At 42.4% G+C, this 576,716-nt stretch overlaps 5 protein-coding genes and 1 long non-coding RNA gene across 9 annotated transcripts in view; 2 read left to right on the top strand and 4 right to left on the bottom strand.

Annotated features, from left to right (window-relative positions):
- Nucleotides 1-21,570: 21,570 nt before the first annotated feature.
- msx1 (msh homeobox 1) lies at nucleotides 21,571-23,197 on the top strand. Its single transcript, XM_033021292.1, has 2 exons — nucleotides 21,571-22,315; nucleotides 22,566-23,197. The coding sequence occupies exons 1-2, from the start codon at nucleotides 21,862-21,864 to the stop codon at nucleotides 22,985-22,987; spliced, it is 876 nt and encodes a 291-aa protein (XP_032877183.1). The 5' UTR covers nucleotides 21,571-21,861; the 3' UTR covers nucleotides 22,988-23,197.
- A 129,864-nt stretch (nucleotides 23,198-153,061) lies between these two features.
- LOC116973319 lies at nucleotides 153,062-184,734 on the bottom strand. The gene is made up of 6 exons (XM_033021280.1): nucleotides 184,527-184,734; nucleotides 177,724-177,870; nucleotides 174,142-174,223; nucleotides 159,730-159,809; nucleotides 157,169-157,286; nucleotides 153,062-153,724 (listed from the first exon to the last, which is right to left on the bottom strand). The coding sequence occupies exons 1-6, from the start codon at nucleotides 184,694-184,696 to the stop codon at nucleotides 153,629-153,631; spliced, it is 693 nt and encodes a 230-aa protein (XP_032877171.1). The 5' UTR covers nucleotides 184,697-184,734; the 3' UTR covers nucleotides 153,062-153,628.
- Nucleotides 184,735-187,487: 2,753 nt separating this feature from the next.
- Nucleotides 187,488-192,253, bottom strand: LOC116971736. Its single transcript, XR_004411621.1, has 3 exons — nucleotides 192,127-192,253; nucleotides 188,344-188,402; nucleotides 187,488-188,147 (listed from the first exon to the last, which is right to left on the bottom strand). It is a non-coding gene; the product is annotated as an uncharacterized LOC116971736 (long non-coding RNA).
- Nucleotides 192,254-201,367: 9,114 nt separating this feature from the next.
- On the bottom strand, nucleotides 201,368-204,179 carry cytl1 (cytokine like 1). Its single transcript, XM_033021267.1, has 4 exons — nucleotides 203,891-204,179; nucleotides 203,582-203,626; nucleotides 203,339-203,485; nucleotides 201,368-201,960 (listed from the first exon to the last, which is right to left on the bottom strand). Exons 1-4 carry the CDS (start codon nucleotides 204,032-204,034, stop codon nucleotides 201,886-201,888), a joined length of 411 nt encoding a protein of 136 aa, XP_032877158.1. The 5' UTR covers nucleotides 204,035-204,179; the 3' UTR covers nucleotides 201,368-201,885.
- A 44,611-nt stretch (nucleotides 204,180-248,790) lies between these two features.
- stk32b (serine/threonine kinase 32B) lies at nucleotides 248,791-527,181 on the top strand. The gene is made up of 13 exons (XM_033021253.1): nucleotides 248,791-249,142; nucleotides 249,775-249,864; nucleotides 333,173-333,228; nucleotides 392,304-392,455; nucleotides 431,360-431,533; nucleotides 456,887-456,924; nucleotides 466,652-466,741; nucleotides 494,132-494,235; nucleotides 506,658-506,774; nucleotides 508,881-509,006; nucleotides 522,251-522,382; nucleotides 522,957-523,021; nucleotides 526,742-527,181. The coding sequence occupies exons 2-13, from the start codon at nucleotides 249,795-249,797 to the stop codon at nucleotides 526,875-526,877; spliced, it is 1,260 nt and encodes a 419-aa protein (XP_032877144.1). The 5' UTR covers nucleotides 248,791-249,142; nucleotides 249,775-249,794; the 3' UTR covers nucleotides 526,878-527,181.
- Nucleotides 527,182-555,318: 28,137 nt separating this feature from the next.
- evc2 (EvC ciliary complex subunit 2) overlaps nucleotides 555,319-576,716 on the bottom strand; it is a 172,886-nt gene continuing 151,488 nt past the window's right edge. For all 4 annotated transcript variants that reach the window (XM_033021146.1, XM_033021155.1, XM_033021164.1 and 1 more), the window contains 3 exons: nucleotides 563,193-563,380; nucleotides 560,366-560,458; nucleotides 555,319-556,839 (listed from right to left, as the gene is read on the bottom strand). In XM_033021146.1, the coding sequence (XP_032877037.1) occupies nucleotides 556,572-556,839; nucleotides 560,366-560,458; nucleotides 563,193-563,380 (549 nt within the window). In that variant the 3' untranslated portion in view covers nucleotides 555,319-556,571. The remainder of the gene's footprint in view (nucleotides 556,840-560,365; nucleotides 560,459-563,192; nucleotides 563,381-576,716) is intronic.

Raw genomic sequence — 576,716 nt, 5'->3', positions numbered from 1 at the left:
TAGTCCTAGAATCTCCGACCACATTCACTTTATCCAAACCTTTCACTATTCAGTAGTGTACTATTCAGTAATCTAAAGCACAAGGAGAGGCTGGGTTGCAATGGAACAAGTGAAGGCTGGAATGAACAATAACCAATGCTGGGAAAAGCAAGTTTGCAGTACAGTTGGCCATAACACTGCTACATAGTAATGGGGGAGAACTGGTGGGCATAGTCTTTTTGCATATAACACCAGCATTTTGTGATAGTGGGCACAAGAATGTTACCATATAACAAGGCAATGGTTGCCTGTCCATTCCCTCCACAGATGCCGAGTGAGCTACTGAGTTCTTCCAGCACTTAATGTTTTGCTCCAGCTTCCCACATCTGCAATCCAATAGTAATGTTGGTCTGCATGTAACAATGATATATAGAAACAAGGAATTGCAGAAGCTGGTTTACCAAAGAAAGATAAAAAATGCTGGAGTAACTCAGTGGGTCAGACAGCATCTCCAGAGAAGAAGGAATAGGTGACATTTCAGGTTGAGACACTTCTTTAGATTGAATAAGGATCTCGGTCCGAAACATCACCTATTCCTTTTCTCCAGAGATGCTGTCTGACCCGCTGAGTTACTCCAACTTTTTGTGTCTATCCTTGGCTTAAACTAGCAACTGCAGTCCCTTCCTAAGCATCCCTGGTGAACACGGATAGATGATTTTTTGCACTGTGAGCCTTCTTCAGACTCACTAGTGTCATGTCTGTTGCTGTACAATATAGTCACACTAGTGGTGGGCAGAGCATCGCACTGGGGTTCATTACTGACTGGCACAGGTCCGTTACCATATAACACAAAGATGTAGTATTGGAGAGCACATGGATCTCTTGTTAGAATGAACTACAATTTCAAACAGTTCTTCTAACAAACCGATAAAGTAAAAACAACTATAACATTATTTTAACTAATATCCTCCCATGTCCTCCCAGTCAGATAATAGCCTTGCCTGACATGGGCATGTGGGACAGGTACATGTGGGATTCTTAGTTAAAGATGATGCTGAAAAAATGAGGATGAACAATAAGGAAACGTGTCTGTCCCTGACTGATAGCCAATGGAAAATGTTTAGGAGAGAGAACTGTGGAAACCATAGCTTCTTTTTAAATTAGCTTTTATGCATTATTTCTTTAAAGCTTGGAATATTACCTTTAGAGTTTATCTCTCAATGTCAAGCACTCACATCAAGGAATGCAGTGTTATCAAAAAAAACTTGACATTTCTGGAAAGGGATAAATAGAATGCAGAAACACAAGAAGATTGTAGCAGGAACAAATCAGAACACTGTTTATAACTGAAGAGAATGAATGGGTGACATTTCGGGACGAGGTCCTTCTTCGGTCTGAGTCTAGGAGACTTCCCAAGAAACTAGGATAAGTAATGATTCACAGTGGAATCCAGATGCAATGTACATGAATGGGTGCAGTGGAGATGCTAAACACTTAACTGATATGTTTCTAGTATGTGGGTGGCAAATGTAAGAACAGCTTTGGAGAATGTATTCATTTACTATTCAGTATACTAAGATAAGCATAACACTTGAAAACTGCAGCAGCTCATAGTAATATGAGTAACTCGTTCTGTTACCAACTTGATCGTCAGGTTTTTCCACAACTGGCTTATAACGAAAATAGACACAAAAAACTGGAGTAACTCAGAGGGTCAGGCAGCATCTCTGAAGAAATGGTGATGTTTTGGGTCGAGACCCTTCTTCAGACAGTTCAAGTTCAAGTTCAAATTTATTTGGTCACATACACCTTTAGGTGTAGTGAAATTCTTTTTGCCATGCAGCACATTAAAAAAAAGAATACAACATGACAGTAATAGATAGTTTCAACATCAAAACATCCCCCGCAATGGTTCCCATTGTGGGGAAAGGCACAAAGTCCAGTCCCATCCCCATGTCCACCCATAGTCGGGCCTCCTTAATCGAGACCGTGGCTTCCGGAGCCGACAGGGCCGCGCCGAATGGAGCTCAACTGGCGATCTCATCAAGAGATCCCAGGCTCCCGATGGAAAGTTCAGCGCCGCCAGAGTCAGGGGAAAGGGAAATGAGAGATAGATGGTGATGCAGAGAGATATAGAACACATGAATGAAAGATATGCAAAAAAGTAACGGTGATAAACAAAACAGACTATTTTTAGCTGTGGCCAAGGTGAGGTTCCTTTTCAAAAACCTAAAGTACTGTATGTTATTACTCCAGGGTGGAGTTGCTAGGTACACATGAGAAGATGGGTTACAGGGAATTAAAGGAGGTGGGATTGATGGGATTACTGTAAGAAGCATCATAGGTACGATTGGCCATATGGCCACCTCATTTGACCTTATGTCTGTAATATATTTTTTTATTAAAGGTAATCAATTACAATGCTTCAAACAACTTTATATCAAATTAATTCAATTTGCATTAAGTAAAACACTAGTAATACTTATCTACTGTTTTTTTAGAAATAATGATAGAGAAAGAATAGAGGAAGAATAAATCATTAAGAGAGTGATTAAATAATAATTTGATTATATATAGGAAAGAAAAGAGAAACGAAAAAAAAAAAAAAAAAAAAAAAAAAAAAAAAAAACATTTTTAGTAACCACAATATGTATTATTAATAACACTACTACAAGTGATAGTATCAATAAAGACATATATGTAATTCCAATATAAAAATGAATTATTCTCACCAAATCCCGCAGGGTGCACGTCGAGCTGTGTTGCCAAGAACAGCTACTTCTCTAAATACTGTATATATGGAGACCATATCTGTTCAAAAGAATTATACTTGTCCAATAGGACAAATCTAATTCTTTCCAGATGTAACGTCTCCATCATCTCTGTTGCCCACATTTTGGTTGTGGGGGATAATGTTCCCTTCCAAAATTTCAATATGATTTTTTTTCCAATTATTAAACAGTAATCAAAGAAATTTCTTTGATTTACTGTAAGTGATAGATGTAAATCCGGAATTCCAAATATTATTAGCTTTGGGTTAGGGTCCAATTTAACTTTGATGACTTCAGAAATAACTTTAAAGATTTCTGTCCAGTAATAATTCAATTTAGGACATGTAACGAAACTATGTATTAAATTTGCCTCTGCTTTCTTGCACTTATCACAAATAGCGGAGAGATTCGGAAAAATACTATTTAATTTAGTTTTCGAATAATGTAACCTATATAATACTTTAAATTGTATCAGTATATGTCTGGCGTTTAATGAACACCGGTGTATTCGTTGTAGACTTTCTTCCCAGTTTTCTTTTGTTATAGCCAATCCCATTTCATTTTCCCATGCTTGACGATATACTTCCGTTATTGGATTCTCCTTATCCAAAATGATGTTATATATATAGGCTATTAATTTTTCTGTATTTGGATATAAATTAAACAGATCATCTAACAATCCTTCTTCTTTATTTTTATAATCTTGTGTATTGGATTTAATATAATCTCTAATTTGTAAATACCTAAACAAATGTTGTGGAGACAATCCATAAATATCTTGTAACTCCTGGAATAAAAGAAATTTTCCTTTTCTATACAGATGTTCTATCCTTGTAATTCCTAAATCATCCCATTGTTTAAACCCCCCATCTAATATAGCAGGTTTAAACGATGGATTATTCATAATTGGTAATCTAAATGAGAGATTATCCAAGTGTAGAGTCTTAACTATTTGTTTCCAAATACGTCTATTATTATATATTATTAGGTTGTCTTTATAATATTTTTTTTGTACTTCCGTTGGTGCAAAAATTATCGAACCTACATTGAAAGGTAGACAATCCTCCTTTTCTATATTTAACCATGTCGGTTCATGATCCATATTTACCCACCAGAAATTCATATTCTTAATCTGAACAGCCCAAAAATAATATAAAAAGTTTGGAAGTGCTAATCCTCCATTTATCTTAGCTTTACATAGATGTTTTTTATTTATTCTGTGATTTTTATAATCCCAAATAAAGCTATTGACAATATTATCAATTTTTTTAAAAAAAGTTTTCGGAAGAAAAAAAGGAATAGCCTGAAACAAATATAACAACTGCGGTAGAAATACCATCTTTATGGCACTTATTCTACCAATCATGGATATAGGCAGTGTTTTCCAATATAAAATATTTTTTCTAAGTTTATCTAATAGTTGAGGATAGTTGGATTTTATTAATGCGTTATGAGTTTTAGTTACGTTAATCCCTAAATATTTAAGTTTGTCTGTAACTACTTTTAATGGGTATTGTTGTAATGTATTAAGATTTATTCCTGTTATTGGCATAATCTCGCTTTTATCCCAATTAATCCTATACCCAGAAAATGCACCAAACTTAGTTATAATGTTTAGCAGGTTGGGAATACTAATTTCCGGTTTTGTAATATAAATCAAAACATCATCTGCATATAAAGAAATTTTATTAATTGTTGTATCAGTATTATAGCCATATATTTCAGGTTCAGATCTAATTTTTTCCGCCAATGGTTCTATCACCAATGCGAACAATAAGGGTGATAACGGACATCCCTGTCTGCATCCCCTAGAGAGTTTGAATTTGGCTGATAAAATTTGGTTAGTCAAAATTCTTGCCATAGGATTCGAGTATAAAATTCTTACCCATTTACAAAATCTATCCCCCAATTGAAACTTTTCCATTATATTAAATAAATACATCCATTCCACCTGATCAAACGCTTTTTCTGCATCTAGTGATATAACCGCTAGTTCCGTATCTCGTATTCTTTTTGAATATATAATATTAAACAAACGTCTGAGATTATGGGATGAGTAACGTTTTGGGATAAAACCTGTTTGATCATAATGTATTAATTTAGAGATCACTAAACTTAATCTCCTAGATAAGACCTTAGTTAATATTTTTTGGTCTGTATTTAAAAGGGCAATCGCTCTATATGATCCAGGATCTTCCAAATCCTTATCTACTTTAGGGATGAGTGTAATTGTGGATTCATTTAAAGATTCTGGTAATTTTCCTTGGTCATATGCATATCTATACATTATTTGTAATCTTGGGGAAATCAGATCTTGAAATTTTTTATAAAATTCTGCACTCAGGCCATCTGGGCCCGCTGCTTTTCCGTTCTTAAGCGAACTAATTGATTCTATAATATCTTTTACTGTTATTTCAGCATTTAACAATTCTCTACCTTCCTGATCTAAGCTATTGATTTGACATTCTTGTAAAAATATTTCCATACTATCTGTTTGTCCTGTTAGTTTTGACGAATAAAGGTTTTTATAATATTGTAAAAATCTATCATTAATATCTTTTGGAGTAATTAATATATTTCCATACTCAGATCTAATTCCGTGTATCATCTTCTCATCTTCTAATTTTCTAAGCTGTCGTGCTAGTAATTTTTGTGGCTTATCTCCAAATTCAAAATACACTTGCTTAGTTTGTTGAAAAAGTTTAATCACTTGATTAGAATATATTTTATTTAATCTATATTTTACTGATGCAATTTTATTACTTAACTCTTTGGAAGGCTGTTTTATATTTTCATTATCTAGACGTTTTATCTCATTTTCTAAATTTTGTTCTATTTTTCGATTTTCTTTATTGAGATGTGCTTGTGCGGATATTATTGCGCCACGCATGAATGCCTTAAATGTGTCCCAAAATAGTGATGGAGAAGTTTCAGGATTATCATTAGTTTCAAAAAATAATTTAATCTGATCCATCACATATTTACAACAGTCATTGTCCTTTAATATCTGAGGGTTAAATCTCCAGGTAGTAGATTTATTAGATATATCTTTTAATTTTATCTTAAATGTTAATGGCGCATGATCCGAGATGATAATATTATGATATTTTGCATCATACGTAAAGGGAAGTAATTTAGAATCTATTAAAAAATAATCTATCCTCGAATAGGTTCCATGTACGGGCGAGAAAAAAGAATATTCTCGTCCGGATGGGTTATCTAACCTCCAGATGTCTTTAATATTAGATGTATTGATAAAAGCATTTATGAATTTACTTGATTTCGAGGCAGCTTTCCTTTTTGCGGATGATCTATCTAGATAATTATCTAAAGTACAATTTAAATCACCTCCAATTATTAAATTGTGTTGAGTGGATATAGGAATATTATTAAATATTTTCTTAAAAAATAATGGATTATCAAAATTAGGGGCATATATATTCATTAAAATTACCTTTTTTGAATATAATTCCCCTGTAATTATTACATATCTGCCTTCTTTATCCTCTATAATAGAACTTTGTATGAAAGGTATACCTTTGCGAATAATTATTGCAACTCCTCTAGATTTATGAATAAATGTAGAATGATACACCTTAGAAATCCATTTAGCTGTTAATCTATGTTGAGCATCTTTTTTAAGATGAGTCTCTTGAAGGAAAATGACATCTGTCTTCAATCTGTTCAACTGAGCTAATACCTTTCCCCTTTTAATTGGTTCATTAATGCCTTTTACATTCCAACTGCAGAAGGTTACTCCATCACCCCCAGTCTTCACCTTTATATCATGCATTTTACTATTAGGGCGGCTTTTTTTGGAGTAGCCTTCTTGACTCACCCAGCTCCCCGTTGCACCCGGACATCAATCCAATGAGAATTTCTTTCCACCTTAATCCACATCTATGTCTTCTTAAACTAAATACACAATATCCTTCACATCTACATTCAAATAATATATAATATAAGATCAATAAAAAACAAAAACAATAAGAAATATCAATAATAAAAAAAAAGTAAAGGGTGTTAATAGGGTGCTCAGAAAAAAAAGAAACTACACTTGTATAGTGTGTAGTATGTGAAGGTGAAAGCCACACTAACGTGGCCATTAATCTACAGACTTCCGTTTTTTTAATAAAAAAAAGATGTTGATTATACCAGCTCCTATCTCAAATGCTATATATATTGGGGTGGGGTACTAACTTTATATACTTAGTACTTAGTAATTATTTCTATTATTCATATTACTATTTGCTAATTACTAATATCAATTGTATTTAATACTATAATATGTAATACTATTATCATGGAATAATTAAATATTTTCTAATAATTAATACAGAACTACTATTAAATGCCCATTATTCCACTTCCTTCTAAGTGAGTATTTCATAACCACAGGTCGATGATAAAAGTTCAGTCCTCTCCTTCGACCTTATGTCTGAAGAAAATATAAAAATAAAAATATTTAAATGGTCAATTTTAATATTTTTCCTGCTGATTCTGGGTGTGTTTTTTTTCAAAGAAAATTAAGACAGAAACATAATGGAAAGAATTTGATCTTTCACCTCAGTGCATGTAGACAATTTGATCTTCCACCTTAATGCCTGCAAATAATGTTTTGTAAGAAACAGATAATAGATAGTGGGTTTCGGCCCGAAATGTTACCTATTTCCTTCGCTCCATAGATGCTGCTGCACCCGCTGAGTTTCTCCAGCATTTTTGTGTACCTTTAATAGACAGTGGAAGCAGGTTATGTTGGGAGAACGAGTGAGATACACTGATTATCATGATAAGCTTCTTCATTCTTTCACTTGCACTCATTCAACATGGATAGCTTGGAACTGATGCTTGTAAAATTAATTGATGGTCTCAGTGGACACTAACCTAGGGCCGTCTAATGAGACTGTTAAAGTGATTTTGCAGAAATATTTAATTCAATGGGTGGAAACCGTCATAGTGATTGGGGACGTCACGCCCCTTATTAAGACTGAACATTCATATGATGCGGCACGGTGGCGCAGTGGTAGAGTTGCTGCTGTACAGTGCCAGAGGCCCAGGTTCAATCCTGACTATGAGCGCTGTTTGTGTGGAGTTTGTATGTTCTCCCTGTGACCGCGTGGGTTTTCTCTGGGTGTTCTGGTTTCCTCCACCATTCCAAAGAAGTGTAGGTTTGTAGGCCAATTAGCTTCTGTAAATTACTCCTAGTGTGTAGGACGCAAAACTGGGATAATACACAACTAGTGCATGGGTGATTGGTGATTGGCACAAACTCAGTGGGCCGAAAGACCTGTTTCCATTCTGTATCTCTAAAGAACCTAAAAAATTAAAACCCCTTTTCAGATGCTTCCTGCCTTAGGTTCATCTCTGCTATCACCATCAGTGAATGCTGGGCCGAGACCACAGGTCACACCCACTTGACGTCTTTACTTTCTGCCTTTAGTTGACTCACCATGTTCATGGTCTGTTTCTGTCTCCTTAGCAAATAAATCCCTTCTGACTCATAACATTACAGTCCTTCTAAATGTTGCAGATAAACAACATTCTTCTCCCTGCCAATACGAAACTACTTGAACCCTGTCTGCACAGAAAATAGACAAAGGAATGTCCATCCTTAATTCTTGGTCATCTCCCATCTCATTGTCCTCATAATCTTAAATTAAAATAGCACTATACAAGGAAGCAAAGCCGAAGGCATTGGATGTAGTTTGCACAGTAAGTGAACACTTAACATAAAAACATAGAAAATAGGTGCAGGAGTGGGCCATTCGACCCTTGGAGCCTGCACCGCCATTCAATATGATCATGGCTGATCATCCAACTCAGTATCCTGTACCTGCCTTCTATCCATACCCCCTGAGCCCTTTAGCCACAAGGGCCACATCTAACTCCCTCTTTAATATAGCCTTAATATATCAACTACCTTCTGTGGCAGAGAATGCCAGAGATTCACCACTCTCTGTGTGAAATTTTTTTCCTCATCTCAGTCCTAAAGGATTTCCCCCTCATCCTTAAACTGTGACCCCTTGTTCTGGACTTCCCCAACATCGGGAATAATCTTCCTGCATCTAGCCTGTCCAACCCCTTAAAAATGTTGTAAGTTTCTATAAGATCCCCCCTAAACGTCTAAATTCTAGCGAGCACAAACCGAGTCTATCCAGTCTTTCTTCATATGAAAGTCCTGACATCCCAGGAATCAGTCTGGTGAACCTTCTCTGTACTCCCTCTATGGCAAGAATTTCTTTCCTCAGATTAGGAGACCAAAACTTGTCACTACAACCTGGAGAATCAGTCTCTTTGGGCTTTAGACATTAGAAATACAGCATGGAAACTGGCCCATCGGCCCATTGAGTCCAGGCCAACCACCAATCACCCCATACACTAGCATTATCCTACACATTAGGGACAATTTATAACTTTACCAAAGCCAATTAACCGACAAACCCGCACTTATTTGCAGTGTGGGAGGAAACCGGAGCACCTGGTGAAATTCGACGCAGTCATAGGAAGAATGTACAATACTCTGTAGAGGCAGTACCCATAGTCAGGATTGAACCCGGGTTTCTGTAAGGCAGCAACTCTACTGCTGCACCACTCTGCCACCCACTGTGTGCTTGAAGACTCCAGAGTCTGGATTAATCCTTTTGTACCTCTTTTCTAATTTGGGATTGTGGAACTATTTTTTTCTTCCTTGGCAGGTTGTGTTTTCTTAATGCAGCTGCGCTCTGTGCCAACTTTGTACAGAAGTCTGCTAAGGAGCAATCGGCTTTATTTAACATGCTACAGAAGGCTACTGTTGCATCAGAAAAATGGAATGCCTCTTTCAACAGGAATGCCAATAATTGCTTTCGGATTTTACACAAAGAAAGTTTTGGTCTCTGAATAGTCTGGAATCATTTGGCAGTAATTGCTCTAATGCCTAACCATCCTTACAAAGAAAATGGAAAATGACAGATATTTCACAAGTTCAATTAGAATAGTGTAAACAGCCAGAACTATTATCTGCATTGCTAACTCATTTTTCATCCAATAATATTCAGCATGAAGTGCCCAAAACACAGCTTGTCCATTACTGTGTCTAAATGAATATATGGTACTTTTCAAAAGGCAATGCTCTTCTACTTTTTAAAAATTACCATCATTGGCTTTTTCCTGAAAAAATACACCACTAAGCTCTTAGTTGATGCAATTACTGCCCTACCTCTAACCTACATTTCCTCTGAGTGACTTAAGTAATCCCTGCTGCATAGTTCCTTCACATCTTTCCCACATTTTTCTGTTCAAATCTCTTATCTGGTTTTCATCCTATTTATGGAATCCCTAAAACCTTTTTGCTAATATCCTCCATTACAATGAATGCATTGTTCTCCTCAACCCCTTCTTTGCAATTGGAGTGATCACCCACATCACCTTTACCTACAGTATTTCCTTCATATTTATCTTCTTCTACTGATCTACACTAACAATCCCATGACCCACCTGCGTGAGGCTGGCATTGCCTGTTCAACAGCCATATGCCATAACCTAACCAATATAACTTCAGTAAAGACTTTGATGCAATATTATAGTCACTTCCACAACATCCACCACAGGCATGGATAGCTTCCTTTAGTGGCCATTTCCTACCTCTGTAATATTTCCCTCTGTCCCATAACAGATTCTGAGGTGAAAGATCATGTAGATGATATGGAGTCATTGTTGTAAAGATCTTCAAATTAACAACAAGAAGACCACATTTACAATGCTTGATTCAAACAGAAAAATTCTAGTTCCATGCCTCCACCGCTTTGTTGTTCACTCCAACTAAACTACAATCTGCATGATATTAACAGGTTGCAATGAATCCTATAAACCCCAATATGGTGTCCCCCACTAAGGCTACAATATTTTAATTTCACCCTGCTGTCTGTCATCACCCCACCTAATACCTGGATCTTGGTGGGCCACATGGATTGTTTCCTAAACTAAACTACAAGTAATACATTATCTTCAGATATTTAGTTTCTCCAGTGTGTTGCTTGCTGACCTTCCAACCTCTATTAACTCATTCATATCTTGCATTCTGCCTCAACAACTTTATCCAGCTTCTTGAACCTTTGTCCATTCCCATCTACACACCCATGCCCCAGTGCTCCACCATTGGCGACAGAGCTCGTATAAAGATGCATACAACATGGTAACAGGCCCTTCAGATCAACTGGCCAACGGTGACCAAGATGACCCATCTAAGCTGGTCCCATTTACCCAGATTTAGCCTATATATTTAGGGATAATCAAATTATTAAGGGATTGGACATGCTAGATCCAGGAAACATGTTCCTGATGTTGTGGGAGTCCAGAACCAGGGGCCACAGTTTAAGAATAAGCAGCAGGACATGTAGAACTGAGATGGGGAAAAACGTTTTCACACAGAGAGTTGTGAATTTGTGGAATTCTCTGCCTCAGAGGACAGCCGAGGCTGATTCACTGGATGCATTCAAGAGAGAGTTGGATAGAGCTCTTTGGGCTAGCAGAATCAAGGGATATGGGGAGAACGCAGGAATGGGGTACTGATTGTGGATGATCAGCTATGATCACATTGAATGGCGATGCTGGCACGAAGGCCCGAATGGCTTACTCCTGGCTTATTGTCTATGCATCTATGTATCTATGTACCCCTCTAAACCTTTCCTATCCATGTTCCTGTCCAATTGCCCTTTAAATGTTGTTATTGTTCCTGCCTCAACTACCTCCTCTGGCAGCTCATTCCATACACCCACCATCCTCTGAGTGAAAACGTTGCCCCTCAGGTTCCTATTAAATCTTTCCCTCTCATCTTAAACCAATGTCCTCTGGTTCTTGATTCCCTTACCTACACTTGTTAAAGAGTACCCTGGGTAAAACTCTGCTATAATTTCTAAAACCCGGAATTCAGTAAATCTATTTAATCCTAAACACATTGGGATATAGAAGTTGTTTCTTGGGATAGACACAAAACATCTCTGGAGAGAAGGAATGGGTGACGTTTCCGGTCGAGACCCGTCTTCAGACTAGTCCTTGGGATGAAGTGACTGAGGTGGAGATATTGATCTGGTTGGGTTTATGTGCTCATTAATGTGGCAGCTGTTAAATAATTCCTATATTGTTTAACTTGAAAACCAGCGCATTGAAATTGAAAGGTTTGTTTATTTAATCTATTTCTGTATCTTTCCATTAGTTCGGAGATAAAGCATGGAAACATGTCATTTTTCCCCGAGTCCACGCCGACCATCGATCACCCGTTCACATTAGTTCTATGTTATCCATCTTTTTCATCCACTCCCTACACATCAGGGGCATTTTTACATCGGGCGATTAAACAATCAATACAATCTTTGGGATATGGGATTAAATCGAAGCACTCGGAAGAAAGTCACCGGGAGAACGTGCAAACTCCACTCAGCACCCGCGGTCAAGATCGAACCGGTGACTCTGGCGCTGTGAGGCAGCAGATCTACCAATTGATTCATCTCACTTCCTGAGATATTGTGTGTGAGCCCGGGCATTGCAGGTGGCCTGAGTGTTATTAAACTGTTGTAAAGATTGGTTTCCAATGTATTTCACATTCACGCTCCCTGAAACCAGTTTTTGCGGTTGTACAAATCCTGAAATGAAAACTCCATAATGTCCATGTCGACTGACTGACTCACTGTTATGCCTCGATTTATGTCGCGAAATCTCTTCACAATATATAATTTCAAACAATCAAATGGCATTCCTTCCATTCATAGCCAGTTGCCGCGCTGAAGAAGGTTCTACACAGAAAGCCTAAATGTGATCATTCCCTCCGTAGACATTTGACGCCACAGCTCAATATTTCCAACATTTAATTCTGCGATGCTTCACTCGTTCCCTGTGCAGTCTGTTCAAATGCTGCCTCAAAATGCAGATTATATGTGTAATAAGAAATTGTCCGTGAGAACTATCGGAGTCCTCCGATGCACCAAGTTTGACGCAAAAATAAATGTAGCGTGTGGGCGCTCATGGCACAAGATTACTGCTTCTTAGAGTTCAGAAACATTGCGGAGTGCAAACTACTTCACACTGAAATTAAGGTTGCCCTAAACATGAATGGTCTTTAAACACCTCCACCGTGGAAACGTCCCGTTGCTATGACTTTTGCCACTCTGGATGAATGGGTTCTCGGGAATGAAAAAATGGAATGACATTGGAAGTTAAGAGCAAAATGTGTCGGGGGACTTTTATTTCACTGACAGAACGTAAATAGAAAATGAACGGAATCTATCAAATACAGAGCCAGGACATGTAGTTAGTCACCGACGCCCTTCTGATATTGTTTTAAATGATCTTATTTGGTTTCATTGGTAGAGCGACATGTCAAGGCGCTGGGCATTCGAAGCTTCATGTGTCATCAGTATGAAGTGTTTAGGGAAGATAGACACCGAATGCTGGAGTAATTTAGCGGGACAGGCAGCATCCCTCGAGAGAAGGAATGGCCATTCTCTGGAGAGAAGGACGCTGCCTGTCCTGCTTTGTTACTCCAGCATTTTCTGTCCAACTTCGATTTAAACCAGCATCTGCAGTTCCTTCCTACACACTACAATTGAGTAATCCGTGGGATGAAGTGAAGTGCAGAATTGAGTCCAGACGCTTGTTACGCAGAGCGGAAAGCATCTGATGAGAAATTCATGACACAACATAAACAATAGTTATTCCCATTGAGACCTGATATGGTTGCTTTGCCTCAGCGACGATTTATGTTGGAATCTTTCTCAAATTTGCAGGTTTATTTAGGTGGAAGAAGATTGTATTTTACGTGTCTGCAGTTGGGAAGCAGACCTGTAATATTTCCTAGCTGACGGTCTCAGAGCCACATATTTTCCGAGTAAAGTGATTATGAGAAGTTTACGAACTGCCGCCCATTCCCAAAGCAAGTCAACGTGTATTTATGATGAGATCTGCTTTGAATCCAGATGGTTAAAAAAAAAGTCTTACTTTGTGTATATTAAATATCTTGTGTTTTATTTTCTTTAAAAAGTGTAAACTATAACGCAATCACACTTGGCAGTGGTTAGGACATTTCAAAATACGGTTTAATTGGAAGAACGGTAACATTTTCATTTAAAAATCCACCCGCAATACTTATCAGTAACGAAATCCCATCACGACTCGAAAGAATCAATTGGGCGCTGAGGGTGAGGGGTGGATTTTGAACGGTGCCGGGAGAAAGGGATAAGTCACCATGTCAACCTGCTAAAGAGCGAGTGATCCACGCTTGTAAGACATCGCTTCATTCTCAGTGGCTGTAATTGCGTGTTCTAACCACCTTCCCCGCACTAAAGCACGGAGGAAACCCCGATAATACTTACGCAACACCGAGAAGTGATAATTTATGGTAAATACCTGTCATGGGATTGAAATAATCAGCGGTCCTTTAGCGTCAAATACATGTGAGAATAATTAATAATAGTAACATTAAAGAACGTGCATAATTCAGTCATAATAATTTCTCGACCAAACTGTGTTTAATATAATTGGTTTTGTACATTTTTTAACGCGAATGTACATCAATATAGAGTAGAAATGATTAGCTGCAGTAAAATGTCCCCTCGCTTAGCGTGCACACCACACATCAAGTATTACCTAATCAGTTTTATTGTGTATATTTCATTGCATTTTCGTGTTTCCATCCAAGTTTCGATACATTGTAGTGTTAAGGTGATATTTCCAGAAACTCTTCGGCGTATTTTGTTCATAAAAATAACGAATTCGTATGAGTAGGAAGGATGTGCAGATGCTGGTTTACACCGAAGATAGACACAACATGTTGCAGTCACTCAGCGGGACAGGCAGCATCTCTGAAGAGAAGGAACGGGCGACATTTTGGGTCGAGATTCTTCTTCAGACATATTCTTAGACCCTATCATTCTTATATTAAGCAAACGCTCTGTTCTGATTAGTTTTATTAGTTGGTCAATTGTGAACTGCATGGTCGAAGATCGCTGTGAGGCCCGTTAAGGTGAACGTGTCTGGATGAAGTGCTTGCTCTCGAAAAAAGAGGGATGTGAAGAGCGATTAGCTATTGTACCCGTACAGAGTACTGGAGATATTGTATCTCGGGAGAGTAGACTGCACATGAACGGCGAAGGAATCTCATCCGGACAGCGCGGAAATGACTAGATGTCAATAAGACATAATATACTTCCAGGTTAGTCACCCCCCCCCCCCCCCCCCCCCTCCCCGGATAACCCAACCAGGATCTAACGTGTTATAAATCGGAGAGACAAGGGACTGCAGATACTGCAATCCTGAGCGACAACACAAAAAGCTAGAGTAATTACAGCGGCTCAGGCAGCATCTCTGGAGAACGTGGGTAGGCGACGTTTCTTTCGGGTCGGGACCCTTCTGGACTTAATGATCCCGACTCGAAACGTCACCCATGCACGTTCTTCAGAGATGAATGAAGCCTAACCGCTGAGTTACTCCAACACTTTGTGGAGGGGGTTTTTTGTTATCATTCGGGATGTTTTCCGACATTACAATTTTAGATTATGCTTCCCCCCCAAAAAAAATTGATATTCAAATGCAGGAAATGTGCTTTTATGCTTAGATTGCTTTCGTAGTAAAATATACAAATTGCTGGAATAACTCAGTAGGTCAGGCGGCATCTCTCGAGAACACGGATAGGTGACGTTTCGGGTCGAGGGCCTTCTTCAGACTGATGTTTATCAGGTGATGTTTGTTATGACATTTTCTCCTTCATGGAACATTTTATCCTGATGCTCACGAAACCCCACGAGTTTAATATCAGAACATCGTTTTATATTTTCTTGTTCCGAGACCTATTGAATCTTTAAATATTTCAAACGTGGAATTGAACATTACCCAGAAAGGTAACACAATATGAATGTGGTCGGGAATATGCTTCCCATGTCGGTAAAATCATGGCATTGAATTATGTTCGTTTTCTTTCTAGCCCACCCCGAGACGACAGTGTCGCTGGCCAGACCGAAATTTATTACCCATGCTTAGCTGCCTTGAGAACACGGTGGCAGGCAGCTTGGTGTTGTGGGGCAGATAGTTCAGAGAGAGGGCAATCCGGGATTGGATTCACACAGGAGTTACGGTGAACAATGTCAAGGAGTTTCCATTCCTGCGGGATATTAGCGGGCCAGGTGCGTTGCGAACGCTCTTCTTTGACTGAAACAGCTTCTCTGCCCTCTCAGCACCCCGGCCAATGCACCCCCAACTACATATTTTAAACCGAATGGATATTAATTCATTGACATGGTGGGATTCATCCTCCTTACTCTGGAGTGTTCTAGATTTTAACCATGTTTTCCATCAGGCATTGTAACATTAGCCTGGGTCACGATTTAAATGGCCGGTGATTCTGCGGTGTTAACATATCTCACTATATCCAATGAAACATATCAACATTGCATTGTAATAAAGGATATTTTACTATCGCATAAAACCTCCAAATGTCTGGCGACATCGGGGCTCCAACGCGATGCTGGGACGGATTAGATCTCTAAGAGATTTCGGCGCTTCTTGATGGCGGCAATATGCGTCAAACTTTCAAAAATAATGTGTCCTTTTTACAAACTGGGGTCCGTATCTCCAAACCATCCGATCCACTCCGACTGACGAACCTGTACCCTTTTTATTTCTATGTAAACTCTATGTAGTCTATTGTCGCGGTCTGAGGGACGCATACCCACATTTGGCAGAGTAATCGCGTACCATTCTTTGCTAATGGAGAAAAAAATGCCTACTATAAATTTTGTCCAAGCGAATAATGTTTTGTCTAATAGGCTGTAAAGTGGCTGTGAATCATTAGATTCAGCTACACACAGTAATCAGCACTAATAGCCGTAGCTTACGTTCGGAAAGATGGGGAAATAATAAGATATGCTTAGGAAGACTTGTATGGACAGTGTGTGCCCTGCATGTGCATTGCGTTTAAACACAATCTGATATTACACACAGATCAAACATTCCTTCAAACGTGAAAAGCGTTCACATAATTTGGGATTCTGGCTGTTTTACAGAATTTTTTTTGATGGCTTTGATTAAAAATAAAACATTCATTGTAAATTCAACACCACATCGGTTTGTCCAAGACATTTTATATTCTCTAAACCAACACTCTGGATAGTAAATAACGTCCAAAATGTGTGCCCATGTCAACAATAAGAACCTTTTATCCCCCTTCTTCACTTCGCTCAGATCAACAGATATAAAACAAATCTAGCAATCACATGTTTGAGTTGGGGAGGTGCTCACATTTACACACTGTAACAAAAGCGTCGAAAAAGTAATCCAAATATTATAAATGTGCTGGAAGGAACTGCAGATGCTGGTTTACACCGAAGATAGAATTATACAAGGTACACAAAAAAGCTGGAGAAACTCAGCGGGTGCAGCAGCATCTATGGAGCGAAGGAAATAGGCAACGTTTCGGCGCGAAACGTTGCCTATGTCCTTCGCTCCATAGATGCTGCTGCACCTGCTGAGTTTCTCCAGCTTTTTTGTCTACCTTCGATTTTCCAGCATCTGCAGTTCCTTCTTAAACATAGAATGATACAACCTTGCTATTATTTAATACACTACTTGGGTCTCTCAACCTTCAAAAGTTCTATCGTCCTGTTACCTTAACCTTATGGTGAATTTAAAAAAAGTTGGAAATCATGTAAATATTTCACTTTTTTTTTGTTGTGGTCAGGATATAAATATCTTAAAGTGATTCATATTTATTAGTAGCAATTTACGTAAAAAGTCAAATAATATGAATAATATGACAGTTTTATGTTAACCAGCGCTAACGAGGTTCAGACGACAAACATCTCCCAATAACAGTATCTTCACGAATTAAGCTGGCGTATCAGATTTCTTCATAAAATCAAATCAAAGAAGTTATCCAGAATGACATATATGTCGGCCTCAGGAATGTAAATGTCCGGTTAGCTCTTGGTGCGATGGAAGAGTGGTACTAACGAGAAACTGAAAATGTAACCGAAATCTCATTCCTTCCCGTCAGGATCTGAAGGAGGATGATTTTGCAAGAACTTTGACCAAAGCTGAAACAAAAGCTGTGTTTAATCGCAGTCCCTCGTCGTGTATCTGACAGCGTAAACATCAAAGTGTGTTTATTTGGAATTGTTTGGAGAGATATTTTCGAAGTGTGGTTCAGTATTTGCACCTTATTATTTGTGTAAATATTATACGTATAATGCAATTTCCGGCCATCTATCTTAGTGGGGGAAAGTATCACGCAGCTTATCAGTTCGCGCAGCCATTTCTTCAAATCCACGACTCAGTATCCAATTACCGTCAGACCATACTAAAAATGTTACTTGTCATTTTGTACGGTATTATTAAGGCATAAAGCATTATAACTCTTGTTCACGGCAGATCAATGCGTGTGCGCGTTTTGTTCAATCACTGGGCACGCCGACGCAATAAATATATTTTCAATCTGGAAGATAGTCTGAAAAAGGGTCGGTAATGTTAAGGTCCGAAAAGGAAGCAGGACCGAAATCATTAGACGGGTGGAAGGTTTGTAGCAAGAATATAATACGCTTGAAAGAATTCGGAGTTTCCTCCCCGCGTTCTAATTTTAAACGAGTCTTTAGTTCAATTTATATTGATGTCCAGTAATTTCATGTTGCGCTGAAGTTGAGATTCTCAGAAGCTGCGTATTGTGGTCCATTTGGAAGAGTTGAAAGAGTTCCAGAGGGGCCGAGGCTTTCATTCCCATACAATATTTACAATGATAATCTCATCTATTGAATGTCTAGGAATAAGGTGTGAGAGGTTGTATCAATCCCGCCCCACGCAGCCAGTTCTGAAAATACTGTTCCACGTTTAACCATGTAAACGCAACTGCAGCTTCATAAACAAGCAATTTTCTTTCCAAAACCATCTTGCCGTATATTGAGTTATAATTTGGATTCAGAAGATTCAGGCTTTGCGTTTTAGTTGGGGCTGTGTATGAAGTCAGGTAATGCCACATGCACGGGTAGCTGGGGGCGGGGAAGCTGGACAGGGTGAGCCTAAACTTAGTTGGAAAACATGTGTTTTTTTTAAACAGGTAATTTCTGAAGTGGCATCATTAACAGGAGCGCGGGGCTCGGTCTTCTGCCGGCACGTGGGTAAATGCACACAAATATGCGAATGGATTCATGAAATAAATCGCTGCCTCGAACACCACAGATAAAGTAAAATTGTTTGCCATCAGCTACCGTTCATTTACCTCCCCAATGAAATGACTCGACGAGTTTATACAAATCGGTATATGCGAGACTCGGCGACAACACGGTGGAGAAACTTTAAAAGCTTTTATGAATACGATAAGGCGAAATTGATTTTCGCTTCAATGAGCATTGCCCGTTATCTCGGCTGTAGATGTTGCGTTTGCTTTTACATCAGAAAAACACACTAATTACAATGTTTATGAATTCCCATTCTTTTATCCCTGTAAATGCAATAGGAGGGGAAAGTGTTTGCCCGGAGTCTCTTGATATAATAAGATCAAGTATATCATTTGTCTATAATACATCACAGACCCAAGAACATAAAAAGAATTTCCGCAAACCAGCTTTACTTTACTGTAATTATTATGTTACAAAAAGATCAGAGCAGTCTTATGTAAATTAAAGGCGCAGTCTGTTATTAGTCTTCATCTTCAATCATAGCTATGCCCGGTTGCGCGACCAACAAATTATACAAAGCATGACATCTCGCATCCTACAATCTACAAGTAATTCTTTAATATCCCATATCGTTAAATCAACACGAAATGAATCGTTTGTATAAAGTAAAGCTGAAATTATGTGTGCGTCTTAAACCAGAAAATCTGATCAGGATACTTTTGAATTGGTATTTTCACCAGCAGATCCTAGGCAAACCATGGCCATTTATGCTTGACATCTTGAAGCTTAAATAACCGTAAGGCATTGTTACTCGCTGGCAGCAAAGTGCCTGGTTACGCCTGATTGAGCTAATTGCTTTGAAATAGGATATATTATCTATAATTATATAGATCTTGGAGGAGCCTTTTTTCTTTCATCTTTTCTAAGTACATCATAATTTCGCGATCAAATTAATTTGCAGGACTTGAAATATTGCATTCCTTTCACGGAGGAGAACTCCACAGGGCTCAGCCAGTTTAAAGAGACGGTGTCCGTTTTGTTGACCTGTGAAGGTTCGGGTTTAAAACGTCCAAGCAGCCGGGTAAACACTCTTGTCATATTGTTCTCTCTATTTGGTCTAAATTCCCAATTACACTATTATGTCGCGTCGGCCTACAAATGTTGTGTTTTGTGAAACACATCCAAATAACCGGTCCTTGAAAGAAAAAGTCAGATAACGTCTGTTGAAGATATCGTGAACAAACTCTCGAGGATATCGTTAACAAATCATCCAATATGCCATCATGCTTGTTTAGCGAATTTCCAGCAAACAGCGGTGATCAAAGTATGGTTCATTTTATTCCTGCCGGGGGGGCGCCCATGCATTTCCAACTGATTGCTGGTCCCGAACGATGATGATCACAGTTCGTTATCCCCGTAGAAAAATAAAAATAAGAGTCGTCCTGACTGCGTCTCCTTGAGGAACATTTCTGTCTAAATTCATAAATTTGAATTTAATAAGGACACACGAACATTCCACCCAGCGAATTTCAGTTTCTTCTGTCTCGGCATCAAAGCCTATTTGTTGCGTCCTAATTAAGATAAAACAACAACACCAACAAAAGGCTTTAAGCTTGCCAGATTAATTACATCAAACACGTTGTTAGGGATTCCACTTGGCGCAATGTTGTTATCCATCGCCACTGTCCACCGCAGTTCCTCATAAACAAGATGTCCCAAATGCCACGAAACTGTGCCTTATAGTTGCATGTCAGCGATTTCCTTGCGAGAATTCTCAGGAGGAAGCGGCTATACATTTCTTTAGCTGTTCGTGGTAGGACTGGCACAGACGGGGAATGTTGCAATGATGCCAAGTGAATATATTTATAACTCAGTAAGGGGAAATCAGTTCAAACAATTGTGTAGGTTAATAGTTTTCAATTTAGTTTTTTATTGTAAAATGTTATATATATTAATTAACAACCTCAACGGTTGCTATATTTATATATATTTACATATATGACCAAGTAAATTACATTTTAGAACATAAACCTGCCATTAGTGACCCAGCTTTGCCGGAGGCCAAATGGGGATAAAGTACGTTTTTAATATTAACATGGAACCACTCTCCAAACTCCACAAAAAAAAAGTGGCGTGCGATCGCCGAAGAGCCATCACTTTCAAATTCAATGGCCTGATGTCTTCGGGCTAGGGCGGGCTGTTGCCTTGATGCCGAGCAACTTTTGAATACTCTCCCTGAAGTTGGTTCCTTTGATCGCGCCGACGCTGGCGCCTAAAAACAACATAACTTGTCTGCCTATTAAAAGCACTGACTAATCGTGACAGATTGCCGAGAATCACAATTAGCAAACGTGGGATGGTACTCTTGAGAAACAAAGGTACAATGTCTCCAGTAGAAGAAAAATGCAAGGACGAGTATCGATTTTCCCTGGGCTGAAATTCCGATGAATTTATTCACTTATTGCAATGCAACATGATTTTCACGCTCCCCCCCCAAAAAAAATCATCATCATCATATCCCTAACAAATACTCCTCCCCCCCCGTGCCCCGCCTTTCTTTCTTTCTTTATTTATTTCTTGCTTGTGTGTGTCTCTCTCTCTCTCTCTCTCTCTCTCTCTCTTTTCCTTCCCCCGCCCTGTGAAGGATAATGACCCTTCAATTGCACGCTGGGCACTTGTGTTTATATGAGATTAGAGCCCGGAGCTATCAATAAACTCTTCCCACCAAGTGGCCAATCAGATTAAGTACTAATTTATTTGGAAAGATTATTGATGGCGGGCAGGCCGGGGCATCCAATGGCAGTCTGTGCCCCACCCCTGAAGGTGCCGATTGGACAGCGCCCAGCAAACTCTCTCTTCTTAACGCCCCGTCGCCCAGTGGCACCAGGAACATTGACAATGTTTTGAGAAGCCCGGACTGCGGGCAGGCCCAGTACAATCAGGGGGCGCATCGCATCGCAACTTGTCTATTTTCTTGAATGCAACATCCGAAAAGGGATCGACTCTATATGGCCCCTTGTTCTGCCATGAGTGCTTTGCAAGTGACAACTGGCGGTGTGAAAATCGAAGAGCCCCGCTCTTTGAGTAAAGGGATACAGAGCACTGTGAAGCTGGCGGTGGAGGGAGAGATGGACAGACCCAAAGCTCCGCCTGCGCCTCTCCCTTTCAGTGTCGAGGCGCTTATGTCTGACAGGAAACCCAGCAGGGACAGCTCCAAATCGGACGGGCCGTTTGTCGGCCCCTCGCGGAACCTTAGCCCTCGGACCGCTGGTTTATCGGCTCAGGAGACGTTACCCACATCCCTGCCGGTGAACACCTCCTACACAGTGGAAGGACTGTTAAAACTGTCCGAAGACGCACTTGTCAAATCGGAGAGCAGCGACCGACAAGATCGGGCGGCTTGGATACAAGACTCGCACTTTTCTCCTCCCAGTAAGTGTAATCTTAACAAAACTTGGCTTAATATTATTGCTTCGACCCATGGCAAATGCCGATGCCAGGCCACCGAATCGGATTCGCTAAGTTTAAACTTGACACGTTGTTGTCTTGGTGGGATGTTGTGGACTGTGTTATACTGTGCTGTAGTCGTTAACGTTCAATCTTGGAGGGGGGGGGGGGGGGGGGGGGGGGAGAGGAGCGAGAGGATGCTTCTTCATTAACGGGTGTTCTGTGTTTATTTTAGGGAGAATGAGTCCGCCAGCCTGCACCCTGAGAAAGCACAAAACCAACCGCAAACCCAGGACCCCGTTCACCACCTCGCAGTTACTGGCCCTGGAGCGGAAATTCCGTCAGAAACAGTACCTGTCCATCGCCGAGAGAGCAGAGTTCTCCAGCTCCCTCAATTTAACTGAGACTCAAGTGAAAATCTGGTTTCAGAATCGCAGGGCGAAAGCCAAACGACTGCAAGAGGCCGAGCTGGAAAAACTGAAAATGGCAGCCAAGCCCATGCTACCACCGGCTTTTGGAATTAGTTTCCCCATCGGTACTCCAGTCCCTGCAACATCCCTGTACGGAGCTCACCACTTCCACAGACCCACTCTACCAGTGTCGCCGGTCGGACTATATGCCGCTCACGTCGGATACAGCATGTACCATTTAGCTTGAACGGAGTCGAGCGAAGAGAGAGAGAGAGAGACTTGAAATAACACACGCACGCATACACATCCTATTGACACCCCCTCCCCTTCTTCCCCATCCATCTGCAATGATTCCTCATTGGGAAGGAGTTTGTGTACTATGTAATATACTGTATATTTGAAGTTTATCGTTTATATTATGCATATATTTGTTAAATAAATGTAAGTGTTTCAAGTAGCTTCTTCAGGTGATATTGTTTTATTTGAAATCAAAAGTTAGGGCTGTTTCCATCTAAGATCTCGGACACCATCCATTCATTCTGACGTTTTATTTTCATTTAGGCCTTTAGGTTAAATAGCTTGTTTCACTACTTTTGGCCTAGAGGAACACCATCTCTCCTGGCGTGTATGTTCCTAAAACAGAAGTTCGGGCGATCTTGTTTTCACACTTTCTAAAACTGTTTTGAAACCAAAGTTGATTTAAATGCAGTAACATTTGTTTGGTCATGCCGGTTTCAAACCAATCGATTAGTAGTAGCCTTGTTCAAAACAACTGGCTGTTATTTTGCAGAATATTGAATAATGCCGTTCTGGAGTGCTTTTGCATCGTGTTCGAACTATCGTTATCAGAGTGCGAGGAAGTGAAATATCTGGTTGAAGAATATTTTAGCGGTGTTCTGTGGTTTTACAAAGAACTGGTGTGAAGAATTCACCTGAAGATTTTATGCGATGCATCGTTTTACAGAGAGATTGTTGGGAAGAATTTCCGTGAATCATTTTTGCGGTGTTATGAGGGACAACCTTTATTAAAAAATAAAGAAATCTGGACTTTGAGGAAACAAACAAAATCAAACCCGCTTTTAAAGATAGTTTTGGCTAAATTATAATTGTTCACTTTGAGGCGGTTTTGTGCAAAGTGTTCGCATGTTTGTTTTGTAATGACAAGCCGTCAACGTAGACAGCAAATGTAATTCTCAATTGAATTGGAGAGAGGAGCGTCTCTCCCCCACCCCAACCCCCCTTGAGCTTTCGTCCGTTGAAAGTAAAGCTTGATGTTTCCCAGTCAGTGTTCGTTCATGCAGAGACAAAGTTCCCTCCACCCTCCCCTAATGAGCAATCTTTATCTTCCGGTATTGTAGTATCTGAGAGTCCACCAGTTATTCACCCATCCCACCTCTTTCTACTTTAACCTATCCCTGAGGAAAAACAAGTGACCAGGAAAAACAAGTTACTTTTGTTACTGTTGACCCTTCCGACTGCGTCTCGTGGTTTAATCTTTAAGCGTTGGCTTTTTCCCACTCTCGTTGAAGGAAGTTATTGGCAAATAATTGCTGTAATGAAGGGAAAAACAAGTCCTCAGCAGGCGCACGGTGGCTCCAGTTTGACTGTGGCTGGGGGGCAAAGCGGAGTCTTCTATCATTCCTAAAATTGGAATGACTTTCCCCTGCACGAGAGGCTCAGTGGCGTTTCCTCAACGTTTCTGTGATCATTTCCGATCGCAATTAATGAGATTTAATGAAATCCTGCGACAGCGGAATTATTTCCGTCCTTATAATGTAACGCAGTTTTAATTATACAAGTTAATTTACCTCGAGTGCATTAGTACTAATGAAGTAGACTTCTTTAAAAAAATAAATTTTAAATGTCAACAGGTCTGTTAGTATAGTGCTTGTTTGGGATTATTGGGCATTGCAATGCAAAACAGCGACCCAGAACACTTCCCTCTTTACTTCAAGGGGCAAAAATCAAGAGCATGACCTCAAGTCGAGGTCCCAGTTATTGTTTAGGAACCTATTTTTCACGGATGGCTGAGACAGTGAACCCCGTGCCGATCGCCCCTGCCGATTTTTAATATAAAACATCAATAGTGTTGGAGGTGACAGACACACGTCGAGGCCCTGTGCGGCTCCGCGCCAATCCGGCAACCCTTTAGTCTTTCGCGGCGTTTCTTTTGATGTCAATATTCAATTTAAAGAGTTCACCGCGGCTCTCAATCATGGGCAGATGCCTGTGGAAGCGCGAAGGAAAACGTGACATTATAGCTCAGCCTTCACTTTTTACCCCCCGGGCTAGTCACTTCGCTCAATTACACCCCATATGCCAACAATTAATAAATAAGTAATGACAATAAGTTCGGAATCATACGGATGAGCGCTCCGGTTGAAAAGAAAATTCGCACAAAAGGCGAGAGATTTCCCGGTCTCCTTCGTGAGGGCATCGTTCTTTTATGTCTCTCCCCTTCCCGGGGTTAAACAGAAAACAAAAACATTTTTTGTTTCATTTTAAGTATCGCAACGGGTAGTTGGAAGTGAGATTCTGTGTTTGCCTTAAACAATAGTGCGATGGCGCCAACCAGCCTGGCCAACAGACATTTAATAATGATTTGTTTTTCTTTAAAGCGCACGTTGACCAGCTCGTCCAACAAATACTCATAATAGCTGAACCCTACTTCTTTGCGAAGTGTCACTTTGTTTCATTCGTGTTGATTAACAATATATCAATTTCATTTTAAAAACTTTTTTTTTCTCTAAAGACTGATCCGATTCTTTCAACACCTATTTAATTTGCGCAATTTAAATAGTTCAACCGACTTCATTTTCGTTCTATTTTATTTTTAAGGCCACTTCATGTATTTTTTGGCGTTATTATGGCGTTACGACCTCTCAGGCCAGACCAGCGATTAAAGGGTTAACGCGCGGTTGTCTGAGTGAGGCCAAGAGGCTTTTGTAGCCCGTGAATTCAAAGGGCAGACATACTTAATCAAACTACAAAGGCCAGGTGGAGGTAAGATCAATCTCTTATGTTTTGATCGATGGAGAAACAATTGTCTTTATTCCTTTCAACTCGGGGCACGTTCCCAGTCACAATAACCGACTCTTGTTTTCTTGAGTTATTTATATATAAATATATATTTGGAACTACAACTAATATATATATATTTACATCAAGACTTGCACCAACTCACTTTCCAGCTCACGCGCTACTAAAATTGTACATTGTCAAATGAGAGACGAGCGACCGAGCTAAAGGAAACTAGTTGAAATTAACTAGAAAGATAGACCACGTCAAATGGGAATCCTCGAGCAAGCAGTGTTGGCTCTGTTCGCCGCTCGCCTCACACAGCTCATCCCCAATAAATATTGTCTTGTCATTACATATTTAAAGACAAATATAACTTCATACCAAGTATAGGATAAATATCGACACGAGGTACTGAAGTAGGGTCCCGAACCGAAACTTCGTCATATTAATGCCCCCTAAAGATGCTGTCTGACCTGCTGAGTTACTCCAGCACTTTGTGTGTTTTGTTTTAAGGTGAATATCTCTGGTTTTATTTGCCTTATTAGTTGTAGTTCCATATTGTATCCTCCCGTAACGTGCGGAATTTAATGCGATTCGAGGGAACTTATTCTTGAATAGACTTAGAAATAATTTAAACTGAGACTCGAAGTGCAGATGCTAGAATCTTGAGTAAAACACAAAGTGCTGGAGTAACTCAAAGGGTCAGGGAGCATCTCCGGATGACATGGATTAACGACGTTTCGGGTCGGGTCCCTACTTCTGGCTCATTTTAATTATGCGGATAATTTATAATTCTCCGAAAATCTGAACTATTTTACATCATTTAAAAAATGTAAATATTTAATCAGCAATCGATTTGCCACTCCGTGGGTTAGCTGGGGTTTTGTTACAAACATTTAGTTTAGTGATGGAAGTGGGAAATAGTCAGCGAATCCTGTTTGTTTGAATATTCCTTCAAATGCGTTTGCAAGAATCCCAGTACCCAATCATCGCGCCAAAACAAATTCAATAACTTTTCCGCTCTCTCTTGATTTACTGTCATCTTCTTTACCAACATCTTCAGCTTCTGAATTTATGTGCATATTTTCCAACAAATATAAATGTCTTTGCTTGAATGTTATTTTGAATGTTTACAATATTGCCCCCAGAATCTCTTGAAACTAAATTTATAATGAGATCTATAAATCGACATCATCACTACTGAAGAGACAGAAGTCTCCAATCACCAAAGATGGAAACATTGACCTTGGAAATGACTAAAAGAACCAGTCAGAACTCAAGTATTTAAAATATCAATCATGTTTGTATACTGCAATTAACTTTTAACAAACGGGAGGGACATTTTAATAGTTATTCGCCGGGCTTGGGGTAGATTTTATTTTAAATCACGAAGGGTTTGCGATAACCGTTTTTAATAAAAATAAGATATTTAATTACATTGCGGCACTTCTAAAAAAAATATCGAAGTACAAATATATATATAAAACGCGATCGTAACATTAATGGTAAATTAAGCAGCACTTCTGAAATAGTTCTCTTGTTTTTTCTGTGGTATACGGTTATGCCAATCTAGTTTACGTGAAAATGAAATCGGGACTCGACTGGGCACATATGTTATCGGAGAATTTTAAGATTTTTGTTAATTCTTTCTTCTTCGTACGATGCAAAAGTGCACGATTTTTTTAGTTGCAATGAAAATTCTACCAAATTCAACTCAAGTTTCCAGCAGATTTATGTAACGTGTCATATTACCTTGTAAACTTGGTCCACGTCAAATAAGCCATAACGAAGTTTATTTTGTGTGTCATTTATTGTACCACAGTAAACGTGAGCAAAGCCCGTATAAAAGAGAGAAAGACAGAAGCTTCGGCGAGCACGATTGCTCAAAAGGGAAAAGCATATTTTATCATTGTTTCTCAATAACCCATTTCGGGCTGTATTAAAGAATATGTCGCATATGTTCGTATGATTGGAAGGACGTGGTGAGCCCGATGGTGTCATAAATAAATAAATAAATATATATATACCCTTTACACAGAGTATAAACCTTTGGAAACCATTTCAATCATAAAGAAAATGCTGAACATTTGCTTTCAATATCATCCATAAAAATATTCTAAAGTTGGAACCGTTAACCCTTTGGTATTGCTCAGGCGAAGTTTGGAGAGTTCTTGCACCCTCTGCAGTTTGTTGGGAGAATCTTCCAATTATCAACACAAACCTACTCGATTAAGTGCATCTTTCCTCGAACATTGGATTTTAAAGACTAACACTTTATCCCTAAATACTGCACACGCGTCCAATAAATTATCATCATTTGTCGCAGAAACGTTCAGAAAAGATATCTCACGTTCCTAACCGCCATAGCTGTCCGTACGTTTTAAAAAAAAAAAAAAATAGCCAAGAATGATGTGCTAGCCGTTAAAGAGCAAGACTGATAATGGGAAGAGACTTTTAATTACCTTTTCCTGAACAGTTGTATTACATAAAATCGATTTGAATTAATAATGAGTTCATCAAAGTTCACTACACAGTAAATATTATAGTTAATAGTAAATATGTATCTGCAGGTTTTCAAGAAAATATAGCTGCATGCATCCCATAATTAAGGTACACAGCCACACAAATTATATCCATAATGTATTATGTAAATACTTGTATTTATATACTTGAGTACAATATAAAACATTTAACTTTATACATATTGGAGGAATTGGTGTTCATGTGTAAGTAGCTAGATAATCACTGTCAGTCTTATTATTGCTGAACTGGCTCACAGAAATTAAGTTGCCTTGGCACATTATGTATTATTTATACATAAACACTGCATGCTGGTGTGGGGCAAAGAACAAAATAATCTCATGCAAATTAATCCAACGGTAAACCTTTATCTGAAATGTTTGTGTATTGGGATATATTATGTGTGATCTTTGCAGTTACATTTTATTTTTTTTTAATTTTGCTTTGCAGAAATAGTTTTCTACAACTGTCCATTGGTCTGTAACTTGTAGTTGACTTTCAAATCACTGATTAGACAAGAGGAGACTTTCTATGACTTGCAAAACATACATAGCCTTTACACAGAGTATTTGGAACAGTTACATACAAGATATTTATGAAACTACTGAGTGGCGGAAGCATCAGTATTTCATATTATCAAAAGATTATAGTCTTTTATACAGAGTTATACATATATATTAAGTTATAGTTATTTTGCTGTAAGCCACATGGGGCGGCACAGTAGTGCAGCAATAGAGTTGCTGCCTTACCGTGCCAGAAATGCATGTTCGATCCTGACAATGGGTGCTGTCTGTACGGAGTTTGTATGTTCTCCTTGTGACCGCATGGGTTTTCTCCAGGAGCAATGAGTTTCTCCCCACACTCCAAAGACATACAGAACGTGTTGGTTAATTAATATGTAGGTTAATTGGCTACTTTCAATTTGTAAATTGCTCCTAATGTGTAGGATAGTGCTAGTGTGAATGGGATGATTGCTGGTCGGCACAGACGTGGTGGGCTGAAGGGCCTGCTTCCACACTGTATCTCTAAAGTCTGAAGTCTAAGAAAACACAATGCTTTTCTGTTTAATGCAATAATTCAAAGTTACATTTTGATCAAAAACATTTGTGCTCTAGGATGTATTGAGTTGTCTTTGAAGTTGCATGGTTTCTTCTTAAGGGTCAGGCAAGGGTCCAGAACAAGGGGTCACAGTTTAAGGATAAGGCGGAAGTCTTTTAGGACCGAGATGTGAAAATCATTTTTTACACAGAGAGTGGTGAATCTGTGGAATTCTATGCCACAGAAGGTAGTTGAGGCCAGTTCATTGGCTCTATTTAAGAGGGAGTTAGATGTGGCCCTTGTGGCTAAATGGATCAGGAGGTATGGAGAGAAGGCAGGTACAGGATACTGAGTTGGATGATCAGCCATGATCATATTGAATGGCGGTGCAGGCTCGAAGGGCCGAATGGCCTACTCCTGCACCTATTTTCTATGTTTCTATGTTTCTAACAGATGAACCACTTGAGTATATTTGTTGCATCTCTACTGTGCTTGCTGATTGACTCCTGCATTGACAAAAATTCCATTTTTACATTGTTATTTTTGTTCTTAAATCTCTCTGTGGCCTCACCTCTCACCTCACCCTAATTATATAATATCCACAAGAAACCTGAAAGCTTAATTTCTGTAACCACCTAAGAAATAAATCACACCATTATTCGACACTGTTCACTCAGCTGGTGAAGGCCTAAGTTTTAGAATTCCTTCCTATATCTGCAACTCGGCCTATGTCCTATGTGTTATCATCTTTTTCAAAATCTGCCTCTGATGATTCATTTCATATTTTATTTTTACATGACATAAAAGAGGCTATTTAGCTAATTGAATTATGCTGAGTCCCAGCACTTCCCATCATTTCCATTCCCCTATTTATTTCTCTGTAATCTATTCTCTCCCACACATCCAGTGATATCCCTCCTATTCTTTTGCTATCCACCTGCACTAAGGGTAATTTGCAGTCAACATAACCCACCATCCAGCCTGTCGTTGCGATATGGAAGGAAACCAGAGCAAATCCAGAGGGAGAACGCAACACACAGACGATAATGGAAGTCAAAACCAAATCCCATCCGTTGAAGCTGTGAGATGCCTATGTGCCACCATATACAGTAACTCTTTTCATCATCATCATATTCATGATGCTTTGAGCTAAATTTAATTGATTATGCTTTCATGAAGTCCTGAAGGAAACATTGTTATTGTTAAAGATGTAATATAAATGCTGGGTATCACACAATGTTAAACAAACAGTAAGAGGCCATTTGGCCTATTGTGTTCATACTGGTCAAAAACTGAGCTATTAAATGATTGATATCCATGTCCCCTTGTTATTGACCTCTCTGCCAAGGGAAATAGATATTTGCTGATGACTTTAAGGATGCTAATAATTTTATACACCTCAATTAAATCTCTCTGCATTGTTCTAAAGAAAACAATGTCAAGCCAGTCAGTCTCTCTTTATACTCAAAATTTCCACCCTTGGCAGCATCCTCATCAATCTCCTCCACACTGCTCATTCTATGGCATTTTCCTTGTAGTCTAGTGACAACAACCCTAGTTAAGATTGCATTAGAGTTTTGTACAATTCTAATGCGATATTCCTGTTTTTATATTCCATTTCTCAGCTGATTGTCAATCACCTTATATGCCTTCTTTATTGCCTTTTCTATCTATTCTGTGACCTCGGGAATTTGTTGTCATGCATTCCCAGGTTCTTCTGTTCATTCTGCCACTTTTATCCATATAGATCTTCATTTTCCCTCTCTACATAAACCACATTCTCAACTTCAACTTGTGTCCAAATAATTTATATCAAGAGAAGCAAAAGACCTGAAATCCACAACACCCTACCGTACATGGCCCTCATGTCATTAACACTCCTGTAGGCATCTTCTTTCCTTTCCATCACTGGTCATTTTTTATCCTATTTGCTACTTACCCTTGGTTTCCACATACTTTGTCAAACCCCTCAACAAAAGCCATGTACATTGCACATAATGCACAACGCTGCGGACTCCGGTGGGAGGCGGCTGATCAGGGAGGCCGCTGAGGAGGATTTTCACCGTCGGGGTTCGGCGTCGGCGTTCCATCAGCCCGGCGAGAGGGCCTGAGCATCGGGCCGCCCGGGGTGGCGACTGCGGGTGCTCGGAAGGCCCCGACCACGCAGCCTGAACATATCAGGGTGTGGAGATAGTTGTAGAAACAAAAAACTTCAGATGCTGGTTTACACAAAAGGACACAAAATGCTGGACTAACTCAGCATGTCGGGCAGCATCTTTGGAGAACATGGATAAGTGAAGTTTTGGGTTGAAACATCACCCAAAACATCATCTATCCCTCCAGAGATGCTGCTTGGCCTGCTGAGTTCTTCCAGCAATTTGTGTCCCTTTTGTGGAGACTGTTGTATTAGATTCTGCTGCTGCTGACAGAGAATAGCTAATAGTTGTAGAATAGTTATCATTGGCGTGAAATTCCCATGAGCTTTTTCTTCAATAGTGTCTATAGACGTATTATAAAATAATTTCCTGGCCACCTTTCCATTTTCTACTCTTTGCAATTTTAGCACTACGTTGTACTGCTCCCATATGGGTTTTGTGCTGGCAGTACTCTGCTGGGTTCTGCTAAAGCAATGCTCCATTTTTAAGATTCCCATCCTTGTTTTCAACCCCCTCTATGGCCCTTTACCTTCATAATTCTTCAAAATCCTCCAGCCCTTCTGAGAATTTCTTCCACCATTTCTGGTTTATTGTCTGCCCTCAAATGCCACAACAAAAGCACAACATAAATGCAAGTTGTAATTATAATTTTTATTGATTTACATTTAAAGAAACTCCAATACTGACACAACAACCAATAAACTGCAATATTCTGGTATCAATTATTTGCTGGAAGTGAGTGACCTACTGAGTCGGCCTATTGCATTACAGTGGCAAAGTCCGAATCTATTCGAAGTGTTCTTCACAATGTTCTTGCTATTTTCTTATTTTTTTACCTTGTTCATACGTTAAAACATATATATTTACATCAGCTACAAAAATGGGCTGTTGCACTTTGCGAGATTGAATGTAAGAGGAAAGTACACAGTTAATGGCAACACGTTTAATCACATTGATGTACAATGGGGGCCAAGTCCATAACTCACTGAAAGGGGTAGCATAAGTCAATAAAGATGACATTGGAGAATAAAATGGAGAAACAAGGAACCGCAGATGCTGGTTTACAAAAAAGACACAAAATGCTGGTGAAACTCAATGGGTCAGGCAGCATCTCCGGTGAACATGGATAGGTGATGTTTCAGGTTGGAACCTTTCTTCAGGCCCGAAGCATCACCAAGTTTTCCAGAGATGCTGCCTGACCTGCTGAGATACTCAAGCACTTTGTATCCTTTTTTTAAAGGATATGGTATCCTTGTTTTATCAATTGTTGCATAGAGATGCACAGTCAGGAAGTCATGTGCAGCTTTAAAGGACTTTGGCTAGGCCACATTTGGAGAGCTCTGTGCAGTTCTGGTTACCTCATTACAGTCTGCACCAGACTTGCTGAGAAGCTGCTGGAATTGGAGCTCAACACTCCCGTGTGCCTGGGTCCTGGATTTTCTCACCACCAGATCCCAGGTAGTCAAGATGGGAGGAAATACATCGAAGTCCCTCATGCTGAGCACAGGATCCCCCAGGGTAGCGTCCTCAGCCCCCTACTGTACTCTCTGTACACACATGACTGTGTGGCTAGGTTCAGCTCCAACTATAATCAAGTTTGCTGATGACACTGTGGTGGTGGGCCTGATCTCAGACAACGATGAGAAGGCCTACCGGGAGGAGGTGGCTGATCTGGCACTCTGGTGTCAGGCCAACAGCCTCCTCTTGAACATCAAAAAAACTAAGGAGCTGATCGTGGACTTTAGGAGGGCACATCATCCGAGGACATACACACCATTGAAGATAAATGGGCATACTGTGGATAGGGTGAGCTGCTTTAAATATCTGGGAGTCCACATCTCAGAGGATCTGACATGAACATCACATGCTGCCGCACTCGTGAGTAAGGCAAGGCATCGCCTTTACCACCTCAGGCAATTGAGGAAATTCAGAGTGTCTTTGAGGATCCTCCAGTGCATCTACTCAGCGGCTGTGGAAAGCATCTTGTCCGGAAACATCACAATTTGGTTTGGGAACTGCTCTGCCCAGAACAAGAAGGCTCTGCAGAGATTAGTGCGTTCGGCCGAACGCACTATGGGAACTACACTTGCCCCCTGCAGGAACTATACATCAGAAGGTGCAACTCCAGAACCAACAAGATCATGGGAGACCCCTTCCACCCCAGCAATGGACTGTTCCAGCTGCTACGATCAGGCAAACACCTCCATTGCCATGCTGTGAGAACGGAGAGGATGAGAAGGAGTTTCTTCCCAGAGGCCATTAGGACTGTAAACTCCTATCTCACCAGGGACTAACTTACCGTACCAATTTACTGTTGTGTGATGTCTTTTTAAAATTGCTGTTTTTTCTTTTTTTTCCTCCCACAAATATGTAATATGTGAATATGTTCCATTCTGTTTTGTAGTTTTTTTGCACAATCCGCAAGCATTGCCACTTTTCATTTCACTGCACATCTCGTATGTGTATGTGATGAATAAACTTGATGACTTGACTTGACTTGAATCATGTGGAGACTTTGGAGAGGGTGTAGAGGAGGCTTATGAGAATACTGCCTGGATTAGAGGGTATTAGTCATAAGGAGAGGTTGGACAAACTTGTGTGCTCTGGATTGTCAGATGTTCTGTTATGAGCGAAGTATATAAAATTATGAGAAACCTTTCCCCCAAAGTCTACAAGACATATCTTTAAGGTGAAAGGGGCAAAATGTAATGGTGATATGTGGGCAAGTTTTTAACACAGAGTGATGGGTGCATGGAACATGCTGCCAGGGGTGGTGGAAGTGGCAAATGTGAAAGTGGCATTTGTGGCTTTCAGATGGACTCATGGATATGCAGGGATTCAATCATGTGCAGGTTGAAAGAGTTTGGTTTAATCTGACATCATGTTGGCATGGACGTTGTGGGCCGAATGGCCTGTTTGAGTGCTGTTATGTTCTATTTCAATGTGCGTGAAAACATGAGTAAATTAATAGACCAAATTTGAAAACAATGTTTATGATGTCGAATTATTATTATTTTCTAGCGGTACAGTTTGTAACATTTCCATCTGATTTTCATTGATCATCCTCTAACACTTGCCTGTTGACTGTTCTTCACGCATTAGAGCACACCCTCAGATGCCCATAATCACCATTTCATCTATTTATGCATGAACAATTTAAACTGGCTGTTGAATCTACAAATGTATTGCCCTCTGGGTGAAACCGTTCCTCTTGTCTTCTTATTTTTACAGTTATTATCTGAATTGTTAACTTAGATTTGTTCACATTCCCCCTTAGGTAGGAAACTTAAATTTTCTATCCAAAGGAAATCAACGCTAGTTCTCTCCGCGTTCCTCTTGAATCTTGATACCTTCATAACGACTAACTTCCGTACTTCAGTAAACTAGAAATGCACAATTTACCTCGGGTGACTTCTGTGCAATTTCTAGAACCGTAACCGTAAAGAATCTTTAACGTGTTCTCTTTTTTTAAAACAATATTTCAATGAAGTCGCCCAGTCTCAGCAATGGATGCTAGTATCCGTCATGAGTTCAGGGAGCTTATAAAGCCCTGTGAGAAATAGCGGTTCATTTTAATATCCCGATACCACAGCGAATATTACGCAGGCGAATAATTGCGCAGGCCAATAATAACATCAACATTTACTGTGAATCCTCAGTGGTTCGACCGCTTCTGTGGAGAGAAAAAGAGTTGGTATTTGAGTTCCATGACATTTGCTTTTGTATTGCCGACATGCGCTCTCTCATCTTCATAGCAGAACACTTCATTCATTACCTTTGTGGAAAAGGGAACTACAGATGCTGGTTTATACCGACGATGGATACAAATGGCTGGAGTAACTCAGCAGCATCGGGACCCTTCCTGAGAGCCTGAAGAAGGGTCTCGACCCAAAATCCTTTTTCTCCAGAGATGTTGCCTGACCTGCTGAGTTATCCCAACACGTTGTGTCTAACTTCATTATCTTTTACCCGTCGAAAACTACAGAATAGAAACTTTATTTTTGATTTATTTAATTTGAATCTATTCGAAATCTTGAACTTATCCTTAAAACGTATTTAAAAGTTAATATAGGGTGGGTCATTTTGTCTCTGCTAATCACGTACGCACGTTCGCGATTTAACAGCATTCATTTACAAGACACTCGATCTGTAACATTCCTGTTTTTCTCCCTCGGGGATCATGGATCCATAGATGGCCTTTAAATTTGGAACTGTGCCAACACACGACGTGTCCCGATCCGTTATTCCCGTGTATACTTTACAACACATATTTAACATCTATAGGTGTTTCTCCAACGATTGGAAGTCAAACGACCTTTTGCACAAATGGGGAAGATTCTTCATACGTTTTAACCGAACTTTTCGTCCACTAGGATTTACGAGTAATTCGGTCTCTGTATCAAATTTATTTCTGACGTAATTAAGGCAGTTCTGGGGCATCTATTACATTACAAAATGTAACATTTCGGCGTTGTCGTAAATGGATCGGCCTGAGCAACTGAGCCGGAGAACGATTAAATCTAACAAAATGACCGACAGTCCGTGATAAATCGTGAAAACATTTCCATAAGACTTCGCTGACAGTAAAGTATCCTATTCTGAAGGGACTGCAAAACTAAATGCAATTGTCTTTCTTACCTGAGGTAAATACACGTGGGATTGTTCCCTGAACTGAGATGCTTCCATTCTCGGTGATTCCCTGTCCCTGCCTCGCGTTTCCTCTCACTTCTGTGTTTGTCACTTGTATTTATTCATATTCAGATCTTTTTATTCTCATCCGCAGTAACTCGTAACCCTGTCCCTCATGCGAGCGTGTACATGTGTTTCTACCATCCCCCACCACCCTTCTACCTGTTATTACCCCACCCCCACCCCCCGTGAGGACGTAAGTAATCAAATAGTCGAAACTATCAAAAATTACTGTAAATACAATTGAAATAAAACAGAACCAGACGTAGCCTAGCATGGGGAACATTTCCTCCTTCTTGTCCCCAGCCTGTCTCAATCTCGCTGGGCAGCGCTCTGATATCTAAAACATATTTCCAGATATGTTTTACTGAGCCCAGAAGCGGCGATCCCACCCCCACTCCCCCCTCCTTTTCCGAGAATGTCCAAAGCACTGTATCTCAACGTTTGATGAACAAAGTGGAATATTGGTGCCGGTTTAATATTACAGTATGATCTGGTAGGATTCTCTCTCTGGGCTAATCCGATCACGGTACATCTGTTGTCAATTGCTCTATCGATAGATGTGAACTCCAAAAGTACACTGCCGCAGGATTGCCCGAAATTCGACCCCGTGGTGTATCAATGATCGGACATACGGTCCACGTAAATCACCCCCTTGCACATTCACGACACGTGTACCGACTCGAACAGAAAGCGCATTCGGTGTAAACTCTTCAACATTTTGCATCGGGTTACCCGATGATTACTTTGCTTGCTGCTGCTGCTGCTGTTGCTGCTGCTGCTGCTGCTGCTGCTGCTGCTGCTGTGTGTGTGTGTGTGTGTGTGTGTGTGTGTGTGTGTGTGTGACATGTAGTCTAGTTTGGTTTCCTTTAGAGATACAGCATGGAAACAGGCCCTTCTGCCCACCAAGTTCACGCCGACCATCTTTGGGATTGGTGTGAGGAATTCCAAATAGGTTTCAAGTTCAAGTGAGTTTATTGTCATGTGTCCCTGTATAGGACAATTAAATTATTGCTTTGCTTAAGCACACAGAAAATAGTAGGCATTTACTACAAAACAGATAAATGTGTCCATATACCATGATATAAATATATACACACATGAATAAATAAACTGGTAGTGCAAAAAACAGAAATATTATTGAAGCAGCCGACATCACCTTTTTTTTTAACGTGTAGGAGGGAACTGCAGATTCTGATTTATATCAGTTCTCGTCCACTTCCGACAAACTCGGGGCATTTTTTTTTGCAGAGGTCAATTAACCCACAAACTCGCACGTCTTTGAAATGTGGGAGAAAACCAGAGCACCCGAAGGAAACCCACGCGGTCACAGAGAGAACGTGCAAACTCCACACAGACAGCGACCGAGGTCAGGATCGAACCCACGTCTCAGGCGCTGTGAGACAGCTGTTCCACCAGCTGCTCCATTGTGCCTCCGTTTTGCAACTATAAGGAACTTTTTTGCACATTCTAAGATGCATCTCAGCCGCTACAGATTCCGACCAGTTGGAGGTTTGCTGTGACTGCAGATGAAACGATGCGACAGGACAAATAGTACGGATCTCCAAGATGGAAAGCACGTGTCTTTGTTTACTATTTAAAAGAAAATCTAGATTCCCTTTATCGATTAAACGCAGCGAATAAATCCCCGTCAGCCCTATGTACTCGCTGCAAATATTTGTTATAGTCTAGAGGCTCGCTGGTTGGATATGTTAGGTTGCACTATTTGTAACAATAAGACATGTTTTTGGGGTTGGTATAAGGAATTCCAAATATGTTTCAAAGGGATTATTGAAGTAGCCGATATCCACTCTTTTTTATGTGAACTGCAGGTGCTGGTTCACTCTGAAAATAGGCACAAGATGCTGGAGTAACTCAGCGGGTCAGGCAGCATCTCTAGAGATGGTCGATGACCTTCTTCAGACTGAGAGTCGGGGAAGAGGGACATTAGAAGTATGGAAAGGTACCTTCTGATCTGATCTGTACCTTCCCACAGCTCTAGTTTCTCATTCCCCTGACTCTCAGTCTGAAGAAAGCTCTCGACCCGAAACGTCACCTATTCCTTTTCTCCAAAGAGACTACACTCATATTTATGTGTAGGAAAGAACTGAAGATGCACGTTTAAATCGAAGGTAGACACAAAATGCTGGAGTATCTCAGCTGGACAGGCAGCATCTTCTTCAGACGCATCGACCCGAAATGTCACCCATTCCTTCTGTCCAGAGATGCTGCCTGTCCCGTTGAGTTACTCCAGCATTTCTGTGTCTACCGTCCACTCTTATTTGCATCGCTGAGTTCCAATTCCCCATTTGTGCAAGAACAAACCTTATTATAGAAACACTGGAACGCACAGAAACTATTGTGTAAGTAATCACACGCAACTTGAATTATAGTTTCTAGTTTCGGGATTTACTTTCTTGCAGAGAGCGACCGGGCTGGGTAGAATCAATGATAATTTCCGTCCCAGAACGTGGTCCTTGCAACCTCTACCCCACTCATTCAATGCAGTTCCATTCGCTTTGCTTTGTTTTGAAGACTGAAACCCCTCCTCTCCCAACGCCAGCCTTCGTTATTCATCTGCTGTCCCCTTCACCTCAACCATACAAAGTGTCTGGTCGCATGGTTAAACCAGTTCATAAAACCAGAACGACCTTCGCGACAACCCACACCTACAACGAAATATTTTCCTTCTCATTACAGCCTATCAATACAAACGTATTCAGTGATTGCATCAAGTACCAAGAAGTTGGAATGAAGTGTAAAATAGAGGTCGACTTATCTGTTTATGCGGCATAGACTTACTTGGAGTTTATTGAGCATTTGACAGTTATAGTCTAGTACCGCTCAATTGATTGTGATGTTTCTAAGTTCCCATAACTAACAGTTTATTAAACAAACGCGTGTGCCTATTGTCTATGTAAATTATACACAATGTGTTAAGGACGGCACCTTTTAAATACTACTTAGTGTTACAGGCACGGATCATTGTTCCCCAGTGATGCATTTGTAATGTCGTCCCTATGATCCCCGTCTCTGCAGCGGACATGGTGTTAGTGTACATCCGCATTTATACTTGTACACAGAACCCAGAGGTTAACAGCTTCTTCATTAGCCGACAGAGGTAAAGTTCTTAAATCATTGCATGGAAATGTAACAAATATTTTTTTCCCCTTTCGACTGATAAAGGGAAATGTAATGTTCCAGGAAACCGATCTGTTCCCCTTCCCTCACATATATATCATTTGCAGTCGCCGCTGCAGATATCTATCTCGGCGAGATCTTAGTTCACTGAATTATTTTGGAAGTTTTGAGTTACTTTGATGAAGTATTAGGAGCAGTTTTAATGCTTTCTATATGTGCATTCAGTTCGTGCCGCAGTATGCGTTCTCTCATCGACATTTGACTGAACACTTCATGTCAAATAATGACGACGCATTTACTCCTTTATCATTATTAACAGTAGGTCAAAAGAAAAATGACAGGAGAAGAGTGTGTCTGAGGCGTGCATGCATTCATGGCTGGGTGATTTACGGGTTGCTCTATTAGCACGAGTGTACCTATTACCAGTTGTATTAAGGGACTGCCCTTCCTAAGTCTGGATCTTATTAGCTGTCCATTTACAACAGCCCGAGAAAGCTTCTGCAGAACAAAAAAACCCCTAAACATAAAGATGAACCCGAAGGCTGTGCTTGTTGCAAAAACAATGACGTGTGCAGGGAATCTGTCCGATTTCTTCTCAAAGCATTCAAACATCTAACATTATGAAAATTATATTTCTATTATTTAATTTAAAACATATTTAATTAACAAATAGTTTGACTAATGATATGTTTTGCATTGAACTTCTAAACAGGAAACAGAACAGAGTTAAACGGAGTAATTTAAGATAACACACGTGAAGGGCTATTGATGCAAATGGTTCATCATTTAATGCTTTGTTAGCTCGTTAGGAGTTATTGCCCAGTGCTGGCAACTCCAGCTTTACACTACTACCATCAAACACCCTTTTAGTCGTCTGCACAATAGCACTGCATGGTGTGTGAAATATCTGAGAGGCATTAAAAATAACCATGAGTATTTTATTTTGCTGCTAAGGAAGCACAGACACGATTTTGGTTCATTTCAAATGCCTCATTATATGTGTGTACTATGGACTCACAACCAGGAAATTGGAAGGAACAATTACTTGGAGACAGAAGAAACTGCAGATGCAGATTTACAAAAAAAAAAGACACAAGGTGCTGGAATAACTCAGCTGATCAGGCACCATTTCTGGAGAACATGGATAGCTGATGTTTCAGATCTGGATCCCTCTTCAGACTGAATGTTGTGGGGGAGGGGGGGGGGGGGGCTTGTGTTGGAGGGAGAAAGCTGGGGGAGATGAGCGGCAGAACTAGGCCTGGCAAATGATAGGCGAGGGGGGTTTTAATTGGCAGATGGTTGCCGAAAGACCAGAGATCAAAAGATGAAGTGATGGATAAAGAGTTAAGAGGTGTGCATTGTGAAGCCAGATGAAGGAATATAGGTGGAAAGCGATGGGGGGAAGGGGAGAAATGCAAGCAAATCCAGGTGGGGCACAAAGAAGAGAGGGGGGGGGGTAGAAGAGGGGGTGTATTGTAGGTTAGTTAACTCTAATTGTAGAATTCAATGTTCACTCCATTATTTTGTCCGATACCCATACAAAATATGAAGTGCTCTTCGTATGAGGGTAGTTTGCTCATGACCTCACTCTGGTGATAGGAATGGGAAGGGGAGTTAAAATGGTTAACACACGGGATATCCAGCAGGCCTTGGGTGATCAGTGCTTGTTCAGCAAAATGATCATCAAGTCTACACTCGGTCTTGCCAATGTACAGGAGGCCACATCGGGAACACCAAATGCAGTAGATGATGTTTGAGAAGGTGCATGTGAACCTCTGCCTCACCCGGAAGGATTGCTGGGGTCCCTGGGTAGATGTGAGGGAGGAGGTGTTGTATATCCAGTGGTTGCCAGGCAAAGTACCTGGGGAGTGGTTGGTTTGCGTGGGAAGGGTTGAGTGAAGGAAGGATTTGCAGAGGGAGCAGTCTCTGCAGAAGGTGGACAGGGGTGGGGTGGGAAGATATGGCTGCTGGTGGGATCACATTGAAGGTGGTGGAAATATCAGAGAATGTATGTTGAAAGTGGCAGAAATGTCGGAGGTTAATATAACTATTGCAATCTTAAGCAAGCATGTTTCCGTTTAACAATGTTAGCACAACATTGTACACAGTTAAATACAATCAAGATATTCCTTCTTTAATTGCTTTACCAGAACATGCAAAATATTAGGCTATATTTTGCATTAACATGTTTATAGTTATTCCAAGGGAATGCACATTACTGGAAGTTGCGATAGTTGTGTTTGTCTTATTTGTCCTGTTAGAGATAAATTTGCAGTACTTGGAAAAGATAAGGTGGTGGGTGGTAAGCCATGTGATTGCTGCACATGTGGATTTTATTGAGGTTTTTAATGGGAAACCAGAAAAATAACTGTACCTAGTTCATGTTTGCAATATTTACAATGAAGAGAGTAATTGAGTGATATCAGATGATAATTCAGAAAAGACTGGCTATTCTTCTAAGGAAATAAACATAGGCTGGGTGGATCATTTATTTGGTTGTGATACAAGGAAAGAGATGCTGGAATCTTAAGTAAAACACAAAGTGCTGTAGTAATTCAGTGGGTCAGGTGGATTCTGTGGACAAAATGGATAAGCAACATTTCAACCCTGGACCTTTCTTCAGACTGAACCTGAGAACCTCAGTTCTAAGACCTTTCTTCAAAATGAACAATCTGAAGAAGGGTCTCAAGCTGAAACATTGTATATCCATTCCCTTTGTAGATGTTGCCTGACCTGCTGAGTTATAGAGTCATAGCATCATAGAGCATGGACACAAACCCTTTGGCCTAACTTGCCCACGTCAACCAACATGCCCCATCTACACTAGTCCCACCTGCCCGTGCTTGGCACATAACTAGCTAATCCTATTCTATCCAAGTACCTGTCCGAATGCCTCTTAAATGTTATGATAATACCTGCCTCAACTGGCAGCTCGTTCCATACACCTACCACCCTTTTTCTAAAAAACGTATCCCTTAGGTTCCTATTAAATCTTCCCCCCTCATCTTAAACCTATGTCTTCTGGCTCTCGAATCACCTACTCTGGCCAAGAGAGTCTGTGCGTCTACCCGATCTATTCCTCTCATGATCTTGTAAATCTCTATAAGATTACCCGCCATCTTCCCGCACTCCAAGGAATAAAGTCCTAGCCTGCTCATCCTCTCCCGAGAGTTCAGGAACTTGAGTCCTGGCAACATCTTTCTAATTCTTCTCTGCTCCCTTTCAAGCTTGACATCTTTCCTATAACATGGTGACCAAAAAGGACACAGTACTCCAAATGTGGCATCACCAATGTCTTATACAACTGCAACATGACCTCCCAACTTCTATACTCAGTACTCTGACTGATGCAGGCCAATGTGCCAATAGCCTTTTTGACTACCCTATCAACCTTGTGATGCCACTTTCAAGGAGTGATCCAGCACTTTGTGTTTTGCTGATTATTTGGCAGGTTTACTTTGTCATTTAAAACGATGTGCAAGATATGACAAGTTTAGATCAGTTACATTGTTAGAAGATGGTCCAGAACCCGAACAGATCCAAAATGAAAAGTGAAAAATAAAGGATGATTTACTCTTCTTTACACAGAGTAACTTTGATCTGAAATTCATTCTTGCAGGTGGTTGAATGAAATAAATCAGGGCTTTCTAAGAGGAGTTGAAAAGATTTGTGGTTAGAAGCATTTGGGGGTGGCACTGAGGATCTCAAGTTAAACCAGGAGTCCAGAATCAGGGCCCACAGTTTAAGAATAAGGGGTAAGCCATTTAGAACGGAGATGAGGAAACACTTTTTCACACAGAGTTGTGAGTCTGTGGAATTCTCTGCCTCTGAGGGCGGTGGAGGGCGGTTCTCTGGATACTTTCAAGAGAGAGCTAGATCGGGCTCTTAAAGATAGCGGAGTCAGGGGATATGGGGAGAAGGCAGAAACGGGGTACTGATTGTGGATGATCAGCCATGATCACACTGAATGGCGGTGCTGGCTCGAGGGGCCGAATGGCCTACTCCTGCACCTATTGTCTATTGTCTAAGTTCAGAAGTCAAGAGCACACCAAGCCCGGTATAAATGCTGAAAACAGTGTAAAACCTTACACTATTACTACATCAAGCACCTCTCATCTGCTGAATAATCCACAGTTTCCACATTGGCGTCACCAATGATTCTCTGGTCTTTGCTTGGGTTGAGTGAAGAACTTAACTAACATTCAGAAATGACTGAACCGAATCATACCTATTTTACTGAAATTTAAATTAATTTGAATCAGGATAGAAAAGCTTTTAAAATAAAGCTGCGGTGAGTACACGCAAAAGAACATATGTTTGGCATATGCTATCTGTCCTACCACTTGTCTGCAGAACAGACCAGAGGATCTAAATAGACTAGTCTTGAGTCTAAGTTCCAAATGAAAAAGACTCCACCTCTGTGTTTAATAAGTATATAATGAAACGGAAGGTGGCTGTTGATTTTTGTCAATATCTATTTTTCTTTTCATCAACATTTTCAGTATATTGTGCTGAGAGAGCTCAAATCAGAGATGCGCACAGCACCTGATTGCTGGTAATCTAGAGAAGGTGTACAACCATTTACAATGTGTTATATGATTGGTATCTGGCACTGTGCTGGCCTATCTGATACATCGCAACATCATTGCAGCTGATCCCTACCAGCTAAGGAACAGAACATATCCACTTTTCTATTCAATATTTTTGTTGAAAAGTTTAGAAAATGCATTGATACCAAATGTTGATTGGTTGCTGTCAATGGTAGCTACATTTTTAAGAAGGTTAATGAAGTTACTATTAGTGTTCACTGTATTCTTAAGTGTCTCACATGAAGTACAAACACAAAATTGGAATTGGAAGGAAGAAATTTGATATACAATACAATACAATACAATACCGTTTATTTGTCATTTGAACCTCACATGAAGTTCAAACGAAATTTGGTTTCTGCAGTCATTCAAGAAAAGAACCAAGACACACACCAACACAATTTACACAAACATCCATCACAGTGAATCTCCTCCTCACTGTGATGGAAGGCAATGTCTTGTCTCTCCCCTGCTCCCCATTCCTCTCCTGAAGTCAAAGTCAAAGCCTCCAGCAGGCGCTAGCAAGTCCGCAGCCATTTAAAGCCGCGTCGGGCGATGTAAGGCCCTGCAAATTTGCTAATTTTACTTTTAATGTATGGTTTTATATGTATATTATTTGTCCATTAATTAAGTCAGTTTTCTTCCTGGGTCGGATGTTGTAAATAAAGGCTACATAATCATTATAATTTGTTCTGATAATTGAATAATTATAAAGTCATGGGCACCCATAATGAGCAGGTGGTAAAATATGGTGTAGAATTATTGGACTGGAATTTATTTTTAATGTGTGTTAACATGCATATATTTAATAGTACAAAGTGTTTCTGATTCTTTGGGTTGGAATCTTAATCTTCCCTTACTCTCTTACTCATTGCTGCTTCACAAACAGTGTTTTTCTAAAATATTACTCACCATAACAATTAGAATAGACTTTGAGATCAATCTGTAATCTGGAGAAGATTAAAACCTGGACTTTCAGAAAGCCTTTGATAAGGTCCCACATAGGTGATTAGTGGGTAAAATTAGAGCACATGGTATTGGGGGTAGGGTACTGACATGGATAGAAAATTGGTTGACAGACAGGAAACAAAGAGTAAGGATTAACGCGTTCCTTTCAGAATGGCAGGCAGTGACTAGTGGGGTACCACAAGGCTTGGTGCTGGGACCGCAACTATTTACAATATACATTAATGATTTAAATGAAGGGATTAAAAGTAAAATTAGCAAATTTGCAGATGACACAAAGCTGGGTGGCAGTGTGAACTGTGAGGAGGATGCTATGAGGATGCAGGGTGACTTGGACAGGTTGGGTGAGTGGGCAAATGCATGGCAGATGCAATTTAATGTCGATAAATGTGAGGTTATCCATTTTGGTGGCAAGAACAGGAAGGCAGATTATTATCTGAATAGTGTCAAGTTAGGAAAAGGGAAGTACAACGAGATCTGGGTATCCTTGTTCATCAGTCACTGAAAGTAAGCATGCAGGTACAGCAGGCAGTGAAGAAAGCTAACTGGCCTTCATAACAAGAGGAGTTGAGTATAGGAGCAGAGAGGTCCTTCTGCAGTTGTACAGGGTCCAAGTGAGACCACACCTGGAGTATTGTGTGCAGTTTTGGTCTCCAAATTTGAGGAAGGACATTCTTGCTTTTGAGGGAGTTCACGAGGTTTTTCACCCAGAGAGTTGTGAATCTGTGGAATTCTCTGTCTCAGAAGGCTGTGGAGGCCAATTCTCTGGATGCTTTCTAAAGAGAGTTAGATAGAGCTCTTAAAGATAGCGGAGTCAAGGGATATGGGGAGAAGGCAGGAACGGGGTACAGATTGTGGATGATCAGCCATTATCACAGTGAATGGCGGTGTTGGCTTGAAGGGCCGAAAGGCCTATTCCTGCACCTATTGTCTATATTCTATATGTATGTTACAAATATTTGTGCAGAGATTAGTAAAAATTTGCCAGGCAGATTTATCCTTTCACATAGCAGTATTCATGCCGTTGATTTGAATATGAGAACTGAGAACTAATCCATCCCAGCTATCCACAGATCTTTAAATTCATTCTTGGGATGTGGAGGCTTCTAGGCCAGTGTCGAAACAGGAAGCCAATCCTAGGTGAATAGCATCTACATCTGGTTTGTAAGTCAATATCGACGGTTGTGTTTTGGTGTGATATGGTTTGTCTATATTTGTTGGTGTTTTTTAGAAAGGTTTAGGCTGAGTAATTATAACATAGATTAAATCTTCAACTTTATTTTTCTAGTGAGCTAAAGTAGCCGTGTTCTAAAGGTTAAACAACCAAGATTTCTAATTTTTTATTTTGCCCATTTGGCTTTGTCTAGTTATAGGTTCCCATTGCAAACTTTAAGAAATCCCAGTCAACTAAATGTTCTGCTCTGCATCTGAAAACATTATTAGGTTCTAATCTTCTCAGATTGGCCAGTCCGCCAATGTCGCCAGTGTCGGAGCTCCGACCAGCGCGGCCCGTGGACTTCGGGAGCTGCGGTCTCCGGGGAGGAAGTGGCCGCTCCAGGCACTCCAAGCCGCTGAGAGAGTTCACCTGACGCCAGAGCTTCATCATCCGGCGAGAGGGCCTGAAACATCGGGCTGCCGTAGCGACGACTGCGGAGGCCTTAATAGGCCCGACCATGGGTGGACAGGGGACGGGACTGGACTTTTGATGCCTTCCCCCACAGTGGGAACCATTGTGGGGGGGTGTTTTTTATGTTTACTGTTTAATTCTGTGATGTTGTGTCTTATCTTTATTTGTGTGCTGCAATGGCAAGTCAAATTTCATGACACCAATTGGTGTATGTGATAATAAATGTCCTTTGTACCTTTGTTCTTTGTACCTTTGTACCTTTGTGTCATCATCACTTTGTAGACCTGAAGATAAAAAATACATATAAAACACAGATAAAAAATAAGAAATACACATCAGAACCGGGTGAAAAGTTCCATAGCAAACCCATAATCCTAACCCATGCCAATGGGCATAGGAAGAGGGCAGAGAGGAAATGGATTGAAGCATTACAGACACGGGAGCCCAATAGCCTTATCCTAGAATAGACTCAAACATAGGGTGGACCCAGACTGACTCTTACAAATCTACAGAAGAGCAAGCGCAAGGACGAGTCTGGGACACATGACAATAAACTCTCTTGAATCTTGAATCTTGAATCTTGAATTGATTTGGACGAGGGTAATGAGACTGTGGGCCATTAGGTGCTCCATTATATCAGAACTTAATGGCAACTTATTAGGTACAGCTGTAATATTTTTTTTTTTTTTTTTTTTCTGTAAGACACATACTGATTGCTGTATGTTTATTACAAAATTAAAAAAATATATATTTTATTTATTAGAAGTGAGTACAATGCATTGGTACAAAAACGATGTTAACATATTACATTCTCTGTACAACTTCCCTTTTTTTTTAAAGAGAGAAGTGAGAAAGGAGAGAAGAAAAAGAGGTTGTGAAAAGTGAAGAATAGATTAGTGAGCGTGGGTGAAAAACCAATAAAGAGAAAGTGAAAGAGAAGGAATAAGTGAAGAAGGAAAGCAGGAGGGAGATTATTCCATTGCCACAGTGAGATGTTTTTTTAAAAAATATTCTAAATCATCTTTCACCCATACCTGAAACTGTTGGTTTTCATGATACTATGTCACCACATGAATCCAAGAAATCAATAAATGGGGACCAACTCCTTAAGAATAGGTCTTGTTTGTCTATTAGGAGGAGTCTCATCTCAAATGTGCATATTACTGATCCACATTTTAAATGTTGGTATATTAGCATTTTTCCAAAACTTAAGTATAAGTTTTTTTGCTGTTATTAACCCATAATTGAAAAATGAGTTTTGGTGTGTATTTAATTTGTTCCCATCTCCACTTACTCCAAATATAATCATTTCAGTGCTAGGTTCCATTTTTGTCTTAAATAGCTTTGAGAATATATCAAATATATCACACCAAAATTTATAAAGTTTTGAACAAGAGACAAATGAGTGCGTAATATTGGCATTTTGAGAAAGACATTTATCACAAATGGGAGAAATATTTGGATAAAATGTATTCAACCTAGTTTTGGAATAATCTAATCTATGTAATATTTTAAACAGCTGTAATATGAACAAAGCTTTTACATTTATAGGAATAATCAGAAATGATGTTTAATATATCACCACTTAATGCAATTATTTAGAAGGCCACATTATGAGAACTATGCTATACAAATTTAGCTATAAAACCACTGAAGCGTAGAAAAGGATATCAGAACATCCACCAATGAGGTGCTATAATTACAGTGTATTTCAAGCGTTGCTTTAAGTAGACACTGATTATTTGAGCAGTGCTTTGTTTTACACTAGTCAGCCTAATAAGGGTTAAATTTCACAAATGGAACAGCTGCATTTCTAAACCAACAGGAATAACAGAATGTGTTTGCTCATAACGTGTGTGAACATTAAAGCTTAAAAACAATCATTTGATTGATTGATTTATGGCCATTGATTGATTTATGGACATTATAAACTCTGTGGGCTGAAGTGCCTGCGAGTGCTGTATGACTCCATGACTCTATGGCACTGCCAGAGAGCTAGCTGTCTCACACTTTCTGCAGTAAGATATCTTTCCCCATTTAAGACCATTTCTCAAACTGTTGCTTTGGAACAGTTGAATATTATAACTGCCAATTTAAAAGTAATAATTTATGATGTTAAAGGAATTCTTAACATTGAGATTAGATAACATTTTTGGCTTGTATTTTCTCCATTTTAGAGAATGCAAACTGAAAACAAAAAGTGCCTAGTTGGAAAAATATTATTTTCTTTTTACTGATGGAATGCAGTGTTAGCAATAAATGACAACCAGGCAGAATTAATGCTTTCACATTTTGCTTTAATAATGCCAAATGTAGCTTGCAATATGTACTTATAGATGATTGAGCAACCTATTTGTAAATGCATTGATTAGTGCAAAGTGGTGATGTCCTGCTAGACATTAGTAAATTTTAATGAGGCAATATGACTATGTATGTCCATTACCAATGTCAATGCAATGGCATTTTACAGATACTAAAAGTTCATGCATCTCTTGACTTCATTTCTACGGATAACCCAAATGACTAAATTTTGCTAAATACTAATTAGATGTAAACTCCAGGCAACCAAGTAAACCAAAAAGCAAACCCAATATAAATCAAGCACTAATAGTGTTTATTATATTGTATTTTGTATATTAAGAGTTAATGAAGACAACAAAAAATAATTATGATTTATTTAGTCCAGTTGCCAAAATGAAAATCTGCAAGGAAATCCCTGCTGCACTATCAATTTATATTTCCACTGCAATTTATACCGCTCTATACTTTTTAAAGATTTGCACACAATAAAGAACATGTCATTTCTTGTTTTAGTACAACCTCTTTGGGCAAGTTCTTGGTCTGCTGATGAAATATTTTATTTAAATACTTGTCAAATTTAGTCAGATAGAATTTATGTGCAACACCTTGCAGAGTTATAAATGTAAACTGAAGTTGTTTTAGGCAAAATAATTCCTTTCCTCATGAAGCTGACACCAAACACGATGCAAGGCATGTGGACCAGTAAATCAGTGTAAGCATCAAGTAATTGTTGATCACACTGAACAACCAAAGGTTTTCAATGGTACACTCTGCACGTATGTATTAAAATGTTACAATGTGCGGTATGATTCAGCTGTTCATTTTGTCATACCACATAGTGATAGCAAATTACTTCATCATTTGTCGGACAATATTCAGAATCACAAAAACATCTGCTAGATCTGAGTTCTGAGGTACTGAGATTTTCTTCAGAGAATGACTTGGCTATTCCCAGTAGGTGAGATGACAGCATATTTTTGGGTAGGTTGTACTCTCCACAGCTGTAACATCTGCCTTTTACTTCTCAAGTGTATTCATTACAATGTATAACTGCATATAAAAGATGGATATATAATTACTTATGTGGTTCATAATGCTTGGGTTGTTTTATTTCTCAGACGAACAAAATTTAACCCTAGAATTTATTAGAATTTTCTTACAAAATATGATTTTATTATTTCCATGATAAAAATAAGTATAATATTTATGGGGATTAAGATGCAAATATATTTAAAGATTGACATGTGAGTAGAAATTATATATATATATATATATATTTCTTTCAGTGAGAAACATTATTTACAGGACAATGGGAGATTGGTACTAATATAATTTTTTAGAATTAGATTTAAGTAATTAGATTTCAGTTCAATAAAAAGTAAAATGAATATCAGTGCTTTGTGTCTGCTTTAAAATTATGCATATATCTCCTTATATGCAGATGATATACTAATATATATTACAAAATTAGAAACTAGTATTCCAAACCTATTAAATCTAATAACTCAATTTGGTCAGTTTTCGGGATATAGAATCAATTGGAATAAAAGCGAAATCATGCCAATAACAAAATTCAATTTACATACAATACAACAATCCCCTTTTAAAATAGTTAAAGATAAATTTAAATACTTAGGAATCTATGTAACTAAGACATATACCTCTTTATTTAAACTAAATTTCCCACCCTTACTGAATAAACTACATAAGAATATTCAATACTGGAAAACACTCCCCATTTCTATGCTTGGGAGAATTAATGCTATAAAAATGATTTTTTTACCGCAACTGCTGTACCTACTTCAATTAATTCCGATATATATCCCAAAAACTTTTTTCAAAAAAGTCGATTCCATTGTTACAAGTTTTGCCTGGGATTATAAGAATCATAGAATAAGTAAAAAACATTTATGTAAATCAAAGATAAATGGAGGTCTGGCTTTGCCAAATTTCTTATTTTATTTTTGGGCAGTCCATATTAAAAACATGAATTTCTGGCTGGAAGAAATGGATCAACAACCAGATTGGCTAATGATGGAAAAGGAAGACTGTCTACCTTTTGAAATTGGACCGATCATATTTGCCCCCCACAAAACTGCACAAAAAAACCTATAAAGAAAACCCCATAATACATAGTGGAATATGAATTTGGAAACAAATAAAAAAAGATTTAAAATTGAACAATATACCACTCTGCCTTCCCATTGTAAATAATCCTTTATTCAAATCATCCTTTATGGACAAAGGTTTCACACAATGGAAAAATTATGGAATCAAAAATATAGGACATCTTTATGGGAAAGGTACTTTTCTTTCATTTCAAGAGTTACAACAGAATTATGGACTGCACTCAAATAATTTCTTCAGATATCTACAAATTAGAGATTATGTTAAATCTAATACACAAGTCTACAGGAATAGGGAATCAGAAATTCTTGATGAATGTCTGAACAAGCATCCTAATACTGAAAAACTAATAGCTTATATTTATAACACCCTACTAAATAACGAGGTACCACCGACCGAACCATATAGATACAAATGGGAAAATGAAATAGGTCATCCTATCACGAAAGATATGTGGGACGAAAGTTTACAACAAATACATCAATGTTCATTAAATGCCAGACATACTTTAATACAATTCAAGGTCTTACATAGACTACACTTCTCTAAAATAAAACTAAATAGAATCTTCCCACAAATCTCTCCTATTTGTGATAAATGTCTACATTTAGAGGCTAATTTAACACATACGTTTGCAAACTGTATAAAACTTAAACATTTCTGGACTGATATTTTTGAAATAACTTCAGAAGTTATTAATACAAAACTGGACCCAGACACAAAATTAATAATTCTTGGAATATCAGAACAAAGCTTAACACTCACAACAAACCAAAGAAATCTCCTCAATTACAGTATAATAACCGGAAAAAAATTAATATTAAAATTTTGGAAAGGCCCTACAACCCCCACAATTAAAATGTGGATTACGGAAATGTCGGAGACCCTATACTTAGAAAGAATTAGACTTGTCTTAATGGACAAACAAGATCTTTTCCATAAAATTTGGGCTCCATTCATTAACTATCTGAAGGGATAGATTGGCACAGCACGAGGACCCAGCTGAAACTTGAACTCAGGAATAGATGAAAAACTATACTTTATAACCTACGAACCTATCTCCATTGATGTATTACAGGTAACTCATTCCACCTCCCTTGTTTTTCTGTTGTGTTTTTTTTTTGCTTTCTTTTTTCTTTGTAACTTTCTACCCTCTCTTTTTCCCTCTTTCTATAAAAAATAAAAACACTAGAAGCAGAAGTAATTGATAATGGAAAATTTTAATAATGTATGACTGATGTATATGAAAAGTATTTTTACTATAATATGTAACTACATTTTATAATATGTCTACTTCTAATAAATAAATAAATAAATAAAAAATAAAATAAAAAATTATGCAAATAATTTAATAATTGAAATATTATAGTGACAAAATAGAACTAAGTTGAAAATAAGTTGATTAGCAATCTTGCTTGCTATGATAAATCTGAACTATTGCCCATTAAGAATACTACCCCAACCGTAATTTTTTTTAAACAGTATTGTTTGTATTTTAACATTTAAAACACCTTTTTGATCCTGATTCCAGACACTATGAATTATTCCCAAGATTAGCGATAATGATCAATAATGGATAATATGTAAAATATTAACCTAATACTTTTGCTATCCATTTGCCTCATCAGATGCTGCTTGGCCCATTGAGTGGCTCCAACGATTTGACTTTTGATTAATATTCTTAGCATTAGAAAATAAAATGCTTAATAATAATTTCAGTAACATGTACATTTTTTGGAATGATTTATTAATTTTATTCAAGTGGAACCATTCAATGTCTACAGGTTGTTCTTGGTCAAATGTTTCTCCAAAGGGTTGAGAGCTAGCGATTCAATTGTATGTCACATGTTTCATACTGGTTTGGTCATTGGCCAAGGTCTAAGCATAGGTTGTATAGTATGACTAGGACAATGTAACAGGTGTACATTGAAACTTTGGATTGTGAGCTTACACACATGTTGTAGGAAGAAACTGCAGGTGCTGGTTTAAACCGAAGATAGACACGAAATGCTGGAGTAACTCAGCGGGACAGGCAGCATCTCAGGCCCCCTTCCAGATCCATTCTGGATCCATCCATGCTGCCTGTCATGCTGAGTTGCGCCAGCATTTTGTGTCTATCTTCTTTACACACATGATGTTTACTAGGATTGCAACAGTGATGTTAATCATTTTGAAACACTTATTGGAGATGGCAAAATTGATCTAGGCCCATGTGTTAGTGAAACAGTACATCACTACAAATAGGAAAGCAGGCCCCAATAGAAGGGAGCATACCTACTATCAGCTTATTTGGATTATAACAAATATTTGAGAAGTCAATTGAGATGCAACAATGGACCAAGCTTCTGATCATCGTTTGGTTAAGGCCTTTATATATTTGTGGAGCGGAGCCCAGAGAACTCAATTTCTCTCTCCAAGTGTTCATCCATGTCATTGTGATCTCTTATGCTGTATTGATGGTATGTAGATTTTAGAAATTATGTCCCTGTTCTCATGCATGTCTTGGCATTCTTTACAACATTTCTCTTTAAAATAACCAGCAGCCATTTAATCTGAGAAACCATTGGTCTACAATTCCCATCAAGCTGCAAGTTATTGTGTAGGTCATTCGCAGTTTGTAAGCAACTCACCAAGTTATATAGTTAAATGTATACAACCAAAACAAAAAGATTGGGTATTATGGTGCATAACTGCACACAGATCATCATCAGGCATTTTAACAATTTTATTTTTAGCAAAAATTATTTCTTACCATCACCTCTTACAATGAATATTTTACAATAGAAATTCTAATCTGCGCATTAATTATATTTTCATGAAATAGAAACCTCTTTCAAGTTAAAGTGGTAATTTGGTTGGCATAAGTAAAAACCCAAATTAATCTAATGATTTGTAATTGACTAAATAACTACAATAAAATTCCTTGCTATAATATGCTGCATTGTCACAGATATGTTTCCAAATACACAGGACTAGATGATAAAAGTCCAAAGTGCCAAATGTCAACTTGCTCCCGATGGTGATGGGAGCCTTCTGCACTCACCTATGCTCCTCCGATGTTGAGAAAGGCTAGGCAGACACGTCATTGGGGTTATCAAGTGGGCACCTACTTTCATCGACGTTTCACTGATTGAACCCGTGACTTCTGCAGTAGGCTCAGCGGTGCATTCTGGTGTCCCAGAACCACCCCCCTCTACATCTGTCTAGTCGGTTATTTGGGAGACCAAATGGGGTCTTTCCTCTTCAGCCAGAGCCACTGGCTACTTCACTCTGCCACCTGTGATGTTTCTTTGATGGTCTGGCGTAGGGCTTGTCCGCTGATCCCCAGGTCCTTCATCAGTCTTACGGTTGATGTTGCCACGAATCCTCGACATCCAACTTCTACCGGGTAGATCTTAGCTCTCCAGCCCCGCTGTTCTGCCTCCACTGCAAGCTCTGTATCTCGCAGTTTCTTTCTTTCAAAGGCTTCCTGCACAGCATCCTCCCAAGGGACTGTGAGCTCCACAAAATACACCATGCGCTGAGAGTTCGACCAGAGCACAAGATCAGGCCTCAAGTTGGTGATGGCTATCTCTGATGGAACTGTAAACTGTTGGTCCACATCCACCAGCATCTGCCAATCCCGGGCTGCCTCCAGCTGTCCAAACCTGGTCCTTGGTGGAATTTTCCATTGCCCTTGTTCCCCCCCTCCCCGAACAAAAGCAATTGTCTTAACTGGGTTGGTCGTGCTGGGCTTCAGGGCATTGTTGGTTGTTCTCCTGCGTTCCAGAGTCGCTGCCAGGCATTTGAGCACTTGATTATGTCTCCAGGTGTACCGTCCTAGGGAGAGGCTTACTTTACACCCAGTGAGGATGTGCCTAAGCGTGGCTGGTGTTGAACACAGGGAGCATTATGGATCTTCGCCCAGCCATTGGTTGAGATTTTTTGGGCTAGGAAGGACATCATAGGTTGCCCGAATGAGGAAACTTATCCTGCTTGCCTCCTTCTCCCACATGTCCTTCCAGCTGATCTTCCTCTTTTCCACACTTTCCCATCTCATCCACTGGCCCTGTTTAGCTTGCGACACAGCCTTGGCACACCTACTCAACTCCTCCTGTCGGCGGACTTCGGCCGCGACCAACTTCCGGCGCTCCAGTGATGATGCCTTATTCCAGCAAGGTCGCTTTCTGCCAAGCCCCAAGCCACTTCTTCCGTGTTGGATTTGCCCTACCATGTCGTCTTGGTGGAGAGCAGATTTTGCCTGCTGTGTCGCATTCTTAGCTGTCCACTTCTTTCCTGTTGCCAGGGTTGGAGCAGCTGCTCAGATGACAGTGTCCCTTGATTCTGCCAGGGTCATCTCTAGTCTGACTTTAGTGCACTTGAACTCCTCTGTGAGACTAGAGAGAGGCAGCTGGAGTACCCCCTGACCATACAGGCCTACGCTGCTCAGTGGTAATTTGGTTGACATAAGTAAAAACCCAAATGCTTTGTATGATTTGTATTTGACTAAATAACTACAATAAAATTCCTTGCTATAATATGCTGCATTGTCACAGAAAGAATTGAATGAGCCATTTTGGTCAACTATTATTTTCCATTCTGAATGACCTCCCTTGAAATTGGACCCTTTGAATTACAAGTCGTCTTTTAAGCTTACCTTTCAACCTTACAATGCATTAATAGTGGCTGCTGTGTTCTATTTGTTACAATACAATAGAAAGCATTGTTGAATTCCATCAACTTTATTCCGTGAATTGATTAATTTTACGTTTAGAGTTTAGAACAGTGTGTATTCCTTACAGAAATTGTTATATTCCAAGCACCTATCTACTCAACATAGTAAGTGGCTTGACACCTTTATCGTTGGTGTTTATAGAATGTTGCAGAAGTAAACATTATCAGATGGAATCTGGTGCCACACACTACTAGCTAGGTCACTGGCACACCACCTACATTGAAATACATGTTGCCACATGAAAAAGCAAAACATATGCTTTGATCTGCCTTAATCAAAATCTCAGAGTTGCAATAACAATACTTTGAAGTGGATGTTCAGTAGCTGTGCAAGAGGAGTGATATTCTGGTGTTCCAGAATGAAGTAAGTGCACGGCAGATTGATCTCAAATATTTGCAAATGTTGGGGTGACGTGGCTCAGTTCACCACCATAGCCCAGAAGAGGTTAGCAGTGACATTAAATCACTGGGGGGGGGGGTGGGGGGGAACAATGGAGGACCCGGCGTTGGGGGACCATCGGGAAGGCGGGGGGGGGGGGGGGGGGGAGATCAAAGAAGGAGCTGGCGTACTTTGTATCTATGTCAGAGCCGTATGGGTGAGTATTGCATCCCTTGGGTATGCAAGCAAATAATTTTACTGTGTCTTGTCACATGTGACAATAGAATATTCCATTTCATTACATAGTACCCTGCACAGCCTTTGGATGTTCCTGTGTATTTTAAGGAGAAGTCATTAATTTTGTAACATCACAACATATAATGTAGAAACCATGGCAGTGATTTCACAATCAGGAATGATTGTGAATTGACAGTCATGTGAATTTATCTTAACAGAAGGAGCAAAGATATGTTAACCATATATACTGTTTTATTAGTGATCATTGAAGGACATTTGTTGGAAAGGACTATTTAAGCCCTTTCATCCAGCTTTGAGATAGCAATGAGAGCTAGTGCATCGACTTGAGGGCAGACAGTTCAATGCAAAGGTGCTTTTATTGTCACCTGTTGTAAGTTATTGGGGCAATTCCTCCAAAATTATGGAAGAACTCGGATAAGGACATGGACATTTTTAAACCAGATTTGCTGGCTGCAACGGAAAAACCCCCAATCCACAAAGGAAGAACCGGTTTCGAACCTGTCTGTGGGCCTGGGCATTACACGACTATGCGAATGGTGTGGGCAGGAAAGGCTGAGATGGAGATAACAAGATTATCTTGGATACACAAAGGAAAGAACCGAGCCTCAGCAGACGGGAATAAACAGCCCAACAGCAAAACATATCACCATCGTGGATGACCCATCCATCGGGACAATGGGAGCCCATCTAGGCGATGGGATAATGATCAGGCTGAGGGATCATGACATCAGCAAACCCCTTAACATCGGAAGCCTATTGTTCATGCCAGATCGAAACTGGGAATCATCAAAAGACCCTTTTGTCCAGAGGACCACCTGGGGGGTTTCAAGGGAGAAACTCAGGTATAAAAAGCAGGAGTCAAGCCAGAACTCTCTCTCTTTCTGCTCTGCTGGACGGCTCATGACCCTGCATCAATCTAGCTGTAAGTACCCCAGTGACCTGGTGAAGTTCCCGAAATAGGATAGAGGTTGAGAGAAGAAGGGGAAAGTGGGGGGTGTACTTGCAAGTAAAATTGTGTAAAGTAAGTTTTACGACGTGCCCGATAGTTTTCCTTCCATAGTCTTAGTTTAAAGCATGAGTTTAGCCACATATTATGTAGTGTTGGTGAGATTCGATTTCTCATTGTTTAATAAAGCCTGTAAATTTTAGACTTGCTTTGAGTCCATCTTGGTTTCTGTTTTCTCTCATCAGCACACTCTGGTCAAGTCAACCTTTTATCATATCCCACCATAATTCCGAGGTCTAGAACCCAGGGGAATCCCTTTTGTTGTATTCTCTCTCTTGGGAACCGCTCGAGTGGAGTGGTGGCCGTTTGACCCTCCGACAAGGGAGAGAATAACTCGGGCAGTTGGGCCCGAAGTGGAGTAAAGGGAAACCAAACCCCTACACTGTGCAAAGTGCTAATGCACTGAAACTCTTTTTCTTACAAACAGTCCAGTAGAATATTGCCATACCCCCGATATCCGATTAGCAAGTGTACAGAAACAGTCTACTTAGCCCATATGCAAGAGGCACCATTTTTTTTCTGCCATTTTCAGTCCACACTCCAGTTCTTATGAGTGCTGCCTATTCCAGGCAAGTCCCAGGCTGTTGTGGACCTCCAGCCATCAACTTCCTTGGAGGTGATATCCCTCTCCTCGCCTGTCCACCTTTGTTCCCCCGGGGGTACCTCTCACAGCCAACCACGAGGGCGTGGTAGGCCAGACCCTAGTTCCCTCTCCTCTCCTTCCAGCCTTTCTCCTTGCCCGTCGTCGCTAGCTCTAACCTGCTGGTCTCTGGTGTGTGGGTGACGAGCAGGGGCTGGCACGGTGGGCTCCCCCATTCAAGCCGGCAGTCGGCCATGCCCAACCAGCTGGCTTCCCCCTGCAGGCCGCGAACCACCGGGTCCTCCATTTGGCCTCAGGGGGACCGGCTCAGCTGGCTTAACTGAAGCCGCGATCTTAAGCGAGATAGAGTGATGTATAGCGGATGTTTCCAGTGCAGGGAAAGTCTAGGACCTGATCATTCCCCGGATCAGATGCTTCCCATACGGCTGGGACCCTCCCCAAGCAGAACTCCATGGCCGCTCCCGGTCCCCATTCACCGAGGCACAATTAAAGTTGGAACAATTAAAGCGGCCACGCCTGTAAATACATCACACAGTGATTCAGCCACAGAGTAGCGTCCACTGGCCTGGAATATTGAACATGAGATTGGAACACAAGTTGCAAAACAGCAGCTGTGATATTCAAATAATTGAATACATATGGAATAATGAGATAACATCTGTAGTGGTGACTATGAAAATACCAAAGTGAAATTAAAAGCCCATCTGTTTTACAAATGTCCTAGAGAAGGCAACCTGCCATTCTTACCTGACATATTCATGGCTCCAAAACCACAACATTGTAGTTGACCTTTGAAATGGCTCCGCAAGCCAGGGTCAATTAGAGGTGAAACACAATGCCAGTCTTGTTGGCTATGTCTGCATGCCATGAATGAGAAACTGAAAAAAAAGAACTGCAAGACAGCATCACCGATGATTTTACAATAATGCATCGGCCTATGCTTTTGTTTTCAGATTGCTGAATTTGACTTAATTTATAATTCAATGGTATCTCCCAAAACATGGCTGATACATGGAAAATCATGTATTTCCTCAGAGTAGTAAGACAGCCAGCAACCAGGAGCCGACCCACGAGGCGAGTGTTAGGCAAAAGACAAAGTGCTGCAGGAACTCAATGGATCAGGCAACATCTCTGGAGGGAATGGACAGACATTGTTTTGGGTCAGGACAACCTCTTCACACTGAAGATCATCTGTCCATTCTTTCCACAAATGTTGCCTGACCTGCAAAGTTCCTCCAGCACTTTGTGTTTTTTACTCAAAATTTCAACATCTGCAGTTTCTTGTGTCTCCATCAAGAGAGCTTAATTGTCATATGAACCGACAATGGAACAATGAAATTCTTACTTGCTGCAGCTTTACAGGCATATTGACATAACAACACCACAAATAAAAATACAATAAATGATCTATTATACTAGGTAACCACTAGGTACTTAGTGCATGCTGAAATGTGCAGTGCAACCTATTAAAAGCACACAGCAGTTCACTGCTGAGATTGGATTGTGGTTAGAATTGTGCAGTGTGGCTCAAGAACCTAATGGTTGATGGGAAGAAGCTGTTCGTGAATGCTGAGGGAACGGTTCTTAGGCTCCTGTATCTTCTTCCCAATGGTAGCAGCTGATTAAGAGCATGGCCAAGCTGGTGAGCATGTTTGATGATATTAGCTGCCTTCTTGAGCAGCGTTTCTGTAGATCTCTTCAATGGGGGTGGAGGTCAATGCCTATCACTTTCTGTAGCTTCCTTCATTATTGGGCTTTCGAGTTACTGAACCGGGCCACGATGTAAACAATCAATATACTCTCTATTGTCACCTATTCCTTTTCCCCAGAGAAGCTGCCTGACCTGCTGAGTTGCTCCAGCATTTTGTGTTTATCTTCGCTGTAAACCAGCATCTGCAGTTCCTTTCTACACAGTACCCAAACAATCTTACTCAGAGCCTGAAATTATGTCGTTTTTAGTGGTGTTTACTGGATAGCATTAAGAAATGGTAAATAACTATTTTCCTTTCTTCCTTTGCTGAACGATTAGGACCCCAAACAACTACATTAGTACACAGCATCCTTTACAGAAGGCAGGACAATAGGAATTTAGTTTAAATCTTTTTATTTGAATTTTGAATTTAACAGCAATTTGCATACATACAGATAATGATAACAGACAGTGATAATCAGGACATAATTGTACAACAGTATGTAAACAACCCTCAAAACCCTTACCCTTACCCTTACCCACCCTCGCCACCCGGGAACAAACAACACTCACATACGTACACATCCACATAAATACGATTAAAAAAAAAAAAATTTAAATTAAAAAAAAAAAATAATAATTAAAAAAAAAAAAAAAAAAAATTTAAATAAATATTATTATTGTTATTCCTAACAATAGGAGTTTAGACATAAGACACTGCAGATGCTGGAATCCTGAGCAAAAAAATAACTGTGCTGGAGGCACTCAGCTGACCAGGCAGCATCTGTTAAGGGAAATGGACAGTTGACATTTTGGGTCAGGACCTTTCCTCAGACTAATGGAGGAAAAGAGAGAAAGCTGGTAAAGAGAGGTGAGGGTGAAGGGGTGGGGGCAAAAACGGGCAAGGAATAGATGAGATGGGGTGAGTGGCAGATAGGTGGACAGTATTAAAGGCTAGAGGTAAAATAGAGCGAGCCAGGTGGAGAACATATAGATTTGCAGAGTCATAGAGAATGGAAGCAGGACCTTTAGCCCAACTCATCCATGCCGACCATATTGTCCCATCTAAGCTAGTCCCACTTGATTAAAAAGCAGGGGAGCAACAGGAATCATGGAGGGGGAGCCATGAGAGAGGGCCTCACAGAACCCCCATATCCTCCCTCTGTCTGACTGGGAGTTTGTTTAAGTCCTTTAAATGTTTTTGAACTACCACACCAGGACTGTTGCTTCCCAACAATAGGCTTTCTCACATATTGATTGAAACTCAATATGTGAGATATTTGGGGGTTTTTTTCAGCATCTTTCATGTCTTCAAATGAATTAGGGCTTCATCAGGCCGAGAATCAGGTTGTGCAAGTTGCTATAGTGAGCTCTCATTCTTTAAGACTCTTTAATGAGGTGTAATATAAAAGTGATTTTTGCTTTAGACTGAAGAAGGTTCCAAACCTGAAACCTCACCTATCCATGTTCTCCAGAGATGCTGTCTGACCCTCTGAATTACTGCAGCATTTTGTATTTTTTATTGGAAACCAGGATCTGCAGTTCCTTGTTTCTGTTTCTTTATTTTTGCTTTAGCCTGTGCATCATTTCATCATTTCATATAACTTCCATTGACTTTATGCATTTTTACCGCAGCTGTCTGTTTATGGGCCTCTGATATGCACTGTGTCTCGAGAGCCATCTACAACAAATATTAAAGTATTTTTGAGGTTACATTTCACCACAAATTACAAAACAAATGGACAAGAATGGGATACAAGGCTAATATTCCCTACCACATCCTAGGGCACATGGTTATTTACCAAATCCTACTGACATCCTGGATAAAACTGGTTAATTTGTTTAAAACTTTTAATTATTTGATGCTGAGGTTCATCAATGAGACTATAAATGTAAGAGTGAGGTTTCCATCAGTCATCCAGAAGAGAACACAGATTTGGTAAGGTTTATACTTTAGGTTCTCTATTTTTTAGTTTTAGTTCAGCTTATTGTCACATGTGCTGTGGTACAGTAAAAAGCTTTATTGTTGCATGCCATCCAGCCAGTGGAAAGGCGCTACATGATAACAATCAAGCAGTCTACAATGCACAGATATAGGGCAAAGGGAATAACTTTCATTGCAAGATAAACTCCAGTAAAGTCTCATTAAATTTAGTCGGAGGGTCTCCAATGAGATAGATGGTGGGTCAGGACTATTCTACATAAATTAGCACAATAAGGACTGTCACAAATAATTTATAAAAACCTCCCTGAAAATGTAAATATACATTATTACTTATTTTCATAATAGTTGAAATTTTGGAAAGAGGTGTGGAAATAGTGTATTTCAGAAATAGTTGCATTTCAGAATGCATTATGTGCATGTTTTAAGAGAAACATAATTTAACGATATGATTCTGTCAGAAACATTAAGAACTGTACTTCATTCGAAGGTTTGCTGTTTGAAGATAACATAAGCACCAGTTCAAGCAATCCACACTTTATTGCAAACAATATAGAATATAATTGTAAAGTTAAATATTAACTGATACATTGAAGTCACCACATTTAATTACAGTTGCAAATTAGCTTTCTCTGCAAGCGTTTAATGTATTTAAAGTGTTCTTTCAAATAATTGACACAAAAGCAGGCGAGCACTTGCTAAACATCTATGCACTTTTTTTGTGATAAGGTAACTGTTGCCAAAAATAATTAATTTACTTGACCTGGAAATTTTTCTAGCCTTTGCAGAATTAATGACTCATAGAAAATTGCTACTTGTTAGGAATGTCTGGCAGTAAGTAACACATCAAGAACCGTATGCAAAAAGGCACTGTAGCACAACATTAGTAAAGTAATAAAACAGTTAATAGGAATATAAATTCACTGTTATCAAAGATGATCATTTTGTTACAGAAATTGAACAATGACTTTAGTGACTTTAGAGATAAAGGGTGGAAACAGGCCCTTCGGCCCACCAAGTCTGCGCCGACCAGTGATCACCCGTACACTCGCACCTTCCACACTCGGGACAATTTTTACAAGTCACCGAAGCCAATTATTTGGCAAACCTGTACGTCTTTGGTGTGTGGGAATAAACCAGAGCACTCGGAGAAAACCCACTCAGTCAAGGAATGTACAAACTCTGAAAAGACAGCACCCAGTCAGGATCGAAACCGGGTCTTTGGCACTGTAACTCAGCAACTCTACCACTGCGCCACTGTGCTGCCCCTCATAAATAATTATATTAATAACTAATAGTAACTCATTTAGAAAATAATTCAAATTTGTAAACAAAATTATGAATATCATTACAGTGGTTCATTGTCATATCTCTTCCCCACCTACTCTACTTTACGGGCAGTAGTCAACAAATGAAGAAAATGTTCAATACTGATATTTTGCTAATATTACTAGGGGGGCAGCGCTGGTGAGGAAGGGAAAGTAAATCAGTTATGGATTTTATTGCAACGGACGTTGGAATGTAGCAGGAACACAGGGTCTGTCCTTTGCATCATGGGCGCAATCAGTAGGGACCCGACACAAAACATTGTCTGTCCATTCCCTCCACAGATGCTGCTTAACCTGCTGTGTTTATCAACACTTTGTGTTTTGCTTGTTGCTCATCTCCTCTTTGACTCACAAAGTAAATGCTGAAATCCCTTTTGTAGATAAGGTTTGTGGGCCACAACTTAATGATTGAAATATGATGCCTATCCTTCAGCTTGATTTTCTTTAGTCAGAAGGTGGTGAATCTGTGGACTTCATTGCCACAGAGGGCTGTGGAGGTCAATGGATATTTTTACGGTGGAGATTGACAGATTCTTGATTATTAAGGGTGTCAGGGGTAATGGGGAGAAGGCAGGAGAATAGGTTTGAGAGGGATAATTAGGTCAGGCATGATTGAATGGTGGAGTAAACTTGATGGCCGAATGGCCTAATTCTGCTCTTATCACGTATGAACATGATCCACCCAGTTAAGACATGTGTTAATGGCTGGGCTTGCTGCATTCTGCTGGCCAGGAATGCTATTCTTTTTGGTCACTGACAGCTACCATCTCCAGAATTTCCTGTTGAAACTCAGTGTTTTTACCCATGTTAAACACTCCATTGGCATATAACCAATAATGGAGGAAATAAAATCCAAAGCAATGGTGCACTCAGCATAGTCTGAACATTATGTCGACAAATGCGCAAAAAAGGCTAAATCAAAAGCAGCAAGCAGATATGCAAACTGAGATCAGATGATCAATCAAGATGGCTGTACTCACATTTTATCAATGCATCTGGAGTACTATTCAGCATATTTGGATTCCCAAATCATCACTTGTGGCACATGGCAAGCATTTTGACCATATTCATTTGGTCAATCAATTGACAGGGCTTGCATGGTACTTGATAGGATCACAGTAATCTTCAACCAAAGTTCACATTCCATACCTCACAGCACAGACCACTAGATGGGGTCAGGAGTGAGAAACCTAATCTAATCTAGGTGTTTAATGATATCTGGTGGACCTGACTGCCAACAGAATGAGATCCATTCATTTGATACACAAAGTGAAACCTTTTTCAGTGCAACCCATTTAAATTCTTGTTTACTAGCAAGGGTATTTGAAGTACATGTATGGATACCATTCTGATGAAACGTATCAGATAAAACAGTGCTTTAGATATCTAATATTAGTTGTGAAACAGTTGAAACCCCAGACATACTAAAATTTACTTTATTGATGGTCATCATATGAAAAATAATGCAACCAACAAACCCTAAAATCCAATAGGTTCGTAATTAAATCAAATTCCATATTTCATTGAATGGAATTCCATTAGTTTGACAAATATTCACTTCCAACTAACATTCAAATTCCTGGAGTTTATTGGTCTAAACTTGTACAGGTCCAGAGTTGACTTACGCCTGAATAACTAGACCATTTTGCCTTTATCTCCAGCTATATCTGAGGAAACAACGCATCCCTCCCTGACAAGCTCAATACGTCTTTGAAGAGAAGATCAGTTAAACGCAGCCCCAAATGCACCTGTACCCATGGCCACTGTTGCAGAGTCAGAGCAACTTGTCTGAGAGTGAACCCAAGGAAAGCAACCAGTCCAGATGGAATTCCCAATCGTGTTCTAAGAACCTGCGTGGATCAGCTGGCAGGAGTATTCACCTCTTCCTCTTCCATCTAAGGTACCCATCTGCTTTAATCTATAATCAAACCCTGGTTTGACTCCCAAAATGCAACACCTCACATTTATCTGCATTAAACTTCACTAACCATTCCTCAGACCACATACCCAACGGGTCAAGATCCTGCTGCAATTTTTGATAAATTGAGTTTGCTCAATGTAAAGTAGCTATATGCCGGATCATGTAGGATAACAAACAAATGTTATGCAAGCTAGATATCAAAATAACTTATTGACTGCCTTTATTAGCATTAGCACAGATGTTTGATTGAGTTGCTATTGGTTGGAGATGGCTGCAATTTAAAAGACATTTAGAAAGACACAAGGATAGGAATAATTTCGAGAAATATGGGCCAAATGCAGGCAGGTGGATTAAGGTAGCTGGGTCATCATCCATCATCCCAGTGCCAAAATAAAGAATAAGATAGTATGCCTTACTGATCACCGAATGGCTTGAGATCTACCATTATGAAGTGCTTCAAAGGATTGGTTATGGCACATATCAACTCCAGCCTCTCAGACAACCGTGGTCCACTGCAATTCACTATCATCAAGATGAAATCACAACAGATGCAATCTCTGTGGTCCTGGACTCATCCCTGCGACATCTGGATTAAAAGGACACCAAAATCAGACTCCAACATATTGACTATAAATCTGCCTTCAATGCCATAATTCCAACGGACCTCATCTCCAAACCCCTGGACCTAGGTCTCAGCATCATTGACCTACAATATAGACTGCAATTTGTAAGGATAGAGTACAAAACATCAGAACAAAAAGACATACCTTTAGAAATGTGATGATGAGAAATGTCTTTAGTCAAAGGGTGATGAATCTGTGGAATTAATTGCCATAGACGGCTGTGGAGGCCGTTATTGGGTTTTTTTGTGTTTTTTTCCCGTTATTTCTTTTTTTGTTTTTGTTTTTGTTTTTTTTTGGTTTATTTTATTAGAAGTTAGTACAGTACAAAACAATACAGTGGGACCTAATTTTAGGTGCCAACTATGTCATAACGTAATACATTCTATGTACAACCTCTAGTTTTATGTTTTTGAAAAGGTAGTAAAAAAAACAAAAAATAGAGAGAAGAAAAAGAGGAAAAATAGATAGTAGAAAATAGAAAAACGTGAAGTGTGTATATAAGAAAAGAAAAAGTAGAAAGTAGAAATAGGAGAAAAAGACCCTTAAAAAAGAAATTTTCAAATCTTTATTCGGAGATGTAGATCTATCCATGACCTGACCTGAAATCAGTAATCTTTACGGTACCGCTGCATCACATGATTCCAAAAAGTCGATGAAAGGAGACCAACTCCTTAAGAATTGGTCATATTTATCTATTAGGCGGAGTCTCATTTCTTCAAGGCGTGCTATGTCCGTCATATTCCTAATCCACATTTTAATAGTTGGTATAGCTGTATTTTTCCAAAATGTAAGTATCAATTTCTTTCCAATTATTAACCCATAATTAAAGAATACTTTTTGGTCTTTGTTTAAATTGATATCTTCTACTATTATTCCAAATATAATCCATTCCGTATTAGGTTCTATTCTTGACTTGAAGAGCTTTGTAAATATATCAAATATATTGCTCCAGTGAATTTTTAAAGAGGATGTTGACAGGTTCTTGAATGGTAAGGGATTAATAAGAGGAGGCAAGAGAATGTGGATGAGAGGAAAAGATAGATCAGCCATGATTGAATGGTGGAGTAGACTCGATGGGCCGAATGGCCTAATTCTTCTCCTATGACTTATGAAAACATCCTCAGCATTAATTCTCAACATTGGTGCCCTGCAAGGCATTATTTCCAGTCCCTCATTATACTCCCTATACATTCACAACTGTGCTTCCAAATTCTTCTCTCATTTCACTACAGGTTTGTAGGTGACACCATCACATTGGGCAGAATTTTAAACAATAATGAGGCACTGTACAGGAAGGAGATTGAAATTATTTGAAACGGGTGGATGATTCACTAATAATTACTTCCTCGGTCCTAAATTATCAATGTCAGCGTATCTCTTGATAAACGTACACATTGGCTAAGTTGACACTCCAGAGTTACTGCTCTCCCACATGTGTCTTAGATTAGACATTAAAGCTTGACTGCCTTTTCAGATTTTCACAAACATTCCCTGTGTTTTCAAACAGAAGAGATATCTCTGATGTCCTGGCCTCCATATGGAGATTATTAACTCTATGTTTTGGGATCTTGCTGTGTATAAAATTTGCTATTAAATTAGAATCAATATTAATTTTAGTAGTCATTTAAATTTAGAAGTAAATTAAAAGTAATTTAAATCTAAAAGAATTTATCTGTCCATATAACATTTTGAAGTTGTAAAGAATACTAACCTACAAAATAAAATTATGAACATGTAATAAACATGCTATTCTTTAAATTTATATATAGGATAATATAAACTGTGCAACATTCACACTATGCCAATGGCATGAAATATAAAGATTATTTAATAATTAAGTTGTGTGATGTGTAGTTATTGTTCCTCGTGACAAAAAGTCTGTCCGGACACAGGCTAGTACTCTGGCTCAAAAATCAAATCAAACAGTATGCACTGCAATAATTTACAGGCAACATAAGGTAATTTTGCTAAAGCCAGCGTTTAACCTCAGACCTCATTTAGAAGTTAGAAATGGTAAATCCCTTGACTTAAATAATTGCCATGCAATTGCTGCAACATATTGTTTTACATTTAGTCAGCACATAGCAATGTGTGCTTATACTGTGACTAATCACATTGGAAGAGAATATAAATAATCTTATTAGTTTGAGTGGCTTCAGGAAATTGAAATGATTAATCTTTCTTCCACAAAGTTTCAGGTATGGTGTGGGTGATGCTAACTCATCTATCCTGAATAAAGCACATTACTCCGTTACATTATTTTAATGAAACAGTGTAATCTGACAGCTTTTCCACATGTTAATCATTCTCTATATAAAAATCTATTTTCTAACAATGGCTTTGATATGTCCGTTCATTGGTTTAATCAATTGTTAATGCCTGAGGGGTGGCATGGTGGCGCAGCTGCTGAAACCTGACCATGGGTGCTGTCTGTATGGAGTTAGTATGTTCTCTTCTTGATCACGTGGGTTTTCCCCAGGTGCTTGGGTTTCCTCCCACTCTTCAAAGACGTACAGATTTGTAGGTTAATTGGCTTCAATAAAGCTTGTTAATTGCTTCTAGCGGATCGCTGGTCAGCGTGGGACTCGGTGGCCCAATTTCCACGCTGTATCTCTAAAATAAACTAAACTAAGCTTAACTAAATAGCTTGAGACAATGCTCTCAATCAATTTCATATAATATCTTATTATCCTAACCTTTGTTTCCTTTTTAAGGAGTGAATGGTTCCAATTTTCATTTTTCTCTCAGTCTTTTGTAGTTAGAGAGCTCTTTTCTTGTGCTACGATCATGATCCAAATGTGCCTCAGCATAAAGTCAATGCCCATACATTTCTCTAGATAAGTTTCTACCTTAGCACTAAGCGATTAGATATGGCAAACCTTTCTAAGTATGCCCTAGAAAGTATTTCAAGCATGATGTAGATGGTCTTACCAGATCGCGGGGTGTGGGGAGCGAACACAACATCCTATTGGGAAATAAGGCAGAGCAACTAGCTGAAGTGTCAGCGAGGAGCACTTTTAAAATGATGAACTTTGTTCTGCTAGTTTTGAAATAGTTAAGTAAAAAGATAGGACTGGTCCACAAGTTTAATTCAGAAATTGCGGGAAAGCTAATTTTGATGGCCAGGAACTTGCAAAGGTTAATTGGGAGAGGCTGTTAGCAGGTGAGTGTGGGAGAGCTCAGGGGCAGCATATTCCCATTACAATGAAGGGCAGGGTTGGCAGCATTGAAGATCTCTAGCTGATGCAGGATATTGAGCTTTAGACAGGAAAATGTAGGAGAATTAAACCAGGAATAGGCAACTATGATCAAGCAAATCTCGAGGAGTGTAGGGGATATTAGAATATGCTAAAGGTGGACAACGGAGGAGCAAAATGGAGACATGGGATATCCTTGCTAGATGTAAAGAAGAATCTTAAAATATTCTATAAGCATATTAAGTACAAAAGAGTAACAAGGAGGAGAATAGAGCCCCTTAAGGATCAGTGTGATCAGTATGCATGACTATGTGTGGACTGAAGTCTTAAATGAATCCTTACATTAATATGAATGAATGAATAAGTTTATTGGCCAAGTATTCACATACAAGGAATTTGCCTTAGTGCTCCGCCCGCAAATGACAACACGACATAGAGTGACAGTTAGGAATGATACATGAAACATTAAACATTAATAATAAAGCATTATCGATTGCCATTTACCATGAAGGCTATGGAAGCTAGGAGTTCAGGGAAGAGAACAATGATGTTCTGAAACATGCTGACATTAAGATAGAGGAGATTTTGGAGGTCCTGAGGTGCATAAAGGTGGATAAATGTCTGGGCTCTGACCGAGTGGATCCTAGGATACCATGGAAAGACCAAGAAGAGACTTTTGTATCTCGTTGGGTGCAAGTCAGAAGACTGGAGAGTGGAAAATGTTGTTCATTTATTTAAAAGGAGCTGCAAGGACAAGCCAGGGAACTCTAGGCCAGTGCACTTAATGTTAGTGGTGACAAAGTCATTGGAGAGTGCTCTGAGAGATAGGATCTATCTGCATTTAGAAAGGCAAGGACTGATTAAGGATAGGCAGCAAGGCTTTGTGCATGGGAAATCATGTCTCATGTATTTGATTACGTTTTTGAAGAGGTGACCAGAAGGAGAGCAGGGCAGTAGATATTATCCACCTGAATTTTAGCAGAGCTTTTGACAGGTCCTGCAAGGTAGGAAGGTTAGATCACATGGGATCAGATAAGTTTGTAAGTTCATAAGTCATAGGAGCTGAATTAGGCCATTTGGTCCATTGATTCTGCTCCGCTATTTGATCTTTGGTGATCTATTTTTCCCTCTCAACCCTATTCCCCATAGCCTTTGACACCCTTACTAATCAAGAACCTATCAACCTCCACTTTTAAAATATCCAATGACTTTGTCTCCATCACCTTCTTTGGCAATGAATTCCACATATTCACCACCCTCTGGCTTAAAGAAATTCCTTCTCATCTCCATTCCAAAGGCACCTCCTTTTATTCTGATACAGTGCCGTCTGGTCCTGGACTCTCCCACCCCTGGAAATATGTTGTCCACATCCACTCTGTCTAGGCCTTTGATTATTCAGTCGGTTTCAATGAGACCCCTCCTCATCCTTGTAAACTCCAGCAAGTATATTACAGAGTCATCAAACGCTCCTCAAACATAAACCCAATCATCCCCGGACCATTCTTGTAAACATCCTCTGGACTCTCTACAACACCAGCACATCCTTACTCAGATATGGGGCCCAAAATTGTTCACAATATTCCAAATGAGGTCTAACCAATGCCTTATAAAGCCTCTGCACTACTTCCTTGCTTTAGTATCCTTCCTTACTATTGAAGTTAGGTAATTAGGTCAAAAGAACATAAGGTCATAAGGAATAGGGGGAGAAGAAAGGAGAAAGGAGGAGGAGGAGCCCGAAGGCTGAGGGATGGGAGGTGACAGCCCGAGGGCTGAGGAAGGGGAGGAGACAGCAAGGACTAACAAAATTGGGAGAATTCAATGTTCATGTCCCCAGGATGCAGACTCCCCAGGCGGAATATGAGGTGCTGATCCTCCAATTTCCGGTGTTGCTCGCTCTGGCCATGGAGGAGACCCAGGACAGTGAGGTCGGATATGGAGTGGGAGGGGGAGTTGAAGTGCTGAGCCACCGGAAGGTCAGGTTGGTTATTGCGGACCGAGCGGAGGTGTTCGGCGAAACGATCGCCCAGCCTCCGCTTGGTCTCACTGATGTAGATCTGCTAACATCTAGAGCAGCGGATGCAATAGATGAGGTTGGAGGAGATGCAGGTGAACCTCTGTCGCACATGGAATGACTGCTAGGACTTAATGTTGCATTAAATACCAAATGCCATAAGGAAAACTGAGCAAAACTGAGTTCCATGCTACATGAATACTGACTGAAAACTTCAGCTGAGAAAGTCATGCTTAAAAGTCCCATCTGGTATCCAGTATTTGAAGTTTCTAAAGGAATTTCCACAACAAAAAAATAGATTTTATATAAAAAGAAAATACGATATATATATATATATATATATATATACAGGTATAATAGAATAAAATAACCAAGTTATTTTCTTCAGTAGACGATGTTTGTAACCAAAACTGATTGTATTACACAAAATACAACCTGATAGTGGGTACCCACTACAATGCCCACCCAATACAACTTCGCTGCTTCTGTAGTAAATCCAATTTATATTTGTGTTTTGAATCAGGCAGAAAATTATTAACCTGTAAATCACTCTAATATTTTTTTTGTGTGTGTGTAAACCTAGTCTTGGGTCAAAAAACATTAAAATGAATATTGTTTATGCAGACATCAAAATATCTGAAAATTGGAATAGCTATCACTACATCATAGAAATGCCAGGGAAATGTCTATTAAAGTATTTTTCCTACAGCAGCTCCCTCTCTAGGCAAAGAATGTCATCAACACAAGCCACAAAACATATTTCTCTGACGCATGCACGTTAAAGAGAGACAGTGAGTGTGTTTCTCTCACTTACGTAACAGCAATTCATTCTCCACCAAAATAGCAGCTTTTTCATTCATGGAGATGAATGGAAATGTTCTATTGACTATAACACCTGGCTAACCGTGCATAGTTCCTTGAAGGTGGAATCTCATATAGATAGGGTGGTAAAGAAAGCTTTTGGTATGCTAGCCTTTATAAATCAGAGCATTGAGTATAGAAGCTGGGATGTAATGTTAAAATTGTACAAGGCATTGGTGAGACCAAATCTGGAGTATGGTGTACAATTTTGGTCGCCCAATTATAGGAAGGATGTCAACAAAATAGAGAGAGTACAGAGGAGATTTACTAGAATGTTGCCTGGGTTTCAACAACTAAGTTACAGAGATAGGTTGAATAAGTTAGGTCTTTATTCTCTGGAGCGCAGAAGGTTAAGGGGGGACTTGATAGAGGTCTTTAAAATGATGAGAGGGATAGACAGAGTTGATGTGATCAAGCTTTTCCCTCTGAGAATAGGGAAGATTCAAACAAGAGGACATGACTTCAGAATTGATGGGGCTTTTTCACGGGGCGAGTTGACGCAAGATGTCACCCGAGTGAAGTGGTCGTGGTCCAGCACGAGTCTCGCACGATATAACGGGGGTAGATAAAGATTTCCCACGGTACTCGGCATTTCTGTTATTTGTGCGAGTGACTTGTCCGTTTCCCGAGCTTTCGCGTTAAATCTTGAATGAACATCGTGAACTACACGTGACACAAATGATGTAACTTTTTTTTTCACACACTATATATATCCTCCCTTGGTTGAATTGGCTCATTTGGAGACATATTTTACTGTGTATGTGGGAGACACAGATGGACTGAGCACAGTACCTCGGTCTTACTGTGTGTGGGAGAGGGGGAGAAAGAGACGTACACTCACAGAGGCAGAGTCTCTCAGCCTGTGTAAGAGGGAGGGAGAGAGAGAGAGAGGCACACACAAGGTGGATGTGAAATCTCACCTGCCTGTTTCAGTGACAGACACCCGCCGCCAGTAAATGAAGACACCCCCATCTGTCTCCCCCTCCTCTCCCTCGACTCCCCCACCTTTCCCTCCCAACTCCAGTCCCGTCCCGACCCCCTGGGAAACTGAATAGAGCAACAATATAGATATAGAAACTGAAACAATATAGAAACTGAATAGCGCAACATGGCAAAAACATCTCTGACACGCTTTACCCCCTTTCTTTGAGATTTTCTGGGAGCCATCTCTGCAAGTGTTCCTGTTAAAAAGATTATCCAACAATGACAATTAGGTGGGACGTCCTCAAAGGACACATGTTCCCTTGTCGATATTTTTACTCACCTTCTGTCCCCTCTGTCCAGCTTCCGGGTTCACCGTTCGCAGGAGTTCCCACGGTACCCGCAAGAGTTATTACGGATATCGCACTGGCCACTACGTTCATATAATGTTGCAATACTCAACCACAAGTGTACAAGTCAATCTTGGAGAAATGCAAACTTTCTTGAATTTTCTCCCGAGTGACCAAGATACACGATGACCTGCCGTTAGCGCTACGGTGGTCCACGGTGGTCCACGAATGCCGTACTGTTATCGCACGAGGTTCCCACGATGTTAAACTCCGGTTAACTCTTGCGTCAAGTCGCCCCGTGAAAAGGCCGCTTAAGGGACAGAAGTTTAGGGGTAACATGAGGGGGAACTTCTTTACTCAGAGAGTGGTAGCAGTGTGGAATGAGCTTCCAGTGGAAGTGGTGGCGGCAGGTTCGTTGGTATCATTTAAAAATAAATTGGATAGGCATATGGATGAGAAGGGAATGGAGGGTTATGGTATGAGTGCAGGCAGGTGGGACTAAGGGAAAAAAGTTGTTCGGCACGGACTTGTAGGGCCGAGATGGCCTGTTTCCGTGCTGTAATTGTTATATGGTTATATGGTTATATGGTTAATTGTATGGTCTTCCAATAAAGAGTTTCAAATGAATTATGTAATCAAACCACCAATACATCAAGTGCATTAATCAATCAATCAGCCTTTATTGTCATCTTGCAACCAACAGTTGTACAGTGCAAAATGAAAAGAGGTTTCCCAAGGAATACCGGAGCATCGCACATGAAATTTAAAACATTTCACACATAATAACACTAAAAACAATCCAGTCCCTGATGGAACAGTATAAATAGTTAAAAGCAGGTAAAACAACAACGTTAAAATACAGTAAAACCAATCATAAAAATGTCCGGGGCAGCTGATTTGAGTGGCCAATGCCAGTTATTAAAGTGTCCGTGCCAAGCCGCAGAATCAGGTGACTGTGAGTACAGAGTGACTGTTTAGCAGCCTCACAGCCTGTGGCAGGAAGCTGTTTAGCAGTCTTGTAGTCCGGGCTTTGATGCTGCGATATCTCTTGCCTGATGGCAGGAGATCCAGGCGTATGTGGAGGGGGTGCAGTTTGTCCTTAGCAATTCTCTGAGCTTTTTTTAGACAGCGGCTCTGGAACAGTTCTTGTACCGAGGGTAGGGAGACGCCAATGATCCTCTCTGCTCCCTGCACTACCCTCTGCAGAGCCTTCCTGTCCGAGCAGTTGCAGGTGGAGTACCACGTATTTATGCAGTACTTGAGTACAGACTCCACCGTACCCCTGTAGAAAGTCCTGAGGATGTTGGTGGGGAGTGGGGAATTCTATCAGCGGAGAGCAATGTTTCCCGGCTATCGTAGCGTTCACACACCAGTCCTTGTTTATGTACAAGCACAGGCCTCCACCTCGGCTCTTACCAGAGCTAGCTGCCTCTCTGTCCGCACGGAACGATGTCATTCCCTCCAGCTGTATTGCCGAGTCCGGGATGTTACCGTTGAGCCATGATTCCGTGAAAACAAACACACAGCAGTCTCTTATATCCCTGTATGTTGTTTTGAGAAGACGCAGTTCGTCAAGTTTGTTGTCCAGGGAGTGGACATTAGAGAGGAGAAGCGAGGGCACTGCCGGTCGGTTGGGGTTAGCTGTTAGCCTAGCGCGAATGCCTGCTCTTTTCCCCCGTCTCCGCCTCGTGTAAGAGCCTGCTCTTTTACCCCGTTTCAGCCTCCTCTCACACCGCTTGCGTCTCCTCCTCCTCCTCCTCTCTCTCCTCTCCTGCCTCCTCTCTCCAGTCGTATTCATATCTGCGGCCGATATGTTTGGCTTCACAGCCGGTAGTAGTAGTCCATAGCGGCGTATTTGGTCTAAATCGCACCAAAACATGCCCGTACTACTACCGTGGTTTGCCCCGATGTTTAGGAGCATGTTCCTGCAGTACATATATCTTGGACAGACTGGACAAAACACACAACACTCACTTTTTAATGTTCCGACTATTTCCCGAGGGGCCGCTGCGACTGTGCGCGCCGCCATCTTGGATAGATGGAACTGCAGATGCTGGTTTACACCAAAGATAGGCACAAAATGGTGGAGTAACTCGGTGGGACAGAGAGCATCTCTGGATAGAAGAGTCTAAAGGTTCAGCATCTGAAGAAGGGGCTCAACCCAAAACATCACGCATTCGTTCTATCCAGAGATGCTGTCTGTCCCGCTGAGTCCAGCATTTTGTGTCTACCTTCACCAATACATCGCCCCGTCCCCAGTCTACCCATCTGCCTTCCTCTGGCCCCAACTCCCACCCCTGCCGGGTGTTCACCATCCCCCCCGACCTCCCCCTCTCCCCCACCCAACGGTCTGTCCTCAGCAGAGGTCTTACCTTTGTCCCCCTCCGTCCCCATCTCAATGAGTTCCGCGCCCACCATGACTTGGAGCGCTTCTACCGTCGTCTCCGCCTCACAGCGCACTTCCATGGGAATGATGACCCCCTTTTCCCGTCTCCAACGCACCCCCTCCTCGTGGAACCCCCCTCATAAAGTCCCGGCTCTGGAACTTTTATTCAGAACTGCCGCCGCGACGTCAACCGCCTCAACTTCTCCACTCCCCTGTCTCACTCTAATCTTTCCCCCTCTGAACGCACTGCCATTGAATCACTCCGCAAAAACCCAGATTGGGTCATCAAACCAGCCGACAAGGGAGGTGCCGTGGTAGTCTGGCGCGTCGATCTCTACAAAGCTGAGGCCACGCGCCAACTCTCGGACACCTCCTCCTACTTACCCTTGGACCATGACCCCACTGACGAGCACCAGGCCACCATTTCTAGCACCATCACCGACTTCATCAATTCCCACGCCCTGCCCGACCAAGCTTCCAACCTCATCATTCCCCAGCCCCGCACGGCCTGTTTTTACCTTCTCCCCAAAATCCACAAACCCGGCTCTCCCGGCAGACCCATTGTCTCTGCGTGTTCGTGCCCCACCGAACTCATCTCCACATACCTTGACTCCATCCTATCCCCCTTGGTCAAATCCCTCCCCACCTATGTTCTAGACACCTCAGACACTCTCCGCCGCCTCCACGCATTCCACTCTCTGGGCCCTCACCCCCTCATCTTCACCATGGATGTCCGGTCACTCTACACCTCCATCCCCCACCAGGATGGCCTCGGAGCCCACCGGTTCTTCCTCGACCAGAGGAGCAACCTATACCCAGCCACTGACACTCTCCTCCGCTTAGCGGAGTTGGTCCTCACCCTCAACAACTTTACATTTGACTCCTCCCATTTCCTCCAAACACAAGACGTAGCTATGGGCACACGCATGGGCTCCAGCTATGCCTGCCTCTTTGTCGGGTACGTTGAACAATCCTTGTTCGAGACGTACCAGGGCCCCATCCCCGACCTCTACCTCCGTTACATTGACGACTGCTTTGGGGCCACCTCCTGCACCTACACACAACTGACTGACTTCATCCACTTCACCACCAACTTCCATCCGGCACTCCAATACACCTGGACGATTTCCGACACTTCCCTACCATTCCTTGACCTCACCATCTCCATCGCAGAGGACAGACTCCTGACCGACATACATTACAAACCCACTGACTCACATGGCTATCTGGACTACACGTCTTCCCACCCTGCCCCCTGTAAAGACTCCATCCCCTACTCCCAATTCCTCCGCCTACGCCGCATCTGTTCCTAGGATGAGACATTCCATACCAGGGCATCGGAAATGTCCTCGTTCTTCAGGGAACGGGGATTCCCCTCCGCCACCATAGATGAGGCTCACACCAGGGTCTCATCCATACCCCGTAACACTGCTCTCTCTCCCCACTCCCCGCACTCGCAACAAGGGCAGAGTCCCTCTGGTCCTCACCTTTCACCCCACCAGCCGGCAAATACAACACATAATCCTCCGCCATTTCCGCCACCTCCAACGTGACCCCACCACTCGCCACATCTTCCCATCTCCCCCCATGTCTGCCTTCCGCAAAGACCGCTCCCTCCGCAACTCCCTCGTCAATTCTTCCCTTCCCTCCCGCACCACCCCCTCCCCAGGCACTTTCCGTTGCAACCGCAAGAAATGCAACACCTGTCCATTCACCTCCCCCCTCGACTCCATTCAAGGACCCAAGCAGTCGTTCCAGGTGCGACAAAGGTTCACCTGTATCTCCTCCAACCTCATCTACTGCATCCGCTGCTCTAGATGTCAGCTGATTTACATCGGGGAGACCAAGCGTAGGTTGGACGATCGTTTCGCCGAACACCTCCGCTCAATCCGCAATAACTTACCTGAACTCCCGGTCGCTCAGCACTTCAACTCCCCCTCCCATTCCCAATCCGACCTCTCTGTCCTGGGTCTCCTCCATTGCCAGAGTGAGCAACAGCGGAAATTGGAGGAACAGCACCTCATATTCCGTCTGGGGACCTTGCGTCCGTATGGCATTATCATTGAATTCTCCCAATTTTGCTAGCCCTTGCTGTCTCCTCCCCTTCCTCAACCCTCTAGCTGTCTCCTCCCATCCGCCCGCCCTCGGGCTCCTCCTCCTCCTCCCCTTTTCCTTCTTTCTCCCCCCCCATCCCCCATCAGTCTGAAGAAGGGTTTCGGCCCGAAACGTCGCCTATTTCCTTCGCTCCATAGATGCTGCTGCACCCGCTGAGTTTCCCCAGCAATTTTGTGTACCATGTAGATATACAGTGCAGTTTATAAACTTTGACCAATAAATAATACAGAATGTGATGCATTTTGTCAGCTGAATTTTTAAATGGTAGAATACTTTCCTCCCAAAATTTTCTTTGGCTCAATTATGAAAATTATTCATCCCGAAATCTGTTTCAATATGATTTCTAAATGGATGTGTTATAATATGTAGCTCCACTTATTATGGCAATAAATCAAATAAATCCTATTAATCATGACTCCTACGTAATCCCTCCGCTCCCTCACATACTCAACATTCCTGCAGCACTCGCACCTATTCAGCTATTAAATCATAATGATCATCACTCAAACATTGCAGCAGACTCACCAACACCGCTCCCCTTCTCTGGTTGGCATGGAATGCATGGTTACCTACAGGAACCAAAGACTGCAGAGGGACAATGTTGTGCTCATTTGTTGACTGGCATAGAGGACAGAGTGATGCACGTTATGGTCATCAAATGCCAGCGATGGTGCAGTGATCTTTGAAGTTATGCTCTTAGTCATGGAGACATGAAGCACAGAAACTCTCCATGCCAACCCAGATGCCCACCTAAACTGCTCCCATTTGCCCTTGTTTGCTTAATTAAAATGGCTATAATTAATTAAAATGGCTTCCCACGATCCACTTATCCCAAACCGCACAATCTTTTCTAATTTGCAACATGAAATTAGTACAAGGTTGCTTCTCTAACCTCCTCCCTCAAAATCGTCATACCTTTTTGCGTTTCTCCGTTCAGATAGACAAGAAAATCCCACGGAACAATCTTTAGATGGAGAGTCAGAGGAGGGTCAATAGAGAAGTCATCCAGTCTCTGGACCTGACATAATCATACACTGAGGATATTTGCCAGAACCTGAGTCACTGGGCATGAATAGCAAGTGTATCCCAGCTCCTTGAGCCCCTAAGGCAAGGTCGGACAGGATTCCGCTGGTGTTAGACCCAGATCAGGAATTTAATTGGGAAGCCGACAGATGAACTTTGATGAAAAGGCACAAAGAACACGCAACAAATAGCAACATTGGGAATTGGCAAATTTACCTGTAAGTTTAGTTTAGAGATACAGTGTGGAAACTGGCCCTTCGGCCCACGGAGTCCACACTGACCGCGATTCATATACACCAGTACCATCCTACACACTAGGGAGAATTTATAATTTTTAACATAGCCAATTAACCTACAAACCTATACTGTACATCTTTGGAATGTGGGTGGAAACCGGGGCACTCAGGGAAAACCCACGTGGTCACGGGAAGAACGTACAAACTCTGTACGGACAGCACCAGTAGTCAGGATCGAACCCGGGTCTCTGGCACTCTACCACCATGCCGCCCTAAGTGTGTGAAGTGGCCTGAAAGCTTTGGGTGGGTGATGGGATGGGAGGCAGGGTCCCGCTTGTATTTTGCACATTGGTTGACAAAGACCCTGTGACTGATCTTTTCGTCTTTTCAAATCATGGATGAAATATTGTGTCCAGAGGAAAGACAATAGTTACAGTATATTATGCAGCACAAACTAACTGTCCCTCTCATTATTGCCATTCCTCTGGTGACGTTGCAATTGCCTGTCATCTATCCAGCCCTGACTGCCACTCCTGATGGGGAGTTGTTGGTTGAAGTTGTGCCCAGGATACTATCGGAAGTCTCCTTTGACCATTTTGGCCACATTGACTGATTCTCCCAATCTACCTCATTGCAGCCCTTGCAATTTTTCTTTTTATATCTGCACTATCTATGTAGTCTTTGCACAACCTGTTGTACTTATCAATCGCTTGATTGTACCTATGTAACGTATGATTTGACTAGATAGCATGTGAAGTTTTCCACTGTGTCTAGGTACATGTGACAGCAATAAACTAATGGTCATAAGGTCATAAGTGATATGAGTAGAATTAGGCCATTCGGCCCATCGTCTACTCCACCATTCAATGGCTGATCTATCTCTCCTTCCTAACCCCATTCTCCTGCCTTCTCCCCATTTGATTTGATTCAATTTATTGTCATTGCACTTTTCAGTGCAACGAAATGGTTTAGCCTGCAGTCATAACATAGAATAAATAACAAACACTCAACACAGTTTAAGTCCCAAAGTCATTGTCTCTTCCCTCCTTGCTCTCCCTCTGCGCTGAGGCAATCCAAGCCTCCGATGTTGTGACCCCGCCGGGTGATGGTAAGTAAGTCCCGCGGCTGAATCCGTGCTCCGCAAGCGGGCCGGTTCAAACTCCGCGGCCCGGGGCGGTCGAAGCTGCCGAAGCTGCCGCCCTCCAGTCCAGCGGACGCAGCTGTAGTTGCGGGAGCTCTGGAAAACAGAACTCGAGCTCCCGATGATGTCGTCCACTGGCCCGCGGCCGAGCCTCCGAGGCTCCAAAGTCGGGTCGGAAGTTGGGTCACACCGCAACCACAGCCCCGAAGTCGGCCAGCCTCATTGGTAAGTCCTGGCTCTGCCTCCGCAGCCTCGAGGTCGGTCGCAGTTGGAGGCCGCCAGCTCCGCGATAGGCCTCAGCGCAGACGGACACGGAGACGGGGGATACGGCAGGAAAGGTCGCATCCCCCCCGAAGGAAGAGTCATAAAACATGTTACACCCCCCCCCCACACACATACACAACTAAATAAACCGAAATAAACTGTAAAAACGGGACAAGAGAAAACAAAAAACAGAAAAGACAAACGGACTGCAGGCGAGCCGCAGCTGCAAGGCAGAGCCGCCACTTCCGGAAACATGACCTCTGACACCTGTACTAATCAAGAATTTATCTATCTCTGCCTTAAAAATATCCACTGACGGCCTCTACAGCCTTCTGTGGCAACAAATTCCACTGATTCACCACCCTATGCCAATATCTGGAGGGATCCATGTGCGGTCAGTGGGATGAAAGGTCAGAAGGCAATTTGGGATGGCTGGTGAGAGTTTTTTTTAACCTGATTTTGTAAACAAGGACTGGGGAGACTTATAGGCTCCTTGCAGGATTACCAGAAGGCATCTTCCCATATGATAAAACTCTTCCTCGCTTACACCAAGAGGCCTCATCAGAGCCCAGAGGGGAATTCCAACCCTCAAAATCAAGCTGATTTGTAGCAGCAAACCACACTAATGAATGATAGCTCACATTTTATTGGGAAGTGTCTTCCTTGAGGCAGAACTGGCAAAGGATAAAGGAAACTTAATGAGCAATCATTTATATAATGCTTGTGGTGAAATATCTGTTTGCTAACAGCACAGCCTCTGTAAAAGACAACCGTAAAATCCGAGACCACTCATTCAGGTAATAGGAAGGGTGGTCAAATTATGGAACACACTCCCACAGAAAGTAGGAAATACAAGCTCAGCTAATACGTTTGTCTGAGATTAATAGAGCCAATAACAACTGCCAGGGGAACTCAGATGTTCAAGCACATTGGTGGGAATGGGGCGGGGGAGGGGAGGGGAGAAGAGGGGAAGGGATTGTTAACGTTTTGGATCAAAATCTTGCATTGGAGATTTGATGCAATATCTCAACCATTGAAGATGACAATTCCTCCTCCGTGACCCACCCCCCCCCCCACAACCCCCCCCCCCCCCCCCCCCCCCCCCCAGAGGTACTTGTAAAGGAGTGATAGCTGACACACTGTAACCTTTACTGGTAGTTTATTATAGCACATGGCACACACATCCCAGCACTGACTGCATCCAGCCTTCAGGCGTACCGGGACCTAGTGGGAGGAACAAAGGGAGGATACTACAGTTATACTAATATGACGGGGCGTGGTTAGTGGTGATGAGGTAGCTACATTATAGGTTGCATGCATAACCCATCTACATCCTTTCCCTTACAATTCAAACAAGTTACTACAGTAGCAGGTTTATTATACAGTACCTGCAAAGCTAAGCATATTCTCCGTAGCGAGCCGGAGGTTTTACAATCCGACCCGAGCGAGTGCGCACAGCACCTTCACCCTCCCCATCCGAAAGAATAGGAGGAGGGACAGGAACAGAAACAGGAGGTGGAGAGAAGATGGGTGGGGAACCCGGCTTGAAGGGGGAACGGAGAGGCACAGGAGAGCCAGGTGAGAATGAAGGGGTAGAACGAGCTGAAGTTGGAGAGAAAGAAGACTTTGCAGGGGACAACAGAGCCTGGGGAGCAAAACCCGGAGGAGCAGGGGGGGGCTATCCGAGGCAAGAGGACTGACTGTGGCATGCAGGGAGCAGATGGAACGTTAGTGGAGGAAGGCTCGACACGCGATGGAGGGGTATACGGAACCGCAGGAGGTGGTTTGGGCTCGTTAACCGCCAACAGGTGCTGGCGGCTGCGTCGGTATACAGTCCCTTCGAAATCCACGAGGTAGGACCGTGGCGCGCTGTCAAACCCGACGACGGTGGCAAGTCGGGAATAGCCGGTGGGCGTCTGCAAACGGACGACCTGTCCAGGCATCAGTGGAGAAAGAGGGCGGCAGGATTTATCATGCGATCGTCGCTGGATCTCGTGCTTCTGGGCAATACGTTTCTGGACATCAGCAGGCTGCAGGACCTTAGGCATCAGGGACTGCTGGGCAATAGGCATCGGAGGGCGGACAACTCGGGACATGAGTCGCTGGGCAGGGGATCCCATGGTACTGTCTCTGGAAATGTAACTCCGGGCTGCTAGTGAAATGATTAAAGTTCCACTTTGTGGCAAATGATCGAAACTCGGCGCTGGTGAACTGGCGACCGTTGTCTGTCTGTAGCCGGACAGGGGAACCAAACGTGGCAAAGTGGCGGCAAAGCTTGCTGATCACCATCTCGGAGGTGATGGCAGGGAGGAGGTCCACCTTGAACCAATTCGAGTAAGAGTCTACTAGCACAAGGTATTGCTTCCCACGCCAGTCGAAAATGTCGGCAGCCAGAGAAGACCAGGGCATGTCAGGTGCAGGCTGCTGCAAAAGTGGCTGTCTTTGCTGATGCGGGGCAAGCGAGTGACAGTCCGGACAGGAATCAACCCTGGCCTGGATGTATTTAGCCATGGCCGGCCAGTAGTACTGTTCCTGGGCATGTGAGATGGTGGCATCCGCCCCAGGATGACCCATGTGGGCGGCATCAAAATACAAGCCACGCAGCGATTCCGGGATGACAACTTTGTGTCCTTTGATAATAATACCGTCCCGGAGGACTAACTCATCGCGGACCAAAAAATAGGGGTGGACGCTGGCAGGCAACGAATTCCGCTTGGTGGGCCACCCGCGCTTGATGACAGCAGCAAGCTGCTGCAGGTCGGGGTCGTTTGCGGTATGTTCAACCAAGCACTGCAGCTGGTGAGAAGGGACGAAGTTGACATTCAGTACCTGTAAGTCCGACTGCTCGAAGGGGTGCTGGTCGCAGGAGGCACGGGGGGCCCGGGACAGTGCATCAGCCACATGCATCTCGGTGCCCCTCTTATATACGATTTTAAAGTCAAAACGCTGTAGCTGCAGCATCATCCGCTGTAGCCTGGCAGGAGCGCAGTGTATTGGTTTGTTAAGTATCGTTACCAGTGGCTGGTGATCCGTCTCAATGGTGAACCTGGTGCCAAATAAGAAGTCCTTAAACTTCGAACACGCGAAAACCACCGCCAGCAGCTCCTTCTCTATCTGGGCATAGCGCTGCTCTGTGTCCGTCATGGTCCTGGAGGCATAGGAGATGGGCAGCAGCGAGTCACCAGCGTGGGGTTGCAGGCAGGCAGCACCCAGACCAAATCGAGAGGCATCGCAAGTGACTACGATCGGACGCAGCAGATCAAAAAACTTAAGTGTAGGTGTGCTGACCAGCCTCGTCTTTAGCAGATCAAATGCCTGCTGGTGGTGCGGAAACCATGCCCAGGCAATGTCCTTCTTTGTGAGCTGTCTCAGGGGTGCGCTCAACTCGCTGAGGTCGGGGATAAACTTCCCCAGGTAATTCACCATACCCAGGAAGCGCTGCAGACTGACAGCGTCTGTCGGGGCGGGCAGCTCAGAGATTGCGCTGGTCTTTTGCGGGTCTGGCTTCAACCCTTGGGCCGTGAAAACGTGGCCGACATATGTGACCTCAGGCACCCGGAACTTGCACTTTGACCGATTGAGCTTCAAATTAATCTGCCGCGCACGGTCCAAAATCCGCCGGAGGTTGTGGTCATGTTCGGCCACATCCCTCCCATAGACCAGAATGTCATCCACAATGATCGCGCAGGGCAGACCTGCGAATAATTGTTCCATAGAACGCTGAAATACCTCGCTGGCAGAGTTGATGCCGAACAGCATCCGTAAAAACTTAAACCTGCCGAAGGGCGTGCTGAATGTGGTCAGGTCCGTGGAGCGTTTGTCCAGTGGTATCTGCCAAAACGAACTTTTTGCATCGAGGACGGAGAACACAGTAGCTTGTCCCACCTGGGCGGCAACATCTTCGACAGTCCTCATGGGGTAGTGGGGCCGTTTAATCGCCATATTTAAGTCCTTAGGGTTGATGCATATCCGTATCTCGTTTTTTCCTTTCTTCAACGTGGCGACCATGGTGGAGACCCATACGGTTGGATCGCTGACAGCCTCCAGCACTCCCATGTTGACCATGTCCTTAAGCATATTCTCCACCTTGCCCTTCATGGCAAAAGACACTCTGTGGGGTGGACGGATCACAGGCTCCACAGATGGGTCAGTCGCGATCTTGTACACCACCGGCAGCTTCCCCAGCTTGTCGTCAAACAGGTCTGGGTACTCACATAGTGGATCCATCACAGGTTGCACCTCGTGGACCGTATGGTTAAACGACACCAGCCCAAGATCCTGGCAGGCCCGGTTGCTAAGCAACGTCACACAGTCACTGTCCAGAATGAAGAAAGACAGGTCCTGGGAAGATTCCTGCAGCACGCAGTGGAAAGTCGCCCTCCCCACAGGTGTTAGTTCCTCTCCCCCATAGGCACGCAAAACAGAGCGGTCGGCAATCAGCAGCTCATTATTCCTTATCTGGTGGAACAGCTTTGTTGACATTACGTTCACTTTCGCCCCCGTGTCAAGTTTAGCAGAGAAAGACTTATTGTTTACAGTTATGTTCACAGAAGGATCGGGGAGGCGAGATCGGCTGTGGAGGAGAGTGTAAATACTTACATCTCCCGTGGAAAAGCTGAGCTCAGAGTCGGGGGCAGCGTCAACAGAGGGCTGAGAGTCCATCTCGCTATCAACTTGCAGAAGGTTGTTTAGGAGTTGTCTGGGAGCTGAGGGCACTTTCCCACGGGATCGGCAGACAGCTGCAAAATGGTTTCTTCTCCCGCAGAAATTGCAGGTCTTACCAAGGGCTGGGCACTGTGTCCCACTTCTGACACCATGTAAAGGAGATAGCTGACACACTGTAACCTTTACTGGTAGTTTATTATAGCACATGGCACACACGTCCCAGCACTGACTGCATCCAGCCTTCAGGCGTACCAGGACCTAGTGGGAGGAACAAAGGGAGGATACTACAGTTATACTAATATGACGGGGCGTGGTTAGTGGTGATGAGGTAGCTACATTATAGGTTGCATGCATAACCCATCTACAGTACTGTTAACCCACTGAGTTCCTCCAACAGTTTGATTTTTGCTCCAGATTCCAGCATCTGTGGACTCTGGAATCTTTGGGATTAATAGACTTCTATTAGCCAACAAACTAAGTGGATGGTGTTGAGCTACTGTTCAGTCATTCAATCATACTCTCTTGGAAGGGTGAAACAGGTCTGATGGGCAGAATGGTCTCCCTTTTCTCTTACCCTTTGCACATGGAAGATAGTGAAAATGCTGGCCTCTCCTTTGGCGGGTCACTTAAAATTTCAAGACAGGAAGTAGCGGGTTTCAGTTAGGTTAGGAAATTGAAGCACTTACCAGCAATGGATTGCAGAATCTGGCAGGAACCACACAATGAGCCTCAGGGTACAATATGCATATATTTCCAATGGCACGTTTGACAGATTTACTTTAGACGTTAGAGATACAGCGCGGAAACGGCTCTTTGTCCCACCGAGTCCGGGCCAACCAGTGATCACTCCGTACACTAGCACTATCCTACACACTGACAATTTACAATGTGTAAAGCCAATTAACCTACAAACATGTACGTCTTTGAAGTGTGAGAGGAAACTGGAGCAACCGGAGAAAACCCATGCTGTCACAGGGAGAACGTACAAACTCCGTACAGACAGCATGTGTAGTCACGATCAAACCCGGGTATCTGTTGCTGTAAGGCAGCAACTCTACCATTGCGCTGTTGTGCTGCTCCAGATCATTTGACCCAAATCAAATTTTGAACTCTAAGAATACAGCTCTAGGCTGTTAATCTAGAATTATTTAAACATTATAGAATCTGAAATGAGTTTTGATTCTGTGGCCTTCTGACGTTGACTCAAACAACAAGAGAGGGAATGAACATGGAGACTGTAATGTACGGGAACACGTGATATATGTCTGATGTGTGCGCACATACACTGTGTAGATGGAGAGTGAGGGATGAACACGGGTCACATGTTTTAGTACTTCCTTGATCTAAGTGATTCCTCATATTCCTGATACAATATGCATTAGAAGAATAACCCACCAAAACATTAACATTTCTGATGAGGATGTAATAAACAGATTTCATGTGGAGAAAAAAAGTGGGATCTCAGGCAAAAAGTGAAAATAAGTGGAGTTTGAGTGAAGCAAGAAGCTTTAGCTGTGAGCCAACTCTGTTGGTGACTACAGCAACAGTTCGAGCCAGAGTCAATGTTGCTGAAATGACTAGTGTCTGACCATGGATGAAACCAGCAAGTGTGGGGATGTGAGAGGAGACCAGCCAGAATGAGAACCATGATTTGGAAGGATGTGGAGAGTATGCCTTGGATAAGTAGTGGAACGATTCTTGCAAAAAGTAGCAGGACCATAAAGCCCCTGTCCCACTTACGTGTCCTTGGCACACTAATTACACGACCTCACGGTCGCGTTGAGGCGCGACGGTCCCGCGAAGGTCGCGCGCAACTTCATGCGTTCGCACAGCCGTCTGGAGCGCGTGACGTCATTTGAAGATGGACACAAAATGCAGGAGTAACTCAGCGAGACCGGCAGCATCTCTGGAGGGAAGCAGTGGGTGATGTTTCGGGTCGAGACTCTTTTTCAGTCTGAAAGAAGGGTCCTGACCCAAAACGTCATCCATTCCTTCTCTCCTGATATGCTGCCAGTCCCGCTGCATTTTGTGTCTATCTTCAATTTTCTTGGCCCCCGCTCTGGGAAGTGGGAGCGGATCCGGACCGCAACGGCCGTGAGCCCCAGGCCGAGCTCGGCGATTGTTTGCCTGCTTCTGCTGCTGTTGGAGGTGAGACGTTGCGTCGCGCCAGGGTCTTGGGTCTGTCCCACTTTGGCCGTCAGTTACGCGACAGGCCGGTGGTGCGCGAAGATTTTGTTCGCTACAAGATCCCGGAGAACCGCGCGATACCGCGCACAACTCCATATCCCTCCGCGCTTCTCAGTGGGACCGGCCCCGTGCGGCCACACGATGCCCGTGTGCCTCAATGCGAAGACGAGGTCGTGTAATTTGCGTGCCAAGGACACGTAAGTGGGACAGGGCCTTAAGGCAACAAAGATACAGAAGAGATAGAGACAAAGTGCTGGAGTAACTCAGCGGGACAGACAACATCCCTGGAGAAAAAGGATGGGTGACATTTCTGGTCGGGGCACTTCTTCAGTTGGAAACCGACCCAAAATGTCACCTATCCTTTTTCTTCAGAGATGCTGCCTGACCCAAAGATAGACAAAGATTACTGTGCTATCTTTGGTATACAGTAAACCAGCATCCGCAGTTCATCGTTTCTACAAAGATACAGAACAGTTGATGGGACAAGCATTATGCAAATCATGTTAAAGTAATTCCTAGATTTAGAACATAGAATGTAGATTATAGAATATAGAACAGTACAGTACAGAAACAGGCCCTTCGGTCCACAATGTCTGTGCTGAACATGATGGCATTAATCTCCTCTGATTATATGTGGTCATATAATATTACAGTATATGTGGACATTGCCTATATGTGGTCTCTCTCCTCCCATTCTGTCGAAGAAATTGACAGAGGGAAATTAAAGGAAAAGCGTAGACTTTGGCGTTTGCTTCAAGAGACTTTATTGCATGATATCATGGAAAGATTGCGGCAGTTAACTGCTCACCGCTTCTCTGACTTCACAGCAGAATTAGCTGACAGTTATACTGTGCAGTAAACAACTTTTTTTTTGTTCGATACCATTATACGAAAATATACTTCGTCCTTGGCTGTATGTTTTCCTGTTACTACCATCTACTGCATGGGTATTAATTATTTCATTAGTCATAATATACTTTTTATTTATGTTAATCTTATTTAACAACAGATGGTTAATACGTCAATCAAGGGCATATTGACATTATTCTATTTTATCTATCTACTATTGTAATCCAGCATTCAGTAATTTTCCACTGAGAGGCAGGCTTCCTTTTCTATGTAGGAAGATTAGGATGTCTCAGTGTCGACTTGAGTTCACAAGCTCTTCTTTGTGTTTAGCGAACTTGTTTTCTTAACTCTATGGGCCACACCTGCACCAGGCCTGTTCAGCCTAGCTATGAAGGGTACATTCACTGGAGTAAAGTTTGATTCCCACAGAGCTGCCCATGTTGAAAGACAAAATGGAAGAACAGCTCATTTCTTCCACACATTCTTAGCATATCCATGTGCCTATCAAAAAGCTGCTTAAATGCCACTATCGTGTCTCCTTCCACCACCACCCCTGGCAGTGTCTTCCTGGCACCCACCACTCACTGTGTAAAAATATGTGTCACTGTGTAAACCATGACGCTTTGACCTTAAAGCTATGCTCTCTCATCTTTGACATTTCCACCCTGGGAAAATGGTTCTGATTATCTACCTTATCTATGCCTCTCATCATTTTATATACTCCCATCAGGTCTCCCCTGAATCTCCAGTATTCCTGAGAAAGCAATCCAAGTTTGTCTAACCTCTTCTTGTTGCTAATGCCCTCTAATCTAGGCAGCATTCTGGTAAAACTCTTCTGCACCCTCTCCAAAGCTTCCATATCCTTCCTCTAATGTGGTGACCAGAACTTCACACAGTATTCCAAAGACGGCCTAATCATGCAGTTGCTCAACACTACCTTCTTACCCTGGTAATTGACAATAAATGCCAGCATTGCCACCAACATCTATGTATCAGAAAGAAATCTTTAAAGGTTTAGGTTTATTATTGTTACATGTGCATTTGGCATGGCAGGATGGTGCAGCGATAGAATTGCTGCCATACAGTGCCAGTGATGTGGGACTGATCCTGATTATGGGTGCTGTCTGTAGGAAGTTTGTACATTCACCCTCTGACTGCGTGTGTCTTCTCTGGGTGCAGCAGTTTCCTCCCATATTCCAAAGATGTACAGGTTTGTAGGCTAATTGGCTTCAATAAGTTATAAAATATTGTCCCTGGTGGGTGTAAGTTAGTGTATGGGATGATTGCTGGTAGGCGCAGACTTGATGGGCTGAAGGTCCTGTTTCTGTGCAGTATCACTAAAGTCTAAAGTACCAAGGTACAATGAAAAGCTTTGTTTTGCATGCTAACCAAACAGATCTGAATAACCATACATAAATTCAATCAGTATAAACTCAAGTACAATTGATAGAGCAAAGGTGAAAATACGGAAGATCCGACAACATTGGATTTCATCCAGTTTAGTCGGATATATCAAAAGCTGTCAAATGTTAGCAGGATCTGTTATCCCTGGTTGACATGTCTGTCAGTTTGCAGTTTCAGAGATTTTCATTCTACCTTTTCTTTTTCTAAGTATGACATCATATCGTCTTTGTTTTCAGGATTTTTAAATATAACTTACAAAATACTCAATTTTGTCTCCAGGTTTGTACCTGTTCTCAGTAAAAGTGTGTCTCTTCATTATTTAACAAAGGGTTGCTGTAACGTTTCGACTGGCTATATGCCTAGAAATATTATGGCCTTTGGCAAGTAGCACCAATGAATCATCCAGATTGATATGTGGTTGCATTGATTTTTTTTTGACAGCCAAAATCAGCCATTTAAATGAGAATAGGTGAATCATTTTCCATACAAAGTGAATGATATAATGTTTAACAATGAGTATAATGTTTTAAACCTGGCAGTAGTTTGTTTTAGTTCTGTTTGGATGTCCAAGGCAGCAGATAGCCAAGGGACATTTTTAACAATGCAAATTACTTTCTATTATTTTCAGAATTTCAATAGTGGGAAAATATATTGCTCTTCCATGACTATTAATATTTATTATATGCCATGTGTTTTTTTGTGATCCTGATTTCATTTGTTAGAGTATTAATGGCACACGTTTTTGCAATCAAATATTGGGGGATCCTCAGCAAAATAAGGCCTCAAATGACACGTATTCAGCTTTTTCTGGCAATGTATATATGGAGGTTCAGATAATATTGGCAATAACTAAAAATTATTATTAGCTCAATAATAGAGACACAGTGAAACCACGTGACAACTGCAAAAGTACTATTTAGCTCAACTTTCACTTGAAAGTTGGAAGTTGAGCTAGACAGTACTTTTGCAGTTATCACGTGGTATCTCTGTGTCTTTGTAACTGTCCATAGACTGACAACCTTCAAAGATCGCTGTCCAGCTTGGTTTGCTATTATCTCCGGATTTAATCATCTCAACAATATGGATTGCCTGGGGGTTTAACTCCGGAATTCCTTATTCATACCCAGTGCATTTTTCTATAGCATAAAAGGTGCTGATATCATATCATTCCTCACTGTTGGTATCTATGGTGCTTCTACAGCAAAGGCACAAAGTGTTGGAGTAAATCTGTGGGTCAGGCAGCATCATTGAAGAACATTGACAGGCGACGTTTCAGGTCAGGACATCTCTGAAGAAGGGCCCTGACCCAAAATGTTGCCTATCCATGTTCTCCAGAGATGCTGCCTGACCCACTGAGTTGCTCAAACATTTTGTGTTTTTTGCTCTAGATTCTAGCAGCTGCAGTTCCTTCATTGTCCTATAAGCTGTTTAAGCTGGTTAAGGACCTGGTCACCTAATTCAATTAATACATTTATTTTTTAAACTTTAGTAACCTTCTTGTAATATTAAAATATTAACAATGTCCAGTGTCAAGATAGTCCAGTGTCAAAATAATGTTTAAAAGAAAACTTATATATGTAGAAAAAAACACAAAGATAGAAAGAAAAAAAAAGGAAAAAAGGAAGAAACAAACTAAACTAAAGAGAAATAAAAAGCAAAACAGAATCTGAGCTGAGAATTTCAACAATTTAAGTCTCTTTGTCGTCAAGTCCGTTCCACCATATAGAGGTAAAATAGTTTTTATAACGGTTATAGAGGGAGCAATTTATGTTGTGTGAAAGTGTTGAATAAATATTGCCCAAGTCTTATCAAATTTAACCAAGGGTTCAACAATGTCACTCCTGAATTTTTCTAAATTTAAACATGATATCGTTTCAGAGTACCAATGGAGTGTGGTTGGAGGGTTGGAGTCTTTCCATTTAAATAAAATAGATCTTCTGGCGATTAATGTGGTAAAAGCAATCAACCGATGGGCGGAGCGGGACAAATGAATAGAGTCTAACATTGGTAGCCCAAAAATTGCAGTAATAGGATGAGGTTGTAAATCAATACCTAAGACTACAGAAATAGTATCAAAAATGTATTTCCAATATTTTTCCAAAAGTGGGCAGGACCAAAACATATGGGTCAGTGAGGCCACTAGAGTTACATCTGTCACAGGTAGGATTTATATGACCATAAAAACGAGCTAACTTATCTTTTGACATATGAACTCTGTGAACCACCTTGAATTGTATCAGAGCGTGTCTTGCACACATTGAAGAGGTATTGACTAATTGAAGAATCCTCTCCCATTTCTCTATAGATAGAGAAATTTGGAGTTCTCTTTCCCGGTCATTTTTTATTTTATCAAATATATCTATTTGTAATTTCAAAATCAACTCATAAATAATCGTTATTAATCCTTTCTGATAAGGGTTCAAATGTAAAATGTTTTCCAAAATTTTGGTTTGATGTGGTAGCGGAAAAAAGGGTAGAGTAGCCTTGAAAAAATGTCTAATTTGTAAATATCTAAAAAAGTGTGAATTAAGTAAATTATATTTGTTGGAGAGTTGTTCGAAAGACATAAACCAACGATCCAAAAACAAATCACGAAAAGCTACTAATCCCTTCCTCTTCCATAACAGAAAGGCTTGATTAGTACTAGAAGGTTGGAAGAAAAAATTAGATAAGATAAGACTCGATAAGATAAAATCATTTAGTCCAAAAAACTTACGAAATTGAAACCATATTCGAAACGTATGTCTTATTATTGGGTAAGTCGTATATTTATTCAATCTCGTAATTGTAAAAAGTAACGAGGCCCCTAGAATAGAAGCCAATGATAGCCCTTGTAAGGAATCACGTTCAAGATTTATCCATCCTGGGCATTGGGTATCTTCTAAATCTTTTGTCCAAAATGTTAGATAATGAACATTGACTGCCCAATAGTAGAATCTAAGGTTCGGCAATGCCAACCCACCATCTTTTTTTGATTTCTGTAAGTATTTTTTTACTTAGTCTGGAATTTGTATTCTGCCATATATATGAAGACATTTTGGAATCAATAATATCAAAGGAAGATTTGGCAAGAAAAATTGGCATTGTCTGAAATAAATACAAAAATTTAGGTAAAATGAACATTTTAATAGCATTAATTCGGCTGATTAAAGATAAGGACATTGGTGACCATTTAGTAAACTGTTGTTTGATATGGTCAATTAAAGGCATAAAATTAGCTTTAAATAAATCCTTGTGTTTCTTGGTGATTTTAATACCTAGATAAGTAAAACTTTTGGTAGTCAATCTAAGTGGAAACTGTCCATAATTCGAAACTAGATTATTTAATGGAAAAAGCTCACACTTACTAAGATTTAGTTTATAACCAGAGAAACGACTAAATTAATTAAGTAATGCTACTATTGCCGGAATAGATTTCTCAGGGTTAGAAATGAATAATAGCAGATCATCTGCATAAAGAGATAGTTTATGTGTCTTATTCCCGCGGACAATACCAAAAATATTAAGGGATTCCCTAATAGCGGTGGCTAAAGGTTCCAAAGCAATATCAAATAGTAAAGGACTCAAAGGACAGCCCTGTCTAGTACCTTAAAAGAGCCTGAAAAAAGGGGATCTCTGATTATTAGTAAGTACAGAAGCCTGAGGTATATGATATATCAGCTTGATCCAAGAAATACAATTTGGACCAATCTTAAATTTTTCAAGTGTTTTGAATAAGTATTCCCATACTACTCTATCAAACGCATTCTCGGCATCAAGTGAAATGACACATTCTGAGGGTTTTTATTTGATGCTGTATATACGATATTCATTAATCTCCTAACGTTAAAGTATGAGTAATATGATTTTTAATAAAACCTGTCTGATCTTCAGAGATAATTTGCGGTAAAATATTTTCCAATCTCATAGCTAATATTTTGGAAAGAATTTTGGAATCTACATTTAACAGTGATATAGGTCTATATGATATCACTTCAGTAGAGTCTTTATCTTTTTTAGGAATGAAAGAAATAGATGTTTGATAAAAAGATTGTGGTAATCTATTCCTTTAAAAGGCTTCTTTTAAAACCTTGCATAGCCAGGGAGACAATAAACTTGAAAAATACTTTTAAAATTCTACTGTAAACCCATCTAAACCGGGGGCTTTACCAGAATTCATTGAAAGGATTGCTTTCTGTATTTCTTCTTCCGTGATGGGTTCATCTAACAACAGAAACTCATTATGTGGTAAATTTGGCAAGTTCAGTTTCTTTAAAAACTCATGCATTATATTGGAATCAGTAGGAAATTCTGATTGGTATAGGAAGGTATAAAATTCCTGAAAGGGGTTATTAATTTCGTCATGGTCTACATTTAGTGTACCATCCCGTTTACTCACTTTAGTAATCTGACGTTTGGCCGACACCGCTTTCAACTGATTAGCGAGTAATTTACCAGATTTTTCGCCATGTATATAAAATTGACTTTTGGTTTTAAGTAGCTGGTTCTCAATCGGTGATACTAATAACAAATCATATCTCAATTGAAGTTCAACTCTATTCTTATAGAGCTCTAAACTAGGAGCTTTTGAATATTTTTTATCAATTTCTTTAATCTCGTCAGCCAATATACGTATTTCTTTTTGAGTTTTTTTTTTTTTAATGCAGTATGAAATAATTTGTCCACGAATATATGCCTTGAAAGCATCCCAGACTACACCATTGGATATTTCTTCAGTAGAGTTTGTCAAGAAGAAAAAAGCAATCTGATCTTTAATAAAATTAACAAAATTTAAGTCTTGAAGCAAAGAAGCATTAAATCGCCATTGTTTAGCACTAAACTTGGAATCAGGTAGTTTGATTGATAGTTTCAATGGTGCGTGATCAGAAATAGCAATTGATCATACTCACATGCAGTGACCGATGAAGCTAGCCGAGAATCTATTATAAAGTAGTCAATCCTAGAATAACTATGATATACATGAGAAACATGAGAAAACATGATATACAGTACATGAGAAAAAAAAGAAAATTCTTTGTCATTTGGGTGTAAGAATCTCCAAACTTCTAACATTCCAGAGTCAAGTAAAAAAGAATTGATAAAACTAGCTGATTTATTTGGAAGCACATGATCAGATATATATCTGTCAATCAAGGGGTTCAGACGGCAGTTGAAATCTCCACCCATTATTAAAAAGTGTTCATTTAAATTAGGAAAGGATGCAATTAGCTGTTTAAAAAACTCAGGGTGATCAATGTTTGGTGCGTAAACATTCACCATAGCAACTTTTTGCTTATAGAGAACACCAGTAATCACCAAAAATCTACCATATGGATCAGAAATTCTTTCATAATGAACAAACAGAATTGAGGAGTCAATAAAAATAGAGACTCCTTTCACCTTAACCTGTGAATTTGAATGAAACTGCTGTCCTCTCCAAAACTTGAAAAATCGTTGATTGTCATCTTGCCTCACATGAGTTTCCTAAACAAAAATACGTATTTAGTCTGTGAAGAACTTAAAATTTGTTTTCTTCTTAATGGGATGGTTTAAGCCATTCACATTCCATGAAAGGAAGTTAATAACATTATCCATATTTCTTGTAAAAATCATGTGGGATGTTAAGGGTTCATTTCTTAAAGCCTAATAGTTCATGATACTGGAAGAAGAAAAATCTAGGGCGGAGCCAGAAGCGACGACATTTCAGACATGTTTGTAGTTCAGATTTTGCACAAATGAAAAACACTAAATAAGAAACAAGAGACCCCTCCCCCCCCACCTAACCATGTAAAGCCCGAAACTGACCAATAGACAGTCAGTAAGCTTCCTAATCCCTTCCCTACCCCCAACTCTCCTCGCAACAGAACCCAACGTAGAAAAAAGCATATTTGCCACTCAATAGCCATAACACGTTCATTGTTGTCGTTTGAGAGAGAAAAAAAAACATGCTGGAAGTGAAGTGCATCTTGAAAGAGCTATATATTATTATCCAAGGTCAAAATATGAAAAACAAGAACTGCGTTCACTTAATTTGTCTAAAGACAGGGGAACACAAACTCCTTCACTTTTAAAAGTAAAAAATTAACAAAGAAATTCTTAAAAATTAATATATATAAAAGAAAAACAACTCGTCCAGTTAAATTCTTAATCATTAGCAAACGATATATTGTCAAAGTAGGAACAGTAAATCTCCAATTATAACTTAATCAGCTATCAATTACTCCCCTTCACCCTAGTAACTCTCCAAAAAGCTGGAAGCGTCTTGAGGATTGTTAAAAAATCGAATGTTACCATTGAAAAGTCGTATACGCAGTCTAGCTGGATAAAGTAACGCTGGGAGCAACTTTTTCTTCAACAGATCAGACATTACATTATGAAAAGACATTCTTATTTCCAAAAGCTCATAACTATAATCAGGAACAAACCGAAACTTGCATCCTTCATATTCAACCACGCCCAAATTTTTTGCTGCCTGGAGAATATTCTCCTTCATTTGCAAAAAGTGAAACCGAACAATCAAGTGTCTCGGTTTATTACCAGATTTCTTCCCAATCCTGTGTGTGTTATCCAAAAGTGGAAGATTTTCATTGTGCTCAATGTTGAAAGTCTCCTTTATCATTTTAGAAGCATATTTTATAACATTATCTCCTTCTTGACCTTCCAGAAAACCAACAATTCGTAAATTCAGTCGACGGCTTCTGGTTTCCAGGTCTATATTTTTAATCTTATATTGCTGGAGTGCTCGAGTATTTTCATTCATTCTCCGTTCTAGCTTTTCAATCTTCAAGTCTCTCTCCTGGCCCAGGGTTCGCAAGTTATCAATTTGTTCCTTTTGTTCACGAAGTTCATCTTGTAACATAATCAGCTTTTCTTGAACTTCCTTCAATTTGCTTGAAACTCCTTTCACCATTTCTTCCAAACTGCAAAATCGTGTTTTAATTTCATTTTTCAGTTCATCGTTCATTTTCGATATTGCTTCTATGATACTAGAGTCAGAAGCTGTGACTGTGGTTGTGGCTTTCCCCTGTTCCTTCCTTGGGGAGCCTCCTTTCCTTCTTGTCTCCATCCTTTTCACGATTAAGGCGTGTAAAAATGTTATCAACACTTTATGAAAAGTTAGACCGTGCCTTGAAGTCAAGTAATCACAAGTAACATTGAAAGAGTGGTAAGTGAAGGTAAAAAGTTAAGGGAGCAAACAAATTTGCAACCTTTACAGCATGCTGCCACTAGGAGAGTCCAAAATGTTAACAATGTGAAGATCTGGGTTTTAACTTTTTAGAACTTCTGCCAGCCCTAACCACTTCTGAAATTGATATCTCCAATAATGCAGCAAAAATATGGAATCAAGGCCAGGTTATTAACTCCTTTCTTAAACGAGTAGATAGTGAGAAATGTCTGGAGAGTGCATACTAGCTTGAATACGATCAGCTAATTTATGCATCACAATCCTAGCACACCTTTCCCAGGCTGTCCTTTATTCGATAGACTTTTCAATTATTGCTGCAAAAGTCAATTTGGTTAAATTGAATTGTCGACGAAATGTGAAATTTAACAATTTACTCACCTTTTGTGTTCTTCTTTCTCCTCACTACACTGCTACACCTAAAGATAGATTTAACATCTTATTTTCTATTGTTAGCTTGCTTTATTTCTAGACTCCCAAGGTACAGAAATATAGCCATGTAGCATATACGAGCCATACCGCTTGCTAATACCATACCGTAACAGGCAGGAAATGCACATATTGCTGTGAAACATGTACTGACACCCAACCTGGTTAAAAGTCATAGAGCAATACCACACAGAAACAAGTCCTTCAGTCCATGCTGACCACATTGTCTCCCTGAACTAATCCCATAAGCTTTTCAACCTTTTCTATCCATGTATCTGCCCAAATATCTAAAAAAAGAAGTAATTTCAGGGATATTGTCGGTGTCCCTGGTGACTACGTGTGCAGGAAGTGTGTCCAGCTGCAGCTTCTGGCAGACCGCATTGAACGGTTGGATTCATACTAGAGCATCCACGATGCTGAGAAAGTGGAGAATAGCACGTACAGTGAGTTGGCCGCACTGCAGGTAAAAGTTAAGCGGACAGAAAGAGAACGGGTGGCCAATAGCCAGCGTAGTAGTAGGCAGGTAGTGCAGGAGTCTCCTGCGGTCATCTCCCTCCTAAATAGATATACCATTTTGGATAATGTTGGGGGATATGGCTCATCAGGGGAATGCAGCAGCAGCCAGGTTCATGGCACCGTGAGTGGCTCTGCGGCACAGGAGGGGAGGAAAAAGAGTGGAAGGGCTATAGTAATAGGGTATTCAATTGTCAGGGGAATAGATAGGCGTTTCTGTGGCTGCAAACGAGACTCCAGGATAGTATGTTGCCTCCCTGGTGCAAGGGTCAGAGATGTCTCTGAGCGGCTGCAGAACATTCTGGAGGGGGAGGGTGAACAGCCAGTTGGTTGTCATGGTGCACATTGGCACCAACGATATCGGTAAAAAACGGGATGAGGTCCTACAAGGTGAATTTAGGGAGCTAGGAGATAAACTTAAAAGTAGGACCTCAAAGGTAATAATCTCTGGATTACTACCACTGCCACGTGCCAGTCAGAGTAGAAAAAGGAAGATATTTCAGATGAATACGTGGCTTGAAAAATGGTGCAAGGGGGAGGGATTCAAATATCTAGGGCATTGGAACCAGTTCTGGGGGAGGTGGGACCAGTACAAACAGGATGGTCTGCACCTGGGCTGGAATGGAACCAATGTCCTTGGGGGAGTGTTTGCTAATGCTGTCGGGGAGGATTTAAACTAATGTGGCAGGGGGATGGGAGCATGAGCAGAGAGACAGAGGGTGTAAAATGAGGGTAGAAGCAATAGGTAGCAAGGTGAAAAGTAAGAGTGGCAGGCAGACAAATCCAGGGCAAAAATCAAAAAGGGCCACTTTTCAACATAATTGTATAAGGGGTAAGAGTGTTGTATAAACAAGCCTGAAGGCTTTGTGTCTCAATGCAAGGAGCATTCGTAATAAGGTGGATGAGTTGAATGTGCAGATAGTTATTAATGAATATGATATAGTTGGAATCATGGAGACATGGCTCCAGGGTGACCAAGGCTTGGTATTGAGTAATGAGGAAGGGTTAGTTAGCAGTCTTGTTGTGTGTGGCCCCTTGGGCAAGAGTGACCATAATATGGTTGAGTTCTTCATTAGGATGGAGAATGACATGGTTAATTCAGAAACAAGAGTTCTGAACTTAATGAAAGGTAACTTTGAGGGTATGAGACGTGAATTGGCCAAGATAGACTGGCAATTGATTCTTAAAGGGTTGACGGTGGATACGCAATGGAAGGCATTTAACAACCGCATGGATGAACTACAACAATTTTTCATCCCAGTTTGGCAAAAGAATAAATTAGGGAAGGTAGTGCATCCGTGGATAACAAGGGAAATCAGGGATAGTATCAAAACAAAAGATGAAGCATACAATTTAGCTAGAAAAAGCAGCCTACCAGAAGACTGGGAAAAATTCACAGTCCAGCAGAGGAGGACAAAGGGTTTCATTAGGAAAGGGAAAATAGATTATGAAAGAAAACTGGCAGGGAACATAAAAACTGACTGCAAAAGCTTTTATAGATATGTGAAGAGGAAAAGATTAGTTAAAACAAATGTAGGTCCCTTGCAGTCAGAAACAGGTGAATTGATCATGGGGAACAAGGACATGGCAGACCAATTGAATAACTACTTTGGTTCTGTCTTCACTAAGGAAGACATAAATAATCTGCCGGAAATGGTAGGGGACCGGGGGTCAAATGAGATGGAGGAACTGAGTGAATTCCAGGTTAGCCGGGAAGGGGTGTTAGGCAAATGGAATGGATTAAAGGCCGATAAATCCCCAGGGCCAGATAGGCTGCATCCCAGAGTGTTTGAGGAAGTAGCCCTTGAAATAGTGGATTCATAAGTTAAACATTTTCAAAACTCCTTAGATTCTGGAGTAATTCTGAGGATTGGAGGGTAGCTAATGCAACCCCACTTTTTAAAAAGGGAGGGAGAGAGAAAACGGGGAATTACAGACCAGTTAGTCTAACATCGGTAGTGGGGAAAATGATAGTCAGTTATTAAAGATAGGATAGCAGCACATTTGGAAAGTGGTGAAATCATTGGACAATGCCAGCATGAATTTATGAAAGGTAAATCATGTCTGACGAATCTTATAGAATTTTTCGAGGATGTAACTAGCAGAGTGGAAAAGGGAGAACCAGTGGATGTGTTATATCTAGACTTTCAGAAAGCTTTCGACAAGGTTCCACATAAGAGATTAGTATGCAAACTTAAAGCACACGGTATTGGGGGTTCAGTATTGATGTGGATGGAGAACTGGCTGGCAGACAGGAGGCAAAGAGTAGGATTAAACGGGTCCTTTTCAGAATGGCAGACAGTGACTAGTGGGGTACCGCAAGGCTCAGTGCTGGGACCCCAGCTATTTACAATATATATTAATGATTTGGACGAGGGAATTGAATGCAACATCTCCAAGTTTGCAAATGACACGAGACGCATGGGGCGAGTCGGAGCAGTTCGCAACTGCTCTGGCAGGTAAGTAATTTTACTTTCAGCGGGCCGCTGCGACAGCGGGCCTGGAGTAGCTGATGGAGGCGGCCTGTCTTGGGCCGCTGTGGAGGCTCCATTAGGAGCCAGATTCAATTTGCGGCTGCCGCCGTTGGAGCTCCGAACTGGAGCAGGCGACTGAATTTGGAGGCCGTCGTGGAAGCTCCATAGGAACTCAATTTTGTTATTGTCTGCCAGCTTTGGAGCTCCATACGGGAGCAGGCGGCCGTATTTTAGGCCACCGTGGAAACTCCATTAGGAGTTGGGGCTGCCAGCGTGGCTAGGGAGATCGCTGCCAAAGTTTACAGCAGCCGATGTTAGCCGCGGCCAGGGCAGCGAACGCTAGGTAGCTCAGCTGCCATAGTGCCCATAAATTGTTAAACATAGATGCTGCTGAGGCAGCATACGCTGGAGACCAGCATATAATGTGTGCTCTATTTGTAAGGGCATTTCAATATACTACACATTAATTAAAGAACTATGTGTAGTATATTGAAATGCCCCTACAAATAGAGCACACACTATATGCTGGTCTCCAGCGTATGCTGCTGCAGCATCTATTTAAAGTCAAAATCTGAAGAACTGATTAAGGTAGTTATAAATAGAGCTGGCAATTTTAATAGCGGTCGCTGTTCGGTCACGTTTGTGACTATCGCAGCAGATTGGGCATTTATCATCATACACCATATGTTGTTGTAAAATGTGACTTGCCATTACGGCACAGAATGGTGCTCCACTGGAGTGGGCGGCTGTTCGGAGGAACTCCATTGAGGCTCCAGAAAAGAGCTCCTGCTTGGAAGCCTTTTTTCAGCTGTGTCTATTAGACACCGTTGGAGCAATACTTAGTGTAGGTAGAGGGGACTGTTGGAGATCGTACATAAGAGACCCCAACCATGTGGATATAGACAAAGCAGTTGAATCTTTGATCCAATGGGGCTATGCTTCCGTTTAAATCATATGAACTGTGTTCCGCATACCGGAGGCTTTACAGACAGCTCCAGTAATTTGCCTATGACAACACCTGGCAGGGTTGCAGTATTTCTCCCACTCTGTCTAGCGGACTATCGGGAAGAGGTGACTCCGATTATAATGCAGGCTCATCCGAGTCATATGGAGGCCAGAGGCCTGAGGAAACAACACCTGGTACAGGGTTGCACTCTATTTCCTCCCTGAAATACCCCGTTGAGGCTCCAGAAGGGAGCAAGGACTCAGAGTCACTAGCAGGTGCAACCTGTCTGGTAAGTATAATAAATAATGATGATACCGACAGAGCACCGATCTGCACAGCTAGTCCCGATTCGGCTCCTAGAGGGAGCAGCTTGACAACCCCGACTCGGGGCAAAGTCAAAGCCAAGTCTGTGAGACAAGTCCTGTCGGACGATTTGGGTCAAGGTGATTCTGTCCCCACATCTATGGCAGATGTGATTGGCTGTTTGTCTCAATTGGAACATCTGATGAATCAGATGGTGGCAGGAGAAATGCTCCGTGCTACGGAGGCATGTACAGGCAGTTCGAATCATACGCCCGAGGCAGCTCCTGGTTCAGGGTTGCAATATTCCTCCCACTCGGATGAAAGGAGTTTTGGAGATGGTGCCAAATAATATGCTCCATGTTATGGAGGCATGCACAGGCAGTTCAAATCATATGCCTGTAGCAACTCCTGGTTCAGGATTGGAATATTCCTCCCACTCGAAAGACTATTGGAGATGGTGTCACAAAATATGCTCCGTGTTACGGAAGCATGCACAGGTAGTTCGAGTCATACGCATGTGGCAACGCCTGGTTCGGGGTGCACTTTTTCTCCCACTCTAAGGGAGTGTCAGAGATCAGTATGGAGCTGACTCTGAACATGACTCCGAACATGACTATGTGCCTGAATCCCATGCTTTAATGCATGATGTATGAGAGTCGCATAAAGCCACTACTAGAGGAGTTGGCCAGCGGAATCAGCTATCTAACATCACACCAGCCGAAGAAATGACAAGCGTGACAGACAGGGTCTGCAAATGGAACTTAGCTGAAGCCCCAACAAGCAAATCGACCCGGGTTCAGAGACACTGGCAGGTAAGGTCTCGTTATTAACCTCTGGAAAACTCCAAAATGGAGCAGTCTGTTGGCCCAGGTTTGGGTTTACTGGCAGCATGGACTGTCTAGTATTTTTTCACTGTCTCTGGGATAGATCAGGTTGATGCAGAGACATTGACAGGGTGCCTTGCATAGTAACCTCTGTAAGTTCCAAGTAGGAACAGCTTGGTTACCCTGGTTTCAGGGTAGACCATCATGGAACTGAATGGCCATGTGGGTCATATTGACCAGGGAAGCACTGCCTCATCATCTGTGATTGAGGTTATCGGACTGCTCAGTAGAATGAAGTAGTTGAAGTCTTCCTCAACACATGGTTTATTTTCACCTCAGTTAGTAGAGTTGCCGGTTCATTGGAATCATAATTGCCATCCTCTCTGCAATAGGTAGCTACCAGCAGGAAGCTGGTCTGGCATATAATATTTTTTTATCTGACCTGCAGGTTCATGTTGTGAATCAACAATACCGGTATTCCTGATTGAGTGGCGGTCGAAGAGATTGTGTTGTGCACTCTGGCGACTGAGACAAGTGGTTTCAGTCAGAGGACTGTGAGGCAATTCCTGATTCAGGCTTGCATTATGCTAAAATTCCACTCTGAGGAAGAACGCTGAGAATTTGTGATGACTCTTATTGTCAAGAGTTGACAGGGAACTAGTATTCCCACACCAAAGGGAGACTGTGTTTTCAGCTCTAGTCATCAGGTTCTGATTATATATTATCAGCGAAATGTATGAATAACTAGATAATGCATCTTCCGTGGCAAGAGAAGCCAAAAGAATTTCCGTCCGTATGGTCAATAGAGGAATGGTGGTTCAGAGTGGAATCAGTGACATCTCATCGGAGGATGAGTGGTCTGGCCAAGAACAAGAGGGGTATATTTCTGATACTTCGCAAGAATCAGGTTAGCATTTGGCTAATCTGATCATGTGTTTAGTTACCCAGTTTAAGATGGATGATTGTCTTTCAGCAATTTAACTGATTCAGAGAATCGATCTTGACAATGCATACTTTGTCAAATCTATACACATGAGGCACAGATTATCTGGTGTTTTGATAACAAAGCCAGTGGTGGAAGTCAATGCTGCCCTACTCAGATCAAAGGGCATTGTGTCATTGAGTTTAGATAATATGCAAAATTTGCAGCAGATAAAACTTAGGGGTTATCAGTAGATGCCTCTTGCGATATTAAGAATGAGGCAATATGAAATTTAATAGTGCCAATTTTGCCTATTCATTCAGGCCATGGTAAGGCGGCTGAAGCAACTCCTATTTATTCGGTCACGAGTGATGGCTGGGGCAGCCTGTCTTCTCGGGCAGCTAGCTCTGCACGATTGTATGGGAAGCTTGTGAACAAAATATGTGAGTTACTTTTAAACAGAACAGAAACTGTGTGGTTTTCAGTTTGAGCCTAGAGAAGCGTTCATGTGATAGCAAAATTGACATTGCTTGTGCTGCTTTGTCATTCTCTATAGTACTATGTGGGACAATAAATGATTGATTATTCACCCAATGTTCACTAACGTTATGCAGGGTGTCTTTTATATGACCATTCTAAATAGCCTACACTCATTGTAGTGTGTGATGTATATCAGTCAATTATTATGCAAATATTCTTCTACTGTATTCCTAATGGGAGCAGTATTTTTAAGATGATTATGCTTTCAGCAACTGATCTCAGCACAAAGAACACAGTCTTTACTCAATCTCTGCCTCGGTCTCTGGGTTATAACTGACATTAGGGTAGCTTGTTATGGGAATGATCTCATAAGCAAAATGGGCATGATTGCGTACATTTGAAGTTGACAGCATACCCACCAGAGCAGAGATTGGGGGTGTCATTAGGTATACAAGTGCACTGAGCTTGCTAGTACCAATGAGATGAAAGATTCTTTCTTTATTGTTATTCAATAGTCTCAAGATATTGCTGATGGCTCATTAGCAGCCAATAGAATTGATATTTCCCTTTCATCATACAGCAAGAAGCTTACATAGTGCGTGTTAATAAATTAAGAAATTTGGTTGAATATGTCTGGATATTTGCAGATAGAATTCTGCACAGTATTGCATGAGTTATTGTCCAACTTAAAGTTCTCGTTTAATCTTTCTATTTGTCTTCATGTATTCTCAGTGCAAATTGTCCAAGTACACCTGGTTCCCCATGAACATAATTTCCTAATCTTCGATCTCTATCAAAATACTTAGCTTTCCTGTTTTATGAATTAAATGATTGTAACTTTTTCTATATTTTATTTCTTCTGTCAAGTTCTTCCCACTCACTTACCAATGGCAAACTTAGAAGAGTGACATTTATTTGCCTCAGTCAAATCATTGATGTTAATTCTGAAAAGCTACTGGCCAAGCCCCAAACCTTGCAGTATCCCACCAGTTACAGCCTGCCAATCTGGAGAAGGTCATCTATTCCCACTCCCTGATTTCAGCCCAAGAACCAGTTCTCCATTCATTACCAGCAATTCCATGTGCTCTAACTTTGCGTGGAACTGTATTTAAGGCTTTCTGAAAATCTAAATACACCACATCCATTGGCACTCCACTAGTCACATCCTTGATGAACTTCAAATGATCAATCAAATAATTTTATTTTAATAGATCCAGGTTGACAATGCTCAATCTTTCCCCATTGATGATAAGAGGCTAACAGATCAGTATTTGTGAAGATACAAATCTAAATGAGTCACAATGCAGTGAAATATTTTACTGGACATTATAAATATTCTTGTAGAAATAAACTAAAATAACCATATAACAATTACAGCACGGAAACAGGCCATCTCGACCCTTCTAGTCCGTGCCGAACACATAATCTCCCCTAGTCCCATATACCTGCGCTCAGACCAATATAACCAACGCTCAGACCAATATAACCATGTCAAAATGTCAAAGTTTGTACACGATGCATCAAAAGTAATCCAAGTTGCTATTAACCACAACTTACATTACATTTGCTTGATTGTCAGAAATGGGCATTTGTATTTAAAAAAGATAGAAAGGTGATCAAAGTATATATTTTTTAAATAGTCAATAAATGTGGTCCCAGGCTTTTGATCATTAATTTAGGAACAGAAGCTAAAGAATTAAATAAAGTCCTATCTGATATTTGAATTAATAAACATGATTGTAAATTGTACTGAATATAACTTATAAGAAAAGAAAATGGTTGCAACCATTTCTTTTAAACTAACAGCATCTCACCCAATTGACAACTTTCACATGTTGTCCTAGGCTTACTTGAATAATGGCCATCTAGGGAAAGATACTGAACAGCAGTTTTTCATTCATGAAGACAATTAATGTGGGCAAGCGACAGATTTAGATTTTGGAGAAACTAATAACTTCCCAAGGAACAAAAAAAATAGGCCTGACAAGCTGCCGACAAGAAACCATTATACTTTGGGAAGTGAGGAGATGACATGGCAGTAGCACATTGACTAATTTTGCAACTAAATTACTGGTCAGAATCATTTTGACAGATTGAATGGCCAATTTATATTCCTAAATACCTTATAATGGTAGGCTTATTTATTTAATTATGTTGTCTCCTTAAACACCTCATCATTTCATAATTGCAGAAAGACAAATAAAAGCGTATATTTTTGTAATTTCTCAATGTGGGTGTAGAAAAAATATATGAATGTTCTTTGAGCTTCCTTGATTTCTCTACCAACATCACTTAGATCTTACAAGGATTTTCTCTGCTCTTAGAACATAGAACATAGAGTAGTTCAGCACAGCAACAGGGTCTTCAGTCCATGATGTCTGTGCCAAATATGATGTCAAGATAAAGCAATCTCATCTGCCTGCATATGATCCATATCCCTAAATTCTCTGCTTATCCCTGTGCCTATCTAAGTCTCAAAAACGCCACTATCATATCTGCTTCCACCATCACCCTTGGCAGTGTGTTCCAGGCACACCACCCTCTTTGTTAAAAAACTTCCCCTTCTCTTCTTTAATTTTTCCACCAGATTTATTGAACTTCATTAGTCACAGAACAAATAAGTCATCTTGACCAGCAGACACTGTAAGTTATATTCAGTACAATTTACAATCATGTTTATTAATTCAAATATCAGATAGGACTTTATTGCCAATTAAGTTTGAATAGCTGAACGTACCATTTTATTGACAGTTTAAGAAAAATCTTCAGAGCTCATGGTATTTTTGCAGTTATTCTGTACAACTATTCTTTTAATGATCCACACACGTCAAATTACCGTATTACTGTATTCATCATGATTATAAGTTAATGATCCGCTTTGTAAACTTTACATTTTTGTAAACCTTAACATCTTGCAAAATACTATAATCATATTCTATGAGTTATTATAGTTTTGTGTCATAACTTTGACATGATTGGTGCCCGAACCATTTGAAGAGATCTGGGTTTAAATTCCCTCAAGTTTGGGATCATATTTAGCTTTCTACAGAATTTTGCAGTGTTTGCAACTTTTAATAATTGAGTGATATTAAAATTCACCAGTTAAAATTTATTTTTAGCAATGGATGTCAAGTTATAAAGTTTGTGCAAAGAGCCCAATTTTCATCCAAGTGTCATACTTAAAAGTTGGCACAGAAAAGACATACGTTGCATTCAAGTGAAATAGATCAAATTTAAAATACTGAAAGAGAGAGGATTGTTTTTCATTCCGACAATATTCCATCATAGCACTGTGAGGAATCCAACCTACTTTGCAAATAAATATTGGACACTAGTATTTTAAATCAGTAAGATGCAATTTGTGAGACCCTTTGAGATGGAATTACAATTACAAAATAAATATGCACATATGCATGCATGCATGCACCCACCAAATGTCTTTATGTTTACAAATACACAGGGCTAGATGTTAAAAGTCCAAAGTCCAGAGTTCGACCAGAGGACAAGATCAGGCCTCAAGTTGGTGACGGCTATCTCTGATGGAACTGTAAGCTGTTGGTCCACATCCACCAGCATCTGCCAATCCCGGGCTGCCTCCAGCTGTCCAAACCTGGTCCTTGGTGGAATTTTCCATTGCCCTTGTTCCCCCCCACCCCCCCCCCCCCCCCCCCCCCCCCCCCCCCGAACAAAAGCAATTGTCTTAACTGGGTTGGTCGTGCTGGGCTTCAGGGCATTGTTGGTTGTTCTCCTGCGTTCCAGAGTCGCTGCCAGGCATTTGACCACTTGATTATGTCTCCAGGTGTACCGTCCTAGGGAGAGGCTTACTTTACACCCAGTGAGGATGTGCTTAAGCGTGGCTGGTGTTGAACACAGGGAGCATTATGGATCTTCGCCCAGCCATTGGTTGAGATTTGTTGGGCTAGGAAGGACATCATAGGTTGCCCGAATGAGGAAACTTATCCTGCTTGCCTCCATCTCCCACATGTCCTTCCAGCTGATCTTCCTTTTTTCCACACTCTCCCATCTCATCCACTGGCCCTGTTTAGCTTGCGACACAGCCTTGGCACACCTACTCAACTCCTCCTATCGGCGGACTTCGGCCGCGACCAACTTCCGGCGCTCCAGTGATGATGCCTTGTTCCAGCAAGGTCGCTTTCTGCCAAGCCCCAAGCCACTTCTTCCGTGTTGGATTTTCCCTACCATGTCGCCTTGGTGGAGAGCAGATTTTGCCTGCTGTGTCGCATTCTTAGCCATCCACTTCTTTCCTGTTGCCAGGGTTGGAGCAGCAGCTCGGATGACAGTGTCCCTTGATTCTGCCAGGGTCATCTCTAGTCTGATTTTGCACTTGAGTGCACTTGAACTCCTCTGTGAGACTAGAGAGAGGCAGCTGGGGTACCCCCTGACCGTACAGGCCTACGCTGCTCAGGCACCGAGGAACACCTAACCACTTTCTCACGAAAGAGCTGATTGTTCTTTCTATCTTCTCGACTCTTGTGAGGGTGATGTCATACATGGTTAGTGGCCACATAAGGCGAGGTAGTAACCCAAACTGCAGGCACCAGATTTTCAGCTTTCCAGGCAGCATGGATCGGTCGATGTTCACCAGACCTTTGATGACCTCTTGCCTAAACTCGTTAGCCTGATCAGTGTCCTTCAGTTTAGAGTTATACCATCTTCCCAGACTTTTGATTGGCTTCTCTGACACAGTTGGGATAGGTTCTTGATCAATGAATAACCTTTGATCTGTCAGTTTGCCTTTGATTATAGAGATGCTTCTTGATTTGGATGGCTTGAATTTCATTCTGACCCCAGTGATGTTCTCTTGAAGCTTCCCTAAAAGGTGCTTGGTGCAAGGTGCTGTTGTTATGATGATTGTCATGTCATCCATGTAGGCCCTGATGGGTGGTAGACGGACTCCAGACTTCAGCCGCTCGCCACCCACTACCCACTTGGAGGCCCTTATGATGACTTCCATAGCCATTGTAGTTATGAAGTCAGGCGTGGTGAAACAGAGCTGCAGATCTTGAAAACAAGCCTTGACAAGGCTTGCGATAGTCTCTGGTATCCTGAAGAAGTCAAAGGATGCCCAGAGGAAACTGAGAGGGACAGTTGGCAAGGTCAAAGAAAATGACATGCAGATCTCTCTTCTCTTTTCTGCAGTCTGGATTTGGTGCCAAATCATGCTGGTATGTTCGAGATATCCAGAGAACCCTGAGATGCCTGCTTTTTGGACTGTTGTATCCACAAGGTGGTTTCTCTGTAAATAGCTGGTCATCCTCTGAGCTATGATGCTGAAGAAGATCTTACCCTCTACATTGAGAAGACTGATAGGGCGGAATTGGCTGATATCTGTGGATTCCTTCTCTTTCGGAATCAGGATTCCTCCTGCCCTGCGCCATGCTTTGGGTATGACTCTCTTCTCCCAAGCCACTCTCATTAGCCTCCACAGGATGCGAAGAACATCAGGAGCACCCTTGTAGGGTCGATATGGAACCCCATTTGGCCCTGGGGCTGAAGATGCTCTTGCCCGCATTACTGTCTGTTCCACCTCCCTCCACTTTGGAGAACTAATGTCCATCTTGTGCTCTGTTTGTTCAATTGGTGGAATGTCCGATGCAATAGCTGTCTTCTGTTGTCTCTTGTCATCCACATGCATTCTTTCCAGATGCTCGTCCAGCTCCTGCCTTGATGTTTTCAGGTTTCCTCCCTTTTCTTTGATGAAAAGTGATTTTATGAACTTATAGGGGTCCTTGAAGAAGCGTGATCTCGTTCGTTCTTTCTTTTTTCATGATTTCCGCAGGTACTCTGCCCGTCTCAGGGATGCTAAACGGTTTTTGATGTTTCCCTGGAGAATGTTGATGCCCTCCTTCTCACTATCACATGCCTCCTCCACTGCTTCTTGAGCAGCCTTCTCTCCCGGATTAGGCATTCCATCTCCTTTTGCCGTCTGGACTTGCTTTCCAAAGCTGATGCCTTTTCCATTTTCTCCCTTATTCCATATCGTTCTGCTCCATAGCCATAGATGATGTCCCCCATCTTGTCAAGATTTCTTTCAATTGTACCCCTTACACCCTGTAAAATACTGGTCAGGTCTGCATTTATGGTTTCCCATTCTTTCTTCTCCGAGGCTCCAGGCCCTTTCACGCGAGGTTTTCTTCCGCTGATCTTTTTCTCCATTGATGGTTTTCTTGGCTGGATGGGCTCCATATCTTCCTCTGCCTGCGTAACTGTGCTTGAGTTTCCTTCATCGGGGGGCTGATGCCCTGCGAACTTTGGTGAGACTCCAGTCGCTGGACTTCAGTCAACGGACTTGATTGACTTCTCAGGAAGTACTTATCAATGCGAGGTCCCTGTTTTCCCTCACTCAAGCACCATTTCTTTCCTTGATGTATTTTCAAGCCCTTTGAAGATGTTATTTTCATCCAGCCACAGGAGCAGACCTGAAGCCTCTTCTTGGATGATGATTGCGCGCATGGTTCTTGGTGAGTGCACGTATTGCTCATGGTCTTTTCCGTTCCTAGGTCTATAGCCGTATCATCCGTCAATGGTACTGATTCACAACACACTATATCCACTAGATCAGTCTGAAGAAGGGTCTCCACCCGAAACGTCACCCATTCCTTCTCTCCAGAGATGCTGCCTGTCCCGCTGAGTTTATATCTATTTACACTATATCCACTTTGGAAATTAACCCCTCTCACAAACCTGCCATTAAATCGAGAAGGAATAAAACATCCAACGTCTTACATAATTAATGCTCACATCTGACCAAGACAGTTGTTAATAATATTATTATATTCATGTATGCTAATTTCTGGCAGGTTTATATGGGCACCTCTCCATTATTTTAACAGAAGCATTGAGCCACAATTTAAGTGGGATAATGATGTAATTCAAGCAGAGGGCTGAGGAATAATGTCTATTTGGCAAATATATGCTTACATTGCAATGAGTAATCTCCATTTTTGGATCTGTGTTTATTTTCAGAGGAGAATTGTGGCAGGAAAGGTGATGTGGCTTTTCAATCTACTTGAGTGGAATATATTTAAGGGGCTGTTCAGACATGTAGTCTGAAGTATTTGCAAATAATCTGTATATCACTGGAAGTGTGTACAGTGAGACAGAATTTTATCTGCCTAATGCTGCAAAGGCAAAAGTTGTAGCAGCTAAAAGAAAAGGTGTAAGATTACTTGAAGGAATGTAACAGAAGTGACAGGCCAAAAAAGATTTTTTTTGTTAAAACAATCAGAATTCAATAAACATTTTTTCCTCATCAATTTACTATTTAATCAGTTTAGATATACAGAACTATCAGAACAAAGATTAAATTATGCTATCAGATTCGCTTGTTAAATATGACAGTGATTAAATCATATACTTTTATACTATATACTTTGGGTGTACAGCATTTTGCATTTGATTCGTTACTCCGTGCAAACCAGACGCAAAAACACCGCCATTTATACCATTTTGCTAGCAATTTTACTTTTACATTCGCACATCCACTCCTTGGTGAATTATTTCCCCAGATTTTGAGTAAAATTGATCACAAAACTCAAACAGCACTCAATTTTTAAGATCTAAACGGCTCTTACCAGCTGCTGACGTCACAATGCCCACATGCCGATCACTCCAGGCTCACCTGCCTCCAGTATGCCTCCAAGTACGCTCGCGCCATGCCTCCCGCAGCTGGACTCCAGCCCGCCCGCCTGCCAGCCCGCCTGCCCGCCCGCCCGCCTGCCCACCCGCCTGCCCGCTCACTCCAACCCCCCCCCCACTTCACCTCTCTCTCCCATCCTTTCCTTCCTCTCCCCCTCCTCTCCCCCCCTTCACCCCCACTTCACCCCCTCTCCGCCCTCTCCCCCCCTCCCTGTACTCAGGTTCTGAAGCGGCGAGGATGTGAGGCCACGGAGCTGAGGCTCACTGGGCGGCCGTATCCCTCTCCTCCCTCCCTCCCTCCTTCCCTTCTTCCCCCCCTTCTTCCCCCCCCTTCCTCCCCCCCCCCCCCACTTTCTCTCGATCGGCCGGCCCTCCGCTGCTTTTGACCGTCCGCCCGCTCACAGCAGCAAGAGGGCCCTGTTCTCTCTCTCCCTTTCTCTCTCTCTCCCCGGCGCAGTGAGTAAAGTCTTCCCTTCGCGGAAGCCACGATCGGCCACCCCTATGCTGCTTTTGATCGTCCGCCCGCTCACAGCAGCAGGGTCGCCCGCTCGAAACACGCCGCAAATCGGAAACCCCAGCTCCAAAAGGCAGCGGATACCCGGAAACCCCAGCTCCAAAAGGCAGGAAGCTCCCCTGCCTCTGTGTCCCTCTCTGTGTGTCCCTTTCTGTGTGTCCCTCTCTGTGTGTCCTTCTCTGTGTGTCCCTCTCTGTGTGTCCCTCTCTGTGTGTCCCTCTCTGTGTGTCCCTCTCTGTGTGTCCCTCTCTGTGTGTGCCTCCATGTCCCTCTCTGTGTGTCCCTCTCTGTGTGTCACTCTCTGTGTGTCCCTCTCTGTGTGTCACTCTCTGTGTCCCTCTGTGTCCCTCTCTATATGTCCCTCTCTGTGTGCCTCCGTGTCTCTCTCTGTGCCTCCGTGTTCCTCTCTGTGCCTCTGTGTCTCTTTCTGTGCCTCCGTGTCCCTCTCTCTGTGCCTCCATGTCTCCCTCTCTGTGCCTCTGTCTCCCTCTCTGTGCCTCCGTCTCCCCATCCGTGCTTGCGAATTGGGGGCTATGTGTGAGTGGATAGGGCAGGGCATGGGGTAAAAGGAGTGAATTAATAATATTAATATAATATCAATGGTGGTGGTTAGTGTGTGTGTGAGGGGTGGTTAGTGTGTGTGTGTGTGTGAGATGTTGGTTAGTGTGTGTGTGTGTGTGTGTGACGCCTCAGGTCGCCCCCTCCCCTCGTAACCGCACGTTGGGGGAACAGACCCAACAGGTCTGCATTTGGTCTAGTGGTATTTAAAGTTAAATCATCAGAGAAGAGTGTTGCTAAGTAGATTCCCTGAGTCCTCTTTTCACAACCCAGTAAAGAGAACTTTGCATTATGTATAATTTACTTCTGGCCAGGTAGACTAATGTTCACCAAGGTCTGAATGTCCTGATGGAGTGTAGGAAGATATTCAACTGACATTAATCAAAGCACGAGAGTTCATTGATTGATAATGTCTTTTTTTCTGAGATCGTCCCTTAGGATGACTTGTTTCCAGTGTTGTTTAGTAGGATCTGAGGTGGTTGATAATGTTAATGAGGAATTGCAGACACTTCCGTACATGTAACAAGATGTAGCTGAGAGGTAGAGCAGATGTGTATTTTGTGAGATGGTATACTCCTTCTGAATTAATGTAAGGCTTCTGTCTATATGTAAACATATATAAAAGTATATACATATACACACACACACATACATATATGTGTGTGTGTGTATATATATGTGTATACTTTTTTTCTCAATCATTGTTTGGTTACAATGTACTATGTTTATATATTCTGTTGTACTGCTGCAAGTAAGAATTTCAATGTTCTATCTGGGACATATGGCAAAAAAAACACTCTTGACTATTGACTCTTGCTTCTGAAGCATAGATTTGAGTCATCCCAAATGCCACGTCTCCAGCAGTCGTGAACTAGAGATTCTCAGGGGTCCATGGGGATGGGCACATTTTTTCCAAGGAAGCTTTGAGCATGTCCTTGAATCTTTTTCTATGATGCCTGATATTATTTTCCTTAAATGCAAGTGCTATCTGCGAAAGGCTGCTCGACTGTTAAGGTTTGAATGAAATTACCTTAATTCTGGAGTGTTGTCACTGTCGAGTCAATGTTTTCACATTAGTTTTAAAGATGAATTGCACTTTTGCAGAAAGTTTGCTGTAACGAGAACATTTAAGAGAAACATTAAGACAGTTACACGTCAGTATTTGACAGTGATCTTTACAAAGAAATGTTCTGTTGCACACCCTTTGGTTATTATCATGGCTAGCGCACCATCTTAAAATGGGGGCAAACGGCTGTGGGCTGTTGAATATGAGGATCGTGTCTACAGTCCTTCCAAATTGACAGTGAAAAGACCTTTACTGACGTTTCATGTGTAGTGGTTGTTCCCTGCATCTTCAAGGCATGATCACACAGTGAAATAGTGTGGAAATAGACCCTTCAGCCCACTGAGTCCATGCTAACCAGTGATCACCTGTACACTAGTTCTATCATATACACGAGGGACAATTTACAGAAGCCAATTAACCTATAAACCTGCACGTCTTTGGGATGTGGGAGTTAGATTTAGCTCTTAGGGCTAAATCAAGGGACATGGGGCAAAAGCTGGAACGGGGTACTGATTTTGGATGATCAGCCATGATTATATTGAATGGCGGTGCTGGCTCAAAGGGCCGAATGGCCTACTCCTACACCTATTTTCTAATATCGGATCACCCAGATAAAACCACACGCGGTCATAGGGAGAACGAACAAACGTATAGACAGCACCCGTAGTCAGGATCTCCGTGTAGATCCACACTAACCAATGGTAGTGCTTTATTATTAGAAGCCCCGCCTACTACACAGTTTATATTATCGTAACCCAGCTCGTGCTATTAGTCTATTTGTCGCTACACAGCTATAACAGCATGCTGAAGTGTACTGTAAAGGGTCTGTCCCACGAGCATGCAACCTGCATGCGGCAAGCGCGACCAAACCGTAAACGGGGGCCGCGCGGAAGCCGCGCGGAGGTCGAGCGATCCCCGTACGGGTCCGGTCCCACCAGCATGCATCTGTATGCGGCGAGCGCAACCAAATCGGAAGCAGGGGCCGCGCGGAGGTTGAGTGAGTGACGTGAAGTTCAAGTGAAGTTCGCGGGAAGTTTGCGCATGACGTACGGCTTCAAGACGCTGCGTACGGCATCGAGACGGTGCGCACTCCCCTCGAAGCGGTGCGTACAGCATTGAGGCGGCTGCGGGACGGCAGGCCGTTGCCACGCGGAATTTTTGAACACGGTCAGTTTTTCGGAGCCCCGCGCGATGTCGGGACCAGCTCCGCACAACTCCATACGGCACCGGCGATCGAAGTAGGACCGGCCTCGCGAGGCTGTACGGCTCAAGCGACCACGTTAGGTCACACTTGCCGCATGGAGTCGCATGCTCGTGGGACAGGCCCTTTAGTGATCTTTAATAAAACTCTGTTGTACCATGTTTGTGAGAATGACTGAGTCATTGAATGACATGGTGTCAGAAGAGGGATCTGACCAAAGGTGACTGCAGACCTATTGCTTACGCACCCTGTCTGTAACTGAACAACGTTCTGCCCAGATCGAAAAGGAATTGCTTGCTGTGCTTTTTGCCTGCACAAAGTTCAAAGATTTTATTTTTTGGCAAGTCCGCGATTGTGGAAACAGACCAGCAGCCGCTGGTCACCATTCTGAACAAACCCATTCACGCCGCTCCGGCTCGCCTGCAACGGATGATGCTGCAGCTACAGTGTTTCGATTTTACTATAGTCTACAAAAAGAGCAAGGACGCACCTGGCAGACACGCTATCAAGAGCCCCACGCAAAACCTGCGAATAACAGCCCTCAGAACAAGACCAGTTCACAGTAATGATGGTGTCGTACGTACCTACTGAATGCCTACAGCCTGGCAGAGTACACAGCTGCAGATCAAACTCTCCAATTACTGTCCTCAATCATCCAGCGTGGCTGGCTGGATAAACAACACAGTACCCCACTTGCGATTCGCCCGTAATACCTGGTTCGCGACGAACTGATGCTACAGAACAGGGTCATAATCAAGGGTCACAAAGCAGTCATCCCAGCTTCTTCAAGACAAATACTTTGATGCCATCCACAGGGGCCACCCCAGTGTGGAAGCAACCCTACATTGAGTACAGAGCATGTTTTATTGGCCCGGTATGACCAAATATATCCGCAAAGAAGTCGAAACTTTCGACAAGTCAGAAAGCTTTCGACAAGGTCCCACATAAGAGATTAGTTTACAAACTTAAAGCACATAATATTGGGGGTTCAGTATTGATGTGAATAGAGAACTGGCTGGGAAACAGGAAGCAAAGAGTAGGAGTAAACGGGTCCTTTTCAGAATGGCAGGCAGTGACTAGTGGGGTACCGCAAGGCTCAGTGCTGGGACCCCAGCTATTTACAATATATATTAATGATTTGGACGAGAGAATTGAATGCAACATCTCTAAGTTTGCGGATGACACTAAACTGGGGGGCAGTGTTAGCTGTGAGGAGGATGCTAGGAGGCTGCAAGGTGACTTGGATAGACTGGGTGAGTGGGCAAATGCATGGCAGGCAGTATAATGTGGATAAATGTGAGGTTATCCACTTTGGTGGCAAAAACAGGAAAGCAGATTATTATCTAAATGGTGGCCGATTAGGAAAAGGGAAGGCAACGAGACCTGGGTGTCATGGTACACCAGTCATTGAAAGTAGGCATGCAGGTGCAGCAGGCAGTGAAGAAAGCGAATGGTATGTTAGCATTCATAGCAAAAGGATTTGAGTATAGGAGCAGGGAGGTTCTACTGCAGTTGTACAGGGTCTTGGCGAGACCACACCTGGAGTATTGCGTACAGTTTTGGTTTCCAAATCTGAGGAAAGACATTCTTGCCATAGAGGGAGTGCAGAGAAAGTTCACCAGACTGATTCCTGGGATGTCAGGACTTTCATATGAAGAAAGACTGGATAGACTCGGCTTGTACTCGCTAGAATTTAGCAGATTGAGGGGGGATCTTATAGAAATTTACAAAATTCTTAAGGGGTTGGACGGGATAGATGCAGGAAGATTGTTCCCGATGTTGGGGAAGTCCAGGACAAGGGGTCACAGCTTAAGGATAGAGGGGAAATCCTTTAGGACCGAGATGAGAAAAACATTTTTCACACAGAGAGTGGTGAATCTCTGGAACTCTCTGCCACAGAAGGTAGTTGAGGCCAGTTCATTGGCTATATTTAAGAGGGAGTTAGATGTGGCCCTTGTGGCTAAAGGGATCAGGGGGTATGGAGAGAAGGCAGGTACGGGATAGTGAGTTGGATGATCAGCCATGATCATATTGAATGGCGGTACAGGCTTGAAGGGCTGAATGGCCTACTCCTGCACCTATTTTCTATGTTTCTATGTTTCTGTGAAACCTGCGCTGTCTACAACAGCCTGACGCCACACCAGCAGAAACAACCCTTGCTCTCACACCCTGTCCCTCCTCTGACGTGGTCCACGGTCGCTACCGATATATTCGAATGGCATGGAAAACGGTATCTGGTTCTCGTTGACTCGTATTCGGGCTTGTTCGAAATTGACCTACTCCAAACCGTCACATCCGACGCAGTCATCCAAAAGATGTCACACCACTTTTCCGTGCACGGCACCCCTGCACGTGTCCTGTCTGATAACAGCATTCAGTTCACCAGTCAGTGTTCCAAAAATTTTGCTCAGCGATTGGATTTTCACCATGTCACCAGCAGTCCCAAATTTCCACAGTCCAACAGACTCGCAGAATGGGCGGTCCATAGTGCCAAACAATTAATGGAGCGCTCACACCTTGCTAAATCTGATGTCTTTTTGGACCTGCTTAACTTAAGGAAGATGGCCCATGACCCAATACTGGGGTCTCCAGCCCAAAGCCTGATGTCTTGTCAGACCGGTGCTGCCCTGCCCGTGCTCCAGCAGCTGCTGCAGCCACAGGTCCGTTCACCTCCTGTTGTCTAGAAACAACTCCAGCTGGAAAGCGAAGCACAGAAACGATCTTTCAACAAGTCCAGAAAACCACTTACCCCTCTCTCTAGTGGGCAAGTTGTTCGCCTTCAGACCGACAAGGGCTATGGCCGTTTGGGTCACATTCTCAGCCCTGCCAAGGAGCCGCGCTCATACCTGGTGAGCGCCGAAGGAGGCCTTTACAGACGCAACCGTCAACATCTCCTTCCTGTGAAGGAACCACGTCCTGCGGTCTCGTATCCAGAGGCTGCGCGTCTGGTGTACCTTCCTACTGTTGGACTGTCTTTTCCCTCGCGCTCTGCTGCTGCAGATCAGCCACTGACCGTGCCCCCTACGCCCTCACCACAACTTTCGGCGCCCGGCTCGCCTGCTTCGCCGTGTTCACCCCACGGGTCTCCGGCGCTTTCCCCCCATGGGTCCCCGGTTACCTCCCTGGTGGAGGGAGAAGATGCGGAGCTATACAGCACGCGTGCGGGATGGGTCTGTAGGCCACCCTTTAAGTAAGGGGATTTTGTGTAAACCATCTATACGTCGCAGTATGCGTTATTAGCGATTCGGGTACTATATTACTTAACCATCACGTATTAGTGTGTTTATGCTTATAGGCCACCTGCATTTAAATGCGCTTCATTTTATTTCTACAAGGAAAGATGTAGATCCACACTAACCAATGGTAGTGCTTTATTATTAGAAGCTCCGCCTACTACACGGTTTATATTATCGTAACCCAGCTCGTGCTATTAGTCTATTTGTCGCTACACAGCTATAACAACATGCTGAAGTGTACTGTAAGTGATCTTTAATAAAACTCTGTTGTACCATGTTTGTGAGAATGACTGAGTCATTTACATTCCGGGGCTGTAGGGCAGCACCTCTACCACCAGTGCCGGCCTTAAGCCAATTGGACCAATTGCTCCCAATTGGGCCCGCGCCTAAGGGGGCCCTGCATTAGAGTAATCCAAAGCTCCGCTACAGGATCTTTGGAGTAATCTTCTCTCGGCTCGGGTAGATCTACCCCGGGTGGAGGGGGGAGAGAGGGGTGGAGAGAGAGTAGAGAGGTGGAGGGGGAAGAAAGAGGTAGACAGGGAGGGGGGTGTGAGAGGGAATGGAGAAGGGGGAGAGGTGGAGGTGGGTCATTCCCTCACGGTCCTGGGGCAGCGCTTCCGCCCCTCCTGTCGCCGTCCTTCACGCACACAGCCCCGGGCTCCACTGCTCTCTCTCCCTGGGGAGACATGGTGAACAATACAGGGAGGGCCGGGCCGGGCCGGGCCAGGGGTTGGAGCAACGTTTACAAACCTTGGCCTCAGCTCACACCTGTTCGCCCGGACCCCGGTTTACGCTCCTGCCGTCGGCCCTCTCCCTCCTTTCTCTCCTTCCCTTCCCTCCCTCCCTTCCCTTCATTCCTCCCTCCCATCTCTCCTTCCCTCCATCCGTCCTCTCTCTCTTTTCCCTTCTCTCATTCCCTTCCTCCCTTCTTTCTCTACTTCCCTCACTCCCTTCTCTCCTTTCTCCCTTCTCTCCCTCCCTCCCTTCTCTCCTTCCCTCCCAAATACACACACACATAACGCACAGACAACTAACACACACACAAGTAAGTTAGGATGAGGTAAATGCCCAAAGGGTAGGATGGGGCTGAAGCCCAACATTTAATGCCTGGACTGGTTTTTCGCCAATAGTTATTGGTTTTCCAGGATCTAGTTAATTAAATTACTTTTTTTCATTTCACAGTCACTAAAACAAGTGGTATTGTAACTATGTACTTTTCAGAGGTGATCTTCACATTTTGTTTGTTACTTGTAGGCTTACATGTGTGCAATTTTATATTAACATGTAGCTTAGATCTGTTTGGTCCATTAACTCGCAGGCACTTTTTAAAAGCACATTTTTATTACTTTCCATTCTACCATAGAGATATAAAGTCTATAATAGACTTTATTTGTATTTCTATGATTCTACAGACCTTGGCTGGGAACCTGGGGCTCACCAACATTGTTCCCAATTGGGCCCCGCACCTCCTAAGGCCGGCTCTGTCTACCACTGTTCCACTGCGTGATCTCTATAGAAGGTGTTGAGGGGGAGACCATTAACAATGTTCCTTGTAACGGATAACAGGGAGATCCCTTTTTATTTGCCACAATTAGACCTGCTCTTGTTTTGAAGATGGTTAAGTATAAGGATGATTAAAGCTTCTGTAATGTGCTCTGGTATATCCTTCGCCCAGAGGAAAATAATGATACGGAGGATTTGAAACTGAAGTACTTTAAGGCTGAGTTCTAATCATGAATGAAAGGGCAGATGTTGAATCGAGAGAGCAAGGGAGACTCATAATCTGCTGATAGCCATGACATGCACAGGTTCTTCAATGTTATCGAGACCATCTACGGATAAGATTCTAAGATATTTTAGGGTGACGCAATGGTAGTTGCTGCCTTACAGTGCCAGAAACCCGGGTTGTATCTTGACTACGGGTGCTGTCTGTATGGAATTTGTACGTTCTCTCTGTGACCGTGTGGGTTTTCTCCGGGTGCTCCATTTTCCTCCCACACTCCAAAAACATACAGGTTTGTATGTTGATTGGATTTGGTAAAAATTGTACAATTGTCCCCAGTGTATGGGAGGACAATGTTAGTGAACGAGATGATCACTGGCCCACACAGGCTCGGTGGGCCGAAGGGCCTGTTTTCGCTCTGTATCTCTAACGTCTAATTGGGATGATTAGGGAGGCAATCAATGCTTGCTGGGAGAACACTTTGAACAACTCTTCCATAACTCTGCCCTTATTATGAACGCTCTTGACTCCATTCCTGAGCAATCTATCTGTCAAGACTATCAAACACTTCGACTGACAAGAAGCCAAAAAGGCCATAACCCAACCTAAAAATAACAAGGCCTTGGGCAATGACAGCATTCCCACTGACGTTCTAAAACTTAGCGGCAAAGAGCTTTAGTCACAAACCCACAATCTTATTGCTTATTTGGAATGGAAACTAACTGTAATACCAGAAGCAGCTGCCAACTTATCCGTTCTCCTTCAGGACCTATGGCCAAGAGCTCCTGCCAGCCCAACTTTTCCAAAATAATTGCATATTAAGGCATGTTGTATCCAAATTTATAATCAGAAGATTCTTAACTGTCATCAACTTACATGGTATGGCAACATGCATCTTCCAAAGTTCCAAAGCTCCATGCCCTCTTTAACCAAAGCCATATATATATCAGTGACTTTCAGTCAACAAAGATTCCATGCTTATCCAGAGAGGAGTCTATCGTTTGTCCTCTCCTGAAGAATTTGCTCAAAATGCTACATTGTCAATTCTTTCGCGCACCAACCTCGGAATGCCCAGAGTGAGTGAGTCCCAGCCTGCTCACCAACACTGCTCTTTCCCCCCATCCGCTGCCGTCGCCATCTTGAAGGGAATTTAAAGTCTGGAATTGTCTCCCTAAATCCCTCTCTGCCTTTCTACCTCATTCTCCTTTAACCTTCTCCTCAAAAGCTTTCTCCCTTGATCAAACTTTTGGGTAGTGCTCTGTCTCTTTGTGTGGCTTAATTTCAAATTTTACTTCGGAGTCACGTGAGTGACTACGTGAAGAACCCGCTCAGTGCGCAGGCGCGGCATTACGCCAGCAGTGCAACAGCGGCTTGCCACGGGAGCTAGGCTGTCCCGCTACAGGATGAACCGGACCGTCAGGTGAGTACCCTGAGGTCGGGTTTTCTTTACAGGTGAGCTTTTTTCTGCTTGTGTTTTACAGGCAGAGAAAAAGGCTCTGGATAAAACTGTCCCCCGTTTTCCCGTTGGGGAGGGGGGCAGCAACGGCGGTAGGAGCGACCCGGTGTTCCGTAATTCCCCGACACCGTGCCGAGGCCAGCCCGCTAGTACCTGAAGCAGCGGGCTGGACGCATAGCCACTCGAGAGACATCCGGCAGGTGTTTCCCGATGTCGGACGGGACGTCTCTCCACCCGCACGGGGGGAGAGAGAGCCGCCTGAGCCGCTGGAGCGGCTCACGGAGCAGATGCCTGCGAGACGCGCTGCTTGAGGGGCGCTCTCGCTACACAAGGCACAAAAGCTCCAGAAGAACCTGTCCCCCGCTCGACTCCAGCGGAGGAGCGTTCCATTGCAAGGGGGGCAGCAACAGGCGGTAGGAACAAATACCGGTCGCCCCGCTATCCCCATCACCGCGCCGAGCCCAGTCCCGCTAGTGCCTGAACTGCGGGCTGGATGTCTAGCCATCCGAACAGGCATCCGGCCGGTGGCGTCCGATTCGTCGGACGGGGACATGTCTCAACCTAAATGGAGGAGAGACAGCCGCCTGAGCTGCATCCAACAGCAATTGGAGCAGCTTCAGCGAGATGCGCAGAAAGAGCGCTCTCGCGGAGGGAGGTCAGGCACCCCCTCCACAGTGCCTCATGCACTGCCCTTTGCTCCCTCATTACTGGAGGCTAGCATTGGTGACCAGGGCTGGGCTGGTCTGGAACAGGGGCAGGCGGACGAATTCGGGAGTATGCCAGGGGTGCAGGAACATGAAGAGCTGTTGGGTGTGATGGACCGCTTGTAGCAACCCCACGGGCTGGAGCACCGCTGGAACCAAGAATGGCGGCCAGCATCAACCATTACTGGAAAAGGTGCTCGCTGAGGTGCTGAAACAACACAGCACCAGAAAACGGTGAGGCCCTCAAAGTAAAAAGTGTCAACAGCCAAATCTGGGGGCATGTGGGTCACACATTCAGACCCAAGAACTCAAGCTACAGCGGATCCTAAGGCTCCTGACGTCAGCCATCACAGCCTTTGCTCGTTCCGTGGAGACCACGGAGATGGATACCTGCCAGCAGGATGTGCTGGCATTAATGTGTACCACACAATTTGAGATCAACAATCTACGGAGGGAAACATAAGACCTGCCCTCAATCCCAAATTTGCTGGCTTGTGTAAAGCCCCAGCTGCGGAGACGGACGCGCTGCTATTTGGGAAAGATTTCAATAAAAACTGAAGGAGATGCAGGAAGCATCAAATACCTTCGGCCTAATGAGGGCAGGCCCCGGGACGAGCAAACCAAGACCTCCGATACCCAAGTGGCAGCACCCCACGGCATCCACCAGTCGACGTCCGCAATATGGGACTGGTGAACGCTTGGGGTCCGCACATTATCCCCAAAGATCTTTCAGATCAGGGCCCGCAGCGGACCCTCTGGAAAATGCGCCTCCCCCAACATAGCCAGCACGTCAGAACAAAATCTTCAGGAAAATGAAGAAACAGAATCGCCAATAACCATGGAGGTAGGTGGGTCTGGTCGCTACCAGCATATAGAGAATAAGGGTGCTTTATTAACAAGGGGGAGATTACACTTGTTTAAAGAAGCATGGGGTATGGTCACGAGTGACAAGTATATACTCAACAACATTACAGGATATAAAATACAATTCATGTCAGAAAAAACGCCGCCAGTTCAACAATGGCCCCAAAGGGTATTTCTCCCTCCGTCAAAGAGAAACGTGAGGGACAAGCTGAACTGGTGAGACTTATCACAAAGGGGGTCATCGAAAAGACCAAACATGAACCTTTGGAAATTGTATCGAATATATTCACTAAAACCAAAAAAGATGGTGTCTGTCGCATCATCATTGACTTAACATCACTAAACAAATTTGTTAAGTATATACATTTCAAAATGGAGACATATGTTACTGCCAAACAACTGAATTCCAAAGGACACTTCATGGCAAGCATTTATCTTAAAGATGCTTACTATCTAGTACCCATATACAAGGATCATCGCAGATACCTAAAATTTATCTGGATGGTACAAAGCATTGCCCTATGGGTGAACTTCAGCCCAAGATTATTCACCAAAATATTGAACCCAGCCATGGCAATACTAAGAAAACAAACATATTGTCATGGCATATCTGGAGGATATTCTCATAGTAGGTAAAACGATGGAATTGGCTGTGGCAGCAGTATCAGCTACAAAACAGCTCCTCGAAACTCTGGGGTTCGTCCTACATCCAGATAAATCTAAGTTGAAGCCATCCACTATCATGGACTACCTGGGCTTCACAATTAACTCAGTCCATATGACTGTTACCTTGCCAAAGGCAAAAATGGTTGAATTAGCACAATCATGCAACAAATTAATGGTCAACGAGCGACCAACTATTCGACAAGTAGCAAGAGTAATTGGGGAAATGGTAGCAGCATTTCCGGCTACACAATTCGGACCTTTGCACTATCAAAAAATTTACAGAGAGCAAAGGTACGGGCAATAAAACGACATACAGGTCACTATGATCGTGTCATGAACTTACCCACTGAAGCAATATCAGAGCTACAGTGGTGGGCAGAAAACGTTTGGCATAGTTTCAGCCCTATCTTTATCACTAACCCTACTTTAGTTATTCAAACAGATGCCAGTGCTCAAGGCTGGGGAGCGACTAACTCCATATCCAGCACAAGTGGTAGATGGACTAAACTAGAGTCATCATTACTACTTACACTGGGCATTAACTATCTAGAGATGTTGGGCGCCTTTTATGGTTTAAAAGCATATGTATCTAATATGCAGCACTTGCATGTTCGGTTACAAATTGATAAATACTACGGTGATGGCTTATATTAACCATATGGGTGGCATAAAATCATTATCATGCGACAAATTGGTCAACATGATTTGGCAATGGTATGTCGAAAGACATATTTGGCTATCAGCTACTTACCTACCAGGTAAGCTAAACACCCATGCCATGAGAAAATTAAACGTCTGGGTTGCAAGTTTGAACAGACCTTACCTGGAACTGGGATTGTCCAAACAAACCATCACCACCATGTCGGCATCCCTTCGAACATCCACCAAGAGGCAGTACTTAACCAGCATCAAAAAAGGGAGAAGTACTGCCAGGAAACATGGACAACATACGCAACAGCTACAGCCACCAACATACTGGAGTTCCTGGCCATCTACACCACGATGTAGGGATCAGCTACAGTGCCATCAACACAGCGCAGTGCTCTTTCTGCTTATCTCAAACCAGCGGCAGGACAACAGGCGATGGGATCCCATCCACTGGTGGTAAAACTGATGAAGGGCATTTACAATATCAAGCCCTAAGCCCAGGTATACCCATATTTGGGATATCAGTGTGGTCCTGACATATCTCAGGGAATGGCCACCAGCCAGATCCCCCGGCCTCGAGCAAGCTACACTAAAGACGCTTAGGTTGATGGCACTTGTATCCGCTCAGAGGGTCCAGTCACTACACCTATTGCGACTGGACAACATGATCACAGCTCCAGACCAGATCTGTCGTTATCCAGCGACTGGTCAAACAGAGCAGACCAGGAACACCTAATCCAGTCGTGGCTTACCCACCAGAACCACGGTTATGTGCCATGACCTACCTACTATCCTACATAGACACAACCAGAATATTCGAGGGAGATGAAAAGCCCTGTGGGTCAGTCACAAAAACCTTATGGTGGGGTACGAGCCAAACCATTGCGAGATGGCTCAAGCAGGTGCTAGAAACTGCTGGGATAAACATTAACATGTACAAATTTTATTCCACCAGGGCAGCATCCATGTCGACGGCTAAAGAATGGACATGCCTATACACCACATCCTGGCTACAGCAGGTTGGTGGGAAGGGAAAAGACCGTTCAGAAATTTTATAATAAGCCGTTGGCAAAACCTGGTTTATTTGCAGTAAAGATTTACGAACTGCAAATATTTAATTTAAGCCCAGGGGAGCAACTTAATTCTTTGTTGTTATTGTTTAAAAAATACCATTATGTTTTTCTACAAATAGACTCATTGGTTCATTACGATAACACTTCCTCCCTCAAGAACTTCGGCAGTGAGTGAAATGAAACTGTTACACGGTTTGAAATCACAGAGCTTTGAAATCTTCACGTAGTCACTCACGTGACTCCGAAGTAAAATAGTAAGATTAAACGAGAACTTACCAGTTTGAAGTTTGATCTGTATTTTATGAGGAGTTACGATGAGGGATTACGTGCCCTCCGCTCCCACCCTCATTATATGGATCAAACTAATAAATTGATGTCTCCTTATCTTTACTATGTTTACTTCAAAATAACTGTGTCTATCTGTGATTCCACACCGCTGCTTGGAAGTATGCCGCGCCTGCGCACTGAGCGGGTTCTTCACGTAATCCCTCATCGTAACTCCTCATAAAATACAGATCAAACTTCAAACTGGTAAGTTCTCGTTTAATCTTACTATTTTATTTCATAACATTTCTGCAAAGCATCTTAGGGTATTTTATTTTGTTAGAGACATTACGGTATATATGTTGCAAGTGGGAGGGGCCCCATTGTATATATGTGTGTGAGAAATAATTTTGTGTTAAAAAAATTACCTGAAAAGATTGGGTAGATGCACAGAGTCTCTTGCCCACAGTAGGGGAATCGAGAACCAGAGGTCATAGGAAAGGGAAAAGTTTTAATAGGAATCTAAGGGCTAACTTTTTCACACAAAGGGTGATGGGTGTATGGAATAAGGTGCCAGAGGAGGTAATTGAGGCAGAGACCATTGCAATGTTTAAGAACAATTAGGCAGATCCATGGATGAGAGGTTTAGAGGGATATGGATCAAACGCAGGCAGGTGGGACTAGTATTGATGGGACATGTTGGTCGGTGTGGGCAAATTGGGCTGAAGAGCCTGTTTCCATTCTATGACTATATTATACAGGCAGTTCCTCTGGATTATGGAGGGGTGTGATCAATTGTTTGGTGAAAGGAGAGTCTCCATTCATTCATTCATTCAAGAGAAATACTGGTGTTATTGATATAATGTTTGGGACAGACCCATCATTTATTTATTTGCCTCTGTACTCCACAATTTGAGATTCGTAATAGAAAAAAATCACATGTGGTTAAAGTGCACATTGTCAGATTTTATTAAAGGGTATTTTTATATATTTTGGTTTCACCATGTAGAAATTACAGCTGTATTTATACATAGTCCCCCCATTTCAGGGCACCATAATGTTTGGGACACATGGCTTCACAGGTGTTTGTAATTGCTCAGGTATGTTTACATGTTTCCTTAATGCAGGTATAAGAGAGCTCTCAAAACCTAGTCTTTCCTCCAGTCTTTCCATCACCTTTTATTGCTGGTTATCAACATGAGGACCAAAGTTGTGCCAATGAAAGTCAAATAAGTCATTATGAGACTGAGAAACAAGAATACATCTGTTAGAGGCATCAGCCAAACCTTAGGCTTACCAAAATCAACTGTTTGGAACATCATTAAGGAGAAAGTGAGCACTGGTGAACTTATTAATTGCAAGGAAGACCTCCACAGCTAATGACAGAATTCCCTCTATAGTAAAGAAAAATCCCCAAACACCTGCCCGACAGATCAGAAACACTCTTCAGGAGTCAGGTGTAGATTTGTCAATGACCACTATCCGCAGAAGACTTCATGAACAGAAATATAGAGGCTACATTGCAAGGTGCAAACCACTGGTTAGTTGCAAAAATAGGATGGCCAGGTTACACTTTGCCAAGAAGTACTTAAAAGAGCAACCACAGTTCTGGAAAAAGGTCTTGTGGACAGATGAGACGAAGATTAACTTATATCAGAGTGATGGCATGAGCAAAGCATGGAGGAGAGAAGGAACTGCCCAAGATCCAAAGCATACCACCTCAGTGGTGAAACACGGTGGTGGGGGTGTTATGGCCTGGGCATGTATGGCTGCTGAAGGTACTGGCTCACTTATCTTCATTGATGATACAACTGTTGATGGTAGCAGTCTAATTAATTCTGAAGTATAGACACATCCCATCTGATCAAGTTCAAACAAATGCCTCAAAACTCATTGGCTGGCGGTTCATTCTAGGGAAGACAATGATCCCAAGCATGCTGCTTGCTAAAGCAACAAAGGAGTTTTTCAAAGCTAAACAATGGTCAATTCTTGACTGGCCAAGTCAATCACCTGATCTGAACTTAATTACGCATTAATTTTATGTGCTGAAGAGAAAACTGAAGGAGACTTGCCCCCATGAGCTAAAGATGGCTGCAATACAGGCCTGGCAGTGCATCACCAGAGAAGACACCCAGCCATGGGGCAGAAATCCCAGGGGGACCCAGGGGGGCACGTCCCCACTGTTTTGAGAGGTGGGGGACATTCCCCCCGTTTTTTGGAATCCGGATTTTAAAACTCGGTGAAATCTCCGCTTTCCGCGAGACAGTGGGGTGGGACTGATGATCGAGGGAGGGCGCCAATTGGACGAGAGAGACGTCGGTCAGCAGCCAATGGGGGCAGGACATGATAATCCAGCGCGATGATTGAGGAGGGAAGTGTCGGTCAGAGGCGGAAGTAGGGGGGGTGGGGCTGAGGATAGAGCGTGGTGATTGGAGGAGGGAGACATCCTGGTGGAGCAAGGATCATAGAGTGGAGCTTGAATTGCATGCCCATGTCAAGCAAAAAACATTCTCGGCAGCCCTGGACACTGACCTGCGCCTCATCCGCAGCCAGGATCGAACCCGGGTCTCCGGCGCTGCAATCGCTGCCGAACCGCCACTGGACCATCCCCGTCCCCACCCGAGTGCCCACTCCCTCTCCCCCCCCCCCCCCCCCCCCACACGCCGGGGATGGCCAGAGATGTCGAGAATCAGATGGGAGCAGTGCCCCCAGGCCCACAGCCAGCGCAGAGAAGCAGCGCTAAACCCAGCTCAACTCTGCCTGTCCCACCAGGTTAACCTACAGCCCTGCCTAGATTTATGGGAACGACGGCGCAGGCTTACGGCCAGTGAGGAGAAGCAATGCTAGCTCCGCGGCTCCAGGCTGGTGTCCCGTCAGTCCAGGCAGGATTGTAGGTTAACCTGGCGGGACAGGCAGAGTTGAGCTGCATTTAGCGCTGCTTCTGCGCGCTGTATTTACCGTTCCCGTATTTACCGTCCACAGGGCCCATGGCTGGAGCCTCCAAAGCCTCGCGTGTGCGTGTGTGTGCGTGAGTGTGCGTATGCGCGCGCGGCTGCCAAGAAATTGTGTCCCCCCGGTCCCCAGGTCCCCCCCATGTTTTGCTAGTGATTTCCGTGCCTTCACCCAGCAACTGGTGATGTCCATGAATCGCAAACTTCAAGCAGTCATTCCATGCAAAGGATATGCAACAAAATACTAAGCGTGTCTACTTTCATTTAGATGACATTGCTATGTCCCAAACATTATGATGCCCTGAATTGGGGGGACTATGTATAAGCACTGCTGTAATTTCTACACGATGAAACCTAAATGTATAAAAATAGTCTTTATTAAAATTTGACAATGTGTACTTTAACCATATGTGATTTTTTTTCTATTACACATCTCAAATTGTGGAGTACAGAGCCAAATAAATAAATGATGGGTCTTTGTCCCAAAACAAATGGAGGGCACTGTAACATTTTGTTTAACTTGGGAATTCTATAACTAAGTAAATCAGCTAATTTATTTTCTTCCACACCACCTGTAGGCAGTGAATCATTTTGCAATAATTATAAATTAAAATATGTCACCGTTGCAGAGAGAATAAATGTGTATATTCTGCTTTTCGTTTCCCCTTCCACACGTATAAACCAAAGGACAAGACTGTAACAAAGCTTTCCGAGTGTTAGTGAAATAATTGATAATATTAATCTTCAGACCAGTTCATCACATCCTTAACCTGCCATACTAAAAGACAACCCTGGAAGGTATAAGATCAAAAAGAGATCTTACAAGTAGTTTTTATTTTTATTTTTATTTTTATTATTAGAATGGTGAAATTATTGTCCATGAAGATACGTTCCTTCTGGGATTATGGTGATCTAGAGAATGTTTCTGGTTGGTGCTTCTGGTTCACCGCCAGCTGTGAACGTCAACATTTCCCACCAGAAAAGACACCAAACATACCCATAAAGCTAACATTAAAGTAATTTCATCACAATGCTGGAGTTACCGTTGATTCCTAGCACTCAAAGTTGCTCTAAGCTGTTGGTGGTTACTGAGAGCGAATTAATTAACGGTAAGCAAGTGATTTTGTCCCCACTGTGGCAGGGATTTCAAATATGTGTTGAAATAAAAATAGTTGACTATCTGATATTTGAAGCAATAAATTGAAACACTTCTTCCCTTCCGATGGAGCATTATTATGCAGGTGGGAATACCATTGATCAGAAGTGAGATTGATTCTGGGAAATCTGCAGGCTACATGAATGCAGGGGAACAGCTAATCCCTCCATTGGCACAAACACAGTAGGAAATTGGTGCAGCTTTTTATGATTGCTTGGTTAAAGTTGGCATGCGGCAGAGATCTTTACAATTAGAATCTAGATGCAATTAGTTTTTTTATGTGAATGTTTGCATATTTTTTGTGCAATCTTTTTCCGGATTTCACACATCTCCGACCGTGCGCTTTTGATACCTAGAGAAAATGGGATTTAGCTATGATTATACTGCATTAGATTTTCGCTATCGATTAATCACAGGCTTTAAGCATTAGTGTCCAAGTGGAAAATCAGTAATGAAACCAACGATTAAGATGCAGAATAGATTGAACCAAGCATAGTAAAGAATTTGCATCACTTTGTTTCCAGTACTAAATGTGTGGACTATTAAAACAAATTTGAAGCAGTTTAATTGTTCCCCTCTGTATAAGGAATGCCTAACTATAAATCTGCCATTTATCTACACTACATATGTAAGTGGTTTACTTTATAGAAACACTGGAATGCATTAGGAATGACTGTCACAATTGCAGGCTTAAGAGTTATTGGAAATTGATCATATATTTTTTTAAATGGTCAAAGTGATTATATTGAATCACGTGTACTATCAGGTCATAAAGTCTATAGTACAGAAAAGCAGACTATGTTGACAAATGTAATTGAATAACGCGCGCTACCGCTTGGATTCAGCAAGGAAACGAGTAGGCAATAGATAAAGGCTCAGAAGATGTGAACAAATCATTTGAATCATGGCTAGTGCTAAGGAATTTGTGGTAATATATGTGGCAGAATCCTGGACCAATTTGTGTGTGAGAGAGAAATTGGGACCCAGTTCTTGTTGGCAATGTTGTTGATGCTAATTGATATCCTGTGATACTGCTCGTGGGCGAAATCTTGGTTTAACACATGTGTGAAATTCTTTTTCTATAATTTTCCTTCTGGTTATATGTTTTTCTGTTTAGGCTTATCTCTTTTTTCCTATTCTGTGTTTTCCCTCACCTTCTTTCTTCCTTTTATATTTTAGCTAATTCAATTACAAGAAGAGAATGTCAGGGGGAAGGCCATCATTTAATGTCCATCACACTCATTCTTGGAATGGAGGTGGTGAGCTGCCGTATGAAACTGCCATAGCCCTTGCGCTGAAGGTACTCCTCCAACATCGAAGTGGAAGTGGAACCAACATGAGACGGTGTCCCATTGCATCTGTTGCGTGTGCCTTAGAGGTGGTTTCCTCTTCCTCAAGGACGATTAGGGATGGACAATATATATTGGCTCTGCTGTAGATGCCTTGGTCCCATAACGGAACGGAACGAAACAAAACATAGACACGTGTTATTCTATCAATTTTCTTAATTTAATCCCATTGCTGGGTATTTCCCTGCACGCAATGCTGGGGAGCTGCTTAGCAACAAAGCCATCTGGAAAATGTTGCTTCATCAAGCAACATTTGTGTATGTGAGTTTAGGGTACTTGTAATTAGGAGCTGTCATGGTGGCGTAGCAGTAGAGTTGCTGCCTTAAAGCTCCAGAGACCTCGGTTCGATCCTGACTACGGGTGCTGTCTGCACGGATTTTGTATGTTCTCCCAATGACTGCATGGGTTTTCTCCGGGTGCTCCGGTTTCCACCCACACTCCAAAGGCATTCAGGTTTGTAGGTTAATTGACTTCGGTAAAATTGTAAATTATCCCTAGTGTGCAGGTCTAATGCCAGTGTACGGGGATCCGTTGTCAGCGCAGACCTGGTAGGCCGAAGGGCTTGTTTCCGCACTGTATCTCTAAACTAAACTAAACTAAAGCTGACTATCCAAACTATCAGTGTTTCTGCATATTATTTGGTGGTTGACATTTTATGTTCCTGTTCTGATTGTCTATTTTACATGATAACTTATCCCTACCTCCTTCTTCTAATTAAATTCTCATCCAACTGCTACATCTAGGAAATAGTAACCAAGATAAAACAAAACATATTTTTCTGTTTAATAATCTCTCCTCAATGTGGTAAATTGCCATGACAGGTACACGGAGTTCATCCCTGGAGCTGATTTCCAATATGAAAGCTTTTCCTGAAAAAAAATCTTCAATCAATCAGACAATTAAGTACTCCTCAAAACAGTAATTATTCATCTAAGTGAAAACAGAAAATGTAAAAAAAACGCTCCTTGCAAGGCAGGCACAATCAACAGAAAGAGGAAGTTGGCATTTTTGATTTTGGACAATTTATCAGCACACTGACTTCACTATTCAGAAAAAAAGTAGTTCAGACAAGAATGGCTACCTTCACCTGAAATCGACCCACAAGGGTTTGTGCTTGTTGCAAATGTAATAGTTATCTGAATGAAAATATTTGTGTAAACAACTAACGCCAAAGCCAACAGATTATGTATGGTTTTTGATGGGGTTTTTTAATCAACAATTGAGGAAAATGCTACAGGTTGCTTCTTTGCCACATCCATGACATGAGTGCTGAAAGTTGCAGTACATTATTATGTGCATCACAGGATGGTCTCAGTATCTTGTTTGTTGCCATAGTGGTTTAAGAATGACTCCATGTTGAGGCTCATTTTGCATTTATAAAATACCCTCAGTTGTAATTAATCCCGATAGCAGGGCTCATCCTTCCTCTATAATTCATCATCATCACCATCATCATCGTTGAAAACATCAACTGGCACGGTGCCTTACAATGCTATGTACGACAGTGATCGCAACTTCTACTGAAGTGTGGATGGCCGTTGGCTCGCTAGGAGCTCATCTGCCCTTTGACAGCTCTTGTTTTTGTTCCTGCTGGGTTTCCACAGCCCCCTCCTCACCTGGCAAATCAGGTGGGGGAGATGGTTTAGTCGCCGACTATCCCACCATGGAGCAGGTAGCACGGGATTACATGGTACTCATGGCGGGGGGAATTGTAGAGGGCCTGACCAGGCCTCTACAATTGATAGGGAGGTACGAATATTGTGGTTAGGTCTGATAGGAACCTCACATAAGATTGGGGGCATGCAAAGACAGACCTGAGCTCTGTGGTGTTCGTTGATTTGTAGGAATATAATATTGCTGCCACTTACTCTGGGAACAGACTACACTGCTCTCACAACCAGCATTTAGAAACACACATTTGATTTCTATTTGAGTCCATCGAGAAGGAGTAGAAGATATCTTCAAGCATTCTCACTCACGCTTTCTTACTTGCTCTGAATCAATAGATAATCTTGCTAACAGAGAAAATGAGAATTAGAACATGGAACAATACAGCACAAGAACAGGCCCTTCAGCCCACAATGTTTGTGCCGAACATGATTCCAAGACCATCTCTTATCCACTTGTGCATAATTCATATTCCTCCACTCCCAGCATATTCATATACATGTCCAAAAGCCTCCTTAATGCCACTATCATATCTGCCTCAACCACCGACCTGGGCAGCACGTTCCAGGCACTGATCGCACTCTGTGTGAAACCTTGTCCCACACATCTCCTTTAAACTTTGCTCCCTCACTCTAAAGCTATGCCCTCCAGTATTTCATTTCTCCAACTTGGGGTAAAAGGTTCGACGTTGTCTATAACTGATCTTTGGGGTCAAATTTACTCCACTGCATGACTTAAGAGTACCTGTTCTGTTGGCCAGTTTGAGCTGGGCATACACATGGAGGGAATTTAGTTTGTTAAAAATCCTAGCTCCTGCACAGCTCTGCATACAGATCTTTATATAGATAAAGGATATCCTTCATTATGCACTGCTCTTTTCAGATTGACCATATGAATGCATAGCTTAGTTGAGTTTAGATTAGAGATATAGTGCGGAAACAGACCCTTCGGCCCACCGAGTCTGCACCGACCAGCGATCCCCGCACATTAACACTACCCTAACCCTACACACACTTGGGGTAATTTACGAAGATCTCGGAGAAAACCAACTCGGTTCCGCAACATTTATCCGTAAATTAGTGTTCCACAACCATTGACAATTTACTCTCCTGAACCTTGTGAAGAACATGAAAACAGAACAGGCCGGAAGTAGCACCAAGTTGAAATCTGATGAAGGACTTCAGTCTGAAACAGTAATAGCGGTGCGAACTGACCCACGAGGTACCCCGAGTGAAAGACTCGTGGTTGTGTAGGAGATTCCAAGTGTATGATCAAGAGTTTAACCGAGTTCCCACGGGTATGACAAGTTTTCCGTTAACTTGTCATTCCTGCGATGTTCCAAGTTTGTCTCCCGAGTTACTCTTGAGCCAACCCTGAATGAAGATCTGTTTTAATAAGCAACAGTGTTAAAGAAGACATCTCCATCCTGCGGCTTTGATTTAAAGATAGAATTCAGCGCGGCCGCATCTATTGATGTGACCTACAAAGGGCAAATGCGCATCGTCCAGTGCCAGAGCAGTTATACTTATGATTTGTTTGAAACACACAGGTTTGATATATTTTAATTGAATTTACTGCCATGTCTACACACTGCGGGGAGAGGGGAGATTAAATCTTTGAATATGGACGAATGTGCACATCAGATTGTTGGGAGACGGAGCTCAGGGTTCGCCTCCTGAGCTGCTTTGGTGCCCAGGTGTGAGTTGTGGTGGAGGGAGGTTGGGGGGGGGTGGGTATGCGCGGGCATCATTAATCTGTCTGGGGTGACAAGGCTCTTGGGTTAGGCTGGGATCATTCTCTGCGGGATGATCTTAGTGCGGGAGACAAGTGTAGGAGAGGTGTACTGACTGCGTGGGCAGACACTTTGGTAGTGATTGCCCACCAGTCTCAAAAGCCACTGTGTCTCCCTGTCCCTGGGATAGCAGGGGGCGATCAAACAGCACAATACTCCCCTCCCCCTCCATGCCAACACGAAGGGCAACGATCCCAAGGCTTTAGCGTCAGAAACAGCGGGCAGGCGACAATCACCTGCCATAGCGCGAGAGAGATCATGCACTGTTGTAGTTCTCCCTTGCACGTCGGTGTTTCTGTCTTTCTCCATCTCATTGTTGGCCCTGTCTTTTTTTTTTTTTTTTTTTTTTTTTTTTTTTATTAGAAGTACGGTAAATTACAATAACACACAACACATATATCTTAATACATTTTTTTGTACCGCTTCATTTTTTTTTTTTTTAAAGCTTTAAGAAAAAGATAGAAATAAGGAAAGTAAAGAAGGTGCGCAAGAGTTGTGAAGTGCAAAAGAGTGTTGGGAAAAGAAAGCCCCTTAGAAAAGAAGTTAGAGAAGGAAGTAAAGTAAGAAAGTAGACCCTAGAAAAGAAAGAAAAAGAAAGTAAGGACAATCGCTCTATTATAACATTAAACTCCGCAGAAAGACTACCAACCAAGTCTGTTTTTGTTGTTTTATCTCCCAATGCCAGGTCCTGATACCATTTATTTATTTATTTATTTTTAAAAATTACTATTGCACCTCATGCTTGTAATAGGTCCATAAACGTAGACCACGTCTTTTGGAATTGGTTTGCTTTATCTGCTAAGAGGAATCTCATCTCTTCCAGATGTAATGTTTCAAACATATTTGATATCCACATTTTTATTGTTGGTGTGGGCGCATTTTTCCAGAATTTAAGTATGAGCTTTTTTCCCATTATTAGCCCGTAATTGAGTAAATTCTTCTGATACACGTTTAATTCAGGGATACCTTCCGATATCCCAAAAATGATCCATTCTGGTTTTGGTACCAGTTTTATTTTAATTAATTTTGAAAAAATATCAAATATTCCATGCCAGAATTTTTGGATTTTTGTACAAAAAACAAAAGAATGCGCTATGGTAGCTTCTTGACACAGACATTTATCACAGATTGGTGAAACATTGGGAAAGATTTTATTTAATTTAGTTTTTGAATAGTATAGTCTATGTAATGTTTTGAATTGGATAAGCGTATGTCGTACATTGATCGAGCATTTATGCACCTGTAGTAAATGTTTATCCCAGCTCTCTTTTGAAATTTTTATAGCTAATTCTTGTTCCCAGTCTCTTCTAATTCCATCTGTTGTGGGTATTTCTATGTTTAAAATGATATTATATAAGTACGATATTAAGTTAGCTGATTCCGCCTTTGTCTTCATTGCTTCATCCAGTAAGTCGGAAGGCATATTATGATAGTCTTTTGTGTATTTTTTCAAATAATCACAAATTTGAAGATATTTAAAATATTGATTATTTTTCAAATTATATTTCAGTTGTAGTTGTTGAAATGATAGTAATTTTCCCACTTCATACAGATCTTCGAGCGTTTTGATTCCCATTCTTTCCCAATGTATAAATGATTTGTCTATGATTGATGGTTTAAACGATGGGTTATTGGCTATTGGTATTGAGAGAGATAGGTTTCTTAATTTTAGATTCTGTTTTATTTGTTTCCATGTTCTAATTGTGCTATGTATAATTGGGTTTTTATTATAATTTTTATTATTCAGATTTATTGGTGAGAGGATAATCGCTCCTATATTACTCGGGGAGCAATCCCCTTTTTCCATTACAATCCAGTCCGCCTGCTGGGCAGAATTGTCCAGCAGGTGAATCATATTTTTAATATTTACTGCCCAATTATAATACATAAAGTTAGGGAGCGCTAGACCCCCCCACTCTTTTCGTTTATTAAGGTGTGTTCTTTGTATTCTATGGGGTTTATAATCCCATATGAAATTTGTAATGTCTGAGTCCAATTTTTTGAAAAACTTTTTTGGGAGATATATAGGTATTGATTGAAATAGGTATAGAATTTGTGGTAAGAAAATCATTTTTATAGCGTTTATTCTGCCTATTAAGGACATCGGAAGTGTTTTCCAGAATTTAATCAAATTATTTAATTTCTTAAGTAGGGGATTATAATTGGCTTTAAACATATCCTGGTAATTTCTAGTAATTTCAATTCCCAAATATTTGAATTTTTCTGTAGCTATTTTAAAGGGGAATTTCCTGAGATGTGTTGAGTCTTTTGGTTTTATCGACATAATTTCACTTTTGTTCCAATTTATTCTATATCCTGAAAAAGATCCAAAGTCCTCAATTAAATTTAATATATTCGGTATACTAATTTGTGGTTTAGTGATGTACAGTAGTACATCATCGGCATATAGGGATATTTTGTTATTTGAATATTTTGTATTATAACCGTAAATATCCAGGTGTGTTCTTATTTTTTCAGCAAGGGGTTCAATTACCAAAGCAAATAACAGCGGAGATAATGAACAACCTTGTCTATTGCCCCTTGATAGTTCAAATTTCGAGGATAATATATTATTAGTTAGTATTCTAGCCGTAGGTTTGTTATATAATAGTTTTATCCATGCAATGAAGTTCTCTCCCAATTGGAATTTTTGCAATACTTTAATCATATAATCCCATTCTACTTGATCAAACGCTTTTTCTGCATCCAGTGAGATGATAGCTAACTCTTGGTCGTGAGATTTATGTGAGTGCATTATGTTAAGCAAACGTCTCGAGTTATTGAATGAATGTCTCTTAGGTATAAATCCTGTTTGATCCTCATTTATTAATCTACTAACATACCTGCTTAGTCTACTGGCTAGTGTTTTCGCTATTATTTTTTGATCCGTATTTAACAAAGCAATAGCTCTATATGAACCTGGTTCTTCTATATTTTTATCTTTTTTAAGTATTAATATGATCGTTGATTCTGCTAGTGTTTCAGGTAAGCTTTGCTCCTCAAAAGCATATGTATACATTTTCTGTAATCGTGGAGTAACTATGTCATAAAAAGATTTATAAAATTCATTACTGAATCCATCTGGTCCTGGTGTTTTTCCATTCTTTAGTGTTTTTATTGTGTCTTCTATCTCCTTAGAAGTAATTTGTGCTCCCAGTTCCTCTTGTTCCCTCAGTTCTAATTGTGGTAGGTTACAGTTATCTAGAAATTCTGAAATTTTATTATTGTCTATTAACGTTTTAGATGTGTATAGATTCTGGTAAAATTGAGCAAATCTTTTATTGATATCCTTGGGTAATGTTAATAATTCCCCTCTATCTGATTTAATCTTTAATATTGCATTCTCTTTTTCCCGTTTTTTCAGTTGGCGTGCTAAAAGTTTGTGGGGTTTATCCCCGAATTCGAAGTGTTCTTGTTTTGTAATTTGAAATAATGTTATAACTTTCTCTGACAGTAATTTATTTAGCTTGAATTTCAATAATAGGATTTTATTATGTTTATCCATAGTTGGATCTTTAGCATTATCTGTATCTAATTGTTTTATTTGTTCTTCTAAATGTCTTTGTTCATTCTTATTCTTTTTATTTTGATAAGCTTGAAATGAAATAATGACTCCTCTAATAAATGCTTTGAAGGATTCCCATAATAGCGTGGGGGATATATCTGGTGTGTCATTTATCTCAAAAAATAGGTCCATCTGTTTTTTTAGATATATACTCCCTTGTGGGTCTTTTAAAATTTGCGAGTTAAACCTCCAGAACGATTTATTCATAGACATTCCTTCTAGTTTTAAAACAAAAGTTAACGGGGAGTGGTCTGAGATCGCATTAGTGTGGTATTTAGGGTTCATAGTGTGCGGAATTAATTTTGTATCCACAAGAAAATAGTCTATCCGTGAGTATGTTTTATGCACCGTTGAATAAAACGAATAATCCCTTCCCGTCGGGTTTGCAATCCTCCACACATCTACTATATTTGTGTTTTCCATATATGTATGTAAAAGTTCACTGGTTTTAGATTTCCTATTACCTTTTTGTTTTTGCATCGATTTATCTAGATAAGGGTCTAAAACACAGTTAAAGTCTCCTCCAATTATGACATTTTGATAATTACCTTCTGCAATTATATTCAGAATTTTATTAAAAAATTGAGGATTATCAAAATTGGGCGCATATATGTTTACCAACGTAATTGGCGTATTATTGATCTCTCCTGCTACTATAAGGTATCTCCCTTCCTTATCTGAAATAATATTCTTTGATTTAAATGGAATTCCTTTACGAATAATGATAGCGGTACCTCTAGATTTGGAAGTAAATGAAGAGTGAAATGTTTGGCCTATCCAGTTCGCCCTCAGTCTCGTCTGATCTTGATGTTTAAGATGCGTTTCCTGTAGAAACGAAATATCCGTGTTGTATGATTTCAACTGAGCTAGTATCTTGCCCCTTTTAATAGGTTCATTAATACCCCTTATATTCCAACTGCATAGTGTGATTCCTCCCATTTTCTTTTGATTGTCGTCATACATTTCTACCTATTTTGATGACCTTATTTATTATGGTGCATTCATACCTCAGGACTCTGGTTATTTTGGTAGCATTTATAATATAGACTTCCTTGGTAGTTCCCCTCTGCGATTGTCCTTGAAAAGAAAACACATAGATGTGACATATTGTGATAATAAAAAAAAAAAGTATATCAAATAAATTTACGGTGTCTGAGTTTCGGACACCGTAGTGAGTGACCCACTCGTCTGTGGGGTACGACATCTATATCGCTTCCGGCGTAGATGTTAAAAAGTTAGCCCCGCTGCCTTTATTACCCAAACCCTAGGGGGTCGGTACCGTTTCCAAATAAATTCTATTTCACCCAGTTGCAGTATATATATATATATATGTTTCAATCCAACTTATCAAATCTAATCATGTATTAAGTTACATATATTCCTCACTCATTATCTCTTAACTATTTGTAAATGGTTTTAGTATTGTTAAAAGTGAGTTGTTCGCTGAAAGGGTTAACAGAAGTCAGGCTCCTGGAACTGTGCCAGGTGCCCGAGTCTCCTCCCCTCCCCACTCGAGCTGCGGAACATATGTGATTACGGTTGTCTGCGTTATAAAGCAGGCAACACATTTTTATCAGTTTCAGTTGCTATTTCTATATTAGTATTGTTAGTTATTTATTAATTATTATTAATTCTCAATATTTTATAAAACTATATAAGCCGTGTAATGTTTTTCGCTCTCAGCTCAGCAGATTCACTCCCATGTTATCAGTCTTTCCTCGTTTGAGCACAGAATGTCCTTGAGTTAGATTCCGCAATGTTCAAGGCGAGATAATAATGTCTAGACACGTCTCTTGGAAAATCTGTTGCGTGTAGTAATTTTTAAAGATTGGTGTTGTTCGCTTATTTCACTTTTCTTGTGATATTCTTGTTGGGGGGATAAGCAAATTAATTTGTTCATGACGTCTTGGTGATCAATCTTCAGTTGTTGCTGCCTTGGCCACGATTTCTTGAGCGTATTTAAGAGATTCCACCGAGTTAATAAATGTTTTTGAGATTCCCCTGAAAGTAATACGCATTCTGGCCGGATAATACACTCCACATCTGACACCCTTGACCTCGTAAAGAGCTTCTCTGGTCTGTGAGAACTTTCTTCTCTTCAGAACAATCTCGTGAGGGTAGTCCCGTAGAAGTTTAATAGAATCATTTCTGTATATCATGTTCTCTCCGTATTTGATCTTTTTCATCAGCGCTTCCATTGTTGGGATATCCCGAAGTTTGATTATGATCTGTCTTGGGTAGGCATGTTCTCCTTGAGATCTTGATTTAACTCTGGGTAGTCGATGTGCTTCTTCAATTACAGGTGCCTCAGATAGATTGAGCACGTGTTTAATTAGGTTGGCAGTGTACCCACGAGCATTGTCCCCCTCAGCTCCCTCTTTTACTCCACGTATTCGTATATTTTGACGTCTTGAGCGAGCTTCTAGGTCAACATATTTATCAGAAACCTTTGTAAGTTGGCTCTTGAGGCTGTCTATTTCTAACTTCATCGTCTGCATCTCTCCAGCCATCTCTTCCACAACAGCTTTTATATCTTTCACTGCAGTTACATTTGCAGAAACAGTTTCATGCACAGCCTCAAACATCTTTGTGGACTCTTCTGCCACCTTATTAATTTTCTCCGTTAATTCTTCTTGCACATCATCAACTTTTTTTTGCAGAGCCCCAATGCACTCAAGTATTTTTTCATTACCGGCATTAATAAATGCATGCATGTTTTCCATCAAATTTAAGTTTCCAGCTTTCAACTCATTATTCAAATCTCTTACCGAGTTCTTTAACTCCTCCATTTCGGTTTTGTCTTTTGTGGTCATCTCAGTCTTAGATCGTGTAGCCATTCCAGAGTCCACTCCAGAGGTCAGTTTTGCAGTTTCTTGGTGTTCCTGAGTCTTCAGCAGGTGTTTTGTAGCTTTCCTCTGTGGGCTCTGACCTGGAGACGTTTTTTTCATTTAAAATGCCTTTCCCTCCGTTAAATTCACGGCGCTTACTGATGACGTCATCAGCACCGCGACATGAGACTCCGGTAAGTTTTTAAAAACGGTCCCGACCTCCTGACCCGATTTTAACGCGAAAAATCGCGATTTTTTCAGCGGAGCTAAAAAGTTTGCGACTGCTAACAAAGCATGTCGCCACCGGAAGCTTGTTGGCCCTGTCTGTCGCCACCCCCACCCCTCTGCTTCCCGGCCATGTGTGTGACACCTTACCTCCCCTCTCCAGCTCCCCGCCCAATGCACCGCGCGCGGGGGCTTTGCACTGTCTTCACGTAGGCAATGGCAGCAGATCAGTGCCAGTCGCCCCGGTGCAGGTGCTCGGGGGCTCTCTCCCAGCGTGGCCCCGGACCAGGGGGGGAGGGGTGGGAGTCAGCAGGCACCCCGGCTCTGCCACACCATGGGCCGCCGCCAACCAAGCCACCCGTCCACGTCCACACACTCGGTAGAACAGGAACTGAGACTGGGAACTGTACCGCCCTTGCCCCCTCCCTCTGCAACTGCCAACAACCCCACTCTCCTGCTCACCTAACCCACCCATGAGTATTGAAGGCGCTTCTGGTCTGCAGTGTGCAATAGTCACCAAAATACACTGCATCTTTAGAAAGGAAAAATACAAAACATGTCAATCCCACTGGATAGGCCTTAGTCATGGTGCTGTACAACACGGAAACAGGTCCTTCGGCCCAGCTTGGTCGTGCTGTCCAAGTTGGCGTCTTGGGGTACTCCTATTTGCCTGCATGTGGCCCATAGCCCTCTAAACCCTTCCCATCCATTTATCTGTCGTTAATAACCTCAAGAAAATTCCTGCTTCAGTTTCCTGGGTCCAACTCAGAGAGAAGTCTCCCCCCTTTCCAGGGTTAATCGCTCCACTGTTTATAATGCTCCCTGCATTATGAAGTCCTCGACAGCCCGCCACCGGAGTCGTGTTTGACTGCCTGGGCAGCCTGAGGGAGGCAGATGCACCCTGCCCGTGGAGTGGCAGCGGAGAGACTGCGGGGGGAGTACCTCACTCTGACTGTGATAGGGAAAGACAGAGGCGCACGCACACACACACATAGTGTGGAGTTCCTCTGACTGACTGACTGTCTGTGTGTGGGTGTGGGGGGTGGGACAGAGAGAGAGAGACACACACACACACACAGAGGCAGCGTGGAGTACCTTTAACTGTGTGTGTGGGAGAGAGAGACAGAGGCAGACACACACACACAACGGGCAGTGTGTACCTCAGTCTGTGTGTGTGTGTAGGGGAGAGAGAGACACAGAGACAGTGTGGACCTCTGACTGTGTAGGAAGGAGAGAGGGGGAGAGAGACCGAGAGAGAGGAAGAGGCACAGAGGCAGTGTGGTGTACTTCGGCGTGACTGTGGGGGAGAGCAATAGCGCACAGGACCTCGGTCTATCTATGCGTGTGGGGGGGAAGAGAGACTAAGCAGAATACATCGGTCTTATTGTGTGTGGGGGGAGAAAGAGAGAGGTGGGGGGGGGGAGAAAGAGAGAGGTGGGGGGGAGAAAGAGAGAAATGGGGGAGACGTATATACACACACAAAGCAGAGTTTTACTGTGTATGTGGGAGACACAGATGGACTGAGCACAGTACCTCGGTCTTACTGTGCGTGGGAGAGGGGAAGAAAGAGACGTACACTCACAGAGGCAGAGTCTCTCAGCCTGTGTGAGAGGGAGGGAGGGAGGAAGAGAGACACACACAAACACAAAAAAAACTAAGGAGCTGATCATGGACTTTAGGAGGGCACATCATCCGAGGACGTACACACCATTGAGAATAAATGGGGATACTGTGGATAGGGTGAGCTGTTTTAAATATCTGGGAGTCCACATCTCTGAGGATATGACATGGACATCACACGCCGCAGCACTCGTGAGTAAGGCAAGGCAGCGCCTTTACCACCTCAGGCAATTGAGGAAATTCAGAGTGTCTCTGAGGCTTCTACTCAGCGGCTGTGGAAAGCATCTTGTCCGGGAACATCACCATCTGGTTTGGGAATTGCTCTGCCCAGGACAAGAAGGCTCTGCAGAGAGTAGTGCGTTTGGCCGAACGCACTATGGGAACTTCACTCGCCCCCCTGCAGGAACTATACATCAGGAGGTGCAACTCCAGAGCCAATAAAATCATGGGAGACCCCTTCCACCTTTGCAACGGACTGTTCCAGCTGCTGCGGTCAGGCAAACACCTCCGTTGCCATGCTGTGAGAACGGAGAGATTGAGAAGGAGTTTCTTCCCAGAGGCCATTCGGACTGTAAACTCCTATCTCACCAGGACTAACTTTACTGAACTTTTTTCCTTCCGCCCACAATATTTAATATGTAAAAGAATATATGATTCAGTTTGTAGTTTGTTTGGTTGTTTGTTTGTTTGTCTTTTTGCACAAAGTCCGTGAGCATTGCCACTTTTCATTTCACTGCACATCTCGTATGTGTATGTGACGAATAAACGTGACCGGTGGGCGGCGCGACTCTCATCAGCAGCGGCCTCTGCAGTCCGTCTGCGTTTTTATTATTTTATGTCTATGTTTTTATGTAGTTTTTGTTATTTTTTGTTGGGGTATGTGTGTGGGGGGGTGGGGGTAACTTTTAAATCTCTCCCTGCACGGGAGACCCGACCTTTTCTTTGTCGGGTCTCCGTTGTCGTTGGGGCTGCACGTGGAGCGGCCTCCAACAGGAAGACCGGGGGCTGTGGTGCCGACTACTCACCTCACCGTCGCGGAGCTGGCCGAGTCCTGAGCGGGTGGAGCTGTGGTGGACGCTGCTGCGGCCCGACCTCCGGAGATTCGGAGGCTGCAACTGCGGGTCTGGCGGACGGCGGCACCGGGAGCCCGCGGGTCCCTGGAGGGAGACCGCTTTTCGGGGCTCCCGCAACGGCGACTTCTCCCGCCCGAGTTGCGGGGTTGAAGAGCTCCTGGAGCGGGGCCTTACAGCACCACCCCGTGCGGCTTGGAATGGCCACGGGACTCTGCGACCGCACGCCGGGGGCTCTAACACCAAGACCCGGTGCGCGACCTTGCATCACCCGGCGTGGCTTTAATGGCCGCGGGACAATCGCCATCGCCCGCCGGGGGCTTTGACTTTGACTCTGACATCGGGGGGGAGAGTGCAGTGGAGAGATAAGTTTTTTTGGCCTTCCATCACAGCAATGTGATGGATGTTTATGTAAATTATGTTGTGTCTTGGGTCTATTTGTTTGTAATGTATGGCTGCAGAAACGACATTTCGTTTGGACCTCAAGGGGTCCAAATGACAATAAATTGAATTGTATTGTATTGTATTGTATTGACTTGACTTGACTTGACTTGACACACAAGGTGGATGTGAAATCTCACCTGCCTGTTTCAGTGATAGGCATCCGTCGCCGGTGAATGAAGACACCCACGTCTGTCTCCCCCTCCTCTCCTTCCACCCTCCACCCTCTCTCCTCCACCCCCCCCACCTTTCCCTCCCAACTCCAGTCCCGTCCCGACCCCCTGGGAAACTGAAGGGAGCGACAATCAACTGCCACGGATACAAATAATATAATACACAAGAAAGGGCAGATGCTGGTTGACAAAAAGTGTACACATACGCAGCAGAAATTTGGAAATGTCATCCCGTCACCCATTCCTTCTCTCCAGAGATGCTGCCTGCCTGCTGAGTTAAAGAGTTCCCACGGTAGACTCACGAGACACTAAGGTAAACGCACGGGCCACTACGTTCTTAAAACGAGTTTAAATGTTTCAATTTTTAACTTCAGCAGTACATTTTACTCGTGGAAAACTTTAAACATGTTTGAATTTTTCCAAGAGTTAACAAGTTTCACGGGTACCTGCCGTTAGTGCCACGAGTCGCTAAGTTGCGTCCACGAGTTCCGACGTTCCCGCTACGTTAATTGTACGTAGTTATCACAAGTTAAATTTGTTTTAAACTTGGGGTACCTCGTGGGTCAACTCGTACTGTGAGACAGGGGTTTAACTCTGTGCCTTTTCCCACCGATGCTGCCTGATTTACTGAGTGTATCTAGTATTTTTATTTTTATTTAATTTTAGATTTAGATTTGCAGTTTTTTAATTTTAAAAATACACTTTACATCACCCTACCTATTCCTGCACTTCATCTGAATATATTCACAATACAATGATGCATGGGAGAATGTACAGAGCCAAGTCTACATTCAGTTCTGGATTTTGACCATTTATGCTGAAAGGAATATTGAAATTATTTTTAAATTTCTGTTTCTTGCTACCTGTGGTGTAACTATTTTTGATAGACCATTCCTTATCTGCATTCATTTCATGTGCAAAGGATGCTGCTTCATGTGGCTCCCTCATGAGTTTACTTCCTTTTTATATTGATGGACTGCGACCATTGCACACAATATGTGTTGCTCTTCTTTGCAAACTCTTATTATGTTCCTTACTTGAAAGGACACGACCGGGTGGTTGCCTTTTAACTATAACGCTAACAGAGTCATCACTTTGAACATGACATTATCTCATTGAAGAAATAGCCACCATTACTTCACCCATCATCTTGGATGTACTGTGCACATCTGCACTGAAAGGATTCCCCTGGTTTCCTCAATTTCATGTTTACAGCCATCTTTTACATACCGCATTGAGTGTGGTCTGCTGTGCTTATTCTGAAGGAAAAGCAATCATTCAAACAGTGATCTAGAAGCATCCCAATTACAGAACCACTATGAATTCTTCATAACTTAACAATACAATATATAACAGTTGGCACTGCATTCAAGAGGTAGTACCATTAAAGGAGGAGTTGTCCTTTTACAATCAATACTAAATATCATGCGGCCAAAGAAGTACTAAAGCCGCCAAGAAATGTCTTGAAGAAAAAATAAAATGCAAGAAATTGTGCGGCACAGTGTCGCAGCGGTAGAGTTGCTGGTTTACAGCGCCAGAGACCAGGGTTCGATTCCAACTACGGGTGCTGTCTGTACGTAGTTTGTATGATTCCCCTGTGGTCGCGTGGATTTGCTCTGAGATCTTCGGTTTCCTCCCACACTCCGAAGACATACAGATTAGTAGGTTAATTGGTTTGCTATAATTGTAAATTGTCCCTAGCGTGTGTAGGATAGTGTTAACATGCGGGGACTGCTGGTCCGCGCAGAATCGAAGGGCCTGTTTGTGCGCTGTATCTCTAAACTAAACTGGCATATCTAAGAGATTTAGGGATGTATTTTCAGAGATTAAGACCTTGAAATTGAGCAAAGGGTTATTCAATTCAAGAGGAATTTAAATCAAGAATGCCATCTTACATTGCCATTTTCTTAATGGGTATATGAGGTTCAAATTGCCCACACACTGTCTCTGAGGACATGTATTTATTAACTTCTTTGCAAACCTTGATAATTGTCAGGTGTAGCTCTTCTTCAATCTTCATCACAACACCTGCCCTGTACGGTGCTTATCTCTGACTAATGTTGAATGGGCAAGTCAATATATAATTAACAGTGAACATAATACCACTGTTATCCTGTGTTGATGAATCAGGAGCTCTTTGATCACCCATTTTCAGGCATTCCATTGCCAGGAAGGCAGTGATGATCTTGTAAGATCTTATTAGTTTGCTGCGTTCCTCTAATCCTTTAAGATGGCACCAGTATTGTATGTGTTTGAGTTCTCCGCCACGCCTTATTCTGCTCTCGTTTCATGAATTATTTCAAGCCAATTTGATTGCTTTTCAGATGGCACTGCCGAGTTTAATTGTAACAATGTTCCCTCTGCTGGTCAAAATGTAGAATAACATGGGAGTCAAATATACCCTCAGAAAAAAATTATTTGAAAAGTGGGAGTTGTATAAAAAACAAAAACCTTGTAAGTCAAAAAGAAGGTAAAAAGTATTTCCAAAATTAATGTTGTTCCTCTCCAAGACAGAAGCTTTATAAAAAACGAATTAGGTAATTTTAATCTGTTAGAATCTTTTAAACGTCCATGGGCCAAACGCTCACACAAATGCCACGTAAATGTTTAACTTTTGGCCAAATTATATAGAAGCTCTGCAGACCACGGCTTCAGGATGTTATAGGCTGCAGGCCGGCGGTCGGAGCTCTTCTCCGGCGATCCCCGGTGAGGGATCCCAGGTTCCGGTGGGTAAGTCCACGCCATGCCCACGGCTAGAAGCTCCGCAGACCACAGTCCCATGATGCCAAAGTCTCCAGGCCAGTGCTCAGAGCACTCCTCTCCGGCGACCCAGTAAGGGTTCGCCCACTCCCCGATGGAAAGTCCACGCTGCGCCTGCTGCCGATACTCCGGGCCCGACTCCGGGAAAGGCCGCTACAATCCAAGCTGTTAGGCAGCGAGGGAGGCGACATGGAAAGAGTCGCCTCACCGTGGAGGAGGCGACCAAAACCGATTCCCCCCTTTCCCCTCCCGACCACCCCCCACACAAGACATACAGAGAGACACCCAAACCAACACTAGACACACCAAAACCCCCCCCAAAAAGTTGAAATAACGAACATGCTGCTGGCAGGGCAGCCGCTAGCAGCACCCCCACCGACTTAGTGTAAATATTAGTGTCAAGCACCCCCTGGTGCTTTGCATTTAACCACCTACAAGAATCTAAGGACACCGTGCTATGTGATGTCCAACAATAAATAGCAACGATTGCAGCAGCTGCAGCAGACACAGTTAACATTGTATGGGATTGGTGGTTCTCCAACATGCAGGCATGCACTGGCAATGCAGGTATAATCATTCAAAAGCTGCTTTTGTCATGCAGCACGGCATACCGTCATACAGCACAGTATTCTCTTCATCCTACTGAGTCCATGCTGACCATCAAGCACCTGTTAGTCATTAATCCTTTCATTCTTGTAATCCTTCTGGCAGTGTACTATTTAGTTTTGTGGCAAAATGATTGCATTATCAGGCAGAAAACTCATCCTCCACGTTGTGGAAGTCTCAACCCTGAAACCTTCAAAACAACAAAGAGAAAGTTGAGTGAAGGGTCTCGACCCAAAATATCACCCATTCCTTCTCTCCAGAGATGCTGCCTGTCCCGCTGAGTTACTCCAGCATTTTGTGTCTATCTTCGGTTTAATATACTAGTCTATACGTTGAGGAGTTTATTTACTTAAATAATATTAGCAGTAAGTTGACCTGCAGAGGTAGCAGCAAACAAACAGCAACAAGCTAAAGCCAGCCACTCAAATTTAGTCTAATCTTTTCATCTGCTGACTGTTTACCTGAGGCAGAGGCTATGAAGTCATATCAGAGAAATTATACACTAATGTTTCTGGGGCTTTACACACAGGTGTGCTCAGAGATTAGTGAACCCCTACTAAAAATACCTCCTGATAATATACACTGCCTTTAATAGATGTACTAACACTTCATCAGCAGTGGTGGCACTCACATCCTCAACACTAGATGGTGCAATAAGTATAGAATTGAGTTGCTGAATAAATTGGCACATTTTGTGATATTTGACAGAAGTTACATTACAAACGTGATATAAAGAACGATTATTGTTATCAAATGAATCCCTATTCCTCCTGGTTTCCTCAGAAGAACACTTATTTGGACAACTTTGTCTTTCCTTTTTGAACCATTTGTTCTACAGTTTTGAAAAAAAGTAGATATTTTACAATGTGGATTAGTTATTCAACAGTGAAGCTTAATTCTGTAACTACTTATCAGCACCCAGGCACAGTGTGCAGCAGGCCCACTGTATAATGGGCTGCAAATTCAGAGAAGTTCATCGAATTAAAAAACGGAGCAAAATCTGTCTATTCAGCATTGGATGCAAACTAAAGACGGAATTTGGCTGATTGATGAATTTGTTATTCAACATTCCAAAAGTTCTGTGTTATTAACATTTACACAATGAGAATTTCACACAGAGAGCGGTGGGTATATGGTACGAGCTGCCAGATGTAGTTGAGGCAGGTACATCAATAACATTTAAAAGACACTTGGATAGGTACATGGATAGGAAAGGTGTAAATAGATGGGATTAGCTTAAATGGGGCACCCTGGTTGGAATGGACAGGTTGGGCCAAAGGGCCTGCTTCTGTGCTGCATGCCTTTATGAGTTAGATTGCTAAACATTACCAACCCTATATTCTCTCTAACTTAGCTTTCCTTTTCCATTTGTGTGACAACCCCCACAATCATTTATTCCTCACCTTATCACTGCAGAAACTCTTACCAATATAACTCATCAATATTATTAATATAACTCTATCACTCTTATCAATCTACCTATCCAGCTATCCAATCCATCTAATTTAGTATGTGTAGGAAAGAACTGCAGATGCTGGTTTAAATCGAAGTTGGACACAAAATGCTGGAGGAACTCAGCGGGATGGGCAGCATCTCTGGAGAGAAGGAATGGGTGACGTTTCGGGTCGAGACCCTTCTAATTTAGTGCTCTTTCAACAACATCTATCCATCTATCTATATCTTCGCCGATTCATCTGCTCATTCATTTAATCTATCTGTACAACATCAGGTATCTCTATTTATCCATAAACAAGATGTGCCTGTCTCGCAAAATATGTCACACTTTAGATGTATAATAAGATAATTAATTTCTAGTGCCAAGGAAACTCCTGGAGTGGGAGTCCTATTTCTTGAGCCTCACTAGCTGTGATGAAGAAGACAATGTTTGAGGTGAATTGAGATCATGCCTTGAAAGTACCAGTCCAGACTGGCTTGAAAATTGGCTGTTTGTTCAGTTATTATTTATTTATTCAAAGCAGAAACAATTTACCTTGTGTAATTTATCTTTCTTGTTCATGTAATATATTGTTTCATAGTCCCATCACTTTCATTTGAAGTAGATCCATGAAAATGTATACTTTTCATTAGCCAGAGAAAAACGGTGAGATGTAATTTGAAGTGTTTCTTCATTGCTAGTTCCTATTGCATTCTATTCTGGGAGGATATATTTGCGATGCCCTTGAAATCTAAAGGTCGTTAGTAATATGCAATTTGAGTTATAATTTCCCTGTCTTTACTTGTGTTAATTGAATTTTGTTTGATCATTAGAAAAATGTTAACAAGAACTTTTCCACTTCAACAAATGTCGTGCTGTAAATATTAGCATATGAATGATTAACATGTGTATCAATTTATAATATATTTAATATAATTATTATACAAAGTGATAGTCCGTACTGTTGCCTGACAGATCCAGGGAGTTCATCCCTGACCTTCAGTGCTGCCTTTGTGGAGTTTGCATGTTCCCCTTTGGTTTGCGTAGGATTTCTCTGGGTACTCCAGTTTTCACCCACTTCCCAAAGAAGAGCTGGTAGGTGAATGCCCTAGAGTCCAGATACCTGTAAATGGGAAGACACAAATCTCAAGGAGAGCTGATAGGCATTTGTGAGTGAAATAAGTTCCAGGAGTACTGAAAAATAAGGAGAGGGGAAATAGCAATTGCTCCCCTTGGAGCTGGCATGGACATAATGGGCCAACGGTCCCCTTTCCTACTGTAAATATAAGATATCTACAGAAAATTAGATGAGAAAAGCTAGTAAAAAATGGTAAATTAACAAAATTAAGAACCATTTTCACCCCAGTCATTCCCTCTTCTCCCATCTCCCAAGGGTAGACGATACAGAAATGTGAAAGCACCTACCACCAGATTCAGGAACTGCTTCTTCCTTGCTGTTATCAGACCACTGTATATCCTCCTATAAGCGAAGGCTGTAGTCCTGCTCTTCCAAATGCATCATTATGGAACTGGCACCATTTTCTTATCTGCACTTTCGCTGTAACTGTAAAGCTATAATGCCGTAACACTACATCGTACACTCTGATATTTATCTCTTTGCACTACCTGGGACGACGGATGGCACAATGGGCTAAGTGTTCGGCTGGCAACCGGAAGGTAGCCGGTTCGAATCCCGCTTGGAGTGCATACTGTCGTTGTGTCCTTGGGCAAGACACTTCACCCACCTTTGCCTGTGTGTGAATGTGTGTGAATGTGTGTGAGTGATTGGTGGTGGTCGGAGGGGCCATAGGCGCAGATTGGCAGCCACGCTTCCGTCAGTCTGCCCCAGGGCAGCTGTGGCTACAGAAGTAGCTTACCACCACCGAGTGTGACTGAGGAGTGAATGAATAATGCGATGTAAAGCGCCTTGAGTATTAGAAAGGCGCTATATAAATCCCATCCATTATTATTATTATTACCTGTTGTACTTGTGTGTAGTTTGTCTGTAACTGTGAATAGTAGGATTTGACTTGATAGCAAGCAAACACAGCTTTTCATCTTAGTTCACATGAATATAATAAACAAATCATTTCAGTTCAGTTTAGTTTATTGTCACGAGTACCGAGGTACAGTGAAAATGTTTTGTTGCGTGCTGACCTGCCAGTGGAAAGACAATAGATGATTACAATCGAGCCTAGAAATAGTGGACGCATTGGTGATCATTTACCAATGTTCAATAGATTCAGGATCAGTTCCTGTGGATTGGAGGATAGCTAATGTCATCCCACTTTTCAAGAAAGGAGCGAGAGAGAAAACGGGGAATTACAGACCAGTTAGCCTGACTTCGATGGTGGGAAAGATGCTGGAGTCAATTATTTAATAGGTAATAATGGGGCATTTGGATAGCAGTAAAAGGATTAGTCCATGTCAACATGGAATTATGAAAGGGAAATCATGCTTGAATAATCTTCTGGAATTTTTTGAGGATGTGACAAGTAAAATGGATGAAGGGGAGCCAGTGGATGTAGTGTATCTAGACTTTCAGAAAGCCTTTGATAAGGTCCTGCACGAGTGACTGGTGACTAAAACCACATGAATATTGAATTCTCTAATTTCATGTAATCCTTCCCACCATCCATCTCCTGTACCTAGCTCTCTCCCCCCCCCCCCCCCCCCATCTTTGTGCATGCCTTTCTTTCCACTCCCTCCGACCCTTTCAGCCAGTTCATTTCCGCTCCTCGGTCAGTTCATCTCCCACCCCTCGCTACTCCAAGTCCCCCATTTTCCTTTGGAATGTGGGAGGAAACCAGATTACTCGGAGGAAGTTAATCACGTTTCCGAGAGGGTCTGAAAACTTCATACAGACCGCATCAGAGGTCAGAATTGAACCTGGTTTCTGGAGCTGTGAGACAGCAGCTTTCCGAGCTCTATTCATCCGGTCAATTGCATTTCTATACAATCACTCTGCTTTATATATCTAAAATAATGAATATAATCATGTTGTTTGAAATGAATATCATCTATTCACATTTATGTTTCTGTATAAAAGCTGTGAGTGTAGACCAGACTGTATGAAGAATCTCTGTGCACAATGTTTTCAACAATCATACTTGATTAATTTAGCAAACAGATTCCAAAGAAAAAGGAATAAGTTATACTTATTTTTGATATTCAAAGTTATTTTTTAAATACTGATTATTTTTAATAGTATGGTGTGAAAATATATTTTCCTCGTAGGCAAACACTTGCTTATGTATGGGTGAAAGGCAAGGAAGATAACTAATAGACAGGATTCATAAGCCAATCCATCACACTCTACTGAAGGAGAGATGGAGGGAAGGGCGGCCATCCCGAATCCCAAATTCAAAACCTCTGAAAAAAAACACGTTCAAAATCTCAAACCTAAATCGGTGTTGGCAGAGTTAGAAGGGAAAGGACATCAAATAGACAGAAATGTATAATGAGTCAGGGAAAGATGGCTTATTTTGTCCTTTATACTTTAATTCTCTCATTTGGGAACCTGATGAGAGTTGTGAATATGGGTCAGCGTGAGGCCACAGTGGGTTTGTGATTAAAATGGGCTTCAGCAAATGGAGAACCAACATCTGCAGCAGCTGAAAGCCACTCAGTAGCAGAGAGAGAGCTGAAAGGCACCAAGTCCGAGCGAAGCAAAACAAACTGCTGCCCATTCTTAGAAGTCATTTATTTCAAAACGCTCAACACGTCTGGAGTTCCATGCAGACGTGACTGGGCCAAGAAGATTTGGGGACATGTGTAGGAAGGAACAACAGATGCTGGCTTACACCGAAGCTAGACTCACAATGATGGAGTAACTCAGCGGGACAGGCAGCATCTCTGGAGAGAAGGAATGGGTGATGTTAAGACCCTTCTTAGACAGGAAGCAAGATGCAATGCTTTTGACCTGATTCAGTATAAGTTCCACATAAGACAATGGCACTAGGCTGTGTATATTCCACTTGGGTAATTTACAACTCAACGGTATGAACATTGAATTTTCTAATGTAAGGTAATTAATCTACGACCCCTCCCCCTTTTACCATCATCTCTTCCCTGGCCCCACACACATTTCTCCCACTTTCCCCATCTCACGCAACCCCTTCCACCTACATCTCTTCCTCCAGCTTCATATTTCACACCTCTACTCTCCTTATCTCATGATCTTTTGTCTTTTTCTCTCACTGACCTTTGTCCCACCCATCTGCGAATCCAAACCCCGCTGTATCCACCTAACACCTGCCTGGCTTTGTCCCGCCCTCAATTCTCTTCCAATTTTCTCTCCCTCCCACAATCAATCTGAAGAAGTGCCCCCACAGGAAGCAACATCTATCCATGTTCTCCAGAGATGCTGTCGGATTCTCTGCATTTCTCAAGCATTAAGTGTCTTTTTTTTTACCCCCAGTCAGTTCAGTTGTACAACAAATTAGTGCATTAAAGACAGTCCAAGGTTCAAGAGTCAAGAGTCAAGAGTGTTTTATTGTCATATGTCCCAGATAGGACAATGAAATTCTTACTTGCTGCAGCACAACAGAATATGCAAACATAGTACATAATGGGAGAAGAGAAAAAAAAGTTCAGTATGTATATTAAAATTAACCAATGGTATATGACTTACTCGGTCTTATCATTATTTATTTATTTGTTTTATTTTATTTTATTTTTTCAATTTCAAAATAGACTTTATTCAGGTAATAACTATATACAATACATGAACCGTGCGAAAAATTAATCCGACATTTTCGGAGGCTAAGGTGTTTGTATCTCCCAGTTCACTTTCTGTTGTTGCCAGCTCCTTCCTGAGTGCTCATTGGTGTATGTTTCATCGTCCCCTTAGAGGCAGGGAGAGATCAGATATCTTTATTTGCCATGCACTCATATCACTTTGATGCTGGAGTTGTGCAAATGAACCCTACCTCCAATGCTGGGTTCAATGAAACTGCCATCTATAAACGATGACGACCAACATAAAGATAATAAAACAAAAGAATAGATTGCAACCAAATTATTTATGGTGCTCTTTTAAAACAACTGTAAGGCAGCACAAGTGGGTGAGTTAAATCAATTTGCTCCATTATTGCCAATTGTGCAAATTTAGTGAGTGAGCAACCCCAATGGGAAATGTTCTCTCAAAGATTATTCACAGCGCTATTTTTGCAATGTACAGTATGGTTTCCCATGTTAGATCTTCATAAGAATAATTCCAAACTGCAGAGCAAATCAAAATTCAAATTTCTTATTATGCTTTTAACCCAATCTATGCACAATTCTTTAATCATTATTATTTTAATAATTATTTCTATTTAAGAATACTCTCCAATGAAAGCACTGAATCGATACTCCGCAGGTTTTGTACTTTCCCGTTTCAACTCAGCCAAAGATTTCCTCGTATTCTGATCCTAAAATAATGCAAAAATGAATATGCCATTAATGCCATTTAATTGGTGTTATTAATATTAATAACACCAAACATATGAAAGATGTAACCTCATTCTCCTTCTTATTCTCACATACATTGTACTATATATGGCAAAGGTCATATCGACTGTGAGTTCCAAAATTCATCTGAGTAGGTACTCTCCAAATAATGTTGGTAATTTCCCCACATTACCAATGTTGGAGCTGAGAGTGATGCACCACTGAATAAAGTCCTAGAAATTTCTACCACAATTTGCTACTTCACTGTTCCAAATGACAACAATTAAGAACATTGAGTACATGCAAGTATGTGCATTCCTAAGATTTCAAAAACAAACTCCAAACCAAAAGCAAAATATACAGTTCACATCATTATTTGAAAGCTTTTGAAAATGGCAGTTCCCATTCTCGCTATCCAACAACATAGATTTATTTCAGCATCTTTGTTTTTGCATAAAATTAAGAAATATTAATTTGTAATATTTACTGACACAAATGCTATCATGTTGCTATGTCATCTGAACTCTCTCCAAAATATTTTCTGTCAGCATGATACACTTCAAGCAATGTTTTTAATTTTGCTGTATACAGTATGTTTCTATCTGACCAATACTTTTTCACCTTCCTATCTCTCTGAAAGGTCTGTCAGTATAGTGACCATAATTTTTTATAATAAGTTGTACAAATACTACTCCTGATGAAATCAGATGGTATGAAAAACACAGTTCATTCTTCCTAAAGCTGATCAATATTTTGCTTCTTTTGCACCATCTCTGCTCAGACGAGATTTCGCAGCAGAGAATATGAACTGATGCATGCTTTAAATCTGCTAATTGATATTCTTAGATCCAACAGGTAGCTAAAGGTATTAACTCTTCTATACTAAATATCCTATATCCTGTGGGCCTGAGATATTGGGATAATGTGCAGAGCAAGAAGTACAAACTGCATCTGCTTGGTGAATGAACGGGGTTTTGAGTGTAGCGAAAATTGGTGGAAGACTAGAAATTGGAAATGAAATGGAAACAGGGCTCAAGATAGCAGAGTGTTAAGCTTGGGACCAGGAGCTGTACGCCTCCTCCAATCTGCTCCAGATTAATGGAAACTGATGCATGAAACTTATTCTGCAGGTTACTTATGAAGGTTTTACAGAATGGAGCTTTAGCCCTAACCAGACGTCAGGGCCTTAGATAGACACAAAAAGCTGGAGTAACTCAGCGGGATATGCAGCATCTCTGGAGAGAAGGAATGGGTGACGTTTCAGGTCGAGACCCTTCTTAAACAGGTTCGGTATCTTTGTACTCAGAGGACCCAATGCTGGTTCAGATTTAATCATCTATATAATTAAAAGTCTCAGCTTGACCACTTTCTGTCTGCGCTGTATATTGATTTTAGAAAAAATGCTACCTTGTATGGCTGCGATTTTTGCCCATCTTACTCACAAGCCCTCCTCCGCTGAGTCAGCCCTGAATATTTTTCCCATCGATGAAAAATAAAAAAGTTATGAGTGTTTAAAAAACCTTGAGATGAGCTGATTGGTCCTCTCGCCTGTCAATCACCGCAATGAAAGTAACGCCCCTTCCGGGGGAGGGGGGGGCAGGACTATAAAACCTGGATACCTGGACGTGAGTCAGTCACTCTGCAAGATCGCGAGGGAGAGGCCACGACTGTTATTCAAAGCTGTGAATCAACTGAACTGTGAGTCTGCACTGTACTTGCAATAAATGATTTGTTAGCCCTTAATGACAATGCCCTGAGTTGTTTGCCCTGCTGCCCTGCCTGTGCTTGAAACTGCAATGCTTTATTAGGTCTGACTGTGTTTGGAAGGAATAAATGCTTTATTAGGTTCGACTGTGTTTGGAAGGAATAAATGCTTTATTAGGTCCGACTGTGTTTAGTCCAAAAGTCCCGCTCATTTCATGACTTCCGCTTAGTGGACAGTCGCGTTGATTGCGTAATTTCCGGTGAGTGCAGATGTCGTGCTGATTGCGTAATTTCCGGTAAGTGCAGAGGTCACGCTGATTGCGGAAGTGCCGCTGACTGCAGAAGCCCCACAGTGGAGAGGCTGCGCTCAGCCGTGTGAGTATTCAAGAAAGTTTGCTGTCATATATATGGTGTGTGAGTCAGTGTGTGTGAGTGTGTGTGAGTGTGTATGTATGTGGGTGTATGTGTGTGAGAGAGTGTATGTGTGTGTGTGTGAGTTTATGTGTGTGTATGTGTGAGTCTGTGTGTGTGTGAGAGTCTGTGTGTGTGTGTGTGTGAGTGCGTGTGTGTGTGTGAGTGCGTGTGTGTGTGTGAGTGTGTGTGTGTGTGAGTCTGTGTGTGGGTGTGTGTGTGAGTCTGTGTGTGTGTGTGAGTGTATGTGTGTGTGTGTGCGAGTGTATGTGTGTGTATGTGAGTCTGTGTGAGTGTGTGTGTGTGAGTGTGAGTGTGTGTGAGTGTGTGAGTGTATGTGTGAGTGTATGTGTGAGTGTATGTGTGAGAGTGAATGAGTGAGTGTGTGTGTATGTGCGAGTAGGCGTGTATGTGTGTGTGTATGTGTGTGTGTGAGTGAGTGTGAGTGAGTGTATGTGTGTGAGTGTGTGTGTGTGTGTGTGAGGTGGAGGGTGTGTGTGAGTTTGAGTGTGTGAGTTTGAGTGTATGAGTGTATGTGTGTGTGTGTGTGTTAGTCTATGTGTGTGTGTGAGTGTGTGCGTATATTGGAATTGGTGGAGAGGTGGAATATTGCGTTGGGGGACCAGCCCTCCCGTGTGAAGCTGGGACCCAACGTGTTCCACTTAGTCTAGTGGATACTTAATTTATTTTCTTTGTCATTGTTATAGCCAGAGATACAAATCTTTTCCTTAGTCCTGATGAAGGGGTCTCAGTCCTGAGATGCTAAATACTGTCTGAAGAAGGGTCTCGGCATGAAACGTCACCCATTCCTTCTCTACAGATATGATGCCTGAGTTTTCCAGTCTTTTCAATTTTCATTTCATATTTCCAGAGTCTGCATTTATTATTTTGATCTTTCGCAAGTGTTCACTTGCTAACCACCATTCTGCGAGCTTGATAGGATGGAAAACCCCATGGTTCAATCTTTAGGCTAATTTCCATACAAAATTGTAATAAAACCTTGGCCAAACTCTCATTTCATTCCTACCATCAGGAAGAAGGTATCAAAGTCTGAAAGATATGATCTCCAGGTTCAAGAACAGCTTCTTCCTAATAACCATCAGTCTCTTGAACACTACAAAAATTAACTAAATTATGAACTACGTAATGTCTTTGTTTCACCAGGCCTTTGGGCTTTTTGCAATAATTTGGGGTTATTATTCTTATCTATGAGTACAGTATTTACAGGCTAATTATGCTCCTGCAAATGCGAATAACCACTTGACACTTGATTCTTAAAATGTCTTTTAAAATAAACTAATTTCCTGTACCTTAGCATTTTCATCCTCATGTGAGACTGGCGTGTTTGTATGCTTATTTCTTCTTTGCTCCTGATGCCATTGAAGCCGGTGCTGCAATTTCATTTGTAGGTCATTGACTTTAGAAATGCTAGATATCAGAAGATAAAAGAATGAACAGATTTCAAACACTCATTTCACACCCTCTATAGTTCGGGGCCATTAATGCAAACCGGCTCTGAAGTTTTTTTTAAACAGAAACTCTAATAATACCAGAGCATAGTTGGGGATGGAGATGGGGAGGGATGGGGGATGGAGTGGGTAGGAGGCTGGTGGTGGTAGAGAAGGATAAAAGGTTCCTGCAGGAACTTTAGAACTGCATGAGGTTAAAACTGCCAGCGTGATCTGCAGAAAGAGATCAAAAGGTGCTACAATGAGCTTATAGGGGCAAGTGTGTGTGGCTGTGAACTGAGAGAAGACAACCAGCTGAGAGACAAAATTAATTGGGAACAGGAGTTGCGACAGAATAAAGTTTAATTATGTGGCGAGGTTAAGGGCCAGAGAGCTAGGGGGAAGGGAGGGTAAAGATTGAGAGAAGTAACGATATATGGTTCATCTTTTGAATGCGGATAAATATAAAATTGTCAGTAAGAGTCACACAGTTATACTGCACTCCTTTCACTGTGACCTCACTTGCCATCAAACACTATCAAAACTAATCCCACTTTCCACCACTTGGCCCATAGCCATCAATGTCTTGGTAATTTATGAAATAATTTAGATAGTTAAACATTGAGAGAGCATCTGTCTCTACCACCCCTCTCAGTTATTGACCTTGTTATTGAGTTTAGTTTAGTGTAACAGTGCGGAAACAGACCCTTTGGCCCACCGGGTCCACGCCGACCAGTGATCCCTGCAGATTAACACAATCCTACTCACACTAGGGACAATTTTCAATTATACCAAGCCAATTAACCTGCAAACCTGTACGTCTTTGGAGTGTGGGATGAAACTGGAGCACCCGGGGAAAACCCACGCTTCTCACGGGGAGAACGTACAAACTCTTTACAGACAGCTCCCATAGTCAGGATCAAACGCAGGTCACTGGCAGCAACTCTACCGCTGCACCACCATGCCGCCCAGTGGTTTTATTTAATGTAAATAACCTATTTCACTGGTGATGAGATTTTTTTTTCTTAAATAAACCATAAGTGACAGATAGTTTTAAAATTAAAATATTGTTTTTGAAGTGAAAACATCACGACAGCAGCTAAAGGAAACTGATTATGATAATTCTAGTCAACCTTTAATTGGTAATCTGTATCATTTGGATGAAAGAAGTGCGGAATCTTGAAAGGAGCATAGGAATATTGGAGATCTTGTTCTATACAAATTAGTTGATATATTTTACTTCTTAACAGCTGTGACCACACTTCAGAGGTGGTGCCCTGGCAGGGCAATAGATGCCAATAAAAAAAGTTTTCCCTCCCTTCCATTTGGGGTAATTATTATCTCCTGTTTGCAACACTTCCTTCCCCAGGCCTTCCCCGAACAGACTGGTCCTTAACCCCGACAGAGAGACCTTTTACTCCTCACATGCAATCTTCACATTCTCACACCTCCTGTTGCCAATTAACGTCGGTTCTCAGTTGGTTGTTTTCTGTCGGTTCACACAGTCTTGCACGCCCACCACTCCTTGTTCATTATAACAGCCTTTTGATCTCTTTCCACAGGTCATGCATCGAAAAGACATGGTGGATTTCAGTTTCAGGCAAGGAGGAAAAAAGGATTTTCCCTGCACACCGCTTGTGGTGCACTGAGCACAGGAATGCTGACTAGATGTTTCTCACAATATGTGGCATCCTATGACCACACATTCAATCTGGAACCTCCAAACCCCACACATATAAATGAATGAATTTTTGGGATTCTGAACACCATAATACAACGCAGTTATAGTAGGATGTCCATGGCAGGCACATCTCAATACAACTTTAAACTGGTGATTGGAGCTCCATAGGTATGGCAAAGGCACCACTATAGAATTTAATATTCATTTGTCATATGATATGATACGATACGATACAATAGAACTTTATTTATCCCAGGAGGGAAATTGATCTGCCAACATTCATAAAAACGCAAAATACACAGAACACATTAAACATGAAATTAAAGTGATGAGTGGAAAGGCTTGGGGAATATGCAGATGAGTAGGGGGGGAGTCAGTTTCATCGACCACACAACAGAAGGGGGAGGAGTTGTACAGTTTGATATTCACAGGGACGAAGGATCTCCTGTGGCGTTCTGTCCTGCATAATGTCATGCAGTGCAAAAATGGGGCTTTCAACCAACAACACCCAATGTTATACACATTGCAATTGAGGATTCTGCTGTCCAATGTAGATCTTAAGGTGAGTTGAAAATTTAGCCATATGTGGCAGACCTGATATTTAAGTTAGTTTGAAATCATGGCATAATGTGTATTACAATAAGACTTGATTAATTAATTCCACCTATAAAATGATACATATACATCTCAGCATGAAAAAAGCTTTTTAATTTTGACAAATTATTGAAAAATATTTGGGTACCTTGGTTCTTTTCCTCTTCCTTCTTTAGCTTTAGTTTGACAATGCTTTTCCATAAGAGCGTCTATCTCATCTTCAATTTTCTTTTATATTCATAATGTAAAGATAAAAAATAATTTAATGTTATTGATTTCTAAAACAGAAGGAATTGTGTTCTCGTTTTTGACTCTAAAATTGGTTGGGATCATCCTAGATAATAAGTGAAAATGTGAACAATTGGGTGGCACAGTGGTGCAGCTGGTAGAGCTGCTGCCTCAAGGGCCTGACCCATTTTGCGATTTTTTCGGCGACTGCGGAGCGTCAGTGACTGACGCCCGTAAACGTCAAGTTGCACGACATACACGCTGACGTATGCTGTCATGCGGATGACGCCCGGTTAGGGTTAGGGACCACAGATGCGTTGCAAAATATTCTTCCTTCAATTAATGGATTTTAAACAATAATATATTAAATATATTAAAATGAATACAATAAAATCATTTGTGCAAATGAAAAGATGTCTGAGTCGTTCAGTTTTATTTATAGATATATTGGTCTGCTTCCAGATCCAATCACCGTCTTATAACTTTTCACAGAGATGGATTCAGTGAGTCTAGACTGAACTCTCCTCTCCCCTCCACCCCCTGTTGTTCCCAAAGTCCCAAAGCCGAAAATGTCGCCCAAGTGGGACAGGCCCTTCACTACACCAGAACCTGGGTTCAATCCTGACCTCGGGTGCTGTCTGTGTGAAGTTTGCACATTCTCCCCGTGACTTCCTGGGTTTCCTCTGGGTGCTCTGGTCTCCTCCCACTTTCCAAAGTGGTGCAGTTTTGTAGGTCAATTGGGCTCGATAAATTGCCCTCAGTGTGTAGGGAGTAGATGTGTGGACTCGGTGAGCGGAGGAGTGTGTTTCCACGCTGTATCTCAAATGATTAAATAACGTTTACTAGTTTACCTCCACAACTCACCCATAGAACCAGAATTTTCACCCAGACCCCAACGACCTTCTCCCTACTGACTACTTTGCTGGAAATTACTGTTAAGAAGTGGTTGTGTAACAAGGTGCTGAAGTAGAGTCTGGTCCCTGAGTGATTCCCCTCCCATCAGCCTCAAATCCCCACTACATTTGCATTTACACTACATAATGTGATGAAAGATCAGGAATGTCTGTCATGGGAAATGAAATTCCTCGTATGTTGGAAAACATACTTGTGATTGTGATTGTGGAATTAATGGTTGTAATTCAAAGTTCTCCCAGTGAATGTAAATAGCCTTGCTATTACCTCCTTTTCCTGAAATTTTGATTCCAGTTAACACCAAACACTGATCTTATCCTACCATATTTGTATCAGAGGCACCTCAGCCCTTTGAAGTTATGCCAACTCCCATGGAGCAATCCCGTTAATTCCATCCCCTTTTCCTTATTTTCCTGTAATTTCTAGCTTATTCTCCATTATACATGTCCATCAATTTCTCTTTGATTCTTTATACTATTAATCTACATGAATTGCTAATGTACAGTGGATAATAAACCTTTATGTCTTTGTTATGTTGGAGGAAACCAAAGCAACCTCATGTGGGGTAATGGAGAGAATGTGCAAACTCTACACAGCACCAACGATTAGGATTGACCGTGGTTCCCTGAATCTATGAGGCTGCACCACTAAGTGCTCTGCCATTGACTGTCATGTCACCTGTAACATTAGGCTTTGCAAAGGTCTACAATATGATTTACACATCTCATTCCCCTATCCGGAGCTGCCCAATTGGGTCTAGTGAGATATCAACCTCATTGAAGTATTGCCAGAATTTATGGGCAAACATTAGCAAAATCAGTTTGAGTGCTGGATCTAAGTTCAGGTGAAAGTCCAGCCCAACTAAACCCAGTTGAATCCAATCCCAAATGTTCATATTGGGTTAGTTGCACTAATTTCACAGGGGCTCTCTGGATTGTTCTGGGACCCTATGTAATGAAAGGTTACAGAAATTGAACCATTTCATGTGCAAAGACTAAAATTCATCTTAACGGGCTGAGTCTTCCTCTTAAGAAGTGGGAACAGGAATAGGTTACACTGTCCCTTGGAATCCTCTCCATTATTGAACAATGATACAAGTGATCTGGTTTGGGCCCCAACTCCAGCCTCTTCCCTGATCCCTGTAGTATTTCCCTGAAATCTTAAAGGTCTATCTTAGTTTAGATTTATTTAGTTTTGCGATACAGTGCAGAAACAGGCCATTCGACCCACTGGGTCCATGCTGACTGCGATCCCTGTACACTAGCACTAAACTTACACACTAGGGATAATTTATAATTTTTACCGGTCAATTAACCTACAAACCTGTATGTCTTTGGAGTGTGGGAGGAAATCGGAGCACCCAGGGAAAACCCATGTAGTCAAGGGGAGAATATACAAACTCCGTACAGATTGCACCCATAGTTAGGATCGAAACCAGGTCTTTGTTACAGTAAGGCAGCAATTCTATTGCTGCACCACTGTCGCCCAGTTCTTCAGTTTTGAATATACTGAATGACTCAGCATCCACCTCTAGGAATTCTAAAGGTTCACCCTGCTGTAAAAGAAGAATTTATTCTTCATCTTTGCCTTCAACAGGTGAACTCCTTGTCCTGACATTAGTTCTAGATTGCCCCACCAGAGGAACCATTTCTCAGCATTTCTTCTGCCAAGACCTCTGTGATACACATCTCAGTAAGATCATCTCTTATTTCCCTCTATTCACATTGATAGAAAGTCTGATATAACCAACAATTGTCAACCTTATTTCTTATCGAGATAACATTTTGCAGATGCAAAATTGTATTTACACAGAAATAACCTCATACTATTCATAAGTTTCATTCGAAGGAATAGATAAAGGAATGGGGTAACTCCAGAATGATCACATTGGGCAAGTCCACATTGCATTCTCCCTAGCTGGATATTGTTCATTATTCACCTAATGCTGTTGCCATGGTCCTATGTTCATTACTACTCCTTCACAAAGGTGCATGCACCAAAGAAAATAATATCTCCATTATTTCTTCAAGGATTATCATGCCTCTAGCTATGTAATTGAGATATCTGTTTACTTCCTGGTAAAATACTACCACCACTTAAACAATAACTACCTCTGACCACACCATAATCTAAATGATAAACTCAGTGAATTATGAAGTCCTGTACGTGTTCTTTATTTGAGATCAAATCATTGTGATTTCAATGAATTTTATTTCCAGTCGTTTCCATCTCTTCCCACATGCTCTCAGAAAAACACATGGTTTCCTTGGTATGTTCCACTACTGTCCCAAACATGCAAAAGACGATAGGAATTTTGTCCATAGTACTGAATAAGCTCATTCCTAAGCACCTGAACCATGGCATTATGGCCTCCACCTGCAACTGGCTTCAGGATTTCCTGACCGCCAGACCAAAGGGAATTAGAACTGGTCATGATATTTTCTTCACCCTGATCCTCAACACTGGCTTGGGGTTGCAAGCTTACTCCCATGTTCTATTCTCTGCACACCCGGGACTATGTGGCTAAGCACAGCGCCAATGCAATCTTAAAGTACATCGATGATACCTCTGTTATTGACCAGATCAACAACAATAATGAGATGGAAGACAGCACAGAGATGGGGAACCATGTGTCATGATGTCAGAACAGCAATTTGCCCTTCGTGTGAGCAAAATTACAGAATTTGTTGATCTAAGGATGCGGGGCGAAGGGTTTGGCATATGGGAGATGAACCCAACCATGTGCTCATCAATGGAGCTGAGGCTGACAGCTTCAAGTTCCTAGGCATCAACATCAGCAAGCAAACCCAGTCCCTTCACACTGACTTCACATGTACTTCCCATAAGGTGAAACCGAGTGGCTCTAGTGACAATTATGCATCACTCCCAGCCGAGCTTAATGGTTTCTATACTGACTTTGAAAGGAAGAATAATGATGTACCTTCACAGGCCCACACCCCCCCCCCCAAGTTTTTGACAACATTATGATACGTCTCTGAGGCCTATGTCAGAAAATCTTTCAAGAGGGTGAACTTTTGGAAAGCCCTGATGGTGTATCCGCCCTTGTTCTCGAAACCTGGGTGGAATTTTCACAGACATCTTCAATCTCTTATCACTAAGGTTTGGGGTCCTCGCTTGCTTTAAAAGGGCAACCATAATACTGGTAGCCATGAAGAGTAATGCCCCTGTCCCACTTAGGAAACCTGAACGGAAACCTCTGGAGACTTTGCGCCACACCCAAGGTTTCCATGCGGTTCCCGGAGGTTCCCAGAGGTTTTTGTCAGTCTCCCTACCTGCTTCCACTACCTGCAACCTCTGGCAACCACCTGCAATGTCCGGGAACCACACGGAAACCTTGGGTGGGGCGCAGTCTCCAGAGGTTTCCGTTCAGGTTTCCTAAGTGGGACAGGGGCATTAGATGACGTGCCAACTTCTGCATCCATTACAGTTTATGTACCACCACAACAGATTGACGGCGAATAGAGCCAGTTTTTAGTCAAGGTCAGTTTAGTTTTTTGTCACGTGTATCGAGGTACAGCGAAAAGCTTTTGTTGCATGCTAACCAGTCAGTGGAAAGATAATATGTGATTATAATCGAGCTATTCCCAATGATAATTGAACAATTCACAGTGACAATTGAGCCATTGACAATATCACTGGCTCCTCACTCTGCACTGGATCACGGACTAACCAGGATAACCCGAAGTTCATCAACTACAGCTCAGCATTCAACACCAATTTCCCCTCGAAAGATATCAACAAACTCAAGAAACAGGGTCTCTGCTTCCTATGCAATTGAGTCTTCAACCTCCTCAATGGCAAAGCTTAAACAGTATGAATTGAACAACAATTCATCCTCACTGACTATCAATGCCGGGACATGTCAACACTGTGTGCTCAGTCCCCTACATTACTCTCTCTATATCCAAGTCTGTGTTGCCTAACACTGCAGCAGTACTATCTTAAAATTTGGCAATGCTACTATATTGTGGAGGAATAATGTATAACAAGTGTTAGGAGCGAGATCGTTGATTTGATTAAATTATGCCAGAACAACAATCTTGCTCTGAATTCAATTCAATTCAATTCAATTCAATTCAATTTATTGTCATTTGGACCCCTTGAGGTCCAAACGAAATGTCGTTTCTGCAGCCATACATTACAAACAAATAGACCCAAGACACAACATAATTTACATAAACATCCATCACATTGCTGTGATGGAAGGCCAAAAAAACTTATCTCTCCACTTCACTCTCCCCCCCATGTCAGAGTCCGAGTGAAAGTCAAAGCCCCTGGCGGGCGATGGCGAGTTGTCCCGCGGCCATTAAAGCCACGCCGGGTGATGCAAGGTCGCATACCGGGTTCTTGATGTTAGAGCCCCCGGCGTGCGCTCGCAGAGTCCCGCAGCCATTCCAAGCCGCGCGGGGCGATGGTGTAAGGCCCCGCTCCAGGAGCTCTTCAACGTTAGCAATGTTAGCAAGACCAATGAGCCTACTTCATAGAAACATAGAAACATAGAAAATAGGTGCAGGAGTAGGCCATTCGGCCCTTCGACCCTGCACCGCCATTCAATATGATCATGGCTGATCATCCAACTCAGTATCCTGTACCTGCCTTCTCTCCATACCCCCTGATCCCTTTAGCCACAAGGGCCACATCTAACTCCCTCTTAAATATAGCCAATGAACTGGCCTCAACTACCTTCTGTGGCAGAGAATTCCAGAGATTCACCACTCTCTGTGTGAAAAATGTTTTTTCTCATCTCGGTCTTAAAAGACCTCCCCCTTATCCTTAAACTGTGACCCCTTGTTCTGGACTTCCCCAACATCGGGAACAATCTTCCTGCATCTAGCCTGTCCAACCCCTTAAGAATTTTGTATGTTTCTATAAGATCCTCCCTCAATCTTCTAAATTCTAGCGAGTACAAGCCGAGTCTATCCAGTCTTTCTTCATATGAAAGTCCTGACATCCCAGGAATCAGTCTGGTGAACCTTCTCTGCACTCCCTCTATGGCAAGAATGTCTTTCCTCAGATTAGGAGACCAAAACAGTATGCAATACTCCACGTGTGGTCTCACCAAGACCCTGTGCAACTGCAGTAGAACCTTCCTGCTCCTATACTCAAATCCTTTTGCTATGAATGCTAACATACAATTCGCTTTCTTCACTGCCTGCTGCATCTGCATGCCTACTTTCAATGACTGGCGCACCATGACACCCAGGTCTTGTTGCATCTCCCCTTTTCCTAATCGGCCACCATTCAAAATAGTCTACTTTCCAGTTTCATGCGAGCTGAATGATGACGTCAGGATCTGGGAACCTGGCTCCATCCATGGGGCAGCGCTGGTGAGAGCCAACGGCTTGAAATTCCTGGACGTGGTGAGAGGTGTGCTGCTGTAGATGGGCCCTGTGCATATCGAGATAAGTTGTTTTTGTTCTCTCTCTTGCCAATAAATAGTAAGATTAAACGAGAACTTACCAGTTTGAAGTTTGATCTTTATTTTATGAGGAGTTACGTTGAGGGATTACGTGAAGAACCCGCCAGCCCGCATGCATGTCAATCTTCAAAGCAGCGGTGTGAAATCACAGATGATAATTGGTGAACTGAACATAGTAAGATTAGAGAACTAGCATACCAGCTGACCTTTATGATAGAGGGTTGGGAGTGGAGGGCACGTAATCCCTCAACGTAACTCCTCATAAAATAAAGATAAAACCTCAAATTGGTAAGTTCTCGTTTAATCTTTCTATTTTACTTCGGAGTCACGTGAGTGACTACGTGAAGATTTCAAAGGTCTGTGATTTCATGCCGTGGAACGAGTCCATGCGTCACACACTGTAATAACTGACCGAGGAGGAGTAACTGTAAAATGCACTCAGACATGACATAGTTATTTGAACATGCTGATGCTTTATTAATAAAATTAATAATGACCCCTTACATTCGGGGCAAATTATAAGACAGAGTTTAAAATTGAGTCAGCAAATAACCCTGGCTTGGCAATTGGTTTATTATAATATGTTTGAAATGTTCTTTCACTAGACCATCCTGCCGTCGCAAGGATGTGGTCGATGGGAACTTCCAACCTTTTTGCTGCGGATGTCGAAGCAGCCCTGGCGGAATGAGATTTTAAAACATCAGTATCCACACCTGCCAAAGCCAAAACCTGTCTTAGCCACCTAGAGATGGTCTGCCCAGACACTCTTTTGTGAGGTTTTTTTAACTGACAAATAAAGCCATTTCAGAGCCTCTAAGGTTTTTTGTGATCCTAACATATTGAAGTAAATGGGTGACTATGCATAAACAACGGTCCATGGGATAGGCTACAAATTCCAATCTTTGCCCAGACGTCCCTGGTCTGTCCTGTTTAATTAATTCAAATATGTAGAACGTTATTTTATCGGTAGTTATGGTCATAGTGTCCAGCCGTAACTTATGCAGCGACTGGACTCGTTGAGCCGAGATCAGTGCCATAAGCATGACTACTTTATATGTTAGCCTGGTCAGAGACAGGGGCGTAGCTGGAGCCTATCCCCTAAGCAACGTCAGGACAGTGCTAACATCCCAAATGTGGGAGTACCTAGGCCTGGGAGGATTGGTATTGAAAATACCCTTCATAAGCCTCAACACCAGAGGGTGAGACCCGACAGCGTGGTGTCTAGACCCTTGCCATAAATAGGATGACAGTGCACTTCTGGCACAGTTAATGGCACTGTAGGACAGACCTTCATCAAAGTACAGACCGGACAAGAATTCTAATACATCAGTCACGCGAGCCGTATTATAATAATAATAATAATACATTTTATATGTGGGCGCCTTTCAAAAGTCTCAAGGACACCTTACAGAATTTAACAAGAGTAAAAAGCATATAATCGGAGTAAAATAAATAATACAGACATCACCAATACACAAATTAAAGACAGAATTCGATCCAAAGACAAAAAAATCAAAAACACAATGTGAAGAGAGAGCAGCGGCAGCTAAACCACGCCAGCGTACACTCTCCCTTCCGACAGCCATCTTGGACACAAACTAAAATAATCACTTACACACAAAAATCATCCCCCCACAATGGTTACCACTGTGGGGGAAGGCACAATGTCCAGTCCCCATCCCCAGTTCTCCCAAAGTCAGGCCTATTGAGGCTGCTATTGTGTCTACGGATTATAACGTATTATACGTTATGTCAGTTCGTTCACAGAATGTCTCCCATTTTCTGATATAGGAGATATATTGTTTGTTTTTTTTTGGTGGAGTCTCTCCATGCCGCTGTGATCATATCCACGGTTCAATCCGCTAGTCCGAGTCCCAAAAACGGTTTCCTCAGACTCTGTAAATTAACAACTTTAACTGGTCATGGCACGGGCGACTCTCACCTGTCACAGGATGAACCAACAAACTATAGTTTTTGGGAATGGCCATGCAGGGTTCTGATACCATACCCAGAACCACAGGGAACCATGGTTGAGTAGGCCAGTCGGATGCTACCAAAATACCCGATGCGGAGTCTTGTTGGATTTTTTGCAAGACCCGACTGAAGGGAGGAAATGCATGGAAAAACAGTTCTCCCCAATGCAAGCGAGAATGCATCCATCGCCACTGCCCCAGGGTCTGGCTCCCAAGCAACATATACTGGCAATTGGTGATTGAGCCTGGATGCAAACCGGTCGATATCCGGTTCCATTCCGAGCTACAATGTCGGTAAACACTTTGTGGTCCAACATCCATTCGGTGTTGTCATTAAATAGTCGTGACCTGGTGTCCGCCACTGTATTAAGATTACCTGGAAGGTAAGTAGCTGATACCCAAATATTTCTCTTGATACACCAGTGCCAAATAAGGTTAGCCAAATAATCACAGGGTATCGACTTAATTCCACCCATGTGATTAATATAAGCCACCACAGTGGTGTTGTCGACCTGAAGTCGGACAAGCAGATGGTGCATGTCTGTGCAGTAGGCTCTTAGGCCATAGAACACACCCAACAATTCTAAATAATTAATACCATGTGATTGAAGCAACGAGGATTCATGCATATCCCATCTGCCACCAACTGGAGACGGTATCAGTAGCACCCCAACCTAGAGCGCTAGCATCAGTCTGTAAAGCAACTGAAGGACTACTGACTACAATGGTATTAGAACAATGCCGAATGTTTGATATCCACCATTGCAATTCAGAAATAGCACTAGCTGGTAATCGCATAGGTCTGTCAAAGTGACCAGCACGAATTTTGAGTACTTGTACCTTTGCCCTCTGTAAATTTTGATAATGCAAAGGTCCAAACTGTGTGGCTGGAAATGCTGCCACTAGCTTGCCAATGACACTAGATACTTGTCGTATTGAGGTTTGCTTAATGCCAATAAGGCTGTGATAGGCCTCTACTAATTCTGTTGCCTTGCCCCCAGGCAGAGTCACAGACATGTGAAGAGAGTTAACAGTAAGTCCTAAATAATCCATAACCGTGGAAGGTATCAATTTGGATTTATCTGGATGGATGAGAAACCCCAATTTTTCCAACAACAGTTTGGAGGCCGCAACAGCTAATTTAGCTGATTCCATCGCTTTCCCAATAATTAAGATATCATCCAGATATGCCACGACAATATATTTCTGCGCCCTAAGAAGCACAAATGCTGGTTTTAAGATTTTGGTAAACAATCAGGGGGCTGATGTTAAACCATTAGGCAAAGCCCTAAACTGCCACTGTTGCCCCATCCAGTTAAATTTCAAATACCTTCCGTGATCCTTGTGTATGGGTACTGAATAATACGCATCCTTGAGATCGATGCAAGCCATAAAGTAACCTTTTGAAATCATCTGTTTGGCAGTAACAAATGTTTCCATTTTAAAGTGTACTGCACAAAAGTATTAAGCTGTGTTAAATCAATGATTATGCGGCAACCGCCATCTTTCTTTTCCCTTGTAAATATATTAGATACAAATTCATGAGAGGTATGCCTGGATTTCTCAATTATCCCTTTCAAATATAACCTCAAAATTTCTGTATGCACATCTAAATTTTCTTGCTGTGAAAGCACAAACGTCCGTTTAGGTGCATGCTGTGTGGGTGGAAAAGATTTGTGAAGGCACTCCATTTTATAACCTTGAATACTGTGCAGTATAAAAGGGTCAGATGTTATTGAACTCCATGCACTCAAAAACAAGCATAACCTACCACCAACTTGTGAATCATTTTCACCCTCAAAGTCCCGGAAGAAGCCAGACCCACCTACCTCCATGGTTACCAATGGGTTAGTATTTACTTCTTCTGTCCCCGAGTCCTGGGGGGTAGGGGTGCTGGGATGTGGGGATGGCGCATTTCCCAAGAAGGCCGTTCTGGGCCTTGGCCTAAAAAAGACCTTTGTCCAGAGTACACGGCCTTCGAGCTTTCACCAGCTTCTGGGTATCGTTTCCTGCTGGTGGATGCATAGGGGTGCTATCGCCGAGGTTGGGAGGTCTTGCCGGTTGACGGCCCCTTTATCAGCCCGACAGCCTTTGCCTCTTCATCCAAATCCTTGACCTGTTTTGACAGGTTCTCCCCGAACAGTAGACTTGGCGGCTGGGTGTTGCTGGTTCTGCATAACCCCGCAAATTTAGGGTTCAGGGCCGGTCTGATGGCACTTTTCCTAAAGTAGTTGATCTCGTACTGAGCACTGCATAATAGTGCCAGGGCATCCTCCTGCACATCTGATAGAGATGTTCCATCTATAGACCTGGCAAACGCCGTAATGCCCGACACCAGCAACTTGAGGACCTTTTGGATTTTCACATCTTGGGCTCTGATGCCGCCACTAATGTGTCCCCAAATTGAATTGTTCACCGCAGGAATATTTAGGGAAGCACAGTTCACAGGTGCCGTGTACTTGGCAGGTGTATCTGTCATGACTTGCTCTTGCAGCTGGTGGGATATGAAGTAATCGATACTGGCCGCCAACTGTTCTTGTAAAGGTTCCCCAGACAACGAGGGTATCGCGAACTTGGAAATCAACGGCGATAATTTCTGAGCTTCCTGCACCCCAGCACACTGGATGTACCTTCAGCCAAATCCCCGACTTCAGAGTCAGCCCAGTACTGACTCCATATACTCCACTCCGAGGAGAGGGAGATACTGTGCAACCCTGTACCAGGTGCTGCCGTGGGTGTCCGAGGAGACCCACGGTGACAAAGCTCCATCTGCTGGAGCATGTCACGTTGGAGCATCTGCTCCATCTAACGCTCCATGCGAGACATACGCCCTAGGCCGCTGTCCATCGCCGGAGGTGCATCTTCCCAGCCCGATTCATCGGATTCCACGGGCCTATCCGACTTATGCTTGGCTTTACCCCCTTTTTGTGGAACCACTGCGGATGTTAGAGGGACCAAGTCGGAGGTTGCTGGCTCTGCTGCCAGCGACCCGGGATGCGAATTCAGCCACTGCTGACTTCCCGTACTTCTGCAGCCTGTTTCGCGGTCCGTTTGGGCTTGACCCTCATTTGTCCATATTACTGGAACACACTACACCGTTCTGCAAAGCAATTTCTAGAACAACAAACAACCTCAGAATAGGTAAGAACTTACCTGCGGGTCTTTTTTTAAACTTACCACGTGCCAGCCGGCCAGTTGCTGCGCCATACGATAGACGATATGATGCGCATGCGGGCCGGCGGGTTCTTCACGTAGTCACTCACGTGACTCCGAAGTAAAATCTGATTTGTAACTAAACGGATAGATGAGGCTTTTTCTGTTCTGTCAGTCAGATCCTTGAACCTGTTCCCTTGCAACAGACGTGCATATCTCTGAAGAGTTGTCCTGAGGCCACACATTGATCCAATCACAAAAAAAAACTCATCAATGACGCTACCTCCTCAGAAGTTTGAGGAGATTCGATATGTCTCTGAATATGATATCAAAATTCTACAGTGTTCAATAAAGAATTAATGACTGATTGCATCAAGGCTTGTTCAGTAACTTGATCGCCACTTGAAGTGGTGGAATTTGCACAGTCCATCACAGATATTGATCTTCCGCTGTCAAAGGGATCTACAGGAAGTGCTAACATCAAAGACGCACACCACTCTGGCCATACGTTCATCTTACTGCTACCATCTAGAAGAAGGTGCAGAAGTGTCTAAGAAGATATAGCATGTCACACATGGATTCTCTACAATTTCTACAGATACACTCTTGAACCTATTCTGATGGGATGCATCTCGGTGTGGCATGACAACTGCTCAGCTCCTGCATCGAGTGCTGAACATAGCTCAACCATCAGGCTCACCACTTCCTTGTACCCAGTCCATCTTCATTATGTATTGCATCAGGAAAGGCTGAAAATATCTTCAAGGATGTCTGCCACACTGACCATTCCCTTCTACGAGAAGGTATGGGAGCTTGAAAGCCAGAACATCCAGACTTAAGAGCTTCTTCCTCACAGCTATTGGACTCTTGAAACCAATCATCTCTTTCATACCTCCTTCCCACTTATTCCTAATTTTATCAGATTTGCTTATTCCTATATGTTTTGCACTACTTCAGATTGCCCTACAACCTTTGCACCATTCTGCTGCTTTGCACTCATTATTGTATTTATTGGTGCATCTGTCATTACCCAAGGCTCAGTGCTGGGACCCCAGCTATTTACAATATATATTAATGATCTGGATGAGGGAATTGAAGGCAATATCTCCAAGTTTGCGGATGACACTAAGCTGGGGGGCAGTGTTAGCTGTGAGGAGGATGCTAGGAGACTGCAAGGTGACTTAGATAGGCTGGGTGAGTGGGCAAATGTTTGGCAGATGCAGTATAATGTGGATAAATGTGAGGTTATCCATTTTGGTGGCAAAAACAGGAAAGCAGACTATTATCTAAATGGTGGCCGACTAGGAAAAGGGGAGATGCAGCGAGACCTGGGTGTCATGGTACACCAGTCATTGAAAGTGGGCATGCAGGTGCAGCAGGCAGTGAAGAAAGCGAATGGTATGTTAGCTTTCATAGCAAAAGGATTTGAGTATAGGAGCAGGGAGGTTCTACTGCAGTTGTACAGGGTCTTGGTGAGACCACACCTGGAGTATTGCGTACAGTTTTGGTCTCCAAATCTGAGGAAGGACATTATTGCCATAGAGGGAGTGCAGAGAAGGTTCACCAGACTGATTCCTGGGATGTCAGGACTGTCTTATGAAGAAAGACTGGATAGACTTGGTTTATACTCTCTAGAATTTAGGAGATTGAGAGGGGATCTTATAGAAACTTACAAAATTCTTAAGGGGTTGGACAGGCTAGATGCAGGAAGATTGCTCCCGATGTTGGGGAAGTCCAGGACAAGGGGTCACAGCTTAAGGATAAGGGGGAAATCCTTTAAAACCGAGATGAGAAGAACTTTTTTCACACAGAGAGTGGTGAATCTCTGGAACTCCCTGCCACAGAGGGCTGTCGAGGCCAGTTCATTGGCTATATTTAAGAGGGAGTTAGATGTGGCCCTGGTGGCTAAGGGGATCAGAGGGTATGGAGAGAAGGCAGGTACGGGATACTGAGTTGGATGATCAGCCATGATCATATTGAATGGCGGTGCAGGCTCGAAGGGCCGAATGGCCTACTCCTGCACCTAATTTCTATGTTTCTATGTTTCTACTGTACACTATTTACTTTATGAGACTCGATATTAAAAAGGATGTTAATTGCACCATGGTGCATATTACAATAAACTAATCTGAATCTAAATATTACAATAAGCTAATACAATATCATATTATAAAATCATATATTATCATATTATATTAGTTTATCATATTACAATAAACTAATCAGGATCTGAATCTGAACATTTCCCAACAATAATAAGAGGCCTCTACCAACCATTTAGAATAAAACATCACTGAATTATTTGGATCGTACCTTGCCCACACTGGTAAACCTCATATGTCATATTAAATGATATTCCACATTCCTGAATGCAAAATATTTAGCTGTGTATCTTGCTGGAAATGTAGGATGATAATGGTGCGGCAAGAACAGTGGACAGTGAATGATCAGCTCAACAATATGTAGCCTTAATCTGTGAGATGTAAGGGTTGAGTAAGAAAAGCAACACTTGAACGGAGAGACTAATGTTAATCTGATACAAAAGTAAAATTAAATCCATTGAAAGAAATAAAAGACGCAAAAATGACAGGTGAGGGAAGGACATTAAAATTTATCTCCAAGGATATTGTTTTAGCTGAAGGAATGAATCTTCATGTGGTAAATTGTAAAATTTTGGGGCATTATATTAAGTTAAATTATCAATATGCTGTTACTTACCCCTGTTAACTTTCTGTAATTGCTTCAGTTGGCAATTAATGTTCAAAATCCAACATTTCCTTAACAACACCATGAGACAAAGGGTGACTGCAAATAACAGATTGGCATCAATGTTGAAATGCAATTTGCAATTTACCTGATCAGTCTCGAATGGTGCCAGCCTTATGTCTTTCTTCTTTTCATGTTTTGCATCTTGTGTCTTTAATTGCTTCTTCTTCCTTTAAAAATGAAATGTTTGTAATTAATGGTCAATGGATGGGAATTAAGCAAAACGCAAAAAACATGTATTTAAATGTCTACTTACATTAGCTCGGAATTTGAAATAACCTTCTATGATTCTGTCGTCCTTAATGCTGTTTGAGAATCTTTTCTTGATTTGAGTGAGAGTAATTGGGAGTGACAGATTTAGCAAACCCTTGTGATTGAATCTATAAATTCATTTCTCTAAGTTATTTGGTGTTGCAATGGATCTGAAATACTGACCTGAAATCTATCAGCTGCTTGATATTTTAGGACTGTGGTAATGATTGGATTTATTTCGATCAATCTTAAATGCAATGACACAGATTGGGGAACATTCCAAAATAACTCTTAGATTATAGACAACATACTGATTGGTGCTTTCTAGCTACTTGGAACAATGTGTGTATGCTTTATACAGTAGCAATTGTAATCTGCATAACATTTTTAGATTTTTTTCCAATAATCTCCTTCAGGCAACATTAAAATGATATCAGTAGCTTTGATGCTTCCTCGGTTATATGAACTTTTGTTCGGTGCATTTAATTTTCATTTTGCTTTTGGATTTAGTGATTCATTTAGCAATCTTATATATGTTTAAATGTTAGTCAGTAGCACAGAAGTGGCCAGGTGACCAGGATTCAATCCTGACCTGTTTGGACTGTGTGGGGTTTTTACCTTTCCCGCGAGTGTGTTCAAAAGCTCCAGTAACCTCCCGCATCCCAAAGAAGTACTTGTGCGTTAATTGGATACCGTAAATTACCTGAGTGTGGGTTGGTGGGTGGCAAAAGTATTGGGGGAAGGTGGGGGGGAAGGGGGAATTGATGAGCCAGAGAGGGAGAATGATACCAAGAAGGTAGGTGGGGAATGTGGCTGATGAGAATTTCCTGAGAGCTTGCATTGATGGGCCAAATGGCCTCTTTCGCTGTTTAAAAGGGAAAACCAGAAAATAGGAGAATAAAAGTCAGGTGCAGAAAATGTATACATTGGTTATTAACATCTTTTGATATTTTTGGACCAAAAATATCTTCAGCAAATGTCAATAAGCAATTTTATGTTCCCCAAAGTAAACAATTTGTTAGGAGAAACTGCTGGAAGCAATCAGAATCAATCAACAATTCACCAATCTCTTAATACTCCAAATATTCTTGCAATATTGATGGCTTAATTTTTGATCCACTGACTGGTACTTCTCCCATTCTCATGTTTACAAATCCTTTGACCCTGAACCATGCCAGCATATTTTCTGCCCCTCTGTGTGACATCCTCACATGCTCGAAACACCTGAACATTGAGCAAATGCAGGTGGAAGCCAAATAGCGACAGTGATGTGGAGATAGAACAAACTGCAGATCCTGGTTTGCAAAAAAAGACACAAATTGCTAGAGTATGTCAGCGGGTCAGGCAGCATCTCGGGAGAACATCTACATGAGACATTTCAGGTTGGGAGGATTTTTCAGAGAGTGATGTGATACATTCATGGAGTCTAGATGCAATTTTAACAATGCAGTCTAATTCGGCCGTCTGTTTTATAGCTCTGAGCAAAATGTCACATCTAAAATATGTAGAAACATGCAGAAAACTGGAACCCATTAAACAGCAGCCTGCATTTGTACAGCACATTGAAATGAAAACTACCTTGAGGTATCTGACAAACTTGAGCCATAGGGAACTGATTAATAATTTGTTAGAAGTTTGACTTTACAAAGGATCGCAGAATGATAATATAATGAGAGGCTATTTGACCCTTCAAACCAATGTTGCCAATCTTTTACTGCTTGTAGTTGACACAAAATGGGTTTGACAATAACAAGTGACAATAGGAATTTGTGAATAATGTTTTAAATAAAATGACAAAGATAAAATAATGTTTTGCAAATGTGGAGTGTGTGTAGACATCAAGTCATTTCAGTGCGAGTTCTTGTATATAATAGCAATAGCACAGTCTGTTGTGAAAGACTCAGTGTCACTTCATATTCAATTTTGCTCAGAAAAATCCAGGATAGCTTGGTTGAGCCCATGAATATTATAATAAACTCTATTAGCTTCAAACACCAAGATACAAATCCACTAGGATTTGGATCTGCAGTACTCCTCCTTACACCGTTTGCCAGTAATTGCTTTGTGGATAAGAAACCATTGACAGTTGTTTCAAATCCAGTCATTTCAATATTTCATATTCATCAGCCACAGCATAAATTGTTCACTAAACCAAAACGTCTTGTAGGAATTGAAATTTATCCTGTTTTACCAATAGTGTAGATCGCTCGCTGATAATTCTCATTTGACTTTCTCAATGAGACCAGACAAATGCAGATGGAAGACTTTTTTTTAATTCTGGAAGTGCGAGTTTATTTTTAGCCTAGTTTTCATAAACTAAAAAATGACAGCTTTTTTTGATATTCTGTGCTCTGAATAATGATCACTTGATTATTTCCAGACAGGACAAGGAAGAATTTCATTCTCTATCTTTTCTTGCTTTATTGGATGTTAATGTCTCTCCTTTAGGATCCTGAATAGATGTTGGCAAAAAAACACTCATTTCGAATGCCGAAATTATTAACTGGATCAATGGATTCAAATTATTTTTTTTCTATTAATTTATTTTGTTTTTAAAGTAGTTTGCATATCGCAACCCATCTAAGGGGAATTTGAACAATCTCTCTTCTTGCCCATCTTGTTAGAGCACGACCAGCACAAAGATAATAAAAGGTCAAGAAGACCCATTATCAATTTCCCCAGACTGACAGGGAATGCCAATTAATGTATGCAAATGTAAGCCATATCTTCACTTTGTATTCTGAGAAGTGATCATTAATATGATGCGTAATAGATTTGTGTGGATAAAAGATTTGTGTTCCTCAGGTATCCTAGCTACCTGACGTGTAGACTTGACTGGCAAAAGGAATAGGTGACTTCATTGACTTCACCACCAATTTCCATCCTGCACTCTAAAAATGTTTGAAGAAGGGTGTCGACCCAAAACGTCACCTATTCCTTTTCTCCAGAGATGCTGTCTGACCTGCTGAATCACTCCAGCATTTTAAACCAGTATCTGCAGTTCCTTCCTACACGTGTAGACCTGACTGCTGATTTAGTACAAGGCTTCTTCTGATTATCTAATTTTACATCAGTGAAAGTATAGGAAATCTGAGTGAAACACAATTCTTTAAACAATTCTTCCGGGATTTCTTAAATTGATGAACAAGAAAGCGCAGGGAAATGTATCCACTTTTGGTTTCCTAAGGCCCAAAGCCACCCAGGGACTAAGCAAATTAGAGACCAGAGAAGTAAAGAAAAAATTTAACCCAAGGCAAATGACATACTCAACAAGTCTCAATGCAGAATTTTCATTGCAATACATACAATGTGAAAAAATATATATTTTAAGATTATGCACAGGGGGGCCAATTCTTATAACATATGCTTCAATCAATTACATATGCATTACAGAGGCCACATTTAATAATCTGCTTACTTTTGGATTTGTCCTGTGTAATCTTGCTTTTCCAACAATTCTTTCAAAGTAGGAAGAATTTTTCCCTTAACAGTCCTCTTCTGATGTATATTGCCAGTATTACCCTTGGTGTTTGCTTTTATTTCAAAGTTTTGCCTGCAGTCACCACTGTGGGTATAAAATCTAATTAGCTTATGAAGAAAGCATTAAAGTTATTAAAGAGAATAGCTAGGATTTTGAACACTTTGGTGAAAATGATCTATGATCATAGAACAAAGCAGGCTGAAACTACTGTACCTCCAAGAACATCCAGAGAATTCTGGGTACTGCCAAGTTACTATTGTTAAGCAATTTCATGCAGTATAAGCGACTAATTTCTATTTGCTATAGAAATAGAAACGGGCAAAGAAATTAAGAGTAGGAGTAGGCCATTCAGCCCTTCAAGCCTGGTCTGCCATCCAATATCATTATGAATGATCATTCAAATTGAGTTCCTTGTTCTTCTTTATGCAGTAGTACTATATCTAACTCCTCCTGTAATATTGACACAAAATGCTGGAGTAACTCAACAGGACAGGCAGCATCCCTGGAGAGAAGGAATGGGTGACGTTTTGGGTCGAGACCCTTCTTCAGTCCTGACCCAAAACATCACCCATTCCTTCTCTCCAGAGATGCTGCCTGTCCCGCTGAGTTACTTCAGCATTTTGTGTCCATCCTCGGTGTAAACCAGCAACTGCAGTTCCTTCTTTACACATTCCTTCTGTAATATTACCAGCCTTCTTAACTTCTTCCTGCACATGCATGCTTACTTTCATTGACAGGTGTGTACAGGAACAACCACTCCCCCCCCCCCCCCACCGCCCCTTAATTAATGTCTTATTGCTCAAATGATCATTTTGCCTTCCTGTTTTCCCAGCAAAGTGGACAACATATGTATCCTCATTATATACAACAATTGAGAATTTATTTAAACATCCAACCTACATTCTATCACTACCTATCAAATTAGGTATTTCTACAGGTCCCCTTCAGATTACGAAGAGTTTGGTTTGCCATGTGAACTATCACAGTTCAGGAGGCACGGTAATTCTTAACTTTCATGGAGAATATCAGCTGCTATAGTTGGTAAGAAGAGTCAGAAGCAAGTACTCATCGAAAAGATGTAGTGAGTCAAAAGCAAATTAACTTTCTTTCGACAATCTGAAACATGAAGTCTGCAGCGTAAAATGAATTCATGCAACGGGTTCTGTTGCCATATGGAAGAGTGCAGATGCTCAAGGGAGATTTTAAACAAATAAAACTGCTTGTTAATTTCAGACATCTCATTCACCCAATCAAAAAGACTGTTAAGTATTACTGGTTAATGTGGCTATGCCTTAAAGACAATCCCTAAAATTATTCCTTACTCTTCATTGTAAGGTATGCAACTTTCATTAAGTGAATAACTAAAGTAAAGCCTTTTATTGCAGCAAAATTCACTGAAGTACATGTTTGAGAATGTTTAATTGTCATATGTACTGAAAATGGAACATTGAAATTCTTACTTGCAGAAGCATAACAGGTCTGTAAACAAAGTACTCACAGATAACACAATAAAGAAAAAAAAGGTTCAATAAATCACAAAGCCCAATATTAGTGCAAATAACTGTTATATTTGATCCTCATGTTATGCTGGTTGCAAAATATCACCATAGTAAGGCAGTTATTTTTAAACTGGGGAGGACTGTACTTTTAAATGAACATTTGATCATCTGAAGAGGAAACAAATTTAAGTACTGAGGTTCCAATTTCACAAACAATGCCCTCCAGGGTTGAACACTGTTACCCTATCATTTAATTTAACAAGGAACATATCTTAGGAAACTGAAGATAGACACAAAAAGCTGGAGTAACTCAGCAGCACAGGCAGCATTTCTGGAGAGAAGGAATGGGTGACGTTTCAGGTCGAGACACTTCAACCCATAGGGAAACAAAAAGTAGGGATTAAAGGGTAACTTTCAGTGACTGATGTACTAGGACACCCAGGTCTCGTTGTACTTCCCCTTTTTCTAACCTGATACCATTCAAATAATACTCTGCCTTCCCGTTCTTGCCACCAAAGTGGATAACCTCACATTTATCCACATTATACTGCATCTGTCATACATCTGCCCAGTCCCCAACCTGTCCAAGTCACCCTGCATTCTCATAGCATCTTCTTCACAGTTCACACTGCCATCCAGCTTTGTGTCATCTGCAAATTTGCGAATGGTACTTTTAATTCCTTCATCTAAATCATTAATGTATATTGTAAATAGCTGCGGTCCCGAGCCTTGTGGCACCCCACTGCCTGCCATTCTGAAAGGGATCCGTTAATCCCTACTCTTTGTTTCCTGTCTGCCAACCAATTTTCTGTCAATGCCAATATCCTACCCCCAATACTATGTGCACTAATTTTGCCCACTAATCTCCTGTGTGGGACGTTATCAAAGGCTTTCTGAGATTCCAGGTACACTACATCCACTGGCTCTCCCTTATCCATTTTACCTGTTACATCCTCAAAAAATTCCAGAAGATTTGTCAAGCATGATTTCCCCTTCATAAATCCATGCTGACTTGGACCAATCCTGTTACTGCTATCCACATGCGCTGCTATTACATCTTTGATAATCGAGTCCAGCATCTTCCCTATCACTGACGTCAGGCTAACTGGTCTATAATTCCCTGCTTTCTCTCTCCATCTTTTCTTGAAAAGTTGGATAACATTAGCTACCCTCCAATCCACAGGAACTGATCCAGAATCTATAGAACATTGGAAAATGATCACCAATGCGTCCACGATTTCTAGAACCACCTCCTTGAGTACCCTGGGATGCAGACCATCAGGCCCTGAGGCTTTATCAACCTTCAGCCCTATCCGTCTACCCAACACCATTTCCTGACTATTGTGAATTTCCTTCTGTTCATCCATTACCCTAGATGTGAAGTGAGTGAGAGAGGTCTCCAGTTGTCTGCATACAAGACTGGAGATAATAAGATCCCTTCAAACTTGATAGCCTTCCCTTACAAATAGGAATTTGGTAGCCACCGTTTTCATTAACCTCCAGGTTAAAATCCTAATCTCATCTAAAATGACAGAACAATCAGCAGGAATGGAAACATTTCTACAGAAATGTAAGCTTGTGTGTTTAGATCAGAAAGAGAGAGAATCACTAGGTGCTGAAATTACGATAAAATACATCGAAGAGTCAATTAAATCTTTAAAAAATGGAAAGGCTGCAGGTCCTGATGGTCTAAATTCTGAATTTTATAAAAACTTTTATGACCTGGTTTCTCCACGCCTACAGACACTGTACAAATATGCTTACACTCAACAGAAACTCCCAGAAACTCTAAATGAATCTACAATCATACTCATACCAAAAACGGATAGGATCTTGAAGACCCAGGTTCATATAGAGCAATAGCCCTTTTAAATACTGATCAGAAAATACTAACTAAAATTCTATCTCATAGATTGAGCTTAGTGATTAACAAATTAATACACCCCGACCAAACAGGTTTAATTCCAAAACGTTATTCATTCATTTTATAATCTGAGAAGACTATTCAATATTATATACTCCAATAGAATTCCTAATGCAGATCTAGCAATTATTTTGTTAGATGCTGAAAAAGCATTTGACCAGGTTGAATGGCCATATTTATTTTCGGTGATGGAAAAATTTCAATTGGGAGAGAAGTACTGCACATGGGTTAAATTGTTATACTCTAATCCAATAGCTAGAATATTAACAAACCAAATGTTATCAACTAAATTTAACCTCTCTAGAGGTTGTAGACAAGGATGTTCACTATCCCCACTATTATTTGCTCTTGCAATCGAACCCTTAGCAGAAAGCGTTAGAACCCATACAGAAATATACGGATATAACACTAGAGAAACAAGGAATAAATTTCCTTATATGCAGATGATGTAATAATATATATTACAAAGTTAGAAACTAGTATTCCAAATCTATTAAATTTAATAACTCAATTTGGTCAGTTCTCAGGATATAGAATTAATTGGAATAAAAGTGAAATCATGTCAATAACAAAACTCAATCTACATACATTACAACAATCCCCTTTTAAAATAGTTAAAGATAAATTTAAATACTTAGGAATCTATGTAACTAAGACATATACCTCTTTATTTAAACTAAATTTTCCACCCTTACTGAATAAACTACACAAGAATATTCAATACTGGAAAACACTTCCCATTTCAATGCTTGGTAGAATTAATGCTATAAAAATGATCTTCTTACCGCAACTACTGTACCTATTTCAATTAATCCCGATATATATCCCAAAAACTTTTTTCAAAAAAGTCGACTCCATTGTTACAAGTTTTATCTGGGATTATAAGAATCATAGAATAAGTAAAAAACATTTATGTAAGTCAAAGATAAATGGAGGTTTGGCTTTGCCAAATTTCTTGTTTTATTTTTGGGCAGTCTATATTAAAAACATGAATTTCTGGCTGGAAGAACTGGATCAACAACCAGATTGGTTAAGGATGGAAAAGGAAGACTGTTTACCTTTTGAAATTGGACCGATCATATTTGCTACCACAAAACTGCACAAAAAAACCTATAAGGAGAACCCCATAATACATAGTGGGATAAGAATTTGGAAACAATTTAAAAAAGCTTTAAAATTGAATAATATGCCACTATGCCTTCCCATTGTAAATAATCCCTTATTCAAACCATCCTTTTTGGATAAGGGTTTCACACAATGGAAAAATTATGGAATTAAAAAGATTGGACATCTTTATGGGAAAGGCACTTTTCTTTCATTTCAGGAGTTACAACAGAATCATGGACTGCACTCAAATAATTTCTTCAGATATCTACAAATTAGAGATTATATTAAATCTAACACACAAGTCTACAGGACTAGGGAACCAGAAATCCTTGATGAATGTTTGAACAAGCATCCTAACACTGAAAAATTAATAGCTTATATTTATAGCACCCTCCTAAACAACGAGGTACCACCGACGGAACCATATAGACACACATGGGAAAATGAATTAGGTCATCCTATAACGAAAGATCTGTGGGACGAAAGTTTACAACATATACATCAATGTTCGTTAAATGCCAGACATGCTTTAATACAATTTAAAGTCTTACATAGATTACACTACTCTAAAATAAAACTAAATAGAATCTTCCCACAAATCTCTCCTATTTGTGATAAATGTCTACATCTAGATGCTAATTTAACACATACGTTTGCAAATTGTATAAAAATTAAACATTTCTGGACTGATATTTTTGAAATAATTTCAGAAGTTATTAATACAAAACTGGATCCAAACTCAAAATTAATAATACTTGGAATATCAGAGCAAAGTTTAACACTCACAACAAGCCAAAGAAATTTCCTCGACTACAGTATAATAACCGGGAAAAAATTAATATTAAAATTTTGGAAAGGCCCTACGACCCCCACAATTAAAATGTGGATTGTGGAAATGTCGGAGACCCTATATCTAGAAAGAATTAGACTTGTCTTAATGGACAAACAAGAACTTTTTGATAAAATATGGGCTCCATTCATTAATTATCTGACGGGATAGATTGGCCCGGCACGAAAACCCAACTGAAACTTGAACTCAGGATTAGATGAAAAGTCATACTTTATAATCTACGAACCTATCTCCAATGACGTATATTATAAGTAATCCATTCCACCTTTTTTGTTTTTTTTAATATTTGTAACTTTTCTCTCTCTTTCTCTCTTTCTCTATATAAAAAAAATAACACTAGAAGTAGAAGTAATCGACAATTGAAAATTTTAATAATGTATGATTGATGTATATGAAAAGTTTTTTACTATAATATGCAACTATACTTTATAATATGTCTACTTCTAATAAAATTAAAATTAAAAAAATATATTAAAAAATAAATAAATAAATAAATAAAATAAAAATCCCAATCTCAAGATATTGATGGAAATGACTTGAACTCTACAATGATTTGGCAGCTTGTTTATCAGAGAAACACAAACCAGTGGCATTGGTTTTCGTCCACATGTTGCTTTATCTATTGAGGTCTTCCAGCATGTTCAAATGACGTTTCATTTCCCAGCCATCATCATTCTTTCATATCACACAGTAATTTTTGCAGTAGATGGAATAAATACCTTCCATGGTAAAAAATATTGGTTTAAATAAATGAGTAGACATCAAGAACTGTTTAGTTAAACAATATGTTAGCAGTTGCACAAACATGTGTGGTTGGACATCAGCAAGTCTATTATTCATTAAAGTCTTACTGACTAAACTAATGTGACATACTGTATGTATTCATTCCTGGCAATTATGTAAATTGTTGTCCACATGTTATTTATTAGCCATCTCTGATTGCTATTGAGAAAGTGGGTGAGCTGATTTCTTGACCCATTTTAGTCCATTCTGTGGCTATGATTTTCAGATTTAAAGTCAAAAGCAATGACTTGCAGGAGAACATGGATGAAAATTGTAAGCTATAGAGTTTCTGCAACTTTCAAAATTGATTTAAGCCATGATTTATATTAAACTCCTTACAACAATGATCAATGAACATTAAAAGAAAACTATGCTGAAAATCTGAAATAAAAGCAGACTATGCTGGAAACACTCAGCACGTCAGGTAGGAATAGTGGAGAAAAACACAAAGTCAGAAATACTTCATTAGAACAGCTATAAACCATCAGTTTTCTTTTGTTGTTATTTCCATTCAAATTGCATTCATGCTTACGATAATTAAATAATTTCTAACATGCGTGATTGAATCATTACATACCTGTCCAAAATATCTTTTCTGTTGATTATGCTGCGATAGATCATGGGTTTATGGACAAACCTATCATGAAGTCTTTGACTTTGGACTGATAGTAATGATTTTGTGGTTCTTTGGAGCTCATCTTTATTCTGGATATTCGAATGAAGCTCCAGTGAATTTTGCATCTTCATGACTCTGTGGAGCTGATTTGTTTTTTTAATGTAGTTATCTGCAGCAGCAAAAATAAGAAAGAAACTAGTAGAAACAATAAAATAATAATAGTTTGTATACTATTACTAATAGTTTCAGCTCCTATAATTAGAATCAATGAATGGATGTTGCTTCTTTTTGGCTATGTACATAAAATTAATAAGGGCTAACATTTTTATCTTTTGTAGTAATTGCCTGCGGAGATTTGTAATACAACTCGCTCCTTCCATAAAATACAGCATTACCTGAAATTTCAAACAAAAACAATTATGCCATTAACTAATTATAAAAGTCTGCAAGAAAGGTCTAACTGGTTTTAGATGATTCCCACAAACAAGTAAAGTTTAACTTAATCGAGTGCAGAAGATGGGAAGTAATGGAACAATAATGACAAACAGCGACTAGCTTAAGGGATTGGATTTGTCAAAAGTGTGTCTTTACATCTCTTTAATGAAATCCTTTCTCTCCTCCCACAAGGGCCCTTGTAAGACCACACCTGGAGTATTGTGCGCAGTTTTGGTTTCTTGCTATTGAGGGAGTGCAGCGTAGGTTCACAAGGTTAATTCCCGGGATGGCGGGACTGTCATATGTTGAAAGAATGGAGCGACTGGGCTTGTATACACTGGAATTTAGAAAGATGAGTGGGGATCTTATTGGAACATATAAGATTATTTAGGGATTGGACACGCTAGAGGCAGGAAACATGTTCCCGATGTTGGGGGAGTCCAGAACCTGGGGCCACAAATTAAGAATAAGGGGTAGGCCCCTTAGAATGGAGATGAGGAAAAACTTTTTCACCCAAAGAGTTGTGAATCTGTGGAATTCTCTGCCTCAGAAGGCAGTGAAGGCCAATTCTCTGGATGATATCAAGAGAGAGTAAGATAGAGCTCTTAAAGATAGCAGAGTCCAGGGATATGGAGAGAAGGCAGAAACGGGTTACTGATTGTGTACGATCAGCCATAATCACAGTTAATGGCGGTGTTGGCTCGATGGCCAAATGGCCTACTCCTGCACCTATTGTGCATTGTCTATTGTCTAAAGCCTAGTTTTAACCGCATTTCAGAGTTAGCTGGTTGTGTGTAATTGCTTCAACACATAGAATATTAGGAAATAGTGGATGTTGGTATCTAAATATTGACTGAAACCAGTTTAGCCACAGTGCTGCTTCAGTAACCAAATGACTCAGGACCACATATTTTGAGCTGTTTGCATCCTGATTGTAAAATAAAACTTGCTAAACTGGAAAGCACAGATTATTTTGGAGGGTTTTTCGGAGGGTGGCGCAGTTGAGTATGGCTGCCCCGCCTGCAGCTGTTCGTCCTTTCATCCTCTTTTTAATATTTAGATTGTTAAAAAGTTTTGTTTTGGAGGTCTTTTAGTCTTTTTATGTGGGGGATGGGGTGGGGGGGAGGGGGAAACTGTTTTCACCAGACCCTACCTGGTCGAGGATGCGTCTTTCCTCTGAGCCGCATCTTCACCCCATCCTCGCAGCCTATCATCTGGATTGGCGTGGCCTTTCCTGCCGGAGACCAGCTAGAGCTTCGGCTTCAGCGGCGGCGCAGCACTGAAGTACCATCGCAGAGCGTGCGATACCTTACCGAGGATCGCCGTGTTGGAAGCTCCGGTGTGCTGGGTCTGCCGACTCTAACATCGTGGAGCTGTCATCTGCGGAGCTTCCAGCGGCGCTGACTTTAACATCGCGGAGCCTGGGATCTTTCGCCGAGGATTGCCGTGTTGGAGCTCCGCCCCGCTCGGCCTGTGGACTTCAGGAGCCGCGGTCTCCAGTAGGAAGCGGCCGATTCGGAACTCCAAACCGCTGAGAGTGTTCTTCCAACGCTGGAGCACCATCATCCTGACGAGAGGGCCTGAAACATCGGTCCACCATTGCGGCGTCTGTGGAGGCCTCAATAGGCCCCAACCGCGGGTGAACAAAGTGGAAGAGGACTGAACTTTGTTGCCTTCCATCACAGTGGGAAACGTTGATTCCGCTGTGTGGGGATGTTCATGTTAAATTCTATCGTGTGTTGTGTTCTTTTCATTTGTATGGCAACCCAAAATTTGAACTTGAATTTGAACTTATTTCTCTTATGCATTGGTCAAATTGAGAACACTGTGCATCTTTTTTGGAAAATTAATCTTGGTAATTGAATACAAAAGAGATTTTGCAGAAATATTGATTACAAGTTTGTGTCCTTTGACAGGCTGAAGAACCTGACACTTTAAGCCATTGGGAGCTTGCTCATAATTATTTGTAACTTTCCAATGTATGTTTATTATTTTTCTCTCTGACAATGCACTCATCATCAAATAATTAACCCAGAATGTAATTATGTAAATTAACACCAACTACATATTTGATACTTGATAAATAATTTTGCAGAGTAGGTAAGATAAACAGAGTTTACCAGTAGGGAGACAAATTTGTGTACCCCCAGCAGTTGTAGGTTTTAACTGGAAAGCAGGATATTTTTAAAGTGATAACTTTAACTCTATATAACTCTATTGATGTTAAATTGGTGTGTCCAATTTAGTTTTGTTTAGAGATGGCATGGAAACAGGCCCTTTGGGGTCCACCGTGTCTGCGATGATCATCGATCACCCATTCACACTGGTTCTAGGTTATCCCACTTTCACATCCACTTCCTACACTCTAGTCAATTTACAGCGGATAATTAACCGACAAATCCTCGCATCTTTGGAAAGTGGGAAAGTCACATTAGGAACGTGCAAACAGACAGCACCCAAAGTCAGGATTTAAGCTGAGTCTCTGACAATGTGAGTCAGCTGCTCTAATAGCTGCACTAAGGTGCTGCCCACAGTGTTGTTCAATTACTTCCCATTTTTTGTGCACTCAAATAAGTAGAATTTCACTGTTTATGCCACCCATCTCTAATTTACTGCTATTTGTTGCATCATTCAGATAACTATTAATTCTTGCTGATCTCTTCTGATATTGAATCATTGCACGGTTTATTTTAAAAACATTGCTTAGCTTTTGTCCCAAATTCTTTTAGAAAGGTACCAACTCCAAATGTAATGGGTTTGGCTACAGAATATAAACGGTTTGAATAGTATGCTGAACGGAATGTTCAGATTGATGTTTGATAAAAGGATTGTCTCATGTAATTTGTATTATCATTAATCCAGACATGTGAAGCAGCAGGATTTCATTTTCTATACAATAGCTTTTGTGATCAAAAATATACATTAAATTGTCCTTTTGAAACTGTCTACTTAAATTCTGAAAATTAAAAATAATTATAGATTTTCAAGTGCTACCTGTTTCTATATTTAGAGTTTGAAGAAGAGGTTTACAAGCTTGCTCCCGAAGAAAGGAAAGAATAACTTGTGTGCCTAAATTCACTACTTCCGAAGGTGGAAATTGGAGTGGACAGTTCCTCAGATTAAGTGCTTTAAGGGATTGTACATTTCCTGAAAAATAAAACAGTATCAATTTATAATGCCAAGAAACTGCAATGTAAACAAAATAGATACCACAAATTCAGTATTCACAAAATAGTTTCACTGATATCATCACTAAATCTAACTGACGTTATTTGAAGAATGTTAATGAAAGCAGCATATTAAAATGCAGTTTCATTTTCCACTTTTATACAATGATACTTACCTAGTTCAATAGGTAACTCTCTAAGTGGATTTGTCTCCAAAAGTAGTGCTCGAAGACATCTGAAAAATAATTCTTTACTGCCATTAATCACATTAGATATTAGGTTTATTCTACTGCTTAACTGCTAAGTACTTTCAGGCGTTTTCTGTATTATTATAATAATGTATTTTGTTTGTTCTTCACAATCTATGTACAAAAGTAACACTAAAAAAGACTGGATAGACTTGGTTTATACTCTCTAGAATTTAGGAGATTGAGAGGGGATCTTATAGAAACTTACAAAATTCTTAAGGGGTTGGACAGGCTAGATGCAGGAAGATTGCTCCCGATGTTGGGGAAGTCCAGGACAAGGGGTCATAGCTTAAGGATAAGGGGGAAATCCTTTAAAACCGAGATGAGAAGAACTTTTTTCACACAGAGAGTGGTGAATCTCTGGAACTCTCTGCCACAGAGGGTAGTCGAGGCCAGTTCATTGGCTATATTTAAGAGGGAGTTAGATGTGGCCCTTGTGGCTAAGGGATCAGAGGTATGGAGAGAAGGCAGGTACGGGATACTGAGTTGGATGATCAGCCATGATCATATTGAATGGCGAATGGCCTACTCCTGCACGTGATAGGAGCAGAATTAAGCCATTTGGCGAATAAAGTCTACTCCACCATTCAATCATGGCTGATCTATCTCTCCCTCCTAACCCCATTCTCTTGCCTTCTCCCCATAACCCTTGACACCAATACTAATCAAGAATCTATCTCTGGCTTAAAAATATCCATTGACTTGGCCTCTACAGTCTTTTGTAGCAAGGAATTCCACAGATTCACCACCCTCTGACTAAAGAAATTCCTCCTCATCACCTTCCTAAAGGAACGACCTTTAATTCTGAGGCGATGCCCTCTGGCCCATTATGAATGTTTCTTGCTTATATTATCACTTTCTCAAACAGCTTGGTTATCAGTTTTAAAATCCCCTAAATGATGAGGTTAAACAACAACACGACCGAGGGAATAATTAGTAGAGTCAAAGCAATGCATTGGAAGCAGATATTCCTCCTGAACAATCCAGTATTATTAACACTGGAATCAGGATATTTGGAACCAAATATCTCAACTTGGCCCAAAGCCATGCAATCTAGTTGCTGCACTTATGCTCTCAATGTAAAGTAACAAGCATTACAATCTGCTGATAGACACAAAAAGCTGGAGTAACTCAGCGGGACAGGCAGCATCTCTGGAGAGAAGGAATGGGTGGCGTTTCAGGTAGAGACCCTTTTTCAGACTGGTTAGGGATGAGGGAAACGAGAGAAATAGACGGTGATGAGGAGCGATTAAGAACAATGAATAAAAGATATGCAAAGAAGTAACGATGATAAAGGAAACAGGCCATTGTAAGCTGTTTGTAGGGCGAAAATGAGAAGCTAGTGCGACTAGGGTGAGTGGGCAGAAGCATGGCAGATGCAGTATAATGTGGATAAATGTGAGGTTACTTACCTTGATGGCAAGAACAGGAAGGCAGATTATGATTTGAATGGTGTCAGATTAGGAGGAGCGGGAGGTGCAACGAGAACTGGGTGTGCTTGTACATGAGTCATTGAAAATATGCATGTAGGTACAGCAGGCAGTAAAGAAAGCCAATGGCATGTTGGCCTTCATTGTGAGAGGATTTGAGTTTAGGAGCAAAGAGGTCCGACTGCAGTTATACGATCCCTGGTGAGACCTCACCTGGAGTATTGCGTGTAATGTTGGTCTTCTAATTTGAGGAAGAACATTACTGCTGTTGAGGGAGTGCAGCGTAGGTTCCCCAAGTTATTTCCCGGGATGGCGGGACTTATGTATGATGAAAGAATGGGTCAACTGGGCTTGTGTTTGCTGGAATTTAGAAGGACGAGGGGATATCTTATAGAAACATATAACATTCTTAGAGGATTGAACAGGGTAGATGCAGGAATTTTTTTCTCTGTGTTGGGGGAGTCCAGAACCAGGGATCACAGTTAAGAATGAGGGGTAGGCCATTTAGGACTGAGATGAGGAAAAACTTTTTCACCCAGAGTTGTGAATCTGCTGAATTCTCTGCCACAGAAGGCACTGTAGGCTAATTCACTGGATGTTTTCAAGAGAGAGTTAGATTTAGCTCTTAGGGCTAAGGGAATCAAGGGATATGGGGAAAAAGCCAGAACAGGGTACTGATTTTGGATGATCAACCATGATCCTATTGAATGGCGTTTATGTTTCTAATAGTGAGTGGCTTGGATAGAAAGGATGTGCAGAGGCTGTTTTCACCAGTGGGAGGTTCTAGGACCAGGGCGTCAGAGTACATGGACCTACCTTCAGAAAGGAGACAAGAAGAAATTGCTTTAGACAATGGGTAGTGAATCTGTGGAGGCCAAGTCATTGGGTATTTTTAAAGCGGAGATTGACACCGTTAACAATCAAAAATCTGTGAAAGGTTACAAGGAGAAATTAGGAGAATGGGGTTGAGAGGGAAAGATAGATTAGCCATGGCAGAGTAAACTCGATGAGTGGAATGGCCTAATTCTGCTCCCATGACTTATGAACATGATTTAAACAAATAATTTATTTGGCCTTCAAATGGATGGACCCAATGCAACCATGCCACTCTAAAAAACCTGGTAACTTAAGGCAAGTATTACAGATGAACCCTTTCCAGCCATTGAGAAATATTTCCCCACTGGCATTTGGGACAGGACTGACAGCCAGCATTGGTGGTGGAGCCAGGGACTCTGTCAGTGAAGTGGGCTCCCAGATAGTCTTGGATCAATGATCCTCCAAGATATAATGGTATTTTGAAAAATTGTTAAAGTGGGGTCAGTTTATTTCAATGAAACATTTTTAAAGACATTTTCATCATGCAAAGTAAAGTAAAGTAAAGTAAAGTATCCTTTATTGTCATTCAGACTTTACAGTCTGAACGAAATTTCATGCCTTGCAGTCATAACATAGAATAAAATAACAAAACGCACAATAAACACAGATTTAACACCCACCACAGTACCTCTACCAGGCCCTCCTCATTGTGATGGAAGGCAAAAGTCTTAAAGTCCTTGTGCCTTTTTTGCCCTTTTCGTCTTAAAAACATGAGCTTGCTGGGATGCTTTCCACTGATTTGCAAAGCAACCTTTATTCATCAGTGAATATTGAAGACAAATAACAGCAGAAATTCTACCAAAGGAAGCATTGCAGTTTCAGAACGCCCAGAGGATTGTCGGCTGCCCTCTCCTTACCTTGGAGGACTTACACAGTTCCCGCTGCATCAAAAAATCCCAGAGTATTATAAAGGACATTTCCCACCCCGGACACTCCCTGTTTGAACTGTTACCGTCAGGCAGACGGTACAGATCTACAAGGACAAGGACAAACAGACTTAAAAACAGTTTTTACCCCACTGCTATAAAGGCACTAAATGTAGCCGCCAAGGAACGCAGGGGCGATACATACTAAGAGACTGTGAAATCGACAGAAGGATGTAGGGCTGGGTGTTTATGCGTGCTATTTTTATGATATTTATTTTAGTTGTTTATCTCTTTTTAAAAATATTTTACCTTGTATGTATCGTTAGTTTTTAGAAATGTTTGAATGGTGCACTGACTGGCTGACATTTTACAATTTCGTTGTACATGGTTCATGTTACAATGACAATAAAGAAACTATTCTATTCTATTCAGTTTCAGAAGCGATTCAATGAAATAGTAATCAACTCCAGGGTGTAATGACTATGTGCAATGCTGCAATGCCCTCGTGCTACACAACTCCGAGGATTGTGCTTCAATACCTGTGCTTTCCAATGGCAGCAGGCAGTTTCTCCAGTTTATTCTTTCGTAAGTCTAACCAGACAAGCTGTGGCAGGTGATCAAATAATTCCTCTGGCAACTCTTGTAGCAAATTGCCCTCTAGATAGAGATGCTGCAGGAGAGCAGAAGATATTAATAAAGCATCTGCTATTTTGTAAATTTTAATCCGCATGAGCAGGGAATAGCTCGAAATAGACGATCATCATGTATCTTATTGCAACAGGACACAGAAATGTAGACAAAAGATAAATAAATTAAACTGGTAGGTATTAAAAATGAATTTGAGTGATCCCAACAGAACAGCCTGTTACCGACACAGGATCACATGGATTACATGATTCAGAAGCAGGCTGTTGAGCACAAGCAATACAAACTGGCATCTAGGAATAGTCTTCTCCTGTGTCTCTCATGTCTGTCCACAAGTACAATACTTTGTTCCTTTCTCTCACATACACTTGTCCTGCTTCTTCTGAAATACATCTATATTAATCATTTCAGTTACTGCCTGAGACAGCAAGTTTCATATTCTCACCACATTTTGAATAACAACATTTATTTTGAATTCTCGCATAGTTTTCTTGGTACCTATCTTTTAATGATGGTCTCTAGTTGTGCTTGTCCCCAATTTCCTTACAGGTCAGTTGAAGAGCCTAATAGTTCTAGAAAAGTAACTGTTCCTGAAACTGATGGTCTGGGACTTCAGGCATCCTTACCTCCTGTACCGACAGCAGGAAGAAGAAGGCATGGCCTGGATGGCGGAGTTCCTAGATGATAGATGCCAGCCTTTTGAGGCATTATGTAGATGCTTTTGATGGTTTGGAGGTCTGCGCCCATGATAGACCAGGCTGAGCCCACCACTCACTGCACGATCTTGCATTCCTGTGCATTGTAATTGTCACACCAGGGGATGGCATATCCAGTCAGGATATGTTCTACAGTGCACATGTAGAAGTTTGTTAGAGTGTTTGGTCACATGCCAAATCTCTTTAAACTTCAAGAAAGTAGATGCACACCTACTTCATTACTACATTTGCGTGAGGGGCCAGGGCAAGACATCAGAGATGTTAACACCCAGTTACTTGAGGTTTCTAACTCTCTCCACCACCAAACCATGAATGAAAACTGGCATGTGATTTCCCGACTTCCCTTTCTAAAGTTCCTTAGTTTTGTTGAGTGAGATATTGTTGTTGTGGCACCACTCAACCCAACTATTCCATTACCCTCCTGTATGCTAACTCATCACCACAAATGCTTTGCCAACAATAATGGTATTGAATTTGTAGATGGCATTGGATCAATGCTTAGCCACACAATCGTGGGTGTAAAGAGAGGAGAGCAACGGGTTTACACACAGCCTTGAGGTGCAACTATGTTAATGGTGAGTGAGGGGGAGATGCGGTTACCAATCTGCACTGGTTGAGATCTGCTGATTAAGAAGTCAAGGATTCAGTTGCAAAGGGAGGTACAAGAGGCACAGGACCTAAATCTTGGTGATAGGTTTGGAGTGGATTATGCTGTTGAATGCTGAACAGCAGTAAATGAACAGCAGCTTGATGTATGCGTTCCTGTTATCCAGATGTTCCAGAGCAAAGTGGAGAGCCAGTGACAGAGCATCTATTGTTTACTTCTTGTAGTGAGAGGGAAATTGAAGATGATCCTGGTCATTTCTGAGGCAGGAGTTAATTCAGGCCATAACAAACCTCTCAATGCACTTCATTATTGTGGATGTAAATGCTACCGGATGGTGGTCATCGAGGCAGATCACCATTTCTTCTTGGGCATGGGTCGAATAGATACACAAGAAAAGCATGATATGATATTCAATAAAGTTTTTTAAAGTTGTTCACTGCAAAGATAACTTTCCATATTACTAGCACACAGTACACATAATACTTTACTTGTTTCCCAAAACTTCTGACTAAATACATTTGGCACAAATTACATACATATTGGAAAAATACTGTATAGAAACTCCCTCGACTGTTCAACAAGTTACTCCAGTGAGTCACTAAATTATATAGAAAGGTTCCAGCCTTCATCTGTAGCAAATTAGCTGAGCTGGGTTGGATCATAGGATGGCTTTACAAGGCAGAGGTCTGGTCTTGCTGAGCACAATTTCATAATAGAAATGGAACAACTCAATTTGAAGAGATTACATGAGATGCTTGCTGACCAAGCATGAAAGTATTTCCAAGCAAGCGCCAGAAAATGACCAGCTGTAGTGATTTCATGGTATAGATGACAGCAGCCTTGCACTGAAGATTTAAGAGGTCCTATGCAGGTAAAATAGCAAAGAAGACTGTTCTGTTTCTTGCTGAATACCATTGCCCAATTAAGACACAAGAAAAATTGGCATCCAATGGAAAAAAATTGATGCTATTTCAATACTAATTTTCTCTTAATGCTGTTTGCTCTAGATTAAGCCCTCCTTTTAAATGATCACTAACTATATCTCAAATTTTGGATTTTAAAGGTCTGTCTGTAAATAATTATATTCCACTTCTATCCTCACTATACCCTGATTCTAAATTCTGGAAACGGGACGTGATTTTGCAACTTTTCTCCTACGTCTAAATCTAAGATACATTCCTAGGAATAAAAGGTCCATGGTAAATCCTGTGTAGTTAACAAGCAGTTCAGAGAAAACGAAAGAGGGAGCAGGACAAACAAAATAAATGCACAAGAAACTGCAGATGCTGGAATCTGCAGCTAAAAAAAAACAAAATACTGGAGGAACTCAGAGGGTCAGGCAGCATCTGTGGAGGAATGTACAGGCAATCATTTCGGTCGGGATCCTTCTTCAGACTGATAGGAGTTGGGGTGTAGGGGGGGGGGGGGGGGGGGAAGAAAGGTGGTAAAGAGAGCCAGGGAAAGGCCAAAGCCTGGCAAGTGAGGGGGTGAATGAATTGTCTTGGTTCTTGGTTTGTTGGTCCTTCAAAATATTCCAAATTGGAATTTAAACTGGAGGTGGTGGAGGGAGGACTTAAAGGGGTTTTGGGAAGAAAGAGCTACCTTAAATTTAGTTGCATCTGGTTGGGTAATTATGGTAGGATGAAGATTATTTCATGCTTTAATGTCAAGTAGGTTGAGGGGTTAATTGGCAAATGAGTGGAGTAAGGGAGAAAGGCTACAGGTGAAAAGGAGACATACGGAGTGTTTAAGAAAGAACTGCAGATGCTGGAAAAATCGAAGGTAGACAAAAATGCTGGAGAAATTCAGCACGTGAGGCAGCATCTATGGAGTAAAGAAATAGGTGATGTTTCGGCTCAAGACCCATCCTCAGGCTGATATGGGGGTGGGGAAGGGGGGGTTCGGGAAGAAGAAAAGAAGATGCGGAGATAGTGGGCTGTGGGAGAGCTGGGAAAGGGAGGGGAAGGAAGGAGAAAGCAAGGACTACCTGAAATTGGAGAAGTCAATGTTCATACCACTAGGGTGTAAACTACCCAAGCAAAATATGAGGTGCTGCTCCTTCAATTAGACCACCCCCACCCCTGGCACTTTCCCTCGCAACCGCAGGAAATGCTACACTTGTCGCTTTACCTCCCCCCCCCCCTGACTCCATCCAAGAACCCAAGCAGTCTTTCCAGGTGAGGCAGAGGTTCACCGCACCTCCGCCAACCTCATCTATTGCATCCGCTGCCCTAGGTGTCAACTGGTCTACGTCAGTGAGACCAAGCGCAGGCTTGGCGATCGCTTCGCCCAACACCTCCGCACAGTTCGCATTAACCTACCTGATCTGCCGATGGCTCAGCACTTCAACTCCCCCTCCCATTACATATCCGACCTTTCTGTCCTGGGCCTCCTCCATGGCCAGAGTGAGTCCCACTGCAAATTGGAGGAGCAGCACCTCATATTTCGCTTGGGTAGTTTACTCCCCAGCGGTATGAACATTGACTTCTCCAATTTCAGGTAGTCCTTGCATTCTCCCTCCTTCCCCTCCCCTTCCCAGCTCTCCCACAGCCCACTGTCTCCACCTATTCCTTTCTTCTTCCTGCCCCCACCCCCACATCAGTCTAAGGAAGGGTCTCGACCGGAAACGTCACCTATTCCTTCGCTCCATAGATGCTGCCTTACCCGCTGAGTTTCTCCAGCATTTTTGTCTTCCTTGGAGACATACGGAGTGTCAGATCAGGAGAGAAGAGGCGTGAAATGTAAAGGGTGAGGCAGGGATATATAGGTGGAAGGGGACAGGGGGAAGGACAAATTAAAGGCCGATTTACCTCGATATATCTCGGCATGTCACACTTCAGACGGGTTAGGTTGTTCTTGCAAAGATCAAGTGACCTGTCACTGCACCAGACCTCAGTCCGCCTTCCACCATCGCCTCCCTCATGACCCAAAGTCGGGGTGGAGAGGTGTCGAAATTTAGGGGGACATCTCGCCGAAGAATCGGGGAGCATCGAGCTGAACTCCATAGGGATTCAAGCCACCGCACGACAGCGGTACCAAAGCTACCGGCAACGTTACACCAACTGTCCTGGCGCTGTGCCATGCAGCAGTGTCTTAGCCTGAGACAATTATAAAGCAGAGCAACACAACCCGAGAACTAGTTAAAGTAATCCCCATCCCAGATCCGAGGAAATAAAGCGTCCGGTGGGCTAATGTTAAATTATACTTTCAATCCAGTTAGGGGTGTGGGTCAGTTGTGCTTTCCAACAGCAAGGCTGGGGTGTTTGCTCAAGTTCACTGCACGACGCCGCTGTAACCATGGAGATTTTTGTAACGTTTGGTCGCTGTCACGGTTCACAGGCGGACTTTACGAGCCGCTCAGAGGGTGAGTGGCCGACCGCAGTGAGTGAGTGAGTGAGTGAGTTCAGGGACCGCAAGCCGGCGAAACGCCTCGGTCACCCCTATTCCAACACCGCAGTTGAGGGCAAAGACTTGGCAGATACCGAACCCGGGCTAACAGCACCCAGGTCTTCATGCAGCGCCTCCAATGCAGTGTGGTGGCCCCGTCGAACACAAACACACAGCCACCGCGTAAGAAAGAATAAAATATTTCACTTTCCAAATGAAACGTACGGCAGAAGTTTGAAAAGTAAAATATCTTCAGATTGTGATAATGTTGGGGGGAAATAGTGAATGTTGGGGAAACTCAGCATGTCACTCAGGCAGCATATGTTGGCGAGAGAAACAAAGTTAACATTTACAGTGAAATTAATACGGGACAATAAATGGAAGCGTTCGATTATTGTGTGCAGTTCTGGCCGTCACATCACAGGAAGGTTATGGAGGCTTCGGAGAGGCTGCAGAAGAGAGAGGTTTACCAAGATGTCGCCTGGATTAGCAAACTTGCATTGTTTTCCTTAGAACTTCGGAGGTTGAGGAGTTACCTGATAGAAGTAAGATAGAGAGGCAGGGTCTTTTTGTTTACCAGGGTGTAAATGTCAAATATTAAAGGGATTTACTGCGAGAGGGGAAAAATGGAGGCAATATTTTACACGGGGAGTGGTAGTTTCCTGGAATGTGCTGCCGAGGGAGGCAGCTATGATAACAAGATTTAAAAGGCTTTGGGACAGGCATGTGACAGACAGCAAATACCCCACGTGTAGGTAGATGGCAGTTTAATTTTGCATGATAGTTGGCAAAGACGTTGAGAGGCGGATGGTCTGTTCCTGTGCTACACTGTTCTATGTACTGTGTAAAATATTGAAGAAAAAAACAAAAATAAAGTCAGGCAGCATCTGTGGAAAGAGAAGCAGTTCATGTTTCAGGTGTTGGAAGGAACTTCAGATGCTGTTTATACACAGAGGATAGACTCCAAATGCTGGAGTACCTCAGCGGGACAGGCAGCATCTCTGGAGAGAAGGAGTGGGCTATGTTTCGGGTCGAGAACCTTCGTCAGACTCAGAGTCAGGGGAGAGGGAGTCTAGAGATATGGAAAGGTAAGGTGTGAAGATGACAGATCAAAGCAGACGTTGTTAAGGAAATGTAGAATGGTGCATTGTTAGCTGAGGGGAAGGTGACATGGAGGCATACAATCAGTAAAATTAATCAGAAGGACAGTGAAATGAGTCAGAGAATTAGGATGGGGGAGGGGTGGAGAGAGAAGGAAAGCAAGGGTTTACTTGAAGTTAGAGAAATCAAGATTATGACCGCTGGGTCGTAAGCTGCCCAAGCGAAATGTGAGAAGCTGTTTCTCTGATTTGAGTTGGGCCTCACTCTGCCAGTGGAGGAGCCCCAGGCCAGAAAAGCCAGCGTGAGAATGGGAGGGGGCGTTAAAGTGTTTAGCAACTGGGAGATCGCGTAGGCTTAGACCGACTGAGCGGAGGTATTCAACAAACTGGTTCAGGTGATTGGTGATTCAAATCTGTGAATGAAATCTGAGATGTTTTCAATTTATTTTTAAGATCTGATTGTTGAGTCAGATGTATTGTTGAGTTGTACTTGCCCTTGTGACATTCGTGGTTAATCAGCTTCTTAATAGTTGCAATCCACCTGGTGAAAGTACTTCCACAGTGATTAGTTTCGTTTTAGTATACAACATGGAAACGGACCCTTTGGCCGAGTCTACACCAACGATCAGGCAACAGAACACAGAACTGTACAGTACAAGACCAGGCCCTTCACCCCACAACTTCAGTGCTGTGCATGATGTCAAGACAGGCAGCATCTATGGAAAGAGAAGCAGTTCATGTTTCAGGTGTTGGAAGGAACTTCAGATGCTGTTTATACACAGAAGATAGACTCTAAATGCTGGAGTACCTCAGCGGGACAGGCAGACACGAGACCACATCTGGAGTATTGTGTACAGTTTTGGTCTCCTAATTTGAGGAAGGACGTCCTTGTGATTGAGGCAGTGCAGCGTAGGTTCACGAGATTGATCTTTGGGATGGCGGGACTCTCATATGAGGAAAGATTGAAAAGACTAGGCTTGTATTCAGTGGAGTTTAGAAGGATGAGGGGTTCTTATAGAAATATATAAAATTATAAATGGACTGGACAAACTAGATGCAGGAAAAATGTTTCCTATGTTGGGCGAGTCCAGAACCAGGGGGCCACAGTCTTAGAATCAAGGGGAGGTCATTTAAGACTGAGGTGAGAAAAAACCTTTTCTCCCAGAGAGTTGTGAATTTATGGAATTCCCTGCCACAGAGTGCAGTGGAGGCCAAATCACTGGATGGATTTAAGAGAGAGTTAGATAGAGCTCTAGGGGCTAGTGGAGTCAAGGGATATGGGAGAAGGCAGGCACAGGTTATTGATAGGGGATGATCAGCCATGATCACAATGAATGGCGGTGCTGGCTCGAAGGGCCGAATGGCCTCCTCCTGCACCTATTTTCTATGTTTCTATGTTTCTAAGACCAGTTCTTATCTGCCTGCACATAACCTATATTCCTCTATGGACCATATCCAAAGGTCTCCGAAACGCCACTATTGTATCTGCCTCAACCACCTCCCCCGGCAGTGCATTTCAAGCACTCACCACTACGTAAAAACATGCCCAGCCCGTTCACACTAGTTCTACGTTATCTCACTTTCTCATCCACTCTCTGCAGATTAGCGGCAATTTACAGAGGCCATTTAACCTACAAACCTACACAAATTTTGATGTGGGAGAAAACTGGAACACCCGGAGGAAATCCACACGGGAACAGGGAGATGTGCAAACTCCACACAGAGAGCACATGAGGTCGAACCTGAGTCTTTGGTACTATGAGTAAGCAGCTATACCAACTGCACCACTGTATCACCCTTGAATTAATTGGGAACTCCAGAGTTTAGGCTCATTGACCCATGAAGGATAGGTTATATATTTCCAAGTCAAGATGATGTGCGTCCTCCTGAAGATGCTGGTGTTACCATCTGCACTTGTCCTTTGGCAAGTAATGTAGATATAGTTTAGATGATTTATGTGCAGTGCTTTGTAAATATATAAATACCAGACATTTATCATTTGCCAATTTGATGAGGAATAAATACTTTGGTTGAACAATTGGGTACTATTAAAGTGAAGTTCTTTATCCCGGATGGTGATGTGCAGGATTGTTGAAGTTGCAGTCTTCCAAACCAGTGGAAAGTCTTAATGTGCCTTGTCGATGGTGGTAAGGCTTAATGGATCGAGCAGCAACAGTTGGGGTAAAGTTATTGTTGCTGTTTCAGGTTCGAGATCCTGCATCAGGACTGAATGTGGAGAGGTGTTGCTCCAGATTCCAGCAGTCTGCTGTCTCTTGCATTGTCAATGATTATTGGTTGGAGTCAGTCATTGACTGGCAGCTTTGTGACACTGACATTACTTGTCTGATGGAAACTAGTACATTTGCCGAGGAATTGGAAATGAACATTGTGGAATCATCAATGAACATCGCCATTAACGCTTCGTTAATAATGTTAATAATGATTGATTAACATCATAGATAAAAGAGCTAAAGATGGCAGAGCCTGGTAAAGAGGGCATATGGTCAGCTTGCTTTTATACTTTGGGTCATTGAGTATAAGAGTCAGAAGTCATGATGTGCAGCTTTATAAGACTTTGGTTAGGCTGCATTTGGAGTACAGCATGCAGTTCTAGTCGCTGGAAGGATACGGAAGCTTTGGAAAGGGTGCACAAGAGGTTTACCAGAAGGCAGCTTGGATTAGGGGGTATTAGCTAAAGGGAGAGGTTGGACAGACTTGGATTGGTTTCTCCAACATGCTGCAGGATCTCGAACCTGAAACAGCAACAATAACTTTACCCCAACTGATGGAAGTGCATAAAATGATGAGAGGCATAGATAGGATAGACAGTCAGAACTTTTTTCCCAGGATGAACAATCAAATACTACAGCACATAGCTTAGTGAGAGGGGCAACGTTTAAAGGAGATGTGCTGGGCAAGTTTTTACACAGAGGGTGGTGAGTGCTTGAAATGCACTGCCGAGGAAGTTGGTTGAGGCAGATACAATAATCGCATTTCAGAGACTTTTGGATAGGGTCAATTTTGGCATATTGATATGCAGGAATGGAGGAATATGGGTTATATGCAGGCAGATAAGAACTGGTCTTGGCATCATGTACAGCAAGAGGTCAAGAGAGAGGTCAAGAGAGTTTATAGTCACGTGTCCCTGATAGGACAATGAAATTCTTCCTTTGCTTCTGCACAACAGAACATAGTAGGCATTGACTGCTATGCACTGATGTTGTGGAGTGAAGGGCCTGTTCTGGTGCTGTACAGTTCTATGTTCTGTTGCCTGAGCAACCACTGCATTGAGGTCTTAAGTCTGGGGTGATTGCACAGCATGAAATATTGATAAAAGCAGATGTATTAATGGTTTTGAAAATACATTTGTATATCATGCTGAAAATAAAAGTACATGGATATGAAAAAATAGAGTGTGGAGTGATTTAATAGACATTCAAAAAGCAATCATTTCCACAAAGGACCAACAACCTCCTGAGTAGATACAACCTCTCTAACAACGCTACAATTGACAAGACAAGAATATATTGTAAATGGAAATACGGTAATTTATTTTGCTCGCATTGTTTATGTTTGTACATTCCGAGCCAAACCAACCGACCAAAATAGTCTTGGTCCACCGCCGCACCACAACTCACTCCTCATAATATAACACATATAAGCTAATTAGTTCGTTGAATACAACGTATACAAATGTCTTGTTCGGCATAATCCATGTTTGGCCTACGCTACGGGTACGAAAGCTCTATGGTTATAATAATGCAGTAGGTATTTTTCGTATTGGAAAGCTGTTGTATTAATACAGAACATCTGAAGGCTACTCAGTCTGTAAAGCGGGAGGGTTTACTTCTCGATGTCTTCTTCAGGTTCTGGAGGGCGTTCTAGTGCCGGGCAATCGTCAACATAGAACACAAGATCCTATAAAAACAATAACTAATTAATGACACTGAGGTATATGCGGTGCTTTTGACTAAATGAAAGATACACCGTGGAAACGGACCCTTCAGCCCACCGAGTCCATGCAGATCATCAATCACCCGTTCGCACTAGTTCTCTGGAGACAGAAGGAACTGCAGATGCGGGTTTATGTTTAAAAAAAAACACAAAGTACTGGAGTAACTCAGCGGGCCAGACAGCAACTGTAAAGGATCCCGATCCGAAAACTCGCTTATCCATGTCCTACACAGATGCTGACTGTCCCGCTGAGTTACTCCAGCTCTTGTATTTCGCACTGGTGCTGTGCTCTCCCACTTTCGCATCCACTCCCTGCACACTGGCGGCAATTTGCGGAGGGCCAAATACCCAACCCACACGAATTTGGGATGTAGGAGGAAACCGGAGCACCCCGAGTAAACCCACGCAGTTCCAGGGAGAAAGGTAAACTTGATAAACTATAGTTTAGTTTAGCGACACAGCGCGGAAACAGGCCCTTTGGCCCACCGGGTCCGCGCCGAGCAGCGACCCCTGCACATTAACACCATTCTACACCCACTAGGGACATTTAAAAAAAAAACATTTACCAAACCAATTAACCTACAACCCTCTTTGGAGGGTGGGAGAAAACCGAAGATCTCGGAGAAAACCCATGCAGGTCACGGGGAGAATGTACAAACTCCGTACAAACTCGAACCCGGTTCTCCGGCGCTGCAATCGTTGTCAGGCAGCAACTCCACCGCTGCGCCACCGTGATCAGCAATGATTGAATGACAGAGTAGACTTGATGGGTCAAATGACTTAATTCTGCTCCTATCATTTATGAATTTATGGACGTACGAGCTCCACACAGACAGCACGAGGTCAGGATCGAACCGCGTCGCTGGCGCTGTGAAGCATCTGCATTGGTAGGTCTAACATTAACTAACTAGAAACTAGCGGGAAATCATGATAAACATATAAATGGTGGAGTCTGTATAATTGAGATTATCATGACCACCTATTGTGGTCAAAAGCCGTGAATTATTTAGGAAAGACACAAATTGATGGATTAGTTCAGCAGGTCAGGCAGCATCTCTACAGAAGTGTGGGAAGGAACTGCAGATGCTGGTTTACACCGAAGATAGACACAAAAATGCTGGAGTAACTCAGCGGGACAGGCAGCATCTCTAGAGAGAATGAATGGCTGACGGGTCGAGACCCTTCTTCAATATTACGCGATGGAATGACATGATTGTTTAAAACATTGGCTTGAACGTTATGTGATTATATACTTTACAAGCTTTATGATTAAAGTATTTTTAAAATAAACAAAAAATCCCTTCCACAGGAGGTGGAATTCCAACAAAGATATATACGTTACCCGATGGCAGAGTCTGGAGATCATATTATGCAGGCGCTCAATTCGAAACTTCAGGAAAGAAATCCGTTTTAATGCCCTGCATTCGGGAATGATGAGATTTTCCAAAGCATAGATGTGATCGCGAAGCTTCATCACCACACAAGCGTTCTGGAAGGCGAATATATTTCATCAATATAGTCATCAAGGCTCGGCTTCAACAGAACATTGAAATAACAACGCACCCCTGAAGTCAAAAGTACTTACGTGCACATTAATGTAGAGCTTGGGTAAATGGGCAAGACACTGTCTCTGTGGAAGAAACGTTTGCACATTACTATTCCACAAACACAACCGAACACAGAACAGAGGACATAAGAACCTGCAGATGCTGGAATCTTGAGCAAAACACAAAGTGCTGGAGGAACTCAGCGGGCCAGGCAGCATCTGTGGAGGGTATGAATAGGCGACCATTCTGGTCGGGACCCTTCTTCAGACACTGAGGACCACAGGTGCTGCCTGACTCGTTAAATTCCTACGTTTTAACCAAATCAACAGATTGCCGCTTCAATTTACCGTGACAGAAAATTTCTCTAATCTTTCCATCGACATCATAATTCCTTTGCTTAATTTCAAAACCGCCGAATAACAAGTCGGCGGGGCCGAATTTGCAATTATGATAAGCGTGGACAGGAGAATAATTTTTCTTAGCAGATCCATAACTCGTCACAATGTTCGGGGTACTGTAAATCCGAAAGCGAAGTTCCCCTCCTGGTGCCTCCTTTCTTTTCTTGTGAAAAGTGTGCCTATGGTGAAATGTGTTCCAATTTATGAATCTTGCGCATGACCTGGATTCGACAAGACTCTTGCTGGCGTCAATCTGGACGTTTTCCAACATAAATATCCCAAATGTGAACCAGACACAATTTAACTAACTTTAGGAACATGGTTCTGGCGTTCCTTTTTAAAACCACAACACATAACCGCTTGTTGACTAACTTTAGACCAGTCTATACTGAACAGAAGCGTTCCTGTTCATAAGGGGTGCGATTTGATATTTCAGGTTTGCCTTATTCATGGCCATTGCTATTCGTTGTTTTTAATGGTAATTCCTTACAATCTTTCATATAAATCGTGCACAGTGTGAGCTGGAGCCTTAAGCACTGTAGTCCACACTGTGTGAACAGGGTACTGTCATCTCATGTGAGTCGAGTCAATATACATGGACTCCATAATACAAGAGAATCATAATCATAATCATACTTTATCACTTTATTGTTTGCAATATACGAGGAATTTGTTTTGCCATACAGTCATATTAATAAAAAGCAACAGAACACAAAAAACACATTTTAACATAAACATCCACCACAGTGACACCTCCACATTCCTCACTGTGATGGAAGGCAAACAATGTTCAACCTTTTCCCTTCTTTGTTCTCCCGCAGTCGGGGGCCTTGAACCTTCCGTTGATAGGACGATCTTGATTCCTGTAGCCGGCGGTGGGCCTCCAAGTTGGGGCGATCAAGCTCCTGCATCGGGGGTATGTCAGCTCCCCGCGATGAGTGCTCGGACCCCGGGTCGGGGCTTGGCATACCTTCTGTGTCGTTGGAGCTCCCCACTTGGCCTCCCCCAAGACGGCAAGCCCTTGATGTTAAATGAGGCATTCTGTGGATTTTTGTTCAGTTTCATAACATGGACATTAACTTAGTATGGGCCAGAGAACCAGAGAATAGTGTAGCATAAGGAACCTATTATCACACACAATTAAATCTGCACTGGCTCTTTACAGGAGCTATCCACTTCCCATTCCCGATATTTTTCTTTCTGCATAATTTCCAATGTTCTTTTAATGGCTACCAGTGAATTCATATCCATTAAATTCCCAGCCATTACATTTAAGATTCTAACCACTCATAAGTGATAGGAGCAGAATTAGGCCATTTGGCCCATCAAGTCTACTCCGCCATTCAATCATGGCTGATCTATCTCTCCCTCCTAACCCCATTCTCCTGTCTTCTCCCCATAACCCCTGACATCCGTAACATTCAAGAATCTATCAATCTCTTCCTTAAAAATATCCATTGATTGCCCTCCACCGCCTTCTGTGGTAATGAATCCCACAGATTCACCACCCTCAGACAAAAGACATTCCTCATCTCCTTCCCTAAGGAATGTCTTTTAATTCTGAGGCTATGACCTCCTTCCTGGATTGTGGAGCCAATAGTCTAACTGTGAAATATTTTTCTTCTTATCGAGTCTACACGCAAGATTAGAAGTTGGTCAGCCAGTGCTGAACACACTTCTCGACATCTGCGTACAATGGTGTCAGTCTTGTTGCTTCTTGTGCTTCTTGAGCGTGGTGGTGGAAAGATTGGTGGGAATAGGGGCGCAACGTGAACGCTCTTTCCTTGACCCCAACTGTGAAATAAAAAAGCAGGAAGTGCCGGAAATACTCGGTATGTTAGGGAACATCTGTGGAGAGATAACAAGGAATTTATGTTTTAAGGCTGACCTACTGAATAGTCTTTCTGCTTGAATTTGGATTTACAGTGACTGTAGTTTTTTTTTATGAGTAGCTTCATCTGAGCTCAATAAAATACCAGCATAACCTCCCTGCTACTGCACTCAACATCTCTATTGAAGATGTCACCTATGCCTTGTTAACTACTATTTCAGGATGCCCTCCTATCTTCAAAGATATGGGCACATGAATCATTGGTTATCCTTGTTCCTCTATATTCTCCTTGAAACTCCTTTAACAAGGCAGCTGTGTAGGTTACAACAAATGAAAAAGCAAACTCATTAGTATGAACCGATATATCATCCAAGGAACACTATTTTCAACATGTTTTTAAATTTCTGCCTAATTTCTAGACATTTGTTGTGGTGGTGGTGGTGGAGGGGAGGGGGCGGGGCAGTGGTGTGTATCCTGAGTATCTTGGGAGTTGCATTTAACAACAGCATTCAACTATAAATAAAACATTTTTAGAAATATAGAAAGAAACAGAAAAATAGGTGCAGGAGTAAGCCATTCAGCCCTTCAAGCTAGCACCACCATTCAATATGATCATGGCTGATCATCTAAAATCAGTACCCCGTTCCTGCTTTTTCCCCATATCCCTTGATCCCTTTAGTCCTAAGAGCTAAAGCTAACTCTCTCTTGAAAACATCCAATGAATTGGCCTCCACTGCCTTCTGTGGCAAAGAATTCCACAGATTCACAACTTTCTGGGTGAAAATGTTTTTCCTCATCTCTGTCCTAAATGGCCTATGTATTATTCTTAAACTATGACCCCTGGTTCTGGACTCCCCCAACATCGGGAACATTTTTCCTAAATCTGTCCAATCCTTTAAGAATTTTTAATGTTTCCATAAGATCCCCTCTCACCCTCTGAATTCCAGGGAATACAAGCCCAGTCGACCTACACTTTCATCATATGTCAGTCCTGCCATCCCGGGAATTAACCTGGTTAACCTACGCTGCACTCCCTCAAAAGCAATAATATCCCTCCTCAAATCAGGAGACCAAAATTACACACCATACTCCAAGAGCGGTCTCACCTGGGTCCTGTACAACTGCAGTAGGACCTCCTTGCTCCTAAACTCAAATCCTCTCACAATGAAGGCTAACATGCCATTAGCTTTCTTCACTGCCTGCTGTACCAGCATGCTTACTTTCAGTGATTGATGTACAAACACATCCAGGTCTCGTTGCACCTCCCCTTTTGCTTCCTGAACATTGTCACACTGGCCATTCCATCTTTTCTTCCATCAGGGAGTAGACAGAGGAGCACTTGAAAACTTGGATGACAATACTCAATGACAGCTTCCTCCTCAGTGCTATCTGATCCCTGAATCAATCACCTCTTTTCCACATACTCTTATTCTTCCATTGGTTGGTTATTCCAATGCTGTACTTCAATATATTACTTTTAGGAGTAATTACTGTATGTATTCTGTTTATTCCATGAGTTTCATGTAAAAAAATAATTGCACACTAATTAAGCAGTCTGTAGAAAGGTCCCAACCCGAAACATCACCCATTCTTTTTCTCCAGAGAAGGACTGCCTGACCCACTGAGTTACTCCAGCACTTTGTGTTTACTTTTGATATAAACCGATTATCTGCAGTTCCTTGATTCTGCCATTAATCTAAGGTAATCTAATTGTGTACTGCAAAACAACATTTGTTTAAATAGGCTACTCCAGGGGACACTAAAGACACTTTAAAGTGCTGACTATAAATGGTTATCTGGTTAAATAACTTGATAGCAATGAATCTCTGAGATAAAAGAAATGGAAGGCATATTGGAGTCCCACAACCCCTGCAACCCAAGTTTAATTCTAACTTCCAGTTCAGTCCATATGGAGTTTACCTGTTCTCCCTGTGATTAGTATATTTCACCAGGACCTCCAGTTTCCCTCATCATCCAAAAGATATACTGGTTGTTAGATGAACTGGCCCCTTTAGTGTGGAGATGAATGGCAGAATCTTGGGGAAGCCTTTGCAAATGTGAGGAGAAGAATAAATGGGATTAATGCAGGATTAGTGTAATGGTCATGAGGATTTAATAGGCCAAGGTCTGTTTCCAAGCTATATGACCCTCGGTTAACCTAGGTTAATCTAACAAATCAGTGAAGAAAAATTACTTCACTGCTGTACCTCATCCCATAACTTGTACTTTATCAGAGGCTTTGTCAGAGGATAAGTTCATATCTATGGAGACTCTAGTAACCATGTGCAGCATAATTTCAGGAGTGTGAAGGGAGAACAATAACAGGAACCCGAGGGAGAAGGGGAGGAGATTGGACAAAGATATAATTTGAGAATTCAGAAAGGGAAGCTTGGAGAAACAGAGGAAGAAGATGAGAGGAGAGATGGTCAGAATGTTGAATGGGATCAAGGTTGGCATAAGCAGAAGGTAAGGAGATCAAGGGATTAGAAGATTGAAAATGAGATTTAGTAGAGGGGCGATGATCAAAGGACAATGTAAAGAAATTTGCGATGTCGGTGAAGGATAGAACATTTTAGCTGCTGGGCGTCACTTACATTAAATTCGATGCAAATTTGTTAATTATCTATGCTGTGACAATTCTCAATGGTAGATTAGATTTACCTTGTGAAGAGAATATCAGGAGACTCGAAGCCCTCCCCCCCCCCCCTCCCCCTCCCCTCCCCCCCCTCCCCCTCCCCTCCCCCCTTCTAGTCTCCTGATATTCTCTTCACAAGGTGAAGAGGGGTACAACAGGGAAAGAAGGGAAAGGCACCAGAGTAAGGGAGGGCAGTACCTTGATTTGGTCAGGCATGCAGAAGGTGGATAAAGGGGCATGTTTATGTTATTATTCATTGTTTCATGATTCATCCGTGCATTTATTCCAAAAGATATATAGTTTGCCTGTTAGCTGTGGTTTTGTTGTCAGCCCAGCAGCAGTCCTTTTATCTCCCAGGACACAGCATGCCTGAAATATTCTGGTTTATTTATTTGGGGAAATAATAATCTTAGAGGGGCTCCAGAATGTCTATGGTTGTTTTGGTCTTGACGAAATATGTTTCAAATTTGGAGATAAAGTACAAACTATTTTATGTTATTGCAAAGTTTCCCCGAGGGACCACAATTTATTAATAAATAGCTTGAATATTTTACTACAATAACAAGAAAGGTGGATAAGCAACACAAACATTTATTTTGTAAGTTTATTAGTCAACAAGAATCATCCATAGAGAAATTATATTTATTTATTAATACAAATTAATAGAATATACTGATTCAAAAAGTATATATTGTCAGATTGTGTACTAAAGATCACTGTATTTTGAGTAGCAATGTCTAGAAATTTAAGCAGATTATTTGATAGTTATAAAACTTCTATGAGAATTATTATCTACTCGCTCTTCATTTCTTTGCTTAATGTAACTCAAATAAATTGCATCAGTATTGTCCACGGCACAGGCTAACTTTGGAGAAGTAGCAACAGTGGTAATAGACCAATGCACAAACATGTAATTTGTCTTGGATAACCGTATTCAGAGATCAAATTAAACCAGATAAACCGTGACTATATCTAGAAGTATAGAATAATAGAAAGTATACTGTCGGGTTGCATCACAACTTGGTTTGGGAACAAATCTGCCCAAGACCGCAAGAAATTGTGGAGGTAGCCCAATCCATCACCACAGACCCAACTCCCCACAATTGACTTAATCTGCATTTCACGCTGCCTTGGGAAAGCAGGTAACATAATCAAAGACCTTTCCCACCCAGCTTCTCCCTGCTCCCATCGGTCAGGCAGTACAGAAGCTTGAAAGCATGCACCATTACACTCAGGGGCAGTTTATAAGTTCAAAAGTTCATGTCATAGGAGCAGAATTAGGCCATATGGCCCATCCAGTCTATGCCATTCAATCATGGCTGATCCCACATTCATTTGTAGGATGTACAAAGTTGAATAAATTTTGGAGCGATATATTTGATATATTTACAAAGCTTTTCAAGTCAAGAATAGAACCTAAAACGGAATGGATTATATTTGGAATAATAGTAGAAGATATCAATTTAAATAAAGACCAAAAGTTTTTTTAAATTATGGGTTAATAATTGGAAAGAAATTGATACTTAAATTTTGGAAAAATACAACCATACCAACTGTTAAAATGTGGATTAGGAATATGATGGACATAGCACGCCTTGAAGAAATGAGACTCCGACTAATAGATAAATATGGCCAATTCTTAAGGAGTTGGTCTCCTTTCATCGACTTTTTGGAATCATGTGATGCAGCGGTACCATAAAGATTACTGATTTCAGTTCATGCCATGGATAGATCTACATCTCCGAATAAAGATTTGAAAATTTCTCTTTTAAGGGGCCTTCTCTCCTATTTCTACTTTCCACTTTTTCTTTTTTTTATATACACACTTCACGTTTTTCTATTCTCTACCATCTATTTTTCCTCTTTTTCCCCTTTCTATTGTTTTCTTTTTCTTGTCTTGCTTACTTCCTTCTCAAAACATAAAACTAGAGGTTGTACATAGAATGGATTACGGTATGACATATGATGGTATGACACCTAAAATTAGGTTCCACTGTACTGTTTTGTACTGTATTAACTTCTAATAAAATAAACAAAACAAAAAAACAGAAAAAAGAAAGATCATGGCTGATCTATCACTCCCTCTCAACCCCATTCTCATGCCTTCTCCCCATATCCCCTGACACCCATACTAATCAAGAATATGTCAATCCCCACCTTAAAAATATCCATTGACGGCCTCCACAGCCATCTGTGACAATTAATTCCACAGATTCACCACCTAACTAAAGAAATTCCTCCATACCTCCATTCTAAAGATACGTCTTTTATTCTGAGGCTATGACCTCTGGTCCTGGACTCTCCCCCTAGTGGAAACATCCTCTCCACATTCACTCTATACAGGCCTTTCACTCTTTGGGAAGTTTCAATAAGGTCTGCCCCTCATCCTTCTAAACTTCAGCGAGTACAGGCCCAGTGACTTTAATCACTCATCACCCAATCATTCCTGGGATCATTCTCGTAAACCACCTCTGGACTCTCTGCAGAGCTAGCACATCCTCCTTCAGATGTGAAAACTGAACCAAAAATCATACTCAATTCATTGGCCATTTCATTATTCCCTATTATCCAGCATCATTTTCCAGGTATCCAATGTCCATTCTTGCCTCTTTCTGACTCTTTATATATCTGAATAAACATTTGCTATCTCTTTTATATTATTGGCAAGATTACCTTAGTATTTCATCTTTTTTCCCCGTATTGCCATTTTAGTTATCTCCTGGTGTTTTTTAAAACCTTCCCAATCCTCCAGCTTCTCACTGATCTTTGCAATGTTATATGCCTCCTCTTTTAGCTTCATGCTGTCCTTGACTTCTCTTGCCAGCCACGGTCACCTCATTCTCCTGTTAGAATTTTCTTCCTCTTTGAAATGAAAAGGTCCTGTGTCCTCCGAATTGTTCCCAGAAATTCCTGCCACTGCTGTTCCGCCATCATTCCTGCTAGGATCCCTTTCCAATCAACTTTAGCCAGCTCCACCATCATGCCTATGTAGTCACCTTTGCTCAATAGGAATATGGACATATCCGATTTCACCTTGTGCCAATATCATCTTCTGCCATTGGAGGTTGAATTTTATCATATTATGGTCACTACCTCCTAATAGTTCTATAATCTTAAGCTCCCTAATCAAATCCAATTCATTACACAATACCAAACTCAGAATTGTCTTTTCCTGGTAGGCTAAACTACAAAATGTGTAGGAAAAAACTGCAGATGCTGGTTTAAATGCTGGAGTAACTCAGTGGGTCAGACAGCATCCCTGGAGAGAAAGAATGGGTGACGTTTCAGGTCGAGACCCTTCTGATCCGCTGAGTTACTCGAGCATTTTTTTGTCTACCTTAGGCTCAACTTCAAGCTGTTCTAAGAAACCATCTCGTAGGCACTCGACAAATTCTTTTGGAGTCCAGTACCAATTAGATTTTCTCAGTCTACCTGCATGTTGAATTTCCCCATGGCCACCGTAACATTGCCTTTCTTACATGCCGATTGTGTCTCCTCATGTAATTTGAACCCTTCTTCCTCAGGCCCGTACGAAGCTTTTCAAAAATGGGGGTGGCATAAGGGGGGGGGGTGCGGGCGGGGCTGAACGGCGGGTCTGAGCGGGGGGGGGGGGGGGGTGCGGGCGGCCCTGAACGGCGGTGGGGGGGTGGCGGCGCGATTTTTAAATTACTCTAGGGGGAAAAAAGGGGGGTGCGATCGCACCCTCCGCACCCCCCCTTCGGACGGCCATGTTTCTGCTACTGTTTGGAGGCCGGTAAATAACTCCCATCAGGGTCCTTTTACCCTTGCAGTTTCTCAACTCTACCCACAAGAATTCTACATCTTCTGCTCCTATGTCACCCCTTGATAAAGACTAAATTTCATTCCTTAGCAGAAGAGCTACCCACCCCCTCTGCCCACCTGTCTGTCTTTTCAATAGAATGTGTAACCTTGGATATTCACAATTCGCACCTCCTCCTTATCACCTTTACTACTCTAGCAGTAGTTTGTCCAACCGTCTGCTTATCACCCCCACCCCCCACCTCACCAAACCTGTATCTGGTGTGAATTGTGAAGCCAGAGAAAGGAATATCACTGTGTCCACCGTTTTTCATTCAACCCTAAGTTCACGTGACAATAATAATGCTAAACCTACACCAAATGGACCCTTGATTAAAACTTGGAACAGAATATCCTAGAAACCAATAAGGTGGCCATGAGGTACAGATTTCAGTGAAAGCCAGACAATTTTATTGCTGAATCTCTTCTACAATTGATTGGCAAGTAAATGTCACTTACTCCAGGACATCGGAAATGAACCGAGGTACAGAGAAAAGCTTTTTTGTTGTGTGCTATCCAGTCTGTGGAAAGACAATGCATGATTACAATCAAGCCATCCACAATGTACAGACCCAGGATAATGGGAATAAGATTTAGTACAAGATAAAGTTCAACAAAGTCCGATTAAAGATAGCCCCTGACTCTCAAATGAGGTGCATGGAGACCTATCTCAGGACCTATCTCTAGTTGGTTCAGTTGCCTGATAGCAGCTGGAAAGAAACTGTCCTGAAATTGGAGGTATGTGTTCTCACACATCTGTACCTCTGGCCTGATGGGAGAGGGGAGAAGAAGGAGTGTCCGGGGTGAGACTCGTCCTTGATTATGTCAGTGGCCTTGCCAGGTAGCGTGAGGTGTAGATGGAGTCAATGGAAGGGAGGTTGGTTTGTGTGATGGTCTGGGCTGTGTCCACAATTCTCTGCAATTTCTTGCAGTCCTGGATGGTTCCATTCACAAACCACGCTGTGATGCCTCCTAATACCCCTGTCCCACTTAGGAAACCTGAACGGAAACCTCTGGAGACTTTGCGCCCCACCCAAGGTTTCCGTGCGGATCCCAGAGGTTGCAGGTGGTTGCCGGAGGTTGCAGGTAGTGGAAGCAGGTAGGGAGACAGACAAAAACCTCCGGAAACCTCCGGGAACCGCAGAGGTTTCCGTTCAGGTTTCCTAAGTGGGACAGGGGCATTACAAAATGCTCGCTACGGCACATCTGTAGAAGCTGGTGAGAGCTGTCACGGACATGCCGAACTTCCTATGGTAAATGTCATCAGACATTAATAATAGAGAATCTAATCGCTGAATTAATTATATCTTATTAATGAACAGTTCAGTGAACAGTTGGGCCAACCTAAAATTATTGATATGAGCAGTGCTGTTGTCAATGACAAGCCTCGGCAATCATTATCTGATATACTAGTCACTCTAAATGTATTTTGCTGGTGAATATTTCAGATAAATGCATCATATTTTTGAAGATTCCTGAACATGTTAGTTACTTCTTTCCTTCCCTGCGACCACAACATTATTGACATTAGCTAACCAAAATTCCTCTGCTATTTGGTCTCGTAAGCTCTAATAACTTGATCTTGCAAGAGTTGAAACCTACCTTAAATCTTGGCTGTGTTATACCTTATACAGTAAATCTTGACTGTGTTATACCTTATACAGTATATATTAAATCTTGTCTGTGTTATACCTCATACAGTATATATTTCTAACAACGTTGCAGGCTCATTCAAATATTTCTAACAGAACTATTCCTTCTTACAAATTATCTTCTGTACATTTTTAACTTGGAGAATAGATCCATTGTGCCTTCCTAGTACTGTATTATTATAACTGCAGAAAGAAAACAGAGTTTAGCATGACAACATTCCAACCATTCATTCACATTCCTCTTAAATTGCCACAGTCTGGCATTTAAAATGCATTCTATTTAAAGTAATAAGAAGCAGAGAACAAAATATAAAGAAACTAAAGTGGCAAGTCCTGCGTTGAATTATAATGCCAATTTTTATGTTAAAACAAGTGAAACATTTTGCTCTTATAAGTTTCAAATAAAGCATTTCTTTGGAGGGAAACATGACTAATTTTCCTTTAAATTGTGTCTTTTACTACCAAAGTAATTCAAACCAATTAAATACTTTCGGTATTGTAGGATCACTAGATTGCACAGAGGCTCAACAAATGTAGGAATTCTTGAACCAAAAGGTCTATTGGGCTTGCCTTTGACTAGTAAATCGACTGGCTCGCAGGTCCAGGGACCGGAGTTATGCCCTGACCTCTGGTGCGTCTGCATGAGATTTACAGGTTCTCCCTGTGACCACGTGAGTTTTCTCCTGGTGCCCCAGTTTTCCCCCACAATAGTGTGGCTCGGTTGGCTAATTAGCCACTGTAAATTGCCCTTGGTATTTTAGTGAGTGGTAGAATCTGTCTGGAGTTGATGGATATATGGGGAGATGGGTGCATGAATTAGAATTGAATTGAATTGAATTGAATTGAATACATTTTATTAGCCAAGTATGTATACATACAAGAAATTTGCCTTGGTGCGTTGCTCGTAAGTAACAACACGATATACAGTAGACAATTAAAAATAAAACAAATTATAATTTAAACATGTGAAGAAAGAAAGAAAATACCATAGCAAAAGGAGGCTACAGACTTTTGGCTGTTGAGTCGGGCTACTACCCTTGAAAAAAATGCTGTTTTTTGTCTAGCTGTATCGGCTTTGACTGTCCGGAGTCGCCTTCCAGAGGGAAGTGATTCAAAGAGTTTGTGGCCAGGGTGAGAGGGGTCAGAGATGATCTTACCCGCTCGCTTCCTGGCCCTTGCAGTGTACAGTTCGTCAATGGGGGGAAGGTTGCAGCCAACAACCTTCTCGGCTGATTGAACAATGCGCTGCAACCTCTGGATGTTGTGTTTGGTCGCTGAGCCAAACCAGACCACGATGGAGAAGGTGAGGACAGATTCTATGATGGCAGTATAAAACTGGACCATCATTGCCTGCGGCAGATTGAGTTTTCTCAGCTGCCGCAGGAAGTACATCCTCTTTTTGACCTTTTTGACTGTGGAGTCGATGGTGGCCTCCTGTTTAAGGTCCCTGGAGATGATGGTTCTAATGACTCCACAGGTGTGACTGTGGTGTTGTTGATGGGGAGTGGGAGGAGGGGAGGGGGAGTTCTCCTAAAGTCTACAATCAATTCCACTGTCTAAAGAGCATTGAGCTCCAGGTTGTTGCGATGGCACCAGGATGCCAACTTTGTCACTTCCTGTCTGTAGGCAGATGCCTCCCCATCCTGGATCAGCCCAATCAGGGTTGTGTCATTTGCAAACTTGAGAAGCTTGACAGAGGAGTCTGTGGAGGTGCAGTCGTTGGTGTAAAGAGAGTAAAGGAGAGAGGAGAGTCTAAATGGGTGTTTGTGGGCAGAATAGATGCACAGATATGGTTTGGAATGGAAAATTGAACTTGAGCTTCCCTGTTGTGACTTTGAATGAGCTACATAGAGAATAGAGACTAAAGATGTGATAGGTCCCTATTCAACACAAACATTCAGGAGAAGACCTGGTGGACGACTTTCTCCTGCGAAAATCTTCAGTAGAATCTCTCTGATCTGTAAACACAATTATTTTTTTTATCCCCTAAAGAACAAAGATAACAGTAGATGATTGAGTACAATTTCAATAGTTGCAATTGCATGGTTTTCTTCAGTATGGTTGAGAGCAGACAAATGCTCCGTTGAATTATTTATGCTCAATGGAAGCACAGCTTAACTGACAAAACACCTTTGAACACTCAAAGTTAGAGATGTGAGGTCCGTCTCACAAGTACACCAATTATTGATTGAATGAACAAATGTGTCTATGATCATACACTAAGTCACAAAATAATCAGCCTAGTCCGGTCTAGAACCTTCCTTGATTTCTGTCACAATTATGCAAAATAGCTTAATAGCTGAGGATATCTGTCACCTAGTTTGATGTAGGCTAATGAATGTAGTTCCAATGTCTTATGGAACCACAAGGAATTGCAGTCTGAAGAAGGGTTTTGGCCCGAAACGTTGCCAATTTCCTTCGCTCCATAGATTAGGTATGTTGCAAAGCCTACCTGAAGCGTCGCTGAAAATCTGTCGCTGCGGGTGTGCGCGATTTTGGCGCCGTTTAGAGGGGGGCGGGTTTAAAACGCGATTTTCTCTAGGCTGTTCAAATCGAAGATGTTCAGCCTAGTTAATTATTAACGAAAAATCGCTGGAAGACCCCGTCGCAAAAGCTATTATTAGTTTTAAAGGCCTCGTATAATAGTTATAGTAGTTTAAAAATCAATCTCTAAACCCACGACCACCGGCAGCTGTCAGGGTCTCATAGAGCAAATAATTGAAGGTATGCTGCTTATTTTTACATTAAAAAGGGCTTCTTAAGATCCCTTTATACAAAGTTTAATATTGCGAGCAGCTCATTTTGGGCCCATTATATCCCGCAGTATTTTTCTGGGCATTTGAGAGCACAAATCTACCGCAATGTGAACGTTCCAAACCAGCGCGTTCACAGGATCCCACTAGAAAGCTGATTTTAAATGGACTTTAATTTACAGCAATTGAACACTAAATTCCTTCCATTTGGCCTATAAATTAATGTAAATGAGATTTAAAAATCATGTTTTATTGTGAATTATTTATGAATATTATTTGGACACTTAGGCTATTTAAAAATGTTAATCATTTATTAAGAAATGGATAGATGTTTAGATCTAGTAATTGAAGTTTGAAATTAGCTACACTTGGGTAACTAACTAATTATATGCTTTAATTTCAGGTCATCCAAGTAAGATTATTTTATATTTGTTTCAGAATGGTTCAATCTACGATAACTGAAAATTTCATTCAGTTCTCTTAATTTTTAAGAAGGTTATGGGCTTTTGACTGCACACGATCACAGCTTTTTTGTTATGTCCATAGAAAATCAATAGGGAACAAGATGCTAATTTCCGAGTATGAAAATCGCCATAACTTTTTAAATACTTGAGATATGAAAGTGAATTAGGTGTCAAATTAAACTTCTTTTTATGCTTTATCTGATGGGATAAATTACAGACTTGATTTTTTAAATCTCAAAATATTGTAACATTACTACATAGATGCTGCTGCACCCGCTGAGTTTCTCCAGCTTTTTTGTGTACCTTCGATTTTCCAGCATCTGCAGTTCCTTCTTGAACAAGGAATTGCAGATGTTGGTTTACCCAAATAAACACAAAGTGCTGGAGTACTTCAAAATTAAAATTTTTAAATACATTAATTGTCACATGTGCCAGATGGCACAGTGAAATGAAATTCCCATACAGCCATACAAAATAAATAAAGAACACACACTATAGAATTTGACATAAAACATCCCCACACAGCAGAATCAAAGTTTCCCACTGTGTGGGAAGGCACCAAAGTCAGTGGGTCAGACAGCATCTCTGAAGGACATGGATAAGCAATGTTTGACATCAAGACCCTTCATCAGGGTCTAATGTGTGTCTTATGTTTGTCCATTGCATATGAGAATGTCTCATGATCTGTAAATTCACAAACCATATCTCTGAAGCAGCCTCCTGCCATGTGGCAGTAGCCAATGTTTATTTGTGCAGTTGTTTTAATTTCAAACAGATTACTTCTTGTCCAGCCTACATTTTGGAATAATTCTGGAAGACTGGTTTTCATTTGTATTAACAGCTACTATATCTTAAACATACACGTTGGCCACGACTGCTTCTCCCTTTTGGCCCACTTGACATAAATCTTTCCCATGGTAGTGCAACTCTAGAGGGTTCTGGTTCATAGGGCTCCAATGGTCCTTAGTAGAACTCTTCCCCAAATCCACAGGCTACTATAAAAAAATGCCTTTACGTGGCACTACGTCTACACTATAATCCCTAACTAGCTACGGTATAAGAATGTGGGAAATAATTCAAAGCTAACATTGAAAGTGAAAATGTATTAATGATGTTATGTTGGATTTTGACCACTTTGTCATCAGAGATCTTCCTGGATACATTTCGTGTCATTTATTAAACCTAGACTGCACCTCCCCCCCTGGAGTATTGTGTGCAGTTTTGGTCCCCTAATTTGAGGAAGGATATTCTTGCTATTGAGGGAGTGCAGCGTAGGTTTACAAGGTTAATTCCCGGGATGGCGGGACTGTCATATGCTGAGAGAATGGAGCAGCTGGGCTTGTACACTCTGGAGTTTAGAAGAATGAGAGGGGATCTCATTGAAATATATAAGATTGTTAAGGGCTTGGACACACTAGAGGCAGGAAACATGTTCCCGATGTTGGGGGAGTCCAGAACCAAGGGCCACAGTTCAAGAATAAGGAGTAAGCCATTTAGAACGGAGACGAGGAAACACTTTTTCTCACAGAGAGTGGTGAGTCTGTGGAATTTTCTGTCTCAGAGGGTGGTGGAGGCAGTTTCTCTGGATGATTTTAAGAGATAGCGAGATAGGGCTCTTAAAAATAGCGGAGTCAGGGGATGTGGAGAGAAGGCAGGAACTGGGATGATCAGCCACGATCACATTGAATGGCGGTGCTGGCTCGAAGGACTGAATGGCCTACTCCTGCACCTATTGTCTATTGTCTATCTCACACTTCACCCCACCTCCAAGCGGTTTTCACCTGAAAGAAGAGAGTTTAGTCCAGCACATCTCTCTTTGTCATAATTGCCAACTGGAATCATCCCACCACCACTCACATCTTTTCCCTGCATCCTTTTCTGCTTTCTGGGGACCACTCTCTCTATCCCACCCCACCCATCGCTTCCCCTCTCTAAGCATTTTCCTCTGAAACCATAGGTAGAGTAACATCTATCCATGCACCACCTTCATCCATGGGCCCCAGAGGTGAGACAGAGATTAGTTTGGACCTCATTTAAACTTGTCTATTGCATTTAGTGCTCTCAATATGACTTTCTCTATATTGCGGAACCAAACGCAGACCAAGTGATTGCTTTGTTGAGCCCCTGTGCTCTGTCTGCCATGGCCATCTGGATTGCCCAATTGTTGGACATTTTAATTCCCTTTGCCATTCCCACACAACCTGTCTATCCTCAGCATCCTCCATTGCCAGAGTAAGGCCAAGCACAAACCAGAGGAATAGGACCTCATTTCCTGCCAAGCCAGTTTACAACCCAACTGCATGTACATTGAATTCTCCAATTTCAAGTAACCTGCTACCACCAGCCCCTTCCACCCTCCCCCTCACCCCCTCACCCCCTCACCCCACCCATGTCTCTTTCTCTCTCCTCCTATCTACTCAGGTTCTCTCAAATCCACCCTTCTTTACACAATATCCCTTCAGTCTCCTTATCATCCCTTTTCTTTTCCTTCCCCAATTACCCATCACCCATACACTCCTCCCACTCGCTCCCTAACATCCCCCCCCCCCCCCCCCCCCCCCCCCGGCCAAAGATCGGATCTTTGCTTCCGCCTCCGCTCTGGAATCTAAAGACTCTTCGCTTTGTCCATGGCGGCATCCACATCTACTAGTCCTGCTGTAAGTTGCTCCAATCAGCAATGTAGGCGACCCAACTTGTCTTTCTCCAGGTTCCCCGTTAAGGAGGAAAGGTAAGAAAACATTTATTACTTCTGTGGCATATTGAAAATTTTATTTAGCCTGTTCAATCTCTCACTGTAGTTAGATCATAGAGCTCAGATAGTCGAGTCCTCATGGCAACATGCTTGTAAAAATCTTCTCCTCAAGAGCATTTTCTTTCTACCTCCGTGTTATTTAATGCAGAATATATTGACTCTGTTTTGTACTGAGAATTGTATTAAGTCTGCCCGAACTTGCACTATAGTTCAGATCTTAGAGCTGGGTGCCCCCCTTTGTCTCAGAAACAGTTGAGGCCTCATGGCAACATCCTTGTACTGATTCTGTTTTGTACTGAGAATTTTATTAAGTCTGCCCGAACTCTCACTATAGTTCAGATCTTAGAGCTGAGTGCTCCCCTTTGTCTCAGGTACAGTCGAGGCCTCAATAGACAATAGGTGCAGGAGTAGGCCATTCGGCCCTTCGAGCCAGCACCGTGGTCATGGCTAATCATCCACAATCAGTACCCCGTTCCTGCCTTCTCCCCATATCCCCTGACTCTGCTATTTTTAAGAGCCCTATCTAGCTCTCTCTTGACAGCATCCAGAGAACTTGCCTCCACTGCCCTTTGAGGCAGAGAATTCCACAGACTCATCACTCTCTGTGAGAAAAAGTGTTTCCTCATCTCCGTTCTAAATGGCTTACTCCTTATTCTTAAACTGTGGCCCCTGGTTCTGGACTCCCCCAACATCAGGAACATGTTTCCTGCCTCTAGCGTGTCCAAGCCCTTAACAATCTTATATGTTTCAATAAGATTTCCTCTCATCCTTCTAAACTCCAGAGGGTACAAGCCCAGCTGCTCCATTACCTGCATGCTTACTTTCATAGACTGATGTACAAGGAACCCCAGATCCCGTTGTAGTACCCCTTTTGCGAACTTGACGCCATTTAGATGGTGCTGGAATGGGTGCAGGAGTACTAGTTGCCTCATGGCAACATCATGTGCAAAACAATGCAAATGGCGATTTATTTATTATTGTATCTACGTTGGACGTTTGCTCTTTGGTGTAAGCAGGGGTGGGGCTATCATTCTGTTACATACATTGAATTGTACATCACTTTCACTAGTTACCTGATATGCTGATCACTGCAGCCCTGTATATCTCGCGCACAGAATAATGTGAATTATGTAAATCTTACTATGCATGTCAGAAATAAAGTGTTAACCATGTTAATGGATTTCTATTATGAATTATTTAAAATTGAGTGGGTTGGTGCAATATTGGTGCCATATCCTGCTAATGTGTCGTTATCAGATATTCAGCGTTAAAAAGAGAAATAAATCACAATAAAAGAGAAAAGATGTTCCTTCCACAGCGTGCGGGGAGTCTAGCCTGGATCAGCACGGCCGAGGCACCAAAGTGAAGTTGCGGGGAGGTTTACAATGTTTTTTATTTAATTTTGTCCCTTGTCTAGTCTGAAATAAAGTTCATAATTGGATATAAAAATAGGAAGAAATGTAAATGTGCGTGTTATATTATTATATACATCTATATCACATTCATGTATGTGTGTTCTTTCCAGCACAATCTAATCAGTTGTATGCTCGCTGAATAAAACCATCCTTAAGTTATACATCATTTGCTTAAACAAATTTAGTTTTGTGAAATACTTAATTTAGATAACCCCACCATTTACTGACAGATCTGATTCCACTCTCTGGCTATTGGGAAGACCAGACTCATTTTATTGTTGAGAAACAACTCCATAGACACAAAAACATTAAGTAACATTCCAGGGCTAGAGCAACTAGAATCTTCATATTGCTATTATTTTCCCAAATACTGCAGTTGTGAACAGTGTGGTTAGATGAATGAATTACAGAGTGCGTGTAATACAAAATCAACTCAAACACAGCATATGAGCCATTTAAAAATAAATTATTTAAAAAACATTAAAAATGAAAATTACCAGAGTTAAATTTTATAAACATTTTATTCTTTAAAAAGAACTAACAGAATTATGAATCTAACCCAATATCACACACACAAACTGTTCCCCCGCAACGTTGATTACCCTGCGAGTCGGGTCAGGTCGGGTCGGGTAGGTTCCGGTTACTACAAAATCAACTCAAACACAGCTTATGAGCCATTTAATAAGAAATGATTTAAAAAACATTAAAAAAGAAAATTACAGGAGTCAAATTTTATTCTTTAACAAGAATTAACAGAATTATAAACTAACAGAATTATGAATCTAACCCTATATCACACACACAAACTGCTCCCCCGCAACGTTGATTACACTGCGAGTCGGGTCGGGCCGGGTAGGTTCCGGTTACTGGAATGGACAAAAAAAATGCCCACGATCCGCTCCGTAGCGTATTACACATCAGCCGATTGCATTTCGTAGGAGTGGCCTATCCTGCTCCGCTATGAGATCTTTGGTTTCAAGGTCAGTTTATTGTCACATGTACCAATTAAGTTACAGTGAAATTTCAGTTACCCACCCCTCCAATTGCGACCATCCCTCCTTATTCAATTCCACTTTAACCCTCCTTTCACGCCAGATTCAAGAATCTGCAGCGGTTTGTTCTCCATTTATCACCACCCAGCTTCTGTTGCAATCTCCACCCTTCTCTCCCCCAGTTTACTCTTATCTGCCAATCCACCCCTCCCCACCTTCATTGCTAGCTCTTGCCCCAATTCTCTTTCTAGGCTGTGGGCCGAGCATCAAAAATGTGTCTAGAAATAGGTTTTCGTGACCCAAGTCACCAAACTACATGAAATTCTCCACATATTTAGATGAAATATAATTGAGAAGGATGTCATAACTCGTCATTGCCAAAAGTTGCACATTAATTAATTAAACTAATTAGAATGAGATCGGGAAAATAAGCGCCATCTAGTGGCCAATGCCCGTAATAGCGGGTGCTGAGATTACGGCGGCGCGACTCACTGTTGCAGCGGCCCCTATGTTGCAGTATCAGTTTTAGTCCCATGTATTGTGCAAAAAAATTAAGATTTTGATTATATTGAGTGGATGTTTCTAGATTAATTTATGGGAATAAAACATCAAATTCCTTCCATCTGGCATATGAATTCATGACAGTGAGATTTAAAAATCATGTTATATTGTGAATTCTTGTGTGAATGGGATTAGTTTGTTATTTGGATACTTATGCTATTTAAAAAATATATCATTTTCTTAAGAAATGGAATCTACGGGACATTCTTAATGGGAAAGTAGTGGGCAGAAAGGCATGTCATGCGTGGTTTGAAGAGCAAAAACTTGTAGTTTATAATGCCAAAATTCAAAAGTTGAGGAAAAACAAGGTGTACAGAGTTGCTTATTGGTTACAATCTGAGGAGTATGATGATGCTACTGATTATGATATGCCAATGTACCAGCTAGCAACTGATCTTCTCCATAAAGACTGTAATTTATTTACCCATCTGTTATGGGCTTACAGCATATAATACAATAATATTAAAGTTCTGATCTTGAGAATATCACATTTTTGAATTTTCAAAGCACTGGGTGTTTATTACTATTTCCGTCACAACGGTCAATTTTGTAATTGAGTACAATTAGGTAATTAACTAATTATATGCTTTAATTTCAGGTCATCCAAGTAAGATGTTTTATATTTGTTTCAGAATGCTTCAATCTATAATAACTGAAAATTTCATTCAGTTATCTTAATTTAAAAAAAGTTATGGGCTCTTGACACAGCTTTTGTGTTAAGTCAATTCAAAAGCAATAGGGAACAAGATGGGAACAAGATGCTAATTTCCGAGTATGAAAATGGCCATAACTTTTTTAATACTGGATATGAAAGTGAATTAGGTGTCAAATTAAACTTCATTTTATGCTTTATCTAATGGGATAAATTGCAGACTTGATTTTTAAAATCTCAAAATTTTGAAACATTGCTACACTGAGTTACTCCAGTATTTTATGTCTATCTTTAACTGACTACTTCCCTTCTACACTTTCAGTCCAGATCGATGGCTGTTGGTCCATAATGACGACTATCAATGATGACTGATTTCTGTCCACAGTTGCAGCCTGACCCACTGAGTTTCTCCAGCAGCTCTCCTTGTCTGTTGCTCCAGATTCCAGCATTTGCAGTGTCTTGTGCCACTCTTAAACATCACACGTTGACTGCTTTGTCTGAAGAAGGGTTTCGGCCCGAAACGTTGCCTATTTCCTTCGCTCCATGGATGCTGCTGCACCCGCTGAGTTTCTCCAGCTTTTTTGTGTACCTTCGATTTTCCAGCATCTGCAGTTCCTTCTTAAACACTTTGACTGCTGCTGTTTCTCTCCTTCATATGTGTGGCAATACGGGGCTCTGAAACCATCAGTGACAGGGGAAGGTAAAATGGGAGCAGTTATGTAATAAGGAATAATCATTTTTATTTTTAATCACTCAAGGGATGGGAGCATGTCTAGCAGGTCCGGATTTAATTACTGTATATAATTGCTGTTGAGAATGTGGTGACAAGCCACTTTCTCGATCCCTGGTGCAAAGAGGAAGGATTATGTCAAGTGGGGAGTTTGTGGGTTTTGACGATGTAACAACTGAGGGCTGCTGATGTATTTCTAAGTCAGCATTGTGTATGCCTTTTGACACACTTCTAAGTTGTAGTTGCGGTCCCACGTGTTTGTTGTCCCGTCCTTTACGGCGGTAAAGGTGATGGGTTAGGCAAATTATATTAAAGAATCCCAGGCATTGAAATTTGCCATTTGAACCCTGTAGCAATAACGTTTTAAGGATTGCATTGTATATACTGTAGCCACAGCGTGTCAGTGGATGGTGGTAAAGTTTAGGATGGTGTTAGAAATAGGTTTATTTCTGGCTTTCATGTTTCTCTCTGTTCTTTCATTAAAGTTTAAATGGACTGAGCATTGTTGGAGCTGTTCTCATCCAGGTAAGGGGAGAGTATTCTAACACTACCAACCTACTCCTTGTAGATTTAACTTTAATGCTAAATAATATCAAACATCTGAACAAGCTCTTGTAGCCAAGGCAGTTACAGTATGTGACTGGTTCAGCTAAGTTTCAGGTCAATGGTACCCTTGGGGTGTAAATGGTGAAAGATTCAGTAATGGTATTGAATGTCAAGTGGAGATGATTGGAATTTCCTTGCTGAAGATGGCCAATGTTATGGAGTATTAATTGTCATTGATCGGTCCATCCCAGTATGTTGCCCTTGCAATTTCAAAATAATACATTAAATTAACTTATTATTGCCAAAATTAACATTAAATTAACTTACTATTGCTACAAAATTTCCATATTTAGAATAATATTAATGGTTAACTTTTTTATTGTAGTAAAAACTATGAAACACGGTTGATCTGAAATGTTAACTGTTTTCCTCTCTGAGCTGATGTGTGTGTGATGTACTGAGTACTTTCAGCATTTTCTATCAATTTCCACCATCCAAAGTATTTTGCCGTTAATTCAAATATTTTTCAGTATTGGTTGTTAGATCAAGTCACCTGTCATGGCCTTTTCTGAAAATAACCCAATCAACCTTCTGCTAACCACAGCTTGACAGACACAATGTACATTAACAAACACAATGGCCTGCACAAACATGTTGGTTGTACTTCACAGTCCACAGTACATTTGCTGCACTTTTAGCTGCATAATTGTTTTTGTTTAAAATTTTCCTACATATCTTTGACCTTCATAGTTAAAAAATCTTTATTTTTAATTTTATATAAATCACAATCATATTATCTTTGACATTCAATAACATTTTATAATCAACACCCATATGTTTCTTTCTGGCTTTCATGTTTCTCTCTGTTCTTTCATTATCTTTCTAGTTATCCATAGTTAGAACATAGTAAAGTATAGCAAAAGAGCAGGCACTTCGGCCCACAATGTCTGTGCCACTCTCTGTACTATCTAAGGTACTGTCTGTCTGTGCAATGTTTGTGCTAAATTAACTTTAATAGGTTAATTTTTGAATATTATTTCGATAGTTCATTAACTTTTGCGGAAAATCAAGTCCTTGACATTCATATGTCTGACTAACCGTATTCAATTTCCTTTTGTAGTTTCCTAAAGTTCTATATATCTCTTCAATTCAGCGCTTCTAATCCTTAATTTTTTTTAAAATTTATTTATTTATTAGAAGCAAGTGTACAAAGTCAAGTCAAGTCACATTTATCTATATAGCACATTTAAAAAACATCTCTCGTTGGCCAAAGTGCTTTACATTTGTTATAAGAATAGCACAACAAAACAAACGACATACATATATACATGTAGCCCTCACTCAGAGGACGTCAGGAAAGGCTTGGGAGTATAGATAAGTCTTTAGTCTTGACTTAAAAGAGTCGATGGAGGGGGCAGTTCTGATGGGAAAGGGGATGCTGTTCCACAGTCTAGGGGCTGCAACCGCAAAGGCGCGGTCGCCCCTGAGCTTATGCCTAGACCGTGGGATATTCAGCAACCCCAAGTCGGCCGATCTGAGGGGCCTGGAGGTGGAGTGGTGGGTGAGAAGACTTTTTATGTAGGTGGGGGCAAGCCCATTGAGGGCTTTGTAGACATGGAGGAGGATCTTGAAGTTTATACGGAACCGCACAGGGAGCCAGTGGAGAGAGGCCAGGATAGGGATGATGCGGTCCGTTTTTCGGGTGCCCGTCAGGAGTCTCGCTGCGGCGTTTTGGACCAGTTGCAGGCGGGACAGGGAAGATTGGCTGATGCCAGTGTAAAGGGAGTTGCAGTAATCTAGGCTGTAGGATGGCCAGAACTTCCTCCAACTAAATGGAGGAGATGAATGTGTGGATTATCTTTTCCAGGTCATCAAACTGGAGGAATTGTTTTATTTTAGCTATCGTCCGAAGCTGAAAGAAGCTAGCTTTTACCACGGCATTGACTTGTTTGTTAAATTTTAGTGCTGAGTCAAATATCACGCCAAGGTTTTTGACGTGAGGTTTGAGTAGTGGGGTAAGGCTAACAACGCTGCCTGCTATCATTTTGATTGAGTCCGAGGGGCCGAGAAGGATGACCTCAGACTTACTCTTGTTTAGTTGGAGGAAGTTCTGGGCCATCCAACACTTTATATCCTCAAGGCAGTGGGTAAGGTTCAACAGATTTGATTGGTTTTTGGGCTACAGGGGGAGATAGAGTTGGGTATCGTCTGCGTAGCAATGGAAGGAAATGCCGTGCCTTTCAATGGCTTGGCCTAAGGGGAGCATATACAGGGAGAAGAGAATGGGGCCAAGGATGGAACCTTGTGGAACCCCACAGCAGAGATTAGCTCGGGAAGAGAATGAGTTGCCTATGTTAATCGAGAAACTCAGCACTGAAATTTGACAAACAAAAATATAACCAATGGCATATGACATAACATGACTTTTAGCTATAGTTAAGAGAAAAGAAGAGAGAAAAAGCAAGAGAGAAAAAGTGGAATGTGCAAGGTATAAGTGTGATAGTTGATTCAGCTAGTGTTTGAGGTAATGTTTGTTCTTTAAATGCGTATGTATAAAGGTTGTATAAACGCTAGGAAATTACATCGTAAAATGTTTTATAAAATTTGTTACTAACAAAAGAAAATGGGAGGAATCACACTGTGTAGCTGGAATATAAGGGGTATTAATGAACCAATTAAAAGGGGGCAAAATACTAGCTCAGTTGAAATCATATAACACGGACATTACATTTCTACAAGAAATGCACCTTAAACATCAAGATCAGATGAGATTGAGGGCGAATTGGATAGGCCAAACATTTCACTCCACATATACTTCGAAATCCAGAGGCACCGCAATTATTATTCACAAAGGAATACCATTCAAATCAAAGAACATTATATCAGATAAGGAAGGGAGATATCTTGTAGTTACAGGAGAGATCCATGCTACGCCAATCACTTTGGTAAACATATATGCGCCCAATTTTGATAATCCTCAATTTTTTAATAAAATCCTGAATACAATCGCAGAATTTAACTACCAAAATGTTATAATTGGAGGAGACTTCAACTGTGTTTTAGATCCGTACTTAGATAAATCGATGCAAAAACAAAGAGGTAATATGAAATCTAAAACTAGTGAACTCTAAAATACATATATAAAAAATACAAATATAGCAGACGTCTGGAGGATCGCGAATCCGACTGGAAGGGAATACTCGTTTTATTCAATGGTACACAAAACATACTAACGTATAGACTACTTCCTAGTGGATACAAAACTAATCCCTTATACTATGAACCCTAAATATCACACCAATACGATTTCAGATCACTCCCCGCTAACTTTCGTTTTAAAATTAGAAGGAATGTCTACGAACAAATCGTTCTGGAGGTTTAACTCGCAAATTCTGAAAGACCCACAAGGGAGTATATATCTAAAAAAACTGATGGACCTATTTTTTGAGACAAACGATACACCAGATATATCGCCCACTTTACTATGGGAATCCTTCAAAGCATTTATTAGAGGAGTCATTATTTCGTATCAAGCTTTTCAAAACAAAAAGAATAAGAATGAAACCAGGCTCATATAGAGCTATTGCTGTTAAATAGGGATCAAAAAATATTAGCGAAAACACTAGCTAGAAGACTAAGTCAATATGTTAATAAATTAATAAATGAGGATCAAACGGGATTTATACCTAAGAGACATTCATTTAATAACCTGAGACGTCTGCTTAACATAATGCACTCTCACAAACCTCAAGAACAAGAGTTATCTATCATTTCATTGGACGCAGAAAAAGCGTTTGATCAAGTAGAATGGGATTATATGATTAAAGTATTGCAAAAATTTCAAATGGGAGAGAACTTCATCGCATGGATAAAATTATTATATAACTAACCTACGGCTAGAATATTAACTAATAATATACTATCTACAAAATTCCAATTAACAAGGGGCAATAGACAAGGATGTTCATTATCACTGCTGTTATTTGCTCTGGTAATTGAACCTTTAGCTGAAAAAATTAGAACACACCCGGATATTTACGGTTATAATACAAAATATTCAAATAACAAAATATCCTTATATGCAGATGATGTACTACTGTATATCACAAAACCCCAAATCAGTATACCAAACATATTAAATCTAATTGAGGACTTTGGATCTTTCTCAGGATACAGAATAAACTGGAACAAAAGTGAAATTATGTCGATAAAACCGAAAGACTCAACACATCTCTTGAAATTCCCCTTTAAAATAGCCACAGAAAAATTTAAATATTTAGGAATTGAAATCACTAGAAACTATCCCGCTATGTTTAATGTCAATTATAGCCCCTTACTTAAGAAACTAAATAATCTAATCAAATTCTGGAAAACGCTCCCGATGTCTTTAATAGGTCGAATAAATGCTATAAAAATGATCTTTTTACCACAAATCCTATATTTATTTCAATCAATACCAATATATCTTCCAAAAAAGTTTTTCAAAAAACTAGACTCAGACATTACAAATTTTATATGGGATTATAAATTCCACAGAATACAAAGAGCACACCTTAGTAAACCAAAAGAGATGGGTGGTCTAGCGCTCCCTAACTTTATGTACTATAATTGGGCAGTAAATATTAAAAATATGATTCACCTGCTGGACAACTCTGCCCAGCAGGTGGACTGGATTGTAATGGAGAGAGAGGACTGCTCTCCGGGTAATACAGGAGCGACTCTCCTCTCACCAATGATTCTGAATAACAAAAATTATAATAAAAATCCAATGATACATAGCACAATTAGAACTTGGAAACTAATATAACAGAATCTAAAATTAAGAAATCTATCTCTTTTAATGCCAATAGTCAATAATCCGTCGTTTAAACCTTCAATTATAGATAAATCTTTTACACAATGGGAAAGAATGGGAATCAAAACGCTCGGAGACTTGTGTGAATTAGGAAAATTATTATCATTTCAACAATTACAACTGAAATATAATTTGAAAAATAATCAATATTTTAAATATCTTCAAATCCGTGACTATCTGAAAAAATACACAAAAGACTATCATAACATGCCCCCAGACTTATTGGATGAAGCCATGAAGACAAAGGCTGAATCAGCAAATCTAATATCATACTTATACAACATTATTTTAAATATAGAAATACCTACAACCGATGGTATTAGAAGAGACTGGGAACAAGAACTAGCTATAAAAATTTCAAAAGAGAGCTGGGATAAACACTTACTATATGTGCATAAATGCTCGATCAACGTACGACATACTCTAATTCAATTTAAAACATTACATAGACTATATTATTCAAAAACTAAAATAAATAAACTTTTTCCCAACGTCTCACCCATTTGTGATAAATGTCAGTCACAAGAAGCTACCATAGCGCACTCTTTTGTTTTTTGTATAAAAATCCAAAAATTCTGGAACTAAATATTTGAAATATTCACAAAATTAATTAAAATAAAACTTGTACCAAAAGCAGAATGGATCATTTTTGGAATATCGGAAGGTAACCCCGAACTAAACGTGTTTCAAAAGAACTTACTTAATTACGGGCTAATAATGGGGAAAAAAGCTTATACTCAAATTTTGGGAAAATGCTCCAATACCAACAATAAAAATGTGGATTTCAAACATGTTCGAAACACTACACCTGGAAGAGATGAGACTCCTCCTAGCAGGCAAAGCAGACCACTTCCAAAAGACGTGGTCTGCATTTATGGAACTATTACAAGCATAAGGTGCAATAGTAATTTAAAATATAAATGGTACCAGGATCTGGTAACGGGGGGTATAAAATTAAAAAAAAACAAGGTTGGTATATCCTTTTTTGCGGAGTTTTGTGTTATAATAGAGCGATTGTTTTTCCTTTTTTTTTCTTTTCTTTCTAGGGTCTATTTCCTTTCTTTACTTCCTTCTCTAACTTCCTCCCTAAGGGGCTTTCTTTTCCCAACACTCTCCTGCACCTTCACGATTCTTGCTCACTTTCCTTACTTCTTTTATTTCTACCTTTTTTAAAGATCGAAAAACGAAGTGGTACAACAAATGTAATAAGATATATGTGATGTGTATTACTGTAATTTACTGTACTTCTAATAAAAAATAAATTAAAAAAAATAATTAAAAATAAAATTCGTTACTAAACCCGACTGGTCCTGGTTTTGCCGTTTTTCAACGAATTGCTTGTCTCTTCTATTTCTTTAATTGAAATCTGTGTTCCTAATTCATCTCGTTCCACCGGATTAAGTGTCGGAAGATTACAGTTATCAAGAAAGTTTGTAATTTTCCTCCTTTCTGTTGATGTTTTGGATGTATATAAATTTTGATAAAATTGGGCAAATCTTTCATTAATGTCTTTGGGAAGTGTTAACAATTCACCTTTATCTGATTTGATTTTTTGGATAGTATGGCGTGCTAAAGGTTTGTGCGGTTTGTCGCCGAATTCAAAATGTTCCTGTTTAGTAATTTGAAATAATCTGATAACTCTTGCAGATAGAATTTGATTTAACTTAAATTTTAATACTGCTATCTTATTATGTTTAACTGTAGTCAGATCTATCGCGTTTTCTGAGTCAAGTTGTCTGATCTGTTCTTCTAATTGCAATTGTTCCATCCTATTCTTTTTGTTTTGATATGCTTGATATGAAATGATAGAACCTCTAATAAAAGCCTTAAAAGATTCCCATAATAACGAGGGCGAAATACCTGGGATATCATTGGTCTCAAAAAAGAGTTCCATCTGTTGTTTTAAATATTTACAACAATTTGGATTATTTAGTATTTGAGGATTAAACCACCAGAACGATTTTTTATTAAACATTCCTTCTAGTTTTAAGGAGAAGGTTAGCGGGGAATGGTTGGAAATAGTACTATTATGGTATTTGGGATTAGTTGTGAAAGGTATTAGTTTAGTGTCCACTAGAAAATAGTCAATACGTGCATAGGTTTTATGTACTGATGAGTAGGAGTATTCTCTTCCGGATAGGTTTGCAATCCTCCATACATCTGTTATATTTGTATTTCTTATATACGTATTTAAGAGTTCGCTGGATTTTGATTTAGTATTATCTCTCTTTTGTTGTGAGGATTTATCCAAGTATTGAACTCAGAACACAATTGAAATCTCCCCCAATTATCAGGTTTTGCTGGGTGGAGTCAGAAATTATATTCAAAATTTTATTAAAAAATGGTGGGTTATCAAAGTTAGGAGCATAGATATTTACCATAGTGAGTGGAGTAGAATATATCTCCCCAGAAACTATGACGTATCTACCATCTTTGTCTGCTATGGTGTTTTTATGTTTGAATGGTATGCCCTTACGGCTTACGCTTCTAATCCTTTATGTTACTATTTTTGGTTATCTGTATACATAATATTTTGCCTTGCATCACAGGGTTTGAAAATTACTGCTTCTTTTTAGGTATCTACTAGACTAAGTGGGACCCGTTGGGTCCCATGTTCACACGGGAGGGCTGGTCCCTCGACGCAACATTCTACCTCTTCACCAATTCCAATATTGGTGGCCAGTGGAGGGGGGAGGGGGGGGGCTTTCTGGAGCGCTAGTATGGGTGTTGTTGGCTGCAGGGACTACTGGTCCCCAGAGGGCTAGTGTGGACATTGTGGGCCTAATGGATTCTTGGGGTGGCAGCTCGGTCCCTCAAGCCTGATGTGCTGGCAGCTCACTCACGGCTGGTGGGCTGGCAGTAGACTCACGGCTATTCCTTGAAATTCCATTTCAAGCAGAGTGCAAGGCCACCAAATTCAAATCCATTTTCCTACCATTTCAAGCAGGGTGCAAGGCCACCAAATTCTAGTGCAGTTTAATACCTCTTCGAGCAGGGTGCAAGGCCACAAAATTCAAGTGCAGTTTCCTACCACCTCAAGCAGGGTGCAAGGCCACCATAATCAGGTTCAGTTTCCTACCACTTCAAGCAGGGTGCAAGGCCACCAAATTCAAATGCAGTTTCCAACCACTTCAAGCAGGGTGCAAGGCCACCAAATTCAAGTGCAGTTTCATGCCACTTAAAGCAGGGTGCAAGGCCACCAAATTCAAGTGCAGTTTCATGCCACTTAAAGCAGGGTGCAAGGCCACCAAATTCAAGTGCAGTTTCATACCATTTCAAGGAGGGTGCAAGGCCACCAAATTCAAATGTAGTTTCATACCATTTCATGCAGGGTGCAACAACACCACATTCAAATGCAGTTTCATACCATTTCAGGCAGGGTGCAAGGCCACCACATTCAAATGCAGTTTCATACTATTTCAAGCAGGGTGAAACCACCATAAAAACCACCATAAAACCACACAAAACACCACACTCACAGTTCAGTAGACATTCAGTGTGTTCAGTTGGTTCACAGCTCAGACAGAGTCGTGACCTCTCCCTCCCCCATCATGCAGAGACAGCCACACCCACACTTCCGGGTTTTATAATCCCTCCCCCTCCCACCGGAAAAGGTGTGCCTTCATGGCATGATTGACAGGAGAGAGATTCTCAATATTTTTTAAACACTTTTGTTTTTCATTGATGGGAAGAATCCTCTGCACATGATGAGCAGAGGGGGACTGAGTAAGATGGCCAAAAATCACAGCCGTAAGTGGTAGCGTTTTATCTAAAATCAATATAACCATATAACCATATAACAATTACAGCACGGAAACAGGCCATCTCGACCCTTCTAGTCCGTGCCGAACACATAATCTCCCCTAGTCCCATATACCTGCGCTCAGACCATAACCCTCCATTCCTTTCCCATCCATATAACTATCCAATTTATTTTTAAATGATAAAAACGAACCTGCCTCCACCACCTTCACTGGAAGCTCATTCCACACAGCTACCACTCTCTGAGTAAAGAAGTTCCCCCTCATGTTACCCCTAAACTTCAGTCCCTTAATTCTCAAGTCATGTCCCCTTGTTTGAAGCTTCCCTACTCTCAGTGGGAAAAGCTTTTCCACGTCAACTCTGTCTATCCCTCTCATCATTTAAAAAACCTCTATCAAGTCCCCCCTTAACCTTCTGCGCTCCAAAGAATAAAGCCCTAACTTGTTCAACCTTTCTCTGTAACTTAGTTGCTGAAACCCAGGCAACATTCTAGTAAATCTCCTCTGTACTCTCTCTATTTTGTTGACATCCTTCCTATAATTAGGCGACCAAAATTGTACACCATACTCCAGAATTGGCCTCACCAATGCCTTGTACAATTTTAACATTACATCCCAACTTCTATAGGAGCAACCTATACCCAGCCACTGACACTCTCCTCCGCTTAGCGGAGTTGGTCCTCACCCTCAATAACTTTACATTTGACTCCTCCCATTTCCTCCAAACACAAGGCGTAGCTATGGGCACACGCATGGGCCCCAGCTACGCCTGCCTCTTTGTCGGGCACGTTGAACAATCCTTGTTCGTGACGTACCAGGGCCCCATCCCCGACCTCTACCTCCGCTACATTGACGACTGCTTTGGTGCCACCTCCTGCACCCACACACAACTGACTGACTTCATCCACTTCACCACCAACTTCCATCCGGCACTCCAATACACCTGGACGATTTCCGACACTTCCCTACCATTCCTTGACCTCACCATCTCCATCGCAGGGGACAGACTCCTGACCGACATACATTACAAACCCACTGACTCACATGGCTATCTGGACTACACGTCTTCCCACCCTGCCCCCTGTAAAGACTCCATCCCCTACTCCCAATTCCTCCGCCTACGCCGCATCTGTTCCCAGGATGAGACATTTCATACCAGGGCATCGGAAATGTCCTCGTTCTTCAGGGAACGGGGATTCCCCTCCGCCACCATAGATGAGGCTCACACCAGGGTCTCATCCATACCCCGTAACACTGCTCTCTCTCCCCATCCCCGCACACGCAACAAGGGCAGAGTCCCTCTGGTCCTCACCTTTCACCCCACCAGCCGGCAAATACAACACATAATCCTCCGCCATTTCCGCCACCTCCAACGTGACCCCACCACTCGCCACATCTTCCCATCTCCCCCCATGTCTGCCTTCCGCAAAGACCGCTCCCTCCGCAACTCCCTCGTCAATTCTTCCCTTCCCTCCCGCACCACCCCCTCCCCGGGCACTTTCCGTTGCAACCGCAAGAAATGCAACACCTGTCCCTTCACCTCCCCCCTCGACTCCATTCAAGGTCCCAAGCAGTCGTTCCAGGTGCGACAAAGGTTCACCTGTATCTCCTCCAACCTCATCTACTGCATCCGCTGCTCTAGATGTCAGCTGATTTACATCGGTGAGACCAAGCGTAGGTTGGGCGATCGTTTCGCCGAACACCTCCGCTCAGTCCGCAATAACCTACCTGACCTCCCGGTGGCTCAGCACTTCAACTCCCCCTCCCATTCCCAATCCGACCTCTCTGTCCTGGGCAACAGCGGAAATTGGAGGAACAGCACCTCATATTCCGTCTGGGGTCCTTGCGTCCTTATGGCATTAACATTGAATTCTCCCAATTTGGCTAGCCCGTGCTGTCTCCTCCCCTTCCTTAACCCTCTAGCTGTCTCCTCCCACCCTCCCATCCACCCGCCCTCGGGCCCCTCCTCCTCCTCCCCTTTTCCTTCTTTCTTTCCCCACCCCCCATCAGTCTGAAGAAGGGTTTCGGCCCGAAACGTCGCCTATTTCCTTCGCTCCATAGATGCTGCTGCACCCGCTGAGTTTCCCCAGCAATTGTGTGTACCTTCTATAGTCAATGCTCTGATTTATAAAGGCCAGCACACCAAAAGCTTTCTTTACCACCCTATCTACATGAGATTCCACTTTCAGGGAACTGTGCACAGTTATTCCCAGATCCCTCTGTTCACCTACATTCTTCAATTCCCTACCATTTACCATGTACGTCCTATTTTGATTTGTCCTGCCAAGATGTAGCACCTCACACTTATCAGCATTAAACTCCATCTGTCATCTTTCAGCCCACTCTTCCAACTGGCATAAATCTCTCTGTAGACTTTGAAACTCTACTTCATTACCCGCAACCCCACCTATCTTAGTATCATCTGCATACTTACTAATCCAATTTACCACACCATCGTCCAGATCATTGATGTACATGACAAACAACAGTGGACCCAACACAGATCCCTGTGGCACCCCACTCGTCACTGGCCTCCAACCTGACAAACAACCATCCACCATTACTCTCTGGCATCTCCCATTCAGCCACTGTTGAATCCATCTTGCTACTCCACCATTAATACCCAACCATTGAACCTTCTTAACCAACCTTCCATGAGGAACCTTGTCAAAGGCCTTACTGAAGTCCATATACACAACATCCACTGCTTTACCCTCATCAATTTCCCGAGTAACATCTTCAAAAAATTCAAGAAGATTAGCTAAACATGACCTTCCAGGCACAAATCCATGTTGACTGTTCCTAATCAGACCCTGTTTATCCAGATGCTTATATATATTATCTCTAAGTATTCTTTCCATTAATTTGCCCACCACTGACGTCAAACTAACAGGTCTATAATTGCTAGGTTTACTCTTAGACCCCTTTTTAAACAATGGAACAACATGCACAGTACGCCAATCATCCGGCACTATTCCCGTTTCTATAGTGCAAACAGTTCACTTCAACCCAAACCCCCCAAACAACCATTTGCAGGCAGTGCCTTTTCACTTCAACCCAAACCCCCCAAGCAATCATTTGCAGGCAGTGCCTTTTCACTTCAACCCAAACCCCCCAAGCAACCATTTGCAGGCAGTGCCTTTTTACTTCAACCCAAACCCCCCAAACAACCATTTGCAGGCAGTGCCTTTTTACTTCAACCCAAACCCCCCAAACAACCATTTGCAGGCAGTGCCTTTTTACTTCAAACCAACCATATTTTCATTTTCAAACCACAGTTGAGTAGACATGTGTTCAGTGTTATTCAGAGCTCAGAGAGACGTGACCATCTGGCTTCCTCCATCTTGCAGAGACTGAGTGAGGCACACCACTTCCTGGTTTTATAGTCCCTCCCCCTCCATCCAGCTGGGGCAGCAGAGAGAATGGCAAATTATTTAAAAACATTAATATCTCTCTGATTTTTCATCGATGGGAAACATCCTCTGGTCCAGGAAGGCGGAGGGGGGCTCTGAGCGAGGTGGCCAAAAATGACGGCCGTAGGTGGCGGCGTTCTCTCGTAAATCACACCACAGCGAGCCAAAAGCGGTCAAGATCAGACTTTTAGTAATATACTAGACCAAGTGCAGACCCGTTGGGTCTGCTCCCCCAATGGTGTGATCCCCCAAGCCAATATTCCACCATGCACCCGTCTCCTCCAATGGAACTGAAGCCGTTCCCAAATGTAAGATTCCAGCACTCCCCTGCCTCCCTCACCAGTGGATTTAAAAAAAAATCCAATTGCACGTCCCCTGCCTGCTGCAGCAGTGAAAAGTTCAGAGTGTTCCTGTGTCGCAACTTTGTTTCGAAGTGTGTTGGAAGCTGAAATGGCTGCTTGTATGGGTGAGAAGCCAGTTTATTTGTGAAATACTGGGGGGGGGGGGGGGGGGGAGAAGGATGTGATTAAAAACGTGTACTTAAACAGGACGAAATGTAATGAGGAGCGGATACTTAGAAAGAAAAGCGAAATCTCTACCGAAATGGAAAAGATCTCGGAGATTGAGCGTCTGGATCCGGCGTGGCAAGGAATCAAAGGAAGAAATGCAGCCGGCAGCCGTACATGTAAATGGATCCATTCCGATTGGACATCTGCGAGCATCGGCCATTCCGATTGGACATCTGCGAGTATCGGGCACGAATCAAAAGGCAGAAAGGCAGCTGGACGGCAGCCGGACGGATGGCACGAGAGTTTTATAGATATACTAGACCAAGTGCAGACCCGTTGGGTCTGTTTCCCCAACGGCGTTTGCGGGGGGGGGGGGGTGTGAGAGGGAGGGAGGGGAGAGGAGGAGGAGGAAACGGGATAGATTTGGGAGGGAAAGGAGAGCAGGGTAGGGGGTGAGAGATGGGGAGAGAGATGTGGGGGAGGGGGGATGGGGAAGATGGGGAGGAGGGAGGGGTAGGGGGAGTGATGTACCTGCCTTCTCTCCATACTCCCTGATCCCATTAGCCAACGCAGCCGTTCCCTACCCGTAGCCCCCACTGGGGGGGGGGCAGCATCACACACACTAACCACCCCCACACACAGAGTTGGAAAAGTGTATAAAGACCGTTCCCTACCTGTAGCCCCCAGCGGAGACGTGGTCGTCGAAGTCGGGTCCCGGCCGTCTTAAAATAGCGTATCTTGAAGTCGTCGATGTCGGATCCGTCACGGCAACGCGGGGGGGGGGGGGGTGGAGGGGCGGCATCACACACACGAAGCATCCCCACACACAGAGTCTTAAAAGTGTAATGCCCCAACGCAGCCGTTGCCTACCCGTAGCCCCCACGGGAGACGTGGTCCTCGAAGTAGATCCGTTCCTGAAAGGCAGTTTTTAAATGGCGTCGCTTGAGGTTGTGCTGCGGGCGCCAGCAGCCGTTATGGTCGCTGGCCAGCAGGAGGCGACAAAATGAGGGGGGGGGTGGGGGGGGGGGGGGGGTGGTGGGGGGGAGAAGGTTTTAATGAAAAAAATGGACATAAACATAACGAAATGTAATGAGGAGTGGATAGTTGGAAGGGAAAGTGAAATGTCTACCGAAATGGCTGCTTGTATGCGTGAGAAGACACTTTTTTTTTTGAAAAACTGGGGGGTGGGGGGGGGGGGGGGGGGGGGGGGGGGGGGGTGAGAAGGAATTGATTAAAAACGTGTACTTATACACGACGAAATGTAATGAGGAGCGGATACTTTGAAAGAAAAGTGAAATCTCTACCGAAATGGAAAAGATGTCGGCGATTCTGCTTTCCCCCTTATCCTTAAACTTTGACCCCTTGTTCTGGTCTTCCCCAACATCCGGAACATTCTTTCTGCATCTAGCCTGTCCAACCCCTTAAGAATTTTATACGTTTCTATAAGATACCCCCTTAATCTTCTAAAATCTAGCGAGTACAAGGCGAGTCTATCCAGTCTTTCTTCATATGAAAGTTCTGACATCCCAGGAATCAGTCTGGTGAACCTTCTCTGTACTGTCACTATGGCAACGATGTCTTTGAGCATTGGGCATTGTGACATCACACGATGGAACGTTCACCATTGGCTGGGGCTCCTGCATAGGCATATGTAAATGAATCCATTCCGATTGGACATATGTGAACATTGGGCATTGTGACATCACACGATGGAACGTTCAGCAGGGGCTGGGGCTGGTGAAGCTTCTGTGGGTGAGAAGCCAGTTTAGTTTTGAAATATTGGGGGGGGGGGGGGGGTAAGGATTTGATCAAAAAGTGTACTTAAACATGACGAAATGTATTGAGGAGCGGATAATTAGAAAGAAAAGTGAAATCTCTACCAAAATGGAAAAGACGTCGGCGATTCTGCGTCCGGTTTCGGAGTTGCAGGGAATCAAAGGAAGAAATGCGGCCGGAAGCCATACACGTAAATGGATCCGTTCCGATTGGACGTCCGCGAGCATCGGGCATCGCGATTGGACGTCTGCGAGCATCGGGCATTGTGACATCGCACGGCGGGAACAAATCGAAAGGCAGGAAGGGATCCGGACGCCAGCCGGACGGATGGGGCGAGAGTTTTATATAATAGATAGATAGAAGATATAGATAGATAGATTCCCTGTAAACCATCCAGCTCACCCATTCCTTGGGTTTGAATTATGGTTCATAAGAACGTAAGAAAATAGGAGCAGAGTAGGCGTCAAGCCTGCCCCGCCTTTCAATATAATCTACCCCAGGCTTCATCTCCTCTTCTCTGCCAGTAGCCATGATCTTCATGACCCGATCTTTCACAAAATATTATAACTTGCCATTTTGCTTTGTGTTTACACGTGAGTGGAAAGAGGGTATTAGTAAAATGTATATTTATTTTTATCATATTTTCTCATCAGTAAATTTTACACCATTAAAATACTTGATCCAAGCAAATTTACCTCATTAAAATGTTTGCTCAAGTAACTCAAATACTAATAAAGATTAACTTGTAGTAAACCTTGCTTTAGAGTCTTTTGTTTGACATGTCAGTTGATATCCTACAGAAGTAATAGGGGCAACACTGAGTTCAGGTGACCTCAAGTTTCAACAGAATGACCAATTGAAGATAATTTTATTCCAGGGGGCCTGAGAATAAAAAGAAATGGAGGGCATGCTCAGCAGCAGGTCAATCAGCTTTGCACATTTGGAAAGTCTGGGGAGGAGAGGTTATTAGATTGACACATGATATGTAAGGGAATGTAGGCAGAGCAGCTTAGTTTAAATTGGCATCATGTTTGGCACGGATATTGTGGGCCAAAGGGATTTCTCCTTTCCTGTACAATTCTATGTTTTATGAATCAAAGCACATGGTTAATTGTGAAAAATACCATGTTTCATTGCAAACTTGAGGTCACCTGCCCTATTACTTCTGTAGGATATCAACTGATCTCAAACAAAAGACTCTAAAGCAAGGTTTACTACAGGTTAATCTTTATTAGTATTCGAGTTAATTGAGCAAACATGCAAACCATAGACTTTTAATAACTTCTCATTTGCATTTCGAGTTCATAATTTCTTACACTAAATCACAAGACTGAAGAACATAAGGACACTGAGTGCTGGAGTAATTTAGCAGGTCGTGCAGAATCTCTGGAGACCATGAATAGGTGACGATTTACGTCGAGACCCTTCTTCTTTGGATCTGTGGATAAATGTGAGGTTATCCACATTGGTAGCAAAAACAGGAAAGTAGACTATTATCTGAATGGTGCTGATTAGGAAAAGGGGAGATGCAACGAGGCCTGGGTGTCATGGTACACCAGTCATTGAAAGTAGGTATGCAGGTGCAGCAGGCAGTGAAGAAAGCGAATGGTATGTTAGCATTCATGGCAAAAGGATTTGAGTATAGGAGCAGGGAGGTTCTACTGCAGTTGTACAGGGTCTTGGTGAGCCTACCTGGAGTATTGCGTACAGTTTTGGCCTCCTAATCTGAGGAAAGACATTCTTGCAATAGAGGGAGTGCAGAGAAGGTTCACCAGACTGATTCCTGGGATGTCAGGACTTTCATATGAAGAAAGACTGGATAGACTCGGCTTGTACTCGCTAGAATTTAGAAGATTGAGGGGGGATCTTATCAAAACGTACAAAATTCTTAAGGGGTTGGACAGGCTAGATGCAGGAAATTGTTCCCAATGTTGGGGAAGTCCAGAACAAGGGGTCACAGTTTAAGGATAAGGGGGAAGTCTTTTAGGACCGAGATGAGAAAAACATTTTTCACACAGAGAGTGGTGAATCTGTGGAATTCTCTGCCACAGAAGATAGTTGAGGCCAGTCCATTGGCTATATTTAAGAGGGAGTTAGATGTGGCCCTTGTGGCTAAAGGGATCAGAGGGTATGAAGAGAAGGCAGGTGCAGGATACTGAGTTGGATGATCAGCCTTGATCATATTGAATGGTGGTGCAGGCTCGAAGGGCCGAATGGCCTACTCCTGCGCCTATTTTCTATGTTTCTATGTTTCAGACTAAAGAATAATGTCAACCTGAAATGTCACATACTGTATCCATGTTCTCCAGAGATGCTGCCCGGACTGCTAAGTTGCTTTAGCACTTTGTGTCCTTTTGTATATTAACTAGCACTAGCATTTCTTGTTTTTTACATTCTTCTTCACAAGAGTAATGATTTGAATATTAGATATTACCTGTACGAATGAATAGGCCAGATTCTCTCTGCTGAATGAATGCTGAATGAATGAATTCTAGGAATGTAGTCATCTCTGAGCTTTAAACTTAGGGTCTTCCTTCTTGCGATGGTTATTCATGTGCTGTTGCTGCCGATGTCTTGATTGACTTGACTTGATGATTTTATTCTTCAATCTTCTAAAGGAAGCATTTATTCTAACCCAAGGCTCCCATGACTCTGAAATCAATTATTTCAAGCTGTCGATCATCTGAAGGCTGAATAAACAAAACGCTTATGCTTTCCTTATTAGGCTAGAGAGTAATTAATTATGTTGCCTGTTCATATTTTCTTTCTCATCATATCGTCCCTTTGCAACATGGCTGTTCACAGCCCCCATATCCTCTTAAGGCACACAGCACAGTCATTATGTTATCCTCAGCTATGCTCTCACCAGATTTCAATCACTTGAATGTTTTCACTGTGCTTTGTTTTCATGGTCCCAGCATTTCTCTGTTTCTATCTAGCTTGCAATATCCTCCCAAACGTTTAGGTTACATGACATTAAGTCTCCAGCTACATCAGGTATAAGGGAGCAAGCCAATTTCAAGCCATAGGCCAAAGTTTCATGGGCCAGGAAAGTTCCTAGATGTGAAATATGATGTGAAATAGCTCAGTGGTCTTTCATCGGAACAGGAGATTCAATAGACAATAGACGATAGGTGCAGGAGTAGGCCATTCGGCCCTTCGAGTCAGCATCGCCATTCACTGTAATCATGGCTGATCATCCACAATTAGTAATGTAAACGACCCAGTCATTCTCACAAACATGGTACAACAGAGTTTATTAAAATACACTTACAGTACAGTACAGCATGTTGCTTCAGCTGTGTAGCAGCAATTAGACTAACAGCACAAGCTGGGTTACGATAATATGAACTGTAGTAGGCGGAGCTTCTAATAATAAAGTACTACATTGGTTAGTGTGGAGTAACCAATCTACATATTTCCTTGCAGAAATAAAATTGAAGCACATCTAAATGCACGTAGCCTATAAGAATAAACACACTTAATGTGATGGCTGAGTAATACGATACCCAAAACGCAAATAGCACATATAGAGCGATGTTCCTTAAGTTAAGCAAGCCCAAGAATACATCAGATTTAGCAAGGTGTGAGCGCTCCATTAATTGTTTGGCACATACGGACCGCCCGTTCTGCGAGTCCGTTGGACTGTGGATATTCAGGACTGCTGGTGACCTGGCGAAAATCCCACTGTTGAGCAAAGTTTTTGAAACACTGACTGGTGAACTGACTGCCGTTGTCAGATAGGAGACGTGCAGGGGCGCCGTGCATGGAGAAGTGCCGTGACAGCTTTTGGATGACTGCGTCGGATGTGATGCTTTGGAGTAGGTCAATTTCGAACCAGCCCAAATAAGAGTCAACAAGAACCAGATAGTGTTTTCCACGCCACTCAAATATGTCGGTGGTGACCGTGGACCTCGGCAGAGGAGGAACATGGTATGAGAGCAATGGTTGTTTCTGCTGGTGTGACGTGAGGCTGTTGCAGACAGTGCAGGCTTCAACTTTTTTGCATATGTATTCGGTCATACCGGACCAGTAAAACATGCTCTGTACTCGTTGTAGGGTTGCTTCCACAGTGGGGTGGCCCCTGTGGATGACCTCAAAGTATTTGTCTTGAAGAAGCTGGGATGATTGCTTTGTAACCCTTGATTATGACCCTGTTCTGCAGCACCAGTTCGTCCCGAACGAGGTAGTATGGGCGAATCGCAAGTGGGGTACTGTGTTGTTTATCTGACAGCCACACCGGATGACTGGGGACAGTAATTAGAGAGTTTTATCTGCAGCTGTGCACTCTGCCAGGCTGCTTAGGCATTCATTAGGTACGTACAACACCATCATTATTGTGAACTGGTCTTGTTCTGAGGGTTGTTGTTCGCAGGTTTTGCGTGGGGCTCTTGATAGCGCGTCAGCTATATGCATGTCCTTGCCCTTTTTTGTAGACTATAGTAAAATCGAAACACTGTAGTTGCATCATCATCCGTTGCAGGCGAGCCGGAGTGGCGTGAATGGGTTTCTTCAGAATGGTGCCAGCGGCTGGTGGTCTGTTTCCACAATCATGGACTTGCCAAAAATAAAGTCTTTGAATGTCGTGCAGGCAAAAAGCACAGCAAGCAATTCCTTTTCAATCTGGGCATAACGTTGTTCAGTCTCAGACAGGGTGCGGGAAGCGTAAGCAACAGGTCTGCAGTCACCTTCGGTAGAAGTCTGTAGGCAAGCAGCGCCAAGTCCATATTGGGATGCATCACATGTGAGCATCACTGGCAACTTCAAAGCAAAGTAGGCGAGGGTTGGAGCACTGGCCAGTTGCAACTTAAAGAATTCGAAAGCTCTCTGGTGTTGTGGGTACCAGGACCAGGCAGTGTCCTTGTGAGTCAGTTCCCGCAGGGGGGCATATATATATATCTGAGTTTGGGAATTAATTTCCCCAAGTAGTTGACCATTCCTAGGAATCTCTGTAAACTTGTAACGTCATTGATGGCAGTGATCTTGGAGTGGTCCGGTCTGAGGCCATCACTGGTGAAAACGTGGCCGACATAGTTGACTTTCTAAAATCTGCATTTTCAAGTTCAAGTTCAAGTGAGTTTATTGTCATGTGTCCCTGTATAGGACAATGAAATTCTTACTTTGCTTAAGCACACAGAAAATAGTAGGCATTTACTACAAAACAGATAAATGTGTCCATATACCATGATATAAATATATACACACATGAATAAATAAACTGGTAGTGCAAATAACAGAAAGTGGTTGCTAATAATCAGAGTTTTGTCCGAGCCAGGTTTAATAACCTGATGGCTGAGGGGAAGTAGCTATTCCTGAACCTGGTTGTTGCAGTCTTCAGGCTCCTGTACCTTCTACCTGAAGGTAGCAGGGAGATCAGTGTGTGGCCAGGATGGTGTGGGTCTTTGACGATACTGCCAGCCTTTTTGAGGCAGCGACTGCGATAAATCCCCTCGATGGAAGGAAGGTCAGAGCCGATGATGGACTGGGCGATGATGTAGAGGGTTAAGCGTGAGATGGATGTCTTTAGCACGGTCTAGTACTTTTTTTTAATTGGCATCATGTTCGGCCGTGTTGTGTCCGGCAACGAGAATACCATCGACAATGATGGAGCACGGGTATCCCGCTAACAATTGTTCCATGGTACATTGGAAAACCTCACTAGCAGAGTTGATGCCGAAGGGCATCCGCAGAAATTTATAGCGGCCAAAAGGGGTGCCGAATGTGATGAGATTGGGCGAGTCAGGGTCCAGCGGGATCTGCCAAAACAAACTTTTAGCATCCAGAACAGAGAACACGGATGCACTGCCTATCTGATCTGCAACATCCTCTACTGTACGCATCGGGTAGTGTGGGCATCTGATCGCTTTGTTTAGGTCCCTGGGGTTGATGTAGAATTGGATTTCTTCCTTGTTCTTCTTTGTGGCTACCACCATGGTGGAATCCCAGTCAGATAGGTCAGTGACCGTAGCAATGACATCCAGGGACACCATCCGATGGAGCTCATTGGAGACTCTGTCATGCATAGCATGCGGAATACGGACCACAGGTAAGACATTTGGATCATTGGCGATGTTGTACTTGATAGACAGCTTTCCAAGTTTGTCGTCAAATAGTTCTTTGTATTGTGAAACTATCAGCTGAGTGGAGCCCTCAGTGGGAGAAATTTGATGGACTGCAGGCCCAAATGTAACCAGTCCTAAATCCTGACATGCGTTAATGCCAAGCAGAGTTGCAGAATTTCCACGGACAATGAAAAACTTCATTGTGTGCTTGTGACTCCAGGCGGCAATCAGTTCCAAGTGGGAGCAGTTCCCCTCCCCCCATAGGCTTTCAAAGTGGCCAAAGTGTTTGCAATACGTTTGGCACTACGGATTTGTTTAAATTCAGATATAGACATGACATTGCATTTGGCACCAGTGTCGATATTTGCTACGGTGATGTTGCTGTTAACGAGGAGATAAACCTCAGGGTTAGGACTGTTATCTTCATGCTCCCGGGGCCGAACAGGAGATGGCACTTCCAGCTCCCTTTATTGTCAGTGGATGAAAAATAAAAACAAAAATTACCTTTGTGACTGCTATAACATTGGCAATCTGCATTAACCCTGGGTCAGATTCGGACCTCAGTTAATATCAGAGTGGTGTTCGCACATGAGTTTCCTCAGGTTTTCTCCCACATCCCAACGATGTACTTCTTGGTGGATTAATTGGGGATATGATGGAGATATCAGAGTCATAGAGCACAGACGCAGGCCCTTCAGCCCATCCAGTCTGTGCTGACCATCATGCATTCATTTTCATTAAACCAACACTAATCCCGTTTTATTCCCACCATATCTCCATCAACCAACTTCAGATTCCAGAAAAGGACACAAAGTGTTGGAGTAACTCAACAGGTCAGGCAGCATCTCTGGAGAACATGGGTAGGTGACATTTTGGGTCAATTACATTATTTAGATTACACGATTTACTTACACACTAAGGGCAATTTACAGTAGCCAATTAACATACCGACCATTGCATCTTTGGGTGTGGGACGACTGAGGAACTAACTCATGGGGGTCACAGACAGAGTGTGCAGACTCCACCCGGGGTTAGGATTCAACCCAGGTCGCTGGAACTGTGAGGCACTTCCTGCGCCACTGTGTCCCCCTAAACTACAAGGAAATTAGTGGGGGAGTTGTATTAATGGGATTGTTCTGACAGCTGGCACAGCTTTCTTCAATATTGATAGATTGTAGGCCGAGGAGCTTTTTCGTTCAGGTTCGTGACCCAACTCACGGAACAACCTGAATTTTTAACATATTTTGTAAAAATATTATATAAATCATCCCTGAAACTCGTCAAGAACAAAACCTGCGCATTTTGTTTAAATATGACAAAAACGTCCAATTTTCCGAGTAGTAATTGTCCAATCAATGCACGTTTGACATTGAGGTCGGACGCAAATTGACCAATCCCGCACTTTGTTTTATGGTCACTAGGCAGCGAGGACTGTGGGATCATGGCTGCTTCCTCATTACATCAATAGCAATAACAAGGTTTCCAAGGATAAAGGTAATGCTGACTTTGTTGATCATTTTGTTTTTCAATTGATTTATCTTTATAAAGTTGTGATGTGAACTGTTAAATAAAAATGATAATTAACAAATGTACAGCTAGGGTTAGGATTAGGGTTAGGGTCAGGGTTAGGATCAGGGTCAGGGTTAGGGTCGGGGTTAGGGTCAGGGTCACTCGGTTGGTCGGTCGGGCTTGTCGGTAGGCCAATGCATGCTTTGAAGGATCGGTCGGGCTATCGATCCGCCGGTGGATGGTGAGAGTGGTCAGACGGCCGGTGAGTGCTGCGAGGGGTTGGTCGGGGAGTTGGTAGGCCGGTGAGTGCTATGAAGGGTCGGTCAGGCTGTCGGCCCATAAGTGGATGCTGCAAAGGGTCGGTTGGGCTGTCGGTAGTCCAGTGAGTGCTGCGAGGGGTCAGTCGGGCAGTTGGAAGTCCAGTGAGTTCTGCAAGGGGTCGGCTGGGCTGTCGGCCGGACGGTGTTGCAACGAGCGAGTGGGCGGACTGACGGAGCTGGCGCTATGGGGTGCTGAAGGCAGCCCGGGCGGCGGACATCACCACGACGATGCAGAAGGGCATGCTGGCCGAGGTGGACTCGCTGAGCGGCCACACGTACGGAGCCCGCAGCCGGTCCCAAAGCGGCTCCAGCTCCAGCCGTGGGCAGCTCTGGAAGGAGGGGCGAGTTAGGGTTAGGCATTTTCCTCTCGCAAGATGCCTTAGCCTTCCCCCAGCCTGGAACTGTTCCAGTCCCACTATGGCCATGACCCCCACCCTGCACAGTGGGGTTCAGTAAATGGGGGAACCCAGAAGAACTGCCCTCACCCATTAATTAGGCTGGTTCAGGGCCGGATCTCTGCTGCAGTCTCATTCAAAAAACACACACAATTATATTAATTATATTATTTTTATATAATATAATTATACATAATTATATATGATTACAGTCATATTCACGTCATATTTATATAGATGGTATAATAATATCTAGTTTAAATACACTGCAATATGGGTATTGGACACTAGATAGCGCTTACTTTTTTGATCTCATTTTCTAATTAGTTTAATTAATTAATGTGCAACTTTTGGCACTGATGAGTTATGACTTCCTTCTCAATTATATTTTATCTAAATCTATGCAAAATTTCATGTAGTTCCGAGACGTGGGTCACGAAAGTTGATTTCTAGACACATTTTTGATGCTCGGCCCACAGCCTATGAACCGAGATATGAATCGAGGTTTTTAGTCAAAAGACCAAGAGATTGTTTCAATAGATGGGAATACAGTATGCATTGCAAGGGCTAATCTTAATCTTCTAGCTGCCCCCCTTACTACAGTCAATCTGAAGAAGGGTCCCGACCCGAAACGCTACCCATCCATGTCCTCCAGAGATGCTGCCTGATCCGCTGAGTTACTCCAGCACTTTGGGTCTTTTTTTATAACCAGCATCTGCAGCTCCTTGTGCGTACATCTTACTCTTGCCCACTTGCATTGCAATTCCATTTTGTGCTGTTCATCCTTATGAATGAAGGAATCTGAAACCATATCCTGACCCTTAATTACATTGTGTTCACCATTACACTTGCGACCCGTAGCGAACAATAATAAACTAGAAAGCGTGAGCAGGAGAGGGACGCACTTTAATGTATAAAACAAAGGCTGTCCGCGTTGTGTAATTAAAATGCAGATCGGGCGGCGAATTACAGCAAGTCGATCAACGATTGAAGCAGTGGGCTTAAGAGCTGCACGTGTGCACACAAATGAAGTTCTGCCTCGCTCGATTATTTATTTCCGACCCTCCATCTGCTCCCTGCACACAATGTTTATTCACGGCTCCGAAAAGAAAGCATTGTATTTGCTGTTGGAAAACACTGGTAAGATGAAACAATTCCCGCGATGTGATGACAACACAGGTCCCAGTATTCTCCCACACACCGCTAGAGCAAGACCCCTTCCTTAAAGCGCACAGATGTTATTGTGGTTTGAGGGAGGAGGGTCGACTGATTGCAAATTGGTGTTGCCGGTAGGTTTTTTTTAATGTTATGCGTCGGCAAATCTAGATGCACAACAGACATTTGAACTATTGAAATAGTTTATCCCACTAAAGCAATCGTTTCCCACCTCTGTGTAGGATGGAACTGCAGATGCTGGTTTCAACCGAAGATAGACACACCATGCTGGAGTAACTCAGCGGGACAGGTAGTCTCTGTGGAGGGAGGTTTTGAGGTCGGGATCCTCCACTCTGTAGCAGAATCCCGACCAGTCCGAAGAATGGTCTTGGCCCATAATGTCGCCTGTCTATTCGCTTTCCAGATGCTGCCTGACCTGCCGAGTTTCCCCCAGCACTTTGTGTTTTGATTAATGTTCCAACATCTGCTGTTTCACGTGTCCGCATTTTATTGTTTTTTAACACACTCTCCTGATTCAGAACACTGGGTGTAAAAGCAAGTGTGATTAGCGTAACCTTATAACCTGTGAAAACATTCGTGGTTTCTGCAAAACAATCCTCACGCGTTTGTTACATTCAGATTCAGTAAATGATTTCAATAGTTTAAAAAACAAAATAAAGAACGTGCTTCCACTGCAGGTGATAAGGAATATTACCAGAAGCCACGTTAATGGCAACATACATGTGCACGGGGGCACAATGTTACCTCGCGTAAAGATCGTGAAATCCAAGAGGTTTCAGTTGCAGTTTACGCCTTTAGTTTTGAATGCAATCCGACCAGGGGAGGTGGGAAGAGTTACGGGTTCCCCGCTGTTTGCCAATGTGCATATCAATTGGGAACAAGAGGGCTGGAGGTGCACAGTCCCTAAACTCACCACAGTGAGTCCGCATCTGGAGCGGGTCCAGGGATACAACTGCCCTTTAATTAACAATCGGATTTATAACCGCGACCACTTTCCTAGAGAACAAGCCCCCCGGCAATGCCCCCCCCCCCCCCCCCCCCCCCCCCCCCCAAATACCACGCTGGTGGCGATATGATGTAGACCCGCCGTTCAGAAGAAGTTGTCATTTCGGCGCTTCATGCTGGAAACTATGGGCTTAGACATCGCGCCGGCCCTTCTGTTCAACAGCTGCAGCTCAGCTGTGTGGAGCCCGCATCCTGGTGTCTGAGCCGTCTTGAAATTATTCTGCTTTCGTGGGATGCTTGTTGTTCACAGATTGTCGGAATTCTCGGGGTATGCAGAAGAGCAGGAATATGGGCGCCAACCACTCCCATAAAACGCCAGTCTTTGACGAAAACGAAGATGGTAAGTTCTCATTGTATTGTACAATATTCGCAGTTCTTTGCAATTCAATCCCTGCTCCTTTCATTCGAACCACTTCTGCCGTACATTGCTTTGGCCGCTGGAGGTATCGGACTCTTACAAGGCGTGGAAATAAAGAAAGGTAATTTGTCCTCGTATTGTAGATTTCTCTTAATGTATTAAAGGGCAGTTCTTTCATTGAAAATGACGCGCACTGTTTTAGGATCGTACTTCTTAAAAATACTACATTTCAGCTTTTTAATACAATTGTAATATAACTAATTCGCGGTGTAGAATCCACAATACGTTAACTTAACATAAGTTGACCATAAATATATATTTTTTAGGAACAACTCCTATGAAATATGATTTCACAAATTATTCAATCCACAAGTGGCAATGCATCACCCAATCTCCTTTTTGATTCAGAACCTACGCCAACTTGATGAGGGGTAGTTAACCGGTTCTGATGAACCACTTTTTAAAATAGACGTTTGATATGCAGCAAATTTATGTCCCACGGTATGGTTTTGATTGTTTTGCTTCTACAGTATAACTGGCAAAACATATTCACGGAACTTATTAAGATGTTCCGGGCAGTAATCACACCGTTGCATTTAAAATCCTCATGGAACAGCTAATGAGGATTTCAGTTCCGTTCTATCGACGTAGGTGGTGTATGGATTGTATCCCCCAGGCAACTACGCTCAGACCGGCCAATTTGCGAGCTGTGAGCACCTCGTGGAACTGTTTGTTTAAGATAGATGACTTAATTGCTGTACGTTCACCCTCTGAACACAACTGGACAATGTTTGACAATAAAATGTCAATGTTGAAACAAGGAACTGCAGATGCTGGTTCAAAAAGAAAGACACTAAGTGCTGGAGGAACTCGGCGTGTCAGGCAGCATCTCTGGAGAACATGGATAGGTGACGATTCGGGTCCAGACCCGGAGATGCTGCCTGACCCGCTGAGTTACTCCAGCACTTTGTGTGTTATGATGTCAATATTGCTACGTGTTACCTGTAGAGTTTAGATTTTTAATCTCCTTTATTCGATTTTGACCGGCAAAGTTCAGGCTTCAAATAGGTAACTCGTCAATCTTATCAGATTTACTTTACAGACTTTAACACGGTATACTGGTCATATTATCATACCACACTCTCCAATGTTGTTTATGAAGACTGATATTTAAATCGAATTAACTTTTGATTGATGGCATGAAGATTTCTGTTTTGACTAGTTTCACCAGTAAGTTAACATTTTGTGCTGTAGTGCACTGATCTCTTTCATGGGTAGACGACCCACCTAGGTTGTAGTCAAAGGTAGACAAAAATGCTGGAGAAACACTGCGGGTGAGGCAGCATTTATGGAGCGAAGGAATAGGTGATGTTTCGGGTCGAGACCCTGCTTCAGACTGAGTCAAGTACATTTTAAATGTATGCAGTAATCATCCCAACGCACTTCAAGAACTGTACTAATGTAATTGGTAATGATAAATAGATACCAGTGATAACCTGGTTCTTATTTAAAGTCTATCAAAATGATGCTCTTTGAGAAATTAGAAATTATTGTTTATTTTAGGGAGAAAGTCACAATAAACATTTTCGGAATGGAATTCAATTTATTTTATCATTGTGCTTAATTACATCCATGAAAGAATACTTTTAAAGCAAAACCCCAAGTGGCTTTTATTGTGAACATCATTGTAAGTATTTTTTTTCTAAATGACTCAGTGCTGTTATAAATTTAAAAGAGAAATACATTTAGCTTAACAATAATTTTTGGCATAGGCACTGATTTTGATTAATGATGAAATAGTTTGTGACCACTGGAATGCAAACACAATTTGCAAGCTATTTTTAGATAGACTGGGAGTCTCATTTGAGCCGGGAGCACCATATTTAACAGAGAAATAACAGCAGAGCAAAAGAATATCAGGGGACTACCCAAAAATAAAATAATGGTCCATGTAGCATAATTACATGTATGCTGAGAGGCGATGAAACAGTAAGCACAGGCTCCAGTTGGTGGCCATTTGTTTTTTGAACGATGGCACATTAGAATCCTGCAAGACCCTTTGCACATGTACTTGCCTTTCTGATTTAATTTTTGACCGTTCTTTTAACAGGCATCCTATATTCTAGGCAAAAATAGATTGAGGTGGGTTGAGGGAGGGAGTGTGGGGGGGGGGGGGGGGGGTGGGGGGGTGAAAGGGGTGAGTGAAGAATAGGAAGACAACTTGCATTGTTCTAGTGCTGTTTATGAATTTTGGACCTCTCAAGTGGTTTGTGACCAATCAAGCACTTTTTGATTCAGACTCACTGTTGCATTAAGGGATATGCAGCATAGTCTAAAAGGAGCAGGCTCTGATGAGAAGCCATTGGTCTGAAATATTATCCAACATAGATGTTGTCTGACCTGCTGGGTTTTTCTATTTTATGTTATGATTTCAGAATTCATGCAATATTTGTGTGTTTTATGAGCAGATAACAGTTGAGGTGATCTTATCCGAGGACTACTTATTAGTCAGAGGCCAGGAAGGTCTTCTTTGCTCTTCTTGTGAGCTTCCCCATGAGATCTAATGAGAAGGTATGCGAGATTCTTGTTTAACTCCATAGTACATGATGTGTGTCTAATGTGGCCAGGACATTGGTTTATCCTGCCTGCTTCAGTGAGATAATAAACCCCTTTAGTCACCGGTGTGGCAGTGGCGCAGCAGTAGAGCTGCTGCCTGACAGTGCCAGAGACCTGAGTTTGATCCTGACTATGGGTGCTGTCTATACGGAGTTTGTACGCTCTCCCTGTGACCGCGTGAATTTTTTCTGGGTGCTCTGATTTCCTCCCACATTCCAAACACATGCAGGTTTAAAAAAAAAAATAATTATTAATCAAAAAATGTATTCAATTATTAAAAATTAATATTTACACTACAACAAAACAAACCAGAACCCACCACCATAATAAAATACTAACAAATAAACTACTATACAACTATGTTACAATCCTTATTGAGGATGCATTCAACCCCCTGCGGTGCCCAGCGGTCCCGGAAATCCCCCAGGGTGCCCGTGGACAGGGCGTAGTCCTTTTCTAACCCCACCCGGGTGCGGACGTACCCCCGGAAAAGGGGCAAGCAGCCGGCTCGGGCAGAGCCCTCTTCCGCCTAGCGCCATGACTCGCGGATCGCCAGCTTGGCCATGCCTAGGAGCAACCCAACCAGGACATATTCAGCCCAAGACACGCAGGTTTGTAGGTTAATTGACTTTTGAAAATTGTCACTAGCATGCAGAATAGAACTAGTGTACGGGGGATCATTGGTCGATGTAGAACAGGTGGGCCAAAGGGCCCGTGCCCACTCTGTATCTTTAAACTAAACTAAACTAAACCAGTCCACCATTTGATCTGTTCAGGGGTTGCAACCGGATGCCCAAAGTTGTCTCCGTATTCCTTTAAGCCCCAGACAGTATACGGTGTGGGACCTTTCCACCACCTCCAGAAATGCCTTAACAGCCAAGTCAGATGGTGGCTAATCCATCAGACCCGCCATATAAAACAAATCTCTTTGGTGTCTCTGACATAAGCATTCAAAAACAATCCAAATATATACAGCGGTAGAGTTGCTGCCTTACAGCGCCAGAGACCCGGGTTCGGTCCTGACTCCAGGTGCTGTCTGTATGGAGTTTGCACATTCTCCCTGTGACCACGTGGGTTTTCTCCGGGTACTCTACTTTCCACCCACATTCCAAAGACATGCAGGTTTGTAGGTTAATTGGCTTATGTAAATTACCCCTAGTGTGTAGGATGCAAAACTGGGATAAGAAAGAACTAGTCCACAGTTGTTTGTTGGTCAGAACAGACTTGATGGGCCAATGGGCTTGTTTCCATGCTGTATCTCGAAACTAAACTAAATATTAAAAAATAATTATATTAAATTATAAAAAAACGTTTTCCAAATTTAAAACGTTTGAATATATTTTTATGAACTAAAAGTAATTAAATGACTAAACATTAGAAGCACAAAAAACTTAAATGCACTTATTTTTTTTCAGTTCTTTTAAGTAAATATAAATCACCTGAAAGTTTCTGATCTCCCCTGGAGTTGTTTATCTGCATTGAAGTCATTGAAGCTTCAGTAATTCTGCCCAGCACACGTTTAGTTGGCAGATTTCCTGGTGTTATTGCTGGGGAAACTGCAGGAAGTTGGTGCTCTCTTGCCGCAGTCCATGAGGAGCCCAGTGTCGAAGAGCAGTCAGAAGTGGCAAGGTGACGTTCCTACAAGAAGCTCAGCACCTTGTGATGTTGAATGTCAATTTGGCCTGCCTCACAAAAGTGCTGAGCACTGTTGTTCCAACATCCAACAGCACAGAACTCTCTCGCTCCTTCCACCCCTGTTCTACAGTGAAGCACCAGCCTAGATTTCATGTTGCAGGATCTCGAATGACACAACCTTCCAGCTTAGAGGCAGGAATGGTGTCATTGAGCCATGCCTATTATTTTTTTTGTTTATAAAATGGTATCTAAAGTCAGCCGAGGTAGACCATAGAAACATAGACACATAGAAAATAGGTGCAGGAGTAGGCCATTCGGCCCTTCGAGCCTGCACCGCCATTCAATATGATCATGGCTGATCATCCAACTCAGTATCCCATACTTGCCTTCTCTCCATACCCCCTGATCCCTTTAGCCACCAGGGCCACATCTAACTCCCTCTTAAATATAGCCAATGAACTGGTCTCAACTACCTTCTGTGGCAGAGAATTCCACAGATTCACCACTCTCTGTGTAAAAAATGATTTTCTCATCTCGGTCCTAAAGGACTTCCCTCTTATCCTTAAACTGTGACCCCTTGTTCTGGACTTCCCCAACATCGGGAATAATCTTCCTGCATCTAGCCTGTCCAACCCCTTAAGAATTTTGTAAGTTTCTATAAGATCCCCCCTCAATCTTCTAAATTCTAGCGAGTACAAGCCGAGTCTACCAGCGACAATTTACTTGGCAAGAATAGAGAAGTGTATGTTGGGATTGTTCCTGTGTTATTTTTTGCTGGTTATAAGGCAGCCTAAATGATGCAACTTAAAGGAATCACTGGAACTTGCACTAAATATGTCACATTTTTTCCAACGCTGGGAAACAGCATTCAGCTTTGGACAATCCTCTGGTCAAATATCTGTATATTCTTACCTAGCTTCCAAACCCACGTTGCTGGGTAGTTTATGTAACCCCAAAGCCATGAGCAGTGAGTACCCTGCAGCTTGTAAATAAATACTGCAGCTAAAAATCATTTGAAGCTCCTAATGGTGGTCTTGAATTCTTGCCAATCAGAATGTCACTGATACAACTATGGGGGTCAAACTGTGAACCTCTCTCGTCTTCAGGGGTAATTGAATTATTTTAAAAATATCTATTATCTGAATGGTGGCCGATTAGGAAAAGGGGAGATGCAACGAGACCTGGGTGTCATGGTACACCAGTCATTGAAAGTAGGCATGCAGGTGCAGCAGGCAGTGAAGAAAGCGAATGGTATGTTAGCATTCATAGCAAAAGGATTTGAGTATAGGAGCAGGGAGGATCTACTGCAGTTGTACAGGGCCTTGGTGAGACCACACCGGGAGTATTGCATACAGTTTTGGTCTCCTAATCTGAGGAAAGGCATTCTTGCCATAGAGGGAGTACAGAGAAGGTTCACCAGACTGATTCCTGGGATGGCAAGTCTTTCATATGAAGAAAGACTGGATAGACTCGGCTTGTACTCGCTAGAATTTAGAAGATTGAGGGGGATCTTATAGAAACTTACAAAATTCTTAAGAGGTTGGACAGGCTAGATGCAAGAAGATTGGTCCCAATGTTGGGGAAGATTCGAGAACAAGGGGTCACAGTTTAAGGATAAGGGAGAAGTCTTTTAGGACCGAGATAAGAAAAAAAAATTCACACAGAGAGTGATGAATCTGTGGAATGATCTGCCACAGAAAGTAGTTGAGGCCAGTTCATTGGCTATATTTAATAGGGAGTTAGATGTGGCCCATGTGGCTAAAGGGATCAGGAGGTATGGAGAGAAAGCAGGTGCAGGGTACTGATTTGGATGATCAGCCATGATCATATTCAATGGCGGTGCAGGCACGAAGGGCCGAATGGCCTACTCCTGCACCTATTTTCTATGTTTCTATGTTTCTATGTCCATTAGACAAGACATTATCACCGAAATGTACAACTCTCACTTTTAAGTGCTTACTTTCTATTTCTGTATGTCTTCTTGGTAACACTTGTCCCATGGATTGGAAAGGTTTAGAAGGATATGGGTGGGCGGGACTAGTGTAGATGGGACATCTTGGTCAGCATGGGTAAGTTGGGCCGAAGGACATGTTTCCATGCTGTGCGACTCTATGACTCTAAAACTATTTGTATCCATCTGTTTGCAGCAAAAATGTACACAAAAGAGAAACTGAGTTAAATGCCCAGTTCAGATGATTTTTTTCTTATGTAGATGAGTTGACTATAAATAAGGCCCAGATGGATCAGTGGTTTATAACTCAGCAGATGTAATAAGCAGAGACATTTCGTGTACTCAAATCAAATAATTGCAGCGAAAAGCATCTGGGAATCACTTTAGCTGCATCACTGAGTATTTTGCTATTGACAGATATAAACACTGCAAGTGGACAGTCACTGTTAGGAAAGAAAGAAGCATTCATATTTGGCATTACAATGGATAAGACATGATTGCACTTGAACAAGATCGATGCTTTGCCCTGCTGGACAACTTGAGCAGGTATCTGTATTTCTAATAGGGGGTAGAAGGTGCTTATAATGGAGAAAGTCACCAAAAATTGCTTATTTGTCCATAATCACTATTTCTAAACTCTTCAATCATCATCAGGAAATGTACTGTCATCTCTGACCTTTACTGCACTATTCTTATTGTAATGTTTTTAATCCTTAATGATAAGTTTGCATTATTATGACCTTTATACTTTTCATTTTATATTTTACTCAGTGAGTATCAAACTCATCAGCGAGCCAGAAAATGTGCCAGTAATGCGGCTTTTACACGGGGCGACTTGACGCAAGAGTTAACCAGAGTTCAACATCGTGGGAACCTCGTGCGATAACAGTGCGGCATTCGTGGACCACCGTGGACCACCGTAGCGCTAACGGCAGGTCATCGTGTAACTTGGTCACTCGGGAGAAAATTCAAGAAAATTGGAATTTCTCCAAGAGTGACTTGTACACTTGTGGTTGAGTATTGCAACATTATATGAACGTAGTGGCCAGTGCGATATCCGTGCGATATCCGTAATAACTCTTGCGGGTACCGTGGGAACTCCTGCGAACGGTGAACCCGGAAGCTGGACAGAGGGGACAGAAGGTGATTAAAAAAGGTGGTCTCAAAAGGACACATGGGAACATGTGTCCTTCGAGGACGTCCCACCTAATTGTCATTGTTGGATAATCTTTTTAACAGGAACACTTGCAGAGATGGCTCCCAGAAAATCTCAAAGGAAGGGGGAAAAGCGGGTCAGAGATGTTTTTGCCATGCAGGAGAATGAGGAGGAGACGCAGCAAGAGAGACAGGTGGAGAGGCAACAGGAGATGCCACAGATAACACTGCCTGTGGGCTCCTTGGAGCAGGGAGAGGGTGAGCAAGGTGCAATTCAGATTGCCTCCCCAGTAGCCGTTGTAGGAATAGCCTCTACAGACGCTTATGTAAAGGGAAGATGGCAGAAGGTAAAGCCATATAACTTCACCAGGGAACAAGAGGGGGAACTTGTAGAATGGTTCCAATTTAACGAGATTCTGTACGATAAATCCAGAGAGGATTATAGAAACAGGGAGAGGAAAAGGAACCTGCTGGAGACGAAGGCTGCCGAGTTTCCCGAGTGCTCATGTGAGTTTATATAACGATATATAAGTTCATCAAGAGGAGAACCATTTAATGTTATCCAAGATTTTAAAACATACATTGCTATTGATGTAAAAGTTCTGTGTTTGCAGTAAACTTAAACTTCTCTTATAAGTCTGTCTGTCTGCCCTGCAGCTGCAAAGTAAAAAAGTCGCAGACAGCTTTTACACCCTCTGTGTTTGAAGTTTAAAGAGCCATAAAAAGAATTATGCATGAGGGCAGGCAATTCTCACTTGTAATGCTTGCCTTTAAAAAGGCCATCTGTATTTACCAACTTGTGCTCAGGTATCCAAGAAGCACAAGAAATAGCACATTAAATGCGGAGGGCAGGCTCTATTTACTGTTCAGAACTTTTAATATAACGGAATACATCCAATGCTTGAAGTTCTATTTAATTCCACCACTCTACTGTAATGCAGATGACCAACTCATGCAATGGTTCACTAATCAGAGGACCGTCTATGGAAAGGTCACCGCACTTGGGACCAAAACAGGGTCAGCTGTCAGTCTTCTTCAGCAGAGGTCCCAAATTATTCTTTAACTCATTAAAGAGCTCGGGTGAAATTCTGACAAAGTTTTTGAATGCACTTGTATCCTCTTCGCACAGCACATTAAGCAGTTGCTCATATTGTCCAAATTGAGCTCTCCGTTGAAAGATGGGCTTCACCCAGTGAGACTTCCTCTTAATTCTCTTTTTAATTAATTTCTCCCTTCTGCCTTCAAGCAAACGTTTTCGATGCACATAGTGGGCAGCTGCATGCAGCGCGACAATGAAAAAAACCAACATCCTGTACTCGAAATTATTTCGTAAAGGCATGTCTCCAAATGAGCCGATTCAACCAAGGGAGGATATATATAGTGTGTGAAAAAAAAAGTTACATCATTTGTGTCACGTGTAGTTCACGATGTTCATTCAAGATTTAACGCGACTGCTCGGGAAACGGCCAAGTAACTCGCACGAATAACATAAATGCCGAGTACCGTGGGAACTCTTTATCTACTGCCGTTATATCGTGCGAGACTCGTGCTGGACCACGACCTCTTCACTCTGGTGACATCTTGCGTCAACTCGCCCCGTGAAAAGGGGGTTTAAAGCATCGCTTCTGTACTTTTTATTTATTGGAGTAAACTCGATGTAGAGCAATATTTTATTGTTTTACACCCTGTACACTCCAATAAATATCACTCAGTAAAAGCATGAAGATATTTGAAATTAAAATCAAATTGTTACATTATTATCTGCATGCAAATATATTATTTCCTGTGATTATTTATGCTCAGAGCTTAATTTTATTAGATAATTAAAGCAACATTGCAAACAGCCTGCCTCAGAAATTCGTCTACTTGAAAGTGGCATTTTCATACCCAAGCTGTTTCAGTTATGTTATTGCCTGAAACAAATCAGATATAATTACTCAACATAATTGAATCAGTTCAAGCTGAGCGCCATGTGAAGGTTTTCCTCCATGGCAAACATGAAGAAAAATTGAAAAGCGCTCGTGGTTTTTATGGAGCTATAGGAGTGTCTCTGTATTCTTTCTCTTGACAGTTGAATGATCTAGGTGAATGCTTTCTGAATGCGAAGTTGGCCTTGATCAGATCTGATCCTGATCTTGGGTACTGTCTATGTCATAGCAAAAGGATTTGAGTATAGGAGCAGGGAGGTTCTACTGCAGTTGTACAGGGTATTGGTGAGACCACACCTGGAGTATTGCGTACAGTTTTGGTCTCCAAATCTGAGTAAAGACATTCTTGCCTTAGAGGGAGTACAAAGAAGGTTCAACAGACTGATTCCTGGGATGTCAGGACTTTCATATGAAGAAAGACTGGATAGACTCGGCTTGTACTCACTAGAATTTAGAAGATTGAGGGGGGATCTTATAGAAACTTACAAAATTCTTAGGGGGTTGGACAGGCTAGATGCAGGAAGATTGTTCCCGATGTTGGGGAAGTCCAGGACAAGGGGTCACAGTTTAAGGATAAAGGGGAAATCTTTTAGGACCGAGATGAGAAAAACATTTTTCACGCAGAGAGTGGTGAGTCTCTGGAACTCTCTGCCACAGAAGGTAGTTGAGGCAAGTTCATTGGCTATATTTAAGAGGGAGTTAGATGTGGCTCTTGTGGCTACAGGGATCAGGGGGTATGGAGAGAAGGCAGGTACAGGATACTGAGTTGGATGATCAGCCATGATCATATTGAGTGGCGGTGCAGGCTCGAAGGGCCGAATGGCCTACTCCTGCACCTATTTTCTATGTTTCTATGTTTCTATGTGGAGGTGGCACATCCCATCCCATGACTCCCGACGCTGGGGCAAGACCACCCGGTGAGAACGGCCAGGGACATCGGGCCTCCGTAGAGGCAATTGCGGTGGCCTCAATAGGCCTGACTTTGGGGTGAACATGGGGTGGGGACTGGACATTGTGCCTTCCTCCACAGTGCTACCCACTGTGGGGGGATGATTTTTTTTTGTCTAATTGTAGTCCTGTAGGTCTGTGTCCAAGATGGCTGCCGTGAAGAGAGAGTGGACGCTGGCGCGCTTTGGCTGCCGCTGCTCTCTCTTCACACTGTGTTTATGATTTTCTGTTTTTGGATTGAATTCTGTTTTTAATTTGTGTCTCTGTGATGTCTTTTTTACCTGTTCTATTCCGATTATATGTTTTTATTCCGATTACTATGTAAGGTGTCCTTGAGATGTCTGAAAGGCGCCCATTAAATAAAATTTATTATTATTATTATTATTATTATTATGGGTTTTCCTCAGGTGTTCTCGTTTTTTACCCACATTCCAAAGACATCCTTATAAGTTCATTGGTTACTGCAAATTACCCCTTTAAAGTAGGTAAGTGGCAAAAATACATATAGGGATACAGGCATTGGAAGGCAACAAGAGAGGAGGGGAATCAGACCAAAGAGATAGCTGTGCTGTGGACATGATGGGCTGAATGGCTTTCTTCTGTGCTGTAATAAGTAAACACATTTACCTATAAATTGTATAATGGTGCCCATTAGTTAGCTCCATTTATCTTAGGCATGACAGCATAGTGGTAGAGTTGCTGCCTTACAGGGCCAGAGATCCTGGTTCGATCCTAACTATGTGTGCTGTCTTTACGAAGTTTGTACCTTCTTCCTATGACCGCATGGGGTTTCTCTGGGTGGCTCCGGTTTCCTCCCACATTCCAAAGACATGCAGGTTTGTAGGTTAATTGGCTGCTGTAAATTGTCCGTAGTATACAGGATCGAACTCGTGCACGGGTGATTGTTGGTCGGCGCGGACTCGGTGGACCAAAGGGCCTGTTTCCACACTGTATCTTCAAAACTAAAGCCAAAACTAAAAACTAAATGCAGCTGCATTCTTAGCCTCTGAGGCAGGGGTCACCTGAATGAATCCAGAGAAGAATCTAAGTATGGTTGATCTTCCTGGAATGATGTTTGGGAGAATACTTGGAAATAAATGAGATACTTCTTTGTCTACCTGGAATATGGCAGAGACTCCAGAAAAAAATATTTCCTTGTACATGTATTGTACCAGACAGAAAAATGTTAATGGGACAAGCAAAGCAATGCCATTATTTCTAGATTGCTCTAGAAATGAGCCAATGTAGATAATACATGTAGATAATAGGGGCTGAATGATTGCTTTCTTCCAAACTACGATCTTGGAATAGATTTCAATCAATTTAGATTTTTTTTTAGTGAATTGCAAGCATGACATACAATTTACAGTATTAAATGCAGCACTAATAAATAATCCCCAGAGTCATTTAAGGATCATCTATTCGCTGGCACAATGGAAGGGATTGATGGAATTGATAGGGTCTTTACAGATGTTTACTACAATAGCTTGAATGAACTTATTCTTCATAATTGTTCTGTTTTTTAATGGCTGTTTCTATATAGATTTTTAAAAGTTATAGTGTTGCTAATCCAAACCTTTCATTGTTACTTTTTGTTTGTGTGTTTACGTGTGCTTGTGTAGGGATGTGCGTGTGTGTGCCCTTGTGCATACATACACACTGGCACATGAATACAAGAGTCGGACCATGGGCTAAAAGCATCTGCGTTTCCAAAAATCTTCTCTCTATTCATCTCAAGTTTATGCCTCATGATAATATCTTCATTGGCATTCCGTTAAATAAATGATAAATGATTTCTGACAACACAGGTGCTTATTTAAAAGAAAAGAGTAGGGCATTATAAGTTTCCATTTTTAGTTCCAAAATAATAAGCTTTTTCTCCATCTGTGTGATGAATGTGCTGTGGCATCATTGATGAGATTACACTGAGAAAAATTTCTTCATCCACCCCTTATTAAAATTCCTGCACTTTCCTGAAGAGAAGGTCAACCAGATGCAGTCACATAACTATAGTCCTGTGTGTGAATCCACAATGAAAACAAAAACTTATCATGGTTCAAATCATCTACAGAATTACTCCACTCTTAGATTATTAACCAGAATTATTCCCACACCTTCTAAAGTCAAAACTAGATTAGCATTTAATTTCAATTCTCTCTTGTTTTGAAAGCTGTACTGCTGATTTCCATTTTGTTATGAACATCCCCAATAATTCATTCTAATTTTTGTAATTTTTTGAACACAAGAAGAACTTTATTGACACAACGAGCTGGAGTAACTCAGTGGGTCAGGCAGCATCTCTGGAGAAAAAGGATGGATGACATTTTGGGTGAGAACCCTTCAGACTGATTGTAGTAGGGAGAGTGGGGAAAAAACGGGAAATGAAGAAAAAAACAGGACAAATTGGGGCTGGCAATAGACGACCTCAGGTGAGGAGGTTCCCTGATAGGATGATTGTTGGTTAGATACGGGTGTGAGCCCAAGAGGAATTCATAGTTGCAACCTGTGGAACCAGTTAACCGACTTTTAGTGAAGGATGCATCATTGAGAAAATTTAAACTGGTGTAATGTCAATGGATAGAATTACACTTGGTGGATCACTGACTGATACTTCCATCGGCAGATAGATCGTTATCCTAATTTGTTTTTACCATTTCCCCAAATAGAGAAATATCGTATATTATATGATTTTAGTTTTGCATTTAAAATGTGCTTAATGCAAACTGATCATTGCATCTAGCTTCACACTTTCTAAACAATAAGAATGGGTAAAAATATCTAAATGGGATGAATAAATAAATATACTAAAATTGCCCTTGTTTGCATTACTAATTGTGTCTGAAGTAGCTTTCTTGCTGTGGCATGCAAATTGCAAATACACTAGATATGCTTCTGTATCTGAGTTTCTACTTTCATTTAAGTGACAAGGCTATGAGTTATTCAAGAGTGGTTATATGGCTTATGCACCAGATGTGAACTGGAACAACGAGATTCTTACTTGCTGCAGCTTTACATGGGCCATTGTAAGATGGGTGGCTGTGCAAAACAAGGCAGCATCGGATCAGGTGCCAGCTGCATTCCTTGAGTATTGGATAGGTTGATATCAAGCAGCCAATTAAAAAAGCCAATGCTGCCATTTGAGATAAGCAGTGCCCAGCAATTTTGAAATCAATTAATACAAATCTAGCAAAACGTTTTCACTTATTTGCGTTGTACGCTAATTTTTTCCCATTAAAATAACTCTGTCTTTGTGAGACGTAATTAGCATTGTTTATAAAAACATCAGTGTGTCTAGATCTTGCATTTTATATATTTTCATATGATAGTTTATGAAAATTGATGCCAGAGGCAGAATACATATCTGGAAAATGAAATAAAATGTTGTGAATGAAATCAATTATATATTAATTTGAGTGGAATGGCTTGTTTTTCTTTACAGCTTTTCCTCTTTAGGTAATGCAGCAATTGCGAGCATCATGCATTTTTAGATCAGAAGGTATTGGCAAGACAATGGAGTCTGAAAAAGGATTCCACCCTGAAGCGTCATAAGGTCATGATGGGAGCAGTATTTGGCCATTCGGCCCATCAAGTCTGCTCCACCATTCAATCATGGCTGACCTATCTCTCCCTCCTAACTTTTTCCCCATAATCCCTGACGCCCGTGTCACCCGATCAATTTTTCCAGAGATGCTGCCTGACCCGCTGAGTTACTCCAGTATTTGTGTCTTTTGCCAAGATAGTGGTAGGCTTGTAAATAGCTCTGAAATATATACTTACCGCAGCCAATTAAAATGTACAGAAACTGACAAGAAATATACTATTCAAAATAAGAACCGTTACAGGAGACAAAATAATGTGACAGCTAGCTGTTTGTGAAAATGTGCAACCATTTAAAATATTCCTTCCAATCACATTCTCAAGACATAGTTTCAAATTCTTCCACGTAAGTGGAATCACAATTTTCTACTTTCCTTCTTTGTTAGTTATCATTTTACATTATAATCTATATTCTATCCAAAACCTTGGACGGATGGTTCATTGACAAACATATCGATTCTTGTACAATTGATAAACTGAAGAAATGCAAAAAGAAGCTTGATTGTCACCAAATTTCTGCACCTTCTTGCTAATGGAACAGCACTACCTAGTTTTCACACCGCTAAAGTGCTGGGTTGTTGGGATAGATTCTGCTTCAAATTCACTGGCTCTATATGTAGTTGGGTGAGGTCTTCTGAAAGGAATTGGCCTTCAGTGCTTTGATGTGGCAGAGCACGAGGCAGGAACTAACTCACTGCCTGCAGCCTGCTGCACTCGTACAATGCCTTTGGCAGAAGGCACAGCACCCTCTTCTAGGCCACCAACTGTTCAAGAGAAGTTTGACATTCAGTAACATTGGGACCTATTAAAAAAACGTATAGTTTATTTTAACTTGAAGCAGCAAAACACACATGTGCACACACACGTATAATTAAAAACAATTTCAAACATTGAAACTAATTAAAGTAGAAATCTGCTTCATCTCCTTGATTCTTGATCAATTATGTCATAGAGTTAGTGAAATCATACGGCCCGGAAACAAGCCCCTTTGGCCCAACTCGTCCTTGCTGACCACGTTTTATAAATGAGCTAGTCACATTTACCTGCATTTGGCCCTCTAAACATTTCCTATCCATGTACCTCTTTGAAAGTTTTTTACGGTCACCATTGTACCGACTGCAGCTTCTACCGGCAGTTCGTTCCATAAAGTCATCACCATCTGCATGGAGAAGTTGCCCCACAAATCTCTTTTAAATCTTTTCCCTCACATCTGTATTCTATGCTCTCAAGTTTTGAACTGTTCAACCCTGAAGGAAAAAGACCATTCACCTTATCTCTTCCTCCTATGATTTGATATACATCTACAGTGTCACTCTTAAGCCTCCTGAACTCCAAGGAGAAGAAGTCCCAGCCTGAGCAGCCTCTCCTTGTAACTCAAGCCCATGACTCCTGGAAACATTCTGGTGAAACATTCTATTTTCTGTATCCTCTCCAGCTTAGTGACATCCTTCCTATAGCAGGGCGACTAGAAATACACACAACACTCCAAATATGGTCTCACCAATGTCATGTAAAGCTGCAAGATAGTATCCCCACAGTGTCACATGGACTCAGAGGGAGTGCTCTGCCTATGCCAGGTATTACTTGATGCTGTCTCGGTAGGCAGGTTTTCCACTCTGTGTAGGGCTGAAGGGCCTGTTTCCATACTGTGTAACTCTATGACTCTCATGTTGCTGAACAGTGAAAGATGCCTAACTCATTCCACCTCAGTGTCAAAAATGTGTGAAATTCTGATGAATCAACTCCAAATTGATGTACATATTCTGGAGCAAGATGCAATTTTTTTCTTAAAACTGTACCTCATTGCAATGGTAGAAATTGAGAACTGTTTTCTGAGAGTAGAAATGTCTGACATTGTGATGCCCCTGCCTGCCTGGTCTCCAGGTTTTGATTCCATTACCATCGGCAATGATGCTGAGGCTGATCTTTCTTCCATTAATAGCTGGACTGAAATAGGATGTAGGGGAGTACTCAGTTGCTGATTTATTCGAACAAGTGCTGACACAGCGGTTAGCTTCCAGCACAATGGTAGGCTGTGTGAAACATTTACAATTGACATATATGCTATATACGGGAAAAAAAAACCCCATGTAAATAGCTGGAATTTCTGTGGCAGAAGGGAAGTTTTTATTTACAAAGGGCATGCTTTATAAAGATCACCACTCTCTGACTTCCTCTATTGTAATCCTCCCCACATTGCCCGAACAGCGATCATTTCACACAGCATCTCACTATCTCACTAGGATTTGAACTCTGACCAGATATCTTCATGTGTCTTAGACAATTGACCCCATAGTCGGTGCAGAGTTTCAGTGCACATTGTGCATATTAGGGGTCTTTCATGAATTCCTGATGGGTGCTTGCACTAGGATCTGCACTAGGACAACTGAAGCCAAAAAATGTACTCTCTCATTGGGATCCTGATGAAGGGTCCTGATCTGAAATGTCACCTATCCATGTTCTCCAGAGATGCTGCCTGACCCGCTGAGTTATTCCAGCACGTTATGTCCTTATATGCAAACCAGCATTTGCACTTCCTTGCTTCAACTCTATCAAGGTTTGATGTCTGCGGCTGAGTAGAAATGTCTGTTCTAAATGTTTAAATCACATACAAAATGCATGTTGTGCCATGCGGAAGTAACTGCACCCATTTCCTGATGTGACACACTGGGGTAGCTGATGGAGCTGCTGCTTCACAACTGCAGTGACCCAGGTTCAATCCTGACCTCGGGTGCTATCTGTGAAGAGTTTACGGGTTCTTCCTGTGACTGTGTGGGTTTCCTCCAGGTGTGCCGATTTCCTCCCACCTCCTAAAAATGTGCAGGTTCGTAGGTTAATTGGCATCTGTAAATTTCCCCTCACTTGTAGGGACTGGATGCAAAAGTGGGATAACACAGAACTAGTATCAACAGATGATCGATCGTTGGTGGGCCGAAGGGGCTTTTTCCATGCTGTATCTTTCATTTTAATCAATCAAGTTTTACTATTAGGAAATTGGACCTGTTGCACACCCTGTTGCAATTCGCTGGAGAGAAGGTTTCATCTCTCTGTTATGCTTTCTGCATTTAATTCCATCACTGATATGAATGGGTCTTTTAATTATTGATCCACAGGAATCAGATTGAAGGTTTGCGACTAACAACCCCTGTGAATTTGTACTTCATAGTGGAAGCAGTGAGTAATGCTGTGAGCAAGCAAAACATTAAAGTGACTGCTTCATCCCTGGGTTGTTATTTTAAATGCAAAATATTTTGCTGTGATTTTTGTGACTGCTGCTTGCAGCTCACACAACCCTCAGACTAAGGATTTGATATTGCCTCAAGGCTTTGGGGTTATTCATATCATGGGGCCTTCTCCAAGATTGGGAAGAAGAGTATTCCATGAGGTACAGGTGCCAATTTCAAAGAGATTGAGAGCAGGCTTGGGTAGATCAGTTTATAAAATGCGGAGCATTTTCCTGATGTCTCAAAAGCAGCTGCCATCTCTGAAATTCATTGGTCATGTTTTAGCCATCTTAAAGGGAAGAAAAACATGATATCAATTGTTTTAATCGAGGACGTCCCAATTTTGTGATTTTATTTTATCTGATTAAAAAAAATCACGAAATTTTGACATTCTTGCTTTAAGCAATTGATATTGTGTTTATTATGTCATTGCAATTGATATTGAGTTAACATCACATCATGCAGCATCCATTCAGCACACCAAAGGTGGTTGAAGTATATTTTCCAGACAGCCCTGCCTACTTCCAGTTGGCCCCTTATGATTGAGAGCAGGGTTCTGATGTGTGATCAGTCAACATGTAGTTTCTTCTTTCAATTTTTCATTGTGTTGAAAAAGCCAAGGAATACTGGCCTTAATGACTACAGGCCTGTCACACTAACCTCTGTAATCATGAAAACCCTTGAAAGACGTGCTGGCCCACCTGAAAAATATCACAAACCCCCTGCTGGACCCCCTGGAGTTTGCAAACCGGGCCAATAGATTAGTGGTTGAAGCAGTCAACGTAGGCCTGCACTTTATCCTCCAGCACCTAGACTGCCAGGAGACCTATGCAAAGATTTTGTTTGTGGATTTTAGCTCTGCATTCAACACCATTGTGCCAGAGCTACTACACTCAAAGCTCCACCTGTTAACTGTGCCTGAACCTATCTGTCAGTGGATCACCAACTTCTTGACAGATAGGAAGCAGCATATGAGTCTGGGAAAGTACATCTTGGTCCCGCCGACCCTCAGCATAGGAGCACCGCAAGGCTATGTACTCTCACCTCTCCTTTACTCTCTCTACACCAACGACTGCACCTCCATTGACTACTCTGTCAAGCTTCTCAAGTCTGCAGACGACACAACCTTGATTGGACTGATCCACGATGGGCAGGAATCTGCCTGCTGACAGGAAGTGACACAGCTGGCATCCTGGTGCCATCGCAACAACCTGGTGCTCAATGCTCTTAAGACAGTGGAATTGATTGTAGACTTTAGTAGAGCTCCCCCTCCCCTCCCCCCACTCACTATCAACAACACCACAGTCACAATTGCACTTTAAAGTTCCTGGGAACCATCATCTCCAGGGACCTAAAATGGGGGGCCACCATCAACTCCACAGTCAAAAAGGCCCAACAGAGGATGTACTGCCCGCTGAAGGTAAGAAAACACAATCTGCCACAGGCATTGATGGTCCAATTCTATACTGCCATCATAGAGCCTGTCCTCACCTGCTCCATCATGGTCTGGTTTGGCTCAGCGACCAAGCACGACATCCGGAGGCTGCAGCACATCGTTCGATCAGCCGAGAAGGTTGTTGAGTGCAACCTTCTCCCCCATTGACGAACTGTACACTCCAAGGGCCAGGAAGCGAGTGGGTAAGATCATCTCTGACCCCTCTCACCCTGGCCACAAACTATTTGAAGCACTTCCCTCTAGAAGGCGACTCCGGACTGTCAAAGCCACCACAGCCAGACATAAGAACAGCTTTTTTCCACAAGCAGTAGCTCTACTCAACAGCCAAAAGTCTGTAGTCTCCATTTGCTCTGGTATTTTATGTTAATCTTCACATGTTTAAATTATAATGTTTTATTTTTAATTATCTCCTGTATATTGTGTTGTTATCCTTGCGAGCAAAGCACCAAGGCAAATTTCTTGTATGTATACATACTTGGCAAATAACATTTATTGAATTGAATTGAATTGATTGTTGTTCAAGAGAATTGGTACACGTCTGCAGATCACTTTCTGATGTATTATAATTGAAAGGCATAGATAGAGTGGATGTGGAAAGGATGTTTCCACTGGTGGGAGAGTCTCGGACCATAGGTTATAGCTTCAGAATTAAAGGGCAGTCTTTTAGAAAGGAGGTGAGGAGGAACTTCTTTAGTCAGAGGGTAGTTAAACTGTGGAACTGATTGCCACAGAGGCCAAGTCAGTGGATGTTTTTAAGGCAGAGATACACATAATTCTTGATTAGAACTGTTGTCAAGGGATTTCGGGAGAAGGCAAGAAAATGCGATTAGGAGGCTGAGATCAGCCGTGATTGAATAGCGGAGTGGACGATGGACCGAATGGCTTAATTCTACTAAATGAAACAACAATGAAAATAGGGTCTCAACCCGAAACGTCACCTATTCCTTTTCTCCAGTGATGCTGTTTGACCCGCTGAGTTACTCCAGCTTTTGTGTCTACGGTTTAAACCAGCATCTGTAGTTCCTTCCTGTACAGTTTCAAATGTTAGTCTGATGTGATTATTAACGCTACAAAATGGAAGGTGAAAACTGTAAAGCTACGAAATGTTAAATAATAGCAGTATGTTTGGATTAACATGAACATCTGAGGGCAGAAAATAAATTACATTTTGTTTATTAATGACTTTGCCAGATTATTTTAACAAAACCCTGAGGCCAAATTAAAATTGACAACAAAAATGCTTTTTATAAAATCTTGCCATTAGAATGCTAATTGATGATGTACAAATGTTGACTACAATTTGTTGTTCAGTAATTTTATGTAAATTTGCTGGGGACTTTTAAAATTGTTTTCTCCCTGTTTGCAGATGTCTTTTGTGTTTTGGCTTGCCAAATCCCGAGTTGTCCATAAGAACCCTCACACAGCAGCAGACAATTACTCTAATGTAACGGATGAATTTGTAAACCTGCCAAGAGTGAATTTGGAATTGACTCAATTGCTTTAAAAGGGAAAACTTGCGAGTTGCGGGAGCAAATAACTGGAATGGGTTATCTTAGTTAACGACTGAAATTGCTGTCATTCATCCTATCTTGTTTTACCTACTTTTATCATGGTGGTTTGGACAACTATGTGTAATAAAATACTTGATAGATGTTTCAGTTTAGTTTATTGTCATGTGTACTGAGGTACAGTGAAAAGCTTTTGTTGCCTGCTAGCCAGTCTGCAGAAAGACAATACATGATTACAATCCAGCCATTACTGTGTATTGGCTGGATTGTAATGAATGATAATGAATAACGTTTAGTACAAGGTAAAGATCATAGTTAAAGTAAGAAATTATGCTGTAGGAAGAGAGATTTAAGGGTGTGGAGTGATTGTAATGAGTTTGTAGATCTGCTCCGGAAGTGGCGGCGCTGTTAACAGCTGCGGCTCGCCTGCAGCCCGTCTGTCTTTACTTTTTTCTGTTGTTTTTTTGTCTTGTTTTGGTTACGTTTTAGTTTGTTGGGTTGTGTTAGAGGGGGTGAAACATGTTCTCTGTCTCTTCCTTCGGGGGAATGCGACTTTTTCGTGTCGTATCCCCCTTCTCTGCCTCCGTCTGCGCTGAGGCCTAATGGCGGAGCTGGCGGCCTCCAACCTGCGACCGACCCTGAAGCTCCGGAGGCAGAGCCAGCCAGGACTTACCAACGAGAGTCTGGCCGTCTTCGGGGCTAAGGCAGCGGTGGCCCGACTTGCTGGTGCGGCGTTCTGGCTTTCGGCGGCGGCCTGGAGCTGATGCAGCGGGGCTCGGAGCTGAGATTGCGGGACCCGGAGCTGGGGCAGCGGCCCAGAGTGGAGACTGCGGGACCTGGAGCGACGACTGCGGGACCCGGAGCTGGGGCGGCTGCCCGGAGCTGGGGCGGTGGCCCGGAGCGGAGACTGCGGGACCTGGAGCGGAGACTGCGGGACCCGGAGCTGGGGCGGCGGCCCGGAGCTGGGGCAGCGGCCCGGAGCGGAGACTGCGGGACCTGGAGCTGGGGCGGCGGCCCGGAGCTGGGGCGGCGGCCCGGAGCTGGGGCGGCGGACAGGAGCGGAGACTGCGGGACCCGGAGCTGGAACGGCGGCCCGGAGCGTAGACTGCGGGACCTGGAGCTGGGTCGGAGGCCTGGAGCGGGGGCGGCGGCCTGGAGCGGGGGCGGCGGCCTGGAGCTGGGGCGGCGGCCTGGAGCTGATGCTGTGGCGGGCCGTCTCGGAGCGGAGACGGCTTTCCGGCTTTCGGCGGCGGCGACATCACCACGGAGGTCCGCTGGACTGGAGAGCGGCATCTTCGGCCTGGATCGATCGCCTCAGCGCAGAGGGAGAACAAGGAGGGAAAAGACAGAGACTAAGACTTTGCCTCCATCACAGTGAGGATGTGCTTGGTGAACTCACTGTGGTGGATGTTTAATTTGTGTTTATTGTATGTTTTGTTATTATTGATTCTGTGTATGACTGCAGGCAACATAATTTCGTTCAGACCGAAAGGTCTGAATGACAATAAAGGATCTATCTATCTATCTACTGTGACTAGCATGCAAATAGTCGCCTGTGAAGGGCACCATCTTGGAAAGCTTTCCTTCATATATTTACCAGATTTTTTGTCCATTTTTATTTGAAATTAGTAATACAAATTATTTTGGTGGCCATCCAGGCCTGGGTGATTTGGGTGAGGTTTAGTAAAGTCTAATGAAAGATAGCTTGAGGGTCTCCAATGTGGTAGATGGTAGCTCAGGACTGCTCTCTTGTTGTTGATAGGATGGTTCAGTTGCCTGATAACAGCTGGGATGGAAATGTCCCTGAATTTGGAGGTATGCATTTTTACATTTTTGTACCTCTTGCCTGATGGGAGAAGAGGGAGTGACCCGGATGAAACACATCCTTGATTTTGCTAGTGGCCTTGCTGAGGCAGTGTGAAGTGTAGATGGAGTAGATGGAAGGGAGATTAGTTTGTATGATGGTCTGGGCTATATGAATTGAATTGAATTGAATTGAATTGAATTGAATTTGAATTGAATTGAATTTCCTTTATTGTCATTCAGACCTTTCGGTCTGAACGAAATTTCGTGCCTGCAGTCATACCAATATATATATACAATTATATACAATACTAGACTAAGTGGGACCCGTTGGGTCCCAGCATCACACAGGAGGGCTGGTCATCCAACGCAATATTCCACCTCTCGACCAATTCTAATATTAGTGGCCAGTTTTGGGGGGGGGGCTTTCTGGAGCGCTAGTATGGGTGTTATGGGCTGAAGGGACTGGTTTCCAGAGGGCTAGTATGCAAATTGTGCGCCAAATGGATTATTGGGCTGGCGTCTCAGTCAATCAAGCCTGTTGTGCTGGCAACTCACTCACTCACGGCTGGTGGGCTGGTAGTTGACTCACGGCTAATCCTTGAAATTCTATTTCAAGCAGGGTATAAGGCCACCAAATTCAAGTGCAGTTTCTTACCACTTCTAGCAGGGTGCAAGGCCACCAAAGACAGCGAGTCGTGACCTCTCCCTCCTCCATCTTGCAGAGACTGAGCCACACCCACATTTCCGGGTTTTATAACCCCTCCCCCCCCCCCACCCCACCGGAAAAGGTGTGGCTTTCATGGAGTGATTGACAGGAGAGAGTTTCAACATTTAAAAAAAAACTAATAACACTTTTATTTTTCATTGATGGGAAGAATTCTCTGCACCTGCTCAGCGGAGGGGGACTGAGTAAGATGGCCAAAAATCACAGCCGTATGTGGTAGCGTTTTATCTAAAATTAATATACAGTGCAAACAGGAAGTAAGTGCATACAGTAGTGCCTTTTAACTTCAAGCCAAAGCACCCAAGCCACCATTTGCAGTAAGTAGTGCCTTTCAACTTCATGCCACCATTTGCAGTAAGTGGTGTCTTTCAACTTCAAGCCACACCCAAGCCACATCCAAGCCACCATTTACAGTAAGTAGTACCTTTCAACTTCATGCCACAATTTGCAGTAAGTAGTGCCTTTCAACCTCAAGCCATTGCATCCAAGCCACCATTTGGAGTAAGTAGTGGCTTTCAACTTCAAGCCACACCCAAGCCATCATTTGCAGGAAGTAGTGCCTTTCAACTTCAAAGCTCCCAAGCCGCCATTTGCAGTAAGTAGTGCATTTCAACTTCATGCCACCATTTGCAGTAAGTAGTGCCTTTCAACTTCATGCTACCATTAGCAGTAAATAGTCCCTTTCAACTTCAAGCCAATGCACCCAAGCCACAATTTGCAGTAAGTAGTGTCTTTCAACTTCAAGCCACAATTTGCAGTAATAGTGCCTTTTCTACTTCAAGCCAAAGCTCCCAAGCCACCATTTGCAGTAAGTAGTGCCTTTCAACTTCAAACCAAAGCTCCCAAGCCACCACTTGCAGTAAGTAATGCCTTTCAACTTCAAGCCACAATTTGCAGTAAGTAGTGCCTTTCAACTTCATGCCAAAGCACCCAAGCCACCATTTGCAGTAAGTAGTGCCTTTCAACTTCAAGCCACAATTTGCAGTAAGTAGTGCCTTTCAACTTCAAGCCACAATTTGCAGTAAGTAGTGCCTTTCAACTTCAAGCCAATGCACCCACTCCCCCATTTGCAGTAAGTAATGCATTTTAACTTCAAGCCATTGCACCCAAGCCACCATCTGCAGTAAGTAGTGCCTTTCAACTTCAAGCCACACCCAAGCCACCATTTGCAGTAATAGTGCCTTTCAACTTCAAGCCAAAGCAACCAAGCCACCATTCGCAGTAAGTAGTGCCTTTCAACTTCATGCCAAAGCTCCCAAGCCACCATTTGCAGTAAGTAGTGCCTTTCAACTTCATACCACCATTTGCAGTAAGTGGTGTCTTTCAACTTCAAGCCACACCCAAGCCATCATTTGCAGTAAGTGGTGTCTTTCAACTTCAAGCCACACCCAAGCCACACCCAAGCCATCATTTGCAGTAAGTAGTGCATTTCAAGTTCAAAGCTCCCAAGCCACCATTTGCAGTAAGTAGTGTATTTCAACTTCAAGCCACACCCAAGCCACCATTTGCAGTAAGTAGTGCATTTCAACTTCAAACCAAAGCAACCAAGCCACCATTTGCAGTAATAGTGCCTTTCAATTTCAAGCCAAAGCAACCAAGCCACCATTTGCAGTAATAGTGCCTTTCAACCTCAAACCACACTCAAGCCATCATTTTCAGGAAGTAGTGCCTTTCAATTTCAAGTCAAAGCAACCAATCCACCATTTGCAGTAAGTAGTGCCTTTCAACTTCAAGCCAAATCACCCAAGCCACCATTTGCAGTAAGTAGTGCCTTTCAACTTCATGCCACAATTTGCAGTAAGTCGTGCCTTTCAACTTCAAGCCATTGCATCCAAGCCACCATTTGCAGTAAGTAGTGGCTTTCAACTTCAAGCCACACCCAAGCCACACCCAAGCCACCATTTGCAGTAAGTAGTGCCTTTCAACTTCATGCCACTATTTGCAGTAAGTAATGCCTTTCAACTTCAAGCCATTGCACCCAAGCCACCATTTGCAGTAAGTACTGCCTTTCAACTGCAAACCAAACCACCCAAGCCACCATTTGCAGTAAGTAATGCTTTCAGCTTCAAGCCAAAACACCCAAGCCACCATTTGCAGTAAGTAGTGTCTTTCAACTTCATGCCACCATTTGCAGTAAGTAGTGCCTTTCAACTTCAAGCCACAATTTGCAGTAAGTAGTGCCTTTCAACTTCAAGCCATTGCATCCAAGCCACCATTTGCAGTAAGTAGTGGCTTTCAACTTCAAGCCACACCCAAGCCACACCCAAGCCACCATTTGCAGTAAGTAGTGCCTTTCAACTTCATGCCACCATTTGCAGTAAGTAATGCCTTTCAACTTCAAGCCATTGCACCCAAGCCACCATTTGCAGTAAGTACTGCCTTTCAACTTCAGGCCAATGCACCCACTCCCCCCATTTGCAGTAAGTAGTGCCTTTCAAATTCAAGCCACACCCAAGCCACCATTTGCAGTAAGTAGTGCCTTTCAACTTCAAGCCAAAGCAACCAAGCCACCATTTGCAGTAAGTAGTGCCTTTCAACTTCAAGCCAAAGCAACCAAGCCACCATTTGCAGTAATAGTGCCTTTCAACTTCAAGCCAAAGCTCCCAAGCCACCATTTGCAGTAAGTAGTGCCTTTCAACTTCATGCCACCATTTGCAGTAAGTAGTGCCTTTCAATTTCAAGACACACCCAAGTCCAACCGGGGGGGGGGGGGGGAAGGGGGGGGGGAAGGGGGGGGAGGAAGGGGGGCTTTCTGAAGCGCTAGTATGAACCATTTTAGAACCAATAGACATTTTATTTGCAAGCTTTAGAACCAATAGACATTTTTTGCAAGCTTTAGAACCAATAGACATTTTTTTTGCAAGCTTTAGAACCAATAGACATTTTTTTGCAAGCTTTAGAACCAATAGACATTTTTTTGCAAGCTTTAGAACCAATAGACTTTTTTTTGCAAGCTTTAGAACCAATAGACTTTTTTTTGCAAGCTTTAGAACCAATAGACTTTTTTTTGCAAGCTTTAGAACCAATAGACTTTTTTTTGCAAGCTTTAGAACCAATAGACTTTTTTTTGCAAGCTTTAGAACCAATAGACTTGTTTTTGCAAGCTTTAGAACCAATAGACATTTTTTGCAAGCTTTAGAACCAATAGACATTTCTTTGCAAGCATTTTAGAACCAATAGACATTTTTTGCAAGCTTTAGAACCAATAGTCATTTTTTTGCAAGCTTTAGAACCAATAGTCATTTTTTGCAAGCTTTAGAACCAATAGAGACACCTTTTGCAAGCTTTAGAAACAATAGAGACACTTTTTGCAAGCTTTAGAGCCAATAAAGACACTTTTTGCAAGATTTAGAACCAATAGAGACAATGTTTGCAAGCTTTAGAACCAATAGACATTTTTTTGCAAGCTTTAGAACCAATAGACATTTTTTTGCAAGCTTTAGAACCAATAGACATTTTTTTGCAAGCTTTAGAACCAATAGACATTTTTGTTGCAAGATTTAGAACCAGTAGACATTATTTTTGCAAGCTTTAGAACCAATAGACATATTTTTGCCAGCTTTAGAACCAATAGACATAATTTTGCAAGCTTAGAACCAATAGACATCTTTTTGCAAGCTTTAGAACCAATAGACTTTTTTTTGCAAGCTTTAGAACCAATAGACATTTTTTGCAAGCTTTAGAACCAATAGAGACACTTTTTGCAAGCTTTAGAACCAATAGAGACACTTTTTGCTAGCTTTAGAACCAATAGACATTTTTTGCAAGCTTTAGAACCAAGAGACATTTTTTTGCAAGCTTTAGAACCAATAGACATTTTTTGCAAGCTTTAGAATCAATAGACATTTTTTGCAAGCTTTAGAACCAATAGAGACACTTTTTGCAAGCTGTAGAACCAATAGACTTTTTTTTTGCAAGCTTTAGAACCAATAGACACATTCTGCAAGCATTTTAGAACCACTAAGGGCACTTACATTTGAGTAGACATGTGTTCAGTGTTATTCACAGCTCAGTGAAACGTGACCCTCTGCCTTCCTCCATCTTGAAGAGTGAGTGAGGCACACCACTTCCTGGTTTTATAGTGCCTCCCCCCGGGGGCAGCAGAGAGAATGGGGAATTTTGTAAAAACATTAATATCTCTGTCATTTTTAATCGACGGGAAAAATCCTTGGCACACATGCGGCGGAGGGGGGCTCTGAGCAAGGTGGCCAAAAATGACAGCCGTAGGTGGCGGCGTTCTCTCGGAAATCGCAGCACAGATGGCCAAAACCAGTCAAGAACAGACTTTTAGTAATATAGATATACAATATATATACAATTCCCTACTTTTTCTTGTGGTCCCGGATGGAGCTGTTCCCAAACTATGCTGTGATGGATCATGATAAGGTGCTTCCTATGGCGCATCTGTAGAAGTTGGTGAGAGTTATTGGGGATATACTGAACTTCCTAAGCTTTCTAAGGAAGTAGAGGTGTGGAGTGCTTTCTTGGCCATTGCTTTGATATGGCTAGTCCAGAACAAATTGCGGCTGATATTTACACCTAGGAACTTGAAGCTTTCAACCATCTCAACTTCAGCAGCATCAATGTATTTTGTTTCCTGAAGTCAATCACTATCTCCTTTGTGGTGCTGACATTGAGAGAATGGCTGTTGTCTTGACACCAGGTTACGAGATTCTCAATCTCCTTCCTGTATTCCTTCTTGTCATTATTTGATATCCGGCCCACTAAGGTGGTGTCGTCCGTGAAATTGATAATTGAGTTGGATTTATTTGTACTTGGCCGCACAGTCATGGGTCCTATAGTTTCAATTTTAATTTCCTCTTCCTGCTGAGAAACATCTCATGCCTCTTCCATTCTCTCATCTGGGAATAGCTCAGTACCACCTGCTCGCCAGACTGAAAACTTGTCATTTTAGATTCCAATAAATTAAAAGTACTCTTGCCTTCTCTTCCCAATGTGAGATTATTGGCTCTAACACAATGAGCTCTTCTCCCTCATGCTAACTATAAAAATGCAGTGCAAAATGTTGTGAATTAAAGAAAGCTTTCTGGCACGTCAAGAAAGGATCTGCAGATGCTTGGTTACACTGAAGATAGATACAAAAAGCTAGAGTAACTCAACGGATCAGGCAGCATCTCTGGAGAAAAGGAATAGGTGTAGGAAGGAACTGCAGATGTTGGTTTACTCCAAAGGTAGACACAAATGAGGCGCTCCTCCAATTTGCGCAGGGCCTCACTCTGACAATGGAGGAGGCCAAGGCCAGAAAAATCAGTGTGGGAATGGGAGGGAGAGATAAAGTGTTTAGCAACCGGGAGTTCAGGTAGGCTTAGGCGGACTGAGCGGTGATGTTCAACGAAACAATCGCCGATTGTGACAATTCTTCAGACTGAGAGTCAGGGCCGAGGAAATCAAGAGATATGAAAAGGTACATAGGGCAAATTAATGAAAAATATGCAAAAAGACAGATCAAAGCCAACAACGTTGATCAAGGGAAGGTGGAGCCCACAATGTCCATTGTTGGCTGTGGAGAAGCTGATAACGAGTAATAAAAACAGTGAAACTCAGCAGGACGACAGTGAAACTAGTATGCTGACTGGGGTGGGAGAGAGACAGAGGATGCAAGCATTACTTGAAGTTGGAGAAATCAATATTCATACCATTGGGTTGTAAGCTGCCCAAGCGAAATCTGAGGTGATGTTCCTCCAATTTGCGTTTGGTCTCACTCTGAGAGTGGAGGAGGCCCAGGACACCAAACACTTTAACTCCCCTTCCCATTCCCACACTGACCTTTCTGTCCTGAGCCTCCTCCAGGAGGGAAGAGGATAGACAAAGGAATGTTAAAGAAGTTAGAAAGGAATACAAAACAAGGATAGAGTCCCCCTTGTCCTCACCTTCCACTCCACCAGCCGTCACATACAACAGATAATCCTCCGACATTTTCGCCACCTCCAACGGGATCCCACCACTGGCCACATCGTCCCGTCTCCTCCCCTTTCAGCTTTCCACAGAGACCACTCCCTCCGTAACTCCCTGGTCAATTTGTCCCATCCCACCCAAACCACCCTCTCCCCTGGTACTTTCCCTTGCAACCGCAACAAATGCCACACTTGTCACTTTACCTCCCCCCTCGACTCCATCCAAGGACCCAAGCAGTCTTTCCAGGTGAGGCAGAGGTTCACCTGCACCTCCTCCAACCTCATATATTGCATCCGCTGTTCTAGGTGTCAACTGCTCTACATCGGTGAGACCAAGCGCAGGCTTGGAGCGCTTCGCCCAACACCTCCGCACAGTTCGCAATAACCAACCTGATCTCCCGGTGGCCCAGCACTTCAACTCCCCCTCCCATTCCGAATCTGACCTTTCTGTCTCAAGCAGTTGGGCTCAATGTTTAACTTGAAGAATGTAGTATGGGCTTGACACTAGATTAATAGAAGAAGACAGCACAGAATGAAGCCCGACAGCCCAACTGCCCGTGCCAACCAAGATGCCCCAAGCTAGTTCCATTTTGCTTTGCTTGGCCCATCTCCCTCTAAACCTTTCTGATGCATGCATCCACGCAAGTGAGAGAAGAGGTGTAGAGACAGGTGTTACATCTCCTGCTGTTGCATGGGAAAATTACCTGTGGAGGGGGCTGCTTGAGTGAGAAGGGATGTGTGAACCAGGGAGCAGTAGTGGGAGTGGTTTCTACAGGAAGCAGAATGGGGTTGGAATGGAAAGTTGGTGGAATCCGGTAGAAGGTGAGGGAAATGTCGGAGAATGATGTGTTGGATGCGGAGATTGGTAGGGTGGTGATTGGGGAATTCTATTCTTGTTCCATCAGGGGGGAAGGGGAGTGAGAGCAGATCTGCGAGACAGAAGAAACATGGGTGAGGGCTCCATCCAAAACAGTGGGTGGTACCAGGTTTACTGAAATAAAAGGACATTTCATATATTCTATAGTCTCCTGCAGTGGAAAGCCTCATCTTGACAGCAGATGTGGTGGAGATGGAGAAGTTGAGAGCAAGGAATATTGTTCTTGCAAGAGGCATCGGCAGGGTGGGAGGAGCTGTTAGTCAAGGCAAGATATATTCACATACTTCAGCCACAATTCTGCAAATTTCTTCTCTTGCTTCCCACAGTGTCCTTAGATATATCTGATCAGGCCCAGGAGATTTATCCATGTTCATATGTCTTGGGGCATCCAGCATCTCCTCAATTGTAATGCGGATTGTCCTCTTGACATCTCCATTTATTTCCCCAAGTTCTCTCGTCTTCATGTCCTTCTCCACAGTAAAATAGAGGAGAAATATTCATTGAGGACCACTCCCATCTCCTGCAGCTTCACATATAAATGACCACTTTGGTTTCTAAGGGGCCACATTCTTTCTCTAGTTACCCACTTTCACTGAATATACTCATAAAATCTCTTTCCAATCTCTTTAATCTTATCTGCCAGAGGTTTCCCCTCTTGTTGCCCTCCAGATTTCCTTTTAAGTAAGTTCATATTCGCCTATATTACTCCAGGGATACATTTGATTCCAGAGGCCTTTACCTAACCCATGCCCTATTTTTCCTGACCAAAACCTCAATTTCTCTCATCATCCAGAGTTCCTCACTGCTACCTGTTTTGCCTTTCATTTTAACTCTCGCTATCACATTTCTAAAAGTATCTAAGGTGGACAAAAATGCTGGAGAAACTCAGCGGGTGAGGCAGCATCTACTGAGCGAAGGAATAGGTGACGTTTTGGGACCCTTCTTTAGACTGATGGAATGATCAAAGACACTTTGGCACTCACAGTCTATATTATGAAAATTAAAATCCCTTGCTATGGCAATCCTATCAGTCTTGCTGCTGTCTGCAATTCTTATCACTCTACCTTGGTACATGTGACAAAAGGCTAACCTGAACAAAGCTCCTGGCATTTTGTTCCTCCTATTGTCCTAAACAATTTCGGAGCGTCTTATATTTCAAAGTGATCATTCCCTTTTAAAGAAGATATAATGAAAGAAGGTGTCTTGAACCAAATCGTCACCCATCCCTTCTCCCCAGAGATGTTGCATGTCCCGCTGACTTACTCCAGCATTTTGTGTCTATCTTTGGGGTAAACCTACACACAATGATATTTAATTTGGAAAACTGGGAGACATTGGATTGATTGCATTTGCATGTATTAAAAGGTTATGAAATATCCAGCAGAGATATAGCCGTAAGGATGCATGGGGATCACTCATTATCTGCATACACATGTACACACACAGCATTGTACATAAATTAATTTGAAGATATGATATTGCTGGAGGGCATATATATTTATTAAATTTAGAAAGAGAAATACCCAGGAATCTGCATAATTGATGAATAGCAATAGTCCCAGCACCTATATGTAATGCTGCATCTATATTGCAACTTGGTTAGAACGCATATGAATAATTGTGAACAGATCTATTATTTAAAAGATATAGCAGAACAGGAGAAGGTAAGAAAATGACAGTAGAATGAGGATGGGACTGGGAGATTATACCTCATGGGAAAGAAAGATTAGGCTTTCACACTTCTTCAGAAAATGCTGAAGGTAACAAAGTAGATATCTTCAAGATTGTAAGAGGATTTGATAATAGTACACAAAGGGATGTTTCTATTGTGGGAGCCCAACAATAGGAAACACAAAACAGCAGTGTCCTACACAGTGTATAGATGGGAATTTTGGAGACATCTTTTCACCAGGATTATTAAACTGTGGAAAACATTATTAACTGGATATTTGAAGCAACTTTCATAGATGCATTTAAAGAACATCTAGAAACATTCAGAAGGCGAGAAGAATAAACTGTTTTGGCGGTCGCAAGAACGACAACTGAGTTTTCTTAACGATCTTTATTTCAGAAAATCACTTCTCAGTTAACAGGTTCTCTCGACACGTCTGGCCACAATGGTGGTCAGCGCTGAACTGCCGCGCGGAAGCAAAACCGCGCGAAAACAAGCAGCCCCTCCCGAATCACGTGACCGCGGCTTCCGAACACCGGGTTCGATATCTGCGTGCGCCAGTGGTCGCCGCTACATGGCCCCCCCCCAGAACCCGCGGTACGGAAATGCACAGGTAACCGGACGGTTCGACCGGAACGGGTAGTCCGTGGTCGCGGGGCGAGCGTAACAGTAGGGGCCGGCAAAACAGAACCGGAGGGACGTGAAACATGTGGACGAGGGACGGGCGTAACAAAGGGCACCGGAGAAACATAACTGGGGGTAACAGGTGCAGAGGGCGGCAAAACGGCCGATGGATGAACTCTATGCCACGGAGTGGCCACTGTCACCGGGCTATCCCCGTCGACGTGTGCTGGCTTAAGGCGGCTCACGGAGACGAACTCCTCCTTGCTACCCATGTCCAACGTAAATGTCGAGGTACCAGTCCTCAGCCGCCTGTACGGACCTTCGTACACCCGCTGTAACGGCGAGTGATGAGCGTCCCTACGAAGGAAAACATAAGCACCATCTCGTAACATAGTAGGAACATGCACCGCAGACGAACCATGCCGGGAAGTGGGAACCGGGACCAAAGCGCGCTTGCGAAGGTCAGCTAACACGGCCGAAGCCGGGATCTCATGATCCCGGGGGACGGGCAGGAAATCCCCAGGTACTCGCAAAACCGAACCGTAAACCAACTCGGCCGAGGAGGCTTTGAGGTCCTCCTTATAGCAATGTTACAAAATTTTGAGATTTTAAAAATCAAGTCTGTAATTTATCCCATCAGATAAAGCATAAAAATAAGTTTAATTTGACACCTAATTCACTTTCATATCTCAAGTATTTAAAAAGTTATGGCCATTTTCATACTCGGAAATGAGCATCTTGTTCCCTATTGATTTTCTATGGACATAACAAAAAAGCTGTGATCGTGAACAGTCAAAAGCCCATAACTTTCTTAAAAATTAAGAGAACTGAATGAAATTTTCAGTTATCATAGATTGAAGCATTCTGAAACAAATATAAAATAATCTTACTTGGATGACCTGAAATTAAAGCATATAATTAGTTAGTTACCTAATTGTAGCTAATTTCAGACTTCAATTACTAGATCTAAACATCTATCCATTTCTTAATAAATGATTAACATTTTTAAATAGCCTAAATGTCCAAATAATATTCACAAATAATTCACAATAAAACATGATTTTTAAATCTCATTTACATTAATTTATAGGCCAAATGGAAGGAATTCAGTGTTCAATTGCTGTAAATAAATGCCCATTTAAATCAGCTTTCCAGTGGGTCCCTGTGGAACGCGCTGGTTTAGAACGTTCACATTGCGGTAGATTTGTGCCTCAAATGCCCAGAAAAATACTGCGCGATATAATGGGGCCAAAATGAGCTACTCGCAATAGTAAACTTTGTATAACGGGATCTTTAGAAGCCCTTTTTAATGTAAAAATATACAACCTTCCTTCAGTTGTCTGCTTTATGAGACCCTGCGGTTGCGGGCGGTCGCGGGTTTAGAGATTGATTTTTAAACTACTATAACTATTATTCAAGGCCTTTAAACCTAATAATAGCTTTTGCGACGGGGTCTTCCAGCGATTTTTCGTTAATAATTAACTAGGCTGAACATCTTCGATTCGAACAGCCTAGAGAAAATCGCGTTTTAAACCCGCCCCCTCTAAACGGCGCCAAAATCGCGCACACCGCAGCGGCAGATTTTCAAAGACGCTTCAGGTAGGCTTTGCAACATACCTACTCCTTAGGCGTAGTTCTGATGCCTAGGAGGGCCCAAGGCAACTGGTAGACCCAATCGGGGCTGGTGAGCCGAGCTTTCAACGCCGACTTGAGGTGCCTGTGGAAACGCTCAACCAAACCTTTGGACTCTGGGTGATACGCGGTGGTCTGGTGTAGCTTTGCGCCATACAGCTGCGCCATACCACTCCAGAGGGAGGACGTGAACTGGGCCCACCCGATCAGTAGTAATATCAGAGGGAACCCCGAAACGCGCGATCCAATGCGAGACGATGGCCCGCGCGCACGCCTCAGCGAAGGTATCCGTTAACGGTATTGCCTCCGCCCACCGGGTAAACCTGTCCACGATAGTCAGTAGGTGAGTAGCCTCGCACGAACACGGCAAGGGACCCACCAGGTCGACACGGATGTGCAGGAACCTGCCATCCGGGACCGCAAAATCCTGCACAGGCGGGCGCACATGTCTCTGTACCTTTGAAGTCTGGCAAGGGATGCAGGAACGGGCCCACGCTGCGACCTGCTTCCTCAACCCATGCCAAACGAACTTTGCCGCGACCGAGGCAGAGGTGGCTCTAATGGACTAGGCTGTGGAGAGTGTCGAAAATCCGACGCCTCCAAGCAACCGGGACAATGGGACGGGCTTTGCCCATGGAGATATTGGAAAGGATTCGCACACAGGCGGCGCCGCAGGGCACCTTAACCAGCTTGAGTCCTGATTCAGCATTGCGGTAAACCTCCATGCCGGCAGCTGCCTGTTGGGCAGCGGCCAGCTCCGCATAATCCACACCTAGACTTAACGCTGAAACTTTGGGTGCGGCCGGGCGGGACAACGCACCAGCCACAACATCCAGCTTCCCCGCCACATGCCGAATATCAGATGTGAATTCGTGAATGTAGGCGAGGTGCCTCTGCTGCCGGGCAGGCCAGGGATCGGACACCTTGGTCAAAGCGAACGTGAGTGGCTTGTGGTCAGTGAATGCGGCAAACGCGCGCCCCTCCAGGAAATAACGGAAATGGCGGATCGCTAGGTAGAGCCTGAGGAGTTCCCGGTCGAAAGTGCTGTACTTAACCTTGGGGGCTTGCAGCTGCCTGCTGTAAAATGCCAGCAGCACCCAGCGGCTGCCTACTCGTTGTTCGAGAACGGCGCCTTACGGCGACGTCACAGGCGTCCACAGTGAGGGCCGTTTGGGCTGATGCCTTAGGGTGTTCCAGCATAGTGCTGTTGGCCAATGCGGTCTTAGCCCCCTCAAACGCCATCTCCGCCTCCTTTGTCCAGACCAGGTCCTTAGGCTTACCAGTCAGGCATTGGAACAACGGCTGCATGGCGGCTGCTGATGGGACGAATCAGTGGTAGAAATTAACCATCCCGATAAACTCCTGCGGGCCCTTGACAGATAGGGGCCTCGGGAAGTGACGGATAGCGTCAACCTTCTCGGGCAGCGTCTGCGCGCCGTGGCAGGTAATGCTGTGACACAAGAAAGAAATGGAATACAATCCGAACTGGCACTTCGCGGGGTTGATCACCAATCCGTGTTTGCGCAGCCGTTCGAAAAGTAGGCGGAGGTGCTTGACATGCTCCGCCTGCGAGCTGCTGGCCACCAGAATATCATCGAGGTAGATGAATATGAACAGCAAACCCCGACCGACCTGGTCCATTAACTTTTGGAACGCCTGAGCAGCGTTCTTCAGGCCAAAAGGCATTCTGAGCCATTTGAAAAGGCCAAAAGGGGTGATGGTGGCCGTCTTAGGGACGTCGTCGGGATGGACCGGAATTTGATTATACCCGCGAATAAGGTTGACCTGCGAGAAGAAGTTTGCGCCTTCCAGATGAGCCGAGAAATCCTGGATGTTCGGGACTGGGTACCGATCTGCTGTGGTTACCGCGTTCAAACGCCTGTAATCACCGCAAGGTCTCCAACCCCCGGACGCTTTGGGCACCATGTGCAGCGGGGAAGCCCAAGGGCTATCCGACCGCCGGACAATCCCCATGTCCTCCATAAGCTGGAACTCGTCTCGTGCGATGCGCAGTTTATCGGTTGGGAGGCGGCACGCGCGGGCGTGTACCGATGGTCCCTCTGTGGTAATGTGGTGGAACACGCCATGACGGGGTGTGGCCCCGTTGAACTGGGGCATGACCAACCCTGGGAAGTTGGCGAGCAGGGCTGCGAAAGGTTGCTGGATCTCAGCTATCTCGTCGAGTTGCTGTAGGGGCGTGGACGGATTGCGCAGCTTGGCAGGGCACAGGGACCATGCGTCCGCCTCGCACATCGACTAACAAGGAGAACGCGCGCAAGAAATTGGCCCTCAGGATCGGTTGGGCGACGTCAGCAACAGTAAACTTCCACCTGTACGGGCGGGAGTCGAAATTTAAGTCCAGGGTCCGCGTACCGTAAGTGCAAATGTCACTCCCATTAACAGCCGAGAGGACGGGTCCTACCTTACTGACGCGAGTACCTCGGGCGCTCGGAGGCAGGATGCTGGCAATGGCTCCGGAGTCCACCAGGAGATGGTGGCCGGATGGCGATCGCAGACATAGAGGCGTTCGTTTTGGCCGATCGCGTTCGCCTCTATGGACGATCGGCTGCGCATTTCCCTGGTACGAGCAGGGGCTCTGGCATCTTCGAGCTTCGGGTCCGTAGCGTTGATGGTAGTAACACCAGCGATGTTGGCTGTAGACCACCGGCAGCGGCGATGCTTCTTCGGCGCTGGGCTTCTTCTTCCTCCAGATGTCGTCTCGGTTGCACCGTGACCAGGGAGCGGGTGAAAGCACACACGTCCCGCCGTCTGTGTGCCCACAATTCGTCAGCTCTCTCCGCGAGCTGTTGGGGGTCACTGAAACCAGCTCCGGCGAGCATCAGTTGGACTTCGTCAGGCATCTGCTCCAGGAACGCCTGTTCGAATAGCAGACAAGGGCGGTGCCCGTCCATCAGGGCTAACATTTTCGCCATGATGGTGGATGGCTGCCGATCGCCGACACTGTCCATGTGCATCAGCTTTGCCGCCCTGTCTCTGCGACTGAGACCGAAAGTGTGAAGCAGCAGGGCCTTCAGCCCTTAGTATTTGGCGATGGTCGGCGGGTCCCTGATGTAAGGCAACAGCCTCGAGGCACAGTCTTGTGGCAAAGCTCCCACCACATGGAAGTACATGGTATCGTCTGCTATGATACGATGGAGGTGAAACTGTGCCTCAACGTGGGCGAACCACACCTGAGGTTGATCGGGCCAAAACAATGGCAATTTGAAGTCCAGTGAGCCCTGCCGCGTGCCGGACGATTCTGCAGGAACATAATCCTCCTGCATGATCTGCTTGTCTAACGACGGCTAGACAGGTCGGGGTCACTAATTTGGCGGTCGCAAGAACGACAACTGAGTTTTCTTAACGATCTTTATTTCAGAAAATCACTTCTCAGTTAACAGGTTCTCTCGACACGTCTGGCCACAACGGTGGTCAGCGCTGAACTGCCGCGCGAAAGCAAAACTGCGCGGTAATCACGTGACCGCCGCTTCCGAGCGCTGGGTTCGATATCTGCGTGCACCAGCAGGCGCCGCTACACTGTCATATTACTGGTAATGAAAAGGAACTGCATGTGCTGCTTTTTGTACCAAAGATAGACACAAAATGTTAGAGTAACTCAGCAGGTCATGCAGTATCGCTGGAGAAAATACATTGGTGACGTTTTGGGTTGGGACATTTCGGGTCTGAAGAAGGGTCCTGACGGAAACGTCACCTACCATTTTCTCCACATATACTGCACGACCTGCTGAGTTACTCCAGCATTTTGTGTCTATCTCAGTCATAGTTCTGATTAGATGAAGTTGAGAGAGGCAAGACCCCTTTGGAGCATAAATGTTAGCATGAGTAAGCTGAGCAAATATCCTGTCTCTTCCTACTGTATCTTCTATGCATTTATCGTAGAAGCATAAAAAAAATTAAGCAGCTTATTAATCTTATTATAAATTAATCTTATTATAAAAATTCACATGACTGATCTAATTTGAATCATTTTACTGACCTAGTTTTAGTAGACTTTTTATTTAACCACTGTACTACATTGGCAATTTCCGAATGCAATGAAAATAATGATAGTTAAAAAACAAACCTATTTGTCATGTTCTATTTTGTTCATAAATTATAGGAGCAGAATTAGGCCATTCTGCCCACCAAGTCTACTCCAACATTGAATCATGGCTGATCTATCTTTCCGTCTCAAACCCCATTCTCCTGCCTTCTCCCCATAACCCCTGACACCCTTACTAATCTGTCAATCAGAACCTTCAAAATACCCAATGATTTGACCTCCACAGCCGTCTGTGGCAATGAATTCCACACATTCACCACCCTGTGACTATAGAAATTCATCCTCATCTCCTCTCTAAACGTACGTCCTTTTATTCTGAGGCTATGGGGTCTGGTCCTAGACTCTTCGACTAGTGGAGACATCCTCTCCACATCCACCCTATCCAGGCCTTTCACTATTCGGTAAGTTTCAATGAGGACCCACCCCTCATCCTTCTAAACTCCAGCGAGTACAGGCCCAGTGCCGTCAGACGCTCCTCATATGTTAACCCAATCATTCCTGGGATTATTCTCATAAACCTCCTCTGGACCGTCTCCAACGCCAGCACATCGATCCTCAGATATAGAGTTCAAAACTGCTCACAATACTCCAAATGCGGTCTGACCAATGTTTTATAAAGTCTCAGCATTACTTCCCTGTTTTTATATTCTTATGCTCTCAAAATAAATTCTAGCATTGCAGTTACCTTCCTTACTACTCAGTCCACTTGCAAATGAACCCTATGGGAATCCGGTACCAGCACTCCAAGTCCCTTTACACCTCCGTTTTCCAATTCTCTGCCCATTTAGAAAATAGTCTACGCCTTTATTCCTACTACCAAAATACATGAATCCACACTTTGCTACGCTGTATTCCATTACCCATTATAGTCATAAAGTAGTACCTCACAGAGGTGGTCCCTTCAGCCCACCATCAATGCTGATCCATTCATCCATGTTAATTCTATGTCGTCTATGCCTTTATCTGTTCTTATTGGCAGCAGTCTCTCCGCTCCTCATTCATGTGATAACATGAACAAAGATTGCAGTAATTAATTTTATCTCCTTCAAGTACCAAGAATTTGATATTTGATATTTGCCTGCTTGTTGAAGTGAACCTTGTATATTTAGGGTAGACAAAAAATGCTGGAGAAACTCAGCGGGTGAGGCAGCATGCATGGAGAGAAGGAATAGGCGATGTTTCATGTCGAGACCCTTCTTCACACTGGTATATTTAGAATGATTAAGGAAAATAAAAATATTTTTAATTTAAACTTTTCTATTGTGGAATTCTTCTATGAAATTAAAGTAAAATGTAACAGTGGGGATATTCCATGATCATTATTTTAATACAGTTAAAATCCATTTTCCACGATCTCAAAACCCATCTTCTTTCCGAAACCCCCCCCCCCTTTTAGAATGGTTCATATGCAGTATAGTGGGTGAAGTATCCTTTCCGGATATTCTTTTGCAGTTAATAAAAAACATATAGAATAGAATAGAAATAATTTTATTGCCACACAACCAAGGTCGGTGGTATTTGGGTTGCCAGCAGCGGTACAATAATAAAGAACACAACCACATTAAAATTTTACACAAACATCCACCACAGCATTCATCACTGTGGTGGAAGGCACAGAGCTTGGCCAGTCCTCCTCCATTTTCCCCCGTGGTCGGGACCTCCACCCTCCACAGCCGTTGCTGCGGGCGTCCAGATGGTAAGGGACAAAGTCAAAGTCCAGGTGAGTCCAGGATCGGCTCTTCCCAACCAGAGACCGCGGCTTCAGGCAGGTGTAGGCCGCAGGCCGGCGGTCAAAGTTTTAAAGTACCTGCCGTGCCGCAGCCGGAAGCACCACAGTCTGCAGGGCCGGCGGTCGAAGCTCCCCTCCTGGGGTGATGTTAAGTCCATACCGTGCCCGCGGTAGAAGATGGCCGCGGGCCGGCGGTGGAAGCTTCTTCCCCCGGGTCCCCAACGTGAGATCCCGGGCTGTAGACGCCGCACCAGCTGGAGTTCTGCAGACCGCTGCTTCAGAAAAGAAGTGGTTCTCCAGCTCCACCTCTCTAGCTCTAATGCATGGTTCTGCATTAAACACACATGAGACTTAATGAATATTACTGAAATGTAGTATTACTGGGCTTCCCTTTTTCACTCCAAGGAGAATGCATATTTCATAAGAATTTAGCCAAGCTTCATCTTCTAATAGTATTCACAGTTGCATTCATAAATTCTCACAAGAATTAATCTTAAACTGTGATGAGAAAGATTTAATAGGAATCTGAGGGTTGACTATTTGCACAGAGGCTGGTGTGTATTTGCAGCTGCCAGGTTAATAGGTACCAATAACAACATTTAAAAGACATTTAGACTGGTAAATGGATAGGAGAGGGATATTGGTCGAACACTAGTGTAGATGGGCATCTTGGTTAGCGTGAAAAGAAGGGCCTATTTCCGTGCTGTATGTCTCTCAGAATTAAAAAAACATGTTATACGCAAACACAAAGGGTGGATTCTGAGGCTCAACTTCTGGAAAACATTTTTTATTCCCCATGGATCAGAATGTAACCATAGTACATTATGTCACCAAGAGATAAATATGTTAAAATAATGATTGATGGTTTCTTGCAGAATCCTTATTGTTATTTTTCTCCTTTAATTTGATTTTAAAAAAGAACACTGCAGTAGTCAACTTAAAATTATGGGAATGCTTTTTTATTTCACTCTAAATACATACAAAATCATTTCAATGGGTAATCAAATGTCTACTGCAGCAGGAGTTGGAACATCAAATACAACATTACGCATCCAATTGATTGTGAATGTAATGTGTAAATCCCCACTGAATACTTGGAAATACCAAGTGACAAGCTTTTAGATAAAAGCCATGAATCCATAAATTGTCTGAGCAAAACAATGGAGGAAAGTGTCACTTAGCAGATGCTTTGGAATTTTCACCAGTCCTTACTTTCCCCTTGTGACTATCCCACAACACACATACTTCCTACTCCTTTATCACCATTCACAGCTCTCTGAAGTAGGGTCCCGATGCAAAACATCACCTATCCATGTTCTCCAGAGAAGCTGCCTGACCTTCTGGGTTACTCCAGCACTCTGTGTCTTTCTTAAATAATCTTGCATCTGCAGTTCCTTGTGTCTTTATTCACAAGCTGAATATACACATAGAAACTCATATGCATATGCATGCATAGACATTCACACACAGAATCCCTTCGACCAAGTAATCACTCACTGCAGTGGTCCATTTTACCTTTAAACAGGTAGTGCCCCAAACTGCAATGCTTAGCGGGTTGGTCAGCTTGATTCTGATAATTGTCTGAAGAAGGGATTCGACCCAAAACGTCACCTATTCCTTTTCACCAGAGATGCCGCCTGACCCACTGAGTTACTCCAGCATTTGTGTGTATCTTTGGTGTAAACCAGAATCTGCTGATCCTTCGTACACAAACGTCCACAAAAGTCCACTGTCCGCAGCAAATTTCTGGGTCCGCTTTCTAAGTCATCGTGTGGCGCCGTGCCCGGCAGCCTCGCCAGCAGTCTGTTCGTACCTTCACCCTTTTTGTTACTTTTAGTCTGTTTAAAAGTATGTTCCTGGAGGTTTCTTAGTCTTTTTTATGTGGGGGAGGTGGGGATCGGAAGGGGGAAACCATTTCCCAGTCACTGCCTGGTCGGGACGTGTCTATTCTCCAAGTCGCATCTTCGCGCGCCTCCTCACAGCCTACCATCTGGATTGGCACAGCCTTTCCTGCCGGAGATCGGCCAGAGCTTCATCTGCGGCACAGCATTGAATTGCCATCAAGGAGTGGGCGATGCCTTATCGGGAATCTCCATGTTGGAGCTCCGGAGTGTTAGGCCAGCTGATTACATCGTGGAGCTGTGGTTTGCAGAGCTTCTAGCCGCGGGCGGCGCAGTCTTTTAACATCGCAGAGTCCTGGGATATTTCCTGAGGATCGCCAGTGTTGGAGCTCCGCCCAGCTCAGCCAGTGGACTTCGCGAGCAGCGGTCTCCGGTAGGAAGTTGCCAATTCGGACACTCCAAGCCGCTGAGAGTGTTCTCCGTTCCGACGCCGGAGCTCCGATCATCCCTAAAACATTGGGCCGCCGTAGCGGCAAATGCAGAGAGCACCAAGGCCCCGACCATGGGTGAACAAAGAGGAAGATGACTGAACTTTATTGCCTTCACTCACAGTGGGGAATGTTAATTGTGCTGTGTGGGGACGTTCATGTTAAATTCTATCGTGTGTTGTGTTATTTTTTATTCGAATGGCTGTATGGTAATTCAAATCTCAATGTACCAATTGGTGCATGTGATAATAAACGTCTCTTGAACTCTTAAGTCATTCCCTTTTCCAATACTTTTCCTGAAAGCTTGTTACTTGGTATTTTTAAGTATTCAATGATGGTCTTCACAAAGCATTTGCAACCAATTAGATGTGTGATCTTATGTAGTTTAGAGCCTCACAATATTTGAACAAGCAGGAGGAACAAGAGTAATTTAGCTGTATCATACAGCTTTTAATATAATGCATGACATTTTGTCAATAGTACAAATACAGTATTTGATGGCTGAGATGCCATGGTTGGTGATAGAGATTTGAAGATAACAAAGCATCATGATCCTCTTCTGATGAGACAGTGAGGGGGAAGTTGCAGGAACATTGTTTGCAGTGGGTAATGGAAGAATACATTTTTGTTTGGTTATCTTTATTTGTTGCTCAATACTGGGTACAACTTGCCTTCCAAAGATAATGTGAAGTTTAATCAATGACGAACAATGAGAAATAATTAATCAGCATTGTGAACAATGAAATGAAGACTATGCATTTGGTGCTTGGTACTGGATGTCATCTATGAATTGTTTTTCTTCAAATACAATGTTAGGAAGCTATCTCTGAATAGTTCCAATTATTCAGTGTACAAAATCATGAGAGGAATGTGTACAAAATCATGAGAGGAATAGATCAGGTAAACGCACAGTCCTTTGCCCAGAGTGGGGGAATCGAGAACCAGAGGACATAGGGTAAGGTGAGGGGGAAAATATTTAATGAGAACCTGAGGGGTAACTTTTTTTCATGAAGGGTGGTGGGTTTATGGTACAATCTGCCAAAGGAGGTAGTTGAGGCAGGGACTATCGCAACGTTTAAGAAACATTTAGACAGATACCTGTACATGGATAGGGTAGGTTTAGAGGGATATGGGTCAAAAGCGGGCATGTGGGACTCATGTAGCTGGGACATGTGGGTAAAGTTGGGCCAAAGGGCCTATTTCCACGTTGTATATGACTCCATGACTCTGTGGCTCTATTTGGAATGAGATTGAAGATTAATATAATTAGTGATGTTGTAAGATGAAGCAGGTTAGAATATATTATCAAAATGATCTTTCAATTTATGTATTAGTCTTGTATACATTAAAATGCAGATTTGCTGGTGTGTTGACTTGGAAGACACATAACCAAGCTTAGTAAATGACGACAATTGTTTTCCTCTTGATGTGTTTACTTTAAATGTAGACATTTTGGCGTTCAATTATTTATTATGTACTGTAATGGTTTAAAATGGTGTTTGAACTCTTGCCCTTGTGGAAAGATTTCCTGAGGGAAAGAGTCTGTCTCACAACCATTTTATGTGCGCTAGGAAAAGTAATAATTCATAACCTTGTTTAGTTATTCTCGCTCTATATATTTAGTTATTAAAAGTGACAGTATGACCTTGGGAAAGCCATATGCTGTTTTTCACAGTCTATTATAACATTTATCCGAGAAATCTGAAACTGCAAAGCTGTGGCACATGAAATATTACCCAATTTGATTGGCATTCCATCTACCATAAGTGGAACTACATTTACTGCAGAATTTTCCAATTCTAAAATACACTGCACCAACAATACTGAATGCTCTAATCTTGTATCTGGAGGTTTATCTCCACCTATAATAGCCTTACACTTAGAAACATAGAAACATAGAAATTAGGTGCAGGAGTAGGCCATTCGGCCCTTCGAGCCTGCACCGCCATTCAATATGATCATGGCTGATCATCCAACTCAGTATCCCGTACCTGCCTTCTCTCCATACCCTCTGATCCCCTTAGCCACAAGGGCCACATCTAACTCCCTCTTAAATATAGCCAATGAACTGGCCTCGACTACCCTCTGTGGCAGGGAGTTCCAGAGATTCACCACTCTCTGTGTGAAAAAAGTTCTTCTCATCTCGGTTTTAAAGGATTTCCCCCTTATCCTTAAGCTGTGACCCCTTGTCCTGGACTTCCCCAACATCGGGAGCAATCTTCCTGCATCTAGCCTGTCCAACCCCTTAAGAATTTTGTAAGTTTCTATAAGATCCCCTCTCAATCTCCTAAATTCTAGAGAGTATAAACCAAGTCTATCCAGTCTTTCTTCATAAGACAGTCCTGACATCCCAGGAATCAGTCTGGTGAACCTTCTCTGCACTCCCTCTATGGCAATAATGTCCTTCCTCAGATTTGGAGACCAAAACTGTACGCAATACTCCAGGTGTGGTCTCACCAAGACCCTGTACAACTGCAGTAGAACCTCCCTGCTCCTATACTCAAATCCTTTTGCTATGAAAGCTAACATACCATTCGCTTTCTTCACTGCCTGCTGCACCTGCATGCCCACTTTCAATGACTGGTGTACCATGACACCCAGGTCTCGCTGCATCTCCCCTTTTCCTAGTCGGCCACCATTTAGATAATAGTCTGCTTTCCTGTTTTTGCCACCAAAATGGAGAACCTCACATTTATCCACATTATACTGCATCTGCCAAACATTTGCCCACTCACCCAGCCTATCCAAGTCACCTTGCAGTCTCCTAGCATCCTCCTCACAGCTAACACTGCCCCCCAGCTTAGTGTCATCCGCAAACTTGGAGATATTGCCTTCAATTCCCTCATCCAGATCATTAATATATATTGTAAATAGCTGGGGTCCCAGCACTGAGCCTTGCGGTACCCCACTAGTCACTGCCTGCCATTGTGAAAAGTACCCGTTTACTCCTACTCTTTGCTTCCTGTTTGCCAGCCAGTTCTCTATCCACATCAATACTGAACCCCCAATGCCGTGTGCTTTAAGTTTGTAAACTAATCTCTTATGTGGGACCTTGTCGAAAGCCTTCTGGAAGTCCAGATACACCACATCCACTGGTTCTCCCCTATCCACGCTACTAGTTACATCCTCGAAAAATTCTATAAGATTCGTCAGACATGATTTACCTTTTGTAAATCCATGCTGACTTTGTCCAATGATTTCACCACTTTCCAAATGTGCTGCTATCCCATCTTTAATAACTGACTCTAGCAGACCCGTGCTATATTTAACATACACTAAGTGGGTCCCAGTCACACGGGAGGCCTGGTTCCCCAACGCAATATTCCACCACTCCCGCATAACCCCTAACTGCGCAGGCGCAGCTCATTTAACCTCATCCCCCAGCACTCCCTCCCCCATCTCTTCATCTGGAGGAGAGGGGGATGTGTGGTGGGATGGGAGGGGATGTGTGGTGGGGCGGGGAGGGGTGTGGGCGGGAGGAGTGTGTGTGGGCGGGGAGTGATGTGTGTGGGTGTGAGGGGAGGGGAGGGGTGGTGTGTGCCAGATGGGGAGGGGTGTGTGTGTGGGCGGGGTGTGTGTGTGTAGGGGAAGGGGGTGTGGGCAGTGGGGGTTATGAGGAGGAGGGGTGTTTGGGCAGGGGGGGTTGTGGAGGGAGGGAGGAATTGAGCACAAATAGGAAAACCATGTAAACCGGATGATAACAAGATCAGAGTTTTAGTTATGTACTAGACCAAGTGCAGACCCGTTGGGTCTGTTCCCCCAATGTGCGGTTGTGGGGGGGAGGTGGCATGCAGCGTCACACACACTAACTATCCCCCCCCCCCGCACTCACGCTAATTACCCCCCTTGATTTTATATTAATATGATTAATTTGCTCCTTTTACCCCATACCCACCCTATCTACTGACGCATAGCTCCCAACTTGCAGAGGAAAGGGGGGGGAGAGAGGAGGGGGGGGGGCGGGAGAGAGGAGATGGGGGGGAGAGAGGAGAGGGGGGGAGGGAGGAGAGAGGGGGGGAGAGAAGAGAGAGGGGGGAGAGGAGAGGGGGGAGAGGAGAGAGGGGGGAGAGGAGAGAGGAGGGGTAAGAGAGGAGGGGGGGAGAGGAGAGAGGGGGGGGGAGAGGAGGGGGGAGAGAGGAGAGGGGGGAGAGAGGAGAGAGGGGGGAGAGGAGAGAGGGAGGGAGAGGAGAGAGGGGGGGGAGGAGAGAGGAGGGGTAAGAGAGGAGGGGGGGGGAGGAGAGAGAGGAGGGGGGGAGAGAGGAGGGGGAGAGAGAGGAGGGGGGAGAGGAGGAGGAGAGAGGAGGGGGAGAGAGGAGGGGGGGGAAGGAGGGGGGAGAGAGGAGGGGGGAGAGAGGGGAGAGGGGGAGAGAGAGGAGAGGGGGGGGAGAGGAGAGCGGAGGAGAGGAGAGGGGGGAGAGGAGGGGGGGAGAGAGGAGGGGAGAGAGAGAGAAAGGGAGAGAGACAGGGGAGAGAGAGAGAGAAAGAGAGAGAGAGAAAGAGAGAGGGATAGGGAGAGAGAGGTGGGGGGAGAGAGGGGAGGGGGGAGAGAGAGAGTGCCTTTTTACTTCAACCCAAACCCTAACAACCATTTGCAGGCAGTGCTTTTTTACTTCCAACTAACCATATATTCATTTTCAAATCACATTATGGGTACTCACAGCTGTGGAGACATTTGTTCAGTGTCATTCAGAGCTCTGATTGAGGCACACCACTTGCAGAGACTGATTGAGGCACACTACTTCCTGGTTTTATAGTCCCTCCCCCTCCCTCCAGCAGGGGCAGCAGAGAGAATGGGGAATTTTGTAAAAGCATTAATATCTCTGTCATATTTCATCGATGGCAAAAATCCTTGGCACACATGCGGCGGAGGGGGGCTCTGAGCGAGGTGGCCAAAAATGACGGCCATAGGTGGCGGCGTTCTCTCGGAAATCGCAGCACAGATCGCCAAAACCGGTCAAGAACAGAGTTTTAGTAACATAGATATAGAATATAAATATATAGATATAGATATATAGATGTAGATGTAGATGTAGACATATAGATATAGATATAGATAGATATATAGATATAAAAGATAGATCTGTTCAAAATAAGAGTTCTTTCCCAGTATCTAAGTTACTTTAATTCAATGTTCTGCATTTTTTTTTGTGAGTCTCCAATATAGTATAGACTGCAGCGGTTCACCAGGAAGATGACTCACCACTAACTTCTGAAGGACAATAGACAAGGCAAGGCCAGCAGCATAATCAAGGACAAGGCGCACCCTGGCCACTCCTCCTCCTGCCCTCTCCCATCAGGCAAAGGTATAGAAGTGTGAAGAGTCACACCTCCAGGTTCAGGCACAGTTTCTTCCCAGCTGTTATCAGGCAACTGAATCATCCTACCACAACTAGAGATCAGTCCTGAACTACTATCTACCTAATTGGTGACGCTTAGACTATCTTTGATTGGATTTTACAGGCTTTACCTTGCACTAAACGTTATTCCCTTATCATGTATCTAAACACTGTCAATGGCTCGATTGTAATTTTCACACAGAGAGTGGTGAATCTCTGGAACTCTCTGCCACAGAGGGTAGTCGAGGCCAGTTCATTGGTTATATTTAAGAGGGAGTTAGATGTGACCCTTGTGGCTAAGGGGATCAGAGGGTATGGAGAGAAGGCAGGTACAGGATACTGAGTTGGATGATCAGCCATGATCATATTGAATGGCGGTGCAGGCTCGAAGGGCCGAATGGCCTACTCCTGCACCTAATTTCTATGTTTCTATGTTTCTATGTTTCTATGTAATCATGTATTGTCTTTCCGCTGACTGGTTAGCACGCAACAAAACCTTTTCACTGTACCTCGATACACGTGACAATAAACCAAACTGAACTGAACAATAGTACATGAGCAATAAGTGCTGTTCTTGCCACCCATTAATAATTGCTCTTCCCTACATTAATAATTTTAATTAAAGTGTTTTTGTATGTTATGACCAGAATAATAAAATTATTAGAGATTGCAGTTAATTATTGTCAATTTTAACATATTTGTGAGACCAACACCTTGATTTTTCTGAAATAAAAACAGCAAATGCTGGAGATACGCAGCAGGTCAGCAGGCAGAGATACAATTACCTTTCATTCACAAATGTCAACAATCTTAATGACAAAAAGGAATAGAAAAGTTTTGAATGATGAAGTAGGTCTGTGGTATATAAAAATGCTGGAGAAACTCAGCGGGTGCAGCAGCATCTATGGAGCGAAGGAGATAGGCAACGTTTTGGGTCAAAACCCTTCTTCAGACTGATAGGGAGTGGGGGAGTCAGGGAGAAGAAAGGAAAAAGGAGGAGGAGGAGCTAGAGGGCTGAGGGGGAGGTAGGAAGGGGAGGAGACTGCAAGGATTAATGGAATTGTGAGAATTCAATGTTCATGGCACCAGGATGCAAACTACCCAAGCGGAATATGAGGTGCTGTTCCTCCAATTTCCGGTGTTGCTCACTCTGGCCATGGAGGAGGCCCAGGACAGAGAGGTCGGATTCGGAATGGGAGGGGGAGTTAAAGTGCTGAGCCACAGGGAGATCAGGTTGGTTAATGCGGACCGAGCGGAGGTGTTCGGCGAAACGATCGCCAAGTCTATGCTTGGTCTCACCGATATAGATCAGCTGACATCTAGAGCAGCGGATGCATTAGATGAGGTTGGAGGAGGTGCAGGTGAACCTCTGTCATACCTGGAACGATGGCTTGGATCTGTGGACCTGTAGATCTGTGGACTAGGACATGATTGAGAAAGAACTAATCAGTGTTGTTGAACATTGAATCAAAGAATATGCATTTGTTGCTCGGCATTGAGCGTGGATCTTCGGTCTGATGAGAAATGTGATTAGAGTAGCACTGAATATCTGGAACATATGTGTTATCACACACGGATCCAAAATGTGAGGGTGGAATCTCCCTGTGGAATAAGTATGTCAATATCTGGAACATACGTGTTCCCACACACTGATCCAAAATGTGAAGGGTGGAATAAGTATGTTAATATTTTCATCTGATGGTTTTTATGGGTATGGGAAGGGAGGGGGGGATTTATTAGGAACCTGAGGGGTACATTTTTTATACAAAGTGTGGTGGGTGTATGGAACAAGCTGCCAGTGGAGGTAGTTGAGGCAGGTACTATTGCAATGTTTAAGAAACATTTGGATAGGTGCATGTATAGGATAAGTTTAGAGGCATATGAGCCAAACGCGGCAAGTGGGACTAGTGCAGATGGGGCATGTTGGTCGGTGTGGGCAAGTTGAGTCGAAGGGCCTGTTTCCACACTGTACATCTCTATGATTCTTTTTCACTTTGGAGATTCCATTCTGAAAAAGGATCTCTGACTTGAAACAGTTCAGATTTTCTTTCCACAGATGCGAACTGAGCTGCTGAGTGTTTTTCCAGCACCTTCTATTTTTATTTGAAAAGATGAAGTTTGTTAGCTTTGGAACAAACTAAGATGTGAGGAGGTCTGAAGATCTTATAGAGTTTAAAAAAAATCTTTATATATATATATATAGATAGAGTGGACGAATTGTCCCTCTTTGACAGAAGGGTCAAGAAGGGAATAGAGTGAAGGTGATTAGTAACTGAACCAAAACATATCCGTGCGCCCATCTAAGATCCTCTTAAACCTCTATCTGCCTCCACCACCACCACTGGCAGCATTTTCCAGGCACCTACCACCCTCTGAGTAAAGAATTTTCCCCTGTGCATTTCCTTTAACCCTTGCACCTTTTACTTTAAAGCTATGCCCCTTGATTCTGAGGATTTGTTTCCCCTGGGGAAAAGGCCTATCGTATCTATGCCTCTCATAAATTTATATACTTAGGTCTCCTTGCATCCACCAGCATTCCGGAGAAAACAATCCAGAAAGCAAGCGGAAAGATATGAATATGAGTCTATCCAACCTCTCCTTATTGCTAATGCCCATTAATCCAGGCAGCATTCTGATAAACCTCTCCTGCACCTTCTCGAAAACCTCTGCATCCTTCCAGTAATGGGGCGATCAGAACTGCACACAATACGGACCTCCGGTGGCTGCTATGAAGCAGTGAAGGCAGCTGCACTGAGCTCTCCTCCAGACAAATCGTGTTTAAAGTCGACTCCCAAGCCAGGATTGAGTAAAAAATCTTATCAGGTTTGCTGAACGTCGAGGGTACTGATTCCATCAAACGGTACCGGTGGATTCGGGATTTAAAACGATCTTATCGTAAAAACTGGATGAGAAAGAGAAGAGGTCAGAGAGGACCCAAGAAGACTACAATCAGTTTCCAGCTCCAAAAAGCTCTGGATGAGCTTGAAACCACCCCGGAACTCACTTTTGAAAGTTTGGAAGAGGAGCTGGAACCTCAACAACCTACAAGCGATATGGCTGCGAGAAGTGATACAAAGGAGAAAGAAATGAAAAGCTGGGAAGAAACGGTAAGAGCTAATATTCTTAAAGACATTACTAAAGATCTTCAGAAGCAATTTGCCAAAATGAATTCTACAATTCAGAACAACTTCTCCACTATGGAGGGCAATCTTTCTAAGAAAATTGATAATAGCTGCGGCGAAGTAAAAGAGCTTTATGTAGCCCTGAACCAGCAGTTTAAAGATTTGGAGTCCAGGACTGCGAAGGAATTGGAAAGTATGCAGAGAGATTATAACAATAAACATGACACCCTGCTGAAGCAATTAACAGACTCGGAAAAATTGATGGAAGAGATGGATGGTGAAATGGAACAGATGAGCCAAGAAATACAAGGTCTGAAAAAACAACACGATACGAATTGGGAGCTAACGAATAAACTGAATGAGAAATGTCAAGATTTAGAGGCCAGGTCAAGGAGGCAAAATCTGAGAATAGTAGGAGTTAAAGAGGGTGCTGAACACAGCCTTCAAATGCGTGATTTTATTACTAATCTACTTAAAGATGTTTTCAAACTTCCAGAAAAACCAAAGATAGATCTGGCTCATCGAGTGGGTCGCTTCCAAAAACATGATAATGCTAAACCAAGACAAATTATTGTAAAGTTCCTGGATATTTCAACTTTGGAAACTCTATTAAAGAAGATAACCTATGGATAAAATCTTACATTTGCTGATAATATCGTAAGATTCTACAGGGATTATCCTCTGGAAATTTTGGCAAAAAGACGCGAGTTTAAAAGGGCAAGCAGTATTTTATATGGACATTCTGAAGTTCGTTATGGCGTGATCTATCCAGCGAAAATGCTAATTACGTTTAATGGCAAGCAACGCTCATTCACGGACCCGGACTCTGCTTGCAAATACGCCCAGGAGATTTTAAACAAAATTCAAGGAGGAACAGAATAATAGACATTTTATCTGTGGAACTTTGTTTTTTCTGTTTCAATTAAGACACTAGAACGCTTCAGACGGTTACCAGACAGGCTTATCTGGCAAGAATGTGTTGTTCAATAACAGAGGCCGAATTAAACTTCTGAACTGAAAGCACAGATGGAAGCTCAAGGTCGCAAGCTCGTCACGAAACCCCTCAGCACGGAGAACTATGAGACCGTCTCCTTTTGAAATGGCCATAATATGAGGCATCTGTTCCACACTATATGACCTATTATTTATTAGTTAACTAACTAACTAATTAACCACTTACGCGCAATAAACTCAACTAACGTTAAAGGCGTAATGTACTATACTAACACGACTAACTATATAGCAGGAAGGATGGGGGAGGTTAGACATATATTTTAAATACTAAATGCTAATTATGAATTAATTAACATACAGGTAAATGAAAAGTGTCATTATTGACGAGGCACTTTAACCCATAATTTATTTTATTTTAATCCAAATCTTCTACCTTCCCTTTTATTTTATTCTATTTTAAACTGTTCAGCGATTAATTGACCTGATATGATAATTTTGGTAACAATTAGAGAGAACCGACTAACGTTGGGTCAAATTCTAATAGGGGGATAAGGCCCAGTGCATAATCTCATCAACGGAGGTCAATTTAAAAACAAACCTAGCTACCTTAGGTGGCTTTTTTGTAATTTATCGCTTTTTTTGATAAATTACATTCACTTTTTTTGTTTATTCACAATTATGTGTTGTATGACTTAATAATTTTTATGTACACTTTATTTTATGTTTTTCTCTTTCCCTTAATTATGTTTAATAGTGTCAGGAGATGTAGAACTACTGTAGAAATTATGAAGGACAACTCTGGATTCGGGATTCCGAGGTACTTGGCTGCATCACATGAATCATACAGTCTGGTAATAATAGCCAATGCAAGATAATAGTCGAATAAATATCGGAGGTCTCACCTTCTGTAGTTGGAACATCAGAGGTTCGAATGAGCCAATTAAGAGGGGTAACATTCTGGCACAATTAAAGTCATTGAATATGGATATTGCTTTCCTACAAGAGACACATTTGAAACAACAAACTCAGATCAGATTAAGGGCAAATTGGATAGGTCAAACCTATTACTCTTCATTCACCTCTAAAGCAAGAGGCACGGCCATTATAATTCGGAAGGGTATACCTTTTAAATTAAAGTAATCTATATCTGATAAAGAGGGAAGATATGTTATAGTCACGGGAGAAATTTACAATACACCATTAACTATGATAAATATTTACGCGCCTAATTTTGATAACCCACAATTTTTTAGGAAATAATAGATTTAATCGCAGAGCATAATTATCAAAATATAATAATGGGGGGAGATTTTAACTGTGTTATAGATCCATACTTAGATAAATCAATAAAGCTAGGGAAGCGTCTTGTTAAAACTAAGACCTGTGAATTTTTAAATATATAAAAAATAATAACATAGCTGATGTTTGGAGAATAGCAAATCCAAGTGGTAGGGAATACTCATTTTATTCATCAGTTCACAAAACTTATTCGCGAATTGACTATTTCTTATTGGACACAAAATTAATCCCGTATACGAATAAACCATCATATCATAATAGTATTATTTCTGATCATTCACCATTGACTTTTATACTTAAAATTGAGGGAATGCCGAGTATAAAACCTTTTTGGAGATTCAATGTACACATATTAAATAACCCGCAGGGTTATGAGTATATAAAAGAACAAATAAAACTTTTTTTCGAAATAAATGACACGCCGGGTATTTCTGCACCGCTATTATGGGAAATCTTCAAGGCGTATATTCGCGGTGTCATAATTTCTTACCAAAGTTTTCAAAATAAGGAAAATAAAAGAGAACTTCAGCGGATAGAACAGAAAATAAAATTACTAGAACTGGACAATGCAATTGACCCAACCATAAATAAACATAATAAGATAACTTTATTGAAATATAAAGTCAATAGAATACTATCGGCTAGAGTAATAAGATTATTCCAAATTACAAAACAAGCACACTTCGAATTTGGGGATAAGCCACATAAACTACTTGTGAGGCAACTGAAGCAACGAGAAAAGGAAAAAACTATTACTAAAATTAAATCGGATAAGGGTGAGTTTTTAACACTGCCTAAGGATATTAATAAGAGGTTTGCCCAATTTTATCAAAATTTATATACATCTAGAATAAATACAGATGTAAGTAAAATTTCAAATTTTTTAGATAATTGCAAGCTCCCAAAATTGGATAGTTTAGAACAAGAGCAATTAGGAGCACGGATTACTAATGAAGAAATAAAACAAATAATAAACTCACTGAAAAATGGGAAGACCCCAGGACCAGACGGTTTTAGTAATGAATTTTATAAAAGATTTCAGGAGTCAATTGTACCAAGATTATTCAATTTATACATGCAGGCTTATACTGAAAATAAATTACCAGAAACCCTAGCAGAAGCAACAATAACACTTATACCAAAAAAATATAAAGATTTAGATGAACCGGGTTCTTATAGAGCTATTTCACTTCTAAATACGGATCAGAAAATTTTAGCAAAGATTCTAGCTAGAAGGCTAAATAATTATATTAACATTTTAATAAATACGGATCAAACGGGATTTATACCCAAAAGACAATCATTTAATAATTTGAGAAGGCTTTTCAATATAATGTACTCTCATAATGAGGACAATGAAGATATTTCAGTTGTCACGCTGGATGTAGAGAAGGCATTTGATCAAGTAGAATGGCAGTATTTATACAAGGTACTCCAATAATTCAATATGGGAGAGAATTTTATTAGATGAGTTAAACTACTTTACGATAGACCTACGGCAAGAATACTAACTAACAATACGCTATCTCCAAAATTTTACTTATCAAGGGGTAATAGGCAAGGGTGTGCCTTATCACCATTGCTATTTGCCCTTATGATAGAACCGTTGACCGAAAGGATTAGAAATCACCCGAATATTCACGGATATAACACTAAGGACTCAAAGAATAACATTTCACTATATGCTGATGATATCCTTTTATATATTACTAATACACAAACGAGTATACCCACCTTATTAACACTAATTGAGGAATTCGGCTCTTTTTCAGGATATAGAATAAATTGGAATAAAAGCGAAATTATGTCTTTAAAACCACAGGATTCGAGACACTTACTAAAATTCCCCTTCAAAATTGCAACAGAAAAATTCAAGTATCTGGGTATTCAAATTACGAGAAGACACAAATCATTATTTAGTGCCAATTTTATACCACTATTAAATAAACTGAATGATATGATTAAATTTTGGAAACGCTTCCGCTCTCATTGATAGGTAGAATTAACGCTATAAAAATGACTTTCTTACCACAATTAATATATTTGTTTCAAGCGATCCCAATATATATTCCAAAATATTTTTTCAAAAAACTAGATTCCACTATCACTAATTTTATATGGGATTACAGAACACATAGAATTCAACGAAAGCATTTGTGCAAATCTAAAGAAGTTGGGGGTTTATCATTACCTAACTTTATGTATTACTACTGGGCAGTGCATATTAAGAACATAATGTACTGGCTGGATAGTTCCACTCAGCAGTTGGAGTGGATAAGAATGGAGAAAGAGGAGTGCTATCCGCACGATATAGGAACGATCCTGTTCTCACCGATAAAATTGAATAGTATAATATATAAGAAGAACCCAATTATTCACAGTATAATAAGAATTTGGAAACAAATAAAAGTATCCTTGAAATTAAATAATTTATCAGTACTAACCCCACTATTGAACAACCCCGCATTCAAACCTTCTCTCATCGACAACACATATCAACAATGGGATAGACTGGGGATTAGGAAAGTAGGGGATATGTATGAATTGGACAAACTGTTATCATTTCAACAATTAAAATTAAAATTTAAATTGAAGGATAATCAATATTTTAAATATATACAGGTATGTGACTTTATGAAGAAATATACACATAGATTTCAAACTATATGTTTAGACCCTTTAGAAGAAGCAATGGATATTAAGGCTGATTCACAAAAATTAATATCATACTTTTATAATAATATATTAAATAGAGAATCACCCTCAACAGAAGCACTAAGGGAAGATTGGGAACATGAGCTAATGATAAAGATCTCGAAGGATAGATGGGAAAAGTATTTGATGAATACACATAACTTTTCTATTAATGCAAGACATAATTTAATTCAATTCAAATTATTACATAGACTATATTATTCAAAAACGAGGTTGAATAAATTTTATCCAAACGTCTCTCCCAGATGCGATAAATGTTTATTTCAAAACGCTAATATAACACATTCATTTGTAGGATGTACAAAGTTGAATACATTTTGGAGTGATATATTTGATATATTTACAAAGCTTTTCAAGTCAAGAATAGAACCCAAAATGGAATGGATTATATTTGGAATAATAGGAGAAGATACCAATTTAAATAAAGACCAAAATGTTTTTTTTAATTATGGGTTAATAATTGGAAAGAAATTGATACTTAAATTTTGGAAAAATACAACCATACCAACTGTTAAAATGTGGATTAGGAATATGATGGACATAGCACGCCTTGAAGAAATGAGACTCCGACTAATAGATAAATATGACCAATTCTTAAGGAGTTGGTCTCCTGTCATCGACTTTTTGGATTCATGTGATGCAGCGGTACCATAAGGATTGCTGATTTCAGTTCATGACGTGGATAGATCTACATCTCCGAATACAGATTTGAAAATTTCTCTTTTAAGGGGCCTTCTCTTCTATTTCTACTTTCCACTTTTTATTTTTTTATTTTTATTTTTTTTTTTTTTTTATATACACACTTCACGTTTTTCTACTCTCTACCACTTTTTCCCCTTTCTATTGTTTTCTTTTTCTTGTCTTGCTTACTTCCTTCTCATAACATAAAACTAGAGGTTGTACATAGAATGGATTACGGTATGACATAGTTGGCACCTAAAATTAGGTTCCACTGTACTGTTTTGTACTGTATTAACTTCTAATAAAATAAACAAATAAAAAAAAAAAATAAAATAAAATGAAATAAAAAAAAGAACTGCACACAATACTCCAATTGTAGCCTAACCAAAGCCCTATAAAGCTGCATCATTACTTCCTGATTTTTTTTCAGCTACTGCCAGAATCATTGACTGACGTATCAGGTCACCGAAAAAATTGCGGCATGATGACTTATGACGCGCGGTGTTTTTCAAGTGTCGCAACATTTTATTTGTCGCCGCTGGATTTTGAAATGTTCAAAATCTTTTTGCCACACTGATATGACGCCGACAGTCGCCAAAAAAGTCGGCAAGTGGGACAGGCCCTTTACATTCGCTGCCTCAACCAATTAAGACAAAGGAAGCTTTATGGTTTCCAATCTACTGTGTATGTTCAGAACTTTTGCAGTGTCTTAAAGTAGATGCAAGTAAATATCAATAACATAACAACTCTACAGGTCTCATGTGCTTTTATTTTGGAACATTGTTGATTAATCAGGACTTGCATACAGTATGTCTTTAATTTTCCACTCCCATTATTTTGTTTTGATTGTTGGTCTTTATTTTTTAGCTCCACTGTGAAGTTCTTCACCTTTCTCTATGTGGATTTCTATCTCCCATCTTTCTGCTCACTTCTTAAAAATATCCAGATCCTCCTGCAGCTTATTTATTGCAGTTTATTTTGTACAATACATTGATAAATCATTTGAACCCAGAAGTAACTGGCATAGAGTCTAAATTTGCAGATGATATCCAACCTATGACAGGGCTTCTGCCTAACAGTGCCAAAACCGGTGTTCAATCTTGACCTTGCATGCTGCCTGTGTGGAGTTTTGCATGTTTTCCTGTGACCTCCCGTGTTCTTCCTCTTGTTCTGGTTTCCTCCTACATCCCAAAGATTTGGGGAATTGTAGTCTAATTGACTGCAAAAAAAACCCCTAATGTGTAGGGAGTGGATGAGAAATTGAGATAACATAGAACCAGTGTGAGCAGGTGATCGATGGTTGGCATGAACTCAGTGGGCCAAAGGGTCTGTTTACACGCTGTATGTCTGAACTCCCTACCATGAATATAAGACTGAATTAGGCAGACAAGTAGAAATAAACAACCAATAAAAGAAGATTCTGTAAACATTCAGCAGGTCAGGCAGTATCTGTGGAAAGAAAAACAGGGTTATTGTTTCAGGTTAAAGACTATCAATCAGAAATTAGGTGGAACATCAGGATGAAATAATATACAGTGTAGAGAAACGCAAAGTGGAGACAGAAAAGTCCTATTAAAAAATTCCTATTTACATAAATATGGTGCACAAAAAATTAAGATCTGATTGTCCTAAATGATAATATATTGAAGTTGATAGACTTTAGACATTAGACATATAGTGTGGAAACAGGCCTTTCGGCCCACCAAGTCCACACTGTCCAATGATCACCCCTGTACACTAGCACTATCTAACACACTAGGGACAGTTTGCAATTTACAGAAGCCAATTAACCTACAAACCTGCACATCTATGGAATGTGGGAGGAAACCGGAGCACCCAGGGAAAACCTATGCAGTCACAGGTAGAATTTACAAACTCCACAAGACAGCACCTGTAATCAGGATTGAATCCAAGTCACTGGCGCTGTGAGGCAGCAGCTCTACCGCTGCGTCACTGTGCCACCCAAAATGATATGTAAGTAAAATACAGATGAAAGCAGTCAGATGAATTGATGGTGGAAGTATCTAATTATGGAATCTGTTATGCAAACTGCTGTAGTCATTGCAGAGGAAAAGTAGAATGGTGATCTGTAAACTTGCAAAGGGATAAGATTATGGTCACCATGGAGATCACTGACTGGGAAATATTTTTCCAAAGTTGTGAGGGAGACCTAAATCTGCTGACAGACTCTATCTCCTCCTATTTGTCATTCTGTGTGGACGCTGTTATACCAACAAAACAGGTCAAGCTGTACCCTAATAACAAGCCTTGGGTTACCAAGGACCTGAAGCGGTGTCTTAACAACAAAAAAGTGGCATTCCTACAGGGAGACAAACACAGAGTAAAACAGTATAATAGTGAGTTGAGAAGGAAGACCAGGCTGGCCAAACTCCACTACAAAAACAATGTGGAGGAAAGATTCACCACTGGCAATGCAAGGGAGGCATGGCAGGGACTTAACACCATGATGGGCAGAGCCCAGAAACCGGTCCTGATCCAATGCTCTGACCCCGCAACCTTTGCTGAGCAACTCAACATCTATTACAGCAGGTTTGACAGGACACACCCCCAGAATGACTGGACCCTCACCAGCAGTTCATCAATCACAGTGGATAAAAGGAAGGTTACATCTATACTGGGCCGCATCAACCCTCACAAAGCTTCTGGCCCGGACAGGCTCAGGGGCAAGGTGCTGAGGGTGATGTCATCACTCAGCTATTCCAGCATCTCCTTGACTCCAGCTGTGTCCCACGGATGTGGAAGGAGTCCACACTTATACCGGTGCCGAAGAAATCTAACGCCAGGGAGATGAAGGACTTCAGACCGGTGGCACTCACATCCATTCTTTCCAAGTGTATGGAGAGGGTGGTAAGTGATCACCTCACTGCTATGGTGGTGGACAGGCTTGACCCACTCCAGTTTGCCTATAAGGCAAGGCGTGGGGTGGAGGATGCCTGTTTGACTCTCCTGGACACAGTTAGTAGACAGCTGGACTCCCCACACCCCCACACACGGATTTTATTTATGGACTTTTCTTCCGCTTTTAACACAGTCAACACGGTCACCCTCTGCAACCGCCTTCTGGATCTACAAGTCAACCCATCACTTATCCTGTGGATAAAAGACTTCCTGCAGGACCGGCCTCAGCATGTGGTGGTAAATGGTTTTAAATCCAAGAACATGATTTTAGACACTGGTGTCTCCCAGGGTTGTGTTTTATCACCGATTTTATTTTCCATCTATACAAACAACATAACAAACAATAACAGTGACATTTCCCTTTTTAAGTATGCAGACGATATGGCCCTGGTGGCCCACATCAAGGATCACACTTCTCTGGCTGCCTACTATCAGCAGGTCAACACCCTGATGCTGTGGATCAAAGAGAGCTCTCTGGAGCTTAACATCTCCAAGACCAAGGAGCTGTGTTGTGGGGGGAGACGAACATCTTCCCCCCAACCTCTCTTTGAACCTCTGAGGCTGAATGGGCAGACAGTTGAGCAGGTAGAGGCCTTTAGATACCTGGGCACAGAGATTGACACCTGCCTGTCCTTCTCCCAGCACACAGACTCTGTGTACAAGAAGGCACAGCAACGCCTGTGCCTGCTGAGGAAACTCAGGAGCTTTGATGTCAGACAGGACATTTTAACAGCTGTCTATAAATCACTTATAGAATCTGTACTCACCTTTAACATCACATCCTGGTTCACCCTCACCTCTGTCAAAGACAAATCAAAGCTTTCCCGGATCATTAATCAAGCAAGCAAAATAACTGGCAAAACTCAAAATCAATTATCAGTACTCCACACCCAGGCAGTTAAAAGGAAAGCCAATCTCATTACACAGGATCCCACCCACCCCCTGCACAAGTCCTTCCAACTTCTGCCATCAGGCTGCCGATATTAAGTCCCCCTATCCAAGAAAAACATCCACAAAAACTCATTCATACCCATTGCCATAAACAGTTTAAATAAAAAATGAACAAGGGACAAATTAACCCTGACGCACTGTCACTTTACACGTATCCACAACTTTTATCTTGTCTATATTTACAGTTTTTAATCTTTATACTTGCTTTTAAGATCTATACACACTGTGTGTGCTCACAGAAATCTGTGTTGTATGACTGCTTATCAGTACATTGTCCTGGTTGTATGTTGAGCCACGTCAAAGAAGATTTTCTGTTACGACAGACAATAAAGTTTTCTGAATCTGAATCTGAATCTGAATGAACTATTTTACCTTCTACAGAGGAGTAGAAATAGACCTGTAATTAAGGGAAGTGAATTGCAAACTAACTGCAGCTTGTGTTGGATCAATAGAACTGGCTTCCCAGGGAGATTATGGAAGCAGTTATTATTGATCTATTCAAATACAAATTCTGTAGCTCTCTTTCTGAAAGTAACAGTTTGGCAAACAGTTTTAGGTCATATTATGATAAGTGTAGCGTGTTTGAGAAAAGTAGGTGACCTTGCATCAGTGATTTCCAATGCAGTGTACCAGTGGAATTGATTGTTGAGCCAGTTGTTTACTAAATAAGGAAGATTAATTGTATTAATTAGCACACAACTCTATAATCATTGTATCCCTTGACTAATGGAAGTCAGATTCAATTCTATGCAGACACAGTGAAGTAGAAAACAGCCAAAAGATGAGAATGTTAATCCACCAATTGATCTATAAATTGAGTTGCTGAGAGAGCTTTAATGTCAGTATTGACACAGTAAGCTGTGTATGGTTAGTCTTGAGCTGTGTAGCCCAAAATAAAGATTGAGTCCTGCAAGAAGTGTAGTTTCTCCCCTCTCTGTATGTCTATGTCTGTCTCCTTATCTGTATTTATCTACCTGTGTTTTTATATGGCTGTGTATGTGTTAGTGGTGTTTGAGAGAGAGATTTGCTTTCCTGTTACCATCGGCCTCCCTACTAAGATAGCTGACAACTTGCACCAGATAAATGTATAGGTTACATAACTCAAAAAGCATAAAATGGTTGACAAATGTCCTGGTTAATTGAACAAATGATGTTAAATGCAAACAATTGTTGCAGATTACTAACACTATCATGCATAAGCCGAACTAGGTCTGCTGTATGTCAGAAACATTGAAATAAATGAACATATATCATCAAAATTGAAGTATATGATTGGGTTTTGTTTGCATTTGATACTTTAAAGGAGATTCTAGTAACTGATAGAACAGGGAACATAGACATACAGAACAAGAACGTATGCTTCAACCACCACTCCTGGCAGCACGGTCCAGGCTCTCACCACCCTCTGCGTAATAAAACATGCCCCGAACATCTCCTATTAACTCCATACGCAAGGAGCGGAGATTTTATCTGCCTTTCTTTCAGCTCAGAGGAGTAGACAGAGAGAACAAGTGTTCATTGATTGTACTCAAGTCCCTGACAACCTCCTGCTCGGAGCATCTGGCGGCCCAATGGATGGTCCCTGTGGATAAATCTTGTGTGTAAATCACAAACTGTTAGCAGGCAGGAACAGCAAATAGATCAGGAAGCAAACATCGAATTTGATACTTTAAAGGAGATTCTAGTAACTGATAGAACAGGGAACATAGACATACAGAACAAGAACGTATGCTTCAACCACCACTCCTGGCAGCACAGTCACGTAAAATGTTCCTGTTATTAAAAAATAGTAATGTCTATCCTGTCATGAGTAATGTGTGAGCCTGCTGTTGGCTGTGGGTCTCTGGGTTCTCTGTGCTTGCAGTGGGCCTGGTGGTCCTGGGAACTGTACCGCCCTTGCCCCCTCCCTCTGCAACTGCAAACAACCCCACTCTCCTGCTCACCTAACCCACCCATCCCCCCCCCCCTCCACCTTTCCCTCCCAACTCCAGTCCCGTCCCGACCCCCTGGGAAACTGAAGGGAGCGACTGCCCCGGGGCAACTGGCACTGACCTGCTGCCATTGCCGACGTGAAGACAGTGCAAAGCCCCCGTGCCTCGTGCAATGGGCGGGGAGCTGGAGAGGGGAGGGAAGGGGTCACACACATGGCCGGGAAGCAGAGGGGTGTAGGTGGGGGTGGTGACAGATAGGGCCAACAATGAGTGGAGAAAGACAGAAACACCGACGTGCAAGGGAGAACTACAACAGTGCATGATCTCTCTCGCGTTATGGCAGGTGATTGTCGCCTGCCCGCTGTTCCTGACGTTAAAGCCTTGGGATCGTTGCCCTTCGTGTTGTCGTGGAGGGGGAGGGGGGTGTTGTGCTGTTTGATCGCCCCCTGCTATCCCAGGGACAGGGAGACACAGCGGCTTTTGAAACTGGTGGGCAATCACATCCAAAGTGTCTGCCCACACAGTCAGTACACCTCTCCTACACTTGTCTCCCGCACTAAGATCATCCCGCAGAGAATGATCCCAGCCTAACCCAAGAGCCATGTCACCCCAGACAGATTCATGATGCCCGCGCATCCCCCAACCTCTCTCCACCTCAACTCACGCCTGGGCACCAAAGCAGCTCAGGAGGCGAACCCTGAGCTCCGTCTCACAATAATCTGATGTGCACATCCGTCCACATTCAAAGATTTCATCTCCCGTCTCCCCGCAGTGTGTAGACATGGCAGTAAATTCAATTAAAACATATCAAACCTGTGAGTTTCAAACAAATCATAAGTATAACTGCTCTGGCACTGGATGGTGCGCATTTTCCCTTTGTAGGTCACATCAATAGATGCGGCCGCGCTGAATTCTATCTTTAAAACAAAGCCACGGGTCTTCTTTAACACTGTTGCTTATTAAATCATAACACTGTTGCTTATTAAAACAAACCAATCAGGATTGGCTCAAGAGTAACTCGGGAGACGAACTTGGAACATCGCAGAAATGACAAGTAAACGGCAAACTTGTCATACCAGTGGGAACTCGGTTAAACTCTTCATCATACACTTGCAATCTCGTACACAACCACGAGTCCTTCACTCGGGGTACCTCTTGTGTCAACTCACAACGTGAGACTCAGCTTTAAGAAAGATTGAAGAACAGCAACAGAACTCTAGGCAAAGGGCCAACGTGGAAAGAAGACAGATCAGATATACTAAAAGAAAGGAAAAGGACAGAGTACAGACATGGAAACGCACACATACCCCACATACCACACATATCTCACACACACACATATCTCACACACATATCTCACACACTTACGCACACAATGTAACTGAATACATAAAAATGGGCAGGATTTATCAAAAAGATTGAACATGATTGATCACAATGATTGTACATGTTTTAAATATATCATACTCCTTTGCAATTAGTTCTCTCAGCTCCCCAAGCTTTTTATCTATTATTTCTGAGGAGGTCAAAGCAGCCTTAAGGATGAACATAAGATAATTTATTGTAAATTCATGTTCTTTCATGTTTTATATCAAATAATATTATCAACACTTTCTTCTCTGCATTGAGAATCTGGCCACATTCCAACTGAGATTCATAATTTTAAGGCTTAATTAGTCAATTTAGCCAGTTACCACTTGCATTAGTCCAATGGGACGATGTAATGCTTGACAATTCTTCTTACATTATCATCTAATTACTTCAATTGCTATAGCACAATATTAGCTAGCGTGATGTATAGAAATGTTGACATTGGTGAACATTAATCAAAAAACTTAACAGCCATTAACCATGGGGAACCTATTCCTGAAGAACAATGCAAGCTCATTGTGAGAGATCTTCTCTTGTACCTGCTTTACTTTATTACTTGTAGAAACTCAGCGGGTGAGGCAGCATCTACGGAGCGAAGGAATAGGTGACGTTTCGGGTTGAGACCCTTCTTCAGGCAGTACTGAATGACCCCAGTACATTCCTTCCAATCCCTCCAAATCTGAAATCCAAGTCAGGAATGGCAATTTTGAAAAATCCCACCTGTATCACTAATATGCATAAAGGAAGGAAATTTGCCATTGTTACATGTTCTGACCCATTTGTGACACTGGATCCAAGGCAACATAGATGATGACTTTTGGCTGAAATGCCTGAACAGCCATTGACTTAAGAAAATTATATGGATAGGATATGTTTAGAGGGATATGGGTGAAACACAGGCAGATGGGACTAATGTTTGTGGGGCATGTAGGTCAGTGTGGACAAGTTGGGTCGATGGGCCTGTTTCCATGCTGTGTACATCTATGACTATGAAATTGGGAATGAGCAATAAACACTAGCCTAGCAGGCAATGCTCACAACCAATCAATGAAAATGTTGTCTTTAAAACTCCAAGAACTTTTAAGTATTGTAAAATATTACTATAGTGTTTTGAGTAAAAATTCTGATACAAGTCAGAAAACAATTAAGAAAACAATGCACAAGAACTCACAACTACAATATTTGTCAAATTTATAGCGCTGTAGTTCTTAAAAGCATAAATGATGGAGTTACTGTTTTCAGCTGAAAGGCTCATAGGCCAAGGCTAGGTAACCATTTCATAGTACTGCCTTAATGGTTGATTGAAAGCTTCAAATATAACGAGTACATCAAAGCTAAACCCCTTATCTTTATTCTACCTGTTTGCACATAGTTAAAATAGTAAGATTAAACGAGAATTTACCAGTTTGAAGTTTGATCTGTATTTTATGAGGAGTTACGATGAGGGATTACGTGAAGAACCCGCTCAGCACGCATGCGCGGCATACTTCAAAGCAGCGGTGTGGAATCACAGATAGACACAGTTATTGAAGTAAACATAGTAAAGATAAGGAGACATCAGTTTATGAATTTGACCCATATTATTGAGGGTGGGAGCGGAGGGCACGTAATCCCTCATCGTAACTCCTCATAAAATACAGATCAAACTTCAAACTGGTAAGTTCTCGTTTAATCTTACTATTTTACTTCGGAGTCACGTGAGTGATTCCGTGAAGATTTCAAAGCTTTGTGATTTCAAACCGTGTAACAGTTATTACTACATCAGTGCCGAAGTCTTTGAGGGAGGAAGTGTGTTATCGTGACCAACCAATGAATCTGTTTGTAGAAAAACCCAATGGTATTTTTAACAATAACAACAAAGAAATTAAATTGCTCCCCTGGGCTTAAATTAAATATTTGCAGTCTGTAAAATCTTCCTGCAAATAAAACAGGTTTTGCCAATGGCTTATTATAAAATTTCTGAACGGTCTTTCCCCCCACCATCCTGCTGTAGCCAGGATGTGGTTTATAGGCACGTCCATTCTTTTAGCCGTCGACGTGGATGCTGCCCTGGTGGAATGAAATTTGAACATGTTAGTTTTTATCCCAGCAGCTTTTAGCACCTGCTTGAGCCATCTCGAAATGGCTCGTCATCCGACCATAAGGTTTTTTATGACTGACCCACAAGGCTTTTCATCTCCCTCGAATATTTTGGTTGTGTCTATGTAGGATAGTAGGGTCATGGCACATAACCGTGTTTCTGGCGGATAAGCCCGGAATTCCACGACTGGATTAGGTGTTCCTGGTCTGCTCTGTTTGATCATTCCCTGGATAACGACAGAGATCTGGTCTGGAGCTGTGAGCATGGTGTCCAGTCGCAATAGGTGTAGTGACTGGATCCTCTGTGCAGCTACAAGTGCCATCAACATGAGTGTTTTGAGCATAGATGGTTCCAGGTTGAGGGATCTGGCTGGTGGCCATCCCCTGAGGTATGTCAGGACCACACTGACATCCCATATATGGGTGTACCTTGGTCTAGGGGGTTAGAGTTGTAAATACCCTTCATTAGTTTGACCACCAGCTGGTGGGACCCCATTGCCTGTTGTCCTGGAGCTGGTTTTAAATAGACAGGCAGGGCAATTCTAGCTGTGTTGCTGGCTCTGTAGCTGAGCCTTTCATCGTGGTGAAGGTTCGCCAGGAATTCCAGTACATTGGTAACTGTAGTGGTTTAGTAGGTGGTCCCTGTATCCAAGTAGTACTTCTACCATTTTTTGATGCTGGACAAGTGCTGTTTTTGAGTGGATGTTCGGAGGGATGCTGACATGGTGTCGACGGTTTGTTCTGATAATCCCAGTCCCAGAAGTGGTTTGTGCAGAATCTGCAACCCAGGAGTTTGATTTTTTCATGGCACGGGTGGCTTGTGCCCGACACTGGGTGTTAATAACTCTGGGTCACTGGGGAATACCATCGGAGTTTCAACAACCATGTCATGGAGTATTGGGAACCATGGCTGTGTAGGCCAGTCGGGTACTATCAAAATACCTGATGCAGAGTCCATTTGTACTGTGCGTAGTCCCCGACTGATGAGGCAGAAGGGAGGAAACGCATAGAAGAAGAATTTCCCCAATCCAGCGTGAACGCATCTACCGCTGCTGCCTCAGGGTCTGGTTCCAAAGCGACATACATAGGTACCTGGTGATTTAGCAAATAAAGCGTGTCATATTGCTTGATAACTTTTGTGAATTTTTTTTTGGGGGTTTTAACATCCATTCGATGTTGTCATTAAATTTACGTGACCTGGTGTCTGCCACTGTATTTAGCTTACCTTGCAGGTAAGTTACTGATAGCCAAATATGTCTTTTGGACACACCATTGCCAAATTGTGTTGACCAACTTGTCGCATGATACCGATTTTATGCCGCCCATATGGTTAATGTAAGCCACCACCGTAGTAACGAACGGTCCAGCTGAGCAACGAACGGTCCAGCAGGTGGCAGAGGCCAGAACTCTAAATAAACTAGGTTCCATAATGACAAACCCCACTCACCCACTCCATGCCCTGAAGGTGATCAAGAGCAGCATCTTCAGCCAGAGGCTGATTGTACCAATGTGCAAAACGGAGAGATACAGGAAGTCCTGTTTACCAGCTGCTATAAGACTTTTTAATGAGCATAAATAACTGCACTTTTTTTAAATTAATTGTATTTTAACTTGTATTTTAACGTATTTTAACTTGTTATGTATGAAAGCGTGGTGTTATGTTTGTCTTGAAGCTGTCGTGGCACTGTAATTTCCTGAAAAGGATTATTAAAGGAATAATCTAATCTAATCTAAAATCTAATCTTATAACCGTACATGCAAGTGATGCATATTTATGCATATGCTTTTAAACCATAAAAGTCACCCAACATCTCTAGATAATTAATGCCCAGTGTAAGTGGTAACGATGATTCTGGGTTAGTCCATCTACTACTTGTGCTGGATATAGAGTTAGTTGCTCCCCAGCCTTGAGCACTGGCATCTGTTTGGATAACTGATGTAGGGTTAGTGATGATAATAGGCTGAAACTATGTCAAATGTTTTTTGCCCACCACTGTAGTTCTGATATTACTTCAGTGGGTAACTTCATGAAACGATCATAATGACCTGTATGTCGTTTTTGGTACAAAGGTCCGAATTATGTAGCCGGAAATGCTGCTACCATTTTCCCAATTACTCTGTTACTTGTCGAGTAGTTGGTAGTTTGTTGACCATTAAATTGTTGCATGATTGTGCCAATTCAACTATGTTGTCTTTTGGCAATGTTACAGTCACGTTGACTGAATTAATTGTGAAGCCCAAGTAGTCCATGATAGTGGATGGCTTCAACTTAGATTTATCTGGATGTAAGACAACCCCAGGGTTTCGAATAACTGTTTGGTAGCTGAACAGCTAACATAGTCAATTTCATGGTCTTGCCTACCATTTAGGATATCATCAAGATATGCCATGACAATATGTTTTTGTCTTCTGAATATTGCCAGAGCTGGTTTTAGTGTCTTGGTGACACTCTTGAGCTGATGTGAACCCATTGGGTAACGCTTTAAACTGCTATAGCTGCCCCATCCAGGTAAATTTCAGGTATCTGCGATGATCCTAGTGAATGGTACTAAATAGTAAACATCTTTAAGTTGAATGCTTGCCATGAAGTATCCTTTGGAATTTAGTTGTTTGGCAGTAACAACCGGTTCCATTTTGAAATGTATATACTTAACAAACATATTTAGTGGTTAAGTCAATGATGATGCGACATCCACCATCTTTTTTGGGTTTAGTGAATATATTTGATACGAATTGCAAGGGTTCAGGTTTTCCCATGATACCCTTTGTAATTATTCTCACCAGTTCAGCTTGTCCCTCTTGTTTCTTTAACGGAAAGGGGAAAAATACCCTCTGGGGTGAATGTTGACCTGGTGGCAATTTTTCTAGTATGAATTGTATTTGTATTCACTAATGCCATTGAGTATATACTGATCACTCGTGATAGACTCTCATGTGTTAGTATTACTCTATATACTGGTAGGAACCAGACCCACCTACCTCCATGGTTATGGGTATTCTTCTGTTTCCTGCCGGTCCAACGACTGTTGCACGTCGTCTGACGTGGCAGTGATGTTGGGGGGTGGCTCATTTTCCATGGGGTCCGCTCTGGGCCCTAGTCTAAAGAAGACTTTTGGTGATAGAATGCGGACCCCGAGCTTTCATCAGTCCGATATGGTAGACATTGACTGATGAACGCGATGGGGTGCTGCTGCGTAGGAATTACTGTTTTTGGTTTGCTCGTCCCGGCCCTGCCCTCATGAGCCGAAAGTTTTGTAAAACCTCTTGCATGTCCTTCATATGCTTTGTGAGGTTTTTGCCAAAGAGCAGTGGGTCTGGCTCAGTGGCTGGGGTATGCACAACCCCGCAATGTAGGATTTTATGGCAGGTCTTATGACTTGTTTACGAAGGTTGTGGTCATCTCCGTATTTGTCCATGGAACGAGGAAAAAAACAATGTGATGGCTGACGTCAGGCTTTTAACGGCCTCCTGCACGTAGGGTTTCCACGTAGCTGTCCACCATACCTAGCAGCTCTTCCTGTTCCTGCACCCCTTGCATACTCCCAAGATCTTCAGCCATTGCCCCTGTTCTTGACCAGCCCAGTCCTGGTCACCAAAGCTATCCTCTGGAAAGGAGGAAGGAATGGACAGTGCACAAGGCATTGTGGAGGGAGTGCCTGACCTCCCTCTACGAGAGCGCCCCTCCTGGGGTGCACCTCGCTGGAGCTCCTGCTCCAAGAGCCGCTCCATGCGGCTCAGGCGGCTGTCTCTCCCCCGCCTGGGTGGAGAGACGTCCCCGTCCGACAAGTCGGAGCCACCGGCCGGACGCCTCTTCCATGGCTTTACATCCAGCCCGCTGCTCAGGCGCTAGCGGGCTGGGCTCGGCGCGGTGTCGGGGTATAGTGGACCGCCCGGTAAGCGGTCCTACCGCCTTGTTGCTGCCCCCGCGAGATGGAACGCTCCTCCGTGGAGTCGAGCGGGGGCAGGTCTGTTCAGGCGGCTGTCTTTCCCCCCGTGCGGGTGGAAAGACGTCCCGTCCGATAAGTCGGAGCCACCGGCCGGACGCCTCTTCCGTGGCGGTACTTCCAGCCCGCTGCTCAGGCGCTAGCGGGCTGGGCTCGGCACGGTGTCGGGATAGTGGAGCGCTGGGTAAGTGATCCTACCGCCTTGATGCTGCCCCCCCCCCAGATGGAATGCTCCTCCGTGGAGTCGAGCGGGGAACAGGTCTGTTCTGTTGCTGCCCCCCCAGATGGAACGCTCCTCCGTGGAGTCGAGCGGGGGACAGGTTTGTTCTAGAGCCTTTCTTCTCTGCCGGACAGCAGAAGGCTCCCTGTGAAAGAGAAACCCGACGTCAGCTTACCTGACGGTCCGTTCTTTCACCTCCATAGCGGGAGCGCCTGATTCCCGCTCTGCCGCTGTTGCTCTGCTGGACGTAATGCCGCGCATGCGTGCTGAGCGGGTTCTTCACGGAATCACTCACGTGACTCCGAAGTAAAATCAGGTATCAAGTGTTGCATTTTCACAATTGATCGATTTCCACTATTTTATCTCCCAGGTTTACAGATAGATAAATTATATTTTCACCTCGTCACCAGGTCAAAACGGTAGGAGCATTGATGTGTGAACTAAGCGTTAGATAAATTGTGGAAATATCCAATTGGATATTACCTGTCAAAGATTTTGTTAGGGTAGTCAGTCAGAATGTGTTTCAAAGGATGGAAAATCAAATACCAGAGAGCACAGGGATAAGGTGAGAGGGGTAACGTTTAAAGGAGATGTGAGGGACATGTTTTTTACACAGAGAGTGGTGAATGTCTGTACAGAGATGCCAGGTGTGGTGGTAGAGGCAATTATGATAGTGGTTTTAAAAAAAAACTTCTGGATAGGGACATGCATGTGCAGGGAATGGAGAGATATGGGTTATGTTCAGACAGATAAGAGTTGGTCTTGGCATCATATTCGGCATAGGCATTGTGGGCTGAAGGGCCTGTTACTATGCTGTACTATTCTTTGTTCTCTGTTCCACATTATATGTTTGGCAGAGTGTGAGACCATTGACTGCAGATAGTTATCCACCTCAAAAATATGAACAACACCAGTGATCCTTGTTAGATTAGTGCAGCTTGTTGAAGACTGATTATGCCTTTGAATATGCTCTGCTGTTATAGCGGGCAATTTATTTTTGCTTCATAATAAATTGCTTTCTTCTTATCCGTGCATGTCGAAAGCTTCACATGAACGTGCTAATGAGATCAAGAAGGAGGTCAGGGTGCTCCCTGTGAACATTACGCTGTGAGAACATGGGGCCCAGAAATGCGTGCCAAACTGGAAAGGCTCAAACAACAGCTTAAAAAAATTTATCTGGCTCTGATAAAGCAAAAACAGTACATATTAAAACAGCCCTGAATAAAAGCTTATTGCCAAGGGGCTGGTTCAAGTTATATTTGTTTTTATTGCTTTGGTTCCCGGGACTTTTATTAGTGTTTTCGAGTCACATTTGGCAATTAACTTTGATTTCCTGAGAAAACGAAATCACTCCTGCTGCTGTGGCGTTGCACAAATGTAATTTAGTAAAATTATGTTATCGCCTCCACAGGTTCCTTTAGGGAGCACTGGATAGATTACTGCAGAACTGGCAAACAATCTTATCCGTGCTTGTAGAGCCTAACAGGAGATCCTTCAAGGGACCATTGGAGACTGCTCGAAAAAAAAACTCCAATAAAGCATAGCATTTAATATTACATTCCATTTCCAGATCCAAGCTTTGGAGACAACACAGTGTTCCTCGTTATTTTATATTTCAGTTGCCAGTTTTCACTAGAAATAAATTCCATTTACAGAATGTGAAGCCAATTCCACAATTTATCATCCATGAATTTGATTTGGATTAGCTGTGGTCTGAGGCTGTATTACTCACTTTGTGAGTAACAATTACTCACAGTTCATTGTTACTTTAATAGGACCCTGGGCCTTAGTGCAATAATGCCGAGCATGCAGAACTTCTGTTTCACCATCTGGATAGGCTTTAAGCTACAAAGCTAAGTTTGCAACTGAGGAATCAAAGAAAAGGATATAAATTAATATCTGTTTAATATGTCACAAAAATTACATTCCTGAAAATTTCCTAAAATATATTTTTGTAGCTACGTATATGGTGAAATTTCACTTTGCCGTTTAAAATTCTCTACTAAGGGGTAGGTTTGTTATTGCCATGTATTTTGAGGTACAATGAAAACCTTTGTTTTGCAATCTATTCAAACAGATCAGATATATTATACATACCTTGGCTGCAAGACCACAAATGGGCCCCGACCTCGGGTGTTTCAGAGGAAGAGGACAATACTTTCTGTTGCCTTTCCGCACAGTGGAAATTTTGATTCTGTTGTGGGGGGATGTTTGTGTTGAACTCTATAATGTGTTGTGTACATTTTCTTTCTTTATTTATTTTTAACCTTTTTCTATGGTTTGTATGTAAACTTATTATTTAATTTATGTAAAGCACTTTGGTGTCAATGCAAGTTGACTTAAAATGTGCTATATAAATAAAGCAATAATAATAATACATACAATCAAGTCAAACTCAAATACAATAGCTGGAGCAAAGGGGAAGATATGGGGTGCTGCAGAAAGTTCTCAGCATTGTTGTGCATGAATTCCTATGCCTCTTCCAAAATCCAATGTCCTCAATGGCGTAGAGAAGAATCGAACAGTGTCTTAGCTCATGGAAGGACTGTTCAGAAGGTTAATCACAGAGAGGAGGAAGCTGTTCCTCAGTCTGGTGGTGCACACTTCCAAGCTTCTGTATCTTCAGCCAGATGTGAGCAGGGAGAAGTAGGAGTGGCCATGGTGGGACAAGTATTTGATTATGTTGGCTGCTTGTCCAAGGCAGCGTAAGGTATAGACGGAGTCAATGGTAGGAAATCTGGTCCGTCTAATGCACTGGGATACATCTACTAGTCTCTGTAATTTATTGCAGTCTTGGTCAGAGCTGTTCCCAAACCAAACTTTGATGCATCTGTCAAAGTTTATGAGTCACTGAAGACATGCTGAATTTCACAAAGTAAAGGTGGTAATGTACCTTCTTAGCTGTTGTATCAACGTGGTTGGTCAACGGCAAATAATTGGTAATATTAACGCCAAGAAACTTGAAGCTTTCAACCAATTTCACTTCTGCACCATTGATGCTGATTGGGGGATTTCTGAGATCATGCTGATATTGAGGGAGATGTTATTGTCCTGACAACAGGTCACAAAGTTCTCTATCTCCTTCCTGTACTCCATTTCATAATTGTTCGTGATTCAGCCCACCACTCTGGTGTTGATTGCAAACTTATAGATGGAATTAGAGCCGAACTAGGCTGTACAGTGATGAGTGTGTAGGAGACCAGTAGGGGACTGAGAACGCATCCGTGAAGAGTATCGGTGTTGGGAATTATTGTGGAGGAGGTGTTGTCACCTATCCTTTGTGTTTGAACTCTTTGGGTCGGAAAGGATCTGACAAGGATCCAATGGCACAGGGAGGGAAGCTGATTCCTAGGTCCAAGAGATTGGAGATGAGTTTAGATGGGATTATGGATTTGAAGGCAGAGCTATGGTCAATAAATAGGAGTCTAATGTTGGAGTCCTTGTTGTCTGGGTCTTTGGCAACTGCTGTCTTATTGTGACGATAAGCAAACTGCAATGGATCAAAGACAGGCTGGGGCGCTGGATTAAGGTTTCAAGGTTTCAAGGTTTCAAGGTCAGTTTATTGTCACATGTACCAATTAAGGAACAGTGAAATTTGAGTTACCATACAGCCATACCAAGTGAAAAGCAACAAGACACACAACCACAAAAGTTAACATAAACTTCCAACACAGTGGATTCCACATTCCTCACTGTGATGGAAGGCAATAAAGTTAAACCTTCTTCCTCTTTGTTCTCCCGTGGTCAGGCAGTCAAACCATCCACAGCTGGGGCCATCAAAGCCCCCGCAGCCGCCGATCGAAGCCCCCATCGGGGTGATCGAAACTTTCACGTCGGGGCGGTTGAAACTCTTTCCATGGCATGAAGCTCCCGAGTCGGCCTCTTCTTACCAGAGACCGGGGGCTTCACGATGTTCAAGTCCACAGGCCCTGCAATGGGAGCTTCAATCCCCGGCAAAGGGATTGCAAGCTCCGCGATGCTAAAGTCCCGCAGACTGCCGCGGCTTGGAGCGCCCGTCTCCAGGAAAGCCAGCTAACTCCATGATGTTAGGCCACAGTGGGGACGGAGCTACGATATGGAAATAAATCTCATCTCTGTCGAGGTAAGAGATTGAAAAAAAGTTTCCCCCAACTCACCACACCCCCCCCCCCCCACATCCCCCCACATCCCCGCACATAAAACAAGCTAAAGAACACTAAAACATACTTTTGATCACATACTAAAAATAACAAAAAGAAGAAAGGACAGACAGACTGTTAGCGAGGCAGCCACTGCAGGTGGCGCCACCCGGTGTTTTGTGCACCATCTCGAAGCACTTCATAATGGTGGATGATAGAGCCACTAAGGCACTTTAGTCATTAAGGCATTTTACCTTAGTTTGCTTCAGCACCGGGATGATCCTAGTCTTTATGAAGCAGGTAGGAACCTCAGAATGGAGTAGTGAGAGGTTAACGATGTCAGTGAATACTTCTGCCAGTTGATCCACACAAGTCCTGAGGATACGGTCAGGGACGCCATCTGGATCAGTTGCTTTCCACGAATTCACTCTTAGGAAGGCCAATGTTACATCTGCCTCAGTAACCGTTGTAACGGAGCACCTGAGACCAGTGAGATGGGTGACATTCTATCACCAACCTTCTATTCAAAGCAAGTGTAGAATGCATGAAGTTCATCACAAGGGACGGTTATATGCCATGATACTGCTGTCTTCGGTTTGCAGCCTGGTACAGCGTGAAAACCTTGGCACAATCTACGGTATTCGATGTTGTTGCCTCGAACCTCCAGTTTAGTCTGGAATTCCTTCCTGGCATTCTTAATGGCTCTGTGAAGGTCGTGGATAGATTTCTTGCATTGCTCAGGGTCATTTAGCTTGACTACCACAACCAGTGCTGAACTACTATCTACGTCTTTGATGACCCTCGGACAATCCTTGATCGGACTTTGCTGGCTTTACCTTGCAGTAAACGCTATTCCCTTATCATGTATCTATACACGGTAAATGGATTGATTGTTATCATGTATTGTCTTTCCGGAACAAAAAACTTTCACTGTACCTCGGTACTCCTGACAATAAACTAAACTGAACTGATGCTGCAGACTTAGACTTCATCTGGGAGTGGACCTTGCACTTCATCCATGGTTTCCGTTTAGTAAACACCTATTGTCTTCTTTGGTACACACTCCTCTACAAAAAGTATGTGACAGCAGTGGCATATTCATCTAGGTTAGCCGTAGATTCCTTGAATACGGACCAGTCCACTTACTCAATGCAGTCACAAATGGTGTCGTCCATTTCTTCAGACATACATGCCACTACTTTCTGTACCGTATCAATCTGTGTCTGCTTGTGATCAGGGAGCAGAAGCACAGCCAGGTGAACAGATTTACCAAAGTACAATCTGGAGCGGTAAGCATCTTTGATGGCTGTGTAGTAGTGGCCGTGGGTGTTAGGGCCTCTGGTTGGGCAGGAGATGAGCTAATAAGATTTTGTCAGCACACTCTTGAGGTTAGCCTGATTGAATCACCGACTATTAGGAATAAGGCGTTGGTGAACTTGTTTCAAAGCTATTGGTGACTGTGTAGTTTGTTTGTGTTCATATCCATCCATAATCATGTCCCTGCTTTTCTCTGCAACCTGTAGCAGACCCACATCCCCCAGGACCTTTGCACTATTTCAGTTTTTGTTTGCTCCTTTGCTTTACCACTGATAGGAAGATAAGATTTAACTGACCCAAGCTCAAAACTCCCCATCACCTCCTTCGCTCTTCAAGATCTTGAAGAAGAACTTGAAGAAGAGAGAAGCATTCTACAGTGACTATGCCTGTCTGGAGTTTGTACTTTCTCCCTGTGATGATGTGGGTTTTCTCTGGGTGCTCAGGTTTCCTCCCACACTCCAAAGACGTACAGGTTAAGGGTTAATTGACTTTGGAAAAAATTGCAAAAGGCTAGCTACCCGAATCTCCTTTATGTCTCATTGATAATAAAGTAAGTTTACAATCTGATTTTATTAAGTATGCAGTCTGCATTTAATCTGATTCTGGTAACATAATCATCTGCATTCAATGTGATTCTAATAACAAAATACACTGCATAAAAATTGATTTGAAAATAAGGAATTGTGTTCAGTCTAATTCTAACAACGCAGCCTGCGTACAATCTGATTCCAATAACATTATTTGCATCAGTTGTTTTCGGAGTATTATATGATTGCCCACTTTGATTAGTAAACTCTTTCTAATCACACATATATTTGGCCTCCCGCATGAAGAACATCAGCTTGTAATTTACTGTAATCTGCTCCCATTTCAATCCTGTAAATCTACTTCTGTTGCTACATTCACACTCTCTTGTGTTTGTGTTTCACATTATATATTCCTATTATGATGTTATTCTTCCGGATCCTCCTTAATACATGCCACTGCATCATGTATTTAGTTATCTGTCCAAAAATCTCTTGTGGCTTTGTGATAATATCAGTGTGGCACAGTGGCGCAACGGTGGAGTTGCTGCCTTATAGCATCAGACACCTGGGTTCGATCCTGACGACAGGTGCAATCTGTCTGGAGTTTGTATTTTCTCCCTGTGATGATGTGGGTTTTCTCTGGGTGCTCATGTTTCCTCCCACACTCCAAAGACGTACGTTAATTGGCTTTGGAAAAATTTGCAAAATTGCATCAGTGTGTAGGCTAGTGTACAGGATGATCACTGGTCAGTGTGGACTCTTTGGGCTTGTATCCATGCTGTATCTCTAAAGTCTAAACTGTAATATTCCTGTGAAGTATTTGGGCTACTTTGCTGTTAGGAATGTCAACAAAAAATAATCAAGTTTTTACTGCGATTACATTCTTCCACTGTCATAGGATTACTCCTGGTAAGAACCAATAATTATGTTGAGATAACTTTGGGAGACCATTTCCATTTTGAATGTTGATATGAGAATTTGTAAGGAAAAATTTAAATTTATGGCCAGATTGTTCATATACTATATTATTATTATTATTATTATTATTATCAGAATCAGACTGACTCCAGACTATTCTTAGCAATCATTTTGTGCTGAGACTATATTATTATCGGAATCAAATTGTTGCCGACTATATTATTATCAGAATTAAAATGTATGCAGACTCTATTATTATCCATTACCCGTCTCCAGTTATTTCTTTCTGATTGCACTTAGTTTCCCAGCATACAATGCTCTAGGACAAGGGTTCCCAACCTGGGGTAAATTTATCCCCAGTGGGTAAATTTCATCTGGATTTGTACATATGTTTTCTCATTGACTGACTGTGTTTGGTTCTGTTATACCGGTATCTGTTCATCATTAGTTGTTCATAAATAAGTGAAATAATATTGTTATGTGCTATTTAAGTTGCCAGGGGTAAACGGGACGAAAAAGTTTGGGAACCTCTGCTCTAGGACATATAACTGTAACTTTGCACATTCTGTTCACAGTTCCCTTCCAGTAAATAAGGCTTTGTGTTGCCACGTATTTATCAGAGTATTGTGCCAACATTTCTCATCACAATCTTTTAAATTATTTATCACCTAATAATTGAATGATCTGGCCACTCGATGGCGCCATATCATCCGAACTCATTAAATTGTTTAAAAAATGAAAAATGTTGAACTTTCATTCTTTCCCCAAGTAATCGAACTTTCCTGTCCAAATTAAGAGCTGGTGGAGAATTTGAAAATGGCTGTTGCCAAGAACAGTTTTACTTTGAATTGTAGACACAAAGAACTGCAGATGCTAGTTGACAAAATAAAGACACAAGTACAGGAACAATTCAACACATCAGGCAGTATCTGTTGAGAACATGCATAGGCAACGTTTTGGGTCGGGACCATTCTTCAGACTGATTTGTAGTATGGGTGGAGAAAGCTGGAAGAGAGATCCTGCTTTGGTCCTGACCCGAAATGCCGCCTATCCATGTTGTTGGGAGATACTACCTGACCCGCTCAGTTGCTCCTGCACTGTGTCTTACTTTGAATTGTCCCTGGTTATTTTCATTATATCTATTGACTGGACAACTTTATCTTCCTAAAAATTTGACTAGGTTCTTTAACAAGTAATATGATGGTGCCAGATGAAATTGCATTTAATAATCAAACCAGGTTTGATTTCATTAATTTCCCAGCACGCATGTAAAGTATTTGGTCACCTGCATTAGCCAAGAGTCAAGAGTGTTTTGTTGTCATATGAACCCACAATGGTTGTACATATGTACCAATGCTTACTTGCAGGAGCATAACAGGTTTGTAAGCACAGCACTCATATATAACATCTATATATATTACAAAAACTCTCATCTTGTTTGTTTGTTTGTTTGTTTGGTTGTTTGTATGTGTGTGTGTTCCCGAAACTCCGCAAAATGGTACACGATAGCACTACAATTTTTGGCCCACCTTACTCACCATTGTTCTGCGATGTAAATGAAACAAGTTTCGTTCAGATTTATGTTATATTATAGAACTTATTGACATTTAAAACTTAAATTACCTTGAAACAGCGTCCCCACTTGCCGGCCGAGCTTGCGAAGTTGGGGAAGGCCCGTCAGCAGCATCACAATTGAAAATAATGCTGGTGACGCGGCAGTGATGCAAAATGACGCAGCCTCCCCAAGCAGTTGGGGAAGGCTTGCCATTTTCACTGAACATCGCATCGGGTATGGGTGAGTGGTGGAATATTGCGTTGGGGGACCGGGACCCATTGGGTCCGCGCTTAGTCCAGTAATAAGTTTAAAAAAGTCAATAAATTAAAAAAGACAATACTAATATAAAAATCCCAAAGTCCATAATGCGACTAAGATAGTTCATGGTTCCTAGTTTAGTTAATGTTTTGTAGTGTTTAAGGGCCTGATGTTACTAATGTAACATTTTCAAAGAACATTAGTCCCTTACCAGATTTACTTGCTTGAAGACAAATTTTAAATATTTTATAGCTGTCAGTTTTTTTTCTTTTGAGCAAAGTGTGTTAATGCCACATGTGTGTGTGTGTGTGTGTGTGTGTGTGAGTGTAAAGAAATAACCTAAAATAGTTTTTGCAAGTCTCAGACTAGAATATGTTTAAAGTTCACTGTATTAACATTGTGTTGTTATCTGTGTTAAAATGATCCAAATTTACATTCCATTTAACCTGGAGGGATCAATTACTCTTTCAAGTCAAAGGAAGGGATATAGGTGGACATGCACAGCCCATCCTCCCCCAACCCTCCCCCGTCCCCAATCCCTATGCCCCCTCCAGCTTTACATTTCATCCATCCTCTTTTTGTTGTCTGAAGAAGGGTTCCAACCCGAAACATCACTTATTCCTTTACTCCAGAGATGCTGACTGACCCTCTGAGTTACTCCAATAAATATTTGATATATTGCATCTGGTAAGCATATCCTGGTTTTGATAATTATATTAGGTTATCAAACAAACTAAAAACTAAAAAAACTGAGCTTTAAGCCACCCAAGTGGAATTTGAGCTGCTGTTCCTCCAGTTTTCATGTGGTAATGGAGACAAGTACAGAAACGTCGATATAGGAATGGGGTTCAAATGGTTTGCAACTGGGAGAGGTAAGAAGAAGGTACAATTGATGCAGGCCTGGGACTATGGGAAATTCCTGAAATAATGGCGAACAGGCCCATTTTTACATTTAGCGTGATTTAACAACAAGAAATTGGGATCATCTGTGCCATCTTGGGAGCACTGTGAGTTAAAGATCCAAAATGATGCCCAAGGTATTTGTTGGGCAAATCACACTGAACACCCTTTGATGAGTGCAAGTGTAGTAAAACTTTGTAAGAGTTATGCCGAGGATGTAAGATCGCAATGCAACACTAATTTGCTAGAATAACAAAGTGCAACCACTATTACCCAGCCAACACCTTCACAGCTGGATACGGCCTCAGCAACAAGGGCCCAACACTGTCTTTAAAAGGATGCTCAACTCGCTAATGGTTAGTTACTGATTGATTTTGTTTGGCTCTTTGTATTATCCGGTAATGTTTCATTTTTTCAGCTGTTTTAAGTTACCGTAGCCTGCAGGGGTTGCGATGGAAAGTGCTGCGGAACTTGCACTCGTGCATATGGCAGATAGCTCAGACATGGGAGCGTTAGTAAACATCCTCCTTTAAATGCGGCATGATTGGGAGAATGTGCAGATGATATATACATCGGGGCAACTTAATGGCACAGGGAGGAAGGGGAGAAGTTATCTCAACAGGAGTACATGATAAACTCAATGTGTTTAGAGAATTTGACTGAACTTCAGGCAGGAATTATTGTGAGGGATTGCCACTGTAATGAGAGTATTCTTTCTTAAATATGCCACCTATTGCTAACATTTATTCAATGTTGGAGCTTTGCCAATTGCTATCAGGGACTGTGAAAATGAACTGTTAGGCGTCTAGTTCTATTTGGGAATGAACAACTGTAATGCAACATCTTATAATCTGCCTTTCATTTTTGTGGAAGTGAGGTTGTCAATGTTATTTATTCAAAGACTTGTAGTCACACTTCATTCTCTTTTAGTGGCAACCAGCAAATAGAGAAATTACATGGTTTTGCAGAACATTTGACAGCAAATTATTCATGTAAGTGCTAGCTACTCCATCTTTCATTCTATGGCATTTGAATCACCATAACAAAATTTGCATGGCAAAGATTATCTGCCAAGTTCATGACTGATACTGCACGACGTGCAACCCATGCACACATCCGGCCTGTACTCATCCTTTTTCTCCAGAGATGCTGCCTGGCCCACTAAGTTACTCCAGCACTTTGTGTCTATCCATGCACACAAATGCAGCTTTCATACAATGAACAAATCCGGACAGCGTAGATCTTTGGCCTGCTGATGCAGTGCGTATATTGTGCACAGTAAAACACTGATAGTCCATTGAAGACACAAGAGACTGCTGATGCTAGAATCTGGAAGAAAACATAAAGTGCTGGAAAAACTCAGCAAGTCAGGCAGGCAGCATCTGAGGAGGATAGACACACAATATGCTGAAGTAACTCAGCGGGACAGGCACTATCTGGGGAGAGGAGGAATGGGTGAGTTTTCAGGTCGAGACCCTTGTTCAGACCCTTCTTCAAAGGGAAAGGCGATGTTTCATTTTAGGACCTGTCTTCAAACTCTCAGAATATGTTCAAGAAGTAAGAGAGCAACAGGAATCATAGAGGGGGAGTGATGAGAAAGAGTCTCGCAGAACCCTCGTTGGGGAGATGAGGAGAACCTCTTTAAAAGTAGTCATATTTTGAGGAGATTGCACAGTGGAACAGTAAAATGAAGACACAAGAGACTGCAGATGCTGGAATCGTGAGCAAAACACAAAGTGCCGGTGGAACTCGGTTGATCAGTTCATTATCCGACTATTCAGAAGTCTCAAATGGTTTGGCATTTAGTTCATCGGGTCATGTCTAAATGCTCTCTTTCAATTCAATGGGGCCCCTCTCCCACATTCCCTTTGAACTCAGTAAAGTCCCATTTACTTCCTTCCATTCCCACACACTGAGGTCCCAGATCCTGTGCTCCCTCCCCAGTCATTGTGTTTGGGTTCTCATGCTTCTGACTCCCTGGGAACCTGGATACCCTTTCCACTCAACGGGGCCTTGATTCCTGTGTTTCTATTCAACGCACCATTTCCCACTCTCTCTCTTTGTAAATTGACCAGGGTCCCATTTACCATCGCCTTTTTAACCGTCTGCGTTCACTGGGAAATTCATGACAATACTGAGTAACATCTAAAAAAGAGAAAATTAAAAAAATTGTTTGAGTATTAATCAGGGGCGGGAATGAAATGCGGGGAGCAATCTTTGAATTGGTACCATTGGTAACAACGATGAATGAAAGATTACAAGATGTTGCATTAATGTTGCTGCAACTTGGTTTTCACTCATTGTGATGAACCAGGAAATGCTTCATCATCTATTCCTCATCAAGGAACAGGAAAAAATACTTCAATTGCACCCCCCACCTCTTGAACCAGCTCTGCCATCCCTCAATGCTCATGCTGAAAATCGTTAGTCTATAACGTTAGAAGCAATCACCTGCACTGTAGGGATGTAAATCAGAAAATACAATTAAAATGCCATGGAAGAAAGTTATTGGTTTTATCACTCATGGATTATGTGCTCAGAGGTGAGGGTGAAGCGGGATAATGCGTGCATGAAGGACTATCAAGGCTATCTCCCAATAATGGCATTGGTGACGTGGGAAAGAGCTACAGGACAGCAATCCTCACTCTATATCTATTGATCCCTGAGCTCTTGCAACTCTCAACTATTCTCTTTTACCTTTATCATGCCCAATATCTGAAGCTGATTAGTATGGGTGTCTGGGGTTATGGGAAGAAGGCAGGAGAATGGGGTTAAGAGGGAAAGATAGATCAGCCATGATTGAATGGTGGAGTAGACATGATGGGCTGAATGGCCTAATTCTGCTCCTCTCCCTTATGAACTTATAAACTTTGATGATGCAAGTGGCCGTGATGTATTGCGGTGCAGTGATTCTCGAACCACTAATGATAAAGGAAATGTATCAGTGAATTGCCATTTCAATGCTATATTGCAAATATTGTAATGGAAACACATTCATGTTAGCTATTAATGTTGGCCCATCCAACAGTGTCTGCAGGGCTCCCTTAAGGTATTCTGACATACACAAATTAACATAAGGCACATTTTAGAAAAAACATCATTTTCATTTTAACATTTTCATTATGTCCATACAACAAAGCAATAGCTTGCATCAACAACTAATTTGATAATAGGAAGGACCACATGAATAAAACATCACAGCAGGATTTGAGCTGGTTATAAATTGGGCTAAGATTGTTTTTTGATGAGATTGTTATATCATAAGCTTTTCACTCGGAAATAAGTGTACATGATATACAGTGACGCCTGGTGTTTTGATTCTACATTTTCTTGATGGTTATTCTCAATGTACTCCTCTTCTGATGCTCTTTTAAAACTTGGAGTGCTATTGATCTATTGAACAGCAGGGAGCTGGACAGATTGTGCTTGAACTTTGTGATTCATCCACTCTCTAATCCCAATAATATTTTCATCCTTCTCATGTGTAGATTTAATTTTGAGAGAAACATGATGAGAAAAGTAAGGTAGGACACAATGTGCTGGAGTAACTCAGCAGGGCAGGCAGTATCTGGAGAACATGGATAGGTGACGTTTCGGGTTGGGACTTTCTTCAGAAAAGTAAGGTTTTGAATCGTGTGACCAGAATTTGCCCGTCCTTGTTTACTTCTTTGCAAAGAGCAGAAATTGTTGTTTGTTTACTCATTCTGGTGATCAGCATTGCACGAACGGCCTGAGAAGTGTCAATGTAGCCAGAGGTTCGAGACTTCACAATACCAGGTTGATGGACTGGAATTTTTCAAATTAATTTGTAGATCATGGCCATCATGTATTGTCCAATCTCTAAATGCCCTTTCAAACACTGAGTGCCTTGCTTGAGATGGACTTAAACACCTCTCCTTTTTAGAAGCTTAAAGAGATTTGGCATGTTACCAAATACTCCGTTATATTCTCTGTAGAATGTATCCTGACATGGTTGAATCATGGCCTGATATGATAATTCTAATATATAGGAATACAAGATGCTGCAGAGAGTTGTGGACTCCGCACAGTTCATCATGGGCACAGCCCTCCCTTTCATTGAGAGCACATTCATGAAGGCAGTATTTATCAACTGTGTGATAGATCTTCAACCTTAACTTCATTAAAAACATTGTTACCCTACCATCTGCAGGCATATGATTAAGATCCATGTTTGTGATATTACCAGCTAGCTTTATGCATTACCAGCTTTTCTTTCTTCCACTGTCATTATGCTGTTTGCTGTCAAGTTCAAATCATTCTAGTGCTTGATATTATGTCCTGTTTAGCTCCAAGAGGAAATGTTGTGTCTCATACTCTAATTACATCTTTCCCCTTCAGTCCTCCTTTCAACTGGAAACAGAAGGTACATGACCATGGGGTACTGAACTATTGAAAGACACTGGATGGAAACGGGCCCTTCGGCCCACTGAGTCCATGCTGGCCATTGATCACTCTTTCACACTAGTTCCATGCTTTCCAACATTTGCATCTACTCCCTACACGAGATGCAATTTACAGAGGCCAATTAACCTACAACATTTACTTGCTATAAAGTGACATCAGACGTTATGTTTGGTGCCTAACCATAATGTTGTCAGTGCAGCAGTTTGAAACTATATATATGTATTATGAAGCATTAATATGAATTAATGCTTCATAAAATTTGAATTTGTATTACATGGTTAAATCTTTCAAAAACTTCTGAGGATAAACAACAATATGGATGACTATGCTATATTTCTCAATTCTTTTGTTCTTTTTACAGTTAACTTTGACCACTTTCAGATCCTTCGAGCAATTGGGAAAGGAAGCTTTGGAAAGGTAATGAAACCTTAATGTTCATTAACAAGACCATGGTTTATAACACCGTGAAAAGATTTATGTTAATATATTTCATTTGGATGAATGCTGTTACTGTATAATCATAATGGAGGATAATATCAAAAATATGCCTCATTTAAGACATCAGGGATTGTGTCTGTTGTACAACCAGAGTAATTTGGAGAACATAAAACTGTAACAGCAAAACATTGTGGATCCTGCTATTTTAAAATAAAGCTTGAAAATGTCTCAGTGCTCAGCAGGTCAAAGAATATCTGTTAAATAGAATTACTATTTCAAGTCAATGGATTCTCATTAAATTCCAGACCCGCTGAACAATTCCAACACAATCAGCATTCACTGTGCAACATTGCTCATTTTTGTTTGCCATAAAGCACATGTGCTTTCCAGGATTCCAGATGTGTCTATTACTTTTTTGATTAACAATTGGAAAAAGATACTGATGTGGTGGCTCATACAGTCTACATATGTAAAATCACGTTGAAAAATGTGCCTGTTTTATGCGCCCTTTGGTAAAATCATAGGGAGTGGATTGGCTGGAGTCGTTGATTTCTATTTAATGCTGCTTTCTTAACTTCTGAAATGATAAGTATCACACTTAAAATTCCTGACTTCAGCAATATGGAGAAACCAGTTCTCATCTTGGTCGGCTAGGCAAATGGGAATTACTGCTCCCAGCCAGAAGAAAAAATACAATACAAAAATTACAAACAGCATCAACTGGACATGCAGCGAAATGCAAGCGGCATTGAAGACTTCTGCAACCTTAAGGGGAGAGAGTGCAAAAATAGAGAAATAGGGTGATGGTGGGAGTGTGTATGTACAAAGGTCTTTCACTTAATAGGACGTTGAGAAAGGTACCAAGGGGATGTTGATGGTCAAATATTATAGATAAATGGTTGACTGATTGAAATATACAGAATCTTTGGCTCACTGAATCCACTCAGCCCATCAATCACCCATTCTTACTAGTTTTATGTTATCCCACTTTTGCATCCATTCCCTACACACGACTGGCAAATTTACAGAGGTAATTAACCAACAAACCCATGCCTCTTTAGGATGTTGGTAGAAGTCAGAGCACCCAGAGGAAACCCAAGTGGTTACAGGGCGAACATGCAAATTACACATGTACAGAACCCGAGGTCAGGATTGAACCCGGGTCTCTGCTGCTGTAAGGCAGCAACTCTACTGCTGCTCCACTGTGCCAGTCTTTGTCCCACCCTCACCTCTCTTTTCCAGCTATCTCCCCACCCCATCATTACAAAAATTAACAGACCTATTTTAAATAGCCACCATATTTGCTTTTGTGATTATAACATGTTTTTAGTAGGAAACCAGTCACATCAATTGCAAAATCCTAGCATACTGATATGATACAGTTTGGATTAGCTGCAAGCACATAAACTATTCTGTTTCCCTGAAAATATTTTCCTACAATTTTATTTTCAGGATAATAGCTACTGATATTTTTTGTAAATATCAGCATTTACAGTAGCTTTTGCAACTCTTCTGGATGCCTAGCATGGAAAAAAGTTTCAGCTGATCAAATATTATTACTAAAATTCTATCAAGAACTTTGTTTTAGGATAATAAGCCCTTTTGGAGCACTGTTGCAGTTAGAATCTGAAATTGCAATACGTAACACTGCAAACCTCTCTCAGCTTATCCATTACACTGTGATCTTTGAAACAACCATTGATTTCATATGCAGCATCAATTTCTCACTTTTATAAGTCATGCAGTGATCTCCTTCAAAAAATTAGGATCACAATTTTGCCATTTCATGTTGTAAATTCTCTTCCTACCCTGCATTTTAACTTTGGGCAGGACATAAGCTGAATCACTATTAAATCCACATAGGATCTTTTCAGAGAACATATATTCATTTCTTATAGGATAACATGCCAGTGGATGAAGTTTTTCTATAAAATCAGTTCGAGTTGATTATCTTAGACATTCTTCCTTTCCTGATTTTATTCGCATTATGGGCCTGTCCCACTTAGGCTATTTTTAGGCGACTGCCAGCGACTGTCAGAGTCGTAGCAGGTCGCCGAAAAACCGGTGACTGGATCCACCTTCGACATAAAATTTGACACAGAATCATTACTTTAAGAACAAAATAAAACAGTCAGCACTGGCGACAACCTACGTCACCTGGCGACAACCTACGTTAACCAGTAAAATGTGGAAATATTGAAGGAAAAATCCAGTGGTTTATTAAGACATTACGATGTTAAACATGATAGATGAGCAATACATTTTATGCAAGTTCTGGTTGTTTAAAATATATAAACAATTAACTGCTCGATAGACCAGATAAAGGAAAGTCACATTCATTTAAAAATGCTGTTAATTAAACAAGCAATGTGGTACCCACTGTTATTATTTGCAATACAATAGATAAATTATTAACTGGTAGTTACAGTTTTAACTTAATTTAAATTCCTACCAAGAGTAGAGTCTCCACAAATCCCATGTCTAATGTAATCAATTAATTTAATATAATTGGTTTGCTTTTGCGTTTCTGCCTGGTAAAAATTGAATTATATATTTTAATTTCATTGGGTATCTAAAAGGATAATTTACTTCTTTAAACTACATTAATGTCGTGTAGTGTAGATAAATGCTCTTAAATGCTGGCAACATTAATTATTCATCAGTGTATAGTAATCCATCCTTATAACTATAAAACTCTAATCTTGGATGTGGATGTGTGTGTGTGTGTGTGTATTTATTTGTTTGTGTGTGATCACATCTACTCGAAGAAATGACGTGCTAACGGGAACATTTTTACATATTCTGGTAGAGATTTACCCCCTGGAGTCCAAAATCGGCTGACCTGAAAATTTCCTGCTTTATTTCTTCTGTTATTAATAGAAATCTTCATAAATCCGGTCAAAATTTGAATTAATAACGGCTGGTTTTTTTCGCTGATGATGTGACAATGGATCTGCCTGCCTGCCATACCGTCTGCTCACACTGCGACTGACGTCACCTCCAACCCCTCCCTCCTCCCCCCATTGTTCAAAAGTCGCCTTGTCAACTGAACTCCGAAGATTATCGCTGAAGACTGTGGCACGCGCTGCGAGTGAAGAATTAGAGCTCTTGGGTCTGTCTTGGCTACCGTCAGTCTCTGCCGAAAAACATTTGAAAAAAAACCCTGCTGTCCAAAGATCATAGAGCGCTGTCTTCCAGCTCACTCTGCGAGTGACCCCGACCACTTCCCCCTGTTCTCAGGCCCTGCCTGCCAAAGATCATAGAGCGGAGCTTGCAGTCTGGAGCCGGGAGCGAGGTTCAGGGAACCAGCCCTCCCCTCTGACGATGCGCCCCCCCCTCAAACTCTACCCCCTCCCACTATGCCCCCCTCATGTTCCCTCTCTGCCTCCCGTGGGGGCAATGGGTAGGGGACAGGTGCGTTTTGCAGCCGGGAGCGAGGGATTATTGCGTTCGGGAACCAGCCCTCCCCTGTGATGACGCCCCCCCCCCACCGCCCCTCAAACTCTATCCCCTCCCTCTCTGCCCCCCTCACGCTCCCTCTCGCCCCATCCATCTTTGTGCTTCTGTGTCTTTCTCTATGTCCCTCTCTGTGACTCTGTGTCCCTCTTTGTGCCTCTGTGTCCCTCTATGTGTTTCTGTGTCCCTCTCTGTGTCCCTCTCTGTGTCCTTCTCTGTGTCTTTGTGTCCCTCTCTATGTCCCTCTCTGTGTCTCTGTGTCCCTCTCTGTGCCTCTGTGTCCCTCTCTGTGTCCCACTCTGTCCCTCTCTCTGTCCCTCTGTGTCCTTCTCTGTGTCCCTCTCTGTGCGTCTGTGTCCCTCTCTCTCTACCCCCTCCCTCTCTAGCCACGTCTGCCAGTTGGGGGGCTATACGTGAGTGGATTGGGCAGGGAATGGGGTAAAAGGAGTGAATTAATCATATTAATATAATAACAATGGGGGTGGTTAGTGTGTGTGTGTGATGCTGCAGGCCACCCCTCCCCCCACAACCATGCATTGAGGGGATGACACCCAACTGATCCACTTGGTCTAGTATACTTATAAATCTCTGATCTTGGATGTGTATTTATTTGTGTGTGTGATGTTCGTGTGCGTTTCACATCTCCTCGAAAACACGATGTGCTAATGGTGAAATTTTTACATATTCCGATGGAGATATACGCCGTGAAGTAAAAAAACGCTTTATCTGAAAATGTAATGCATTATTTCTCGAGTTATTTATGAAAAGGTTCACAAATGTGCAGAAACTTGGAAAAAATAACTGCTTTTTCCCTGTGCTTCCAGCTGTGATGTCACAATGGGATTGTAGCCCTGCTCGCAACATTGTTGCTATCCAAGTACACTGAGTTCTGCTAGCCCTAGCAAGTGCAAATGCATTTTTTTTAAAGTCACAGTACACTGAGAGAGAGGGTGCACAAGGTGAAATGAGCAGCCCCTGCACAGTTGTCGGCTGTGGGTGAGTGGTGGGATATTGCTTTGGGGAACGGGTTGCGTTGGGGGACCAGGACTCCCGTGGGGGTTATGGGTGAGTGGTGGAATATTGCGTTGTGGAACGGGTTGCGTTGGGGACAAGGCCTCCCATGTGACAGGGACCCAACGGGTCCCACTTGGTCTAGTTTAATATAAAAAGTTAAGAACGGAGTCAAGTATATTATGTGTAATATACATTTACATTCATGTGGAATCACAGCTACACAACCATAACGCAGGGGCAGCACAGTGGCGCCAGGGTAGAGTTGCTGCCTTACAGCACCAAAGACCAGAATTTGATCCAGACTACTATCTGTACGGAGTTTGCACATTCTCCCTATGACCACATGAGTTCTCTCCGAGTGCTCCAGCTTCCTCCAATATTCCAAAGACCTGCAGGTTTGTAGGCTAATTGGTTTCTGTAAATTGTTACGAGTGTGCAGAATAGAATTAGCGTATCGGTGGGCCAAAAGAGCCTGTTTCCATGCTGTATATCTAAAACAAAAAAAAACTAAAACTAAAATAAACTATTAATCCCTGTAATGTATCTATCGATTAACTACAATGTAAAATTTTTGAAAATTGTTAGAAACCATACTTTCTATTTACTTTCTCTGTGTTTGATATATTCAGTGAAATTTTAAGAGCTATTCTGTCATAGCATTGGTGGCAAAGCCAGAATTTATTGCCAAATCATTATTGCCTCATAGTGAGTGATTCCTCGCCTCAAAGCACAGGTCAAAAGCAAGATGGAATATTCCCCACTTGCCTAGATGTATGATTTTCCAATGACTTTCCCAAAGTTTGTGACTATCCAGGGTAAAACAGTCGACTGGAGCCCACTACCTACTGTTGGTTCACATTGAATGCTGCACCCCATCCACAAAATACACTGTAGTTATACTCATCTGGGATACTCCAACAGCATCTCCCAAATTTGCCATCACAATGTCAAAGAAGGTAGAGGTTAGCAGATGCATGGGAACTTCACTATCAGCAAGTTATCCTCCAAGTTATATACCATCTTGATTTGGAAATCTATCACTGATCCTTCATTGGTGGGTCATAATTGTTAAGCTCTCTATCCAATAGCGACACTAGAAGGACGGCAGCTATGTATGTCATTACCATTTTCTCAAGGGCAGTTAGAAATGGATAATAAATGTGTTGGAAGGAACTGCAGATGCTGGTTTACTCTGAAGATAGACACAAAATGCTGGAGTAACTCAGCAAGTTAGGTAGCAGTGGACGTGTGGGCTCCACCTTTCCTGGGTCATCAGTGCTGGCTCTGATTGTTCTGTACCTTTTGGTAGCTCTTGTTTCCCTCTCTCCCGACTCAGTGTGAAGAAGGATCTCAGCCCAAAAGATTATCTATTAATTTTCTCCAAAGATGCTGCCTAACCCACTGCACCATTACTCCACCATTTTGTGTCTATCTTCTATGGATCATAAATTTATTATAGGAGATCATGACAGAAGCCTCCTCGTAGCGATCCCTGGAAGCGACAATGCGATGCACTCTGACGTGTCGGGCGACAATTCTGTCAACATGTTGGACTATGACAGAAGCCAACAGCGAGCTACATCGTCTGATACACGAGCGAGCGAACGAACAGATAATAAATGCTTGTGTTTATGGCAGTTAAATCCTTTGTCTGTGTACATTACATTTCTACACTACACTACATCACTACATTATTTCATTCTATCACAGATATTCACTTTGTTCCACTCATTGCCCTCTATTATCTTATCTGCTACTTACACTCTTATTTTCCCTCCTTTTCATTTCTGATGAAAAGATTTTGCCCTGACACATTAACTGTTTCTATTTTCACAGGCGCTACCTGACAAGTTGCATTTTTCCAACATTGTATGTCTTTATTTCAGATTTCCAACGTCTGCAGTTTTTTTTTAATTTGTCCTTTTGAAACACTTTAGTTCACGTGATAAAGTTATGATACATCAGCAATGAATTAATGCCAATATTTTCCAATCAGGGTTATAGTCATAGAGTTATATAGCATGGGAATGAGCCATTTGACCCAACTTGACCATGTTTCTAAGGTACATTTGAGCTTGTCCCATTTGCCTGCTTCCCTCTAAAGGAAAGGTTTAGAGGTGTATGGACCTAGCACGGACAAATGGGATTAACTTATCTGGATGCCTTGGTTAGCATTGGCTGTAGATCCAGTTTCCATACTGTGTGACTAACTGCTGGAAAAACTAGCCAAATATTCACCAACTATGGTACTGCCTTTATGTGCATATTGCAATGAAAATGTTTGCAAAATAGATCCAATGTTAGACTTATGTGCATTTCTTCTCAAACTCTGTGGCTCTGAGCATGCCCAGTATCTCAGATATAAGATATTACATGAAGCAGCCATTTTGATATCTCTTGCTCAGCAAAGAATCTGCATAATCATTCATTGATATATGTGGGACAAACCCTTGCAATTTGCAATGGTGAAGAAGATGAAGGTGTTAGAATGCAGTCGACGTCAGTTTGAACTGTGCGTGTGTGTACCCTGACACTGACTTTTTACTGTCAAACTTTTAATCTGAGCTGGGTATCCTGAAACTGAATCAAGAAGATGGAAAATCCTTATGTGTGATTTGATTAATCTACATCTATTCAAGCCAACCAATCTCACAAATACACATTAAAATAAAAAGTCAAACTCAGTTCATTCAATATATCCACACACTCACACCACTATTAACTTGGTGACACGATGCCCTAGAATGTGCCTTCCAAGATATCCTTGGTGGGGAAAATGGCCTACTTGACTCAAAGGGGTAATGACAGAATTTGAAATCACAGAGAGCATAAGAAATAAGCCCTCATGTTACTTTATGATGGTGACGTATTGCAGGATACATGAAATATTATCACCTGCACCTAATAAAGATCAAAAACTGGCATATGGCAAAGGAGCAACAATATTGCATTTGGCCATGACAAATGTGATATTTTTTGATCTTGAATCATCTGAAAATGCAGGTTATTGGAGGATTAACATCAAAGCAACTGGGAAAGCGCCCTTTAACAGGATATCAAACCGAGCTGAATCAGTTAGCAAGAGCATTTTCATTTTCAGAGGGTAGTTGATGTAGAGAGGCCACAAGACTGTGACTAGAAATGGAGCAGAAAATAATGTTGAACTAGAACTATTCACTCAGAACCATCAAAAAAGAATGATTGCTGGCAAAAATCAAGAGAGTGTTGTTATTGTGGTGATTGTTACCGCTCACCACCAGGGGACAGATGATGTGGAAGGCTTAAGGGCCTGTCCCACTGTACGAGGTCATTCAAGAGTTCCCCCGAGTTTTCCCCTGATTCGAACTCGGAGAATGTCCGTAGCGGGTCCATAGGAGTTCGTGGATGTCTCGTAGCAGCTCGTACGAGTAAAAAGTAACAATATTTTTCATCACAAGTATTTTTTTACTCGTGTACATTTTTCACAGTGTCACGAGTTTACCGGATTACCTGAGTACCTACAGTTACTCGTACCAGCCGCTACGAGACATCCACGGACTCCTACGGACCCACTAGGGACATTCTTCGAGTTCGAATCGGGGGAATACTCGGGAGAACTCTTGAATCACTTCGTACAGTGGGACAGGCCCTTTAGTCTTCCATGAAACATGAAGCTTTGCAAAGTATCAGGATGCATCAAAATGTGTAGTAAGCATTGAAGTCAATCCAGAGATCCCCAATTATTCCAATTATCCTGAGCTCATATTGGATATCCATCACAAACGTGACAGCAATCAGATGTGGGCAGACAAGAATATTTGCAAGTTGAAATTGACACAAGAGAACCTGTCCATGTGGAGAGTAAACAAACTTTCACCAATTTTCGCTTTTATATTATCAGTGAGGAAATCCAAGGATATTTCTTCATAAATATGACTGACTTTGACAGCTCTGGAAACATTTCTTAACAAATTACATTCAAATTCAAGGGTGTTAACGTGACATTGGATATACCCTCAGATGATTGTGATAATCTTCTGAGTTTTTTTTTTTTTTAATTTATTAGAAGTAAAGTACATTACAATAATACAAGCCATATATAATTTAATACATTTCTTGTACCACTTTTTTTAAGCTATAAAAAGAGAGAAAGGTAAAGAAAGTGAGATAGAATCGTGAGTGTGTGAAAAAGTGATAACAAAAATAGACCCATAGGCACGAAGAGTTAGAGAAAATAGTTAAAACGTAAGCCATAGAAAAGAAAAAAGAGAAAAAGAAACAAAAGCTATGTTAAAAGTAGAAAACAGAGCTGGAAGGGATATACCAACTTCGTATTTTTCCTCCCCCCTCACCAGGACCTGAAACCATTTCTTTTCAGAGTTCTGTTGCACCTTATACTTGTAGTAAGTCGATAAATGCAGACCAAATCTTTTGGAAGTGGTTTGATTTGCCTGCTAGGAGGAGTCTCATATCTTCCAGGTGTAATGTTTCGAACATATTTGAAATCCACATATTTATTGTTGATATAGGGGCGTTTTTCCAGAATTTAAGTATAAGTTTTTTTCCCGTTATTAAACCATAATTAAATAGGTTCTTTTGAAACGCAGTTAGTTCAGGGCTGCCTTCCATTGTTCCAAAAATAATCAATTCTGCTTTTGGTATCAGTTTTATTTTAAATAATTTTGTGAAGATTTCAAAAATTTCAGTCCAAAATTTTTGGATTTTTATACAGAAAACGAATGAATGCGCTATAGTAGCTTCTTGGGATAGACATTTATCACAAATAGGGGAGACGTTTACTTATTTTAGTTTTTGAGTAATATAGTCTATGTAAGATTTTAAATTGAATTAGAGTGTGTCTTACGTGAATCGAGCATTTATGCACATATAGCAAATGTTTATCCCACCTCTCTTTCGAAGTTTTTATAGCTAGTTCTTGTTCCCAGTCTCTTCTAATTCCATCGGATGATGGTATTTTTATATTTAGAATGAAGTTATACAAGTGTGATATTAAATTGGCTGATTTGGCCTTTGTATTCATTTCTTTGTCCAGTAAGTCTGGGTCAAGTTATGATAATCATGTGTATTTTTTTTTAAATATTCACATATTTGAAAATAGTTAAAATAATGATTATTTCTCAAATTGTATTTTAGTTGTAGTTATTGGAATGATAATAATTTTCCGACGCAGTTTTGACGCAGCATCCGTTTTCACATTGTAAAGATTACATTCGCAATGCCTCAACCTCATTCTAGTATTTGTACAAAAAGTTCACAAGACTGTTTATAGTAATGTGAATGTGAAAAGAGTGCCTAAAACTGTAATACTGAGAAGAATCAAAGTAAAATGTTCTTCTATTGCTGCATCATGTAAGAAATGGATTCACAAAAATTGAATAATATCCTAGAACTGACATTCTCCTGAGACATTGCATATACAGTTACATTTAATTATCTGCTATCCAACTATTCAGAAATCCTTTTTTTTTTTTTTAATTTCCAAATATAAACTTTATTCGGAATAAAAAAATATACAAAGCAAGAACAGTGCAAAAATGCTTCTGACATTCTCAGCATCTCCACAGTCATTAGTGTCTTATTCAGTAGTGTTTGCAACAATCTCCAGATTCAGGGACAGTTTCTTCCTAGCTGTTATTAGGCAACTGAATCATCCTACCACAACCAGAGAGCAGTGCTGAACTACTATCAACCTCATTGGTGACCCTCGGACTATCCTTGATCGGACTTTGCTAGCTTTACCTTGCACTAAATGTTATTCTCTTATCATGTATCTTTACACTGTCGATGGCCCGATTGTAATCATGTATTGTCTTTCTGCTGACTGGATAGCACGCAACAAAAGCTTTTCACTGTACCTCGGCACACGTGACAATAAACAAAACTAAACTAAAAAATCTTAAACCAAACACCCTTGCTATTGTTATGGTCCCCTGGGGTGATATCTCTTCCCTTGTTTGAGGGGTGGCCCCACAGGACTCTGCCCCTCAATGGGCTGCAGAAGAATGACAGACCCTTGGCTGTGGTCCTGATGGTTTGCAGCTCGCTCATTGTGTGTTGCAACATTGCATTCCCCTTCACATGCCCCTTTTCCCATGCTTCCATTCACACATGGGCCCCAGGTTCCCACATTCATTTGAAACTCACTGAGTTCTAATTTCTGCGCTCATTTTATACTTGGTGGTGAACTTATTATTTGACTATGTTACATCTAAAACAGAATGAAATATGTATCAGGGTATTAAGGTAATAATATGCAATCGCCTGGAAAATCCATCAGTCTATCACCAAAAATGTCCCAGGAGTGCTGGATTAACACAAGCTATGCGGTACATTGCAAGATTTGCATTTATTTACAGGCAAGAGCATATTTTTGACAGGCGCAGCAAATTCTGGATTAGAGATCTTTTGATAGTTGCCCATCAACAGATAGCCTGTGGGACAGCCAAAAATGAATATAACAGTTTGAAATTTTTTTAATAACCTCTCAGGACGACCAAAATAATTGGGCACTTTCTGCCAACCACAAAATCTCCAAAACATATGGGTCAGTAGGTTAATTAGTCTCTGTAAATTGTCCCTAATGTGTAGGGGAAGTGGGATAGCATAGAACCAGTGTGAATATGTGATGAATGGTCAGTGTGGATTTGATAGGCCTCTGGGCCTGTTTCAATGCCGTATATCTAAACTAAACTCAACTAAACTCAATCTCAGGAATAGAGCACAACTTTTAATTTCTGATTAATATATTCAAGTGCATGTCTCAACTCGTAAAACCTGACACAAGAATCCACGCGAGCATACAGTTATTCCAAAGTAAGAAAATGAAATGCGCCTCTATATTGATTAGGTCATTGGGTGCTGAAGGAGGATAGTTGACCCCTAATGATTTTTTGGAGCTCTTCCCCATTGAGAAACAGAATTGCGTGATGTTTGGCCACTCCCATAATTATTTGCTGAATTAACTTCAACCATAGAATAAATAGGGAGAAGGACCTCCTCACAGAATATAAGAGGAAATCACAGTAGCATTTTTTGTTTAGTTTAGTTTATTGTCATGTATATCAAGGTACAATGAAAAGCTTTTTGTTGAATGCTATCAAGTCATGGGAAAGACTATACATGATTACAATCGAGCCGTCCACAGTGTATAGATAGTGGATAAGGGGAATAACATTTAGTGCCAGGCAAAGTTCGATTAATGATAGCTCGAGGGTCTCCAATGAGGTAGATGATAACTCAGGACTGCTCTCTAGTTGTTGATAGGATGGTTCAGTTGCCAATTGACACCTTGGAATAAACTGTCCCTGAATCTGGAGGTGTGCATTTTCACACTTTTATACCTCTTGCCTGATGGGAGAGGGGAGAAGTGCGAGTGACTGGGGGGAGATTTGTTTTGATTATGCTGGTGGTCTTGCTCAGACAGCGTGAAATGTACATGATGTCAATGGAAGGGAGGTTGGTTTGTCTGATGGACTGGACAGTGTTTCGACAGAGTTAATGGTTGATGGAAGATCCATCGCTGAACATCTGAATGCAACACTTGACGTCTTTCACCATTGACTAGTAAACTCGCAATTTATTTCAAATATACATTCTGGAGATAAGCACCCAGTTTTCTGCTAAAATATCAGTAGTCAAGAGACTGCAGTTTGTTCTCAGCAAATTATTTTACATGGAATATTGTGCATATGATGATTTATCAGAACTGTCCACTCATCTACAATTACTATTTGAAGATTGGTCGTGACTATGTGAGAAAGTTGTCATGGATGGGATTGAAATCTCAGGACTCAGTGCATAAGTGCAAACAAAGTGTTAACTGATAAATTTCTGGTGACAAGTGACAAGGATATTTCTCATTGGTTATTATTCAAATACGAGTTTAACCATTACAATGGCGGCTGATTGGTTAATTAACCTATTGCAGTTAAATGCTGTAATTCTTCATTTAACTTTTTTCCATCGTCACTAGCTATTCCTAATACCATTTGAATATTTTGTGACCTTTTTTTCCTCACAAATTTGCTGCTGCTGTACTTCTTTACTTTCTCCGGTAATGCCTGCGACTGCACTTTCAAGGAAACATTCTTGGAAATGTAGGTTTATAAAAAAAATCCCAAACTGAGTTAAAGAGAACAACGTTCACAGATAGAAAATTTGGCTCATTATTCCCATTACTGAGGTGGAAAGATTATTTACTTGATCGTGAGTATATCCTGGTGTGAGAATTGTTTGTTGGTTCCTTAAGATTTTATAAAATGAGGCTACCAGTGAGGCAGAATTTGCACTCGCTCCATTCAAAGTGATTGTTTCTCCGGGTGGAGAGCATTGACAACCATACACACGAAGGTGACAATTGACCCAACATGTTGGCCCAGCAGTTGGTACAAATAAACCTGTCACTAAATCCACATGTGGCCCAGAACAGAAGAACTCAAACACTGTTTTGTTTTTTTGATTGTAGTATATAATAACGTTCGAAATGATTGACAGAAACATAGAAAAATAGGTGCAGGAGTAGGCCATTCGGCCCTTTGAGCCAGCACCGCTGATACCTTTTTCCTGTATCTAGCCTGTCCAATCCTTTATTTCTATAAGATACCCTCTCATCCTTCTAAATTCCAGTGAATACAAGCTCAGTCGACCCATTCTTTCATTATATGTCAGTCCCGCCATCGCGGGAATTAATCTGGTGAACCCACGCTGCACTTCCTCAATAGCAATAAAGTCCTTCCTCAAATGAGGAGACCAAAATTGAACACAATACTCCAGGTGTGGTCTCAACATGGCCCTGTACAACTGCAGTAGGACCTCCTTGCTCCTAAACTCAAATCCCCTCGCAATGAAGGCCAACATGCCATTAGCTTTCTTCACTGCCTGCTGTACCTGCATGCTTACTTTCAGTGGCTGATGTACAAACACACCCAGGTCTCATTGCACATCCCCTTTTCCTAATCTGACACCATTCAGATAATAATATGCCTTCCTGTTCTTGCCACCAAAGTGGTAACCTCACATTTATCCACATTATATTGCATCTTCCATGCATCGGCCCACTCATCCAACATATTCAAGTCACCCTGCAGCCTCATCGCAGCCACCCAGCTTCGTGACATCCGCAAACTTGGAGATGTCACATTTAATTCCCTTGTCTAAATGGTTAATATATATTGTAAATAACTGAGGTCCAGCACTGAGCCTTGCAGCACCCCACTAGTCACTGAGAGAGATTAATGCATTCTATAGAGGTAAAATTGATAATTTATAAAAGGAATTATTGCAAATGGATTTTCTATTACTGTGAAATATGTGACGGCAGTGAAAGCTAAATTCCTCTCATCCCTGCTTCAGGTACAGCACAATATATTACTTAATTGAGAAGCCTGTTCTTTGACCTTTGTCAGAACTATAGTCAGATGGCCTAATTTAATCCCAAAGCATTTAATCTATACATTGGCCTAGAAATGTGTCAGTGTGTAAAATGAACACTACTTTCATCATTAGAATGAAGCTGTGTTTGAAAGACTGTGAGTTAAGGCTATTGCATGGATGTCCAGGGCTCATGCCTGATTCTAAAAACAATCGGCTGAGATAAATCTCATGCCATCTTTTCAAAATCAGTGTTTGAATGTATTTTATAATGTTGAAAAATGTGATGTCATCCATTTATGGTCAAAAAGAAAGATAGAGTAGAAGAACACAAGAAAATTGGATTTATAGTAGACCACCTAGGCGACACAGTGGCACAGTGATAGAGTTGCTGCCTGAAGGGCCTGACCCACTTAGCCGTCGTTTGCGCGCCATTTACGCGACCTCCAAAAATTTGGTCATCGCGTTGTGACGCATGGGTAATAATAATAATAATAATAAATTTTATTTAATGGGCGCCTTTCAGACATCTCAAGGACACCTTACACAGTAATCGGAACATATAATCGGAATATAACAAGTAATAAAGACATCACAGAGACACAAATTAAAAACAGAATTCAATCCAAAAACAGAAAATCAAAAACACAGTGTGAAGAGGGAGCAGCGGCAGCCAAAGCGCGCCAGCGTCCACTCTCTCTTCACGGCAGCCATCTTGGACACAGACCTACAGGACTACAATTAGACAAAAAAAATCATCCCCCCACAGTGGATAGCACTGTGGAGGAAGGCACAATGTCCAGTCCCCACCCCATGTTCACCCCAAAGTCAGGCCTATTGAGGCCACCGCAATTGCCTCTACGGAGGCCCGATGTCCCTGGCCGTTCTCACCGGGTGGTCTTGCCTCGGCGTCGGGAGAGTCCTTTCGGCAGCTGGGCTACCTGGAACGGTCGCTTCCTGGTTGGATCCCGCAGCTGCCGAAGCCGACAAGGCCGCGCCGGTTTGGAGCTCCCAGGCTCCCGATGAAAAAGTCGGCGCCGCCTCTCCGCACTGCCGCCTCTCCGCACGCCGCCTCTCCGCTCCGCAGACCCGCAGCCCGGAGATGTTGCCCTCGGCGGTCCAGCTCGCCAGAGCTCCAGCGCGTCGCTCCAGCGCGGCGACCCAGGCAAGGCATCGCCCGCTCCACTCCGCTCCGCTCCAGTGCTCCAATGCTGTGCCTCCGCCGAGGCCGAGGTGCTGGGTGGTCCCCGCCAGGAAACGGCGCTCCAAGCCCGCAGGTAGGCCACGAGGACGGGTCGATGGGCAGCCCGGAGAAAAGGCTGCCACACCGACCAGGTAGGGACCTAGAAATAAAGTTTACACCTACCCCCCACATTAAAAAGACCATATCCCCTACAAACAAAAAACAGGACTCACTAAAAACTATTTAAAAAAACGGATGGAGAGGCGTGGAGGAATATGGAGTTGCACGGGGTATCGCGCAGCGCTCCAGGATTTCATGCTGCACTAAATCTTTGCGCGCCACCGGCATGGCGTATCGTTTATGCAGGCGGACGAACTGCGGTCTCACGCTGACATCCTGACCTTGTACGTGTAGTGTGTGGTGACGCATGATTACGTCACCGTGCGTAACCAAGCGCCGCCGCCCGCCGCCCATACGCAGTCGGCCACAATGTGGAAATAATTACGCCCTAAGCATCAATGCTTTCAGAGTAATGCCTTCAGAGTAACACCTTAATAAGTATTTTTGAAACATCTTTAATTAAGGATGTTTCAAAAGTTAACATCCAGGTAAGGTTTGCAGATTTTATATACTAAAAGAACACTAGTAACCAAATTAGTTTTTTTTAAATAACCACCAACAATTTTACTAACTCCATTAAAAAAAAAAATTGCAAACTAATTCTTAAGCAGGGTTCAAACCCTCAAATGGCTATGATGGAATACCATTTTGTGTTTGTTGGGAGTATTTCAGAAAGTTTAAAAGTAAATGAATTTTTCCAGCAAACAACAATTTTATCAATGTTTCACTTAACAAATGATGTCAATACGCTGACTAATTCTACTTGCAGAGCAGATAAAATATATGAAGGCGCATGATGACGGCTGATGACAAGCCCGACCGTCGCACGACAGTCTCGCGTCAGTCACTACCGGCCTGTCGCGTAAATGACGGCCAAGTGGGACAGGCCGTTTACAGCGCTAGAGACTAGGGTTTGATCCTGACTATGGGTGCTGTCTGTACAGAGTTTGTACATTCTCTCTGTGACCTTGTGGTTTTCCTCCGGGTGCTTTGGTTTCCTCGCCTATTCCAAGACGTGACGGCTTATGGGTTAATTGGCTTCCGTAAATTGTCCCTAATCAGTAGGCTAGAACTAATGTATGGGGTGATCAGTGGTCGGCATAGACTCTGTGGGCTAAAGTGCCTGTTTCCACGCTATATCTCTGAACTAAACTAAACTAAACCACTAAATGAAACTAAACTAAACTGAACTGATCACTCTCTAGCCTGCACTGCCTTTCCATGCAATTATGGATGAAGACACAAGAACTGCAGATGCTGGTTTACAAAAAAAAAAGACACAAAGTGCTGGAGAATCCAGCATCCCTAGATGGATTGGTAATGTTTCAGGTCAGGACCCTTCTTCCTGCTCATAGATAATCTACCTACGGCTTCAACTAGGCTTCTGTATCATACCCTCTTTGCTCACAAATCCCCAATCTTTCAAAAAATATATCCACCTCCTCTTCAAATACCACAGTGCTCTCGCCTGCACAGCCCTCTCACGTAAAGAATTTCAGAATTCCAGAAATTCACCACATGAGAGTGATAAAGTCATACAGCATGCAAACAGGCCCTTCAGCCTAACTCGTATATGGACGACCAGTATACCCCATCCAAGCCAGTCCCATATGCCACACCTGGCCCTTACCCCTCTAAAACATACAAAGGTCCAGGTTCAGGAACAACTCCTTCCCTAGTCATTAGGCTATTAAACACTACAACCTCCAAATAAGCTCTGAACTCCATAGACTATTATTGTTATTAATGCAATATTATTGTTTTTTTTAATGTGTACACATACACGCACACACATATATATATACACACATGTAATAAGTTAATACATATACACATACATGTACACACACACACAAAAAAAAGCAGGCAACATTATTTAGTAACTTTCGTAACTTTTAATTATATATAGAAGGCAAAGCTGCTTTAATTAGGCAAGGCAGCTTTAATTGGGCAATGCAGCTTCAATTAGGCAGGGCAGCTTTAATTTGGCAAGGCAGCTTTAATTAGGCAAGACAGCTTTAATTAGGCAAGGCAGCTTTAATTAGGCAAAGCAGCTTTAATTAGGCAACGCAGCTTTAATTAGGCAACGCAGGTTTAGCACTTTCAAACCAAAAGCAACGCAGCTTCAGCACTTTCAAACCAAAAGCAACGCAGCTTCAGCACTTTCAAACCAAAGGCTACACAGCTTCAGCACTTTCAAACCAAAGGCAACACCGCGTGAGCATTTCCAAACCAAAGGCAACACAGCTTTAGCATTTCCAAACCAAAGGCAACACAGCTTTAGCATTTCCAAACCAAAGGCAACACAGCTTTAGCATTTCCAAACCAAAGGCAACACAGCTTTAGCATTTCCAAACCCAAGGCAACACAGCTTTAGCATTTCCAAACTATATTTTCAAACCACATTAAGGGCACTGACAGGTCAGTAAAACCATTCCGTTTAGTAGACATGTGTTCAGTGTTATTCACAGCTCAGACTGAGAGACGTGACCCTCTCGCTCCCCCATCTTGCACAGACCGACTGAAGCACGCAACACTTCCGGGTTTTATAGTTCCTCCGGAAGGGCCGTGGCCCTCAGGGGAGAGAATCTCAACATTTTTTAAACACTAATAACTCTTTTATTTTTAATTGATGGGAACATCCTCTTGTCCTGCGCAGCTGGGAGGGACTGAGTAAGATGGCCATAAATCACAGCCGTAAGTGGCAGCTTTTTTTCTAAAATCAATATACAGAACAACAGGAAGTGGTCAAGATCAGACTTTTAGTAATATAGAAGATATCAAGTCAAGTCAAGTCAAGTCAAGTTTATTTGTCACATACACAATCGAGATGTGCAGTGAAATGAAAGTGGCAATGCTCGCGGACTTTTGTGCAAAAGACAAACAACCAAACAACTAAACAAACTATAAACACAATCATAACACACATATTCTTTTACATAATAAATAATGGAAGGAAAAATGTTCAGTAGAGTTAGTCCCTGGTGAGATAGGCGTTTACAGTCCGAATGGCCTCTGGGAAGAAACTCCTTCTCAACCTCTCCGTTCTCACCGCATGGCAACGGAGGCGTTTGCCTGACCGTAGCAGCTGGAACAGTCCGTTGCAGGGGTGGAAGGGGTCTCTCATGATATTGTTGGCTCTGGAGTTGCACCTCCTGATGTATAGTTCCTGCAGGGGGGCAAGTGAAGTTCCCATAGTGCGTTCGGCCGAACGCACTACTCTCTGCAGAGCCTTCTTGTCCTTGGCAGAGCAATTCCCAAACCAGATGGTAATGTTCCCGGACAAGATGCTTTCCACCGCCGCTGCGTAGAAGCACTGGAGGATCCTCGGAGACACTCTGAATTTCCTCAATTGCCTGAGGTGGTAAAGGCGCTGCCTTGCCTTACTCACGAGTGCTGAGGCGTGTGATGCCCATGTCATATCCTCGGAGATGTGGACTCCCAGATATTTAAAACAGTTCACCCTATCCACAGGATCCCCATTTATCCTCAATGGAGTGTACGTCCTCGGATGATGTGCCCTCCTAAAGTTCATGATCAGCTCCTTCGTTTTTTTGATGTTCAAGAGGAGGCTGTTATCCTGGCACCAGAGTGCTAGACCAGCCACCTCCTCCCGGTAGGCCTTCTCGTCGTTGTCTGAGATCAGGCCCACCACCACAGTGTCATCAGCAAACTTAATTATTGAGTTGGAGCTGAACCTAGCCACACAGTCATGTGCGTACAGGGAGTACAATAGGGGGCTGAGGACGCAACCCTGGGGCGATCCTGTGCTCAGGGTGAGGGACTTTGATGTATTCCCTCCCATCTTGACTACCTGGGACCTGGCGGTGAGAAAGTCCAGGACCCAGGCACACAGGGAGGTGTTGAGCCCCAATTCCATTAGCTTCCCGGCCAGTCTGGTGGGGACTATCGTGTTGAAGGCTGAACTGTAGTCTATGAACAGCATCCTCACGTAGCCCCCCTTCTGGCTGTCCAGATGGGAGAGAGCGGTGTGCAAGACCTGGGAGACCGCATCGTCCGTGGATCTGTTCGGACGGTATGCGAACTGCAACGGGTCCATGTTCCGAGGGAGGAAGGCGCAGATGTGTTTCTTCACCAGCCTCTCAAAGCATTTCATGACTACCGAGGTAAGGGCCACCGGAAGGTAGTCATTCAGACAGGCTGGGGAGGCATTTTTTGATACCGGTACAATGATGGATTTTTTGAAGCAGGCAGGGACCACGGACTTGTCCAGGGAGAGGTTGAATAATGTAGTGAGCACTGGAGCTAGCTGCGTAGCACAGGACTTGAGTACTCGCCCCGAGATGCCATCGGGGCCTGCAGCTTTTCTCGTGTTCACCCGTGTCAGAGCCCTCCTCACGTCGTGCTCGGACAGCGGGAATGTTAGCTTCGGTAGCCAGCCCGCTGGCGGTATTGTCGATAGTCGGCAGACCTGGAGTGGTGTTGCCCCTCTCGAAACGAGCGTAATATCTTTCCAATAGATATATATGTGTATATATATGGGTGGGTATGTTTGTATATACACACATTGAACTTTTGTTTTCTCGTTTATCATATTGTTTACAGCGTACTATGTTTCCATATTCTGTTGTCCTGCTGCAACTAAGAATTTAATTGTACTACCTGGGACATTTGACAATAAAACACTCTTGACTCTTGAAACTCCACACAGATAATACTTGTGGTCACCCGGGTCTCTGGTGCTGGAAGGCAGCAACTGCACCGTTGTGCCACTTTGCCGCACACTTGGGTGGGGACCCTTGGGTGGGGACCCTTGGGTGGGGACCCTTGGGTGGGGGATCCTTCTTCAGACTGATTGTAGGTTGAGAGAAAGAAAGCTAGAAGAGAGGAGGGGCAGGACAAAGCATTGCAGGTAATAAATGAGTACAGGCAAGGAAGGTTTTTGATAGGCAGATGGTTGGACGAAGACCAGAGATGAAAATAGGTGAGATACAAAGGATTGAAGAGTTGCAAATTGTGAAGCCAGGGGAAGGAATGTAGGTGGATGGGGAGGGGGAGGGGAGAAATAGCGGAGACCAAATGCAAACTAGAGGAACGGCATCTCACATTCCCCCAGGGTCCCTGTACAACCCAACAGCATGAACCTTGATTTATCCGGTTTCAGGTAAACTGTGCCACTGTGCTCCCTTTCTCTCTCCTCATATCTACCCTGGTGCTCTCTCATGTTCCCTTCTTGCTATGTTAACACCCCAGCCCCCTTTCACCCTGTATATCCTCTGCAATGGATCCTCAAATTCTTGACCAACAGACACCAATCAGTGAGGATAGGTGACAAAGCATTCTCTACCAAAATCCTCGACCCTGATGCCCTGCAAGGATACGTTTGCAACCCCCTCATATACTCCTTATACACTCATGACTGTGCAACCAAATACCAATCAAACTCAATTCACAAATCCGTGGACGATACCACCATAGTGGGCCGGATATCAAATAATGACGAGACGGAGTACAGGAAGAAGATTGAGAACCTTGTAACCTGATGCAAAGAAAACAGTCCCCCCCCCCCCCCCCCCCTCCACCATCCACACTCCCCCCCCCCCCCTGGTTGAAAGCTTCAAGTTCTTAGGAATAATAGATGGCATTTTATCAGGATGCATCACAGCTTGTTTTGGGAACTGCACCCCTCCCTCTGTTCTTTCCTTCTGCCACTATCCTTGTTCAGTTCCATTCTTCGCCTTTCATTCCAATAGATTCCAGAATTCAGAATTCCAGATGCCAGAATCTAAAGGCTTTTGTTCTCCACCTATCCAGCCATTCTGGCTATATCCTCATCCTTTCCTCCTCCACCTGACTTGATCTGCTGATCAACCCCTCCACACCTGTGTCCACCTTTGCCTTACTAGCTCTTGACACACCTGTCCCTCTACCCCTTTATACTGGCTACCCTTCTCTTTACTCTTTCAGTACAGATGAAGTGTTGACCCCCAACTTTGTCTGTCTGTTTATCTCTACAGATGCTGCCTGGCCCATTGCGTTCCTCACAATACTCCCCTTTTAACATTTGGCCTTAACTACATTAACCTGCCAGATCTTTAAGACCTTTGATTCCTCTGTTGCCTGTGAACATAATCGTTTCTGAACCAAATATACACAATTACCAGTAAAGGTGGAAAGCGGCACTTGATGTGCAGGGACAACAAATCACTGACAGCAGCTTCTGGATTTTTATATTCAACAGTACATGTGTACTGGAAGTATTCATTTTAATGGTGTAATGACAGTGATTGCTGACAGTTTCACCAGCATTAGAATAAGAAGGAATAAGATACAGGGCAATGTATATTGTGATGTTATATAGTACTGCATATGTGTGACACTAAACAATGTCACTTGCATTTTCATCTTCTCTAGTTCAGGAAGGCGGATGTCGAATGTATCACTGAAATTGGTGGAAAGCAGATGTTAGGTTTGTTTTTGAACAGTAAAGAAATCTCATGATGATCCAACAACTCTGAATATTCTCAGTTGTTTTATTAATTCATGAATGGAACAAGGTTATTCATGTTAACAAGTCCACTATTTATTCCCTCTTGTATTTGGATAGGAGGAGTTTATGCACAGATAAATTCAGGGGATAGAATGTGGAGCATTACTCAATGCTAAATGTTACCTTAAATCTCAAGTCAATAGCAAATAACATATCCAAACCCTTCTTCCTGTATCAGAAACATTTTGATCAGTTCATCAAGAAATCTTCCCATAGCTTCGCTCAAAATGACAGCTGTTATTTTTTCCATAAATAGCAAAGTAAAATGGCCCTGGGCATATGACAACGTCTGCATAATTTAATAATATTCACAATATAACTATTTTGCTCATGATTTAATTGGCAAATAAAAATCAAAGTAAATTTCTACAAATACTTTTTAATTTATTGCCCTTGAAATATGAATGGTTAATTTTCAAACTTCATAATTTTTGTTGAAAGCTATCACAGTTTTACGTAAACTATCTCCTCATACCGAACCTCACGCTGAATTCCTGCATGTAGAGGAGTCCAGGGATGATTCCATAAGGTATGGAAATGAGGAACTGGATACACTATATGTTTGACCAGTCAATTTTACACCAGCCTGAACGGGCACATCTGCTCCTACCTCTTTCACTTCTATTAAAAAGATAAGAAAAGACAAATATTCATGTCTTGATGTTTAAGAAGGAACTGCAGATGCTGGAAAATCGAAGGTAGACAAAAATGCTGGAGAAACTCAGCGGGTGAGGCAGCATCTATGGAGCGAAGGAAATAGGCAACGTTTTGGGCCAAAACCCTTCTTCAGACTAGAAGTCTCTTAAATGCCACAATTATCTGTATCTGCTACTATGCCTACCGCAGGAAGAATGTTCCAGGGATTCACCACCCTCTGTGTCAGGCGCATTGAGGCGCAAATGAAGGCCAAGTGGGACAGGCCCTTAAGTTTTTCCATCCTCTCTTCATGGTGAATACCCTCTAATCCACACAGCATCCTGATACACCTCTTCTGTGCACACTACAAAGCCTCCACAACCTTCCTGTAATGGAGCGACTTAAACTGCGCACTATACTCTACATGCGGCCTAATCAAATGCTATAAAACTGTAATATTACATCCTGATCTTATATGCAGTGCCCTGACTGATGATTTAAGCAAACCATACACCTTCTTTACCACTCGATCTACTCACATTAATGCTCTTCAAGAGACTTAACACCACTTCCTTCATGATATCAAATTGCCCTGTAGTATTGGGGTATACACTTCACTGATCTCACTATCCTCCTTGTCCTTGTTGTTGGTGAATATCTTTGCAAAGTACTAATTTAGTAACTTGCCTTCATCTTCTGACTCCAAGCATAAATTCATGTGTAGGGAGTGGGTAAGGAAGAGGGGTAGCATAGAACCAATGTGAATGGATAATCGAACATTGGCATTGGCGGACCAAAAATCCTGTTTCCATTGTTGTATCTCTAAACTGAACTAAACTAAACTAATGAAATAATATGGATAAAAGATTGTTATACATTATTGATATTTACTGATGGGGAAATAAAGATCATATGAGAATAAAAGTCATATAACAATTGGTCCAAAAAAGCGAACATCAACATTTTTAGCAAATTGCCCCATTATTAACTATCCAGTAAGATCTTTCTTTAATTTACATAGTTACACGTTTATTTTATATAAACATATGTAGTAAAGTATTTGCTATTGATAAAATGGGTACTACAGTATGTAATTTGTCTATTAAGGCAGTGATCTCTCCTGTTGATCAACTGAGAGGAACCTTTTTCTACATCATTAAAAATAGCATACTTGTCATAACAATACAGTCAGAACAATAAAAATCATATTATCTAGAATAATTAATTCACAGCACGTGGGTTTCAAAGTAGCAGAAACTGAATGAGGTCAATGAAACTCTAATATTTAATCTAAACTGATAATTAAACTAGTGGAAGCTATTTAAAAAAGAAATATTACTACAGGAAAATATATTGGATATATTTCAAACACAGATAAATTCTTCAAAGCTTGGAGGAACTGCATGATATTACAGTGTCTGAAAATAAAATTTAATATTGCTGAAAATATTAAGAATTTTAAATGTATTCTAGAAAGATTGGGAACAACCAGCTAAATGTAGTAACTTGTAAAATATTAAAGCATAAATCCTTCATTAACAAATCAGTCAAAGCTGAGGTTCATTCATTTGAAATTCATTTGGAAATGTAGGATACCAGAACATTGGTGGTGCTAAGGGAAAATATTCCAAATGATGGAACTTCATAGTAATGGAAAATAGTAAGATTAAACGAGAACTTACCAGTTTGAAGTTTGATCTTGATTTTATGAGGAGTTACGATGAGCGATTACGTGAAGAAGGGCCGTCCGTCTGCGTGCGCGTCAATCTTCAAAGCAGCGGTGTTAAATCACAGATAAAAAGAAGACCTGATTGTGATTGTGAAGAAACTAGAACTTCCATATGACCTTGATAGTATGAGGGTGGGAGCGGTGGGCACGTAATCGCTCATCGTAACTCCTCATAAAATCAAGATCAAACTTCAAACTGGTAAGTTCTCGTTTAATCTTTTTTTTTTTTTTTCATTTTTTAGTTTAAATCTTTTTATTTGAATTTTGAATTTAACAGCAATTTGCATACATACAATGATAACAGACTGATAATCAGGACATAATTGTACAACAGTATGTAAACGACCCTCAAAACCCTTACCCTTACCCTTACCCACCCTCGCCACCCGGGGACAAACAACACTCACATACGTACACATCCACACAAATACGATTTTTTAAAAAAAAAGGGGGGGGGGGGGGGGGAAAGAAGAATAAATAAATAAATAAATAACTAAATAAATAAATGTATAAAAATTTGTGGGGGGGGGGGGGGGGGGGGGAGGGGTTGAGGGGATAGCAGCTGCAAAAAGACAGAGCTGTGATAGAGGGCACTCAGTCCTCTTCCGAGTCCGGAAACAAGTTAAGAGAGTTAACAAGTTCCAGGAAAGAGTTCCATGTATCTAGGAATGTCTTAATAGAGCCTTTGAGAGAGAACCTAAGTTTTTCAAGCTTTAAGTTGTAGAGCATCTCCTTGATCCAGCGGGCGTGTGTCGGGGGACAGGTAAGTCTCCAGTTAAGCAAAATCAGTCTCCGGGCTAACAGGGTTGTAAAAGCCAGGACCCGCTTCAACGCAACAGAGAGGTTGGTGTTGGGGGGAATACCAAAAATAGCTGACAGTGGGTTTGGAGGAATAGTCTGGCCATAGGCTCTGCTTAGCACGTCGAAAGCACTCCTCCAAAAGGTTGCTAGCTTAGGGCAAGACCAAAACATATGACTATGGTTGGCAGGGGATTGATTGCATCTGTTGCAGGTGTCTTTAACAGCGGGGTATATTCTAGATAATCTTGCGTTTGTGTAGTGGACTTTGTGAAGGACTTTGCATTGGATTAGGCCATGACGGGCACATATGGAGGAAGAATGGATCAAATCCAAGGCAGAGTCCCATTGCTGGTCTGTTAGTTTCATATTCAGCTCACCCTCCCACGCAGCTTTTAATGAGGTATAAGGTTTCAATATAACCGACCCTAACAAGTTGTACAAAAAAGAGATGCATTTCTTCCAGTTGGGATCTAGAGCTAGGATGGAATCGGTCAGGGTTTCAGGGGGACGATTTGGGAAATGGGGGAATATCTTCTTCACAAAATTCCTAATCTGGAAAAAACGAAAAAGGTGGGAGTTTGGGAGGCTATAGTTGTACGAAAGCTCCGCAAAAGACGAAAAAATGCCATCCTTGTATAGGTTTTTGATACTACTGATGCCATTACTATGCCAGGTTTTGAATGCGGAGTCTGTACTTGAAGGTTTAAAGATGTGATTTTTAAGCAGTGGAGTCAAGATGGAAGGGTCTTGTAAACCGGTTTTTCCTAAATTGACTCCATATCTTGAGCGAGAGGGACGCAATTGGGCCTGCACCCGCAGATGTTATAGAAAGGGGGAGTTGAGAGCATAGGACAGACCGCAACGGGAGATGTGAACTCGCCTTTTCCATGTGTACCCAGGTCGGTAGGTGGTCGCAATCATCATTCATCCAGTACAGGATTTTTTGCAAGTTAGCAGCCCAGTAGTATCGCCTAAAGTCAGGAAGTGCCAAACCGCCGTCACTCTTAGGAGACTGTAGTAGCGTCTTTCGAATTCTGGCCGGTTTGCTACCCCATAAAAATTTAGATATTCTCCTTTCTAATTTATCAAAAAAAGATTTAGTGATAAATATAGGAACATGCTGGAAAAGGTACAGGAATTTCGGTAGGACGACCATCTTGACCAGATTTATCCGGGCCACGAGGGATAACGGTAAGACTGACCAGCGGTCAAAGTCTCTTTCAGCTTTCTCAACCAGAGGCAGGAAGTTTGTGCGGAACATATCAAATATAGGTATTGTGATAAAAACGCCGAGGTAGCGAAATCCGTCCTCCGCCCATTTGAATGAGGTTAAAGAGCGAGGGAGCTGCTTAGCCGATGAGTTAATCGGTAATAGTTCACTTTTTTGGTAGTTAAGTTTATAACCAGAGTACACCCCAAACCGTTCTAAAATATTCATAATCACAGGGAGAGAGCTGACTGGATTCGAGATGTACAGGAGCAGGTCATCCGCATACAATGAGACTTTATGAATTGTGTCAAACCGTGTGATACCTTTAAAGCCCTTCTCTGAGCGTAACCAAACCGCCAAGGGTTCTATCGCGACAGCAAACAGAAGTGGTGATAACGGGCAACCCTGTCTGGTACCTCTCCGAAGGGGGAAGTGGGGCGACAGTGTGTCGTTTGTTTGTACTGAGGCCATCGGGGACGAGTATAATAGACTGACCCAATAAATGAAACTATTGCCGAGGCCAAACCTGTCCATCGCCTCGTATAGGTACTTCCACTCGACCCTGTCGAAAGCTTTTTCGGCGTCGAGGGAGACCACTAGCTCCGGGGTCTCACTACTTGGTGAATGGATGATGTTAAGGAGACGCCTAGTATTGTGGGAGGACTGTCGGCCTGGCATAAACCCTGTTTGATCTAATGAGATAATAAAGGGCATCACTTGTTGAAGACGGAGCACAAGAACTTTAGAGAGGATTTTGAAGTCCACATTCAAGAGTGAAATTGGTCTATAGCTACTACAAAGCAGAGGATCTTTCTCCTTTTTAAGAATTAGGGAGATAGTAGCCAACGACAAGGTGGGCGGTAGGCGACGATGTAAAAACGCCTCATTGTACATATCTCTCAGGACTGGTGCGAGGAGAGCCGAGAAAGCTTTGTAATATTCTACAGTGAAGCCGTCAGGGCCGGGCGACTTTCCGCTTTGCAGCGATGTGATGGCTGCTTGGACCTCAGTGACAGTTATGGGACCACCCAAGACTCTCGTGGCTTCATCGTCAATTCGGGGAAACGTCATACTACGGAACATGTCATCTGCAGTGGGAGGACAATCGGAAGCGTATAGCTCAGCGTAAAATTTAGCAAATGCTTCATTAATTCTAAGAGGATCGGTATGAATCTCCCATAAGCTGGATCTAATGGCTGGAATTAGCCGTGAAGTCGCCTCGGTTCTGGCCTGATGGGCCAAAAGCTTCCCAGCTTTATCCCCAGATTCAAAAAAGTGTTGCCTAGATTTAAGCAGTCGTAACTTGGCTTTATTGGTAGACATGAGGCCAAAGTCTATTTGTAACCTATGGCATTCTTTATAAAAATTAGGGTCTGGGTCAGATGCGTATTTATCATCAATGTCCTTTATTTTTCGTAACAGGTCTGCCATTTGGGACGTCTCGGCTCTTTTCAGGTTGGAGACAAAAGAGATAAGTTGGCCCCTAATATAAGCTTTTGAAGCTTCCCAGAGTATACCTCTTGCTATGTCCGGCGAGTCATTCAGCTCAAAATATAAAATGATTTGAGAGTGCAGGAATTGCTTGTAGTGAGCCTCTGCTAGTAATGAGGAGTTGAACCTCCACTGTTTAAAGGGGTTAGTTCGTTTACGAAAGTGAAGATCGAGGGAAGTTGCAGCGTGATCTGATATCACGATACTATGATACTCGCTGGATTTGATTTTGGAGAGCAGTCTGTTATCTAAGAGGAAGAAGTCTATACGGGTATAGGTATGGTGCACGTGGGAAAAAAATGAAAATAATTTAGTCGTGGGAAATGTATGTCTCCATGGGTCAGTGAGCCCAAGTTGTTTGGTAAAAGCATGCAAATCCTACCTGATTTAGTTAAAGTGGAGGCTTTGTTCGAAGATCTGTCCAGTATAGAGTCTTGGACCAGATTAAAATCTCCACCCACAATTATGTGGTAATTTTCAATGTTTGGGAGAGATGTAAAAAATTGGTTACAAATGAGCTGTCATCCCAGTTGGGACCGTAAATACTGGCCAATATGACAGGTGTGACTTGCAGTTTGCCAAAGACCATGACAAAGCGGCCAGCAGGGTCTTCAGTGTTTTCTGTGGTTCGAACATAAAGTTTTTACGAATCAGGATAGCAGTACCCCTAGCCCTATAATTAAATTTTGAATGAAATAAGTGGCTAATCCAGCCTCTCTTAAGCCGTGTTACCTCTCTGTTGCGAAGGTGTGTCTCTTGAATAAAAAATATATCGCCCTTAAGGTATTACAAGTGGGCCAAGATCTTATCAGTCTTAGTAGGACCCCCCACTCCCCTCATGTTCCACGAGACAAATCTAAGAGTGTCGTTTGTGTTGGCCATATTTAGCTATATCCAAACGAGTGGGCAGAGCGCTGTAATACTGCAGATTGAAATGGAAGAGCGCATCGAAGCCAGCTGCTGAGAGTGGGGGTGTGGGTGGTAAAAGGGGGGGGGGGGGGGGGAAATACATACATACATACGTATACACACAACAAACGGTCGTGACACATATCACTTAACCATCTTTCAAACCTGAGTCCCCAGACCTGAGGTCCCCAATGTCCCAACCGAACCTTGAGTGCCCATTGCACCAAGGTACGTTGTCCTCGCATCCGCATGGAGTAGTCCGATCTTAACTCCCAATATTTCCACATCCCAAAGCAGCAAAGTCGCTCAATATCAGTAAAGTAACATAAAATGAAATAACTATAATAATGATAACAATGATAATAATAATTTGAGAAATAGACAATAGAAAATAGAAATAGAAATAGAAATAAAGTGAAGTAAACCTAAATGAATAGATACAAAGTTAAAATAATAGCCTTGGTAGTTGTACTACCAATGACATTGCTAACACTAATGGTAATAATAGTAGTGATGATAGTAATAATACAACAAGACCAATTAACAAAATTAACAAAATAGTGATACTAAATAAGTTAGCCAACGTATAAGTGAAACAGGAATAGCTTCCTTTGGTATAACATAGTATAACTTAAAGTTGGTAAGGTGTAAAGAAAGAGTTAGCATTAGAGAGATTAACAAGTGGCAAACTGGATTCTTGGATTAAGGCGCAGGGCAGAAGATCATCAATTAAGTTTTGTTAAACAAAAACGTTGTAAGAGCTAATTGGTGTAACGCAGCCTTGACTATAATCAGGGCCGGCGTTAAGCCGATTTGACCGATTGCTCCCAATTGGGCCCCGCGCCTAAGCGGGGCCCCGCACTAATGTTCAGTATTTCGTACGGAAATACGGATTCTCTTTGTTAAATAAAGATTTTTTTAAATTCGCCATCCGGATTTTTTAAAACGAACATGTATAACAACCGCTGCACGGCCATCATACACAAACGATTTGTTAACTAGTGCTGTTAGCACATCTTAACGGTAAGTACTTAACACCTTGTTATGCAATGTCATGAATCTGCATCTATCCGCATTCCTCAGTAAATGTTATAGTGTTTTGAACAAGTATTAATGACGCCGGTGTTCCTTTGAATAAAATTCACGCGGCGTCATTAATACTTGTTTAAAACACAATTACATTTACTGAGGAATGTAGATCGGTGACACGTTGAGAATTTCATTTAACTCACCATCATGAGTGAGGGTACACAAAATTGCTGGGGAAACTCAGCGGGTGCAGCAGCATCTATGGAGCGAAGGAAATAGGCGACGTTTCGGGCCGAAACCCTTCTTCAGACCCTTCTCCGTCTGAAGAAGGGTTTCGGCCCGAAACGTCGCCTATTTCCTTCGCTCCATAGATGCTGCTGCACCCGCTGAGTTTCCCCAGCAATTTTGTGTACCTTCGATATTCCAGCATCTGCAGTTCCCTTTTGAACATCATGAGTGAGGGCCCCGGACCGCGAGAAGGGGCTTCTTCCTGGTGTGCAGGTTTGTCATTCACCTACCGACCCACGTTGTGTCCAAAGATCTTATAGCGGATCTTTGGTTGTGTCTCTCTGTCTTTTGCTCACTCCCTCCCTCCCTCCCTCTTTCTCTCGTGCTCTCTCTCCCGCTCCCCATATTGTCTCTCTCTAGCTCTCCCACTCCCTCTCTATCACCCTGTCCCCTCAGCATTCCTGGAATGACGTTTTGCAGTAGACAAAAATGCTGGAGAAACCCTGCGGGTGAGGCAGCCGCCTGGCCCGCTGAGTTCCTCCAGCACTCTGTGTTTTTTGTTTGGCTCTGAAGTTGAAGTTGGCTCAGCGGGACGGGCAGCGGCTCTGGGGAGAGGGTTGTGTTTCTGGTCGAGACCCTTCTTCAGACAATCACAAGTACTCTCATCGACGCGAGTTCAGTTCGGTCTGAAGAAGGGTCTTCTCTCCAGAGTCGCTGCGCTGCCTGTCCTGCGGAGTTACTCCAGCTTTATGTCTATCTTCAATTTCAGAGAATTACAATTTCTCACGGGGGGCTTATAACGTCTCTAAACCCCTCTGGGACCCTCTGAACACCTCTAAACCCCCTCTAGCCCCCCTATTTCCCTCTATTCCCCTCTAAACAATTGTAAACACACCTGAACCCATCTGAAGCCCTCTAAACATCTCTAAACCGTTTAAACCCCTCTAAACTAGGAGGCTGCAAGGTGACTTGGATAGGCTGGGTGAGTGGGCAAATGCATGGGAGATGCAGTATAAAGTGGATAAATGTGAGGTTATCCACTTTGGTGGCAAAAACAGGAAAGTAGACTATTATCTGAATTGTGGCCGATTAGGAAAAGGGGAGATGCAACGAGATGCAACGAAAAATGCTCATGGCAGACCAAACGTGTTAAACAGAAATTGGTCAGATATTGAGCTTTACACAGTGAGAAATCATGTGAAATAATCACTGAATTTAATTTTAAATGAATGTACCTGCATGTTATACTGTTTAATTTGGAGATACCACCAGATAGACTGGTTGATACAACCAGATTAGTTTGGAGATACAACCAGATTAGTTTGGAGATACAACCAGATTAGTTTGGAGATACAACCAGATAGTCCACTGAGTTCGCACCGACCAGCGATTTTTGTTACAGATTTGACAAATTTATTTGGCGGCCAATCAAACGCTGTCTCTAAGGGGGGTGCATCCAATCACCAACCAGCTTGCCTTAAAATTCCCGAAACTACACGAAATATAAGCATACATAAATTTTTACTTTTCTAGAGTAGGGGCCCCGCCATCAGTTTTCTAATTGGGCCCCGCAATTCCTAGCACCGGCCCTGACTATAATGAGTTCTTATCAGCCCCAGACAGTCCGCTATGAAGACTAGTGTAAACAAACCATTCAAATGCTGGCCAGCTGCTAAAAGCAAGAAGGCAGAGATCAAATCACGAACCACAATGTGGGTCCCTTGAGCCCTATTTTATAGCATGTACAGGGGAAGAGCCTTTCAAGTATGATTATACATAAACATTAAAAGGAAAAGTTGGTAAGACATAGTCATGAACGTGGTGATTTCTTACCGGCCTCATACGTTTCAAGACAGGGGTCTGGTATAACAGCAAGGCCGAGCGCTAGCAATGGCTAATTGCTAAGGGCAGTCAAGCTAAAGTTAGCCCATAATGTAACCCATAATGTAACCGTAGATTAACTGGATCCCTGTGCCATTCGGATGTAAACGTACCGAGCAGAGTCAGTCATCTGTGGGTCCCGGTCTGCTTCGACGGTAAGATGAAATGAAATCCTGAGCGTCCTCGGGAGATGTTAACCGTCGCCTCTTTCCCTCCCGGCCATGATGAACAGCTTGGCCGGATAATGAAGGGAGGGTTTGAGACCCAGGTTGTACAGCTCCTTCATGACGTCTCGATATGCAGAACGTTGTTCAACTATCTCGGGACAGTAATCTTCAAAAATGTGAATCGAGATATCTTTGTACTTCAGCTTACCCCACTGCCTCCGAGCCTCACGCACCACGAACTCGCGGGTCTGGAATCTATGGAAGCAAACCACAACTGCTCTGGGTTTCCCACCAGGGCTTGGTTTGGCTGCTGGCGTGCGATGGGCTCGGTCTAGCTCCGGGGCTGATTCCAGTATACGTTCGCCAAGTGTCTCGAGCAGGAATTGAGAGAAAAAAGCTGTTGTTTGGGGGCCTTCGATGTTCTCGGGGAGGCCGACTATCCTTACGTTATTTCGGCGACACCTGCCTTCCAGGTCGATAAGCTTAGACTTAAACTTGGCGTTCTCTTCGATGACCGTAGTTAGCATTGTCTCCATAGCTCGCATGTCTTGGCTGGTGGTATCGGCAAATGTCTCTAATGACGAAAGACGCTGTTGTTGATCTAGAATAGTGGTCTGGATATTGTCCAGCTTCGTTTCCAGCTTGGTGAACGCTGCGTTAAATTCTGCCAGTAGCGATGCCTTGTGCTCTGTTAACAAGGCTGCTAGCGTAGCCATGATGGTGCTGGTCGTTGAGTCTTCAATATTTTGCTCCTCTTTCTTTCTTCTGCCTGCCATCTTTACGATGTGGAGGAGTGCTGTCGATGGTGTTAAATATTTATGGTAGTTTTAAAACTTAGGCTGAGCTGTAACAACAGTTGAAGGTTAACAGATTGGGAGCTTGGAAAAAGTGCGACTACTCCAGCTTGTTGCTCTTACTATTTTACTTCGGAGTCACGTGAGTGACTACGTGAAGATTTCAAAGCTCTGTGACTTTACGCCGGTTACGAATCCAGGCGTCACACACTGAATGGATTGACCATGGATGCGTGTAATCATTAAAGCATTCAGACATTCCGTAGTTAAGTAAAGAAACTGATGCTTTAAATGAAAGAAAAGTTTTTTTTAAAGTTACCCCTTCCAACCTTAGGTGGGAAACTAAGGGACAGAACTTAAAATGGTACGTGCAAACACCCCCAGTCCGGTTATGGGTTTGTTATAAAACCGGTGGACCGTTATTTCATTCGTCCATCCTGCAGCCACTAGGATGTCGTCAAGGGGCACGTCCATAGCTCTTGCTGCCGACGTAGATGCAGCCCTGGTGGAGTGAGATTTAACCATATAAATCTTTACTCCTGCTACCGCCATTACCTCTTTTGACCATCTGGAGATGGTTTGAGTTGACACCTTTTGGTGTGGGTTTTTTAAAAAAAATTTTTTTTTTTTTTATGGCTGATGAGTTGTTCTGAGCCTCTGAGGTTCTCCATAACTCTCAGATAGTGGTGTTAGTATGTTACCACCCACACAACCGTTGGTCCTCTGGATATGCCAAGAACTGGATCTCCATCCCTGGCATTCCTGGCCTGCTCTGTTTTATCAGATTCCTGATTAGGAATGTTATGTTGTTCATATTGGTGGTCATGTAGTCCAACCGTAGCTTTTGCAGTGTCTGGACTCTTTGTCAGCATACCACCTTCAGGGTTAGTTATAGGTGGTCCCCACTGTCAAAGTAGGGTTTGTACCACGCTCACATCCCATGTGTCAGTGTACCTTGGCCTTGGAGGTCTTAAATTGTAAATTCCCTTCATGAATTTTGTTGCAAAGGGGTGCGTTCCTATCGAACGGTGCCCTGCTTCCGGCATCAGATTGGAGGAGAGTGCGCCCCTGGCACTATAGATGCACTAGAACTTAGTTTATAGTTATAGTACAGTTGATAGGAACTCCAAGACATCCGTTATCCGAACTGTGTTGTATTTGTTCGGACAGTCCTATGCCTTGAAATGGCCTCCTCAGAATCTGCAGACCAAAAAGTTATACGTTCATGTAGTGGATGATTACTCCCTGTAACTGGGTTCACTAGGAGGTCCCTGCTCTTGGGTACAGCCATTACTGGCTGGACTATAATTCCCAAAATTTTTGGGGACCAGGCTAGAGTAGGCCAATCTGGCACTACCAATATGCCTGTGGCTTAGTCTTGCTTGATTTTTGTCAAGCATCGGTTTGTGAGACAAATTGGCGGAAAGCATACATAAACATTCCTCCCCAATTGAGGGAGAAAACATCCACTGCCTTGCTCCTGGATCCAGCTCGCAGGACACATATCTGGGTAACTAATGGTTAGTCTAGATGCAAACGGATCAACATCTGGTATGCCAAATCGTGTAGTTATTTTGTTAAATACTGTCTGATTCAACATCCATTCTGTGTTGTTATTAAACATTCATGATCCAGCATCTGTCACCGTGTTATATCTACCTCGTAGATTTCCCAAATATTCCTCTCGATACACCAGTGCCAAATGAGGTTCGACAATCTGTCGTAACATACAGATTTTACACCACCCTCGTTAATGGATATATGCCACCGCAGTGGTGTTATCAATCTGAATTTGAACAAGCACCGGTTGCATATCGCTACAGAGAACCTTGAGTCCATATAGTGCCCCCAACAATTCTGGGTAATTGATTCCATGTGGTGGGGAATTACAGACTCCTGCTCATTCCATCTGCCCCCACAGCTTTAGACTGTGTTGGTGTCTCCCCATCCTTAGCCGCTTGCATAGGTCTGAAGAACCCTCGATGGCTTTCGAGCAAAATTTCCCTGAGCTGTCTCCCATTCGTTATCCACCATAGTTGTTCAACAATGACCTCTGCTGGCAATCCATAGTTTGCCAATTCGGCCTGCATGTAATCTGAGTGTTCGTTCCTTTGCTTGCTGTAAGTTCTGGTAATGCAAAGGCCCGTACTGCTGGGAATGCAGCTACTATTTGCCAATTACACTCGCTGTTTGCCTGATAGATGGCTAGAGTTTGACTGTCAGGTCATTGCAGGCTTAATTAATATTGTCGTTTGCCCCTAGGCAAAGTCACCAACATATTTACTGTTTTTGATAGTAAATTCTAGGTAATCAATTACCCTTGTAGGTGTCAATTTTGATTTAACTGGATGGATGAGGTAACCAATTCTTTCAAACAGGGTTTTGGTTTGCTTGACTGATGCTTCTGCCAATTCTTGGTGACTCCAAAATGAAAATCTCCTCCAAATATGCCATTACTATGTGGTTTTGAGACCTTTGTAGTCCCAGAATTGGTTTCCGTAGTTTAGTCAATAGTCTAGGAGCTGATGTCAACCCATTTGGCAGAGCCATGCCATCCAATTAAACTTCAAATATCTCCTGTTCTTAATGAATAGACACCGAATAGTATGCATCTTTGAGGTCGATGCATGCCATGTGACCATTTTATAGGAAGCTCCTATAAAACAGTAGTTAGACCGTAACAAAAAATTGCTGATTCTAAACGTCTGTACTGCACAAATGAGTTAAACCTGGATGAAGTGACACCCTCCATCTGTCACCTGTCCTGGAAGGCAATCCTTCCCAAAATACTGGGCCTGCCTTGAAGACAATTCCGGTCCGAGTTCCAAGTCTGCTTGGAACCTATGTATGTGTTCAAGAAGGAACTGCAGATGCTGGAAGATCGAAGGTACACAAAAATGCTGGAGAAACTCAGCGGGTGCAGCAGCATCTATGGAGCGATGGAAATAGGTGACGTTTCGGCCCAAAACCCTTCTTCAGACTGATGGGGGGTAGGGGGGAGAAGGAAGGAAAAAGGGAGGAGGAGGAACCCGAGGGCGGGGGGGGGATGGGAGGAGACAGCTCGAGGGTTAAGGAAGGGGAGGAGACAGCAAGGGCTAGCAAAATTGGGAGAATTCAATGTTCATGCCATCCGGATGCAAGCAACCCAGGCGGAATATGAGGTGCCAGAGTGAGCAACACCGGAAATTGGAGGAACAGCACCTCATATTGCGCCTGGGTTGCTTGCGTCCGGATGGCATGAACATTGAATTTTCACCTATTTCCTTCGCTCCATAGATGCTGCTGCACCCGCTGAGTTTCTCCAGCATTTTTGTGTACCTTGGAACCTATGTATGTTGTGCAGTAAAAAATAATCACATGTTGTTATCTGTTTTTTAAAACCAGATCTGAAATTCATGTTATTGTCATTTTGAACAAAAACACAAGAGTAAAATTACCAACATGTAACTGGTCCACAATGCCTTGTTTCAGTAAACTCAGACCCACCTACCTCCATGGCTACCGGTGGTCTTGTGGTAAGCCCAAAGGCCCCTGATGCGGGTTCCTTTTCTCTCCTTGATTGGGAGTTGGACTGGTAGGAAGTGTGGATTCCATGTTTCTCCTGACCTCTGCTTGGGTCTTGGTCTGAAAACCTTATCATACTGAGCCTGCCTTGTCGGACAATTCTGGCCATAATTCTGAGTCTGCCTTGAAAGACGACTCTGATCATATTTCCGTGCCCAGCTTTCAAGCTACCACCGGCTTCAGTGAGCTGCTTACCCCCTATGGAGGTGTGGGGTGTGTTGTCGCCTACTGATGAAGTTTGCTTGTCGTTGGTACCTTGATTGGTCCGACAGCTTTTGCTTCCTTCTTCTGGTCTTACCTGAAGAGAGGATTCGGCGGCTGGTTTCTCCAAAGTCACCCTGATAGCGCTGTTCCCTTGCCGGCATTTGTACGGATATTCTGCCAACTGCTGTCTCTTGAGGCCATATGCATGTGCTTCAGTATGTTCATACTTTAATTCGAGATCAGTTACCTACTGATCTCGAAACCAAATTTCGTTTGAACGTTATGTGAGGTTCAAATGACAAATAAATGGTATTGTATAGTATTGTAATTCGAGATCAGTTACCTACTGATCACTCACACTCCCCTCCATTGAGAGTGAGATTTGTTGGTAGCCCTGAAAACAGGTGCTGCCGCAGGCCCCTGAGGATACCTGCGCTGACATGGCACCTCCAGCGGGCCTAAATGAGATTCTTGTTTTGGGTCAGACTGAAACTGACCGTGAATGCTCCTCTCCTCAGAGCAGGAGACATTTTCTAGATCTCTATCCAGGGAAGCACCCAGTGGAACCTGGATGATTGCAGAAGTATTTCTTTTCGTTTGTGCTTATTTTTTTTAAAGTTACACCTCCCATTTATTTTATGTAAAGCTCTTTGGTGCAAGTTAACTTAAACAGTGCTATATAAGTAAAAGTTACTTACTTACTTCCTTTCTTCTGCTTGTCCCTGGGTCGGTCCCCCCCCCCCCCCCCCCTGCTTTTGTACTCTGATTCAGAGTGGTTTCTTCCATATGTACTTCCCCCTCCAATGGGGAAGACATTGGGTTGCCCCATTATGCGAGGCTCCCGGTACTGCCTGCTGCTGTAGGCCCGGGTTGACACAGCTCTCTCCTTAGAGCAGGTCATTGTTGGAGCAACTTCTCCAAAAAGTTGCTCCTATGTGGGAGAATCGTCCTCAGACGCTCTCCGTTGAGGAAGGGTATCCCTTTCCCTCCCCGGACTCTTCTGAGTCAACGGGTTGTTTGACTTGCGGGTGGATTTTCCCGTACTGCAGGACCACCAACGGTGCTCTCCTCCTGCAACAAGTCTCCTGCCGGTTCAGCTGCCGGCGCTAAATGTCGGGAAACACCGTTGCCCGCTACTGGGAAATGCTGCAGTCTTCGGCAGCCGACTTCCCCGCGGACCGTCTCCTCGACATCTGGGCCCTGAAACTACAAAAAGTTTCAAGCCCGAAAGAATGCAGGTAAGTGATTCAACTTTCCTTACCTGCCATCCTAACGGCCTGGGAGGACGCAGTGCCTCTGCCAGTCCGTCGCGCGTTTGCGTTCAGACGTAATGACGCGCACGCAGACGGACGGCCCTTCTTCACGTAGTCACTCACATGACTCCGAAGTAAAGTGTGTGGATAGATAGGACAGTGAAAAATAAATATTCCAGAAGAAGACGCTGGAAATTCCTCCTTGAAACATTTGCACTAAATGCATGATGTGGTGATGAAAATGTATTGAATTTCTATTCTAAAATTCCATTTTATAGAACATATTCTTCTTAGAACAGCATGTAGTTGAGCCCACTGGGGAAAAGGCAGTTCTGGATTTGATGTTGTTAATGAACCGAACTTGATTAGGGAACTCAAGGTAAAGGAAGGTTAAGGTTAAGATAGGAGGTAGTGACCATAAATTGAGAACAATTTAACTGACAGTTTGAGAGGGAGAAGTTGAAACGATGTGTGTCAGTATTACTGTTGTGGAAAGGTGACTACCGAGACACAAGGGAGGAGATGGCTAAAGTTGATTGGAAAGGGGCTGCCATGTCTGCCATTTCCTTCTTTGTGTTTTAATAGTCTACATTAAGTGTATGTTTATAGTGTTCTTCAGTTTGTTTTATGTGGGGGAGGGGGTTTGGGGAAAACTTTTTCTAATCCCTTACCTCGATGGAGATGCAATTTTTTTCCGTTTCGTCTCTGTCGCACTGTGGCCTAACTGAGGAGTTGGCGGCCTTTGCTGGAGGCCGACTTTTGAGAGCTCCACCATGGGTGCCTGTGGACTTACCATCACGGAGCATCCCTTTGTCAGGAGTAATTCAGAAGATGCAGGATCTTTTCAAAGAGGAAGAAAGAATGTAAGGAGAGAATGAGGAGATCATGGCTGACAAAGGAAGTCAAGTATATCATTAAACTGAGAGAGAAGCCATGTGATATTGCATAGATTAGTGGGAAGCTTTTAAACACCAACAGAAGGTAACTAAAAAGGCAATAAGGGAAGAAAAGATGAAATGAAAGTAAGCTAGCCAATAATATAAAAGAGGATAGCAAAGGTTTCTTCAGTTACATAAATAATAGGAGAGAAGCAAGAGTGGACATTGGATTGCTGGAAAATGACTGGAGAAGTAGTAATGGGGAAAAAAGAAATGGCAGATTAATTGAATACGTTTTGTGCATCAGTCTTCACAGCCGCCATCAACATCTCTGAATTTCAAGAGAATCAGAAGTTAGTGGAGTTGCTATTCCTAAGAGAAGATGCTTGGGGAGCTGAAAGATCTGAAGGCCCTGACCACGAGGAACAGTGGAGGAAGAGACTGACTTTGGTGCCTTCCCACACAGTGGGAAACTTTGATTCTGCTGTGTGGGGATGTTTTATGTCAAATTCTATAGTGTGTTGTGTTCTTTATTTTTATTGTATGGCTGTATGGGAATTTCATTTCACTGTGCCATCTGGCACATGTGACAATTAAATGTATCTTGAATCTTGAATCTTGAATCTTGAACAAGATGAGAGTCCATGATATCAGATGGAAGATACTGCATGGATAGAAGGTTGGCTGAATGGCAGAAGGTAAAGAGTGGGAATAAAGGGAGCTTTTTCTGTTTTGCTGCCAGTGATTAGCGGAGTTCCGCATGGATCGATGTTGGGGCCACTTCTCTTCACCTATATCAATGATTTGGATGATGGAATTGTTGGCTTTGTGGCCAAGTTTGCAGATGATACGACGACAAGTGAAGGGGTAAGTAGTGTAGAGGAAGCAGTGAGTCCGCAGAAGGACTTGGACAGGTTGGGAGTGTGGGGTAAGAAGTGGCAGATGGAATACGGCATTGCAGTGTGCAGCCACAAAGAGGAGGTTTAGGAGAATGATCACGGGGATAAATGGTTCAACATACTGTATGATGAATGTTTGAGCCTGTACTGGCTGGGCTGTACTTGCTGGAGTTTAGAAGACTGAGGGGGGGACCTCATTGAAACTTACTGAATAGTGAAAGGCCTGGATAGAATGGATGTGGAGATGATTTTTCCATGAGTGGGAATGTGTAGGACTAGAGGGCACAGCCTCAAAATAAAAGGATGTACCTTTAGAATGGAGATAAGGAGGAATTTCTTTAGTCAGAGGGTAGTGAATCTGTGCAATTCATTGCCAAAGACAGCTGTGGAGGCAAAGTCATTGGGTATTTTTAAACTGGAGATTGACAGGTTCTTGTTTAGTAAGGGTGTCAAAGGTTATTGGGAGGAGGCAGGAGAATGGCGTTGAGAGGGAAGGATAGATCAGCTATGATTGACTGATGGAGGAGACTCGATGGGCCAAATACCCTAATCCTGCCTCTATGACTAATGAACTTCTGAATATATTGGAATTGAATTTTAGACACGGTGTACAGTATCCAGCTGTTTTAGTGCAGGTGACTAAGAATACATTTCTATTCAATAGCACTAGAGGATATTTAATTTATTTTTAGAATCATGAAAAGATTAGATTCTATTCAAGAGGTAAGACTTCTGCTACATCTCCCTAAAACTGTCAGGCAAAGTGATTTAAAAAAAATCAGACAGCCATCTAGTGTAGATCAAGAAAATGTAAGAAGAAAAGGAATTCCTTTCATAGACACAAAAAGCTGGAGTAACTCTAGAGGGTCAGGCAGCATCTCGGGAGAGGAATGGGTGACGTTTAGGGCTGAGACCCTTCTTCAGTCTGGTTAGGGATAAGGGAAACGAGAGATATAGATGATGATGTCGAGAGATAAAGAACAATGCATTAAAGATATGCAAAAAGTAATGATGAATTCAAGTTCAAGTTCAAGTTCAAGCGAGTTTATTGTCATGTGTCCCTGATAGGACAATGAAATTCTTGCTTTGCTTCAGCACACAGAACATAGTAGGCATTTACTACAAAACAGATCAGTGTGTCCATATACCATTATATAAATATATACACACATGAATAAATAAACTGATAAAGTGCAAATAACAGATAATGGGTTATTAATAATCAGAGTTTTGTCCGAGCCAGGTTTAGTAGCTTGATGGCTGTAGGGAAGTAGCTATTCCTGAACCTGGTTGTTGCAGTCTTCAGGCTCCTGTACCTTCCACCTGAAGGTAGCAGGAAGATGAGTGTGTGGCCAGGATGGTGTGGGTCTTTGATGATACTGCCAGCTTTTTTGAGGCAGCGACTGCGATAAAGGATACTGGCCATTGCTAGCTGCTTGATGGGTGAAAACGAGAAGATAAAGGAAACAGGCCAGTGTTAGCTGTTTGTTGGGTGATAACAATGGCCTGTTTCCTTTATCTTCATGTTTTCACCCAACAAACAGCTAACAATGGCCTGTATCCTTTATCATCATTACATTTTTGAATATCTTTAATTCATTGTTCTTTATCTCTCTACATCATCTATATTTCTCATTTCCCTTATCCCTAACCAGTCTAAAGAAGGGTCTCGACCCGAAACGTCACCCACTCCTTCTCTCCAGAGATGCTGCCTGTCCCGCTGAGTTGCTTCAGCCTTTTGTGTCTATCTTTGGTTTAAACCAGCATCTGCAGTTCCTTCCTACACACAGAATTCCTTTCATTTGCTCCTTATAACTGACCTCTTTAAACAGAGTAAAATAAAAACAGAAAATGTCAGAGGTCAGGCTGCATTTATTGGAAGGAAAACCACTAAAGATTCAGATCAAACAAGGGCCCTAGATCTGAAACATAAGCTTTATTTCTGTGGTCTGAACTGCTGAGTATTTCCAGCATTTTCTGCTTTTATTTTTGAATTCTATCATCTGTAGTTGATTTTGTTTTCTTTGAACAGAGCATACTACTTGCCGAGCCCTATTGCCGAAAGGAATATTTTCTTTCCCAAAACAATTTGCAACTTTACAGAGAATCTCTCCTTTTTGTTCACATGGATTTATCGGGAATGGAAAGATATGGATCACATGCAGAAAGAAGAGATTAGTTTCTCTTGGCATCATGTTTGCACAGACATTGGGAGCCGAAGGGCCCATTCCTGTGCTGTACTGGTCTATGTTCTATGTTCTAGGTAAATACTCCAATTATTAAACCGTTAGTTTCTGCTGTCTTAACATCACCTCCTTTGTGGAAAATCAGTCAAAATTATTGGTTGTTATCCTGGTCACGTCCCATTCTCTGTAAGGCTCCCAGTTTATTCTCATCTCCATCAATACATTCAGCTACTCTTGTCAGTTTAAAGGAAGACTTCTCATTACTTTTTTCACTCAATTATACATTTATCTCATAGTTTCTTCATTTTTCTAGCCTTATGTTTATCCTGACATTTGTCAATCTGGGCAGTGCTAAATGGTTTAGTTTCCTTATTTCATTTTTGTTTCCAAACTGATCTCTCTTTATGCATTCATGAACTCCAACCCATTTCGCTAAAATGTTTTTGAATGATGTACTTCCTGTTTACTGTTTTTTAAACATTTTTTCACATTCCTTTAATTACAAGCCTTAACTACCAAAATAATGTTATTGCTGTAATATCTTTTATACAAGAGATTTGAGTGAAGCTATGCTCTGCAGTTAAATATGTAGCCTTTAATTTAATAATGAGCTAAACATTAACACTAGAGATTACAACTGTGACAATAGATGGTAATGCTAAATGTATTTGTATGACACTTTGTTTTATTTGATTACAGACAATGAGCTGTTTATTTTAAGAATCCATTTAAAGCACCAATAGACAATAGACAATAAGTACAGGAGTAGGCCATTCGGCCCTTCGAGCCAGCAACGCCATTCATGTGATCATGGCTGAACATCCCCAATCAGTACCCCGTTCCTGCCTTCTCCCCATATTCCCTGACTCCGCTATCTTTAAGAGCCTGATCTAGCTCTCTCTTGGAAGTATCCAGAGAACTGGCCTCCACCGCCAGAGGCAGAAATTCTCGGACACATTGCTGACAGTGGGCTGCAACGAGGCCCACTTTGTCATCTGTTCCTTGCATTCTGTTTCCACAAAATAGGGTTGTCACTCAGAGAGTGTACATTGCACCAATATCGACATCAAACCAAGAGTGTTCCACTGTTTCGACCTGAAACGTCACCTATTCCTTTTCTTCAGAGATGTTGCCTGACCCGCTGAATTACTCCAGCATTTTGTGTCTATCGTCAGTTCCAAAAATATTGCCATTGATGCACTTTTCTGACACTTTAAACAAGGAAGTTACCTACCATGAGACAGAAGGAGGCCATGCAGCCCATCAGGTTTATACTGTCTCCCAGCAGAACATTACATTCCTATCTGCCCCATTCTTCTTATTCCTTTGTAGTCCTACAAATTAGTCTTTTGCCTATGCCAGTAAAAGTGCAGCAGTAGAGTTGCTGCCTTACAGCACCAGAGACCCGTGTTTGGTCCTGACTATGGATGCTGTCTGAACGGAGTTTGTACATTCTCCCTGAGACCACATGGGTTTTCTCCACTTTCCTCCCACATTCCAAAGACCTACTTCCCCTGCCCTCCAACAAAAAAAATAAAACCCCTGCCCTCCAACAAAAAAAAATAAAACAACACGTAATCCTCCGTCAGTTTCGCCACCTCCAACGTGACCCCACCACTCGCCACATCTTCCCATCTCCCCCCATGTCTGCCTTCCGCAAAGACCGCTCCCTCCGCAACTCCCTCGTCAATTCTTCCCTTCCCTCCCGCACCACCTCCTCCCCGGGCACTTTCCCTTGCAACTGCAAGAGGTGCAACACTTGTCCCTTTACCTCCCCCCTCGACTCCATTCAAGGACCCAAGCAGTCGTTCCAGGTGCAACAGAGGTTCACCTGCATCTCCTCCAACCTCATCTATTGCATCCGCTGCTCTAGATGTCAGCAGATCTACATCGGTGAGACCAAGTGGAGGCTTGGCGATCGTTTCACCGAACACCTCCGCTCGGTCCGTAATAACCAACCTGACCTCCCGGTGGCTCAGCACTTCAACTCCCCCTCCCATTCCGTATCCGACCTCTCTGTCCTGGGTCTCCTCCATGGCCAGAACGAGCAACACTGGAAATTGGAGGAACAGCACCTCATATTCCGCTTGGGGAGTCTGCATCCTGGGGGCATGAACATTGAATTCTCCCAATTTTGTTAGTCCTTGCTGTCTCCTCCCCTTCCTCAGCCTTCCCGCTGTCTCCTCCCATCCCCCAGCCTTCGGGCTCCTCCTCCTTTTTCCTTTCTTCTCCCCGCCCCCCCACCCCCCATCAGTCTGAAGAAGGGTTACAGCCCGAAACATTACCTATTTCCTTCGCTCCATAGATGCTGCTGCACCCGCTGAGTTTCTCCAGCTTTTTTCTGTACCAAAGACCTACATGTTTGTAGGTTAATTGGCTTCTGTTAAATGTACATTTTCCCTAGTGTGTAAGATAGTGTTAGTGTACAGGGTATCGCTGGTCAGCATGGACTCAATGGGCTGAAGAAGTTATTCATATTTATATTTGGTCCATCATGGATATGGACCTCCGACAATTGAAGGGATCTACAGGAAGCATTGCCTCAAGAAGGAAGCTAACATCATCAAATACCAGCACAGTTAACAGGCACAATAATACATGTAGCTGCTATGAGGCACAAAGAGTAGGAATAAAAACAATAATAATTCAAACCTGTTAAGAACTTGGCTCTGATTTTCCATGAATTACTTTGATCTGATTTGGCAGGCAGTTTGGCAAGAGTTTTAGAGTTTTATTGATTTGCTGCTGAAGTTATAGAACAAATTGGAACAAACTTCAATTAAGTCCACGTCAAGTATAAATATTGCACCAATGCGGTTATTTAATATGTTTCTTTTAATCATCCATAGGCAGATGTCCAATACAGGCTGAGCAATAATAGCAGGTTGGTCATCATAGTATATGACAACCAGTCTGATTAGGTGAAAAAATAAAAAATAAAAAAATAAAAAAAATAAAAATAAAAATGGTATGTGAAATGTCCATGGCTCATGCACCAAGAAAAATGGTTTATTGGAATCCTAAACAAATATCAGTAAGCGATGCATGAACAATATTATAAATATCAACAGAAAAAAGTTCCCTTTCTTTATGTCACTCATCTATGCCCTTGTTACCTTGACTACTCCAATCATAGAAACATCAAAAATAGGTGCAGGAGTAGGCCATTCAACCCATTGAACTAGCCATTCAATATGATCATGGCTGATCATCCAAAATCAGTGCCCCGTTATGGCTTTCCCCCCATATCCCTTGATTCCCTTAGCCATTAGAGCTAAATCTAACTCTCTCTTGAAAACATCCAGTGAATTGGCCTCCACTGCCTTCTGTGATAGAGAATTCCACAGATTCACAACTCTCTGGGTGAAAATGTTTTTCCTCATCTCAGTCCAAAATGGCCTACTCCTTATTATTAAACTATGACCCCTGGTTCTGGACTCCTCCAACACCGGGAACATTTTTTCTACATCCACCTTGACCAATCCTCTATGAATGTTATATGTTTCTATAAGATATCCTCTCATCCTTCTAAATTCCAGTGAATACAAGCCCAGTCGACCCATTCTTTCATTATTAGTCAGTCCCGCCATCCCGGGAATTAACCTGGTGAACCTAGGCTGCACTCCCTCAATAGCAAGAATGCCCTTCCTCAAATTAGAAGACCAAAATTGCACACAATACTCCAGGTGTGGTCTCACCAGGGCACTGTACAACTGCAGTAGGACCTCCTTGCTCCTTAACTCAAATCCTCTCGTAATGAAGGCCACATGCCATTGGCTTTCTTCACTGCCTGCTGTACCTGCATGCTTACTTTCAGTGACTGATGTACAAGCACTCCCAGGTCTCGTTGCACCTCTCCTTCCCCTAATCTGACACCATTCAGATAATAATCTGCCTTCCTGTTCTTGCCACCAAAGTGGATAACCTCACATATATCCACATTATACTGAAGAAGGGTTTCGGCCCGAAACGTCGCCTATTTCCTTCGCTCCATAGATGCTGCTGCACCCGCTGAGTTCCTCCAGCAATTTTGTGTACCTTCCACATTATACTGCATCAGCTATGCTTCTGCCCACTCACCCGACCTATCCAAGTCACCCTGCATCCTCATAGCATCCTCATCATAGCTCACACTGCCACGCAGCTTTGTGTTATCCGCAAATTTAGAGATATTACATTAAATTCCCCTCGTCTAAATCGTCAATATGTATTGTAAACAACTAGGGTCCCGGCATCGAGCCTTGCGGCATCCCACTAGTCACTGCCTGCCATTCTCAAAAGGATCAGTTAATTCATATTCTTTGCTTCCTATCTGCCAAACAGTTCTCTATTCATGTCAATATCCTACCCCCAATACCATGTGCTCTAATTTTGCACACTAATCACTAATCTCATGCTTGACCTTTCCCTTTGTAATCTTCAGAACTTCTTTGACATTTAGATGCTTTTGAGATCTCATCAATTCTGACTTCTTGTGCGTCCCTGATTGTAATTGCTTCCCCGGTGCTGGCATTCTTTTAAGTTATTTTTGTAATTATATGGAGTACCACCAATTGATTTATACAAATACAATTGTCTACCACATAAATAGGGCAAGAAAATTAGAATTGTTTTTATGTGCGCATCCCTTTTCCACTCACTCGAGTAGGTACATTTCTGGCTTATTTGGGAATCGAATGTGAATAGCAAAAAATAATAGCTTCAGATAATTTAACAATGTGGCAATTTCTGTCACTTCTGGCACCTAGAAAACTACCCTTACCACATTCACACTCTTTGTCAGGAAGGAATGAGCCAGACTTGTTTGTTATTATATTTATTTTTTTGGAAACAATTTGCAAAATTATTAATACTTGACAAATTCAACATGACAAATATTGATTTAATGTCACTTCAAGAACACTTTCTTTCATTTCTTTAATATTAACTTTAATCTGATGATATAGCTCTACTTTTATAGAAAATTACTTTAAAAGCAGGAACAGGAGCAGACAACATCTATATTACTAAAAGTAAGATCTTGACCACTTCCTGTTTTTCTGTTTCATGATTTTAGAAAAAATGCAGCCACTTGCGGCTGTCATTTTTGGCCATCTTACACAGATTTTTCCCATCGATGAAAAGTAAAAGAATTATTAATGTTTAAAAAATGTTGAGATTCTCTCTGCTGCCCCTGCTGGTGGGAGGGGGAGGGACTATAAAACCCAGAAGTGTTGTGCCTCAGTCAGTCTCTGCAAGATGGGGAAGTGAGAGGATCACGTCTCTCAGTCTCAGCTGTGAATAACACTGAACACATGTCTACTAAACTGAGTGTGGTTTTATTGAACTTGAGTGACCTTGCACCCTGCTTGGAATGGAATTTCAAGGAATAGCCGTGAGTCAACTGCCAGACCTCCAGCCATGAGTGAGCTGCCAGCACATCAGGCTTGAGGGACTGAGCTGCCACCCCAAGAATCTATTTGGCCGACAATGTCCATACTAGCCCTCTGGAGTCCAGTCCCTTCAGCCCACATCACCCATACCAGCGCTCCAGAAAGCCCCCCCCCCTCCCCACTGGCAACCAATATTGGAATTGGTGGAGAGGTGGAATATTGTGTTGGGGGACCAGCCATCCCATGTGAACATGGGACCCAACGGGTCCCACTTAGTCTAGTAGCCACTAAAATTGGTTCAACGTCTATTAGCCCAGCATTTCCACATACATGTCAGAAATTCTCAAATATCCTGAGCGATCCTTACGGCTTTCTTTCTGGCCATACTCCGAAGTTGCACTCATCAAGGAGCACCCATCAACAACACCAACAGTGTTGCTGGGAGATCTGGTGCGGGTTCAGCAATTCCATTCATTTTAATGGAGAGGAATGGTTGCAATGGAGAGGTATGTTTTTCACTCTGAGGGTGGTGGGTCTATGGAATGAATTGCCAGAGGAGGTAGTTGAGGTACATGGACGGGAACTGTTGAGAGAGATACGGGCCAAACGGGACTAGCTTTAATGAGGAATCTTGGCCGCAAGGATGGTTTTATGTTTATATATTCATGTTATATGAGCAGAATTAGGCCATTCGGCCCGTCAAGTCTATTCCGCCATTCACTCTTGGCTGATCTATCTTTCCCTCTCAACCCCATTTTCCTGCCTTCTCTCCATAACCCCTGACACCCGTACTAATCAAGTATCTGTCAATCCCCGTCTTAAAAATGTGGTCAAAGATCGTGCTTTTGTGCTGCATGACTCCATGACTCTATTTCGGGGAATTATCATTATTTAATCCATTGAATCAACTTTACTGTATTTAATTGCAAATACATTTTCACAGGTTGTGTCATTTTTAACTTTTAATTATTTTTTAAATCTTTTTGTGTGTTCATGAATTTGAGAAATAATCAAAGCCTTTGACAATTTTAACAGCTGATTCAACTCGATGTCTACTGTTATAGCATTTCTCTTGGTGGGGTTTGTTATCTTTGGCTGAATGGCCATGGACTCCACAATCCCTCACCAATCAAGCCAGTCCTGGCCTCTTCGATCAAGTTGCCACTGGTAGATATGCTTCAGTATGTGTCAGTCTAGTGGTAAGGGAAAGCAAGTGAGGGGTGCTCACCACTTCAACAATTTCAGGACCACAACTATCATGGCTGGTGCTGCATCGTATCCACTTTGATCCCCCAAATGTTAATTCCATCAATATCTGAATATGGATTAATCCTCACCTTGAATTTCTCAGATTCTTTTCATATGACAGGAGGTCGTTCATCTCATTCAATCTATGCCTGATTAGTTTAATTTGGTTTAGAGATACAGTGTGGAAACAGGCCCTTTGGCCCACTGAGTTCATGCTGACTAGTGATCATCCATACACTAGTTCTGTCCTATACACTAGGGACAATTTTACAGGTCAATTTACCTACAAGTAAATGTCTTTGGAATGTGGGAGGAAACCGGAGCACCTACAGGAAATCCATGCAGTCACAGGGAGAATGTACAAACTCCATATAGACAGCACCTGTAGTCAGGATTGAAGCCAGGTCCCTTGCGCTGTACGGCAGCAACTCTACTGCTGTGCCACCCTGATATTAGAGCAATTCCTTCAATCCCATTACACCACATACGTGTATCAGGCAACTGAATCATCCTACCACAACCAGAGAGCTGAACTATTATCTACCTCATTGGTGACCCTCGGATTATCCTTGATCGGACTTTGATGGCTTTACCTTGCACTAAACATTATTGTTTTATCATGTATCTATACACTGTAAATGGCTCAATTGTAATCATGTATTGTCTTTCTGAGACCAGCATCTCTTCTTCCTGAGGAGACTGAAGAAGGTCCATCTGTCTCCTCAGATTCTGGTGAACTTCTACCGCTGCACCATCAAGAGCATCCTTACCAACTGTATCACAGTATGGTATGGCAACTGCTCTGCCTCCGACCGGAAAGCACTGCAGAGGGTGGTGAAAATTGCCCAACGCATCACCGGTTCCTCGCTCCCCTCCATTGAGTCTGTCCAAAGCAAGCGTTGTCTGCAAAGGGCGCTCAGCATCGCCAAGGACTGCTCTCACCCCAACCATGGACTGTTTACCCTCCTACCATCCGGGAGGCGCTACAGGTCTCTCCGTTGCCGGACCAGCAGGCCCAGGAACAGCTTCTTCCCTGCGGCTGTCACACTACTCAACACTGTACCTCGGTGACTGCCAATCACCACCCCCCACCCCCCCGGACACTCCTATCACTCTACCTCGGTACAAGTGACAATAAACTAAACTAAACTGTAGCCTATTTTCTTTTGTATATACATCAACCTCCTTCTCCTAGATAGACACAAAATGCTGGAGTAACTCAGCGGGACAGGCAGCATCTCTAGAAAAAAGGAATGGATGATGTTTCAGGTTGAGTCTCTTCTTCAAAGAAACGTCACCTATTCCTTCTCTCCATAGTTGCTGCCTGTCCCACTAAGTTACTCTAGCAATTTGTGTCTATCATCGGTGTAAACCAGCATCTGCAGTTTCTTCCTACACACACCTTCCTTCTCTTCCTCTCCTACCCCATCATTCACCTACACTAGTGGCATCTTACAAGGGCCAATTAACCTACCAATTAGCGGATCTTTTGGATGTGGGAGAAAAACAGAGCACTTGGAGGAACAAAGAGAATGTGTAATCTCCATAGATGTGCACACAAGGTCAGGATCAAACCCAGTTTGCTGTAAGGGATGAGGCAGCAACTCCACCTGTCGTGTCAGTGTTCTGATCAAATATACTCCAACTGCACATGAAAACTCTCTGGGACAGGTGATTCCAAAGATTTATATTGACTGGTTTAGGGGAGTCTTTCCTTAACATAGACTTCAATAGTTGACTACTCATGTCCCTTTAGGTTACTATCACCTCGCATTTTTCCAAACTCCTGAGTAAAGACCCAAACCACTCAATTATTTTTCTCTTAACTATAACCTCTTCATCCTTGGAATCAATCCAGTGAACTTCTCTAAAGCACCTCAAAGGAGAGTAAAGGAGCACAAACTGCAAGCAATACTCGAGGTGTACTCACCCAAAGCCTTCTAGAGTTGTGGCTACACTCTCATGCTTTTGCACTACAGCCCCTTTTACAATGCAATAATCTCTCTTATCTACCGGAATGGAGCAATTAGATTCTTACATGCTGCTACAAGTAAGAATTTCATTTCTCTGTTGTGGTGCGTAACCATTAAACACTTTTGACTCTTCCTTCCAAATTACTTGTTGTTCCTGCATACTAGCACTCTGGGTTATTTTTTATTATTAAGGACACCAAGATCAAATCAACATTTATGTGTCAGTAACGTGTCCTTAGATTTATATTCTGTGTGTCTAAGCATACATCTGCGCCACTGTATTACCCTTTATGACCACTCATGACATTTTCATTATTTAGCCACCTACCAAAGCTAAATCTATTTTTAAATTCATGTTTCTTCTCATTAATATTGCATGAGATTACTATTTTAAGGATCGGTATCTATTTTTAAACTAGTTTTTGCAATAATAGCATCTCTCATTTATATGCCTGATATTTGCCATTTAAATATCTTTTTCCTTCCCTGAGAACATCCTATAATCTCACTGAAAGTTCATTCAGAAACATTCTATTCTTTATTTTTCTTTACATCCCTTCAAACATATAATTATGATCTGTGGACTTTTAAGAATGCATAATTAACACACTTCTTTGCTGCACAGTCATGTATTTTAACTATAGTTTAGTTTTAGTTTTAGAATACAGCGTGGAATCAGACCCTTCGGCCCAATGAGAACATGCGACCAGTGATCTCCCATACACTAGTTCTATCCCACATTATAGGGACAATTTTCAGAAGCCAATTAATCTCCAACCCTGCATGGAATGTGGGAGGAAACCAGAGAAAACCCACGCAGTCACAGGGAGGACGTACAAACTCCGTACAGACAGCACCCAGTCATGATCGAACCTAGGTCTCTGACATTAAGGCAGCAACTACCGCTGCACCACTGTGCCAACCTACTTTATAAACTGGATAGAAAAGAATAAAGCAATTCAAGAGAAAACTATGGAATGTTATCTCAACTTTTAAGAACACACAGTTTCATCTTTAAGATATGAAAGTGATTGTTTTCTAACCTGCAGCTGCTCAAATTGAGTAAATCACAGTATTCGGCCAGTTTTTATGCCAGGAGTCTGCACCCTCATACATCCTCTAAATCTCATATCCTTCCTTGTTAATAACAACAGACAAGTGGATTTACATTATGAGACTAGAATGAGCACGGACAAAATGACTGCACAATTCACCAAATGATGATGCAACCGATAACTATGATAACTGAGGTGCCAGAGAATGAAAAGTAAGACTTATCGGCTAAACAGAGACAGATTAATATTGAAAGGACCAGTACAGAATAAAGAGCAAAGAAAATAATGGAGAGTATTCAGAATAAAGATAAGGAAAGTGACAAATGGCATAGTTTGGAAATGGTGAGAAGTAGTAAAGCACATGCTTTATGTTGGGGATTGCAGGGACCATAACTCACAGCTGGATTCCCCAGTGGGAGTTATGATTGCCATTTGCCAGTCTGTTCACACTAGGCATCAATATTGTTGATACATTGACTATTCATAAGTGATGGGAGCAGAATTAGGCCATTTGGCCCTTCAAGTCTACTCCACCATTGGCTGATCTATCTCTCCCTCTCAACCCCATTCTCCTGTCTTCTGCCCTTAACCTCAGACACCTGATTGACATTCTCGCAACTAATGGCAGGTAGCTGTCTGACATTACACCTACACGGAATTGTCGGCACTTGCTAAATCCATGATGTTAGGCCATGATCTGCTGTGATCTACCATCTGGAATAAATGGATAAGTATGTGTAGTAGGGCCTATTATGCATTCCATTCCTTTCTCCTCTTCTACCCGTTTTCTTGATTAATATTGCCTTCTTCACTGGTGCTGCTGCTCCCCCTTTTGAGTCCACAAAGGTAGGCCTAGCAAAGCATCTATTGTTGAAAACAATGTGCTAATCACAATGATGTCATAGTGGTAGACCTACTGCCTTCTTGGTTCTTGGTTTCTTGGTCCTCCAAAATATTCCAAATGGAATTTAAACTGGAGGTGGTGGAGGGAGGACTTGAGCCAGAAAGGGTTTTTGGGAAGAAAGAGCTACCTTAAATTTAGTTGCATCTGGTTGGGTAACTATGGTAGGGTGAATACTATTCCATGCTTTAATTGTGCGGGGGAAGAATTAATTGCTGTATACATCTGTCTTGGTAGCTGGTATCTCAAATTGGATTGAATGCCCTCGTCTGCTCCTAATTGGTTTGGGTTTGGTGTAGGTTTTGTAATCTATGTCGAGCTGGCCATTTAACATTTTGTAAAAACAGGTCAAATGGTGAGCTTCACGTCTGCATTGGAGAGGGTTGCCTTACAGCAATAGAGATCCGGGTTCAATCCTGACTATGGGTACTGTCTGTAAGAGTTTGTACACTTTCCCCGAGACCTGCATGGATATTCTCTGAGATCTTCGGTTTCCTCCCACACTCCAAATACATAAAGGTTTGTAGGTTAATTGGCTTCTGTAAATTGTCCCCAGTGTGTGTAGGATAGTGTGAATGTGTGTTGATCGCTGTCGGAGCGGACTAGGCGGGCCGAAGGGCCTGTTTCCGTGCTGTATCTCTAAACTAAACTAATCTCTCTCCCTCCCCCTTCCCCTTCCCAGTTTTCCCACCAGTCTTACTGTCTCCGACTACATTCTATCTCTGTCCCGCCCACTCCCCTGACATCAATCTGAATTGAATTGAATTGAATTGAATTGAATTGAATTGAATCCTTTATTTGTCATTCAGACCTTTCGGTCTGAACGAAATGCTGTTGCCTGCAGCCATACGTGTAATAATAACAAAACACAATAAACACAAATTAACATCCACCACAGTGAGTTCACCAAACACCTCCTCACTGTGATGGAGGCAAAAATCTTAGAGTTACTGTCTCTTCCCTCCTCTTCTCCCTCTGCGCCGAGGCGATACCCCACCGGGCGATGGTATCAGTCCCGCGGTTCAAGCTCCGCGGCCCGGGGGGTGGTCGAAGCTGCCCGCAGCTGTTGCAACGGGTGCTCCGGAAAACAGGCACCAGCCTGTGACCTGCGAGCTCCCGACATTGTCCTCCATTGGCCCGCGGCCGAGCCCCGGATCCAGGTTGCCGCCGCCTCAGCCGCCGTAGCACCGTCTCCGCTCCGCACCGGGCCGCCCACAAGGCAGCGTCTCAGCCCCGCACCGGGCTGCTCACACGGGAGCACCTTCCAGCCGGGAGCCGGTCCGCCCGCACAGGAGTGTCTCAGCTCCGCACCGTCCGCCCTCACCGGAGCGCCGAGTCGTGCCGCTACCCGGACGTCGCCACAGCTCGAAGACGGCCAGTTGGTGAGTCCTGGCTGGCTCTACCTCCGGACCCTCGATGTCGGTCGCAGGTTGGAGGCCGCCAGCTCCGCCATTAGGCCTCAGCGCAGACGGGGGAAGAGAAGGGGGATAAGACAAAAAGTCGCATTCCCCCGAAGGGAGAGACAGAAAGCTCTGTTTCACCCTCCCCCCACACACATAACACCACCTAATAACCAAAAAAATTACTAAACTAGACAAAAAAAAACAACATAAAAAGTAAAAACAGACAGACTGCAGGCGAGCCGCAGCTGTATCACAGCGCCGCCACTTCCGGAAAGAAGGGTCTCGACCCGAAACGTCACCCATTCCTTCTCTCCAGAGATGCTGCCTGTCCCGCTGAGTTACTCCAGCATTTTGTGTTTAACTGCTTCTTAAATGTTGGGATAGTCCTTGTCTCAACCACATCCTCTGACAACTTGTTCCATACATCCTCCATCCTTTGTGTGAAAAAGTTACCCTTCAGATTCCTATTAAATTATTTCCCCTTCACCTTAAACCTATATCCTCCGGTACTCGAATCACCCACTCTGGGCAAGAGACTTTGTGAATCTACCCGATCTATTCCTCTCATGATCTTATACACCTCTGCAAGATCACCCCTCATCCTCCTGCCCTCCAAGGAATAGATTCCCAGCCTTCTCAATCCCATTCAAAGTTTGTAATATAAAGGAGTCGCAGATGCTGGTTTATACCAAAGATAGGCATAAAATGCTGGTGTAACTCAGCGGGTCAATCAACATCTCTGGAGAATATTGACTTAATTTGCAAAGTCGGCTGAGAGAATATGGAGAATTGGGCAGGTCATGGAGTCTGGGTCTGGAAGAGGAGAAATGTGTTTGGAATATCGTCCAATGCAAGGGCATGGTGGGAGAGGGGTTCATCTTCAGAGACCTAGTTTTTTAGGGATGGGAGATGGCCTCTGGAAATATATATGTGATTGGAAGAGGATAAGATGACCAGAGGATGAGGGAAAATTAGTAGGGGAAGTCTAAGGTTTTCTCACAATCCTAGATGAGAATGTCTAGAGGTTAAATTCATCTATTCCTTTAATGGAGCAGTTATGGACTTTAGTAATAGAGTCATACACCAGGGAAACAGGCCCTTCGGCCCAACTTGCCCATGCCAACCAATATGCTCCACCTACACAAGTCTCACTTGCCCATGTTTGGCCCAATAATCCTCTAAACTTTTGCTGAGTGATGCTCTTCCTGGAGCTTTTCAGCGTATTACATCCAGATCCCGATCCATGTATAAGTCCAAATGCATTTTTGTTATAGTACCTTTCTCAACTACCTCCACTGGCAGCTCATTCCACATACCCACCTCTGTGTGAATACTTAAATTGTTACTTTAGAGCAACTCCCTCCCCCAACTGATCTGCAATTCCGTGTCCCTCACCATCTTCCAGTCCCGCCTCAAGACCCATCTCTTCACCTCTGCCTATCATTAGCCCCACGTCCCCCTCCCTTTTCCTCTGTGCATTAATTGCCTCATATTGTGTTTTGTATTGAATTCTGTCTTCACTTTGTGTACTAGTCATGTCTCTACTATTTATTTCATTCCCCTTACATGTTTTTCCTCTACCTGCTAAATTTTTGTAAGGTGTCCTTGAGACTCTTGAAAGGCTCCCATAAATAAAATGTATTATTATTATTATTAAGAGAGACTGACAGGACAATCCAATCATTACATAAGCTGTTAAGTACTGGAATAAAAATTCTGTATTGAATGGATTATTAATGTGAAACATCCAGGCAGATTCCCTTCATATCTCTAAGCAATCCATTCATTTCTTTCAACAAAATTGACCTCTAATTTTACATAGATTTTTAATATGACTTATTTCTGTAATTTATTTGTTTGAATCTGTGAAACTTATTCCCAATGTGGCACATTCCCCATGTCTAAAACGTCTTCATAATGGGATAAATTGATTGAGATATTAAACATTTTGGGTTTAATTTAACCTTATACAAGATATTATATATTTTAAACATCTCAAATTCCCTTGGACTTTAATCACAATTATACTGAACTCCTGAATGTTGCCTTGACGAACTAACCTTTCCAGATATTTACATTCTGAAGCACTATTTCAAACTAACTTGCTTCTAATCTTTGCTATAGACAATAGACAAGAGGTGCAGGAGTAGGCCATTCGGCCCTTCGAGCCAGCACCGCCATTCAATGTGATCATGACTGATCATCCCCAAATCAGTACCCCGTTCCTGCCTTCTCCCCATATCCCCTGACTCCGCTATCTTTAAGAGCCCTAACGAGCTCTCTCTTAAAAGTATCTCAAGACTCACTGCTCAGCAGCAAAATAAATTAAACTTTGTCTCTGCATTTATGCTTTTTTTTCATCAATGTCTTGCAGGTAAACCTCCCCACTCAACATCCCCATGGTCAACCTTTTTAATATGTGTGTGTGATCCTTCAATTGTCATTAAGCTGGATTTTCAATGTTCCCGTGTTGGGGAAGTCCAGAACAAGGGGTCACAGTTTAAGGATAAGGGGGAAGTCTTTTAGGACCGAGATGAGAAAAACATTCTTCACACAGAGAGTGGTGAATCTGTGGAATTCTCTTGAGACCAGTTCATTGGCTATACTTAAGAGTGAGTTAGATGTGGCCCTTGTGGCTAAAGGGATCAAGGGATATGGAGAGAAGGCAGGTACAGGATACTGAGTTGGATGATCAGCCATGATCATATTGAATGGTGGTGCAGGCTTGAAGGGCCGAATGGCCTACTCCTGCACCTATTTTCTATGTTTCCATGTTTCTATGTTTCAACTATTTGTCTGGTCTCGACCCGAAAAATAGTCCGGTCTCGACCCGAAACGTGACCCATTCCTTCTCTCCAGAGATGCTGCCTGTCCCGCTGCGTTACTCCATTTAGATTTCTCTAATATTTTTCTTTAACCTTTATGAAGCAGTAGATAGGTTTCCATCAAAAAGACGTCAGATAAATTCAAAATGCACTTTGCTCAAAAAAGTATAGATATTTTCCTTCTCATTGAAATATAAATTAATTTAACCTTATGAATTATGTTGTGTTGATTACCAAACACATCACCAATTAACTATTGATATAGGCTTTGCAAAATTTAGCATCTCTCTAGTTAAGTGTAATTGTAACAATATTATTAATGGTTGCATTGTTTTTTTCAGGATATTTTAGTCAATTCTAATCGATATTTCTTTCAAACAGTAATGTTTGTTTTATGTCTTAACCAATGCTTTATCATAATCTTGTACAACAATTCAAAGATTATTTGCATCAATGTGGCACCGTTTCCTTTATTGAAATTAAATGTCAATCAATTAGATCCCTAACCACACTGCAGGTTTCACGTCTCTGTGGAACAGAAATTGAAATCCTTTATTACATTTATATAGGCTTTCAGTTTGGAAGTATTTTTCTCATTGTTTAGAGGGTGGGGCTGGATTGCCTTTTTTTTGGCAGCGCTGATGCCGATTTTGCTCCATTTTTGTTCACAAATCATGAGTGCACGTTTTTACTGTTGCCCACACTACTCAACATTTGCACTTCACACGTACATACCCTAACACCCTGGGGGATGCAGTTAGTAATTCAACCTTTGTGCAATGCTAGTTTGACCTCAGTCCCACCAACCTGGGTTGGGACGATCCAGCTAACATCATATGTCAAACACGTAACAAAACCCTGAGAATGATATTATAGGAAATATGTTGTCAAGCTGGAAAGGGTGCAGAGAATATTTAAGATGATGTTGTCAGGACTCATGGCCCTGAGCTATATGGAAAGGCTGAGCAGGCTAAGACTCTATTCCTTGGAGTGCAGGAGGATAAAGGGTGATGTTACAGAGGTGTACTAAATTGTGAGGGAAATAGTTCAGGTAAATGCACTGTCTCTTGCCCAGAGTGGAGAAATTGAGAATCAGAGGACATGGGTTTAAAGTGAGGAGGAAAGATTTAATAGGAACCTGAGGAGTGACCTTTTTTTCACAAAGGGTGGTGGACATATGGAATGAGCTGCTGGAGGAAGTTGTTGAGATAGGTACTATTAAGAAACATTTGGACAGGTACGTGGATAGGATAGGTTTAGATACGGACTAAATGCAGGCAGGTGGGACTAGTGTTGATGGGTAATGTTGGTCGATGTGGGCAATAGACAATAGACAATAGGTGCAGGAGTAGGCCATTTGGCCCTTCGGCACTTCGAGCCAGCACTCCCATTCAATGTGATCATAGCTTCACCCCATATCCCCTAACTCCGCTGAAGTTGGGTTGAAGGGCATGTTTCCACACTGTACCAAATAGTTGGTAAATGAATCTGGCCTTCCCCCAGTACTCAATACCCGTGTGCTTTAAAATCATCCTCGGTGACTTCTACATTTGTTGGGGATTGAGTTGTGCTTCAGTTTGTTTGAGAAAATATGTTTGTTAATCAGGATAAGGAGGTAAATAGTCATTCATTCCTTTTACCATTTGCTCTCATTGACGTGAATGCATTGCTGGCCAATTCAGCAGGGCCTACCACTTGAAGAGGAGAGGAAGATGAGAGGGTTGTGGTCGGGCATGTTGACAGGAGAATATGGGATTTTCAAGCATGGCTTCAATCAGTGAATTAGAACTAGAGTTTGGTTGGCCATTCATGAAATTGTGGTTATCTGCAAATGTAATCGTGAAATTAGTATAAATTTTGTGCCTTGTAACAGGTTGGACTAGTGACCGTTAATCATTGATCAGAACCTATGGCCCCACTCCTGGACCATCCAAATTAGCCTCCTCATCATCTACTGTGTTTTGCATCTCCTGTGTCTATACCTCCAGATTTAGGGACAATTATCAGCTTTTATCAGGCAACTCAGCCATCCTGTCACCATCTGGAGAGTGATCATGACCTACCATCTATGTCATTGGAGACCCTCGGACTATCTTTTACTGGACTTTACTGGAATTTACCTTGTACTAAATATTATTCCCTTTATCATGTATCTGTACAATGTAGACGGCTTGATTGTATGCCGTCTACATGGATAGCATGCAGCAAAAAAATAATTTTCACTGTACTTTGTTACACGAAACAATAATAAATTAAACTAAACTAAATTGCTTTAAAGTAACAAAACAGATATTTGTTTTCCTTTTTTAAATTGTCCTGCTCAGTTTTAATTCATCTCCAACCTACAAACCTCCAGTCAAATCATCTGCAAATAAGAAGCCTTCAGCACCCTGTCTCAGCTATCATCACCACTTGTGTTGTTCATTTTCTCTTGGTCACCACTCTATTGAAGACCCTTTCTCCTTCTCTGCAAATCAAGACATGCTAACACTTTTCAGTTCTGATGAAAATTCATAGAGCTGAAACACTGCTGCCATTTCCCTCCACAAATGCCTTCTCACCCTGCAGAGTCTGTTCAACACTTTGTTTCTATTTATTTTCCAAGTGGTTTATTGTGAATTTTTTATGACCATTTTGAGGGATCACAGCTATTACGATTTAACACTTTATGTGCGATCTTACTTTGAATAAATAGAAATGCTGGTGCAAAACGTCATACTCCTTTGAAAAAATTGTATTCAATAATTTAATTTTATTTTAACCAGGTATGCATTGTCCAGAAGAGAGATACAAAGAAAATGTACGCCATGAAATACATGAACAAGCAAAAATGCATAGAGCGAGATGAAGTCCGCAATGTTTTCAGAGAATTGCAGATAATGCAGAGACTTGAGCACCCTTTCCTAGTGAATCTGTGGTAAGTAGCTTCAGTAACTATTAAACAAGCTCAAAAGACATGGTGATGTAAAAACATGAAACTTTAATACTTCCATGTGCATGCTTCTGAATAGTAATTAATTGCATGAGTTTAGGCACTTTCATATAATTAGCAGGCTATAAATAAATGACCTGGAGTTGAATAGGTGCAAGTTTGTCGATGCAAATCATTCAGTAGTGAGACGGATAACTAAAAACCTTAAGGCTATGCGGAGCGACAGTGATAATGGTAAAACACATGGTTATTGAAGTTTAATGTTTTTAGGTGTAAAATAATGCATCTGAGAAATTATAAGGTGAGGCTGCATAAATGAGATAACACTATTTTAACTATGCTCAGCCCGCCTAGGCCAATGGAATCTCCCGGTTGCCGACCGTTTCAACTCCCCTTCCTATTCCCATAATGACTTTTCTGTCCTGGGCCTCCTCTATTGCCAGAGTGAGGCCACACGCAAATTGGAAGAACAGCACCTCACATGTCGCTTGGATAGCTTCCAACCCAGTGGTATGAATATTGAATTCTCTAATTTTAACTATAGCATACTTACTCTCTACCTCCATTCCTCCAGCCTAGTCATTTTACCAGTTCCACAGTTCTCCCCTCAACCTCTGACATTCTATATAGTTGCATCACAACTTCCTGACTCTAAAGGGGCTGTCCCACTTGGGCAACCTAATCTGCAAGTTTAGAAGAGTGTCTTCGACCTTCGAACTCGCAGCATGGTCAACACGTGGTCCTAGGAGGTCCTATGAGGTCGTTGGAACTCTCCTTCATGCTCGAGGGAAGTTCCCAAATACTCATGGCCTCAGGAAGGTCGCGGAAAATTTTTCAGCATGCAGAAACATTTTCCGCAAGTAAAATTTGGTCGCATGGTTCTTTTTAACTCGTAGTGCAGTGAAGTGGGGTCACTATTTAGTTGCAGGCAGTCGGGGGCAGTCTTAAGCAATCTTCTTCACTGACCAGGCATTTTGATTGGCTCATTGGAGTTTTCAGGACCCAGGAAAACCTACCGGTAGGTAAAATGCCTGCTAAAATTTATTATACTTCTTAAAAGTGTCTCCACTCCTTCTCCCCCCCTTCTCCGTCCCCTTCTCCCCCCTTCTCGCCCCTTCCCCCCCCCCCCCCCCCGTTCTCCCCCCTTCTGCCCCCTTCTCTCCCTTTCTCCCCCTTTCTCCCCGCCTCCGCGCTCTCTAAATTACTTACCGTTACTGTGCAGCCGTTTTTTCCTTCCTCTTCATTGCGGGTGTGAATTTCAGACAGCGCTCCCCTGCTTTCACTGGCCCCTGCCTTTGCGATGTGTGTGTGTGTGTGTGTGTGTGTGTGTGTGTGTGTGTGTGTGTGTGTGTGTGTGTGTGTGTGTGTGTGTGTGTGTGTGTGTGTGTGTGTGTGTGTGTGTGTGTGTGTGTGTGTGTGTGTGCGGTCAATCCAACTCGCGGTTTCAACGCGGACATTCGATCCAGCTCGAGGCTTTCCAGGCGAGTGCCCTCGAGCTTGAAGGTCGAAGACACTCTTCTTAACTCGCAGATTAGGTCGCCCAAGTGGGACAGCCCTTCATGGTCAACACGTGGTCCTAGGAGGTCCTATGAGGTCGCTGGGACTCTCCTTCAGGCTCGAGGGAAGTTTCTGCCTACTCGCAGCCTCGGGTAGGTCGCGGAAATTTTTCAGCATGTTGAAATATTTTCCACGAGTAAAAATTGGTCAGCATAATCCTTTTGAACTCGTAGTGCAGTGGAGTGGGGTCGCTATGTAGTTGCAGGCAGTCGAGGGCAGCCGTAGGCAATCTCCTTCACTGACCGGGCATTTTAATTGGCTCATTGGAGTTTTCAGGACCAAGGAAAACTGACTGGTAATGTAAAATGCCCGCTAAACTTTACTATAAGTTGTCTGGCTTCTTAAAAGTGTCTCCATTCCTTCTCCCCCCTTCTTCCTCCCTTCTCCTCCCCCTTCTCCTCCCACTTCTCTCCCCTTCTCTCCCCCTTTCTGCACTTCTCTCCCCCCCTCCCCCCTCCCCCGCGCTTTCTAAAGGACTTACCGTACATTGTGTAGCGTCTTTTACCTTTCTGTTCATCGCGGGTGTGAATTTCAAATAGCGCTCCCCCATTTTCCCTGGCCCCCGCCTTAGCGATGTGTGTGTGTGTGTGTGTGTGTGTGTGTGTGTGTGTGTGAGTGTGTGAGTGTGTGAGTGTGTGTGTGTGTGTGTGTGTGTGTGTGTGTGTGTGTGTGTGTGTGTGTGTGTGTGTGTGTGTGTGTGTGTGTGTGTGTGTGTGTGTGTGTGTGTGTGTGTGTGCGGTCGGTCGATCCAGCTTGTGGTTTCATCGCTGTCTATCGATCCAGCTCGAGGTTTTTCAGGCGAGTGCCCTCGAGCTTGAAGGTCGAAGACAGTCACCAAAAAGTCGCGATAGTGGGACAGGCCTTTAAAGCTCTGATCTTGTTATCTTCCGGTTTCCGCGGTCATTCTATTTGTGCAAAGACGGTACGCGATAGCGCTACGAATTTTTGCCAGTTTACTCACCATTTTCCTGAGTTGCGATTGAACCAAGTTTCGTTCCAATCAGTGGTCTAATGTAAAAGTTAGCGAGGTTTGAATACATCTTAAAAACCCCGCGGGCGCAGATTGATCTCTCCTGCCATTCAGCGCTGCGTGGATTGGTCTTTTCTCCTGTCACTCCACGGGACGGTCCGCCCCTTCCTGCACCATTGCATCTTTACTGGAGCTGAGGGCGGCTCTGGATGGCCGGCGGACATCTCCATCTGGACATAATTTTCAGAGGGAGATTGGGTCGGAGACCCGACCCGAAGCAGCCCAGTGTCGGAGTCCCAGCCCAGCGTCGGAGTCCCAGCCCAACGTCGGAGATGTCGCTGATGCCGCCAAACGGAAAACGGAGACTCTGATCCCGGTGGAGAATGACCAGCGCCTGCTGTGAGTCACCATCGCAACATCAGCTCCAGCCCATTCCCCTTTGGTACCCCTCATTGACTCCTGCCCCCCTCTCCGTGATAGCACCCTTTCCCCTAAAACCTCTATCTTTTTTCCGAGCTCCTGTCCCCCTCCCCAACCCCCTCTCCCACACCCCCCTCCCCCACACCTCCCCTCCCCCACACCCCCCTCCCCCACTCCCCCCTCCCCCACAATCCCCCTTCACCAAACACCCCCTCCCCAGGGAGAGAGTGCTGGGGGATGAAGGGAAATGAGCCGCACCTGCGCAGTTAGGGGCTATGGGTGAGTGGTGGAATATTGCGTTGGGGAACAGGTTGCATTAAGGGAACGGGTGAGCGGTGGAATATTGCATTGGGGGATGGGTTGCGTTGGGGGACCAGGCCTCCCATGTGACTGGGACCCAACGTGTCCCACAGTCTAGTATATTACTAAAACTCTCTGTTTGTATGTTTGTATGCATGCGTGCGTGTGCATGAGATCCCAAAACCCTGCCAAAACGATACACGATAGCGCTACAATGTTTGGCCCACCTTACTCACCGTTGTGCTGTGATGTAAATGAAACAAGTTTCATTCGGATTCATGTTATATTTTACAAATTATTGACATTTTAAACTTTACAAAATCATTTTTCAAACCACTTTTCCACTTGCCCTGCCTGTCAGCAGCGTTCGACGTCACAATTATGTCACAATGGGATCCTGAATCTCATTTACGTTAAAAAAGCGCGATTTTCAAAGAAACTCAGTTTTAATCAAATTATTCCCTTTTCATTAACAGCTAACGTTGTGTTTACGTTATTTCAAAGAAAAAACGCGATTTTCATTGTGGTGGGTGGGATAAGGGGGAGGAGGTTTCTTTTTTAAAAAAGCATTGCAATTTTCATTGTGGGAGGTGGGATAGGGGGAGGTGAGGAGTGGGGGAGCAGTGGGATAGGGGGAGGTGAGGAGTGGAGAGCAGTGGGATAGAGGGAGAGGAAGGGGGTAGTGAAGGGAGAGGGAGGGAAGGGCAGTGGGGAGGTGAGGAGGGAGAGTGGGGGAGTGGGATAGGGGGAGGTGAGGAGTGGGGGAGCAGTGAGGGAGAGGAGGGGATTAGGAAGGGGAGAGGGGTTAGAGGGAGGGAGGGTGTGACTGAGAGTAGGTGAAAGGAGAGGGAGGAAGAGGTGAGGGAGGGAGTGGGGGAGAGGAGGAGGAGAGGGGAAAGAAGATGGAGGGTGAAGAAGATGGGGAGGGAGTGCTGGGGGATGAGGGGAGGTAGGGAGGAGATTAGGGGTAGGAAGAGGGATGGCGAGGCGGAGTTGACGGAGGGTTGCTGTGACTCGCTTTACAACGGGATCCCCTCAGCCGCGCCTGCGCAGTTGGGTGCAATGGGTCAGTGGTGGAATATTGCCTTGGGGGAACAGAGCCCAACGGGTCTGCACTTGGTCTATTTATATATTACTAAAGGTCTGATCTTGACCGCTTTTGGCTTGCTGTGGTGTGATTTCCGAGAGAATGCCATCACCTATGGCTGTCATTTTTGGCCACCTCGCTCAGAGCCCCCCTCCGCCTTACGGGACCAGAGGATTTTTCCTATCGATGAAAAATCAGAGAGATATTAATGTTTTTTTTTAAATCCCCATTCTCTCTGCTGCTCCCGCTGGCGGCAGGGTGGAGGGACTATAAAACCCGGAAGTGTAGTCCCTCACTCAGTCTCTGCCAGACCCAGGAAGTGAGAGGGTCATGACTCCCTGAGCTGCGAATAACACTGAACGCACATCTACTCCACGGTGAGTCCGCTCGATGCGGCTGTAAGTTTGTGTTCACAAAATTAATTTTGGTTGTCAGGTGGCTGCTGCCCAATTGTTTGCCTCGCCTTTTTAACAAGTTTGTGTTCACAAAATGAATTTTGGTTGCCGGGTGGCTGCTGCCCAATTGTTTGCCTCGCCTTTTTAACAAGTTTGTGTTCACAAAATGAATTTTGGTTGTCTGGTGGCTGCTGCCCAATTGTTTGCCTTGCCTTTTTAACAAGTTTGTGTTCACAAAATGAATTTTGGTTGTCGGGTGGCTGCTGCCATATTGTTTGCCTTGGCTTGGCTTTTAAAATCATTCGGCCCACAATGTCTATACTAGCCCTCTGGAAACCAGTACCTTCCGCCCACAACACCCATACTAGCGCAACAGAAAGCCCCCCCCCCCCCCCCCCCACTGGCGAGCAATATTGGAATTGGTGGAGAGGTGGAATATTGCGTTGGTGACCAGCCCTCCCGTGTGATGCTGGGACCCAACGGATCCCACTTAGTCTAGTAATACATAAAATGCAATTCACTGCCAAAGCTGGAAATGGATTATCAAGTGACTACCAAGTGACCAATTTCGTCAATGAAGGAAATGTAATTATTTTGTAACAATGAATGCCTGTGATGCACTGCCAGGGGTGATGTGGAATCAGATATGACAGTGGCATTTAAGAAGCTTTTACATAGGCACCTGGTTATGCAAGGAAATGTGGGAGATGGAGCATGTTCAGGCAGTTGAGATGAGTTTATCTTGGCAGACTCTATGGGCTGTGTGGCCTGTTCTTGTGCTGTACATTTCTATGTTTGAATAAGAAAACTATATTATAATAACAGATAGACATTATCTGTCTATTATAAAAACAGAATGTGATAAATGGAAGAAAGGATAATCACGGTAAAGTGGTTACATTTTTTTTGTTTGGAATTCTATTTTCTGCATTTGTTTATAACTTAGGGAAAGCATCAAATAAATAAGTTTACTTCTCTGCCACTATCCCAGTCTCCTGATGGAATATCTCGTCACACTACTCGATCTAAATGCTTTATACTTAAGCCGTTTTATTTCCCTAGAACTCTTGCAGTCAAAAGGCAGGGAAGTAATCAAATGCATGAGTTAAGATGACAAATGTAAACCAGTTGAACTTTAATCCCATGGTTTACTGGATACATGATTGAATTACTGCCATAAAGGTGCAAGTGTGTAGGAACGAACTGCAGATGCTGGTTTACACCAAAGTGTAAGTAATGAAATGGAGTGTAGAAAGTGGATTTTACACATGGGGCAGAATCCCCACGAAGATCCCTTGATCAAACACCTTATCGATCACAACTTTGTGTAAACCACAACTGAAAGATGTGAATGGCACCGATAGTATTTGAAGTGAAGAGCTTGTCTGTGAAACAATCTTTTCAACTGGCTGTCTTTTTTAGAAATGGGCCAATCTGAAGCAAGGAATAAGCAAAAATCATGTGAATTGAATCCTCATGCAAACGGGACAAAGTTTAAAGGAGATGTTGGGGGCGACGTTAGCAGAGGGTGGTGAGGAACATATTGCTGTGATTGGTGGTTGACGCAGATATGATAGCAGAATTTAAAAGACTTTTGGATAGGTATATGGTTATGCAGAGAATGAAGGGATATGGATTAGCTGCAGGTAGATTGGTCAGCACGGTGGTGCAGCGGTGGAGTTGCTGCCTTACAGTGCCAGAGACACGGGTTCGATAGTGGCAATGTTGAGATTCTCTCTCCTGAAGGCCACACCCCTTCCAGAGGGACTATAAAACCCGGAAGTGTTGAGTGCCTCAGTCAGTCTCTGCAAGATGGGGAAGCGAGAGGATCACGTCTCTCAATCTGAGCTGTGAATAACACTGAACACATGTCTACTAAACTGAGTGGTTTTACTGACCTGTCTGTGCCCTTAATGTGGTTTGAAATTATAGTTTGAAAATGCTAAAGCTGTGTTGCCTTTGGTTTGAAAATGTTACAATACAATACAAATTTATTGTCATTTGAGCCCCAGTGAGACTCAAATGAAATTTTGTTTCCACAGCCATACAAACAAAAACAATGTCCTACAGACATACACACAATTAAGTTCACACAAACATCCATCACAGTGAACCCACTGTGATGGAAGGCAAAGTCTTTTCTCGCCCCTGCTCTCAATTTCTCTCCCGATGTCCAAGCTCCAGGCGGGTGATGCTAAGTCCCACGGCCATTTTAAGCCGCGCGGGGCGATTTACGGCCCCGCTCCCGGTCTGAAAGTACAAGGTCGGAGCCCCAGCGTGCGATGGTGAGTCCCACGGCCATGAAGCCGAGCCGGGTGATGTACGGTCCCGGTCCGGGTCGTTCCAACCCCGCGACACGGGCTGGAGAAGTCGCGTTGCAGGAGCTCCGGGAAGCGGTCTCTCTCTCCCCCCGGACCCGCGAGCTCCCGATGTCCCAGTCCACCGGACCTGCGGCTGCGTTGCTGGAGCCTCCGAGCCCCAGTAGTCGAGTCGCAGCAGCGAGGGAGTCACCACCGCTCCCCACGTTCCGAGGCCGGCCAGCCCCACGATGGTGAGTAGTCCGCAGATCCGCAGTCTCCCAAGCCCCCGGGTCGTTCAGGTTGGAGGCCGCTCCACGGTGCTAGGCCCCAACGACAACGGAGACCCGACAGGGAAAAAGTCGGGTCTCCCGAACAGGGAAGAGATTTAAAACGGTTTCCCCCTCCCCCTCCCCCCGCCCCCCACATATACACATTTAAAACCAAGCTTAAAAAAACACAAATACTACATTTAACTAGACAAAAATATAAAAAAGACAGACAGGCTGTAGGAGCCGCTGCAACGAGTCGCGCCGCCACCAGGAATGTTAAAGCTGTGTTGCCTTTGGTTTGGAGATGCTAAAGCTGTGTTGCCTTTGGTTTGGAAATGCTAAAGCTGTGTTGCCTAATTAAAGTTGCCTTGCCTAATTAAAGTTGCTTTGCCTAATTAAAGTTGCCATGCCTAATTAAAGTTGCCTTGCCTTCTATATAATTAAAAGTTTAATCTTGACCACTTCCTGTTTGCACTTTATATTGATTTTAGAAAAAAAAGCTACAATTTTTGCCATCTTACTCAGAGTCCCCCTCCGCTCATCTGGTGCTGAGGATTTTTCCCATCGATTAAAAATAAAGGATTTATTTGTGTTTAAAAAATGTTGAGATTCTCTCTCCTGTCAATCAAGCCATGAAGGCCTCGCCCCTTCTGATGGAATTTCAAGGAATAGCCGTGAGTCAACTGCCAGCCCACCAGCCGTGAGTGAGTGAGCTGCCAACACAACAGGCTCTCAGTGTTTCTCAGTCTGACGATGGGTCTTATTCTTCAGAGATGCTGCCTGATCCACTGAGGAAGATGATAACACTGGACCATAGCATAATAACTCTCCAGAATTGTTGGCAGATGAGATTTGTGCACGTATACAAATAACAACCAGGATAAGGTTGTACTATTATTTCTATTAGTAAAGGATAATGTGGACTACAGTCTTCAAAAGTTTAATAATTCCTGATGTTGGAAAACTGAGGTCCAGTTAGAGTGAAGACTGCCATGCTGACTAAATGCATAGGGGCTAACTGAGGAAGAGTCATAAAGCACTTGGTCAATGTGCTTCTTCTTCTTATCGAGTCCACACACAGGATTAGAAGTTGTTCAGCCAGAGCTGAACACACCTCTCGGCATCTGCATACAATGGTGTCTGTCTTGTCGCTTCTTGTGCTTCTTGTGCGTGGTGGTGGAAAGATTGGTGGAAACAGGGCCGCGACGTGAACGCTCTTTCCTTGACCCCACTCAATGTGCTGAAAACATGTATGAATCGCAAAGCTTACTGTGGCCTCCATCAATTTCAAATTGGTAGCATATCCTAGAGTTGATCTGCAATGGTTATGAAGAGAGTCTGGAATCAAAGCTTCTTCCCAGCTGTTATCAGGCAACTGGCTGACCAGTTATCAGGCTGTTGACCGGTTCTCCCATCAGGTAGAGTGTGGTCCTGACCGTCTATCTACCTCATTGGAGATCTTTCACCTATCTTTAGTCAGACTTTATCGACTTTATCTCATACTGAATGTTGTACCCTTTATCCTTTATGCACTGCAGACAGCATGATTGTAATCATGTATAGTATTTTATTTAACTGGATAGCGCACAAACAAACACCTTTCACTGTACCTTGGTACACATGGTAATAATAGCCTAAGCTAAACTAAACTAGCCTACACTTAACTGTTTGGACACAAAATGCTGTAGTAACTCAGTGGGACAGGCAGCATCTCTGTAGAAAAGGAATAGGTGACATTTTGGGTCAAGGTTCTTCTTCAGACTGAGAGTCAGGGGAGAGGGAAACTATAAGTATAAAATGGTACAGAACAAATCAGAGCCGGCACCGTTGGCCATGGAGCCCACAATGGTCCATTGTTGGCTGTGGAGGAGGTGATAATAAAGGGATACGGACAGTAAAACTGGCAGGACGACTAGGGTGGGGGAGGGAATGCAAGGGTTACTTGAAATTAGAGATATCCTACCGCTGGGTTGGAAGCTGACCAAGCAAAATATGAGGTGCAGTTCTTCCAATATGCATGTGGCCTCACCCTGACAGTGGAGGAGGCCCAGGACAGAAAGATCAGCATGGGAAGGGGAGTTAAAATGTTTGGCAACCGGGAGCTTACATAAGGCAAGGCATAGGTGTTCAACGAAACGATCATTATTCTTTTCAAAAATCATTTCTGCTTTCTGATACAAAATTGGCTTGGCAATAAGAGTCAGAAGATAGTGATGGAAAATGTTTTTCTGATTGGTAGTTCCTGCCCAGTGGTGTACCTCTAAGATTGGTGACTGAATGTGATGTGTTTGTTTGTGTGTAGTAGGAATTTGGATTTTGGTGAGACACCAATCATAGATTTATGACTGGAGTTTATATGTTGACGTGGAACCTGGGCCCAAAATGCAGTCCTATTGGACGTGAGGTGAACTGGGAATAGAGAATGTGCCAAGCATACAAAAATGAGTTACTTCTGGTCGTTTGTTCATCTCTACGCCTCCTTCTGGTCACCCCATTGAGGAATGTGGAGGCTTTGGATAAGGTATAGGTAAATGTTTGCCAAAATGCTGTCTGGATTAGAAGGTGTTATGGGCCTGTCACACATAGGCCACTTTTTAGGCGAGTGCAGGAGACTCTGCGCTCGCCTCATGATCGCCACATGGTTGCCACATGTTCGCTGGTGGTCTCTGGTGAGTCTCCTTCGTGGTCGCGAGGAGTTCCCGCATTCTGGGAACTAGTCGCAGCCTCAGTATGGTCGGCACAAATTTTTCAACATGTTGAGAAATTTTCTGCGACCAAAAACTGGTTGCCATGGAGAAAATCGATAATCCTGTAGTCATAGGTGCAGTTGTAGTGGGGTTGCCATGTAGTTATGGGTAGTCCAGGTAGTCATAGGTAGTTCTAGTTAATCGCTTTTGCAGACCGAGCATTTTCAGTGGCTCATTGGAGAAAAAAAAACGTAAGCACGAGTTTTCAGAACCAAGGATAACGGACCGGTAATGTTAAATGCCCGCCAAACTTCACAGCTGTGTATCTCTGGCTTATTAAAAGTTGTCTAGCTTCTTAAAAGTGTCTCCACTCCTTCTTCTCCCCATTCTCTTCTCCCCCCATTCTCCCCCCCCCTCTTCTCACGTCCCCGCTCCTCCTCCCTCTTTTAAAGGACTTACTGTACACTGTACACTGTACTAGCCGTCTTAACCTTCCTGTGTGTCTGTATCATCTTGACTTTGCACCGTGTGAATTTCAGACAGCGCTCCCCCGCTTTCCCTGGCCCCCGCCATTGCGATGAGTGTGTGTGAATGTGCGTTCCACTTTGACAGTCACCGTTCCAGTTCCCGGTTTTTCAGGCAAGTGCCGCGAACTTGACAGTCTCCGTCAGTCCACTGAAAAATCGCCTAAGTGGGACAGGCCCTTCAGCTATAAGAAAAGGTTGGGCAGACATGCATAGTTTTCTCTGGAATGTCGGAGGTTGCGAGGAGATAGAGGTATATATAAAATTATGAGAGGCATAGATAGGGTAGACAGTAAAAACCTTTTTCCTAGGGAGGAATTTTCAAAGACTAAAGGACATAGCTGTAAGGTCAGAGGGGGGAAGTTTAAAGGAGAGGTGCAGGGCAAGGTTTTTATTCAGAAAGTGGTGGGTGTCTGAAACTTGCTGCCAAGGATGTTGGTAGAAGCAGATATGATAATGGTGCTTCAGAGGCTTTTAGATAGACACATGGATATGTAAGGAATGGAGGGATATATGTGTGGGCAGAGGAGATTAGTTTAACCTGGCTCTTTGTTTTGGCATGTTCCTATGCTGTACTGTCCTATGTTTTACATACTAGACCTTAAAAGCTTCCTCTAAAGACAATTGCATGAAGAGAAAGAAGGTTCACAAGCTTATAAAATACAATACTCTGCAAAACCAATTAGGGAGCAGACTATGCTAGGTATCATGAATATTGGGTCTCAATTAATTAATGATTTCATAGTAAATAATCTATTCGGGAAAAGTGATCATAACATGGTAAAATTTCACATTTGCCTTAATAGTGAGAAACTATGTCTTAATCTTAAGTAATGGCAAATATGGGAAGAGCGCTTGCTAAAGTGGACTGGGAAAATAGATTACGAATTAATACAATAGAGACAACTAGTGGTAGACAATTCAAAAGATACTTCATAATTCTCAACAGTGACTGTGAGGCTAATTAACAAAATATGGGATTCTTCCAAACTGAAACAAACTGAGGGATTGAATGTTGTGAAGATTATCGGGAAGCCAAAAGTTTGGAAAATTCTGAAAGACTAAAAAAATTGACAGTAAAATGGAGAAACAAATTAATGGAATAACCTTGTAGGAAATACAAAAACAGGCAGTAAGAGTTTCAACAAGTATAATGTAGGAAGAAAGCAACTAAGGATCAAGGATCTGAATGCGGAAATAATAATTGTAAATAAGGAAATATCCGAGACTTTCAAAAAACATGCTTCCAACTTGTTTGCCAATAGAATGCACTTAAACATTCCAATAATTGTAGAGAATCCAGGGTCACCTTGGGTGGAGGAACATAAAGCAATCACTGTCAATAATGAAATTGTGCTTGACAAAGTAAATATCTTTATTGGATCCTGGTGGTCTTTATTAAAGTGGCAGCAGAGATTATTGATGCATTTGTTGTGATCATCCAAAGTTCCCCAGATCCTGGAAAGGTCCCAGCAGAATAGAAAACAGTAAATATAACACCTCAGTTCAGGAAAGGAGTCAAACAGAAAGCAGAAAAAAACATCGGCCTGAAAAACATATTAATAAGAAAATCCTAAAATTCCTCATTAAGGAAGTAACAACAGGATGGGTTTTTTTTTAAATCATAATGCTTTCAAGCAGAAACCATATGGGTTTATAAAAGGAAAATAAGTTATTTAAGAATGTAATGAGTAGGGTGCAAAAAGAGAAATCTGTAGATACTCTGTATTGGAGGTTCCAGAAAGCATGTAAGGCCTGAAGTAGGGTTCAAACCTGAAACATTGCCAATTTTCCTTCACAGATGCTAGCTGTCCCAAGGTTCCTTTAGCTGTTTGTTTTTTGACTCAAGATTCCAGCACCTGCCGTCTCTTTTGCCTCCAAAGGGAAATTGATCATGGCATTGGTGTTAATGTGGATAGAGAACTGGCTAGCTAATGGAAGAATGGGTCATATTCATATCCAAGCTATAACTTGTGGGGTGTCTCCCATTTACAAACAATTTTATTGACTTGGATGAAAGGACTATGTATAATGCAGCTACATTTGTAAATGATATAAAGGTCGGTAGAAAATTATTATGAGGAGCAAACAAAGTATCTGTGAAATTATATTGATAGAAAATGGGCACAATTTTGACAGATGACATATAATGTGAGGTTATTCCCTTTGGTAGGAAGAATGGAAAAGCATAGTATTTCTGAATGCAAAAAGATGGGAGATGACAGAATCCTGCTACAGAGAGGGAGGGGTACCTTGCATAGTAAACACAGAACATTAGCAGGCAAGTCAAAAAAGTAATTAAGAATACAAATCAAATGCCAGATTATTTTTCATAGGGGATGGAGCATAAATGCCGATACAACTTTGCTACAACTGTACATCTGCAATACTGCATGCTATCTTGGTCTTACTATACTGACAATGGAAAGACTTCAGAGGCTCATTAGGTTGTTTCCTTGGAATAAAAGTTGTCTTATGAGGAAAGTTTGAGCAGGTTGGGTTTGTGCTCATTGGGGTTTAGAACAATGAGGATGGTCTTATTGAAACAAATGTAGTTTGATAAGATAAACTACATGGAAATGAATAAAGGGGTAAAAAAATAAAAAGATGTTAAAAATTTGAAATAAAAGCAGAAAATGTTGATAGCATTCAGCAGATTGGGGAAAAAACATTGGAAAGGGAAACACAATCGAATCAGGGATAATACACCTCGACTGTGTTTCCCAGGGAAAATAGGGAACTGAGGCAGAGTTTAGGAATTAAGGCATTGCCCATTCAAGATAGAGATGAAGAGTGTCTCAGAGGGCTGTGAACCTTTGGAATTCTGTACCACTGAGAGCTATGGAGACCAAATAAGTGGATAGAATCAAGGCTCAGATAGATAGATTTTTGATCTAGAAGCGTTATGAGAAATGAAAAGAGAATGGAGCCTAGGTCATGATCAAATGAACTGTAATTTTCTTGGATAACAGCGAAGGTTCTTCCTACTCCTATTTACAATGTTATTATGCTTCATACGTTCTTGAACTCTCAACATTTCCATTTCAAATATGCATGAAAATTAACACCATTTTTCCACCCACTGGAAAAGGTGTCTTAACAAGGGAAGATAAATTAAACAAGCTGTTTAGATGCCACATAACCAATTTAATACTTTCTGACATGTAGTCACAGTCATTAGACAGCCTAATTTGGCAGACAATTTAAACACAGCAGTGTCTTAATAAATTAGATAAATGACCAGTTAAAGTGATGAGATTAAAAATGTGGTGAGGAAAAGAGTATAATAGTAAGATTAAACGAGAACTTACCAGTTTGAAGTTTGATCTTTATTTTCTGAGGAGTTACGATGAGGGCCTATGTGAAGAACCTCGTACAGCCTAACGTGTGTCAATCTTCAAAGCAGCGGTGTGAAATCACAGATAATAGTGACTGAAGTATAATAGTAAGATGAAAGAAGACTAGAACTACCAGAGGACCTTAATGAGGGCTGGGAGCGGATGGCACGTAGTCCCTCATCGTAACTCCTCATAAAATAAAGATTAAACTTCAAACTGGTAAGTTCTCGTTTAATCTTACTATTTTACTTCGGAGTCACGTGAGCGACTACGTGAAGATTTCAAAGCTCTGTGATTTAATGCCGTGAGAAACAAGTCTATACAACCACAACTGCCCCATTGACAAATGAGGGAAAACATTCATAATGCATACAGTCATGACATAGATTTAAACATGCTGATGCTGTTAAATACGTAAAAACAATAGTCACATCTCTCATCCGGATGGAACCTATAACAGAACATAAAATAAAGTTGAGAAATACCCCTGGTCTGGCAATGGGTTATTATAACATGTTTGAAAATTCGTTCGTTTGACCACGCTACAGCCGTTAGGATGTGGTCCAGCGGAATGTAATTAACCCTTGCTGCTGCTGTTATAGCAGCCCTGGTGGAGTGAGATCCGGATCAGTGTCTACTCCTGCATAACTCAACTCCGTTTTAACACCTGGCAAGATCTGAGCAGATACGTTCTTCTCCTGTTTTTTGTAACTAACAACAATAGTTAGCTCAGAGTCTTGAAGGCTCTGGTGACCTGACGTATTGTTGTATATGTGTGTCCTCACATAACGAAAGGTCTCTGGGTATGCCTTGAACTATTTTGAGACCTGACACCCTTACTGCTCTGCTTAAATAAATTATAGCATAAAATACTATGCATATATTTGCAGATATAATCATCCTCTCCTGTCACAATAATGTAGCGAGTGACCTGTTGCGCTAACCAGCGCCAGGAGGATAACTACCTAATGAGTTACGGTCAAAGCTAAGAATGTAGCTGGAACCCCCTGGTGAAATAGTGTTAACACAATGTCAACCTCCAATACTGCATTGTACTTGTCCTGGGAAAACCTGTGTAAAAGATATCCTTTACTAACTCGATATCCGAGGTGAACCCAACAAAGTGGACCTCGTTAGCTGCAGTAAGTCTGATGGAAAGCACCTTGGCACAGTTATTGACCCTATAACTCAATATTGTCAAAGACCATTTAATGAACTGCAATAGCTCAGAATCTGTACCATTTTAAATGTAACATGAGCATTAAACAAACGCTTCCCATCTCCTGAAGAAGCAAAGTACTGCTTTTTGGTACTATTCCAGCACTGTGAATACATACAAGAAATAGGTGTGACAACCCAAGCCGTAAGCAGTCTATTGAGAATCTGTAGAACATAAATTGATTTTATCATGCAACGGCTGATTTCCCGAGGCACACGCTGAACCAGCAAGTTACGTTTAAAATAACCATATAAGGTTGCATTATTATTATTATTCCCGACAAACCGGGAATCAAACTGCATAGGCCAATTCCACAGCTGGAACCTAAAGCGGGTTCTTGATGACTTTATTTCAAGACCCGACTCATAAAGCAAAATGGAGGAAGACATAAAAGACCATTCCTCCTGCTTGTAGCGAGAATGTATCTTTCGCCACTGTTATGCCACACATTATTGCAACCTTTGAATTAGCATGAAAACAACATATCTATATTCGGTGTTGCATTGAATCAGAATTTCATAAATACTGTGTGGTCCAACACCCATTCTGTGTTGTCATTGATCTGTACTTAATGATACTCCAGTGGCAAATGAGATTATGTACCTATTACACGATAGTTTACTTGATTGCACCCTTGTGCTTATCATATGCCATATCATAGTGTATCAACATGAAGTTGAGCATGCAACTATGCATATTCGCTCTATCACTCTTTAACCCATAAAATGCACATAGGGTCTATAGGTAGTTGATACCAATAACTGAAGAGTTAATAACTCATGCAAATCTCCTGTACCTCCAACTAGAGATGACATTCGCATATTCCCACCTTAGGCCATAACATCATTTTGCAATATAATGACATATTTATTGATCAACTACTGGAGAAATGCTGAATACTGTTTGTCCATCATAGTGACTTTAGTAGCTTCAGCTGGTAATAGCAAAGGTGTGTTATCAATTACCTTCATGGCCCTTTATAGTTTGCCATTAAGCATGCTGTCAGTTCTCCCACTTGCACAGCTGCATCACATCTATTACATTGCCATTAGTCTAATGAATAGAAACAGCTTTATAACAACAAGGCTGTTCCAGGTTTCTATTGACTCCAATCTGTTGCCCAGGGCAGAGTCACAGGCCAACTATCCATTTGATAACAACTTAATTTAACTGGATAGGGGAGAACAATTTCTCAAGTAGCTTGAGACTGAAACAGTGGATTTTACCCAAATACAGCGTCAAAATATAATCCAGACAATACATCACAAGTGTTTTTGAACTCTGAGTAGTCCTTGGAATGATTTATTGTCATCATACTGTTAAATGCCTCATCATAGCAATGCCTTCAAATATCTCTGATGATCATTGTACATGGAAAACCCTATGAAATCAGTTTGATCTCCCTTCTTTCATAATGAACAGGCCATGCCTGCCATAATTTCGTGTCTGCCTTGAACGGCAACTCTGGCCCGGTTCCGATAATTCTCACATGTCCCAAGACAACTCTTGTCATAATTCTGACCTTGCCTTGAAAGACAATTCCACATATCTCCGAGCCTGTCTCGAAGGTAAACCTGGCTAAAATACGGGACCTGGCAACACTCTTCTGGCCAAATTCCACCCTTCTTGGAATACTAGTAATGTCCAGTTTACCTGGTTGAAATGCCTCTGAGTAGTTGACAATGTCTCTATCATTTGTGTATTGTACAACCAATTGTAAATCTTACCAACTTGTTCGTGGTCACTTAGTTGTAGAGTAACTCTGGTCAGCTTTCATGCTGCTACCAGCTTCAGTGAACCACTTCCTGCCGATGAAGCCATGTGGTGCGTTGTCCCCTAAACTATGAATCCTTGCTCGTCCTTCAGGTTTTGCCTGTGGAATAGGTCTTACCTGAATAGAACATTCGGCGGGTGGCTCTAACGTCCCCTGATAGAGGTGTTTACTGCATTGTGTTGGGATGGCAACCTTGCTGCCAGGAATCGTACCTCTGACATGTGCCCTTCATCCCTTGAGGTATGCTCCACGCTATACCCTCAGCCTCGGCATCAGATTTACACTGACCCGGCATGTTCTCCTCTTCTATAAGGGAGACATTAAGCAGCCCTACTACAAAGCGCTGCTGGCATGGCCTCTCCAACAGGCCCACCCTTCAGGGTCAGAAATGCCCCGGTAAACTCACCTCTTCCATGAGGGAGACATTATGCAGCCCTTCTACAGGTGCTGCTGCCATACATTTAAGCAGCCCTATTACAAGGCGCTGCTGGCATGGCCTAGAGCAATAGGCCGGCACTGCCATAGACTCGGCATCCCCATTAAGCAGCCCTGTTACAAAGCGCTGCTGGCACAGGCACTCCCATCTGCCCAACACTGCCATAGACTCAGCTTCCCCTTTACGCAGCCCTGCTGCTGGCGCGGACTCTCCCATAGTCCCGCACGGACACAACCCCTGCTGTTAGGGTGTATCTAGCTTGAGCCTCCTCTCAATAGGGCTCCATCCTGGTCAACCTCCATGTTTTTCACTTTACCGGAAGGGAACCCTCCCGGCACCAGGACTGACAACTTTGGTTGGTTTTCCCCGTATCTTGGGGACCTCTGCAGTCTGGGCACCGCATTGCTGGTGGATTTCCCCTCCCCCGGGAATCTCAGCGCCCATATATATTACCGGAGGGAAAACCCCTACCGGCACCAGGGCTGACCGTTTAACCCCTTTCCTGGGGACCCCTGCGGTCTAAAAGCTGCATAACTACTGGATTCCCCCTACCTGGGAACCCCAGTATCTATGTATATATCGGGGAAAATCCTCCCGACACCCGGCATCTATATTATATCAGGGGAAACCCTCCCGACACCCGGTCTACTGGAGGTCCCCTCCCCGGGAACCCCAGCAGTAATATTTATATTGGAGGGTAGCCCTCCCGGCACGCGGCCTACTGGAGGTCCCCTCCCCAGGAACCCCAGCGTCTATGTGCCTATCGCAGGGAAACCCTCCCGGCACCCGGAGCGCCTGGAAGTCACTGACCACCCTGTCAGCGACCGACTTTGCGAACCCGACATTCCCAGCTATCCGCTCCCGCGGTGAGAACCGGGGTTTCCCTATAGCCCATAGCTGGTTCCCTCGTCGGTCGTCGCGAATCCCCCGTCAGGGAGCCTCTGGAACAAGAGGTTCCTGCAAGGAATAAAACTGGTAAGAACAACAAGCTTACCTGAAGTTTAAACTTACCGCGCTGGAGGAGCTCCTGCTGTTCCAACCGGTCGCCTGCACCAATGCGTCTGACGTAATGACGCACGTGCGGTAGTACGGGGTTCTTCACGTAGTCACTCACGTGACTCCGAAGTAAAATGCGGACTTCTATCAGCATCTGGAAAATAATCCTTTAACATGCAATGCTTTCTCAGAGTGTTCAAATTAAGGATCGCTTTTTAAAAAAGTAACAATGTCTGCTGCTGATTTAGCTCAAGGCTATCGCCGTCGGTTGATCCTTGACCTACTATTTATAGTTTAGATTAGAGATACAGCATGGAAGCAGGATCTTCGGCCCTCCAAAATTACGCTGACCATCGATCACCCGTTCACATTGTTATCCCACTGTCCCATCTATGTTATCCCACTTTCACATTTATTCCCTACACATTAGGGACAATTTACAGACCCCGATCAAGCTACAAACCCGCACGGCCTTTGGAATGTGGGAGGAAACCAGAGCATTCACAAGGAGAATGTGCAAACTCCTCACAGAGGTCAGGATCAATCAGCAGTCTATGGCGCTCTGTGGCAGCAGCTCTATTAGGTGCATCAGTGTGCACTCCCAATGGGGGGGAGGAAGGGAGAAAACAAGGGAAGGAGCCAGAACGAAGCTTCAATGTGTAGAAGAGAGAAAGAGGTAGGATTGAAGTTGCATAGACAATGGAAACATTAATCCTTATCCCAGCCCCACAGGAATAGAGTCCAACCTTACTGTTCACCTGCAGCTCAACATACTTCCAAGCAGGTGTTTGTCTCATTCTACCCAATGACTCACAGTTTAGTTTGGTCAGCTGGTTGTGTACATTAGATTGAATAGTCATAGCAACAATAATGATGGCAACAAACTTGCAGCGAGAGCTCCCATTGGGAACTGCTCCCATAGTAGGTGTATACTTTAAGCCCAATTCCTAACAATGTGGTATTGCCTAGAAGCCCAGGAGTCAGGGGTTATGGGATGAAACAGGTGAATGGGGTTGAGAGTGAAAGACAGATCTGTCATGATTGAATGGCAGAGTAAACTTGATGGGCCGGATGGCCTTATTCTACTCCTAGAACCTATGAATGTGAACTAATGAGTCAGTGCTGTCTACCCTCACAGCACCTTGTCAGTCATACAGAAAACATCTCTTCCTCACAGCTCTATGAGGAACAAGAGCAGGCTCACATAATCTGATTTTAATCTGCTGTTCTGAGGTGATAGCTGAGTACAATGATATATGCCAGTTTCTTATCGTAAGGGTTAATCATCACCTTAATTGTGCGATGTCCTTAGTGCCAAGGAGCATAGGAATTTTATTTTACTAACTTGATACATCATCTTTCAGATCTTTTGAGTGAACATATTGAATTCAGTACAGATATAGCAATCTTTCAGCAGACTTTATGTGCTGTGCACACGGGTCAAGGAGATTTCTTCAAATGGGTTCTGAGATGAGTGATTTCAGTGACAAAGCTGAAATGTAGAAGATGAGAAAGTTCACTGATAAAGCTGAGAGGAGATTTAATGGGGCCGTTTAAGACTGTGACAGGCTCAGCTAAATAGAGAGAAGCTATTGCCAACGTAAAGTTGAAAAAAAGGGTCTGGCACAGTGCAGTTGAGTTGCAGCCGGTGGCCCTGGTTCGATCTTGACTATGAGTACTTTTTGTACAGAGTTTGTGCCTTCTCCCTGTGATCGCATGGGTTTTCTCGGGGGGCTCCAATCACCTCCCACACTCCAAAGGCATACAGGTTTGTAGGTTATTTGGCTTCTGTGAATTGTAAGATTCAGAGCCAAACAAACTTTCCAAAGGGAATTGCTTGGGTATTTAAGGAAAAATAAATAACTGGGCTGTGGAGAAAGAGGAAGAGTGCAGGAATGGTACTGAGCGGCTTGTTCTACAGGGATCTTGAATTTAGTTTAGTTAACTTTATGGAAGTAGAGTGTATGGAAGTACAGTGAAAAGCTTTTGTCGCATGCTAACCAGTCAGCGGAAAGACAATACATGATTGCAATAGAGCCATCCATAGTCTACAGATACATGATAAAGGGAATAATGTGAATAATGTTTAGTGCAAGATAAAGTACAGTAAAGTCCGAATAAAAGATAGTCCAAGGGCCTCCAATGAGGTAGATAGTAAGTCTGGACTGTTCTCTAGTTGTAGGTAGGGTGGTTCAGTTACCTGATAAAAGCTGGGAATAATATGTCCTTGAATCTGAAGTTGTGGGGACCTGGACTTGATGGGATGAATTTTTTCTTTGCATAATGATTTCATGATTCACATAGGTTTAACTTCAACAGGGTTTAGGTTTAGGTTTATTATTGTCACATGTACCGAGGTACAGTAAAAGGCTTTGTTTTGCATGCTATCCAAACAAATCAGGTATTCCATACAGATACAACAAACTCAAGTGCAACGGATGGAGCAAAGGGAAAGATACGGAGTGCAGAATATAGTTCTCAGCCTTGTGGCGCATTGTAGCATATCAGTTCCTTTGACAAAGTCCAATGCCTTCAATAAAGGGCCTGTCTCGCTTACGCGATTTTTTTGGCAACTTGCCGGCACCCATCATAGTCGCAGCAGGTCGCCGAAAAATGTCAAAATGTTGAAAATCCAACGGCGACCAGAAAAAGGTACGACTCTTTGGGCGACTACTCACGACCATACAGGCGTCACCCCGCGACATGTCATTGAAATTTTTCGGCGACCTGCTGCAACTATGACGGGTGCCGGTAAGTCACCGAAAATATTGCGTAAATGGGACAGGCCCTTAAGGTAGAGGTGAATTGAACAGTACCCCAGGTTATGGAAGTTCAGAAGCTTGATAAAAGAGGGGAAGACGTTATTCATGGGACTGATGGCGTGTGCTTTCGAGCTTCTGTGCATTCTGCCAAATGGGAGAAGGGAGAAGAAGGAAAACATATAAATATAAGAATATATATAAATTATCCACCATTTGGAAACACTGATTATTATTTTTCCATTCAAGTATCCCACTGAACTCAATGAAAAGGAATGTTGGGCAGGGTGAACTATTGGTCACCAGTCTATTATCACCATGCTTAGAATGGCAGTTGGATTATACCCTCTTTAGATTTATTAGGTTTATTAGATCATTGGTACACGTACTGAGGTACAGTGAAAAACTTTGTTTTGCATGTGATTCAATCATACCAGATAATACTATACATAAATAAAATCAAGCCAAACTCATGTACAATAGGTAGAGCAAAGGGAAAGATACAGTGTGCAGAATATAGTTCTCTCTAGATGCTACAGTATTTGCTTATCTAAGGATTGATGCTGCTTTGAGGTCGGGAAACAATGTCATTAATGCAAAATGAAATAACGTTGCTTGTGTATATTTTCTCTTGAAATTAATGATGTCATTTTGGACTCTGAGGTTAGTCCGTATTTGGAATAAGCTGCCTTGGGAACTCATAGCAGTGGATACAATTACAACTTTCAAAAGACATTTGGATGGATAAATGATTTGGAGGATTTGAGCCAAATGTGGTGTCCAGAATGCCAACTAGTCCAGAATGCCAACTTGGCCTGTATGTGCAAGTTGGGCTGCCACATAGCTCTATGATACTGTGACTCAGTTATGTGACCTGTAATGGATTTTTTGTGGTGATTCAGGAAGACTGGCATTTGACAAACAATACTATTTCTAACCCTTAACCTAACAGGAGAAGGGCACATTGCAAGTTGATAGCATGGTATTGCTCTTCAAACAAAAAATCAAATTACGTCATAGGGAACATAGAAGTCCCGGTGGAGGCTGGTGCTTTTCACTGATTATTTTATTTGATTGAGTTTTGTTTAATTTGATAGAATGGGTAACTGTTCAAAATTGTATTATGTGGTCATGAAATACAATTTGCATTTGATGTATAATGTATTGACTATTTTCCTCCCTACATATGCCATGTCTGATTGCATGTAGTGCCATTTTGACATTGTATTATCAATGTTCTAGGGATTGTGATCGAAATTCCTTCCAGAAATTATATAATTGAAATTTGCCATCTCAAGTGGAAAGTGTGGTCTTTTGCATGTGCCAGGCATACACAAATACCAATCGAGGTGCATCTCTATCAGGCTGCACTGTCCTCCAGAGAAAATATCCGAACGGTTACTTTTATCTCAAGTCTGCTCATCCATCCTCTCAGCACGTTTTCTATCAGTCTGTTGAAAATTGGAAATGTCAGGCCACATTTTTAAACCAAATGTCAAGGGCTTCAGGGTTCTGGGTTATTTTCATAGATTAGATTATATTAGAATTTAGAGATACAGCGTGGTAACATTGGCCCACCGAATGTGCACTGACCAGCGATCACCCCTTACACTAGCACTGGGGACAATTTACAATGTTACTGAAGCCAATTATCCTACAAACCTGAGCATCTTTGGGATGTGGGAGAAAACCAGAAACACACGCATTCACAGGGAGAACATACAAACTCCGTACAGACAGCACCGATAATCAGGATCAAACCCTGATTTTTAGTGCTATAAGACAGCAACTCTACCGCTGGCAACTGTGCCGCCCTACTAGAAGCCCTTACATATGTTTTTTTTTTCTCCTGCCTTAGTTTTCTTGCATTGTCTATGTAAGTAAAAAGCCATGGCCTATAATGTGTCTTTCCAGACATGTCAAACGCCTTGTATTCTTCTGGCAAGGGTGTGAAGGTATAATTTAACTCCTGGAGGAACATAAAATATGCAATAGTAAAAGCAACCCATTTTGCATGCAAGATAATTTATAAGAAACATGGGTAACGGTATGGATAGGAAAGGTTAGGGGAGATATGGACCAAACATGGACAAATTGGACCAGCTTAGATGGGGCATCATGGGCAGTATAGATAAATTGTGCCATAAGGCCTATTTCATATTGTACGACTCAATGATTCTATGACTACCCTGTTTTACCTCATTACCTTGTTCCCTGTTTTTTTTCCCCCCTGGGTTCCAACAAATTCGACAAGAGATTGGCAGAATTTCCAAGGCAGTGGCAGTTAAACTCCAAATGTAATAAGCAATGAGACTATGTACAATACATCTTTGAATATTGAAAGATGAACTTATCATAATCCTCCAACATTTTCACCACCTCCAACGGGATCCCACTACTGGCCACATCTTTCCATCTCCACCCATTTCTGCTTTCCGCAGAGACCATTCCCTCTGAAACTCCCTGGGCAACTCGTCCCTTCCCACCCAAACCACACCTTCCCCAGGTACTTTCCCCTGCAACCGCAAGAGATTCAACACCTGTCCCTTTACTTCCCCCCTCGACTCCAAGAACCCAACAGTCTTTCCAGGTGAGGCAGAGGTTCACTTGCACCTCCTCCAACCTCATATACTGTATCCGCTGTTCCAGGTGTCAACTTCTCTACATTGGCGAGACCAAGCGCAGGCTCAGCGATCGTTTCACTGAACACCTCCGCTCAGTCAATAGACAATAGATAATAGACAATATGTGCAGGAGAAGGCCATTCGGCCTTTCGAGCCAGCACCACCATTCACTGTGATCATGGCTGATCATCCCCAATCAGTACCCTGTTCCTGCCTTCATCCCATATCCCCTGACTCCGCTATCTTTAAGAGCTCGTCTTAACCTACCTGATCTCCCAGTGGCTCAGCATTTCAACTCCACCTCCCATTCACAATATGACCTTTCTGACCTGGGCCTCCTCCATTGTCAGAGGCCCAGCGCAAATTGGAGGAACAGCACCTCATATGTCGCTTGGGTAGTTTACACCCCAGCGGTATGAACATTGACTTCTCTAACTTCAGATAGCCCTTGCTTTCCCTCTCTCTCCCCTCGCCTGTCCCAGTTCTCCCACTAGTCTTACTGTCTCCGACTTCATTCTATTATATCCCGCCCCTCCCCTAACATCAGTCTGAAGAAGGATCTCGACCCGAAACGTCACCCATTCCTTATCTCCAGAGATGCTGCCTGACCCGCTGAGTTACTCCAGCATTTTGTGTCTACCTTTATCAAAATTAATGATCTGCTCATGTTATGATTGACAGTGAAGAAACCAATTATCTAGATAACATGTCAGCAGCCTACTAATAGAAGATTGGTTTTGGCTCGTTTGGCATCAAAGTTATTTGATAATTTTAATAAAAGCTGCTGTTATAATTTCAACAGGTTTTAGATCCCAGAGGGAGATACCAAAAGTTTATTTAAAGAAATAGAATGAATTGGAAAAGTCGGTTTGTATATTTCCCAAGTGTGGATGACCCATTTTATTTCAGGCAACTGCAACAGTTACTTTTGTCAATTTACCACTAGTTGGATACGGAGCTAGTTTTAACTCTGCCCATTATTAATATTAATATCAAGGCACTATAAATTAATTGATTTACACGAGTGAGCTCATGGCAGTGCAAGCATGGGTAAAATAAACCTGCAGTGATATTATATCAGTGATATAGGTCCAAGATCTAATTGCCAGATTGGAGTCACACTGCCAGATGTGCAATTCCCTGGTGATAGAATTGAAATTAGATACCACTTCTGGGTAGCTAAACGTGATAGGACAGACATGAGAGACTGCAGCTGCTGTAATCTAGTAAAGAAATACCAAACTGTAGAAGGAATTCAGCTGGTCGGGCAGCATGTGCAGAGGGAAAGGAATTGATGTTTTGGGTCGAGGCCCGGCATCTTTTAAAAAATGTTTTTTTTTAATTTTTATTAGAAGCAATTTTATTAGAAGCAAAAGGATAAAACGATCGGCATCACAATTATACAATTATACAATTACTGTACAGCTTCATTTTTAACCTTATAACCTAAATTTTTTTTAAAGAAAAAAAGGGGAAAAAAAGGAAAACAAGGAAAGAAGAAAAGAAAAAATGAAGAGATAAGATAGAAAAGAACAAGAAAAAGACCCTTAAGCTACCAGAGCAGTGCAGATGAAAAAAAAAAGAAGAAAAAAAGATGGAGATATACCTCCCCCCCCCACCCCCCCCTCCCTCATCCATCAGAGCATCGGATTTGGATTTAAATTTGTATTTCACCATTCTGTTGTTGTAAAAATTCCGTAAAGTGTATCCATGTCTTAAGAAATTGATCTGGTGTTTCCGTCAAGACAAGCCTAATGTTTTCCAAGTGTAGTGTCTCGGACATATCTGTAATCCACATCTTCACTGTAGGGACTGTTGTCCGTTTCCAAAATTGAAGTATTAATTTTTTCGCCATTATTAAGCAGTAATTAAGGAAACGTCTTTGAAATATCGTTAGCTCAGAGCAGGCCTCTGACATACCTAATATGATCAGTTTTATATCTGGGCCCAATTTAATTTTAAGTATTTTGGAAAAGGTATCAAATATTCCACTCCCGAAGTTTTGTAACTTTGTGCAGGAAGCAAAAGAATGGGTTGTAGTCGCTTCTTGGAGGAGACATTTATCACAAACTAGACTAAGTGGGACCCGTTAGGTCCCATGTTCACACGGGAGGGCTGGTCCCCCAACGCAATATTCCACCTCCCCACCAATTCCAATATTGGTGGCCAGTAGGGGGGCTTTCTGGAGTGCTGGTATGGGTCCTTGAGGTGGCAGCTCAGTCCCTCAAGCCTGATCTGCTGGCAGCTCACTCACGGCTGGTGGGCTGGCAGTTGACTCATGACTATTCCTTGAAATTCCATTTCAAGCAGGGTGCAAGGCAACCAAATTCAAATCCATGTTACTACCATTTCAAGCAGGGTGCAAGGCCCCCAAATTCGTGCAGTTTCTTACCGCTATGAGCAGGGTGCAAGGCCACCAAATCCAAGTGCAGTTTCCAACCACTTCAAGCAGGGTGCAAGGCCACCGAATTCAAGTGCAGTTTCATACCACTTCAAGCTGGATCCAAAGCCACCAAATTCAAGTGCGGTTTCATACCACTTTCAGCAGGGTGCAAGGCCACCAAATTCAGTGCAGTTTCATACCACTTCAAGCAGGATGCAAGGCCGCCAAAGTCAAGTGCAGTTTCATTCCACTTCAAGCAGGGTCCAAGGCCACCATATTCAAATGCAGCTTCATACCATTTCATGCAGGGTGAAACCACCATAAAACCACACAAAACACCAAACTCACAGTTCAGTAGACATTCAGTGTGTTCAGTTGATTCACAACTCAGACAGAGTCATGACCTCTCCCTCTCCCATCATGCAGAGACTGAGCCACACCCACACTTTCGTGTTTTATAACCCCTCTCCCCGGAAAAGGTGTGGCTTTCAGGGCGTGATTGACAGGAGAGAAATTCTCAACATTTTTTAAACCCTAATAACACTTTTATTTTTAATTGATGGGAAGAATTCTCTGCACCTGCTCAGTGGAGGGGGGACTGAGTAAGATGGCCAAAAATCACAGCCGTAAGCGGTAGCATTTTATCTAAAATCAATATACAGTGCAAACAGGAAGTAAGTGCATTTGCAGTAGTGCCTTTTAACTTCAAGCCAAATCACCCAAGCCAACATTTGCAATAAGTAATGCCTTTCAACTTCAAGCCAAAGCACCCAAGCCACCATTTGCAGTAAGTAGTGCCTATCAACTTCACGCCAAAGCACCCAAGCCACCATTTGCAGTAAGTAGTGCCTTTCAACTTCAAGCCAAAGCACTCAAGCCACCATTTGCAGTAAGTAGTGCCTTTCAACTTCATGCCACCATTTGCAGTAAATAGTGCCTTTCAACTTCATGCCAATGCACCCACGCCACCATTTGCAGTAAGTAGTGCCTTTCAACTTCAAGCCAAAGCACCCAAGCCACCATTTGCTGTAAGTAGTGCCTATCAACTTCAAGCCAAGCACCCATGCCACCATTTGCAGTAAGTAGTGCCTTTCAACTTCATGCCACCATTTGCAGTAAATAGTGCATTTCAACTTCAAGCCAAAGCACCCAATACACAATTAGCAGTAAGTAGTGACTTTCAACTTCAATCCAAAGCACCCAAGCCACCATTTGCAGTAAGTAGTGCCTTTCAACTTCAAGCCAAAGCACCCAAGCCACCATTTGCAGTAAGTAGTGTTTTTCAACTTCATGCCACCATTTGCAGTAAGTAGTGCCTTTCAACTTCAAGCCAAAGCTCGAAAGCCACAATTTGCAGTAAGTAGTGCCTTTCAACTTCAAGCCAAAGCACCCAAACAACCATTTGCAGGCAGTGCCTTTTTACTTCAAACAACCCATATTTTCATTTTCAAACCACATTAAGGGTACTCAGTTGTGTAGACATTTGTTCAGTGTTATTCCGAGCTCATAGAGACGTGACCCTTGGCTTCATCCACCTTGCAGAGACTGAGTGAGGCACACCACTTCCTGGTTTTATATTCCCTCCCCCTCCCTCCAGCAGGTGCAGCAGAGAGAATGGTGATTTTTTTAAAGTAGTGCCTTTCAACTTCAAGCCGAAGCTCCCAAGCCACCATTTGCAGTAAGTAGTGTCTTTCAACTTCAAGCAAAGCACCCACGCCATCATTTGCAGTAAGTAGTGACTTTCAACTTCAAGCCAAAGCACCCAAGCCACCATTCGCAGTAAGTAGTTCCTTTCAACTTCAAACCAAAGCACCCAAGCCACCATTTGCAGTAAGTAGTGCCTTTCAACTTCAAGCCAAAGCACCCAAGCCACCATTTGCAGTAAGTAGTGCCTTTCAACTTCAAGCCAAAGCACCCGTCACCATGTGCAGTAAGTAGTGCCTTTCAACTTCAAGCAAATCACCCGCCACCATTTGCAGTAAGTAGTGCCTTTCAACTTCAAGCCAAAGCTCCCAAGCCACCATTTGCAATAAGTAGTGCCTTTCAACTTTAAACCAAAGCTCCCAAGCCACAATTAACAGGAAGTAGTCCCTTTCAACTTCAAGCCAAAGCACCCAAACAACCATTTGCAGGCAATGCCTTTTTACTTCAAACAAACCATATTTTCATTTTCAAACCACATTAAGGGTACTCACAGTTGTGTAGACATTTGTTCAGTGTTATTCAGAGCTCAGATAGACGTGACCCTTGGCTTCATCCACTTTGCAGAGACTGAGTGAGGCACACCACTTCCTGGTTTTATAGTCCCTCCCCCTCCCTCCAGCCGGGGCAGCAGAGAGAATGGTGAATGTTTTAAAAACATTAATATCTCTCTGATTTGTCATCGATGGGAAAAAAAATCCTCCACACCCTTAAGGCGGAGGGGGGCTCTGAGCGAGGTGGCCAAAAATGACGGCCATAGGTGGCGGCGTTCTGTCGGAAATCGCAGCAAAGTGGGCCAAAAGCGGTCAAGATCAGAGATTTAGTAATATAGATAGGAGAGACATTTGGGAAGATCTTGTTCAATTTGGACTTTGAATAATAGAGTCTGTACAGTTTTTTAAATTGTATCAGGGAGTGCCTAACATTAAGAGAGCAATAATGTATGTATAAAAGGCTTTGCTCCCAACTATCCTTTGAGATTAGTAAACCCAATTCATCTTCCCATGCTCGCCTAATCATTTCAGAAGATGGGATGTGTACGAGGCCCTGCATCTTGATAGGAGCATCCAGTAGACTATACAGTTTGTATTAAAATAGAAGCATTTAAAAAAGTAGATATCCAAAATGCTTGGAAGATCCAACACACTATTAAACTATAATAGTGGTGCAGCAATAGATTTGCTGCCTTACATCGCCAGAAACTTGGGTTCGATTCTGACTATGGGTGCTATCTGTAAAGAATTTGTACATTCTACCCGTGACCGCCTGGGTTTTTCCCAGGTGCTCCAGTTTCTTCCCACACTGCAAAGACCTACAGGTTTGTAGGTTAACTGGCTTTGGTAAAAATTGTAAATTGTCCCTTGTGTGTAGGACAGTGTTAATGGGCAGGGGACGCTGGTCGGTGCGGACTGGATGGGCCGAAGGTCCTGTTTCCACACCGTAATTCTAAACTAAAGTAAAATTTTAAGTTCAACTGGAATTAAAACATACATAAGTTATGTGAGAAATAATATAAAAACATATGCTGTGGCCTCGCCATATGTTTGCAGACCACAGCACCGTGCTGCGCCGAATCATGACCAATGACGAGACAGAGTATAGGAAGGAGATAGAAAACCTAGTGACATGGTGTCAAGGCAGTACCCTTGCCCTCAATGTCAGCAAGACAAAGGAGCTAGTTTTTTACTTCAGGAAACATTGTGAAGTGCCTGCCCCAATCAGCATCAATGGTGCAGATGTGGAATTGGTTGAGAGCTTCGTTCCTTTGCGTTAATATTACGCAATGATCTGTCATGGACCAACCACATTGATACGACAGCTGAGAAATCACACTAACACCTCTACTTCCTGAGGAGACTGAGGAAATTTACCATGTCTCCGGTGACTCTTACAAACTTCTACAGAAAGCATACTGTTGAATTAGCCATTCCATATTTTCACTAACTGTTTTTAATTTACTGGTTTATGGTCTGAAGCTTTTGTTGGGGAGGGGAAATTGGTTTGATAATGATATAATGAACTCCATAATAATTAAAAAGTAAACCAATTATGTTTCTTTTTAATGATATGGCATCAATTCTGTTCAAAGAGATTCCAGTGATGGAAATCTTACACATTAATAATTATATAAATTGTTGGATTATGATAAAGAAATAAAAGATTTGAACGTTAACTCTTAAAACCATTTATTTTATCTCAAGACTTCTATGTGATTTTCTGGAACTGCTTTTTTCTTAGCATAAAAGAACAAATTCTTTATGAATGGACAATAGGTGTACAACATCTGGGTCCCCCCCAGATTCCCTTCACTTGCTGTCTTTGCGATGCCCAGTTCTGCCCACCGCACCACTAACCTGGGATGCGCCAGTCCTTGGGATCCAACAGGCATTGTACAGATTTCCCGTAACTTAAAGGGAACACTTCTGACCTTTGGATTATGGCAACACGTTCCAGTTTCCCTAAAAAACCAGTAGATCATAAGGAATAGGAGTAGAATTAGGCTAATCAGCCCATCAAGTCATTCAATCAGCCCGCGATTCAATCATGGCTGATCTATCTCTCCCTCGTATCCGCATTCTCCTGCCTTTTCCCCATAACCTCTGACACCTGTACGAATCAAGAATCTATCTATCTTTGCTTTAAAATTTTCCACTGACTTGGCCTCCACGGACTCTGTGCCAAAGAATTCCACAGATTCATTAACCTCTGACTAAAGAAATTTCTCCTCATCTGCTTCCTAAAAAAAGTCCTTTAATTCTGAGGCGATGACCTTTAGTCCTAGACTCTCCCACTAGTGGAAACATCCTCTCCACATCCACTCTACCCAAGCCTTTCAATCTTCTGTATGTTTCAATGAGGTCCCCCCTCATGTTGTGGGAGATGGGCCAAGCATTCTAAAGGTACCCTCGACCTCCTCTAAAGAGTGGCAGAAGAGCGCACAGAGAATAGTCAGTCAAGTTATAAATGTTATAGCACAGAAACGGGTCCTTCAGCCCACCTCGTCCATGCAGACCAATTGTTCATCTTCACTAATTCCATTTGCCTTCATTAGGCCTGTATCTGTCTATTACTGGCCTAATCAAGTGCCTGTCTAATTGCATCATAAATGGAGTCTCTTCTGGCAGCGAGTTACAGATATTAATCACTTTTTGTGTAAAAATAAACTTTCCCTTCAATTCTCCTTTAAAACCCCTTATTTTACCTTATTTAATCATGTTGCTTTTGATCCCCCTCCCATAGGTAATGGATTCTATATGTCTACCCTGTCTATGCTTTACAGTTTAAGAATCAGGTAACTCGATTAATCTCCTTTGCTCAGGGGAAAACAGGCCCAGCCTATCCAATCTCTCCCCATAACTGGAGTCCTCCAATCCAGACACATTTTGATGAATTTCCTCTGCATTCTCTCCAGCTTAACCACTAAAGTGTGTTTATTGTATGAAATTGCAGCATAACACCCTGTTTATGATGGCTGCGTGCCATATGCTTTCTTTACCACCTTTTCTATCCGTTTTGCTGCTTTCAGGGAAACTATGGGCTTGAACCCCAAGGTTCCTTTGTTCATTAACATAATTTAGTACCCCATCATTTACTGCATACTGTATCTCCTACTCCTCTTTGCTTTTTCTAAATGCGTCACCTCACATTTTTCAGAATTAAGTTCCATCTGCCAACAATCTGGCCAATTTCCATCTGATCTGCCCTGCTGTAACCTTAGACAACCTTCCTTGCCATCCATAACACCACCAATTGTCATGTTAATTGCAAATCTCCTAATCATTTAAAGCCTTGGCGTCATAGAGTGATACAGTGCAGAATCAGGCCCAACTTGCCCACACCGGCCAACATGTCCTAGCTACTCTAATCCATATCCATATTGGCATTTGGTCCATATCCCTCCAAACCTGTCCTAACCATGTTCCTGTCTAACTGCTAATTTAGTTAACATTCATATGCAAATTGATAATATGCAGTGCAAACCATCAAGGGTCCCAGCAATAATGCCTGCAATAAATAAGGAGTCCCATGGGATAAACAAGGGTCTGCTGCTGCAATAAACAAGGAGTCCCATGGGATCTATAGCTGTTGATAGGAGGTCAAGCACAATTCACATTTGATGCTGGGTTCCTTTCTGAGGGCAGTCTAATGCCAGACTCAACCCCGCAGATCCCCACATGGACCCTGACCAGGGACTCAACTGGGTCAGAGAGCATAGGCCTTACCTGGGACTATGGACCAGACGTTACCAGATCTGGGGCCATGCTGAGAAAGCCCTGGAACTAGGCAACAAGTTTAGCTAAGTTCAATCTCCTGCCGATCCAGTTCATTCCATGCTCTAGACTCAGGTGCACAGACAGGACAGGCTTCAGTCTGTAAGTATTTCATAGGTAGTGACTATGGGTGTGTCACTGTATAACGCTGAGGTAAGTACATCTGGGCACAAGTCTTTCACTGTCAACCTTTCAAAGGGTTCTTTCTCAGAGTTTACCCCGATTCTTTATCCCACAACCGACACTGCTGACCTATGGATTTCTATTCAGAAAACAGAAATACTGTCCTTGTTTTGATGGGTATGTTGGTAGAATGTCGGAAAGAAGTGGAATTGGAGCAAAGCCTGGCAAGTGAAGGGAGATTCAAGAGAACCAAGGAGTTTCAGCGAGTAATGTCTCTATGAAAGTAAAATGGGGTGGGACAGGAACACGTGACTGGCGATGGGATCATGATTAAAGTAGTGGAAATGATGGAAAATTATTTGTTGGATGCAGGGATGGTGGAGTGAAAGGTGATGGCCAGGGTAATTGTATCCATGTTCTGTCTGGGGGTGGGGAGGGAGAGTAAGAGCAGAATTGTGGGACACAGAGTAGACCTGGGTGAGGGCTCCATTCATAATAGCAGGTGAATGTTGTGAGGAAGGGTCTGAAGAAGGGTCCCGACCGAAACGTGTCTGACCATTCCCACCACAGATGCTGCCTGATCCCGCAAGTTCCTCCAGAACTTTGTTTTATGCTCAAGATTCATGCATCTGCAGCCTCTGGTGTCTCTGTGGTTTAAATGGTAGTCAATTTTGTCACTGTAATCAGTAATGATCGCAGACACTGAAGAAAGCAGAGTTGAGAACATTGCAAAAAAATTGGAGCATTGAATTCTTTGAATTAATAGGTTCTGCAATGCATTTCAAAATGTCTATTTGATTCCCTGAAAGTAATTGAAATCTGAAATCTGATTGCATTTTAGCACTCTTTTGAATACTTGATATTACCTACAATATGCAATTTCTTTCTTAGTAATTTTGAGATCCACTGGCTGGACCATCCGTGCATATTTTGCACTGTTTCATATTGCCATGATTGACAGTTAGAGATTTGCTTCAAACCGACAATAGGTATTACTTTAGGATGTAAAATAAAGCAGAAAATGTAGGAAGCACTGAGCAGGTCAAACAGCATCTGCACAAGGAGAATATTCAGAGAATAATTGTCGAAGTTAACATTCAGCTCAAAGACTCTCAGGTTATTGATGTGAAACATGAACTATTTCCACAGATGTTGCCTGACCAGCTGAGTATTTCCAACTTTTTCTGCTTTTATTTTGGATTTTCAGTCATAGTCCTAGAGTGACACAGTGTGGAATCAGGCCTCTCGGCCCAACTTGCCCACTCTGGCCACATTTGGTCCCAGCTACACTAGTCCCACCTGCCCACATTTGGTCCATACCCCTTCAAACCTGTCCTATCCTTGTACCTGTCTAACTGTTTCTTAAATGTTGGGATAGTTCCAGCCCCAACTACCTCCTCTGGCAGCTTTTTCCATACAGGCAGCTTTGTGTGAAAAAGTTACCTCTCAGATTCATATTAAATCTTTTCCCCTTCACCTTATATCGATGTCCTCTGGTCCTCGATTCACCTAGACTGGGCACGAGACTCTGTGCATCTACCTGATTTATTCCTCTCATGATCATATACACCTCTATAAAATCACCCCTCATCCTCCTGCGCTTCAAGGAATAGAGTCCAGCCTACTCAACCTTTCCCTATAGCTCACATCCTCTGGCCCTGGCACCATTCTCGTAAAACTGTTTTGTTTTGCAATTATTTTAGAATTTTGCCCCTTCCTCACAACAATTACGTTTGAACATGTTAAGGAAATTTGATTTGCAAATATTTCTCAAATACAATTACATTTGGTTTTGTTTCCTCTGTAATCAGACCCTAATGTGATTAGGATACACATGAGATAGCATGATATAATTTGATATGACATGAATCATGGTATGATTTTATATTAAATTTTAGATTATATAATTATGTGATACTGAGCAAGCTTTGTAACTGGTAATAATGTACAAAGGTCATTTGCATCCAAGAAAACCGGGAAGGTTGACAGCTGTCATTAAAGTTCATACATCTGACAAGAATCTTTCCCAATCAAAGGAGTGACAGAGGGAGATAGAGAGAGAGAGAGATCGAGGGAGACAGTGACAGTGAGAAAAAGAGACAGTGACAGAGAGATAGAAAGAGACAGTGACAGAGAGATAGAAAGAGACAGTGACAGGGAGTGACAGGGAGTGACAGAGAGTGACAGAAAGAAAAAGAGAGAAAGAAAGAGAGAGAAAGATAGAGAGATAAAGAGATAGTGACAAAGAGAGAGAGTGACAGAGGGAGAGAGTGACGCAGAGAGAGAGTGACAGAGAGAGAGTGACAGAGAGAGAGTGACACAGAGACACAGAGAGAGTGACAGAGAGAGAGAGAGAGTGACAGATTGACAGAGAGAGTGACAGAGAGAGAGGGACAAAGAGAGAGTGACAGAGAGAGAGAGAGAGAGAGAGAGAGAGAGAGAGAGAGAGAGAGAGAGAGAGAGAGATAGAGAGGTAGTGACAGAGAGAGAGTGACAGACAGAGAGTGAAAGAGAGTGACAGAGTGACAGAGAGAGAGAGAGTGACAGAGACAGAGAGAATGACAGAGAGTGAGATAAAGACAGAGAGAGAGAGAGAGAGAGAGAGAGAGAGAGAGAGAGAGAGAGAGAGAGAGAGAGAGAGAGAGAGAGTGACAGAGAGGGAGTGACAGAGAGTGAGTGACAGAGAGAGAGTGACAGAGAGAGTGGGCACGTCAAAGATGGGGAGAGTGTGCGACAGAGATGGGGAGAGTGTGCGACAGAGATGGGGAGAGAGTGAGGGAGGGAATACCTCATCCCATTAGGATTTTCTATTCAGTAAAATTTCCACTGTACAGAAACAGATCTTCATTAATTATTACTAACTCATTCACACATCCTGTCATATACAAGTCAAATGAGCCTGCCATACATGCACATTATTAGTATTTTTAATTATTTCTATAGTCATTAGTATTTCTTCCAACATCTGTTATAATGGTCTCTTGAGGAACCTTTGGAGTAATTTTACTCCATTCGCCTTTTGGCAGCAAAATTCCCTTGAGTTACAAATTCCTGTTGCTTTGAAAGACCACAATAAATTGCAGAGAGTTGTGGATGTAGCCCACTCCATCATACAGACTAAACTCCCCACAGTTGACTCAATCTACACTTCACATAGCCTCAGGAAAGCAATATAGTAATAGGTTCTTTATTATCATTATAACATGTAAACATGTACAACGAAATTAAAAATGCCAACCAGACAGTGCACCATTCATACATTATCTAAAAGCTAACGATACGTAAAAGAGAAATATCTGAAATAAACAACTAAAATAAATAACATGAAAAAACCAAGCATAAACACACAACCATACATTCTTCTGTCGATTGCACAATCCCTTTGGTATGTAGCGCACCTGCGCTCATTTGGTGGCTATATTAAGTGTAGTTATTGCTGTGGGATAAAAACTGTTTTTGAGTCTGTTTGTCCTTATCCTCATTGATCTGTACCGTCTGCCTGACGGCAACAGTTCAAACAGGGAGTGTCCGGGGTGGGAAATGTCCTTTATAATGTTCTGGGATTCTTGAGACAGTGGGAACTGTGTAGGTCCTCCAAGGTGAGGAGAGGGCAGCCGACAATCTTCTGGGCGTTGTCAATAGCCCTCTGGAGCGCTTTCCTCTTAGCCACTGTGCAGCTGGTGTACCACACGCATACACAGTATGTTAGGATGCTCTCTATGGAGCACCGATAAAAGGACAGCAGCAGTCTCTGGGTGATGTTGTTCTTCCTGAGCACCCTCAGGAAGTGCAGTCTCTGCTGGACCTTTTTCAGCAGCGCAGAGGTGTTCACGCTCCATGTCAGGTCCTCCTCAATGTGGATTCCCAGGAAACGGAAATCCGCCACCCTCTCCACACAGTCCCCTCTGATGATTAATGGTGTAATGTCCGTTTTCTTCTTCCTGTAGTCTATTATGAGCTCCTTGGTCTTTGAGGTGTTGAGGAGCAGGTTATTCTCTCCACACCACACTGTCAGCTGTGCCACCTCATCCCTGTAGGCGTACTCATCCCCCCCAGAGATGAGAACCACCACCGTGGTGTCATCCGCGATTTTGACAATGGTGTTACTGTGTTGGGCGGGGGTACAACCAACATAATCAAGGAACTTTTACCTGGTTATTCCCTCTTCTCCCCTCTCCTGCAAGGCAGACGATACAAACGCTTGAGAGTTTTAGGAAAAGCTTCTTTACCTCTGTTATTAGTCCGCACCGACTAGTGATCCCCTCATATTAATACAAGCCTACACACATTCAGGACAATTTACACTTATACCAAGTATACAAATCCAAGCCAATTAACCTACAAACCTGCATGTCTTTGGGGTGTGGGAGGAAACCGACAATCTCGGAGAAAGCCCATGAGGTCATGGGGAAACGTACAAACTCCATACAGACAGCACCCATAGTCAGAATCAAACCCGGGTTCACTTTATCCGGATTATTTACCCGGGTCTCCGACACTCCATGCACTGTAATTAGCAATGTTACAAAATTTTGAGATTTAAAAAATCAAGTCTGTAATTTATCCCATCAGATAAAGCATAAAAAGAAGTTTAATTTGACACCTAATTCACTTTCATATCTTCAGTATTAAACAAGTTATGGTCATTTTCATACTTGGAAATTAGCATCTTGTTCCCTATTGCTTTTCCATTGACTTAACACAAAAGCTGTGATCGAGGACAGTCAGAAGCCCATAACTTTCTTAAAATGTAAGAGAACTGAAAGAAATGTTCAGTTATTCTAGATTGAAGCATTCTGAAACAAATATGAAACAATCTTACTTAGATGACTTGAAATTAAAGCATATAATTAGTTAGTTACCTAATAGTAGCTAATTACAAAATTCAATTACTAGATCTAAACATCTATCAATTTCTTAAGAAAAGATTAACATTTTTAAATAGCCTAAGTGTCCAAATAACATTCACACAAGAATTCACAATATAACATAATTTTTAAATCTCATTGTCATGGATTTATAGGCCTAATGGAAGGAATTTAATGTTTAATACCTGTAAATTAATGGCCATTTAAATCATCTTGCGAGTGGGTTTTTCTGGAACGCGATCTATTGGAATGTTGCGGTTTGCGATGAATTTAGACCCGTATCGGCATGAAAAATACTGCTGGTTCGTATGGGGACTAAATCCCCGTTTCGCAACTTAAAATGTAAACTAAAGGCATCTTAAGGACCACTTTTATACATAAAATATACGGCTTCTGTTTAGATTAGATTAGATTAGATAGATTAGATTCGGTTTATTGTCATTCAGACCTTTCGGTCTGAACGAAATTTTGTTTCCCTGCAGTCATACATATAATTTAAAAATGGCAAAAACACACAATCAACACAAATTTAACATCCACCACAGTGAGTTCACCAAACACCTCCTCACTGTGGTGGAAGGCAAAAATCTTAAAGTCTCTGTCTCTTCCCTCTTTGTTCTCCCTCTGCGCCGAGGCGACGGTTCAAACTCCGCTGCTGTTGCTGCCTCCGCCACAACTCCAGGGCCGAGTCGGGTCCCCGCCGCCGCCGCTGCCGCTGCCGCCGCCACAGCTTCGGTGCCGAGTCAGGTCTCCGCTGCTGCCGCTGCCGCCGCCACAGCTTCGGTGCCGAGCCGGGTCTCCGCTGCTGCCGCCGCCCCCGCTACAACTCCAGGGCCGAGCCGGGCCTCCGCCGCTGCCGCCGCCGCCGCCACAGCCCCGGTGCCGAGCCGGGTCTCCTCCGCCGCCGCTGCCGCTGCCGCCGCCACAACTTCGGTGCCGAGTCAGGTCTCCGCCGCCGCCGCTGCCGCCGCCACAGCTCCAGGGCCGAGCCGGGTCCCCGCTGCCGCCGCTGCCGCCGCCACAGCTTCGGTGCCGAGTCAGGTCTCCGCTGCCGCCGCTGCTACAGCTTCGGTGCCGCCAGCTCCGCCATTAGGCCTCAGCGCAGCCGGAGACGGGGAATACGACCGAAGAAAAAGTCGCATCCCCCCGAAGGAAGAGACCAAAGCATGTTTCTCCCACCCCACCCACACACATACACAACTTAATAAAACAAAATTAACTAAGACATGACAAAGAACAAAACGAAATAAAAAAAAAACAGACGGACTGCAGGTGGGCCGCAGCTGTTAAGCCAGCGCCGCCATCTTATGCGTTTACCTGTCCCGTACCTGAAATCCGTCCCCGTTGTCGGCGTTGACGGCTTTAGAAGCTGATTTTAAAATTATTCCAGCGCTGAACTTGTTGGGCAATTAAAAAAAATAATACACAGAACGCCGTCGGAACGATTCTTCAGCAAAAGCTTGCACTCCAACCAAATATAATCCAGGACAAGGTAGGAAAAAAACACGTTTTAACCCCGCCCCCCCCTCAAAGGCGCCAAAATCGCGCACACGGCCAGTGGCAGAATTACAGCGCCGCTGAAGGTAAGTATTGTAACATACCTACTGTAAGGCAGCAACTCTAACGCTGCGCCACCATGCCGCCAATATTCTGTGGACTATTTTCTCATTGTTGCCCTTGTGTATGACTTCATGGTATGTCCTTAGTTAAATTAATTGGATAGCACACAAAAAAAGTCTTGCACTGTACCTCAGTGCACACGATAATAATAAACCAATTCAATAGCAATATTAATTTCATTTGGAAGTGAACCCCTGGCTTAGATAAGAGAAGTTTACTCACATACTCTGAATATTCTTGCTTTAACAGAAGTTTCTTTTCGTTTTAGGTACTCATTCCAAGATGAGGAAGACATGTTTATGGTGGTCGACCTGCTTCTTGGCGGAGATTTACGATATCATTTACAGCAAAATGTCCATTTCAAGGAAGAAGCGGTGAAACTCTATGTGTGTGAACTGGCTTTAGCTCTGAACTACCTAAAAAGCTACCACATCATCCACAGGTTTGTGATGTTCAAACTATATAATCACATGTTGCCCATTCATGCTGATTTATTTTCATGAACATCTGATCTAAAAATAATTAATGTCTTGCATCAGATTTTATATGCCAATTGTTAAATTGAAAACTGTGCTGTTGTATCACATGGATTTGCTATTACCAGGGAAATGTATAAAACATGCAAATATTCACATTCTTAATTCATGCAGGAGGTTTATAGCAGAATCACTTTAAACATTAAAAAAACTAATTTGCTGGATGTGTACTGAAAATAAGTTGTAACAAATGAAAAGATTGCATTTCTTGGAGTATTACTGATGAATTATATGAGTGAGGTTAGAAATGTAGAGATCTTGGTAAGTACAGAAGGCACAAATATTTGTGCAAGCAAGTTTATTTATATAGCACATATCAGCAACAAGGCAGTTCAAAAGCATTAAAAAGCAAACAAAAGCAATTAAAAAAAGTCATTAAACAGAATAGAAAATATAAACAAGCTAAAATAGAATAAGACAAGTATAAAATACAAGAATAAAAATTACAGTGTAGTGTAAGAAATGAATAATTATTTAATTTAATTAAAATTAAAAGCAGGTCAAACAGAAAAGTCTTCAGCCCCGATTTCCTTATAAATAAAATGATTGCTAGTAAATGGTGAAATATTTGATTAGTTGCCATCTATATATTGATTTTACTAAGCAAGTTGAGGAAGGGTTTCAACCCGAAACGTTGCCTATTTCCTTTGCTCCATAGATGCTGCTGCACCTGCTGAGTTTCTCCAGCATTTTTGTGTACCTTCGATTTTCCAGCATCTGCAGTTCCTTCTTAAACATTCATTCACGACAAGTCAGGTGCTTAGGACAAATTGGTCTACTTTGGTGTTAAGGATCTGAGCTATCTTAAGATGTCAATGAACTTTCCCTGCTTGCATGCATAATGCTCTGCATATTACTGAAAACATCATACTATTTCATCATCTGTACAACATACAAATATATTTCAATCAAGAGTCCAAAATTTAAAAAAATATTAACTGGAAAACTCATTAACATTTGAAAAACAGGACAGAATATTATATTTGAAGCAAGTACAATGGCGATATTTAAAAGACATTTGGACAAGTACACAGATAGGAAAGATTTAGAGGGACATGGGTAAATGAATGGAAAGGGAATAGATTAGCAGGGCATCTTATTCGGCATGGATGGGTTTAGCCGAAGTCCATGCTATATGACTCAATGATTCACCGTGACTCTAATATACATTTGATGAAACAGAATTCTATGATGGGAACAAGGGATGTGCAACAGATGGTGTTAATGTATTAATGATTCAACTGCAACATCAAATAATAAAAACAAAGTTATAATCCGAGTTATTTCGATTTTTGCCTCCATAAATTCTATTTAAACAATCAAAATTATAGCAGATATTATTAAATTGAATATCAAATATAGAACTTATTTGTAAAGTTCCTTACAATCTACTCTGATGGAGTGTATATCTTGTTTCTATTTTTCTTCTTGCGTATGGTGTGCACAGCCTAAAGTTGTAGGACAACTTGTTCTATTTGATCTTATTTGAAACAGGGTGGACTACGTGAAGGTTGCGATCTTCCACCTCATCTTGTTTCAGATTGATTTAGATATCTCTTTTCAAAAGCTTGTAAGTGAAGAATTAGTAAACCAACAGCCAAAATGATATTCATAAAATTATTTTACTGTGCAAATTACAAAGATGATATTGCAATAGTTATAATGGAAGGACATAGCTCTGTTTACTCAATGAAATGTAAGTGCAGATGTTCAGAGAGAATATACATGTACATGTCATCAAATAAGACTACTGTAGATCCAATAACTTTATTGATAGGTATTGAATTCCCTGGTGATATAATTTTAGTGACTGAGAAAATGCTGCACTGAGTTTACATCCACCTCATTGCACCCTCAAATTTAATTGATATTTCTGCTAAAAGAGCCTTCAATACACTCAATGAGTTTTCTGATCTTTATTCATAGGTTAAAAAAAACATAATTCCAAACACAGGAACTGCTTCCTTAATTTCATGTTTTTTAAACTGACTCAAAGCATTTCATTTCAGATAATAATTAAATGTATTGCTTGATTTTATATTCTGCTGCAGCTGCACTATATTTTCTTATTAGTCCGCAAAATAGGATTTCCAGTGCATTGACCCATGTTGTCACAGCATGAATGCTGTCAAGAGCTGTGAACCTTAGCTGTAATTACACTAATTGACAATTCCATTTTACTGGATATTTCAATGGTTGTTACATGTTCTGAGGAGAGAAGTGAATCAGCAAAGGTGGGCTTGCACCACAGAATCTAGAGCCCACGTGGACCTGTGCAAGGTTCCATCTTTCAATGCAAACAGACTTGAGTGCAAGAGATAACAGCAATTTCACTAGTTAGCATGGTTATTTAAAACTCTAGGGCAGGGGAATAAACTACCCACGAACTGGTCACTAAAAAATTGATTATCATTGAAACACAGGAGGAATGTAGAATCAAGGTGAATGCTAGATTCAATGAGAATGATCATGATACCTTCTTTGCAAGCATTTCATCCACTGACGTCTCAAATGCACAGCAAATCCAGCTACAAGGCAGACCTACTGATTGCTATAAAATCAGGGCTGCCAACATTGGGTGAGAGTTGGGAGTGAGAAATTGCATACTGCAGCGAATCTTTTAACTTACACTTGAATACAATATATATGCTTTAAATTGGAGCATTTTTGAAAGGGGGGAGGCTGTGCGATCACTGATCACTGGCCTTGGAGGTACCCGGTGAGGTAGTGGAGCAACCGAGTGGGGAGAGGGTGTGGAAGAAGGGTGTCCCCCCTCCCAGGGTAGGAACTTTTTGAAATTTGATGTATTAAAATCATGTTTTAGTGCACTGTAGAAGTATCATTTCAATGATTTTTGTATGAAGTATTTTTAAGAGGTAACTTTTTAAGGGGTAACTTTATCCACACAAAGGGTGATGGGTGTATGGAACAAGCTGCCAGAGGAGGTAGTTGAGGCAGGGACCATCCCAACATTTAAGAAAAAGTTAGACTGATACATGGATAGGACAGGTATGGAGGTATGGACCAAAAGCAGGTGGCGTAGCTGGGACACGTTGGCGGGTGTGGGCAAGTTGCGCGGAAGGGCCTGTTTTCACACTGCATCACTCTATGACTACATTATACCTCCACCATGCATGAATGCTTCAAAATCAAGTGATCGAGTTTTATTGCCATATACTCAAGCATAGAAACATAGAAAATAGATGCAGGAATAGGCCATCGGCCCTTCGAGCCAGCACTGCCATTCAACATGATCATGGCTATTCATCTAAAATCAGTACCTCTTTCCTGTTTTTTCCCCATATCTCTTGATGTCGTTAGCCCCAATAACTAAATGTAACTCTCTTGAAAACATCCAGTGAATTGGCCTGCACTGCCTTCTGTGGCAGAGAATTCCACAGATTCACAACTCTCTGCGTGAAGAAAGTTTGTTCTCATCTCAGTCCTAACTGTTCCTCCCTTTATTCTTAAACTGTGACCCATGGTTCTGAACGCCCCCAACATTTTTACTGCAGTTACAGTAAGTGAAAATCTAGCAGGCAAGCAGGATGCTTTCACCAACCACCCCCATTTGAAGTCCACTATCTTCCACCGTATCTACCCAGTGCTTGGTACTTACTTCCAGCAGCCACTGGTTGTCCTCCAGGATGCACCGAGCCACAGCCTGATCCATGCCGGTCACCTGGGCTAATTCGGCACAGAGACTCTCTCTCTCTCCCCCCTCTCTTCCGCTCTCTCTTCTCTCAACCCCCCTCTCTCTCCCCCTCTATCTCTCCCCTCCCCCTCTCTTTCCCCTCTCTCTCTCCTCTCTCCCTCTCTGTCTCTCCTCTCCTCCCTCTCTCTCCCCTGTCTCCCCCCTCACTCTCTGCTCTTCCCTCTCTCTTCTCTCTCCCTCTCTCTCTCTCCCTCTCCTCTCTTCCCCTCTCTCTCCCCTCTCACCCTCTCTCTCTCTTCCCCTCTCCCCCTCCCACCTCACTCTCCCCCTCTCTCTCATCCCCTCTCTCCTCTCTCTCCCACCTCTCTTTCCCCTCTCTTTCCCCTAACCCTCTCTCCCCTCTCTTTCTCCCTCTCTCTTTCCCCCTCTCTCTTTCCCCCTCTCTCTCCCCCTCTCTCTCTCCCCCTCGCTTCCCCCTCTCTCCCCCTCTTTTTCTTTCTCCCTCCCTATCTCCCCCTCTCTCTCCCTCTCCCTCTCCACACACTCTCCCCTCTCTCTCTGTCTCTCCTCTCTCTCTTCCCCCCCGTCTCTCTGTCTCTCATCTCTCTCCTCCTCTCTCTCCCCCATTTCTCCCTCTCACCTCACTCCCCCCCTGGCTCTCTCTCCCCTCTCTCTTTCTCTGTCTCTATCTCCTCTTTCTCTTTGCCCCCCCATCTCTCTCTCTTTCCCCCTCTCTCCCTCTCTCTTTTACCACCCCCTCTCTTCCCCCTCTCTCTCCCATTCTCTCCTACCCTCTCCACCCCTTCTCTCTTCCCTCTTTCTTCCCTCTCACCCCTCTCTTTCTTCCCTCTCTCTCTTCCCCCCCTCTCCCACCTCACTCTCCCCCCTCTCTCTCCCCTCTCTCTCCTCTCACCCCCCTCTCTCTCTCCCCCCTCTGTCTCTTTCCCCTCTCTCTCTCTCCACCTCCCTTTGAGAGTCTGTCCCTTTGGCACAGAGACTCCCGCGGCAGCGGAGCTTCTGACGGCTCCGCGGCCCGGGACACTTGCACTGTCCGGAATGCTCCAAGGCCAGAGCTGCAGCGAGCGACTCGCATGCCGCAAACACTCGACAGCGCCACAAACACTCGAGAGTCCCGGCTCCCCGCATCTGCTCCCCGCTGGTTCTGCTCCCATCCCTCCCGCAGCCCCGGCTCTCCAACACCCGCGGACCATCCGAGTTTTGAAATTTTCGTTGATCACAAAATTTCTCACCACTGAGCGTGAGAAATTTCTGATGAGCGTGAGGGCGTGAGAGTTTGCTTGAGGGCGTGAGTCTCACGCTCAAAGCGTGAGAGTTGGCAGCCCTGATAAAATTCACCCCATTTTAAGGTTCTCAGCACTTTCAGATCAACCCAAATGGCACCGAAGCCAGGCAACTCTGCATGCTGGTCCCAGAAGTGGGTCTGCAATCATTCATTACAATCTCTTTTAAATCTCTACTCTAACAGCAGCATTTCTTACTCTACTTTAAACTGTGTCTGTACATGGTGGACAGCTTAATTATAGTATTTCTGCTGACTGGATAGCACGCAACAAAAAATATTTTCATTGTACCTCGGCACATGTGACAATAAACTAAACTGAACCTCCGCATCCATTTTTTATGTTCAACAGACATTAGTGCACCTAGTAGGTGATAAACATTTATCTAGAAACAAAGAACTGCAGATGTTAAGATGCATCAGCTTTTGATTGACCTGATTTTCCTTAAACTTTGTGAATAGATTTCATGTTCATAAACTCATATTCTCACAGCAGAATTATGCCATTTGTCCTATCAAATCTACTCCACCATTCAAACATGGCTGATCTATCTTTCACTCTCAACCCCATTCTCCTGCCTCCCCCCCATAAGCCTTGACACTCTAACTGATCAAAATGATGACCAGTTAAGATCCCATATATTGTCATCACATAACACCCTATCCTATCAAACACCACTTGCCATGACAGATTAAAAGTTTACACAGTAAATTCCAAAGGTCTATGTCCCTACTTCAATGTCCTATATGCCTTGTTTAATACTTGTTTATTTAGTATCCAAGCTTGCTGAGAGTATATGGTTCATATTGCTGAGAGCAAGCTTCATATTATCCACAATCTCATCTTGTGGTCTATTGGTAAATGAAGTGGCAGACTATTGCCCCACTGACGGATCAATTTATCGTTATTATGGCACCACATTATGTTGCACTCCGCAGAATCACAGATCGATGAATGTACAAAACACTTACATTTGTGAAGTGATAATGTGATTTCACTGGAACTAATAGCAGAAGAACTAATTTAAATAATTTACTTCTTTCCAATGTGCATCAACTTTATATATCACCTGGAATAAGTATCGGCTTGCTCCTGGTATACACAATGTTTGGCCTGATCCTCAAAGAGCTCATGAATCCTGATGGTGATTTGTGACTTGGGGATGCAGGACTGAGGAGTTTGTGAACGTCACCTCGGGTAAGATGTCTCTGATGAGACCATGGAGGTTTTAGACTTGCACTGTAAGAGCAAATTTACATTTAAGGCAGAGAGGAATACACATTTGAGACAGAGACATTAACTCTGCAGCATGAACCACTGGAGGGAACGTGATTATTTAAACCTCTCCCATAGGCTATTGAAGCAGGGAAACTTATTCACCTGATCAAGGTGGAGTTCCCGGTGCCATTTCAATTAAAATTGTTTGCACACCTTCCAAATGCATGTTACAAAGATGCCACTCAGAATAAGATATACCAGCAGTAATTGAATAAAGATTTTTTTTAACACATCTCCGTTCTCAGCCTTCCGCTGTTCACCCATCACTCGAATATTTTATCTTGCGTGATAGTTTCATGTAGGTTTGCCATAACTGTTCAAGGCAACTACTATGAAGTATAATTGGACTTATTGCCTTTCAATTGTTATGAAAACAGAAAGATGCTCCGTTTATACCTGGAACAGTAGGGCAGCTTAATGGGGATGAGTGCTTATAGTCAGGCTACATTAAGGCAGGGTAACCATTGAATTCCAGCAAGCATTGGGAATTGTGGATTGCAACGAAATAGAAAAAAATGTTTTATTTCATTAACAACCTATTTGTATGACACTATTTAAATAAATGTGAGACAGTGCTATTTATCACTTTTCATTTTACTTGTAAATCTGAAATGAGAATGAAGCAGTTTGTAAAATATGATTAAAAACAAGTGATTCATGGTTTTCCTCTTGATGGCATTATCTTTTGAAATATGACCTTTCTTTATACCTACATTTCAGAAACCTTAACGTCAGTTCAATAAATCATTTATTTTGCCTACCCATCACAAGTGGTAGAATTGTGTGGGAGTTAATCATTGAAATCATGTTATTAAAGATTCGATCAAGGGTTCTCATGCTTGCGGGCAGTTGTTGGTTGATAAGTTTATCCTGTCTCAGCAGTCAACATGTGGGCTGAATTATATGGATGGAACATCTGATATCAACACATAATGCCTGGTTCGTTTGACCAGGCCCGTAATGTAAAAGGGGAAATGTAAACAAAGAAATTTGATTTCAATTGCCTTTAAAGGAGAAAATATTAGCATGGAAAGGAGAGATGGGATCAAATTTTGTAATTTGTTCCCTCACATTCAATCCATCCAGAATAGGACAGGCTATAGTGGTCAGGATTGCCCTATGAAATATGCTCATAGCAACATGGAATATGAACATAAAACAGTACCGACTATGGACACAAAATGCTGGAATGAGATCAGGGACTGAGATCGCATCATTGCAGGGTATCAGTGTTGAGAATTATTGTGGAGGCTGTATTGTTAGCTATACACACTGGTTGGTGTCTGTGGCTCAGAATGTCAAAGGATCCAGGGGCAGAGGGGAATACTCATTCCTAGGTCTGGGAGTTTGGAGATAATTCTGGATGGGATCATGGTGTTGAAAGCAGAGCTATAGTCAATAACTAGGTATCTAACAAAGGTGCCTTTGTTGTCCAGGCGAGGGAAAGGAGCAGGTTTGGGGGGTGGGGTGGCAGGTGTTGGGAGACGGTGGATGAAATCGGTCAAAGCCTGGCAAGTTAGCCATTCCTAATTTTTAATTTGATTAAGATTTCAAGCTTCTGAAAATACTTTCACACCATGTAATTCATCTTAAGGTATCATCTTTAGAAGGATGGTGTATTTTACTCTCTTATCCTTCCTAGTGTCCACTTAGAAGTCTCTATATTTGGCATATTCCGATCCTCTGAGAATAAGAATAACTCTTCCTACTCTCGTCCATGAAACTACTCTTTTATTTTTTCTTGCAAATTAATAAGCTTCCCCCACCCACCCTCCACCCCCCCTTCCATCCACAACACAAATCAGTACCTTGTGATTATTTGGAAAGTTAAAATACTGAAAATTATCTGTGCAGTAATACATTGAGCCTGAAGGAATATTACTATATTTTGCCTCGATGCATTATCAAGTCTTCGCACGCCCGTAATTTAGTCTGTTTTGTATGTTGTCACAATATAAAGACACTCAATTTATAAACACATAAGTGGTCGCCATATCCACAATACGGAGATGTGGCAGAAAACATGTCAGATATGTTTTAAGCACAGGTTCTACATTTACGCAGCTAATTTCTGGCTGGATAGATTCTTAATCCTCTCCCACTTCCTTTCAAAGTATTGTGTATTTCATGGAGAGCAAACCTATATTGTTGGCGCAATCATTTCCCATACATGCCATTTACGTTAGCTGGTGCAGTTCCAGTTAAAGGTCCTCCATGTTAACATTTTAGAAGATAACATTCAATATAATTTGGAAGGAACTGCAGATGCTGTTTTACACCAAAGATAGACACAAGATGCTGGAATAACTCGACGGTCAGGCAGCGTCCCCAGAGGAAAGTAATAGGTGATGATAAGGGGTTGAGACCCTTCTTCAGACGGAGAAGAAAGGCCTTGACCTGAAACATCATCTATTCCTTTTTTCCAGAGATGCTGCCTGGCCCGCTGACTTACTCCAGCATTTTGTGTCTATTCAATATAATTTGTTGTATAACACGTGCGCTTTTCTACATTGCAAATTGGTTGAGTTTCCTAGTTTTACATCCATTTATCACAAGAATATGTGCTCTAGAAATTATATTAGATTCCTCCTTATGTGTGGATTAAATACAGCTATTCTACTGGAGTAGAATTGCAGTGAAAACTAGCTGGATATCAGAATATAATCAAAGTATAATTAACATTTACTGTGAAGGGCCTCAGAGTTTTCAAATCATTTTGTAAAGCTAGTGGGAAGTGTTTATCTTATAAAATGAATGTTTACAATATAGCTGTAGCTATAGCTGCTATTGTGATCAACTAGTGTGCACAAGAGACTGCAGCTTCGGTGCAATTGCCAGCAATGTATCTAACTGAATGTTGCTTTGAGGCACAATATAGCTATTATGCAGTGTCTCTCCACAAACTCAGATTTTACTGCAGGATAGCACAATAATTGATTCTTTAAGGTTTAGGGACAAAATATGCTATAATTGATTAGAAATAGCAATTTCAAAGAAATAGTTTCATGATGTAGCTGTTTGCTTTATTTCAACTACCGTATTTCCCGGCAATGAAGACGCTATTCTTTACCCAAAAATAAGGCACGAAAATTTACCTGCGTCTTGGAGGTCGAAGGTTAGGTTGTTAGCCAAGAAAGATAGACTTGGCTATCCCTCAGTACAGCAACATGAAGAACGATGTTGCTGTACTGAGGTATAGCCAAGTCTGTCCCTCATTGCTGGGATAGATGGGAAGCGGCTGTAAAGTGGGAAGTGGCCGTAAAAGTACAGCGCTGTTGGGGGGGAGGAAAGTTCTTTTCACAGCGTGTGGGGAGTCTGGCCAGGGGTAAAGTTGCGGGGAGGGCAGGAGCGTTGAGAAGGAGGGGGTCGGGGATGATGCCAGCAATTCACTCACTCACCGTTGCCGTGGCGCTCAGGGCGCGGAGCCACTGCATTGTGGCCAGGGAGGGAAGTAGCTTGTATGGCTGCGAGCGGCCGCCATTCCTTAAATTCTGACTGCCGCCGGGAGCAGGACATGGCCTCACTTGCTGCGCTGGGTGACACTGCACGGCATTTACTGCTCAGTCCGTGTCTTTCAATGTAGACTGGACAGTGAGGGGACCAGCTCAAGAGCAAAGATCATAGAGCGGAGTGGGTCAACGGGCGATGACTAACAGGACAGCGGGCGGTGAAGCTTGCTCCTGTGTCAGCGCGATCAAGGGACCAATTGAGGTTACTCGCAGTGTCACAGGAGTAAGCTCCGCTGCCCGCTGTCCTGTAATCCATCGCCGCTGACCATTCCACTCTATGATCTTTGCTCTTGAGCTCTTGTGCTCCCATTTTTCCCACCATCTCTCCACCTGCCATCACCATCCACCCCCCACCCATTCAGTCATTCAGAATAGAGGAGATCTGGAAGCCTTGGGCAAATTGAATTGTTACTTTCTTTATTTTTATTTTTTATTTTTTATTTTTTGAGCGTGAGAAATTCTATGATAAGCCAGCCTTTTTTCAAAATTTAGCAACTCAAAATAGGGGTGCATCTTCAACGCAGGTGTGTCTTCATTGCCAGGAAATATGGGGCACATCTATTTTCACAATAAGAGACAGCTTTGGAAATCACAGCAATTTGGGTGAAATTTCAAACGTTTTCCTTTATTTGCTGATGTCTGCTGAGAAAATGAATGCTTGGTCCTATATTATGGGTCCCTTTTGTTACCATAAATTGTCAGCTGGAAAATAATTTAGCAGTCTTTCAGTCTGAAGCATTTGGATTGGAATTTTAGGTTTACTCATCTACAGGCTTCATTGTGTGTTACCCTGGAAAATAAAATAGTTATTTGAATGTGACAATAAATGTACCTGACACTGCTGACACAGGAGCAACGACTGTTCTTCCTGAGGACATTAAAAAAGACTGGTCTGCCCCAACAGCTGCTGACAACGTTCTACCGCTGCACCACAGAGAGCATACTAACGTATGGCATCTCTGTGTGGTATCTCAGCTGCACGGAGGCGGAGAGGAGAGCTCTTCAGCGCGTCGTCAACAGAGCGCAGAGGATCATCGGGACAGAGCTACCAGCCTTGGAGGGCATATACCACACGCGGTGCCTCAGGAAGGCCCTCAGCATCCATAAGGACTCATCACACCCCTGCCACGGCCTGTTTCAACTACTTCCCTCCGGCAGACGTTACAAGGCCTTCTACGCCCGAACCTCCAGACTCAGGAACAGTTTCATCCCAAGAGCTATAGCGGCTCTGAACCGGCCCTAATGAGTGCCCCCCCCATCCACCCCCTTTGGACAGTCTCCCTCAGATGGTCACGTCAATCAATTCAGCTTGTTTATTTATGTATTGTATTTATTTACCTTTCTTGTACATCAGTGGAGCTGCACACTAAATCTCGTTGCACTGACGTGCAATGACAATAAAATATATATTATTATTATATTATTATGTAAGCAACCACTCAAAGTGAATTTGGATTTTGCAACAGTGTCTGGGTTTCCACTATATATCAATAACCATGAAGTGCTGTGACAGATACTGCAAGGGATTTCATAAAACAAAGGCATTTGATTTTTCATCACCCAGACTGACAATTCATTATTACACTGGGGCACCTATGCAAAATGGAAAGTGTTCTCTAGTACATGAGACATTAGATTAAAGGTCCATCTTCCCTTTCTGGTTGCAAAATATTCATTAGAAGAAATTATTTTTACACATATATCTTGGTCCCAGATGCAATCCTGCTGAAATTGGAACATTGAATGCAGAACAGAGAACAGTGCAGCACTGGAATAGTCAATTAATAGTCAAGAGTGGTTAATTGTCATATGTAATGAAATTTGAGTATGGAATTCTTACTTGCAGCAACACAGCAGGCTTGTAAACACAATACTCAATAGATAATATAATAAACAACCAAAAAACAGAAGTTCAATAAATAAAAATACCCCAATATTGGTTTGATAACCAATATTTGCTTGATATTTTCAAAATAATTCCAATGGAATAATGAAATTGTGCCTGATATTCATTTATTTTTGAATTGCAAAGAATACAGCAACGTCAGCTTAAAGTGATAATGAAGAGTTGGTGATCTGAGATGTGTTAATTAATGTGAAAGTAAACTATTGGCCCATTGTTTGGTCTTCTTCTTTCGTGGCCATCTTCCATGTTTCAAATGTTGACATCGCTGTCACCGTCCGTCCTGAAAAGGACGCAAGCTTCCGGCGACAATCAGTAGGAGCCACCACTTGTTGCAATAGATGATGGTGGTAGAAAAATTAGCTCAGGATACTTCCAGTTTGCAGCCCCACGACGTGGACACTTCTGCTATGGGGCCCATTGTTTGGTGATCCCAGCAATACATGACGTCTGAGTCCTTTAGTTCCATTGCATAAACCATGTACAAGATCAGACGAATCCAGAACACACTGAAGAATTCAGGAAAGATCGAGGATGTGTCCCTGTCTGGGGTGAGAGAGGTGGGGTGGTTATTTTAACAGGGAGGGGAGGCTGGGAGGAATCGATGGGTCAGAGATTAGGCCAATGTGCCAAGCAATCAGGTGAAGTGCAGAAAGGGGATGTCAGTCAGAGGTTAGTCCGCTGGAAAAGGACAATCATGATTGGGAGTACATGCGGTTAGAAGGGTGGCATGAGCAGTCAAGAGAGGACGGTGAGAGGTCAGTTAGGGGGATTGTAATTGGCAGTCAAGGGCTGGGGTTTACCATCACAGCTCAGTGAGAGGTTCACTGGAGAGTTAGTTTAGTTAGTTTAGTTTAGTTTAGTTTAGAGATACAGCGTGAAAACAGGCCCATCGGCCCACCAGTCCATGCCGACCAGCGTTCACCCGTACACTAGATCTATTTTACATAATAGGGACAATTAACAGAAATCAATTAACCTACAAACCTGCATTTCTACGGAATGTGGGAGGAATCCGGAGAAACCTTGCAGTTAAGTGGAGAACGTACACATTCCGCACACACAGCTCCCATAGTCAGGATTGAACCCGGGTCTCTGGCGCTGTAAAGCAGCAGCTCTACTGGTGTGCCACTGTGCCATCCCTTGTGAGAGGAAATTACCGAAAGGGGAGGCAGCTGGGTTGAGATTTCCCCTCGTTCTAGTTGATCTGAGCCCAGCTTGCTGTGAACGCCTGCAGCTCCAATGGTGGCAGGCAGGTCAGGGCTTATATGCACTTACGAAAAAGGCAGAGGTGATGGTCACACTTATGTGGCACATTGCTCGAAGCAATTGCACAGACCCAGGGATGCCCCTGTGTTAATGCAGCAGAAGCGCAGAGGCACTGCAATAGAGCCAATGGGTTTCATAATCCACATGGAAAACCCTCTATTTCCAATGACGCTTGATTTTTTAATTGTATTGTACAGTGCACAGGAATGTGGAGCAATTTAATCCAATTTCTAGGAATGTTCTTTGGATTATTGTTCCAAGACCCTGGAATACAGCCGAGTAAAGTAACAAGTATTCCACCCAGTCCACCTGCTCAATCTTTGTCTTGAAATTCAGGGTCAGCGATTTTACACAGATTTTGTTTATGCATCACACTTGTGCACTTAGCAAGTGTGGTTTGGAGCAGCTATAACTAATCATTAAAACAATAAATTTGCACCATCTGTTCACTTCATTAATTCATTGCATATCATTTTGCAGCTGACGACTCAATTCTGTACAGAGCAGATGGCAGTTTTTTTTTAAACTTGCAGAGATTGACCAGGTGTCAGCCTCAGAATGTAGTCTTGCAGTTGGCTGTGAAAGCGGATTTTAAACCCTCCTGCTCAGATTGCCATTGAAGAACAGCTAGACATTCCCAATGGCTTGGTGGACATTGTTTGCGTGGCTGGATCTGAAATTGGCCATTTACCATCTCGTGCTATTCATGGCCATATCTGCACACTAAAGGATTCCTGCAACGTTAACATGACAATGATGCCTTGGAGGTCAAATACAAGTTGTTGTTCTGGGAACCCTTACGAGTGCACTTCGTACTATGTGCTACATTATTTGTTTCAGTCTTAATCAAGACCGTTCCGTCGGGTCCTATCATCACTGTATGGTTCTCATTGTTTCTATAATGGTCTGGTTATGCACTATTATTGTCTGGTAATTTCTCAAAACGGACAATTTATTTTATCATTGTTTATTGGATATTATTTTCTGAATTTGTTGAGTTAATGTGCCTGGAAAGCTGACAAATTTGTAGAAAGACTCCCAACCTAATGGCAGGGACAGTCGCAGTGTCTACATTTCATCCTGCCCTGCTTACAATGTAAAATTATTCCAGTTTTTGCATCACCCTTAAAAGCTTCCTCCCATGGCAGTGTTTCCCTATCTTACAATGAGGGTTCATAGGATCCTTAACTTTATTCATCATATTTCGTATTGCTCTGTTCTCATATCATCTTCATAAGTTCATGTTCGTAAGTGATAGGAGCAGAAATAGGCCATTTGGGCCATCAAGTCTAATCTGCCATGCAATCATGGCTAATCTATCTTTCCCTCTAAAACCACATTCTCCTCCCTTCTCCCCATAACCCCTGACACCCATACTAATCAAGAATCTCTGCGTTGAAAATATCCATTGACGGCCTGCACAGCCTTCCATTGGCAATGAATTCCATTGATTCACCACCCATTTTCTCGCTTCCAGGACCATTGCAGGATTTCCCTTGTGTTCAGCTTCCAATTTTCTCCCCTCCCAACCATCAACCTCATTAGTCAACTAACATTCCACCGGGTGGCGCTTTGATGGCAGCCTTGCCTACAATCCGTCTGTCCTTTTCGTCTTTTATTTTGTTATTTTTAGTGTGTTTAAAAAGTATGTTTTAATGTTCTCTGGCTTGGTTTAACTGGGGGGTGGGGAGAGGGGTCGGGGGAAACTTTTTTTCAATCTCGAACCTTGCCGGAGATGCGATTGTTTTCCAGAACGTATCTCTGGTCGCTCTGCGGCCTAACATCGTGGAGCTGGAGGCCTCGTTCAGGAATGACTTTGAGCTCCACCACGGGGCGTGGACTTATCATCGGAGCCGATTCCTCGCCTGGGATCGATGCTCCAATTGCGGCCTGCGGACTTTAACATCAGGAGCTCGCATTCTCTGGAGTGACCGAGTCGGGAAGCTCCAAAAGCCGCACAACGTTCGACTAGCCCCAACCCGGGGTAGATCACCTGGCATGCGGGAGCTGAGATTCCCCCCCAATGCAGGAGCTCGATCACCCCGACAAGGAGGCCCGCCGCCGGCTACGGGAGTAAGATCATCCCGTCAACAGAAGGTTCGAGGCCCCCGACCACTGGAGGACAAAGAAGGGAGAGATTGGACTTTTTTTTCGCCTTCCATCACAGTGAGGAATGTGGAGGAGTCACAGTGGCGGATGTTTATGTTAAAATGTATTTTGTGTGGTCTGTTGCTTTTTATTGGTATGACTGAAAGGCAAATCAAATTCCTCGTATGTTGCAAAACATACTTGCTAATAAAGTATGATTATGATTTCTCTGCCAATTCCACTATCCTCAACATGATGTCACCACCAAACGCATATAATCCATATATGACAGGGTTGAAAATTGCCTCTTAGTTTACTTAAAAGGACACAAAGTACTGGACTAACTCAGCAGGTCCCATGGATATGTGATGTTTCAGGTCGAGTCTGAAGAAGGATCACGACCTGGAAATCACCTATCCATCTTCTCCAGGGAAGCTGCCTGACCTGATGAGTTACTCAAGAGTCAGGAGTGTTTTATTGTCATGTCCCAGATAGAATAATGAAATTCTTACTTGTAGCAGCACAACAGAATATGTAAACGTGGTACGCAGTAAACAATGTAATAAGCAAGAGAAAAAAAATGTCAGTGTCTGTACACACACTTATATCTATATTACTAAAAGTCTGATCTTGACCGCTTTTGGCACACTGTGGCGTGATTTCCGAGAGAACGCCGCCACCGACGGCCGTCATATTTGGCCACCTCGCTCAGAGCCCCCCTCCGCCTTTCGGGAATGGAGGATTTTTCCCATCGATGAAAAATCAGAGAGATATTAATGTTTTTAAAAGATTTGCCATTCTGCTGCCCCTGCTGGAGGGAGGGGGAGAGACTATAAAACCCAGAAGTGGTGTGCCTCACTCAGTCTTTTCAAGATGGAGGAAGCCAGAGGGTCACGTTTCTCTGAGCTGTGAATAACACTGAACACATGTCTACTCAACTGTGATGCCCTTAATGTGGTTCTAAAATGCATGCATAAAGTGTCTATTGGTTCTAAAATGCTTGCAAAATGTGTTTATTGGTTCTAAAATGTTTGCAAACAGTGTCTATTGGTTCTAAAATGCTTGCAAAAAGTGTCTATTGGTTCTAAAATGCTTGCAAAAAGTGTCTATTGGTTCTAAAATGCTTGCAAAAGTGTTTATTGGTTCTAAAATGTTTGCAAAAGTGTCTATTGGTTCTAAAATGTTTGCAAAAAGTGTCTCTATTGGTTCTAAAATGCTTGCAAAAAGTGTCTATTGGTTCTAAAATGCTTGCAAAAAGTGTCTCTATTGGTTCTAAAATGCTTGCAAAAAGTGTCTCTATTGATTCTAAAATGCTTGCAAAAAGTGTCTCTATTGATTCTAAAATGCTTGCAAAAAGTGTCTCCATTGGTTCTAAAATGCTTGCAAAAAATGTCTATTGGTTTTTAAATGCTTGCAAAAAGTGTCTATTGGTTCTAAAATGTTTGCAAAAAGTGTCTCTTTTGGTTCTAAAATGGTTGCAAAAATGCCTTTTTTGGTTCTACAATGCTTGCAAAAAGTGTCTTTTGGTTCTAAAATGCCTGCAAAAAGTGTCTATTGGTTCTAAAATGCTTGCAAAAAGTGTTTATTGGCTCTAAAATGTTTGCAAAAAGTGTCTCTTTTGGTTCTAAAATGTTTGCAAAAAGTGTCTCTTTTGGTTCTAAAATGGTTGCAAAAAGTGACTATTGGTTCTAAAATACAAAAAGTGTCTATTGGTTCTAAAACGCTTGCAAAGTGCCTCTATTGGTTCTAAAATGTTTGCAAAAAGTGCCTCTATTGGTTCTAAAATGCTGGCAAAAAGTGTTTATTGGTTCTAAAATTAGCCCAAGAAAAGTGTCTCTTTTGGTTCTAAAATGGTTGCAAACGTGTCTTTTTTAGTTCTAAAATGCTTGCAAAAAGTGTCTTTTTTGGTTCTAAAATACTTGCAAAAAGTGTATTTTGGTTCTAAAATGCTTGCAAAAAATGTCTATTGGTTCTAAAATATTTGCAAAAAGTGTCTATTGTTTCTAAAATGGTTGCAAAAAGTGTCTCTTTTGGTTTTAAAATGCTTGCAAAAAGTGTCTCTTTTGGTTTTAAAATGCTTGCAAAAAGTGTCTCTATTGGTTCTAAAATGCTTGCAAAAAGTGCCTCTATTGGTTCTAAATGCTTGCAAAAAGTGCCTCTATTGGTTCTAAAATGCTTGCAAAAAGTGCCTCTATTGGTTCTAAACTGCTTGCAAAAAGTGTCTATTGGTTCTAAAATGTTTGCAAAAAGTGTCTCTTTTGGTTTTAAAATGCTTGCAAAAAGTGTCTCTTTTGGTTTTAAAATGCTTGCAAAAAGTGTCTCTATTGGTTCTAAAATGCTTGCAAAAAGTGCCTCTATTGGTTCTAAATGCTTGCAAAAAGTGCCTCTATTGATTCTAAAATGCTTGCAAAAAGTGCTTCTATTGGTTCTAAACTGCTTGCAAAAAGTGTCTCTATTGGTTCTAAAATGTTTGCAAAAAGTGTCTGTTTTGGTTTTAAAATGCTTGCAAAAAGTGTCTCTTTTGGTTTTAAAATGCTTGCAAAAAGTGTCTCTATTGGTTCTAAAATGCTTACACAGAGAATGGTGAATCTGTGGAATTCTCTGCCACAGAAAGTAGTTGAGGCCAGTTCATTGGCTATATTTTATGAGGGAGTTAGATGTGGCCCTTGTGGCTAAAGGGATCAGGGGGTATGGAGAGAAGGCAGGGATTTGATATTGAGTTGGATGATCAGCCATGGTCATATTGAATGGCGGTGCAGGGTTGAAGGGTCGAATAGCCTACTCCTGCACCTATTTTCTATGTTTCTAAAATGCTTGCAAAAAGTGTCTATTGGTTCTAAAATGCTTGCAAAATGTGTCTCTATTGGTTCTACAATGGTTGCGGAAAGTGTCTTTTTTGGTTCTAAAATGCATGCGGAAAGTGTCTATTGGTTCTAAAATGCTTGCAAAAAGTGTCTCTATTGGTTCTAAAATGCTTGCAAAAAGTGCCTCTATTGGTTCTAAATGCTTGCAAAAAGTGCCTCTATTGATTCTAAAATGCTTGCAAAAAGTGCTTCTATTGGTTCTAAACTGCTTGCAAAAAGTGTCTCTATTGGTTCTAAAATGTTTGCAAAAAGTGTCTCTTTTGGTTTTAAAATGCTTGCAAAAAGTGTCTCTTTTGGTTTTAAAATGCTTGCAAAAAGTGTCTCTATTGGTTCTAAAATGCTTACACAGAGAATGGTGAATCTGTGGAATTCTCTGCCACAGAAAGTAGTTGAGGCCAGTTCATTGGCTATATTTTATGAGGGAGTTAGATGTGGCCCTTGTGGCTAAAGGGATCAGGGGGTATGGAGAGAAGGCAGGGATTTGATATTGAGTTGGATGATCAGCCATGGTCATATTGAATGGCGGTGCAGGGTTGAAGGGTCGAATAGCCTACTCCTGCACCTATTTTCTATGTTTCTAAAATGCTTGCAAAAAGTGTCTATTGGTTCTAAAATGCTTGCAAAATGTGTCTCTATTGGTTCTACAATGGTTGCGGAAAGTGTCTTTTTTGGTTCTAAAATGCATGCGGAAAGTGTCTATTGGTTCTAAAATGCTTGCAAAAAGTGTCTCTATTGGTTCTAAAATGCTTGCAAAAAGTGTCTCTATTGGTTCTAAAATGCTTGCAAAAAGTGCCTCTAGTGGTTCTAAACTGCTTGCAAAAAGTGTCTGTTGGTTCTAAAATGCTTGCAAAAAGTGTCTCTATTGGTTCTAGAATGGTTGCAAAAAGTGTCTCTATTGGTTCTAAAATGCTTGCAAAAAATGCCTCTATTGGTTCTAAACTGCTTGCAAATAGTGCCTCTATTGGTTCTAAACTGCTTGCAAAAAGTGTCTCTATTGGTTCTAAAATGCTTGCAAAAACTGTCTCTATTGGTTCTAAAATGCTTGCAAAAAATGTCTATTGGTTCTAAAATGCTTTCAAAACGTATCTATTGGTTCTAAAATGCTTGCAGAAAGTGTCCTTTTTGGTTCTAAAATGGTTGCAAAGTGTCTCCATTGGTTCTAGAATGGTTGCAAAAACTCTCTATTGGTTCTAAAACGGTTGCAAAAAGTGTCTCTATTGGTTCAAAATGGTTGCAAAAAGTGTATCTATTGGTTCTAAAATGGTTCTATAAGTGTATAATGGTTTTAAAATGCTTGCAGAGAGTGTCTCTATTGGTTCTAAAATGCTTGCAGAGAGTGTCTATTGGTTCTAAAATGCTTGCTAAAAGTGTCTCTATTGGTTCTAAATGCTTGCAAAAAACGGCTATTGGTTCTAAAATGCTTGCAAAAAGTGTCTCTATTGGTTCTAAAATGGTTGCAAAAAGTGTCGCTATTGGTTCTAAAATGGTTGCAGAAATTGTCTCTATTGGTTCTAAAATGGTTGCAGAAAGTGTCTATTGGTTAGAAAATGCTTGCAAAAAGGGTCTCTATTGCTAAAATGTGTGTGTGCGCGTCGTCTGTCTGTGTGTGAGTATGTGTGAGTGTCTGTCTGTGTACGTGTCTGTCGATGAGTGTGTGAGTGTCTGTGTATGAGTGTGTATGTGTGAGTGTCTGTGTGTGTGAATGTTTGACTGTGTCTTTGTGTATGAGTGTCTGTCTTTGTATGTGTGTCTGTGAGTGTGTGTCTGCGTGAGTGTCTTAGTATCTGTATGTGTGTGTGTCTGTGTGAGTGTGTGTACGTGTTTGTGTCTGTGTGAGTGTGTGTACGTGTTTGTGTCTGTGTGAGTGTGTGTACGTGTTTGTGACTGTGTGTGTGTGTGTGTGTGTGTGTGTGTGTGTGTGTGTCTTTGTGTTTGTGTGTATTTCTGTGCGTGTGTCTTTGTGTGTGGGTGTGTGTGTGTGTGTCTTTGTGTGTGTGTGTGTGTGGCCGCATGTGTGTGAGTTTCTTTGTGTGTGTGCGCGTGCGTGTGTGCGTGTGTGCGTGCGTGCGTGCGTGTGTGTGTGTGTGTGTGTGTGTGTGTGTGTGTGTGTGTGCTCGCTCTGCTCTGCTCTGCTTGAAATGCTGTGAAATTGGCTTGGAGTGCTGTGAGGTTGGACTTGCGGCCCGCACTCTGCTTGGAGTGCTGTGAGGTTGGACTTACGGCCTGCACTCCATGACTTTTGAGGTAAATTCTCAGATTTTCTTTGATAAAATTTGACCGCTTAATCTCTCTATATTAAAATTGTTTTTTCTTAATATCAAAAGCAAAGTGTTATCAAGAGGCAGTGAGCAGCAGAACACAGCAAGAGACACAACAACAAAAACTTAATAAATCTCATCTTTAACATTTAAATTGTTGTTATATTTTAAGTCATTCACATTTTAAACTTTAAAAAATCCTTTTTCCACTTGCCATGCCTGCGTGCTCTTCATCACAATAGTAGCCTAATAGGCAGAAATGGTTGCGCTGTCGGAGAGCCACGAAGAGTGTATGGGGGGGGGGAGATTGAGGGTAGATGGACTGAATGCGTGTGGGAGGGGAATGGCATGGAGCAGAGTGGGGGGTGAAGGGAGGACGGGCGACTGGGTGAACTGCCACCACCAGCCATGAGTGACTGGGCTGCCAGCCCACCAGCCATGAGTAAGTGAAATGCTAGCCCACCAGCTGTAAGTGACTGAAGTGCCAGCCCACCACCCATGACTTAGTGAATTGCCAGCCCACCTGCCATGACTCACTGAACTGCATGTCCAAAAATCCATTCAGTCCACAATGTACATACTAGCCCTCTGTAAACCAGTCCCTTCAGTGCACAACAGACTGAGCTGCCTGGCCAGAGTGACTGAGCTGCCCGGCCAGAGTGACTGAGGTGCCCGGCTTGAGTGACTGAGGTGCCCGGCTTGAGTGACTGAGCTGCCAGACGAAGAATCCATTCAGCCCACAATATCCATACTAGCCCTCTGGAAACCAGTCCCTTTGACCCACAACACACATACTAGCGCTCCAGAAAGCCGCCTCCCCTCCCCCCCCCCCCCCCCCCCCCCACTGGCCAGCAATATTGGAATTGGTGCAGAGGTGGAATATTGCATTGGAGGACCAGCCCTCCTGTGTGAAGCTGGGACCCAACGGGTCCCACTTAGTCTAGTATATATATATATACACACACACATACACATATGTATACCTAAAATATAAACCAAAATAATAGTGCGATTATAACAATCATAGTTTATGTAGTTCAGAGTTTATTTAGAAATTTCAGTCTTTAATAACCTGATGGCTGTAAGACAGAAGCTGTTCCTGAACCTGGACGTTAGAGTTTTCAAGCTACTGTACCTTCTTCCCAATGGCAGGTTTGAAATGAGTGTATGGCCAGGGTGGTGTAGGTCTCAGATGATGCTGGCTGCCTTTTTGAGGCAGCAACTCAGGTAAATCTCTTCAATGGTGGGGAGGTCAGAGCCGGTGATGGACTGGGCACTTTTCACAACTTTTTGCAGTCTTCTTCACTCCTGGACATTCAAGTTGCCGAACCAGGCCGTGATGCAACCAGTCTATATGTTCTTACAATACACCTCTAGAAGTTCAAGCAAATCCTCGCTTTCATACCAAATCTCCACAATCTTCTCAGGAAGTTGAAGCGTTGATGGGCTTTCTTTATAATTGCATCAATGTGCTGGGTCCAGGAAAGATTTTCAGAGATATGCACGCCAAGCCTTTTGTGTCCTTTTGTGTATTAACCACATCTGCAGTTATTTGATTTTGACCTAACCTGCTAAGATCACTGGGGTTCTCTAGCTTTGTTGGTACTAACAGCCCTGTCCTCCAATCTCCATGCCTGCTGGTATAGGGAGAGGGGAGTCTATCCCTGTTCTTCCATGAAACTTCTTTCTCAAATCTTCTTTCTCAATTCTTTCTCAAATCATAATTATCAGTAAGCCCCTGAGCCTTACTATTGACATTTCCTCAGTTTTTATAACTGTGTATTTTTGTTCTGCATAATCAAAGATAATCCAAGATGTTAAGCACTTTATTTTTCTCCAGGTATTCCGAGTGTGCACCAGCTTGGATGATGTCCCAATGAGAGGCACTTGCAATGTGAATTACTCAACCCATTTGAATATGGGGCTTTGGTTTGCCTCATCACACAGACCAGTCTCCCTAACGTAGACTCCATCTACACTTCATGTTGCCTCGGGAATGCAGCAAACATGTTTCACCCAGTCATTTCCTCTTCTCCTCTCTGGGCAGAGGAGACAAAAACTCAGGGAGAGCTTCTTCCCCTCTGTATCAGACTACTGAATGTTCCTCCCATGAGCTAAGGTGTAGTTCTAACCTACTTGGACATTGGACCTTTTCTCTGGAATTGTAATGCGATGATCCTGTAAACTATATTCCACACTCTGGTACTTATCCCTTTGTACTGCTATACTTGTGTATGGCCTGATTGTACTCATGTTTATTGTGATCTGATTTAATTGGATAGCACGCAAATAAAAGCTTTTCACTGTATCATCCGGTACATGCGACAATAATAAACCACATGTCAAACTAGTAAAATTACTACCCTACCATATCACTACTTGCTTAGTCCTGTAGTGAGGCATTAAATAAATTGGATTCACTGCTGTGTAATATGTATCTGAACTATCTGTGTAAACCCAGGTAAACACAAGTTGACAGCAGCTCAAAATCAAGCAACAGACCGATTGAACAGGAGTAAAATATTTTGAAGCAACTCTTAACTACATCCAATTTTTACCTATTAAACTCAGAGTTGCAAACAGCCATAATTCTGCAGGTTTAATATCTCCAGGGAGTGCAAGTCACATTGTGTTTACTATTCTTGCAGACGATGTTCACTAAAAAAAGTCTGGTGCTCAGAAATAGCACTCAGTAGAAATATGGCATTGGCCTGCAACATATTTAAACTGACAAATATCTATGCTGAATTACACACATACCTAAATGATTCTGACAGGCATCACCTGTGGGTTTTTAAAGTGCCTCTGTGTCTTGAAAGGTTGAATATATTTAACATAACTTTGTAATTTACAAAGCAAGCAAGGCAAAGATGTAATGTTGGTGAATGGTTTATACTTTTAGTATGGGTAAGATCATTAGATTTTAGATCTCAACATTTTAAAGGCAGGTCCCTTCTCTCCCTCAATTATCTCAAGATAGGTGTCCTAAACAAATAATAGAATGAAGATTATTTACAAGTTTTGGAAAATCAATCTTTTTTCCTTCTCCCATCTTTGCAATTTTTGCTAGCTCCAATAAGATCATGTCACCAGTTACCTCTTCTCCTCTCATCCTCTTTCTGCATTTGGATGGACTGCTTACTTTGTGACAACCTGATCTTTTCTCTCTTCAATTACTACCCACCAACTGCCAACCATCCCCTTCCCATGGCAACTTCCCATGCAACCGTAGAAGATACAACATCTGTTTATTCAACCTCTTACCTTCTGACCATCCAAGGACCCAAACAATTATTCCAGATAAAGTAGTGATTCACTAGCACTTCTTCCAACCCAGTGTATTGCACTTAGTCTTCACAATACATCCCTCTGCAACTGGATCCTCAACTTCCTCATCAACAGACCACAATCTGTATGAATTGGCAGCGTCAGTTCCTTCTCGATAACCATCAAGGCTGCGTGCTCAGCCCCCTGCTCAACTAGCTCTATACTCACGACTGTGTGGCTAGATACAGTTGAAACTCCATCTTCAAATTCGCTGATGACACCACTATTGATGGACGAATTACTGGTGACCATGAGTCAGAGTATAAGAGGGGGATCGATCAACTGACCAAATGGTTCCCCCACAACAACCTTGCTATCAAAGTTAATAAAACCATGGAACTGATTGTCGTCTTTGGAAGAGGAAGGACGAGACTACACAAACCTGTCTTCATTGATGGGATGGTGGTGGAGAGAGTCAAAAACTTCAAATTCCTGGACGTACATATCTCTGAAGATCTGTAATGGATCTGTAATGGACCCAGCATGTTGATGAAATCACTGTCTCTACTTCCTTAGAAGATTAAGGGGATTTGGTATGTCAATGAGTAGTCTCTGGTACAGTAGAGAGCATATTGACTAGTTGCATCACGGCCTGGTTCGGCAACTCAAACGCCAAGGAACAAAGAAGAATGCAATAAGTGGTGAACACTGACCAGTCCATCATGGGTACTGATGACCCAACCTTCGGAGGGACCTACAAGACTCACTGCCTCAAAAAGGCAGCCAGCATCATCAGAGACCCAAGCCACCCTGGCCACACATTTCACTGCTGCCCTCGGAACAAGGTGCCTGAAAACTATAACGTCCAGGTTCAGGAGTAGTTTCTTCCCTACAACCATCAGGGTATTAAACACTACAACCTCCAAATAAGCTCCAAACTACATAGACTAGGGGCATTATTTTTTTCTATTTTGTCTTTGCACTTTTATTGTTTGTTTATCCAGAGAGAATGAATGGGTGGTGTTTCAGGTCGAGACCCTTCATCCTGGAGAGAAGGAATGGGTAATGAGAAGGAAGAAAGAAGTATCTCGACCCGAAAGTCACTCATTCCGTCCCGCTGAGTTACTCCAGCATTTTCTTTCTTTCTTCGATTTAAACCAGCATCTTCAGTACTTTCCTACACATTATTGTTTGTTTGTTTGACATACTGTATATATATCTGAGCTAGTCCCATTTGTTCGTGTTTGATCCATATCCTTCCAAACCTTTTCTATTCATGCACCTGTCCAATTGTCTTTTAAATATTTTTATTGTACATGCTCAACCATTTCCTCTGGTTGCTCGTTTCATTTACTCACCACCCTCTGTGTGGAAAAAGTAGCCCCTCAAGTTCCTATTAAATCTTTTCCCTCTTGCCTTTAGTATAAAGGAGGCTTGGGTATGAAGAACGTTCTAAAGGTGAGAAAAGGGAACACCATTCTTAAAGACTTGCTGTTATCAGGAATCTTTCAACATTTATACATATTTCATTAAATGTGCACTTTTGTTTTATTCTTCCAGAAAAGATTTGTATTCATTAACAAAAGGTTGTTTTGAAACTTATTGATATAAAGCAATTCTATATCGTAAGAAAGGAATAGATTGTGAAACAGTCTATTTAAAAAAATGCTTCAATGTCAATTCCATGGGAGAAATATCAAGTGCACCCAAAACACTATTGCAATTTTCTGTAATATTTTCAATTCTGGTATAATACATAATGGATTCTCATTACTTTCACTGTATAGATGAGATTAACAGAAATGTAATTAAGGAACATAATTAAGAAACTCTGTGTGAATAAACTCTGTTTCCATTTTGGTTTTAGGGACATCAAACCTGACAATATTCTTCTTGATGAGCATGGTAAGTTGCTAATACCTGTTTATTTTGATTTGGAAGTGTTCATGTCTGGACTAAAGATTCCCTATGTTTATTAAGTGGTTTTGATGATATATGAATTGCCCCACAGAAGTATCTAAACATTGTTTCAAACAATGTTATTACTATTGCTAGATCCAATTTCAATCTTTATTTCAAATTCAACATCAAAAATCTCCTCATAAATCTGTACATATTAATATTTTTTTCTCTCAATTGAATAACAACATTGGGTAATTATATTGGAATCATTCAGCATTGTATAAACTAAATAATATTGGATTTATCTATATCATTCTAACTTTCGTACAGGCTTTCTTACAAGATTTGTCTTTCTGACCTATGTGTTTGACTGCTTGTTTGTGTCTCCTTTTGTTTTTTTCTCTCCTTCACTACATAAGAGACTATTCAACAGAGTGGAAGTGATCTGTTATCAATTGATAGCATTTTGTTTGTAGACTTTGAGAAAGCATCAGTCCTATTATAAGCATTTAAACTACAGAAAATGTTGGTGCTTTATTTAAAATTATATTTTTAGATTTATATATTTTTAAAACATCTTTCGTGATGCACCTTGGCTTAAAAAAGATCAAACTTCTAAAACTCCTACTTCATCAGATTCTAATCATGGATATGAGGCAGCATCTATAAAGAGAGCAACAGTTAATATTTTAGGGCAATGCACTTCCATCATAATTGATTAATGCTTTGAGCTGAAACAATTAATATTTCACTTTCCCTAGATGCTGCTTAAACTTCTGAGAAATTTCAACATTTGTCATAAATGCTGTCTCAAATACTGAGCAAAACACAAAGTTCTGAAGGAATTCCGCCGAAAGAAGGCTCCTTTGTATGTCCATTCCCTCCTCTAACTTCTCTAATTTCAAATAACCCTGGCTTTACCTCTCTCTCTCCATCCCTCCCCCATCCTAGTTCTCTGACCAGTCTGACTGTCCTCATTAAATTTTACATTATATGCCTTGTTGTCACCTTCCCCTAGCTAACAGACCTATTCTACATTCTTTGAACTCCATCCCCTTTGAGCTCTCATTTTCACACCTTACCGTTCCATATCTCTCTCGTTTCCCTCTTTCGTGACTGAAGAAGGGTCTCCAGCATTTTGTGTCTATTCTCCCGAGATGCCGCTGGCCTGCTGAGTTACTCCAGCACTTGTATTTTTCTCAATATTCCAGCATTTGCAATCCCTTGTCTCTCAACTGATTCAATTACTTTTTAATGCATTGTCACATAGTTATGTGTTGAATGTCTTCTAAATTGGACCCAGATTATAACATGATCCTAAACTCAGATCAATAACCCCACATTGGCTGCATCTAATATACAGTTTATTGAAGTAAAGAAAAAAAAGTGAAATTAATGGCCACTATGCGATTTTATTTTACTTCAAGTCGGAAGCATAACAATTAAAAAATGTTTTCCAGAATTGTTATAAAGGAACCAAACCCTAATTTATAATTTTGACTTGTTTTTCATGTGTTTCCAGTCAACATTTCATGCTACAGTTTTCTATAAAACCTCTGAGGTATTTTGAATAGTGATATCATGGTTGAGCTAAAATGGTACCAATCAGTTTTTATTCCTAATACGTACATTTTCATTCGACTTTGCAATTAATGATGCAGTTCTTACAGCTGAATCGTAATCCATAGCATATCCACTGAATTGCATAAAAGGCATTATAGAGTCTAGCAAGTACAGTACATATATACCCGAGCAAATCCAATCTGTTTTTTTTTGGTTGATTTGAGTGATTTGGCTCTTCTCAAACTAAATGGCTAGTGGCAAAGTAACAGATCATCAAAACATGTTAACACATTAAGCAAGGATGTAATTTTTATGTGAAGGTGAATTCAGTTCCTTCTTGTACCAAGGCAAACTAGAACAAGACCACACCAAACTAAATTCTAAGCAGGAACGTATAACAAATTTATACGATATTTATTAGACAACAATATTTTGGAAACAAATATTCAGATCCTAGCAATAAAATAATGATGAGGAAACAAAACCAAAAGAGGTTGTCATGGATAAATTAGTATGAAAAATGTGTATATTCGTTGTGTACGGAGACAAGGCACATTTTAGATTAAATCACTAAAGCTCTTGCATAAAGCATTGGCAATGTTAGTGGAGAGCACTGGCAAAGCATCCTGACAATTTACAAATTTGACCACAAGGGACCTATTGGTGCATTAAGATTTTTCTTGTGTTAATTTATGAGGGTTAAATACTGCAAGAATACTGAAACCTGCACTTCCATAGTAAAAGAGTATAAGACCACATTGAGTATAAGAGTTATAACCATATAATAACCATATAACAATTACAGCACGGAAACAGGCCATCTTGACCCTTCTAGTCCGTGCCGAACATGTATTCTCCCCTAGTCCCATATACCTGTGCTCAGACCATAACCCTCCATTCCTTTCCCGTCCATATAACTATCCAATTTATTTTTAAATGATAAAAACGAACCTGCCTCCACCACCTTCACTGGAAGCTCATTCCACACAGCCACCACTCTCTGAGTAAAGAAGTTCCCCCTCATGTTACCCCTAAACTTCTGTCCCTTAATTCTCAAGTCATGTCCCCTTGTTTGAATCTTCCCTACTCTCAGTGGGAAAAGCTTATCCACGTCAACTCTGTCTATCCCTCTCATCATTTTAAAGACCTCTATCAAGTCCCCCCTTAACCTTCTGCGCTCCAAAGAATAAAGCCCTAACTTGTTCAACCTTTCTCTGTAACTTAGTTGCTGAAACCCAGGCAACATTCTAGTAAATCTCCTCTGTACTCTCTCTATTTTGTTGACATCCTTCCTATAATTAGGCGACCAAAATTGTACCCCATACTCCAGAATTGGTCTCACCAATGCCTTGTACAATTTTAACATTACATCCCAACTTCTATACTCAATGCTCTGATTTATAAAGGCCAGCACACCAAAAGCTTTCTTTACCACCCTATCTACATGAGATTCCACTTTCAGGGAACTGTGCACAGTTATTCCCAGATCCCTCTGTTCACCTGCATTCTTCAATTCCCTACCATTTACCATGTACGTCCTATTTTGATTTGTCCTGCCAAGATGTAGCACCTCACACTTATCAGCATTAAACTCCATCTGCCATCTTTCAGCCCACTCTTCCAACTGGCATAAATCTCTCTGTAGACTTTGAAAATCTACTTCATTATCCACAACCCCACCTATCTTAGTATCATCTGCATACTTACTAATCTAATTTACCACACCATCATCCAGATCATTGATGTACATGACAAACAACAGTGGACCCAACACAGATCCCTGTGGCACCCCACTAGTCACTGGCCTCCAACCTGACAAACAACCATCCACCATTACTCTCTGGCATCTCCCATTCAGCCACTGTTGAATCCATCTTGCTACTCCACCATTAATACCCAACCATTGAACCTTCTTAACCAACCTTCCATGAGGAACCTTGTCAAAGGCCTTACTGAAGTCCATATATACAACATCCACTGCTTTACCCTCATCAATTTCCCGAGTAACCTCTTCAAAAAATTCAAGAAGATTAGTCAAACATGACCTTCCAGGCACAAATCCATGTTGACTGTTCCTAATCAGACCCTGTTTATCCAGATGCTTATATATATTATCTCTAAGTATCCTTTCCATTAATTTGCCCACCACTGACGTCAAACTAACAGGTCTATAATTGCTAGGTTTACTCTTAGACCCCTTTTTAAACAATGGAACAACATGCGCAGTACGCCAATCCTCCGGCACTATTCCCGTTTCTAATGACATTTGAAATATTTCTGATAGTTATGATGAACTTTGGTTTGGCCACATTTAGAGTTACTTTAACACTTTGGTTAGGCCACATATTCCATGCAGTTCCGGTTGGCCCATTACAGGAAAGAAGTACATAAGCACAATCCCCATTTAGTACGGAATGTACAGAACAGTCCAGTGAGTCCAATGGCAAGAGGTGCCGTTTTGGCACCATTTTACAGTCCCAGCTGCAGCTGGCAACAACACGTTGCAGCCGTCGCCTCCATCTGGTCGTCCCATGAACTAACGTCCCTCTCCACGCCCGGCCCTCTTGAGCCCCTGTTCCCCAGGCGGCACCTCCCACAGCAGACCTCAAGGGCGTGGAAGGTGAGAGCCTGGGTTCTTCTTTTCGGTCCAGCATCCGCTGCCGTCTCCGTCCCCCTCCACCTCCTCTCCCACTCCCGGTCCACTGGGCATCGGAGTTCTCAGTTGCGCGAGAGGGGAGCCAGGCTTGCGGTTGGGTTGCGGCTGAAGTTTATCACGAACGCTGCTCGGCAATGATCTCCCGCACAGGCGCTTTGTGCGTGTGTGTGTGTGGGTTTGAAGGAAGATGGTGTATGTGTGTTTGTATGTAAATAATTGGGAAGCACAAGCAGGCATGAATGCTGATGTCCAAGGAGCAGGATGAAGCCAACAGTGGACAGACCTCTGGTGATGCTAGGCTACCACGGGTGAATGGTGAAGGTGACAGGACCAGGGTCCGGGTATGGAGAGGGCAGCTCAGAGGTTTGGGGTGACAGCACAGACACCAGGATCAAGGATAGTGATTTGACTATTAATTTGAAGGAAAGTCATTGGCTTTGAAAACGTGGCTTCCTCTGCTTCAATCTGTTCAATGGAATCCATCTATCCTACTCTTCTGACCAGGCTTTCTGTGTACAATGAAAAATACCCCAGCTAAGAAAATAAAGCACATTTCACATTGGTGAAGGTGCTATTGCCATGGGAACATGCTGGTGGTTAGACTTGGGTAGCTGCGCTTCACCTGTCAAAAAGGTCACCGAGGACCACTGAAAGATAACGCTGACATTTAGGAAGCAGTGGTTCTTGTGGTTACACTGAAGAAAATAGTGATTGTTTCGCCTTGATGAATACAATTCATTAAAGTTGCTAGGAGTTGTAGGTCAGTGGAATTGCCAGAAAGAAAATAATTCAGAAAACAAAAGATCAGTTTGCATTTGGTATTCAACATGGGCAAGATTTATTTTCAAACAGTTGTAAACTATATTCTTCAATAGATAGCACAAAATACCATCTTCTTTAAAGAAAGGAAAGATTCAAATAACTGAGCAACTGAGAGTTTAGTAATGACACATAAATGTGCTACCAAAAGTATAACCCAGAGTGTACCGTAAAATAATGACAATCATATTATGCGCATGGAGAAATAAACTTTCTCAGTATTTTCCTTATATAATCATCAATTATAAATAACGGATCAATGAGAATGGTCAGACAATTATATTTAATTGAAACAATATTTTCTACGTTAACACTTTGATTTTGTTTAGTCTAGACATACAGCATGGAAACAGGCCCATCGGCAGGCCAGGTCTATGCCTGCCATTGATCACCTGCTCACACCAGTTCCATGTTGTCCCACTTTCTCATCAACTCACGACACATTAGTGGTAATTTGTTTAACCAAATTTACTTCAAGTTAGTTAACGACCTTATTAAAACAACAGGCAAAAGGAATTACATCTAAGTACACTCGTGCACTTTAGTAAAATTCCAATCCAAATGAATCTCGTAAATGTGAGCTTTTTACTTTACTTTATATGTCACGCTAGTCAATGGTGGAATAATTATATCAGATACTAATAAGCAGTAAAAAAATACAAAAATACAAAAATTAAATTAGGTCTTAATTGTTGAGTTCCAAAAATAAATCAATTTGATTTGCAACAATTGACCTCTAAGTGAAATACAATGGCCTTCATTTTAGTTCAAATTCTCCATTGGCAGTATTCCAAACGTTAAAAAACTGGTTTATTTTGGTTGGATATACCTTAGCTAAATATATCTGTTAGAAGAAGATAATCTAATCACGTATACATAGAACCCTCTATTTGGTAGTATCAGTGGATTAAAAAAAAAAGATAGAACGATGACAGAGGATATTTTTTAAAGGCTGCTAGATTTAATTAGCTGAAAGTTCACCAAGAAATCATTAAAAATATTTGAGCCACATGTCTCACGAATTGCTTTGCAAGATGTCCCTTTGATGTAGTTGGAGAGTAATATGATTATATTTTCAATACACTCCCTGATCAATAGCCAAATGAGTGCTGGGCAGAACCAGATTCCTTTTGCGGCCATTTCTCGAGGATCTGAGCATATTTGCCTCAAAAAGCTATTTGTTTTGTTGCAGGAAAGGACAATTTATTGTGAGCTAACATCAAAACCCTAGAGATCAGTGCAAGAAATGTTATCAGTCAAATGTCGCTAACATCAAAAACCTATCATACTACTATTTATTTTTATTAAGTAAAATTTAGTTAAAATTTAACTAATCAAACGATTATTTATTTTAATTAAATAAAATATAAAAATAAATTTGTTTAAAAAACATAAGAGCATTTGAACCCATTTAACAAATTAAATAGAAGATAGACACAAAAAGCTGGAGTAACTCAGCGGGACAGGCAGCATCTCTGGAGAGAAGGAGTGGGTCGAGACCCTTCTTCAGACTGGTTATGGATAAGGGAAATGAGAGATATAGACGATGATGTGGAGAGGTTAACAGCAATGGATAAAAGATATGCAAAAAAGTACCGATGATAAAGGAAAGGCCATTGTTAACTGTTTGTTGGTGAAAACAAGAAGCTAGTGTGACTTGGGTGGGGGAAGGATAGATAGAGAGGGAATGCCGGGGCTACCTGAAGTTAGAAAAATCAATATTAATACCACTGGGTTGTAAGCTGCCCAAGCGAAATAAGAGATGCTGGTCCTCCAATTTGCATTGAGCCACACTCTGACAATGGAGGAGACCTAGGACAGAAAGGTCTGTGTTGGAATGGGAAGGAGAATTAAAGTGTCTGGCAACCGGGAGGTCAGGTAGGTTGTGGCGGGCTGAGTGACGGTGTTCCACGAAACGATCGCCCAGTCTACGTTTGGTCTCACCAATGTATAAGAGTCCATATCTTGAACAACAGATACAGTAGATGAGGTTGGAGTGGGTGAGCCTCTGCCTAATATATAGATCTTATAGGTTTCGGGGGAGGGGGGGGGGGGGTATAGCCTAAATAGAGGCAGTTGTTTTGATGTTTGCCTCTGAAATTCTTTCAATTTACTTTAGTGACCATTTTATGAACAATGTAATGTATAATCATGAGAGGAATAGATCGGGTAAAGGCACAGAGTCTTTTGTCCAGAGTAGAGAGAATCGAGAACCAGCAGACATATGTTTAAGGAGAGGGGGGAAAGATTTAATGGAACCTGATGGGTAACTATTTTACACAAAGGGTGGTGGGTGTATGGAACAAGCTACTGGAGCAGATAGTTGAGACAGGTACTATCGCAATGTTTGAGAAACATTTAGACAGGTACATGGACAGGGTAGGTTTAGAGCAGGGGTTCCCAACCTTTTTCGTCCCGTAAAACCCCTGGAAACTTTAATAGCACATAACAATGTTATTTCACTTATTTATGAACAACTAATGATGAACAGATACCGGTATACCAGAACCAAACACAGTCAGTCAATGAGAAAAAATATGTACAAATCCAGAATCAACAAATTTATCACCCCCCCCCCCCCCCAAGTTGGGCCGAAGGGCCTGTTTCTACACTCTACGACTCCATGACTAATCATGTGCAAAATCCTCAAAGAGAATTACTTTGGAATTATTTTACTCCCTGTACACTGAATCAAAAATCACATTAAAAGCACAAGTGACTCCCGGCAGTGTGTACCCAGTAGAATATTTGCAGTGATCTGGAAAGGGCCGTAAGGATCTGGAAAGGGCCTGAAATGTTTCTGCCTGGAACAAAACAATCTTTGATTGTACAACACTTAAAAATAAAGTATGCAACTCAATTTTGATGAATCGATGTTTTGTCTCTCTGAACAGACAGAAAATCCATGTAAATAGCTGTATTTTGCTATGTGCAAATGATCACTGCACAGAAATTGTGTTGGTTATTTACATTTATGCAGATCAAATGTAATTTCTGCAAACCTTGTTCCAAAAGGAGAACAAATAGAAGTATAACCAGTCAATAAAGTCTATCAACACAGATTGCAAAAGCAAAAAACAACACTATTCAAATCTTAAACAACAAAGTCCTATAATTGTTTACTATCTATGTCGACTTGAATAATGTGCCCAACATGCGCCTGAAGGCCTGCAAACCCTTCTGGTCTTCAGTCAAATCCCTGGAAGGCTCTGACTCCAAGACTGAGTGGCGCAGAGTCAGGAAAGATGCCGACACCATCAACGGAGAGGTCATTACAGACTCCACAGTGAAACCACTGGGATTTGGCTTCCATAACAAACAATGGCTAACCCTGAACAGAATCCGCACCCTCCATGCAAGAACAGCCCATCACCTGCATAAGTGGGGGATAACAGACAGCCCTGCTTGCGACTGTAGACATCCAGACCAGACCGTCCCATACATCGTGAATGACTGCTAACTGAAGCTTTTCCCTGGTGGCATCAAAGCCATCCACCCAGCAACTGATGCTGTCCTGGCCTGGTTGTCTACCTTTGACCTACAACTTTAGGCTGCGCACGCCATACCTAAGAAGAAGATCTATATCGACAATTTGGATGAAAATGTACAAGGTATGGTTATATGCTCCCTGACAAAACAAGTCAGCTCAACTCTCATTCTTTGATTACATTAGTAAAAATTATATCTTTTCACATTTGTTGCTAAAAATACTGCATTGAGACTGAAGCAAAATCATTCTTTATCAAGCTATCGTTGCCTTGTTCATGAACTCAATTTTCCTCAATGGAGAAAATAATGTTCTTACAATTTTCAATTAATATTTGAGGGAAGAGCAATGATCGAAACAATGCTAAAGATGTGGATGAATAGTTTGTTATTATTTTCCACTTGCATTCATGTATTTCTTTTATAATGTTGCATATTAAAAAATAAAATTAGTAAATAAAACAGTTCAAGGTTTCAAGGTTGGTTTATTGTCACAGTTACCATGTTACTAAAACTTGGAAGGAAATTGTCTATTAAAATGATGCATCATACATACAAGAAAATTGAGTTTAGATGATTGGTTTGAATTACCGTAAGGAGCTGTAATATTGGAAACGCTAATTTTATATAAAGTTTCAAGCTATTAGTTTTATATCATTATTAGTATGTTCTCCAAACAATCTATTCCCACCAAGGTCTTAATGCAAAAAGCCAAGAGACTAAAGCAAATGCTTCCTACTATATGAATTATATGCATGCAATTTCTGGCCATAATTTTCAAATAGAGATTCACATATATATATATATATATACGTATATTAAAAAATCTGTCTGTTATAAAACAAATCCTGGTACATACATGAAACAAGCAGATTAAGAACACGCTTAAGGCATTACTCTCAGAGAATTATAGCTTTATGAACAGGCATATGGCCTATTCATAATGCTATAAAACTCCCAGAGTTAGTGTTCGCACAAATCCCAGCAAGTAAATTGGATGGAAGACTCCATGTTCTGAACAAATTTCAAAATCCGTCAAAACAAAAATCTTCTGTACTTCTTCATCCAATATCTATTTATGCAATTCTTTGCAAACCACGTTTCTGTAATATGGTTCCTTTCAATATTGTTAAATGAAATGAAATTTTCTTCTATGCATCATTAGTATTTTTATGGAGAATTTCCTTAACAATTATGTTTTTAAAGGGCATGTTCACATCACTGATTTCAACATAGCAACGCTGGTGAAGGATTCTGAAAAGGCTACATCTATGGCTGGGACAAAACCCTACATGGGTAAGTAACAATAAGGATTAAGAATCTGAAGAAAGGTCCCAACCCAAAATGTGACCTATCATGTTCTCCAGGGATGCTGCCTGACTCACTGAGTTACTCCAGCATTTTGTGTCTTTCCCAGGAGTAAGCTATACCTGTGATAATAGAGAGATAATAATATCATAATATAATACTTTTAATTTGTAGGGGTCGTGAATGCAATCAAAATCAGACATCATCAAATTTAAAATTATTATAATTGTCATATTCATCAGATGGAAATGATGAAGTAATTTTCATAAAACTATAGAACATAGAACATAGAGCATAGAACAACACCACACAGGAACGGACACTTCGGCAAACAATGTTAGTGCTGAACATGATGCTGTTAAATTGATCTCAACTGCGTGTACATGATCCGTATCCCTCTATTCCTTGGACTTCTGTGTGCCTAGCCAAAAGCCTCTTAAATGCTACTTTCGGATCTGCCTCCAGCACTACCGCTGGCAATACGTTCCAGGTCCCCACCACTCTCTGCGTAAAAAAACCTGCTGCTCACATCTCCATTAAACTTTCCCCCTGTCACCTTATAGCTATGCCCTCTAGTGTTGGACATTTGCACCCTGGGGAAAAAGGTTCTGACTGTCTACGCTATCTGTGCCTCTCATAATTTTATGTTGAGCCTATTAAGTCTCCTCTCAACTTCTGACATTCCAGGGAAAGCAATCTAAGTTTATCCAACCTTTCATTGTAGCTGAAACACTCAAATCCAGGCAATATTCAGGTAAACCTCCACTCCACCCTCTCCAAAGCTTCCAAATCCTTCCCGTAATGTGATGACTAGAACTGCACGCAATACTCCAAAGCGGCCGAACTAAAGTCTCATAGCACTGCATCATCACTTCCTGACTCTTATACTCAATGCCGTTAGCAAAGAAGGCAAACAAGCCATACACCTCCATGACCACCATATCTACTTGTGCTGTCACTTTCCGTGAACTATGAACTTGGACTCCAAGATCCCTCTGCACATCAATGCTGTTAAGGGTCTTGAAATTAACTGTATACACTCCCTTTACTATGATTTTGAACTTTGAATTCTGGATAACTTTGATCACAGTGGAGATTTTTAACTGATTGTTTAATATGAACATTAAGTTAACAAAAAAAGTAAAATCAATGCATAGATACATACATAGACAATATGTGCAGGAGTAGGCCATTTGGACCTTCAAGCCAGCACCGCCAATCAATGTGAACATGACTGATCATCCACAATCAGTACCCCGTTCCTGCCTCCTCCCCATACCCCATTGATTCCGCTAGCCCTAAGAGCTCTATCTAACTCTCATATGAATGCATCCAGTGAATCGGCCTCCAGTGCCTTTTGAGGCAGGGAATTCTACAAATTCACAACTCCCTGGGTGAAAATGTTTTTCTCACATCAGTTCTAAATGGCCTACCCCTTATTCTTAAACTGTGGCCCCTGGTTCTGGACTCCCCCAACATCGGAAACATGTTTCCTGCATCTAACATGTCCAATTCCTTAATAATTTTATATGTTTTAATAAGAATACCTCTCATCCTTCTAAATTCCAGTGAATAGAAGCCCAGTCGCTCGATTCTTTCATCATATGCCAGTCCCGCCATCCCGGAAATTAACCAGGTGAACCTACGCTGCACTCCCTCAATAGCAAGAATGTCCTTCCTCAAATTCGGAGAACAAAACTGCACACAATACTCCAGGTGTGGTCTCACCAGGGCCCTGAACAACTGCAGAAAAACCTCTTTGCTTCTATACTCAACTCCTCCCATTATGAGACTAAGTGTTTCCTTTTACTTCTAAAAAGCAATCATAAATATATCAGACACCCAACATATAATGTGTATTAATTCAACCACTGATTAATTCCTGACAAAAGCTTACAGGGGGATTGGACAAAAATTTTACTTCAAAATGACATATCACAGAGAAGCTGAAGAAGGGTTCCGACCTGAAATGTTACCTATTCCTTATCTCCAGAGAAGCTGCCTGACCTGCTGAGCTACTCCAGTATTTTGTGTCTATGTTCAAAGCTGTAGATTAGCCTGCCAATTCATTCTGTTTCACTTTGCCTTCCCACCATCTTGTTACGGGGTCTCTAGCACTGATAATTCAATGAATATCCACCAGTACTTTCAACTATGCTCATATATTCAGCTCAAATTACTTTGTGAGAACATAATACAGGGCATATATGCCTTATCCCCGCATCAAGGAACATTTAGTTTAATTTAGCTTAGAAATACAACATGGAAACAGACCCTTAGGCCCAGCGAGTGCACGCTGTTCATCGGTGATCCATTCACACTAGATCTACTCTATCCCATTTTCTCATCCACTCCCTACATACTAGGGAACAGTTTACAGAAGCCAATTCCTACTAACCCGCATGCCTTTGGGATGTGGGTGGAAATCGGGGCACCAGGAGGAAACCCAGGTAGTCACAGGGAGAACATGCAAACACCACACAGACAGTACCCAAGGTCAGGACTGAACCCAGATCTCTAGAACTGTGAGGCAGCAGCTCTACCAGTGGTGCCACTGTGCTGCATGTTTAGTTCTGCAACAAATGTAAAACAACACATAGTAGAATAGTTCAGAGGAAAGATAAATATATCCCATAATTCTAAAGAATCTCGACAGCTAATGAATTTGTGGTGATTATTAAGGCTATATGTTGGAATTACTGGAAATGTTGTCTTCAATAAACACAAAATGCTGGAAACTCTAGGAGGTCAGGTAGCATATGTGGAAAGTGAAACAAAGTATGTTTGCTTTAGTCCCAACTGGTCTACTTATACTTACCCGAACTGTAAGTCTATAAGACAATGTAAATGATACTAGACTAGATTCATTAGAAGCTTTATTATCTTAGACATCTAAAATATGAATGTTATGCAGCGCTACATAAAAATGCTGGTGTCTGAATTTTGGTCGACTTGTTTCACTCAAATAAATTATTAGTTCTCCATTAAAGTGAAATCATCGTGCATTGAAATATTGTGATCTAAAATCAGAAAAGGATTTGGTTTACTGAAATTGAATCATATGCTGAGCATGGATGAACATGTCTTGATTTTATCATTATTATATAAAACATACTCATGGTTTTCCTTCAGGCATTCAAAGTTTCCTCCAAGACAGAACTGAAGTATCACATGATAATTTAGCAGATATGGCACATATTAATGAGGCGGGGGATCTTTTGAAATTGCAAACGAGCAGTAAATGTTATCAGCCCTCCCTGACTTGCTGGTAATCATTATTGTAAGAGTGGTGTCGTAGTGGACACACAGTAAGGTGGTTCAAAGGCGCAGAGAGCAGCACAGTTGCTGTCTTACAGAGCCAGACACCCAGGTTCGATCCTGACTATAGTTGCTGTCTGCACGGAATTTGTACGTTCTCCCTGTGATCGCATGGGTTTTCTCCGGGTGCTCTGGTTTTCTCCCACACTCCAAAGATGCACAGGTTGATTGGCTTCTTTAAATTGTCCCTAATGTTTCGGAGAGTGCTTGTGTACAGGATGATCACTATTCGGTGCAGATCGGCGCGCCAAAGGCCTGTTTCCACACTGTATCTCCAAAGCCTAATGTCTAAATTCTTTCAATACAATATGCTTACATTTCTGTAAGAAAGCTCTTTCAATGCCTTATGAATGTCCAAATAGCAAACATCCATTCTAATTTTGCCTCTAAGAAATTATTAAGATATAATTCACCTCAACAGCATAAAGAAAAATTGTGTTCAGAGATGTCCTGTACAATTCCCAAAGCATCTACCTACGAAGGTTGCAGATGCCACGTCATTGACATGAGGGATTATGGACAGTGTGTCAGGGTTTTAAAGTATGTCCTCCATAACAGGCTCACCAATTGAAATAAGGGCTGTCGTAGAGAGAAAGGTAAATGCAATTGAGGTGGGATAAGATTGCCACTGTGTCTGACTACCCCTTCCATGTTTCCATTGTGATCTTGCCCATCCATACACTCCTCAGCATTATGTTGGCCCAGCATTCAGAGAGACTGAATCATAGTGCAGGCAGAGATCACAGTAATGAAGTGAAAGACTGCTGCAGGCACGCATACACAGAGAACTGATCAGCCGCATTAGCAGGCTGGCACAACGAGAGGGAAAACATTCAAGTCCGAACAAAAACAGTTTAATTCGTGATTTTCCTGTGTATTGTTTTGCACCAATTTCAGTCATTAGTGAATAAATGAGTCTCATCCGTGGGATGATATCTTCTTGCGTACAGCAGACAACAAGTAATGTCAACATATTGAGGTAAATCACATTTGAAAAAGCTGAATTCATTTTTGCTTGTAATGGGTACAATCATGTTAAAATGGGAGTAGTTATTTTAATGGTAGACAAAAATGCTGGAGAAGCTCAGTGGGTGCAGCAGCATCTATGGAGTGAAGGAAATGGGCAACGTTTCGGGCTGAAACCCTTCTTCAGATGCTGCTGCACCCACTGAATTTCTCCAGCATTTTTGTCTACCTTCGATTTTCAAGCATCTGCAGTTCCTTCTTAAACAAGTAGTTATTTTAATGCTCATTTTGCATATAAGATTAGTTCAGATTTAAAAAAATTATGTGCCCCTATTTTTAATCTCACAGTGGAACTATTCATGTGATCCCTATACTCCTTGTCGTAGCTCCTTTAAGTTAACATCATATCCTCTATCTAATTTAGTGGAACTCCGGATCACGCAGAAAATTGCTCCCAGTATTCCTTGGAAAGGAAGGCTCCAACTAACCTCCGAACTGTGAATTCCGTGGGTTGCACTAGGGATGTTGGGGTTTGATTTGCTTTTGCACTATATTGGGTTTTTTATCTATTTAATTTATTTTTATTTGTTTACTATATTATCCATTGAGTAACTTGTTTACACACCTGTTGTGCTGCTGCTGCAAGCAAGAATTGTATTGTTCCAATTTGGTACATGTGGAGGGAAAGGTTAAAGAAGAAATGTGCAATGAAATTTAATTGAGAAAGGGAACACAGTAGTTTAGTGAATGAGACTCAATAGCAGAAAGTGTAAACTAGACAAAGGCTCACTGAGTGAAATGGTGTTAGCTTTGACCAAAGTTTCGGAAAAGCCAAGGTATCTATATGATACATAATTTCATATATTTCATTGCAACGTGGATGACCATTCACCCCATCCAGTTTCTGCTGATTCTCAGAACAATCCCATCAATCTCTTTCTCCCACTTACAGTACTTACACCTGTTCTCTCTCACATGCCCATTAAATGTTTTGCAAATTTTCCATCAGTTAACAATACCAGGCATGATTTACAGCAGGAAATTAACCGAAAGGTTGTCGGGATATGGAAGGAAACTGGAGCATCTGCATTCACGGGGAGAGTATGCAAACTCCACCAGAGATTATGATTGAACCCATGTTGCAGAAGTTCTGAGACGGGTGCTCTATTTGCAGTATCACTGTATCACTCAATCCTTGTGTCTGGGAAAGACAGTGAACAAGTTAACAGAAACAAACTGAAATCCTTTGGAATTATTTAGAAGCATCTCAAAGTGTTAACAGTAAGATGGAGACACACCAGACAGCAGTTTAGTTTAGATTAGAGATACAACGTGGAAATAGCCCCTTCAACACTAAGAGTCCACACCGACCAGCAATCCCCATACACTGGCACTATCCTAAACACCAGGGACAATTTACAATCTTTACCAAAGTCAATTAATCTACCAAACCTGTGCATCTTTGCAGGCCCGTACGAAGCTTTCCAAAAAGGGGGGGTGACATGACAGGATTACAAAAAATTTAATGTGAAATAGTGTGCGTGCTGCGCACATCATGAGCGCAACGCGTAAAGTCCCTCGATGCCAGGGTCCTTAAGGGGGCCCTGGAAGCTCTGGGGTTTTAGATGCTCTCTGATGCATTCTGAGCCTTATTTTGGAGCATTTTGCACCAAATTTATGACCAATATTTCAGAAATTAACAGGAATCTGAGGTAGCTTTTTCACACAAACGAGCTGCCAGAGGAGGTAGTTAAGGCTGGGACTATCCTAATGTTTAAGAGACATTTGGACATGTACATGGGTAGGACAGGTTTAGATGGATATATGGGCCAAACGCGTGTGAGTGGGATTAGTTTAGATGGGACATGTTGGTCTGTGTGGGCAAGTTGGGCTGAAGGGCCTGTTTCCACACTGCATCATTCTATGACTAAAAAGTTAAGAAGAAAAATGAATGTAGATAAGTAGAGCAGATTTGAAAGAGGAGTGAAATGTAAAGGCAGAGAGAGGTTTATGGGTGGAAAGGAACATAGGAAAGGATGGGGGAGAGTGGGCTTGGGCAGATGGGTGAAGGGAAAATAGACACAAAGTGCTGGAGTAACTCAGTGGGTCAGGCAGCATCTGCGGAGAATATGAATAGGCGACGTTTCACAGAGTGCTGGAGTAACTCAGCGGGTCAGGCAGCATCTCTGGAGAACATGGATAGATGACATGTCACAGAGTGCTGGAGTAACTCAGTGAGCCAGGCAGCATCTCTGGAGATTATATTTCGGATCAAGACCATTCTTCAGTAATATTCATGATGTGCCATGCATAGACATTCCTGAATGTTACCCAAACCATTGTGAGCTACTTTGTTACGGTGCTTGCCCTCTCCTATAATGTCTCTGCTGCCTTGGGTGATGCAGGACAGGACACGAGCTTTGGGACATGGTGTGAAGGCAATCTGCCCAGCCTGGTAAAAACCTGGATGGAGTGGATGTGGAGAGGATGTTTCCACTAGTGGGAGAGTCTAGGGCCAGTGGCCACAGCCTCGGAATTAAAAGACATTCCTTTAGGAAGGAGATGAGCAGGAATTTCTTAAGTCAGAGGGTGGTGAACTGTGGAATTCATTGCCACAGACAGCTGTGGAGGTCAAGTCAATGGACATTTTTCAGGAGGAGATTGATAGATTCTTGATTGATACGGGTGTCAGAGGTAATGGGGAGGCGGCAGGAGAATGTGTTTGAGAGGGAAATATAGATAGAGTCATAGAGTGATACAGTGTGGAAACAGTCCCTTCGGCCCTGCATGTTCCATCTGCACTAGTCCCACCTGCCCACGTTTGATCCATATCAATCCGAACCTGACCTATCCATGTACCTGTCTAACATTTTCTTAAATGTTGCGATAGTCCCAGCCTCAACTACCTCCTCTGGCAGCTTGTTCGATACACCTACCACCCTTTGTGTGAAAAACATACCCCTCAGATTCCTATTAAATCTTTTGCCGTTCACCTTCACCTCTGCTCCTCGATTCACCTACTCTGGGCAAAAGACTCAACCATATCTATTCAAATCATGATTTTATACACCTCTATTAGATCATCCCTCATCCTCCTGTGCTCCATGAAATAGAGTCCCAGACTACTCAACCTCTCCCTATAGTTCTGGCCCTCTAGTGCTGGCAACATCCTCGTAAATCTTCACTGTACCCTTTCCAGTTTGATGACATCTTTCCTATAACATGGTGCCCAGAACTGAATACAATGCTCTGAATGTGGCCTCACCACCTTCTTATGCAACTGCAACATGACCTCCCAACCTCTATACTCAGCCTGACCCGCTGAGTTACTCCAGGAATTTGTGATACATCACAGAACAGGGCAAGATTAGCAAGTTTGCTGATGATACAGATGTGAGTGGTTTTGCATATCGTGAAGATGGTTGTGAAAGATTGCAGCAGGATCTGGATCCATTAGCCAGGTGGGCAGAGGAATGGTTGATAGTTGCATGGTTCCTTGAGGGTCGTGTCGCAGGTATATCAGGTGGTCAAAACATACTTTGGCCTTCATCAGTCAGAGTATTGAGTATAGAAGTTGTGAGGTCATGTTGCAGTTGTATAAGACGTTGGTGAGATCGCATTTAGAATATTGTGTTCAGTTCTGGGTACCATGTTATAGGAAAGATGTCAAATTGAAAAGAGTACAGAGATCCCCATCCTGGGTCAGTCCAATCAGGGTTGTGTCATCCGCAAACTTGAGAAGCTTGACAGAGGAGTCAGTGGAGGTGCAGTCATTGATGTGGCGAGAGTAGAAGAGAGAGGAGAGTACGCATCTTGTGGTGCTCCTATGCTGAGCGTTTGCGGGTCCAAGATGTGCTTTCCCGTCTCACATGCTGCTTCCTGTCAGTCAGAAAGCTGGTGATCCACCGAAAAGAGGAGTTCAGGCACAGTCAACTCAGAATGTTTGGAGTGTAGTAGCTCTGGCACAATGGTGTTGAATGCAGAGCTAAAATCAATAAAACAAGATCCTCGCATTGGTTCCCTGGCGGTCTAGGTGCTGGAGGATGAAGTGCAGGCCCAGATTGACTGCATCATCCACAGATCTATTGGCCCAATATGCAAAATTCCTGGTGGCGGCGCGACTCATTGCAGCGGCTCCTACAGCCTGTCTGTCTTTTTTTTATTTTTGTCTAGTTAAATGTAGTGTTTGTGTTTTTTTAAGCTTGGTTTTAAATGTGTATATGTGGGGGGCGGGGGCGGGGGGGGAAACCGTTTTAAATCTCTTCCCTGTTCGGGAGACCCGACCTTTTCCCTGTCGGGTCTCCGTTGTCGTTGGGGCCTAGCACCGTGGAGCGGCCTCCAACCTGAACGACCCGGGGGCTCGGGAGACTGCGGATCTGTGGACTACTCACCATCGTGGGGCTGGCCGGCCTCGGAACGTGGGGAGCGGTGGTGACTCGCTGCTGCGACTCGACTCCTGGGGCTCGGAGGCTCCAGCAACGCAGCCGCAGGTCCAGTGGACATCGGGACATCGGGAGCTCGCGGGTCCGGGGGGAGAGAGAGACCGCTTCCCGGAGCTCCCGCAACGCGACTTCTCCAGCCCGTGTCGCGGGGTTGGAACGACCCGGAGCGGGGTCATACATCACCCGGCACGGCTTCATGGCCGTGGGACTCACCATCGCACGCTGGGGCTCCGACCTTGTACTTTCAGACTGGGAGCGGGGCCGTAAATCGCCCCGCGCGGCCTAAAATGGCCGTGGGACTTAGCATCACCCGCCTGGGGCTTGGACATCGGGAGAGAAATTGAGAGCAGGAGAGAGAAAAGACTTTGCCTTCCATCACAGTGGGTTCACTATGATGGATGTTTGTGTGAACTTAATTGTGTGTATGTCTGTAGGACATTGTTTTTGTTTGTATGGCTGTGGAAACAAAATTTCGTTTGTGTCTCACTGGGGCTCAAATGACAATAAATTTGTATTGTAAAATGCAGATGGTCCAGCAGAGGGATTGTGATATTTTTCAGCTTGGCCAGCACAAGCCTTTCAACGGTCTCCATGACTACAGAGGTCAGTGCGACAAGCCTGGCATCATTAAGACCAGTAATCCTTACCTTTTTGGGTACAGGGACAATAGTGGAGACTTTGAAGCAGGCAGGGACAGTGCATCTTTGCAGGTACTGGTTAAAAATGAGTAATTGGGTGTGAAGTGTTGGTTGGGGTGGGAAAGGGACCACTCTTTTCATTACTGGAGACTTGCCTTAAGTAGGTGTGAGGTGGTGAATGGGAAGGAGTGGGTGCAGAGTCCATTCTTTGCAGACTGGGGTCTGGCTATGTTTTTTGGAGATGGGGTACCAGGGTTACGTTTCTGATTTTCAAACCTGCAGTAAAACTCATTCAGGTAGTTCGTCAGAGTCACTAGCTGAGAACTTGCTCCTCAACTTCTCAGAGTACCTGAGATTTAACGATTAGGCTATCGGCATGACGCATATTTGCCACCCCCCCCCCCCCCCCGATCTCGAAATGGAAATGTTACATCTGTATATAATGATCCCATTAAAATGTATATTTATGTCACACACTATGGAATTCATATTTTTCAGTATTATTATTAAGGAAAAGAAAGCAGATCCAATTGTTTGATATTATTTGATATTGTTTAAAATTATTTATATGGAAGAGAAAATATAATAGCTCTAAAACCTACCTTAATTTTGCAATCTCACTAAAGATAATCCCCCTTTCCCTCTTCCCTCTCCCATCTCTCTCTCCCCTCCCTTCCCCTCTCTCTCTCCCCCTCCCACATCCCCCCCACCCACCAGGGACGAAGATGAATGTGGCATGGGCCCAGCGGGGGTGGCGTGGGCCCAGCGTGGGTGGCGTGGGCCCAGTGGGGGTCAGCGGGGGTGGCATGGGCCCAGTGGGGGTCAGCGGGGGTGGTGTGGGCCCAGCGGGGGTGGCTTGGGCCCAGCGGGGGTGGCGTGAGCCCAGTGGTGGTGGCTTGGGCGCAGCGGGGGTGGTATGTGCCCAGCGGGGGTGGCATGGGCCCAGCGGGGGTGGCGTGGGCCCAGCAGGGGTGGTTTGGGCCCAGCGGGGGTGGCATGGGCCCAGCGGGGGTGGCATGGGCCTAGCGGGGGTGGTATGGGCCCAGCGGGGGTGGCATGGGCCCAGCGGGGGTGGCATGGGCCCAGCGGGGGTGGCGTGGGCCCAGCGGGGGTGGCATGGGCCCAGCGGGGGTGGCATGGGCCCAGCGGGGGTGGCATGGGCCCAGCGGGGGTGGCATGGGCCCAGCGGGGGTGGCATGAGCCCAGCGGGGGTGGCGTGGGCCCAGCGGAGGTGGCTTGGGCCTAGTGGGGGTGGCTTGGGCCCAGCGGGGGCCAGCAGGGGTGGCGTGGGCCCAGCGGGGGTGGCTTGGGCCCAGCGGGGGTGGCTTGGGCCCAGCAGGGGTGGCTTGGGCCCAGCGGGGGGGGCTTGGGCCCAGCGGGGGTGGCGTGGGTCCAGCGGGGGTGGCGTGGGCCCAGCGGGGGTGGCGTGGGCCCAGCGGGGGTGACGTGGGCCCAGCGGGGGTAGCGTGGGCCCAGTGGGGGTGGCGTGGGCCCAGTGGGGGTGGCGTGGGCCCAGCGGGGTTCAGCGGGGGTGGCGTGTGCACAGCGGGGGTCAGCGGGGGTGGCATTAGCCCAGCGGGGGTCAGCGGGGGTGGCGTGGGCCCAGCGGGGGTGGCGTGGGCCCAGCGGGGGTGGCGTGGGGGAAAGATGGCTTGGGCCCCGGTGGCGGGGGAAGGCGAGGGGAGCGGGCCCCACCGCAGCGGCGTATGGTGTTGAGGTTACAGCCGTTGGGTTCAGATTCAGCCACTCCCGCCCGGCGACGGGAGGACGGTCTCCTGGTCGCCAGGCAAGCCGTTGGTAAGGCTCCGAGTTTCTCCAGCACTTTGTTTTTTGATCAAAACATTAGTATCTTTGAAAATCAAAGGAGATGAGGTATATGGAACGAGTTGCCGGAGGATGTGGTTGAGGGGGGTACCATTACAATGTTTAAAAAACATTTGAACAATACATGGATAGGAACGTTTGGAGGGATATGGACTAAAATGCAGGCCGGTGGGACATGTTGGTCGGTATAGATGGGACATGTTGGTCGATATAGATGGGACATGTTGGTCGGTGTGGGTAAGTTGAGCCGAAGGGCCTGTTTCCACGCTGTATGACTCTGACTCTATGACCAAAATATAACAGGCAACAATAAACAGGTAACAACAAGATGACGCTGAAACATGGTGACTCTTTGCATGCCGATCTTACATCGTCACATCACGATGGCTTGACGATGTGAAAGTCAAATTTATATAAACACACCAGACTGCAGATTAGAGCTGGACTCAGGCAAATGAATGCATTGAATTTGGTACAAGACACACCAGTGAAAGTATAAATATGGTGGAGGGTGAGGAAAGTAGTGAACACGCCACAATCATATTTAAAACTTCAGTGAGGTAGACATGATTCATTAAGCAGATTCAGCTGAAAAGTGGGAAATTACTTAAAAAAATCATGGATGCCTTGATACCATGAAATAGAAAACCTATGTTTTGGAACTGTCATGTGTGATCGCATAGTGAAGTTTGAGACTGCTGAATGTAACCTTTAGGAATTCAAGTGTCAGGTTGGACTTTAGTTAAATTATCATTTTTGTGGCAGAGACCAGTTTTATAGTAAATTATGCTCAAGTAAAACAATCAATGAGAAAAAATCCAGGTTAGCTGAAGAGTATTTTCAAATTGTTTTCATAGTACAGAGTTTGTAGGATTTTGCAATGGTAAAGTAAGACAGGCCTTTATCTTTGGATGGTAGGGAAATTAGGGTTCAAACCAGAATATTACACAGTGCATTGACATTTTAACAGACACTTGCAGAGCCAGCGTTCCCTTGCATAGCTAGCGTTAATGCCGATGGAGAACAATATTGGGAAGAATTCATTTTGAGGCAAGCGTAGAGAAGTAGGTGTCCAGCAACAGCAGCAGGGGTATTTTTCAAGCTATCAACATGGAATGCACATTCCTCTTGATCACTTGAACCTGGGGATTGGATAATGTCAAAGGTTCTGCCCCTGGCATCTTTTGGTTCTTGTCATGATGTAGTCACTCACCAATTCACTATGCAGACTAAATCAGTATCATGTATATTCTTGTCTTTACTATCTTTCAGTAATCTGGATATATGCCTTCAAGCGATGGTGGACACAAATGCTGGAGTAACTCAGCGGGACAAGCAGCATCTCTGGACAGGCTCGGCGATCGTTTCACTGAACACCTCCGTTCAGTCCGCCTTAACCTACCTGATCTCCCGGTTGCTCAGCACTTTTACTCTCCCTCCCATTCCCACTGACCTTGCTGGCCTGGGCCTCCTCCATTGTCAGAGTGAGGCTCAGCGCAAATTGGAGAAACAGCACCTCATCTTTCGCTTGGGTAGCTTACACCCCAGTGGTATGAACCTTGACTTATCTAACTTCAAACAGCCCTTGTTTTCCCTCTCTCTCCATCCCATCCCCCTTCCCAATTCTCCCACCAATCATACTGTCTCCAACTACATTCTAACTATGGCCCGCCCTCTCCCCTGACATCAGTCTGAAGAAGGGTCTCAACCCGAAACGTCACCCATTCCTTCTCTCCAGAGATGCTGCCTGTCCCGCTGAATTACTCCAGCATTTTGTGTCTACCTTCGATTTAAGCCAGCAACTGCAGTTCTTTCCTACACAAAAAAGCCTTCAAGCTGTATGTTTAAGATGAAAGAGTAAATTATACATCCAATGGTGAACCAGCAGCACCAATTTCAATTTTAACTCCATAGCATTTATGCATCACTTCTAAACGTCTTCCATTTCCAAGAAAAGTTCAGAAATAATACCCTGTACCTTAAATGTCGGTTTGTCCCTAATATTTAGGGTAGAACTAATGTTTGTTTGATCATAGGTTGGCACAGACTCAGTAGGGCCTGTTTCCACAATGCATCTTCAAACTAAACTATACTAATCTAAACTAAACTAAACTAATCTAAACTAAACTAAACTATACTAAACTAAGATCAGAGTGAGATAGAGGTAGCTCTCTCCTATTTACACTCCAATGAAGCACAACAGTAATTGAATGAAAAGAATCTCAACTTCCGATTAATAGACTTCCAGGTATGATATTAAGCTCATCACTGAGATCACAGCTACTGTTCCCACTCTTCCCAGACTGTAGGAGCTGGCAATGATTTGAGTTGTTGAGTTATATAACATGCAATCAGGCCCTTTGACCCAACTTTTTCATGCCCACAGGGATGTCTATCTGAGATAGACCCATTTACCTGCATCTGAAGATTGATGTTACACTTCTTTAAGATCAATCTTTATCTTTATCACTGGTATCCCTTTATCATGTAGTATTATCCATTTTATCATTTGTCCATTTTGTCTCTTAAATCTAACTGAGAAAGCTGTCAAGTGTATTTCATCTAAACAATTGCAGGTCCAATACTTCTGCAATCCACCACTCCTCCACCAAAGTGTTAGACTGGGTTTCAGGGCTCAAGCCTCAATATCCAAACTTTAAAAAATAGCACTATCCCTTACTGTAATCCTCTACCTAACAGATAATAAACCAACTCAAGAAAGAGGCCCATTGCCAACGTTAAGGGATAACTACAGATACCAATAAATATTGGCAGTGTTGCTTAGATCTTGAAAATCACTTCAAAAATAAAAACCGCCCAGATAGATCAATTGCATAAAAATACCTTTGAAAATGTAGAAATAAATTGTTTTTTCAGACAAGAAGACCAAAGCATCTCTTGAGGTCACCCTCTATAAATGTCTCCACTAGAAAGTCAAACCTAACATATTCAGGCAAAGAAGATCCAACGCCTGCTGTTATGATTGCTACTGAAAGTCATCAGATATTCCAGATTATGGATATATCACTTTAGTAATTGGTATTTCAAGTGCCTATCTTAAATTTAAATGTTTTATTTTCTGAAGATATTTCCCCTGCGCTTCTTCTTCCATTTCCGTGCTTTGCAAAAATGAATATCTAGATTCTGAATAAGTAATCTGAAAGAGAAATTCACTGAGTTTAAGATAGAAAAATAGTGGATTGTATCTTTGTTATTTTAGGATTTGTAAATGTTCCCCTTCCTGAATGTAAAATTCATGCTCTAACCATTCTCATTGGAGACATCTTTAATCAATATATTTATTGGACTTTATCATGCATTAAACTAATGTTTACCCTGCATCTGCACTATGGACAGCTTGATTAATCATTTGTAGTCTTGTAGCACGCAACAAAAAAGCTTTTCACTGTGCCTCGGTATATGTGACAATAATAAACTAAAAGAAACTTGGGAAAAACACTTGATATCTATCTATATTACTAAAAGTCTGTTCTTGACCGGTTTTGGCCATCTGTGCTGCGATTTCCGAGAGAATGCCGCCACCTATGGCCGTCATTTTTGGCCACCTTGCTCAGAGGCCCCCTCCGCCGCATGTGTGCCGAGAATTTTTCCCGTCGATTACAAATGACAGAGATATTAATGTTTTTACAAAATTCCCCATTCTCTCTGCTGCCCCCACTGGCGGCAGGGAGGAGGGACTATAAAACCAGGAAGTGGTGTGCCACACAGTCTCTTCAAGATGGAGGAAGGCAGAGGGTCACGTTTCTCTGAGCTGTGAATAACACTGAACACATGTCTACTCAAATGTAAGTGCCCTTAGTGGTTCAAAAATGCTTGCAGAATGTGTCTATTGGTTCTAAAGCTTGCAAAAAAGTGCCTATTGGTTCTAAAGCTGGCAAAAAAATGTCTATTGGTTCTAAAGCTTGCAAAAAAATGTTTATTGGTTCTAAAGCTTTCAAAAAATGTCTATTGGTTCTAAAGCTTGCAAAACAAAAGTCTCTATTGGTTCTAAGCTTGCAAAAATATGTTTATTGGTTCTAAAGCTTGCAAAAATATGTATATTGGTTCTAAAGCTTGCAAAAATATGTCTATTGGTTCTAAAGCAGGCAAAAATATGTCTATTGGTTCTAAGCTTGCAAAAATATGTATTGGTTCTAAAGCTTGCAAAAATATATCTGTTGGTTCGAAAGCTGGCAAAAATATGTCTATTGGTTCTAAAGCTTGCAAAAAAATGACATTGGTTCTAAAGCTTGCAAAAAAATGTCTTTTGGTTCTAAAATGCTTGCCAAAAAAATGTCTATTGGTTCTAAAATGCTTGCCAAAAAAATGTCTATTGGTTCTAAAATGCTTGCCAAAAAATATCTATTGGTTCTAAAGCTTGCAAAAAATGTCTATTGGTTCTAAAGCTTGCAAAAAATGTCTATTGGTTCTAAAGCTTGCAAAAAAATGACTATTGGTTCTAAAGCTTGCAAAAAAAATGTCTATTGGTTCTAAAATGGTTCATACTAGCGCTCCAGAAAGCCCCCCCCCCCCCACTGCAAATGGTGGCTTGGTTGCTTTGGCTTGAAGTTGAAAGGCACTACTTACTGCAAATGGTGGCTTGGGTGTGGCTTGAAGTTGAAAGACACCACTTACTGCAAATGGTGGCATGAAGTTGAAAGGCACTACTTACTGCAAATGGTGGATTGGTTGCTTTGGCTTGAAGTTGAAAGGCACTACATCCTGCAAATGATGGCTTGGGTGTGGCTTGAAGTTGAAAGACACTACTTATTGCAAATGGTGGCTTGGGTGCAATGGCTTGAAGTTGAAAGGCACTGCTTACTGCAAATGGTGGCATGAAGTTGAAAGGCACTACTTACTGCAAATGGTGGCTTGGGAGCTTTGACGAAGTTGAAAGGCACTACTTACTCCAAATGGAGGCTTGGGAGCTTTGGCTTGAAGTTGAAAGGCACTACTTACTGCGAATGGTGGCTTGGTTGCTTTGGCTTGAAGTTGAAAGGCACTACTTACTGCAAATGGTGGCTTGGGTGTGGCTTGAAGTTGAAAGGCACTACTTACTGCAAATGGTGGCTTGGGTGTGGCTTGGGTGCTTTGGTTTGAAGTTGAAAGGCACTACTTACTGCAAATGGTGGCTTGGGTGTGCCTTGAAGTTGAAAGGCACTACTTACTGCAGATGGTGGCTTGGGTTCAATGGCTTGAAGTTAAAATGCATTACTTACTGCAAATGGAGGCGTGGGAGCTTTGGCTTGGTTGAAAGGCACTACTTACTGCAAATGGTGGCTTGGGTGCTTTGGCATTAAGTTGAAAGGCATTGCAAATGGTGGCATGAAGTTGAAAGGCTCTTCTTACTGCAAGTGGTGGCTTGGGAGCTTTGGTTTGAAGTTGAAAACCACTACTTACTGCAAATGGTGGCTTGGGAGCATTGGCTTGAAGTTGAAAGGCACTACTTACTGCAAATGTTGGCTTGGTTGCTTTGGCTTGAAGTTGAAAGGCACTACTTACTGCAAATGGTGGCTTGGGTGTGGCTTGAAGTTGAAAGACACCACTTACTGCAAATGGTGGCATGAAGTTGAAAGGCACTACTTACTGCAAATGGTGGATTGGTTGCTTTGGCTTGAAGTTGAAAGGCACTACATCCTGCAAATGATGGCTTGGGTGTGGCTTGAAGTTGAAAGACACTACTTATTGCAAATGGTGGCTTGGGTGCAATGGCTTGAAGTTGAAAGGCACTGCTTACTGCAAATGGTGGCATGAAGTTGAAAGGCACTACTTACTGCAAATGGTGGCTTGGGAGCTTTGACGAAGTTGAAAGGCACTACTTACTCCAAATGGAGGCTTGGGAGCTTTGGCTTGAAGTTGAAAGGCACTACTTACTGCGAATGGTGGCTTGGTTGCTTTGGCTTGAAGTTGAAAGGCACTACTTACTGCAAATGGTGGCTTGGGTGTGGCTTGAAGTTGAAAGGCACTACTTACTGCAAATGGTGGCTTGGGTGTGGCTTGGGTGCTTTGGTTTGAAGTTGAAAGGCACTACTTACTGCAAATGGTGGCTTGGGTGTGCCTTGAAGTTGAAAGGCACTACTTACTGCAGATGGTGGCTTGGGTTCAATGGCTTGAAGTTAAAATGCATTACTTACTGCAAATGGAGGCGTGGGAGCTTTGGCTTGGTTGAAAGGCACTACTTACTGCAAATGGTGGCTTGGGTGCTTTGGCATTAAGTTGAAAGGCATTGCAAATGGTGGCATGAAGTTGAAAGGCTCTTCTTACTGCAAGTGGTGGCTTGGGAGCTTTGGTTTGAAGTTGAAAACCACTACTTACTGCAAATGGTGGCTTGGGAGCATTGGCTTGAAGTTGAAAGGCACTACTTACTGCAAATGTTGGCTTGGTTGCTTTGGCTTGAAGTTGAAAGGCACTACTTACTGCAAATGGTGGCTTGGTTGCTTTGGCTTGAAGTTGAAAAGGCACTAGTTACTGCAAATGGTGGCATGAGGTTGACAGGCACTACTTACTGCAAATGGTGGCTTGGGTGCATTTGCTTGAAGTTGAAAGGCACTATTTACTGCTAATGGTGGCTTGGTTGCTTTGATTAGAAGTTGAAAGGCACCTCTTACTGCTAATGGTGGCTTGGGTGTGGCTTGGGTGTGGTTTGAAGTTGAAAGCCACTACTTACTGCAAATGGTGGCGTGGGTGCATTGGCTTGAAGTTGAAAGGCACCACTTACTGCAAATGGTGGCATGAATTTGAAAGCCACTACTTACTGCAAATGGTGTCTTGGGTGCATTGGCTTGAAGTTGTAAGGCACTACTTACTGCAAATGGTGGCTTGGATGCATTGGGTTCAAGTTAAAAGGCACTACTGTAAATGCACTTACTTCCTGTTTGCACTGTATATTGATTTTAGATAAAACGCCACCACTTACGGCTGTGATTTTTGGCCATCTTACTCAGTCCCCCTCCGCTGAGCAGATGCAGAGAATTCTTCCCATCAATGAAAAATAAAAGTGCTATTAGTTTTTTTTTAAATGTTGAGAATCTCTCTCCTGTCAATCACTCCATGAAAGCCACACCTTTTCCGGTGGGGGGGGAGGGGTTATAAAACCCGGAAATGTGGGTGTGGCTCAGTCTCTGCAAGATGGAGGAGGGAGAGGTCACGACTCGCTGTCTTTAGTAGCTTTGCATCCTACTTCAAATAGTATGAAACTGCACTTGAATTTGGTGGCCTTATACCCTGCTTGAAATAGAATTTCAAGGATTAGCCGTGAGTCAACTACCAGCCCACCAGCCGTGAGTGAGTGAGTTGCCAGCACAACAGGCTTGATTGACTGAGACGCCAGCCCAAGAATCCATTTGGCGCACAATTTGCATACTAGCCCTCTGGAAACCAGTCCCTTCAGCCCACAACACCCATACTAGCGCTCCAGAAAGCCCCCCCCAACATTAGAATTGGTGGAGAGGTGGAATATTGCGTTGGACGACCAGCCCTCCTGTGTGATGCTGGGACCCAACGGGTCCCACTTAGTCTAGTATATACATAAATGTTCGATTAATGCAAGACATAATTCAATTCAATTTAAAATTCTACACAGATTATATTATTCGAAAACCAGATTGCACAAATTCTACCCAAATACTTCCCCAATTTGAGATAAATGTTTATCTCGGAATGCCACTATAACATAACACTAGAACCTACCTGACCTCCCATTCCCAATCCGACTTCTCTGTCCTGGGTCTCCTCCATTGTCAGAGTGAGCAACACCGGAAATTGGAGGAACAGCACCTCATATTCCGCTTGCGGAGTCTGCATCCTGCGGGCATGAACATTGAATTCTCCCAATTTCGTTATCCCTTGCTGTCTCCTTCCCTTCCTCAGCCCTCGGGCTGTCTCCTCCTCCTTTTTCCTTCCTTCTCCCCGCCACCCCCTATCAGTCTGAAGAAGGGTTTCGGCCCGAAACGTTACCTATTTCCACTCCATAGATGCTGTTGCACCCGCTGAGTTTCTCCAGCATTTTTGTGTACCTGCCACTATAACACACTCTTTTGTTTCTTGTATAAAATTACACAAATTTTGGAGCGAAATCTTTGACATTTTCACAAAATTACTTAAGATAAAACTTGATCCTAACACTGAATTGATTATGTTTGGATTACTGGAAGACGAGAATAAATTGAATATGTTTCAAAAATCTTTCCTTAATTATGATTTAATAACGGCAAAAAAACGTATGTTGACATTTTGGAAAAATACATCGATACCAACGCTTAAAATGTGGATTTCAAACATGTTGGAAACCTTACATCTTGAAGAAATGCAATTCCTCCTAACAGACAAAGTAGACCAATTCCTAAGGATTTGGTCTCCATTTGTCGACTTCTTACAAGCATATGGTGCAACACAAACGTAGAAACGATCCGTTTCAGGACTGGCTGAATGATGGTCAAGAATAACAAATAGCTATCTCTCCTTTATTCTTCTGCTTTCTACCACTGCTTCTTTTCTCTTCATTTTCTTTCTTTTCTCATTTTTCCTTTTCTCACTTTCTGATATCACACACTTCTCTATTTCTTTTCTATTATTTTTCTGTCTCCTTTTTGTTGTTAAAATAAATTTAAAAAAGAAGCTGTACATGAACTGTGACATGTCAATATATACCAGGTATCTATGGTGCCATATTATTGTACTTCTAATAAAAATAAAAATAAAAATAAATAAATTAAACTAAACTAAACTAAACTAAACTAAACTAAAGTTATTTCTGATGCACTAAACCATTGCCACATTTAATGTTATTGTCTACTCAGGTCCACTGCAAGAAATCATAACAATTCTGTTTGAAACAGCAGTAAAGCCTGAAAGTCCCTGAAAAGATGGGCCTGAATTTCATAATACACTAAACAATGACTGTGTGCTCCCCAGCTGGAGTTACGGAGTGTTATTGTGATTGCTGTGTATTTGAAGGTCATCACAGTTTAAAGGACCCATTCCCACAACAGCCACAGAGCAGCATAAAAGGCTGTCAAGGGAAGTGAGGGAAGATGTGGAGGACGATGTGTGCCATGCAATCTGATGCAGCTTGTGGAGTGAGTTGCCCAGGCCATTGAGATGCGTGAAATGATCACTGAAGCTGAGATCACAGCATTGAGCATTGAAGTATATGATTTTATTTTTAAACTGCAAACGTTGATGGAAGGAGGATGCAACAACAATGAAGGATGTAACCCTGTGAATACTTAAACTTGAGTTTGGAAGTTTCAACAACACACTTCTAAACTAAAAAAAATACTTCTCCCCTTCAGCATTTGACAACGCCATTGTAGACACAGTACACGTATCATTTATAATGGCAGCCTCTGCTTTCTGCCCATCAGATTATGGGGAACTGCACAATTATTTGAGGTCCCCTGGGAAACACATAGGACAATGTTGTTGCTTATTTCTGGGTGTAAGCCACTCAAATGTTGTTCCACGACATAGAACCCAGAACAGTACTGCACAGAAACAGACCCTTCAGCCCACAATGTCCGTGCCGAACATGATGCCGAGTTAGACTAATCTCCTCTGCTTGCACATGATCCTTTAGAATTTAGACATTAGAGATACAGCGTGGAAACAGGCCCTTTGACCCACCGAGTCCGCGCTGACCAGCGAACATCCAGTACTATCCTACACATACTAGGGACAATTTACAATTTACAGAAGCCAATTAATCTACAAACCAATATGTCTTTGGAGTGTGGGAGGAAGCTGGAGCATCTGGTGAAAACCCATGTGGTCACAGGGTGAACATACAAACTCTCTACAGACAGCACCTGTAGTCAGGATTGAACCCTGGTCTCTGATGCTGTAAGATAGCAACCCTACTGCTGCACCACTGTACTGCCCAAACCGCTCCATTCTCTGCATATACATATGCCTATTCTCAAAGCCTCACAAATGCCACTATCATATCTAGAGCATTCCACACACTCAACACTCTGCTGCATTTTAGCCGCTTTCACAACTTTTAGCATGAGCCCTAGATGTCAAATCTGATATTTTACTGCACTAGCAGCCGGTGAAACCAAATTTTTTGTAAGACTTTTGACTGGTCACCATCCATTTCTGGCAGGCAGCTTGGTTTAAAGCTGATCTTTATTTCAGATACCTCAACTGAAACCAGCTATACTGATTTAATCCAATAGATGGTTGAAACTATCATCATGATTATTTCTATTGATATAACAGGGGAAGTCGGCAGTGTTTCTTTTACATATAAAATAAGCTCAGCTACTTTTGAAAAAGAGAAGAAAACGAACAACTTTGCTTCTCCAGTGAGTCCAATACCAATCAATTTTGATTGACTGAGCATGCACTGAATAGTGACTTATGCATTTGGCACTGTCTTCATGCTTCATTTACCTTCTTCACAATCTGGCAGTAATGTATTCCTCTGCTGCTTTGCTTTATGCAAATATATTTAAATTATAATTCAAATGAGTTTACTTTCACCGTAATGAAATTTTGCAGCAACAAGTTGATTTCTAAAAGATGGACTCATCCATAAAATTGCAATATATTGGTCACGGATTCCATGTTATTTCTAAAATTAAATTTGGAACATTTCTCCACAGACAATTAGCAATCTTATTTACACATATTTTGCCTTGCAATGTACTCATGTTTGTAAATTGAACTCAGTACATGTCTAAGATTATTTTTTGGTCCTATTGATTTTTATGTGGTAGGAATCAAAGCAATGTATTAAAATATCACTTAGGCACAATGCTAACTTTTCAAAATATTTGCCACCTGTGAGGTAAATAACATTTTATTTTTCTAAGGGCTTATGTAGATGATTGTGGGTTACAATTTTACATCTAAAAGTCCTTGGAGGTGGAAATTAAAAATCACTTTGTTCCTTTTCTAAGCCTAAAGTGGGTGTTTAGTATAACATACTTTACGAGAGGATCTCCTGCTCAGGATGTTTATGGCGTAACTCACTGACATAGTCCATTATTTTTCTATTTCATATCTTCATTAGTGGAGCAGCTGGATAGAGCTGCTGCCTCTCAACACTAGAGACCCAGGGTCGATCCAGACCTCGGGTGTTGTCTGTGTCAAGTTCGCACGGTCTCCCTGTTACCACGTTGGTTCATATCTTCCAAGTTCTCTGGTTTTCCCCTACATCCCAGAGGTACGCGGTTTTGTAGGTTAATTGACCTCTGTAAATAGCTCCAAATGTGCGGGGAGTAGATCTGAAAGTGGGATAACATAGAACTGGTGTTAACAGGAAATTGATGATCAGCATGGAATCGGTGGCCCAAAGGGTCTGATTCCATATTATATCGTTCAATCAATCAATCAATCATATGAAGGAAAGTGTCTATCAAGAGTTAAAATGTATGTCCCTCCTGGAGCAGTCATTTGGGGAGTGTATTGAAGCATAACCATTTATATTTTGCAGAGATTAGCTATGGTCTGCAATCACAGACTTCTGTTGTTGGCTCCAAGCCGGGATGTCAGCATTAATGATATTGGTAAACAACTTGGCAAGTCCATAGCGGCATATGATTTATTTTCCGTATTAATGAATAAATCAATCTTTCCCCGACAATGTACTAACTATCTTGTATGACAGGAAATGCTTTTACGATTGATGATGAATTAGCAGAGTTAGGCTGGCTAATTCAGCAGATGCCAACAAGTTTTGTTTACTTTAGTTTAGAAATACAGCATGGAAGAAGGCCCTTTGGCTCATCGATTCCACACTGACCATCGGTCTCCTTTTTAGACTAGTTCCATGTTATCCCACTCTCACATCCACTTCTTGCACATTTGCAGAGGCCAGTTACCCTACAAACCCACACGTCTTTGTGATGTGGGATGAAACTAGAGCACCCTGAGGAAAACTGCATGGTCTCCAGGGAGAATGTGCAAACTCCACACAGACAGCACCCGAGGTCAGGATCGAACGCAGGTCTCTGGCGCTGTGAGGCAGGAGCTCTACTAGCTGTGCCATTGTGCCCCACTTAGTTTCTGTATCAAAGAGATCAGGGGGTATGGAAAGGGATCAGGGGGTATGGAGAGAAGGCAGGTACAGGACACTGAGTTGGATGATCAGCCATGATCATATTGAATGGCGGTGCAGGCTCGAAGGGCCGAATGGCCTACTCCTGCACCTATTTTCTATGTTTCTATGTTTCTAACCTTGGGAATTTGGTGCCAGAAAATTATACTTGGTGAATGGACAACTTCCGAACAGAACTGAAGCAAATTTTGGCTTGTATTTTTACAGAAAAAGATAAATTCTAATCAAGCCAATAGTTTGGATAATGGATAGAACATTAATTCTCATTATCTTTTCGCTTTAATTTCAATTGTCCTGATTTTTTATTAATCTATCAAATGCCAGGTAATTATATTCCAATGTGGTATGTAAAAGTTATGCACTTGGTTTGCGTCAGTATGTGTATTAAATAGAGGTGCCTTACAAAACGCACTAGAAAATAAAGACTTTTATTAAGATTTAGGGTCGGTTCAAATGTTTCTTAATGAGGAGTGATGAGTAGTAGTCAGTCTTGGGAATAAAGATGCACATACAATATGACTGTCAGAATTGATTTGGAGAAGGTTCTGTAAACATTCCAAAATGAACAGCCTTCATTACTCTGATGTTTTTGTTGGCAGCTTAAATGTACTATACAAGCTGATTACATATCGCTCCCTGCTTTGAGTGCCCCATCTGCACTCCATCAACTGAGGATGACTATGGCTATAGTGGAGCTTTAATAATTGGCTTCAGTAATTCTAAATGAAGGAGAGAAGAACCTGCCCAGAATGCCTATTCCTCATCCCTGGCAGCCAAACACTTACCTGAAATATCTAGCTTAAGCCTAATACATGGTCCCATATTCCCACAATGTGTAGGGAGAATCTGCAGATGCTGGTTTAAATCGAAGATAGACACAAAAAGCTGGAGCAACTCTGCGGATTAGGCAGCATCTCTGGAGAAAAGGAATAGGTGACATTTCAGGTCGAGAATAAGAGACTGAAGAAAGTTCTCGTCCCAAAACGTCACCTATTCCTTTTCTCCAGAGATGCTGCCTGACCTGCTGAGTTGCTCCAATTTTTTTGTCTATCCCATATTCCCACAATATCTACTGCCAAGGTCCAAAGTAATACTCTAATCCCAACCCTGTTTCTTGGTCCACTGAGGTTTCCTTTTAGAAATTTCAGTTTGATATTCGTGCTCTCAGGTAAGAAGAGGCTCTAGTGCCTCAGTACCTTCAGTGCTTCACTACGAGTTGTTGTCGGGGCTGAGTTTACAACATCCTTTATATTTTATTCCCTTTATCCTGTATCTCTACACTGGACGGTTTGGTTCGAATCATATATAGTCTTTCCGCTGACTGGATAGAATGCATCAAAAAAAAGCTTTTCAATGTACCTTGGTACACATGACAATAAACTAACTACATTAAACTAAACACCAGAAGGAGGTGGGCAGCTAGACAGGCTGGAGAGCTTAAAGGGCCAGGAAATTGATTTGGCAGAAAACAGCCAATGTTAAAATTCTGCATTATATTTCACATTCCCAAGAATTCAATTTGCTTTGTTAAGTGTTTAAATAATTTATAAAATAATTCTAAATTAAATATGAAAAAACAATGTATTTTATAGTCGTGACATAAACTTCCCATCATCATTAAAATGTGATCAAAAGAGTGCATGAGTAAGACTGTAGAAACAAGGAACTGCAGATGAATGAATGAATGAATGAATGAAAACTTTATTGTCATTCAGATATACACCCAGGCACAGTGCACCTTGAATGAAATTTCGTTGCATTTGACTCTCCAATCAGGTAAATAGTAAAAGTAAAAGTGCTAGGTGCTGGGTTTCAAAACAAATAAGCAGAGTGCTGGAGTAACTGGCAGCATCCCTGGAGAACATAACATGATAAAAGGTCTGAATAAGGATCCTGACCAGAAACTAGCCATTGTTGTGATATTGCAAGGACTACTTTGTTATATCACAAGGACTACTTTGTTTGCACGCGTAGCAACATGTATATGTGGGAATGACGTAATATGGGCAGGGCACTCTGGTTCCACATGGCCGTGAAATAAACAGAGCTTTGATTTACGCTCAGCTTCAAACCCCTACATACGTGTACTTGTGGTAATTCCAGAGTTATAACAATGGTATAACAGATGAAGGACCATGAAGTACAACATGGTGGCAGCGGTGGGATACTTGTGAATGGTTTGCCACAGATAGTGACAAGAGGTTTGTGATCTGTCAGCACTTTAAAATCTCGCCCAAATAGGTACGTATGAAACTTTGTGATTCCAAAGACTAAGGCAAGAGTCTCGCGTTCAATATTGGAGTAGTTGGACTGGCATGAAGACAGAGCTTTCGAAGCATATGCAACAGGCCGTCCTTCCTGCGAAAGGCATGCTCCTACTCCTTTCAATGACGCATCTACCTCGAGGGTGACAGGAGCATCTGGGCGATAGTACTGGAGTACAGATTCCTCTTGTATGCTGCCCTTCGGGTCGCAGAACGCCATCTGGTGGTCGTCTTGCCACAAGAATGGAACATCTTTCATCAGTAAACCCCTCAAGATGGCGGCCTGGTTAGCATAGTTTGGGATGTAGGGCGACAAAAAATTAATCATCCCCAGGAACCAGTGCAGATCTTCTTTGTCCTGCTATGTTGGCGTCATGTGAATGTCCTTCACCTTACAAAGATCTGGTCTGATGCCTGTGTCTGAATAGATTGACCAGAAGAAGTTGATGGACTTAGCCTTCACTACGCACTTTGCCCTGTTGAAAACTTCCTAGGACGCTGTCTCCAACAGCTTCTTCAGATTACCGGCATGTTCTTGTTCCGTGGATCCCACTACGCCAATATCATCTGCAATGCAGATGCATCCAGGAACCTACTCTATGATTGTATCCATATGTTGCTGGAATATATCCTAGCTCACCGACAAGCCGAAAGGTAACCTTCTGTAGCAATACCTGCCAAAAGGTGTCCGGAACGTGGTAAGTTCCTGGCTTGCCTCATCAAGTCGGACGGACCAATTTTGGTGAAATATTTCCCATTGGCAAAAACTGGATTGATTTCTTCAAGGGTTTGGATCTTGTGTGGGCAGCGTTTGAGACTTGCATTCAAACGTTTTGGGTCAAGGCATACCCTGATTGATCCATCTTTCTTAACTGAGGTTGTTATTGAACTGCACCAGTCCCATATGATGAGTTACTTTTCTGATGATTCCATCATCCTCCATTTTATCCAACTCGGCCCGCAACCTGTCTCTGATATGGACACTCCATTTGCTTGGTGCATCTATGTGTGGTGTGGCCTTCTCCTTGAGATGAAGGGTGGCTGGCTCCTTGAAATTGCCAATCCTGTCAAACTGATTAGGCCATCTCTTCAAGTTGAGAGATGTTCCTCCACTGAAGGAACCAGGTTTTGGTCCTCACTGCGTCACACCAGACAGCAACAGGACTGAGACCAAATATAAAGAGGAGGAACGACCGGCACATAATGCTGATGGAGAATACGTGACACGTTCAGGACGTGTTAATAAGAAACCTGCACGTTACTGTTGATAATTATTACTATTGAAGAATTTTGGTGTTTATAAAAAGCAATTGTGTGTAGAGTTTTGTTTGTTCAGCAGATTTTGTATTTTATATAAGACAAGGGGGGGTGTTGTGATATTGCAAGGACAACTTTGTTATATCACAAGGACTACTTTGTTTGTCCGCGTGGCAACATGTATATGTGGGAATGACGTAACATGGGCAGGGCACTCTGGTTCCAGTTGGCCGTGAAATAAACAGAGCCTTAATTTATGTGCAGGTTCACACCCCTAAATATGTGTACTTGTGGTCATTCCAGCGTCATAACGATGGTATAACAGATACCGGACCATGGAGTACAACAGCCATATTCTCCAATGATGCTGCCTGACCCGCTGTGTTACTCCAGCACTCTATGTCTTTGTATGAGTAAGACTATTCTTTACGTTGTCCAGTAAGGAACTTGTATTTTTTTTTTAAATTAAACAAAAATAAAGGAATAAAACTCTTTGCTACATTATGAATATGCTGCATAGTTTCATGATCACTGTTCATTATTGAAAACTTTATTTTGGATGAAAATAATTGTGACTAATTTTGTTCTCATTTGCTTTTCTTTAGCTCCTGAAGTTTTTCAGTCCTTTTTGGAAGGAGGCCCTGGATACTCATATCCAGTGGATTGGTGGTCCTTGGGAATAACAGCTTATGAACTGTTGCGGGGCTGGGTAAGGTGCACAGTTTTACACTCATAGGTTTTCATGTAACTAATGCTTGTTTCACATAACTGGTATTGGATCCTAACAATGGAGAGTGAATGAACTTGTGGCTGAAATATGAACATTACATAGAAACATAATTCAAATTTTATGATCACTTTAAATCAGCTTTTACATGTCACCCATAAAAATACATCACATCCAGTAGTTATAATGCCACATTTTAACAAATAAAAAATGGAAGAATGTTCTGTGTGGTTCATAAATGTCATAATAAAATCATGATCTAGAATATCCCCATTTTTACCTAAAAGAGGGGAAATAAGAGTACGTTTGTTGTCTCATGAATGATCTTTGCTCGTTCACACCATGAACTGGATAACTATCAATCTTTTGACTGATTACATCACCCGCAATTTTCATCAATTTAAGTGTGTTAATCGAAGAATAGTTCCTCACAAGAATTGGGATTCTGCGGCGTCCAAGGAAGGAATTCATGTTCATAGCTGATAAGAGCAGAATTAGGCCATTCGGCCCATCAACTCTACTCTGCCATTCAATCATGGCTGATCTATCTTTCCCTCTCAACTCCATTCTCCTGCCTTCTCCTCATAACTGCTACATGCACTAATCAAGAAACCATATCTATCTCTGCCTTAAAAATATCCATTGACTTGGTAATAAATTCCACAGATTCGCCACACTCGGAACAAACAAATTTCCTCCTCATCTCCTTCCTAAAGGAACGTCCTTTAATTCTGAGACTGTGACCTCTGGTCCTCGACTCTCCCACTAGTGGAAACATCCTCTCCACATCCAGTCTATTCAGGCCTTGTGGAGTCAACTGAGAAAGACAAATGCATTATTATAGTTGTCAAATTGCAATTAGCCCACAAATGTTAAGTATAGCATTGCTAGAGTCATCCAGAAAGAAGTTGTTATGTTATCATACAACCAGATATTAATATTTCACCAAATGTGTTTGTTTTATTTTCAAGCCAATGCTTCACCTTGTGCAAAACATCTTTCATTACAATGGTTAAGAAAGAACTGTCGATGTTGGAAAAATAGAAGGTAGACAAAAATGCTGGAGAAACTCAGCGGGTGTGGCAGCATCTATGGAGCGGAGGAATAGGTGACGTTTCGGTCGAGACACTTTTTCAGACTGATGTGGGGGAGGGGCAGGAAAAAGAAAGGAAGAGGTGGAGACAGTAGGCTGTGGGAGAGCTGGGAAGGGGAGGGGAAAGAGGGAGAAAGCAAGGACCAAAGATCCTATAGCGAGCAAGATAGTCCACTCGACGAAAAAGGTGTAGTATGGTCAGGGGCAGATTCATGGGTAATCTTCGGCCCCATTTCCGTAACTGGCTTCCGTCTCCACACCGAAGATACTATAGCGGAGCAAAGATACCAGTGCGGAGACGGTAGCCGGTTACGGAAACATCCTCGTAAAAATCAAAGTTCTTTGGTAAAAATCTTCTTCTCATTTTCTTTCTGCCTCTCAATAAAAAGCAAAAAGATGCCTATGTTCCTTCCACAGCATGTGGGAAGTCTGGCCTGGATCAGCATGGCTGGGATGCCAGGTTAAAGTTGCGGGGAGGTTCAATGTATTTTATGTAATGTTGTCCCTAACATTAAATAACATTAAGGAACATTCCAAGAGTAGAGCAATTAGAATCTTCATATTGCTATTATTTTACCAAATACCGCAGTTGTGAACAGTGTGATGAGATGAATTACACAGTGCACGTTTAATACAAACATCAACTCAAACACAGCACATGAGCCATTTAAAAATAATTTTAGAAAAATAAATAAATAAATAAATAAAATTAAAGAAACATTAAAAAAAGAAAATTAACAGAATTATAATTAATTAACACAAACTGTTTCCCTGCAACATTGATTACACTGCGAGAGGGATAACCAAAGTTGGGTCGGGATTACTGAAATGGCCGAAGAAATGACCCACGGTCAGCTCCGTTGCGTACTATACTTCAGCCCATTGGATTTAGCAGGAGTGGACTATTTTGCTCGCTATAGGATCTTTGGCAAGGACTACCTGAAATTGGAGAAGTCAATGTTCATACAAATGAGGTGTAGACTACCCAAGCAAAATATGAGGTGCTGCTCCTACTACAAACCCACTGACCCCCATGGCTATCTGCACTTCTTCCCACCCTGCTTCCTGTAAGGATTTTATCCCCCTACTCCCAATTCCTCCATCTACGCCGCATCTGCACCCAGGATGAGGTGTTCCAAACCAGGGCGTCGGAGATGTCCTCATTCTTGAGGGAACGGGAGTTCCTCTCTTCGACTGTAGATGAGGCTCTCACCAGGGTCTCCTCTATATCCCGTAGCTCCGTTCTCACTCCCCATCCCCCCACTCATAACAAGGACAGAGCCCCCCTTGTCCTCACCTTCCACCCTACCAGCCGTCACATACAACACAAAATCCTCCGACATTTTCGCCACTTCCAATGGGATCCCACCACGGGCCACATCTTTGTATCTCCTCCCCTTTCTGCTTTCCACAGAGACCGTTCCCTCCATAACTGCCTGGTAAATTTGTCCCTTCCCACGCAAACCACCCCCTCCCCTGGTACTTTCCCTTGCAACCGCAGGGAATGCTACACTTGTCGCTTTACCTTCGCCCTCGACTCCATCCAAGGACCCAAGCAGTCTTTCCAGGTGAGGCAGAGGTTCACTTGCACCTCCTCCAACCTCGTCTACTGCACCTGCTGTTCCAGGTGTCAACTGCTCTACATCGGCAAGATCAAGCGCAGGCTTGACGATCGCTTCGTCCAACACCTCCGCTCAGTTCGCAATAACCAACCTGGTCTCCAGGTGGCTCATCACTTCAACTCCCCCTCCCATTCTGAATCTGACCTTTCTGTCCTGGGCCTCTTCCATGGCCAGAGTGAGTCCCACCACAAATTGGAGGAGCAGCACCTCATATTTTGCTTAGGTAGTTTACACCCGAGCGGTATGAACATTGACTTCTCCAATTTCAGGTAGTCCTTGCTTTCTCTCTGCTTCCCTTCCTCTTCCCAGCTCTCCCACAGCCCACTGTCTCCGTCTTTTCCTTTCTTTTTCCCGCCTCTCCCCCACATCAGTCTGAAGAAGGGTCTCGACCCGAAACGTGGCCTATTCCTTCGCTCCATAGATGCTGCCTCGCGCGCTGAGTTTTTCCAGCATTTTTGTCTACCTTTCTATACAATGGTACACTTTTTTCCTCTGATAGCAATTTTTTGACAATACTTATTTGCATTCCACTTCTGATATTCACCACTTCAAATATTTTGTTATTACTAACATTAGAGGTTAGCCACAGAGAAGTCACAACTTGTCACCAGGATTCAAGCTTTCATTCCTCATCAGGTCATTGCAATGACAAAGAAATTTAATTACTAAAGTTCATATCAAAAGCATGTTACATTAGCAGAAATAAAACATTGTTTTGTTTTTTTCAGTCTGTAAGGGCACAGTTGACCTCCATGGTTCAAAGCATTGAAAAGAAATACTTGTGATTAGCTTAATTTGCAAAACAATTATTATTCAATACAGCATTCTGAATGCAAGAACATGTGACAGTTCCAATTGCAGTTATGTTTCCTCACAGGGGAAGGAATAAGGTATTCATCTCTGTGACAACAATAGGTCGTTTGATTAAGATGAAGGTCAACTTTGAATATACTAGTTGTTTAATGCCACAGAAAACAAATAGTTCTGGCAATCCAGAATTTGGATGGTCTAATTTGTTTCCATCCTTGTTAGTTTCCTCCTGAGGATGTTGACTCCATTCTGTTCATTGGTCCTCCTGACACAAAGCACTCTTCGGTCCCTACCCAGTTTTCCATTCTTTATGAGGCATTCTATATTAGGCATCTTATGCAGTCATTATTCGCAGTCAGTTTGAAAAAAAGAGGTATTACAAGCAAGCGCATACTCAATTTGCACACAAATGCAACATTTAATGATTTGGAATGAGAACGCTGGCCTATTGTCCACTGTTGTGAGTTTAAATGAACCACTCGGAGTCTAGAGCTGTATATGTTACCGGTCAGCAGAAGAAAACATGCAGATGAGATCTGAGGCAAGAACCATCTTAAACTCAAAAAAATTAAAGATTTTGGGTAAAAAGATATTAACACACAATCAAACAAATAGTTACAAATCATAAATTGACACAAGCGCTGGAGTAACATGGGGGTCAGCCAGAGAAAAAGGGTGGATGACACTTCAGGTCAGGATCCTTTTTTAAGAAGGGTCCCCCCCAATGCGTCACCCATCCATGTTCTCCAGAGATGCTGCCAGACCCGCTGAGTTCCTCCAACACTTTGTGTCTATCTTTGGTACAAACCAGCAGTTCTTTGTTTCTATACAAATCATAGTTTACTTTGTTGTTTTGGATGTGAACAAATGGCTTCATAGAATTACACAATTAAAATAGGAGTGCATTGTTCGTGTCAAGACCAGAAAGCAACTTTGTTGAGACAAGGTAATTCTTAGAATAAAATTCAGTCATCCAAAACATCCTTCTTTCACCACAGAATTGTGAAGAATTACTTATTGGATACACAAGCAACCCAAATATTGATATACAGAAAAAATATAACAATATCCGCATTTGATATGCTAACTGGAAAAAAAGCTGGCCTGATACTTTCCATGATCTCATTCCATAAATGGATATCCAAGGCACCCTTTTATATGTTGCTAACGTGCAAAGTATCTGAGCACTTCAAGATATCTAATGCTTGCTTCCAGTCTGGAATGTTAACTATCATTTTTGACAAAGTTGAATGCCACACTCCCCTCTCAGTACAGTGGTGGTAGGGATTTTAATGTAGACCAATTACCATAGCCATACTATGGGCGGGACAGTGGTACAACTAGCAGAGTTGATTTTTGTGTGGTTGCATATTCTCCCTGTAACTGTTAGGTTCTCCCCAAGTACCAATGATATGTAGGTAGATTGGCTACTGTAAATTGCCCCTTGCATGTAGGTGAGTGATAGACTCTGGGGGAAAATTGGTGGGAATGTGGGAAAATAACATTTTAGTAATGGATTAATTGAAATGGGTGTTTGCCAGTTGTTGCAGACTTGGTAGATCAAAGAGCCTGTTTCCATGCTGCATTATTTTGTGATTATCATCTTTACATTTGACCAGTGAATACCAGAATGTCTCATGGTCATGTCAGTTTCCAAAACATATCTCTTCAGTGGCCTCCCACAATAAGCTGGCAGCCTGTTTGTTTAGTTTATGCCACTGTCCTTGCAACATCAAAACTGATTATTGCTTGTAAGTCATATTTGGAAGATATTTGAAGGCTGATTCATGCTTGTATTAAAGTTTCCAATTTTATATTCTCTGTCTAACACTCACTGCTCCTTCATATCCACGAGGAGAAAAATAAGTTTTAGAAATGTCCTTTATGTGCAGTACAACAATCCATAGATTCACTGATTATTCCTTGATAGTAGGAACATTGAATTCACCAATTTTAGGTAAGTAATGTAAAAAACAACCTTCAACCCTTTTTTATAGAGTCATAGTGATACAGTGTGGAAACAGCCCCTTCAGCCCAATTTACCCACTCTGGTCCCACTTGCCTGCGCTTGGTCCATATCCCTCCAAACCTGTCCTATCCATGTACCTGTCTAACTGTTTCATAAACGATGGGATAGTCCCAGCCTCAACTACCTCCTCTGGCAGCTTGTTCTATACAGCCGTCATCCCTCAGATTCCTATTTTCTTCTTTCCCCCTCCTTCCCTATGCTCCCCCTGGACTCTCACACATTTCTCCCCTTCCCCCTCCACTACCACCCATATTCTTTCCTTTGGCTTCACAATTCACAATTCTCATCATTTACATAATCGGATTGTTTACAATTTCAGTGCAAAGAATCAATGCTGACTGGCTGGCGAAATACGTGGGTTGAAGTCACCAAATACAGAAGCGTTTGCTAATGTAACCTTGATGTTAAAAATAGACCTAGTGTAGAAAACATTGGTCAAAGATTTGGACCAGGGTGAGTGTCCCAGAGGAATAGAATTTTTTTCCAAAAATAACCCATATTCATAATCAAACATATGTACACAAGAAATACCGTACAAAGCTCTATACATACTTAGTGACAGTTTACACCTTCCAGAGCAGTAGATGTTCACAGTCCAAAGTGCGGCAGTGGTGCAGCGGTAGAGTTGCAACCTAATAGTCTGTCTCACGGTGCGAATCCACCCACAAGTGATCCCTAGTGAAAGAAAAAAAATCACACTCGTGGTTGGCTATGAGATTCCAAGTTTATGTTTATGAGTTTAAACGAGTTCCCACGTGTATGTCTAAGTTTGCCGTTTATTTCTCATTTCTGCGATATACCAAGTTCCTCTCCCGAGTTATCAAGTTCCTCTCCCGAGTTACTCTTGAGCCAACTGTGAATGAAGGCCTGTTTTAAGTATCAAATAGAGGAGCTGGACAGCATCTCATACAGTAAGTATATTCTGATTCAGTATTGAAAGTTATTCAATTTCAGAACTTAAAAAAACTAGGCAGGATCTCAGCCCCGCACTCGCTGCCATTGTGCAGCAAGGAGGCGGTGGCGGGGAAGCAACAGTATTAAAGAAGACAGCTCCGTCCTGTGGCTTTTAGTTAAAGATAGAATTCAATGCGGCCGCATCTATTGATATGACCTACAAAGGGAACATGTGCACCGTCCAGTGCCAGAGCGTTTCTCTCTGGTTCATATACGTGGGAATGCCCTCAGTATGGTCACTCAGCGGGACAGGTTTTGGGGTGACTTAGTGCGGGAGACAAGTGTAGGAGAGGTGTACTGACTGTGTGTGCAGGCACGTTGGTAGTGATTGCCCACCAGTCTCAAAAGCCGCTGTGTCTCCCTGTCCCTGGGATAGCAGGGGGCGATCAAACAGCACAATACCCCCCTCCCCCTCCACGCCAACACGAAGGGCAACGATCCTAAGGCTTTAGCGTCAGAAACAGCGGGCAGGCGACAATCACCTGCCATAACGCGAGAGAGATCATGCACTATTGTAGGTCTCCTTTGCACGTCGGTGTTTCTGTCTTTCTCCATCTCATTGTTGGCCCTGTCTGTCGCCATCCCCACCCCCACCCCTCTGCTTCCCGGCCAGGTGTGTGACCCCTTCCCTCCCCTCTCCAGCTCCCGCCCATTGCACCGGCGCGGGGGCTTCACACCGTCTTCACGTCGGCGATGCCAGCAGGTCAGTGCCAGTCGCCCCAGGGCAGGTGCTCGGGGGCTCTCTCCCAGCATGGCCCCGGACCGGGGGTGGGGGGGGGGGGGTGGGAGTCAGCGGGCACCCCACTCTGCCACACCATGGGCCGCCGCCAACCAAGCCACCCATCCACGTCCACACACTCGGTAGAACAGGAGCTGAGACTGGGAACTGTACCGCCCTTGCCCCCTCCCTCTGCAACTGCAAACAACCCCACTCTCCTGCTCACCTAAACCGCCCATCCCTTCTCTATGAGTTTTGAAGGTGCTTCTGGTCTGCAGTGTGCAATAGTCATCAAAATACACTCCATCTTTAGAAAGGAAAAATACAAAACATGTCAATCCCACTGGATAGGCCTTAGTCATGGTGCTGTACAACACGGAAACAGGTCCTTCGGCCCAGCTTGGCCGTGCCGTCCAAGTTAGCCTTGGGGTAGTCCTATTTGCCTGCATGTGGCCCATAGCTCTCTAAACCCTTCCCATCCATTTATCTGTCGTTAATAACCTCAAGAAAATTCCTGCTTCAGTTTCCTGGGTCCAACTCAGAGAGAAGTCTCCCCCCTTTCCAGGGTTAATTGCTCCACTGTTTATAATGCTCTCTGCATTATGAATTCCTCGACAGTGAACCCCATGGGCAATCACTACCAAAGTGTCTGCCCACACAGTCAGTACACTTGTCTCCCGTACTAAGTCACCCCAACCCCCCCTTCCCCTCCACTCCCCTCCCCAAGACACGCTCTGATACAATTGAAGGTGGTTCACAGAGCACATATGTCAAAAGATAAGTTAGCTCGTTTTTATGGTCATATAAATCCTACTTGTGATGGATGTAACTCTGAAGTGGCTTCGCTGACTCATATGTTTTGGTCTTGCCCACTTTAGAAAATGATTGGAAATACATTTTTGATACTATTTCTGTAGTTTTAGGTATTGATTTACAACCTCATCATATTACTGCAATTTTGGGGCTAATAATGTTAGATTCGATTCATCGGTTTTATAGAATCTTATAGAAACATATAAAATTATAAAAGGACTGGACAAGCTAGATGCAGGAAAAATGTTCCCAATGTTGGGCGAGTCCAGAACCAGGGGCCACACTCTTATAATAAAGGGGTGGTCATTTAAGACTAAGGTGAGAAAAAACTTTTTCACCCAGAGAGTTGTGAATTTATGGAATTCCCTGCCACAGAGGGCAGTGGAAGCCAATCACTGGATGGATTTAAGAGAGAGTTAGTTAGAGCTCATGGGGCTAGTGGAGTCAAGAGATATGGGGAGAAGACAGGCACGGGTTATTGATAGGGGACGATCAGCCATGATCCCAATGAATGGCGGTGCAGGCTCGAAGGGTCGAAGGGCCGAATGGCCTCCTCCTGCACCTATTTTCTATGTTTCTATGTCCCGTTCAGCACGTCGGTTGATTGCTTTTACTACATTAATTGCCAGATGATCTATTTTACTTAAATGGAAAGACTCTAATCCTCCTACCACACTCCATTGGTATTCTGAAACGATATCATGTTTAAATTTAGAAAAAATTAGGAGTGACATTGTTGATCCCCCGGTTAAATTTGATAGGACTTGAGGAAGCTTTATTCAATATTTTCACACAGTATAAATTGTTCCCTCTCCAGCCGTTATAATAATTTTTTACCTTTATACGGTGGATTTGACGCCAAACAGGGTTCTAAACTGTTGACATTTTTTTTGCAATCCAGATTCTGTTTTTTTTGTTTTTTTGTTTGCTTACTTTTTAAAAATATATACAAGTTCTCTTTTAACCGTTTATCTATATTTACATTGAGACTGGGAGGTCTATACCCAATATGACTGTACAACTCTATTTTGGACACTGGATTTATGTTTAGGTTACATTTGTTGTTAATGTAATCCTGATCCCTATGTATCAATATCACTGTTATGTTTATCTTTTTTTTTTTAATTAATTAAAAGATTTTTTTTTAAAAGAGAACAAAAAACTGTGTGAATTCATGTGGTTGTATTAAAATAATTACTTGATTTGCATGTGTGAATAAATTAATTCACTGCGTATGTTTCTTTCCAAATTAAAGGGAAGCTACAGTTTAGTACATTTTTTATACTGTATGTGTGTACTTCTATAAGCCCCAATATTCCAATTTAGTTATGAATTACAGAATTGCTATCTTCAATAAAATGTTCTGTTTATAGCTCTGCCTCTGTTTATTTGCTAATATACACTTCCACACATAGTAGCCTCCAGCCTCCACAAAAGCTTCTCTTTAAAGAAAATGGCACTCTAAGTTTTAAAAGTTTCAGGGGGTCCAATAGCTTACAATGACACAAACCAAGAGTGGAAGCAGCTTTGCCCAGCCGTAAGAAGCAGAATAAAATAAGTCTGACCATTTTACATTTGTGAAGTTCCCTCAATACAACTGTGATATATCTACCAGATGTATACATCCAGAAATTCGGAGATATAAACATCCCTTGCTGGCATATGCCAAAGCCCCTCACTTTATTTCACCAAAGGAGACATAACCAATATATGTTCTCCATTTATCCAAGAAGAGTTAACTCTTGATTTTGTTTCATGGGATAACATATCAAGCTTGTCTCCTATCACAAGCAGTGCAAACAGCAAGGTAAAATCAACTCACTATTCAGGATCTGTTGTACAGCTTAAATAATCATAGCTTGCCATTATGCCTCAGATATGCTCTGGGCAATTCCTTTAACATAAAGATAAATCTTCAGTTTACCAAGGGGGCTGTCAACAATAAAGAAAATAATGTTGAGATTATGTCAGAATTGTTGTTTGTTATCAGAATTTAACTTCCTCAATGAGAATGGAACAAAGTTGATAAGATTTTAATTAAACAATTAAGTAAACAATTCCTTTGTAAATCTCAAATACACTTTTTATTGTTAATATATTGTTCTCAATATGGTCATGCACACCAATAATATACTTTTCCTTTGGCATCCCAATACAATGATGTGAACAATTCCAGTTAACCTTGTAGTGATTTTAAGCATCTGGGGATAATTTCTCAGGTTCCAGTTGCATGAAAGGGTTAAGGAAGGTATTAGAGGAAGATCATGGAGGCTTTGAAGAGAATGTAAAAGAGGTTCATAGGGTCATAAGGACATGAATGCTGGGAGTAGAATAAGGCCATTCAGCCCATCAAATATACGCCATTCAATTATGGCTGATCTATCTCTCCCACCTAACCACATTCTCCTGTCTTCTCCCCATAACCTCTGGCACATGTACTAATCAAGAATCCATCTATCTCTGCCTTAAAAATATCAACTGACTTGGCCTCCACAGCCTTCTGTGGCAAAGAATTCCACAGATTCACCACCCTCTGACTAAAGAAATGTCTCCTCATCTCCTTCCTAAAAGAACGTCCTTTAATTCTGAGGTTATAACCTCTAGTCCTAGACTCTCCCACGAGTAGAAACATCCTCTCCACCTCCACTCTATCCAAGCCTTTCACTATTCTGTATGTTTCAATGAGGTCCCCCCTCATTCTTCTTACTCCATACTTTGCTACACTATTCCATCTGCCACTGCTCTGCCCACTCTCACAACCTGCCCAAGTCCTTCTGCAGAGTCACTGTTTTCTTTACACTACCTGCCCTTCCAGCTTTTTTCGTATCATCTGCAAACTTGACCACAAAACCTTCAATCCCCTCGTCCAAATCATTAATATACAACATGCAGAGAAGCGGCCCCAGCACCGATCCCTGTGGACTCTGCCAGTCACTGGCAGCAACCCAGAAAAAGCCCCCTTTATTGCCACTCTTTGTCATCTGCCATCCAGCCAACCTGATATCCATGCTAGCATCTGCTCTTTGATACCGTGGGCTCTCATCTTCCTTAGCAGCCTCACTTGTGGCACCTTATCAAAGGCTTTCCGAAAGTAAGTAAACAGCATCTACTGACTCTCTTTTGTCTGTCCTGCTATTTACTTCTTCAAAGAATTCCAGCAAATTTGTCAAGCAAGGCCTCCCCTTCACAAAGCCATGCTGACTTTGGCCTATTTTATAGTGAACTTCTGGAATGTTGCCTGGACCAGAGAGAATTAGCTATAGGAAAGGTTGGACAGACTTGGATTATTTTCTCTGGAGTGCCAGAGGCTGTGGGAAGACCTGATATCTGATAAAAAATGTAGAACGTTTGAGAGGCAAAAAAAGAGAGCTGATAGCCAGAGTCTTTTTCCCCACAGTTGAAATGTTCGATTCTAGAGGGCACAGCATTAGCTTGAGGAGGTTGAGAAGTTTAAAGGAGATGTGCATGTCGAAGGAGGTTTTACACTGAGAGTGGTAGGAGCCTAAAACATACTGGTGTGGAGGTGGTGGTGAGGGTGGGTGGGAGAGGGATTGGTGCGTGTGGTAGTTAGGGTGGTGCAAACAGATACAATAGTGCCATTTCATTGGCATTTAGACCAGCACGTGGGTAGACAGGGAATAGAGGGATATGAATCATGTTGAAGCAGATGGGATTAATCTAATTTGGGTTTTGTAAGGCAAAGGGCACATTCCTGTGCTGTTCCATTCTATGTTCTGTGTTATAAAATGACAAACATTCTTAATGGCTTTGCAAAGATCATAGTGAGCTTTCTTGTACTGCACAAGGTTGTTTGACATGTATGCAGCCGACCTGGCTTTCAATGAGACCAAGAGCATTAAATACAGCACCAGAGATATGGCCTCACCAATTACTTATATATGTAGGAAGGTAGACTGAAGATAGACACAAAAAGCTGGAGTAACTCAGCGGGACAGGCAGCATCTCTGGAGAGAAGGATTGGGTGATGTTTTGGGTCGAGACCCTTCTTCAGAGTAGTCAGGACTGAAGCATAATCTTTCTACTTTTAGTTCAGTAAGCAATAAAGCATAATATTCTGTTACCTTTCATAATTACGTACCTGATAAAAGCATTTTGAAAATCATGGCATTAACTTTGCTTATTACTAATCATATTTTAATATTATTACTGAAGACCCAAAACGTCGCCTCGTCCTTCGCTCCATAGATGTTGCCCCACCCGCTGAGTATCTCCAGCATTTTAGTCTACCTTAATATTATTACTATTGTTTTGAAGAGAATGGCCTCTGTTAGTAAAGGCCCCTGACATATACTGAAGGCAGCACAAGATAAAAATTAAGTATTTCTATTCTGTTTTGTCTTCCAGAGACCTTATGACATTCACTCCAACACTCCAGTGGAAGAAATATATCTCATGATCACTACAGAACAGATCCACTGTTCCTCAACCTGGTCTAAAGGATTGGTGGCATTAGTGAAAAAGGTAAAGAATGGAAAGAAAAGGTCATGGCATACAACTCTTGCTCCTGACATAGATACTTTGAGTCAGAAAAATCAATAACAACACACTTCGCTGCTTCAAATGGATGAAAAGCATTCTCAGTGCTGTGTGAAAACAATATCCTGCAATATTTGAATTGCAGGAATGGAGTTTTATCCCATTCCATGCAGAATTCCACGAGCGTAGAAAGATTACAACACAAGTTCATGTCCATATCAGCTTAATCCAAGGGCAATACAACTGCCTCCTTGCCTTGCCCTTGTATTCCCATGCTCATGCAAATATTATCCTTTCAAGCATTACACAGTTCCCATTTGAACCAATGATCCAAGGAGAGATAGCTGAATGGATAGCAATTTGGCTCCATGTAAGGAAGCAGAGGGTGATGGTGGAAGGTTGCTTCTCAGACTGAAGGTCTGTGACTAATGGTGTGCCTCAGGGTTTGCTGCTGGGCCTGTTACTGTTTGTCATTTACATCAATGATTTGGATGGAAATATACAGTACAGGGCAAGATTAGCAAGTTTGCAGATGATACAGAAGTTAGTGGTTTTGCAGATAGTGAAGATGGTTGTGAAAGATTGCACCAGGATCTGGATCAAATGGCCAGGTGGGCGAAGGAATGGTTGATGGAATTTAATACAGAGAAGTGTGAGGTGTTGCATTTTGGGATGTCGAACAAATGCAGGACCTACACAGTATATGGTAGGCCTCTGAGTACTGTTTTAGAGCAGATGGATCTAGGAGTACAGGTGCATGGTTCCTTGAAGGTCGAGTCGTGGGTAGATAAGGTGGTCAAAAAGGCTTTTGACATTTTGGCCTTCATCAGTCAGAGTCTTGAGTATAGAAGATGGGAGGTCATGTTACAGTTGTACATTATAAGACGTTGGTGAGACCGTATTTAGAATATTGTGTTCAGTTCTGGGCACCATGTTATAGGAAAGATATTGTCAAACTTGAAAAGGTTCAGAAAAGATTTACGAGGATGTTGCCAGGACTAGAAGGCGTGAGCTATAGGGAGAGGTTGAGTAGGCTGGGTCTCTTTTCCATGGAGCACAGTTGGATGAGGGGAGATCTTATATACAAAATCATGAGAGGAATAGATGCACTGAGTCTTTCACCCAGAGTGGGGGAATCAAGGACCAGAGGACATAGGTTCAAGGTGAAGGGGAAAAGAATTAATAGGAATCCGAGGGGTAACTTTTACACAGAAAGGGTGGTGGGTATATGGACAAGCTGCCAGAGGAGGTAGATAAGACTGGGACTATCCCATTGTTTTAGAAACAGTTAAGAAACTGTCCCAGGTACACAAAAAAGTTGGAGAAACTCAGTGGGTGCAGCAGCATCTATGGAGCGAAGGAAATAAGCAACGCTTTGGGCCGAAACCCTTCTTCAGACTGATCGTGGTGGGGTGGCGGGGAGAAGAAAGGAAAAAGGAGGAGGAGCCCGAAAGCACTCATTATGTTAGCGAGTTTCTCCTCATGACACTTAAAGGAATAGTGGTATATAGGTCCTCTAGAATGGAGCATCTAACCTTACCACCCAATCCTGCTGGCCATCATTTTAAATGCTTATGGAAGAGGCTCTCAGCAGAAACAGCCAGGAACCTGGAAATCAATTTAATTTTTCCATCTGGATGTGAAAGTTTGGACAAGGGGCAGAATTTGTTTTCCAATCCTATTTATTCAGAGAAGTTGGTGGTAAGCTTTTTCTATCTGATATAACTGAATGAAGTGAAAGGTGATTAAGTTACCCACACGGATATGTGACCACAATCACACATAGTCCTCACCTGGTGAGACCTGATGGCAGTTTCCCTGCTTCAGAGGAAATTAGTCAGCAAACAAAGCTTAATGGTTCTTATTTCAAGATTTATTTTTAAACTGAATTTAAATGCACCAACTAGTAACTCCTATTCTCTGAACCAGATCAAATATCTATTGCAGAATCCTGTAAATTACGTAGCAAACTATTTAATCCCAGAAATATATGTGTTTTGAAAATCAATTTCAAAAACCAGTGTCTGTTTCGTCTTTTATCAAACAGCATAAAAACACATTGTTGAAATACCGTATTTTATGTCACATTAGCTTCTTGTGAAAGATCCTGAGTGTCGCCTATCAAGTCTCAAGGACATTCAGAATTCTCCATACTTAGTTGATGTCAACTGGGATGCTGTTCTGGAGAAGAATCTCATCCCTGGTTTTATTCCTAATGTAAGTTTTTTTAAATGAAGGCAAAATATATTAGTAGTGATTGATTAATTTAATTCCCGTACTTTGGTTTTATCATTGCACTTAATTAAGCTGATAATATACACATTCTGAACACAATGGGGGGGGGGGGGGTTATTTTGCCAGTGGGGCTCACTTGCAAAAATAAATGACCAAAAGCGAACTTCTCCAAAATGCATTTAAAAAAATCCAGAATTGTCAACTAAGTTTGCTGTGAGAGGGATCAATCAACAAATGAGTAGAACATAGGACGGGACAGGAATAGGCCCATAGTCTCATCATGTGTGCACCAACATGAAACCAAATTAATCCCATCTGCTTGCACATGCCCTGTATCCCTCCATCCATCAACATTTCACCCCTGTCCGAATGTTTCTTGAATGTTGCTACCATATCTCCTTCGAATCCCATTTGCAACATATTCCTGGCACCTATCACTCCCTGCATTAAAAAAAATTGCCTTGCAAGAGGAGTTGAATATAGGATTAAAGTGGTCCTGCAGTTGTACAGGGCCCTAGTGAGACCACACCTGGAGTATTGTTAGCAGTTTTGGTCTCTAAATTTGAGGATGAACATTCTTGCTATTGAGGGAGTGCAGTGTAGGTTCACAAGATTAATTCCCAGGATGGCAGGACTGTCATTTGCTGAGAGAATGGAGCGGCTAGCCTTGTATACTCTGGAATTTAGAAGGATGAGAGGGATCTTATTGAAACATATAAGATTATTAAGGGTTTGGACACGGTCGAGGCAGCAAACATGTTCCCGATGTTGGGGGAGTCCAGAACCAGGGGCCACAGTTAAAGAATAAGGGGTAAGCCATTTAGAATGGAGATATGGAAACACTTTTCACACAGAGATTTGTGAGTCTGTGGAATTCTCTGCCTCAGAGGGTGGTGGAGGCCAGTTCTCTGGATACTTTCAAGAGAGAGCTAGATAGGGCTCTTAAAGATAGCGGAGTCAGGGGATATGGGGAGAAGGCAGGAACGATGTACTGATTGGGGATGATCAGCTATGATCACATTGAATGGCGCTGCTGGCTCGAAGGGCCGAATGGCCTACTCCTGCAACTATTGTCTATTGTCTATTGAATCTCCTTTACACGCTCCTCTTCTGACTTTAAACCTATGTCTTTCAGTATTTGATATTTATGCCCTGGGAAAAAGACCCTATCTAAGCCTCTCTATTTTATAAACATCTACCAAGTCTTCCTTTAACCTCTGACCGTCCAGTGAAAACCAAGCCAGGTTTGTCCAACTTATCCTTATAACTAATACATTCCAATCCAGACAATGAGGGGACAAACTACAATAGGTAAAGGTATAACCTATCTGGTTATTCTTTCAAATGAATTAAAATCAAATTTAAGAAAAAACAAAAAAAAACAAATGTTCAGACATGTTGAAGATAATGGTGAAAAACAATAGACAATAGACAATAGGTGCAGGAGTAGGCCATTCGGCCCTTCGAGTCAACACTGCCATTCAATGTGATCATGGCTGATCATCCCCAATCAGTACCCCGTTCCTGCCTTCTCCCCATATCCCCTGACTACGCTACCTTTAAGAGCCCTATCTAGCTCTCTATTGAAAGTATTCAGAGAACCGGCCTCCACCGCCCTCTGAGGCAGAGAATTCCACAGACTCACAACTCTCTAAGAGAAAAAGTGTTTCCTTGTCTCCGTTCTAAATGGCTTACCCCTTATTCTTAAACCGTTTTCAGTCCCAACTGTCGGGGGAAACAATACTAATTCAGAAGGTATTGTGAGAAATTACACACCTTTGACGTAGGAAATGTAGTTTCAAGATAAGTGGCTGTTTGCTGAAGTGAGGTAGAATTTCACCTTTCCGAGGGTTATGTATCATTCGAATTATCTCTTCCAAAAAACTGTGGATGCTTAATCATTAACTTCATCCAGGGCTGAGACAAATAGATTCTCAGACTCCGAGAAACAAGGTTATGGGGAACAGTCAATACATTTGACTTGGGACAATGAGTGAATCATGATCTTATTGATTGGCAGAGCAGATGTCAGGGTCAGCGTGATCATTCCTACTCTTATTTTGTAAGTTGTCACGATACCAAACATTAAAACTTTTCTGTTTTCCTTAAATGTATTGACTATCATGCTGGGGGAGCCAGACATCCAGCAGCTGTAACAATTTATATTTATTATCTTTTAGTATGTGAGAAACTGTAGACAGGGTTCATTGCACACAAAAATAAAAGTGTTTCACTGTATCTCAGGACGCATGGCAAAAATAAACCAATACCATTATGACCTTCCAATGTTATTATCTATGGGTTCTTTCAAATTCAGAATGCACAGATTCAGAGCTTGAGTGGAAGGGTAAATTACTTCTATGAGGGTACAATATCTTGCCAGCACCAAGCATCAGGCCAGTTGCAGTATGTTCAATATCATGGGGAACCAGCTTATTATTTTCACAGATAAGTCAAGTCAAGTCAAGTCACTTTTATTTATATAGCACATTTAAAAAACAACTCTCGTTGACCAAAATGCTTTACATTGGTGGAGGTACTAACATTATGCGACAGTGGTTCATAGATTAAATACATACATAAATACATACATATAGCCCTCCCTCAGAGGACGTCAAGAAAGGCTTGAGAGTAAAGATGAGCTTTATGTCTCGACTTAAAAGAGTCGATGGAGGGGGCAGTTCTGATGGGAAGAGGGATGCTGCTCCACATTCTAGGAGCTGCAACCGCAAAGGCGCGATCGCCCCTGAGCTTATGCCTAGACTGCGGGTTGGTCAGTAACCCCAAGTCAGCCAACCTGAGGGACCTGGAGGTGGTGTGGTGGGTAAGCAGACTTTTGATGTAGGTGGGGGCAAGCCGTTAAGGGCTTTGTAAACATAAAGAAGGATCTTGAAATTTATTCGGAACCGCACAGGGAGCCAGTGGAGAGAGGCCAGAATTGGGGTGATGTGGTCCCTTTATCGGGTGCCCGTCAGGAGTCTCGCTGCGGCATTTTGGACCAGTTGCAGGGACTGGGAAGATTGGCTAATGCCAGTGTAAAGGGAGTTGCAGTAATCTAGGCGGGAGGAGATTAATGTGTGGATGATCTTTTCGAGGTCGTCAAACTGGAGGAATTGGTTTATTTTAGCTATTGTCCGAAGCTGGAAGAAGCCAACTTTTACCGCAGCATTGACTTGTTTGTCAAATTTCAATGCTGAGTCAAATATCACGCCAAGGTTTTTGCCGTGAGGTTTGAGTAGTGGGGTAAGGCTTCCAAGGCTGCCTGCTATCATTTTGATTCAGTCCGAGGGGCTGAGAAGGATGATCTCAGACTTACTCTCGTTTAGTTGAAGGAAGTTCTGGGCCATCCGACACTTTATATCCTCGAGGCAGTGGATAAGGTTAAGTAGATTTGATCGGTTATTGGGCTTCAGGGGGAAGTAGAGTTGTGTATCGTCTGCGTAGCAATAGAAGGAAATGCTGTGCCTTTCAATGACTTGGCCTAATGGGAGCATATACAGGGAGAAGAGAATGGGGCCAAGGATGGAACCTTGTGGAACCCCACAGCAGAGATTAGCTGGGGAGGAGAAAGAGTTGCCTATGTTAGTAGAGAAACTCCTACCTTTGAGGTAGGAGATGAACCAGCTCAGGGCAGTGCCATCAATACCAACCCCGTACCGGAGACGGTCAATTAGGATGGTGTGGTCGACTGTATCAAATGCTGCACTGAGTTCGAGAAGGAGCAGGATTGCGCAGTCGCCGGAGTCAATGGTGAGAAGTAGATCATTATGTACTTTCAACAAGGCAGACTCTGCGCTGTGGTGGGTCCTGAAACCTGATTGGAAAGTTTTTCAAGATAGTATTTTGGGTTCGATCCTGACTATGGGCGCTGTCTGTGTGGGTATACCCTGGGTGCTTCGGTTTCCTCCCACACTCCAAAGACGTCTGTAGGCTAACTGGCTTGGTAAAATTGTAAATTGTCCCTAGTGTATAACCATATAACCATATAACAATTACAGCATGGAAACAGGCCATCTGGGCCCTTCTAGTCCATGCTGAACATTTACTCTCACCTAGTCCCATCTACCTGCACTCAGACCATAACCCTCCATTCCTTTCCCGTCCATATACCTATCCAATTTATTTTTAAATGATAAAATCGAACTTGCCTCCACCACTTCCACTGGAGGCTCATTCCACACAGCTATCACTCTCTGAGTAAAGAAGTACCCCCCTCATGTTACCCCTAAACTTCTGTCCCTTAATTCTCAAATCATGTCCTCTTGTTCGAATATTCCCTACTCTCAATGGAAAAAGCTTATCCACGTCAACTCTGTCTATCCCTCTCATAATTTTAAAGACCTCTATCAAGTCCCCCCCTTAACCTTCTGCGCTCCAAAGAATAAAGACCAATCTTGTTTAACCTTTCTCTGTAACTTAGTTGCTGAAACCCAGGCAACATTCTAGTAAATCTCCTCTGTACTCTCTCCATTTTGTTGACATCTTTCCTATAATTTGGCGACCAAAATTGTACACCATATTCCAGAATTGGCCTCACCAATGCCTTGTACAATTTTAACATTACATCCCAACTTCTATACTCAATGCTCTGATTTATAAAGGCCAGCACACCAAAAGCTTTCTTTACCACCCTATCTACATGAGATTCCACCTTCAGGGAACTATGCACAGTTATTCCTAGATCCCTCTGTTCAACTGCATTCCTCAATTCGCTACCATTTACCATGTACGTTCTATTTTGATTTGTCCTGCCAAGATGTAGCACCTCACACTTATCAGCATTAAACTCCATCTGCCATATTTCAGCCCACTCTTCCAAATGGCCTAAATCTCTCTGTAGACTTTGAAAATCTACCTCATTATCCACAACACCACATATCTTAGTATCATCTGCATACTTACTAATCCAATTTACCACACCATCATCCAGATCATTGATGTATATGACAAACAACAGTGGACCCAACACAAATCCCTGATGCACCCCGCTAGTCACCGGCCTCCAACCTGACAAACAGTTATCCACCATTACTCTCTGGCATCTCCCAATCAGCCACTGTTGAATTCATCTTGCTAATCCACTATTAATACCCAACAATTGAACCTTCTTAACCAACCTTCCATGTGGAACATTGTCAAAGGGCTTACTGAAGTCCATGTAGACAACATCCACCACTTTACCCTCATCAATTTCCCTAGTAACCTCTTCAAAAAATTCAAGAAGATAAGTCAAACATGACCTTCCAGGCACAAATCCACGTTGACTGTTCATAATCAGACCCTGTTTATCCAGATGATTATATATATTATCTCTAAGTATCCTTTCCATTAATTTGCCCACCACTGACGTTAAACTAACAGGTCTATAATTTCTAGGTTTACTCTTAGAACCCTTTTTAAACAATGGAACAACATGCGCAGTATGCCAATCCTCCTGCACCATTCCCGTTTCTAATGACATTTCAAATAGTTCTGTCATAGCCCCTGCTATTTCTACACTAACTTCCCTCAATGTCCTAGGGAATATCCTGTCAGGACCTGGAGACTTATCCACTTTTATATTTTTCAAAAGTGTCAGTACTTCTTCTTCTTTGATCCTCATAGTTTCCATAGCTACCCTACTTGTTTCCCTTACCTCACATAATTCAATATCCTTCTCCTTGGTGAATACCGAAGAAAATAAATTGTTCTATATCTCCCCCATCTCTTTTGGCTCTGCAGATAGTTGTCCACTTTGACGCTCTAATGGACCAATTTTATCCCTCGTTATCCTTTTGCTATTAATATAGCTGTAGAAACCCTTTGGATTTACTTTCACCTTACTTGCCAAAGCAACCTTATGTAGGATAGTGTTAATGTGTGGAGATCGCTGGCTGACACAGACTCGGTGGGCCAAAGGGCCTGTTTCCTCACTATAGCTCCAAACTAAATTTCCTTTCAAAACTATTTCAACTGCTTCAACTGCTCCATTTGTCATAGAATGCATTCTCAATTCCGTCTGTCAAAAACTCCTCCTATGTGCTACGCCGGACCTGTGTTTCATTATTCCCTCTTTGGTCTGGTACCCTTTAGTTGTGGAAAGATTGACTCAACATTAACCTAACTGAACCCAGCCATAATTTTAAAGGACACTGTTAAATTTGCTCCTCTAGTTTTGGTAACCCCTTTATAATTTTACTTCGGAGTCACGTGAGTGACTACGTGAAGAACCCCGCCAGGACGCATGCGTGACATATCGCTACACGCATTGCAACGAGTCACAGCAGGGGGAACGACGTTCCCCTTAGCGGCAGAATTTAAAAGCCGGGAACAGCAGGTAAGGAGACTCTGCGTTCTTTCCGCTTACTTTATCACAGGTGGAGGCATGGACAGATCCAGGAAAAACAAGAAGGCTGCGAAAAAGATGGCGGGGGAGAACCGCGGAGTTGCGGGCAGCCAGCAGTGGCCAACGGCACACCAATCTCCCGTAATGGGAACAGCTGTGCCCGACTTCGCCCCCGCACCGGCCAAATCAACACCACGGCCGGGTGGTAAAGTGAAACAAAAAACTGACAGTCGTTGACTCCGATGAGTCCGACTTTGAACAGCCGCGAGCGGCCAGTGCCCGTGAGCATTGGGGCCGGTTGGAGCGGCTTGAGGAGCAGCTGCGAGTGACCAGTGCCCGAGAGCATTGGAGCCGGTTGGAGTGGCTTGAGGAACAGGAGCAGCCACGAGTGGCCAGTGACCGAGAGCATTGGAGCCAGTTGGAGCGGCTGTTGGAGCAAATACTCCAAAGTGGCAGGCTCCGGGAGATGGAGACTAGTCACAGTGGGCAGCTAGTAAGTCCTACAGCAGTACCTCTTGTAGGGCTGCACAGTGATTCTCCCTCATCAGAGCGGAGTAAGGGGGGTCAATTCTGGGCTGACCCTGAAGAGGAGTGTGCAGAACATACTCCTAGTGTGCATGGGGTGCAAGAAAACCTATTGGGTATGGTGTCCCAGTTCATTCAACCTGACCAAACTGGCCAAAATCTGGAACCTAAAATGGCTGCAAGTATCGACTACATGTCATTCAATCAGCTACAAGGACAGGCATTATTGGACACCACAGCAAGAAACTTACCACCAGGGAACTGCAAATCACTGAATGTTCCCAGTGTCAACCAGTGTATTTGGAAACATGTCGGAGCATCAATCAGAGCCAGGGACTTGAAACTACAGAAAGTTCTGAAAATCCTAAAAGCGGGAATTACGGCTTTTGCCCGCACAATAAACGAAAAAGACATGACACAAGATCACCAGGATGCACTGGCTTTATTTTGCAACTCCCAATACGAGTTAAATAGTATTAGGAAGAGTGCCATCCAACCGGCTTTAGACCCCAAATTTGCAGGCCTGTGCAAACCTGGAACCTCCAAACCACCAATATTACTATTTGGAGGTGACTTATCCAAACAGGTAAAAGAACTTGACGAAGAGGCTAAAAACCTGGGGCTCATTAAAGCAACGTCTAAAAACTACTTCGGCCAGAGACAGCAACCCTACGCACCCACAAGTTGGACAAGACAAACTGGTGAAAGCTCGAAGGCCAGGTACACTCAACATCGGTCTTTTTTTAGGCCATGGCCCAGACCGGCCTTCCTGGAAAATGCGCAAACCCCCAACACCGACCCAACTACAGACCCAGACACCGGCGCCTCAACGTCCACGAAGGATACCGAAAAAGTAATAAACCTACCACTGGTAACAATGGAGGTAGGTGGGTCTGGTTCCTTACGAATTGAAGGGAGCATGGAAGTTGGTGGGAAATTACACTTCTATCTGGATGCATGGAATAAGTTAACTACCGACAATTATTATTTAAGCAGTATCCAGGGTTATACCATAGAATTTATACAAAAACATAACCCTCCAGTTCAGCATGTACCGAACCGAATGTTCGTGCTTACAGGCAAAGAAAAATCAAAAGCACACGCTGAAATACAGCGGCTTTATAAAAAAGGAGTAATTGAGAATACCCAACACGAATCACAGGAATTCGTGTCCAATATCTTTATCAAAAACAAGAAAGATGGTGGTTGCCGCATCATCATAGATTTTACTAATTTGAAAACTTTCGTACAATATATTCATTTCAAGATGGAAACCTTTGTTACTGCTAAGCAATTGATTTCCAAAGGTTACTACATGGCAAGCATCGATTTAAAAGATGCTTACTATACAGTACCCATAAGAGGTGACCACAGATGTTATTTAAAATTTAACTGGATGTGTCAGCCATGGCAGTACAGGGCACTACCTAATGGCCTAACATCAGCCCCCAGGCTGTTCACTAAAATTTTGAAACCAGCCCCAGCGTTTCTGCGGAAACAAAAACACATGGTAATGGCATATCTAGATGACATACTTATTGTGGGTAAAACTTTGGAATTGGCTACACAAACGGTAACAGCCACAAATCAATTATTTGAAAAACTGGGGTTTATCATCCATCCAGTTAAATCTAAATTAACGCCTTCAACCACAATGGTTTATCTGGGATTCACCATTAACTCAGTTCACATGTCAGTGACTTTGCCGAAAGAAAAGGTTACAGCCTTAATAGAGGCTTGCAGCAAAATCATTGACGTCACTAAACCATCCATCAGACTGGTAGCAAGAATAATTGGCAAAATAGTGGCTGCGTTTCCAGCCACACAATTCGGACCTTTACATTATCAAAATTTACAGAGGGCTAAAATACGAGCACTCAAAATTAATGGTGGTCATTTTGACAGACCAATGAAGCTACCAATAGAGGCCATAATGGAACTAAAATGGTGGAAAGATAACATTAGGCATTGTTCCAACCAATCATTATCAGCAACCCGTCTATGGTACTACAAACTGATGCCAGTGCACTTGGTTGGGGTGCTACCAATTCCATCTCCAGCTGTGGAGGGAGATGGAATGCACAGGAGGCATCATTATTACAAACACTGGGCATAAACTACCTGGAAATGTTAAGTGCATTCCATGGCCTTAAGTCATATTGTTCTGGGTTATATCACCAGCATGTTAGACTACAAATTGACAACACCACCGTGGTAGCATATATCAACCATATGGGTGGAAACAAATTGACATCATGTGACAATCTGGCCAACACAATTTGGCAATGGTGTATCCAGAGAGATATTTGGATATCAGCTACCTACTTACCAGGTAAACTAAATTTAGTGGCAGACACCAGGTCACGCAAATTCAATGAAAACACCGAATGGATGTTGGATAAAAATGTATTTGCTGAAATTACAGCACAGTATGGAACACTAGATATCGATCTATTCGCATCCAGGCTCAATCACCAGTTATCGAACTATGTTTCATGGGAACCAGACCCTGGGGCAGCGGCAACAGATGCATTTTCGCTGCATTGGGGGAAATTGTTTATTTAGGCATTCCCTCCTTTCTGCCTCATCAGTCGGGTATTAAGGAAAATACAGCAAGACTCTGCGTCTGGTATTTTGATAGTACCCAATTGGCCTACTCAACCATGGTTCCCGGTGATACTCGACATGGTATTAGAACCATGCATCACCATCCATCATAAACCTAATTTACTGGTTCATCCCGTAACAAGGGAAAGTCACCCATGTCATAATTATATAAACCTATTAATTTGTAGAGTTTGAAAGCACCTCTACTACACCTGGGACTGACGGACCGAACAGTGGATATTATTTCAGCGGCCCACAGACAGTCCACCAAAAAACAGTGCTTGGTGTACATCAAGAAATGGGAAATGTACTGTCACAACAATAACATCACCTTTAGATCTATGAACATCCCGTCTGTTCTGGAATTCCTGGCAAGCCTCCATTATGATGAGGGGCTCAGTTATAGTGCCATCAACTGCGCCAGAAGTGCTCTGTCAACATACCTGTGGCAAGGAACACAGCGGCATTCTGTAGGGACACACCCCCTGGTAACTAAACTCATGAGGGGCATTTTTAATGTTAATTCCCCAAGAACCAGGTACTCCCAAATATGGGATGTGAGCATTGTACTGACCATGTTAAGAAACTGGTCTCCAGCTACAGCTCTGTCCCTACAGAAACTGACTATGAAAACAGTCATGCTGATGGGCTTGGTCACGGCACAAAGGGTCCAGTCGCTACAGAAACTAAGGCTGGACAACATGACTACTTCATCTGGAAATTTAATTTTTCACATCAATGAATTAGTCAAACAGAACAGACAGGGGTCAGTAGGCCTAAAAAATAGAATTCAGGGCCTACCCGACAGATGATCGACTCTGTATTGTAACACACTTGCAATTATATATGGAGTATACTAAGATCATCAGAGGCAAAGAAATGGCACTTTTAATCAGCTACAAACAGCCACACAAAAAAGTGACAGTCCAGACCATTTTGAGATGGCTAAAACAGGTCCTAATAAAGGCTGGAGTAGACACTAACATTTTTAAATCTCACTCCACCAGGGCTGCAGCTACATCGGCAGCTATGAAGTTGGATGTTCCTATGGACCAAATCCTCAAGACAGCAGGATGGTCAACAGAGAAAACTTTCCAACGATTTTATAACAAACCTGTAATTGAACCTGGAACATTTGCAGAAACAATTTTAAGTTCTGTAAGATAATTTTACCCCATAAATAGGGGCTATAATTTGGTGTTAATAAATTTATCGTTGGTTTTTCAATATCGTATTGATGTCTAATGATGTTAACACTATTCTCCCCATAATCAAGGCAGATGTGATGCATGGACTTGTTTCCACGGCATGGAATCACAGAACTTTAAAATCTTCACGTAGTCACTCACGTGACTCCGAAGTAAAATAGTAAGATTAAACGAGAACTTACCAGTTCGAAGTTTGATCGTTATTTTATGAGGAGTAACATTGAGGGAATACGTGCCCTCCGCTCCCACCCTTGATCATATACTCAACTGGTATCTTCTTCTCTAATCTTACTATGTTTAGTCATTACAGTTATCTGTGATTTCACACCGCTGCTTTGAAGAATGACACACATGCGTCCTGGCGGGGTTCTTCACGTATTCCCTCAACGTTATTCCTCATAAAATAACGATCAAACTTCGAACTGGTAAGTTCTCGTTTAATCTTACTATTTCTTTCTACACACCTCCAGAGCTTCATAGTCATGGTCATACAGCATGGATACAGGCCCTTCGGCCCAACTTGCCCAGACCGACCAACATGTCCCAAAATGCTTCAATTTCCTTTCTTCTGATATTTCAAGCACAATTTAGCAAAGGTTCTATTGAAATCTAATAAATCTTCCCTGCCTTTGCATTCTTTTTCAATAAAAATGACCTATTGCCTACAACTTTACTAAATTCTGTCACTATCGCTACTGAATTTTGTAACAGTAATCCCACAATTCTTTATTCTTCTTATCCATTCAATTTCATGTTTTTCACAGGATGCTTTTTCGCTCCTACATTTACTTTTGTTACTTTGGATTGAATGTCATGTGTCCACTCACTGTTAGCTTGTTATGACCTTCTATATTTTAATGTTTTTCAGTGTAAGCTGCACATTCAAAGTCCCATCATCGTCAAATGTTGACAACTGCGCCTAGAAATTGATTTAATCCCTGTGTTAAAAAATGTGGATCCAAGACTAATGGATTGTAGACACCTGCTTAGTATTGATAGCTAGTTGACTGGTGAAGATGTCAGTTTGGAGTTACTGCATTGTTGGCAGTAGCCCTAAAATTGAATCTCGGGGGATGTTTGGGGAAGGATGATTGGGTGTGACCAGGAATGAACAAGACATCTAGTTGGGCTGGAAATGCTGCATTGATTAAGTGATGAAGAATTCTATTCCCACTATTCTCTTTTATCATTTCAGACTTCCAGTAACTTTGCGTTCTACATTCTCAATGCGTCAACATATTTTCTCTCTCTCACTCTCTTTCCACTGTACTTACTCTCAACCGTCTTCCATCTCCCTCTACTTGCACTTCTCTTTACGGATCATGTATAAATTACAGACATTAATTTCAGTTCGACTAGCCAACCACCAAAGGTGATTGTGTCCAATGGACAACCCTGGTCTTTCCTCTATTGCCTACAGCCCCAACCCCCTTGGAAATGTTCACACTTTTTTCCTCACTTTTCTAGCTTTAATAAAGAATCATCAACTTGAACTATTAACTCTGTTTCTCTCTCCACAGATGCTGCCTTGCCTGCTGACTGCCCACTGCATGTTCTGCCTTTATTGAATTACTTTAATTCTATTTCCATGGTTGCAAGTAAAATCCACTTGGTTTCCTTAGGGTTCTCTGGTTTCCTCCCATAAGTCAAAGGCATGCAGGTTTGTAGCTTCATTGGCCACTGTAAATTGCCCCAAGTGTGCAGAGAGTGAATGTAAAAGTGAATAACATAGAACAAATGTGAATGGAGGTAACCGATGGTTAGCATGGAGTCGGTGGGCTGAAGGGCCTGTTTCCATGCTGTATCTTTCAATCTTTCAAAACACACATGATGTAAGGAAAATCCCAGTGTAGAGAAGTTTGGGAACCATGGATTCTCCCAAGAATGTTAACACAAGTACTGTTTAAAAGTTTCCATAAAATTCACCCAAAAGTATTATATTAGCATATTGTATACCAACTTCCTATAGTCAAATCTAATCCAAAGAATTGAAATTACTGACTGGCTCCTTATGCTTGAACCCATTCTGCAATAGCTTGTAAAAAAAAACTCAGCAGGGAAGCATTGCCAAAACCATTAGCATTGAAGTCTTCCCTCTCTGACAGAAATACAGAGAACGTTAAAGCAAAAGGGCTGCATAGAATAAAAGAGGCAAAACCTTACTCAATACTTCTTCTCCCCTTGGCACTTAAAGGCAGTATACTTGATTGAAACACGGTTGCACAAAAATAATTCTCATGTGTTGAAAACTCAATCCATTACCTTTCTTTATTTGGACACCAGTAACATTTTGCCCCCACCAGCTATCTCTTATCTTTGCTATATGTTCCACATTATTACCCCATCCACCACACTAAACTGTAACAGTTGCATCTTCATCAACCTGAAGAATTTCTTCAACAGATTTTTATCAAGGATACCAGCTGCACTTGCAGTTTCAATTTAAAACTCAGTGACAAAAGGTATTAAACTTAGTTGCCCTTTCATAATGAATCACTTTTAATAAGGATATCATTGTTGACATTCACTCTTCGATTGCCACGTTTTCTCTTTTCGAACAGAAAGGAAGGTTGAATTGTGATCCAACCTTTGAACTAGAAGAAATGATATTGGAGTCGAAACCTCTTCACAAGAAAAAGAAAAGGCTGGCTAAGAATAAATCGAAAGATCTCAATAAAGAATCTTCACCACTGGTAAGATGCCTTGATCTAACTTGAGACATCCCATTCCACATTGGCACTGCATCGTAAAAAGGCAGATTAAATCTTCAGCTGCAGCTTTCAGTGGGTTTAGTGATCACAATAAAGAAATGCTGAAATTATGGAACAATTCCATTTTCTGTTGTTTATTTTGGTGATGGAGGTAGTGCTTCCCTTACCAATCAAAAAAACATTCAGAGCTTGACATTCAAAAGCCAAGGTTACTCTTCTTGTGATTCTATCTTGAGAATGCACTTTAATGCACCTGGCACTTCTGCGGAGTTACAATTTGGAACACTGAAAATTGCTGGGATCAATTATATGTTTTAAAAGGTTATCTTTAAGAGTAGATTTTCTAAATATAATCCAGTTTTACTTTTACAAAATAGCAATAACGAATTAAAACAAGAAAGTAAATAACGCTTTATTTTCCATTTATTATTAAAGTTATGTTATATGTTCAGTAATTAAATTTCAAATTTATGTGAAGCATTTGCCAGCTAGATTAATTGTGTCTCTCAATCTAACATTTGTCTTGCTTTTTCCTTGAACATTCATGATCTTGAAGAATGGCCATCTCCAACAGTGTCTGGAAACAGTCCACAATGACTTCACCATATTCAACAGAGAAAAGTAAGTGCATTGATTACTCAGCTTCGCACTGGCATCATTAAAAGGATTCACATCAAAATCAAGAATGACCATGTTCCTGAGTGATACTGCCGCAACAAGAATAAGGCAGCACAGTGGTGCATCTGATAGAGCTGTTGCCTCACAGCTGTATTCAATCCTGACCTCGAGTGCTGTCTATGTGAAGTTTACAAGTACTCCCTGCCTCATGTAGATGCACCAGTTTCCTTTGGTGTTCCAAAGCTGTGCAGCTTGGTAGGTCAATCGGCCACTGTGCAATACCCCCAGTGGTTGGGTGAGTAGGACAGTCTGGGGGAGCTGATAAAATGCAAATGTGGAGAGAATGAAATGGAATGAGAGTAACTGGGTGTTTGATTACCAGTAAAGATTCCATGGGTGGAAGGGTGTGTTTCTGTGCTGTGTGACTATGACACTAACATCTTTTAGAGGGACTGCTGCTATTTTACAAGCAGCAGATACCATACCACGGACAAGTTCTGGCTCATTGTAAATGCAGAATGATTTTAAGGACTGTACGACTACTAAATGCAAAATGTTGGGACTTCATTATCTTCTCCTCCCAATCCACCCCCTAATGAATTGAATATGGAACAAGCAGTGGGGGAAAGTAACAGGTTTGATATTGAACTGTAGAATCTTTTTGAGACACAAAAAACTGCAGATTGTATTGTATTGTATTGTATTCAAATTTATTGTCATTGTCTCAGTTAGAGACAACAAAATGAATTTCCCTTACAGGCAGTATCATAAAAATAAAAAATAAAAAATAAATAAATAATAATAAATAATAAAACATATTAAAAATGTAATAGATTTTTAAAAAAAAGCACAAACACTGAAAGTCCACAACACAACATAACACAGTGGCACCAAGGTGAGGAAGGCACCATAGTCCAGCCAGCCTCCCCTCCGTTCTTCCCAGATGTTCACTCGTGGTCGAGGCCTTCCTAGCACCCGCAGTCGCCGCCCCGGGTGGCCCGATGTTCAGGCCCTCACGCCGGGCTGGTGGAACGCCGACGCCGAACCCCGACGGTGAACATCCTCCTCCTCAGCGGCCCGGACCTCCTGAACAGCCGCCTCCCGCAGCCGGAGTCCGCAGCTCCCGAGCCCGCAGCGGCCGAGCTGGGCAGAGTCGCAGGACCCCGCGCTGTCCATCAGCGCCGCCCGCGTTGGGAGCTCCGCAAACCGCAGCTCCATGATGTCGGTGCCGCAGGTCCAGCACTCCGGGCTCCAGACGGCGATCCCCGGTAAGGCATCGCCAGCCCCGCGATGTATCAGCGCTGTCCCGCCGCTGCTGGAGCTCTGGTCGCAGGAAAGTCCACGCTAATCCAGTAGGTAGGCCGCTGGTGGTGGGGGGGGGCGAGGACGCGACTCGAATAAAAGTTGCGTCTTCACCAAGAAGCGGCTGAAGGACGGTATCCCCCGCACCGTACCCTCTTCCCCCACATAAAAACACAAAAAAAACCACAAAAAAAAACACACTTTTACATAACTAAATAAACAAAACAGCCTACCAAGCTGCACATCTTTGGAACACCAAAGGAAACTGGTGCATCTACATGAGGCAGGGAGTACTTGTAAACTTCACATAGACAGCACTCGAGGTCAGGATTGAATACAGCTGTGAGGCAACAGCTCTATCAGATGCACCACTGTGCTGCCTTATTCTTGTTGCGGCAGTATCACTCAGGAACATGGTCATTCTGTAGGTGGAGGCAGCTGGCACCAGCGCCACTGGAAGTACAACTGGATACTGGAATCTTGAACAAAACACAAAGTGTTGGAGGAACTCAGTGGGCCAGGCAGCATCCGTGGAAGGAAAGGAGAGACGAGAATTCAGGTCAGAACCTTTCTTCCGAGTCTGACCAAGTTGGCATATTGAGTTAATCCCATTTACCTGCATTTGGCACTGAGCCCTTTAAACCCTTCTAATCCATATATCTATCCAAATATCTATTGCAAGTCTTAATTGTATCTGCTTCCATAGATTCAACCAGCAGTTCATTCCAGATATGTACTACTGTTTGAGTGAAAGTATTGCCCCTGAGGTTTCTCTTTAATCTCTCCCCTCACATATTAAGTCTGTGCCTCCCTAGTTTCAGAATCAACAGTTCCCTTCATCCTGGGAAAATAGCTGTGAGCATTCTCCTTGTGATGTGATGTTGTACACCTCAATAAGGTTACCCCTCAGCATCCTACGCTCCAAAGAAAAATGTCCCAGCCTATCCAACATCTCCCTATAACTCTAGCCCAGAAGTCCAGGTAACATTCTGGTGGCACAGTTAAGGATAAAGGGAGGTCTCATTATCAGAGCAGTTATGACAGAAGCAGAAGAGCTAGAAGAATGCAATGCAAGAAGCAGGTGAGAGAAAGCATGATTGAGATAGCTCTGGGAGTCTGTAGTTTGTAATAAATGTTGGTCACTAATCTATCACCTGACTTGTAAACAGAGAAATCCAGAAGGAAAGTGAAGTGTCAGATTGAGACAGAAATAGACCATGGGAGGTAGTAGATAGTGTGCGGGTGATCAATGTGAACTCAGTGGGCTGAAGGGCCTGTTTCCATGTTGTATCTCTAAACTAAACTACAAAAACTCTTGAAACTTAGCACATCTAGAGGGGAGCAGCTTGCTTGACTCACACCTCAACCACTGCCCTAATCATTCACTTCCTCTGCCAGCAGTGTGGAACAGCTGAAGAATATGCCATCTACAAAATAAAATGCTGTTACTCATCTGGGCTACATGACTGCATATCCCAAGCCGGACCTTTAATGCCAACCAGGACAAGATGAAATTTAGAAAAAAATTAAAAAGTTGAAAATAGTATGAGACAAAATTCCAGTTTTACGGTCAAAGTGTGAAAGTGAGCATTACGTTTTGGGACGTTAAGCCCCTGTCCCACTTACGTGTCCTTGGCACACTAATTACACAACCTCGTGGTCGCGTTGAAGCCCGACCATCCCGCGAAGGCCGCGCGCGACTTAATGCATCCGCACAGTCGTCTGGAGCACGTGACGTCATTTGAAGGTGGACACAAAATGCAGGAGTAACTTAGTGGGATCGGCAGCATCACTGGAGAGAAGCAATGGGTGACATTTTGGGTCGAGACCCTTCTTCAGTCTGAAAGAAGGGTCTTGACCCGAAACATCACCCATTCCTTCTCTCCAGAGATGCTGCCGATCCCGCTGAGTTACTCCTGCAATTTGTGTCTATCTCCAATCGTCTTGGCCCCGCTCTAGGAGTAGGAGTGGGGGCGGATCCGGACCGCAACGGTCGTGAGTCTCAGGCCGAGATCAACGATCGTTTGCCTGCTTCTGCTGCTGTTGGATCTGAGACGTTGTGTCACGCCAGGGTCTTGGGCCTGTCCCACATTGGCCGTCAGATACGCGACAGGCCGGTGACGCGCGAAGATTTAGTTTGCTACAAAATTTCAGAGTGCCGCGCGATACTGCGCACAACTCCATACCCCTCCACGCTTCTCAGTGGGACCAGCCCCGCGCGGCCACACGATGCCTGTGCACCTCAATGCGACGATGACACGTAAGTGGGACAGGGCCTTTAGTGTTCTGTAGGTAAACAATAGATTTGTTATTGGAGATTTGCCATTGAAAATCTTTTGCACTTCCAAATTGGCCTTGAAGACGTAGCATGCTTATCACGTAACTGTACTCAAACATCAAATTATGGCATTTGCTTTTCAGGTTAAGAAAATCACAAGCAGAAGTTGGGCAAACATCCAGCAAAGAAAATGGAACTTGCGGTCAAACACATGAAAAGACACAGGATGGTCACAATAACAATGTGCTTGAATCTGTTTGCACAACTATTCCTAGCTAATCCACCCGAGTTAGTCTGAGCCAGCCAAGAACTCAAAAGATATCTGTATTATAGTGTGCATTATTTCAGTGCATGCCTTGTGGTTTAAGTATCCTTCTCTTCACAAGAAAGCAACTCAGAGGATTCATTATTTGAAAGAAACGACTGGAGAAGTCCATTGTCTACATTTATGCAACGGACTGGAAAAGAGTGAACATATTGGCAGGACAACAGCCTTACACAGAAGACAACAACATTGATAATAGATACAAAATGCTGGAGTAACTCAGTGAGACAGGCAGCATCTCTGGAGAGAAGGAATGGGAGACGTTTCGAGTCGAGACCCTTCTTCAGACTCAACCTCAACCCCGAAAAGTCACCCGTTCCTTCTCTCCAGAGATGCTGTCTGTCCCGTTGAGTTACTCCAGCATTTTGTGTCTATCTTCAGTTTAAACCAGCATCTGCAGTTCCTTCATACACACAACAAACATTGATAACCCATCTTTAAACCATTTTGAAAATAATTTCTCACATTGATTCCTATCAAGTCACTAAAATTGTTTTAAGTGCAGGCAACCCATCTAAACCCTGAGAATTTATACATTTTATGCCGGGTGGCACCATCAACGATGGCAGCCTTGCCAATGGTCTGTCTATCTTGTTGTCTTTTGTGTTATTTTTAGTGTGTTTTAAAAAGTTTGTGTTAATGTTCTCTGGTTTGTTTTGTGTGGGGGGTGGGGGAAGGGAGTCGGGGGAAACTTTTTTTCAATCTCTTACCTTGCTGGAGATGCGATTGTTTTCCGGATCGTATCTCTGGTCGCTCTGCGGCCTAACATCATGGAGTTGGCGACCTTGCTCGAGACTGACTTTGAACCCCACTGTGGTCCCTTGACTGGGATCGACGCTCCAACCGCGGCCTGCGGATTTCACCATCGAGGAGCTCGCAGTCTCGGGTAGAGACCGATGTTGGGAAGCTCCAAGCCACAGGAGGTTTGACTAGCCTCAACCCGAGGTCTGATCACCCGGTGCGGGGGAGCTGTGATCTCTCTGATGCGGGAGCTTGATCGCCCCGATGAGGAGGGCCCGACCGCCGGCTACGGGAGCCAAGATCACCTAGACAGCAGAAGGCTCGAGGCCTATGACCGCCGGAGAACAAAGAAGGGAAGAGATTGAACTTTTCTTTGCCTTCCATCACAATGAGGAATGTGGGGTAGTCGGAAGTATGATTATGATTATGATCTCCTTGTCTTAAAAATATGCACAGTATTGAACCATGCCCACAGAAAGATTATGTTCTAGTGTGTGGTCTCCCTGATGCTTTAACTATGTTATACCTTTGGCCTGATGGAAATTCTTCTTAGTTACCTGGATTACCATATTATATGTCTATATATGTACAATTTTCATGAGTCAGGAAAGAACCTGTGTTGTTAAATCATTAAAATGTAAAGTGCTCCTTTTTGTTAATAATGAACCTTTTGTTCCGAATAACTTCTGTCTTAATATAAATGTAATCGTCTGTGTTAATGCCCAGCCCAGTATGTGGTATGTCTGTTTTTAAGTTAATTGACACTGACATTTTAAATAGTCTGGTTTTGTACAGATTGAGAACTGTACGTACAATAATTATAATTTTAGATGTATTGACAATAATTCATGCTGGTTAATGGCTATTCCTTGACATTTTACAAACCTGTTGTTGTCAGAGACGATATGAATACAGAAATAACATTTATAATGAACAAATTAAGTTAACGCTAGGGTAACTTATACTTAATTTTTTTGCTCCCTTTGCCATCACTTCGATGCTTACAACTGCCAAATAGATAGTGATCGGTTTGCTATGCCCACTCTATCACCTGTAATTTGTCTTTACTGTTGCCATTAATTCACCAAGAGATGCTACCTAATGCGGGATACTGATAAAATTAATGCATTATTTATGCCGTGTAAAAAACTTGTAAAATGCCTAATTTTGAGCAGCGCAAACTACTTTCATATCATTAATGCAAACACTTTGCATGAACTGAGTGGGGATTTAAACTGTGACCACTTACTTAACATCGGCCAGGATAATGTTAGAGGATTTGGAAGGAACTATCATGAAAGTTATGTTGTTATTTCAAAAGTGACAATAGCATTAAATCATGATTGAATAATGTTTATAGTTTTTGATACCTGTTTCTATTTTTTATATATATATATATATATATAGTTTGTAGCTCTCCATTCAAATAGATATTATTTTACATTTACGGAGAGAAAAAGGTGGGATTATCTTAGTTGGTGCATCTTGACTGCCATGGACGAGATGGACCGAAGGGCCTATTTCTGTTGTGTGACTATCTATGACTAAACAGATCTGCGCTGAGCCCATGACACAATTCACAATGCAGCACCATTACATAGGAAATGAGCTGTCAAAAATTACAATGGAGCTGAAGACTGGTAAATCACAAAAAAATGTTGTCAATTTATAAACACATTTTGTGCATAATACATTCACAATATGACCCTGACCTCGGGTGCTGTCTATTAAGAGTTTATATGTTCTCCCTGTGGGTTTTCCCTGGGTGCTCTGGTTTCCTCCCAGACTCCAAAGACGTTCAGGATTGTAAGTTAATTGGCTGCAGTAAAATTGTAAATTGTCCCAAGTGTGTAAGATAGTGCTAGTGTATGGGATGATCGCTGGTAGGTGTCGACTCCGTGGGCTGAAGGGCCTCTTACCACACTGTCTCTAAAGTCTAAAGCATTGGTCTAATGCTGAGTTGAATTTCCTTTAGCCTTCCTAGCTGATTCTCTGATCCAAATGCCTACATCCTACAACTAGCCCCTGATCACCAACCTGCAACCGCTCACTCCCTCTATCCCTGATGCCCAACAGCATCCTCCTATGCAAATGTTCCACTTGGCTGGACAAGATTTTCCAGGACCGTTTCCTTGATCATTGTTACTTTTTTGCATATCTTTAATTCATTTGTTCTATCTCTCTCTATATAGCAATGTTACAAAATTTTGAGATTTTAAAAATCAAGTCTGCAATTTATCCCATCAGATAAAGCATAAAAATAAGTTTAATTTGACACCTAATTCACTTTCATATCTTCAGTATTAAAAAAGTTATGGCCATTTTCATACTCAAAATTAGCATCTTGTTCCCTATTGATTTTCCATTGACTTAACACAAAAGCTGTGATCGAGGACAATCTAAATTTATCTAAACAATCATAACTTTATTAAAAATTAAGAGAACTGAATGAAATTTTCAGTTATTATAGATTGAAGCATTTTGAAACAAATATTAAACAATCTTACTTGGATGACCTGAAATTAAAGCATATAATTAGTTAGTTACCCAATTGTAGCTAATTCCAAAATTCAATTACTAGATCTAAACATCTATCCATTTCTTAAGGAAAGATTAACATTTTTAAATAGCCTAAGTGTCCAAAGAACATTCACACAAGAATTCACAATAAAACATGATTTTTAAATCTCATTGACATTAATTTATAGGCCAAATGGAAGGAATTTAGTGTTCAATTGCTGTAAATTAATGCCCATTTAAATCAGCTTTCGAGTGGGATCCTGTGGAACTCTGTTGAATGCGCTGGTTTGGAACATTCCCATTGCGGTGGATTTGTACCCCATATGCCCAGAAAAATACAGCGGGATTTAATGGGCCCCCAAATTAGCTACTCGCAACATAACATTTTGTATAAAGGGATCTTAAGAAGCGCTTTTTAATGTAAAAATAAACAACCTTCCTTCCGTTGTCCCCTGCATGAGATCCGTCCCGTTGTCGGCGGTCACGGGTTTAGAGGATGATTTTTAACCTACTATAACAATTATATTAACCAATTAAGTTTAAAAATAGCTGCAGCGAACGAACCTCGCAGCGATTTTTCGTCAGCAACTAAGTAGGCTGAACAACCTCGATTTGAATAGCCGAGAGAAAATCGTGTTTTAAACCCGCCCCCCTCTCAAAGGCGCCAAAATCGCGCACACGGGCAGCGACAGATCTGCAGCGCCGCTGAAGGTAGGTTTTGCAACATACCTACTCTATATCCATCTATAACACTTGTTTCCCCATCCCCTGACTCGCAGTTAGAAGAAGGGTCTCAACCTGAAACATCACTTATTCCTTTTCTCCAGAGATGCTGCCTAACCCGCTGAGTCACTCCAGCGTTTTGTCTATATCTAAGATTTTCCAGGAGGTTGGTTGCAGCTTACAACAGGGCCATGAACAGCCCTGGACTTAGTCACTGCTTGATGTTAACGTATTCTTAACTAGCAGGCACCAATACGATATAGGATCTCCCCTAACAAGGTTTGTGGCCGAGTACCTAGGGAGCTTCAAGCCCCATGAAACAAGTGATTCAAAAGCATTCCCTCTTTCTTTTCTATGTAGCATTTCATACTGACTCCCAGCCAGAAAAATATCAGTCAAGCATGAACATGGAAAGAGTGAAACTGCAGCAGCAATCACTTGTTGCATTGAAATGGATTTTACCATGGCCAAATTATACAGATTGAGGCCACATGAGATTTAAGCACAAAAAATTCCAGAACATGAACTGAATCCACAACAAAGCAGGACATTTTGAGAGGAGGTATGAATGGGCAGGCACTCAGGAGGTGGGTTTGTTGGCTGCATATTATATTGGTGCTTCCAGTCCTCATTAATCTGGGTGAGAAATTCTACGACACAGTGTGACATTCCTATATGTTTAAGAAGGAACTGCAGATGCTGGAAAATCGAAGGTAGACAAAAGTGCTGGAGAAACTCAGCGGGTGCGGCAGCATCTATGGAGTGGAGGAAATAGGCAACATTTTGGGCCGAAACCCGTCTGAATCCGTTTCCTTTCCTTTCTCCATAGATGCTGCCGCACCCGCTGAGTTTCTCCAGCACTTGTGACATTCCTATATGTTGTGCAATTAAATTTATTCTAAGATTCCGTCTCTCAGTGAGCGGGTCTTCCGTGTGAACACAGCAGATTTTGGAAATTCCATTTAAGGTGCCTCATGTTTAATGATAACTAATGCGCCTCATGATAAGTATCCGGTGCACGAATGGTGTCATGCACATGATTTTCTACTACAAGTGGATGATATGTGAATGGTGGGTGTCTCAGCTGAAGAAGTGGGTCCAACCTCGACACTAACAGCAAGGAAAGATATGTCACCCAGCACCATTTTGTCTACAAAAAAAACACTGATTACATCTGAATAAAATAAATTGAACACTGTGCAAAACATTGGAGACAATAATGAACCAATTAGTTTACCTCTGGTGTCAGGATAGATCATTGGATATTAGCACAAAGATAGAATTAAAACAATCAAGAAACAGGAAGTACAATAGCTAATACACATTTTACAAGGGGACATTGTCAAAACCATCGTTTTGAATTATTTGCCAAAATAACTAGTAAAAATGTTTATGCGGCCAGTCCAGCATATTTGGATTTTCAAAAGGTCTTCAAACAAGTATTGTATGGTAAACTCAAGAACATGATCAAGAATTTGGATGGCACCAAAAAAATTAAGATAGTGATTAATAGTAAGATTAAACGAGAACTTACCAGTTTGAAGTTTGATCTTTATTTTATGAGGAGTAACGTTGAGGGAATACGTGAAGAACCCCGCTAGGACGCATGCGTGTCATTCTTCAAAGCAGCGGTGTGGAATCACAGATAACTATAATGACTAAACATAGTAAGATTAGAGAGAGATACCAGTTGAGTATATGATCAAGGGTGGGAGCGGAGGGCACGTATTCCCTCAACGTTACACCTCATAAAATAAAGATCAAACTTCAAACTGGTAAGTTCTCGTTTAATCTTACTATTTTACTTCGGAGTCACGTGAGTGACTATGTGAAGATTTCAAAGCTCTGTGATTTCATGCCGTGGACGAGTCCATGACACACATCTGCCTTGGTATAGGGGAGAAATATTTTCGACATCCATACGGTATGTGGATGCAACAAACAATTTTATTAACAAAATAAATCATAAAACCCCGAATATTGATGGGGACAAATTATATTACAGAACTTAATATAGGTTTTGAAAAAGTTTCAGTTTCCTCCACTGGTTTATTATAAAATTTACGGAAAGTTCCTTCTGATGACCATCCTGCCGTTTTGAGGATCTGATCCAATGGAACATCCAACTTGTATGCTGCCGACGTAGCTGCAGCCCTGGTGGAGTGAGATTTAAAACAATTAGTATCTATACCTGCTTTAGTAAGTACTTGTTTTATCCATTTGGAAATGGTCTGTTTTGTTATTCGTTTATGAGGCTGTCTGTGGCTAATGAGCAGTGCCTGTTCTGTGCCTTTGATGGTTTTGGTTTGTTTAATGTACTCTTTGAGATGTGTTACCACACACAGTCGCTCATCTGCAGGGTAGTTATTGAAAATCACTTTTTGGCCTGCCGATCCCTGTCTGTTCTGTTTTACCAGTTCCTGGATGTAAAAATGTAAATTTTCCTGCGAACTGGTCATGGTATCTAGCCTCAATTTGTGTAGGGAGTGCGCCCTTTGTGCTGTGACCAATGCCATCAGCATGACCGTTTTTAAGGTCAAAGTCTGTAATGACAGTCTAGTGGCTGGAGTCCAGTTTCTTAGTAGATTCAGAACGATGCCAACATCCCATATATGGGAATATCTGGCCTTAGGAGGGTTAGCATTGAATATGCCCCTCATGAGCTTGGCTACCAAAGGGTGTGACCCCACAGGCTGTCGTTCCGTTTCTCTCCAGAGGTAGGTAGACAGGGCACTTCTGGCACAGTTGATGGCGCTGTACGTAAGTCGCTCGTCATGGTGTAAATTTACCAGAAATTCCAATACCGGTTGAATGTTTGTAGGTCTGTGGATAATGTTGTTCTGGTTGCAATACCTGTGCCATTTTCTGATATATACTAGGTATTGATTTTTTGTTGACTCTCGCTGGGTTCCAGCGATCATGTTCATAGCTCTCGTTGTTAAGCCCAGGTGTAATAAAGGAGCTTTCAGATTCTACAAACCAAAACGTTAATGTGACGGTGACAAGGATGACTTGTCCTAGTTGCTGGATTTACCAGTAGATCCGGTCTGTGTTGAATGGTGATGTGAGGTTCTAATATGATCTCCTGTACCAATGGGAACCATGGTTGGTTAGGCCAATCGGGTACTATTAAGATACCAGACGCAGAGTCTTGTCTTATCTTACTTAGTACCCGACTGATGAGGCAGAAGGGAGGGAATGCATAAAAGAACAATTTCCCCCAATGCAGCGAAAAAGCATCTGTAGCTGCTGCCCCAGGGTCTGGTTCCCATGATACATATTTTGGCACTTGGTGGTTAAGCCTGGATGCGAATAGATCGACATCTGGTGTTCCGTATCGTGCTGTAATTTCAGCAAAAAGTTTTTTGTCCAACATCCATTCGATGTTCTCATTGAATTTGCGTGACCTGGTGTCTGCCACTAAGTTTTGTCTACCTGGTAAGTAGGTAGCTGATATCCAAATTCCTCTGTGGATACACCATTGCCAGATCTTGTTTGCCAGATTGTCACATGATGTCGATTTGTTTCCACCCATGTGGTTGATGTATGCTACCACAGTGGTGTTATCAATTTGTAATCTTATATGCTGGTGAGATAACCCTAAGCAATATGACTTAAGGCCGTGAAAAGCTCCCAACATTTCTAAGTAATTTATGCCCAAAGTGTGTAGTGATGATGACTCCTGTTCATTCCATCTCCCACCACAGCTGGTGATGGAATCCGTGGCACCCCATCCGAGAGCACTAGCATCCGTTTGTAGTGTGATAGACGGATTGCTGATAATGATTGGATTGGAACAATGCCTCATGTTTTCTTTCCACCATTGTAGTTCTAGTATGGCTTCTTTTGGTAGTTCCATAGGTCTATCAAAATGACCTCCATTGTTTTTTAGAGCTGTTATTTTTGCCCTTTGTAAATTCTGATAATATAAGGGTCCGAATTGTGCAGATGGAAAAGCTGCTATTATCTTGCCAATCATTCTTGCCACCTGTCTAATAGATGGTTTTCTTGTGTCAATGATTTTGCCGCAATCCTCCTCGAAGGCTATTGCTTTGTCTTGTGGCAAAGCCACTGACATAAGAACTGAGTTAATGGTAAATCCCAAGAAATCCATTGTTGTTGAAGGTTTCAATTTTGATTTAATTGGATGGATAATGAATCCTAGGCTTTCAAATAATTGTATAGTGGCTGTTATTGTTAATTCTGCTTGTTTTACCCTTTTGCCTAATATAAGTATATCATCCAAGTAAGCCATCACAATGTGTTTATGTTCACGTAGGAAAGCTAAGGCTGGTTTTAATATTTTGGTAAATAACCTAGGTGCAGAAGTAAGACCATTTGGTAGTGCTCTGTATTGCCAGAGTTGATCCATCCAATTAAATTTCAAATAACGTCTGTGGTCACCTGTTATGGGTACTGAATAGTAAGCATCTTTTAAATCAATGCTTGCCATATAGTAACCTTTGGAGATTAATAGTTTAGCAGTAGCAAAGGTTTCCATTTTGAAATGAATATATTTTACAAAAACATTCAAATTACTCAAATCTATGATGATGCGGCAACCACCATCTTTCTTATGTTTAATAAAAATGTTGGACACGAATTCTAAAGGTTCGTGTTGGGTTTGTTCAATTATCCCCAGTTTATGGAGTCTCTGCAGTTCAGCATGTGCTTTTGCTTTATCTTCGCCGTTAAGCCTGAACACACTGTTCGGTACATGCTGGACTGGAGGATTACGTGGTTGTAAGAACTCTATCGTATATCCCTGGATACTGCTTAGGATATAAGTATCTGATGTCAACTTATACCATGCATCCAGAAAAAAGTGTAATCTGCCACCAACACCCATGCTATCGTTAATAAGTAAGGGACCAGACCCACCTACCTCTATGGTTACCAGTGGTCTTATTTCTTCCCTTGTCCCCGAGGACGTTGAGGCCCCGGTGTCTTGATTTGTGTTGTAGATGGGTGCATCTTCCACGAGGGCCGGCCTGGGCCATGTCCTAAAAAAGACCGCTGTTGGATTGGTCTTGCCCTCGACTGTTCTCCGGAGAAGTCCTTGCGACCCATGAGTGCATAGGGGTGGTATTTCTGGGGGTAGCGTTTGGTAGCTTTTATAATTCCCAGGGCTTTGGATTCTTCGTCCAAATCTTTTACCTGTTTTGGTAGGTCCCCTCCAAACAGGTAAGTATTTTCGGTGGTTGTTTCTGTTCCGCATAATCCCGCAAATTTTGGGTCTAGTACCGGCTGTATACTCTTCTTTCTGATATTATTCAGTTCATATTGGGTATTGCAGAAGAGGGCGAGGGCATCTTTGTGGTGTTGACTCATATCTTCCTCATCCAGGGTTCGTGTGAATGCCGTTATCCCTGCGGTGAGGGTTTTAAGTACTTTTTGTAGTAAGACATCCCTGGTCCTGATGCTTGCTCCTACATGCTTCCAAATACATGCGTTCACGGTTGGGACATTAAGGGATTTACAGTTTCCAGGTTGCAAGTGACGCCCCATGGTGTCAATTAGGGCTTGTCCCTGTAGCTGGTTCAGGGACATGTAATTAACACTTGCCGCTAACCTGGCTGGTAAATCATCCCCTGTGAGTTCTGGCTTCGCGAACTGAGCCACCATTTCAAGTAAGTTGCCACTTACCCCTTGCACTGAGTTGTCCATCAGTTCCTGTTCAGGGTCAGTCCAAATCTGCCCGCTATGCTGTCCTGGGAGGCAATAGACGCTGGATACAGCCCTGAATAAGGTACTGCAGAGGGGCTGAATGTCTGCCCAGTAGAGCCAGACCCCCTCTGGAGTATTGCCTCCATCAGCCGCTCCATTTTTGTCCAGTGCTCTCGGGCACCTGGCTCTTGCGGCTTGTCCTGGACCAGCTGCCGCTCCAACGCGGTACAGAGCTTTCGAGCACTGCCCGCTCGCGGTCGCTGGTCCCGCAGCTCAAACGCGTTCCAGTGATCTCGGTCACTGGTCGCTTGCTGCTCCTCCAATTCCTTCAGCCCCACAGGTGCCTGAGCGAAGGTGGCGTGGGGCTGTTCGAAATCCGAGTCGTCCGAAAGAACGGCTCGGTCGGTTTTGCGTTTAGCCTTTCCACCCGCCGGTGGTGAGGCTAACTTCGGCACAGGTGCTCCCGACAATGGAGACAGCCCTGCCGTCTGCCGCTGCTGGCTGCCCGTTCCTGCACGGCTCTCCCCCGCCAGCTTTTTTGCAGCTTTGGTCCGTCTTCTGTCCATCCTAGAGGTAAGAAAAACGTAGATCTTTTACCTGTCTTCGCTGGTTTTATACACCAGCCCTTTAGGAGGAACGTCCTTCCTCCATCGAAATGACTCGTGCAATGTGTGTAGCGTAATGACACGCATGCGTCCTAGCGGGGTTCTTCACGTAGTCACTAACGTGACTCCGAAGTAAAATTCATAATTTGGCACTGAAGAGGAATGGATAAGCTATTCATCCTTTGGACAATCGTCAGCTGACCAACAACCTGAATGAGTTCTACTGCAGGTTTGACAAGCAGAAACGTAACCCTGGTACCCACTCCACAACCAACACAGAGAGACCCCAGTCTGCAAAGACTGGACCCTTCTACACCCACTCCTCCCCAATTACCACTTCACACCTACTTAAAGCAAGACTCCAGTCTGAAAAGACTGGACCCTTTCCCCATTCGGATTCATTCTGTAATGCCTTCAACAGAAAGCATTGTTCTACATTTACACAAATCTCCATTTTCGGACTTCAAAATCAGGAGCATAATGTCAATACCTGTAGTCAGCACCAAACTGGGTTGTATGTAAATACTGTGACAATAGACAAGGAATGTGTGCAACTAAAACACTGAATTTCAAATAAATTCTGTCAAAGCGTATGGTTACTAAATGTCTGATTGAGGAGCAACAGAATAGAGGTACAATTCATTTCACTAAATGAAGCAACAGATTTCAAATATCATAATTGACCTGTGATTCATTAAGAAAAATGTAGAATAGAAAAATGAGGGAAGATTAAGTATTGGGAACAAACTCACAGGACTGGAAGATCACAGCAGTTAGGGCAACATCTGTGACCTGAATATAGACAAGTGATGTTTCAGGTCAGGACTGCTCTTCAGTCTGAAAAATGGTCTTGACCCAAGAATTGGAGATATGTTCAATTAATTGTTTTCATTAATATTCACTGTGAAGTACACTGCAAATATCCCCTGGAATATCAGAGAAGTTAATTTAAAACAATATGGAGGTAAAAAAATAAATCACAAGAAATAAAGTATAAAAGAAATTTTGAGGGCTGGCAATTATTTCTCAAAGTTGTTGCAAAAATCTTTTGAATTTTCTCCACAGCTTCTTCAGGATTCTGAAATCCTATATGACCTGAAGACCAGAACTGTGTGAGGTACCTGTCCATTCCCCCCACAGATGCAGCCTGATCCATTGAGTCACTCCAACACTTTGTGTTTTGCGCAAGGTTCCAGCATCTGCAGTTCCTAATGTATCAAATTATTGGTTTAATCGAACCTCACACAGTTTTGAAATTTCTTTCATACTTTATTTCCTGTGCTTTTTTTTTTCACGTGCATCCACGCTGTTTAAAATTAACCTCTCTGATATCCCAGGGATATTTGTAGCGTACTTCACAGTGAATAGTAATGAAAAGAATTGATTGAATAAATATACCATTTTTTTCTTCTTGTTATTAATTCACCAGGTATTAATGGGTCAGGCAGCATCTTTGGGGAAAAAGAATAGGAGACGTTTCGGATTTAGACCCTTCTTCAGACTGAGTTTTTTCTGGTTTAGTTTAGAGATACAGCACGGTAACATTCCCCTCGGACCACCGGGTCCACAGTGACCAGCGATCCCCGCACATTAACTCAACCCTATACACACTAGGGACAATTTTACATTTATTCATTTGCAGCATCTTATTGTACATTTACACCAGCATCTGCAGTTTCTTCCTGCACATCTGTCACTCTGCTGCATGCTGGACGACATAGCACAGTATTGGAGGCCCAATCATTTGAGTGGGGATTCCTGACCTGGGAATTTTAATAAAGAATAAAGGTCTTTTTTTATCAACATTTTATTGAATCTTGGTGTTTTTAATTATTACATCGGTAATTTACATGTAACATTCAATTTCTTATTTTTTCGTATTTTTAATTTATAAAATACATAGCAGTCTTAATAATTGAATATCAAAAACAGTCAAACAATTAAAAAAGCCGAAGATAGGCACAAAAAGCTGGAGTAACTCAGCAGGTCAGACAGCATCTCTGGAGTAAAGGAATAGGCGACGTTTTGGGTCGAGACCCTTCTTCAGACTGAGAGACAGGGGAAAGGGAAACAAGAGATACTGAATAGACGGTGATAGAGAGACATATAGAACAAATGAATATAAGATCTGCAAAAAAGTAACAAGGATAAAGGTGTAGAGTCGGAGAGCAGGAGGAATCACTGGGGGAGCAGCAAGAGAGGATTTTGCAGAACTCTCGTTAGAGAGAGGAGGAGAAGTTCTTCGAAGGAGGCATACCTTGAGGAGATTTCGCAGTGGAGTAGCCAAAATGATTAGGAAGGAAAAGTTTTAGGAAGACGCTGGTTTAAACTGAAGATGAACACAAAAAGCTTGAGTTTTGACAGGTCAGGTTCAAGCACCAGCCTTTCCTCTTGTCAAATATCAACAGCAGGTTCCAGGACAGGGCCTCACATGGCACTGTTGAGGCTGACCTCACTCTACCTCCTGTGTGCTCCAGGTAGCTTGTTTAGTGTTCTGCGTCAGCCTAGATAAGAGATCGGGGGTTGAGCAATAGTTTGATTGGCTTTCTGTGTCAGCCCAGATAAGTGTGGAGTTTTGGGGACCATTAGCACCAGGCAATATCCAGCTAGATTCAAAAACAAGGCTTGAATAAAGGTTTATACTCTGCTCAACCCCAGAATTCTGGGGTTAAAACTAATTATTGCTGTATACATGTTCATAAGTTATTGGAGCAGAATTAGGTTATTCGGCCCATTAGGTCTACTCTGTCATCCAATCATGGCTGATCTATATTACCCTCTCAAACCCATTCTCCTGCCTTCTCCCCATAACCCGATAACCGTACTAAAGCAGGAATCTGTCAATCTCTGCCTTAAAAATATCCATTGTCGGCCTCCACAGACTTCTATGGCAATGAATTCCACAGATTCACCACCCTCTGACTAAAGAAATTCCTCATCTCCTTTCGAAAGTTGTCACTTTATTCTGAGGCTATGCCCTCTTGATCTAGACTCTCCCACAATAGATCATGTATTCATTGCAAAAAGAAGGGTGAGCTTTAATTTCCTGTTACCAGTGTTAATTATAGTAGATACTAGACTTAGTGGGTCATGTTGGGTCCCAGCATCATATGGGAGGGCTCGTCCCCCAACGCAATATTCCACCTCTCCACCAAATCCAATATTGGTGGCCAATCAGGGGGGGGGGGGGCGCTTTCTGGAGCGCTAGTATGGGTGTTGTAGTATGGACATTGTGGGCCGAATGGATTATTGGGCTGGCGGCTCAGTCACTCAAGCCTGTTGTGCTGGCAGCTCACTCACCCACGGCTGGTGGGCTGGCAGTGGACTCCTGGCTATTCCTTGAAAATCCATTTCAAGCAGGGTGCAAGGCCTCCAAATTCAAGTGCAGTTTCTTACCACTTCAAGCAGGGTGTAAGGCTACCAAGTTCAAGTGCAGTTTCATACCATTGCAAGCAGGGTGCAAGGCCACTAATGACAGCGAGTCATGCCTCTCCCTCCTCCATCTTGCAGAGTCTGAGCCACGCCCACACTTCTGGGTTTTATAGTCCCCCCCCCCCCCCCTCCCACCAGAAGGGGCGTGGCCTTCATGGCGTGATTGACAGGAGAGAGAATCTCAACATTTTTAAACACTAATAACTTTTACTTTTCATCAATGGGAAAAATCCTCGGCACCTGATGAGCGGAGGGGGACTCTGAGTAAGATGGCCAAAAATCACAGCCGTACGTGGTAGAGTTTTTTCTAAAATCAATATAAAGCGCAAACAGGAAGTGATCAAGATTAGACGTTTAATTATATAGAAGGCAAGGCAATTTTAATTAGGCAAGGCAACTTTAATTAGGTGACACAGCTTTAGCATTTCCAAACCAAAGGCAACACAGCTTTAGCATTTCCAAACCAAAGGCAACTTAGCTTTAGCATTTCCAAACCAATGGCAACACTGGTGAGAGCGGTGAGGGCTTGGGTCGGGCACGGGGCTTGTTCTCGCGGAGACCCAGGACCGTTGGAGACAGCGGTGGAGGGTCAGAGCGGTGAGGGCTTGGGTCGGGCACGGGGCTTGTTCTCGCGGAGACCCAGGACCGTTGGAGACAGCGGTGGAGGGTCAGAGCGGTGAGGGCTTGGGTCGGGCACGGGGCTTGTTCTCGCGGAGACCCAGGACCGTTGGAGACAGCGGTGGAGGGTCAGAGCGGTGAGGGCTTGGGTCGGGCACGGGGCTTGTTCTCGCGGAGACCCAGGACCGTTGGAGACAGCGGTGGAGGGTCAGAGCGGTGAGGGCTTGGGTCGGGCACGGGGCTTGTTCTCGCGGAGACCCAGGACCGTTGGAGACAGCGGTGGAGGGTCAGAGCGGTGAGGGCTTGGGTCGGGCACGGGGCTTGTTCTCGCGGAGACCCAGGACCGTTGGAGACAGCGGTGGAGGGTCAGAGCGGTGAGGGCTTGGGTCGGGCACGGGGCTTGTTCTCGCGGAGACCCAGGACCGTTGGAGACAGCGGTGGAGGGTCAGAGCGGTGAGGGCTTGGGTCGGGCACGGGGCTTGTTCTCGCGGAGACCCAGGACCGTTGGAGACAGCGGTGGAGGGTCAGAGCGGTGAGGGCTTGGGTCGGGCACGGGGCTTGTTCTCGCGGAGACCCAGGACCGTTGGAGACAGCGGTGGAGGGTCAGAGCGGTGAGGGCTTGGGTCGGGCACGGGGCTTGTTCTCGCGGAGACCCAGGACCGTTGGAGACAGCGGTGGAGGGTCAGAGCGGTGAGGGCTTGGGTCGGGCACGGGGCTTGTTCTCGCGGAGACCCAGGACCGTTGGAGACAGCGGTGGAGGGTCAGAGCGGTGAGGGCTTGGGTCGGGCACGGGGCTTGTTCTCGCGGAGACCCAGGACCGTTGGAGACAGCGGTGGAGGGTCAGAGCGGTGAGGGCTTGGGTCGGGCACGGGGCTTGTTCTCGCGGAGACCCAGGACCGTTGGAGACAGCGGTGGAGGGTCAGAGCGGTGAGGGCTTGGGTCGGGCACGGGGCTTGTTCTCGCGGAGACCCAGGACCGTTGGAGACAGCGGTGGAGGGTCAGAGCGGTGAGGGCTTGGGTCGGGCACGGGGCTTGTTCTCGCGGAGACCCAGGACCGTTGGAGACAGCGGTGGAGGGTCGGAGCGGTGAGGGCTTGGGTCGGGCACGGGGCTTGTTCTCGCGGAGACCCAGGACCGTTGGAGACAGCGGTGGAGGGTCGGAGCTTACCAAATCCCGTAACGTTCCACACTCCATAGGGAGGGTTTCTGGGGAAGCCGCTGATTGGTGGGAGCAGACTAGAGGAAGCAGCTGATTGGGTGCAACCTCAGGTTAGCATTTCTGCTTTTTGGTTAAGGGTACAGTGATTTAGTAAGGGTACAGTGAGCTAAGGGAGGCTAGGGAAGCGGAAAATCAAAATGTGACAGGAGGATCCAGAATGTGTGAAGATAAAGCTCTAGATGTAAAAGGGGCAAAAACGGAAAGGAAGGGTAGTAAAAATCATCTGAAAGTGCTTTATCTAAATGCGCTGAACACGGTATTAGTGAGACCACATTTGGAATACTGTGTACAGTTCTGGGGTCCATACTTAAGAAAGGATGTACTAGCCCTGGAGGCAGTGCAGCGAAGGTTTACAAGATTAATTCCTGCAATGAGGGGATTGACATATGAGGAAAGGTTAAGTAAGCTGGGACTCTACTCTTTGGAGTTTAGAAGAATGAGAGGCGATCTCATTGAAACATATAAGATCGTGAGGGGCCTTGATCGGGTGGATGCACCGAGGATGTTCCCAATGATCGGGGAGGCTAGAACTAGGGGACATAGTTGCAGAGTGAGGGGGGGCTCTTTTAAAACTGAGATGAGGAAGAACTTCTTCACCCAGAGGGTGGTTAGTTTGTGGAATTCACTGCCCCAGGGAGCAGTGGAAGCAGTAACGTTAAATTTATTTAAGTCAAAAATAGATGGTTTTTTAGCTGCCAAGGGGATAAGGGGCTACGGGGAGAGGGCAGGGATATGGACCTAGGTATGGTTAGTATAGTAGACCTGAGTGATCTCCTGGACAAGTGTCGATCGCCTGGATTGGGGTCGGAGAGGAATTTCCCGGATTTTTTTCCCGAATTGGACCTGGGTTTTTATCCGGTTTTTTGCCTCCCCCAGGAGATCACGCGGTTCTTGGGGTGGAGAGGGGTGATAGCGGTATAGAGGGGAGGGTAGTGTCTTGTGTTCTGTGTCTTGTGTCTACTGTTTGTGGGTAAGTGTGTCTGTTTAGTGTTCAGCCATGAGTGAATGGCGGTGCGGGCTCGACGGACCTGATGGTCTACTCTCGCACCTACTTTCTATGATTCTATGATTCTATGAACACTGCTTTAGCATTTCCAAACTATATTTTCAAACCACATTAAGGGCACTGAACGGTCGGTAAAACTACTCACAGTTAAGTAGACATGTGTTCAGTGTTATTCACAGCTCAGACTGAGAGACGTGATCCTCTTGGTCCCCCATCTTGTAGAGACTGACTAAGGCATTCACCACTTCCAGGTTTTATAGTGTCTCCGGAAGGGGCGTGGCCTTCAGGAGAGAGAATCTCAACATATTTTAAACACTAATAACTCTTTTATTTTTCATCGATGGGATAAATCATCTTGTCCTGCGCAGCGGAGGAAGACTCTGAGTAAGATGGCCAAAAATCACAGCCATAAGTGGCAGCATTTTTTTCTAAAATCAATATACAGAACACCAGGAAGTGGTCAAGATCAGACTTTTAGTAATATATAGATGAGCACTGAAATCAATTTAATTAGTGGTGTTTAAGGTGGTTTCGGATGGGCAGGGAATAGATGAACATGGATTCTGTGCAGGCAAAACGGATTAGTTTAATTGGCATCATGTTCAACGCATAAATTGTGGGCTGAAGGGATTGCGCCTGGTGCCTGGTGCCTGGAAATTGGTGTTATCTAGCAGGAATTGGTGTTATCTACAGACCCCCAAATAGTAGCCCATCCGGATGTAGGGTGTAAGTTGCAGCAGGAGTTAAAACTGGCATGTAACAAAGGTAATGCCACTATGGTGATGGGGGATTTCAATATGCTGGTGGACTGGGAAAATCAGGTTGGTTCAGGACCCCAAGAAAGAGAGTTTGTAGAATGCCTCCGAGATGGATTCTTAGAGCAGCTTGTAATGGAGCTGACCAGAGAAAAGGCAATCCTGGATTTAGTGTTGTCCAATGAACCAGATATGATAAGAGAACTCGAGGTAAAGGAACCGCTTGGAGGTAGTGATCATAATATGATTAGTATTAATCTGCAATTTGAGAAGGAGAAGGTTAAATTGGAAGTGTCAGTGATGCAGTTGAACAAAGGGGACTATGAAGGCATGAGAGGGGAGCTGGCCAAGGTAGACTGGAAAGGGAACTTAGCAGGAATGACAGTGGGTCAGCAATGGCAGGAATTTCTGGGAATAATCCGGAAGACGCAGGATCATTTCATTCCAAAAAGGAAGAAAGATTCTAAGGGGAGTAGGGGGCAACCGTGGCTGACAAGAGAAGTTAGGGATAGAATAAAACTAAATGAAAAGATGTATAACACAGCAAAGAGTAGCCGGAAGCCAGAGGATTGGGAAACTTTCATAGGACACCAGAAGGAAACAAAACGGGCAATACCGGCTGAAAAGATGAAGTACGAAGGGAAGCTGGCCAGGAATATAAAGAAGGACAGTAAAAGCTTATTTAGATATGTTAAGGGAAAAAGAGTAGCAAAGTCAAATGTGGGTCCCTTGAAGGCAGACACAGGTGAAATTATTATGGGCAACAAGGCAATGGCAGAAGAGTTGAATAAGTACTTCAGATCTGTCTTCACTAAGGAAGACACAAACAATTTCCCAGATGTACTGGAGGACAAAGGGGGTAGAGGAACTGAAAGAAATTTTCATTAGGCGAGAAATAGTATTGGATAGGCTAATGGGACTGAAGGATGATAAATCCCCTGAACCTGATGATCTGCATCCCAGGATCATCAAGGAGGTGGCTCTAGAAATAGTGGATGCATTGATGATCATTTTCCAATGTTCAATAGATTCAGGATCAGTTCATGTGGATTGGAGGATAGCTAGTGTTATCCCACTTTTCAAGAAAGGAGCGAGAGAGAAAACGGGAATTTACAGCCTAACTTTGGTGGTGGGAAAAATGCTGGAGTCAATTATTAAAGAGGTAATAATGGGGCATTTGGATAGCAGTAAAAGGATTAGTCCAAGTCAACATGGATTTATGAAAGGGAAATCATGCTTGACTAATCTTCTGGAATTTTTTGAGGATGTGACAAGTAAAATGGATGAAGGGGTGCCAGTGGATGTAGTGTATCTAGACTTTCAGAAAGCCTTTGATACGGTCCCGCACGGGAGACTGGTGACAAAAATTAGAGCACATGGTATTGGGGGTAGGGTGCTGACATGGATAGAAAATTGGTTGGCAGATCAGAAGCAAAGAGTAGGAGTGAATGGGTCCTTTTCAGAATGGCAAGCAGTGGCGAGTGGAGTGCCGCAAGGCTCCGTGATGGGGCCGCAACTGTTTACCATATATATTAATGATTTGGAAGAGGGAATTAGGAGCAACACTAGCAAGTTTGTGGATGACACAAAGCTGGGTGGCAGTGTGAACTGTGAAGAGGATGTAAGGAGGTTGCAGGGTGACCTGGATAGGTTGAGTGAGTGGGCAGATGTGTGGCAGATGCAGTATAAGATAGATAAATGTGAGGTTATCCACTCGGGTGGCAAAAACAAGGGGGCAGATTATTATCTCAATGGGGTTAGGTTAGGTAAGGGGGAGGTGCAGCGAGACCTGGGCGTCCTTGTACACCGGTCACTGAAATTTGGCTTACAGTTTACAGCAGGCAATGAAGAAAGCTAATGGAATGTTGGCCTTCATAACAAGAGGATTTCAGTATCGGAATAAAGAGGTTCTTCAGCAGTTGTATAGGGCTCTGATGAGACCACATCTGGAATATTGTGCACAGTTTTGGTTTCCTAATTTGAGGAAAGACATACTTGTGATTGAGGCAGTGCAGTGTAGGTTCACGAGATTGATCCCTGGGATGGCGGGACTGTCATATGAGGAAAGATTGAAAAGACTAGGCTTGTATTCACTGGAGTTTAGAAGGGTGAGGGGGAATCTTATAGAAACATATAACATTATAAAAGGACTGGACAAGCTAGATGCAGGAAAATTGTTAGAATAAAGGGGAGGTCATTTAAGACTGAGGTGAGAAAAAACTTTTTCACCCAGAGAGTTGTGAATTTATGGAATTCCCTGCCACAGAGGGCAGTGGAGGCCAAGTCACTGGATGGATTTAAGAGAGAGTTAGATAGAGCTCAGGGGCTAGTGGAGTCAAGGGATATGGGGAGAAGGCAGGCACGGGTTATTGATAGGGGCCAATCAGCCATGATCACAATGAATGGCGGTGCTGGCTCGAAGGGCCGAATGGCCTCCTCCTGCACTTATTTTCTATGTTTCTATGTGCCATACACTTCAATGTTCTATATGTCAAGGATTCTTGTTACAACCCTAAGGCATTGGTGTGGGGTACTGCATTGAGTTTTGATTTCCTTCATTAAGGAGCAATATTCTTACATTGAAAGCAGTTCAAAGCTGGTTGCGCTAAATCAAATCATAGTTTAGAAGAATAAGTGCAATATCATTTAAACATAAAAGATTTCAGTAGCTCAACATTATTGATACTGAAAGGAGGAATCAAGATACAGTGAACACAGTTTCAGAATAAAGAGTCCCTTTTATAACATGGTCTAATGGGTAGAAGTAATTCCTGTTCTCCTTTATGCTTCTGAGACCTGAACAACTAACAGCAGGCACCACGAGGCACTGGGAGAATACTGATGAATACTGCCTCTGCAAAGTCCTCCAAAAGAGATTAGCAAGAGGATAGAGGAAGTGAATGTACTCAAGAGTCAAGTGTTTAATTGTCATATGTACCAACACAATAAATAAATTCTCACTTGCAGCAGCATAACAGGCCAGTAAACACAATACACATAGATAATATAAAATAAACACAAATTCAAAACATTAATAACCCTAATTTTAATGCAATAATATCCAAAGTCCTTAGTGCAACTAAAGTCAGTCCATAGTTCATAGTTGAAGTTAGTGTTGCGTAATGTTCAAGTCCCTGATAGTATTGAGAAGAAGCTCTTGGACACAACATTCAAAGATGCTACCTGGGAATGTATGGTCTGTGAGTGTTCAAATTGGAGCTGAAGCATTTGGTACGGTGCTGGAAACCTGAAGGGCATAAATTGAGAGCACCCGCCAGGCACCTCCTGCCCGCTCGGTGGAGTCTACAGGTTCCATATTGGTCACCCCAGAACACACCAAACTGGTGTGAAAAAAGTCCTCCTTGATGCTAAGGAACTGCCTAAGGGAATAAATATACATTAATGTACAAGACAGATGTTGGGAGACAGGGGTTATATAGATTGGGCTGGAATTGGAATTGAAACCATGATCAGATCAGTCACAATCTTATTCAAAGATGGACAGGTTCACGAGCCCAAGTGGCAGAGTTAGCAGAGCCACTGCCTCATTGTGCCAGCATCCTGGGTTCAATCCTGACTTTGGGTGCTCTCTGTGCTGGAGTTTCCACATTCTTCCTGTAATTGCATGACTTCCTTTGGGTGATCTGGTTTCTTCCCACGTCAAAGACATCTGTATTAGTAGGTTAATTGGCCACTGTAAGTGGGTCCTTGTGTGTATGGCAGAATCTGGAGGGAGTTGTTGGGAATGTAGGAACAAATATATAGGGTTAATCTAGGATTAATGTAAATGAGTGGTTAATATTTGACACAGACTTACAGGGATGAAGGGCTTGATTCTGTGCAATATCTCTCTATAACCCCTATTCCTATTTGCTTTATTATTAGCATTTTTGAGACTTAGTAGTTAAAAAAATGAAGAGACAGCATTGGAGGTCAGGATTGAACTCAGGTCACTGGAACTGAGAGTCAAAACCATTCAGCATGTTCATAAAGATTTGATCTGGAAGTTACATTTTAAGATAAAGATCTGTTTAATCATCCCCAAAATGTAAAGAATGTTAATAGAAAAGACATTTGGACACAGGTGCACACATAGGAAAGGTTTAGAAGGGTTTGGGCCAAGCGTAGGCAGGTGGGATTAGTGTAGTTGGAGCATTTTGGTCGGCGTGTGCAAGTTGGGACGAAGGGCCTGTTTCCATGCTGTATGACTCTATGCCTCTAAAAGCAAAAATATTGCTGGAAACCTGACTAATATATTAGTGAGAATTTTAATGATGATTAAAGTACATGACTGAGAAATGGACATTAGCAGATTTGATCTGGACTTTGTGTTAACAGCAAATGTGGAAATCTCAGGATCAATTTTGGTAAGAGAGAGTTAAGGGGCTGTCCCACTGCGGCGACCTAATTCGCGAGTCCAGAAGAGTTTAGGAGAGTTTCAAAAAATGTCATGTTGAAGACCTCCTTTGACTATGTAGAAAATCTCCTTCGACCTCCTTCGACTATGTTGAAGACTAGCTACGACTAACTTCGGGAAAATTGGACACCAAATAGTGGAGAGTGAAGACGACCTCCTTCGACCTCTCTTCGACTATGATGAAGACTATCTACGACTACCTTCGACTACATTTGACTACCCTCGATTACCCACAACTAACATGCCGACCTACTACGACTAAACATACGAATAAAAAAAGTATCGATTTTTTCCATGGCGATCTTTTTTTACTCGCGGGCATTTTTCAACATGTTGAAAAATACGCCGCAACCTAGCTGAGGCCTCGAGCACACGGGGAGTAATCTCGAGCATGAAGGAGCGTTACAAAGACATCCTACGACCTCGTGTCGACCATGCTTGGAGTATGTCGAGGGAAAACTCGCCAGAACTCGTGGATTGGGTTGCTCAAGTGGGACAGCCCCATTAGGTTTAGCACTTAGGGCTAAGGGAATCAAGGGATATGGGGGAAAAGTTTGACCGGGGTACTGATTTTGGACGATCAGCCATGATCATATTGAATGGCGGTGCTGGCTCAAATGGCCAAATGGCCTACTCCTGCACCTATTTTCTATATTTCTATGCTTCTATGATAAGATTTTAGTGTCCATTATAAAGGATGAGGTTACGGAGTACTTAGAAGGTTTTGATAAAATAGGCCAAAGTCAGCATGGTTTTGTGAACGGGAGATCTTACCTGATGAATCTGCTGGAATTCTTTGAAGAAATAAATAGTAGGACAGATCAAGGAGAGTCAGTGGACATTGTTTACCTAGATTTTCAGAAAGCCTTTGATAAGGTGCCACAGTGAGGCTGCTAAGGAAGATGAGAACCCATGATATCAAAGGGCAGATACTAGTAAGCTTGGCTGGTTGGCAAAAAGCAAAGAGTGGCAGTAATGGGGGCTTTTTCAGGTTGACTGCCAGTGACTGGCGGAGTTCTGCAGGGGTCGATGCTGGGGCCGCTACTCTTCACGTTGATAATTGATGATTTGGATGAGGGGATTGAAGGCTTTGTGGCCACGTTTGCAGATGATACGAAAATAGGTAGAGGGGCAGGTAGTGCAAAGAAAGCAAAGACTCTGCAGAAGGACTTGGACAGGTTGGGAGAGTGTGCAGAGAAGTGGCAGATGGAATTTATTGTAGCCAAGTGTGGAGTCATGCATTTTGGTAGAAGGGATAAAGGCGTAGACTATTTTCTAAAAGGGGAGAGAATCCAGAAATCGGAGGTGCTAAGGGACTTGTAACTACTGGTGCAGAATTCCGAAAAAGTAAATCTGTAAGTCAAATCGATATTAAAGAAGGCAAACACAATGCTAGCATTTATTTCAAGAGGGTTAGAATATAGTGCCATCCGCAACAACAACATAGATCAGCCATGATTGAATGGCAGAGTGGAGTTGATGGGCCGAATGACCAAATTCGGCTGCTTTCACTTTTGACCTTGTGATCTGCTGCCATAAACAGCAAAATAATGACAGCAAAGTAACGATTTCCATGCATGCATCGTTCAACGGTGAAATCCTGTGTGTTGATTCACCATTTCTCTAGAGTTCTAAAATCTTTTACAAACAGAATCAAAATAAATCACTTAAATTAATATTAGGTATTTATGAAATGTTCTTGTAAACTATACTTGAAAATGTCACTGTTTTATGATATGTCAGAGTTTTTATTGCCAATTTTAGCTATAATAACTGTTTACCAAACACACTGGTCATAAACAATTTATGTCTATGGTATTGTATCAACATAAAATGCTTTTGCACATTGCAAATATTATTTATTGTATGCATATGTTCCAACCTTTAGTGTTCTATAAAATATATAAAAGTAATTCAAATGAGCTTTTACCTTCCTCGTTGGCAGTGGATTAGAATTCCTACTGACTGATTGCTGAATTCCAGAGGTCTCTCTGAGGTTCTGCACAACAGATGTGCAGAAAAAGGAGAGCTAACACAATGGAGTTTCCATTGAAGAAAGCTCCACAAAACTTTGTTTATTTCATGGCTAGACCAGATGTCCATGGTTGGTCTGGAGTGAGTTGAATAGGTTACTAGAAGTGAGAGCGACAGACTGACCAAATGGTGCCAGCACAACAACCTGGCTCTCAACATCAGTAAGGAACTGATTGTGGACTTTAGTAGGGGAAGGATGAGGACCCACAATCCTGTTTATATCAACGGGACGATGGTGGAGAGGGTCAATAACTTCAAATTCCTGGGCGTGCATATATCAGAAGATCTTTCCTGGACCCAGCACACCGATGCAATTGTAAAGAAGGCACATCAGCGACTCTACTTCCTGAGAAGCTTACGGAGATTCGGCATGTCAAAGAGGATTCTCCTAAACTTCTACAGGTGCACGGTAGAGAGCATTCTGACTGGTTGCATCGTGGCCTGGTTCGACAACTTGAACATCCAGGAGCGAAAAAGACTACAAAATGTTGTGACCACTGCCCAGTCCATCACTGGCTTTGACCTCCCCACCATCAAAGGGATTTTTCATAGTCGCTGCCTCAAACAGGCAGCCAAAATCATCAAGGACCATCACCATCCTGGCCAAACACTTATCTCACCACTGCCATCAGGAAGAAGGTACAGGAGCCTGAAGACTGTAACGTCCAGGTTCAGGAACAGCTACTTCCCCACAGCCATCAGGCTATTAAACACAACAAATAAACTATGAGCTCTGAACTGCAAAAGACTATATTATTATTTGTTATTTGCACTATATTTGTTATTTATTGAACTTTGTCTTTTTTTTCCCCGTTATATACAATGTTTACATATTCACATATTCTGTTGTGCTGCAGCAAGTAAGAATTTATTTGTCCCGTCCGGAACATGTGACAATAAAACACTCTTGACTCTTAATGTTACCTTGTGGTTCAACATCATGAAACTGCAGCATTTAACACACATGATGAATCAACTACATGTACAACCATACTGGATGGAACTAAGCACTGAAACATATGTGTGAAAAATTTGTGTAGAAACAAGGAACTGCAGATGCTGGTTTACAAATTTTGATAAGAGTGCTGGAGTAGTTCAGCGGGACAGGCCGAATTTCAAAACATGGACAGGGGACTTTTCGGTATGAAGAAATGATACAACTCGAAACATTGCCTATCCACTTTCTCCTGAAATGCTGTCTGAGCCACTCCCAGGGCCAGATTTACGTATAAGCTTGACAAGCTTAAGCTTAGGGCCTCGAGATCTAGGGGGGCCTACTCACCTCACTGCCTCACCGACCATCCGCCCATGAGGACCTCCTACTCTTTGCCCGCTGACCCTGGACACTCCATCGCCCTCCAGCAGCCCGCATCCGTCGCCTTACCTGCAGCCTGGACTCAGCACCGGGCCTGAAGTTTCCACGCTGCAGATTCCCACTCCCCTGGGTCCTAGTACTAGGCCCCCTAACCCTGGTAATCTCAGTGGCTGTTCCACTGGGTCTTCCCCATTCCCCTCAAATCATGTGACCCCAGCTCTTCCCCACCCTCATACCCCCCTACGCCCTGACCACCCACCAGCCCTCCACCAGATATCGCCTTGGCCTCAGTCCACTCACCTGCCTTCCTCCAGCCCCAACCCCCATCCCTGCCGCAGGCCCAACACTCCAGAGCTTCAAACAGCGATCCAGGTAAGGCATCACCCGCTCTGCGGTGAATCCAATATGTATTTTAAAACCAACTGTTTAATGACAACATACAGTAGGATCTAAAATGGTCACACTGTCACTGTCGGGTAGTCATGGTCCTCTAGTCATGGGGTGGGGGATTGGGAGGGGGGGGGGGCCTCACAAGTAAGTAAGTAAGTAAGTAAACTTTATTTATATAGCGCATTTTAAGCCAATTTGCATTGACCCCAAAGCGCTTTACATAATTTAAATAATAATAAGTTCCATTGCAAACCATAGAAAAAGGTTTTAAAAAAATGAATAAAAATGGACACAACATATTACAGGGTTCAACACAAACATCCCCCCACAGCAGAATCAAAAAATTTCCACTGCGGGGGAAAGGCACCAGAAAGTTAAGTCCTCTTCCTCTGTGAAACATACCGAGGTCAGGGCCCATCTGTGGCCGTGCAGCCAGTCCGATGATTTTCAGGGCCCTCTTGCCGTAAAGATGAAACATCGGCGTCGGGTGAAACATTCCTCAGCGGCTTGGAAAAGTCTGGAGCGGCTGTCCCCTCCCCGGAGAGCGGAGACCGCGGCACTCGTAGTCCTCCGGCCGCGCCGGCTGGAGCTCCGACCCCGGCGAACTCGATCTCTGGCTCTGCGGCGCTCCAAATCCAAATCCAGCGCCGCCCGCGGCCGAATGCCCGCAGCCACAGCTCCGCGATGTTGGAAGTCGGCGACCAAAGCGCTCCGGAGCTTACCGCACGGCGACCCGGTAGGCATCGCCCGCTCCTTGTTGGTATCCCAGCGCTGCGCCACCGCCGCCGAAGCTGTAGTCCCAGCCGGTCCCGACAGGAAAACGCCGCTCCCCTTTCGGTGGTAGGCCGCGAGGACGGGGCGAAGAAACAGCGCGGAGGGATGCTGCCTCTCCGACCAGGTAGGGGACTAAGAATAAAGTTTCCCCCTTCCCCACCCCCACCCCCCACATAGAAGACCTCCACTAACATAAAATAAAATAAAGAAAGGTGTAGAGGCGGACTGCGGGCAGGCTGCCATACACAGACGGCGCCCACTCCCGCACATCCGCCATCTTGAGTGAAATAGCTTAGGGCCTCTCTTCATCTAAATCCGGCCCTGGCCACTCCAGCACTTTGTAACTTCATGTGCAAAACATGTATGTACTAGGGAGGCACAGCTGGTAGAGCTGCTGCCTTGCATCACCAGAGATCCAGGTTTGATCCTGACCACATATGACTGTATGGAGTTTGCACGTTCTCTCCGTGATTGCACAGGGTTCCTCCTTGTGATGCAGTTTCCTCCCACATCCCACAGACTTGGCTTCTGCAAATTTCCCTGAGTCTGTAGGGAGCAGGTGGGCCATGCGGCCTGTTTCCAAACTAAACTAAGCTAAAATATTTAAGGTATGGAGTGAAGAAATCAAGAAGTTAATTTTTGTTTTGTTTATTGTCACGTGTACCAAGATACAGTGAAAAACTTTTGTTGTGTGCTAACCAGTCAGCAGAAAAACAATAAATGATTACAAACGAGCCATCCACTCAGTGGACAGATACATGAAAAAGAGAATAACGTTTTGTGCAAGATAAAGTCCGGTAAGGTCCGATTAGAGGTAGTCCAAAGAGGATCTCCAATGAGGCAGATAGTAGCTCGGGACCACTCACTAGTTGTGGATAGGATGGTTCAGTTGCCTCATAACAGCTGGGAAGAAGCTGCCCCTGAACCTGGAACTTTCTTGAGTTCCCATTCTGCAGTGGGGATCAGTGCAATTAGCTCAAGTGACAGTGATGCATCACTCCCAGCCGAGCTCAAATGTTTCTATGCTCACTTTGAAAGGGAAAACATCAGTTTGGGCGTGCATATCTCTGAAAATCTGTCCTGAGCCCAACACACTGATGCAATCACAAAGAAAACTCATCAAAGCCTCTACTTCCACCGATGATTGAGGAGACTAGGCATGTCACCGAATATTTTATCAAACTTCTACGAGTTTAAGGTAGAGAACATACCGACTGGTTGCATCACGGACTGTTCTGTAACTGAAACGCCTAACAACAAAGTTTTCAAAAAGTGATGAACATTGCGCAGTCCACACCAGATTCTGACCTTCCTGACCTCCAAATCATCCGCAAGATCTACAAAAAGTGCTGCCTCAAAAAGGTAAATAATATCGCATCTCGCTGTTATCATCGGAAAGAAGGTACACAAGCATGGAAACATGACCTCCAGGTTCAAGAAAAGCTTCTTCCCATCAACCATCAGGTTTCTGAACCACACTTCACAACCCTAACAACAACCTTACCTCAGCAACAATCTACTATGGACTTTATATATAGGGTGCACTATATACAACAGCTACTCTACTATGGTCTGGTTACCTCGTATAATTGATAAATTATTCTGTTATTGATTACTGTATATTTCAAAGATTTCAAAGGTCTTTTATTGTCATGTACCAATTAAGGTACAGTGATATGTGAATTACCATACATCCATACAAAAAAAAAGCAACAAGACGCACAAATATATAAAAGTTAACATAAACACCCAACACAGCGGATTCCACACATTCCTCACTGTGATGGAAGGCAAAAAAAGTCCGAACTTCTTCCTCTTTATTTATTTATGCTTATTGCAATAATGTACTTGTAAAGCTCATTCAAATAAAAATGTCATTGTACATTTTTGATATTTGTGCATTTGATATTTGTGATATTTGTGCACCTGTGCATATGACAATTAAACACTCATGACGCTTGATATCGAATAGACTATAGTTGAATTGAGATAAGATTGTTAGACTTGTATGTGACTGTTAATTTGGAAGCCAGACATTGAAACACTACAGACACAAAGTGCTGGAGGAACTCAACGGGTCAGTGGAGGGAATTGATGTCAGATTTGTTTCTTGTTTCATCTACGTATTGTTATTTCAAACAAATAATGAGCTAGTGTGTTTGAATCTAGAACAGACAATCTTTGGGGTTCCCTTGGAGATGAGTTTTGACAACAGGCCAGGTCTGGTCCAATCTCTGAATGAAAGTGTGCACTTATTTTTCTGTTAAAAAGGAATTCAAGTTCCACAAGCTCACATTAACAATCACTGCTAGAGATATGAAAATCATCTTTCATATTACATAGAATGCACCATATAACTACGCAGAAAATGAGCCAATTTCAGCCTCAGCATGTCCAGACAAAAATAAAACAATGCACTTGCTTTTTTTTACATATCATTTAGGTTCTTGCATTTAATTTCTACTCATATTTGCTGGTAACCATATCTGGACCCACAAATTAGATTCTCAGTCTGAAGAAGGGTTTTGACCCGAAACGTCCCCTAGATGCTGCCTGACGCGTTGAGTTATTCCAGCATTTTGTATCTCTGGATTTACAGGGCTGGAAGAGAGATTTATATGATGACAAATGCATTTCAAAGCATCATCAAGTCATTACTTTGCAGTAAAGTAAGGTAGATTAAATTATGAAAAAACATTTATACTCAATCTAACTATTATTAATCTAGCGCTTAATAATAGATCTGAAAAATAAATGCAGTACTCCCAAGTGATATCCATTCAGATATTTTGGGGGAATTTAGAGCAGATTGAAGCAAGCAAACAAAACTATTTCCTTCACATGGATGTTTTGCTGAGCAACCACACTGCACAAATAACTTCTGAGTGAAAACATTATCTCATGCAAGCTAAAATTGAATTCAGGAAAATACCCATCCGTTAAAATCATTGAACACTGAACAAAACTCCCAGCACTAAATGTCAAATATCCCTCAAAAAAAAGGGCAAGGAAACAAATATACATTTTTCTTTATATAGATAGTTCAAAACATGGTCATTAAGCAAATCAAACAAGCAAGATCAGAACAAAAATAATGGTTTATTCCAATTAAAATTTGGTTTTAGTGAGCCCAGTAAAGAGGAAAATTAAGAAACATTATCACTGGGTTTTTTAGAAAGAATAACACAACTAATTAATCTGGCCACGAACAGGAATTTAATGGCCATTGAGAGGGGTATGAGAAAGAAGTGGGAGGAAAGTGCCCAAAAGTTGATCTAAATTGGCTATATCTATATTCCAAAAAAGATTAGGCAAATAGAACGACAATGCTGTTCAACCACTCACTTTAAACCTTGCATCAGTACCATAGAGGTTAAATGTTTATGATTCAAACTGAAGATTTCAAACTAATGAAAACCTTGAATTAGGTAATTTAATGTTCATCCCAGTTTCCGACAGCTGATCTTTTTAAATTTAGGAAGTTGCGTTTTTTCTTTTTTGGTGGAATGTACTTGGAGCATGTCTCGCCCTCCTTGTTCCGGAACACAAAGACTTTCTCTCCTGTATCTGCCAACTTCAGCATTTGTCCTGCTCCTTCATTAATTAGCTCAGGGTGGTGGTCAGGAAGGAATTCAGAGGAACCGTGGCTTTGAGAAAAAGATACCTGTTTCAAGAGCTGTAGACGTTTCTTCTTCAATATACTACAAACAAAATTCAAGAAAGACAAAAATAAATGCAACTTGCATATGAATTATCAATCAAATAGAAATTGTACATTAATTGTACACAATTGTACATCTGGCCAGAGACCAGGGTTTGATGCTGACTATGGGTGCTGTTTGTATGGAGTTTATATGTTCTCACAGTGACACCGTGGGTTTTCTCCAAGTGCTTCTGTTTGCTCCCACATTTCCAAGACAGGTTAATTGATTTTGATAAATTGTCCCTAGTGTGTAGGATAGAACTAGTGTATGGGTGATCATTGGTCAGTGTGGTATTGGTGGTTCTGAGGGCTTGTTTACAGTCTATATCTCTAAACTAAACTAAAGAGTGCCCAAGACTTTGTCCTATAGATAACAAGCAGGAAAGACAAAAAGAGGAATCCGTATCAAAACTAGAGAGATGGGAGATGATGGAGTGGAGGACGAAAATCACAAACTTGTGAATTGTTGGTGGGAACAGTGGAGATCAGGATCTTAATCATTTAGGGCTTCGGTTCAGAGCCTGGTTGATAGGTTGGGGGACACGAGGGTTGCTTGTCAGGATCGGTAGATGGGGAAGTTGGTACGTTGGGGATGGAGAAAGTCGGTATGTGATAGGCATTGTTAACTCTGGCCAAATGTTCCAAAAGAAACCAGGCTCTGGGAGCGACCATCTGACATAGAACATTTTATCAGATGTGCAATCGCTAATCATGCCAGGCAGTGGAGGAAAACAAACCAGGTCTGGTCACATGTTATTATGTTCACTCCAGGAAAAATCCATTTTCATTTTATGTGTGACACAGTGGTGCAGCTGGTAGAGTTGCTGCTTTACAATGCCAGAGTTCGATCCTGACCTTTGGTGCTGTGTCTGTGTGGCGTGTGTACGTTCTCCCTGTCTTATGTTTCCTCCAGATGCTCCGGTTTCCCCCTACATTCCAAAGATGAGCGGGTTTGTAGGTTAAATCGACCTTTGGAAATTGCCCCTAGTGAGTAGGGATTGGATGAGAACGTGGGATTACGTAGAACTTGTGTGAACAGGTGATCGATTTTTGGCATGTAGTAGGGCCTGTTTCCTTTCTATATCTTTAATCAAATATGCAGTGTTTAAATAAACATTACCACATGATAAAAATGTCATGCTGTTGTCTTTTACTGAACACTCAAAAATTAATGCAAACACACAACTGCTATCCAAGCTTGGATCATTATGCAGAACATCACCCATTCATTCACCCAATCTTATTCAGCTGTGCAAATCATGGGCACACTGCTAATGAAAAATGCTATAGTTTCATATTTATTTGAGGATAACAGTGTAAGTCCACAGAGACTATCCATTTAATTTACCTCTATTTTGCGCCTTGATGTAGCATTTCTAAAATAGCAAAATGCCGAAGGCAATTCACAGGAGCGTTATCAAACAAAATCTGGCATTGAGCATTTGGTCTTCGTATTATTTCGTGGGAGAAAATTCAGTACTTGATATAGGACAAGTAATCTTACAGTTTAGTCACAATGGTGAAGTTGAGTTGGATAACATTGACATAAAGCTCAGGGGTCACTGTCAAAACTTGCAGCTTGGACATCACGAGAAAAGAGTGGGGCTGAAAAATGATCCTTCGGTGACCCCAGGAAATGAAGTGATTCTCTGAACAAAAAGGAAAAGATTGGAACCAGGACGATAGTCTCATCTGATTGCACAACAATAGAGGAGGGTGGTGTGGTCAACTACGCCAAAGCTGCAGACAATAACAAAGCGGAACGACTGATTAAGGACTCTCATAATAATATGAGAGAAAGGAATGAGTTCACTGAGTGCTATTCTTGTATTGTGGAGGGGGTCAAACAAGAAGTATTGATGAAATATTTGGCGGACAGTGAGTTATTCATGGCCTTTGAAGAGCAATAAAGAAGCTTGGCATTTGCAATTGGCAATGTTTATTGGGTTCTTGAAAGGAAAGGCAGCAGTAAAAATGATGAAGAATGTGATGGTGCTTCAGGAGATAGATGATGGCTACAGGATTAAAGTGTGATGTTCTCAATGGGTGATTCACCCAATTTCCTGCGTACCTAGTTAACACTTCTACAGGCCTTTGATACAGAAAAATATCCCAAACCAAAATGTAGTGAGAACCAAATGGAACATCTGGCAAGTTTAGGAGGTGTGAAGGGCTGGGTAATACATCTAGAGTTCACATCAGCACCCTTGAGTTATGAAGACAATGTTGGTATTGGATTCCTTTTACAGTATGTGGTAATGTGTAGGAAGGAACTGCAGATGCTGGTTTATACCAAAGACAGACACAACGTGCTGAAGTATCTCAGCGGGTAAGGCAGCAACACTGGAGAGAAAAGAAGGATGATAGTTTGGGTCAGAACCCTTCTTCAGAATCAGTCTGAAGAACTCCAGTCAGAAGAAGATCCTTCTCCAGTCGGAAGAAGGCTTCTGATCAGAAATGTCACCCATCCTTTGTCTCCAAAGATGCTGCCTGACCCGCTGAGTTACCCCAGCACTTTATGTCCATCTTCAGTATGTGATAATGTGTTTGACCCTTGAGAACAAATGGGAAACACAAAAGTAATAAAATCATGTGCATAATGAGGAAGATGAGGATGATTGCACATTTTTTGTCTATTGTTACATGTCTTTGTTATTACAATGATGATCCCTGAATGGCTTTCAGGTTAGCAAAGCATTAACCCACAACAATGAGATTGTAGGATCTGTAGATATTTCTCACTCCCTGTTCTTCCACTTTCCAACCTTTCTAAAACACTAATCTGTCCTTCCTTCCCTCACTAATGGAAGGTTCATACCAGATGTTCATTACAATTAGTAAAACGAAAAAAATCTTTCTGGCCATTCCTTGCTCATCCACGAAGTGTTGGGTCTAGAGGTGGCACAGTGGTGCAGCGGTAAAGCTGCTTCCGCACAATGCCAGAGACCCGGATTCAATCCAAACTACGGATGCTGCCTGTACAGAGTTTGGGCACTCTTTCTGTGACTGCATGGGTTTTCTCTGGTGTTTCGGTTTCCTCCCACATTCCAAAGATTTGCTGCTTTATAGGTTAATTGGCTTCTGTAAATTTCCCTTAACGTGTTAACGTTGTTGGATGCAAAAGTGAGATAACATTGAAATAGTGTACGATGGTCAGTGTGGACCTTGTGGGCCGAAGGGCCTGTTTCCACACTGTATCTCGAAACCAAACTAAATGGCTTAGAGATTCATTGGTTTAGAGATAATTGACTCCTCCAATGTTTACAATACCAACAAACTGAAGGTGAACAAACCTTTCATTGTTTTAATGTTATAGCTATAATAAGTGTTGGTCTAGCAGTATATTTATTTTAAATCATAGCCTATTATACAGTTGACTTCTCCAATAAATATGCTTACTGTAGGTAATTCATGTTGGAAAATAAATAAATGACAGTCATATTTCATTTCCAACTGCATTGATTTGTTTGAAAACGTACACACATAAGTTTAACAAATAGACATGGGCCATTAAGAGTTATTACCTTCCTTTCCTGCTACAGGGAATATTGACATGCCCCAGATTTTCACCAATAAGCTTATTCCTCAGCTTTAGCTCCAATGACTTCCAAAGTTTCCTGTAGGTAGAAGCAGTAATATATTTGACGGATGAAACCGCAAAGAAATCTAAAATGTCCACTATTGTTATCATTCTTTACACTTGAGAGTAAACTGTAAATTCCAGAATTAAAAAAAAAAAACGTTAGAACATGAGGAATGATAGAACGAAGAACAGTGCAGCATGCCAAGTTAAACTGATTTCATTTGCCTGCACATGATTAATATCACTCTATTCCTTGCACTTCCATGCATCTAGCCTTTTAACTTTAGAAGAGCACCCCCTCCCCTCACCATCAACAACAACACAGTCACATCTGTGCAGTCTTTTAAGTTCCTGGGAACCATCATCTCCAAGGACCTTAAGTGGGGGGCTACCATCGATTCCACAGTCAAAAGGCACAACAAAGGATGCACTTCCTGCGGCAGCTGAGGAAGCACAATCTGCCACAGGCAATGATGGTCCAATTCTACACAGTCATCGTAGAGTCTGTTCTCACCTTCTCCATCATGGTCTGGTTTGGCTCAGCCACCAAGCACGGCACCTGGAGGCTGCAGCGAATCGTCCGATCAGCAGAGAAGGTTATTGGCTGCAACCTTCCCTCCATTGTTGAACTGTACACTGCAAGGGCCAGGAAGCGAGCGGGCAAGATAATCTCTGATCCCTCTCAACCTGGCCAAAAACTCTTTGAATCACTTCTCTCTGGAAGGCGACTCCGGATTGTCAAAGCTGCCACAGCTAGACATAAAAACAGTTTTTATCCACGAGTAGTTGCTCTACTCAACAGTCAAAAATCTGTAGCCTCCCTTTGATCTGGTATTTTGTTGGTTCACATCTCCATGAAACACCCCCCCCCCCCCCCCCCTTATAGCCATTTCCTCTAGTGTTGGATATTTACATCCGAGGAAAAAAATTCTTACTATCCACCCTATCTACGCATCTCATAATTTTATACACGTCTATCAAGTCTCGCCTCAACCTCCGTCGTTCCAGAGAAAATAATCCAAGTTTATCCAACCTCTCCATTAGCTGAAACCCTTTACAGGCATAAAATCTATGGAAACATATTGGAAAATTGCACTTAAGTAACAGTATGATATTAAAATGCGACAGGAGAATTTATAGATATGTTGCTGAAGTGGAAATGGAAAATCTCAATGGTCTGAAGAAGGGTTTCGGCCCGAAACGTCGCCTATTTCCTTCGCTCCATAGATGCTGCTGCACCCGCTGAGTTTCCCCAGCAATTTTGTGTACCATCTCCATTCATTGTCTGCTGAAGCCTGTTCAAAAGGCTAATTTCCTTTTCATTTCCATCTGACCTGCATTCACCTCAGCTATTCACATGTTTACCGATCATTGCAAATGCTCTTTCTATTTCTTTTTTCTTTATTTTAAGTCAATTGAAGTATATTTTTATGAATATTCAGTTTTGCATTTAAGCAGATTATTTTATCGCCTGTATCTATCCTTCTTCCTCTGGTCATTTTATTATTAAACACTGTTGATTGGTGAGCTTTAATGTATGTGATGGGCAAGCTCAATGAACAACTCTCAATGGTCCATTCTTAGCGGGCGCACCTGATTCCCGGCAATACAGTTCCATGTTGAACAATAAAATATGCTGGTGAATATTAGGAAAAGTATGTGAATGTAAAAGAAAAAACAAGTAAAGTGAAGAAGTAATCCATTTCCCCAACTAATTCCTTTGAATCCAGAGTACAAATTCATATAGCTATTTCAGTAATATTTCAATGGGCCAAACAATAACATATTATGAGACCCACATAATCTCTGTGCAACAGTCAGTATTTTTGGAGGACATGATATCAGTTACCAGGCTTTGTCTGCCCCCCACCCCCCCCCCCCCCACCCACACGCACCCCCCCCCCCCCCCCCCCCCCCACCCCACCCCCACACACACACTTCTTCAGCTTTCTTCCTCCAATCAGTTTGAAGAAGCATCCCAACCAAAAACATCTAATATCCAAGTCTTCCAGAGAGGTTGCCTGGCCTGCTGAGTTACTCCAGCACTTTGTGTTTCACTCAACATTCCATCATCCGCAGTTCCTTAAGTGTCCATAAAATACTGGAATTACACATCGATTTTAAATGAACCTTCTTTCAAAATTGTTACAAGAAAAGATCAGATCAGATCATGGGTTTGTAAAAAAAACAACAAATATTTGTAAATTAATAACTAAACTTTAAATAGTTGTTTAGATATTAAAGTCAGAATTTACTGTAACTGTTACAGATTGGGATCTTGCAAAACAACCATGAAGATGAAGGGCTTGCCAGTCACTTAGCTGCTTTCAGAAGCTCACTAGTTGTTAGGTTGACAGCTCAAGATGGTGAGATCAAAGATGACAAGCTGCATTGCTCAAGCCTAGCAGCATCTGAATTTCTATTAATGAATTCCTGAGATAATATGATCGTGTCAAGATGAAGGATAAGCTGTAATGTTGATCTCAAATCCCAGGCATTAAGCCGAGTGGTTTCATATCTTCCTCCTCGGGAAGGGGGAAATAAATTACTTTAATCCAACTGATGTGCTGTGTAAATCAACGTTAAAAAACATATTTTTTCAGTTAAGGAACTCATGTTATTGCACCAATAACTCATGTTATTGCACCTTGCAAATATTTAATATTTGATGAAATATGCATCAAATTGAATCCATAATTTGATGGATTAAAAAATATTTTTTTTGATGGAAAGGTTGGTTTCTAACAGTAGTAATCAACAGGCCTTACCTCTTTCTCTCCTTATCCACGGTGTCCTTGTTCATCCCACTGCTGACCTTTTGTTTGGGATAAATCCTGTGTACAAACAGATTTAATTCTTCCTGGATGATATTGGGAAGAAGCAGTTTGAGCAGAGCTTGAAGTATGTGCACTGGCATGTCCAGTTGCTGTATAAGATAAGCAGCCAGTTTCAACTCCTGCAAAAAAGGACACATGGCTCGAACAAACATGTCGGTTGCTCAGTTCACCACAAACAGAAATTCATTGATCCCTGTCCAATATAAAAAAGCCCAAGTATATCCCACTAGATTTGTAAAATAAGTACAGAGCTGTACAAAATATCACGCTGCTGTGGAAATCTGTAGACGTTTAAAAATGTGGATGTAATTATACATTATTTTGTAAAAAGCATGTTTACTATAAAAAACATTTATAACAACAGACTGGAATCTCACATTGATATTCCAATCACAAACACAACTTCAAATCAATGAAATTTGAACCTGCATGAAATTGCAAGAATTGTAGCCGCAGCCCAGACCATCACGCAAACCAACCTCCATTCAATTGACTCCATTTACACCTCACTCTGTCTCGGCAAGGCCACTAATATAATCAAGGATGAGTCGCACCCCAGCCACACCCTCTTCTCCCCTCTCCAATCTAAGGACAAATATTGGTTCTTACTCAAGCAAAATTGGACTGAACTTATAATTATTAAATCAATGACCAATATATAACTTTGTGGTGTACTGCAGGCCCATACCACACCACCAAGAAAATCAATTGGAGGAACGATTGATTAACAAATGATCACAGGCATGGATAAAGTAGATAGTTAGAGGCGAAATGCCAAAGACTAGAAGGCATAGCTTTAAAGTGAGAGGTACAAAGTTTAAAGAAGATGGGCGGGGAAAGTTTCTTTATTTACACAGAGGGGGTGGGTGCCTGGGATACATTGCCAGGGTGGTGGTGGAGTCAGATATGATAGTGGCACTTAAGAAACTTTTGGATAGGCATTTGCACATGACGTTGGATGAAAGAAAATGATGCCCACATTAAAAACAAGAGGGTAACCAGGGAGAAGGTAGGACTGCTCAAGGATAAAGGAGGGAACTTACGCTTGGAGTTAGATGATATAGTTGAGGCACTAAATGAGTACTTTGCACCTTAGTGAAGGACATGGAAGACAGTGAGATCAGTGTGGAGAATACTAATGTGCAAGGGCAGTTTGAGGATTACGAAGAAAATGGTCAAACTCTTGAAGAGCATTAAGGTAGATAATTCCCCAGTGTCTGATGGGATCTATCCCAGGTTTATTGAGTGGAGATTGTGGGGGCCTTGACAAATATCTTTGGCATCTTGACCAGCCACAGGTGAGGTCCTGAAGGACTGGAGAGTAGCCAATGTTGTTTGTTTGTTTAAGAAGGGAAGTAGGGAGCATCCAGGGAATCACGACCCAGCGAAGCTCACATTACTAGTAGGGTAGCTACTGGAGAGAATTATTTGGAATAGGATTTACACCCGTTTGGGTGTGAGTTAATTAGAGACCCGTTTGAGAATGAGTTAATTAGAGACGGTCAACATGGTTTTGTACAGGGCAGTTCATATCTTACTAACTGGATCAAGCTTTTTGTTGAGGTGACGGGGATGATCAATGAGGGTAGGGCAGTGGATGTTGTACATATGGATTTCAGTAAGCATTTGATAAAGTCCCTCATGGTATACCGATCAAGAAGATGAAATGCATAGGATTAACAGTTACTTGGTCATATGGATTCAGAACTGGTTTACTGAGAGAAGACAAAGGGTTGTGGTGGAAGAATTATATTAAGACTGGAGGTCTGAGACCAGTGGAGTTCCGCAGAGATCTGTGCTGGGACCTCTATTATTCGTGAGGAATATAAATGACTTAAATGTAGATGGGTTGATTAGCAACTTTGCAGTTGGCACCCAGATTGCTGGGAACGTAGACTGCGAGACAATAAACAATAGACCATAGATAATAGGTGCAGGAGTAGGCCATTCGGCCATTCGAGCCAGCACCGACCATTCACTGTGATCATGGCTGATCGTCCACAATTAGTACCCCGTTCCTGCCTTCTCCCCATATCCCTTCATTCCTCTATCTACACTCCCTTGAAAACTTCCAGAGAATTGGACTTCACTGCCTTCTGAGGCAGAGAATTCCACAGATTCACAACTCTCTGGGTAACAAAGTTTTTCCTTATCTCCATTCTGAATGGCATACCCCTTATTCTTAAACTGTGGGCCCTGGTTCTGGACTCTCCCAACATCGGGAACATGTTTCCTGCCTCTAGTGTGTCCAAACTCTTAATAATCTTATATGTTTCAATAAAATACCCCCTCATCCTTCTAAATTCCAGAGTATACAAGGCTAGCCGCTCCATTCTCTCAGCAAATGACAGTCCCGCCATCCTGGGAATTAACCTTGTGAACCTACACTGCACTCTCTCAATAGCAAGAATGTTCATCCTCAAATTTAGAGACCAAAACTGCTAACAATACTCCAGGTGTGGTCTCACTAGGGCCCTGTACAACTGCAGGACCACTTTAATCCTATATTCAACTCCTCTTGCAAGGCACCTTAGTGAAGTCCCGCCATCCCGGGAATTAACCTCGTGAACCTACGCTGCACTCCCTCAATAGCAAGAATGTCCTTCCTCAAATTCGGAGAACAAAACTGCACACAATACTTCAGGTGTGGTCTAAGTGAGACTGTGGTCTCACCTTAAGGCAGTCAAAAATACAGCAGAATATAAATCAGCTACAGAAATAGGAGGCAAATTGACAGTTGAGTATAATACAAATAAGTGTGAGGATTTGCACTTGGCGTGTCGAACTTAGGGGGAAATATACAAGAGAGGGCATGATTCTAAACAGAACCGATATACAGAGGGATCTTGGGGTCACAGTCCATAACTCCCCAATAGTGTTAACACAAGTAAACAGAGGGAATATGGTATGCTGGCCTTCATTGATCAGGGCATTGAGTATAAGAGTCAGAAAGTCATAACGCATATTTGGTTGGGCAGCATTTGGAGTGTTGCATGCATTTCTGATCGCCCTATTGCAGGAAGGATACAGGGAGAGGTTGGACAGGCTTGGATTGTTTTCTCTGCAACGCCAGAGGTTGTGGGGAGACCTAATAGAAGAATATTAAACGATGAGAGTCAAAGATAAGGTAGATACTGAACCTATTTCCCAAGATGGGATTATCAAATACTGGAGGGCATAGCTTCAAGGTGAAAGGGGCAAAGTTCAAGAGAGATGTGCGGGATATGTTTTTTTACACAATGGGTTGGGAGTACCTGGAATGTGCTGCCAGGGGGAGGCAGATATGATAGTGGCATTTTAGAGACTTTTGGATAAGCACATGGAAATGCACTGAATGAAGGGATATGGGTTATGTGTAAGCAGATGAGGGTTGGCATCATGTTTGGCACAGACATTGTGGGCTGGTTGGCCTGTTCCTGTCCTGTACTATTCCATGTTCTGATAATGCCATGCTTCCTATTTACTCACATGGTCAGTTGATTCTTTGTGGCACATTTAGGCATGGAAATAAATTGCTCAGTTTCTTCCTGTAAATAAATCTGTTCAAAAACCAGGCCAAGTCTCAGAATGGTCATTTGAGGAGCCTTATTTGCATTGTTTAAACTTGATAGCTGCTGCTGGGGGAAGCTGGCCTGAAACCTATGCTGTGAGGACTGGGGCTAGTCACCTCTGCATAGAACCTGGACTCCTGCCCAAGTTCTGCAAAGAAGAAAAATGGTGCCAAAATTAACTTGGACTGGGTCCTAATTATAATTGGTCCACTGCCAGTTTCAGCACTTTATTTCCCTGAATTCTATAATAGTACAGGGGCTTTGTAAAGGATAATCTATTTTGTCAATTACAGCCACACACATGAACTAATTCGCCGCTAGCTGGGAAGCTTTGTCGCTGCTTGCAATACTGTGTTTACTCAAGGCTATTTTTAATCTGAATCAACCTAGCAAAGGCACAGTGTGCCATGCTGTGCTGTACTATTCCATGATACTCGGAAACCAAGCATTATGCTGGACCTACACCCTTAAACAACAAAGAGCTTTAATAACAGTTGAAGTTAAAGGCCTCAACCTCTTCCCTGGTACATGTGCAAATTCTGGCAATTTATGTTAAAATGGAATCAACTGCTTGGAAATGTGTTTGATGCCTGCACCATGAAAAAGTCAATGCCTATGCCTGCTTTGTCTAAGCCGACGGAAATATAAACAGTCTTCCCCCATTGAGCATGGAGCTTGGATGATCTTCTCAAGCAGAAAACTGCGAGCTTTCACAAAGATTACGAGTTGCAGCCAACATAATCAGGGTCCATTCCACCCTGGCCAATTTTTCTTCTGCATTCTCTACAGGCAGATACAAAAGCTTGAAAACGTTTCCACACTTTCAAGAACAGCTGCTTCCTTTCTGTCAGACTCTTGAACAGACCTCTCATTTGCTCCCTCAATAACTTCACGTTTGACTCCTCCCATTTCCTCCAAACACAAGGCGTAGCTATGGGCACACGCATGGGCCCCAGCTACGCCTGCCTCTTTGTCGGGTACGTCGAACAATCCTTGTTCAATACGTACAAGGGCCCCATCCCCGACCTCTACCTCCGTTACATCGACGACTGCTTTGGGGCCACCTCCTGCACCCACAACTGACTGACTTCATCCACTTCACCACCAAATTCCATCTGGCACTCAAATACACCTGGACTATTTCCGACACTTCCCTACCATTCCTTGACCTCACTATCTCCATCGCAGGTGATAGACTTCTGACCGACATCCACTACAAACCCACTGACTCCCATGGCTATCTGGACTACACTTTTTCCCACCCTGCCTCCTGTAAGGACTCCATCCCCCACTCCCAATTCCTCCGCCTACGCCGCATCTGCTCCCAGGATGAGGCGTTCCACACCAGGGCATCTGAAATGCCCTCATTCTTCAGGGAACGGGGATTCCCCTCCTCCACCATAGATGAGGCTCGCACCAGGGTCTCTTCCATACCCCGCAACACTGCTCTCTCTCCCCATCCCCGCACTCGCAACAAAGGCAGAGTCCCCCTAGTCCTCACCTTTCGCCCCACCAGCCGTCACATACAACAAATAATCCTACGTCATTTTCGCCACCTCCAACGTGACCCCACCATTCGCCACATCTTCCCATCTCCCCCAATGTCTGCCTTCCGCAAAGACCGCTCCCTCTCCCTTGTCAATTCTTCCCTTCCCTCCCGCACCACCCCCTCCCCGGGCACTTTCCGTTGCAACCGCAAGAAATGCAACACCTGTCCCTTTACCTCCCCCCTCGGCTCCATTCAAGGACCCAAGCAGTCGTTCCAGGTGCGACAGAGGTTCACCTGTATCTCCTCCAACCTCATCTACTGCATCCGCTGCTCTAGATGTCAGCTGATCTACATCGGTGAAACTAAGCGGAGGTTGGGCGATCGTTTTGCCGAACACCTCCGCTCGATCCGCAAGAATCTACCTGACTCAGCACTTCAACTCCCCCTCCCATTCCCAATCCGACCTCTCTGTCCTGGGTCTCCTCCATTGCCAGAGTGAGCAACACCGGAAATTGGAGGAACAGCACCTCATATTCCGCTTGGGGAGCCTGCATCCGGCGGGCATGAACATTGAATTCTCCCAATTTTGTTAGCCCTTGCTGTCTCCTCCCCTTCCTTAGCCCTCGAGCTGTCTCCTCCCATCCCCCAGCCCTCGGGCTCCTCCTCCTCCTTTTTCCTTCCTTCTCCCCACCTTTTCTTCTATCAGTCTGAAGAAGGGTTTCGGCCCAAAACGTTACCTATTTCCTTCGCTCGATAGATGCTGTTGCACCCGCTGAGTTTCTCCAGCATTTTTGTGTACCCTCTCATTTGCTGCGACTGAATTCGTAATCTCCGAATCTACCTCTTTGTGGTGACTGCATTTTTTAAAAGTCTAGACTTTTTCTGTAGCTGTAACGCTTTATGCAACATTCCAATTCTTTCCCTCTCTTGAATCTTAATGTACTTATGTACTGTATGATTCGCCTGGATAACGTGCAAAAAACATTTTTCACTGTATTTTTGTGTAGGCGTCGATAAGTGATGACACATGTGACAATACGTGTTAATAAAGTCCTAAATAGGCAACCTCCTTTTCCAGAGACAATCCCCCCTTGTCCAATTCCATGTGCTTAGAACATAGAACAGTCCATAGAACATAGAACTGCACAGCGCAGGAACAGAATCATACACCCAAGCACCCTTTGTGCGAAAAGGTTACCCCTCAGATTCCTATTAATTCTTTCCCCCTTCACCTTAAATCTATGTCATTGTTTCTTGATTTTCCTACTCTGGGCAAGAGTATACCTGATCTATTCCTCTCATGATTTTATACACTGCTATAAGATCACGCCTCATCTTCCTGTGCTCCAAGAATACAGTCCTAGCCTGCTCAACCTCTCCCTATAGCTCAGACCCTCGAATCCTGGCAACATCCTCATAAATCTTCTCTGTACTCTTTCCAACTTGACAATATCCTTCCTATTACATGGTGTCCAGAACTGAACACGATATTCTAAATGCAGGCTCACCAATATCTTATATAACTGCAAGATGACTTCCCAACTACAATACTACTTGTAAGAATTATTTTATTTTATTTTACAGAGGCCTGCATATCTTTGGAATGTGGGAGGAAACTGGAGCATCCAGAGAAAGCACACACGGTCGCAGGGAGATCGTGCAAACTCCGTACTGACAGCACTCATCATCAGGATCAAACTTGGGTCTCTGGTGCTGTAAGGCAGCAACTCTACCGATTCGCCACTGTTCCACCCTAGGATCATAACTTTCCTGTGGAATCAAGGATTTTATTCTGATGGTTTTTATAGGTTATGTTCTGCTTTTCTAACCATAATCCATTCTACAATCTTATTTTTCCTCTATAAAAGTATTTTTTAGGCAGAATCAGGGGAACCTCTGCTGCTCTCCTTCGAGTCTCCTTTAGTATTTACTTATTAAAACTTTTTCACTTTACCATCATAAGCCTTACCGTGAAACATAATCATTCCAAGGTCAAAGTGATAAAATGTTTCTGATTTGTTCTGATTGCTTCAGACACTCATCAACAGATACATTAGCAAAGAAAAAGCCCTGAGAAGTCCTTCAGCAATTCCATGCAAAGATCTAATATATAATGTCCAGGATCATGCTTTCTTGTTCTTGTTACAATCTTGTTACAATCAATCCCAGTTAAATGGAATTCACACGCATTGACCTCTTTTATTTTTACATACGCTGCAAAGTTGAATATATTCCATATTTTTTAAAGAAGGTTGCACAAGATATTAGAACCAATTCTGGAATATCTAACGCATTATTTGTAAAATTAATAAATATGTACATTTAAGTATCGGAATTAGTTTATTATTGGTTGGAAATATGATGGTCATTTTGACTTTGAAAGGAAATTGAATGATTAGATTATTTGTTGCATTTCTCTAATTCCCATTGTCTGTTTAATACCTTCACCTAAGTCAAATTTACCCCATGACCGTTTTTTATCACACTAATCCTAGGTTTGATACAAAACTTCCCTTCAGCGGCGCTGCAGTTCTGTCACTGCCCGTGTGCGTGACTTTGGCGCCTTTGAGAGGGGGGCGGGTTTAAAATTCCGTTTTTCTCCAGCCTGTTCAAATCGATCTTTGTCAGGCTGTTTAGTTGCTGAAGAAACTTCGCTCTGACTGCCGTTATATCAAGTTTATTAAAATTAGCGCTGGATAATTTAATAGCAGGAGTTAAATTAAAATCGTCTTCTAAAGCCGTCAACGTCGACCACGGGACGGATATCACGTATGGGACAAAGCAAGGTATGCCGTTTATTTTTACATATAAACATGCTTCTTAGGATGCCTTTAATCAAAATTTCACGTTGCGAAAATGTGATTATGTAAATATACGAACCGGCAGTATTTTTCCTGCCGATATGGGGTTCAAATTCACTGCAACCGCAACATTCCAAACGATCGCGTTCCACAAAATCTCACTCGCAAGATGATTTAAATGGCCATTAATTTACGGGAAATAAACACTAAATTCCTTCCATTTGGCCTATAAATTCATGACGATGAGATTTAAAAATCATGTTATATTGTGAATTCTTGTGTGAATGTTATTGGACACTTAGGCTATTTAAAAATGTTAACTTTTTCTTAAGAAATGGATAGATGTTTAGATCTAGTAATTGAATTTTGTAATTAGCTACAATTAGGTTAACTAATTATATGCTTTAATTTCAGGTAATCCAAGTAAGATTGTTTCATATTTGTTTCAGAATGCTTCAATCTATAACATCTATTATGTATTTCAGTTCTCTTAATTTTTAAGAAAGTTATGGGCTTTTGACTGTCCGTGATCACAGCTTTTGAGTTAAATCAATGGAAAAGCAATAGGGAACAAGATGCTAATTTCCGAGTATGAAAATGGCTATAACTTTTTTAATACTGAAGATATGAAAGTGAATTAGGTGTCAAATTTTACTTCGGAGTCACGTGAGTGATTCCGTGAAGAAGAACCCCGCCAGTCCGCATGAGCGTCATTACATCTGACGCATTGCGCAACGACTGGCTGGCAAGCGCGTTGCTCCTCCACCGGTAAGTTTAAAACCCCTCAGGTAAGTGCTTGAAACTTAGTCGGAGGTCGCTTTCTTGGTTCAGTAATTCTTGTTACAGGAGCAAGTTCGAGTCGATGGAGAAAGCGTCTAGGGTGAAGTCAAGGCGAGCCGCCGGGAGAGCAGCTATGGAAGATCGCGGGAGTGCGGGTAGCGGGCTACCGTCTATCTCACCTGCAGAGTCGCTGGTGGTATGGCCAGTGACTTCAGACATGGTGCCTCCTGAGAGCACCGTGGCTGCACCATTGGGGCGGAAAGCCACACAGAAGTCTGCAAGACCCGTGGACTCGGATGAGTCGGGTCAGGAGGGTTCTCCTCCTACAGTGGACAGCGTCTTTGGATGTTTGTCCAGGATGGAGCTCCTGATGGAGAGGATGCTCCAGCATGATACTCTCCAACAGGAGGAGTTGTATCAGCGCGGGTCTCCTCGGGGGCCTGCGCCAGCGGCACCTGTGTCAAGGCTGGTTAATGTCTCCCTCTCGGAGGAGAGCATTCCGGGTCAGTTTTATTCTGACTCCGAGTCCGTAGGTATAGCCATGGAGCATACCTCAAGGCCTGAAGGGGAGCCAGAGGTACCAGTAATGGTATCAAGATTTGCAATCCCGAACGAAACAGGGGAACCGCTGGGTGAAGAATTGGCCGCAAGTATAAATTACCTGGCCTCACACCAGCTTCAAGAGCACACAATGGAGGAAACATCCAAAATGTATGAGACTCCTGCTAACTGTGCCTTGCTCAAAGTGCCGATCGTTAACCACGCCATATGGGGCCACATGGGCGTAGGTTTCAGAGCTCAAGAAGTGAGGCTGCAGAAGATACTGAAGCTGCTCGCCTCGGGCATCACAGCGTTCGCCAGGTCAGTGCATGAAGGGCCCCTGTCTGAGGTACAGCAGGATGCCCTGGCCCTAATGTGCAATGCACATTTTGAAAAAATTACCTGAGAAAGAGTGCCATTCGACCGACCTACTATCAAACCAAAGTTTGCGGCACTGTGTAAACCCAGCAATATTCAGCCACCGAATCTGCTGTTCAGTGAAGATCTCTCAAAAAGAGTTAAGGAGCTCGACGACGAGGCACGAACGGTCGGACTCATCAAAGCCCCGGGGATTAGCAACTTCACTTCCACGGCAGCACCCCACAAATAGTTTGTTGAAACTGGCTCAGGCCAAGGACCAAGCCGGCCATTCAAAAATATGCGCGGTTGGCGCACTCCAACAGTGGCACGGGCGAACATGTCCTTGCCCCCCAAAACTCGGGGACAGAAATATCCACCGGTAGCCATGGAGGTAGGTGGGTCTGGTTCTGCTTGAAACATATTATGTGTGGATCGGTTAAAAGTTGTGGGAGATTACACTTCTTTTTGAATGAATGGTATTGGATAACATCAGATTTGTTTATACTGCACAGTATACAAGGGTTCCGAATTGAATTCCTTCCCAATTTGCGTCCACCCACACAACATACACCGTCGGACATTGGTTTTTTCACAACAAGAAAATTTGGATGTACAAGCTGAAATTGAAAAGTTATACAAAAAAGGGGTAATTGAGAAGTCCTTTTACCAATCTCACCAATTTGTGTCTAATATTTTTCCTAGGCGAAAGAAGGATAGGGGAATGTCGAATCATTCTGGACTTGACGAGCCTTAACCCCTTTGTGCAGTATAAACATTTCAAAATGGAAACTTTTGTTACTGCCAAACAACTGATTTCCAGAGGATGCTATATGGCATGTATAGATCTTAAAGATGCATATTATTCAGTACCCATTCATAGGGATCATCAGAAATATTTGAAATATAGCAGGATGAGTCAATTATGGCAATTTAAAGCATTGCCTAATGGTTAACCTCGGCCCCTAGATTATTTACAAAACTGTTAAAACCAGTGTTGGGGCTACTCCGGGTTCAGGGTCATATTGTAATGGCTTATTTGGATGATATCTTAATCATAGGGAAGACTCTGGAAGCAGCTGCATTATCTGTTTCAGCTGCTAAACTCATGTTTGAGAGATTGGGGTTTCTCATTCATCCAGTTAAATCCAAATTGATTCCAATTAGAGTTATTGATTATTTGGGATTCACTATTAACTCAACTCACATGTCGGTGACTCTGCCCAGGGGCAAGAGATTAGAACTAATTGAAGGCTGTAACGAGCTCGTGCTTGAGCAACAACCTTCAATTCGACATGTGGCTGGCATACTTGGCAAATTAGTGGCTGCTTTTCCAGCTGCACAATTTGGACCTTTGCGTTACCAAAATTTACAGCGTGCAAAGGAGCAGGCACTCAAAACACATGCAGGTCACTTTGATAGGCCCATGCAGTTACCAGTTGAAGCCATTGCTGAATTACAATGGTGGATAGCAAACATTTGGCGTTGCTCCAGTAAAATTCTGATTGAAAGACCTTCAGTTGTCTTACAGACTGATGTTAGTGCTCTAGGATGGGGTGCTACTGATACCATATCTAGCTGCGGAGGCAGATGGAATATGCATGAGGCATTTATTTTCCAATCACATGGTATTAATTATTTAGAATTGTTGGGAGCATTCTATGGCCTTAAGGCTTATTGTACTGGTATGCATCACTTGCATGTTCAGCTTCAGATTGACAACACTACGACAGTGGCATATATCAATCACATGGGTGGAATCAAGTCAGTATCTTGTGATAAATTGGCTAACATCATTTGGCACTGGTGTATTACAAGAAACATTTGGGTTTCAGCTATCTACTTACCAGGTAGATTCAACATGGTGGCGGACACCAGGTCACGGAAATTCAATGACAACACAGAATGGATGTTGAATCATGAAGTGTTTAATGATATTGTCGCTCGGTATGGTGTACGAGATATCGATTTGTTTGCATCCAGACTAAATCATCAGTTACCGAAGTATGTTTCATGGGAACCAGACCCTGGGGCAGTGGCAGTAGATGCATTCTCGCGACACTGGGGTGGAATGTTTTTATATGCATTTCCCCCATTTTGCCTCATCAGTCGGTGCTTGCTCAAGATCAAGCAGGAATCCGCCTCAGGTGTTTTGGTAGTACCTGACTGGCCTACACAGCCATGGTTCCCACTCATTTAGGGAATAATAACACAGCCTTTTATGACTGTCCCTAAACACAGTAAGCTACTGGTGCACCCAGTGACTGGGGAGAAACATCCATTGCGTGACCGTATTGATCTATTAATTTGCAGATTCTGAGGAGGCCATACCTGGGGCTCGGACTATCCGATCGTACTGTGGATGTGATCACTGCGGCCTGGAGGGATAGTACCAAAAAACAGTACATCTCTCATGTCAAGAAATGGGAGGTGTTCTGCTTACGGGGGAATATATCATATCACACGACACGCATCTCAGACGTTTTGGAATTTCTTTCAACCTTATATTTTGATGAGGGGTTAAGTTATAATGCCATCAATACTGCCAGGAGTGCTTTGTTATCGTACTTATGGAAGGGATCGGAACAACATTTTATTGGATCTCATCCTTTAATAACCCGGTTCATGAAGGGTATTTTTAACTCTAATCCCCCCCCAGGCCCAGGTACTCAGAAATCTGGGATGTGAGTGTGGTTCTCACGCTGCTTCGCCAGTGGGCTCCAGCCACATCCCTGTCTTTACCCAAAATCACTCTCAAAGTGTTCATGCTCATGGCGCTAATTTCAGCGCAAAGGGTCCAGGCTTTGCAGAAGCTGCGATTGGACAGGATGGTGTCGTCTGTAAATAACATAACCTTTTACATTAATGATTTACTTAAGCAGAGCAGACCAGGGGTGTCAGGGTTCAAGCTTATTTTTACGGCATACCCCACTGACTTGAGGTTGTGTGTAGCTAAGCACTTACAACAATATGTCAAGGTCACCAAAAGCCTTAGAGGCTCCGAGCAAGCATTATATATCACAAACAGCCGCATAAGAAAGTGTCGGCACAGACCATTTCAAGATGGCTGAAACAGGTTCTGGTGTGTGCGGGAGTAGATACTGACAATTTTAAATCTCACTCCACCAGGGCGGCATCAACGTCAGCAGTGAGGGCACTGGACGTCCCTCTCGACCATATCCTCGCGGCCGAACGATGGTCAAATGAACTGACTTTTCAAAGATTCTATAATAAACCGACTTCCGGTGGCGCTATGGAGGCTTGAGTCCAGCGCCAACTAGCTCCGTGCCGAAGAAATTTAAAACGGGAGAAAATCGGGTCTTACCTGCAGCGATCGCGATCGCGATCTGAACGGCTGCCTGCGTGACGTCATCAGGCGCGCGACTTTAAGATATGTCGTCGGTACAACATACCCCCCCCCGTGGGACACAAAAAAAAGCCGGTAAAGGGAGACAGCAGAAGGAAGAGGAAGGCCTCACAGAGGCCTCGACCTCAGTTACAACGACGGCCCAGGAAGACCCTTCGAAGAAAACGAAACCGAAAAAGTCTGAAATGGAGGATCTCAAAATTTTTCACTCTGCCGAAATGAAAACCTTTGGAGAGAAGTTTGGAGAGAAGTTTAAAGAGGAACTTGACTCTTTTAAGGTAGATTTTAAAGCAGAAACGCTTTCTACCGTTCAACAAATGCTGGAAATCTGGAAGAAGACGAGGGAGGAAGAGATCAAGGATCAGATGGAAGTGCTGGAAACCAGGCTTGTTTCGGTGGAAACGAAGGTTAAAACGGAGGTGGTCCCCATTTATCACATACTTGATCAGCATAGAACAGCGATAACCAAACTTGAGAATTCGGTGGCGACAAGTGCGGAAACTGTAAGTCGACTCCTTATTGAAAACCAACGCCTCTCCGATATGGTGATCAAATTAAATGATAAGTGTA

The sequence above is a fragment of the Amblyraja radiata genome, chromosome 1 (genome assembly GCF_010909765.2).
Source record: "Amblyraja radiata isolate CabotCenter1 chromosome 1, sAmbRad1.1.pri, whole genome shotgun sequence".
In the NCBI taxonomy this organism is placed as follows: domain Eukaryota; kingdom Metazoa; phylum Chordata; class Chondrichthyes; order Rajiformes; family Rajidae; genus Amblyraja; species Amblyraja radiata.
Note: the sequence above shows the minus strand (reverse complement) of the source record. Positions and strands in the feature narration are given on the sequence as shown.

Excerpts from the sequence above, each read along its gene's own strand:
- msx1 (XM_033021292.1), top strand. The coding sequence starts at position 21,862 with ATGCAACATCCGAAAAGGGATCGACTCTATATGGCCCCTTGTTCTGCC. Across the intron at positions 22,316-22,565 it reads CTCGCACTTTTCTCCTCCCA|GGAGAATGAGTCCGCCAGCC; the intron begins GTAAGTGTAATC and ends TGTTTATTTTAG.
- LOC116973319 (XM_033021280.1), bottom strand. The coding sequence starts at position 184,696 with ATGAAGATGCAAAATTCACTGGAGCTTCATTCGAATATCCAGAATAAA. Across the intron at positions 177,871-184,526 it reads AGAAAAGATATTTTGGACAG|TGGTGACTGCAGGCAAAACT; the intron begins GTATGTAATGAT and ends TTATACCCACAG. Across the intron at positions 153,725-157,168 it reads ATGAGGATGAAAATGCTAAG|GATCAGAATACGAGGAAATC; the intron begins GTACAGGAAATT and ends GCATTATTTTAG.
- stk32b (XM_033021253.1), top strand. The coding sequence starts at position 249,795 with ATGCAGAAGAGCAGGAATATGGGCGCCAACCACTCCCATAAAACGCCA. Across the intron at positions 333,229-392,303 it reads GGAAAGGAAGCTTTGGAAAG|GTATGCATTGTCCAGAAGAG; the intron begins GTAATGAAACCT and ends TATTTTAACCAG. Across the intron at positions 523,022-526,741 it reads ACCATATTCAACAGAGAAAA|GTTAAGAAAATCACAAGCAG; the intron begins GTAAGTGCATTG and ends TTTGCTTTTCAG.
- cytl1 (XM_033021267.1), bottom strand. The coding sequence starts at position 204,034 with ATGGATCTGCTAAGAAAAATTATTCTCCTGTCCACGCTTATCATAATT. Across the intron at positions 203,627-203,890 it reads TAGAGAAATTTTCTGTCACG|AGACAGTGTCTTGCCCATTT; the intron begins GTAAATTGAAGC and ends TTTCTTCCACAG. Across the intron at positions 201,961-203,338 it reads TCTCCAGACTCTGCCATCGG|GATCTTGTGTTCTATGTTGA; the intron begins GTAACGTATATA and ends TTGTTTTTATAG.